General features: G+C 40.9%; 8 protein-coding genes and 2 long non-coding RNA genes across 26 annotated transcripts; 6 read left to right on the forward strand and 4 right to left on the reverse strand.

Moving 5' to 3' along the window:
* The first annotated feature begins 44958 nt into the window (after positions 1 to 44958).
* On the forward strand, positions 44959 to 50797 carry dnajc22 (DnaJ (Hsp40) homolog, subfamily C, member 22). Its single transcript, XM_073070908.1, has 3 exons — positions 44959 to 45041; positions 46355 to 47353; positions 49738 to 50797. The coding sequence occupies exons 2-3, from the start codon at positions 46511 to 46513 to the stop codon at positions 49921 to 49923; spliced, it is 1029 nt and encodes a 342-aa protein (XP_072927009.1). The 5' UTR covers positions 44959 to 45041; positions 46355 to 46510; the 3' UTR covers positions 49924 to 50797.
* A 40428-nt stretch (positions 50798 to 91225) lies between these two features.
* On the forward strand, positions 91226 to 208335 carry LOC140741119 (spermatogenesis-associated serine-rich protein 2-like). Its single transcript, XM_073070909.1, has 13 exons — positions 91226 to 91726; positions 91900 to 92078; positions 146946 to 147025; positions 150690 to 150798; positions 154945 to 154994; positions 160630 to 160894; positions 162367 to 162567; positions 168249 to 168384; positions 181307 to 181365; positions 186120 to 186229; positions 195342 to 195444; positions 201940 to 202160; positions 206055 to 208335. Exons 2-13 carry the CDS (start codon positions 92054 to 92056, stop codon positions 206364 to 206366), a joined length of 1671 nt encoding a protein of 556 aa, XP_072927010.1. The 5' UTR covers positions 91226 to 91726; positions 91900 to 92053; the 3' UTR covers positions 206367 to 208335.
* A 12775-nt stretch (positions 208336 to 221110) lies between these two features.
* Positions 221111 to 251608, reverse strand: mcrs1 (microspherule protein 1). 2 transcript variants are annotated; one of them, XM_073070910.1, is made up of 15 exons: positions 251507 to 251608; positions 247470 to 247609; positions 244658 to 244808; positions 241620 to 241758; positions 239732 to 239875; positions 237618 to 237727; positions 235679 to 235787; positions 234861 to 234999; positions 234245 to 234320; positions 231553 to 231581; positions 230221 to 230313; positions 225382 to 225464; positions 224075 to 224162; positions 223186 to 223313; positions 221111 to 222612 (listed from the first exon to the last, which is right to left on the reverse strand). In XM_073070910.1, exons 2-15 carry the CDS (start codon positions 247531 to 247533, stop codon positions 222526 to 222528), a joined length of 1440 nt encoding a protein of 479 aa, XP_072927011.1. In that variant the 5' UTR covers positions 247534 to 247609; positions 251507 to 251608; the 3' UTR covers positions 221111 to 222525. The 2 variants fall into 2 exon arrangements, with proteins under 2 accessions (XP_072927011.1, XP_072927012.1); XM_073070911.1 differs by lacking the exons at positions 244658 to 244808; positions 251507 to 251608 and having other exon boundaries at positions 247470 to 247607.
* Positions 251609 to 251777: 169 nt separating this feature from the next.
* Positions 251778 to 350936, forward strand: cdk2 (cyclin dependent kinase 2). 2 transcript variants are annotated; one of them, XM_073070917.1, is made up of 8 exons: positions 251778 to 251865; positions 263844 to 263953; positions 324015 to 324092; positions 336693 to 336813; positions 340077 to 340247; positions 341837 to 341938; positions 347252 to 347455; positions 348043 to 350936. In XM_073070917.1, exons 2-8 carry the CDS (start codon positions 263916 to 263918, stop codon positions 348145 to 348147), a joined length of 819 nt encoding a protein of 272 aa, XP_072927018.1. In that variant the 5' UTR covers positions 251778 to 251865; positions 263844 to 263915; the 3' UTR covers positions 348148 to 350936. The 2 variants fall into 2 exon arrangements, with proteins under 2 accessions (XP_072927018.1, XP_072927017.1); XM_073070916.1 differs by lacking the exons at positions 251778 to 251865; positions 263844 to 263953 and adding an exon at positions 319931 to 320196.
* Positions 268708 to 297603, reverse strand: pmela (premelanosome protein a). 3 transcript variants are annotated; one of them, XM_073070913.1, is made up of 12 exons: positions 297443 to 297603; positions 291701 to 291835; positions 285818 to 285964; positions 283639 to 283779; positions 282933 to 283094; positions 280261 to 280677; positions 277269 to 278009; positions 276648 to 276803; positions 275444 to 275549; positions 274471 to 274676; positions 270204 to 270291; positions 268708 to 269022 (listed from the first exon to the last, which is right to left on the reverse strand). In XM_073070913.1, exons 1-12 carry the CDS (start codon positions 297504 to 297506, stop codon positions 268860 to 268862), a joined length of 2526 nt encoding a protein of 841 aa, XP_072927014.1. In that variant the 5' UTR covers positions 297507 to 297603; the 3' UTR covers positions 268708 to 268859. The 3 variants fall into 3 exon arrangements, with proteins under 3 accessions (XP_072927014.1, XP_072927013.1, XP_072927015.1); XM_073070912.1 differs by having other exon boundaries at positions 270204 to 270297; positions 297443 to 297601; XM_073070914.1 differs by having other exon boundaries at positions 270204 to 270297; positions 276648 to 276776; positions 297443 to 297599.
* On the reverse strand, positions 344670 to 371038 carry LOC140741124 (uncharacterized). The gene is made up of 4 exons (XR_012102008.1): positions 370954 to 371038; positions 350192 to 350279; positions 349302 to 349515; positions 344670 to 344863 (listed from the first exon to the last, which is right to left on the reverse strand). It is a non-coding gene; the product is annotated as an uncharacterized lncRNA (long non-coding RNA).
* A 140-nt stretch (positions 371039 to 371178) lies between these two features.
* LOC140741127 (ras-related protein Rab-5B) lies at positions 371179 to 382796 on the forward strand. Its single transcript, XM_073070933.1, has 6 exons — positions 371179 to 371331; positions 372930 to 373193; positions 376481 to 376632; positions 377163 to 377285; positions 377839 to 377932; positions 379913 to 382796. Exons 2-6 carry the CDS (start codon positions 373031 to 373033, stop codon positions 380026 to 380028), a joined length of 648 nt encoding a protein of 215 aa, XP_072927034.1. The 5' UTR covers positions 371179 to 371331; positions 372930 to 373030; the 3' UTR covers positions 380029 to 382796.
* Positions 382797 to 389092: 6296 nt separating this feature from the next.
* LOC140741125 (uncharacterized) lies at positions 389093 to 426945 on the forward strand. Of its 2 annotated transcripts, XM_073070918.1 has the most exons (6): positions 389094 to 390098; positions 411762 to 411848; positions 419489 to 419524; positions 420726 to 420896; positions 421565 to 421654; positions 422430 to 426945. In XM_073070918.1, exons 1-6 carry the CDS (start codon positions 390015 to 390017, stop codon positions 424224 to 424226), a joined length of 2265 nt encoding a protein of 754 aa, XP_072927019.1. In that variant the 5' UTR covers positions 389094 to 390014; the 3' UTR covers positions 424227 to 426945. The 2 variants fall into 2 exon arrangements, with proteins under 2 accessions (XP_072927020.1, XP_072927019.1); XM_073070919.1 differs by lacking the exon at positions 411762 to 411848 and having other exon boundaries at positions 389093 to 390098.
* Positions 418982 to 449726, reverse strand: LOC140741129 (uncharacterized). Its single transcript, XR_012102009.1, has 2 exons — positions 449615 to 449726; positions 418982 to 419330 (listed from the first exon to the last, which is right to left on the reverse strand). It is a non-coding gene; the product is annotated as an uncharacterized lncRNA (long non-coding RNA).
* suox (sulfite oxidase) lies at positions 449656 to 486864 on the forward strand. Of its 12 annotated transcripts, none has more exons than XM_073070923.1 (6): positions 449782 to 449832; positions 452926 to 452989; positions 465241 to 465333; positions 480747 to 480812; positions 482030 to 482222; positions 483475 to 486864. In XM_073070923.1, the coding sequence occupies exons 4-6, from the start codon at positions 480763 to 480765 to the stop codon at positions 484918 to 484920; spliced, it is 1689 nt and encodes a 562-aa protein (XP_072927024.1). In that variant the 5' UTR covers positions 449782 to 449832; positions 452926 to 452989; positions 465241 to 465333; positions 480747 to 480762; the 3' UTR covers positions 484921 to 486864. The 12 variants fall into 12 exon arrangements, with proteins under 12 accessions (XP_072927026.1, XP_072927022.1, XP_072927029.1 ...); XM_073070922.1 differs by having other exon boundaries at positions 449804 to 449875; XM_073070929.1 differs by lacking the exon at positions 480747 to 480812 and adding an exon at positions 479595 to 479649 and having other exon boundaries at positions 449806 to 449875.
* The last annotated feature ends 35911 nt before the right edge of the window (positions 486865 to 522775 follow it).

Raw genomic sequence — 522775 nt, forward strand, 5'->3', positions numbered from 1 at the left:
CGGTGACCAGTGGTGTGCCTCAGGGATCTGATCTGGGACCCCTGCTCTTTGTATTTTTATAAATGACCTGGATGAGGAAGTGGAGGGATGGGTTAGTAAATTTGCTGATGACACAAAGGTTGGAGGTGTTGTGGATAATGTGGAGGACTCCATTACTCAGAAGGGTTCGGCAGCAGACTAGCATTTTTTAAGAGCCCTGCACTTCAATCAATGTACAGGCAGGCACTACTTGGAAGGCACTACATAGTTATAAGAATAGGTTGAGTGAACTCGGCCTTTTCTCCTTGGAGCGACGGAGGATGAGAGGTGACCTGATAGAGGTGTACAAGATGATGAGAGGCATTGATCGTGTGGATAGTCAGAGGCTTTTTCCCAGGGCTGGAATGGCTAGCATGAGAGGACACAGGTTTAAGGTGCTGGGAAGTAGGTACAGAGGAGATGTCAGGGGTAAGTTTTTTTTACACAGAGAGTGGTGAGTGCGTGGAATGGGCTGCCGGTGAGAGTGGTGGAGGCAGAAACGATAGGGTCTTTTAAGAGACTCCTGGACGGATACATGGCGCTTAGAAAAATTGAGGGCTATGATTAAAGCCTAGGTAGTTCTAAGGTAGGAACATGTTCAGCACAGCTTTGTGGACCGAAGGGCCTGTATTGTGCTGTAGGTTTTCTATGTTTCTATAAGTGCACAATTCACTTCAAGTAAAGAACAAAGTTAGACTCCCATTCCTGGCCCTCCTATTTTCCTTTGAATTAGTTTAATGATTTGAAGTTACAAAACATAACAATGCTGAATCTTTGCAAACTCCTAAGGAAGTAGAGGTCCTGCCATGCTTTCTGCAAAATGACACTTATGTGTTGGGCCCAGGACAGATCCTCTGAAATAGTAATGCAGAGGAATTTAAAGTCACTGACCCTCTCCACCTCTGATACCCCAATGAGGACTGGCTCACGGACCTCTGGTTTCCTTCTCCTGAAGTTAATAATCAGCTCCTTGGTCTTGCTGACATTGAGTGAGAGGTTGTTGTCGTTTGACCATCTCCCTCCTGTATGCTGATTCGTCACCTCCTTTGATTCGACCAATGACAGTGGTGTTGTGATCAAACTTAAACATGGCATTGGAGCTGTGCTCAGCCACGCAGTCATAGCATAAAGCGAGTAGAGCAGGGGACTAAGCACACGGCCTTGCGGTATACGTGTGTTGATGGAGATTGTGGAAGAGATGATTTTGTCAATCCAAACTGACTGGGGTCTGGAAGTGAGTAAGTTGAGGATCCATTTGCACAAGGTGGCATTGAGGCCAAAGTCTTAAAGCTCATTGCTTAGTTTTCAGGGGATGATGGTACTGAATGCCAAGCTAAATGATGGTATTGAATCACTGGGGATGATGGTATTGAATTCGATTATGGCTGTTCTTTTATCACACCATCATTTTACTGCTGCATTCAGCAATAATTGGTTTTCATTTTGGCGGTACCCATCTGAATTGCACTGTACTAACCCAGTTGATATAAAAATATAAATAATATTTTATTTCTAGATTTTTACAAGGTTTTTGACATGGATCCACATCAGAGATTAATAGCTAAGATGGAATTTCTTAAGAAGTAAACTATGAAATTGCAAACATAATGTAAGCTTTTTCAAGCTAAAACCATATCAACAAAATATGCCATTTGCCAGTTTTAATAACTCTGAAGACAACATTTTAACCAGAAATGACAAATTTACAGATCACACCAGAATAAGAGCAGCAGCAGATAATTAACAACTCATCAAGATTCTGAACGATTGAGGGAGGATTTTATAAGCTTGAGCACCTGGAAAATAATCAGAAAATTGGCATTTCTGAGTAACTGTGTCAAATTTATCTTCAGACCTTTGAAAAAGGTCCAATAGACATATGAAGCAGCTCGATATGAATCAGCATAAAATAATCAGCGTGAAACATAGACCATAAAACAAAAGCATGCATTAAATGGAAGTGGGATTGCATATTGATCGGGACAAATATCTCAGGGTTATACTGGAAAAGTCGAGGAAACCATCAGGACGTTATTTGCTTCTCAGCAGCATCTATTAGCGCTTAACTGGAGAGAGTTCAAAGGAGGTTCACAACAATGTTTCCAGGATTGAATAGCTTGTCATATGAAGAGTGTTTGATGGCTCTGTGCCTGTATTCACTGGAATTCAGAAGAATAAAGGGTGACCTCATTGAAACCTATCGAGTGATGAAAGGCCTTGATAGCATGGATATGGAAAGGATGCTTCCTATGATGGAAGAGTCTAAGACCACAGCACACAGCCTCAGAATAGAGGGGCATCCTTTTAGAACAGAGATGAGGAGGAATTGCTTTAGGCAGAGAGTGGGAAATCCATGGAATTTATTGCCACAGGCAGCTGTGGAGGCCAAGTCTTTATGTTTATTTAAGGTAGAGAATGATAGATTCTTGACTGTTCAGGGCATGAAGAGATACAGGGAGAAGGCAGGAGATTTTTTTATCCAAGATGGCGGCGTGACGCAGCTTGCAGTGGCCACTCCAGAACTGATTATCTGTTATTTGTGAAGTGGGGTGCCGTGCGCAATCATAATCGATTGAAAACGGACGTGGAAGCACGGAGAAACATTGGGAAATTCCAGGAAGACCTTCTTCGTTGCTGCTGCTGCTGTGAGGTCCGGGACTCTGCTGGGAAGAACAGGCCCCCAGTCCTCGGGGTCGCGTTGGTCTTAATACGCTCGGCAGAGGATGGTGCTCGGAGAAGCTGTGCTGGAGGGGATGGTCGTCGGCTCGGAGGTTCGACAGACTCAGGTCGCTTTCGGTGTGTGCTGCGCCTGCGAGGCTGAGTCGGGCGGTGCCTTGGAAGTCCATAGCAGGGGTATTCCCTTCTGCCGCCGACGTGGGATGGCGAGTCTGTCGGGACCCTGGGGACTTGTGGAAACTGTGGTGATTTCTTTTGAACTTACAGCCCTTTAACATCTTGGACTATTTTTACTGTGCCCATAGTCTGTTTTTTTATCAATTATGCTATTGTTTGCACTGTTGTAACTATATGTTGTAATTATGTGGTTTTGTGCAGGTCTTGTAGCTTTAGTTTTTGGTCTTGTTTGTCTGGTGGATTTGGAGCTCCTTTCTGGGGAATGCGCTAAGACAGTAGCGCGATATTAATACGCAGCAGCCTCTCCAGACTCTGGATTGGGGATTGCCAAACGTTATGTGGATTTTCTGGTGTAGTCTGTTTTGTCGTGTGCTTTTGTGATATCATTCTGGGGGAACGTTGTCTCATTTTTTAACTGCATTGCATTTGTGGTTTCTAAATGACAATAAACTGAATCTGAAACTGAATTGAGGCTGACAGGAAAATTGGATCAGCCATGATAAAATGGCAGAGCAGACACGATGGGCCAAATGGCCTAATTCTGCCCCTGTATCTTATGCTCTTATGGTCTTAACTGATATAAACAAAAGGAACAACAACTCCTCCTTTCTATACAGCACTATTACTGTGGTAGAGTGTCACTTGACACTTCATAGGTGTGTTATCAAACAAAATTCAATACTACAAGCACATCAAGAGATCTGGATTTGCACAGATACCCAAAAGCTTGGTTATCTGTGCAAATCCAGACAGATTTTTAAGGAATATCTTAAAAGAGGAAGAAAAAGACTGAGACCGAGCTCAGGGTCTTTGCATCTGAAGACATGGGTGCTAATGGCTGAGATATAAGGTACGATGTTGTGGGAATAACAGAGACATGGCTTCAAGCGGACAGGGCCTGGGAAATGAATATTCAAGGATATACATCTTATCGAAAGGACAGTCTGACTGGCAGAGGGGGTGGGGTGGTTCTGTTGGTGAGGAATGATATTCAGTCCCTTGCGAGGGGGGACATAGAATCAGGGGATGTAGAGTCAGTATGGATAGAACTGAGAAATTCTAAGGGTAGAAAGACCCTAATGGGAGTTATCTACAGGCCCCCAAACAGCAGTCTGGATGTAGGGTGTAAGTTGAATGAAGAGTTAAAATTGGCATGTCGCAAAGGTAATGATACAGTTGTCATGGGGGATTTCAACATGCAGGTAGACTGGGAGAATCAGAATGGTACTGGACCCCAAGAAAGGGAGTTTGTGGAGTGCCTCCGAGATGGATTCTTAGAACAGCTTGTACTGGAGCCTACCAGGGAGAAGGCAATTCTAGATTTAGTGTTGTGCAATGAACCGGATTTGATCAGGGACCTTGAGGTAAAGGAACCATTAGGAGGTGGTGACCATAATATGATATGTTTTAACCTACAATTTGAGAAGGAGAAGGGGAAATTGGATGTGTCAGTATTACAGTTGAACAAAGGGAACTATGGAGCTATGAGGGAGGTGCTGGCCAAAGTTCAATGGAACAATACCCTAGCAGGGAAGACAGTGGAACAAAAATGGCAGGTACTTCTGGGAATAATGCAGAAGGTGCAGGATCGGTTCATTCCAAAGAGGAAGAAAGATCCTAAGGGGAGTAAGGGGTGGCCGTGGCTGATGAGGGAAGTAAAGGGCAGTATAAAAATAAAAGAGAAGAAGTATAACATAGCAAAGATGAGCGGGAAACCGGAGGACTGGGAAGCTTTTAAAGAGCAACAGAAGATAACAAAAAAGGCAATGCGCCAAGAAAAAATGAGGTACGAAGGTAAACTAGCCAAGAATATAAAGGAGGATAGTAAAAGCTTCTTTAGGTATGTGAATAGCAAAAAAATAGTTAAGACCAAAATTGGGCCATTGAAGACAGAAATGGGTGAATTTATTATGGGGAACAAGGAAACGGCAGATGAGTTGAACAGGTACTTTGGATCTGTCTTCACTAGGGAAGACACAAACAATCTCCCAGATGTAATAGTGGCCAAAGGAACTAGGGTAAAGGATGAACTGAAGGAAATTTATATTAGGCAAGAAACGGTGTTGGATAGACTGTTGAGTCTGAAGGCTGATAAGTCCCCAGGACCTGATGGTCTGCATCCCAGGGTACTTAAAGAGGTGGCTCTAAAAATCGTGGACGCATTGGTAATCATTTTCCAATGTTCTATAGATTCAGGAACAGTTCCTGCTGATTGGAGGGTGGCTAATGTTGTCCCACTTTTCAAGAAAGGAGGGAGAGAGAAAACAGGGAATTATAGACCGGTTAGCCTGATGTCAGTGGTGGGAAAGATGCTGGAGTCAATTATAAAAGAGGAAATTACGACACATTTGGATAGCAGTAGAAGGATCAGTCCGAGTCGGCATGGATTTGTGAAGGGAAAATCATGCTTGACTAATCTTCTGGAGTTTTTTGAGGATGTAACTATGAAAATGGACAAGAGAGAGCTAGTGGATGTAGTGTACCTGGACTTCCAGAAAGCTTTTGATAAAGTCCCACATAGGAGATTAGTGGGCAAAATTAGGGCACATGGTATTGGGGTCAAAGTACTGACATGGACTGAAAATTGGCTGGCTGACAGGAAACAAAGAGTAGTGATTAACGGGTCCCTTTCAGAATGGCAGGCTGTGACCAGTGAGGTACCGCAAGGTTCTGTGCTGGGACCGCAGCTGTTTACAATATACATTAATGATTTAGATGAAGGCTAGAAGGGCTGAATGGCCTACTCCTGCACCTACTGTCTATTGTCTATTGTCTATATAAGGTGTGAAATTGAGGCATTGTAATATAGTAAATATATTATTGGACAAGTAATTGAATGTCATGGACTAGTAATCTGGAATGATATTTAAAACTCTCCACTATAGTTGGAGAGCATAAATTTAGTTAGCTAAATAAATTAGGAATGTAGAACTAGTATGAGTGACAATGACCATGACATCTAGTTCACTGATGCTCTTTAGGGAAAGAAATCTGTTGTCCTTGCTTAGCCTCGCAGGACCCAGAACAATGCAGCTGGCTATGAACTACCTTTGAATTTGGTCTGGCAAACCACTTAATTTACCAAACTAACGTGCCCATTTCAAAAAACTTAATCACAACAATCTTCTCAGCAGAATCTTAGGTGCGCAGTAACACTGGCCACACCAGTAACATTCACGTTCTGTGAATAAATGTTTAAAATATTGGATCAGTGAAGATGCAACGTTCATGCATCATGCAACTCAAGCTGACTGCCACATCGGGAAGGAATGCTCATACACAAAGGAAGCAGATAGACTCTGACGTTATTCCTGGAATGATGTCGATTTACCACAGGTGGCACTAAATTGGACTTAAACCCAGCTCACAACATGGGTACAACTCACACGGAGAAACTGGTGCTCAGCAGTAGAAAGAAAACCCCAAATCCTGCCTACAGCATTTAAAGTACTTACTAATTATTTACTGGTCTGGTAGTGATTGATAGTGCCTGTTTGGTTGTCGATAAATTCTGTTAATGTATGCACACCTCATCACAGTTTTGCAGTCTCCAGGGAGGTATAACAGAAGTATCCTGAATTCTCAGCTTCTGCCCAACTTTGTTGCTCCTAGACATGCAGGTTTTTCAACACCATGAAAGAGAAATTGAGGAGGTGACCTGATGTTGATTTACCACAGATGCTGCTAACTTGGACCTGAATGCAACTGGCAGCATTTGAAGTGTGAAATATTCTATGACTCCAAAGGCGTTCGATATGTAACCGGTCTGCAGCCCTACCCAAATAGTGGTTACTGCATATTACCCAGAAAGCAATCACAGTAGAAGGCAGGGGAGTGAGGATGACTAGCAGAATTGCATCAGCCCATCAGAATCAGGTTTATTATCACCGGCATGTGACATGAAATTTGTTAACTTAGCAGCAGCAGTTCAATGCAATACATGATATAGAAGAAATAATAATTAATAAATAGATAAATAGATAAATAAATAAATAATTCTTATTCCGTATACTTTATACAGTATACGTATATTGAATAGATTAAAAATCGTGCAAAAGACAGGACTATGATATATTAGAAAAAGTGGGGTAGTGTCCAAAGCTTCAATGTCCATTTAGGAATCAGATGGCAGAGGGGAAGAAGCTGTCCCTGAATGGCTGAGTGTGTGCCTTCAGGCTTCTGTACCTCCTTCCTGATGGTAACAGTGAGAAAAGGGCATGCCCTGGGTGCTGGAGGTCCTTAATAATGGACGCTGCCTTTCTGAGACACTGCTCCCTAAAGATGTCCTGGGTGTTTTGTAGGCTAGTACCCAAGATGGAGATGAATAGATTTACAACCTTCTGTAACTTCTTTCAGTCCTGTGTAGTAGCCTCCCCATACCAGACAGTGATGCAGCCTATCAGAATGCTCTCCACGGTACATCTATAGAAGTTTTTGAGTGTATTTGTTGTCATACCAAATCTCTTCAAACTCCTAATGAAGCATAGTCACTGTCTTGCCTTCTTTATAACTACATTGTTATGTTGGGACCAGGTTAGATCCTCAGAGATCTTGACACCCAGGAACTTGAAACTGCTCACTCTCTCCACTTCTGATCCCTCTATGAGGATTGGTATGTGTTCCTTCATCTTACCCTTCCTGAAGTCCACAATCAGGTCTTTCATCTTATTGACGTTGAGTGCAAGGTTGTTGCTGTGACACCACTCCACTAGTTGGCATATCTCACTCCTGTACACCCTCTCATCACCACCTGAGATTCTACCAACAATGATTGTATCATTAGCAAATTTGTAGATGGTATTTGAGCTATGCCTAGCCACACAGTCATGTGTATATAGAGTGTAGAGAAGTGGGCTAAGTACACACCCCTGAGGTGCACCAGTGCTGATCGTCAGCGAGGAGGAGATGTTGTCACCAATCCACACAGACTGTGGTCTTCCAGTTAGGAAGTTGAGGATCCAGTTGCAGAGAGAGGTACAGAGGCCCAGGTTCAGCAACTTCTCAATCAGGATTGTGGGAATGATGGTATTAAATGCTGAGCTATAGTTGATGAACAGCATCCTGATGTGGGTGTTTTTTGTTGTCCAGGTGGTCTAAAGCCATGTGGAGAACCATTGAGATTGTGCCTGTCACTGACCTATTGTGGCAATAGGCAAATTGCAAAGGGTCCAGGTCCTTGCTGAGGCAGGAGTTCAGTCTAGTCATGACCAACCTCTCAAAGCATTTCATCCCTGTCGATGTGAGTGCTACCGGGTGATAGTCATTAAGGCAGCTCATGTTATTCTTCTTAGGCACTGGTATAATTGTTGCCTTTTTGAAGCAAGTGGGAACTTCCGCCTGTAGCAGTGAGCTTGAATGGTGGAGCAGACTCGATGGGCCAAATGGCCTACTTCTGCTCCTATATCTTATAGTCTTATAGTCTTAAGACTTGCCTTAAGTTGCCAATGCTGGTGATGTGTAGAATTTCTTTAACTAGTGAAGTCCTTCACTATCATGAGTTATGTTAAAGAGAAACAATGAAGGGTGATACATTAATGTCATTTATCCTCCTATCCAGCTTCTATCATTTGACAAAACTTTGCTCCCTAAAACAAGGGTTCCCAACAATTTTTATACCGTGGACCCCACTATTAACCATGGACCCCAGATTGGGAAACCCTGGCCTAGAGGGTCAACTAATGCAGCTTAAGTTCTCAACCCAACCCATTTTCCAAATATTTTACCACAAAAGGTGTTTGACAAGAGATATTTCTAACCATTGAGTTTTTCAATGAATCCTGACTTAAAACTCTATATTGGTTTCTCAAATATGAATCTTACATGATGTCATTTGACGGTCAAAATTAATGTAGATGAGAGAATATTTTAAATGTCAGATTAGATCTGAAACTTAGCTCTTTGACCAAACAGCTTTTAAATTTTAAAAAAACAATCTTGTGTATAAAATTGGGTAAAAGATTTGTCGTCAAAGTAGGAGATATACGATAATCATAATTTAAACAAGGAAGAAGGCCATTTGGTCCATTAAGTTTTTACCAGCTTCATTAAGAGAAATCCAGCTAGTCCTATTCCCCCACCGTCTTTCAATCCCACTTGTGGACAGAATTGATGGCTTTGTGGCCAACGTTGCAGATGATACAGAGATACATAGCTGAAAGGGCAGGTAGTGTTGAGAAAGTAGAGAGGCTACAGAAGGACTTAGAAAGGTTAGGAGACTGGGCAAAGAAGTGGGAGATGGAATACAGTGTTGGGAAGGGTATGGTCATGCACTTTGGTAGAAGGAATAAAGTCATAGACTATGTTCTAAACAGGGAGCAAGTTCAGAAGTCAGAGGCCTTGTGTAGGATATCCCTAAAGGTTAATTTACAGGTTGAGTCTGTGGTGAGGAAGGCAAATGCAATGTTAGCATTCATTTCAAGAGGACTGCAATATAAAACCAAGGATGTAGTGCTGAGGCTTTATAATGCATTGGTCAGACCACATTTGGAGTATGCCTAAGAAAGGATGTGCTGGCATTGGAGAGGGTCCAGAGGAGGTTTACGAGAATGATCCCAGGAATGAAAGGGTTAACATATGGGGAGCATTTGATGGCTCTGAGCCTGTCCTGCTGGAGTTTTGAAGAATGATGGGGAACCTTGGCAAAGGACTAAAGGAGAATGGGGTTGAGAGGGAAAGTAAACTTGATGGGCTGAATGGCCTAATTATATAGAACATAGAATAGTACAGCACATTACAGGCCCTTTGGCCCACAATGTTATGCCGACCCTCAAACCCTGCCTCCCATATAACCCCCCACCTTAAATTCTGCTGCTGTCTTATGGTCTTAATAGCCCTACAAATTCTTTCCTTTACAGATAATTATACATCTTACTCCTAGATACTGGAACTGTACCCGCCTTACGACTAGTAGTAGTGCATTCCAGAGCCTAACACTCACTGCGTAAAAACATTTTTATAAATATTTATACCCATGATAAAAGTGCAGATTTAAGTGTAGTTTTGTTTTTCAGGCAATAGAGTAAAACGAAGAATGAATTAAGTCCATTTTCTTTTCCACCTACTCCACATCAACCACAGAACGATTAAGATTCATGCCAGTAAAGTGAAGTTCATTCTAATCTGTTCTGAGAGTTGTCAGCTTTTGCTCAGAAGTAGCACTCTTTCACTTAATCTAAGATTGAGAGTTCAGTGCCCACTCAGTGTATTACTGGAGGTGCTGCACTGTTGGAGTTATATTTATTTAGTTGAGATTTTTAAACAAGGCCCTCTCATATGGAAATCAAGTTCAGGTTCAAGTTCAAACCTACATGAATATACCCAAATGAAACAGCGCTTCTCCAGGGCTAAAGTGCAAGACACATTATCAATAGCACTCAATACACTGTAACATAGCACACAGTACAAATAACACACCTGGGTGCAATTTCAGAAAAACATACAGTCACAAAGAAAAAGATAATAATACAACCCAAGTCCCTGAGCGGCATGACTGTAGAATTGCTGGTAGGTTGTCCTGGTCCAGCTTGCTCTTCTACCGGAGGAATGAAAGATTCCGTGGTGCCGTCTGAAAAAGAGCAGGAGCACTCCCCCATTGTTCTGGTCAATATTCCTCTTTCAGCACATTCAAAACAGTTGCTTATCCCATGGTTCTTTCTAGAACCTACATATACTAGATACGTAATAGCTAATGCATTCTATTTATAAGGGTTTAAAATATCCCATGAAATTTTTGAAGAGGTGCGAGGGATTTCTCCAAGGGGTTATTGACATTTCTGAAGGGCTGTTTACCTCACTGCTGTTTATGGGGTCTTATGCTACTTCCTACTGTACAACAGTGACTGTACTTCTGAAGCATTCCTTCATGTAGTATTTTAGGGTGTTCTAAGGTTATGATGTTACGAATGAGGAGCAAATCTGATGGGCAGAAGGGTACAGAATCGCCAATGGCCCCCCCCCCCCTTTTGGAGAATCGCAAGATCGCTATTATTTCGGGTCTGATACCCAGGAAATGAGAGATACACACATCATGTCAGTAATGAGAGAGAAACGCAGGATAACAGAAAAGGCAGTTGTTATTGACAATGCAGGAACACACAAAAAGTGGAATGTCTCCTAACAAAAGCGGAACGGAACCATTGATTACTGCTATTGTCTCTTGGAGAAGGAATTGTGTATTGAGTACTGTACTATTCATTGAAACCCCTCAGGGGGCAGCCAGAGTGGTCTGGTTGAGGGATTGCATCATCCCAACCTGATTGACACCTGAGACCCCATGAGTGAGGATAAAAATAGGGTCTGGGGAACACCCCTCAGACGCACCAGGAGAGACGCTACGAGACCGGTGGGGGCTTGTGTGTGTGTCCATCCTTGCCTGGGTGATGAGTCCACCATGGAACGGTCTAGCTAAAGGACAGATACGGATAAAGATCGTAACAAGGAAAGTCGGCAAGTTTCTCTCTCTCTCTCTCTCTCCAACAATTGCCACACGGTGATCAGCAACGACTGCAGCCTGTATGAACTGAACTGAACTTTATATTTCCATCAGACAATTCATTATCCCCTAAACAACGATAGAGCTTATTTCTTATTGATTATTATTATACCCGCACTTTTAGGTTTAGTATTGACGACGTATATTATCTGTATATTTGCATTGATATTACTTTTGTGTATTTTTACTAATAAATACTGTTAAAAATAGTATCATCAGACTTCAACGGATACTCCTATCTTTGCTGGTAAGACACCCAGTTATGGGGTTCGTAACAATAAATAAACTATCCTTGAGATATTGCACCGTCACTCCTTTTTGTTCTGTCACTATAATACAGTCGTCATGGTAAAGAGGTTTCTGGGAGTACAAGTTACAGCATCCTACTAACAATATAAGAAGCACAAACACTTATTTTCCATCCTTCCAAGTCCTCAATGTTCTGTAACTTCATCCTTGAATGGACCTCAAGGTCAAAGACTCAAAGCCCTTCCAGCCCCTGAGTTTGTAAAAGAATATTTTCAGAAAACAATTCGCTGCTGTGATGTCTGAATAATTGTGACAAACTGACTGAGGGTGAAGTGATTCATTTGGTTTAAGTGTCATTTGGGAATGTCAATTTCATGTGATGTCACATTTGATTGAATCCCAAGCCCCACTGTATGACTGGCAGGTTCCAAAACTTTTGCTTCAAGATATTCAGTGAAATCATGTCTTAAATTTGCACTAAGATTTGAACGGGTCTGTGCAATTTGTTTTTCTAACATTTAATGCCTGGATAAGGTACTTTCTGGATATTTTGAATATAGAGTGTGACAGTATCAGAGATTCTAAATCCCAACATGTTTTTTTTAAATTTCACAAATTCACAATAGTCTTGTTCAAAGAATTAAAAGCAAAGTTCAAATGACTTTTGCCTTTAATACTCAGGCCACACCCAATCCATAAACTCATGCAATTGATTGTCACACAGTAGAAACCCACCTTTCTGCTGGTCAGATGTACTGTCAGGACAAAGAGCCCCTGTGGTAGCCTGCTAATTATTTACCAGTTTTATTCAGCAATCAGCCTGCTCACATTCTGATATGGTGTGCAAGTGCAGAATAATCAGTTATGCAGGTTTGGAGCAGTTTCCTGATGACTAAACAGAGACCAGTTCACAAAACAATATAAATACAATAAGAAGCATAATTAAATTGCTTTGGAGATAATTTAACTTTCTTATTGCCATGAACTCTACAGCCAGAGCACCATTTAGGACACTATGCAAGCTATGAACAAATTCTACTCGGCCTTTTTCAAGACTGTTTTAACATCAAGTATCATGCCTCTAATTCATCAAATCTACCACTGAGACACAAATTCAAGCTGACATTTAAATATAATTATTTTGATTTATTCAGTCAAGCAAATGGCTAGTTCAATTCACACAAAATTTGGACTAGAGCTGAAGCAAGAAATTTGGGAGAAAGATGCAGATATTACACAAAGCTTGATCAGAAATAAGAAATTCAACTTAAAGAAGGCCAATATGATTATTGAAGTTTGTATCTAATGCAGCTAAGGTTTATTGTTTTGCTTTATCTCAACAGACATTGAAAAATAATGCTCATCTATTGCTGCATCAGCAACATAGAAATTAAAGGAAAATTCAGCAATCCAACACTCCCAGTGGGAATATATGCTTAACGAACTCATACATCAGGTACAGCTGCAAGAGAGTGACAATTGAGTGTGGCTGTCAAATTGGTGGATTTAGTCAAAAATGATTTTAAAATGTTGTGGTTAATGTATTGTTACATATTCTTAAACACAAACTGTAACAAAACCTAAATATTAGAAAAGATGCAAACAAATACAGAAAATACTGTAAAAACTTAACTAGTCAGACAGCATCTGTAGAAAGGAACAAGAGTTAATGTTTCATATCTGTGATATTTCATCAGAACAGTTTACTGGTATTTCATGTACAAGGATATTTGGATACTTTTAATCGCCTACTAAATTTTCTCAGAATATTCTGCTTTTATTATAATGCAATAGCGTTTGTCAGCTATAGCTCAATAGATAGCAATCATGCCATGGAATGGATTTAAGAACCTAAGTAATAAAAGCAGTAAGTTATTTAGCCCCTCATGCATGCTCCACCATCCTTTGAAATAATGACTGATCTTTTACCTGAAGATTACTTCCTCTATTAATTAAAGATTCCTTGATTCACTTAGGAGGAGGGCTAAGGCACCAGTGACTCCTGTTTCCATCCAAGGGGTCAGTGTGGACATGGTGGAGGATTACAAATACCTGGGGATACGAATTGACAATAAACTGGACTGGTCAAAGAACACTGAGGCTGTCTACAAGAAGGGTCAGAGTCATCTCTACTTCCTGAGGAGACTGAGATCCTTTAACATCTGCCGGACGATGCTGAGGATGTTCTACGAGGCTGTGGTGGCCAGTGCTATCATGTTTGCTCTTGTGTGCTGGGGCAGCAGGCTGAGGGTAGCAGACACCAACAGAATCAACAAACCCATTCGTAAGGCCAGTGATGTTGTGGGGGTGGAACTGGACTCTCTGACGGTGGTGTCTGAAAAGAGGATGCTGTCCAAGTTGCATGCCATCTTGGACAATGTCTCCCATTCACTCCATAATATACTGGTTAGACACAGGAGTACATTCAGCCAGAGACTCATTCCACCGAGATGCAACACTGAGCGTCATAGGAAGTCATTCCTACCTGTGGCCATCAAACTTTACAACTCCTCCCTCGGAGTGTCAGACACCCTGAGCCAATAGGCTGGTCCTGGACTTATTTCCACTTGGAATAATTTACTTATTATTATTTAATTATTTATGGTTTTATATTGCTATATTTCTACACTATTCTTGGCTGGTGTGGCTGTAACGAATTCCAATTTCCCTCGGGATCAATAAAGTATGTCTGTCTGTCTGTTAATATTTTTAAAAATACTGATCTCTCGATTGAATATACTTTGGGAATAAGCTTCCATAGCTTTCTTCAATAAAGTGTCTGAAGATATAAGCTGTATGAGTAGAGAAATTCCTTTCTACCTCTATCTTAAAAGGTTGATCCCTTATTTTGAGACCTAGTGACCCTGGCTTTAGACACTCCAACCAGGGGAAGCATTAAACCACCCCCCCCCCCATTACCTGTCAAACCACTAAAGAATTGTGTATGTTTCAATGAGATCTCCTTTTATTTTTCTCAACTCCAAGCAATATAGATTCAGTCTACTTAACTTCTCCTTATTAGAGAAGATTTCCACTCAGTTTAACCTGGCATAGGATCTGAGTAGAGATTCACTAGGAATCACTGGGAATTCCAATAAGAATCGGCCTTCCTATTAGACTTCAGGGGGAGTCCAGCATCTTGGCATACCAACAGATTTGACCCCGTCAATAAGTCCTTATTACTTGTGTTCCACAGTGTGCACATCCAGGACTTGACACAAAATTCAGGACAATTTTCAATTTGAATGGCCCATTGGTAATCATTTCAATCCACAACTAAAATGACTTGCCTAGTGGAATTGACACTTCCAGTTGATGTGAACATGAACCTAGAGCTATGTTTCCATTAGCTGAGAAGAGCACAACTAGTGGTCACCAATGTAAGATGGTTACCCAAGAAATTCAATAATGAAAAACAAAGAAATGTCTTTAAAAGAAAGTGATGATAATATGGAACTTGTTGCCACAGGGAATAGTTAAAATGAATAGGATAGATATATTTTAAGGAGGCACGAAGGAGAAATTGAGAGCTGGATAGATAGATTTAGATGAGTGAAGACAGGAGGAGACAGGAATAAACACCTGAAGTGCTTGAATTAAATGACCTATTCTATTTTCTGCATCCCATGTAATTCCTGTTTTCATTCTCTGAAACAATGGGCATTAAAGACTGACTTTATGATTCCATGGAAGCAGAATTTCATGACTTTATTGAAGAGAGAACTTTGCACAATCACTACCTCAGACTAGCAGCTTTAAGGTGTAAAAGAGGGAAATAACAGAACTCTTAGCAGGCACCAGTAAGATAAATGCCAATGCTATTTAATAATATAATTAAGCTGTAAACCAACTATTATTGAAATAGAAATTTGTTCTATCCAGAAGTGAGTCAGGTCCCAGCAGGGATAGATATCTGACTTGACCAGCATCACAGCAGATAAGACTTTGAGGATATGAGGATTATTACGGTCAGTTCTTATTGCCAATTTAAAATAATTTTTGAAAATAATTTTAGTATAAAATAAAGAAAACCACCTCCTCCACCCTCACCCTCATGTCCCACCTACAAAATAAATCTGGTGAAACTGGGAATATGTATTTGGAAATGGAAGAAGCTCTATTATTGATTTTAGAAAGCAATACATTGATTGTTCAGCCAAGTCGACCTTTGATCGATAATCTCCAACTTCAGTAGTTGTCTTTGGTTCATATCGAACTAGACATGGAAGAATGACATTAGTTGCACTATAAACACTGCTAACCTCAAGGCAGTGCCTGCTGATGTTGAACAAGGTTTCTTTTAAAAAGCAATTACACTGCCTTCACTTCCTTTCCTATGCAGAGACATCACATTTGTGTTGTCACCATGATGCATATAGCATGTAAAAAGATATGTCAGCATTGCTAGACTGACATTTTCATACCTAATGCTTTTTCTTTTCAAATTCAGAACCATATATTCTGATAGTCTGGGGGCTCCTTTCTCTGAGACGCTTAGGCTGTGCTTCACGTCTGTGAACCTTTCAGCAACTTGCCCCACTAATATGATGAAGTGAATACCGAGGCTTTGGGCCGACTCCAGGCTGCTCCGGGGACTTGGACCTAAGGGCTTGATTTAGTTCAGAATGCTGTTGCTGTTGCTCGCTTTCATTGTTTGCATGATTCGTTTCGATTTTTTTCTGTCTTTCTCTGTGGGCACTGGGGAGTTGGTCTTATTTTTTTAAGCTGGGTTCTTTTGGGTTCCTTGGTTTGTGACTGCCTGTTAAGCAAACAAATCTCAAGGTTATATAATTTATACATTTGTTGATAATAAATGCACTTTGAATCTTCGAGTCTTGAATATATTCTTAAACATGCAAAACAAATGGAATTTATTGGGAAATTGTAAAAACAGGTTAATCATCCTTGTTCATCTATTATTAGCTGAGATATTGAGTTAGACAACTTGTGGAAGCACCGCATCTTACTTCTGGGAATATGCTGACATTCTCATGTGGGTTAAGCATGGGCGGGACAGTGAAGCTTCAGCCCTCATGGAGTGCACAGTTCTTCAAACCAAATGTGAACAACGCAAAACCAACTTGCAATCATGGATAAAAACAGAACAATTTGCCAACAACTTCAAGAAAGAACAAATAAAACTCAGCTGTTTTTCATTTTTTGATTCAGATCAGGTTTATTATCACTGTCTTATGCAACATGACGAAGGGTCTCGACCCGAAACGTTGACAGTGCTTCTCCCTATAGATGCTGCCTGGCTTGCTGTGTTCCACCAGCATTTTGTGTGCATTGTCTGAATTTCCAGCATCTGCAGATTTCCTCGTGTTTGCGTAACATGAAATTTGTTGTTCTGTGGCAGCAGCGCAGTGCAAAGACATAAACTGACAAAATAAATAAGAGCCTACAACACTCTGCAGCCTCTTGCTGTCCTGTGCAATGGAGCCTCCATGCAGGCAGTATTGCAACCATTCAGAATGCTCTCCATCATACATCTATAGAAGTCTGCAAGATTCTTTGGTGACATATAAAGTCTCCTCAAAATCCTTCTTTATGATTGTATCAATGTGTTGGGCCCCGGATAGATCCTCTGAGATGTCGACATCCAAGAACTTGAAGCTGCTCACCCTTTCCACTGCTGACCCCTCCATGAAGGCTTTTCTATGTTCTCCTGACTTCCCCTTCCTGACATCCATGATCAATTCCCTGGTCTTGCTGATACTGAGTGCAAGGCTGTCCAATCAACTGGTCACTCTCACTCCTGTATGCCTCCTCATCATCATCTGGGATTTTACCAACAACGGTGGCGTCATCCACAAACTTATATTTGAGCTGTGTTTAGCATGACAGATGTGGGTGTAGAGCAGGGGTTGCTAACCTGCTGTCCATGGCATTGAAAAGATTGAGATCCCCTGGTGTAGGGAGTGTGTCTCCTCACCATCGAGGGCATCTTCAAGAGGTGGTGTCCATACCAATAGTGGGCTGAGCATGCATCCTTGAGCTGTGTAGATTGTCAGTGAGGAGATGCTATTACTGTGGTCTCCTGATAAGGAAGTCAAGGATCCAGTTGCAGAGGGAGATACAGGGATTCAGGTGTAGGAGTTTGGTGACTAATACTGAGGGAATAATGGTATTGAACACCCCACTATAATTGATTCCTATTTCTCTTATGTTAAATCTGATAATATTCATTTAAGAATTCCACCTGGAATCAAAGAGTTAATGACAGGTTATATTGTCTTTGTTGCAGAATTCACTCAAGTGACAACTGGATGCGATAACTTTCTTTTCAATTCAATAGGGCTGTGTCATTAGCTCTCCAAAAAAAAAGCCCAATGGAATGATCATAAACTCACTGCTGTCAATGCAATGTATTGTTTAGCTATCAGTAGAAATCTGAAGCTTTCAGATTAAAATGCAAAAGCATGTCAACCTCTTATTTAAATAGATTTGATTTCTTCTGCCTTCACTCCTTGAGATTATCAAGTTAATTCCAAATGTGCTATCTAGGTCAAAATGTAAATCTGCAAGTCATCCGCTGATGAAAGGTTTCCCATTTACTGTGAAGTAGACATCAATTTTTACAGTATGCATAAACGTGTCAAGCTTTGTTCTTATTCCTTTAACTTAGCTGGTTGTGATATGACGCAAAGTAGGTGGTCATAATACATAATGACCATAATAGCTGGAAACATTCAGCAGGTCAGGCAGCATCTATGGAAAGAGAAACAGAGTTAATGCTTCAGCTTGAAGACCCTGCCTGACCATCTGAGTGCTTCCAACATTTTCTGATATTTTAGATTTGCAGAGCCTGCAGTTTTGTTGTCATTTTGGATAACAATACACAGTCTATCCGTCATCCCCAAGTGAGAAATGGCAAAGTTCCTGCTAAGTTCCTGCAGCGACGGAGGATGAGAGGTGACCTGACAGAGGTGTACAAGATGATGAGAGGCATTGATTGTGTGGATAGTCAGAGGCTTTTTCCCAGGGCTGAAGTGGCTAGCACGAGAGGGTATAGTTTTAAGGTGCTTGGAAGTAGGTACAGAGGAGATGTCAGGGGTAAGTTTTTTACGTAGAGAGTGGTGAGTGTGTGGAATGGGCTGCCGGCAACGGTGGTGGAGGCGGAAACAATAGGGTCTTTTAAGAGACTCCTGGATGGATACATGGAGCTCAGAACAATAGAGGGCTTTGGGTAACCCTAGGGAATTTCTAAAGTAAGTACATGTTTGGCACAGCATTGTGGGCCAAAAGGCCTGTATTGTGCTGTAGGTTTTCTATGTTTCTACATTGCTCCAGGAATGGCATAAGTTTTACCTTGCTTGCTGAGGTAGCCATATACCACTGTAATCACAGGCACTTCATGAAAGCTCAGGTGATTGATAAGGTCAATAGTAATTTTTTACACTGTAAATGTTATTTTATCATTTAGATTCATCCACTGTGTTTTGAATCTTTTACCTGCTTAAGAAAAACTTCAGGAAAGTGCAGCATATGTTTGAGAATTTAAGGAATTGAGAAATATAAATGCTCCTTGACACACAGATGCTACTATTGCATACAGTATATACTGTTATTATTTTCATAGTTAGTATCATAGAAGATGATGAGTGAGTTATGGTGTCAATTTTAGCTGATGGATAGGTGGCTCCATTGGGGAATTTTGGGAGGCAAGGGAAATGTGTTTCAGCCACTTACTTACGTCTGGGAATCTGAATGCTCAATTGTAGATTATATTGAAACGAAGCTTCAAGAATATGTAAAAAGAGGGACAATTCTCAAAGTAAGTAGAATTTTAATCACAGGACATAAGCTTCCAGAAGAGTACGGACTCTGTTGCTATCTTTTGATCAGTCCATTTGTTTCAGGCCTCCTAACACTAACAGTGTCTATAGATATGTAAAAGGTAAAGGATTAGCTAACGTTAATGAGGGCCCCTTACAGCTTGATTTAAGATCAATTATATTTGGGAATACAAAAATAGCGGAGACTTTAAAAGAAAACTTTCTTTGTTTTTGCAGAAGAGTGCAAAGAAAACTCTTATAATTCAAAATGAATTTATGAAAGAGAAATCTTTCTTTCTTTTTCAATCTTTTTATTAATATCAATTAATGGATATAACATAATATTGTTACACAATTGTTGGGATTACATTGTTAATGGATAACATATATAATTATATATTCAGTTAATACAAAAGTAATAAACTTCCCAAAAATGTTCGAGAGTCGACTGTACATCCTTAGAAGGTTGGCGTCATTCAATGTCTGCAGTGAGATGCTGAAGATGTTCTATAGGTCAGTTGTTGAGAGCGCCCTCTTCTTTGTGGTGGCGTGTTGGGGAGGAAGCATTAAGAAGAAGGACGCCTCACGTCTTAATAAGCTGATAAGGAAGGCGGGCTCTGTCGTGGGCAAAGTACTGGAGAGTTTAACATCGGTAGCTGAGCGAAGGGCGCTGAGTAGGCTACGGTCAATTATGGAAAACCCTGAACATCCTCTACATAGCACCATCCAGAGACAGAGAAGCAGTTTCAGCGACAGGTTACTGTCGATGCAATGCTCCTCAGACAGGATGAAGAGGTCAATACTCCCCAATGCCATTAGGCTTTACAATTCAACTGCCAGGACTTAAGAACTTTTTTTTTAAAGCTATTATTAATGCTTTTTGAGTTAGTGATTTAGATGCATATCATATTATTACTGAGTTAAGTATTGTATGTAATGAGTTTTTGCTACAACAAGTGTATGGGACATTGGAAAAAATGTTGAATTTCCCCATGGGGATGAATAAAGTATCTATCTATCTATCTATCTATCTATCTATCAAACATAGAATATAAAAAAAGATTAACATATCCAAAAAGAGAAAAAAAGAAAAAAAAAGAAAATATACCCCGCAAAAAAAACTATGCTAACCAATACTAACCAAAAAAACTAAGAACAGAAAAGAACATGGGCTGTTTATAACATCAAAAAAAGGACCATTAGTGTCATCAACTCTGAACCTCAAGAATATTAACACAAGAATAGGTTTGGAAAGAGGTCAAATCACCATCATATGAAAATGTTGAATAAAAGGCCTCCAAGTCTTTTCAAATTTAATATATGGATCATATATAACACTATGAAAGAGAAATCATGTTTGACAAAACTTAGAATTTTGTGAGGTTATAAGAGGCCCCAGAAGTGTAGTATATTCAAGAGAGATCAATAGATTTTTTTTGATATTAAATGAATCATGGGATACAGGGTGCAGTTAAGTTAAAAGATTAGCCATATTACTGAACAGGGGACCACACACCAGCAGTCAAATAGCCTAGTTCTGCTTTTATTTTTTATGTTCCTGTGTATCTAATATCCATTTCTATTTGCACCACCTACAAAATCAGCACAATGAACAGAAAAAGGCATTTCAAAACAGTATATTAGTAGCCACAGAAAACTAGAAACATATTGTAATAATCACTTACACATTTTTTTGATTTTATGCTTTATTTATTCATTTTCCAGGATTTGGTGCTATTGGCAAGGCCAGCGGTTATTGTTCATCCCTAATTGGTCTTGAGAAAGTGATGGTGAGCTGTCATCTTGAACCACCGCAGTTTTTCTCATAAAGGTACTCATTTAAGCTGAATAGAACTAAGCATATAATACCTGAAGTGTATTAAATATCACAAAACATTTGACAAAATAGTTGTAAAATAAATTAACTGGCCAGAGGAGAAACATTAGGAAGATGGACTAATTGTTTGGATGCAGTAATGTGTCTTATGCCATTTAAGGGAAAGTTCTGCTCAATCTGTCAGCCCTCAGACTGCCCGAACTAGCATTTCAACATAGTAATAATAATGACAGAAAGACACTTATATAACATTAGAAAAATTAGGAGAAATTTAGAAGAATACATGTACATTTTACAAAAAAAAGTAACCATGAGAATTTCCATTTCCACTGTCCTATTTCTGCAATGTCATAACCCAAAATAGAAAAAAATATGATTATAACACTGCTACAAATAACACGCTAATGAAATTGTCCCCTGTATAGTCTTTTTAACCTGTAGATATATAATTCCAAGGACAGATAATATAGCAGATCTAATATAAACTGGGAGATGGTTAATGATTTCAAATTTACAATTAAGTTCAAAGACACTGGGGTGGAGCTTGGCAAGGAGTGTAATTCCGTTACATAGGGTTCAACAAAGATGGCAGTTGTGGGTAAAAGGCTAGAAACTTCTAGCTGCAGGTGGTCAAAGGTGTTCGATCGATAAGGTGAGCAAAATTAGATAAGATAATACCCATTTTGGGCCATTACAAAAGGCCTTACTGATCTGAAATGGTGTCTACAGTAGCATATATAACTGTGCAATTTGTGCAGCATAACAAGTTGGTGAGCGTTGGTTTGTGCACAGCGAATGCCTCTGAATGTACGTATATAAGTCAGTTGAAGGAGTGGGAAGCGGAGGAGAAGAAAAAGAGAAGTCAGATCTACTCAGAAGCAATTCTTCCAGCCTAACCCCAGCAAAGAATGTGCCAGCCATTCAAGTTTTCATTAGGTATCCTCACTGAAATCTACTATCTGCTTTCGGTACAACTGCAGCCTCAGATAAGTGAACACCATTTTGTAAAAGCAGTCGAGTTGATTATGGCAATATAAGTTTTTCACCATTGGTTGTAGCTAGAGAGATTTGAAACATCTTGTATAAGAGAGACCAATGACAGCCCTTATTCAAAGACACTCAACAACATTTCATTCTCTTGTCAGACACCATCAGGTAGAGAATTGACTTTGCTTGTATAATGGGAAGAGGATTATACATGTGTAGCATCCGTGCCCCCAATTTACCCCCATTTGCCTAGGGTGAACCGCCATCATCCCGCCAATAGCGCAATACCTTGGTGTAAATACGGTGTAAATCCCCCCCCCCCCGTACACTCTCGCAACACAAATATCAGACAATACATCAAAGGTGAGTAAATAATTGCAACTTTATAGTTATTTCTTAGTGATGGGTTAGTAGAAACAGATAACCTAAAGGTGCCAAATCAGTAAGTTTATCAGTTTGTGTACATAATATTTTAATACATTGGAGCTCACGCCTCCGGTTCCATCCACAACGACCTTCCGAGCCTTCGGCCACCGTCCGAACCGCAGACGCCCAGTATCCGCCGCCCTGGAACCGCTGTCCGCTCCTCACACATCCGTCCTCTTCGCACTCCTCCCGAGAAAGACTGCGAACTCCTGCTCAGCTCACAGATACAAGATAGCATAGCAATTCTCCATTGATTAGTTCTTCCTTATCTGCAGTTATAACCCAAACATTCCAGACACAGAAACCCATTACAGCATTAAGTAACATTACAGAGAAGCCATTTTGTTAGCCTGAACAGTTAACACCACAGTTGATGGTACTGAGAGCCCTACACATGAAAATGTCTGATACCAACATTTCTGGCAGTCTTTTGGCTAGCTACTTCGGAATCGCAAAACAAGTCAAAGGGTGGCCACAGAGCAACAAAAGTAATTACAGTCAAAATGGCTAATAACTTTTGTGGACATCCCACTTCAGTACGGGTAATCTGAATATAGTGAAAGCCATGTTGCCATTAGGAACATGAGTGACCATTTGCAAGTTGGCAAAAAATAAACATTCCAATTAAGTTTGTAAATTAAATCATGTCAATGTTCTATACAATAATTCTGCTCTGTAGTGCTACTCCAATGGTTGCAGCACCTGGGTTTGGATGATGCCCTCAAGGAGCTAGAAGGTTTAGCTGTGAATTGTGTCATCGAGCCATTCATAACAGCCATCCAGGCTGACTGGCTAATAGGCCAAAAGCAAAGACACTGGTGGAATGATGAAGTGCAGAGAAAAGCAGCAAATAGGATTCAATTTGAAGAAGTATATGATAAAGCACTTGGTTAAAACAATCAATACAAAGAAATACACAATAAATGGTAGAATACTGATAAATGTAGAGCAACAAGAAGGGCCTCAGTGCACATCAATGGATCCCTAAAGGTAGACTGATGGGTAGAGAAGCTGGTAAAAGAGGCAAATAGGGTACCTGCCTTTATCATCTTCTGGTTTAAGATGGTGCCATTGAAGTTGGACAACAGCTTACTGGAGGTTTTCAAAGCAAGGAATGCTTTGACTAACTAAATACCCTTAATAACAATTTTTCTGTGGAAAATTGTGGTAAACAATCATCGCAAACAATGATGAGGCGAGCGAAGGTAAGGCTGATCAGCAGGTGCAAGATGGAGCCAGAGCGTGGTCAAGGCATGTTCAAGTGGCTGGAGTGAGATCGAGGCATGTTCGAGATGGAGTTGGAGAGAGTGGAGCAGAGTTCTTTCGGAGACAGTTCACCTAAACCAGGAGTGAGGTTGGATCCATCTATCCTCTGGGCCGATTTGGAAAAGTCGAGCATGAGCCAAAACATGAGGCCCAGGCCAAGACTGTAGCGCTGCGGCAGGGTCTGAGTCCGAGTGCGGGGAACGACCAGATGTTTGAGCAATTTAAGCACTGGGCCAGATGGACTGAAAAGGCAGGGTGTCAGGGTTGGGGCCAGTTCTGCTCCATAATGTTTACTCCCCTCTCCTCGCTGCTGAGGCTGTGCTTCATGGCAATTTGCCCTGCTCTGGGCTTATTGTCTCTGAGCTTCATGGCGATTTGCTGCAGGTGTGATAAGCTGAGGCGGAGGCTGTGGGCCTGCTCCGGCTGCCCCAGGCTTCAGGTTTACGGACTCAATTTCATTCTGAATGCTGATGCTTGCTTTATTGTTTGCACGGTTCGTTTTTTCTCTTTCTCTGTGCTTTGGGTGTTAGTCTTTTCTTTTTATTGGGTTCTTTTGGGTTTCTTATTTTGTGGCTGCCTGCAAGGAGACGAATCTCAAGGTTGTATAATTTATACATACTTTGATAATAAATGTACTTCGAATATCAGAGCAGGGAGGCTGAGACAGAACCATATAAAATACTAACTAGGCCACAGCTAGATATTTACATACAGCTATGGTCACAACATTAGACGACGGTAATAGCACTTAAAATAGTACAGAGAAGGCTTACTAGAATTATGCCAAAGGAAAGCTTGGCTAGATGGGTCAATTCTTTCTTTTGGATCAAAGGAAGCCAAGGGGAACATTAATCAAGTTGTATAAAATTATGAATTATATCTCCCTAAATGCAGTGTAAAGGAAGGGCATGGTACCATTAGCAGAAAATTAGGGGGCATAGATTCAAAGTAACAGTAAAAGAATCAGAGAGGAGTTGGGGAAATCTTGTACTCTCTGTGTGGTGGTGGGGTTCTGAGGTGGTGATAAATGCAGAAACCTTTGTTACATTGAAATAGCAAGGTGAGCATTTGATGGGTTGTGTGCAGCAACATGCCATTTTGCAATGAAAGCTACAGCATTGGCCATCCTTGTTGGGTCCAAAGTGTGCAAAATGTAGTCACCACCTCTTCGAAACTGGGAAGTACAAACTTCAAGCTCTTCTCAAAATTCCATGGCAAATTGGTTTTGAACCCTTCCATGCTCCTCGACAGCTGGGAAGTTTTTCAATGCGTGAGGCATTTCAATGAATAGACACATTGCCTCTTCTTCAGTAGCCTGCCCTGAATGATATCATGAGTCCTTTGCAGCAAAACTCATGTATATACTCTACCTCCGGAAAGCTGGGACATGCACTATCCTTGTTCCCAACCTTGGCTGTAGGACACCTGTGCTCAGAAGCTTACCTCTGTTATGCACTATGTCAGTTTTTGAGTTAAACTGATTAAAAGCACTTTTTCATCATCCATTCCTCACCCTGCATTACATCATTGGGCTGCAGTTCTTAGGTTTCTGAAATGGAAAAGGAACAAGATAATGGCTGCGCTGAGGGGCAGTGTGAAGATGTGGCAATGTGGAGTTGAGAAATGTAAGCTACTCTGTATGCAACTTGCAAATCTGAAATGAGCATGCATTGATGGAAAGGAGTGATATAAAAGGGATTATAATATAAGTATTATAGACACTTTCAGCCTCACTGTTAACCACATGATCAGCAATAGCTACACCAATCATGGCTAGCCTGTCCCATTGCGTTCCTCCAACAGTTTGCTTGTTTGCTGCAGATTCCAGCAAATGCAATCACTTGTGTCTCCACCTCCGCTTTAAGATGTGCAGGCCACCTTTTAACCAGCCGCACCCACTCACAGTATTAGGCCATTACTACTGTCTGACCACCTAATAGGATGCTTAATGTTAGCAAGATACAACAATCATTCTACAGGGCTGGTTAAGTGAAGTTGGTTGGTATTATACTGAATGGGCCTAGATGATAAAAATCAGAAATTCCAGAAAAGCACAGCAGGTCATGCAGCACCTGTTGAGTGAGAAACAATATTACAGGTCAATAATCTTTCATCAGAACCCATCAGTCAGAGTCATTCATTGAAATTGCCATGCTCATTTTCAAAGATTATCAGATTTAACCCCCAGGCTTTCTTGACTGTTAAATAAAAGGACTAAAAGCAGTTTTATTTTTTAATTTAAATCCTGTTTTCCAATTCCTACCCTATACCTTTCCATTCCCTCATGCCATAAAAAATGAGAATTATATAATTGTTTTATATTAAATGAGTGAAATTCTCAGTTAAAATGGCAGAGAGATGAATTTGATACAAGCAAGTTATCCAGTGAATACAATTCATAAGCTAGTTTTGCTCTCAGGCATTTCTAACCCTCATATTTTAAAACACATTACAACGCTGCATTCTTTTTAATAAAATCAGAAATTAATTGTCTTCAGCATAGCAAAAAGACCTCATGCCTCATATCCTCATTGGAGGGAAGGGGGCTAGAGGTGACTGCAAGATGTTTGCTCTTTATTGCTGTTTCCCTACTAGTTATTCACAAAATTTCTCAAAGGTTTTCTAAAATCTATTATTTTCTAATCTTGTAACAAAATTCAGCATCACTTCATTAAAATCACATACTATGTGCTCAAAATTACTGAATATATTTCCACTTTATAATAAGCAATTGGAAGGATAAATCTTTGCCAATTCCTCCCAGTGCCGGTAGATTGCTTTGTTTAATAATGAATTAGTACAAATTGGATTGTATTTTGCTGTCTGACCTTCAGTAATCTATGTAAATTATTGAAATAACACAGTGAAGCCTGTGTAAACACAGTAAACTAACATATCTTCATGACTGTATAATTTTGAAATATTCCAATTGCTGGCATTTTCAGAGCTATTAATTTTTTATACAGAGACAGCAGCAGCATTCAATCTACATTTTATAAGAGCTGTCAAGGTTTGTGAGTTGCAGGAAAGAGCATGACATTAGTATTTGTGTGATTCAAATTGAACTGAATTGGTTTGATTCATTCCCCTTGACATAAAGCAATCAGCAGTATTACTGTGTTTTAACAAATGAGAGAGTTTAAAATTCCACTAAAGCTTTAAGATGTTCAGAGTTAATTTTGGGGAAGTGGCCATGGTTGTCATAGCCAGTTTCTATTGTCCGGTCCAGCTGGCCTGAGAAAGTGATGGTTGGCTCTCCCTGGCAGAGGGTGAAAGCTGGATCATTAGATTAGAAGCATTTAAAGTGGAGGTGGATTGATTGAGGAATAGAGGGTATGCGAAATGGCACAGAAGAGGAGTTGGGGCCAGCATTGATCAGCTGTGATCATAGTAAAGGTGAGGTGACTTGAAGGGCCTTATGGCCTATTCCTGATCCTATTTGCTTGTATTCTTAACAGCTGCAGTTGGTGTAAAGGAATTTGCACTGTTATTAGGTAGAGACTTTTAGGATTTTGACAATGAAGGGAATTGCAAAATAAGTCACTGAGTCAGGTTGGTGGAACTGTGGTTTGGAGAAGAATTTGGACATGATGTACTTGCTGTCCTTCTCATTCTATCTGGCGAAGATCAGAGCTTGGGAAGTCCTTACAAGAAACATTACTGTGTTACCTCATTCTATTCTGCAGATAGTAAAAGAATACAGCCAAAAAAAGTCCACTGTGAGATGAGGGGTGAAGCAATTAAGGAACAACTGACTTTATCCTAATATCATTGTCGTTGAAGGAATGACAGATACATAAAGCAGAATCTGCCAGTCTAATCTGCTTTTGGGCTCTGAATGGACATATAAAAACTCAAAATCCTTCACAGCTTTTACAGTCAGCAAAGCCCCCCCCCCCCCCCCAATTTTGCTGGCTGTCAAAGGCTTTCTGGGGATTCTCAGAGGAGGGGCCTCCTCACCATTGGGAAGCTCACAATCCAGTAATTTGAACACTGACATTTTCAATTTCAGATAAATCACACCTTGATGTTTTCTTCCCACACCTACTCAGTATCCACCTACATTTTTCAACCCTTGACCCAGAACATTGACTTACTCCCTTTGCCGCCACGGATGCTGCTTGACTCTCTCAATGTTCTGCTTTTTGTCTCATCTTCTGACTTGGCCTATGGCATCCCTCAAGCCAAAACAATGAAATCAACACCTTGGATAACCAATCTCTCCAATTGCTTCCATTGCCTGACCTGATGAGTATTTTTAGCATTCTCCATTTTGTTTTAGGCTTCCAGCATCTATAGGGTTTTGCATCTTAGTTCCAGGATTTTTTTTTTGCTCCCCTTTTCTATACTTCCATCCATCTCCTCCTACTTTGTATCTCCTCCAGATAGATCAGCTACAATTAGTAAGCATTCACCATTATTATTCTGTCACATAGTCTCTTTTGGTCTCTATCAAAAAATTCCCTTGGTTCTCTTTAACTCCACCTCCACTCCCCATTCCCCAAATCTGTGATTTCTAACTTTTCTAACAAAAGCTCATCAACATGAAACTGCTGAAGGGTCTCGGCCCAAAATGTTGACTGTACTCTTTTCCATAGATGCTGCCTGACCTGCTGAGTTCCTCCAGCACTTTGTGTGTTTTGCTTGGAAAATCTTCAGATTTTCTCTTGTTTGTGATTCAACATGAAACTGACTATATTTCTTCTGTCAAGTATTTCCAGCATTTGCTGTTCTTTGTTAAAATTGCTGGGTTGGTTACCACATTCATTGAAATATCTATCACACCTATAGGGGCACACTATTGAGATTTGTATACAGCAAGATCAATTTTAACCCACCCTGCCTGCAATGAATAATCTAGCAATCCCTTTTAAATGGAGTGTTTTGGTTTACTTACCCACTCCTGCTGAAATTGTGATGCAAGCTACCTTTATGGCTCACTGCCTAAACCAGATAGACCTTATGATTCATAGCAAATCAGGAATCAATTACATCAATACAAGCCCGATTGTATTTAAAACATGACCTTATCAGGGAAACTGCCACAGCTCTCTGATCAGGAAAAGTCTGCAGCTGCTGAAAACTTTGAAAAAGACTGAGCAGAGTCAGTAATTGGAGTGCAGTGCATGTACATACGATAAAGTACTATATCTTAGGAGCATGAGATACAGAAGCAGGACTAGGCTGTTTCACTGCTTGTGTCTGATCCACCATTCATTACCTCAGCAACAGGTAACAAAGAACGTGAACCTTCTCTCCATCACATTACTTCATTGGATAGGGAGATCAGAAGTTTTACAAATTATTCCAAATACGCCCTCAGCAGAGGTGTATATAATTGGAGTGAGAAGTATCTGCTCTTGCACTCAAATCCTTTTGCAATAGAAGACAACATACCGTTTGTCTTCCAAATTGTTTGCTACACTTGTGTATTAACCTTCAGTGATTCATGGACAAGGACTCCCAGGTTGCTTTGAACACTAACACCTTTCAATCTCTCACCATTTATAACAAATATTCTGTCTTTCTATTTTACCTACCAAAGTGGGTAACCTCACATTTTTCCACATTATATTCCATTTGTCCATTCAGCTAACCTGTTTAGATCCCCAGAAGGTTCTGTGCATCATCTACACTGCCACCAAGCTTTATAACTTCAGCAATGTTGTATATATTACACATGATATTCTCATCCAAATCATTAATATAGATTATGAATAGCCGAAGTCTGGCGATGATCCTTGCAGCACCCTGTCAGTGACAACCTCCCAACCCAAAAATGACTAATTTATTCTGACAATCCGTTTTCCAACAGCTAAGCAATCCTTAATCCATGCCAGGATATTGCCATGTGCTCTAATTCTGTTCAATCATCTTGTGTGGTACCTTATGGAAGGTCTCTTGCAAAATACATCATATTAACTTGTTTTCTTTTATTTATTCTGTTCAATCCCTTGCTCTAAATTCATGCAGGTCGATGGAACATGGAAATTAGCTTTACTCAGGGACCATCACTTCTTTTAGAGCAAAATAACTGAAGTAGGACCACTACATTTTTATGTCAATAGGTTAATTATGAATGACGGTGCTTTGAACATAGATAGTATTAAAAGATAGTACTTAGATAGTATTAAAAGATGTTACATTGTTAAAATAGAAAATTGCTTACATTAACAAGGTAAAATCATGTGCAGTTAGAAATGAACTAACAAAAATATCATTCACATGTGTCAAATTTACAGTTCCAAAATGCCACAGAGATAATTATAAGGTAAGTTCCCCAATGGAAATTGATGGAATTTGGACCACTGGGGGTTGAATCCCTTACATTCATATGCTCCATTGACTTAAATAGAGTCTAAAAGTAAGCTGGGAATAAAACCGGCATTAAGCCCAATCCCATCAATTTCCCAATGATTAATGCTGCTCCTATTAAGTTTTGTTGGTTCAGAGGTAGGGTCACTTTCCTTCAAGTTTAGTATTGAGTTTGTACACATCCAAGCACTTAATGATAGCTACAAAAGCGCAAGTCTTCTGGACAAATTAAACTGAAACTTCTTGGTTTTTATGAAGCCACCTAGTGAAGAATGCTACAATGAATTTTCAAGTGAATCTGTAAACTTATAAAGAATTTTGTTATTGTGAATATATATGTTTAAATGAATGTATCATAGAACATTTGCAGTTTAAAAAAAGGCTTTACTAATGCTATTTGTGTTTTTCAGTAACCTCCATTCCCTTCTAAATAAATCAATCTTCTGGGAATTGAGCTTAATACATACATGCCAGCTAAACCATGTTTATTAAAGTACAAATAATATTATTTACTTTGGCCAGAATAACCTTAATAGAACACCAATCTGTTATCTGAATCAAGGTGGTATACCTAACCAACCCCATTCATGCTTAATGCTGTGGTCCCACATGAAATAGTTAAATCAAAATTTAGCTCTTTATACAAATGTAACTTCATAAAAACAAAGGTTTTTCTTAAGAATGTACAAATTAGGGATAGGAGAAATCACAATTCCACATCTCAATCTACCTTTCACCCCTTTACCTATCAAGAATCCGTCTGCCTCTGCTTTAAAAATAGTCATGGTCTCTACTCCCAACAGTCTTTGAGGAAAAGAATTCCAAACACTCACAATCCTCGAGGAGAAATATATTTGTTTCATCTGTGTCTTAAATGGCTGACCCCTTATTTCTAAGTTCTCCCACATCAAAAAATGTCCTCTGTGCCTCTACTATCAAGACCACTCAGAATCTTACATGTTTCAATGAAGAACTCTGTTCTGCTGAACCCTTAACTAATACAAGACTAGCCTATCCAACATTTCTTTATATGAATGACAATCTGTCTATTTCAGATATTAGTCAAATAAAACTTTTCTGCACTGATTCTAACATAGCTGTACCCTTCCTTCATTAAAGTTTGATATATATATATTGTTTAATTTTAAAGACAAATTACAAATCCTGGAAATCCGTTCAAAAACAGATTGCTGTAAGCATGTAATGAGTTCATCAGAATTTGTAAGAAATTTTCAATTACCGTAACTCATGAAGAACATTGCCTGAAATGTTACACCCCCTTTTCTCCTTAAGGTATAACAAAACCTTCATATATTTCAAAAAAATATCTAGTATTATTCCAGTGCTGCATTCTTTATCTGAAAAGGTTAGAATCACTTTTACATCAGGCAAAAACATTTCCTGATCCATACCCCTAAGGAATTAATTGTAAAGATCTAAAAGAGCATTAGAAGTCCTTTTAAATCAGTTATTGAACATTTATTAGAAGAAAATAACTAAAAGTGTGTCAAGCTCCTAAAAGACATGGTGTACAGACATCCTTTGGGAAGTAAATTAAATTGCAGATTGGCACACACTTGCAATATATTAGTCCATCCTGTCAACGAGATAACTGATTTTAAGCAAGCACAGAGAGGTTGCAGTATCTGTCTATCCCAATTGAAACATCCCATTCCAACAAATTTGTGTTAATTAATTGTGGAATTTTGTTAGCATTCAGTTAATTGCTACAAAACAAGATAATTGCATTTAAAACCCAATTGCCTATTATGTAGTTGTACTGATTAGAATTAGGCTCCTGCTCCTTTTAAAGATGTCAAGATTAATTTCAAGACCATTTTAAACTGGGCTATTCTAACTTCAAGTATGATCAAAACCAAAATCAATAGCTTGATTTTAAAAACATTGGTTACTGTCACAATTTAAACATTTACCGCTTATTCTACAACTCAATCAAATTACTTTCTGCTTTAATGAGACATTAAATGAGAAGGTCTCTACCAAGCTTCTCTACTTATCTGTGTATGAATCATGTCTATTTTAAATAGAGAAAAGGCTAGAACATAAACCTTCGTGGAATAAGAAATTATTCTATTTATAATACGCCTTTCATGACCTTAAGACATCACAAAACACCTTAAAATTAATGAAGTTATTGGAGAAAACAAATGAAGTTATATAGAGGAAACAATTAATTTGCACACAGCTGGGTCTCACAAACAGAAGTCCCTGATGACTACACCTGTAAAAGGTGCATCCAGCTGCAGCGTCTGACAAACCAAGTTAGGGAACTGGAGCTGGAGCTGGATGAACTTCGGATCATTCGTGAGGCAGAGGCAGAAATAGACAGGAGATACAGGGAGATAATCACCCCTAAAAGTCAGGAGGCAGGTGTCTGGGTGACTGTCAGGAGAGGGGAGGGGAAGAGACAGAATGAGTAGAGCACCCCTGTGGCCGTTCCCATCAACAATAAGTATACCGTTTTGGATACTGTTGGTGGGGACGACCTACCAGGGACAAGTTGCAGTGGTTGCGTCTCTGGCACCGAGACTGGACCCTCAGCTCAGAAGGGAAGGAGGGAAAAGAGGAGAGCAGTAGTGATAAGGGATTCGATAGTTAGGGGGACAAATAAGAGGTTCTGTGGGAGAGATCGAGAATCCCGGATGGTCTGTTGCCTCCCTGGTGTCAAGGTCCACAATATCTTGGATCGAGTTCTCGGTATTCTCAGGGGGAAGGGTGGGCTGCCAGATGTCGTGGTCCATGTAGGGACCAATGACATGGATAGGAAGAAAGTGGAGGTCTTGCAAAGAGAGTTTAGGGAGTTAGGTGCGAAGTTGAAGGACTGGACCTCCAGGGTTGTAATCTCAGGATTGCTCCTCGTGCCACATGCTAGTGAGGGTAGAAATAGGAAGATAATGCAGCTAAATATGTGGCTAAGGAGATGGTGCAGGAGGAAGGGCTTCATGTTTCTGGACAATTGGGCTTTGTTCCAAGGAAGGTGGGACCTGTTCCGAAGGGACGGTTTGCACTTGAACTGGAAGGGGACTAACATCCTTGCGGGTAGGTTAGCTAGTGCTGTTCTGGGGGGGTGTTAAACTAGATTTTCAGGGGGAGGGGAACCAGAGTGTTAGAGCAGATGGTGAGGTGGAGGTGGATAAAGGTCATGCGAGGACTGCTGACTAAACATATTGATGAAGAAAGAGCAGTGGATGTAGTGTATATGGATTTCAGCAAGGCATTTGATAAGGTACCCCATGTAAGGTTTATTGAGAAAGTAAGGAGGCATGGGATCCAAGAGGACATTGCTTTGTGGATCCAGAACTGGCTTGCCCACAGAAGGCAAAGAGTGGTTGTAAACAGGTCATATTCTGCATGGAGGTCGGTCACCAGTGGAGTGCCTCAGGGATCTGTTCTGGGACACTTACTCTTGGTGATTTTTATAAATGACCTGGATGAGGAAGTGGAGGGAAGGGTTAGTAAGTTTGCTGATGACACTAAGGTTGGAGGTGTTGTGGATAGTGTGGAAGGCTGTCAGAGGTTACAACGGGACATTGATAGGATGCAAAACTGGGCTGAGAAGTGGCAGATGGAGTTCAACCCAGATAAGTGTGAAGTGGTTCATTTTGGTAGGTCAAATATGATGGCAGAATATAGTATTAATGGTAAGATTCTTGGCAAGATCAGAGGGATCTTGGGGTCTGAGTCCATAGGAAGCTCAAAGCAGCTGCGCAGGTTGACTCAGTGGTTAAGAAGGCATATGGTGTATTGCCCTTCATCAATTGTGGAATTGAATTTAGGAGCCGAGAGGTAACGTTGCAGCTATATAGGACCCTGGTCAGACCCCACTTGGAGTACTGTGCTCAATTTTGGTTGCGTCACTACAGGATGGATGTAGAAGCCATAGAAGGGGTGCAGAGGAGATTTACAAGAATGTTGCCTGGATTGGAGAGCATGCCTTATGAGGATAGTTTGAGTGAACTCTGCCTGTTCTCCTTGGAGTGACGGAGGATGAGAGGTGTCCTGATAGAGGTGTACAAGATGATGAGAGGCATTGATTGTGTGGATAGTCAAAGGCTTTTTCCCAGGGCTGAAGTGGTTGCCACAAGAGGACACAGTTTTAAGGTGCTGGGAAGTAGGTACAGAGGAGATGTCAGGGGTAAGTTTTTTTACTCAGAGAGTGGTGAGTGTGTGGAATGGGCTGCCGGTAACAGTGGTGGAGGCAGATACGATAGGGTCTTTTAAGAGACTTTTAGATTGGTACATGGAGCTTAGAAAAATAGAGGGCTATAGGTAAGCCCAGTAATTTCTAGGGTAGGGGCATGTTTGGCATAACCTACTGGGCTGAAGGGCCTGTATTGTGCTGTAGGTTTTCTTTGTTTCTATCTCTCCACAGAAAAATGGGGTTGAAATGTGCTGGAATCACAATGTATATTTAGTTTGTATCAGTTTCACCACAAACAAAATCCATGCTCTTATCTCATCATCAAGAATTAGCATTGAGCCAGTGCCAGACATGTAGATGAAAACATTATTGCTTATTTTCAAAGTGTAGTTTCATGAGCTTGCATTGATTAATGATTGAATCTCTTAAAGAGAATCTGGCCATTCTCTCCATCCACTGTGCTAAACCATTTAAACTTCCAAACTTTGCAAAGCTCCACCAAAGGGTGTAGGAAGCTGACCAGGTCCACCATAAAATGCCAGTGGAAGGAGATCATGAATGGTATCAATGGAAAGAGGGAAACACCAGGAAGCCTAAGCACTTAGCACATATGTGTGTCATTAAGACACCATCAAATCTCTTCTCCCAATAAATGCAGCATAGAATGCTAAATATGTATGACATGGATGAACACCATTGAGCCATTGGATCAACATCAGCTGACAAACTGCTATCCACCTTAATCCCATTACTCATCTCATGGTCTATAGCCTTGTAGATTAGAGTACATCCAAGTCTTTCTTAATGTGATGAAAGTTTCTGATATCATATTTCTGACATTCAATCACCAAGTAATAGACCCTTATCAGTTATAAATGGGAAAAGAACATTTCAGCAATTCCCTTCTAATCCTTCTACAAAATACTTTAAACCTATACTCTCTAGTTATTGACTTAGGGAAATAAATCCTTCCTATCTGATTTCTCTGAACCCCCCATTATTTAGTACACCACTAGCCTTACAAACCAATGCATCTCTACACCTCCACCATTCACGTAACAAAAAACTATCAATCTCTACACCCACCTACCTAATATTCATTTTCCCATCATCAATCCCAACAAAGCATGACTCTAAGGTTCAAAAACCATTGTTTACTCATACTCTGAGTTATTCAGCTGTAGCTACTATATGACCTAGATACGTTGCAAGATGCACTCTTTCTTGCAGAAGGAGGAAACGTATTCATGACCACCAGCAAACTGGTACTGGTCAATAACACCTTCGGAGGTTAACTAGCCTAGACAAGAACATTCTTAAAATCAAAAAATTCCAGAAATTTAGCAGATATGAAAGTATACACCATATTTTCCACATAATCAAGAATTTAAATTTTATTGCAACACAAAAGACTACGCATGCTTGAATATGGAGCAGCAGTCAGCATGTTGAACAGCATCTGAAGGGAGGAAAGGAACTGTCAATGTTTCAAGTCAAAACCCTGCGCCAGGACTGAATTTTATTCATTTGGCAAAGCAATTATGAATGTAACTAAAGTTGTGTATAAACGTTTACAAACACAAAAATATGAGCCAAAATTGTTGGATCTGATTTCAAACCTCATTGGGAGTTAACCAACAGGTAGGATGTGTCAATACTTTCCCAGCTGGCAACTCAAGGGAAATATTGGCAGAAATTTCTGTGCACATCATTTGACCACATTCTTGATTAAGGTGTTGGATAAAGCATGGAAGGAGAAGGGTCTTGAAGCGGGAATTTTTTTTTTCTAATGGAACAATTGAAAAAATTGAACACATTAAGTCATGTTATGAATGTACCACAGCTCTGAGGGGCCAAAGGGTGCGGGGGTAGCCCCCTCCTTTGTGAGAATCGCAAGATCACTATTGAGTCAATTCAGGAGACCCAGGAAATGAGAGAAAGACATGCTGAATCCACAAGGCCTTGGAATGTGTCCTGGCCTCCGAGAGGCGGACCCATTGATGCCGGCTATTGTCTCTTGGAGACGGACTTGTGTATTGCATCCTGCACGATGCATCGACGCCCCAGGCAATGAACCGAGGGGGAGGTTGGTGGAGGGATTGCATCATCCCCAACCTGATTAACACCTGAGACCCTGTGAGTCAGGATAAAAAGAGGGTCTGTGGGAACAGCCCCTCAGACGCACCAGAAGACACACTAGAAATCCTGTGACAGCGTTTAATAGCGACAGCCGGTGGGGGGCTCGTGTGCGTCCTTCCCTTGCCTGGGATTGGCGGCCTTACCACGGAAGAACGGCTTTAGCTAAAGGAGAGGCCACAAGTGAACGGCCACCCCCCAACGAGACTCCGACGGATCGAACTCATAAAGGTTGGAAAACCCGTAGCGGTAACTGTTCCCATTCTATTCCTATTTCTCTCTCTCTCCAACAAAGTGCAACACAGCGACAACCAAAAGACGGCAGCTTGTGGAACTGCAGTGAACTGTACATTTCCATTGGACAATTCATTATCCCCTAGACAACGATAGAGCTTATTTCTTATTGATTATTATGATACCCGCACCTTTAGATTTAGTATTGACAACGTATATTATCTGTATGTTTGCATTGATATTATTTTTGTGAATCTTTACTAATAAATACTGTTAAAATTAGTACCATCAGACTTCAACGGACCTCTCTATCTTTGCTGGTAAGTGACCCAGTTACGGGGTACGTAACAGTCACAATGACTTAATTCATATGAAATGTGAAAAGTGTACGAGACATGAAAAGAACAAGTCCTGTTCTATATCCTGTTAGGAATATAGAATGCAGGCTTAGATTGAACATTTTATTTTATTTTCCTATGAAATACTGCATATTTCATTTCTAGTCACTGCATTTTTGTAAATTTTATAATTTGTCTACTAAGTCATTATTTATTTCTAATGAGCTTTTTCAACAATTTTGCAGAGAAAGTTGTCACTTACTTCTAGTAGTTTTGTTGCCAGACCTTGAGAAAGAAAATTATAAATTGAGATTTCATTTGTTGTTTATCAACATCTCATCTTGTTAATCCTTTCAAATTAAAATCATTCAAAACAACTTTGAAAGATACTTCATTGCCCCATGAAAAGCATTCTGTTGCATTTTTATTTCCATAAGCATACCTTGCAAGAGAGAAGATGAGCAATTAGAACTGCAGCCTCGAACCGCCCGAGTTGCTGCCTTTATTAATGATACTGAATGGTATTTTTCTCAAACTTTTCAAATTGACCAGAGCTTATCTTACACGACATCACTGCTGGCACGGAGCCTTAATCAATTATAATGTAAATCACAGAATTCGCCTGTAGCATTATAGCTCCTTTTTGAGTACGTTCTTCATTTTAATGTGATTCAATATCAGAAGTGGAGCACTGGACAACCACACCTCAACAGGATTCATTGATCTCTAAGAGTGTTACTCATCTATTTGTACAAATCTCACTCCCACCTCTTTCTGGTCATGGCACATAGCATTCACTGTACCTTGTCACTGTACCTTGATCAGATCTGGAATCTTCGTTCTCTTACAGTTTATTCATTCTGTAATGAAAATTGGAAAATTCCAATAACGATCATCCAATCTCCATCGAAGGTTTATCTATTCGAATATATCAAGGTTACAATTACAAAGTAAAATTAAAAAGCCAAAGAATAATCATGTTATTAAATGTACTTATTGTTTCAGTAAGTATATGTAGGACCCTGATCAGACCCCACTTGGAGTACTGTGCTCAGTTCTGGTTGCCTCACTACAGGAAGGATGTGGAAACCATAGAAAGGGTGCAGAGGAGATTTACAAGGATGTTGCCTGGATTGGGGAGCATGCCTTATGAAAATAGGTTGAGTTGACTCGGCTTGTTCTTCTTGGAGTGACGGAGGATGAGCGGTGTCCTGATAGAGGTGTACAAGATGACGAGAGGCATTGAGCGTGTGGATAGTCAGAGGCTTTTTCCCAGGGCTGAAATGGCTGCCACAAGAGGGCACAGGTTTAGGGTGCTTGGAAGCAGGTACAGAGGAGATGTCAGGGGTAAGTTTTTTACACAGAAAGTGGTGAGTGTGTGGAATGGGCTGCTGGCAATTGTGGTGGAGGTAGATACGATAGGGTCTTTTAAGAGACTTTTGGATAGGTACATGGAGCTTAGAAAAATAGAGGGCTATGGGTAAGCCTAGTAATTTCTAAGGTAGGGACATGTTCGGCACAACTTTGTGGGCCGAAGGGCCTGTATTGTGCTGTAGGTTTTCTATGTTTCTATAAATCAATGTATTGAGTACAGGAGATGGGATGTTATGTTGAAGTTGTATAAGACATTAGTGAGGCCTAATTTGGAGTATTGTGTGCAGTTTTGGTCACCTACCTACAGTAAACAAGGTTGAAAGAGTACAGAGAAAATTTACAAGGATGTTGCCAGGTCTGGAAGACCTGAGTGATAAGGAAATATCGAATAGGTGAGGACTGTATTCCTTAGAAAGTAGAAGATTGAGAGGAGATTTAATAGAGGTATACAAAATTATGAGATATAGATAAGGTAAATGCAAGCAGGCTTTTTTCACTGAGGATGGGTGGGACTATAAAAGCAGAGGTCATGGGTTAAGGGTTGAAGGTGAAAAGTTTAAAGGGAACTTAAGGGGAAACTTCTTCACTCAGAGGGTCATAAGAGATGGAACAAGTTGCCAGCACAAGCTCAATTTCAATGTTTAAGCAAGTTTGAATAGGTACATGGATGGTAGGGGTGGGAGGGCTATGGTCCCGGTGCAGATTGATGGGAGTAGGCAGTTTAAGTGGATCGGCATGGACTAGATGGGCCAAAGGGTTTCTGTTTCTGTCTTGTACTTTTCTATGACTCTAATGGAAACCACAGACAGAGACACAACTGAGTGGCAGTGGGAATGAAAGTGAGTGTGAACAAAATTGTAACATCTAAACAGAAATTGGCCTAGCCAAACAAATTGTGTTACCGTTGTAGCAGGGGCTCACATTCACCGAACCAATGCAGATTTAAAGCTGAAACTTGCAGAAAGTGCAGCAAAGTAGGTGATACACAAAAAGCATGTTGGGCAGACAAAAATAAATGGTCTGCACAGGGAAGAGAAAGATATCAGCAACAGAATCAGGTTTCTTATCACCGGCATGTGTCGTGAAATTTGTTAAATTAGCAGCAGCAATTCAATGCAATACATAATCTAGAAGAAGAAAAAATAGTAATAATAAATAAATCAATCAATTACTGTATACATATATTGAAAAGATTAAAAATCGTGCAAAAACAGAAATAATATTTATTTAAAAAGTGAGGTTATGTTCACGTGTTCGATGTCCATGTATGAATCAGATGGCAGAAAATCGCTGAGTGTGTGCCTTCAGGCTTCTGTACCTCCTCCCTGATGGTAACAGTGAGAAAAGGGCATGCCCTGGGTGCTGGAGGTCCTTCATAATGGACACTGCCTTTCTGAGTCACCACTCCTTAAAGATATCCTGGGTATTTTGTAGGCTAGTACCCAAGATGGAGCTGACTAGATTTGCGACTCTCTACAGCTTCTTTTGGTCCTGTGTAGTAGCCCCCCCCCCCCATACCAGACAGTGATGTAGCCTGTCAGAATGCTCTCCATGGTACATCTATAGAAGTTTTTGAGTGTTTTTGTTGACATACCAAATCTCTTCAAACTCCTAATGAAGGATAGTCACCGTCTTGCCTTCTTTATAACTGCATCGATATGTTGGGACCAGGTTAGATCCTCAGAGATCTTGACACCCAGGAACTTGTAACTACTCACTCTCTCCACTTCTGATCCCTCTATGAGGATTGGTATGTGTTCCTTCGTCTTACCCTTCCTGAAGTCCACAATCAGCTCTTTCGTCTTACTGACGTTGAGTGCCAGGTTGTTGCTGCGACTCCATTCCACTATTGGCATATCTCACTCCTGTACACCCTCTCATCACCACCTGAGATTCTACTAACAATGGTTGTATCGTCAGCAAGTTTACAGATGGTATTTGAGCTGTGCCTTCCCACACAGTCGTGGGTATAGAGAGAGTAGAGCAGTGGGCTAAGCACACACCCGAGGTGCACCAGCATTGATTGTCAGCGAGGAGGAGATATTATCACCAATCCACACAGACTGTGGACTTAGAACCATAGAACATTACAGCACAGAAACAGGCCTTTTGGCCCTCCTTGGCTGTGCTGAACCATTTTTCTGCCTAGTCCCACTGACCTGCACCTGGGCCATATCCCTCCAAACCCCTCTCATCCATATACCTGTCCAAGTTTTTCTTAAATGTCAAAAGTGAGCCCTCATTCACCACTTCATCTGGCAGCTCATTCCACACTCCCACCACTCTCTACGTGAAGAAGCCCCCCCAATGTTCCCTTTAAACTTTTCCCCTTTCACCCTTAACCCATGTCCTCTGGTTTTTTTCTCCCCTGACCTCAGTGGAAAAAGCCTGCTTGCATTCACTCTATCTATACCCATCATAACTTTATACACCTCTATCAAATCTCCCCTCATTCTCCTACGCTCCAGGGAATAAAGTCCTAACCTATTCAACCTTTCTCTGTAACTCAGTTTCCCAAGTCCCGGCAACATCCTTGTAAACCTTCTCTGCACTCTTTCAACTTTATTAATATCCTTCCTGTAATTAGGTGACCAAAACTGCACACAATACTCCAAATTCGGTCTCACCGATGCTTTATACAACCTCACCATTACATTCCAACTCTTATACTCAATACTTTGATTTATAAAGGCCAATGTACCAAAAGCTCTCTTTACAACCCTATCTACCTGTGACGCCACTTTTAGGGAATTATGTATTTGTACTCCCAGATCCCTCTGTTCTACTGCACTCCTCAGTGTCCTACTGGTTAAGAAGTTGAAGATCCAATTGCAGAGGGAGGTACAGAGACCCAGGTTCTGTAACTTATCAATCAAGATTGTGGGAAGTGATGGTGTTAAATGCTGAGCTATAGTCGATGAACAGCATCCTGACATAGGTGTAGGTGTTTGTGTTGTCCAGGTGGTCTAAGGCCATGTAGAGAGCCATTGAAATTGCATCCGCAGTTGACCTATTACAGATCCTTGCTAAAGCAGGAGTTCAGTCTAGTCATGACCAAGCTGTCAAAGCATTTCATCACTGTTGATGTGAGTGCTACCAGGCGGTAGTCATTAAGGCAGCCCACATTATTCTTCTTAGGCACTGGTATAATTGTTGCCTTTTTGAAGCAAGTGGGAACTTCCGCCCATAAAAGTGAGAGGTTAAAAATGTCCTTGAATACTCCCGCTAGTTGGTTGACACAGGTTTTCAGAGCCTTACCAGGTATTCCATTGGGACCTTCCGCCTTGTGAGGGTTCACCCTCTTTAAAGACAGTCTAACATCAGCCTCTGAGACAGAGATCACAGGGTCATCAGGTGCAGCAGGGATCTTCACAGCTGTAGTTGTGTTCTCCCTTTCAAAGTGGGCATAGAAGGCATTGAGTTCATCTGGTAGTGAAGCATCGCTGCCATTCATACTGTTGGATTTCTCTTTGTAGGAAGTAATGTCTTGCAAACCCTGCCAGAGTTGCCATGCATCCGATGTCGCCTCCAACATCATTCGAAATTGTCTCTTCACCCTTAAAATAGCCCTCGGCACATCATACCTGGTTTTCTGGTACAGGCCTGGGTTGCCAGACTTGAATGCCACAGATCTAGCCTTCAGCAGATGACGTATCTCCTGGTTCATCCACGGCTTTTGGTTTGGGAAAGTACAGTAAGTCCTTGTGGGCACACACTCATCCACACAGGTTTTAATGAAGTCGGTAACACCTGCAGCATACTCATCCAGGTTCGAAGATGAATTCCTGAATACAGTCCAGTCCACCGATTCAAAGCAGTCCTGTGGGCGATCCTGTGCTTCCCTTGTCCAAACCTTCTTGGTCCTCACTGCTGGTGCTGCAGTCTTCAGCCTCTGCCTATACTCAGGGAGTAGAAGTACAGCCAGGTGATCAGACTTCATGAAGTGAGGGAGTGGAATAGCACAGTAGGTATTCTTGATGGTGGTGTAGCAATGGTCCGGTGTGTTGTCTCCTCTGGTATTGCAAGTGATCTGTTGATGGTAATTGCTTAGTGATTTTTTCAGACTAGCCAGGTTAAAGTCTCCCAAAAGGATGGTGAGGGTGTTAGGGTGTGCTGTTTCATGCATGTTGATCCCATTGCTCAGATTACCTTAACATTGGCCTGAGGTGGTATGTATACTGCTACCAAAATGACCCCGGAGAACTTCCGCGGTAGGTAAAAAGGACGGCACTTAACTGCTAGATGTTCCAGGTCTGGTGAGCAGAATTGGGGCAGCACTGATATATTTGTGAACCAAGAAGAGTTGATCATGAGGCATACTCCTCCACCTCTGCTTCTGAGAGACTCTATAGATTTATCATGACAGTGTATAGTGAACCCATCGATCTGAATCGCTGCATCTGGCATGGAAGGGTACAGAAGATATAAAGTTGAGTTACAGTTTCATAAAGAGATCTGTATGCAGTTGAAAAATTTGATAAGGATGAGAACGACACAGGACTGAGTAGCCTTGAGATTTATAAAATGAAAATTAACAAAAGACAAGCAAATGGCTTGCATTAGAAGTGAATGGCAAATTCATTAAAATGGAATTGGGCACTGACTCAGCCATTATTCTACAAAATTAGTTGTCTTTCATTATTTACAATCTTTAGGGCTTTTCGGGGTAATTTAGTTTTCATTTAATAAAGAGCTAGTAGGGGTTTTATTTCCCAATTCTCCACACCACACTCCAGTCCAGTTGGTGGTGGTAAGGTAAGGCACCTTTAATTTGGACTGCCTACCACCATTAAAAGTCAGAAGAAGAAAATGAGTTTGAACAGCATTTCAAAGATACTGAACTGAAGCCTGCAGATATCCATCTAAATTTACAAAAGAGGACACTCCTCTTGACACATTCTCCCTAATGCAAATCGAAAGAATCCCTTTTATGGCAGAGATGATCCAAAGGAAAACCAGAAAGGATCCCACACTGTCTCAGGTCTACATGGCAACCCAAAACAACTGGAATGTGCAGCAGAAATTCCAATTCCCCCATTTTTACCAGCACCGGGATAAACTTATGCTCGACAGGGTTTGCCTTATGTGGGGATGGAGAGTTGTTGTAGTATCCAAGCTGAGAGCTAAAGTGTTGGAGGATCTTCATGCTTATCATCTAGGCATGGTCAAAATGAAATCATAGGCTCTAAGCTTTGTCCGGTGGCCTGGGATAGATCAGCAGATTGAGAAGCTTGCCTTGCACTGTTCAGGCTGCCAACACGTCCAGAAGAAAGGTACTCAGAGCTGTCAGAACCACTTCCTGCAGTCCCCGAGTCAACTCCTACAACCACCATGGAGGAGGCCCCAGAACCTGAGAGTGTTTCACAGGCACGAGTCTCACCTGACAAGCAGAGTGGTCTCCTTTGTCAGGAAAGACGTTATTTCACAGGAGTAAGAAATCCTCCACAGTGATTAAACCTTTAGGCCTGAATGGGACAATTTAAAATTTACTGTGCCATGGATGTCTGGTAGTTGTAGTATATAGTGTACTGTATATAAACATACAGTATATCTTTGTTTGTTTAAATAATTCATTATGGGCTATACATAAAATGAACTGAATGGCACACGTCATGATGCCGCCACATCATAAGTGCATGCCTCTCTTAAAGTAAAAATGAAACTAAGACACGCATTCCCAGCTCCATGTTTCCTTTCAATTAGTTTAATGTTTTGGAGTTACAAAACATAACATTAACCGCCCTATCAAATTGCACTGTAACCTTGAGGGATCTATGGATGTGAACCCCAAGGTCCCTTAGTTCCTCCACACCGTTAAGAGTCCTGCCATTAATCCTGTACCTGCCTTCATATTCGACCTCCACACTTTTCCATATGGAACTTCATCTGTCACTCTTCAGTCAAATTCTACATCATATCAATGCCCCATGGTAACCTACGACAGCCTTCTAGACAATCCACAATACCAGCAACTTCCTGTCATCTGCAAACTTACTAATCCACCCTTCCACTTCTTCAACCAAGTCATTTATAAAAATCATAAGGAGCAGGGGTCCCAGAACAGATCCCTGCAGAACACCACTGGTTACCAACCTCCTGGTAGAAGTGGTGAGTGATTACAGACCTCTGAGATACAGAGGGGTTTGTTTATCCAAGTGCACAGCTCTTAAAAGACGAGTGCACAAGTTATTATTACTCATCTTCCAGCATTAAAAGTATATAAAATGTTTTTGTCCTTGTGATAAAACAATTTATACTCAAAATACAATTTATTTTAAACTGCAGATACCTCAATGATTACCTTGGGACAGATCTAAAGTAAGTTCTAACCTGGTTTAAGGTTCATGCTGATTAGGGTTATCATTAAAATTGACTCTATCCATTGACCTGTTTAGTGCCTTTAGAATTTGCACCTAGTGAGTTAATATTCTACTATTGTGAAGTAAGTTGTTGCAAAATGCTACATTCCAGTTTATTGTAATTTTACGCAATAATGAACTGCCCTGAGTCAACACAAGATTAATCCTCAGGGGGCAAAAGTCTTTTGGATTTAATCAGAGCTACACCACATTGTCTGGTAAGCATGCTTTAAAATTTTCTCTTGTTTCAAAGTTGCCTGATCCCCCCTCTTAAATTGATTGTTCTCTTAAGACTATTACTTATGTACTGTATGCTAAGTACTTAAATTTTTCAGTTTATGTAAATGAAAGTTTTGCTTGAGGAGGCAAAGTTTAGTCCTCGTCAATTAGGAGCCACCCTTTCTCATGGGCCTAACCAAATCAAACCTAATTAATAGACTGTTGAAACCCTATGAGCTTGTAAATCGTAATAAATTAACGCAGCAGTGTTAATATTAAATGTGATTTCTCTTTTAGACAAGCTTTGTTACCTTGTACTATATAAATCTGCAAGTCAGGCAGCATCTGTGGAAAGATACTGCCTGACCTTCTAAGCTCCCCCAGCATTTTGTGTGTGTTGCCTTGAATTTCCAGCATCTGCAGATTCTCTCATGTTTGTAAATCTGAAAGTTGCAGCAATGCAGGGGAATCTTATTCTGTGCAATACATTGTCGTAAACACATGCTTATCTTTGGATTTTACTAAGAGAACATTGACATCATTATTTCAGCTGGTGGTATCTATGTCCTACACTGAGACCTGGCAATGGGCTTGCATACTTTATAAATGCTGTATTCTCATGAGGTGTTTGCAGAATTTGTTATCTGCCTTATGTGGGATCAAAGTCACATTTGTCAATTTTTTGACCAATTTGGGAAAGTTGGTGGGGGGGAGTGGAGGAGGAAGATTGATAGTCAACATCATGTTAGAGTGACCTGCTGATGTAAATTCAGAACCAAAACAGTCCTCTGTGACAGATTAAATAATCTTGCACCTAACCAAGGTAGTCTGCAGTATTCCAATGCACTATTAATTGTTAACAATCCAGACACAATGGAATTTAATGAGGGGTTTCCATCACCACAGACTGGCATGTCCCAATCAGGTTCAGATTACCCTGCAAGCAAAGTGTCTGATCTGGAAAAATAGTGTAATGTCTATCGATGCATGTTACAGGTAACCCATGTGGTTTCAACCAGTTGAGTTTCAGCAGTACATGGTTGGCTTCCTTAAAACTCAAGTATTAATACATTTTATTCAAGGTTTTTAGAAATACTCAATTATGAAATAGAAAGTATTAATCTCATACTAAGCATATAACCCATGGCCTGGGAGCTTTTGAACCAGCATTTAGTAGATAAGAATATATTTGGTAAAGGCTGTTTGTTTTCCACATATTACCATGAAAATTGCTTCTATTTGGAATGTACAAATGTAGACCTGACCATATGGTGATTGGCAGGTTCTTATTATTCATTCTGTTTTTCTTCAGATTGTATAAGATGGAAGTCTAGGCTAAAGACATGCTTCAATCAAGAACCCAATCAATGAAATGGACAGATCCATCAATTCCTTTACTGAACTATAAAGCAGAGTCTTCCTAATCCTCAAATTTTGACATCAATATTTATCAGTTTTAGCTGTGGAGATGATCAAAAGTTTGGTGATCACTTATGTTCTCTGGTCATTAGGTGGACCTTTAGGTCTCCATCACATCTACCTTGGGAGAGATAGCCATGCCTTACTGTGGATGGTGACATTCGGTGGATTTGGGTTTGGGTGGATTCGTGAGTTTTGGCATTTGCCAAAATACGTGCAAAATGCAAACTTTCGCCACAAAAAGACTCAAAGGAAAAGAGATAAACAACCATCAATGAAAATTATCCGAACTTTTGGCCAATTTGTAGTTGGGGTTTACTTTGGTATCGTTGCTCTCATAAGTCTATCTCCATTAAGTGGTTTCTACATCATGGTCTTGCCACTTGCTATCACACTAGGTGTTCACCTTGTAGCTAATGTTGGTGAGCAAACTTCCAATATAAATGCAACAATGATAGCCTCCATTGTTACTTCCATCATATTCTATGGAAGACCCATTGCAACAATACCCATCAGTATTGTTGCTACTGTTGTCTCTATGCAACACCGCCTCTACAAGACTTCAAGTGACACGGAAGACAACTTAAGGGTGCGACTTTACAGATTAGCTTTAGCTTGGCTGGCTTTCACAATGCCAATCTTCTATTGTATGTTTCACAATACCACAGTTACGATTACATACATCTCAGACACTATTAATATTATCCTAGATTCACTCCGAATTTTCCCACTGGTCAGTGGTCTCTTTGAATCTATATTACTTCTCCCATATCATGCATGGAAGCTCTCCACTGGTGGAACTGGATTAGGCTATGGATACAATCAAGAATGGGAAAAGTTATTTGAATCTATCACTACCATAAAGACTGAAAGAGAAAGGTTAGCGTACAAGGTAATTATAAACAAATTAATAAGACTAATTGGTCTAGATTGCTGTTTCTTCCTCCACCTTAGATTGCATGTCTGTTTTACACTCCAACTGAAACTATTTCCATTCTCACTGTACAGATGTACTGAAATCTGGAATTTTATATATGTGTGTATATATATATAATGCTACAATCATAGGAGATAGCTTGGCTTGAAGAATAGACACTGCTCTCTGCAAGAGACACATAGACTTCTGAAAGCTGTATTGTGTGTTCACTATCAGGGTTAAGGACATCTCTTCTGGGATGGAGAAGAACTTTGGAGTGGGAATGGGAGGATCCTCACAGGCATTAACTACATGGATAAGACAAGTAAGGAGGTTCTGTTGAGGGATTATGAACAGCAGAGGCAAAACTGAAAAGCAAAACTCAAAGGTGATGACCTCCATATTATTACCCAATCAGCCTGCAAATTGGCAAAGGGTAAATAAGATTAGAGCAGTAAATGTGTGGCTCAAAGTTTGATGAGGGAGAAATAGGCTCTAATTCATGGGGCACTGGCACAAGTACTGGAAAAGGAGGAAGCTGTTTCATTGGGATGGGTTTAATCTGAGCCATGCTGGGGTGGTAACCTGACTAATTGCATAAATAAGGTTAATATCTGGGCTTTAGATTAATTACAGGTGAGTAAGGTTTGAGTGACATGAAGGTTACTAAATCAAAACCAAATAAGAGATAGTGGTATAGGATGCTATAAGCAGAAATGAAAATCAACATACGACAGAAAGAGGCACAAAATATAAGCAGTGTATCAGAAAGTTAATCCAGAGTAAATTAAAACTACAAAAAAAGTCAAAGATTATGTTTTTTTATCTGATCGCACATAGCATTTGTAACAAAATATTTGGCATAAATAGTCACAAATCAGTTTGATCTAATATGTATTACAAAGGCATGGTGCTGAATGACCAGGACTAGGAATTCAGTATTCAAGGTTATTCAACATTCCAAAAAGAATACATAGATAGGTAAAAAGAGGTAGAATGGTATTTGTTAATAGAGGAAGTTATGAGCATGGTGCTGACTTGTGACAATATCAAGTGGATGGTGATGTGGAATCAGTTTAAGTGGAAATAACAAATAGCAGGGAAATGAAGATATGGGTGGGAGTAGGTTACGGAGCCCCAAAAGTGGTGCCTCTCGACAGGACAAAACATAAATGGGGAATTATCATCAACATGTAAGAAGAGAGCAGTAATTATCATCAGTGATTTCAAGCTGCACATTGATTGAACTAATCAAACTGGCAAAGTACCTTGGAAGAGGAATCTATGGAATTCATTGTGGATTGCTTTTGAGAGCAGTATGTTAAAGGAGCTGCCTGGGAAAAGTTTGTTTAGATTTGGTTGTGTTCAATGAAGTAGGATTAATTGAGGGTAAACACTCCAATCCAAAACTAGCATGCTCAACTACAAAGATCTGAAAGTATAGCTGTCCAGAGTGGATTGAGTAAATAGACTAAGATATAAGTTAGTGAATGAGCGGTGGCAGATGCTTATGCAGTTGGCTCATAGTGCTCAGCTGAAATGTGTTCTCATTAGAAAGAGGGATTTCACGAGAAAGATGAACAATGCTTGGTTGACAAAGGAGATTAATGGTAAAATAAAAAATAAAAAAACAAGTACACAAAGTGGCAAGACTTGAAAACAAGACTGAAAAGCTAGTAGGGAAACAGAAAATTGATTATGAGAGAAAACTGACAAGTAATCTAAAAATGAATAGAAAGACCTTCTGGGGGTATATGAAAAGAGTGGGTTTAAAGTAGTCTGACAGGTGGTGGTACCCAAAGTAGTAGTCTAACAGATGAGAAAGTTGAAACAAGCATCGAGGTTAGAGCAGATGAGTTCAGTAGGCAGGGACAGGGCAGGGAGTGTGAAAGGTCTGAGAGCCTGCAGCACATTTTATGATGATGCATTTCAAAACTTTTTGTTTCTTTGTATTAAAAGGGGGTGCATTTTCTCTTTTCCTGTACGACGGAACATTTGTTTCTTTCTGCAATAAATGGCCCATTCGTTCAAAGAACTAATTTTGAAGATGTGCATCCCCGTGATTTTATTAGCCAATCTCCCAGATGCTTTTTTAAAACAGATGTAATTTCAATTACTCTAATCCCAGATATTCCCCAGATGAAACATCGAGTAAAATCTGTCTTTTGTTTAACAAAGTGACAAAGAATGTAATTCATTGTGATATAATTTCCTAATCCTGGTTAGATCTTGCCCTCTCTGGCTTTGTAGAGGATGCAAAGCAATTTGTAAGTAATGCAGTGGAATATTTTAAACAGCATACAGGTCTTTCTGAGTTATTGCTTTCTAAATTAAGACTTGTATTTATTTTTAAACTTCAGGTGCTGGGACTACACCAGGAAGCAACCTTGGAAGAAATTAACAAAAGTTATAGAGAGTTGGTGAAACGCTGGCACCCTGACCAAAACCGACATAACTTAAATGAAGCAGAACAACAATTTCTTGAGATACAGGCAGCATATGAAGTACTTACGAAAAAGCAGACAAGAGACATTCAAGAGCTGTGACATCATTTATAAAATATCAAGATTCCTGGCTTTATGGCTGCTTTCAATTTATGATATAAATTTGTTATAATTGTGGCATTGAATAAGGATGAATTGGGGCTAAGTCTTCAGTTATTTTTCCTTGTTCTCTAGGTTAGCCGGAGTATTTATGCCCCATCTATATTGCAGTTCAATGGATTCTCCCTTAATTCTAACGTCAAAGATTATATTGTACAATTAAGATAGTCAGATGAGAATATCATTGTCTGGATTTCTTATTTATATCTGCCTAGAATTACTTCATTCATCAGTCAAGTCCAGATGCCCGCTTTTCCTGGCATGTTTTCTTGTCTAAATAACAACAGGCTCAAGAAACTTCTATTTTTGGAGCTTGAGTCAAGTTTGAAATTAGACTCATATTAAAAAAAGAACAGTAGGCCATTCTGCACTTCACATATGCTCCAGCATTCAATATAATCATAAATGATCATCCAAATTCAGTATCTCGTTCTTGCATTCTCCCTGTACGCCATGATTTCCAGAGCTATGAGAACCATACCTCACTTCTTTTAATGGGGTTGAGAATTCCACAGGTTCGACTCTCACTGGATGAAGAAAGTTCTTGAAATCTCTGTCCTAAAAAGCATCAATTATTCCAGTGAAAACATTTTAAAATCTGATATCTTAAGATTTTTTTTCTGGTTTACCTGCACTGAGTATTTTTTAGTCATGGACTTTTTTTCAGATTTTAATTTGCATTTGCAATGATGTAAATGTAGAAAATTTTTAAAGGTACTTGTTATATAAATAGGGGAATAATGGACAACAATATTTTACAAATGGATGATAAGTATCACTATTCACTATTAAAATCTTTGCTAATAGTTTCAGAAAAGTGTGCCCTTTAGGCTGTTTGTCCATATACTAAAATCATGAAAACCAGCTCCTTGTGCCACTTCAACATTCAATAGGATCCTTGAAGTTCAAATTTCTGTCGATCTCCCCCTTGGATTCATTCAGTGATTGCCTCCACAGCTATCTGGGGTAGAATCATGGCCCTCTGGAAGAAGTTTCTTCTCATCTCCATCTTAAATGAGTTACTCCTTCCTTACTCTAAAACTATGTCCCTTATAACTCGTTTCCCACAGGGGAAACATCCCCTCAGTGTCAAGCCTGTTTATCACTCTCGGAATCACATATATTTCATTTTCCTAAACTCCAATGAATATAAGCTTGACTTTTCTTCATTCCAGGGATTAACCTTGTCTGCACTGCCTCCGATGGAAATATATGATTCTGTAAGTATGGAGACCAAAGTGTATACAGTACTCCAGGTGCAGTCTCACCAGCAGCTTTTTTTTTGTAGTACATGTCCTCTACAATAAAGTTCAACATTCCCTTAGTCTTTCTAATCCCTTGTTGTACCTACATGTCAACCCTTTATGTTAATGCACAGAACTCCCAGATGCCTTTGTATCCAATTTTATAGTCTCACTCCATTTTAATAATAATTAGCTTTATCATTCTTCCAGCTCATATTTTTCCATCTTATATTCCATCTAGTAACTTTTGGCACACTCACTTAACCTACCTTTGTGTGTTGTGATTAATCTGTTTATCTTTGCATCAACAACAAGTTTGTCTACTATGCACTCAGTTCCTTAATCTAAGGCATTAATATAGACCATAAACAGTTGAGATACAGTATCAGTCCCTATGGCACTCCATGATGACTGACTTTCAATCAAAAGTAACCTCACTCTGTTAGTCAATTAAGTATCCATGCCAATGTTTTTCTCCCTAATCCTTACTTTGACCAGTAATCTTTTATGTGGCACCTTATTGAATTTCTTTTGGAAATTCAAATACTCTTACATCTACTAGTTCCTCTTTATCCATCCTGTTTATTACATTGTCAAAGAATGCTAATAAATTTGTCAATCATTAATTTCCTCTTATAAAACCATATTGACTCTACTGGGTTGTCTTTTGATTTTCTAAACGCCTTGCTATTACTTCCTCAATAATGGACTCTAGCATTTTCCTAAAGACAGATGTTAGACTACCTGGCCAACAATTTCTTGCTTTCTGGCTCCACTTTTCTTGAATAGGAACATTAAATCTTACTGTTTTCCAATCCTCTCCATAATCAAGTGATTTTTAGTTGCTTATAACCTGCAACCACTGTCTCTAGAACCTTTAGGCCTCCAGGAACCAGGCCTTCAAGTCTGGGAGTCTCGTTGGCCTTTAGCAACATTTTCTTCCTGATAAGTTACAGTGTTGTGCATTGATATTTTCTCAAATTATTAGCAAACTACACACCTTAATTTTTCCTCACCATGCTAATGTTAACCACCATGTAAGCTATGTTTCATCTTTCTTGATCTGTCCGTAATCTATGGTACTGTTCATTACTTCATACGCCTCCAATAGCTGTTGTCCATCCAGCAAAGTCAAACTGGTTGCACTCTTGTGTATGTAGCTATAGTAAAAGAATTTCCTGCAATACCTTCTATTTCCACTCACGCATGTAACCTCAGTTCTCCCCCCACCCCCAGCCGTTTATTCTTAGTCCTTTCTGTTTTTATCACCTGTATGCTGTTTTATGACAAAACAATCTGAAAAAAGAGACTAGACAGACACATTCACTAAAAGCACAAAACTTGGTATCAAAACTGCCTCTCTTAAGCCCTCCACTGTCTGTCTGCTGTCAGACTACTGTTCATCATTATGTCCTGCCGATCAAAATTACTTCAAACACAGAAAAGACTGGATGGACTCCTTGCCTTCTGTTATATTTCACAGGAAAATATACCACTGTATATGTTTCATTTACACACAGCAAAAGAAATAACGCAAATATAAACCAAAGATACAAATATTTTATTATAAATTATTAGTAATTTGATGCCTAAATTGACTCCATGGACCTCAAATTAAAATCATGCACTCATGCATTAACTAAAGGTCAATGGATAGACTGGAACTACTATCTGGGACATTTCAACAGATTTTCTTAGAGCACTGTATGTTTAAATCAGGGTCCAAAACTACAGTGTCATGTATGAAGGAACTGAATGAGAATCAAAAAAATTGCAAAGCAACAATAAAAATAGAAAATGCTGGAAATACTTATCAGGTCAAACAGTGATTCTAGAAAGAGAAATAAGAGTCAACAGTTGAGGATGAAGACTCTTCCACAGACGCTATCTGACCTGCTGAATGTTTCCAACATTCTCTGTTTTTATTCATGAAAAGAAGTAATTTATCTGTTAGCAATTTTTTCTCATGTGTGTCTGGAGGTGACTACATTGTTTCATAACTTAATTTTGCATCATCTGTTGGCTTGCTATGTCAAATTAGTCTTGAAAGGAAATAGTTTATACTGGTAATTATTATACAATTCCAAATTACCGTGCTTTCTCTTGCCACCTGCCTCAATTTTATCATGTTTACATCAGAACAGTATCTGCTCAGTGACATGCATATTTCTAAGCTAGAATGTGAATAAAAACTATCGTCCAAGGCAGGTAAACAATACATACAACAAAGTACCATACCCAGGTAAGCCAGTACCTGTAATAGTTCAATGTTAACTGTGCAATTCTTCAAAAATATATGCCTGAATTCGTCATCTATAACATCAGTACAAATTGCTCTATCAATAGTACATGAGTATCTGATTTTGTAAGGCACTGATGTCTTTTGTTGGTCATGTTCCAAACTGCACTTGTATCAGTGTATTGATTGTTCTCTAGATTCTAAATATACTTTTACTTGAAATGAGCAAAGCAGTCACATTTTTATTTTCCTGGTTTGTAACTGGAAGCTTTCTACTCTTCTAAAATGTTTACTATGGATCATCTGCAGAGTGTGGGTGCCATCTGCTGGCAAGCAAACCTTCTCCAATGGTGAAGCAAGGAACACTTCACCTGCAAATCTGCAGGGGTCACCAGGTGCTCCCCATGAGGTCTCTGCTACATTAGTGAGACCCATTGTAAATTGGGGGGGCTACTTCTTTAAAGAGGAACTTCCTGGTGGCCAAACATTTTAATTCTGATTCCCGATCCCATTCCAACATGTCAGTCCATGGCCTCCTCTTGTTCCAAGATGAGGCCACCCTCAGGGTGGAGGAGCAACACCTTATATTCCATCTGGGTAGCTTCCAACCTGATGCATGTATATCGATTTCTCATTCAAGTAAAAAAAAATCCCTCCCCTTCCCCTCTTCCTCTACTCTCCATTCTGGCCTTTTATCTCTTCTGTCTATCACTTCCACCTGGATCTCCTTCACCTTCCCTTTCTCCTATGGTCCACTCTTCTCTCCTATCAGATTCCTTCTTCTCCAGCCTACCTTTCTCACCCACTTGACTTCACCTATCACCTTCTAGCTAGCCTCCTTCCCCTCTCCCCACCTTTTTATTCTGGCGTCTTCCCCCCCCCCACTTCCAGTCCTGAAGAAGGGTCTCAGCCCAAAATGTAGACTGTTTATTCATTTCCATAGATGCTGCCTGACCTGCTGAGTTCCTCCAGCATTTTATTTGTGTCACTTTGGATTTCCAGCACCTGCAGACTTTCTCATGTTTACAGTATGTACCAGTTATTTATGTTAGTATAAAATACTCTTTTAGCCCTGCAGTCCCTGCTTCCCTTCTACCTCCTCAATGGCTTGATCATTTTGCTAATGTGTAGCTCAACCAAAGCCGTTGCAGATCTGATTCCTGATTAAAGCATCACATTTTGTAGATGTGCACAATGTATTCACTATGCAATGGTTGTGGAAATAAAGCTTATAATAGTTAATAGTATGCCAATCAAATGGGCTGTTTTGTTCTGAATAGTGTTGAGCTTATTGAAAGTTGTTGGAGTGCCACTTATCCAGGCAACTGAAAAGTATCCATCATGCTTCTGATTTTTCTCGTATTACTTATGACATGATGCAGTTTGCCCATCAAGTCTATGGCAACCCTCAAATATTCTATCAGTGACATTTCCCTATTTACTTTTTTGCTTGTACCCTACTCTTTTATAAATGCCGTCTGATTCTCCAGCCACCCACATACATCAAGGGCAATTTACAATAACCAATTAACCTAACCTACGTGTGCATTGCAGATAGTAGAAATGCTCCAAGGTATCAGGAGACTTGTTTGATGTAGGATACCCAGCTTTTGGTCTCCACTTGTAGCCATGGTATTTACGTGGTTTATCCAGTTGAATTTCTGAACAATGGTGTTCACCGAGATGTTGATAGTTGGGAACCCAGTAATGGAAATGCCATTGAATTCCAAGTGCAGGTCTTGTTGAAGATGATCACTGCCTGACACTTAAGTGTCAAATAAGTACCACAAATCAGCCCATGGCTGAAAGTTGATTAGGTGTTGCTAAATGCAGCCATGGACTCTTTCATTTGCTGAGTTGCATAATCATCATTAAACATCCCTCATCTGATCATGTGATGGAAGAAAGACTGAAGAAGACAACCCTGCCTACAGGAATTCCTGAATGTCCTGGGCCTGAAAAAATTGACTTCCAATAAACAGAACCATTTCATTTTTGCAAGTGATAACTTTAGTCATCGAAGTGTTTTCCATTTGATGTTTGCTGACTTCAATTTTACCATTTTCAGATGAAAACAATGATAAGATGAGTAGTATCATGACCTTGCTGAAACCCCAAAGAGGGGACTGGTGAGCTGGCATGGTTCAAAGGTTCATTTTATTATTGAAGTACACAACTCTGAAATTTTTCTTCTGGTTGTGGTTCCTTCTATGATATGTAACAACACTGAAGGAGAGAATTTGGCCCATCAAGTTCATCTCAGACTCAGGAGCAATTGCATTAGGCCTACCCACCTCTTTTTATTTCCATGTAGCCCTTCATCTTAAGACAAGCTTAAGTTTATAGAATGTAAAGATGGTAGTTTTTCAAGTATTTTGGAATGATCGAATACAGATCATAAAATGAGAGCTTCAGCAGTGGGGGTAAGGGTAAGTTTGGCTACTAGCTTGTCAGCTGATCTCAAACATCACCATCTTGGACCATGTTCAGCATGACAGTGGATTTAAGATAGGAATGCCTTGCAACATTTCATGGGCCTGCTATTGTCTGGGTAAAGGTGGAAGTAACTGAAAAAGAAACGGTATTCAGACGCATGGTCTGGCCATTAGAAGCCTGGATGATGACTCCAAGCCACAAATTTGAATCCAACAACAGCCAATAAATGTAAATCTAAGTTAGTTCAGTAATGGTGACCAAAAAGTTCCAGACCTTCAAAAGAACTCATCTGATGCACTCATATCCAATCCCAGACTAAGCTATACATGATCCAGACCCACAGCAATGTGAATTGCTTTGAATTGCCTTTTGAAATAGCTTAACAAACCACTCAGGGAATAGGAGATGGCTATTAAATATTGGTCTTGCTACCTAAACCTCACAATTTATCAACAAATACATAAAAAGAAAGAGCTAAGCCAAGTACAAGTTCAACAGGCAACTTAAAAAACATCATGAATATGTGACTGGAAGCTCAGCTCAAAAACTCTAGCTGGTTTTGCCAAATACAAAATAATCTTGTTCAGCATTTCACACAATATCCATCTAAGAGAAGTTCTGGATGGGTGATCCACTTTGGGAAGCTGTACTCTGTGATTATGCAGGCCTGGGAAAAATATCTCTCTAGTGTTTGTAGATCTCGTACTGGGGATGCTGTATCACTTCAGAATCAGAATCAGGTTTATTATCACCAGCATGTGACGTGAAATTTGTTAACTTAGCAGCAGCAGTTCAATGCAATACATAATCTAGCAGAGAGAGAGAAAAAACATAATAATAAATAAACAAGTAAATCAATTACATGTATTGAATAGACTTTTTAAAATGTGCAAAAATCAGAAATACTGCATATTAAGAAAAAGTGTGGTAGTGTCCAAAGATTCAATGTCCATTTAGGAATCGGATGGCAGAGGGGAAGAAGCTGTTCCTGAATCGCTGAGTGTGTGTCTTCAGGCTTCTGTACCTCCTACCTGATGGTAACAATGAGAAAAGGACATGCCCTGGGTGCTGGGGGTCCTTAATAATGGACGCTGCCTTTCTGAGACACCACTCCCTGAAAATGTCCTGGGTACTTTGTAGGCTAGTGCCCAAGATGGAGCTGACTAGATTTACAACCTTCTGCAGCTTCTTTCGGTCCTGTGCAGTAGCCCCTCCATACCAGACAGTGATGCAGCCTGTCAGAATGCTCTCCATGGTACATCTATAGAAGCTTTTGAGTGTATTTGTTGACACGCCAAATCTCTTCAGACTCCTAATGAAGTACAGCCACTGTCTTGCCTTCTTTATAATTACATCGATATGTTGGGACCAGGTTAGATCCTCAGAGATCTTGACATCCAGGAACTTGTAACTACTCACTCATGAACAGCATCCTGACTTAGGTGTTTGTGTTGTCCAGGTGGTCTAAGGCCACGTGAAGAGCCATTGAGATTGTGAACTTGTGTTCGCATTCCTTTTATCTCCCTTGGTTCAGTCCCTTCCCACTACATTTGTGACACTTCATGTGCTCTCAATCTCCTCAACAACTTTCAATTCCTTAGCACCGATCTCCTCATTTTCATCATGGATGTCCAGTCCCTGTTCTTTTCTATCCCCCATCGCGTAGGCCTTAAAGCTGTCCGTTTCTTTCTTGACAAAAGAACCAACTAGTTCCCCTCCACCACCACCCAAGTTAGTATGGCATGACTTGCTGCGCACAAATGCTCATAAATCCTATTCCTAAGAATTCTCTCTAGTAGCTTTCCTGCAATGAATCCCCATCCCATTTAGGAATCGGCCGGCAGAGGGGAAGAAGCTGTTCCTGAATTGCTGAGTGTGTGCCTTCAGGCTTCTGTACCTCCTGCCTGATGGTAACAATGAGAAAAGGGCAGGCCCTGGGTGCTGGAGGTCCTTAATAATGGACACTGCCTTTCTGAGACACCACTCCCTGAAAATGTCCTGGGTACTTTGTAGGCTAGTGCCCAAGATGGAGCTGACTAGATTTACAACCTTCTGCAGCTTCTTTTGGTCCTGTGCAGTAGCCCCTCCATACCAGACAGTGATACAGCCTGTCAGAATGCTCTCCACGGTACAACCCTGTCACTTTGTTTTTGGCCCACGTATTCATTATCAAGATTCCCCACTTGCCTTCATTAGAATCTTCCTCCTCATCAAATTCATTTTAAACTTTAAAGTTATCAGTATGTTAAGATGATGGGGTTACTACTGGTTACTACTCATGTTCTGGGACCCTTCCCCTTCGTGATTTTTATAAATGACCTGGATGAGGAAGTGGAGGGATGAGTTAGTAAGTTTGGTGATGACACAAAGGTTGGAGGTATTGTGGGTAGTGTGGAGGGCTGTCAGAGGTTACAGATGGACATTGATAGGATGCAAAACTGGGCTGAGAAGTGGCAGATGGAGTTCAATCCAGATAAGTGTGAAGTGGTTCATTTTGGTAGGTCAAATATGATGGCAGAATATAGTATTAATGGTAAGACTCTTTGCAGTGTGGAGGATCAGAGGGATCTTGGGCTCCAAGTCCATAGGATACTCGAAGCAGCTGCGTAGATTGACTCTGTGGTTAAGGCGTATGGTGTATTGGCCTTCATCAATCGTGGAATTGAATTTAGGAGCCGAGAGGTAATGTTGCAGCTATATAGGACCCTGGTCAGACCCCACTTGGAGTACTGTGCTCAGTTCTGGTCACCTCACTACAGGAAGGATGTGGAAACCATAGATCCGTTTTTAAAAACACAGATAACTCACTGGAATTTACAAGGATGTTGCTGCATGCCTTATGAGAATAGGTTGAGTGAACTCGGCCTTTTCTCCTTGGAGCAATGGAGGATGAGAGGTGACCTGATAGAGGTGTATAAGATGATGAGAGGCATTGATCATGTGGATAGTCAGAGGCTTTTTCCCAGGGCTGAAATGGTTGCCACAAGAGGACGCAGTTTTAATTGCTGGGGAGTAGGTACAGAGGAGATGTCAGGGGTAAGTTTTTTATGCAGAGAGTGGTGAGTGTGTGGAATGGGCTGCTGGCAATTGTGGTGGAGGCGGATATGATAAGGTCTTTTAAGAGACTTTTAGATAGGTATATGGAACTTAGAAAAATAGAGGGCTATAGGTAAGCCTAGTTATTTTTAAGGTAGGGATATGTTTGGCACAACTTTGTGGGCTGAAGGGCCTGTATTGTGCTGTAGGTTTTCTATGTTTCTATGTTTAATGTTGGAGTGGTTTTAATATTGGGAATGGGTGCTGTGATTTGGAGGTTGTGCACCAACTTGTGGGGAGGGTTTGTGTGGAACCCGGCAGTGGAGGGGGCACAGGGGAGAGGGAGAGTAAAAGAACTAATGGTGCTGAGGGCTGAACATGGCCCTCTGGTGGGGAGAGAGCTTGGGTTTATGAGGGTGTGTATGAGGGGTGTAGATGCTAAGTTTAGGGGTGGAGTTGGGGGATGGAGATGCAGGCCTCACTGTGGGGGGGGGAGAGAGGGAGAGGATGGGACCTAGTGTTAAGTTAGCTCGTTTGTAAGTGTATGGCCAAGGTTGGTCGGGGTGCAGTCCGGGTTAGTTGTGATATGTGGGCCTTCGGACATTAGGATTAGGGTTAAGGGTAGAGTTGGGGGATGTCTATGTGTGGCTGAGTGAGATAGGGTTGTGGAATTTAGTGTTGGGAGGTATGTGGGGCTGTGGCGGATAAGGTTAACTGGTGATGTGGGGTGAACTTGGCCCTCTGGTGGAGAGAGAGCTCGGGCGTGCAGGTGTTATAGACTTGTAGATGTTAGGTTTAGGAGTAAAGTTGGGAGATATAGATGCAGGCCTCCCCATGGGAGGGGAGAGAGGGTGAGGATGGGATCTGGAGTTAGATAAGCTTGGTTGTGGGTGTGTGGCCAGGGTTGGGTGCGGTCCAGGTTAGTTGGGGTATGTGGGCCTCTGGACATTAGGATTAGGGTTAAGGGTACAGTTGGAAGATGTCTATGTGGGGCTGGGGGGATAGGGTTGTGGAGTTTCATGTTGGCAAGTATATGGGGCTGGGGTAGGTGGGGTTGTGAAGCTTAGTGTTAGGATGTTGGTGTGAGGAGCTGGAGGAGAATGGGCTATGGAATTTTGGTTTTGGTAGGGAAGGTGTGAGCTAACGGGGGGAGGGAGGAGGGAGGCAAGGCTGTACCTGGGTTTAAATAAGATCCAAATATCACTACTTTGTACAGTTTTCAGTGATTTCTTCTGTGTCTAGATATGTTAGGGTTCCCCATCTGGATCAAATTAAAAGCTAGGTGCTTATTCTGCCTGGTGATTATTAATGGTAATTGTAAAGTTATAAGTCATATTCTTAAGCCTCATTATTTCATTTAGGTGTTACCGCTTGGGCAGAGTAGCACACGGGAGGTGTGGAGAGGCATGAAGAACATCACTGGCTTCAATCAGCCTGGCTGTAGAGCCTCAGAATGCAGCTGTGAATGGGCTAATGAGTTAAACCAATTCTTCAATAGGCTTGACAATTGCCCTCCTGTTCGTACTCCCCTCAGCACACCTGTCCAGGTGCAGAGGCACCCAATGCTCCCTCAGCACCAACACCTGCCCTCCTCCCTCCTCCCCACTCTAGTTCAACACGTGGATGAACAACACAGGCTACAACTGTCTATATCCCCTCCTACCCCTGCACCTACCATCAACACCTTCATGTACCAACTGCTATCGTCCTAATCTTCACCTCCCCCAGCCCCTACCTTTCACCATCTCCCCGGTAATCATGGACTCTCCTTCACCTCTGAGCAGGTGAGAAGGGCTCTGGGGAAACTCAGACACGGCAAAGCATCGGGACCGGACGGTGTGAACCCCAGGGTCCTGATGGAGTGTGCTGAGCAGCTGTGTGGAGTTCTCCAACACATTTTCAATCTGAGTCTCAGCCTGGAAAGGGTCCCGACTGTGTGCAAAACATCATGTGTGGTCCCAGTACCCAAGAAGGGCCAACTAAAAGTCTTGAATGACCACCGTCCAGTGGCCCTGACTTCACACATCATGAAGACCCTAGAGAGGCTGGTCCTGTCTCACCACCGACCGCTGGTCAGATCAGCCCTCGATCTCCTACAGTTTGCCTACCAGGGGAACATTGGAGTTGAAGATGCTGTCATCTCCCTGCTGAACAGAGCCTACTCCCATCTGGATAAGCAGGGCAGCACTGTGAGGATCATGTTTTTTGATCTCTCAAGTGCCTTCAATACCATACAGCCCTCATTGCTGGGGGAAAGGCTCTGTTCAATGCAGGTTGGCACTTCCATTGTATGCTGGATAATGGATTACCTGATGGGCAGGTCACAGTATGTGCAAATTCAGAGCTGTGTGTCAGACATGGCTATAAGCAGCACTGGGGCCCCACAGGGGACTGTACTGGTTCCCTTCCTGTTTAACCTGTATACCTCAGACTTTAGATACAACACTGAGTCATGTCATCTGCAGAAATTTTCTGATGACTCAGCAATAGTTGGATGTGTAAATGGAGGACAGGAGTATGAATACAGGGCCCTGGTGGAGGACTTTGTCAAATGGTGCAAGCTGAATCATCTGCAGCTCAGAATCAGTCAGACAAAGGAGATGGTGATGGACTTAGGAAGACTAAGCCTGCACTGCTTCCTGTTAATATTGATGTTGAGGATGTGGTGAGGACCTACAAATACCTCGCCGGTACAATTTTCTGTGTGGTGGTGTGTTGGGGGAATGGCATTAACACGAGTGATGCCAACAGGCTCAATAAACTGATTAGAAAGGCTGGCTCTGTTATAAGAGTCAAACTGGACATATTGGAGTCTGTGGTAGAACAAAGGACCCTGTGGAAAATCCTGGCAATTCTGGACAATGTTTCTTACCCTCTGCAAGCCACCTTGGCTGAACAGAGGACCACTTTTAGTAATAGACCAAAATAACTGTGCTGCTCCAAAGAGTACTATATGAGGTCATTCTTACCCTCAGCCATTAGAGTCTATAATGAGCCTGTTGGAATTCTTTGAGGAGATTACAAGAAGGATGGATAAAGGGGATGTAGTGGATGTTGTATATTTGGACTTTCAGAAGGCCTTTGACAAGGTGCCACACATGAGGCTGCTCACCAAATTAAGAGCCCATGGTATTACAGGAAAGTTACTGGCATGGTTAGAGCATTGGCTGATTGGTAGGAGGCAGCGAGTGGGAATAAAAGGATCCTTCTCTGGTTGGCTGCCAGTGACTCGTGGTGTTCTGCAGGTTTCGGTGTTGGGATCACTTCTCTTTATGCTGTATATAAATGATTTAGATGATGAAATAGTTGGCTTTGTTGCCAAGTGTGTAGTGTTGAGGAAACAGGTAGGCTGCAGAAAGACTCAGATTAGAAGAATGGGCAAGAATGTGGCAAATGAAATACAATGCTGGAAAATGCATGGTCATGCACTTTAGCAGTAGAAATAAATGTGCAGACTATTTTCTAAACAGGGAGAAAATCCAAAAATCTGAGATGCAGAGGGACTTGGAAGTCCTTGTGCAGAACGCCCTAAAAGTTAACTTGCAGGTTGAGTCAGTGGTGAGGAAGGCAAATGCCATGTTAGCATTCATTTCAAGAGGTCCAGAATACAAGAGCTGGGATGTGATGCTGAGGCTTTACAAGGCACTGGTGAGGCCTCACCTTGAGTATTGTGAATAGTTTTGGGCTCCTCATCTTAGAACAGATGTGCTGGCATTGGAGAGGGTCCAGAGGAGATTCACATGGATGAATCCAGGAATGAAAGGGTTATCATACGAGGAACGTTTGATGGCTCTGGGTCTAAATACACTGGAATTTAGAAGGATGGGGGGGATCTCATTGAAATCTTTCGAATGTTGAAAGGCCTAGACTGTAGATGTGGAAAGGATGTTTTCCATGGTGGGGGAGTCTAAGACAAGAGGGCACAGCCTCAGTATAGAGGGACATCCATTTAAAACAGAGATGGGGAGAAATTTCTTTAGCCAGAGGGTGGTGAATTTTGGAATTTATTGCCACAGGCAGCTGTGGAGGCCATTTATGGTGGATAGGTTCTTGGTTGGATATGGGGAGAAGGCTGGGGAGTGGGGCTGAGGAGGGAGAAAAGGATCAGCCATGATTGAATGGTGGAGCAGACTCGATGGGCCAAATGGCCTAATCCTGCTCCTTTGTCTTACGGTCTCATGGAAGCACATCTTTCCCTCTCTACCCCTCTCTGCTTTTCGCAGGGATCGTTCCCTCTGCGACTGCCTGGACAACAAGTCCCTTCCCACAGATCTCCCACCTGGTACTTATCCCTGCAAACGTAAGTGCTACACCTGTCCCTACACCTCCTCTCTTACCACCATTCAGGGCCCCAAACAGTCCTTCCAGGTGAGGCTACATTGCACTTGTGAGTCTGTTGGGGTAATCTATTGCATCCAGTGCTCCTGGTGCGGCCTCCTCTACATCGGCGAGACCCAACGCAGATTGGGGGACCGCTTCGTCGAGCACCTACGCTCCGTCCATCACAACAGACAGGATCTCCCGGTTGCCACCCACTTCAACTCTGCCTTTCATTCCCATCTGGATACGTGCATACATGGCCTCCTCTACTGCCATGATGAGGCCAAACTCAGGTTGGAGGAGCAACACCTCATATACCGTCTGGGTAGTCCCCAGCCCCTTGGTGTGAACATCGAATTCTCCAACTTCCGGTAATTCCCTCCCTCTCCCTTCCACCATCCCACTTTCACTCTGCCTCATTCTTCCAGCTGCCTATCACCTCTCTCATGATTCTGCCTTCTTCTTACTACCCATAGTGCTTTCCCCTTACACTCCTTCTTCACCTCTCCTGCCTATCCCCTCCCTGCTTCCCCTCCCCCACCCCCTGATCTTTCCTCTGATTGTTTTTTCACCTGGCACCTTCCACCCTCCCCCCACCTTCTTTATAAGGCCCCTGCCCCCTCCTTCTTCAGTCCTGACGAAGGGTCTCAGCCCGAAATGTTAACTGCTCATTTCAACGGATGCTGCCCGACCAGCTGAGTTCATCCAGTTTGCTTGTACATGTTGATTTGACCACAGCATCTGCAGTGTACTTTGTGGTTATTATCAAGTTGGATAAGTCACCGGGCCCGGATGAGATGTACCCCAGGCTACTGTGGGAGGCGAGGGAGGAGATTGCTGAGCCTCTGGCGATGATCTTTGCATCAATGGGGACGGGAGAGGTTCCCGAGGATTGGAGGGTTGCGGATGTTGTTCCTTTATTCAAGAAAGGGAGTAGAGATAGCCCAGGAAATTATAGACCAGTGAGTCTTACCTCAGTGGTTGGTAAGTTGATGGAGAAGATCCTGATAGACAGGATTTATGAACATTTGGAGAGGTATAATATGATTAGGAACAGTCAGCATGGCTTTGTAAAGGGCAGGTCATGCCTTACGAGCCAGATTTAATTTTTTGAGGATGCGACTAAACATATTGATGAAGGAAAAGCAGTAAATGTAATGTATATGGATTTCAGCAAGGCATTTGATAAGGTACCCCATGCAAGGCTTATTGAGAAAGTAAGGAGGCATGGGATCCAAGGGGACATTGCTTTGTGGATCTAGAACTGGCTTGCCCACAGAAGGCAAAGAGTGGTTGTAGATGGGTCATATTCTGAATGGAGGTCGGTCACCAGTGGTGTGCCTCAGGGATCTGTTCTGGGACCCTTACTCTTCGTGATTTTTATAAATGACCTGGATGAGGAAGTAGAGGGATGGGTTAGTAAGTTTGCTGATGACACAAAGGTTGGAGGTGTTGTGGATAGTGTGGAGGGCTGTCAGAGGTTACAGCAGGACATTGATAGGATGCAAAACTTGGCTGAGAGGTGGCAGATGGAGTTCAACCCAGATAAGTGTGAAGTGGTTCATTTTGGTAGGTCAAATATGATGGCAGAATATAGTATTAATGGTAAGACTCTTGGCAGTGTGGAGGATCAGAGGGATCTTGGGGTCCGAATCCATAGGACACTCAAAGCTGCTGTGCAGGTTGACTGTGGTTAAGAAGGCATTTCGTGTATTGGCCTTCATCAATTGTAGAATTGAATTTAGGAGCCGAGAGGTAATGCTGCAGCTATATAGGACCCTGGTCAGACCCCACTTGGAGTACTGTGCTCAATTCTGGTCGCCTCACTACAGGAAGGATGTGGAAGCCATAGAAAGGGTACGGAGGAGATTTACAAGGATGTTGCCTGGATTGGGGAGCATGCCTTATGAGAATTGGTTGAGTGAAATCAGCCTTTTCTCCTTGGAGTGAAGGAGGATGAGAGGTGACCTGATAGAGGTGTACAAGATGATGAGAGGCATTGATCGTGTGGATAGTCAGAGGCTTGTTCCCAGGGCTGAAATTGCTGCACAAGAGGACACAGGTTTAAGGTGCTGGGGGGTAGGTACAGAGGAGATGTCAGGGGTAAGTTTTTTACTCAGAGAGTGGTGAGTGCATGGAATGGGCTGCCAGCAACGGTGGTGGAGGCGGATACGATAGGGTTTTTTAAGAGACTTTTAGATAGGTACATGGAGCTCAGAAAAATAGAGGGCTATGGGTAAGCCTAGTAATTTCTAAGGTAGAGACCTGTGCAGCACAACTTTGTGGGCCGAAGGGCCTGTACTGTGCTGTAGGTTTTCTATGCTTCTAAGTATCTAACTATCTAGCACATGGTTAATGCTTTCAGTGCAGAAGGAAACTGAGTAAAATTTAAATGGGAGTGTGGACAAAACCACCTATTGCAAAGAAACACACACAAAATGCTGGAGGACCTCAGCAGGTCAGGCCAAGACCCTTCATCAGGACTGGAAAGGAAGGGGGAAGGTGAGGGGTTGGGGAAGTACAAGCTAGAAGGTGATAGGTGAAGCCAAGTGGGTGGGTGAAGGGGGATGAAGTGAGAAGCTGGGAGATGATGGGTGAAAAAAGCAAAGTGCTGGAGAAGAATGAATCTGACAGGAGAGGAGAGTGTACCATTTCAGAAAGGGAAGGAAGGAAGGAAGAAGAGCACCAGGGAGAGGTGATAGGCAGGTGAGAGAAGAGATAAGAGACCAGATTGAGGAATTAAAAAAGAGGGAATGAGGAAAGTAAAAAATTACCATAAGTTGGAGAAATCAATGTTTATGCCATCGGGTTGGATGCTACCTTTAACAGAATATGAGGTGTTCCCCCTCCAAGCTGAGAGTGGCCTCTTCATGGCAGAAGAGGAGGCCACGGACCAACATGTCGGAATGGGAATGGGAATTAAAATGGTTGGAATTTCTCTTTTTGCAGTTGGAATGCAGGTGCTCAACAAAGCACTTCCCAATCTACGACAGGTCTCACCAGTGTAGAGTAGGCCACATGTGGAGCACTGGATACAGTAGACGACCTCAACAGATTCACAAGTGAAGTATTTCCTCACCTGGAAGGACAGTTCGGGGCCCTGAATGGAGGTGAGGGAGGAGGTGTTGGGGCAGGTGCAGCACTTCTGCTGCTTGCAGGGGTAAGTGCCAGGAGGGAGATCAGCAGGGAGGGACGAATGGACAAGGGACTCATGGAGGGAGTGATTCCTGCGGAAAGCAAAGAGTTGGGAGGGGGAGGTAAAGATGCGTTTGGTGGTAGAGTCCCGTAAAAGATGGTGTAAGTTGCAGAGTATGATGTATAGTATGAGAAGGCTCATGGGGTGGTAGGTGAGGATAAGAGAAACTGTATCCCTGTTAAGGTGGTAGGAAGATGGGGTGAGCGCGGATGTCTGGGAAATGGAGGAGATGTGGTTGCTGGTAGCATTACCTCCTCCCTCACCACCATTCAAGATTCCAAACAGTCCTTCCAAATGAGGCAACACTTCACCTGCAAATCTTTTGGAGTTGTCTACTGTATCCGGAGCTCCAAATGTAGCTTCTTCTACATTGGTCAGACCTGACATAGATTGGGGGACTGCTTTTCGAGCACCTCTGCTCTGTCTGCAAAATGTGGAATTTCCCAGTGGCCAATCATTTTAATTCCTGTCCCCCTTCCTGTTCCAACATGTTGGTCTATGATCTCCTCTTCTGTCACATGAGGCCACTCAGGTTGGAGGAAGAACACTTCATATTCTGTCTAGGTAGCTTCCAACCTGATGGCATGAACATCAATTTCTCCAACTTCTGATAATTCTTCCCCTTCCCTCTTCAATTCCACAGTTTAGTCTCTTACCTCTTCTCTTCACCTGCCTATCAGCTCCCCCTGGTGCCCCTCCTCCATCCCTTTCGCACACAGTCCACTCTCCTCTCCTATCAGATTCTTTCTTCTCCAGACCTTTACCTATCCCACCCACTACCATCCAGCTTCTTACTTCATCCACCTGGCTTCACCTACCACCCTCTAACTAGCCCTCCTTCCCCTCCGCCAACCTCCTTATTCTGGCATCTTCCCCTTTCCTTTCCAGTCCTCAAGAAGGGTCTTGGCCCAAAATATTGATTGTTTATTCATTTCCATAAATGCTGCCTGACCTGCTGAGTTCCTCCAGCATTTTGTGTGTATCGCCCTGCATTTCCAGCCTCTGCAGAATCTCTTGTGTCTGTATTTAAAAAGAAAACTGACCTCCCACTGAATCTTTTTACCATTTTATGACAGTTTTTAAGAAACAGATGTAAATTATATACACAGAGCATACACACGGATTCTCCTTTCCGCTCATGATCAAGTCATTAACAAATCAACAGATGGCTATTCTGCACCTGGCAGCTGTTTTAGTAATGAGAGGTGAAGCACACATGAGCAGTCTCATCGAGCATTATGGAGCATGCAATCTCATTTTTGGAATTAATTTGGTATTTCAGTGATATTAGTGAGAGGATGGTAAGAAAAAAGTTCAAAGGTTCATTTATCATGTATCCATATACAACTCTGAAATTTGTCTTCCCCAGACAGCCACGAAACAAAGAATTAACATGAAAGTCATTCAAGAGAAACATCAACCTTCCCCCCCCCACCCCCGTACGGAAAAGAATGGCATCCCGATCATCAATTCCCAAAACCTCCCTCCCCCTGCACGAAATGGACAGGTACATCGACCCCCAAAATAACAACCCTTCCCTGCACAAAAAAAAACTAACAGAACATCAACCCCCAAACCCCCTCCCCTCGCACAACAAAACGGAAAAGAAACAGGCGATAAAAATACAGAATATGAAAACCACAAGTGTGAAAAAGTCCACAGTCCATAAACACAGAACCACGATGCCATCTTCTGATGTCACCAGCATTCGTTGAAAGAGAGGTGACACCACACAAGCCAAAGAGGCCTACCCACCTGCCACTCAGCAATAGGCCGCTCACAGACTCTTTCTCGGCAGTGATCAGTTGGCGCTGAACTCTCGCTCGCCTTCTGCATTCACCTCAACGTCTCAATCTTCCTCCACAAACTCTGCTGCCTTGCTATCTCTCTTCTCATTTTCAGCCTCTTCAAAAATGGTTACTTTATTTATAGTTTCAGGCAGCACACAGTCTCAGTTCTCATACTATTGCTTCCTGTCCAATAACTAATTACCTATGCATTTACAACATTAAATACTGTGTATTGTTCTCACAGTAGTTCCTCAATTTCCTTCCCTCCAGAGAAAAGTTAGTTTAATTGTTTAAGCCTTGGTCTTCTAAATAATGGTCCAAGCCTAGCTAGGTTTATTCATTACTTAAACATAATGTTTTAGAAATTCTATCTTGCAGCAAAAGGTTTCTATGCATTATATTATTATGTTTTTATGCTTAAACTATTGTTAAAAGAAATTAGTACTTCCACAGGTGTCTACGTGGATGGTACCACGCACCTCCATACATACGTGCAGAGGTTGCTGGCAGTCATTGACATTAATCAGTGTGCAAAGTATGTTTGCCTTTGCTGCTGCAATAATGTATCCTGCAAACAAGCAGAGTAAACATGACATTTGGCTGCCTTGGGGGTGAAAAACTATTCTACCATTAGTTGAAGGGCTGATTTCTGTCAGGGATATTGATCAGAGAAGCATGCCATGAATATTTACTGATAGTCTTGATTTCACTGGTGTCACTGGTGACGCCTTATTTCTTTGGAGAGTAAAGAGGGCAGCCACTCCAAAACTTGCCCGAGTATCCATCTCTGATACCCTATTGCCTGTCAGATATATGAGGTGCTATTTACCATCTTTCATTTGCTACTTCAAGACAAAACTGTCAGGACTGACACAAATTTCCATTTGGGAAGTTCCACTGAGAGCGCCTAATGCGCAGAGATTATTCAGATTGCTGGAAATGCGCAGTTCCAGAAGGCCCAGGATTCATGACGTTTAAAATTCACACTGAAAGCCAAGAAATGAAAAAAACATAAGAAAAATAATCTCCCACAGCCATATACAAAACTGCTGTGGGTATTCCATTTAGAATTCCATTTAGAGTTCCAGGTAAATGTACTTTATTTCCTTGTCCTGCATAACAGATTTAAATATATTCAATTTTTCATGATTCCCTGTCAAGTACTGTTTTCAATTTACTTCCCTACAATGTTTTGCATGGTAGCAAAATCTAGTTCTCTTAAGTCCTATCCAGCCATGTTGTTGTAGAGTATAATAACATCTTTAATTAAGTTACCAAGGAAGACAATTGAAGCATCTGGCATAAATGAGTTCAAGAGGTAGCAATGGTACCAAAAATAGATAAAGGCGTGGGTGTAAATTTAAAGCATTAAACTCAAGGGAGAAATTTATCTGACAGCCCATGGGGAGACATTAAGAAAGAAAAATGAACCCAAATTCACTTAAGGCTCTTTCAATAAGAATTAAGTATTGTGAAGGGAAGACCACCTTCAGTGAAGAAAGAAAAGGAATCTCATTACCATATTGAGACAACATTATAGAGGGAAAGAAATCAAGCTAATTTAGAGATATTTACAGTAATAACACAGTTGCAGTAATAAGAGATTTCTAAATTTGAAATATCCAAATGCAGCATAAGATAAAAAAAGAAAACTTAGATTGTTTCCTTCATTAGTATGTTCCACATCGAACCATGAATGATGATGTTTCTGGGAAACAAAGCAGCACAAGTAAACAAACTTAGTTAAATGGGCAGTTGAGTAATAGCAACAGTACTAAAAGCAGAGGAAGGAGTTAATGAAAAAAGGTACTTGAATTATAAATTAACTGAATGAAAGAGGACCCGACCCATAAAAACAGTTAAAAAGGGGCAACGCAAACAGTCCCCTATTTTAAAATATATTGTGCATAACGTACCATTTTTAAAACTCTGACAAGAAATATAGAGGATATATCAAAATATGTAGTTCCATAATGAACAGATATCAGGAAACAAAAAGGCATGTAAAAATTAAGAAAATTGATGGAGGAGAGTGGTAGATTAGATTTACATGGACTTCAGCGAGACTTTTGACAAGGTTCTACATGATAGTCTGGCCCAGAAGGTTAAAGCACAAAGGATCTAAGGTGTGTTGGAAAACTGAAACCAAATTGGTTGAATGACATGATGCAGAGGGTATTGGTGGATGGGTGTTTTCCTGACTGGAAATATGTACCAGTGGAGTGCTGTTGGGATTGGTGTGAGAACTTTTGTTGTTGCTAATATATATAAATAATACGGATGAGAATGTATGATTAGCAAGCCGGCAATTGACAGAAAAATTGGTGGAGACATAGATAGCTAAGAAGGTTATCTAAGGATATAGCAGGACATAGTGCTATAGTGCTGGAAAGTGGGCAGAGCAGGAGCAGAAAGCATTTAATTCCAACAAGTGCAAGATGATGCATTTTGGGAAGTCAAATACTTTAGGACAAATACAGTAAATGGGAGGGCACGAAGAAATGTTGATAAACAGAGGATCTTTGGGGTTCAAGTTCATAGTTCCCTAAAAGTTGCAACACAAATGGATAGAGAAGTAAAGAAGGCATTGCTTGCCTTTATAGGCCAAGGCTTTGAGTATGAGAGTTGGGATGTCATGTTGCAGTTTGTACTTAAGAGTATTGTGTACAATTCTGATCAACACACTACAGCAAGGATATGGCAGCAAAAGAGAGGAGAGGAGATTCACCAAGATGTTCCCTGGAATAGAGGACTGTCGTTATAAGTAGAGATTGGATAGACTGAGTACATTCTTAATGGAACATAGGTGGTCAAGTGGTGACCTTTAGAAGCTTATAAAATTATGAGGGGCATAGATAGGATGGATAGTCAAAATCCTTGTCCCTGAATAGTGGAATCTAAAAGTAAGCAAAGATTTAAGGTGAGAGACTAGAAATTTAAAGGAAATGCTTTAAATGGTTACCTGGAATGATTGTCACCTTCCATCTACAGGAAGGTGGTGGAGGCAAATACAATTACAGCATTTAAAAGATGTTTGGACAGGTACTTGGATAGGAAGAGCATAGAGGATTACCGGCTTAATAGAGAAAATGGGATTTGTGTAGATAGAAATCATGGTCAGCATTGATGGCCATTGGTGGCCAAAAGGGCCTGCTTCTCTGCTGTATATTCTTCAAGTATAAGATAAGACAGAGTAAAACTGTGGGAATGATAAAATATACAGAGGGAAAGAAAGGGGAAATTAGCAAAGTTAACAAAGCATCCTCCAAGAGGACCACAACCTTGTTGTGGTTTGGAGACTTGCATGCCTCAATGACCTGGAGAGCTATGCTGGCTGGAGCCAGGGCATTATACTTTGGCTCTTGGTAAGGTCACCCATACCATATAGGTCAAAGGGTAGAAGCCAGACTAAGAGTGGTCCACTGATCCTCCAGGTTTAGTGGTTTAGCTCAGGGCTAACAACCCTGACTGGTCAAACAAAGCTATTATGGAAACAGCAATGAAGAATCCTTCTACATTTGTGTGTGATAGTTTTCCTGAGTCTCCACCCAGGACTTGCATTGTTATTGCATGAACAATAGAGAAGATGGCTGTTGCATATTTACTATTTCAGTAATATTTGAGAAATATTGTAAATACATTGTTTGATTAAGCATTCTTTGTTTGCTTAAATAGATTATGGGTTATATGTAAAAATATGTGAATTGCGACTACATCATACACGAGCATCTCACTAAAGTTAAAACTAAACTAAGACCTGTTGTCCCAGGCTCGATATTTTAGTTTTCAGTCAGTTTATGTGTTGGAGTTACAAAACAATACAGTGGCAACAAGGAAGTTTTTAACAAACTTGAGACGACTGCCTACCTGTTGAAGCGCAGAGAGACATTTAAGTTTTTTAAAAGCGTAGCAAGACATTCAAGTTTTAAAAAAGCACAGCACACTTTCTTCGCAAGTGGAGGAAAATGTTTGAGTTTTTAAAAGGGGAGGAAATTGACAAAATTCACAGGTTCATAAACAATGAGTACTGGGTGATAATAATAAGTACAAAGAAAGAGCAGAAATGGCTGGCTACATCAGAAAGACAGACACATTTGATTGCACAGGAAATAACTGAAATTTATATACTGAATAAATTGAGCAGTATTTTGAAGTAAATTAAATAACCAATGAGAAACAAGTAGCAGGTTTGTTGAGTGCATTGCATTTAAAGGCATACAATTTGCTTAGAAGTTTAACTGCATCAACCAAACCAGCCGAAAAGAGCTTTGCTGATATTGTGAAAATAATGCAGCAACATTTAGAATCACAATTATTGTTGATAGCAGAACGCTTTTGGTTTCATTTGCGGAATCAAAAGGAAGAGGAGTCCATTTCCACGTAGGTGGCTGAATTGCCTGAGCATTCATTGTCAGTTCAATGATGGGCTTAATGATGCACTCAGAGATCGTTTCATTTGTGCAATCTTACAAGAAGGTATTTGAAAATGTCTCCTAACTGAAGTACAACTTACATTTAAAAGAGCAGCTGAAATAGCTGTATTGATGGAAACAGCAGAAAGAGATGCAACTAAGTTGCAGTCAAGAATGAAAGTGAACATGAACAAAATTGCACTGTCAGAAACAGAAAACAACCTGGCCGAACAAATTGTGTTATTGTTTTGGCAGGGGTTCTCATGTACCAGACTGATGCAGGCTTAAAGGTGAAACTTGCAGAAAATGCAACAAAGTAGGATACATACAAAGAGAATTTCTGGCAGACAAAAATAAATGGACAGCACATGGAAGAAAAAAAGCTCAAAAACAAAGTTGCAGTTTCAAAAAGAGCAGTAATCTACATGCTATTGATGAAAAATCTGATCATGATAAGAATGACACAGGACTGAATAGCCTTGAAAAATTTACAAGGTGAAAACTAACAACAGAATACCACTATGGCTTACACCAAAAGTAAACGGCAAATTAATGAAAATGGAATAGGACACTGGGTCAGTTGTTTCAGTTATTCCGCAAAATGAGTTTGAATGGTATTTCAAAGATATTAAACTGAAGCCTGCAGATATTCAATTAAGGACTTATACTGGGGGAAAAAAGATAGCTCCTGTGGAAATTACATTCATAACCATGAAATACAACATCCAACAAACCACATTGGGCTTGTATGTGATAAAAACAGGAGGGCCAGCAATGTGGGGTAGTGATTAGCTGAGACAACTACAACTTGATTGGAGATCCATCCACCATTAAAGTCAACTGATAGTGAATTAAGAAAGGTACTGGATGATGCCACAGCTGTGTTCAAAGGATGGCATTTTAAAACTCAAGCATATCAAAGTTAAAAAAGTGTTAAAAGAAAATGCCAAGTTTTACACAGCCCATCTAGCTCCTTATAGCATCGGTGATAAAGTAGCCAGTGAGCAAGATCACATGGAGATTGAAGGAATTCTGTCCAAGGTTGAGTGGAGCCCATGGGCAATGGCAGTGGTCCCAGTAGCCAAGAAGAATGAGTCTGTCCGGAGCCGTGATCATTTTAAGGTCACCATCAACCCAGTACTGAAAGAAGATCAATACCCTCTGCCCACTCACAAAGGGCTTTATCGCTGTAATAGGCTTATTTCTGGAGTAGCATCTACACCTGCATTCTGGCAGAAAGCTATGCACCAGGTGCTGCAAGGCTGCCCAGGCACTCAGTGTTACCTGGATGACATCATTGTTACCTGTAAGGATGAGAAGTAACATCTCCAAAATCTCAAGCCAGATTTATAAAGATTAGAAAATTATGGGCTCACAGCATGATGCAACAAATGTGAATTCTTTAAACCAAGCATCACTTACTTTGGTTACCCAACTGACCCACAAGAATTTACAAAAATGTGCTGAAAAAATTTAAGCTGTGGTGGATTCCCCCAATGACAAAGGATGTGTCATAGTTGCGTTCGTTTTTATTATTCATCAATTACTCTATGATGTTCCCACCAAACCTGGTTACTGTGCTCCACCCCTTGAACTCATTACCACAGATCAGGAAGAAATGGTAATGAACAAAGCAATGTGAGGTGGCTTTCCAAAAAGTAAAGGAAATTGTGATGTCAGACACTGTATTCACACATTATGATCCACATCATCCAGCGAAGCTTTCCATGTGATGTTTGGGATGCCAACACATCCAGAAGTAAGGTGTCCAGAGCTGTTTGAACCACCTTCTGCAGTCCCAGAGTCAACTTCTACAACCATCACGGAGGAGGCCCCGGAACCTGAGGTTGTTTTACAGCCGCAAGTCTCACTTGACAAGCAGAGTGACCAGCCTTGCCAGTAAAGATGTATTCCACAAGACAAAGAAATTCTCCACTGTGATTAATTCTTTAGGCCTGAATAGGACAATTTAAAATTTACTATGCTGTGGATGTCTACATAGTATTGTATTATATAATATACTGTGCATAGTTGAGATGCATTCTACATTGAGTTGGAGTTTATAGCAAAGCAGTGAGGAGTGTTGTGTATTTAATATTTCAACAATCTCTTCCCACCTATGTTTGGGACACTTCTCACGCTTTGAATTTTTTCAATGATTTTAAGTTCCCTGGCCCCCACCACCTTATTTTCACCATGGACATCCAGTCCCTATATACCTCCATCCCCCACCAGGACGGTCTCAAAGCTCTCCGCTTCTTTTTGGATTCCAGACCTAACCAATTCCCCTCTACCACCACTGTCCTCCGTCTAGTGGAATTAGTTCTTACTCTCAATAATTTCTCCTTTGGCTCCTCCCACTTCCTCCAAACCAAGGGTGCAGCCATGGGCACCCGCATGGGTCCCAGTTATGCCTGCCTTTTTGTTGGCTTTGTGGAACAATCCATGTTCCAAGCCTATATGGGTATCCGTCCCCCTCTTTTCCTCTGCTACATCGATGACTGCATTGGCGCTGCCTCCTGCACGCATGCTGAGCTCATTGACTTCATTAACTTTGCCTTCAGCTTTCACCCTGCCCTCAAATTTACCTGGTCCATTTCTGACACTTCCCTCCCCTTTCTTGATCTTTCTGTCTCCATCTCTGGAGACGGCCTATCTACTGATATCTACTATAAACCTACAGACTCTCACAGCTGCCTGGACTATTCCTCTTCCCACCCTGTCTCCTGCAAAAATGCTATCCCCTTCTCACAATTCCTCCATCTCCACCACATCTGCTCTCAGGATGAGGCTTTTTGTTCCAGGACGAAGGAGATGTCTTCCTTTTTTAAACAAAGGGGCTTCCCTTCTTCCACCATCAACTCTGCTCTCAAACGCATCTCTCCCATTTCCCACACATCTGCCCTCACCCCATCCGCCCGCCACCCCACTCGGGATAGAGTCCCCCTTGTCCTCACTTACCACCCCACCAGCCTCCGGATCCAACGTATTATTCTCCGTAACTTCCGCCACCTCCAACGGGATCCCACTACCAAGCACATCTTTCCCTCCCACCACTTCTGCTTTCCGCAGGGATCGCTCCCTTCGCAACTCCCTTGTCCATTCGTCCCCCCCATCCCTTCCCACCGATCTCCCTTCTGGCACTTATCCTTGTAAACGGAACAAGTGCTACACCTGCCCTTACACTTCCTCCCTCACCACCATTCAGGGCCTCAGACAGTCCTTCCAGGTGAGGCGACACTTCACCTGTGAGTTGGCTGGTGTGGTATACTGTGTCCGGTGCTCCCGGTGGTGGCCTTTTATATATTGGTGAGACCCGACGCAGACTGGGAGGCCGTTTCGCTGAACACCTATGCTCTGTCCGCCAGAGAAAGCAGGATCTCCCAGTGGCCACACATTTTAATTCCACATCCCATTCCCATTCTGATATGTCTATCCATGGCCTCCTCTACTGTCAAGATGAAGCCACACTCAGGTTGGAGGAACAACACCTTATATACCGGCTGGGTAGCCTCCAACCTGATGGCATGAACATTGACTTCTCTAACTTCCGTTAATGCCCCTCCTCCCCTTCTAACCCCATCCCTGATATATTTAGTTCTTTTTTTCTCTCTCTGCCCATCACTCTGCCTGTTCTCCATCTCCCTCTGGTGCTCCCCTCCCCCTTTCTTTCTCCCTAGGCCTCCCGTCCCATGATCCTTTCCCTTCTCCAGCTCAGTATCCCTTTTGCCAATCACCTTTCTGGCTCTCAGCTTCACCCCACCCCCTCCAGTCTTCTCCTATCATTTCGCATTTTCCCTTCCCCCTTCTATTTTCAAATCTCTTACTATCTTTCCTTTCAGTTAGTCCTGTCTAAGGGTCTCGGCCCGAAACATCGACAGCGCTTCTCCCTATAGATGCTGCCTGGCCTGCTGCGTTCCACCAGCATTTTGTGTATGTTGTTCTAAATAAATTGTTTGATTAAGCATTCTTTGTTCAAATAATGCATTATGGGTTATACGTAAAACTACGTGAATTGCATACATTATGATGCTACCACATCATACGTGCGCTCCTTTGCAAAGTAAAAATAAAATGAAGCAGTCCCGATAAGAGAGTGTGTGATACTGGATTTGCTATTCGGGAATGAGACAGGGCAAGTGACAGAAGTTTGTGTAGGGGAACATTTGCATCCCGTAACCACAATGCCAAAATTTCAAAGTAAATTTGCAAAGAGATAGGTCTAGTTTGCAGTTTGAGTTTCTACATTGGAGAAAGGCCAGTTCTGATGGTATCAGAAATTATCTGGTAAGTGTGGATTGGAACAGGCCGTTTTTTGGTAAAGGTATACTTGGAAAGTGGGAGGCCTTCAAAAACAAAATTTTGAGAGTACAAAGCCTGTATGTGCCTGTAAAAATAAAAGGTAAAGATACTAAGCATAGGAAATCTTGGTTTTCAAGAACTATTGAGGTACTGCTTAAGGAATAAAAGGAGGTGCAAGCAGGCATAGGCAGGTAGAACAAATAAGGTTCTTATGGAGTATAAAAAATGCAAGAGAACAGTTAAGAAAAAAGAATCAGTAAGGTTAAAAGAAGGCATGAAGTTGCTCCAGCAGACAAGGTGAAGGAGAATCCTAAGGGATTCTACAGATATGTTAAGAGCAAAAGAATTGCAAGGGACAAAATGGTCTTCCAGAATGGTAATCCATATGTGGAGCCAAATCATATGGAGGAGGTCTTAAATGCATTCTTCGCATCTGTATTTACTCGGGAAACAGATATAGAGTCTATAGAAGTGAGGCAAAGTGGCATCAACTTCATGGACCCTGTACAGATTACAGAGGAGAAGGTGTTTGCTATCCTGAGGCAAATCAGGATGCATAAATATCCCAGGGCCTGACAACGTGCTATCTTGGACCCTACGGGAGGCAATTGCAGAAATTGCCTGAGCCCTAGCAGAGATGCTTATAAAACGTATTCAACCCCCCCTTGAAAATTTTTATGTTTTATTGTTTTCCAAAATTGAATCATTGATTTAATTTGGCACTTTTGATGCTGATCAACAGAAGAAGACTCTTTCATGTCAAAGTGAAAACAGATCTCTACAAAGTGATCCAAAGTAATTACAAATATAAAACACAAAATAATTGATTACACAAGTATTCACCACCTTCAAGTCAGTATTTAGTAGATGCACCTTCGGCAGCAAGTACAGCTTTGAGTCTGTGTGGATAGGTCTCTATCAGCTTTGCACATCTGGACACTGCCATTTTTCCCCATTCTTCTTTACAAAACTGCTCAAACTCTTGTCAGATTGCATGGGGATCGTGAGAAAATAGCCCTTTCAAGTCCAGCTGCAAATTCTCAATTGGATTGAAGTCTGGACTCTGACTTGGCCACTCCAGGACATTAACTTTGTTGTTTTTAAGCCATTTCTGTGTTGCTTTGGCTTTACGCTTGGGGTCATTGTCTTGCTGGAAAACTAATCTCCCAAGTCGCAGTTCTCTTGCAGACTGCATCAGGTTTTCCTCCAGTATTTCCCTGTATTTTGCTGCATTCATTTTACCCTCTACCTTCAGAAGCCTTCCAGGACCTGCTGCAGTGGAGCATCCCCACAGCATGATGCAGCCACCACCGTGCTTCACGGTAGGGATGGTGTGTTTTCGATGATGTGTGGTGTTTGTCTTACACCAAACATAGCATTTAGTCTGATGGCCAAAAATTTTGCTTTCATCAGACCACAGAACCTTCTTCCAGCTGACTTCACAGTCTCCCACGTGCCTCTGGTAAACTCCAGCCCAGATTTCATGTGAGGTTTTATCAACAGTGGCTTTCTCTTTGTCACTCTCCCATAAAGCTGCAACTGGTGAAGCACCCGGGCAACAGTTGTTGTTAGTGCAGTCTCTCCCATCTCAGCCACTAAAGCCTGTATCTCCTCCAGAGTTGTCATTGGTCTCTTGGTAGTCTCCCTCACTAGTCCCCTTCTTGCACGGTCACTCAGTTTTTGAGGGTGGCCTGCTCTAGGCAGATTCACAGCTGTGCCATTTTCTTTCCATTTCTTGATGATTGACTTAACTGTACTCCAAGCGATATTCAGTGATTTGGAAATTTTCTTGTATCCATCTCCTGACTTGTGCTTTTCAATAACCTTTTCACAGAGTTGCTGGAAGTGTTCTTGTGTCTTCACAGTGTAGTTTTTGCCAGGATACTGACTCACCAGCAATTGGACCTTCCAGGTACAGGTGTATTTTTAACACAGTCAATGAAACATATTGACAGCACACGATGAACTCCATTTAACTAATTACGTGACTTCTAAAACCAATTGGTTGCACCAGTGATGATTTGGTGTGTCATATTAAAGGGGGTGAATACTTATGCAAACAATTATTTGGTGTTATATTTGTAATTAATTTAGATCACTTTGAAGAGATCTGTTTTCACTTTGACACTAAAGAGTCTTTTTCTGTTGATCAGTGTCAAAAAAGCCAAATTAAATCCACTGTTATTCAATTTTGTAAAATAATACAGCATGAAAACATCCAGGGGGGTGAATAATTTTTATAGGCACTGTATTTAAAACATCCTTAGCAACAGGAGAGGTACCAGAGGATTGGAAGATAGTTAATGTTGTTCCCGTTTAAAATTGACTAAACAAAAACAAGTAAATTAGAGGCCAGAGAGTCTGACATCAGTTGTGGGAAAGTTATTGGAAGGTATTCTAAGGGACCAGATATATAAGTATTTGGATAGAAATGGACTGATTAAGGATAGTTAGCATGGCAACACTTGTTTGTAGTTAGCATGGGTTTGTGCATGGTAGGTCATGTCTAACCAATCTTACAGAGTTTTTCAAGGAAGTTACCAGGAAAGTGGATGAAGGAAAGGCAGTGGATGTAGTTTACATGGACTTTAGTAAGGCATTTGACAACGCCCTGTGTGGGACGCTGGTCAAGAAGGTTTAGTCACTTGGCATTCAGGGTGAGGTAGTAAATTGGATTAGACATTGGCTTTGTGGGATGTGGGAGGCCTGTGACTAGTAGTGTACTGCAGGGATCAGTGCTGGGTCCTTTGTTGTTTGTCATCTATATCAATGATTTGGATGATATTGTGGTTAACTGGATCAGCAAATTTGCAGATGACACCAAGATTGGGAGTGTAGTGGACAGTAAGGAAGGCTATCATGGCTTGCAGTGGGAACTACATCAGCTGGAGAAATAGGCTAAAAATTGGCAGATGGAATTTAATGCAGACAAGTGCGAGGGTTTACACTTCAGGAGGACCAACCAGGGTAGGGCACTGAGGAGTCCAGTAGAACAAAAGGATCTGAGAATACAAAGTACATAATTCCTTGAAAGTGGCATCATAGGTAGATAAGGTCATAAAGAAAGCTTTTGGCACATTGGCCTTTATAAATCAGTGTAATGAGTATAGAAGGTGGGATGTTATATAAGATGTTGGTGAGGCCCAATTTGGAACATTGTGTGGAGTTTTGGTCAGCTACCTACAGGAAAGATGTAAACAAAGAGAGTGTAGAGAAAATTTACAAGGATGCTGATGGGTCTGGAGGATCGGAATTACATGGAAAGATTGAATAGGTTAGGACTGTATACTTACAGCAGAGAAAATTGAGAGGAGACTTGAGAGAGACATACAAAATTACGATGAGTATAGATATAGTAAATGCAACCAGACTTTTTCCACTGAGGTTGAGTGGGACTATAACCAGAGGTCATGGTTTAAGGGTGAGAAGTTTAAGGGGAACATGAAGGGAAACTTTTTCACTCAAAGGGTTGTGAGAGTGTGGGACCAGCTGCCAGCACAAGTAGTGCACGCAAGCTCGATTTCAACATTTAAGCAAAGTTTGGATAGGTACATGGATAGTAGGGATACGGAAGGCTTCAGTCCCAGTGCAGGTCAATGGGAGTAAGCAGTTTAAATGGTTTCGGAATGGACTAGATGGGCCAAAGGGCCGGTTTCTGTGCTATATTTCTCTATGACTCTATCACATTCTCTTGGGATCCTGTATTTTTCTTACAATTATTTTTATGTTTTGGAGTTACAAAGCATAGGCCAGACAGAGATGGAGGACCTTCGTTGCTGGCCTAAACACCAGTGGCGTTACAGGCAGTACTTAACAAAGCATATTAAAAAAAACTAGAGGTCATCATCAAGAGATATAGGTATTCCTCGAGTTTCTTTCAGGCCTCATTATAACATTTCAAAAGGCCACAGACAGCCCATAGTGGGAGCACGATGTAGAATTAACCTAGTGGGCAATAATAAGCTCAGGGTCAACATTAGTTAACTGAATGCAGTTCTGAATTCTCTGAATTCAGAGAATTCTCTGAAAATGGTTACTCTGAAAAATGATTACCCAATCTGCATGTGGTTTCTGCAATGATGCTGAGACCACATTGTGATCACTAAATACAGTACAGTAGGTTGGGTCTAGTGTACCGAAAGACTGCTTGAATCCCTGGATGTCGTTGTCTGCTCCACAATCTAGCTGTAATGAGGGCATAGTTGTTGCTTGCTGCACAGCAAATGGGATAACAGGTGTTAAAACAAGGGGAGAAAGAGGGAAATGAACAAATATAGATGGCAAGAAAGTAAGAATTTCTCTGGACGTTCAGTGAAAGCATACCTCATCACTTAGAGATTCAATTGAAAATCCAAGACATCTATCTCCACAGCCAGCCAGTCAGATATTTTTTCACTCCATGTCACAAAAGCAGAGTTACACGAGGTTTCTCTACATAGCGGAACAGACTTCATGGGCCGAATGGCCTAATTCTGATTCTTCGTCTGGTTCTATACGGTTCTATATAGTATCACCTTCCTAATTCACCAATAAGTTGTTTCAATACTGCAGCTCAAATCAGGAATGCAAAGTCTTGGTAAACTTAAAGGATACTAGGAAAACTAACTATTCAAGCTATTTACCTGCCTCCATGAGCCTACTTTCAACCAGAAGGACACAACCTTTTGTAGGAGAGAAGGAAGTTAGTGATTATGTTCATTATGTGTGATTGAATTGGCTGTAGTGATTAAACTGGTGGTGGGGAGGGGGGGGATGTGTGTGTGTGTGTGTGTGTGTGTGTGTGTGTGTGTGTGTGTGTGTGTGTGTGTGTGTGTGTGTGTGTGTGTGTGTGTGTGTGTGTGTGTGTGTGTGTGTGTGTGTGTGTGTGTGTGTGTGTGTGTGTGTGTGATGTCTAAATACTGAAACGATGTTAAGTGTGTGTGCACTGATGCTTGTGTTGACAGATGAATTTCGTGGCTGACTCCACTAATATTGACCAAATGAATGAGGCCATTAGACGTCTTTCAATATTATAACCTATTCTGTAAAGCTTCTCTTTATCTCTTTTACCATCCCCTTTCATTGCCATTTCAGTTTAACCAAGCGGAACACCTGAAGCCCTAGTAAATATGGCCTTTAGAGACGTGGTTTCAATTACAAGGATGTTAAGGTTCGCACTTGTGTGCCTTGAAAGCTACTCCTACCCCAATGCCTGGTCCTGAGCAGCCACAACTCAACTGTATGGTGGGGCTGTCATGTAGTGACTTCCAGCAATGTTGTAAATCAGTAGTTAGCTCTTCTTTTGATCTGGAGCCCTGACATCAACTTGTACTGATTGATTTTCACAGGTTTACAACAGCAAGATGGCGCTGGTGAAACACAGCGATGTGTTGTGGGCAGCTTACAAAACATCTGAATATACTTATTCTGAACTACTCTCACTGCAATCTGCAGCTTGTAGTATCCCTTTAAGTAACATGTTTCAAACTAGTGACCTCACAACCTTCTGAAGGACTCAGTGGACTTAACTCTCAAGCATGCAGGCATGGCACCTTTAAGCAGACGAAGTTGCATCACCAGAACCGAAAGAGAGGGAGGAATGGTGGACTCCAAGCCAGACTGAAATGCTGGGGAATGAAGCTTCCTCTACCCAGCATCTCATTAGCAAATATACAGTTGCTGGAGAACAAGATTGAAGACCTAAGGGCAAGATTGCTGAATTGGAGGGAAATGAGGAATTGCTGTGTTCTGTGTTTAATGGAGACATGGCTCACCACGGACATGCAGGATACATTGAGAAGACCCAAGTGGTTCTTGATACAACGAATGAATTGGAATGCTGATTCAGAGAAGGCAAAAGGCAGGGGTCTCTGTTTCATGATAAGCTCTTGGTGTTGCTCAGAAATAGTAGTCTTGTCACACTCTTGCTCCCTTGACCTGGAACATCAAATTATTAAGTGCCAGCCATTCCACTTACCAAGACAGTTCTCCTCCATCATCATGACTGCAGTTTACATACTGCCAAAGACCAATATTAAGCAGGCAATCAAGGTACTGAGCATCGCCATCAACAAACAAGATACTGCCTACCCCAATGCCTTTCATATCATTATCGGGGACTTCAATCTGGCTTGTTCAAAGAAATCTCTGCCCTATTACATTCAACACATCACCTGCAGCACCAGGTGACCTACACAATCTCTATCAGCACAGGTGCACTGCAGAGCAATATGCTTTGTCCCCGCTGTACTTGCTCTACATCTCTGACTGTGTGGCTCCAACACCATATTCAAGTTTGCTAATGACACCACTGTTGTGAGCCTAATCAAAGGTGGTGATGAATCAGCATACAAAAGGGAGATGAAAAATTTTACTGAGTGGTGTCATAACGACAACTTCTCACTCAATGTCAGCAAGACCAAGCAACCGATTGTAGACTTCAATCAAGAAAGGGAAACCAGAGGTCCATGGGCCAGTATTCATCAGAGGATCAGAGGTGGAAAGGATCAGTAACTCTAAATTCCTGGGTGTCACTATCTCAGATGATATGTCCTGGATACATCATATAAATGTAATTGCAAATAAAGCACGACAGCACCTCTGCTTCCTTAGGAGCCTGCTGAGATTTGGCATGTCATTAAAAACCTTGACAAACTTTTATAGATGTGTGGTGTAAGTGTACTGACTGGCTGTATTACAGCCTGGTATGGGAAATCCACTGTAGTGAATTTGGCCCAGTACAAAACAGATAAAGCCCTCCCAACCATAAAGCACATCTATATGAAATGCTGCTGTAGAAAAGCAGCATCCATCATCAAAAGATCCTCACTGCCCAGGCCATGCTGTTTTCTCGCTGCTGCATCAGGAAGGAGGTACAGGAGCCTCAGGACTCACACCACCAGGTTCAGGAACAGTTATTACCCCTCAACCATCAGGCTCTGGAACAAAAGAGGATAACTACACTCATTCTATTTCTGGTGTTCCCACAACCAATGATCTCACTTTAAGGATTCTTCACCTTGTTATTTATTGTTATTTATTTATATTTGCTTTGCAGTTTGTTGTCTTCTATGCTCTTGCTCTTTCATTAATCCTGTTTACAGTTACTGTTCGATAGATTTGCTGAGTATCCCACAGGAAAAACGAATCTCAGGGTTGTATGTGATGACGCGTATGTACTCTGATAATAAATTTTACTTTGAACTTTTTGAACTTTGAACACTTGATCACTGTTATACTATGATTAGCAATGACTACCACTCCATGCCTAGACCGCATTTCGGGAAATCTAATCACTTGGCTGTCCTCCTCCTACCTGTATATAAGACTAGGCTAAAGAGCAAGGCTCCAGAGATAAAGACAACAAAGAGGTGGTCACTGGAGACAGAGGATCAGCTACAGGATTGTTTTGAGTCGGAGGACTGGGCTGTGATCAAGGACTCATCAAAGGATCTGAAGAAATATGCTACGGCTGTCACTAACCTTACAAGAAAAATTGTAGAAGAGTGTGTCCCCACAAACTCATTCAGAGCCTTCCCCAACCAAAGACCCTGTATGAGCCAAGAGATCCGCAATCTGCTGAGAGCCATTTCAGTATCATCCAGGTCTGGTGACCAAGCAGTCGTACCAAGGTCCAGGTATAATCTCCAGAAAGTTATCTCAGGGGCAAAGTAGCAATTGCATACCAAACTTGAATCACTGAAGCAGGCTCAACAGTTGTGACAGGGCTTGAATGCAATCACCTCCCACAAAGTGAAAGCAAGCAACATAGGTGATAAGGCTTTGCTCCCAGGTGAGCTCAGTGCCTTCTATGCTCGGTTTGACTATCAAAACATGGAGGCACTTTCACAAACTCTCACAGCCCTCAATGATTTCAGTATACGAGGCCAATGTCAGAGCATTCTTCAGGAGGGTGAACCCATGGAAAGCATTTAGCCCAGATGGCATACCTGGCCGAGTACTAAAGACCTGTGCTGATCAACTGGCTGGAGTGTCAACTGAGATCTTTAACCTCTCGCTTCAGCAGTCTAAGGTACCCACCTGCTTCATGCAGGCTTCAATTATACCAGTGCCCAAGAAGAACAGGGTAACCTACCTCAATGACTATTGTCCAGTAGCACTTATAACCACAGTGGTGGAGTTTTTTGAGCAATTGGTGATGAAACTTATCAACTCTTGCCTGAGAAGCGACTTGGATCTGCTCCAATTTGCCTCCTGGAGCAACAGGTCCACAGCAGATGCCTCTCACTGGCTCTTCACTCACCCTGGAACATCTGGACAGCAAAGATGCAAACATCAGGATGCTTTCTATTGACTACAGCTTGGCATTCAATACCATAGTCCCCTCAAAACGAATCAGTAAGCTTCAAGATGCAAACACAAGAAAATCTGCAGATGCTGGAAATTCAAGCAACGCACACAAAATGCTGGTGGAACACAGCAGGGCAGGCAGCATCTATAGGAAGAAGTACAGTCGACGTTTCGGGTCGAGACTAATGGAAAAAAGAGATAGTAAGAGATTTGAAAGTGGGAGTGGGAAGGGGGAGACCCAAAATGATGGGAGAAGACAGGAGGGGGAGGGATGAAGCCTAGAGCTGGGAAGTGAATTGATTTCTCTAACTTCCATTAATGTCCCTCCTCCCCTTCTTACCCCATCCCTAATTTTTAATTTTTAATTAAAAAAATTCTCTCTTTCCCTCTCACAATAACTCCTTGCCTGTTCTCCATCTTCCTCTGGTGCTCCCCTCCCCCCTTCTTTCTTCCAAGGCCTTCCATCCTATGATACTCACCCTTATATCCCTTTTGCCAATCACTTCCCAGCTCTTAGCTTCATCCCTCCCCCTCCTGTCTTCTATCATTTCAGGTCTCCCCCTCCCCCTCCCACTTTCAAATCTCTTACCATCTCTTCTTTCAGTTAGTCCTGATGAAGGGTCTCAGCCCGAAACGTTGACTGTACTTCTTCCTATAGATGCTGCCTGGCCTGCTGCGTTTCACCAGCATTTTGTGTGTGTTGAGAAAGCTTCAAGAACTTGGTCTCAATACCTCCTTCTGCAATTGGGTCCTCAATTTCCTCACTTACAGACCCCAGTCATTTTAGATTTCCACCTGCACAGATGTACCATGAGGCTGTGTGCTTAGCCCCCTGCTCTACTTGCTTTTTACTTATAACTGTGAGGTTAAGCACAGCTCCAATTCCATATTTAAGTTTGCTAATGACACCATTGTCATTAGCCGAATCAAAGGTGGGAATGAATCAGCATATAGGAGGGAGATTAAAAATCTGGCTGAGTGGTGCCATAACAGCAGCCTCAATGACTCAATGTCAGCAAGACCAAGGAGATGATTATTGACTTCAAGAGGAGGAAACCAGAAGTCCATGAGCCGCTCCTCATTGGGGGATGAGAAGTGGAAAGGGTCAGCAACTTTAAGTTCCTTGGTGTTATAATTTCAGAGGATCTGCCCAGCACATAAGTGCCATTACGAAGAAAGCACAGCAGTGCCTCTACTTTCTTAGATGTACGTGAAAATCTGGCATATTATTTAAAACCTTGACAAACTTCTATAGATGTGTGATGAAGAGTATACTGGCCAGTTGCATCGGGACCTGGTATGAAACCAATGCCCTAGAGCAGAAATTCCTACAAAAAGTAGTGGATATGGCCCAATCCATCATGGTTAATGCCCTCCCCACAACGGAGCACACCTACACAGAGTGCTGTCACAGGTAAGCAGCATCCATAATAATTCATCACAATTCTAGCCATGTTCTCTTCTCACTGCTGCCATCAGGCAGAAGGTTTAGGAGCCTCAAGACCCACACCACCAGGTTCAGGAATGGTTATTACACCTCAACCATCAGGCTCTTGAATGAGAGGGAATAACTTAACTCAACTTCACTTGCCCCATCACTTAACTCTTCCCACAACCTATGGTCTCACTTTCAAGAACTCTTCATCTCATGTTCTCGATATTTATTGTTTGTTTATTTATTTATTTATTTTCTTTTGGTTTGTATTTGCAGAGTTTGTTGTCTTTTGCACATTGGTTGTTTGTCCATCCTTTTGGGTGTGGTCTTTCATTGATTCTATTGTGTTTCTTGTATTTATCAGTGTTGATAAATATCTTTAAGGTAGTAGAAAGCTCGCAAAGTACTTCAAAGAAGTCCAATTAACCAAAATCTGCAAAGGCCAAGGAAGAAGACATTAAGATAGGTAACTAAAAACTAGGTTTCAAGGACCACTTTAAGGAAAAGGTGTAGAAAGGAAATTCCAAAGTATAACACCATGCTAGCTGATGGCTCAGCTATCAGATGCTCATTTTAAAGAAGCACTGAAACAGGCAAGTGTAATGCAGTGGAGAACTGCAAACACAAGGATGTGAGTTATACTTATGGTGTTGGTGAACCAGAAGCCATTTTAAATCAGTGACGTCAGGGGAAAACTTGGAAGAGCTGCAGCTGAGTTATGAATGACCTCAAGTTTGCAGAATGAAAAAGGGAAGCAACCATGATTGCACTGGAATAGGTGAGTGTTGAAACAGATTCAGATCATTCATGCTCTTTATCTCAATTCACTTTCAAATCACATGCACAGACTTAATGAAATTTTAAAAATATTGGTAGTCTATCTTCAAAGTAATTGGTAATTGGTTTATTATTGGCACATGATGCAGTGAAGAGCTTTTGTTTGCCTGTCATTCAGGTGATGAGACAGCCTACAGAGAGGAGGTGGGAGAACTTAAGGCCTGGTGCCAGGCAAATCTTGTCCTCAATGTCAACAATACAAACACAAAGGAGATGGTTATCAAATTCAAGAGAACTTGCACCACTCACACCCCTCTCCATATCAGCGGCACGGTAGTGGAAACTGCAAACAGTTTCAAACTGCTGGGAGAGCACATCTTGCACAACCTCTCATGGTCCCAGAACATATCCCACACAATCAGGACAGCTCACCAATGCAACACACCCAAAATGCTGGTGGAACGGTCTCGGCCCGAAATGTCGACAGCACTTCTCCCTACAGATGCTGCCTGGCCTGCTGTGTTCCACCAGCATTGTGTGTGTGTTGCTTGAATTTCCAGAATCTGCAGATTTCCTCGAGCTCACCAATGCCCTTACTTTCTGAGAAGCTGAAGGGAGTACGACTTTCCACATCTATACGACATCTATCATTCTACAGATAGAACATAGAACATAGAATAGTACAGCACATTACAGGCCCTTTGGCCCATAATGTTGTGCCGACCCTCAAACCCTGCCTCCCATATAACCCTCCAAAATGCGCAGTAGAGAGCTTCCTAACAAGCTGCATCATTGCGTGATACAGAAACTGTACTGCGGCGGACAGGAAGGCTCTACAACGGGTAGTCAAACCCTCCCAACATATTACTGGCACCAACCCACCCGCCATCAAAGACATATGTACAGAAAGGTGCTGGAAAAGGGCTAGTGACATCATAAAAGACTCCTGCCACCTTGCTCAAGGTCTGTTTGTCCTACTGCCACCAGGGAGGAGGCTACGTAGCATCCACACCAGGACAATCAGACTCAAAAAGTTACTTTCCCCAAGCAGTAAGGCTGAACAACACCTCCACCCACTAACCCCCAACCACCACTACTTTATTGCTTCCTGCAGTCACCTTATGTACAGATACTCCTGTGCCTAACATCACCTTATGGCCATACAATCAATCTATAAGCTATCTTATGTATTCATTGTGTTTGTTATTAGTATTGTGTTCTTTATCTTATTGTGGTTTTTTTGTGCTGCATCAGATCTGGAGTAACAATTATTTCAGCAACACACACAAAATGCTGGTGGAACGCAGCAGGCCAGGCAGCATCTATAGGGAGAAGTACAGTCGACGTTTTGGGCCGAGACCCTTCATCAGGACACAATTATTTCTTTCTCCTTTACACTAGTGTACTGGAAGTGGCATTAAGCACTCTTGAATCTTTATGGATGAAGGGAGTTCTGGATTTCTTTAACTTTATGTGAAGAATGGATTCCTCTTTCCTGAATGGGCTATTATTTAGAATTATATCCTCTTGCTCTAGATAGTCCCATCAAAGAACATAGTTGCTTTTTATCTACATGATTGAATTGGATCACCCACGCATGAATCTATGCATAAGGGTAAATGAGTCAAGATTATGTAAGATGCCTTAATAATTCAACTGTGCAATGGACTCTGCAATAACGGGCATTTCAAATAGTCTCTGACAACTAAGTCCAGCTCCTGGCCGTCATATGTGGCTTAGCTACTAAGCCCAGCAGAACTGTTTCTACAGATAGGAGGAGGGGCAAAGGCAGGTTATCAGTACCTTAAAACCAACCACTTTGGGCAAATGGGGCTCATCAGCTGTGGTTGGCAGTTTATCTAGTAGAAGGAAGGCTCTGATCTCAAATTTCTGCTGCCTAGTATCCTGACCCACTCATGGGGAAGGCTTTGGGAGTAACCCCCAAAGAAAAATCTGGAACTGAAGTCTCTAAGACAGTTCTATGTTGAGTTCAACACTGACTGGTAACTCCTGCGATGCCCCTGGTGCTAGACTGTATCGGTCTCTGCCGTTCCTTTGGATTTATCAGCTGCATGGAGAGGGGGAGCCTGGGGTACAGGCAACAGCTTGCTCTCCATATTGTACTGCCGTGGCTCGCGTATCTACACAGCTGGGGCACAACGTCCATGGTTGACTCCGACCAACAGAGAGTCTTAAGCCAAGTATGGTCCCAAGCCCAGCTGCTAAAGGAGGGTTGGGCATGGGCTGTAGGTTTTTATGTTTAGAAAAAAACAAAGCAACTCATTTATTGAACACCAAAAAAATCTGAACACAAAGTGCAGTAAAAGTCCTTTACATAATTACCTCATCACATCAGACCAGCCTTTTAAAGTGTACCCTAACTCAAATCCAGTGTTTGTGAATTCTGTGTGTTTCCACCAATTACATTGCCCTACAGGGCTAGCAAGCACATCCTGTAAAAATCCAGAGCTACAGAAGTGCCAACAAAAGCTCCAAAGCCCTCATTCATGAGAGCTTTGCCTAAAAGACATATGAAGTCATGTGACAAAGCCACAAGTCTGTCAAAGCCTCAGGGCTGGTCCACCTTCTTAGAGAGGCCAGCCAAAGAACACCTGGTGATGTGACCTTGAAGTTGACACCATCAAGTACTCTCGAATTTCTGGCTAATAGCTTCAGTAAATGGTCATTTAGGGGCTTAAGGAATAGAGAAGATTGATGTTAGAAGAGTAGACGACACTAATTAGGCCACAGCTACAGCATTGTCTACAATTTTGGTCACCACACTACAGGAAGGTTGTAGCAGTACTATAGAGAATGTCGATGAGATTTAGTAGGGCATTGCCATGTCTAGAGAATTATAATTGTGAGGAAAGAGGTTGTCTTTTTCTGAATAAAGGAGATTTGTGGAAAGATTTAATTGAGGTGTAGATAATGGAGAAGCTTTGACAGGTCAAGACAAGGTCAGTGGCTGGGGGCATAGATCTAAAGAAATTGCTAGGGTTAGAGGGGAGCTAGTGTGCATCAGGAACTTACTGCCTGAGAAGATGGAGGTTCAAATTCTTGCCACATTTAAAACATATCTGAATAAGCGCTGCCTGTTTGCAGTAATTTTCATATTTATTTTTAGTCTCAACAGATTTTGGAGCCAACGTGGACAGGATGGGATGGGAATCTCTTTTTGCATCCTAATTTTTTCCCACTTGGTACCTTGGGAAAAGTGAGTTGGTTACGTGCAGTATATGAGTGGGTTTGGTCCCAGCAGGTGGTGCTGCTCTCCCTCAGGATGGCCACACACCGGCTGAAGGCAGCGTGGACATCTTAAACCGTCTATCAAAAATAGGGTTGATTTCCTGTTTATCCCAAAAGAGACTAAGAAAAACGTATCCCAAAATATCATTCCTATCCTTGGATGAGTTGGTGTCTAGCCACGGAAATGTTCCAGAAAAATATATAGAAATCAACATTATTAAACTTTCCAGATCCTTACAGGCTTGCTATTTATTTAATACTTGCGTTTTACATAAGTAACGCCGATTTTGAAAAGAAGCATACGAATGAGAGATTAAATCAGGCCACATCCAACTAAATTCAAATCAATTTGACTCTGCGTTTTAGCATTGCAGTCTTTCTTCACCCTCATCACTTCAACGAAACCTACTCGCCATCTCTCTCTCTCCGTCTCTTTCTCTTTCGACTTCGGAACCAATCGGGTATTTTCGCCAATGAGCTGTACCGTCAACCGGAAGTGACGTATTGGGAGTGAGCAGTATAGCCGAGTTGGTGAGAGTTTTTTCCTTGCTTGTTGCGAGTCCCATACTGAGAAGTGCTTCTGGTGTTGGTTGTCCAGAGGGAGGTTCACGTCTTTAGAATTCAAATTAAATGAATGATTTAATGCATTTTTTTAAGCCTCAACAATTGGAAGATCACCAGTTGGGTGAGTGAGTTTTTCAAGAAAATTCGGCTGAGATTCTCTGAGACTGCAAGATAGTCTTGTTGAGATCAGGCTGACTGACCACCTGGTTGTTTTAATTAAGTAGAGGGGAACCGGCAGAAAGAGACCCTAAAGGTTCCCTTCTAAACTAGCCGATGTGGAAAATAAAAGAAAGCAACTGAAGACGAAGAAGGGAAGCTGGCGACTAACTGGAAGCTTCATTTGTTGGGAGTCGGGGTCTTTGTAAGACAAAAAGACACAAAGTACTGACTGACCACTGGGCCCTCTGCAGAATCGCCCCCAAGAAGAAAGGCTGTGTTTGTGACACAACTCCTTCTGGTAATTAGATTCAGTTATCCCTGTTGTTTGTCTTTCTATCTCTCTCTTGTAAAACACTGTTGCGTGGGCAAGAGAACTAAAGACGGGCGTGCTCATTAATCCTGCAAAAATTTCCTGACAGCCTGTTATAGATAAGACACAAATGATCTGATTGATTATTGTCGATTTGCAAGGTTTCCAAGACGTCTCAGAAGCGCTACTGAGAGGAAGGGACTTATTAACGGAAGCTGCATCTTCTGCTTGGAAGACTTGAAAGGGTGGTTATTGAACTCTCGCTTAGTAAGTCGAACTCGCTTGCTACATACTTTAAAGAAACAGAAAACGGCGATGGCTAAAAAGCAGAATCAAAAAGGTGAGTTTAAAGGAATAAAAGACGTGCATTTCTCTAATACTAATTTATCTGTTTTTTCTTTTCAAATTCGTCATCTTCAAAAATACCTGTTCATTTTGTATTAAATCCGCTTTCTAAAAGCGCCATCTGTTTAATTTCACATTAATTTACTATATGAGAAGAGTTATTTTCCAGAAGTGAGCTTAGATTATTTCAGAAGTACAGCTCTTTGATTTGGAGGTGTTGTTACTCCATTCAGTTAACGAATTTTGACAAACTTCAGTTTCTCAAGCTTGGAAGGGAAAGACTCTGGGTGTATATTACAGACAAGAAAATCTTTTGAGAGCACAATTTGTAGACCAATTAGACAGTATGCTCAAAGTTGTTTTTTTGAATCAGCATATTGGCTCACTAATAGAGGAAGTTCTAGTTGCTGAATTCATTATGAATATTCAGCTCGGTGTAGAAATAGTAAATTGCAGTTGGTAAGAAAGACCTTATGCTGGGAATAAATAGCAAATAAGTCAGCTGACCTTGCAAAACTAATGAATTTAGACATAGAAAATACAAAAGCAACAAATATCACAAGTCTTTTAGGTAGTGGTGGGGGGAGTACTGACACGAGGCTAAATAGTTGAGAAGGGTGATTGAATCAGGATTTCAAGGCTGTTGCATTTCATGCCAGCACAGGTGATACTGGTCCAGAAGATATACCTTAAAATTGCAGATTTTTTAAACACTTTTTTCCTCCTCCATTTTTCTTTTGGAGGGAATATTATCCTGTCATTCCATCCTCTTCCATTCTGTTTTGGCACCCAGTTAAGTAATATTTCTTGTCAAAAATTATTTCTTGTGCAATTACACTGTTTATATGACTACAACAGAAAGCGATGAACTGCCGAGAAGCTGGAAGATAAACAGTGAAAGAAGCATTTCCTTTTAATAGTATTGTTGGCGTATTGAATGCATCATTCATTACTGTGCATGTGTTTCTACTGATCACTTGCTGATTAGGGCTAAACTTGATTATTAGTTTGCAGCATGAGTTACACTCAGTGATCACTTTATTAGGTACCTCCTGTACCTAATAAAGTGGCTCCTGAGCGTATGTTTGTGGTCTTATACTGCTGTAGCCCATCCACTTCAAGGTTCAACATGTGCATTCGGAGATGTTCCTCTACACACCACTGTTATAGTATCTGATTATTTGAGTTTACTGTCGTTTTCCTGTCAGTTTGAACCAGTCTGGCCATTCTCCTGACTTCATTAACAAAGCGTTTTCACCCACAGAACTACTGTTGACTTGGGTGCGTTATTGCTTCTCACACCATTCTCTGTAAACTCTAGAGATGAGTGAAAATCGCAGGAGATCAGCATCTTCTGAGATACTCAAACCACCTCGTCCAGCTCATTCCACGATCAGTCACTTAGATCACCTTTCTTTCCCATTCTGTTGTTTGGTCTGAACAACTGGACCTCTTGACCATGTCTGTGTGCTCTTTTGCTGCCACATGATTGGCTGATTAGCTATTTGCATTAACGAGCTGGTGTTCAGATGTACCTAATAAAGTGGCCACTGAGTGTACATTTGCTTTTCAAAGTCAGTAATTGTATACAATGTGGTTTTAAAAAAAAAAGCAGGCATTCTCTTTTTAACACCTATAGTGTGGTATATTTACGTAAATAACTAAGAGGGTTTGTTTAAACAAAGTACCCCTCTGCTTTGTAAGGAACGTGTTACCTACTTGTGGCAAAGTCAACTGAAAGAACTTCATTGCAGAGCCTCATGCATGGCACAAATATTTCTGTGATTGCATGAGCTACTTTTTGAATATATTTACATAAAGCTTTCCTTTCATAATTCATGTGCTTTACTCATCACATTCTTGTTCTTAACTCAGCTTCCTGGTTTTTAATGCTCCTGTTTGTCAGTGCACACTATTGAATTGGAGACCATCTTTTGGAATGTGATGGTGCACAACTTCATTTTTAAAGCACTTTTGGAGTAATTATAACTGTCAGATCTACTGTAAGCATTGCTTAGCATTGAACTAGTTATTCCGCTATGTTTAAGAAATTTGCACAGTGATTCTCATACCATCTGATTCAACTAAGGTAACAATATTTGGATATTCATATTTTTATTTGAACTTTATATTTGTATGTCAGGTGTTTTGCAATTAAATACGAGAGCATATCTGCAATAAGCTATCCACTGAACAAAGTAATCCATTCATTCGACTTGTAAAATCTGGTAGCTTTGTAGCCACTAGTTTTCTTGACAGTAACATTGTCACTGTGCAATACACAATTTGTGCACATCCTGAAAAGAAATAATGCAGGCTAATAATTTTTAATGACTAAAGTGCATGCATTTAATGTTTCTAGAATTCCAAAACCATCTTCTAATATCAAATCTGCACTTGCACTTTACTGGGAGAATATTGGCATCTATCTTGAAATATGCAAGCCTGAAGGCTGTAAAACATAGTTATTTGTTACCTTGACTGCACCTTGTCAATATAGATAATAAATTAAAATTAATGGTTGAAAAAAGCTTACATTGAAACTCAAGTTTTTGTGCTAATGATCTTAACATGTTCACTCTTACAAAATATTGTAGCAGGATGAGTTGAACGTTATTTGATCCTGATTGAAGTCCAGTATTTTATGCTATGTTGGAACCACCAAGTATTGTTTAACCTCAGATTGTAAAATTCTTTGATAAATTTTTTCAGTTGCAGAAAATGGCTATCAAGTGATTTTATGGATTTCACTTGTATTCTGTTGGTCATGTCTGGAAAATTGGAATTTAGAATCCTTGCCAACAATATATTCAATATCAGCTTTATCAGTATACATACTGGTTGATGTCAGAAATAATCAATAGATTACTTGCTGGCTATTGGTAAATCATTAACTAACTTTATTAAGCTGTTGATTTTTACTTGTCCGTTAGAATTGTTGTATAAAAATAACAGCAGCTTATTGAAGTGGAGATTGCTCAAGACATGGTCAGCCTTTTTTTAGCTCACTTGTAGCATGTGAGTATTTTGTAGTTTGCGCACCCTGAAAATGGCAACTTTCTCCATGCCTGCAATTCTTCCAGATTTCTGGTCTTGTCCAATTTAGGCCTCTTGCTCAATCCTAGACTTTAATCCCTCTACCATTGGTAGTTGTACCTTCAATTGTCTAGGCCCTATGCTCTGGAGTTCTTTTCCTAAGCTGCCCTCTCTTTCCTCCTCTTAATATGCTCCTTCAATCCTGCCTCCATAACCAACACTTCTCTTCATATGGCTCAGGTACATGGATAGGAAAGGTTTAGAAATGGAATATGGGCTAAACCATGTTTGTTTCATCTAATTGTACTTGTGAAGTTAAAACTCTGCAATAGCTATTAACTGTTGAAAAGCTCAATGCAGCTTGGCACAAAGAAGATAAACAAAACTGACAATTGGCAGGATGCAAATAGACCTATTTAAATTTGACCTGTAAAATTAACACCTTTAAAACAGAAAATGGTTGAATGTATTCAATTTAGGTAATATTTAAACAGTGGATGGAGCTTCATTAGCTCATTAATTGTTCAGTTGCATTGGATTAATGTTCCTTGGTTAATAGTTTATTAACTTTAAGTAGCTATTTTCAAAATTGATTAATATTACTTGTGCAGTCCTATGAAAAGTGGGAAAGACATCATCTTATCCTCTAAAGTAGATATTTTCTGGTATAATTACCTGCTAATAATTGATGAAACCAGTGCATTGTTTTCTATATTGCACATGCAAAGCTTTTGTGGTTATCAAAGTCTGAAAGATATTTTAAACAAGGTGCTTCCCTTTCCCTCTCTCTTCATTGAAATTGTGAATTCTTTAAGCCGTCATAACATTGAATTTGTCTAATATGAAATGAGAGATACCACAATATCTTATGACACTTGATCTGGTTGCTTCACAATTGGAATTTTGCTGCAATGTACATTCCTGTAGAATGGCTCCTTCTGACTGAGGTAAACATTGTATTCTCATTGAATGCAACTGCTTTTCTTAAAGTACCTCTATTTCCTTACCCTGAAAGGACCGAGTGTGGGTGAGTGAGAGAGATCATGGAAACCAGCCCCCCCCCCCCCCCCCCCCCGTGAACTCTGTCTACTCTTCAAGCTGCCTTGGTAAAGAGCCAACATAATCAAGGACTCCTCCTATCCATCTCTCCTTTTCCCTACCCACCTCCCCCTTCCAGATTGGGCAGAAGATACAAAAGCCTGAAAACGTGTACCACCATGCTCAAGGACAGCTTCTGTTCCTTGGTCCCATGGTATTATGATTTGGACTCTTGACAGCACTCTCCACCTCATTATCTACGTTGCACCTTATTGTCTGCCTGCATTGCACATTCTCTGCAACTGTAACAGTTTGTTCTGCATTCTCATACTGTTTTCTCTTGTACATCCCCAATGCACTGTTGTAATGAAATGATCTGTATGGACAACATGCAAAACAGTTTTTCACTGTACCTCAATGCATTTGACAATAATAAACCAATCTGAGTTTAAATGCAAGGTCCACAAGTCCTATTCTATTTTCTAAAAGAGCAAAAATAATGGATTAAAATAATAAATCTTAACAGGTATCAACTTGTCAGTGATAACACTACTGTCTCTGAACCACAAGATTGGATAGGATCCTCCAAGTATTAGAGCAAATAACCTATGTTAATAATAGTACAACAATAGAGTGCTGAAATGAAGAAACTCAACTGATTTGGCAGCATGTATGCAAAATAAAGTTATTATTTTAGGTCAAAATTCATTGTCACAATCGAGGGAATTCTGTTCAAATGACGCATTAAGACCAATCTAATACAGAATATCAGGAATGCAAATTTGCACCAGTTTCTTGCTGGCTTCACATAGATCAGAACAAAGCAACAACAATATAAAGCTAGCAGCTTGGATGTCTTTGGCGATTGCATTGTTTTCAATTGCCATGGACTCTAAAGGCCAGTACACTATCATGTAAACGAGAATAGCTCCTACCCAGCTTTGTCCATTCACATCAATTATCATGCCCCTAATGAATCAAATATACCAATGAGGAACATTCAAATTAACACACAAATAGAATAATTTTGATTTATTCAATTAAAAAAAGGCTGATTCTGTTAGCATAAAATCTTGGCTGAAGCTAGAGAGAGTGATGTGAGAATAAGCTGGAAATGTAGAAACATTGCACACAGCTTGCTCAAATTGAGTTGGCTAAACTCAAAGGTGGCCAGCCTGATTAATTTTAAAACAGTAGAAGCGTATGCCTAATGCACAAAAGAAGTATGGAAAAAGAATTGGTATCTGGGTCTTCAAACTTGCCCATCATGGTTGTTCAGTACCATCATGGCTGAATTATGATGGCCTCAATTCCTTTTATGTCAGTTCCCCTTTACTAATAGTCCTTTCAGAATTTATCTACCTCCACCTTAAATACTTCTCACGCCAGCTTGGGTTCATTCCTTCAGTTTGTCTTAACAGAAATTGGAACAATGCATTTGAATAATGTACAAAATCAAGAAAAAAATCACTAATCCAATAACTAAGGATCAGAATATATCGCTATTGTATTAGTTCTTCCTATGAATGTGTCTCTCCAATTGTTACAGGAGAATGAATTTACCTGTAAACCTGCAGTCAAATTTAGTCAAAAATACTACAGGAATCAAGTATATCAAGTGATGCTGCTGTTCATCAGCTCTGACTATTGATTCAAATTCTACAAAGTGAGCTTGAACATTCACTACTGTGCAAACCCTAGATTTTTCATCTAAATTTTGTTTTAGATGTTCATTTTTTTTGTCTTCTGCATGAGTGTCAATAGAAAAGAGCAAATTTTAGATTTCCAAACTTTCATTTTCCAAAAAATAAATGTTAGAGAATTTTTTTGTATTTTGTTAAAGCAAGTAATATATTAAGTAATAAACCACTTTTCAAATGAAAACTTGATTACTTTGTATGTGTCTGGTCCAGTGCATGATTAAATAAAGATAAACAGGATGCTAATGATCAATGACATAATGAGTTGAATAAAGTAAACTGATTCACTGAAACAGGTTTAGAAGGGATCACACTGGGTGAAGAGCAGCCATACTAACAGGTGAGGATGTGACAGTTTAACCTTCAAATCATCAATTCTTCCACCACGGCAAGAGTGGGCATAGCAACAAGTCACCAGGTGGTCATCCTGCATCAGCAAGGCCTCCCTCAAACAAAAATTTCACAGCAGACAGGAGTTTCAAGATGTGCTGTCCAAACTCTTCTGAAGAAGCGCAAGTAAACGAGCAAGGTTGAGGACCAGAAACGCAGTGGTCGGCCATGGAAACCGAGCGCAGCAGGCGAGATACGTCAGACTGACGTCCCTCCTAAATCAGAAGTCGTCCAGCACTGCTGTCGGCTCTGTACTCAGAAACCACTGGGACCCAAATACAGTACACCCCTCTACAGTCCGGGCAGGTCTTGTCAGAAGTGGTTTTCGTGGAAGAGTTGCTGTGAAAAAGCATTCCTCTGAAGTGGAAGCAAAGCCGAGAGACTCGCCTATGCAGAAAAACACAAGGACTGAGGTGCTGAGCAATGGCTGCAAGTGATCTGGACCGACGAGTCAATTTTTTGGCTCAAACAGGAGGCAGTTTGTCCTTAGAAGAGCTGGAGACTGCGACATGGATGAGTGTCTGCAGCCAATAGTGAAGCACGCTGGAGGTTCCCTGCAGGTTATGGGCTGCATTTCTGCAAATGGAGTTGGTGGTGTGGTCAGAAATAATAGACTCCTTAATGCTGAGAAGTACAAGCAGATTCTTGTCCATCAGGATGGCCCCAAACACATGACCAAGATCATAAAGAACTATCTTAAGCAAAAAGAACAAGGAGTTCAGCAACAGGTGGTGTGGCCTCCACAGAGCCCTGATCTCAACATCATCGAGGCTGTCTGGGATTACCTGGAGAGGCAGAAGCAACCGAGACAACCAAAGTCTGCAGAAGAACTGTGGCAGGTTCTCCCAGATTGGAACAACCCACCAGCTGATTTTCTTAAAACTGCACAACAATGTACCCAAGAGAATTGATGCAGTTTTAAAGACAAAGGGTGGTCACACCAAATATCAATGTTTTTACTGTTTACTTACTACTCTTTACAGTAATTTTTTTAATATTTGGAAACTTCATTTCAATATTTTAGAAAGCATGTTTGCTTAATATTTTTACAAGTGCCTAAGGTTTTTGCACAGTACTGTAAATAATGCCCCAGTGCAGTACTGAGACAATATTGTCAAATTTAGTCTTTCAGAATACATGGTAACCCAAGGCCAGGGGGGTGTGAGTCAGTGAATGGTAGAATCTAGGGGGAATTAAGTAAATAAAGATTTGGCTATTGGGGAGAGGAGAATAGAGGTAGAGAGATTGAAGTATGAACTGAAGGAGAGAGAGGATCAGGACAGGGCAATGCAAAAAAAAAAAAGGGAGGCAGAAGAAAAGGGTATGGTCAGATATTGCACGTATGGCAGAGCCTAGTCTCCACTCATCTTGGACCTCAGCCAATGAACTAAGACCTACCTCAGTGAAGGTGATGTAGAAGCTGGTCTGCAATGGCCATCCCATGTTACAAGAATTTGCACGTGGGCATGTCTGCTCCTCAGAACTGGATTGGAAGCAAGTCATTTTCAATTTTGAGTCTCTGCCAGAGAAAGGGAAAGATCTATCCATGGCACTATTTGCCAAGTTCAAGTAAAAAAGTAACTTTATCAAAGTACCTGTATACAACCTTGTGATTATATATTTTTTTGCAGGCATATTCGAAAAACCCATAATAGAATAATAACCATAATAGTAGAATCAACGAAGATTGCACCAACTTGGGTGTTCAGCCAGTATGCAAAAAAACAACAAACTGTGCAAATAAAAAAGAAAAAATAATAGATGAGCAATAAATACGGAGAGTATGAGATGAAGAGTCCTTGAAAGTGAGTCCGTAGGTTGTCAGAATATTTCAATGATGGGGCAGGTGAAGTTGCATGACATTATCCTTTTTGTTTGAAGAGCATGATGGTTGAAGGGTATTTACTGATCCTGAAACTGGTGGTGTGAGTCCTGAGGCTCCTGTACTAGATGGCATGACCTGGGTGGTGGGGGTGTTTGATGGATGCTGCTTTCCTGTGACAGCGTTTCATGTAGATGTGCTCAATGGTGAGAAGGGCTTTACCTATGATGGACTGGGCCGTATCCACTACCTTTTGTAGGATTTTCCATACAAGGGCATTGGTGTTTCCAAACCGGGTAGTGATGCAGCCAGTCAATAGATGTTTGTCAGTGTTTTACACGTCATGCTGAATTTTTGCAAACTCCTGCTGTGCATTCTTTGTAATTGCACCTGCGTGCTGGACCCAGGGCAGATCCTCTGAAATTATAACACAGAAGAATTTAAAGTTGCTGACCCTCTCTACCTCCTCCCCCAATGAGAACTGGCTCTGGTTTCCTCCTCCTCAAGTCAATAATTAAATGTTCGGTCGTGCTGACATTGAGTGAGAGAGAGGTTGTTGTGGCACCACTCAGCCAGATTTTCAATCTCCCTCCTATATGCTGATTCATCATCACCTTTGATTCAGCCTACGACAGTGGTGTCGTCAGCAAACTTGAATATGCCATTGGATTGTGCTTAGCCACACAGTCATAAGTGTAAAGCAAGTAGAGCAGGCACTAAGCACACAGCCTCGTGGTATACCTGTGCTAATAGAGACCATGGAGGAGATGTTGTACCAATTTGAACTGACTGGGGTCTGTAAGTGAGGAAATTGAGATGATTGAACGCTAAGCTGTAGTCAATGGAAAGCATCTTGACATATGCATCTTCACTATCCAGGTGTTCCTGGGCTGAGTGAAGAGCCCATGAGATGGCATCTGCTGTTGACCTGTTGCTCTGGTAGGCAAATTGGAGCAGATCCAAGTCACTTCTCAGGCAGCAGTTGATGAGGTTCATCATTGACTGGATGATGGTCTGTGAAGCAGGTTGCTATGTTCTTGGGCACCTGGATAAGTGAAGCCTGCTTAAAGCAGGTAGGTATTTTGAAGAACAAGAAGGAAATAATTTCCTCTTAACATTATTAAAATTGGGTATCTGGTCACTTTCTCACAATTTCTTTGACTTTTGTGGGTAGTTTGACTGATCTATTTACTACGTCACAGCAGTGACTAAATTTAATGGTTCATTGGCATAAAACTATAAACTAGTCTTGTATGTAGAGTAGATAATTAGGATTTAAATATCTATCAAGTGGAATAGTTTAGCAGCAAAATCGTTATACACTGTAGCTGTAGATTGCATTTTCCAACTTCTCAGGAAATTTTTTTTTAATGTATGTTTTTTTTTGGTTCAGCAATCCTTTGAATTGTGCTAGATGTTAGAAATTGCTTCCTTATTTCTGTCTAATATTGTTTTCATTAAAATTGTACAAATGTGTTAGACATTATGAGGCCTACACCTAAAGGAAACAACATCAGCAAATTTTGTCTCGGTGGCATTTATACTTTTATTAACAAAGCCAGCAAATATAGTTAATTGGGACAGGCAGTAATGTGGGACAACCCTTAACAAAAACTAAATGAGAAAATAGCCGGGATGCCCTTCATTTATTTGGAACATTATGCAGCCTAATTGGACAGGAGGCTGTTGCTGAGCAGTTGTTAAACATTACACCATGCTTAGAGTGAACATTTTTAAAATAGTGTAACTTGAATGTGTTTATATTTGAAAAGTAGTGATTTTTGTCACTGATAATTGCCGAGTAATAAGCAGTAAGACAATTCAGAACTGTTATGCTCGCTGCGGTTTCAAGCATTCAGGCGTGGAGATGCCAGAAATGGCAGGGAGTGAAACTGAAACGATTTCCCTACTTTCAACAAGTTAGGAACTACAAAGAATTTGAAGATAACAATCATCTTGAATGTAACTATGAAAATGAAGATTTGGAGGATGCATTCATCAAAAGTACTGTTTGAAGGCAGTCCATCTTCACTGGGTGTCTGCACTGATTTTACTTGGTCAAAAAAAATACAGCAAATTACACTGGATGAATTCCTCCGTTGATAACTATTAGGAACTAATACAGTTTTGTAGTACTGCTGTAGCATTGGTAACAATGGCATAATCTTTCTCTGATGTTAGCATGGCAGGATTGTAATGTTGAAACAGGCAGAACTAAGTAGCAACCATTTGTATATCATATGGTCCAAAATGGGTAGCAATCTTTCCTGTAGCATAGTTAATCTAGTAGATTGGATCAGTATTGTCAAATTAAGCAAGTTCAAGGTAGATGTGTGCTATTTTTCCTTGTCTGAGAGGCGGGCTTGCATTTTAATATGTTTAAATGCTCAATCAACAGGTCATGCAGCTTTGGTTTTCTCCTTCCATGGCCATTTATAAGATCTGTGGGAAAATTTGATGTGGCTGTTTTCTGACACTTGTTGTGGCTAATTAAGTCATCACTCACCAATGACTGTAGTATGTTTACTTTTGTGTATACTAGAGATTCTGACTTAGCGTGATTTTTTTTTTAATCTGTCATCAGTGACCTGTAACTAGAATGTGGAATCCCAGTTGACACTTGCTTGTAAAATAAATGGCAATTGAAAAGTGAAAATGGCATTTAAGGAAAAAATCACATTTTTGGAAAAGATTTTGAACATTAATTTCAAATTTATATTTGCCACCGGACAACTAAAGAGACCGAACTAACATTGCTGCTGTTGGGCTTTGCTGGGAAAGACCTAATTAAGATTGTTTATCTGGACAAGGGGTTCCCAACCTAGGATCCACAGACCCCTCAGTTAATGGTAGGGGTCCATGGTGTTTTAAAAGAAAGACTGGGAGCCCATGATCTAGATCAGGGATGGCCAACCTATGGCACATTGGATGATTAGAAGTGGTGCATTGTACCCCAGTGATGATAATAATAATAATAAAAAAGTAAGCCTACTCATGCAAAAAATATTAACCAAAAACAGATTTGTAGAAAAAAAAACTAACAGGGATTCAAGTAGCTTAGAGCTAGAAATGGGTTTTACTGAGAATAAATCTAAAACTTAGCAATTATTTTTAGCGACTTTATTATTTCATGCACATCTTTCGGCGAATGTTATCTTTTGCATTAATCTGTTTTTAATTTTTTTTTAAAGTTCAATGAGTCAAACTAGGAAAGGAGTTTTGTTCTGCAGTCGTTCCATAAGTGTTCAATTCTCGTTTGATACTTGTTTGATCCTGAGGCGCCAGGCGTCTGCACCAGCGGTGCGTCGCAGGTTTTTGCCAGTCAGTTTACAATTGACACTCGTGCGCTACGGAGTTGTGCTTTGTTGGTCCTTTGTGAACATTTACAGTTTTATACTTTTTCAAAAACTAAGCCTTGTTTTTACATTCAGTTACCCATCACAGTGCAAAAGAAAATAAGCAAAAGAAAAGCAGAAAGTGATAGTAAGCGTGAATTCAATGAACAGTGGGGAAAATGAGTTCTAGCGGGTCCATCAGGAAAACCATTGTGCATTGTTTGTGAAAACTTCCTCACAATAGAAGACAAGATCTTAATAGACACTATAAAACACAACATCAGACTGAAATAGAAGGAAAACTGAAGCTAGTGCTTGGGTCTGAGTTACGGAAAGAATATATGATTAAGAAAAAGGAAGAAATCAAAAGAAGACAAAATATATTTGTTAAAAGTCTCATTAAGGTAAGTAATGTTCATCTTGTTTTTATATTAAAGCAATATATGATGTAAAATGCTAAATATGTCTATATTAACATTACAAGAATTGAATGGAGGTACAAGAGTTGAATGGCGCATCTGAACTTGTGCGTGAAAAAATTGATGCATGGAATGTAAAAGGCTGGCCACCCCTGATCTAGATGGTCCCTACTCTAGTGCATTTCAAGGATTTGCATGTGTCCTTCTAATATTGTCAAACATACTGTAGTAAGTGATTTGGCAGTGCAGTGTGGAGAAGATATTGCATTAGGTCTATGCCCTGACATGCCCAGAGAGGTATGGAGAAGCAATTGAAGGAAGATGATGTGCTTTGTGTTAGGAGATGCAGGCAGCCTGCCAAGGCTGTTCAAAAGGGACCTAGGATGTAGTGGCAAGAGAACTATCAAAATGTCCTCAGTTCCTAGCACAGTGGATGGGTGTTGCAAGAAGTTCTGATCGCAAGTTTTTGCCGTGATGTATCATGACTATATACATTTTCGATGTTCAATTTGCACTCATTATACCAAAGTATAATGTTTATATGGATATTAATGGAGTCACAAAAATCAATGTACTCAACCTTGCTTGCAAATACACACAATGACCCTCACTCCATAATGTATCATTTAGAGAAGCATACACTTTAACGACCAACATGTGTAAATGTACTTCTCTTTCACAAGTGAAAGTTGCCAGGAATTACTGACTATCCCTGAAGCTGGTGATGGACCTTCTGTGTCATGCATACTGACTTGAAAGAGTGCATATCATATTTGAGAGAATGCCACTTACTCTTGGAATTGTTAAAAGCTCACTCCCTTATAGGATTACGCATGTTTGTCTATGACATGTAGTTATCCTTTGCTCATGTTCACCTAACTAGCCTTTTTTTTTCAAGCGAACACCTAGCTGGTTCATTTTCATGCAGCAACCTTTGTGCTTACCAATGTACTTGTTTTTTTTTCCTCGCCCTTTGTCATTGTAGCAAGAATTAGTGTATAGAGGGGAGATGCAGCTCCTTCAGAAAAGCAAAGGAAAGAGGAGGTGGTGGCAGTAGCTTTGGGGCCTCTGCATCCAAGCAAACTGGATCCTTCTAAATTCCATGTAGATTTGTGTTGCAGGCACAGATGCTGCTGCATATCTGCCCATGCAGAATCAGCTCTGATAAAGAAGGCACAGAGCATGAGCAACTGGAATTTAGTGGCTGATTGCTCTTCAAAATTCAAAAGGTGAGGCACCTGAAACCAGTGGGTTCCATTCAGCCAGAAAGGGAGGGGGAATGCTCTGAGGGTGTGACAGGACAGCAGTTCTGGCCAAGAGCCAGAACTATATCTTGACATCTTGCCCTGGTGGGATAGAGTAGTTTGAAGCCAGTTTCAAGAGAAAAATCTTTTCAGGGGTATCCAGTACACTCAAGTCTGTCTGTCTTCCATATGCCTGGCTGTAGCTACCATGGCGGCGGCTTGTTAAAGTTGGATTGTTATTAAATTTGTCTGAGTTAGCGAGGTGTATTGTTTTTACAAAAATTTCAATGAAAGATTTACTCAATGTAAAATGTTGGTATTCTGTGTGAACAGTAGAACACCACCTTCATAGTTAACGTGTGCAAGATCACATACAAGATAAGTACTCAAAGGAAAAGAAGTGTATTCCTGCAGACATTCAGTCACCTTTGTAGAACTTTAAACTATAAACTGGATCACGGATCAACAAATTGCACCCTGGCTAAATGCATTTGTTTTCCACTGATGACAGTCATCGACAATCCTGCCAGATAAGACCATAAGCCATAGGAGCAGAATTGGGCCATTTGGCCCATCGAGTCTGATCCGCCACTTCATGGCTGATCCTGTTTTCTTCTCGGCCCCAATCTCCTGCCTTCTCCCCATATCCCTTCATGCCCTGACCAATCAAGAATCTATCAACCTTTGCCTTAAATATACATAAAGACTTGGCCCATAGCTGCCTGTGTCAAAGAATTCCACAGATTCACCACTCACTAGCTAAAGAAATTCCTCCTCATCTCCATTCTAAAAGGATGCCCCTCTATTCTGAGGCTGTGTCCTCTGGTTTTAGACTCTACTACCATAGGAAACATCTCCAAATGCACTCTAACAAGACCTTTCACCATTTGATAGGTTTCATTCTTCTGAATTCCAGCAAATACAGGCCCAGAGCCATCAAACACTCTTCATATGACAAGCTATTCAATCCTAGAATCATTTTCATGCACATCCTTTTAACCCTCTCCAGTTTCAGCACATCCTTTCTAAGATAAGGGCCCCAGAACTGCTCACAATACTCCAAGTGAGGCCTCACCAGTGCTTTATAAAGTCCCAACATTACATCCTTGCTTTTATATTCTAGTCCTCTTGAAATGAATGCTAACCTTGCATTTGCCTTCCTCACCACAAACTCAACCTGCAAATTAACCTTGAGGGAATCCTGCACAAGGACTCCCAGGTGCCTTTGCACCTCGGGGTTTTTTGTATTTTCTCTCCATTTAGAAAATAGTCAACCCTTTCATTTCTTCTACCAAAGTGCATGACCATACACTTCCTGACACTGTATTCCATCTGCCACTTCTTTACCCATTTTCCTAATGTGTCTTAAGTCCAAAACTACCTGCCCCTCAAAACTATCATCATATCGTCTGCAAATTTTGCAATAAAGCCATCCATTCCATCATGCAAGTCATTGACATGTAATATAAAAAGAATCGGTCCCAACACAGACCCCTGTGGAACACTACTAGTCATCAGCAGCCAGTCAGAAAAGGCTCCCTTCATTCGCACTCTTTGCCTCCTGCTAATGAACCACTGCTTTATCCATGCTAAATCTTTCCTGTGATACCATGGGCTCGTAGCTTGTTAAGCAACCTCATGTGGCACCTTGTCAAAGGCCTTCTGAAAATCCAAGTAAACAACATCAACTGATTCTCCTTTGTCTAACCTGCCTGTTATTTCCTCAAAAAATTCCAACAGATTTATCAGACATGATTTTCCCTTGAGGAAACCATGCTGACTATGGCCTATTTTATCATGTGCCTCCAAGTACACTGAGACCTCATGCTTGATAATCGACTCCCTGAGGTCAGACTAACAGACCTATAATTTTTCTTCTGCGCCTCTCCATTCTTGAAGAGTGGAGTGATATTAGCAATTTTCCAGTCTTCTGGAACAATTCCAGATTTCCAGTGATTTCTGAAAGATCATTACTAATGCCTCCACATCTCTTCAGCCACCTCTCTCAGAACTCTGGGGTGTACACCATTTAGCCCAGATGACTTGTCTACCTTCAGACCTTTTGGTTTCTCAAAAACCTTCTCCCTAGTAATGGTAACTTCACACACTTCATGACCCCTGACACCTGGAACTTCCACCATACTGCTAGTGTCTTCCACCATGAAGACCAATGACAAATACTTATTCAGTTCATCCACTATTTCATTGTCAACCTTTACCTATCTTTAATTGTACTGGATACAATAGACAACACCAGCAGATTCGCTGGTGAAGTGTTGCCTCAGCTGGAAGGACTGTTTGGGACCCTAACTGGAGGTTGGGAGAAGGTGAATGGACAGGTATAGCACTTCTGCTTGCAGGGGTAAGTGCCAGGAGGGAGATTAGTGTTGAGGGGCAAATGTGCAAGGGAATCATGGAGGCAGTGATCCCTGTGGGAAAGCGGAGAGTTGGGGAGAGATAAAGGTGTGTTCGGTGGTAGGGTTCTGTTGAAGATGGTGGAGGTTGTGGAGAATGATGTGTTGGATGTGGAGGCTCATGGGGTGGTAGGTGAGGACCAGAGGAACTCTATCCCTGTTAAGGCAGTGGGAAGATGAGCTGAGTGCAGATGTCCAGGAAATAAAGGAGATGCAGGTGAGGGCAGCATCAATGGAGGAGGAAGGGAAACCCCGTTCTGTGAAGAAGGATATCTGATTTCCTGAAAAGGAAAGCCTCATCCTGGGATCAGAGGCAGCAGAGGCGAAGGAACTGAGAAAAAAGAATGGCATTTTTACAGGAGACTGTGGGAAGAGGTGTAGTCAAGATAGCTGTGTGAATCAGAAGGTTTATAAAATATGTTGTTAAACAGTTTGTCTCCAGGGATGGAGACAGATCAAGAGAGATGTCAGAAATGGATCAACTGAAGTTGAGGGCAGGGTGGAAGGTGAAAATAAAGTTGATAAAATTGACAAGCTCTGCATGGGTACATGAAGCAGTGCTAATGCAGTCATCAGTGTAGCTCAGAAAGCATTGGAGAGAACTACCAGGGAAGTCTTGGAACATGGACTATTGCAACAAACAGTCATAGCTGGGGCCCATGGCTTCTTGAGTTTGGAGAATGTAGGAAGAACCGAAGAAGTGATGGGTAAGGGTGTGTTGTTTGGTACCCTGCTCAGTTGATCAGGGAGCTCATCCGGGAAAGGATTCACTTTGGTTACTTATCTCCACAGCTGTTGGTTGGTGATGGGAACTGATTCTTAATGGGTGAGATGACATGTACACTGTAAAGAATTCTTAGAGTTGGTCTGCAAAAGATCACAGGACTCAAGTGATCTAGTGAGTCAGGAGCTACATGGTCAAACAAAACACATTGTGGCTTAGTTATGAGTGTTTTGCTGCAAAATGAATGTTGTCACTCCCTTCTGGATATAGTGCATTAACCAGTGTTGTGTATTTTACTTGAATGTGGCATTTCTTTGGTTGCAAATTGTCAAGTGAAAATATGGTGTCCTCAATGCTGCGAATGTAGTTAATAACAATCCTAGCAAAATTAGATGCTTGTTTTGCTTGCTGATCTCCTGTGAGAAGCAATGAAATGCGCTATGACTCTATTTGTAAATCATCTGCAGGTGTGGCGAAATATAGTTTCATTTTACCACAGATAGATTTGTCATTCCTTTTTCTGTCCTGCATGTGAAACCATTCTATATTTTCAATAGTGTAGTTTCGTACAAGATGGTTGTGGCCTCAGCAACTATAATGTCAATGTTCTATTCCAATGTACAGACTACTTGAAATATGACTGTGACATGTATTGCTGTACATTTCATAAAATGAGGATTCTGGGCTGCTTTGCAATTGGCGGCATACAAGATGCTCCTTAGCTCACTCAGCCAAAGTGATCCAATTACCTCAAACAAGGTCTTGAATATTCCTTTCATTTGCTAGAGGTGTTCTTAATATTCACTTTTGCCAAAAGCTTGCTGATGTCTTGCATGCTATCAGCTTTCAGTTCTTTCCTCTACCAATTTAACATTTGGTAATGTTCACAGAAGAATTTCAGATGCTAATGAAGAAGAGTGTTTGGTGCTTGGACAATATATTAGACAATAGACAATAGGTGCAGAAGTAGACCATTCGGCCCTTCGAGCCTGCACTGCCATTTTGAGATCATGGCTGATCAACTACTATCAATACCCGGTTCCTGCCTTGTCCCCATATCCCTTGATTCCCCTATCCATAAGATACCTACCTAGCTCCTTCTTGAAAGCATCCAGAGAATTGGCCTCCACTGCCTTCCGAGGCAGTGCATTCCAGACCCCCACAACTCTCTGGGAGAAGAAGTTTTTCCTTAACTCTGTCCTAAATGACCTACCCCTTATTCACAAACCATGCCCTCTGGTACTGGACTCTCCCAGCATCTGGAACGTATTTCCTGCCTCTATCTTGTCCAATCCCTTAATAATCTTATATGTTGCAATCAGATCCCCTCTCAATCTCCTTAATTCCAGCGTGTACAAGCCCAGTCTCTCTAACCTCTCTGCGTAAGACAGTCCTGACATCCCAGGAATTAACCTCGTGAATCTACGCTGCACTTCCTCTACAGCCAGGATGTCCTTCCTTAACCCTGGAGACCAAAACTGTACACAATACTCCAGGTGTGGTCTCACCAGGGCCCTGTACAAATGCAAGAGGATTTCCTTGCTCTTGTACTCAATTCCCTTTGTAATAAAGGCCAACATTCCATTAGCCTTCTTCACTGCCTGCTGCACTTGCTCATTCACCTTCAGTGACTGATGAACAAGGACTCCTAGATCTCTTTGTATTTCTCCTTTACCTAACTCTACACTGTTCAGATAATAATCTGCCTTCCTGTTCTTACTCCCAAAGTGGATAACCTCACACTTATTCACATTAAACGTCATCTGCCAAGTATCTGCCCACTCACCCAGCCTATCCAAGTCACCCTGAATTCTCCTAACATCCTCATCACATGTCACACTGCCACCCAGCTTAGTATCATCAGCAAACTTGCTGATGTTATTTTCAATGCCTTCATCCAAATCGTTGATGTAAATTGTAAACAGCTGTGGTCCCAATACCGAGCCCTGTGGCACCCCACTAGTCACCACCTGCCATTCCGAGAAACACCCATTCACCGCTACCCTTTGCTTTCCATCTGCCAACCAGTTTTCTATCCATGTCAATGTCTTCCCCCCCCAATGCCCTGAGCTTTGATTTTACCCACCAATCTCCTATGTGGGACCTTATCAAATGCCTTCTGAAAATCGAGGTACACTACATCCACTGGATCACTCCCGTTTAACTTCCTGGTTACATCCTTGAAAAACTCCAACAGATTAGTTAAGCATGATTTGCCCTTGGTAAATCCATGCTGGCTCGGCCCAATCCTATCACTGCTATCTAGATATGCCACTATTTCATCCTTAATAATGGACTCTAGCATCTTCCCCACCACCGATGTCAGGCTGACAGGTCGATAGTTCTCTATGTTCTCCCTCCCTCCTTTCTTAAAAAGTGGGATAACATTAGCCATTCTCCAATCCTCAGGAACTGATCCTGAATCTAAGGAACATTGGAAAATGATTACCAATGCATCCGCAATTTCCAGGGCCACCTCCTTCAGTACCCTAGGGTGCAGACCATCTGGACCTGGGGATTTGTCAGCCTTCAGTCCCATCTGTCTTCTCATCACCGTTTCCTTCCTGATGTCAATCTGTTTCATTTCCTCTGTTACCCTATGTCCTTGGCCCATCCATACATCTGGAAGATTGCTTGTGTCTTCCTTAGTGAAAACAGATCTAAAGTACTCATTAAATTCTTCTGTTGTTTCTGTTTCCCGTAACAATTTCACCCAATTCATTCTTCAAGGGCCCAACATTGTTCTTAACTATCTTCTTTCTCTTCACATACCTAAAAAAGCTTTTGCTATCTTCCTTTATATTCCTGGCTAGCTTGCGTTCGTACCTCATTTTTTCTCCCCGTATTGTCTTTTTAGTTAAGTTCTGTTGTTCCTTAAAAACTTCCCAATCATCTGTCCTCCCACTCACCTTAGCTCTGTCATATTTCCTTTTTTTTTTTAATGCTATGCAATCTCTGACTTCCTTTGTCAACCACTGTGGCCCCTTTCCACCCTTTGAATCCTTCTTTCTCTGGGGCATGAACTGATTTTGCACCTTGTGCATTATTCCCAAGAATACCTGCCATTGCTGTTCCACTGTCTTTTCTGCTAGGCTATCCGTCCAGTCAACTTTGGCCAGCTCCTCCCTCATGGCTCCATAGCTTCCCCTGTTCAACTGCAACACTGACACCTCCGAGCTGCCCTTATCCTTCTCAAATTGCAGATAAAAACTTATCATATTATGGTCACTACCTCCTAATGGCTCCTTTACTGCAAGATCGCTTATCAAATCCTGTTCATTACATAACACTAAATCCAGAATAGTCTTGTCCCTGGTCGGCTCTCGTACAAGCTGTTCCAAGAATGCATCCTGTAGGCACTCTACAAACTCCCTATCCTGTGGTCCAGCACCAACCTGATTCTCCCAGTTCACCTGCATGTTGAAATCTCCCATAACTACTGCGACATTACCTTTGCCACATGCCAATGTTAACTCCCTATTCAACTTGCACCCAATATCCATGCTACTGTTTGGTGGCCTGTAGACAACACCCATTTGAGTCCTTTTGCCCTTACTGTTCCTCAGTTCTATCCACACAGACTCTACTTCTCCTGACCCTATGTCCCCCCCTTGCAAAGGACTGAATCTCATTCCTCACCAACAGGGCCACCCCACCCCCTCTGCCCACATTTCTGTCCCTACGATAGCACGTATACCCTTGTACATTCATTTCCCAGGTCTGATCTCCCTGCAGCCATGTCTCCGTTATCCCAACAACATCATAGTTACCCATTCGCACCTGGGCTTCAAGCTCATCCGCCTTATTTCTGACACTTCGTGCATTCAGATATAGAATTTTTAGCCCATTTCTCCTCTCTCTGTTTGAATCGCTGCCTATTGTGCTTAACCCAGCTCCCCGAACTCCCATCAGGCTATACGACCCTAGAATTTTGTTGTCCTTCCTAAATTTACTTATTCTTTCTGCACATTTAACTCCATGTTCCGTCAGACCATCCCTCTGTACATGTGTCCTCCTTATCACTTGTTCCGCCTCACCTTTCTCTACTACACACTTAATATTCCGGAACCGTGTAGTCCCCACCTGTCCTTTATTCTTCATCTCGCTATCCTCTCTCACATTCTGGATCCCTGCCCCCTGCAAATTTAGTTTAAACCCCCCCCCCCCCCCCAAGAAGCACTAGCAAACTTCCCTGCAAGAATGTTAGTACCGCTCCAGTTCAGGTGTAAACCGTCCCTTCGGAACAGATCCCACCTTCCCTGGAACAAAGCCCAATTATCTACAAACCTGAAGCCCTCCCTCCTGCACCATCCTCTCAGCCACGTATTAATCTGTATAATCTTTCTGTTCCTTGCCTCACTCGCACGTGGCACAGGTAGCAATCCTGAGATCGTTACCCTGGAGGTCCTGCTCTTCAGCTTCGCACCTAACTCCCTGAACTCCCTACGCAGGACCCCCTCACTCATCCTACCCACGTCATTGGTCCCTACATGGACCACAACATCTGGGTTCTTGCCCTCCCTCTCGAGAATAACCTGCACCCGATCTGAGATGTCCCGGACCCCGGCACCAGGGAAGCAACATACCATCCAAGACTCCCGATCTTCCCCACAAAATCTCCTATCCTCCCCTTCCTAGTCGAGGGTCCAACCTCAGTGCCAGAGACAGGACCACTGTAACTTGTTCCTGGTAGGTCATCCCCACCAACAGTATCCAAAATGGTATACTTATTGTTGATGGGAATGGCCACAGGGGTGCTCTGCTCTCTCTGTCTGCTCCCCCTGCCTCTCTTGACTGTCACCCATTTGCCTACCTCCTGTCTTTTCGGTGTGACTACCTCCCGATAACTCTTATCTATCTCTGCCTCTGCCTCCCGAATGATCTGTAGTTCATCCAGCTCCTGCTCCAATTCCCTAACTCGGTCTGATAGGAGCTGCAGCTGGATGCACCTATTGCAGGTGTGGTCATCAGGGACAACTGTGTTGACCCTGACCTCCCACGTACTGCATACGGAGCACACCACTGCTCTAATTGTCTCCCCCATTACCTGATCCTAGATTAGTCAGAATAAATGAAAAGCAGGCTTCTGGTCAAAGTCCTCTTGCGCCGAAGCCCGCTGAGCCAAAGCCCAGCACTCTGCTCCTGCGCACTCCGCAGCCCGTACCGACGCTGCCCACTCCTGAAAGTGGGCCGCTTTTTAAAGCCTGCGCTCGCTGCTGACGTCACCCGCGCCTGTGCAGTTTTACCTTCCTCCTCGGGTACTGTCCAGGTAGGTCCGAGGGTCTCGGCCTACCTACAATGGCTGATCCTCCGATCTCCAGTCGTCTGTCGATCACGAGCACTCCTTGCTCCCGCTCCGCTGCCCGCACCGTGCCATATTGTGGCAAATGTCTTTTTTTAGGTTTAGAATTAGAATTTTATTCCTTACAGCCATCTTACAACATGAGGGAATAAAAATCTTTGTTGCATCTCTGTTGCTATGTACAAGCAATAAAGAAGGGAACTGTGGCTAAACTTGCATGTCGAACAAGTTCAAGCTGCACTCTACATATATGGCAAGGAAATATTCTATTGAGAGGGATGGAGAAAGAGGACAGGAGAAAATAGAGAAATGAGAAACCTTGCATTGTATAGTATGTCATCGCTGGGTGTGCATCAAGTTGGATGGGGTGGGCAAGCATATTTTTAAAGCAGGATTGTCATTAATTTAAGTTGGGGTCAAATTAGACAAAGGAGGGGAAAGGCTTCAGAAGAAAATAGCAGGCCCCTCATACCATTCAACATGATCATGGCTGATCTATGGTGATCTGTACTGACCTCACTTCTCTTGCCAGTTCCCCATTACCCTACAATTCCTTTATCTTTCAAGTATTTATCTCCATCCAAACTACATCTTGTGATCCAGATTCACTTTATTTATCACATGATCATCAAAACCTACAGTGAAATGTGTTATTTGCATTAACAACCAACACAGCCTAAGGATGTGCTGGGGGCAGCCTGCAAGTGTCACCACACATTCCAGTACCAACGTAGCATGCCCACAATGTTCAGCAGGACAACACAGAACATCCCTAAAGCACTAATCTGACCCCTTGCCTCTCTTTTCTGCCCCAAAACCATCTCTACAAACCTAAAAATCAATTAAATATAAGTCACAACCTCAATTGAGACCACAGCTCAGTGCCATCTTGACTGGAAATGATTTGGCCTCCACCAACCTTGGGGGCAAAGTTTTCCAGAAATTCACTACCCTCTGAGAGAATAAATATCTATGTACTTCAGTTTATATCTGCCCCCTTGGTTTGTAGTTACCACCTCTTGTGAAAACATCTCAACATTGATCCCGTCACCCAAGTGGCTGCTCATTCTTCTAAGCTCCAAGGAGTACATCCCAAACTCTGCAATCTCTCATGATATGACAACACTGTCACCCCAGAAATTAATCAGGTAAATGTCCTGTAGTCTGCCTTCAATGCTATGATATCCTTTCTTTAGACAAGAGGACCAAAACTATGCAGTTTTCCAGGTGCGTCTTCACCAACACACTGTACAACAGTAACAGTTGTTAAGTTCCAACCCTTTCACTCTAATGGCCAACATGCTGTTTGCCACCTTAACTCTATGTTGGACCTGCCTGCTAGCTTTCAGTGATTTGTGCATTGGAACAACTAATAACTTTGCAGTCTCTGTCCCCTTACTAAATTTTCCTCATACTGAAGTGTATGACCTTGTGCTTCCCCACATTATTAGTGTAAATAATGAGTATTGTGGACCAAAAACCAATCCCTGGAATACTCTACTAGTTACATCCTCCTATCTGAAAATAATCCATTTATTCCAACTGTTTTCTATATGCAGCCTGTTTCAAACTATTCTAATACATTTCCTCCAATACCATGGACTCTTAATTTATGTAGTATCTTATCAAGTATTTTGGAAATCGTCCTAAGCTCCTGTTTTGTTATTCTACATCAAAGACAAATCAAAGATTTTCAGGCCAAATATTACCACCATGTCTGCACAAGAGCTAACTGACTTGCATTTCCAGCATTTTCTGTTTTTATTAGGACCAGAGCATAGGTTTGCATTGATAATGTTGCAGCATGCTGTGTCTGTTTTTTTTTGTAGTGTGTAATCTGGACCTGATTTATAGAATCATCTAAAGATTAGTTACCTTCTGTTTCACGTGGACTTTTACTTTTCTGATCAGCCTGTAATATGGAACCTTGTCAAGAGCCTTGCTGAAGTCTCTGTAGACTAGATCAAAGACATTGTCCTCAAGTTTCTTGTTGCCTCCTCAAAATTCAATAAAGGTAGTCAAGCAGTCCTTTAACTATTCCAAGAGGACTGTCCCTGATTAATTGGAGCTGTCCTAAATGAAAGTTTTTCTGTCAGTAATTAAATTTCACAATTGGCCACGACTGATGTAAAACAAATTGACTTGTAACTATTTAATGTCTTCCTTTTTTTTAAACAACAGTATGTTAACAGTCCTCCAATCCTCTGGCACCAGTCCTATAGCTAAGGAGGTATTTTTGGGCCCTTTTGTAATGTTGGTAAATTACTTCAGTACCATGTGCTCTTAAGATATTTTAAACCTCTAAAACCCTCTACAATTTGTTTTCAAAGAGATGCAACAAAATCTATTAGCAGTTAAGCCTCTCAGTGATTTTATTGCCTTAAAGTCTGCATTTGAACAAAGACTGGTTTGTTCAAAGAGAAGTAGGCTGCAATTATTAACAAAATTGGTCTGGTCTTGGTCCAGACATTTAAAGCATTTATTTTAATTTAAAACTTCACATCTTGGAATTGCCATGAAGTGGAGAAGCTTGTTAAAAGGTTAGTTGAAGGTAGCAACTCTGGCAGGGTTGTGTGATGTGATTCACTTTCAAAGTCTCTTCTATTATATTTCATCCAACATACTTGCAGCTGGTCCAGATAATGTTTTTAAAAAAAGAGAAAATGGGCTATCTTGTATTTGACCTGATTATTCAATTATTCTTTGGAGTAATCCTTTTAAGATTTTGCCATGTTTCTAGATCAGTGGCTAAGGATTTGAGCAACACAACATGCATGAACCATTGAAATCTTTGGCTCATTTTCATGTTTTTAAATAGTATGCATGTTGTGAGAGGTATTTAGTATATTAAATTGGTTTTTTTTAAAGTGAGTATAGAAGGGGAAAATTTCACTCCAACATTTAGATTAGAGGGTATTTCGAAAACCTATATTAGAATATGTTGGAGAGGATGGGTAACGAGTGAGCAGGACTTTGTGTGGAATACAGGTAGAAATTTGAGTCAAGTTTATGAACTGAATGGTCAAGCAAGGTATGTTTTGATATTCTTCAGACTGCTTGAAAACAATTAGACAGATGGTTCTTAGTTGGTTTCTCTTTTTTGCAATGTCTACTCCTAGCTACTACAGATTGACTACCCTTTATCTGAAGTTCAAAAATCCAAAAGTTTTGAGCGCTGACGTGATACCACAAATGAAAAATTCCACAAGATGCTGGGAAGGTTCCCAGCTGATCGGCGGGTCTCTGCACATCAGAGACAGTTCTGAGAAATGACCTCACTTATGTAATGAACAGAAGTTATAAAAAATAAAAAACCCTGCATAAAGTGAAAATTACGGTCTCGACGTGTATTGAAAGAGTGAATTCATCAGCATTGGAGTGAACATATGCAACTTTAATGATATGCTGATCATGAAACAAGATCTATCACAATGAACTTTGAAAATTGAAGGTAATTGTGAATATTCAGCAGGCAGGATGCAGAAATTTAAGAAAAGGCACAACATTAAATTTTTTAAAATTTGTGGTGAGAAAGCATCTGCTGATCACAAAGCAACAGAAGTTCATTGAGTTTGCCAAGGTCGTCCCTCATGAAAATCTGGCAAGCTGAATGACTGTCAGTACATGAACAAGTGTAACCCTCTCACTGGACTCGTATGCAAACTTGGCTCACCAGCTAGTTCTGCTGGTGACTCAGCAGAGAGAAGGCCACCTTTCAAAACAATATACGTCTCGGGTCTGTATTTTTTGAGGTTCAACCAAACAGGAACATCATGATATTCCAATTAAAGAAACCTCAATTTGAGCAAATGCTTTGTAAATGTTGCCCATACAGAATTCTGGGTTGGCCAGCAATAATAGATCAAGCACCACATAAAATTATAAATAAAGTTTATTTACAAATTTCTGCATTATCAAACAGTTAATAGGAAAGAGAAAAGTAAAAGAAAATAAAAGGGCCCGTTACAGTTAAGCCAGTCCAATGTGCACAAGACTGTTGGCGCGCATATTGGAGTTGTCTTTAACTTACACGCTGGAGCCATGGTCTGTGTGTAAGCACGTACCATATTCTGATCTTTCCTCAAAATCCAATTCAAACTGGCTCTCTCTCGGGTGTATTCATCTGCACAAAGCACTTTGTGCAACAAGGACTCACTTTCCAATGGCATTCTGCAGCATCTTCCCTTCTGTCCCGCTCCACAGCTCCCACCAAAAACCCCGAACCAGACTACTGTCCTTCAGAAAACTCTTCCCCACAATTATGATTGGCTGACTCACATTCTTAAGTTGGACAACGTGTCCTTATCTTAGCCGAAACAAAAAGACACTTTCCAGCATGGCACACTGCTTTTACACAAAATTGCTAATATAAATGACCTCACAGCATAGCAGTAGAAATCTTAACCAGGGCATTACAGAAAGACTGATTACTGGTAGCATGTACATTGAGTCAGAAATGATGGTGATCCTAAGCTGTTTTAATATATATTCCAAAAGCCAAAACACTCTGGCCCCAAGCATTTCAGATGAGGTACTCAACCTGTATAACCTAATATCTAATCTCTCTTTAAAGTAACGTGGTATAATTAATGGCAATTAATTCTGGTTTAGACAAAAAATAGAGACATGCAGTTTCTATGGAGTTGTAAAAGTAATGAAAAGGTGGTGGATGCTTAACTAGATAATGACAAACAATGAGTTACTCCCAAAAGGACACCACTTGCTTACCATTGAAAGTGGTGCTATTCTGATTACTGGACATTTAGTTATAAATAAATGATTTTCTTGTCATCTTCGTCCATCCCCAACCACGTTCCAATTACTTTTCTTGGAGTTGTTTTGTGCAGAGATTATTCTAGACATTGTTCACTGCCACTTATTGCAGTTAGAAACAAAAAAAATGTGGGGAATTACTTGCTGCAAATGTGTAGCAAAAGATCAAGGAGGTGGAGAACGGCTGTTTTAAAAATTGATCTCAGTTAAACATGACTGATTCTCGGTGGAAAAATAAAATCTGTTAGCTTTGTGTGGTTACAACTTATTTTCAGCTGGTTCCGGCCATCTTATGTATTTATATTAAAATGAGCACCTGCACAGAATTTGGTGACTTGACTTCAGCTGCTTGACTAAATGTTATTTATTTTAAGTAATTTCATGTACTTCAACAAAATTGTTTAGATGAACTATGAAATGTATATTGTATTCAAATTTTGTTAGAATTAACAAATGTTAATTAAACATTTACTCCCATAGTTGTAAAACAATTTCTAGCAACAAGGATAACAATGTCTTGAAACTGCACTTAGTTGGTAATTTTCACCTGCAGTGGTACATTGTCTGGCTAAGATTGTTTCTTGTACTTGTTGAAAATTTAAATCTGTTTGCACTTGTCAACCATATACATCGGCAAAGCCTAAATGTAGAATTCTTCATTATCTGCAATTGTGGAAGAGAAATCTGATTAATGAAGAGTATTTGATTTTAAATTCTTGACTATGTTTGGCAGGTGCGCTGATAATTAGTAAACTGGGAATAAGTGTTTATTTTTCATCTTCTCTGAAATATTGATAGCTTTGAGAGGGGAATGTGGATGTGGCATTACAATTTCTAAAAAAACAATCATACTGGAATGCACTTCCTCTGGTGGGGGGGGGGGTGGAGGACAGTCGGAGGTTAAGCAAGCCAAAGAAGTTGATAAATACTGAACTAATTTACGTGGAAAAGTCTATAGAGTTGACCCTTTAGAATCAATTTAATTTGGACTGCAAGCAGAAATTGTATTTGAATATCAACATAACTAAATTAGCCTGTAAAGGTATTCTGTGTTATCATCTAAGAAATTACATCAAGTTAATATATTGAATTAATTTGTTGGCTATTACTCAATCGTATTTGGTTATTGCTGCCTTCAAACATCCTGCACATTTTGAAAGATGTCAATGATATGTTCACGTTTAAATTGTGTATGAGTCCAAGTGTCCCTTGTTACTTTTGGGACAATTCTTTTAGTAATTATATGAAAATAAATGAACATTAAAATGTTTACACTTTATCTCCTGTGTTCAAAATGTTCTATGAGGAGCTGGCAGGTGCAACTGAGTTTTTTTTTTTGGATATTCGTTATTTTTGCCATACAAACAAGATCTACCTGGGGAATACATCCCACCCTTTCAATTTAGAAAAATATTATTGATGGGCATAGCCAAAAGGACTGGCTTAGAGATCTTGATTAATTCAGTTCTTACGTAGATTGATCAAGCTAATATTTGTGCTCCCCAACTAATAATATTGCTAATGGCATTGTGCCCTGTGGAGGTGTATATGTGCCTTGATAAAGAGGGTAAATGTTGCATACAAATAAACTAAGACAGAGGTAGGTCCACAAGCCTGCTCTGTCATTCAGTGTGATCATTGCTGATTTCATTGAAGCCTTATTTCCATATGTTCCCCTTCCCCTGGTAACCTTTCACCTCTCTACCTTATCAAAAATCTATCTATCTGTCTTAAAATATTCAATGACTCTGAGTCCACCATCCTTTGAGGAAGAGTGTTCTGAAGACTTGCAACTCTGAGAGCAAAAACGTCACCTCAGCTACCTTAAATAGGTGACACCTTTTTTGCCAACAGTGGCTCCTAGATCTGTTTTCTCCTACAAAATGAAACCTATCTGCATCCTGTCACAATCCCTTTTTGTTGGGGAGCATGCCTTATGTGACTAGGTTGAGTGAACTCAGCCTTTTCTCCTTGGAGCGACTGAGGATGAGAGGTCACCTGATAGACGTGTATAAGATGATGAGAGGCGTTGATCTTGTGGATAGTCAGAGGCTTTTTCCCAGGGCTAAAATGGCTGCCACAAGAGGACACAGGTTTATGATGCTGGGGAATAGGTACAGAGGAGATGTCAGGGGTAAGTTTTTTACGCAGAGAGTGGTGAGTGCGTGGAATGGGCTGCCGGTGGGAGTGGTGGAGGCAGAAACGATAGGGTCTTTTAAGAGACTCCTGGACGGATACATGGAGCTTAGAAAAATAGAGGGCTATGGGTAAAGCCTAGGTAGTTCTAAGGTAGGAACATGTTCAGCACAGCTTTGTGGGCTGAAGGGCCTGTATTGTGCTGTATGTTTTCTATGTTCAATCTTACTATGAAGTATACTGTATCAATCAGCTAGTCTGTAAGTGTTGTTGTTCTGCTCAGCAAAATTTATTTTCATCAGAAAATGTAATTCATGAAAAACTACAGAAAAGCTTGTATGTTTTACCCTCAAAAGGCAAAATTGGGTTTCCATTATTTAGTAATTCTATTTTTATCATTCTTAAGATTCAAAGGACCATTCTTTGACTTTTTTTGCAATAAAACTTGTCTTGGGTTAATACAAAAGGTTGAAAGAAATAAAGATGTTCACATTGGTTTTGCTGAAGCTAGGTGGCAATAACTATTTCCTGAATGAAAAGGAATAATCACATAACATATCAACTTATATTACGGTACTTGTTAAAAGCAGTGTGTCCTTTTGTGTCAGTGATGACTTGGAGTTCTCGGACGAAAGAGGTCCTTTGGATATAAGGCAACCAATTGAAGGATTCCTATCTGCACATTACACAGATGTTGGAGTTGATGTGCAGTATGACAAAAGGAATGGCCTTAAAGTTAATTATCATTTCAGTGAAATTGGTGTCCAACCGAATGTAATGGCGAAAAATTTTTATTTTGCATATCAGTACTTTGCGCTCAACCCCTTGTTCAACAAAAAAAGAGCATCAGATAGTGTAGGAGCAAAGAAACCTACTGGAGAGAATTGTTGTTGGTCAAAGAAAATAATTCTTCTGATTTTTCAGTTTTAATTATGGATGTTGAATGCTGTTTGGCTAAATGCTATCTGCAGCCTTGCCAAATCTGATTTCTTCTCACTGCCTGTTAAGTATTTTCCAATATACAATACTTGACAACATCCACGTCATAGTAAATTTTAAGTTGTCCCATACAGGCCTAAAGATTTAATCGCTGTGGAGGGTTTCTTACTCTTGTGGGATAATGTCTTTCCTGACAAGAGTGGTCACTCTGCTTGGCAGGTGAGACTTGTGGCTGTGAAACAATCTCAGGTTCTGCAGCCGCCTCCGTAGTGGTTGTAGGAGTTGACTCTGAGACTGCAGGAAGTTGTTCTGACAGCAGTGGCCACCTTTTTTTTCTAATAGTCTGTGCATCTTGATCTTGGGAAGGTGCATTTAGTTCACACAGAGGAGATTCTGGTTCTTTATACCCACAGAAGCTGAATACTTGCAACTTTCCTGAGCTCCCTAAACTCTCTTCCACCTTAAAACCAAGCCAAAATTCACAGGTAACTGCCTGGTTAACATATCAGAAGCTTTCTCAGATATATTGCCTACAAAAACTATTGTAGTCGGGCCACTGCTTTCATCACTTTCCCTATTCCTCTGAGCAGCATGGTCCTTCCTTGGTCCAATATGCTTTCCAGCCAGAGGCACAGAGGTTGACACCAACACCTGTTTGCCCTCTGTGGGGGAATGGTTCATGGTGTTCGGTATGGAGACAGATGTGACATCATCCAGCACCTTTCTTAATTTGCTTTCAGTTGATTTCATTACAGGGGATGTGGCATGCAAATCACAGATCAAGTTGTAGTTGACTCAGCCAATAATGGCCCCACAAGGCTATTCATTCTGTTTTTACCACATACAAGCTCAATTCAGTGTGGCTTGTTGGTTGTTGTATTTCACTGTCACAAATGTCATTCCCACAGGAGATGGCTTTTCTCCAGTACAAGTTCTTAGTTGGATATCTGCAGGTTTCAGTATCTTTGAAATGCCATTCAAACTCACTTTATGGAATGACTGAAACAGCCAACACAGTGTTCAATTCCATTTTAATTAATTTGCCGTTCACTTCTGGTGTAAGCCATATTGCTTGTCTGTGGTTAGCTTTCACATTGTAAGTCTCAAAGCTGGGCAGTCCTGTGTCACTCTCATCAACATCAGATTTTCCATCAACAGCATGCAGATTAGTGTTCTTTTTGAAACTGCAACTTGACTTAACTTAACTTCTGCTCTGCCCTGTGTGGTCCATTTATTTTTGTCTGCCGGACATATTCTTTGTATGGGGCCTACTTTGTTGTATTTTCTGTAAATTTCACCTTTATACCTACATTGGTCTGGTGTATGTGAGTGCCTGCCACAACAGTAACACAATTTGTTTGGCCAGGCAGGCCTCTGTCTGGGTGCTACAATTTTGTTCACACTCACTTTTAATCCTGACTGCAACTCAGTTGCACCTCTGCAGATTCCACTGAAACAGTGATTTCAACTGTTCTCTTAAATGTAAGTTGTGCTTTAGTTGGAGCCATTTTTGGTTGCTTTTTTTTTTAGTAGGTTCTGCAAACTAAACCCTCTTTCAGTGCATCATTAAGCCCATTACTGAACTGATTGTGCTCAATCATTTCAATTTAGCCAAATGTGCTGAATTGGACTCCCTTTTTGACCTTTTTGATTCTGCTTATGAACCTTAAAGTGTTCTGTAATCTGTAATGGCTTTGGTTCTAAATGTTCCTGCATTACTTTCACAATATCAGCAAAGCACATTTCTGCTGGTTTAGTTGTAGAAGTTAAACTTCAATGCAAGCTGTATACCTTTAAACCCAATGCACTCAGCAAAATTGGTACTTGTTTCTCATTGGTTATTTCATGTGCTTCAAAATACTGTACAATTCATTCAGTATATAAAATCCAGTTATCTGTTGTGTAACCAAATGCTTCGATCTTTCCAATGTAGCCAGCCATTTCTGCTTTTTTATGATTATCATCACCTGGTCCTGTTTATGAACCAGTGAATTCTTCCATTTTCTGATTTATTTATTTTTTTAAACTCTACAGTCTCTGTACGTGGTGTGTTTTTTGCCGTTCCTCGCTGAGTGTTTTTTAAACCTGTAATGTCTTGCTGCACTTCAACAGATCGGTAGCCATCTTAGGTTTACTTTTTTTTTTAAATACCTCATTGACACTTGTGTTTTATAACTTCAATAGATTAAATGTATTCAAAGGAACACATAGGAGTCTGAAATGTGAGTCTAGTGTGTGTGTGCTCGCGTGTTCGTGTTCAATATCAAATGCACGACAGGTTCTCTTAGGGATAATTTTTATTTACAATATGTAGTTAGTGCAAGAGAATATCCAAGTAGTTTCAGCTCCCATTCTTGTATCTCAAAAAATGCTGAAGGGTATATTCATATTGCTATTTCAGAAGGAAAAGCTACTTCAGTGTCTAGTGTAAATGCTTTGTGGAAGTTGATACTTTCTGGGACATTAAGATCATGAAAAGGTGATCAGTCAGGAGTAGTTTGGGGCATCGTTAGAAGTTCTGGTGATTTACTTTGTATTTTTTTTAAACAGACCAGGAAATAATCTCCAGAGGTAATGGAGTTTAATATTGACTGTGGGAACAACATATTTGCAGATCCTATGCTCCGTGTATGTTTTTGTTATGGTATCAATATGAATGTCTTTCATAGAATTGACCTATCCAATAAGGAATCCTCTTGCTTAAAAAAAAACACGGGGCACCAGGGAAGATATCTGAATTTGATTTTTCAAATGACTTGAATACAATCAATAGTACTTACACCTAAGTAATTTGGATAATTGAATATGACCTTTTCAAGCAGGTAGCATATAGATTTTGTTAATGTTTACTGAATTTATTATAGTTAAAGCAGTTCCTGCAAAACTATTTTTCATTGACTAGTATTAAAGTCAGCCAACAGCTCCAGTGTCTTGTCTGGAACCCCTGAGAAGTGACTTCCAGTTCAGGACACAACTCTTCTCAGTGCATGTGAGTGGTTATATTTTCTCTGCCTTCCTTGATTGACCACTTCAGGGATTTAAAGAAGCATAAACCAAGGTGTGGTTATTTCTCAATAAATTATGTCCGGGTTTTTGAGCATACATCGAAAATACACAGCATATGTATACTTTTTGTTATTAAAGACTCCTTTCTATAAAATATTATTTTAAATCTGCTTTCTGATAATTTGCTTGATTTAAATGTGATACGGGGTTTTGTGTAATGCTGTATTTGAACACCAGAAAGAACTTCAGATATGGAAATAGTCCTGTGTCTAATAGGCATTATCAGATTGCTGTTTCTTCCAAGATATGTTAAGCATAGAAATGCAGGTAGCGAACTGACTTGCAGTTGCAAAAAAAAGTTTGTGAACCCTTTGCAATTACCCAGTTTTCTGCATTAATTACTCAAAATGTGGTCTGATCTTAATCTAAGTCACAATAATAGACAAACATAATCTGCCTAAACTATAACACGAATAATTGTATGTTTCATGTCTTTATTGAACACATTGTTTAATCATTCACAGTCCAGGCTGGAAAAAGTGTGTGAACCCTTGTAGTTAATAACCGGTAGAAACTCCTAACAGCAATAACCTCCACCAAACGTTTCCTGTAGCTGCTGAACACAGTTGCTCAATGACAAGAGGGAAATTTAGGCCATTCCTTCATATAAAACTGTTTCAGTTCACCGATATTTCTGGGTTACCTTGCATAAACAGGCCTCTTCAGGTCATGCCACAGCATCTCCTTTGGGTTAAGGTCTGGACTCTGACTTGGTTATTCCAAAACACAATTTTTCTTTTTAAACTATTCTGTTGTTGTTTTACTCTTGTGTTTCAGTTCATTGTCTTGTTGCATTATCTAGCTTCTACTGAGCTTCATGTGATGGATCGCTACTCTGACATTCTCCTGTAAAATGTCTTGATGCAATTTTGAATTCCTCCTTCCACCAATGATTGCAAACTGTCCAGGCCCTGAGGCTGCAAAGCAACCCCAAACCATGATCTGTCTTCCACTATGCCTCATAGTTGGGTTGAGGTTTTGGTCTTGGCCTTTTCTCCTCCAAACATAGCAACGTGCATTTCTGCCAAACATTTCAACTTTTGTCTCATCTGTCCACAGAACATTGTCCTAGAAGTGTTGTGGAACATCCATGTGGTCTTTTGCAAACTTAAGACGTGCAGCAATATTTTCTTTTAGATCAGTGATTTCCGCTGTGGTGTCCTTCCACGAGCACCATTCTTGTTCGTTGTTCATGTGTCCACCATAAGAAAAACAGACTTTAGCAAGTTCTGGAGATTTCTGCAGGTCTTTTGCTGTTACCCTTGGGTTCTTTTTCACTTCCTTCAGCATTGCACGTTGTGCTCTTGATGTGATCTTTGCAGGATGCCCACTCCTAGGGAGAGTAGGAACAGTATTGAGTTTCCTCCATTTGCAGACAATTTCTTACTGTGGAGTGATGAATACTCAGGTCTTTAGAAATGCTTTTGTAGCCTTTTCCAGCTTCTGCATCTCTACAATTCTTCTTTTAAGGTCCTCTGAAAGTTGTTTTGATTGAGGCTTGGTGCACATAAACAGTTAATTCTTGAGAAGAACAGGCTCTGTCAGTAACCTGACTTTGTGTGTTTTTTTTTAATAGGACAGGGCACCTCTACAGCCCACACCTCCAATCTCATCTCACTGATTGGAACACCTGACTCCAAATAGCTTTTGTAGAAATTGTTACCCCAGAGGGTCACATACTTTTTTGAACGTAGGCTGTAATTCTTTAAATGGTGTACTTAGTATTGATGAGAAGAAGAAAAATTATTCGTTATTACTTTAGGCAGATTATGTTTGTCGATTATTGTGACTTTGATTAAGATCAGACCACATTTTATGAGTAACGCCGAAAACTGGGTAATTGCAAGGGTTCACAAACTTTTTCTTGCAACTGTACATTCATGAAAATAAACTGATAAGATATGAAGGTTGGAAGTGATTTCAGCCTTACTGGTTGCTTCTTTGTGCATTTCCTGATGCATGTTTATTTTGGGTCTATATTTGATGACTGGGTAAGGTACCAGAAGACTAGATTTCTGCAAGACAAAACTACTGATCTCTGCTCTATAAACCGGGGTCCTGCCAAAGGGTTTTGGCACAAAATGTCGACTGTACTTTTTTCCATAGGTGCTGCCTGGCCTGCTGAGTTCTTCTAGCATTTTGTGTGTTGCTCTGATCTCTGCTGCATAGTTTTTTAAAAATGTCATTTGGCTATAGTAGCAACATCTGTGGACATTTGTACCTTCAGCATCAAAAACATTTATGCTTAAGTGCTTTGAAATTGGTTTGTATTTGGAGAGAAATTTTGGGCAGAACACTGAGAACTCTATTTCTTCTACTCGGGTACCACAATAATATCTTTTAGTATTTGTTTAGCAAGCATTGTGAGAACAGCTCTTGGTGTCTATTGTGAGGAGAACTTTTCAAAATGGATTGAATACTGTTCACCGTGCTTCAAATTTTCTAAGAAGAATAAACCAATGGTGAAATCAAAATGCAAAATTCTGGAAATGCCCAGAAAGTCGGGGAGCATTTGTGAAGATAGAAACAATTAAATGTTTTAGATCAAAAACCTTTTCATAGTATCTATCCGAAGATGCCAATGCGTTGAGTGTTTAATGAATTAAAACACAGATGTTGAAAATCTTTTTTTAAACTTTAGGTTGAAAATTCATGTTAAAATGCTTATTAAAATCTGAAGATTTGCATTTTGGAAGCAAGAAGTCAGTTGAATTTATTTTGTCAGTTGAGTCCTGTAAGATGCTCTTTTTCAGTATTTTATGAACTAATTGTGCAGTCAGCCACAGTGAGTCAGATGTAATGCTGTTCAGTTGGAGCTTTAAGGAAGATATTGCATTTGACGAGGTTTGGTAAATCAATTGTCACTTCTGCACAATCTCCTTAAGGATGGATTTAAAGTTCAAAGTAAATTTATTAAAGTACACATATGTCACCATATACAACCCTGAGATTCATTTTCTTGCAGACATACTCAGTAAATTCATAGAATAGTACCGTAGATTCCGGACTACAGAGCGCACCTGATTAAAAGCCGCTGGCTCTAATTTTAGAAATAAAATCAATTTTTTACTTGTACAGGCCGCACCGGATTTTAGGCCGCACCGGATTTTCGGCCGCAGGTGTCCCACGTTGTAATATGAGATATTTACACAGAAAGATATTACACGTGAGGATTTTTTAACTTTTAATTAAATCCATATGGTAACATAAACAAATACATATTGCAAATGCTTTTTTTCGAACCATGCCTGTAACGCGGCTACTTTTAAATATACGTTGCGTATACTTCTTTACTGAACAACATTCCAATATCTCCTAACGACTGGTAAAAAATATATATACTGCAGCCTACCAGGAAAAGTTATTGATCGCCTTTAACTTAAAAGCAGCGTTTTCGCTCCGCCGCTCGCCCCCCTCCTTCCCGTTTATCGCAAACTGGTATCCCACAAGACGCGGCGAAACCGGGTGTGACGTCATAGCATCCCGCGATGTAGTACAGAAAACAAATGTAGTTAAAACAGTTCTAACTTTAACTAGAAAATGAATTACTAAGCGAAAATATTATAAACTAAATAACTGCCATAAAGGCAGCACAATGCTTTTCTTCGAGTGTTTTCCATGTTGATGAGGGTGAGTACAAATGACTGATTTACAATAATTTAATTGTGAAAGTGCGCTTGATTTATCGTACAATTTCATTGGACCTCTGTGAACTACTCATCAATTTTATTGGTCTACTGTTACGAGGCAAAATGTTTTTGGCGGCATGAAAAAAAAAATGCATTAGCCGCTTCGTATTAAAGGCCGCAGAGTTCAAAGCTGTTCAAAATGTGGGAAAAAAGTAGCGGCTTAAAATCCGGAATCTACGGTAACCATAACAGAATCAATGAAGGACCACACCAACTTGGGCATTCAACCAGTGGACTAAAGACAACAAACTGTGTAAATACAAAAAGAAAGAAATAATAAATAAGCATAAACATCAAGAACATGAGATGAAGAGTCTTTGAAAGTGAGTCCATAGGTTAAGGGAACAGTTCAATGATGGCCAAGTGATGAGTATAGATATCCCCTCTGGTTCAAAAGCCTGATAGTTGAGTAATAACTGTTCCTGAACCTGATGGTATGAGTCCTGTAGCACCTTCCTGGTGGTAGAAGACAGCATGACCTGGATGGTAGGGGATCCCTGATGATGGATGCTGCTTTCCTGTGACAACACTTCATGTAGACATACTCGATGAACTTTACCCGTGATGGACTAGGCCGTATCCACTACTTTTTGTAGAATTTTCCATTCAAGGGCATTGGTGTTTCCATACTAGGCTCAGTTGCAGCCAGTCAGTATACTCTCCGCTGTCCACCACACATCAGTAGAAGATTGTTGAAGTTTTAGATGTCATGCCAAATCTTCGCAAACTCCTAAGGAAGTAAAGTCACTGCTGGGCTTTTTTTCGTAATTGGACAGGTCCTTCAAAATAATAATGCCAAGGAATTTAAAGTTGCTGACCCTCTGATTTTCTCTTTCTCCCTCCCTCCTCTCCTTCCCCCTCCCCGCCCCCAGATGAGGACTGGCTTATAGATCTCGGGTTTCCTTCTCCTGAAGTCAATAATCAGCTTCTTGATCTTGTTAGTAAGAAGCTGTTGTTGTGACACCACTCAGGCAGGTTTTCAATCTCCCTCCTATCTGCTGATACATCATCACCTTTGATTTGACCCTCAACAGTGGTGTCATCAGCAAACGTGAATATGGCATTGGAGTTGTGCTTAGCCACATGGTCACAGGTGTAAAGCCTTTGGAATGGGGGCTAAGCAACGGCCTTGTGGTGCACCTGTGCTGTTAGAAATTGCGGTGACGATGTAGTTGCCAATCCAAACTGGTTACTTTGCTATCAAAGATTCATTTGTTTGAATTGCATAGAAATGAATAGATTAGGAAAGCTGGTAGAACGGACTTTTGTGATAATTTGCTGATCAGTCAAATGAGTCCCAGTTATTAAAAGAGCTATTTGTTAGTACCAACTTCTGCATTTTATTTATCCAGTGGATTAACATTAGATCTCCTTGTTGAATTGATGGAAGGACATTGTATACTTGATCACGATCATACAAGATTCCTCCCATGTTATTGACTGCATTGTGAAACAAAACAAATCATTAAAGACTGTACATGTATAAAGTCAAACTATTCGAATATTGTATTTTTATCTGGCTGGTGCACAAAAGGCAGGAATTTGTTCTTTGGCATTGGTCAGATTCCTCTGGAAAAACTGTTCAGTTTTGGATACTGCATTTCAGGAGGAATGTATTGGTAATAGATTTTCTGCATTTCAGTTGCATCAGAATGACATGGCTTTGAGGGCTAGATTATAAGGACATGTAACATAAATTTGATTTTTTAATCCATGTAATGTGATGCTAAATATCGCACATCTACAAGAGATCTGCCCTCCTGTAGAAAAATCTTAAAGCTAAACACCATTGATTTCAGAGGGAATGCACAAAACACATTTTCAAAAAAGGGTTGTGGAAATGGAGAACCTACACTTCAAAAAAAAACTGAGTGATTCATCAGACATTTGCAAGACTGGAATTTTGAGATTTTAATTAAAATGAAGGTCAACCAGGATCTAAATGAATGGCAAAACCATCTTGAAAAGTTAATTGGCCAATTCCGGTTCTGGTATTCACACAACATTCCAGAATAGGTAGAGCAATTGTTGTTCTGGTTGCTGGGTGGATACTTTTGACGTATACTTATGTTAATTTAACTTTGTCTCTAAAATTTTGATAACAGGATAAAGGTTCCTGTCAAAAGGTCACTTTAGTTTGCAGTGTTTGAGAAAGGTGGTAACTATTGATGATATGCATTAAAATAATTCTGTACGTCAGAGCAGTCTTGTGTTTGGGTTAATGATATTATTAGATTGTGGTTCATAAATCATTTATCTGGCTATGCAGAGCTAAATGAGGTAACTATTGACAGTATGCATTAGAGCAATTCTTTCTAGATGTCTACAGCAATTTAATCTCTATTCTGTATTCCAGTATATCATTACCAATAATTTTTGGACATGCTTTTACTATTTTTACTCATAACAAATTAATCAGCAGAAGAAAATACTTGGTAACTAAGGTTTTCTTTTGAAATAGATTTCAACAGAATGCTACAATCACATAATAGGCAGCAGACATCACTTTGTAACTAATTGGGTCAATTATTCTTGTCATTAATAGTCCTCATGGCAAAGACTATTTGAATGAAAGTAGTGTTTAAACATAGACCAGAACTAATAATCTGTAATCCTGGTCAATCATAGCATTTAACAATTGCATCATTCAGAAGGATTCAATTGTTGGATGTTAAAAGTTAATGTCAATTTTTTAATTGATTTTTTTGTTCTTGTGCATTTCTAATTTTATTTTTAATTTAGATCAGCATGTTTTTGCACAAATTTATCTTTTGTACCCATAGAATATGTGGAGTGTTTTTTAGTTTACAGTTTCATTATTTTTGGATTTCTTTGTAGTTCATGGATCAAGGGAAAAATCCAGGCTCTAAAGCACAAGGTATTGAATAATCAGAGCTTGTGGCCAATACGAGTCCATACAATGCTTTTACAATGCTTTCCTTCAGTGGAGGGGGATGCAATATCCTTGTTGGCAATATGTCAATAGTCTTAAGTACAAGAATTAGAAGCAGGCCAAACAGGAACTGGAGTGCCCAGCTATAATGTGACATTTGGAAAACACCCAAAGATTATTCAGAAATGCTTATAAAAATGCAGAGAATTACAGTACAAATCTTCAATAGAGCTGTGCAGAGTGGATTGTTCTACAGTTACTGAGAAAGTGGGCAAGTTTCTTAAAGTAGAGAAATTAAGTTTTGATACATAGTTATTTTGGTTTCACAATCAAGAGACATTTCTGATTTTTTTTTGTGATTGATCTCACTAGGAAAAGATGTAGCTTTTTGCATTTTCACCATGCTCCTATAAAATGTTCTTCATAGCAGATTTTTTTTTTGCTGTGTAAGCTTGGAGAAAAACTGTGTAGTCTAATTGTCATTATTGTATCATTTCATTGGTTAACTTTATAAATGATATGAACTACTACTTTGTCTATTATGTTCTCCACAGTTCTGAACTTTTGGAGTAATTCCAAACTGTGTAGAAAAAAATATACTGGTTGATCTCCATAATCAGTGTAAAGAAAGTTATTTTATTAGTACTGACTTTAACAATTCTTCCAGTAAACTGTCCTGATGCTTCAAATACTGGAATCATAAGATTCACATAGCACAGAAATGGAAAGGTTTGAATCATGTATTGTGCATAAACAAAATAAATAAAATAAGAAGAAATCAACTTTAAATCTCCTTTCTTTCACATTAAACTTTTGCCCTCCTGTATTTGATACCCCTACCTGGGGGGGGGGGGGGGGGGGAAAGAGTCTGACTATCAACACTATCAGTGTCTCTCACCCTTTGGCTTCATTGCAAAATGAGCTCAGTCTATCCAGTCCATCCCCATAATTGCAGTTCTCCAATACTAGAAACATACTAATAAATCTCTTCTGTAGCCTCTCCAGCACAGCTGTATTCTTTCTCCAGTGCAGTGACCAGAACTGTACACAATACTTGAAGTGCAGCCTAGCCTGTTCACTAAAATTGCAAACTGCCTCAACTTTTATATTATATGCACTGATCTATGAAGTAAGCATGCCATATGCTGCCTTCACTACTCTGTAGACCTGTGGTGCCATTTTCAGGCAAGTATAGACTTGAACCCAAAGGTCCTGCTGTACATCCATATTCCTTGGCACCCTACCATTTACTATACATGTCCTACCACTCTTTCCAAACTGCATCACCTCACACTTAAGAACAAACAAGCAAAAATTTGTAGATGCTAAAAATCCCAGTAGCACACACAAAATGCTGGAGGAACTCAGCAGGCCAGGCAACATCAATGGAAAAGAGTGCAGTTGACGTCTCGGGCTGAGACCCTTTGGCAGGACTGGAGAAAAAATTTTAAAGATGGGCGGGTGAGAAACAAGGTGATAAGTGAAACCTGGAGGGGGGTGGGGTGAAGTAAACAGCTGGGAAGTTGATTGGTGAAAGAGATGCAGGGCTGGAGAAGTGAGTCTGATAGGAGAGGACAGAAGGTCATGGAAGAAAGGGGGGAGAAACACCAAAGGGAGGCGAAGAGCAGGCAAGAAGATAAGGTGAGAGAATGGTTGGGGCGGGGTGGGGGGGGGGGGGGGATTTACCAGACATTTGAGAAATCGTGTTTTTTTTCCCCATGCCATCAGATTGGAGTCTGCCCTGATGGAGTATGAGGTGTTGTTCCTTCATCCTGAGTGTGGCCTCATTGCGACAGTAGAGGAGGCCATGGATTGACGTATCAGAATGGGAAATGCAATTAAAATGGTGGCCACTGGGAGATCCCACTTGTCCTGGCGGATGGAGCATTGGTGCTCAGTGAAGCGGTCTCCCAATCTACATTGGGTCTCCCCGATATATAGGGAGGAGCATTGGATACAGTATATGACCTCAACAGACTCACAGGTGAAGTGTCACCTCACCTGGAAGGACTGTTTGGGGCCCTGAATGGTTGTGAGAGAAGGTGTAGGGGCAGGTGTAGCACTTGTTCCACTTGCAAGGATAAGTTTCAGGAGGGAGATCAGCGGGGAAGGACAAATGGACAAGGGTGTCATATAGGGAGCGATCCCTGTGGAAAGCAGAAAGTGGGGGGGAGGGAAAGATGTTCTTGGTGGTGGGATCTCTCTGGAGATGGTGGAAGTTGCAGAGAATTATGTGCTGGATATGGAGGCTGGTGGAGTGGTAGGTGAGGACAAGAGGAACCTTCATCCTTGTAGAGTGACGGGAGGATGGGGTTAGAGCAGACGTGTGTGAAATGGAAGAGCTGCGGTTGAGAGCAGCATTGATGGTGGAGGAAAGGTAGCCCCTTTCTTTGAAAAAAGATGGACTTCTTCGTTCTGGAATGAAAAGCCTTATCCTGGGAGCAGATGTGGCAGAGTCAGAGAGATTGAGATAAGGGGATGGCATTTTTATAGGTAACAGGGTATAGTCCAGGTAGTTGTGAGAGTCTGTGGGTTTATAATAGACTGAGATCGAGAAAGGGCAGGAAATAGAAATGGACCAGGTAAATTTGAGGGCAGGATGAAAGTTGGAGGCAAAGTTGATGAAGTTGACAAGCTCATTATGGGTGCAGGAAGCAGCCCCAATGCAGTCATCAATGTAGCGTAGGAAGAGTTGGGGAATGATACTAGTGTAGGCATTGAAATTGTTCCACGTAGCCAACAAAAAGGCAAGCATAGCTGGGACCCATGCAAGTGCCCATGGCTACCCCTTTTGTTTGAAGGAAGTGAGAGGAGCCAAAGGAGAAATTGTTTAGAGTGAGGACAAGTTCCACTAGATGGAGAAGAGTAGTGGTGGAGGAGAACTGGTTGGGTCTAGTGTCCAGAAAGAAACAGAGCTGTGAGGCCTTCCTTGTGTGGGATGGTGGTGTATAGGGACTGGACATCCATAGTGAAAATAAGATAATGGGAACCACGGACACTTGTCAGGATTACATTACATTCTATTTGCCAATGCTGTCACCTTGGTCAACCTTTCTCAATATGCACAAGACCGCCAACATTTGTTATCCCCAAACTTAACTAATTATAGCTCTTGCTTTCACATCCAAGTCATTAATATACAGTAGATCCAAAAGAGGATCCCAGCATTTTCCTGCTGTACACCTCTGGTCACAGATTGAATGATCTGAAAAGTATCCTACCAATGCTACCCTCCACTCCTGTTATCAAACCTTGGGTCCCATATGCTCTAACTTTCTGGACCCATCTTGTCAAATGCCTTACTGAAGTCCATATGGACAGGACTACATACTGCCTTTGGCAATCTTTACTTCCTCAAGTTCCATCCAATTAGTAAGGCAGTATTTCCCCTTTATAAAGCCATGATCTATTTCTGATCAATCTCTGCCTTTCCAAGTGTGTTTAAATCCTTCCCTTAGATTTTTCCAATAATTTCCTTAGTGACATGAGGCTCACCAGCCTGTAGTTACTTGTCTTATCTCTGCTGCCTATAAATGTATGGATATTTTTCCTATATCCATGCACAAATTCTGCATTCATCTCTAATAGACTTTACACTTCACAATCGGGTTTAAAATCACCAGCATATGTTGTGGAAATTTGTTGTTATGCAGCAGCAATGCAATGTAATACATAAAGACTAATTTACTGTGTATATGTTTATAAAAAGTCGAATGATCGTGCAAAAAGAGTAGTGAGGTAGTGTTCATAGGTTCAGTGTCCATTCAGAAATCTGTTGGCAGAGGAGAAAAAGCTATTCCTGAATTGTTAAGTGTGTACCTTCAGGCTTCTATACCTCCTCCCTGATGGTAGCAATGAGAAGAGACCATGTTCTGGGTGTTGGGGATCCTTAATAATGGACACCACCTTTTTTTTGAGGCATCACTCCTTAAAGGTCCTGGATGCTGGGGAGGTTAATGCCCATGATGGAGTTGGCTGAGTTTACAACTTTCTGCAGCTTATTTCAATTCTGTTCAATGCTCCCCTCCCACTACACCAGACGATGATGCAGCCAGTTAGAATGCTCTCGACAAAATCTCCTCAAACTCCTAGTGAGATATAACTGTCATGCCTTCTTTGTAACTGCATCAATATGTTGGTCCTGGATAGATCCTCAGATGTTGACACCCAGGAACTTGAAACTGCTCACTCTCTCCATTTCTGATCCGTCTATGAGGATTGGTTTGTATTCCCTCGTTGCCCTTTCTGAAGTCTGCAATCAATTGTTTGGTGTTACTGACACTGAATGCAAGGTTGTTGTGACTCCACTCAACCAGCTGATATTTCCCGCTCCTATACACTTTCTCGACACCATCTGAAATTCTGCCAACAATCAGCAAATTTATAGCTGTGCCTAGCTACAGTCATAGGTGTAGAGAGTAGAACAGTGGGCCAGAGGTTCGCCATTGTTAATTATTACTCTACCTTTCCACGTTTATAAAAGATCTTTAATTTCACCATGATTTTACTTGAACTTGCATGCATCCTTTTAATTTTCTCTTAATTTCACTACTGTGGCTTTTGTAATGCTCCAATCTAGGGGTGGCAAAGCTGTGGCACACATGCCTAAGTTGACATGTGTAAACATTTTGTTGCTTTGTGGCATGCAGAGCTACCACTCAATTCTTTTGACCCAACCCATAATAAAAAGATATATAGTGATGATCTTTACTGCCAAATGAAGCAGCAAGTTGTTTTTCTTTTTTAACAACCCAAAAGCAGCAAGCTGTTTTCACAGAAAAACATCCCATGTCGGCTTGGTGCCAGCTAGACAGCTGCGAGAAAAAATGATGTTGGATGATATGTTTTGAAATTCTTGCAGACCTGATGTATATATCGGTGTTTGGATACAATACAGTTATAATAATGTTCAGAAATGTGTTTTCCAGTTGTCTTTTTTAAAGATTAATAATTTTTGAACAGGTTTTCTAAAATGCTTCATTTATTGCAATTTGTCTCTTGTAGTAAAGCAAGAAATACATGTAAGTAAGCAACAGGACTTGTTCTTTTTCCCTAAGTCCATAATATTGTTACTAATATATTAATCAATTAAATGATTAATGGGCTTCCATTTCTTGCATTACCAGGCTAATATGCTTCATGGCATCCAAGCATATCTGGATTTTGGAAGTCTCACCCCTAATATCTTTCTTGACTGACTCCTGCCCTAACACTAATTTACCAGTTTCCTGTTTACTTTTGTAAAATCTTAAACATCCTGATTAAAGTCGTGTATGTTTGGAGCTATTTGTTCCATTTAACAAGATGGTTACAGATGAACAAGTCCATTTCGTCTATCTTTCTTATTCCAGTATTCATCTTTTTAAATGAAAGATTGAGTACCTCTGCCTATTTTTCCTTGGAAATCTATTCCATTCATTACACATTGCGTGAAGAATGATTTCCTGAAATAAAATTTTTAAGACTAATCTTTTACTAGTTTGAACTGATGTTTTATTATCATGCTCCCACCATTATGTTTAAAGTTATCTTGTATTAAACTAAAAGCATAAAACTGCAAGTGCCCTACAAATCAGACAAATTGTCAACTGTTCTCCCATCACAGGTATGGCCTGTCTGCTGAGTATTTTCAGCATCTTGCTTTTTGTGTTAATCTGTTCCTTTTCCTTAACAACCTTATACACCTGTAAGATCAGATGTTTTCCATCAGATTGAAAGACTCAAGTCTGTGCAGTCTTCCCTTGTATTGTTAATTGCAAAATAAGCTACAACTTGTATAAACATTTGAGTGTTATATAAAAATAGAGCAATCAGGGTTCAATTTTATTAGGACTGATGTCCCAGGAACATTTCTGTAGAGAATTTGCTAAGGAGTGTGGGTACAGCCCATAATAAATTCTTTTTGCACAGTGTGCAGGGGCAGTGATGGCAAAAGTGTTACCCTTCCATTGGGCTGTGTGATACTTTGTATTGTAAATTCCTGAAGAAGACTTCTGGAATTTTCTGCTGGGCTTGATGCCTTTTGGGTTAGTAGGTAATTGCCAGGAATTATTAATACATAGAATTGGGTTTGAGCTGAGCAGCGATTGTGGGGAACTGAGGCTTTGGATCAAGAGGCTTGGGTAAGAAGTAGTGGCGGATAGATTGAGGTTTCTGTCAAATTTTTGTTTCTTTACTAGTACCCAGTTAGAGCAGCAACAGTAGATTATAGAGCAGTGGTGTGCTCCTCTTGCAAGATGTGGAAGATCTGGGATACCTAATGGCTGTATCTGTGATAAATGCACCTGGGTACAGCTCCTTTCAGACGATGTTACAGACCTGGAACTGAAGCTGAGAGAATGAGAAGTTGATAGGTGGGAGCTACAGGAAGACAGTCAGCCCTAAGTTGCAGGAGGCAGGTTGCTGGGAAAGGGAACAGGCAGTGCAGTGTGAAAGCTGCAAGAGAGCAGTTGTGATTGGGGATTCAGTAGTTAAGGGGACAGATAAGAGATTTTGTCACCATGAAAGAAACTCCTAGATGGTATGTTGCCTTCCAAGTGCTAGGGTCAGGGGCATCTCAGATCAGGCCCACAGCATTCTTAAGGGGAGGGTAAGCAGCCAGAAGTTGTGATACACATTGGTAGCAGCAACATAGGTAGGAAGCTAAAAACAGGACCTCCAGGGTAGTAATCTCTGGGTTGCTGCCTGTGCCACATGCCAATGAGGATGATTTGGCAGATAAATGTGTGGCTGAAGAAATGGTGCAGGGGGCCAGGTTTCAAATTTGTGAATCATTGAGCTCTGTTCTGGGAAAGGTATGACTTATACAAAAGGGATGGCTTACACCTGACCTCAAGGGACCAATGTCCTTGCAGGCAGTTTTGCTATAGCTATTGGGAGAGGTTTCAAACTAATTTGATAGGGATGGGAACCAGAGTGATGGGTCAGAGGATAGAGCAGTTGGTGTAAAGGTAGATGCAGCATATAGAAAGACTGAGGGAGGATGTGTATTGAATAGGGCATAAATGCAGTTGGGTGGGTTAAAATGTATTATCTTTAATGGAAGTATCAGGGACAAGGGTGATGAACTTAGAGCAACTATCAGTACTTAGAGCTACATTGTTGTGGCCATTACAGCGATAAGGCTATCACAAGGGCAGGAACGACTGCTGGCTGTCCCAGGGTTTAGATGTTTCAGAATGAACAGGGAGGTGAGAGTTGTGTAGTGGCATTGTAAATCAGGGAGAGAGTCACAGCTGCAGAAAGGGAGGATGCTAAAGAGTGATGGTCCACTGAGTCAGTCTGGGTGGAATCAGAAATAAAAAGAGAGCAATCACTATTGGGAGTGTTCTATAGACTCCCCCCCCCCCCCCCCCCCCCCCAATAGCAACAGACACCGAGGAGCAGGTCAAGATTTAGGAAGGTGCAAAAATAACAGGCTTGTTATAGATGACTTCAACTTCCCTAATATGGATTGACACTTCGTTAATGCAAAAGGTTTAGATGGGGTGGTGTTTGAAAGGTGTCCAATGCGTGTGGACAAGCTGACTAGAGGAGAGGCCGTGAACCTGGTCAGGTGACTGAAATGCTCATCCACTGAGAATTCTGAGATAGTGACCACAATTCTGTGACCTTCACTATAGCCTTGGACAGGGCTAGGAACAGATGGTATGGAAAGTATTTAATTGGGGGAGGACGAATTATTAGGTAGGAATTTGGGAGTGTTAATTGAGAACAGATGTAATCAGGAAAATAGACCAGGGAAATATGGAGGTTCCTTAAGGGGTACTTGCAGGGAGTCCTAGTGAGGTTTCTCCCATTGAGGCAGGGACAGGATGGTGGGGTGAGGGAACTGGTTGACAAGAGATGTGGAACATCTAGTCAAGAGGAAGAAGTGTACTAAGGTTCGGGAAGCAAGGATCAGGCAGAGCTCTTGAGAGTTAAGAGGTTGCCAGGAAGGAGCTGAAGAATGGATTTAGAGCTAGAAGGGGGCATGAGAAGGTCTTGGTAAGTGGGATTAAAGAAAACCCCAAGGTGTTTTACACGTATGTGAAGAACAGGAGGATGACTAGAGTGAGGGTAGAATCGATCAGGGGTGGAAGAGGAAATGTGTGCCTCAAGGTAGGGAAGGTCCTTAATGAATACTTAGTTTTAGTATTCACCAGGGAGAGGGACATTGATGTTTGTGAGGACAGTGTTAAGCTCACCGATATGCTGGAACATGTTGCTGTTTTAAGAAAAAGATGTACTAAACTTTTGAAAAACATTAGGGACTGGATGGGGTTTGCCCCAGATTACTGCAGGATGCAAGAGATGTGCCTTTGGTGATCTTTGTTCCAGATGTAATACCAGAAGATTGGAAAGTGGCAAATGTTATTCTTTTGTTCAAGAAAGGTCATAGGTATAGAGACCAGAGAGTCTTGGATCACTGGTGGGAGTACTATTGGAGAGGATTCTTAGAGATAGGATTTGCGAGTATTTGGAGAAGCTTGGTCTGATTTGAGATAGCCAGCATGGCTTTGAGGGCTGGTCGTGCCTCACAAGCCTGATTGAATTCTTCAAGGAAGTGACAAAACAAACTGAATGTAGAGCTGAGGATGTGTTGTATATGGATTTTAGTAAGGCATTTGACAAGGTTCCCCATGGTAGATATCCACATTGAGAAAGTCATGGGGCATGGGAGCCAGGGAAACTTGAATGTGTGGATTCAGAATTCACTTGCCTACAGAAGACAAGATCGTAGATGGGTCATTTTCTGGCTGGAGATCAGTGACCAATGGTGTTCTGTAGTGGTCTGTTCTAGGACCCCTGCTCTTTATGAACTTCATAAATGTCTTGGATCAGGAAATGGAAGGGTGAGTTAGTAAGTTTGCAAACGACAAAGGTTGGTGGTGTTGCGGATAGTGTAGAAGATTGTCATAGGTTACAACAGGACATTGATGGGATGTAGAGCTGGTCCAAGAAGTGGCAGATGGAGTTCAATCTGAAAAAGTGTGAAATGATGCACTTTGGAAGGTCAATCTTGAAGGCAGAGTACATGGTGAATAGCAGGATTCTTAGCATTGTGGAAGAATAGAGGGATCTTGGGGTCCACATCCATAGATCCCTCAAAAGAAGGCATATGATATGTTGACTTTCATTAATCAGGGTATTGAATTCAAAAGCTGTGAGGAAATATTGCAGCTCTGTAAAACTTTGGTAGACCATACTTGGAGTATTGTGCTCAGTTCTGGTCACCTCATAAGAAGGATGTGGAAGCTTTATAGAGAGGGTGCAGAAGAGATTTACCAGAATACTGCCTGGATTAGAGAACATGTCTTATGAGGATAGGTTGAGCGAGCTAGGGCATTCCTCTTTGGAACAAAGGAGGGTGAGCAGTATGTAAGTTGATTTTAAAAAGGCATAGATAGTATGGACAGCATAATAGTGATTGGAGAAAACTATGAGAGGGGGGTTGGAGGCATGTGTGTTTTTACATGGTGGCTATGTGGAGTGCACTCCCAGGGGTGGAAGTAGATCCATTAGGGACATCAAAGACTCTTTGGGCAAATGGATGAAAGAAACATGAAGGCTATGTGGAGGGAAATGGTAGTGATCTTCGTGTAGGTTAAAAGAATGAGTACCACATCGTGGCCTGTACTGTACTGTTATTCATTGAGACCAAATAACCAGAAATATGCCTCCAAACACTTGGGTGACCAAGAAATATAAATAAGTAAAAACATTTTTGATGCCTACAATTTTATTTAATTGTATCCATTTATATTCATTTTTACTGCTTATGAAACCTGGGCTACCTAAAGCAAACACCTCATGGCACTGGAAAAGTGCCAGTAGTGCTGTTTCTGCAGAATCCTCTTCACCGGATCTGTACCCACTCATGATCTATCTATACCTTTCTGTAGCTTTTTCTATCCTCTAGTTTCTTACTTTGCTTTTAGTGAATTCAGCCTCCATACCTCCTGTACCTTCATCTAAGTATAAAATGGAAAAAAAAGGTTGAAGCCCCTGCACCATCCTCCGTGGTACAACATTTGATTCATCTTGCCAACCAGGAAAAGGATTTATGCCCACTGTCTTTTTCCTGTTAGCCAGCTCATTTTGAGTCTATGTCAAATATTATCTACTATGCCATGAGTTTGTAAATTGCGTGATTACCTTAGATGTGGCACCTTATCAAATGCCTTCTGGAAATCTAAGCATAGAATATGAAACAGTCCTCTGCAATTTGCAGTCTATAACTTCAAAGAATGGCAATAACTTGGTCAAGTGTGATTTCCTTTGATTTTTGCCTGATTATCACATATTTTTCTAATTGCCTTGCTATAACATTTTAACAAGTGAATGTTCAAAGATACAAATCGTTTTGGAATCAATATGTCTTTGTGTCATGAGGTAGCTAGGTTCTTGATTAGCCAGGGCATCAAAGGGCATGGGGAGAAGGCAGGGAAGTGAGGATGACTGGAAGAATTGGATCAGCTCATGATTGAATGGCAGAGCAGACTCAATGGGCTGAATGGCCTACTTCTGCTCCTATATCTTATGGTCTTATTTAGAATAGAGCTTGTTCATTCTGTGTACTTTATAGGTTGGTCACTAGCAAGCTTATTCTTCATCCAAACCCCAAAGTAACCAGTTGACTTCATAGTACATCTCTTACCAGCATAGGTTACTTTGTATTTCTGAATTAATTGTGTGATATTGTCCATGGGATGCTTTTCAGTGATCTGTTTAGTCAAAAGCACTTGAAAAGATGAGGCATTTCTTGAGGCAACAGTAAGTTTGGATTTTGAGAAAAATTTGCATATTTCTCCATCTGATGCTCAAATATTTTTGTCTGTCATTTAATCACCATTGTTAAAGCCAGAAAATGCAGAATTTAAAACGCACTAGGAATGGCCATGTCAGGCAGCCTGAGGGGAGTGAGAGAATACAAGTGTATTTCAATGTCACGTTAGTGATTTGTTTAAATTAGAACCGGGAAAGATTTATTTTCAATATAACTATTTTGTTGATCAATCCATAGAAATTCCTCTTTAATATCAATGCAGAAATTCAGTATTTTTTGAATATAGAGCAATGTCTCCAGTGAGGGTGACTCTTAAATTGCATTTTATTTTGTACCTCTGAAATAACTTATTATTGAAACCATACTGATGTCCACTTCAGATGAAAAATAATACACCTTGTAAAACTTTGAGCATTCTCTGCATTACTGGTCTGTGAGTCTTTGATTTGTATCTCTATTTTTCTTGGCTCTGAATATCTGGATAGCACGGACCACTGGGTGTGTGCCATATTTATGGAGCTACTAAGCACATAAAGTGTGCCCTTACCAATTTCATGTGTTCTTGAGATGCATATATCTTGCATGGCCCACCTACTTTGTACTTATTGCTTGCATTTGTGTACACTCTGTAATTTTAAGTTTTAAACTTTGAAATCAGTTTTGTTTATTATGGGCAATTCATTATTCAGGAAGGCAGAAAGCAAATCAGGATGGATGAATGTGATTCATAAATGCAGCATCCACTAGTATCTGGCCAGGCAGCATCTATAGGGAAAAGCACTTTCGAAGTTTCGGGCTGGGACCCTTCGTCAAGTCCTGATAAAGGGTCTCGGCCCAAAACGTCGACAGTGCTTCTCCCTACAGATGCTGCCTGGCCTGCTGCGTTCCACCAGCATTTTTGTGTGTGTGTGTGTTGCTTGAATTTCCGGTATCTGCAGATCTCCTCATGTCCACTAGTATCTTCTGTTTGATTTTCTTATTAAAATATCTTAAATATTTTTAAAGCCCAAATGTGAGTCTCTATTTCTGTTTTTCTCCTATGCAATGTTCCCCTCCCAACACTCTTCTCCTAAAGTGAGTTGTGTTTTTGATGTGTTTTACCCTGGAATTCAAATTGGGAATTTCATTTCTTTTAAAGCACTTAATGTTTTCTTGAATTACTAATTTCTCCATACATGGGCTTGGAGCTGGTTAACACAAACTAATAAGGTCCAATAATCTATAACCTACAATTTCACAAAGACAAGAACTGTGGCACCTCTTGTAAGATCTCATAATTACTGAAAACAATGCAGGTTTCCCAAGCCCTGTGATGCTGCATGAGCTTGTAGAAAGCAGCTTATTGTATCAGTAAGATTCCATAAGACCTAGGAGTAGACAGATCATTTGCCACATCATGTCTGCTCCGCCATTCCATCATGGCTAATTTAGAATCCCTCTCAACCTCATTCTCTTGCCTTTTCCCTGTAACCTTTGACACCCTGATTAATCAAGAACCCATCAAACTTCAGCTTAAATATACCCAATGACTTGGCCTGCACAGCCGTCTATGGTAAAGAATTCCACAGATTCACTACCCTCCAGCTAAAGAAATTTTTTCCTCATTATTTCTAAATGAACATCCCTCAATTCTGAGGCTGTGCCCTATGGTCCTAGACTCCCCCACTGTAGTAAACATTCTCTCCACATCCACTTTATTCAGGCCTTACAATATTCAATAGGTTTCAATGAGATTCCCCCCATTCTAAACTTAAGAGTACAGGCCCAGAGCCATCAAATGCTCCTCGTGTGTTAACCCTTTCATTCCTGTGATCATGTGAACCTCCTCTGGATCCCCACCAATGCCAGCACATCCTTCCTTAGATAAGGGGTCCAAAACTACTCTCAATACTCCCAAGTGCGGTCTGATCAATCCCTTATAAATCCTCAGCATTATATCCCTGTCTTTGTATACCCGGTCTCTCAAAATGAATGCTAACATTGCATTTTCTCCTTACTACTGACTTAACCTGTAAGTTAATCTTTAGGGAATCCTGCATGAAGACTCCCAAGACCCTCTGCACCTCTGATTTTTGAATTTTCTCCTCATTTACAAAATAGTCCTTGCCTTTATTCCTTCTACCAAAGAACATAATCACACACTTCCCTCGACTATATTCCATCTACCACTTCGTTGTCTATTCCTGCAATCTGTCCAAGTTCTTCTGCAGACACCCTGCTTCCTCAACACTACCTGCCCCTCCACCTACCTTTGTATCATCTGCAAATAGTTTTCACCTTTCTGGAGTCTTCCTTGTAATAGAAGCTACTGCACCCTTGAGTAGGGAGCAGAAACTGTAATTTATGTTATACAGACAAATTTCTATTCTAAGAAGAGAACTTTAAGTCAGTAGCAATTCCTGCTACTTGGACCATTGATATTTGCTTCCCCTCCTTCGCTGAGAGCACTTTACAAGAATTGATATAGGTACATCTGTGTGCCATCCTGCCACTTGCCAAATTTCAGATAATTTCCTCCAATGGAATCCTTCTGTAGTATTTAACTGTCTAAAATCAATCAATTTAAAAGAAAAATAGCTTGACTAAGCTGCTCTAAACCCAACTTTCCTGTGTTCTTGGGTAAAGATTAGTTAACCTTACAAAATTTTTCTTCAGCAGAATGTTCACATTACCAAGCATGTTCTGTACTCTGCATCACTACAAAGTAGCTTTTCTATTTATTCATCCAATGTCTGTGTTGCAACTTCTGTTACAGTCAACAAGATTATTACATTAAGGGCCAATGTGTTCTGTCATGTGTTCTTTCAAATTTAAAGCTGCACATTTAGATTTTTCGTTGATGAAAATGCACGATGTAATCTTTAAGAGATGTATTAGTACTTCAGGACAACTCAAAGTATGTCATTGGTCAGGTAGGAAAACAATATAAAGAACAGATCAAAATTACTGAGTGCTGTGCTTTTGATAAGATACAAAAACAGTTCCATGCGGCAGATCGTTTGTGGAAATAGAGATTAGGGGACTTCGCACTTGTTTTCAATACCCTATTGTCTGAAATAATCTAATTTGAACTATAGAGTCATAATCCCTGATGTGTTGCATCTCCATTTACGAAGAAACTTAAAGTACAACTAGGGGGTAAAAAGGTTTGAGAATTTTTTTTAAACAGGGAATATTGCATTTATAAAACAGCTTGAGCAAAAGCTCAAGCTTTTCAGAAGTACCAGCTGTATCTCTTGGCCTTCACAATAGAGTTCAAGTTCAAACAAGACCATGGAAGGATCTAAAAATGAAGCCTTTTCCTGATAATTGATTGAATTGATCTGCTCATATTTGCCAAATTTCATTATTTCCCACATGAAGGACTGTATTGCACTGGCATCATTTAACAAGGGGCAAATGTACTTCTAAAAAGATCCTTTTATTTATTTCAAAGCTTTTCATCCTTCAGCAAATAGTTTTTGTGGTGTTTGAATCAGGGACATCTGTGTCACCACAAAACAAAGTTCTGTTACTGCATCTGAGTAAGAAAATAATGTCGCTTTCTCTCTGATATTTAAATTTGAATGCAGAGCAGTTAATTTTGTTTCTTCATTGTTAATATCAAGTACAGTGGAGTCCGGTTAATTTGGAGACTTTGGGACCAATTAAGTGACTGCCCCAATTAGCCAAAGTTTCATGGAAATAGTTAAAAAGAGTTTTTAAAAAAAAGACCAACTGCCATTTAAAAGTTCAAAGTAAAATTTATTATCAGGGTACATGCATGTCACCACATACAACCCTGAGGTTCATTTTCTGCAGGCATACTTAGCAAATCTGTAGAACAGTGACTGTAAACAGGATCAATGAACAAACTGCAAGTGCAAATATAAATAAATAGCAATAAATAACGAGAGCATGAAATAACAAGATAAAGAGTCCTTAAAGTGAGATTATCAGTTGTGGGAACACCAGAAATAGAATTAGTGTAGCTATCCCCTTTTGTTCCAGAGCCTGATGGTTGAGGGATAGTAACTGTTCTTGAACCTGGTGGTGAGAGTCCTGAGGCTTCTGTACCTTCTACCTGATGGCAGCAGTGAGAAAAGAGCATGGCCTGGGTGGTGAGGATCTTTGATGAATACTGCTTTTCTACAGCAATGTTTCATCTAGATGTGCTCAATATTTTGGAGGTTTTACCCGTGATGTACTGGGTAATCCACTACCTTCTTTAGGATTTTCCACTCAAAGGTATTAGTGTTCCCATATCAGACTGTAATGCAGCCAGTCAGCATTTAACTGAGTAAGTAACAAATTATTTAAATGAAGTACAGCACAAATTAGAACACTTCCAATACCAGTACTATTAAACTGCATTAGTTCCTAACAATTATTAATAGAGAAATTCATCCAGTGTATGCTGCCGTGTTCGTTTGATGACTGTAAATGAACAAAATCACCACAAACACCTAGTGTGGATAATGGACTGCCTTCATAGCATTCCTGCATGAAGTAATATCATAATCCAACAATAAATTTCCTGGCATCCTGTGTAGTCACTAGCTGAAGTTTAGATGTGTCATCTTCATCACCTTCATCATCTTCATATTTCCCATCTTGTTGTTTTGATACAATGCTTTTGGCAAATGCACCCTCCAAATCTTCAATTTCATTGTAACATTCAAGATGATTGTTGATACCTTTTTAATTTGGCCCAGTTGGTAAAATGTTTTCAGCTGCTGTTGTCTCCATTTTGTGGCATCTTGGCAAGAGTCTGAAATGTTTGTCAAGATTTTTTAAAACTCAATTATCAAAAATTACTTTTTGAATCTGTCTATCGGCCCAAATGGATAACATAACACAAGCACACACAACTGATGCTATTTTAAAAACATGGTATAGTGTGTAACGGCCACACCACTATACACAAATGATGCTAGTTAGAGACTGTTCAGCAAGTCTCCTGCCCAAATTAAGCAGCATAGTGTCCCAAATAATTGAAAGGGATCCTAGCTATTTAATCAATTAGTTTTTGTTCTTTTAGAGTTGTCCCAAATAAGCAGTTGCCCTGATTAACTGATGGCCTAATTAACTGGAATCCACTGTATCTGTCGGAGTGTGTTAGAATTGCAGTGAGATCATACAAAAGTGAAATAGAAAAGAGAAAATCCATAATTCTGTGACTCTTTCCTGAACAGACCCCACTGGAGTTGTGTTTGACACACGGTCCAAAGCTGTGATGGCCCAGGGCGGATCTAATGACAAGATAAAGGAAAAGGTAATGGTATTTTGTGTATCTAGCTTCAAACAATAACTTGCATTTATTGGAGCAAAATAAAACTGGAAGTGTTGGAAATCAGAAACAAAGTAAAAATGCTTTTGGAAGAGAACATGCTGCTCCTTGAGCTCGCCTTGGTGCTTGGAGCAATGTAGGAGTCAAACATAGGGAGGTTCAGAGTGGAAGTGAGGTGAACAATTAAAATCAAAAGTGAGTGGGTTCATCTTACCTACTGAAAGAAGGCAGTCTGCAAACCATTTAGACAAACTGCATTTGGTTTCTTCAGTGTAAAGAAGACTGCACCATGAGCATTCAATACAATACATATTTATATATCATATTTAACAAAATGGCATGACAATAACATTTCACAACCCATGTTTGGTTAAACAAAATGTCCTTTACATAGTGAAATTTTAGTATTTTGCTTACTACTGGCACTAAATTTAATTAAGCTTTTTAGGCCATGATGGGAATATTGACCTGTCCATGGTTGTTAACAGCCTTTCTGAACCTTATGGTGCAAAAACATTTAACAGTACTATTAAACAAATTTTAATTTTTTTTATACATTGCTCTAGATCTAAAGTTATTTCAGTTATAAATTTATGTGGCACTTATTTTTTGGGAAATGCTTGTCTAGAGTGCTTTTCAGACTGAAAGCTTATTGCTAGCAAGCTTGAAAGCTTAGGACAATGTGAGCCTGAGAGTGGTGTCCACCATGGTTTAAACAATGAAGGTGGACCACTGTTATGCAGTAGTTGAGTGTGGTGTTCCAATAACTTTTTTTTTCTGGTCGGAACTCCAAAGCTATTTAATGTAGATGAATAATGTATATTTTATTTCCCTCAAGGATGAGAGTTGTTTGTACATTGGGTGGAAATTAAGACTAGATTTTGTGTCGACCTAGAAATGAAACTTTTTTCTCTTTCTCTCTCTGCCCATCACTCTACCTGTTCTCCATCTCCCTCTGGTGCTCCCCTCCCCCTTTCTTTCTCCCTAGGCCTCCTGTCCCATGATCTTTTCCCTTCTCCAGCTCTGTATCCCTTTTGCCTATCACCTTTCTGGCTCTCAGCTTCACCCCACCCCCTCAGGTCTTCTATCATTTCGCATTTTCCCCTCCCCCTCTTACTTTCAAATCTCTTGCTATCTTTCCTTTCAGTTAATCCTGACGAAGGGTCTCGGCCTGAAATGTCAACAGTGCTTCTCCTTATAGATGCTGCCTGGCCTGCTGTGTTCCACCAGCATTTTGTGTGTGTTGCTTGAATTTCCAGCATCTGCAGATTTCCTTGTGTTTGCTTTAGAAATGCAACTTGTTGGAATAGCACAAGTCTTTAAGCAGTGTATTTATTTGCTTAAATCTATATTAAGAGTCATATTATACTTTTACATCTCTTAAACATGCCAAAATTGAGCTAAATTCCACGTAATTGTTTTTGTATATACTTGGGCTGATGAAGAACAACTTGGGGAGAAAATGTGAGTTATGTAGGACCCTAAGAACATTCAGGATATCTAGTGCTATAGCAATTCCTTTTGCTTTGTGACAGCAATTCTTAAAAAAGTGCCCTTTGCTTTTTAACTACATCACCATTCAAGCACTCTGATGGGCCTGATGTTGGTCCTCTTCTTGCATTGTTAAACTCACTTATTCCTTGTTTTTCTCAGCAGAGCCATCAGCAATCCATAAAGTAGACAAAAGTGAGCTGAAATAAATATGTATAATCAGTTGGAAAAACTCCAGGTGGTAAAAATCTGAAAGAAGAATAAAGTGCTGGAACCACTCAACAGATGCTACCTAGCCTGCTGAGTATTTCCAGGATTCTGTTGCAGTCTTTAGTTTTACTGTTGTGAAACTTTATTGGATTTAGATGCTTATTCTTCTTCCAAAGAAAAGTTTTCAGTCTTTTGAATGAAATAAAGTTGACTTGCTGCCAGTTTTAATGTGACCTTGCTGTTGAAAATAGGAAGGCAGTTTTGCTGGAGATCCATCACTGATGCAGTCCTGATTCTGAACAGCAGTGAAGACTGGCTTGTGCATTTTGGAAAAATGAAGAGAGACCTGACATAAACTTGTGGTACAATTTTAAAAGGGGCGTATGAATAGAAAGGCATGGGATCCATGTTCTGACACTTCAAAGGCTTGGATAAGTTAATAAATCTAGTCCCAAATTATCAGACCATTCTGTTTGATAGGACAACAAAATGTGTGACGCTGGGCAGGACCATTCAGCCCATTGTGCCTGTGCACCTCAATAAAAAGAGCAACCCAACCTAACACAAACTCTCAGCATATCTACAGCCCTGTAAATTTTAAATCAGACAAGGATTTCTGCCCCAAACTCCCATTTAAACAGTGGGTTCTGGAATCCTCCTGCCCTTAAGTGAAGTTAGATGGTTTTCATCTTTCCTCTATACTCCAAGTTATTAGCCCCTCTACTAAGGAAATGGGTTCCTCACTCACTCACTCCTCGGAGGAACTCAGCAGGCCAGGCAACATCTATGGGGGGAGGGGGAGCACAGTTGATGTTTCGGGCTGAAACAAGGGCCAAAACGTTGACTTTCCTTTTCCCTTAGATGCTGTCTGGCCTGCGGAGTTTCTTCAGCATTTTGTGGGTGTTGCTCGGATCTCCAGCATCTGCAGATTTTCTCTTGTTTGTGAAGCAAACGGGTTGATTAGTTTTTATTCTCCCCTTGTAATATGGCCCACCTCAATAAGTCTCACCTCCAATCTTTCTTTGTTTTCCACTCGTGTTATCACATTCAGCTGGACTAATTATATCAATAGCAAATAATAAAATATTAACAGGCTCGTATGTTTTTAAGATGCATCATATACAACTTTCAAGAAGGTTTGCTTCTCTGAAATCTGTTTTCCTTTTCACATGCAAAGTAATTTTAAAACCAATCTGTATTTCAATCTCAGAAAACATATTTGCATTCCTCAAGTAACTCCTGTCCACATTTTCTTGATGTCCTTTTAACAAACCCCATGAAGCAATAACTTTTTTTTTATCAGAAACTGTAATGCTCTTTTTAAGAATTAAGGATATAAATCACTGCCAGCTATTCCAACAGTTTAGTGCTTCATTTATGATTACATTATTTCCTTTTACCATCCTCCCAAAATCTTTTATTCTGATATTTCTAGATCACTAAGAGAGCTATTCAGTTTTACTATTCCACTCTGAGGTGGGGTTTCTCCAAACTTTGAGATATGATGGGACTTTTTTTATTACAATTTTATCTTGAGATAATTATTATGCCGTTTGAATGGATCCCTAACACTGGTGATAATGTTTAAACAAATCATTGCTTGTGATATGTAATTTAGAAGTAAATGAGATGTAAATTATGGGCAGCAGCACAAAGCTGGATGGAAATGAACATTTAAATAGAGTGAAGTCCATGCTGCCAATGCTCTGTTGGCTCAATTGTACTGCTGAAGTTAATTTCATATCTTTTGAATGTCTTTGATGCCGTTGTTCATGTCAGAATAACAGTTTGTATCTTGCCACCTTACAAATTTTAAATAATTTCAAGTCATTGTGTACTGCAGCGGAGATTAAAATGAATGGTTGTCTGTTTATGCAGTGTTATCTAGAATTGTTTTTAAGACTATCTTTTGATATGATTTGTTGCGTATTTGTACTATCTTGCTCAGATTACTGCTGTTCGTGCAATAGTTCCCAACAGGAGTAACAATGAGATCATTCTGGTATTGCAACATTATGACAATTGTGTAGACAAAGCTGTGCAAGCTTTTATGGAAGGTAAGCCTTTTTTCTCCTCATACTGAATATGCAACTAACTTCAGTGTTGCTCTAAGCACGTAGACAATAGCTATTGAAATTAAGCATAAAGAGAGCAGAAGTTTAGAACTAAGGTGTGTAAAAGCATCAGTGTTAAGTGATTCTTTGGGTTGCAAGCAAACTTCAATTGCTGGTTAAAACTAAAAGGCACAATAAACCAATTGTATTTTGAATAGTAATCATCCTTTAGTTAATGTAGAATTAGAATGGGTTCTGTCCTACATTAGCTCCAACCTGTAATCTGAAGCTGTGTTCTAAAATCAGAAATTGGGAGGCATATGAGTTTCTGATGAAGTTTACATACATTTCTTTTTGATTTATATACAGTAATTTAATTGGAACCATGAATAAAATGAATGGGCAAATATAAATATTCTGTTCAGAGATTTGAAATAGCTTTATTTTTCATATACACCTGTAACATTATATTTAACATATAATACCTATAACCTGTTAAAACAAATGTTGACTATATTAGAATAATTAATACAGATGACAAAAAAAACTTTATCAACTAACAGAGACTGTGGAGGGTGGGGGTCACAGAGATAAATGAAGTCAAACATGGTCCACAAGCAGAAAAGGTTCAAAACCACTGGTCTAAATCATCAGTTAATTCTAGATACAGTCAGCCCTCCTTATTCGCGAGTTCCGCATGTGTGAATTCAACCAACCGTGAATTGCGAAAACCCGGAAGAGCTCTTCCAGCACTTGTTCGAGCATGTACAGACATTTTTTCTTGTCACTATTCCCTAAACAATGCAGTATAACAACTATTTTACATAGCATTTACATTGTATTAGGTATTATAAGTAATCTAGAGATGATTTAAAGTATACGGGTGGGTTATCGTGGATCGGGATCGAAAAAATCGTAAGTTCTCTTACTAAGTAAGTCGGAACAGGTACATCCGGTATTATTTAGCATCAGTTAGTCAAACATTAGTCTTAGTATATAGTATATATTTTGCCTTTCTGTGCATATAAAACACTTAAGAACGTATGTTTCAGCGCCGGGCTCGGGAACAAAAGTTCCCGAGTTCGATCCAGTGACAGATCGCTCCTGAGCACGTTCCCATCCGTGCCTGGTTGATATGGAGGATCAAAAACCCAAAACCTAATAATTAAACCACTGCGTTGTTTAGTAATAATTGTACCTTTTACCGGGGCAGGGCCTTTCTCACTTTATCCTTTTAAAATTGTTTCGATCGTTGACTGACTGTAGCCTAACGCTTTTCCAATGACCGATGGCGTTTCACCTCTTACCGATCGCTTTATTATTTCCACTTTATTTTCAATCGTGCTCATGATTATTTTCGTGAACAGAAACACTGTGGATTCAGAGCTGCGCCACCGGGTCCTAATGTCTACCGCACTGAAACAGGTTAAATAAGGTCTGGGGTTCCACTGGGTCCTAAGGTCCACCACATTGAGATAGGTTGAATAAGGGACTTGAGCATCTGCGTGTTTTGGTATCCGCGAGGGGTCCAGGAACCAATCCCTCGCAGATAAGGAGGGCCGACTGTACTTGTACTGAATGTAACTGCCAACTTGCCGTACCCTGACTTTTAAACAGGCAATAAAATTTCAGAGTTTATGTTCATTGTTTCAAAATTCATTTTCTCACTGTTGTTTTCTGTGAACATCATAATTCTGCTATGAAACAGCCAACCATCACTAAGGGTTATTTTCTATTATAGAATTCCTACTGTCAGAATATTTGGGCTGTCAGTGATATATTAACAAAAATTTCTGTGCTTTACTTTCTTTTCCCAGCTAATCCTTCCCCAAAAAAAACTTCGCTTAAGGTTTGAACAAAGGTCAAAAAAGATGTTGAACACAAATCATAGCTACATTTTCAAGCTAAAATCCATACATTATCTTGGATACTAACCAGAGATCCAAACTGGAATGTCCTATTCAGACCACTTTCCCTTATCTTTATATAGAAGTTGTTTGACAGTACAGTCTGCTGTGGTATTTCCCTTTGCTACACTCACTGTCCTTATGCCTGATCTGCCAAATAATGCTGAAATGGAAGCAAAAAAACTGCAGAAACAGGAGATCCAGAATGAACAAAAGCAGACAATGGTGCAAGTCAGGTAGCATTAAGCAGAGAAATGGCCAGTGCTTCAAGTCGATGACCCTTCCTTGGAACTGAAAGTGGGAAAGCAAACATATTTTAAGTTGTAAGCATGGGGCAGGGTGAAGCAGAATGCCTGCAAAAGGTGGAGACCAAAGTTATTAAGGCAAACATTACTGAAGAGCAGGGATTTGCAGCCTTTTTTATGCAGTGGACCAATACCATTAAGCACGCGGTCCTTGTACCCCAGGTTGGGAACCCTGGCCCGAGAGGAAAACGAAAGGACCAAATTAAAACTGAAAGCTACGATAATATATGTGGTGTGGGGGGTGGGGGGGGAGAAGAGTGCCCAGTGGTGAATCCTAAGGAAGGTGAGGTGCTGTTTCTCAAGTTTACTTCAGGCATCATTGCAACAGTTTAGGCAGGTAGTGTGACCGAAAATTAAATTGACAGTTGACTGGAACCTCAGTCGTCCTTGCAGACTAAACAGTGGTGTTCTTCAAAACAGTCACCCAGCCTGCATTTAGTTTCTCCACTGTTTTTTAAAAAAACACATTGCGAGCACTAAATGCAGTACACTAAATAGATAGAAATAAAAGTGAACTGTTGCTTCACCTGGAAGGACTTTTGATCTCTGGATGGCAAGAAGAGAAAAAGGGCATCTCTTGCCATGGCATGGAAAAGTGCTGAGGAGTGGTTGGTAGGGATATAGGAGTGAACTAACAAGTTGCAGAGGAAACTGTCCCTTTGGAATGCTGAACAGGGAATGGAAGGGAAAGTGTGCTACGTTATGGCATGTTTAAGATGGCAGAAGTTATGGAAGCTTCTGGGGTAGAAATTCTGGTAATTAGAAATGAGGCAGAAAAAGATGGAAACATTCAGCAGGTCAGGTGGCAACCATGGATAGAAAAGTAGAATCAATGTGTCAGGTTGAAGTTGAAGAATGATTGCTTTCCAGAAAGCCTCTATTCAATCTGAATGGATAACCTTGAGCCACTAGGTGCTGTCACTATAGTTCTCTGCCCTGTTTCCATTCTGACCTCTCCCTCTACCTTTGGCTTCTGGCGTTACCATTGAAGCTTGATGTAAGCTCAAGGAACAGCACCTTATTTTACCTTTCATTTTCAATTTGTTCTTTTGCCTTTCTCTGTTTCCATTAGTATTAAAAGTAGGATTACTTTTGACAATTTTGGTCTTCATTCTTCTCAGACATCCCTTTTGTTCCTTACACTCTTTCCCCCTCTGCAATTTAAAACGCAATTGTTGAGTTCCAGTGAAGTGTCATTAATCTGAAAATGTATTCTATTTCTCTCTGTTGATGCTGACTGACCACCTGTGTGTCTCCAGCATTTTCTGTTGATACTGAAACAGGATGGTTTGGTGCTTAGTGTCTGCTTCCACTAGAAAGACATTGAATCTTACTATACTTAGCAATTTAGAGGCAAACAGACAAGACAAAGGTCACTATTTTGTTAATTTGGGCTGGATTTGAATCCAAGTATTGGAAATCAAAGACTAACATCCAACTCCTCCATCTTCTGTTCCATGACCGCTCTTCAGAAAGATATTAGAAACTTTTTTCCAGCATATTAGTCATTTTAGTAATTGATTTGCCTACTTTAACAGAAGAAGCATAACATTTTGTCCTTGGAAAAAGCAGAACAATTCTTCTGATGCTCTTGGATTGTAATTTTTTTTGGAAGCCTTAACTAGAACCTAGTGGTTACCATATGAAGAGCCCAAATCAGCATCCTATTTTCTTCAACTAAATCCTTTTGATTCAGATGTGTTGCAAATATCTACAGTATGTGAAAGCATTTACACAATTCTAAAACACCAAATCAACATCACCAGCAAAAAAAATACATAGTACAAATTGTGGTTGTGCCAATAAGATAACAATTCAAATAAATTCTTGTTAATTCAAAGGTTTCACAATGCAGTTGGTGTTACTTTTGGTGCAAAAGTAATGCAATTACTTTTGAATAATTGTAATTTAATGATTTGTGTATTTGTTTAATCAAGGTTATGCTACAGAAGTTTTAAAAGAATGGAATGTAACAGGGAAAAAGAAGGTAAGAAACATAAACAGTAGGAAACCGCTTAGCTTTTAAGCTCCTCTGCATTCAAATAGATCATAATTGCTGTACTTCAGACCCTTGTTATGTCTTGCCAATCAACTCTCAATTCAATTCCCTGCCTCCCAATTAATTTTCAATTATCTTTAAACTTTCTAATTGGAAAGTTTAAACAGTGGTTAAAGCAACCAACTGTTGTAGTGGGATAAGATTGCAAAATGGTTGCAATACAGAAAGTAATTAAACCCTTGGAGTCCATACCAACTCTTACTAAGTATTTCAACACCATGCTCTCTTCCTATATACCTGCAAGTACTATTCCTCCTTTTGAAAGCCACAGTTGAATCTTTTTCCACTATTAGCTCTGGTGCTACCTTAGGACATTTCAGACCCAAACTACTCATGTGAAAGTGTTACCTCATCTCAGTTCTTTTACCTGTGACCCCCATTCTGTTTCCACTGCTTTATTTTTATTGAGCTACAACATGGAATAAGCCCTTCCGTCCCTTTGAGCCATGCTGCCCAGCTATCCCCCAATTTAATTCAACCCTAATCACAGGATCATTTACAATGACCAGTCAACCTACCAACCAGTACGTTTTTGGACTGTGGGAGGAAACCCACACAGTCACGGGAAGAATCTACAAACTCCTTATAGGCAGCAGCGGGAATTGAACCCAGGTCACCTGTACTGTAAAGCATTGTGCTAACCGCTGCACTACCATGTCATCCTCTCCTGACTCTTTTATCAGTGGGATCAGTTTGACTCTTCAGTCTATGCCCTTAATAAATTTAAATACTTCAGACAGATCCCCTCACAACCTCCTTTCTTAGTGGTATAGTACCGGTTTCTTAAGTCTCTTCCTGTAATTGAAATCCCTCTTTCCTGGAATCACCTTTGTGAATATTTTTCTACACCCCCTCCAAAGATGTTGCGCATTTCCTAAAGTGAGTTGCCTAGAACTGAATACAGTACTCCAATTGTGAAAAATCAATATTTTATGAAGGTGGCTCGTGTTTGCAAATGTAATTTTGTTAATGAAAAAGTAGTTTTTCTTGCTTTGTTTGTCTTTTGTGTATGTTCCAGTGATGCTAGTAACAAAAAAGGATTGAGGACAGTATTAATTGTAACCACTGCAAATCCCATGTGGAAAGCAAGTCCTGTCCTCTCGCTTAATACATGTGACATTGATACCACATAAAATGGCATGGATTCCGATTAGATTCAGTGTGGAAAATTTACCAATTATGTGCGATCTGTACAATTAGAAACTGATAAATCCAAAACATTTAATAACTTCCCCATCAGTTGCTTTTTCAATCCTAGGGATAAATAATGGAAGGTGCCTTTGATAGCACTGTTCGGCAGAACTTACTCATAAGAGCATACAAAACAGGAGTATGAGTAGATCAACTAGCCTCTGGTCCTGCTCTACCATTCAATATGATGATGGCTGTTTCAATCCCTTGTTGTACCTACATGTCAACCCTTTATGTTAATGCACAGAACTCCCAAATACCTTTGTATCCAATTTTATAGTCTCACTCCATTTTAATAATAATTAGCTTTATCAGTTTTCCTTGCAAAGTCTAGGTATAGGACTAAATTCTGTGGCACTCCACTGGTTACTGACTTTTAATCTAAAACAATGTTTATTGCTTTCTCAAAACAGGAATAAAACTCATCAAGCATTATTTCCCTTTTATAAGACCACATTGACTACTGGATTGCCTTTAGATTTTCTAAATGCCCCGCTATTTCCTCAATGAATTCTAGCATTTTCCCAATGACAGACATTAGGCTAGCTAGCCAATAATTTCCTGCTTTCAGTCTCATCTTTTGTCCAAAGGCAGCAATAAATCTGTTTTCCAATCCTCTGGGACCCCCCTGGAATCAAGAGGAGTTTTGGTAGATTGCACCCAATACATCCACTATCTTTGTAACCACTTTCTTTAAGCTACTAGAATGCCATCAGCTACAAGAGATTGTCAGCTTTTAGCTCCCATTAGTTTACCTAGTACTGTCCAAGTGACTGATTATTTTTAAACTCCTGTCTCGCTGTAGCCCCTTGATTATCTATTATTCTTTGGATGGTTTGGCAACCATGAAGACTGGTTCAAAATAATTACTTAGAATCTGTCATTTCTCTGCTTATTTTAATTCCTCACTTACATCTAAGGGACCAACGCCTACTTTAGTTACACTTGTATATCTGCAGTTTATTCTCCTGCTTCTCTTGTTTTATAATTTTTTGGTCATTGAGGCTTTCTAGGGTTTCTCTTCAGAATTTGAGCATCTGTTATTTTTATGCTTTTCAATTTCTGACCAGTTTTGACAAAGTTATTGACTTGTAACAATAATTTGGCTTTTCTTTCTCTACAGACACTGCCTGGCCTTCTGGGCTTTTCCAGCATTCTCCTTTATTTCAGATTTCCACAACTGCTATCTCAGTTGCAAAATGGTTTGTTTTTGTTTTGTTCTTTCTTCAGTTCTAAGTTCTGTCCTATTTGTTCCTGGCATTTTAGCTACCATTAACAAACCTTCACAACTGCCTCTTTGCTGCCATTAATTTGCTTAACATTGTGAAAGATCCCACTCTCCCTGCTCATGGTCTGTTTGTCCCACTCCCATTAGGGAGGAGGCTACATCGCACCCATGCCAGGACCACCAGACTTAAAAACAATACCTTTTGCCCAAGCAGTAAGGCTTATCAACACCTCCAACTATCCCACCATTCCACACCCCAGCCACCACTATTTATCATTTCCTGTCTGTCACCTTATGTGCAGACATTCGTGCCCAATATCACTTTATGGACATGTAATTAATCTATGTATAGAGTTATTTATATTTATTATGTTTTTGTTACTGTGTTCTTTATCTTACTGTTTTTATTGTGCTGCATCTGAGCCGGAGTAACAGTTATTTTGCTCTCCTTTACACTTGTGCACTGGAAATGACATGAAACAATTTCGAATCTTGAATCTAATTAATTTTCTCCGTTTCCATCTCTGCATCAAGATATATCCTTTGTTCTCCGTCTCTTCCCCCTTCTATGCAGCTTGTACTTGTCTTAATTTGGAAATAATTGTTTGACATTGCTAGATTTAAACTTTGGAAGTCACTACTTAATAGTATGTGGGAATACCTTGGCCTTCAACAGTTCAAAAATTCTCCTGCCAACATCTCAAGTACAATTAAGGGTGGGCAGTGAATGATGCTCTTGCAGTGTCACCCACATCTTTTGAATGAAACTAAAGAGTTCTAGTAATGCTGTATAGAATGTGGCATTGAGTGAAAAATATTTATTTTGAATCCTTTTAATTAGGGAATTCAGTAACGACAATTCCCTTTTATTATTGGAATTGCCTTGATCTTGATTAGACTCTTGTGTAGAGTTTGTGACATGTAATTGCACTCAACTCTTCACTTTTTTGAAAGAAAATTCAGTTTAATACCTACAAATATTACCCAAGTTGTATCGTGTCAAGTCTCTTTTATTGTCATTTCAACCATAACTGCTGGTACAGTACACAGTAAAACCGAAACAGTGTTCCTCCAGGACCCTGGTGCTACATGAAACAACACAAAACTACACTAGACTTCAGACCTACACGAGACTACATAAAGTGCACAAAACAGTGCAGAACAGTACAACAATTAATAAACAAGACAATAGGCACAGTAAAGGGCAAATTACAATATAATGTAAATGATGTTTTAGCAGGAATTGAGAAAGAAATTAGCAAAAATTGCGACGGGAATGGAGTGGTGTTCAGTTGAGTGTTGATTGGTGTCAGTGTAGACTCTGGGAATTGAGCCTAATGGCTTGGAGGAAGAAACTGTATGAGCTTTTATTCATTATCTCAATATGTATTTAATTTACTGGCCACCTTTTATTTTCCTGCTTGCATTATTTTTTAAATACCAAATTAAATTGGTGCTGTGGAGTTAAGTAAAGTAGGAACTTGATTAGGTTTATTGTGTTTAATTTTTAAAATGACAATCCAGATAGCATAAGAGAAGGCTCCTATCTTAGTGGACTTATGGCTTGGATTCAAGCACAAAGTTTCAAGATGTAAAGGCAGTTTTAATTCATCACACTATTTGCTTTAACCAACAGCCACCCCACCTACCAACCACAACAAGATTTGTTGAATTATGCCCTTCGTTAAATCTTGCTTCGTTAATTTTGCCTGATACTGTTTCCAATAACCTTTGATCCTTTCATTTTGTATAACTTTTGCACATACATGAGCAAACAAGCCTCTTGTTCCAGTGCTTCTCACCAGCTAGCTTCTATGTATTTGTCCTGTGACAGACACTGGAATTGAATATTTGCCCTTTAAGACACCTGCAAATAAAATCTCTTGTCCCACTTGGTCACTTCACTTATATGTGTTTAATTCTAACCAATATGCAATTAGTTCATGAAAATTTCTCTATCCATATGGACTTGGCTATTTTGGTTCCTTCTCAATAAATGAGTCCACCTGTGCCTACGTCTGGCAAAATCTAAACAAGCATGGACTGATAAATAGCAAGTAACATGAGTGTAACATAAATACAAGACAGTGACCATATCCCATCAAAAGTGTTTAACTATACAAGGCTAATGATCAATGGCATAATTGTCAAGTCTGTGTAGCATCAATGTCAGGATATCGCCATTAACTGGAGTCTCAACTCGACCAGCAAAGTACGTACTTGGTCAAGAGCTGGGTATCCTGTGGTAAGTAACCTAAAATCCCAAAGCCCTTCCAGCATTAGCAAGAAACAAATCAGAAACCTAATGGAGTGCTTATCACTTCCCTGGATGAGTGCAAAGAAATAATATCAGTCTTTTTGTAAAAAGCTTGAAAACCATCCAGAACAAAGCACCCCATTTGCCACTCTAAATATTCACTCCCTGCACAATTAGTGCATCGTGGCCATGATATGTATCATTTACAAAACTTAGGCTATCCTGACAAACAACCCACAAACCCATAACCTTTACCACTTAAAAAGAGCATGTGCTCCAGGTTCATTGAAGTTCCAGCACCTGCAGGTTCCTCCCCAATCTGCAAACCACTGACTTAGAAATCTATTGCTGCATGAAGAACTTTGGAAGTTCCTTCACGGGAAAAGCAGCAATTTAAAGTATTTCACCCTTGGAGTTAATAGAGACCTTTCACCTCTGCTGTCCAGATTCACATCCAGCAAATTTGATCTTTTCGATATATCTTCAAAGACATCTAGTTGAAGTGTCTTATGATCTGACAAAGTTGAAATGAGACAGGGGCTATAATATAATCTTGCTTTAAACTGGGTAGTCAGTTAACAGCTATGTGATGTTGGTGCACACAATGGAAATGTTGTAGGAATGACATTTAATGAGTGAGTCTGGAGGTCAGGCAAGGAGATATCTGCTCTTGCACCTGATCCCTATACAGCAAAGACATTTTTTTATATCGACACTAGATGCAGAGAAAAGAAGAAAACATATTTCACATGTAGCGAAGGCTTTTGTGAAAACTTGCCATAGCTAGTTGTGATGTCAAAAAAAATTCCCTTAAGGATTTGAAGTCTTAAAAGTTGTAAATGTTTTAAGTATCTGCTTTTTTTTTTTTTTTTAAAAAACAATACTAGAACAAAAAGAAGAAGAAGATTAAACCAAAGCCAAAAGTCGAAACAGAACCAGAACAACTGCAGCCAGAAAAAAATGCAGCTAGTGGTGGTGAATTATCTGCAGCTTCTTCGGAGAAGGAGGAAATAAATGGTTATCACATTAATGGATCTGTGAATGAAGATGGGTCAGTGGATTCTCTCAGTGAGCACCTGGAGACTTTCTCAGTGGATGCCCAAGAGCTGGACGATTCTGAATCATTGACTCCTGAAATTAATGGTATAATAGGTCGGTGCATCTGAATATCACTCTAATTGATTAATTATATATATTTTTTGTGCACATTTTTAAATTCATTCTTCAATGTTTTGTTATTCTTGATCTCACAAATAATTTTAAGAATCTAGATTTGTTTTTGGTAGTGGGTTGACTCTAATATGAAAGTATATTCTACTCTGCACAAACTGAACTAAATATAACACTGAAACTTGTTAATGACAATGCACTCTGGCTTCACTGTTCCAGCACTGGTATGCAATAATCAATTGCGCTAACAAAATAGCTTTCTTTTCTTTTAAGTGTGCCGTATGTGCCAAGTGTTGGTTTTTATCATGAAACTTAAAGTAAATTTCATTTTAATGTATATTCTGTAGTTTATTTCTCACTAATACACTGCAAAACAAAATTTAATAACTTTATGATGTTTTTTGGTCTCCCAGGTTCTCATCAATAATGACTAATGAATGTTGATGATATTTAAATTCCTAAATATTCTTATCACATGATAGTACAGAAATTGAAAATTAATACATCTTAAAGTGTCTTTGTACATGTGCGATTATGGCAAGTTGCAAATACCTGACATACAAACAGTTCATGCGTACAGATGAGTGTTTGGCTGACTGATGTGGAAATAGCTTATTAGCTTCCATAGGGCTGCAGGCTCAGTGCTTTCTCTTGCCACCCACCCCCTATACCCCCTCCTCCAAGTACAACAAATGGGGCTGAGTCAAGCTGAGCAGAACTGGGAGCACTGTGCAGACTCACTGACATACTTGGAGTCGGTGAGTCTGCTGCTTACTCTCTCACCACGGCTTTTTCTCTGATCCTCTCCCACACACTTTTTGTTCATATTCAAATTACAAACTGTTCCAGTTACAACTGGAACTCTGTTGTAATCTGGAGACTGCCTGCACAAATTTTTAAAGCATCAACAGTGAATTTACGCATTAAAATACCTTTTGCAAATCATTTGTGAAGGTTTGACTTGCTAATTTTATTACTATACAACTTACTGTCATCTAACATAGAGGCCAGTTATTTTTGTAACTGTATCAATAAGGTGGTATGTCTGAATGTGTAGTCTTTAACTGTTGTATCTGCTTAAACTTCAGGCACCCTCAAGTTCTTCCCTTTGAAGGGGAGAAACTACTTGTTTGTGCATTGCTCCTGTACATTTCATTTAGACTAAAATCCATCTTAGTTATTTTTTTTAAAAGAAAAAGCTCTTTCAGGTAAATCTTTGAAGGATGTGGTTTTCTTGCTTTACAAAGTCACAATGTTTGCTATAGCCTGTATTGAAAAGACTAAATCTTTGAGTTTTTAAATGATTTGTATCTATAACCTAATGATGAGAAAAATTCAAAACTCTGTATGATTTTGATTTTTATCTTTGAAATTTAAAATATTTGACTTGAGGAAAATGTATGTTTTGGTCTACGACATTCACCCTGACAATTCTTTTAACTAATATTTTTCAGAATCTGCAGTAGAGAATGAAAAGTGTAAAGCAGAATCAAAGTTCCAACCTAATCAACAGTCCCACAGGTCTAGAATGCAGCAACAGAGCAATGCAGCCAAATCCAGATCGCATGTTTCTTCAGGATCACTGTCCTCTGCCTCCCTCCCCGTAGTCATGCCAGATGACAGTGGATTTGTTCCACCTAAAAATAAAAAAATAGGTAAGGGGTATTTGCAAAAGTGGTTTATGTGGCTTAAAGTACTTAAATTTAGTTCTGTTACTATTTAAGGGCCAATTTGGAAACAAAAATGTTCGCCATATCAAGGTGTCCAGTCATTGTTGGGTGTGTTGAATCAAGATATGTATGAGAAAAATTGTGCAGCCTTTTAAGTGTAGAGTGTTTGCTTTTTATAAAATAACATGAAATATGTCAGAAATTTTGCATTCAGTGCCACCAGTCCTTGCCTGTATTTACACTGTAGTTGAGCCCTTGTCCATCCATCCTCTGTGTAATACTTCTCCCTCATAGCTTTTGTTTTAATGTCTGTCTCTCAACTACACCATAAGTCAGTTCTGCATTCATACCACTTTATTTTTTCCTTGCTATCGATCTTATTCATGGTCTCCTAGTTTTGGTCTTTCTCACAGATGCTTTGAAAGACTGGGCAAGGTGTTTGCATGTGTGGGAAAGAACAAAACCAGGAGTTCCCATGGACCCCATGCCTCCTGACTTTCTGGATGAGCCTACCTTGGGGAACCTTGTCGAATGCCTTACGAAAAATAGGATAAGCTAATATTATTTTCCTTGTGTGGTGAGGTGGAATAAAGAAAGCTGGATGGAGATTTTATGAAAATGTCTAAATTAATCGGGGATGGTTGGGAGCAAAATGGAGGGACCAGTTTCCCTTTAAAGAAGCACATAGATTTAAAGTAATTGGAAGAATGGTTAGGGGGAGATGAAGAAAATAGTTTATCTCCTAGTCAGATTGGAGGTCCTGGAATTTGTATTGTAGAAGTAGAAATTCTCATCACACATCTATGGTCCTTGGATGTGCTTTTGAACTGTGACCTTCAGGCCTGTGGCCCTTAGCTCTTCAGTTAACATAGACACAACAGGCTGAGTGGCCTCCTGTGTAAATTTTCGATGACTTTTCTTATTGCTGTCTTGTATTTGTAAAATGCCTTTAACATAATAAGCATCCAGGATTTTCAGAAGAGTGTTATCAAGCTGGGCTAATAAAGAAAATGTTGGTCAAAGTGACAGGGTTTCAGGAATATCCTACACAGGAGAACAAAAGTGAAGAGGTTCAGGGAGGGAAACTGATTTCTTGAAGAGACCTACAGCTGGATGCAGCTACCAAAAGAAGTGAAGTTGTTGAAGGCATTGAAAATAAAAATGAGAATAGAGGCGCTGCTTAACCATGGGTAGAAACAAGAGGGATGATCAGTGGGTGAGGTTTGGGGCATAATGGGTTTTGGATGACCAGGTTTAAGGAAAAGTGTGGAAACCCCAGCCTTTTCATCTTTCCTTGGGGGGCGGGGGGGGGTGGTGTTTAACTTCAGTTTTGATATAGGTCTTTTCAGCACCTTTGTTTCTGGTCTTGATCTTGCACTCCTAAAGCGGTCCAGTCTTGTTAAGATCTACCTTTTAATAAAAATGGCAGCATTCTGAGAGCAACTTTTTCTTGGGTGAATTCAACATTTAACTGAAGGATTGTGGGAAGCCAAGGGTTATGTTGTCTGTTGGATTTGTGCAAGATCCGAAGATGCAATTGCAGCATCTGTTGTGTTTGTGCCACATGTGCTCTGGTAGTATCTCCTTTTAACCATGAGATATGTGATTACCTTGCCATATCATCTGAATATTTGATATAATCCTGTCCTGGCTTTTTCACTGTTTCCTTGCACCTCTACTTCAGTGCTAAGACTGAAAACAGGAATGCATCATGTACCATCACAGGTAAAATTGTTATTTCATGTCAATGTTTGGCAGCTTTGTGCTCCATTTTTATATTACCATATATTTGAACTCCTGGAATATTCTTGGTGTAGATATCATGACTATCCCAGTTTTGCCACTCTTGTCGGCACTGAGCACTTCCAGGTTAATTACTTCTATTTCAGCTGTAGGTTAAATGTCCCTGTTTTTAAACAAGCTATATTGCCTCTAACCTCATTGATCCCACATTTGAACTTTTGTAAAGTATCCTTTGCAAGGTGGTTTTGCTACCTTAGGGATTTTTATATAGTGGAGCATTTTTGCTTCAGACCCATATCTACTGTGAATTAGTTTGACAGTACATGTCCATTGTGTGCAATATTCTAACAAATTGCTTGTGATCATCCTGAGATTTATTTGGATCCTTGTTTTATTGTGTACAAAAACTACACAAGCAAGAGAAAACCTGCAGATGCTGGAAATCCGAGCAGCACACAAGATGCTGGAGGAACTCAGCAGGCCAGGAAGCATCTGTGGGGAGGGGGCGGGGAAGCACAGTCAATGTTTCGAGCCAAACCCCTTTGGCAGGACTGCTGAAGGTTTTCGGCCCAAAATGTCAACTGTACTTTTTTCCATAAATACTGTCTGGCCTACTGAGTTCCTCCAGCATCTTGTGTGTACTACCCATATTGTACATCTCAAAAACACATGGTGAATCATCACTTATTGTCAATTTGTATGTCAACTAAATTTCAGACATGCAGTACTTCCAGGTTTCTGCACATGACTTGAAATTGATTAAAATTTTTCAAGCTGCTATTCAAACAATAGTCTGTTAATATTAGAAGCACAATTAGTTGTTAGAGAGTCTACAAATAGATTTACCCAAATATAATGCACTGAGAATTGACTTCCCTAATTAGAGTTGATCTCTGGTTAATTTTTCCAATGTTAATTAAATACCCAAAAGCCTTAACTGGCAAGGCAACATGCATAAAGTTTGTTTCTTCTGTGATAACTTGCTAAGATCTTTCCCAGTTTGCACGAAATAGTTTAACCAAAGGATTAAAGGTCTGTGCTAAGATTGTATATCCCAGTAGTATGTATTTAACCAATTGTAGTCATGTTTGCACATTGATCACTTTAATTACTCATAAAACAAACTGCCTCCCCAACTTGGGACTCATTCCAATGTTTAGCAACAAATGGAGGTAGTAACTAAGCTCCCCTTGATGTACTAGATTGTACAACGTCCCCTGTTTACACATAGACTATTCATGGAAAATTTGGAAGGTTGATTCTCAAAAAAAGTAATGCATTAACTTTGAGTAATTGTGAGAATGCCACCAGAAGTAAATTTTCCATCTGGTCTATTCCAAGCAAACAACTTGGCCCTAAACATCAACGTAAGTGTGTCCTTCCTGTCCATCATAGTTTATATCCAGGTTTCAAATACTGCCAAATAATTCCATCCAAAACTAGCATTAGCTTGACATTGTGTCTTGATCCTAAAGACAAGAAACTGTGCATGCTATACAGATTTTGTGAGGTGTGAAATTGCCAAGTTTATTATTTGATATTACTGGACCATTAAGCTGCTGGCTAAGTTTATGCAACTGGGGCTATCATGTTTGTATTACACAGTACTATAAATTTTCTAAAATATAAGGTGCAGGTCCCTATTCATGTCATACATTTCCTGATCTGTCAGTGGCTTTTCATCTTGGCCTGCCTATTGTCTTCTAAATTATGACTAAAAAGAACTGTACTGGCTGTTTTATTTTTTTTTTAAAGTAATCGTTGCCCTGTACTTCTGAAATTACTATTTCTGCCGGATTGATTTGAGGTGCAGCACCATCGCTGGGTTATTTGAACTTATTAAAGGTCTAACTCGTAAAAATCATTCAAGTTGAAATCTCCATCTTATTTATTGAAAGAAAATGGGCATATTTTCTGGTCACTGAAAAAGAAATACATGGTGATCGGTTTTGTAAGCAAATAAGTAAAGAAGTTGGGAATTGATGGTACTCCTTTTATGCAATTCATGCCACAGCAAATTTCTTTCTCCATTATGTTCCAGAAGAGAAAATTAACTTAGATTGGTCATATTTTGCCTGACACGGTGCCGGCTACTTTATTCTAATTGAATTATCCGAGAAACAATTTTAAGAGCACAGGTTTTATTTTGAGGAGAGGCACTGACTGGGAATAACAGCAGCTGGAAAATGTTTGATTTACACTGCCCTTCTACGTTGCAGCAGCAACAGTAGATTGAGCAAAATTATGTTTTTGATTGATAGCTACTTTATTCGTTCAGAAACAAGACTGAGATCACATTCTTTTGGGTAATTCAGTTAGTCTCAATGTGTAAAACTGAGGCCAATTATTTTGCTGAATATTTCATTAGTGAATTTACTAAAATTCACTTTTCAAAAACTGACTTCTAAAGTTTTCTTTGTGCCAATGACTTATTCACAAGTTGTTGACCGGCTGTTACCATGGTTGACAAATGTTGAATAGATAAACTTATTTGTCAAATTTGTTTGTGCCCGGATCCTGGTGTTCGTGTGCGTTCAGACATATACCAATCTGTTATTTGGGAGCTTAAATGGATACATTTTGTTTGTTTTTGGAGTAAAGGTTTAAAGCTGCATGCTTAAGTAATGTTCTGATAAATTCTTTAGCAAATAACTAAAGAATTTCAATATTTGGCTTTAATGTTTAAACACCAATGTTTCACATGCCTTTAATGTTCCATAAATTCTGTATTTTCCTATTGGTGGAATGCTATAGCTCTTGCTGTTGGATCTGATACATTGTAATGGCATGCAGACCAGTGGGTTTAACATGGGTGGTATACTCCATACCAGAATCTAGCCTCTACAACATTGAGCAAATCCGTTCATAACTACAGTTTATAATGGCCTGAGTTTATTTCAGGTACGCAAAGTACTGTGATAGTAACTTGTGTTTTGTAGAGAAACGGACAATCCATAATGGGTTTCTAAACTGGAGCTTCAACCACAGCTACACTTGGAAGAGCATCCAGACAGTATCTTCCCCTGGATGTGCAAATGTTTGCAAAATCAGTCATGATTTCTAATGCAAGATCATTTTAACATTTTTAGTTTTGGAAACCTTGCATAGTCATGATTAGTTTTTTTTTCCTCCTCTATCACACATCTTCACTATCTGTCCCCACAAGTTCTCTTTGGTACTATTTTCCAAAGGCTTTTTTCTGGATGGTTATTTAGTTCAAGCTTTAGACATCTTTGTTTTTCCACTTACAATCTGTTGTACTGCCTAACACAAAATTGCATTATCTAATGGCCAGTGTTATGTCATAGCTCCTGGCCCATAGAGAATCTTGTAATCTATTTATCTTGTAGAGCTGGTTCATGCTGCTTGTCGGATTTTATGGTATCAGGTAGATCCAAGTGCATCTACAGTTTTTTGGAGTTTGATTTAATTTATTCTTTGCTCAAGCGACCTTGCATGGGGGAAGTCCTGTCAACTAAAAATACATCTTTTGTGCTTTCCCAGTAGAATATGTTAAGTGAACAGAAATCTCCTTGGTGCAGAGCTGTTGGAGGTGGTGCACCATCAGGAATTCTGTCTTTTGAAATCAAGGCTCTAAATGTAGAAGATGAATGTTACAAGGCTCTAAATGTAAAAGATCAAGAAGGGAACTCATAATATACTGGCCAAAATCCCTCAGCCTACATCACAGAAACAAATTATCTGGTCATTACAACATTACTGTTTGTGGGAACTGTTTCTCCCATGTTAGCAATGTTTTTTAAAGTTCCTATATCCCCACCCCTTGTCTTTTGATGGTATGTTGATAGAAGCAGATATACTTAGAAGGGCTGAAGAGTTCTTACATTTTTGTTTTCTGTATTCTCAAATTCTGAAGTACTTATATAGAATGTTAGAATTAATTTGTCATTTGTTCTCTTAAGGTACAAATATAGAAAAGTCAGCAAAAGACCTACAGCGATGCACTGTATCCCTAGCCAGATATCGGACAGTTATTAAAGAGGAAATGGATGTTTCTATAAAGAAAATGAAAGTGGCATTTGCTGAAATACAGAACTGGTAAGTCAATCATGACTTTTACCTTGCTTGTTAGGCTGCAATGTATTAAAAGGATGAAAGTAAAAGATTATCGCAATTAACGAATTGGGTAATCTGAATTGTGAAATCTTTTTTTGACATGTTTTGTTGATTGGAATGGAAGAGGGTTGGATCTGTGACATTTAAAGATCAGTAAACAGTTCACATGTTTAACAGGTTCTTTGCTAGATTCAAGTCACATCTCGTTCAGCAAGGTGAAGGAATCCTCATTAAGGAATGTCTTTAAATGATATTAATAACAAAGTCTGCATTCTACCAATGTATTATTTGGATTTCTGGTGTTCCCAATACTTTGCTCGAGGCTGCTGAATTGATCCTATTAAGCTACTGCCAATGTATTAGATTTGTATTTTTGATCCTTTTTTTTTACTTAGCTCAGTGAAAGATTTCATCCTTTAAGGACCTTCTGATGTTATCAGATGCCTCTCTGCTTTTATGGACTCCAGCTTGGAATAGCCTCGTAAACTGTCCAAAATAAGATAACTGAGTGCTGAGCAGTATCTGGATATTCAAGGAAAGTGGAATATCAAAGGCATTGTATAAATATAAAGATCTTGATTTCCTCGGGTCTTTGCAACATACATCCTTGATGGGTGCTTGTGTTTAATCATATCCTGTTGTCAGACCACACCTGAATAAATAGGCTTTTCAGCAAGTGTAAACAAAATTACACTTGTGGAGCACCACAAGGAACTCCCTTTCCCAAACTTTTAAAACCATGATCCTGTACAGTTTAATTTTAGTATATCAGCACTGCCTCACAATTCTTATTCTCACGCCTGCCCTGAATTCCTGAGAGACAGTACTGAAGTGCTGTTCTTGTGACCTTTGGCATTTAGCGCTAACAGGCTGCCCAGCTATATAGGGCGTTCCAATTACCCCAAACCTTCCTGACTTTTCTTTATGAATATTTTCTAGCAATAATTGCCAGAAAAGATTCTGGAAGGAACACTGCCCCTGCTGACGGTTCAATCCCCATCTCTGCTCATCTTTTGCCAGAACTTGCTCATCTTTTGCCAGAACTTGCTCAACAGTCTTCAATGGCTTGGTGATTCAAGTGCTCATCCTGATATATTTCTAAAACATTTTGAGACTATCTAACTCCACCACTCTCAGACTGTGTTTTAGACATCTATTAGAAGGAAAACTATCTCACTATTCACTCCATTAATGCCCCTCAATTTTTATTAGATTCTCCCCTTCAGCCTCCTCTTCCCAATGGAAAGAAAATCCAGCATATCCAGTTTCTCTCCAGCTCATTTGCATCTAAAGCAATTTGTCATGAACCAAGCACTGTCTTATTTAAAATTAACCCTGTACAGACTAGCGACTCATATTTCTGGAATGTGTTCATGACAAATGAATTGTTCACTACCCACTCTTTTACAAGCTGGTGTTTATCTGTTTTTAAAAATAATGCTTTGCAAGATTTTTACATGCCTCTTGTCCAGGGCTCATGATTTGTTGCTGGTATTTACGTATTAAGTTGTGAATTAGCGATCTCAACAAACGTACTGCAATTTGAGATGTCAAAAGGAGAGTGGCTAGATTCCAAACATTGTGGGATTGCACTGCTCTTTTTCTTCCCATTCCTAATTTTAACTTTACTCTTGATGTGCTTTTTATAGCTATTAGCTGTTCAAATATTTATACAAAGGAAGTCCATTAAATTTGGCTTTTTGAGACATTCAGGACCCTAAGTCTACACTTGACTACACCTGTTACCAATTAGCACTGCCCAGCCCATTGTTTAAAATGATGATAGATCAGTGGACCCTTCCCCAATAGGTGAATCTGCCAGACACAAGATCTTATCAAAGGCAGAGTGCACTGATACTTCAGAGGCCTGCTATGAAACTATATCTCCATATACTACATGAAATCTTCAGATAAATTGAATAACACTGTATAATGTTCTCACTATAAGATTTAGCTAAGTAAATCTCAGAGCTTCCAGTTTCTTTAACGGAAGTTGCTTGAACAATAAGAATGTTAAAATAAATGCTATGTCATAAGATAAACCTCTGTGGTCTATATACATATAAAGACTATATATAGTCTTTAACTAATCATTTTCCCACTTTCACCTAACCTTGTCATAGATGGGACTTAAGTACTTTCTGTTTCATGAAAGAAAATCTTCAAACAAAACATGAGAAAATTGACTTTAGAACTTCAACAAATTCCCTTTGGCCATTCCGGATGCAGTAAGACCATAAGCTGTTGCCTGACAGCTTGAGTGAATCATGCAGGAAAAACTCATTGTGACCCTGAAGTGAAATATTGCCCTCTAACTTATCCCTTCTACGAAAATTAAAGTTTTCCTGGTGTTGAAAATGATTACCGTGTGAAAATCAGCTGTATTTGTTTTGGATTCAATTTAAAATGTATATAATTATAACCGGAAGGGAGTACCTATTTCTAAGTTTGCCCTGCAAAGATAACTGCAGTTAGGTAATTGGGTGTCACTTTTATTCTGATGTTGCAACAGATTCTTGATAAAAGAATCTCTGTTTACATTCCATTGGTTTGATGCACTGGCTATGAGGCAACCCAGAGGAGTTGGGTATTTGGGAGGCACAGTGGAGCAAATGGAAGAGTTGCTGCTGCACAGCTCCAGTCACCTGGGTTCAGTCCTGACGTCTGCTGTCTGTGTGAAGTTTCCACATTTTTCCTGTGACCCTGTGGCTTTCTGGTTTCCTTCAACACCCCAAAGACACTGATTGCTAGGTTAATTGGTTACTGTAAGCTACCCTCTGAAGGTCTGTTGGTAGTTGAGTGTTGGGGAATAATTGGGGCAATGTGATTAATCAGATCTATTATTGGCATATGCCGTGAAATTTGTTAATTTTACAGTAGCAGTACAATGCAATACATGATACAGAGAAAAACTGAATTACAGTAAGTATATACATGCCTGTTAAATAGTTAAGGTAAAAGTAGTTGTTCAAAAACAGAAATAAAAAGCAATGAGGTAATGCTCATGGGTTCAATGTCCATGTAGGAATCAGATGGCAAAGGGGAAGAAGCTGTTTCTGAATCATTGAGTGTGTGCCTTCAGGCTTCTGTGCCTTCTACCTGATGGTAACAGTGAGAAGAGGGATTAATGGGATTACTCTTGAGAGTCAGCATGATGTTGATGGGGCATATGGCTCCCCACGGCCCCCCACCCCATGTCATGTGAAAAAATGGAAACTGAAGTTGTATCCTATAGAACAAAAACGTTCTGCAGTGCTTCATATTCCTAGGACAAGATGGTAATAATAACCCACACCATAATAAAATCAAAAGCCGATACTTGGCTATTAAATCTCACTGAAGAAATTGAAGCATTCAATTTTAAAAAAGGTGTGACAGGCAGATTACAATGGTCATTCTTTTCAATGTTTACCACATTTAATGGTTATTGTAGTTCATCATTCCATGTGGGATTGTTTGCTTTGTTATATTAGTCTTCAAGATACCTGTACTCTGTGCCTATCTGCCAAGCAACAACTTGATTCAAACAACCTGTTCCACAAAGGTCATGTGATTTCCATTGAAATGAAACTTAAATCCACTGGAAGGGCGGGCACCACACTGGATTATTGCTTGACGTGTTGTGACTAAATGTTTCTGTGAACTTTCATACTGCAGCTTCAGTTTTACAGAGCAATGGGATTCAGTTTTGGTTTCCCCGGAGTCAGTTTTGTAACTAGATGCTCCAGTCCCAGCAGGCATAAACTTAATGATGCTGACAGATGTTTGGAAGCTAATCATCAGCCTTGTGATGTGCCAAATGTGTGGAAATCAGACGGGACAACAATAAAAGTAAAATGTGTATCCTGTAAAATTTCCTATTGGTACACTTAACATGTTTTGTTTCTGTTGCACAGAGTGCTTTTCTTTAATATGATACATTGGCAGAATAAATCTTTTTGCTTTGTAGGAAGAAGAGCAGAAAAATGCCTTGTGAATAGGAGCCAAAACTGTAGACGTACAGGGTAAATGCCAAGGCATCATGGTTATCAACACTGCTTATCTCGTCAGCAATTGATCAAATAATACATGTTTTCTCTTCAATAAGAGCAGTCAAAATAAACTGAGTAGCCATTTGGTCCCTTGTGTCTACTGTACCATTTCGTTTATGGCTGATCGATTACATCAGCTCCACTTTCCTGCACTAATCCTATTTCCTTAATTCTCTTACTGGCTGAGTCCTTACAGTCTTCTTGGGTAGAAAATGCCAAAGGTTCATGATGATCATGGTGAAGAAGTTTCTCCTTGTCCATCCTTATTGGTTGACACCTTATTTTGGTACTGTGATGCCACCCCCCCCCCCCCCCCCCCCATTCTAGACACCTCAATCAGTTTGTCCCAATGTTCACTTCACCTTTGTGCTTCAGTTTGCTGGGCCAACTAGAATTGCATGTAGAGTGGGCTAGGTACTACTTTTTATGATCATCTACCACAAGTTTATGTACATTTCTGTCAAAGGAATCTGTTCCATCACTTCCTCAAATCAATATGAAAGTGCTTAAAACTGTAGGACTGCATCTGACCAAGACTGCTGAACAGAAACATTTCTCCCTTTTGACCTAAAAGCCAAAATTCTGTTCACCTTTTTGTACCTGTTGCCGTGTTTTTATTTCTTTTGGTGATATGAGTATATTCACCAGCATACTCCAGTCACTAAGCTCTTAACACAAGAAAACATTGTCATTTTTGGATTCAAACTTTGCCCTTCTGCATACTGACCTCCAGCCATGACAGTAATTTGCACAGTAATTGGATTTGTATTTCTTTATAACATTGCATAAATTATTAATGTTTCCTTCCATGTCACTTGCATAATTAGGTAGTTTACTTTTCCTTCATCTAGGTAATTGATGTACCTGATGAAAATCTGAAAGTTCCACTGATCACATCTTTTGCCAAGCCCTGCCATCTACTACTTTCTAACCAATATGTCACAACTGTTCCTAAGATCACAGTAATTTATGATTATATATTATGCAGAGACTAATCATATAACTTGAGAAGCCCTTTTAGACAACATTAATGGACCCACCACTATCTTTCCTGCTAGTGATGTTCTCAAAAGAAAACCAACTGCTTAAATCCACCAATGACAAGTCCAGCTAAGATACTATTTTTCAATTATAGAATTCCTTCTGTTTTGGATTCTCTTATGCCACTGGTATTTCCCCGCTTCCTTATTGTAAAAACATTTGATTTCTACTATCTTCATGTTATGTATTAATTTAGCAATGCATCACTGAACAATCAAATTTAAAATGGGCAGTTAATCTATTTGTGATGTCAGTTACCGAAGCAATTGTTTAACTTTCCCATAGGTTAAGTAAATCTACTTGCTGTAAATTTAAATAGTTTGACAGTTCAGTTTGATGGTTTCAATTTCCATTTAGAATGTATAATAGGTATGTTATTCCCAGACCGTTTCATCCTTGAAAAATAGTTCAAATGTATAAACTCCCTTGACGTTGTACTTTTGATTCCAGAGTGAATATGCATTTATCTGTAATCAACTGCATTTTATTTGTTGGTCTCAATAATATCAAAACTGCCCCAATTGCTTTCTCTATGATGAGATTTCCCCTTGAAATTGCACCTTCTAATCCATTTTACTGCAGTTTCTTTACGTATTTATTACACACAAAGGAAATTTAAATGAAAGAGTTTATTGAAACATTGAACACTGGCAAAACAGATATTTAGTGACCTGCCAACAGTTAGAAGGCATTTTATCCAGTTAACAAAAGAATTATGATACCCAATGATTAAAATAAATTGTTTTGTGGACATTCCAGAAATCTTCTCTTTTATACAGTTATGTAATGATAAATGTCCAAACCAGCCAGTTTGATTTTATTTTATCCCTTAGTATTTATATTTAGATACACTTTTTGCCATTTGTTGTCCTTCCTTTCTTCCACAGAATTGTAACACAATATCTCTGGTGATCCAACAGGTTCAGTCACCAAGGGAGCAGTTGTGCAGTAAATCCAAGTCAACAGCTAGACAGTAGAAGCCTAGTGGGATAAATTTTAGATAGGAAATTGTACATTAGCAGGTTGTAGGATCTGAAAATTGTCTGAATGGCAAGTGACTTTAACAGATCTGCATTCCTGCATATTCATGTTAAATATTAAGTGAGCTTTTTTTTTAAAGAAAGGTTATGATGTTTTTTTTTGTGAAATTACTGATTTTTGTTTTGTCACATACATTTGAAGAGTCTGTTCGCCCATATCTGGCTGCACAGAGTCATAGAAACCTACAGCACAGAAACAGTCCCTGTAGCCCATCTGGTCCATGTTGAACCATTTAATCTGCCTAGTCTTATCGACCTGCACCTGGACCATAGCTCTCTGTACCCCTCCCATCCACATACCTCTCTGAACTTCTCTTAACCATTGAAATCAAAATTGTATCCACCACTTGTGCTGGCAGCTCATTCCACATACTCACCACACTTTCACCCTTAACCCATGACCTCAGTGGATAAAGAATGCTTGTGTTTTACCCCACCTATACCCCTCATAATTTTGCATACCTTTTATCAAATCGCCCCTCAATCTTCTGCTTTCTAGGGAATAAAGGTCTAACCTATTCAATCTTGTAGCTCAGGTTCTGGCATCATCCCTGTAAAATTTCTCCGTACTCTTTCAATCTTATTTACATTTTTGTTGTGGATAGGTGACCAAACTCAACACAGATTAGGCCTAAACAATGTCTTGTACAACTCCAAGATAACATCCCAACACCTGTATTCGATACTTTGATCTATGAAGGCCAATTTGCCAAAAGTGCCTTTATGACTTGTGCCACCACTTTCAATGAATTATGGACCTGAATTATGGACACGGCCATAGTGGGGTGTGTGTCAGGAATGGACAGGAGGAGGAGTATAGGAAACTGATACAGGACTTTGTGATATGGTGCAACTCAAACTACCTGCGTCTCAATATCACCAAGACCAAGGAGATGGTGGTGGACTTTAGGAGATCTAGGCCTCATATGGAGCCAGTGATCATTAATGGAGAATGTGTGGAGCAGGTTAAGACCTACAAGTATCTGGGAGTACAGTTAGACGAGAAGCTAGACTGGACTGCCAACACAGATGCCTTGTGCAGGAAGGCACAGAGTCGACTGTACTTCCTAAGAAGGTTGGCGTCATTCAATGTCTGTAGTGAGATGCTGAAGATGTTCTATAGGTCAGTTGTGGAGAGCGCCCTCTTCTTTGTGGTGGCGTGTTGGGGAGGAAGCTTTAAGAAGAGGGACGCCTCACGTCTTAATAAGCTGGTAAGGAAGGCGGGCTCTGTCGTGGGCAAAGTACTGGAGAGTTTAACATCGGTAGCTGAGCGAAGGGCGCTGAGTAGGCTACGGTCAATTATGGATAACTCTGAACATCCTCTACATAGCACCATCCAGAGACAGAGAAGCAGTTTCAGCGACAGGTTACTATCGATGCAATGCTCCTCAGACAGGATGAAGAGGTCAATACTCCCCAATGCCATTAGGCTTTACAATTCTACCGCCAGGACTTAAGAACTTTTTAAAAGCTATTATTAATGCTTTTTGAGATAGTGATTTAGATGCATATCATATTTTTTGTACTGAGTTAAGTATTGTATGTAATTAGTTTTGCTACAACAAGTGTATGGGACATTGGAAAAAAAGTTGAATTTCCCCATGGGGATGAATAAAGTATCTATCTATCTATCTATTCCCCGATCCCTCTGTTCTGCATTCCTCAGTGGCCTACCGTACACTGTGTAAGACCTACCCTGGTTGGTCCTCCCAAAAGTGCAACATCTCTCACTTGTCTGCATTAAATTCCATCTGCCATTTTTCAGCCTATTTTTCCAGCAAGTCCAGATCCCGCTGTAAGCTTTGCTGTCCACTATACCCCCAATCTCAATGTCATCCACAATTTGCTTGTCCATTAAACCACATTATCATCCAGACCTTTGATATACATGACCCAACACCAATCCCTGCAGCACACCACTACTCATGGGCCTCCAGTCAGAGAGGCAACCTTCTACTATCACTCTCTGACATCTCCCACAAAGCCAATGTCTAATTCAATTTACTACTCCACCCTGAATGCCAAGCAACTCAACCTTCTTGACCAGCATCCTACACAAGACCTTGTCAAACGCCTTGTTGAGGTCCATGTAGACAACATCCACTGCCTTGCCTTCATCAGCTTTCCTTGTAATCTCATCCAAAAACACTATAAGATTGGTTACTCAATACCTGCCTTGCACAAAGATAAGCTGACTATCTCTGATCAATCCCTGTCAGTCCAAATACCATCCAGTCCCTCAGAATACCTTCCAATAACTTTCCCACTACTGATGTCAAGCTCACCGGCCTATAATTTCCTGGTTTATCTTAGAGTCTCTCTTAAACAGCGGAACAACATTAGCTATTTTCTAGTCCTCCAGTTACCCCTCTTGTCACCAAGGATGATTTAACCATCTCTGCTAGCGTCCCTGCAATTTCTAGACTTGCCTCCCATAGGGTCTGAGGGAACACCTTGTCCAGCTCTGGAGATTTATCCACTGATATGCATCGACAGCAAATACCTCCTCTGTAATCTGTATAGGGTCCATGACCTCGCCGCTGCTTTGTCTCACTTCCATATCAAAGTGAAAGTAAAATGTATTATTAGTGTACAAACATGTCACCACATACAACCCTGAGATTCTTTTTCCTGCTGGTGTACAGGCAGTCCCCGGGTTGTGAACGAGATCCGTTCCCAAATCTGTCTTTAAGTTTGATTTGTACGTAAATCAGAACAGGTACATCCAGCCTTAACTAGCGTCAGTTAGTCAAACGCTTGTCTTAGTATATTCAGTGGCATGCAAAAGTTTGGGCATCCCAGTCAAAATTTCTGTTGCTGTGAATAGTTCAGTGAGTAGAAGATGAACTGATCTCCAAAAGTCATAAAGTTAAAGATGAAGCATTCTTTTCAACATTTTAAGCAAGATAAGTGTATTATTTTTATTTTGTACAATCTTAGAGGGGAAAGAAAAGAAAGGAGCACCATGCAAAAGTTTGGACACCCCAAGAGATTTGAGCTCTCATAACTTTTACCAAGGTCTCAGACCTTAATTAGCTTGTTAGGGCTATGGCTTGTCACAGTCATCGTTAGGAAAGACCAGGTGATGCAAATTTCAAAGCTTTATAAATACCCTGACTCCTCAAACCTTGTCCCAACAATCCACAGCCATGGGCTCCTCTGAGCAGCTGCCTAGCACTCTGAAAATTAAAATAAATGATGCCCCCAAAGCAGGAGAAGGCTATAAGAAGATAGCAAAGCGTTTTCAGGTAGCCGTTTCCTCAGTTCATAATGTAATTAAGAAATGGCAGTTAACAGGAACAGTGGAGGTCAAGTTGAGGTCTGGAAGACCAAGAAAACTTTCCAAGAGAACTGCTCGTAGGATTGCTAGAAAGGCAAATCAAAACCCCAATTTGACTGCAAAAGACCTTCAGGAAGATTTAGTAGACTCTGGAATGGTGGTGCACTGTTCTACTGTGCAGCGACACCTGCACAAATATGACCTTCATAAAAGAGTCATCGGAAGAAAACCTTTCCTGCATCCTCACCACAAAGTTCAGCATCAGAAGTTTGCAAAGGAACATCTAAACAAGCCTGATGCAGTTTGGAAACAAGTCCTGTGGACTGATAAAGTTAAAATAGAACTTTTTGGCAGCAATGAGCAAAGGTATGTTTGGAGAAAACAGGGTGCAGAATTTCATGAAAAGAACACCTCTCCAAATGTTAAGCATGGGGGTGGATCGATCATGCTTTGGGCTTGTGTTGCAGCCAGTGACACAGGGAACATTTCACTGGTAGAGGGAAGAATGAATTCAATTTAAATACTAGCAAATTCTGGAAGCAAACAGCACACTGTCTGTAAAAACTGAAGATGAAAAGAGGATGGCTTCTACAACAGGATAATGATCCTAAACACACCTCAAAATCCACAGTGGACTACCTCAAGAGGCACAAGCTGAAGGTTTTGCCATGGCCCTCACAGTCCCCCGACCTAAACATCATCGAAAATCTGTGGATAGATCTCAAAAGAGCAGTGCGTACAAGACGGCCCAAGAATCTCACAGAACTAGAAGCCTTTTACAAGGAAGAGTGGGCCAAAATCCCCCAAACGAGAATTGAAAGACTCTTTTAACTGGCTACAGAAAGCGTTTGCAAGCTGTAATAATTGCCAAATGGGGTGTTACTAAGTACTGACCATGCAGGGTGCCCAAACTTTTGCTTTGGGCCCTTTTCCATTTTTGTTATTGTGAAACAGTAAAAGACGGAAATAAGAAAGTAATCTTGCTTAAAGTATTAAAGAAATGTGTCATCTTTAACTTTATGCCTTTTGGAAATCAGGTCATCTTTTACTCACTTAGCCATACACAGTAACAGAAATTTTGACCAGGGTTGCCCAGACCTTTGCATGCCACTGTAGTATATATTTTACCTTCCTGTGCATATAAAACGCTTAAACATTTCCAAATACACTAAAACATCTTAAACCTAATACAGTAATAATAAAAGTAACTACATAAGGTTGTATCAATGTTTTGCATCACCAGAAGGGGCATTCGTGAGGTAACATTATGATGGACCTAGTGCTGTGGAGGGTCATGGTTTGATTCTGCTGCTGGAGGGGGGTGGTTTACTACTGGAGTCAATTTCTTGAAGTAGGCATCAAGGGAGGTTTGTACAGAGCTTTTTCTCATAAATGGCCTTGTAGCAGCTGAGATCCTCGGTAACTACACGGTAAACTTTGAAGCAAAATGAGAAAAATCTAAGATGTTGACAGGTGGAGACATGTTCTGGGGGAGCAAAATAGTAAGTGTGACAGGTCTTCTACAATGATCATATTACACTTTATATCCATTAGATGAGTTAGAAATACAGGCTTTTTACATATTCTAAGAGACCCTAGCCAAATACCATGGTTAGTCTGTTCTGAAATGTGTGCTTCCCGTGGTACATTAAGTGATGGCGCATCAGTTATGTGCATGATTGGGGTCGTAGTCTACCTAATGTTTAGGTTACTGGAATAGCAACATGGGGTTAAATTGAATAAAAGCTACAATGCTTCCAGAAAAGGAATCAGTCATGTAGACCTTGTGTGCATGGGTGACATTTGCAGATGAAGCTGAGAGTCAATGTTTCCCACAACCTGAAAAGCAAATAATTCTAGCATCAGGTTTTTTTTTAAAGTTCATGGTTGGCACCTTCACTCATGCACCCCAATCCATAACCCCTTCAAAGAATGGAGAAGAAAACATTGACATGAACAAATTACAGAGCAACTTGACAGAGTCCAGAGCTTACAACATATCCATTAGGAGCTGCCACAGGTGGTGTTGGAAGAGAATGCTAAATCTTCCTAACTCTTAATTAATTCAGATAACCAAACCAGTTCCCCATGGGCATGGGTTCAGAGCAAAACAAACTTCAATTAACATAGTAGCATTCCAATCAGTGAAGTAGATTGGTATGGGAAATGGAAAAACATCATGCAGAGTGTTGGTGTGGGGATGAGGGGGCTTTACTTTTCATCTAGTTGTGATTCACCTACCTGCAAATGCTTGAATCTAGGAGCTAAAAAGTATTTTCCCCAATAGTAAAACACTCCTTCACACAAACAAGATAATAAAGGTGATTTTTGTAGCTGTATTTGTAATGCTCTGATTTCTATCGCATTGGCGCTGTGAAAGACAAATTGGTTCAAATATTTGCTTCAAGTTCCTTATGAATTGTTGATTTATTTTTGATTCGTGAAAATTGTAAATCTAAGATTTTGTAGTATTTTCTACTCTTGCACAGTGGTAGTGGTTGATCTACTGTGATATGAGCAAAAATAATGAAATATTTTTTCATCTTTTAAGAGGAGTCGCATGCATTACATAAATTGATCAACAAGGAACGTGATTACTGGAATTGCATTCAAACAGCTGAAAAAAAGTTTTATTAAAACCTTGAAATAATCTGCCTGGTAAATGTTTTGTAGTATACCAGACAATACTGTGAATCCATTCATGATTGAAATTTTGATTGTGACTTTTATCAACAATCCAAGGTTTTGAAACAGTTTCAACCATTCTTTATTATCAAATTCTTACAAAGTGTTGGAGGTGCATGTGATAACCAAGTTTTGACAGCCAGTTGAGGGAAATATCTGCACTAGAAAATATTGAATAGTTAATAATAGACATCTATAATTGAATTAAGTTATTACATGAAAAAGTGAGTTTTAGATAAATCAAGCCCAAGTTGATTAAAAACAAACAGTATTTGAATGTCCTCTCCCTTTCCTGGATGGATCAATGGTGTGCTGCGTTGTTTTGAAAGTGCAAATTATTTCCCCGTTTCTGCTGGCTGTCCTTCTGCATAGCTAGCTCTGATTAATACTCATCACCAAACACCTTTGTTTGCCTTTAGTTATCTGAGGAATGGGTTCTAACTGCACACAAGTCGGAATAAAATCAATTGTATTTTGAGCAGGACAACTACTACTTGAATCATTATAACCTTTAGGTAAAATGGGAAAATTAGGCTATTAGCACTATCACCATATTATTGATATGAATTCTATTTTCATTGTATAGCACATACACAAAAGCAATTTAAATTACTTCACATCAAAAATTTAAAATTGTTTTCATTGTAACAGCAAAAAGAAGAAACAAACACTCAGCAAATTGTCCTATCTTAAAATTAAAACATTTTTAAATCTGGTCAGTCCTTTTCAAATATTCAGAACGAAGCTGAAGTCTGATCCCAGTGAGGTCTGACTTCTGTAATAATTAGAAAAGCTTGTTAGATAAGTTTTGTTTCCTTTCTTTGCAGTTTTATGGACAGAGAGGTGGCACTTCTTGGGGAAATGGATAAAGTCAAAGCAGCAGCACGTAAGTGACTATTTTACAGTATTTAGTATCACTTTTCAGGAGTATCATCACTCCGCTAGTTTGTAGTACTCAAGAATACCTCTGGTCTGTTAAACCTCTTGATCTATAATCTAGTTAAAGCTGTGTTAAAGTGGCTCCTTTCAAATCAATGTAGACCGGTTTCCTAAGGCATAGTAAAGTGTGCTATATTCCATTTAAGTTTCAATATTTCAATGTGTATGCGTATAAGGATGATGTTTCTGTTTTTCCTTGTAATTCGTCAGCTGGAAATTGATTTTCAGCATCCAGAAAGGGGTGTAAAAGGTGCTATTAAAGAGCAACTGTTAGTTTTCAGTTTATATGCAATCTATATTAATAAGTAAACATTATTTTCAATTGATTGCAGATCCTAACCAATTTAGAATTGAGAAAGTAGAACCATGTTTACTACCTTATTAGAACAAACAAATACTCAACAGAAACCTCACTTGAGTGATTTATTAATTTTCCTCATGCCAGACTCTTGAGTTTTTGCTAAGCCTCCAGCTGGTGTATTTCAGTCAAGGGTAAGCATCATTCATCTTGAAATGACTAAATTAGCTCACAGATAAAGACTTCAAATAATTATTTAAATTTTTACATGGGATTTATGGCATTATTTTGCTGCTGGGTAGATTTCAAGCAGTAAATTGAAACTCAGTGATGGGAGATAATGCTGATCATTTGAGATTATAAACTGGATTACATAATAGGGGGTAAAGAAAGTACTGCAATGAATTGTGCAATATTTTCCATCATTTGTTTTCCCTTGTGAGCATGGGGCGTAGGCTGGCTCCCTTCTTGAAGCTTAGTTCAGTCTTGGTAGTTGTCTGTTTCTTGCTATTGTGATCGATATCAAGTGATGATTTTTAATTTTTCTTTGTAAACCAATAACTTTAATGTGTGCAAGAGTCCCATTGTTAATATTGCAGTCATCGGCCCAAGGAGCTTGTATAATTATGACATTGCAACTACAGTTTTTTTTTTTTCTTGTAGCCTGGATCGGTGACTATAGTTCTAAACAGTTTATCTTAAATTGATAGGAATAGAAGGAAAGGATGTTAATCCGGATTTGAGACCACAGTAAAACTCTGGTAATCTACTTTATAACTGTTTGGCAATCACAATAGCAGCTGCTTTGCCAAGGCCCCATTCTTGTGCTCTGTAGGACCTCAGCGAAGTTAAAAGGATTATGGGAATGGGGCCTGGTCAGTTTATTACCAGCATTCCTTTCCAACTCACTACGCCCTGATTCCTGCCCTCGCATTGTTCACTAAAATGTATTATACTAAAATATAACTGTAGCAGAGAGCGCTCGGCATACACACTTACTTACACATGCACTACTACTGTCACTGAGCTGATGTGCTCAGGTTGGCTTTAAGGTGCCTTTCCCAGCATACGTGGTGAATATTCCATTTCTTTAGTAATGGGGATATGTAAATGTGTACATGCTTGTATTCTGTATTCAGATACTTTTGTTTATTTTATAATATGATTATAACTACATTGTGGGGTGCACCATATTCTGATTTGTGTGTAGTCTTAAATTAACTTTGTGGTAACTAAAGATGACATGTTCTGTTGCCCAAAAAAAAAAAAGCAGGGCTCATCGCTCTCAGTACACGAGATTGTACAGGACTACCAGGAGTTCACACTGGACAAAATATGGAACTGCTATTGTGGTTGGGTTGAGTTGTTCTCCGTTCTTGGCAATTTACTTGCAAATGATTCATCACCATACGAGGAGATATCTTGTATCATAAGTGTGCTGTTGATTGTGGTGCCTCCTCTGAATGCTTGGCCTTTATATACTTTTCAATCAGCTGATATGACGTCATTTTGGAAACTCGGTTATGATTTGGGGAGGAAATCTCGTCACTGATTGGCTGTGTGATGAGCTTCGTGCGTTGTGGTCTGGAATTTTGCCCACATTGGTTCATAAGTAAGATGGGGGGTCTACATGTTTGTTTACAAAATTGTTTGCTGGAAACCACACTTCTAACAGTTCTCTTGCGTACTATGTGTTTGCTTTCACCATGACTTTCACTGATGGTCAGTTGAATTTCTGTCCCTCTTGATCTTCGTGGGTAGAAATGAGGCAGAGTGGGTCACACTGCTTTACAGCCAGTTGACGTTCATGGATCGCTGTAGATAGTTTTCTCCCAGTTTGGCTGACGTAATATTTGCTGAGGTCCCTGCATTGGATTTTGTAGACCACATTGGTCTTGTCTAATAGCTTAGTTCGTTCTTTTGGTCTGCAAAGTACTCTCCTCAATGTTGCTGTTGGCTTGTGTGCGATTGAATTTCTATGTTTTTGGAGCAGTCAGGCCAGCATTTCTCAGGTATTTCATATGTATGGAAGGACAGCTGTTTGGTCACTTCTTGTTTGGTGCATTGTCAACCTAGTAGGCATCTTCATATGAAATTGTGCAGGTATTTGTTTCATGCAAATGCTTTTAAAATGTTTCTTTTTAAAGTAACTTTTTAGAAACTTTAGTAACTTTAAAGAAACTTTTTAAAGTTTCTTTTCTCCACTCTTCAGAACAAAGTTTAGATACAGCTTGTGCATTTGGTTGTTTGCTGTGTCGCACTAAACGGATACCCGTGGAACTTCATACGAGGTCGACAGAGCTCCAACCAGAAGCAATCAAACAGGTTCCCCTTCCATACATTTGAAATATCTCAGAAATGACAGCCTTGACTGCTCCAAGAGTGAATTTCAGTAACATATAAGCCAACAGCAACGTTGAGAGTATTTTGCAGACTAAAAGAATAAACCAAGCTATTAGATAAAACAAATGTGGTCTACAAATCCAGTGTGGGAACCTCAGCAACTATTACATCGGCCAAACTGGGAGAAAACTATCCACCAGGATCCATGGACAATAACTGGCTGTAAACATTGAAAGTGGCACAAATTCAATTGGGCATCGGTAAAAGTCATGGCGCAAGCAAACATGCGGCATGTAAGAGAATTCCTGGAAGGGTGGTTTTCCGCAAACAATTATCTAATCAAACACACAGACCTCAATCCTGTTTATGAGCCAATGTGGGCAAAATTCCAGACCACATCAGAGTTTGACATGCAACCAATGTCAAGGTTTCTTCTCACATCGCAATTGAGTTTCTGAAATGACGACCAGTCAGCTGATTGAAAACTATATAGAGGCCAAGTATTTGGAGGACACACCACAATTAACAGAGCATTGATGATGTCTCCTTGCTTGGTGACGAAATGTTTGCAAGAAAATTTCTAGGATTGGAGAACAGCTCCACCCAGCCATCAACCACCGTAGCTATATATCTTCTGAATTATTTACGGTTATTATTGTGTTTCCTGCTAGAAAACATTTTGTAAATATTAGCAGTTTTCTTTTCACTGTTTTTGCTAATTTTTGACACACCTAATAAACACCCTTGCATTAAGGTGGTAAGTGACGCCAGCCATTTTTTTGCCTTTGATGATAACTTGCATATCAGCAACACTTTTTTTAAATGTATTATAAGTGTGCTAGAGTATTAATAGCAATAAAATGCCATAATCTAGAAAATCTGCTAATCTGGCACCAACAAAGACCCAAGGATGCCTGGTTATCAGATTTTTACTGGCATTGATTTCTAACAGCTTAAGCAGATGGTAGTGTTACTTCCAAAGTGGCAAAACAGATTTTCTTCCCTGAAACTGATGTAAACTTATAAACAGTTGAAATAGATGACCAGGTTGAAAGAAACTTTATCTTCCACCTGCCTAAGTGGCTTTCAGTTTCACCTTACTATTTGCTAATCAGATTTTTTAAACACAGCATCCAGTTGAGGTTATTGAATGGATCTTGTATTCGTTGCCACCATGTCAGGGCACCTTATAGTGCCTATGGTTGATGAAACCACATCACTATCATCTGTTTACATTAATTTTAAAAACTTGGTCCAAGTATACATTCACTCTCACTGTTGCAGCATGTACTGTCTGCAAGTGCACTGCAGTTACTAGCCTGGATACTCTGGCAGCACCTCTCACAGTTGCAATCCTTCCACCATAAGGGCAATGGATACACAAGAGCACCTTCACTTCTTGCAAGTCCACGCCATCCTGATATGGAAATACCATTACAAGATCAAAATCCTGTAACTGCAGTAATTCAAGAAAGTTATTAACCTTCATGACCTTGAGAGCTGTCAGCTTATTGCAGGAGTTCCCAAACTTGGGTCCATGGACCCCTTAATGGTATCGGTCCATGACATAAAAATGATTGGAAACCTCTAGCTTATGGGCAATAAATACTGACCTTCACATCAATATCCCCTACCTGTAAATTAATATTTTTTATGAAGTTATCTTTGGTTCTCTTGGAGCCAGGATGGTGAATGAGCGCACTCCTCTGCCATCTCTGTTCTAATGCACACCTTATAAGATTTTTGTGAGGCCAAGTTGAGGTGATAGATGTGATGAGTTCAATCGCTGTTGAATTGAATACCTTTTCAACAATAAATCAAATACTATTTATTAAGATGGTGAAGCACCTCTACTCAAATTTAGAACTGATGTTTACAAAAGCCTTGTTTTAAGCCATTTAAAGGCATGTGGTTTCCACTAAGATGTGACCTGCTTTGTTAATAAGTGGTTTATTAAATCAAGTATTTTCTAATTCTACCTTGGTCCTGATGTACTATATGTGGATGAATTTTCTTCAGTGAAAGCATCCACTAAATAATGTGCTCTTGCTTCCCCTTAGTTGAAATCCTGGACAGCCGCCAGAAGAGAGCTGAAGCATTAAAGAGACTGACTGACAATGCAGTCCGCATGTCGGAGGAGCAACTAGTGGAGCTCAGAGCTGATATTAAGGTAAAATTATTGTATTTAGTCAAGCATCATGATAAAGCTTCACAAATAAGGAACATTTTTCAAGCTTTGTGATTGTTGTATATTTAATTACCTTTATGTCAATAACCACCTTCAATCATTACACTCCAATTTGAAATCCATATAGTCAACCTTTCATGGATACAGAATATGCTAAGTAATTGCCCTTTTATTATTTGAACTTAGCTGTGAAGCAGTTTCTGCTTAGACCTAGGAAACAATGAAGTTTTGCTATGGTTTTCCTGTGTTCTCATAATAACCCATTGAAAGACGTAGAACTGTTGCGCTGAATTAAACTGACAATCCTCCAGCATCCTTTGTACTCCTTGTTACTCCTCTTGTATTCTATTCTGAGCATTTACTCTTTCTCAGTGACTTGAGCCATTTCTACCCTACACTAATTTATCTTCATGATGGGCCACAGGCCAATTTAAGTTCTGTTTGATTGAATATTTATCAATTCCATGTATGTAAAACAGAATTTTACCAATCCCACCCTTATTAATTAACCTGATCTTCTGGTTTTTCATATTTTAACTGTCAGCTGGATTTCCCATCCTCCTTCTGAATCCAAATCTCTTGTCGTTCCATCATCTAATCTTGCACAATGTTCTATAGTTAAATAGAAAGTATTAGGATCCTTGCTAAATATAGTTTACTGTTAGCCATGGGGGTGCTGGGTTGGTTATGGTACTGTCTGAAGACAACATGACTGTTATTTGTCACATGCAAAAAAAATTCTGTAAATAGCTTCCCACATTCAAAGTCATAAATATAGCTTCCTTTACTATCTTATAAGACCATAAGCCATAGGAGCAGAATTGAGCCATTTGGCCCATCGAGTCTGATCCGCCACTTAATGGCTGATCCAGTTTTCTTCTCAGCCCCAATCTCCTGCCTTTTCCCTGTATCTTTTCATGCCCTGACCACTCAAGAATCTATGAATCTCTGCCTTAAATATACATAAAGACTTGGCCTCCACAGTTGCTTGTGGCAACGAATTCCACAGATCACCACTCTCTGGCTAAAGAAATTCCTCCTCATCTCCATTCTGAAAGGACACTCCTCAATTCTGAGGCTGACTCTTCTGGTCTTGGACGCTCCCACCATAGGAAACATCCTCTCCACATTCTCTCTATCAAGGCCTTTCAGCATTCGATATGTTTATTATAATATTCTAAAGAGATTGCTCTTAAACACTACTTGCTTAGCGTGCGCTAGCTTATTTGCAATAAGCTCCTAGACAGTTGAAAACATCCAAAATTTAGACAGTGCATAAAAGCATTCTCTGTGGCTTTGTGGTTTTTTTTGTCGTCTTCTGTTGTGCTTGGTGCTTTATGGCAACGTTGTTGGAGTCCCTACTTGATGGGAGAAATGCAACTGGAAAGCAATTATCATACAATAATTGTCTTATAAAATGTGTTGTAAAAGGCACGCAGCTCCTAGTCTAAATGGCATCATTTTTGAACATCAAAATCAATCTGAACTATAGACTTATCCCTGCTTGAACTTTCATCTTCAATTGAAGTTTGTGGGTTCTAATCTCTTTCTAGGACATGAGTGTATTAATCTGGTCTAGATGAATATTTCAATACAGGATTTAGGAGTGCTGTGCTGGCTGAGGCACTATCCTTGGAAAAGTACCCATCTGCCTGTTAGATGAATCTTAAATAACACCTTGTTTGAAGGTGGCCACTATTCTGCCCTAAGATTCTTCCAGAATCAATTCCTCCAAGAGCAAGTTAACCGCTCATTCCGTTGCTGTTTGGAGAAATTTTGCTGTGCGCAAAATCGCTGCTGCATTTGCTTTTCTCAGCAAAAATGACTGCACATGAAAAATGTATGTTGACTGCTTTGGGATGGTGTGAAGGACTTGGTAAGGCACACTTTAAATAGAAGTTAAAATAAATTTCATCAAGATATCAAGGTTGTAAACTAAGACTGTGGTTTTCACTGTAATAAATGGTCCTCATTAAGGTATAGGATGACCATGCTGAGGAAATTTGATTTTTTAGGGGATAAAGTACAGATATAGGCCATTTGGTGTAACTAGTCCACATCTATGTCCACCTCTAGTGCTTCTGAGTTGCAGCAAAATCATCTCTTGTCCATCCTCTGCTTATCTGATGTCTTAAATGTATCCTGGTTCCTCAATTACTTCGTGTGGCAGCATTCTTTCCACTCTCTGAATAAATTACCTATTTGATTTCTTCGAAACTCTCACTTTTATAACTCTTGGCTTTGGTGGCAACAAAACAGTGACTAATTTTAAAAACTTACTGGATCACCTCACCACATTCTTATGTGAGTAAAGAGACCTAATTTATTCTTGTAATGATGGGTGTAATTGCACCCAGATGGTATGATCTTTGCAAATCCATTTTCCACCCTCTGGTGACCAGAATTGTACATAGTATGTACTCCAAGTGTCATCCAACCAATGTTCAATTTTTTAAAAATTAACTATCTCTCTACTTTTCAATCCTGTCTTTTGAGAAATAAATGCTTCTGTGTGATTTGATTGTTTTAGTGACCTTGCTACGTTTAATGATTTGTGTATTTATCATCTATTATCACTTGTTCCTTTACCCATTTAAATTCTTATTTTCAGGTAATATCTAATCATATTCCACCTATCAATATGTGTTGTTGCAAACTTAACTGCTAAAATACATTTGTAAATATATGCCCAATCTCAAATCTATTAATGTCATAATTTAGACCAAAAGACCATGAGGCATGAGAGTGGAATTAGGCCATTCTGCTCATTGAGTCTGCTCCACCATTCCATCATGCCTGATTTATTATCCCTGGCAACCCCATTCTCCTGCCTTTTCCCCATGACCTTTGACATCCTTATTAAATAAGTGCCTATCAGCCTCCACTTTAAATATACTCAAAGACTTGGCCTCCACAGCCATCTGTGGCAATGAATTCCACAGATTCAACATGCTCAGGGTAAAGAAAATCCTTCTCATCTGTTCTAAAGGGATGTCCTTGTATTCTAAGGCTGTGCCCTTTGGTCCTAGACTTCCCCCTCTGTAGGAAACTTCCTCTCCATGTATACTTGATTTAGGCCTTCCAATATTCAGTAGATTTCAATTAGATTCCCCCCCAAAAAAAAAACTCCAGCAAGTACAGGCCCAGAGCCACCAGACACTCATAGGTTAACTTTTTGATTCCTGGGATCATGCTCGTGAACCTCCTCTGGACTCTCTCCAATGTCAGCACATTCTTTCTTGGATAAAGGGCCCGAAGCTGCTCACAATAGTCCAATGGAGGTCTCATCAGTGCCTTTTCAAGCCTCAGCATTACATCCTTGCTTTTATATTCTAGTTCTCTTGAAATGAATTCTAATATTGCATTTGCCTTCCCTACTACTTATTCAATCTGTAAGCTAACCTTTAGGAATCCTGCATGAGGACTCGGGTCCCTCTGCACATCTGATTTTTGAATTTGCATCCTTTTTAGAATATAGTGTATACCTTTATTTCTTCTACCAAAGTGCATAACCTAACTATATTCCATCTGCCACTTTGCCCATACTCCTAATCTAAGTGTTTATTCAGACTTCCCGCTTCCTCTTCACTATGTACTCCTCCATCTTTGTATCATGCACAAACTTGGCCACAAAGTTATCACATCTGTCATCCAAATCATTGACATTAACATGAAAAGAGTCAGTCCTAATACTGACCCCTGCAGGCTTCCTTTATTCCCACTCTTGACCTCCTGCCACTCAGCCAATGCTCTATCCGTGCTAGTATCTGTCCTATAATATTATGGGTTCATATGTTGTTTAGCAGTCTCATATGCGGCACCTTCTCAGAGGCCTTCAAAAATCCAAGTAAACAATATCCACTGACACCTTTGTCTATCCTGCCTATTACTTCTTCAATGAATTCCAACAGGTGTGTCAGGAAACCATGCTGACTTTGGCCTATTTTATCGTGCATCCAAGTACCCTGAGGCCTCATCCTTAACAATTGACTCCAACATCTTCCTAACCACAGAGGTTAGGCTAATTTCCTTCTGCCTCCCTCCTTTCTTGAAAAGTGGACTGACATTTGCAATTTGGAACCATGCCAGAATCTATTGATTCTTTAAAAATCATTGCTAATTCCTCCATAATCTCATCAGCTAACTCTTTCAGAGCCCTGGAGTCCATCTGGTCCAGGTGACTTGTCTATCTTCAGTCTTTTCAGCTTCCCAAGCACTTTCAACAACTACCCCCCCCCCCCCCACCCCCAGCGTTCTCAAATTTCCGGCTGGTGTTTTCCACAAGACTGACACAAAATGCTCATTCAGTTTGTCCTCCAGTGTCATTTTCCAGCGCTCTGATACTACTCTCACCTCTCATTGACTCTTTGTATATCTGGGTCGGGTGGGGGGGGAGAAACTTCTGGTATCCTCTTTTATATTATTGGCTAGGTTTTTTTTCCTCCTTATGGCTTTTGTAGTTGCCTTCTGTTGGTTTTTAAAAGCTTCCCAATCCTCTATCTTCCCACTAATATTTGCTTTATTATATGCTGTCTTTTGCTTTGACTTCCCTTGTCAGCCACCTGCTTATTGAAACTCCCCATAACAAATTTGTAATTTATAGACCACATCCTGGCTACTGTTTGCAGGCCTGTACAGTGGCATGCAGAAGTTAAGGCACCCCGGTCAAAATTTCTGTTACTGTGAATGGTTAAGTGAGTAGAAGATGAACTGATCTCCAAAAGTCATAAAGTTAAAGATGAAGCATCCTTTTCAACATTTTAAACAAGATTAGTGTATTTTTGTTTTGTACAACTTTAGCGTGGGGGGAAAAAGGAAAAGAGCATCATGCAAAAGTTTGGGCACCCCAAGAGATTTGAGCTCTCATAACTTTTACCAAGGTCTCAGACCTTAATTAGCTTGTTAGGACTATGGCTTGTTCACAGTTATCGTTAGGAAAGGCCAGGTGATGCAAATTTCAAAGCTTTATAAATACCCTGACTCCTCAAACCTTGTCCCAACAATCAGCAGCCATGGGCTCCTCTAAACAGCTGCCTAGCACTCTGAAAATTAAAATAAATGATGCCCCCAAAGCAGGAGAAGGCTATAAGAAGATAGCAAAGTGTTTTCAGGTAGCCGTTTCCTCCGTTCGTAATGTAATTAAGAAATGGCAGTTAACAGGAACGGTGGAGGTCAAGTTGAGGTCTGGAAGACCAAGAAAACTTTCCAAGAGAACTGCTTGTAGGATTGCTAGAAAGGCAAATCAAAACCCCAGTTTGACTGCAAAAGACCTTCAGGAAGATTTAGCAGACTCTGGAGTGGTGGTGCACTGTTCTACTGTGCAGCGACACCTGCACAAATATGACCTTCATAAAAGAGTCATCAGAAGAAAACCTTTCCTGCATCCTCACCACAAAATTCAGCGTCAGAAGTTTGCAAAGGAACATCTAAACAAGCCCGATACATTTTGGAAACAAGTCCTGTGGACTGATGAAGTTAAAATAGAACTTTTTGGCAGCAATGAGCAAAGATATGTTTGGAGAAAAAAAGGTGCAGAATTTCATGAAAAGAACACCTCTCCAACTGTCAAGCACGGGGGTAGATTGATCATGCTTTGGGCTTGTGTTGCAGCCAGTGGCATGGGGAACATTTCAATGGTAGAGGGAAAAATGAATTCAATTAAATACTAGCAAATTCTGAAAGCAAACATCACATGATCCTAAACACACCTCAAAAAGCACAGTGGATGACCTCAAGAGGCGCAAGCTGAAGGTTTTGCCATGGCCCTCACAGTCCCCTGACCTAAACATCATCAAAAATCTGTGGATAGACCTCAAAAGAGCAGTGCATGCAAGACAGCCCAAGAATCTCTCAGAACTAGAAGCCTTTTGCAAGGCAAAATGGGTGAAAATCCCCCAAACAAGAATTGAGAGACTCTTAGCTGGCTACAGAAAGCGTTTACAAGCTGTGATACTTGCCAAAGTGTGTGTTACTAAGTACTGACCATGCAGGATGCCCAAACTTTTGCTTCAGGCCCTTTTCCTTTTTATTTTGAAACTGTAAAAGATGGAAATAAAAAAGTAATCTTAAGATATTAAAGAAATATGTCATCTTTAACTTTATGCTTTTTGGAAATCAGGTCATCTTTTACTCGCTTAGCTATTCACAATAACAGAAATTTTGACCAGGGGTGCCCAAACTTTTGCATGCCATTGTCTATAACTCACATCAGGAACTTTTTAACCTTTGCAGTTCCTTAACTCTACCCACAAGGATTTTACATCTTATAATCCTGTGTCACCTCTTTCTCATAGGATTTGATTTCATTTCTTTTTACCAACAGGGCCACGCAACCTTCTTTGTCTACCGCCTGTCCTTTCGATACATTGTGTATCCTTGGATATTAAACTCCCAACTATCTTCTTTCAGCCTGATGCCCAGAATGTCATACCTGTCAATCTCTAACTGGGCTGCAAGATCATCTACCTTATTCTGCATGCATTTAAATGTAACTCCTTCAGACTTGTATCATCACCCTTTTTGATTTTGTTGCCATGTTGTTAAATTCTTTTCCATGTCTAAGCTTTTTGTTTAATTTAATAAATAATAAACATTTATCTCTTACCCCATTTGATACCTGCAAGTTTATAAATTTTAATTTTTATTCCAGAGTCTTAAAAATCATTGTGACCAGCAGTGATATGGAACTAATCTTTATGCAACTCAAATGCTTGATACCCTTTTGTTCCTTTGTCTTCAAGCTGCCCAGCTAATCATTTCTACTAAATATAAACAGACTTCCCCTCTTAATCTTAATAATCTTTTATGTGTCACCTTATCAAAGTAAAGTCTGCTTTGGTATATTAAAATCCAACCCAAAGGCAATCTAAGACAACCCAGACTTAACTATTTTGTTGTCCATCTTAATCTGATCTGGAGGCATTTGCATTGCATCAGCTGTGACATCCACACCTGATAAAGACGCTGAGTGAAGTCCTTTGAGCACCCGCTCTGGCCAGATATTTGTGGCATTGAGGCAAGCCCTAAAGCCAATACTGAGGAAAGTGCTTCCCAGTCCACTCCCTGAGCACATGCTATATCCTACCAATGACACCAAGTAAAACTTTCACTCAATGTCTCAGGGACCCAATTCCCAGGCCATGCTCTCTTCTCGCTGCTGCCATCAGGAAGGTGGTACAGGAGCCTCAGGACTCACACCTGCAGGTTCAGGAACAGTTATACCCCTCAACCATCAGGCTCTTGAACCAGAGGGGATAACTACACTCAATTTCACTCACCCCATCACTGAACTGTTCTCATAACCTATGGACTCACTTTCAAGGACTTTTCATCTCATGTTCCTGATGTTTATTGCTTATTTATTTTCCTCTTTTATATTTACGCATTTTGTTGTCTTTTGTACATTGGTTATCTGTCCTGTTGGGTGTGGTCTTTCATTGATTGTATTATGTTTCTTTTTTGGATTTATTGTGTATGTTCACAAGAAAACGAATATGAGCTGTATATGGTGGTATATATTACTTTGAACATCCTTTTCCCTGGTCAAGTCTGTCATCCCTAATTGGGTTAAACAACGAGGAACCATTCAGTTTCCCTAATCCTGCTGGCCTTGCCCTTCACACTGACGGGGACGTGCTGGCCCTAAGCTCTCTCTGTCTTGCTTTTAAAAGCATCCAATTTGCCAGCTGTTCCTTTATCTGTAAACAAGACTCTCCCAATCAACTTTTGCAAATTCCTGTCTAATGCCATCAAAATTAGCCTTGTCGCAATTAAAGATTTTAACTTGAGGACTAGTCCTATCTTTTCCATGATTATTTAAAAACTAATAGAATTATGGTCACTGATCACAAAGTGCTCCCCCACTGTTGCTTCAGCCACTTACCCAGACTCATCTCCCAGGAGGTGGTTATGTTGCCCCTTCTCTAGTAGGGCCTACTACATAGAACCATAGAATATATACAGCACAGAAACATATTGCTTGAAAAAACTTTTCCTGGACACATCTAACAAATTCTGCCCATCCAACCCTCAGCTTTATTGCAGTCTCAGTCAATATTGAGGGAGGTTTACAATCAACTCTTATAACCCTATTGTTCCCACAACAATCTGCAATCTCCCTACATATTTGCACCTCCAACTCCCACTGACTATTGAGGGAGCTTGTAGAACAATTTCATCAAGGTGATCATCCCCTTTTTATTTTCAATTTCTACCCATATAGTCTCCACAGTCACGCCTTATCTGCCCTATCCTCCTATTCCTGTCTCAACTTATTCCTGCTCTATCCTCTTCTTCCTACCCTCACTACTGTGTAGGACTGGCAGTAATCCAGAGATTACTGCCTTTGAGGTCCTGCTTTTTATCCTCTGCCTAACTACCAATAGTCACTCTGCAGGATTTCATCACTTTTTTTCCCCATGTTGTTGGTACGCTTGTACAATGGCTTCCTGGGTGCTCAGCATCCCCCTTGAAAATGTTCTGCAACTGCTCAGAAACATCCCCATTCCTAGCACCTGGGAAGCAACTCACCATCCTGGAGTCTTGGTCACTGCCACGTAATTTCCTGTCCCCTGACTATCACCTCTCCTATTGCTACAGCTCTTTGTCTCAACCTTCCCTGCTGTGCATCAGGGCCAGTCACTGTACCACTGTCCCACCACCCCCCAATGGTATCTAAAACAAGATGCCTGTTAGTAAGGGGAGTGGTCACAGGAGTCCTGCAGCCCCTGTCCCACCCTTAAACTTTCTTGATGTCACCCAACTACCTGCTGTCTGCACCTTTCACAAGCATTAAACAAAAGGTGTTTGTACTGTATGTGGTATAAATGTGGGCACTTAATTAAATAGTGCTAGGATTTGATAAACTCTGGATTTGTCTTTGATTTATCTTTTTTGTTTACTTAGTGTTCTGAAGTGGAATTGACAGCTGCATGAAACAATGGTGGCTCATTTTTTAATATTTGTCATGAAATGTACAGTAGTCTAATTCAAATTGCTAGTAGCACAAGTCAGAATTATTATGTAATTTTAAAAAGCTAAGCTGCCATATACCTGGACTTTGTCTGCAAGAGTGTTTTTAAATGTATTATTCTAGCACTTCGTTAGTGAACGAAAATACGATGAAGACCTGGGCCGCTGTGCACAGTTCACCTGTGATGTGGAAGAACTGAAAGCAAGTATCCAAGCCTTTGGACAAGGTAAGCTGAGGCTTGGTCATATGACATCTAGTTATTTAAATAATATTTGATATTTAAATCTACCTTGCAGGTGGAACATCGAGCATTTCTAATCTGTGTGGTTTGTGCTGAAGCCACTGGAATAAATAACTGGAACTGATTACAAGCATCAGATTTCTGTGGTTTCTGAGTTGGGCCAACTTTGTAGACTAACTTTTTTTTAAACTGAGTATGAATTGCTGACTCTTCAGTTTATGATGCCAAAGTTCTCCAATTTTAGACCTCATCGAGGATACTAATGGTCAATCTATCTTCAATCTTTGTGGTTGACCATGCCATCTTCTCCTTCTCGACTGTGGTTTCTTTGGGTGAGGCATTTGGCTGGTTACGTTCTTTCCTGCTGTACCCAGAGAATGGCCAGCATTGCCACAGTTCCCATGCAGATATCTTTACCTCCGGTATTCCTCAAGCTGTGGTCCTCACTTCATGCATGCCACTGCATTGATTTTCCATGCATAGGGTGACAACAATCAACCCTACCTCAGTGCTTTTACCCTTCACTGGCCCCAAGCTATCAAACGACTTGTCCAGCGTTCAGTACTAGAAGAATAACAGTATCCTCAAACTCATTATTGGGAATAATTAAGTCATTTTCTTAATTTCCCTGTCACAATCTCTCTTCTCTGGCCAACTCCCTATGCCTGATACCTGAGGCTAAGCAATACAGGTTGAAACCTTCCTGCCATATTTACCCATAATGAGCTTTAGACTCCATGTCCCTAACTTGTCCTCTAAGCTAGTGAATGAATTGTGTCCGAGTCTCAGCTTATCTACTGCTGAAGCTCTCATACATGCTTTTGTTGCATTTGAAGCTTCAGTATTCCAATGCATTGCTTTGTGCACAACACTAAGGCTTTGCTTCATCAAAAGCAATTTAAAATTCTCATTATCCTTCTAGTTTCTGTCATCGTCACAATTTTAATCACAAGTGGTATCACGGCCCGTAGCTTGCAAAGTCCTCAACTTTCCCTGAGTTCCTCCATTTTTCTATCCTCAAAGGTGCTTCGTGTGACCCATCTCTTTGACCAAGCCTCAGTTTGTGTGCTGTGTGTATGAGAGGCTGTATGCTGTACGTACATACCTACTTTTGTTGGTAAGTCTTTGCAGAGTGCAGTGAGACATGACCTTGTTAAAATCTGCAAGAGAGCCTAATATGTATAGATCTTGCAGAACAGATTGGTCAGAAATATTACTTGCTCTTGGACCTTGGATGTTCCTGAAAGGTGCTGACAGCTTCAGAAGGAAAAACAAAGTAACATTTCTTGAAGCATAGCACAAATATTTATATTTCTGATATGGTAATCTTGGAACGTACTCAGTGTTTTTGCAGCCACAGATAATTCCTTCCAGAAAAGCTACAGAGCCAATGTACAACTAGTTCATTGTAATTTCAAAAGTTACATTTGATCATGTTTGCCTATTAGAAGGAACAAATAAGTAGCAATGTGTGGTTGTCGTCATTGACTTTTAGTGGTTTTTGGCTTGTAAAGGTAAAATAATCTGAAGGACAAATGATGAAACATTCAGAGGATAATAAGTGGATGTTAATTTCTGTTGCACCCCTTGCTTGTCTCAAGTGCAAGGAAAAAAAATACATGTATTAAAAACTGAACTGCCAGTATGGGACTTAACGGTAACATGACAAATTCTGCAGATGCTGGAAATCCAGAGCAACACATACAAAATGCTGGCGGAACTCAGTAGGTCGTGTTGAGTTCCTCCAGTATTTTGTGTAGTACTTGACCATGATGCCCTTCATTATTTGCTTTACATTACCCAAATGAATGTGTCCAAATGGAAGCTGGAAGCTAGCAAGAGTTCCCTGCAACAGGTTATATTGATCAATAAAACAAAACTTACAGTGAATTTTTAAAATTAAAATTGATACCAAGGCGCACAGGCAGAAAGCTTGGCAATTTGTGGTTGGGGAGGCAAAGAGCTTGTAGGAAAATCACAATTTAAGGCTTTAGCAGGAACTGAGGCATGGTAATAAAACTGGAGATGAACAAGAGGCAAGAATTGGAAGGGTGCAGATATCTCGAGTTCCAAGACTCGAGGTAATTACAGAAATAAGAATTTGAATGAGACTTGACAGATTTGAAAATGAGAATTTTAAGCCTGAGGCATTGTTAAACAGGGAGCCAATGCAGATCAACAGGGATGAGAGAGTTGGTAAACAAGACTTGGGACTAATTGACGCAATAGGCGGGGAAGTTTGGGATGACTTCAAATTTATAGATAGCCGAATTTCTGCAACAGAGTAGCTGAGACATCAGAATCGGGTTTAATATCACTGGCATGTTGTGAAATGTGTTGTCTTTGTGGCAGAAGTACATTGTAATGCATAGAGAGGAAAAAACAATTACTGTATGTGTATATATTTTTTTTAATTTAAAAGTAGTGAAGTAGTGTTCATGGATTCAATGTCCATTTAGGAATCGGATGGCAGTGGGGAAGAAGCTGTTCCTGAATCATTGAGTATGTGCCTTCAGATTTCTGTACTTTCTTGATGGTAACAGTGAGGAGAGGGCATGTTCACAGTGATGGGGGTCTTTATTGGTGGATGTGTCTTTTTGTGACATCACTCCTTGATGTCCTGGATACTACGGAGGCTAGTGCCCATGATGGAGCTGACTAATTTTATAACCTCTGTAACTTTCAGTTCTGTGCAGTACCCCCCCCCCCCCACACCCATGCCAGAGAGTGATGCAGCCAGTTAGAATGCTCTCCACAGTACATTTGTAGAAATTTGCAAGTGTCTTTAGTGACATACTAAATCTCTTCAAACTCCTAATGAAATATAGCAGCTTTTATGCCTTCTTTGTAGCTGCATCGATATGTTGGGCCTAGGATATATCCTTGATGTTGACACTCAGGAGCTTGAAATTGCTCGCTCTCTCCGCGTATGATCCCTCATGGGCAAAGACTGGCAACGTTATGGAAATTGAAATAAATGGTCTTAATAATGGTGGAGATATGTAATCTTTGGCTCATCCAGGGTCAGTGTGGCTCCCAGATGGCAAATAGTCTAGTTAAGCCTCAGGCAGTTGCCAGGGAGATGTTTGGAATGGTTGACAAAAAGAGTTTTCGAAGCCAAAGATCACTACTTCTAGTCACCTTGATCATTTAAGATTATCCTGGACTTCAGATAAGCAGCCTCTCAATATGAAGATAGTGAATGGGTCAGGGTTGAGGTGGTGAAGTGGAGTTGTCTGTCTTCTGGCGCGATATTTTGGGATGGTGTTGACAAAGTTGTGGGCAAGAAGTAGAAGGTCAACGACACTGCCTGCGGTGACACAGGACAAGAGAAGCCACTGTGGGTAAGCGTATAGATATTGAAAACAGCCAAGTGCGGTGCTAGCCAGCAGGATAAAATAATGATGGTGGAGGAGAATGTTGAGGGCATCTAAACTCATGGTTATCAATGAGTTAAGGAAGACAAAGTGTGACAGTTACATATGATGTCATTTGTGACTTCAAGCATTTTTTGTGGGAGCAGTAGAATACTGTTTGGAGGGGTTAAAACATGGAATGGGCACAAATTTGAGGCAACTTCAAGATACTTGAAGAGAATGAGAATGGTATATTCAATTAATGGTTCATCTATTTTTTTCATGGATATCAGATATCATGTCACATGAAGTCCAAGATTTAGTTTTCAGAGTGTTAGCTTCATGGGACATGAGTTTGAAAGATTTAAAGCTCTCTCCAATGTGTAGCAAAACCACTGCACTTCCCATAGATTCTTTGTGAGAGCAGGTTTCTCACTGAGTAAATTCTCACTCTGCAAACTATCAAAATCTGTTGTGCGTGTCACATTTAAAAAACAAACAAACCTGTTGACTAATTTCTCTCCAGTCTTCAGAATTACTAGGATTCTCCTTGCTTAATTCAGCAGCCTCAGGCTGGCAATTCCTGAAATGAATTGCATATTCCTGGAGCTGTTATGGAGTCTGGCCTTTCTTCCCTTTCTTGCTCCAATTCTGTATTCATGCTTTTATATTGTGCTTTAGTATAATTTACATGAACAATATCTGCAGTGCATCTCTGCCTAAAGATAGGAAGCAGTTATTTGGCATCATGCAATTTTATCTCAAGCCAGCAGCGGAAGCTACTCGATCGCACAGTGGCGCACAAATTCTGCATGCGCAGAAGAGCGCAATATTCTGCAGTAAACAAATGCTGGATGCCTGTAACTATAGTTGGTCCAAGCACTGACATTTGTTCAAAACTGAACAAATGTGTGAAAATACCTCAAACATTTGGTCTGAGGGCAAGACTGGCAAGAAAACACTGATATTCCCATACTGTAAATGTAACTTTACACAAAACAGCTGTTGTATGAGACAAGAAAAGTCTTAAACTACTATGGTCCTGCATCATGGAAAGTAAATTCACAGCAATATTGAAGTACCAGATCAAAAACAGGACCAGATCTCAGACAGTGATTTCAGTATTTTGCTATAAACTTAAGATGCCTCCTAGTGAAAATTTGTACTGCATTCAATTTAGCAATAGCTCTCCAGCCTAGTAGAGCCAAAAGGACTTGGATGTGTAGTATATGCTGACACTTTAGTGCACCAGTGAGTGTTAGGAGCCACCAGAAACAAGCAGGTACATAGCCAACTCCTTTGTCTGCTCATCTGAATGAAAAAGATCCAATAATCAAATTTGAAGAGTAAACTATGTTGTGGCCAATATTTCTACCTGAAGAAAACAAAAAAAAAAGCGTTGACTGGCCATCGATCGCATTATTGTTAGTGGGGACCCTCCTGTACATGAATGGCTGCCCACATATCATGCAGGTTACAGTGGTCAGTTCATTTCAAGTGCTGTGCATTATTCTGTGGCTCTGAAAATATACTTGTATTTTTTAAAATCATACATTTTTGCTTGATCATGAACTAATCACAAGGGCACTTGATCGTGCAGTTGAGTGTGCACAGTGGGCATTTTGCAGAGCATCCTTGGTTGGCCTGAAGGCGTTATTCGGTCGAATGCATTAGTTATGCTGTTATGTTTTCAATTAGCAGTAAGTACCTGCAACTCAACAGACACTGATTTCAGCATGACCACTGGTTAACATTTATGTATCACTCACTGGCTGTTTGTCTGCGGGTATAATTTCATAGCTGTACAAAAAATACAAAAAGCCAGCAAAAGACCAATTTAAAATCTGTAAGTGCTATGGCAGGGTAATATTCTATTTTTAAAAATTTTCAGATTGGGTTTTATCATAAAAGTGGTACTTCCATAAATAAAAATGCTGAAGATTCTGAAAATCGGCATTAAGAATTAGAAGTGTAATAGGCCAAATGCTGGAACTCCCAATAAGTCAGACATCATTCATGGACAAGCAAGCAATTAACACTAGGCCACTGATCTTTCATGAGAGTATATGCAGAGAATGCTTGTAGAGAGCATTTGGTGACTCGAGGACTAGTTAGGTGGAAATTTTGGCAGTGGAAACATTTCCTGAAGAATAGTTCGTTACTGATTTTAGAAGGAGAGGAATCATTCATGATATATAGAATTCTGCACATCTGGCATTCTGAATAACTTTATTTATCACTGGCACATTTTATCAGAAGGAAAAGATTCAATTTTCAGTATTGTGTACCTGGTTTCTTTTCAAGTATGCATCCAAGGACTGTTTAAATGTATTGAAGGTTTCTGTCAACCCTTTCAAGCAGTGAGTTCAAGAACTCCACCATTTTTTCCCTCTAATCCTCCACCAATTACTTTGTCCCTGCGTCCCCTTGCCTTTTTTTTCTCCTTTTTTTTTGGCCCCTGCTGCAAAGGGAAACTGTTCTTCCTATTTACTATAGGTTGCCTCCCCAGAATTTTCCACACTTCAATTAATGTCCCCCTCAGCCTCCTCTGTTCAGAAGGAAACTCCAGTTTGTACAATCTTTCCTCATGCCTATAATTTCCCAGTCTTGGAACCCCATTTGTAATCTTCTTTGCACCCTCTCCGCAATCATATTTTTCCTGTAGCACGGAGACCAGAACAGTGGGCTGGACTCAAGCTGTTACCTAACTAGGGCTGTTTATAGTATAACCATCCTACTCATTTATTCTGTGCCTTGGCTGATGAATGAAAGCATTCTGCGTGCCTTTTTAAACACGTTATCAACTTGTTCTACTTTTAAGGATCTGGGCACAAACACTAAGGTCTCTTGGTTCCTCCACACCATTCAATATCCTCCCTCTCTGGGATTGGGAGGTATGGAGTTTTCCAATGCTGGATCTCAAATTTTGGATATTTACTGTGGGTAGGTGGGAAGGAGGCAAAGGATTGGAGATAAAAAGTGGAAGTGAATGGGCAGGAGGTAATATTTGGGTAGTTAAGGCTGGTAAATGTGAGCCTATTGTTTGGATTCCAACCATATTTCAGCTCAAGGCTTTTTTAAACTAAAGAATAATTTTTCTAATGTGTGTTCTGTTTTGTTACAGTGTCTCATCCCAAGAACAATTACTCTGCCAGATCAAGATGTGGCTCTGTGTCATCTGTGTCTGTAACAAATCAGAGTGGTGCATCAGCTACAACTAACTGTTCAGCAAACCCTACTTTTACTAAAACGGCAAAAAACAACCAGTCATCAGGAGATGGTTCGGGGGATGGTTCCACTGCTGCAACAAACTATGGAAACCAATTTTTCCCATCAAATCGATCGGTACATACTGCTGGTGTTCTTCCAATATCTGATTCCTCCCCACCCATCTCACATAGGGCCATATGTAATTGTAATTGCAGTAATTACATTGTTTTGAGTTAGTGTATTTTTATGAACAAAAACCACTCAAGAATGTGGTGATGGGGTTGTTAGTTCTCAGTTCAGCAATTTCAAGTAGTGTAAAAGGACATCGAGCTGAAGTGAATTTAATTTCCAAAAAGGCAACACAAATTTAAAACCACTTTCGCGGGCCTACTGGTGAATTTAGAGAACTCAAGGGAAGTACCTAATCTGTCGGTCTTAGTTGGCTGTAGGATAATGAAAAGGTCTCTTAAAACTTTTAGAGAGATATTGAATTCCTCTGTGAACAATATTCGTTCAAATGCTTTATCAAAAAGTGAAATGAACAGACTAAAATATTAATTTGCCACCACTTTCATGATTTCAAAAACTGTTTTCATATTTCTACAATATAATATATAATTGTTCACTTTCACCACCCTCTGAGCAAAGAAGTTCCTCTTAAACATTCACCCTTCACCCTTAACCTATGACCTCTAGTTCTCGTCTCACCCAACCTCAGTGGAAAAAGCCTGCTTGCATTTACCCTATCTATACTCATAATTTTGTATACTTCCATCAAATCTCCCCTTATTCTCCTACACTCCAGGGATTAAAGTCCTGCCTATTCAACCTTTCCCTATAAACTCAGGTCCTCAAGTCCCAGCAACATTCTTGTATATTTTCTCTGTATTCATTCAACCTTATTGATATCCTCCCTGTTGGTAGGCGAAATTTGACTTCATCAATGTCTTGTACAACTTTAACATAACATCTCAACTCCTGTTACTCGTACTTTGATTTATAAAGGCCAAAATGCCAAAAGCTTTCTTTACAACCATATCAACCTGTGACACCACGAATTTGTCTGCGTTAAATTCCATCTGCCATTTTTCAGCCCATTTTTCCAGCTGATGCAAATCCCTCTGGGCTTCCTCACTGTCCGCTACACCCCAATCTTGGTGTCATCCACAAATTTGCTGATCCAGTTAACCACGTTATCATCCAGATCATTGATATAGATGATAAACAACAATGGACCCAGCACCGATCCCTGCAGCACACCATTAGTCACCACCTCCTTAACCAGGGCCTCAATATCTCTCAAAAGCCAAGGTTCTCTAAACCTTGTCGACTTGCCTTTTATTCTGACAGGAACGTGTAAACTTTGTACTCTGGAAAATTTTACTTTTAAATCCCTCCCACTTACCAAGTACACCTTTGCCAGAAAACAGCCTGTCCCAATCCACACTTGCCAGATCCTTTCTGATAGCGTCATAATTGGCCTTTCTCTAATTTAGAATCTCAACTCGAGGACCAGACCTTTCCTTTTCCATAATTACCATGAAACTAATGGCATTATGGTCACTAAATGCAAAGTGTTCTCCTACACAAACTTCTGTCACCTGCCCTGATTCATTCCCTAGTAGGAGATCTAGTGCTGCACATTCTCAAGTTGGGACTTCTACGTACTGATGAAGGAAACCTTCCTGAACATAATTTACAAACTCTACCCCATCTAGTCCTTTTACAGTATGGGAGTCCCAGTCAATATGTGGAAAGTTAAAATCACCCACTATAACAACCTTTGTTTCTTGCAACAGTCTGATCTCTCTACAAACTCGTTCCCCTAAATCCTGCAGACTAAGGTGGTCTATAATATAACCCCATTAACGTGTTCATACCTTTCTTATTACTCAGTTCTACCCATAAAGCCTCACTAGTTGAGTTCTCCAGTCTATCCTGACTGAGCACTGCCGTGACATTTCCCTGACTAGTCACGCCACCCCTCCCCCTTTAATCCCTCCCACCCTATCACACCAAAAACCACAGAATCCTGGAACACTGAGCTGCCAGTCCTGCCCCTCCTGCAACCAAGTCTCACTAATGGCCACAATATCATAATTCCACATACTGATCTGTGCCCTGAGCTCATTCACTTTTCCTTGTATTGAAATAGACACAACTCAAACATTGGTCTCACTGTCTTTGTATGTAGGCTTAATAACATCTTTCCAGTCCGGTTCCTTCCCTCTGCATCTCTAGTGTGTAAACTCTAACTTGCCAAATGTTGGAATTAAACTGGAAAATGCACCACACATTTTATTCATAGAAACATAGAAAACCTACAGCACAATACAGGCCCTTCGGCCCACAAAGTTGTGCCGAACACGTCCCTACCCTTAGAAATTTCCTAGTGTTACCCATAGCCCCCTATTTTACTAAGCTCCATGTACCTATCTAAAAGCCTCTTAAAAGACCCTATCGTATCCGCCTCCACCACCGTTGCCGGCAGCCCATTCCATGCACTCACCACTCTCTGAGTAAAAAAAAAACTTACCCCTGACATCTCCTCTGTACCTATTCTCCAGCACTTTAAACCCGTGTCCTCTTGTGGCAACCATTTCAGCCCTGGGAAAAAGCCTCTGATTATCCACACGATCAATGCCTCATCATCTTATACACCTCTATCAGGTCACCTCTCATCCTCCTTCGCTCCAAGGAGAAAAGGCAGAGTTCACTCAACCTATTCTCATAAGGCATGCAGCAACATCCTTGTAAATTCCAGTGAGTTATCTGTGTTTTTAAAAACAGATCAGCTGAAATGTGAAGAACTCTGTTTAAAACTTTGTGATCTACAAAACAGTTTCAGTTCAGGAAGTTGATTGTTCATTTGTTCACAAATTCATCCAAACAAACCTGGATTATTTAAGATAACCAGCTGAGATAATGCTCAGATACACTAGACTGACATTAATGAGGCTGAGGCTATGGACTCTATACCATCTCAGTTTTCTACATGTCTGTTGGATTGAGATTCAAGAGAACTTTATTTTAAGCATACAATAATTTCTGATTACATCTTTAAAGCACTTAAGCCCTTATACACGTTAAAGATGTCATAAATGTAAGTTATTATTTTTGTGTTTAGGGCATAGCAGTTAGTTGAAGGGCATAGAGTAGTCAGACATCCCACCTCTTCCAGAAGTTCTGGGACTCTCCCGCATATTGATAGCAGCTCCCTGACACCCGCAAATTATATACAATATCCCGGAAGTCGATTTTTTTTTTAAGAGCGAGAGAGACTGAGACAAAGAGCACGACATGGCAGAGTGTTCCAAAAAAAGAAAATATAAAACATACTTCACCCCAGACTACACTAAAGTGTACCCCTGCCTAATAGGGGTCAAAAATGACAGTGTTGCTCGCTGCACTGTTTGCAACAGTGACTTTTCTATTGCCCCTGGTGGGTTAAAATGTAAAAGACATGTTGAGGTGAGTTTAACAGGTGTCATTCGTTCATTAGCATAGCTAACATTATTAAACTAGCTGGCTAGCTGCTAAGGAGCTACTCTACTGCAGACATCCCACCTCTCCCGGGGGTCTCCCGCAAATTGATGGTGGTACCTCCTTGAAATGAGTTTTTGCAGGGTAGGATGTCTGGCTAGTGGACTTTATTCCACATTTAGAAGTATATCTTACATTTGTACTTGGGAAGATAGATGAGGAAATTCCACCTGAGCGGTTCGGTACTTTAGCTGGTATACATGGAACCCAAAACAGAGTGGGGCAATGCTATAATCTTGTGTTTACTGCACTGAATCTGAAACATTCTGTTATCTGTCATTGTTTCCCTTCCCAGTGTAAACATTTGCTGGTGCTCTTAAGATTGCAGATGACTTGCTGAAAATGCATTTCACATTTGGGTAGACAATAATATCCATGGACATATGAGTTAAATTGACTAACAGTAAACATACAGAGGCACCGGGGATATTAGGAGGGATTAAAATAAGAAGTGTATCGATTAATTGAAGTGTTTTGCCCTTATAGGTGCCTCTTGGAAACAGGAGATCAGGTTACCGATCTAGAGAGAATGGGATAAGTGGCCAAAGCCACAATGGAAGAAATGATAATAAGAAATGGTACCGTAATGGACCCAGGAATTACTCCAAGACTCACTACAATCCTCATCCCACACGTCAGAGCTTTAATACTGAGAAGACCCAAGTGGATTCTACTGCTCCAAATGGCACAGCTATGGCTTCTGCCTCCAGGCAGCCCTCTTTACCTCCTGCTCCTGCCAATGCCCTCCCTCAACGTAGGCCAAGATCAAGTGGAAATGAAGCTCCTGCGAACTCATGAAGAATTCTGATATCTAGTAACAAATCACCATCCAGATAGATGTGATTAAACCCCAAAAATGAGTTTACATTCACCTTGTGTTTGCCACTTTTGAATTTATCTTGATCTATTTCTTTCTAGATTAAATTTTCCAAATGTTCATGAAGTTTTTGAATTGATAATGTCTTGAAGAGGGAGCAGCACTTAGCTGTATCTTAGATATGTTCTTTAAGACATTGTTGCTTGATCTGTCATTGCTAAATTGGTTGGCTTTACTTCACATGCTCATGTTTCCTCATCCCCAATAAATCACTGTACCTCAAACTGTTCAGAATGAAAGTGCCTTGGACCTTGAGTATGTGTCACAACCACTTAATTTTCCAGGCCACAATTACAAAACAAAGGACCAAAGACCTTAAACTTTGCTGCCATAGGTCTATAGAGATCACTGATTGAAGCAGGGCACATGATCGTTTTGTCTTATTTCAGATAATGATGATGTATTTGGATAAAACTTTTAGTGAACATTCTGAGCTGTGTATTTTGTGTGCGGAAGACAACATGCCAGAGGATGCCAGATCAGCATCTCCTCCTGTTCACATTAGTATTCACTCTGTCACCATAGACGTAGATGCAAAGTGATTTCCCTTTACACTTGCAGTGTAGTTGAAAGGCTGAATTCTGAGCCAGGGTCTTGCTGCTAAGTAGCAGAGTATAGCATATGGACAGACACACTCTGCTACCTTTCCTGCCATAACGTTAAATTTCAGTCCCACAGATTTAGTGTGGATGTAAAGGCAAAACTACTTCCCACTGCAGTTGAAACTTGTGTGAACAGAAGAATTGATAAAAAGTTTGTTGTATCTGTGTTATTAACTTGTATTGGCCGCTGTTCTGTTACATAGTGTTTCTGTAGTTCTTCCAGAATAGAAATGCATTTGCCTCTGACAAGTTTAAATCCACTTTTGGCACTATACATCTGAAGTGATCCAGAATTCCCTCCCAAAATGTATTTTATATGTCAGGGTAGCAGGAGTGTGTGTGATGCTGCTAAACATTTATCATGCACCCTTGAAGAATAAACTGCTGCAGGTCTGAGATGCCCTTGAACCACTAAGACCCAAGTGTGAGGGGAATCTGATCATGAGCAACATCATCTCAACAGAAGTTTTAAATTCCAAACTTCATTACCACCAGTAAATTAAAAAGCATAAAACAGAAAATCTGTAGGCAACCTCATGAATGGATGTTCTTGGAGTACTGACCTGTCCAGAAGATTTTATTTTGCTTGTTTTTTGTTTTTTTTTTAAATTCCTCCTTTTATTTCTCAGAAACAGGTGATATAACAAAAGAAATCTAGCCTGATTGCTTTGATTAGCTTCATATTAGTCATGAGGGGTGATTAAGACTGTCCCTGTTCTATGCCTGTAATGCAGACTAATTGAGGTTGAAATATGAAGCACAGGAATTAATTCATATCTTTTTTAATTGAAAGCTATGTTAAAATGTGGTATCTTTCAAACTGAGTTGGTGTCAGTTTGTTTCTTCAGACCAGTAATGTTGATTTCTGAATAATGACAAGGAAAACGAGCCCAAGTTTTCAAATTAAGTTTGTATCACATGGGTAGAAGTCATTCTAAAGTGTGAATTAGCTAGTTTAAGTGTAATTGTTATGATTAACCTCTACATTGGTGTTAAAGCAAGGGATCATGCCACAGATTCATTGGGAGCATTTTATTTCTAGTATTTCAGCTGTTTACCTGGGACCAGACCAATAATTGAGAGTGCATTTGCAGCTCTGGGAATTATTTTAAACTTGATTCCAATTTACATGTTTGAATCTGAATCCTCCAATTTATGGAATGTCAGTACATAATGATTGCATTTCAGGCAGTGGAACTGCTGCTCCCTCTTAGTGCCAGTTTCTTCTTGACATGTGTCATGTATTTAAAATTTAATTAATGAATAAAGAAGCTGTATTCTAAACTAATCTTGTTGTGCAACTGTGCTCTTTTCGTTCTTTTCATTAGTTTTATACAATCTTTGGGGTGGATTGGGAACAAACATGACTCAACAGTGTTTCATTGTTATCTTTAAATATGATCATGTCAGCTGAAATTAAATGGAAGGGTGTGCTATAGAAGAATCAATGGGATAAGTTAATCTTGAATTTTACATACAGCTTTCCCCCTTGCCAGATGTGGAGGACCAAAGTGACCGCAACTGCTCCCACAAGCTGGAAGATATTGCAAAGCCTTGGGTCATGCCCAGAACACTGACAGGAACACAGCTGAGGCAGGGCCTCCTCCTGTTAAGGCTTTTATAAGAAATTTTATGCAGGGACATTTGAAATTAATGTTTTCATTTTTATTTAGAATGAATGGAACATTAAAACCACAAAGAATTTTTTTTTATTCTTTTTACTGGATTGTCTTGCCCTGTCCTGCTATACAGTGCTAAGGATCCTCATTCAGATCAATGAAAGATGGGGCCCTGGGGAGTGTAATGGAACAGGGATCTAGGGGCGCAATACAGCTGGCTGAAAGTGGCATCTCGGGGTGGTGAAGGTGTTTAGCAAGGCAGCTTCAATCAGTGAAGATGCACTTGAAGTATTTTGTAGCCACCCCTTTATAGGAAAGATGTTAATTACACTAGAAAGAATCTTAAAGATTTACCAGGATGTTGCCCGGACTTGGGAGCTTGAGTTACAAGGAGAGGTTGCGTAGATGAGGACTTTTTCCTCCTGGAACTTAGGGGGTTGAGAGGGTGATTTGATAGTGGTATACAGGATCATGATTTTATTTTATTTAGAGATAGTGTAGTATAGGCCCCTCTGGCCTTTTGAACCGCACTGTACAGGAACCAGTCCCCCCTATCCCATCTCCACAACCCTGAATTAACCCCAACCAATCATGGGACAATTTACAATTACCAATGGTACGTCTTTGGACTGTGGGAGAAACCCCACGCATTTACAGAGGATGCCAGGACTGATCTCCAAACTCCATTGCCCCAAGCTGCAATAACATCGCACTAACTGCTACACAAGGTCCCCCCACCCCGGGAGTGAGGGGTGCTAAAAACCAGAGGGCATTAGAGGGGAGGGATTTAAAAGGGACTTAAGGGCAGCCTCACACAAAGGGTGGTGCGTATTTGGAATGAGCTGCCAGAAATGGTGGTTGAGGCAAGCACATTAGCAACATTTAAAAACCATCTGGATAAGCACATGGAGAGGTTTAGAGGGTTGATGGGACAGACCATCTTGCAGGGCAAAACAGCATGGATGAGTTGGGCCAAAGGGTCTGTTTCCATGTTATATATCTCTGACTAATTTGATGCTTCGTTTCCCAGATCTGGCTAGGAAATCTACCTGAAATTCACAGATCTACCTCAGAGCAGCTGACCAAAACTACCTTGATTTGGCTCATTATAAACTAATTGATCCAACTTTGAGAGCAGAAATGGGATCTTGCAGAATGGTATTTAAAAGTAGTATATGCTGCTGATTTTTTAAAATAAATGTTTCTTGACTTTATACAGGAAAGCATAGAATACAAAAGCAAGCACGTTACAGTGAACTTGTATAAATCACTGGTTAGACACCAGCTGGGATAGTGGCCATTTCTGGACACTATCATTTAGGAAGGATGTCAGGACCTTGAGGTGACTATTAGAGGAAAATTTTATGACTATGTTCACTTTTTTAAAATTCCCACTCTGCATTTGTTTTGATGGGGTGTAGGGAAAAGGTGATTACTTTGCTTCCAGAGTTTGAACCACGTTATCAAGACTGAATTGCAATGCATATTTTAGGTTTCAGAAGCTGACAAGAGCCATTTAAGGGTGGTATTCACCTCACAGCACCAATCGCTGGAAAAACTGGGGTACATCTGCTATTTACACAAGAAATTCTGCAAATGCTGGAAATCCAAAGCAAAACACAAAATGCTGGAGGGAATGGAGGTTTGACAGTAAAGGGTAAAGTCAGGTAATGTGGTAGTTATGGAAGACCTGATAGTTACAGGGACAGAAGAGAGATTCTGTGGCCACAGGAGAGACACCAGGATGGGGTGTTGCCTCCTGGGTGCTACAGTACATGATGTATCAGAGCGGCTACAGGATATTCACAAGGGGGAAGGGGAACAGCCAGAGGTCATAGTGCATATTGGCACCGATGACGTAGGCAGAAAAGGGGGAGATCCTATGCAGTGAGTATATAGAGTTAGAAAAGAGGCTGAAGAGACGGACCTCCAAGGTTGTAATCTCTGGATTGCTCCCTATGCCACAGGCTACTGCAGATAGGGATGTGGTAATGGCATAGATGAATGAGTGGCTGTGGAGATGGTGCAGGGGGTAATGTTTCAAGTTCATGAATCACTGGAATTTTTTCTGGGGAAGGGTGATCAGTACAAGAGAGACAGGTTGCACCTGAACTGGTGGGGAACCAATATTGTGGCTAGGAGTTGCTAATGCCACGTGGGAGAGGTTAAACTAGATTTACAAGGGACTGGGAAATGGAGCCTCAGGTCAGTAAGGGAATGATCGGACGGGTAGATGTCAGGGAAAGTACTGAAAGACAAAATCGAAATAACAGGTATGATGGGTTGGATAGTTTGAAGTGTGTATATTTTAATGCTGGTATCATGAGTAAATATAATGAATCAATGAAAATTGGTTTGGCGAAGGACAGGAATGGATGATTAATGTACCAGGTTTTCAAATTTTTAGAAAACATAGAGGAGGAGGTAAAAGTGGGTGGGGGAGAGGGATAGTTACACTACTAATCGAAGACAATGTTACAGCTGCTTTCAGGGGCGTCGGACATGTTAGGTAGAACTGAGGAAAGGTAGGAAAGGTGCAATCACACTGATGTGATTGTACTACAAACCCCCTAATAGCCACCTAGACATTGAGGAATGGTAACGTAATCAGATTAAGGAAATGTGTAAAAATAATAGGGTTGTGGTCATGGGGGATTTCAACTTTCCTAATACAAACTGGGACCTTCTTAGTGCAAGGGGTTTAGATGGGGCAGAATTTGTCAGGTGTATCCAGGAAATTTCTTAAATCAATATGTTGATGGTCCATTGACATGAGGGGCCGTACTGGACCTGGTGTTGGGTAATGAGCCTGACCAGGTGACTGACCTTTCAGTGGATGAGCAGTTAAGGAACAGTCACCACAACTCCTCAACTTTTTTGTGGAAGAATTTTTAATTGAAGTCAGTTAAATTATGAGGGCATTAGGCTGGAGCTAAGGCTGGGAATACCTTTTCTCTGGCACTCTATATCAGACGTGGAGGGTGTTTAAAGATCAATTGCACCGAGTACAGAAGGGGTATGTTCCTATCAGAAGGAAAGATGGGGATGGAAAGATAGAGAACCTTGGATGTCCAGAGAGATAATTAATTTAGTCAAGAAGAAAAGGAAAGTATGTAAAGCTTCATAAGTTAGGGTCAAAAGAAGCACATGAGGAGTATAAGGAAGCCAGAAAAGAACTAAAGAGAATTAGAAAAGCCAGGAGGAACCATGGAAAGCCCTTGGTAAGTAGGATCAAGGTGAACCCCAGTGCATTCTACACGTACATCAAGAGCAGGAGGGTGGAACCACTCAAGCATGAAGGGGGAAGCATTTGCTTGGATGTGGAGAATGTGAGTGAGGTACTTAATGAGCACTTTGCTTCAGTAATTCCCAAAGAAAAGGATGTAGAGGACCAGGATATCAGTGCTGTGTGAATATATATATGAGGGTGTTTAGAGGTCAAGGAAGAGGCAGTGTTGGACTTCCTAGTGAATATTAAGGTGGATAAGTCCCCAGGGCCTGATGGGATTTACCCCGGGTTATTGAAGGAGGCAGGAGACTAGAATGCTGGGCCTTTGCCTACAACCTTCGTGCCCTCTCTAGCCATAGGCAAGGTCCCAGAGGATTGGTGGGTGACTAATGTTGTACATCTATTCAAGAAGGGAAAATTCAACAAGGGAAAATCCTATGAACTGTTGACCAGTAGGTCTCATGTCAATTGCAGGGAAATTGCTGGTGGAATTTCTTGGGGATAGGAAATATGAGCACTTGGAAACCCGTGGCCTAGTTAGGAAGAGCCAGCATGGCTTTGTGCGTGGCAGGTCATGCCTTACCAACTTGATTGAGTTTTTTTGACAAGGTGACCAGAGGCTGATAAGGGTAGCGCAGTGGATATTGTCTGTACGGGAGGCTAATACAGAAGATTAAGATAAATGGGGTTTGTAGCAAATTGGCTGTTTGGATTCAGAACTGGCTTGTGTGCAGAAGGCAAGAGGGTAGTGGTTAAGGGACTTATTCGAGCTGGAGGCCGGTAATTAGTAGAATTGCACAGGGATCTGTGCTGGGACCTCTGCTATTTGTGATGTAAATAAACGACCTGGATGAAAATGTAGACGGGTGAGTTGGTAAATTAGCAGATGATACCAAGATTAGTGGAGTTGTGGATAGCGTAGAAAACTGGCAAAGAATAGGGCGCGAAGTTTAACCCAGATAAATGTGAGGTGTTGCACCTTGATAGGGCAAATGTAAGGAGACAGTACACTGTTAAGGGCAAGATCCTGAACGGTGTTATCTCGGGATCCAAGTTCATAGCTCCCTGAAAGTGGCTACACAGGTCAATAAGAGACAGTTTATAAAACAAAGTGTCCAAATGTAAAGTTTTAAGTGGCATTGTTTTCAGAGATTCCTCTCATCATTCACGTGCTGGTGACGACTATGAGTAATTGCGTTTTGACCTAATCCCTCTTACTTACACAATATCCATACACCTGTCTAAACATTGCTTAAAAGCCTCTAGTGTATTTGTCTACCACCACACCAGGCATCCACCACTCTCTGAGTAAAAAACCTACCCACTCTCACCTTCAATGCATGCCCTCTGGTATTAGACAGATACTCTCTGTCCACTCCATCTATGCCTCTCATAATGTCACAAACTTTTATCAGATCTCCCCTCAGCCTCTGGCGCTCCAACGTTAACTCAGTAGGTCAGGCAGCATGCATGGAAATGAATGTTCGATGCTTCGCGCGGAGGGCGGGAGAGCAGATTTTCGTCTGTTACTTGATAGACTGAATGGAAAAGCAAAATTTACTTGACAAACTAATCCTTGGATTAAATTCATTTTTGAACGATAACGTAAATCTGAAATCCAGACACTGAAACTGACAAATAATGAATTGGCATTGTTATACCATTGACCCGAGATGTGGTTCCAACACTTTGGGGAGAATGCCTAGTGGTCCCTCCTGCCCTGAAGGCAATCAGTCTTTTAACACACTATTCAATAGTTGGACAGAACACGTAAAACATAAGTCTATCCTGTTCACTGGTGCCACTTTGTCAATTCTCTGCAGTTACACTTTATCTCTTCAACACAACGAAGTGATTTCTGCTTCCATTTGGATTCTAATTCCAGCGTATTGTACAACGGTTCAAGAACGGCTAGATATCCTGGAAACCCGCTTAAACCCGAAGATTAGTTTTACGGTAAAAATAAAACATACAACAGGAGAGCTGTTGCCCAAATACTTAGTATTTTGCACCGATGTGGAATTTTTGACAGCTCTGAAAGGTGATAAACTGATTCAGCTAAACGGGCACTGTATGGGTTAACGAAGAGAATGGGTCAAGAGAGTCCAGAAAGGGCATATGTGCAGATTGAACTTTAACCTCGGGCGAGATACAAGATACAGGATAAACATATTTGCACAATTGCTTACAAAGCAGTCGAGGATCAAGTGACCAATTGTGGATGTCATTGATACGTATCAAAGGTCAGTTGTCCACGAATATGGAACACAGCACTGTATTTTCCATATAAAAACCACACCTACTTGTAATGTGGTGGAGAAATCGTTTGCCTGCGCAGACGCTTGCATCTTGAGACCGCTGACTGCTAATGTGTAGTTCAAAAGCTTCAACTTTATCAGTTGCGCTTCTGCCACATAATCTAAATTATAACTATGAACAGCTCAAACATATTGGATTATGCTCTTGGGTGGGTATGCAAAGGAAGGGTCGCTTGGAAGAAATAAAATGACAGGGCCTCGTCCTGTGCTCCCCATATTGATTAGACGTTTTTGCTTACATTTCTGTTGCTGCTGTTAATGTTTAAACTGCGCCCCAACAGCTGATAATAAATGTTTTATCAAAATAGATGGCAGACTCTTCCTGTTATTCATCCAGGCTGCGGTCTATTTATTTATATATTAAATCGGAAGCGCAAAGAGACTTGAAAGTTCATTTGCAGGTTGAGTCTGTGGTGAGGAAGACAATCGCAATATTAGCATTCATTTCGAGAGGACTAGAATATAAAGGCAAGGGTATAATGCTGAGGCTTGAAAAGGCATTGATTGATTAGACCACAAGGATATACTGACATTGTGGAGATGATCCAAGGAAGGTTTACGAGGATGATTCCGGAAATGAAATGGTTAACGTTTGAGGAACGTCTGATGGTTCTGGCCCCTTTATTCGCTGGAATTTATAAGGTGGGATCTCACTGAAACTACGAATATTGACAGATCTAGATAGATGAAAGGCATAGATAGTTTCGTAAGATACTATCCGGAGGTGGTCGTGGGGATAAACTCCCCCTACCTATAAATGCTCCCATTATGTGGCATGCGCCTCAAATAGCCTCTGACAAACAAATCCAGCTCCCGGCCGTCAAGTGTGGCTTAGCCCGGCGGAACCGTTTCTACTGACAGGAGAAGGGGCAAAGGAGGTTACTGGCGCCTTAAAACCAGTCACTTCGGGCAGATGGGGCTCATCAGCCATAGTTGACAGCTCATGTCGGAGAAGGAAAACTCTGATCTCAAACCTCCACTGCCTTGCGGCTATACCCACTCACGGGGGATGCTTCGGAGTAAACCCCGAGGGAAAAATCCGGAAATGGAGTCCCTAAGGCAGTCTTACGTTGTGTTCAATGCTGACTGGTAACTCCTGCATCGTGGCTGGTACCAAACTGTATGGGTCTCTGGCAATCATTTGGCTTCATCAGATGCATGGAGAGGGGGAGCTTGCTACATGGGCATCAGCTTGCTCTCCATATCGTACTGTCCAGCCTGGATCTATATCCATGTTCAACCCCGATCAGCGGAGGGCCCCAGATAGAGCGCACATGAGAGTCTAGGACGAGAGGGCACAGCCTCAGGGTCGACCCTTAAAACAGAGATGAGGAATTTTTTGCCCCATAGTGGTGAATCTGTGGAATTCATTACCACAAACGGCTGTGGAGGCCAAGCAATTGGGTATATTTAAAGCAAAGGTTGATAGGTACTTAATTAGTAAGGGCGTCAAAGGTTACGGGGAGGAGAATGGGTAGAAGAAAAATAAATCAGCCAAGTGATTAATTCCGCCTAGCGGAAGGCGGCTTCTGCTCCTATGCCTTTTGGTCTTCATTTCTATAGGTATGTTTATGTAAATAAGGCGTGAAGTGTTTGGATCACAAAACTGCTTTAGCAATGAAAATGTTGCTGCACATGCAATTGTTTCTTCAGTTTTGACCTCTTATTCTTAAGGTTACTAATGCTGAAAACGCGATCCGAATGTGCGATCCTGCTAGGTTCTTCTCGAAGATTTCGTGACGCTGCAGAAGCGACCATAAGTATATTTTCGCTGCTGCGATTATTAAAACACGTACAATCAACTTTCATATACGTATTGCATTTATGGGAAGTGGGAATGGAGTCTCAGATGATGCAAAGGTGTGATTTTAAAAGATAACAGCACTTTATTCCAGCGCCGGAGATATTAAAGGCAACGCGACTCCGATTTTCAGCCGATCCGCCAAAGGGGACATCTGAAGCCCATTTTCAATCTCCCGAGTTCGGCCGCACACTCCAGGTGGCAGATGCGAGTCACCGGGCAACATTCCGCCCCGACCCCCTCGCAGAAAGCTGTCTCATCCCCGGGCGTCACCACAGCAACGAGGGGGAAATGTTCGGCCAATCACAAGCTCGCCCGAGCGGAAGGCGGCTTCATAAAATGCGGCCAAAGGCGCACAGCACCTCCCCGCGGCTCTGGCCCGCTTGTCACTAAGTGGTTATGTGTAATGGAACAACTGGAGTCGCAATATAGTAGAATCAAATAAAAGTCGCGAATAACTGCTGCTTCTGGAAACTGTGGCATTTATTTATACAGAACAGGTTGCGCTCGAATTAATCATTGCACATTCCTGACTTTATGAAGTAAGGTCATGACACAGCTGAAGAAGGTTGGGCCTGCGCAGTTTTAGGGCTCAGATGACTGATCTCCAACATCCATGATATTTATACAAGGTATGACTCCAGTAGGCAATTTTCCCCATATTGCCCATTGACTTCAGTGTTACCAGGCCTCCTCAATGCCACACTCAGCCTGCTCTGGCATGCTCTCAAATTTATCTTTGTTCCATTTGGAGCCAAGCAGTCCTGTAAAACCACTGGAACAACTTGAATTGAGGCACAGCAATTTCCAGAGACCAGGTCTTTAATACTACAGCTCAGATTATGTTTGGTCTAATGCTGCCCGCCATTTCTTGAGTATCAGGTGGAGTAAATAAAATAAGCTAAACTCTGGCTCTGTGATCATGGGGATCTCAGGAGGAAGAAGATGGACCTTCCACTCAGTCATTCTGGCTGAACATGATGGCTCCACCCTCACTCCACCTCCTCTTAACTGTTTAGTACCAGATATGACAGCACTGGTAGAAATTCATATGACTCCATTAATTTCAAGTCCCATAGATCAAGAGATGACTTAGCCACATTAATCCAAGCCTCAACAGTCCAAATGGCTATTTGACAACAGAAGGCATCATAAAATCCAGAATAAAAATAGAAAATACTGAATATATTCAGCAGTTCAGACACTACTGGTGGACAGGGAAAATCTGAGTTAACATTTCAAGTTCTTGAGGAGAAATAGAAAATCTGGTGATGAGGTTGTTGAGAGGGCTATAACATGGGAACAGCCCAAACTGCAGGTTCTTCTGCACACCAAATCTAGATTTTGAAATATATTACTGGTCGTACATTGCTAGGCTATTTAGGAACACGCTTCCCAGCACCACTTTGAACAGAAGGACCACAGCAGTTCAAGGAGGCATTTCACTACCACCACCACCTTCTGAAAGGCAACAAGTAATAGCCAACCTCCAGCACACAAGAAATGAATCAAATCTGGAACATAAAGTGCTGTTTCTCAAACTTGCATGTGGATTTTGTTGGAATAGCATAAGATGACAAAGATGTAAGTCAGAATGGGGATTGAGTGAGAACTTAAGTGACAGACAGACAGAACAGAAGTACTCTGCAAAGCATCATCCAATTTGTGTTTGGTTTCTCCAGTGAGAGAGCCCACATTCTGAGCACTCAGAACAATTCAATTAATCCAAAGAAATGCAGGCAAACCATTGCTTCACCCAGAAGAACTATTTGGACTCCTGGCTGGTGGGAAGAAGTTACAAAAGGGACAAGTTCCATTTCCTTTGTTAGCATAGGAGGGTGCCGTAAGAAAGGGAATCAGTATTGGTGAAGGCAGAAGGAGGAATGAGGAAAGGGGGAGAGAATAAAAGATGTGGTTAGTGCTGGAATTCTGTTGAAAGTGGTGGAAGTTATGGAAGGTAGCCTTTTGAGAATGAAAAATGTAGGTGCAAGGTGAGGATGAGTGGGATCCTATCCTCATGGATGGAAGAGGGAAATAAGAGCTTAAGTGGGGGAAATATGGCTGGGAGCCCTGTCAACTACAGTGGAGGGGAAAACCACAGTTAAGTTAAAAAGACAACAGAATGAGATGTGTGGAAAGTGTCATCAAAACAGGAGGGAGAGGAAGAGACCTTTAAAGGAGGCTGGGTGGGAAGTGGCATAATGAAGATTGTTGTGGGTATCTGTGGGCTTTTAGTAGGCCAGGTCACTAACTGATCTCCTAACACAGAGGCAAGAGTTGAGAAAGGACAGGATAAGTCAAGAGTGGAAATCGGTAACAAAGGTGATGAAACTTCCAAGTTCTGTATGAGAATAGAAGGCAGCACCATCATAGCCATCAGCGTACTGGGGGGAAAAAGTGGAAAAGCCCCATGTGGGACTAAAACAAGGACTGTTGCACACAGCACAAGGTAACAAGACCCAAGCACTTCCTAGAGTTATCCATGTGACTCAAAGAAAGTGAGCAGAATTGAAGGGATTTGTTCAAAGCTAGAACAAGTTCATACAGGTGAAGATAGGCAGTATTGGAGGGCACTGGTTGGGTGTGTTTAAGGAAGTAGTGAAGAGTTCTCAGGACAGAGCTGTATACGGACTGAGTTCATAACACAAATGTGCCAGCTGAGAAAGTGGCAGAGGACATCAAGTGTCACAGATTCAGGAGAGGTGACTGAGCAAAGAAAGAAAGGTGACCAGAAACTAGTTCTTTGGGCAGCGGCAGGCTGAAACAATGTTTTCTTTTTACAAAGATAGTCGTGCTTGTAAATCTTGCAGAGGATGTAGAAGCGGGTTGAATGAGATTGTGGGATGATTAACTACATGCACTGTATGCTATGTGCTGTGTGTTTTGCACCTTGGCCCCAGAAGAACACTGATTCGTTTGGCTGTATGCATATGCATGGTTGAAGGACAATTAAAACTTGAACTTGATGTTGCTTCAAAATCAATGCCAAATGGTATTGATCCTGAAAAAGATACGAATACAGAAGACCAGCAGTAATGTACCAGTTCAGTCATTCCCATACAATCTAGCTTAGAAAAATAGAGGACTATGGGTAACCCTAGGTAATTTCTATAGTAAGGACATGTTCGGCACAGCTTTGTGGGCCGAAGGGCCTGTATTCCGCTGTAGGCTTTCTATGTTTTTATTCTACATCATACCAGTGAAATTGCCCAAATCTTGCCACCAGCATGCATACCACATTTTCGGAAATCTATAAAACTAAAATTTAGCAATCTATTTTACTAATTAATTACACACCAAATGTATTAACATTAATTGTTGGGAAACCTTATCATTTGTTTATCCACAAAAACTAAGGTAGACACCAGTCAGAGAAGAAAGCCAGATAAATGAAGCTGCTAAGTCAGAACAGGACTAGGGAAATACTAAGATATTGAGCAACAAATCAAGCTGAATGCAGCATTTATCAACAAGAACTTATTTAGAAACATAGAAAATAGGTGCAGGAGTAGGCCATTTGGCCCTTTGAGCCTGCACCACCATTAGTATGATCATGGCTGATCATCCAACTCAGAACCCTGTACCTGCTTTCTCTCCATACCCCCTGATCCCTTTAGCCACAAGGGCCATATCTAACTTCCTCTTAAATATTGCCAATGAACCGGCCTCAACTGTTTCCTGTGGCAGAGAATTCCACAGATTCACCACTCTCTGTGTGAAGAAGTTTTTCCTCATCTCGGTCCTAAAAGGCTTCCCCTTTATCCTTAAACTGTGACCCCTCGTTCTGGACTTCCCCAACATCGGAAACAATCTTCCTGCATCTAGCCTGTCCAATCCCTTTAGAATTTTATACGTTTCAATAAGATCCCCCCTCAATCTTCTAAATTCCAGTGAGTATAAGCCTAGTCGATCCAGTCTTTCTTCATATGAAAATCCTGCCATCCCAGGAATCAATCTGGTGAACCTTCTCTGTACTCCCTCTATGGCAAGAATGTCTTTCCTCAGATTAGGGGACCAAAACTGCACACAATATTCTAGGTGCGGTCTCACCAAGGCCTTGTACAACTGCAGTAGAACCTCTCTGCTCCTGTACTCAAATCCTTTTGCTATGAATGCCAACATACCATTTGCCTTTTTCACCGCCTGCTGTACCTGCATGCCCACCTTCAATGACTGGTGTACAATGACACAAGACCGGACCTATTTTGAATCTGAATAAATAAGTGTACAGGAGGAAACATCATAGACTTGCAGGAATGTTAAGACAACATGAGAAAGGTTTTTGGTACCAGTTGACAACAGTTTTGTACCAGTGGTGTGTCTGGAACTCCAGCCCCTTTCCCATATGTTCAAGCATTTCATATTTCTGCAAAGCAACATTATAGGTTTCCGTCCACCTCACAAAGAATAATTGACTGGACTTATTTATTTTTGGGTTTATGAATGTGTGTAAATTTTAAGACAAATATTTACCCTTTAAATTTTGCTATGTACATACAATTGAATTACATTAATTGATACCTTTAAAACATATCTTCACAGTCCATCACAGTTCTTTGCTCTTTTAGAATTGTGAATATTTTGAATTGAAATATTTATTGATTTTCCTTTTGAAAGCTACTTTTTCCACTTGAAGCAAAATTGGTAGCAACCCAACCAGAGAGATAGAACATTCATTGTTACCACCAGAGTGGCCGCCTTTAAAAACTAAGCCTTGAATCTCAATACTTAAATATTTTATTCTTGCAACAGCTTGAAACATGTTACTCAGTTTAATTTGGGGTGCCACCCTAGTGTAGTGGTTAGCACTATACTATTACAGCTTGGGGTGTTGGACTTCAATCCCAGCATCCGCTGTAAGGAGTCTATACATCCTCCCTGTGGAATGTGTGGGTTTTCTTCAGGTGCTCCGGCTTCTTCCACAGTCCAAAGACATACCAATTAATTGGTCATTGTAAATTGTCCTGTGATTAGCTTTGGGTTAATTGGAGTCATGAGGTCTCCAAAGTGGCACTGCTCAAAGGGCCTACTCCGCGCTGTATTGCTAAATAAATTTAATCAAGAATCAAACTTTGGAAAACAAAACTGCAAGACAATTTATTTTTGTCTTTAATACCAACACATTTTTATTTTGAAATTAACCTTTCTCTTAACCAGTCTACTCTTGGTTTAGAAGTGACAAACTGAAGATTATGATACTATCAGAAACAATCAAAAGCATATTTTCTAACATACATTGAACAGTGGCTGAAATTAAAAGCTTTATTGCCCAACATATCCCAGGAATGTAATGAAAATTGAAAACAACTGTGTTTATTCCAGTGGTTAAAATATTACAAAAACATTAGTAATGCTTTAACATACAACTGTTTTGTTAAAGTTTACATTTTTAATTATAATCAAATATACATACACTTGCCCATACTTTAATCTTACTGCTCAGATCAGGAACCCTTTAAAAAAAAAAATCCAACTCAGTCATGCTCAGTCAAGTGACCCAGAGTCACCAGCAAGTTTCCCCCAAATTTTCAAATATTATGTTGATATTTGCTTCTGACAAAGGTGGCGGCGATTTGGCCAATTGAGCCAATGAAAGCTCAAAGTAATTTCCCATCAATCTCATTCCATTTATTTCCCAATAACCTGTTCTCTCCCATCTGTCCATCAACTCCCTCAATTGTCCTGCTTAGGATAATTTACAGTCACCAATTAACCAACCAACTAACCCACATATCTTCTCCATCTTATTATCAGCATGTCACCCTGAGTCTGACTCTTCAAAGGCAAACTAATTTCTACTGCTTAAATTGTCTCCAGCTATCCATGAGATCCCACCTTGCTGTTGATAAAAGCACCAATATGAATCAGACTTCAGACAAAAAGTTTTTAATTTTATTTGGGAATGGTGTAAGTAGTATTGCCAGAAGAAAACACCACCATTATTGCCACTGGTTTTAACAGATTGACATTTATTCCATCACTCATTTTAAAATGAAAAGGGCTGTCAAAAACAGAAAAGCTTTTTTTTTTTAAAAAGGTGGTTTTCCACAACCTTTTGTCTTTAAAAGGTGAAAATAGAACAACTGTTGGAAACTGAAGCAAGAGCATGTGCTCAGATTACACATTAGTATTCCACAGCTTAATTCTATTGAATGATGGTCAGGAAGAAAATTAAAACAGGTATAGATTTCTAGGAAAACAAAGATTGTAGCTGGAGTCATCTTCCAGGTGCGCCATCTACAATTATAAAGAAAAGCCTCATGCTATCCTTCCTCTTCCCTCAATGTTCCACTAATAATTCCCGCTGAACAAATACAAGGTGAAACAGTATCTTCCATTGGGTGTTCAATGAAAATATACATCAGCAATTGCACGCAGCTCTGGTCTAGAGTTGTTAATCCTAGTAAAATTAAATGAAACAGTCTAAATAAGAGAGTTTACAAATCCTAGTCAGTGACGAGTTCGTTCATCATTTTTTTAGCCACTGTTTACTCAGACAAGAAACTCCTCCTCACTGCTGGTTCATCTTAGCAGCTTCAGCCCTGATCAGTGCAATCAGATCCTGGTTAATTAAAAACACAAAACGAAGACCAGCAATCTACAAAAGAAGAAAAAAATCTTAATTTCATGCATCTTTCTTGTCATCATTTTAGCTAAAAAATGTTAATCCATCCCCATCAACACAATTGCTCAATTTATCTCTAAAGATAACCTATTCCCTTTATAACCATTACCTGTTATAGATTCATGTACAAGTAAATTGATCTACTACACTTGATTCTATACCATTTCATATCCTAAGCAGCAACAGACACTAGAAACCTATCCCCACTCCAAGATAGCATTCTTTGCTTACCAACATCTCGTCTTTGATTAAGCTCTAAACAGTTCTGCTGTTCCAAAAGGCTCAACATTCCACACTAATCTCACTTCATCAAATCTTTTGAAAACTTCCAAGCAAACTATATCTTCTGGATTATTCCATATCCACTGACTACTTTCTCGTCTTCAAATGCTTCACTTTATGTTGGCTCAAATATACTTGTGGCCAGTGTGCTCAGTGAAATTACAGAACGTCCTTTTTTAAAAATACAAAATTTGTGTAATGTAATCTTCATAACATGAAGATTGACAAGTGCGTGATTCAATTCATCTTTGACATTACACTTACTTCAACGACAGAATTGTTGTTCAGCTTCCACTTATTTCCACTCAGCACTGGCCTACCATCGATGTAGATGGGACGTCGGCCTTCATTGGCAATGAAGAAATCACCATTGTTCTTCAGCTTTATTATACCTTTTAAGACAAATTTAATTCCTTTCAAAAGCAATTGCATCTCAAATGGACAGACAACAGGAAACCATTTCAGTACTAATTTGAAGCTCCCTGTAAATACAGTTTGCTCTCTAACAGTTGGCTTTATACAGTCGCTTCTTTTTCTGATTCAAGCACTTCCTTGGGACAGCTTATCCTGCAAAATCCAGATAACTGTACATTATCTAAAGAAGGGTAGGTTAAAATCTCAAATGTCCAGTAATAGTCACATTTTCTCTCCACACAGGATTCTGTTGTGTTTCAAAGAAGGAAAAATCAATTGGAAAACAGGGACAAGCAAAAGCAAACAGGGCATGGAAGGGGACTCCTCCTCCAATAAGGAAGCACAGTGAATTGAATGAACTTTTGTTAGTTCTAGGATTCTATAAACCCACATTGCTCTTCCTGTTACGATCAAGTGCACAGTATCAGACGTTCCAGAGCTGGAGGAGTTCGACTGTGTGACCATCAGGCAAGGTAGGAATTATTCTGCTGCCTGACAATCGTGTTAATCAGTATAAAATACAAGCAACTGATTTGTAGTCTTTGGCCATTTTGTTTCTTATTCCCAGTTGATGAGCAGAGTTAAGAAGAACGGAGCAGGCAGGTAATTCTGACCAAGAGCTGACTGCCTGGTCATACATATTGTAAGTGTTTGTAACATACACATCCACTGCCCAAATTCCCATGGTTGCCCAGTAACCTCAAGACAGGAAGGAACAAATTAAAAATGAACTTCTTACCTTGTCTTCTGGAAATTTTCCATGCTGGTCCTTCTAGAGAAAGGTCCACATCAATCTGGTTATCTTTTGTGGCTCTACCCAATGTGATCTAGTTTGAGGAAGAGAACGGAGATATTTTTATTAAGGTGGGGGTAGGATGTGGAGTAATTTTGCCATGTCATATGTATACATTTGAATATAGTCCATTTTGAAACCACCAGCTTCAAGAGAAGTTGCCTTTTAACAAAGTTTCAGCACGTGATCTTCTCCTCTGTAGATTTCTTTATGTTCATGCTCACAATTCAGGATTAGTACTGATTTAGCAACCAGGTTGCAGGCTCAGATTTCAGCACAATATCCAAACTTCAATCCTATTGCTCAAAAAGTGACCATAAAGTCTACATGCACCTCCTATTTTATTAAAGGCTTTGTGGACATACAAACCTTTCTGTTACTATTTGCTTAAAAATTTCACATCTGTTATCCATTGACATAAATTTCAAAATCTTCATTGGAGACGTGGATATCCTGATGACACAGTTCTGATGAAAAACCTAACAAAAAGTTGTGCCTCCTTAAACCTACTTCCATGGGCCTCTGAATGACCTGCTGGGCACTGCATAATTGGAACTGAGGTTGAGACGGTTGAAAACTATAAGTTCCTAGGAGTGGACATCACCAATAGCCTGCCCTAGTCTAACCACATAGACCCCACTGCCAAGAAAGCTCACCAACATCTCTACTAACTCTAGGAGGCTAAAGAAATTTGGCATGGCCATATCAACCACAGAAAGCATTCTGTCTGGATGCATTACAGCTTGATATGGCAACTGCTCTGCATGTGACCACAAGAAACTGAAGAGTTGTGGACACAGCTCTGCACATCATGCGAATCAACCTCCTTTCCATGGAGTATGTCTATACTTGGCACTGCTTCAGTAAAGCAGCCACATAATCAAAGACCCCACCCACCTGGGCAATCCCCTTCTCCCCTCTCCCATCAGGAAGAGGATACAAAAGTCTGAAAGCACATACCACCGTTTTACCCCGCCATTATAAGACTGTTGAATGGTTCCCTAGTACAATAAAATGGACTCTTGACATCACAATCTACCTTGTTATGACCTTTGCATCTTATTGCCTACCTGCACTGCACTTTCTCTGTTTGCATTATGTTATTGTTTTACCTTGTACTACCTCGATGCACTGTGTAATGAATCGATCTGTATGAACAAGACGAGCTTTTCACTGTACCTCAGTACACATGACAAATAGTACCCCAATTCCAAATATTCTAAATCTAAGTTTCAAAGAAAGCACTGTCATACCTCTCGGGACCTCATCAGGTATCGGACCATTCTTCCTCGTAAAACAGCCAGTGTCTGGTTATCAAAATCAGGAGAGCTGATACCTTAAGAAACCAAATCAGATCATCTTGTAAATTAGGTCATCTTAGTAGTGACCATCACCTTTATGAAACACATTGCAAAATCTCTTAATATCCCTAACAAAAAAAAACAGCCTAAGTGAAAAATGTAAGAATCTTATTTTGAGAAAGAATCAATTATTTTTAATCATCATTATTTGCAAACAAGAAATGGGGCATTGATTTTTTATTATCCAAAAGCAAACATCAAGTATGGAAGACTGATATTTTATCATAAAATGGTCTTATAACCCACACTAATTAGAATTACTGAAGATTATTTTGAAAGATACATTTCAATTTGTCATTCTAAGACTGATAAAAACCAGACTACTTTTCCCAACAGTTACTCAACCAAGAAATCTGATGATTGTGCAGACAAGTCAAATTCAAAGAGGTGAATTCCATTCAGTCAGCAGGAGGATTTTGGGACTTGCAAGCCCTTTTAAAGCTCCAACTTATTTCAACTATAAACTGGATCTGGAAACGCACAGAAAGAATTACCATTTTCAGCTACTCTCTATTTATTGAGAATACTTCTTCAAGAAACTGTTTTCTGTCAGTCCCTTCTAAATCCTGGAACTTAAAAATTTTAACTTTAAAAACATCTTAAAGTTTTAGAAATTTCAGCAGTTATAATTGTATTACTTTTTTCTTATACAATATTTTGAAATATATGCAAATTGAAGCTTTTATATAATAGTTGGTTAGGGCTACACATTGTATAATCACAGTTACAATGTTATTAAACTATAAGCAAAATACATAAATCTGACTTTTGAGGTGACTAATGGTGACCAATGAAAAGGAGGCAGGACATTGGGGAGTTGGGATGACCACCACAGATGCTCATGGGCAAGATTGCAAGAGCATTTCTATAACGATCCGAAGTGAATTAACAGAGTTATTATATGCTGCAATACAGCTGCTGCTTTAGCACTGATTCAACAAATCTCAGTAGTAGCACACCAATCCCAAAGTTAAGAAGTCAAGGCAGTGACCACCACCAACTTTCTACACAGCAACATTTATACAATTCTAATCAGTCAGTCACTGGGCAGGAGAAATCGTGGGTACATATTGGTGGTCTGGAGCTGAGACTGGATTCATACTGGAGCATCCGCGATGCTGAGAAAGTCGTGAATAGCACGTTCAGTGAGTTGGCCACACCGCAGGTAAAGGCTACACAGGCAGAAAGGGAAGGGGTGGCCACTAGACAGCGTAGCAGTAGGCGGGTAGTGCAGGAGTAACAAGGTGGATGAATTGAATGTGCAGATAGTTATTAATGAATATGATATAGTTGGGATCACAGAGACATGGCTCCAGGGTGACCAAGGATGGGAGCTCAACATCCAGGGATATTCAATATTCAGGAGGGATAGACAGGAAAGAAAAGGAGGTGGGGTAGCATTGCTGGTTAGAGAGAAGACTAACGCAATAGAAAGGAAGGACATTAGCCTGGAGGATGTGGAATCGATATGGGTAGAGCTGCATAACACTAAGGGGCAGAAAACGCTGGTGGGAGTTGTGTACAGGCCACCTAACAGTAGTAATGAGGTTGGGGATGGCATTAAACAGGAAATTAGAAATGCGTGCAATAAAGGAACAGTAGTTATAATGGGTGACTTCAATCTACATATAGATTGGGTGAACCAAATTGGTAAGGGTGCTGAGGAAGAGGATTTCTTGGAATGTATGCGGGATGGTTTTCTGAACCAACATGTCGAGGAACCAACTAGAGAGCAGGCCATTCTAGATTGGGTATTGAGCAATGAGGAAAGGTTAGTTAGCAATCTTGTCGTGCGAGGCCCCTTGGGTAAGAGTGACCATAATATGGTGGAATTCTTCATTAAGATGGAGAGTGACATAGTTAATTCAGAAACAAAGGTTCTGAACTTAAAGGGTAACTTTGAAGGTATGAGACGTGAATTAGCTAAGATAGACTGGCAAATGATACTTAAAGGGTTGACGGTGGATATGCAATGGCAAGCATTTAAAGATCGCATGGATGAACTACAACAATTGTTCATCCCAGTTTGGCAAAAGAATAAACCAGGGAAGGTAGTGCAAGGGAAATTAGGGATAGTATCAAGTCCAAAGAAGAAACATATAAATTAGCAAAAAAAAGTGGCACACCTGAGGACTGGGAGAAATTCAGAGACCAGCAGAGGAGGACAAAGGGCTTAATTAGGAAAGGGAAAAAAGATTATGAGAGAAAGCTGGCAGGGAACATAAAAACGGACTGTAAAAGCTTTTATAGATACATGAAAAGAAAAAGATTGGTCAAGACAAATGTAGGTCCTTTACAGTCAGAAACAGGTTAATTGATCATAGGGAACAAAGACATGGCAGACCAATTGAATAACTACTTTGGTTCTGTCTTCACTAAGGAGGACATAAATAAACATCCGGAAAGAGTAAGGGACCGAGGGTCTAGTGAGATGGAGGAACTGAGGGAAATACATATTAGTAGGGAAGTGCTGTTAGGTAAATTGAAGGGGTTAAAGGCAGATAAAGGTGATTTAGATGCATATCATATTTTTTTTTACTGAGTTAAGTATTGTATGTAATTAGTTCTGCTACAACAAGTGTATGGGACATTGGAAAAAAAGTTGAATTTCCCCATGGGGATGAATAAAGTATCTATCTATCTATCTATCTAAATCCCCAGGGCCAGATGGTCTGCATCCCAGAGTGCTTAAGGAAGTAGCCCAAGAAATAGTGGATGCATCAGTGATAATTTTTCAAAACTCCTTAGATTCTGGATTAGTTCCTGAGGATTGGAGGGTGGCTAATGTAACCCCACTTTTTAAAAAAGGACGGAGAAAGAAACCGGGGAATTATAGACCGGTTAGTCTGACATCGGTGGTGGGGAAAATGCTAGAGTCAGTCATCAAAGATGTGATGATAACAGCACATCTGGAAAGAGGTGAAATCATCGGACAAAGTCAACATGGATTTGTGAAAGGAAAATCATGTCTGACGAATCTTATAGAATTTTTTGAAGATGTAACTAGTAGAGTGGATAGGGGAGAGCCAGTGGATGTGGTTTATTTAGATTTTCAAAAGGCTTTTGACAAGGTCCCACACAGGAGATTAGTGTGCCAACTTAAAGCACACGGTATTGGGGGTATGGTATTGATGTGGATAGAGAATTGGTTGGCAGACAGGAAGCAAAGAGTGGGAGTAAACAGGACCTTTTCAGAATGGCAGGCAGTGACTAGTTGGGTACCGCAAGGCTCAGTGCTGGGACCCCAGCTGTTTACCAAATATATATTAATGATTTAGACGAGGGAATTAAATGCAGCATCTCCAAGTTTGCGGATGACACGAAGCTGGGTGGCGGTGTTAGCTGTGAGGAGGATGCTAAGAGGATGCAGGATGACTTGGATAGGTTAGGTGAGTGGGCAAATTCATGGCAGATGCAATTTAATGTGGATAAATGTGAGGTTATCCACTTTGGTTGCAAGAACAGGAAAACAGATTATTATCTGAAGTGTGGCCAATCAGGAAAAGGGGAGATACGAGACCTGGGTGTCATTGTACACCAGTCATTGAAGGTGGGCATGCAGGTACAGCAGGCGGTGAAAAAGGCAAATGGTATGTTGGCATTCATAGCAAAAGGATTTGAGTACAGGAGCAGGGAGGTTCTACTGCAGTTGTACAAGGCCTTGGTGAGACCGCACCTAGAATATTGTGTGCAGTTTTGGTCCCCTAGTCTGAGGAAAGACATTCTTGCCATAGAGGGAGTACAGAGAAGGTTCACTAGATTGATTCCTGGGATGGCAGGACTTTCATATGAAGAAAGACTGGATCGACTAGGCTTATACTCACTGGAATTTAGAAGATTGAGGGGAAATCTTATTGAAATGTATAAAATTCTAAAGGGATTGGACAGGCTAGATGCAGGAAGATTGTTTCCAATGTTGGGTAAGTCCAGAACGAGGGGTCACAGTTTAAGGATAAAGGGGAAGCCTTTTAGGACCGAGATGAGGAAAAACTTCTTCACACAGAGAGTAGTGAATCTGTGGAATTCTCTGCCACAGGAAACAGTTGAGGCCGGTTCATTGGCTATATTTAAGAGGAAGTTAGATATGGCCCTTGTGGCTAAAGGGATCGGGGGTATGGAGAGAAAGCAGGTACAGGGTTCTGAGTTGGATGATCAGCCATGATCATACTGAATGGCGGTGCAGGCTCGAAGGGCTGAATGGCCTACTCCTGCACCTATTTTCTATGTTTCTATGTATTCTCCTATTCATTGGAACAGCTTGAATGCTACTTCTTTGTGCCAAATCTACTGAGGTTTTTTTTAATGTAGCAACAAACTGGTTTGTGTAGTGGGACTCCAGAACACTAAGTTTTGTGACGAGAACAAAATTCTGAAACCAAAATATGTAAATCAAAAAATATTGAAATGTCAATTTTAACTTTAACTTAAGTCCTTCATTTCAATGTGATTTTTTCCAATGGAACAATTGTGCCTCAAGTTTAGACACTAATGTAGTCACTAAGGCTTTATTGTAGTCTGCAATATATTCCAAAATCATCTAGTTTCAATGGGACACTGTTCAGGAAATTTTGAAATGAACATAGGAATACCTCAGCTGTCAGGAAACATTTGTGGAAGAGTAGGAAAAGAGTTCATATTTCAGGTCTGACAACTTCATCAGAACACTGACAAGGTGTCTCCAACTTGGAAAATTAACTCAGGACACTGCTTAATCATTGCCTGTTTCCTTACCTGTGACGCTGTCCACTAGAACCTGCCACTTTGGAAGCTCTTGTTCTAGCTGTCGAATCTCTCGTTTCTGGCGTCGGTCTGCTAGGGTGAGTTCTGTAGTAAAAACACAAACAAAATTTTAAAAAGGGCATGATGACAAACTGTAACATCGGTCTTCAGGCAGAACACAAATTTGCTGATTTATTTTGTGCACAATGGGGGGGGGGACATAATGATGATGCTGGATTATCATTTAAAACAAGTGTCAGTTGACATTTCATGTGTAGAAAATCTTGACCACATTATGCATCAATCTTAGTATAAAACTGACCAAAGTAACAAATGACCACCAGGAGTTTGAAGAGATTTGGGGTGTCACCAAAGACTTATAAATTTCTACAGATATATCATGGAGAACATTCTGACTGGTTGCATCACTGCCTGGTATGGAGGCTCAAATGCACAGGATCGCACAAGACTACAGAGGGTTGTAGACTCGGCCAGCTCCATCACGGGCACAACCCTCACCACCATCCAGAACACCTTCAAAATGCAACACCTCAAGAAGACCGTCACCACCCTGGACATGCCTTCTTCTTATTACTACCATCAGGGAGGAGGTACAGGAGCCTGAAGACACACACCCAATGTTTTAAGAACAACTTCTTCCTCTCTGCCATTCAGATTTCTGAACTACCTTATTATTTGTCTTTTGCACTTATTTATTTTGTGACTTGTGTTTTATGTCGTGCAAAACAATACATTTCACAACATATATCAATGATAGTAAACCTGATTATGATTCAGCCCCTTCATCCCAGCAGAATTTGGAAGATTTCCTAGTTTTCTTCCAGTGCAGTGCACCTCACCCTCCTCTGCACCAGTACCCCACAGAGCAAGACATTTGCTTCCCTGCCCAAAAATCAAATACTGATTTAAAAGATGGAGTTCGGATGTTCCAAACTTAAGTTAATTAAGTGTATTTTGGGCACCTTTATTAACAAATAAAAGATATAAAAATATACTCACTGTAAAATACTATTGCAATGAGTTATACTGTACATAGTTCCCATAAAAGCCAAATACCTACTGCTAGACATCAACTGTACTCTCCAGTTAAACTTATCTATCAGCCAAGACTGTCACAGTTTCACATAACCTGCATGCGTAGCATAATCAGAATGTGAATATCCTCATGATAAAGTGCACAGGACAATACAAATTACTTGCACGTTATTTCAAATAATGGAACTTAAGAGTGGATGAGCTAACAAGAAAAAAAGTCCCAAGTTTCCATATTTGGTTTAAGTTAGCAAATATTCTGTCACCACAAATTGAGGAGTGGCAACTAACCATGTTCCAGGACATCATCTCTTGCTTCCCTAGGAAAGGAGAGAGAGAAAAAAACATCATTCAACATTCTATTGGACCAAAAGCACATTTCACAAGCAGATTTATGTATTTTGCCTACCCATCCTAGTCAAACGTAGTAGCATTGGCGTCACATCCAAATGCAAGACAATGAAGACAATGACCTCCTTCACAATCTAGTGGCAGAGGATTACCAGTCATTCAGCAATGCCTTGTGCAATGAGTCGTGTACAACAAAGATCACCACACAACATTCAGGAAAAAGCATCCTGGTGGATTTTCCCTTCAGTTATTCAAGGACAGCAGCTGCAGTATCTGGTTTGCTCTAGCTCATATTAAGTTACCTCGTTAATGTTACCCAAGACCCAAATCAAAATCATAGGGTGGTTAAAAAAACAAGACATTACAAAAAATAATCTGATGCAATTTAATTCGTCCAATTTAAAGATACAACATTTTACAATATTTGTCCAATGTGGACTTTAGTTGATCTTTTTTTCACGTTCACCACCAGGTCATAAGAAACCAGGTTATGCATCTGTTTTGATAAAAGGTCATTGACCTGAAACATACAATCTGTTTTCCTCCCCCCAAAGATGCTGAGTAAAGCTTGAGGGAACTGATGTAACAGAAAGCAACCAGATTGCTAGGTGCCAACGGTGTTCAACAAATCTCCTCACCGTCTCACATCCTAATCTCAGAGAAAACATGCCACAATGAAATAAAAACAGAGTATGCTGCAAATATTCAGAAGGTCAGGCTGTATCCATTAGTGTGAGAATAAGACCATAAGAGCAGAAGATATAGGAGCATAAGTAGGCCATTTGGTCCATCAAGTCTGCTCCGCCATTCAATCACGGGCTAATCCAATTCATCTAGTCATCCCTACTCTCCTGCCTTCTGCCCATACCCTTTGATGCCCTGGCTAATCAAGAACCTATCTCTGCCTTAAATACACCCAATGGCTTGGCCTCTACAGCTGCTCGTGGCAACAAATTCCAGATTTACCACCCTCTGACTAAAGTAACTTCTCCGTATCTCAGTTCTAAAAGGACGTCCTTCAATCCTGAAGTCGCGACCTCTTGTCCTAGAATCCCCTACTATGGAAAATAACTTTGCCATAGCTAATCTGTTCAGGCCTTTTAACATTCAGAATGTTTCTATGAGATCCCACCTCATTCTCCTGAACTCCAGGGAATACAGCCCAAGAGCTGCCAGACGTTCCTCATACGGTAACCCTTTCATTCCTGGAATCATTCTTGTGAATCTTCTCTGAACCCTCTCCAATGTCAGTATATCCTTTCTAAAATAAGGAGCCCAAAACTCCACACAATACTCCAAGTGTGGTCTCACAAGTGCCTTATAGAGCCTCAACATCACATCCCTGCTCCTGTATTCCATATCTCTAGAAAGAATGTCAAAATAGCATTTGTCTTCTTCACAACTGACTCAACCTGGAGGTTAACCTTTAGGGTATCCTGCACAAGGACTCCCAAGTCCCTTTGCATCTCTGCATTTTGAATTCTCTCCCCATCTAAATAAGTCTGCCCGTTTATTTCTTCCACCAAAGTGCATGACCATACACTTTCCAACATTGTATTTCATTTGCCACTTCTTTGCCCATTCCCCTAAATTATCCAAGACTCTCTGTTTCCTTAACACTACCCGCTCCTCTACCTATCTTTATATCATCGGCAAATTTGGCCACAAATCCATTAATACCGTAGTCCAACCTAGAATAACTAAGTTAATGGTATAGGTTAAACATAGAAACATAGAAAATAGGTGCAGGAGTAGGCCATTCTGCCCTTCGAGCCTGCACCACCATTCAGTATGATCATGGCTGATCATCCAACTCAGAACCCTGTACCTGCTTTCTCTCCATACCCCCTGATCCCTTTAGCCACAAGGGTTAATAAAGGTTGATAGTCTTTCATTAGAATTGGCTAGTTCTAATACAAACTGGACAGGACGGTCATCTGAAGTTGTTGAGCTCATCATTACGTGCCACGGTAACATAGCGGTTAGCATAACACTATTACAATTTGGGGTGTCAGAGTTCAATTCCAGTGCAGACTCTAAGGAATCTCTGTGCGTCCGCCCTGCGGATGCATGGGTTTTCCCTGGGTGCTCCGGTTTCCTCCCATGGTCCAAAGACATACTCAGGTAGGTTAATCGGTCATTGCAAATTGTCTCATGATTAGGTTAGGGTTAGTCAGGGTTGCTGAGGCAGCGTGGCTCGAAGAGCCAAAATGGCCTACTTCGTGCTGTATTGCTAAATAAATAATTATATATATATTTCATTGAGCCTTGAAGGCTGTGTGTCAAGTTGGAAGACAAGATGCTGCTCGAGCTTACACTGTTCCAACATAGGTTTAAGGATTTATATCTCATCTTCAATGCAGCATCCTACAGCACTTGGAACTTAACACTAAATTCAACAGTTTCAGATTTCCAGTATCAGCCACAATGAAACACTGACCATCACACAACCAAATTATAACTTTATTTTATCAGATTGTGCTGGGTTCAAAATTAGGTCCTACAAGTGCAAGGCTAACACTTCACCACAGTTATACTTCATTTCTCCAAAAAGCAAAGGGGAATATTTAGTTAAAAAAATTTAGTAGTAGAGAAATAGATATAATATTCACACAAACATTCAAACCCTTACTTGAGCTTGCTGTCATCTATCATATCTTCAGCATCAGAGAAATTCAGAACCTGATCTCCTTTAGGTAATGGTTGGACTAGAGAAATAGTAAAGATCAGTCAAGAGAGCAATAAAGTCGTCCAACTGTACAATAAACAGCAGCAGCATGAAGTTACATTTACTTAATGCAGTTAATGAATTGTAATGTCTAGAATTACTTTGGAAATGCAATCTAGATATTAAGGAAGACAGAAGAATTGGCAAAGGTGTGATCATAGGCTTTAAGCAAGAGAAACGGGTAACAAGGTTTAGGTAAATATTTCAGAGCACAAGGCTATAGTAGCCAAAAATAACATGCCTGTAGATTAAGAAAGGAACAACACCTAGATCTCCTTTAGATCAGAATACTGGCGACCCCAATTCAGCGTCTACACTGATCAGAGCCAAGCCTAATTCTGTTAGTGACAGCTAGGGCAATTAGGTGAGTTGGTGGACCTGGTTCAGTTCCACTGATCTAGCCCAAATGCAACCCTTAACAATTTGTATCCTCTGCACAGTTCAACATTTAAGGGTACACAGAAAGCTACAGATTAATGGCTATTCCCACTCAACATCCACATTGCCAACATGTTTTTACCTGTTTGATCTTCTAAGAGGTAGTACTGTTTCATCAGCTGCCAGTGAACTTGCAAGGATTTTGCAGTTCGTGACTGATAGAAAACATTTGGGTGTTTGTTTAGCAACTCCTGAAAAGTATCCAGTGTAGGTTGACTGGTCTGTGGGCCAAACAGAAATAAAGGAAAAGTAAATAATATTACAATATCAGAAGCTTTGCCCTAATAGACATTCACCATCTAAAGGAACATGCATGATATAGAAGCCAATTTGTCTATTTAAATGGTTAGGATTTGTTTAAATGTTTTATTACAACTTTCATTTGAATTTAATAAGAAAATACAAAGCAGAAAAAGAAGAAAAAAATACATCTTTCTTTGCCCCCAGCCTTCTAGAGATAAAATATTGCTCAATAGAACCATACTTGCAATTCTCCCAAGGATCACCTTAAGCACTATTCTTCACATGAGGGATGAAATATCATGCTATCCCACATCATCAGCATCAAAGAACGCATTATAAATTAAGCACTGATTCAATACTCACTGCCAGGTACATCCTACAGCTATAACTGTACAGTAATTAAGAAAACTTCATTGTTATGGTATAGCATCATACAGTGCCTCACAACTGTAATTATTGTACATAACTAATTCAGCAGAACTGGAATGGAACCAGAACTGCTTCATGTGTTTGTGGCTCTTTATTGTGTGAATTTGTTGTACACAATATCCACTTCACCCTTGGACTGGTGCTATTATTTTCCTCTCCTGCCCCTCACCCACCCTCAGTTGAAAAAGTTAAGTAAATCAGACTTCTGGAAAATCTTGCAAGGATTACCGATCCAATCTTCGCCAACTGTTGCTCCTCTGCCTTGCTGTAGAGAGCTTTGGCCTGAATTGCTGCAATTGCTTCAGGATGAAGCTGCCTCATTGCCTGACAAGCCAGTCTGAAAGAACATTAAGACAAATAGGTTTGTATGATCTTTCAATTACAAAGTCAAACGATAGAGCAGGAGGGTTAAAGAGGTAGTTTGTGAAATCTAGAAGACATTGAGCAAAACTCAAGCAATTATACATATCTAAAGCCTACAATCATAAAACAACCTTGATATCTCTCCTATCCACATTACAAATACTTATAGTATAGTGATCTTTCGTTGTCTTCACATTAAAAAAAATAGAAATTTCAAGAAAAATACAAAATTGACTGCACAACTGTAATGAAATAATAACTTGTGGTACAGTAAATATAACTAAAAATTACTGCTTGATTCACTATTTGCTCTAATACTCCCCAATGCCATTAGGCTTTACAATTCTACCGCCAGGACTTAAGAACTTTTTAAAAGCTATTATTAATGCTTTTTGAGATAGTGATTTAGATGCATATCATATTTTTTACTGAGTTAAGTATTGTATGTAATTAGTTTTGCTACAACAAGTGTATGGGACATTGGAAAAAAGTTGAATTTCCCCATGGGGATGAATAAAGTATCTATCTATCTATCTATCTAATATATGCAGATAACAATTATTCATTGCCTTTCACCAGCATAATGACCTTAAATTACAATTATACCAGAAGCATATATAATTTAAATGCAAGTTATTATGAGGTGAATAAGGAGACTAATATATCACAGAGCTGGTGTCTGGATTTGGGTTCAAGATCTTCCCTTTTTAATTTCTTTTACACATTCTTGCCAACTCACTAAAACTTTCCACCAGTATTAACTGGAAGCTAAATACATGTCAGCAACCTGTTTTATCATAAAAATTGTTTGGCACCAAGAGAGAAGGAAAGAGAAGGAAGAAAACACCTGGACTTAAGAGGGCAGAAAAATAAGAACAGTCAAACTTTAAATGAGATAATAGTGGTTTAAGTACTAGTCTCTCATCTCTAAATCTGTATTTAAGGCCAGAGCAATTGATAGGGTAAACATGTTTGAAGGCTCCAATACACAGGATTGAAAAAAAAGCTGCATTACTACCATCAGGAAGGTGGTACAGGAACCTGTTCAAGTCCACCTCAACAGACTCCCACAACTTCAGAATGAATTGGCATTTCTTTGAGGAAAAATTCATTCTCATGCTCAATGAATTGACTTTCTGAGTTTAAAGCAGAGAATGGTGAGCCTTGTTCTGAGGTAGACACCCAGCACCTCACGTTTTGGTGAAAGAAAGCAAACTCAGCTATATGTCACTTATAAATAAATTATATATTTTTTGTCAAGGCTCAACATTTACTCTAATAAGACAGACATATAGCTGAGTTTACTTTCTTTCACCAATAAGTTTTTCCCCAAATATGGCTTTAGGTACTTTTAAACATGTAAATGGTTAAACCTGAAGGATTCTAACCATAATTTTAAGAATGCATTCCACTACTTTTCTTGTTTCTTTTATTGTTCAAATATTCTGATTGTTCTGCTCATCAACATTTGTTCTTTCACTTTAAGAAAGCACATAAACTATTGACAAACCCTGCTTATTTATTAGATATGCTAGTCGGTAGTATTATAACGATGATCTGGTGGGCAATGGTAAATCTTAAAGCACAGGATTTCTGAACGTGTGTGTGCATTATGATGACCAATTTAGCTGTGTTTTACTGAGACAGAAAGTGTTGCTTCTCTTGATGAAAGATTTTATAACAACTGTATATGCTCAATTTTTCTTAATACAAACAAAACCCAGAAGAAACTCTGGAAGCAAAAATTAAAACCAAGAAAATCCCAAGCTTCACTGCTCAACATATTTGGAGTAATTTCACTTACTTCGATATTACAGGATCATACAGCAGCGCGTACCACCGCTCCTGAATCTCCCGTAATGTGAAGTGACAGCTGAACTTCACACCAAGGTGCACGGCAGTCAAGTCATTAGTCTACAAGTCAAAAATGAAACATCAGACCCTCAAGGAGGGCAGTAATATTAACTATAAAAGTTAATGTGTTGATACCACTGGACAGGTGGTTAACATTATTTGTACACTCAGCAGCCACTTTATTAGGTACACCTGCTCGTTAACATTAATATCTAATCAGCCAATCATGTGGCAGCAGCTCAGTGCATAAAAGCATGCAGTTTCAAAAGCAAGCCGGCCAAGAGTTTTAGTTGTTGTTCAGACCAAACATCAGAATGGGAAAGAGATGTGATCTAAGTGACTTTGACCGTGGAATGACTGTTGGTGCCAGATGAGACAGTTCGAGTATCTCAGAAACTGCTGATCTCCCGGGGTTTTCACGTACAACAGTCTCTAGAGTTTGCAGAGAATGGTGCAGGAAAAATAAACATCCAGTGAGTGGCAGTTCTATGGGCAAAAACACCTTGTTCATGAGAGGTCACAGGAAAATGACCAGACTGGTTCAAGCTGACAAGAAGGCAACAGTAGCTTAAATAACCAGGCATTACAACAGTGGTGTGCAAGAAGAGCATCTCTGAACACACAACACATTAAACCTTGAAGTGGACAGGCTACACAGCAGCAGAAGACCATGAACATACACTCAGTGGCCACTATGTTAGGTACAGGAGGTATTTAATAAAGTGGCCACTGAGTGTATATCCACTAAGGGAATGGTGGGACTAAAGCTCCAGAGAAAACAATTCACATCCCATCTACGTAGTTGGGAAATAGGAATGGTGAATAATCTCGAATGAAAGCTGATCTTTCAATGAGGTACACTGTGAAAAGTCTGATAATTATTAAAGCTCATCAGGATCGCCATTGTACTTAGGAAAGGAAATTCTGCTATCTGGCCAATCGTGCACTTTTGTTAGTTTTTTAAATAACCTCAGGGAAGGTGTTGCTGGCAGCCAGTATTTATTGCCTATCCCTAATTGTTTTCTAGGAGGTAGTGACGAGCCACCACCTTGAACCACTGCAGTCCTTGGGGCAACAATGCTGCCATGATGTTCCTAGGCAGAGTTCATGAAGCTACAGTTAGTATCATTTAACAGCATAACAAAACATACATACATAAACATAAATGTCTCCCTATATCTACAACTTCCCATTCCCCCTTCTTCTCTGTTCACTATCACCTCGGCTTTTTCTCCTTGGAGCGATGGAGGATCAGAGGTGACCTGATAGAAGTGTAGAAGATGATGAGAGGTATTGATCGTGTGGATAGTCAGAGACTTTTCCCCAGGGCTGAAATGGCTGCCACAAGAGGACACAGGTTTAAGGTGCTGGGGAGTAGGTACAGAGGAGATGTCAAGGGTAAGTTTTTTTACTCAGAGAGTGGTGAGTGCGTGAAATGGGCTGCCAGGAACGGTGGTGGAGGTGGATATGATCGGGTCTTTTAAGAGACTTTTGGATAGGTACATGGAGCTTAGAAAAATAGAGGGCTATGGGTAAACCTAGTAAGTTCGGCACAACTTTGTGGGCTGAAGGGCCTGTATTGTGCTGTAGGTTTTCTATGTTTCTATAAAACTGAAAGCAACACTGTGGCACCACCTAGTGACAAGAATAGGGAACTTCAACAGCATTTAATCAATCAAATCCACAAACTATTTGCTGAAGAAACTCAGTGGGTCAGGCAGTATCTATCGAGAGAAATGTACAGTTGAACTTTCGATGGAGACCCTCATCTCAACTCAAAATGTTAACTGTCCATTTCCATTCACCAGCACCTTGTTCCAGATTCCAACATCAGTAGTCTATGCAAAACTTTTAGTCTGGACACAATTCTGACACAGTGTTTGTTGTGATGGAACATGCAGAGAAATAAGAGGCATATGAACAGGCAGAGAATGGAGAGATATAAATCACATGCAGCCAGAAGGGATTAGTAAAATTCACATTGTGGTTTGCACATACATCATGTATTGTTCTAAAACAAAGAAGGCTGGAAACTAGAATTTGTCCCCATCTCTGCTATTTTACCTGCAAAACAGCATTTATTAACAACAAGTCATCTGTTGGTTTCCATCGTCCAAGATCTTTCGTGACCTGAAGGGGCTGCTTACTTTTCTTTAGCCGTTTGACGATACTGCTGGGAGCTAATGGCACTGTGGTGGATTTTGATAACTATTTTAAAAAATATACAGAACGGTATTAAATGCTGTATTAAAGGCAATCCACCATTCCTTTGATGGATATATTCCACATCCCCAAGTGGGATATTTCTCCAACTAAACCAGTACTCAAACAATCTGGTTCAATACATACAAACCATATTAGATTACCACGGGGCAAAAAACACATACATTATAGTTGAAGAAATTTCAGTTAGAAAAAATAAAAACAGAAAATGCTCAGCAGGTTAGATACCATCTGTGAGAGTGTTAATGGAACAATTGATGTTTCAGGGCAACTAACCTTCATGATGGAAGGTCATTGACCCAAATCATTAACAAAATCTGACCTACTGAGTACTTACAGCATTTCTTTTTTTTTTAAAAACAGATTTCTAGAATTTTGTTTGCGTGTCAGAGATAGAAGTATGAAATAAAAGAGAAAAAATATGTCCAGAGGGTCAGTAAGCATCTGGAAAAGTGATAGAATTACAACTGGAACATTAGACTTTTAAAAGAACACCCTACCAATGAGTTTAACTACCCAAACAACAGATTAAAAAACAGTGAAGTGTTTTGCCCTGCACAAAGGTCACTTTGTCAGCATGACTTCTGAATAAATGATTATGTATAATTACATAACTTAACAGCATAAGAACAGGTTAGTTATACATCTACTTACAACTTATTAAAGGCAATAGCCGGCTCAGTGATACAACCTAAATCTTAATCCTCTTTTATCCCCCCCATGCTGTAACATTGATTCTGGTAAATGAGTAGAACTATATATTAAGTAACTTTTGTCTTTCACGTGCTGAAGGAACTGTTGTTACCAACTACAAATACACATTCTCAATGTGATGACATGAGTTTCCCAAGTGCTCTGGTTTCCTCCCATCCCAAAGATGTTCTGGTTGGTGATTAATTAACCACAATAAATTACTTCTCATGTGCAGGTGAGTTGTAGAATTTTGTGAGTTAATGGGAATGAGGAGAGAATAAAATGGGATTATCAGAGAATTAGTGTGAATGGGTCACTGACGGCAGTACAGACTGGGTAGGCCAAAGGGGCCATTTCTGTGCTACATGACAATCCCAACATACCTGGATTTTGCAATCACAAGGAGGAAGCTACTGCATTATTTCACTGTTTGAGAATCCAGCATTAATTTCAGTGACAGCTTCCTTTAATTCATTAGCTAACACTTAACTATTTATACAAGTAGCGAGCTCTAGGAGACAACGCACAGCTTGAGAATTGAGTGAGGCTCTAGCATGACTGAAGGATCAAAATGATGAAGTTCAGACATTGGTGACACTTTCAAATCCTTTTGCACCTTTGTACTCTTCAACTCCACTGCCGGGTAACAAATGTAGAATCAGCACTTTTCAGGATATTGTCAATGCACAGGGGATAAAGCAGCTCTACAGAAATTCTTAATGGAAAGCAAAACTTTGTGTTACTATACTTAACCCATTGTGAATAAGCACTCACTCAAGTTAGAAAATATTTCCCCAACAGCAGCTTCTATTGAACCAAGGTTTTAAAAAAGCATAATAAACATGAGATGAATGTCTGAAATAAGAACCAAAAACCAGTGAAAGCAGAAATGCATGCCAGAGCCATCATAAATAAGCAAGCCCAACAAGTTTATCATTAGAAGTTGAACTTTCATTTTTTATGTTTCCATATTTCAACAGACCTGCAGTGTGTTTCCAGCATTTTGTACTTTTTTGTGTTTATGTTTAATACATACTTTTTTCTTTTCATTGGGTGGTGGTTCACTGCTGGAGTATCGTGCAGGTTCCATCCCTGTTGGGCCTTTTGCCCGAGTGGAAGATTTAGCCAGGCTGCTTTCAACTAGCTCATCATCAAATTTCTTGCGCTTTATGGATCTGAAAAAGGGAACAATGCAAGAGTCTTCCATTGGTGGTGTGAACGAAAGTGACAGAACAAAGAGTCACTGTTGGAATAGGAAGGCTGGCCTAGTTGCTCCAGTTAACAGAATTTCTGCCAATTCAAAGATTGAAATCTGAGCAATTAAGAGAAGAAATTACTCCCATATCTCAGCATGGGGAAATCAATAATGCATTGGCAAAGCACTTTTCTTCAACCCAAAAAAAGGTGAATGCAGCCCAAACTGAAGGTGTGAAACCTTCTCTTTGTCAACTGCAAAGTGGATTTGAAGTTACCTCATGCCAATTCCTGAAGTATGAATCTGCAGCATAAAGCTGCTCTTAGTTCATTGTTAATAAGGAACAATAAGAAAGAATGTTCACAGTGGTAAGGGTGGTCTTTTAAATTTGGCTTTGGGGGTGAAAGAGGACAATTTCCTGAGTAAGCTGTTACTCCTTTAACATCTTGATGCTGATACTAGACAAATGACAAAAGCATACTTTAATCCCCAGCAGAAACATCCCTTACCTTAGAGTGGAGATCTAGTCAAGATGTAATTTCTCATGCAAACTTTAAAGCTGAAATATATACCCAGCTACCAATAGTTTAGTTTGCATATCACGTCACATATTTACTTCATATAAAAATACCACAGGCTCATAAATTTACACTTAAGCTAATCATCAGCATTCAATCCCTACACACAACCCAGCAGAGAATTTCCTTTTTCACACTTGTGGATTTATCATGAAAAATTAGATTGCAAACCTATTTGTACAGAGATCATGAGCTTTGTGTCGAGTCCTTGCAGGAGCTATACTCATCCAGATGCTGTTCTGTGTAGCATTAAAAAACTCAGGTTCAATGTGGTTTCTACTGGAATAATTGAGCTTACTCAGAGATGTTCTAAAAATTCTACATTGGGCCCATGCTACTGGAATGGATATCAGGATATTAAAGAGAAGTGCATCCATTCCAGATTACTACTCTACAACCTTGTGAACAAGGAGTGAGAACATGGCTTGGCTTTACTGTGATTCCCTTATGATCAAGCAGTCCAACTTACTGTGCAGTATTACCCTTGAGGAACGGTTACTCAAGGTACAGAGGACTGCTAACCACCACTGAACCATTTGAAAGATGAAATAAGCATGCTCAGGCAGGGCAGATGTAGATGAAAGAGGAGAAAATAATAGTGAACAATATTTTTTTTCCCTCCAAAAGTATGAAAAGGCCTCTATTTTCGACTAAAATAAGCCATAAAGCTTGGACATTTATTAATACTGCTTTCCTCACTGCGCACAACAATTCTGTGAATGCCAAGACTTGGGTTTTAATGCACAACATCTGTACTTGCTCAGTTTTTGTGTGTGGTTGATTGAATGAGTGCTGAAATCATTAAACATTACAAAGCTGTGAACTTTAAAATAGCACTTCAAAGTAGTGATGCAGCCAAAATAGCCTGATGTGGGATCTACAAGGTTTAAGCTATTGAGGACTGAATTAGCACCAGCAAGAGGAAAAACTGCAGAGGAAGGGATTCTTCCTTCTTTCCTTACCACAACCACCCCAGTCCCACAAGCAGCCTGAAAACCTCATCACCGTCAATGAAAAGAGACCTGATGGTAGGTCACTCAATAAGAGAAGCCCGGCGAGAGGGGGAAATAAAATATAAATTCAGATAATCCTATCAAATTGCCAAAACTCCATCCACTCAGTTAAATGTGCATGAAAATACATGGGAAGGAAAGGGAAAAACATCTAGCAACACACTGTCAAACTGAGTACTAAACAAATCTTCTGGAAGTTTAAGGCTCTTCAAAAACTGACTTATTAAATCCACCAATAAACTTCACATTTTACATTCAGCAGACAGTTCAAGTGAATCTGGTCAATCTCATTATCATCTTGTATCCTTGGAGACTCACTGTTTCATTATGGATCCTAGATTAAATGCAAAAAGGTCTGTCGTAGGCATTTCTGTAGAGTAAGTGAGGTACAGGTGGCCCCCGTCTTTCGAACGTTCGCTTTACGACAGCTCACTGTTACGAAAGACCTACATTAGTACCCATTTTTGCTAACCAAAGAGACTTTTCGCTTTTACAAAAAAAAGACACCTGCTTTATACGTGTGTTTACCCTGAGAAAGACTACCATGACCGTGAAGCCTTGTGCAGGCAGTTGTGTGTGCATGCGTGTATGTGTGTACATGCCGATTTTTTTTCTCCAAATCGATTTTGGTTTGTTGTCTTCCCGATTTTGGTAAGTGAAACTACATTGTACATACAACATTTCTACTTTATATAGGCTGTATATTTATCATATAATTCCTGCTTTTACTATATGTTCGTGTTATTTTAGGTTTTATGTGTTATTTGGTTTGATCTGGTAGGTTATTTTTTGGGTCTGGGAACGCTCAAAAATTTTTCCCATATAAATTAATGGTAATTGCTTCTTTGCTTTACGACATTTCGGCTTATGAAAGGTTTCATAGGAACGCTCTACCTTCGGATAACGGGGGAAACCTGTACTGTACAAACTGCCATCTCCCAAGGTGGCTTCAACTCCCTACCTCTGGGAGGCATTGTCCAACATACAGAAAAATTAAAACGGCCACTGCTGCCAGTGTGAGCTCTTGTTGCCATACTTCTCTGACAACCTGAAAATGAGTGCACGAGCACAATCCTATCATTTCCTTGGTAGCGCCGGTACTCAGAACTCCACCCCATAGCGTAAACAGAATGCAGATCGTCAGGTGAGAATTAGTGGGGGAGCAGGGCAAGGGTGGCAACACATATTGTAGAACCGTTTCAAGTAGAAGTGGCACTGCAATATAAATAAAAGTGTAAAGAGCTCGTGGGTTAGCTGAAGAGGCAGAGCATTTCCACCCCTGCGTTACCTGGATGAGCTCCTGCGTTTGGGAAGTAGGCTGAAGGCTTGAGTAGCTGTACGTTTCTGTGCCGAGGGGGACTGGTCCCCATCAGATCTCCCCACAGGCCCTGTCGACATAAGCCTTGTCCCAATAGTACCCAGTGTACACTGTTGCTCAGCTTCAAAAAGGAAAGAGAAAGTGTTGCTTATTATTTCATTTAAAAAAACGGACCAGCTTTACCATCCACATGATCCAATATACAGCCAGGCAACAAGATTCCAAAAGGTTTAAATACTCAGTACAATGTGGTGAGGCTACACAATTTCTGTATCGTTCTAAAGTACACACCATTGATTTACGCTTATTTTATTCAAGCTGTTGTCTGGAGTGACTTTTGCCAAACTGCCAGCCCACTAGCTCCCACCATCCCATCTCCTGAAAGCTGACCACTGTTGCCATATAGTTCAATGGGCACCATATGCCCATTGCTACTTTGCCCTCAGTGGCTTTTCGTTAAGGCTCACACAGAGTTCACCATTTACCATGGGAAGAATGGAACTGAAAGAATTGTAATCAAGCCAGAAAGCATTCTTCACCATCAGCAGCAAACAGGGGTTACTGCACAACAATCCCAACCAGCTTTCCTTTCTCTAGCTAAGGGCCACAACTATAGCAACTCTTCTGCCACTCAGTGTGACATCACCAACTGTAGCACAGAGCCTGCTAGTGGACTTGGTTTCTTTTGGGAGGAGAGGGACCAGAATGGATTCTAGTAATGGCTCATTAGAAATTTCAATAAATAAAAATTGCATTAAATCTAGAAGTATGTCTTTCTGAAATGCATGACAATCTTTCATTTTAATTAAAAGCACACCTAAAACAGAAGAAAATCTTCCCTGAGTAATAGGAATTTCCAAGTAATATCACATGGAAAGCACACAGTAGGAAGTTAATATCATCTGCCACAAGCTCAAAAACATTATTTAATTTTACAAAAGACTGTTTTTCCTATTTGTTCGCCATACCATTCCAACTAACTCCTCCATTTAAGGGTCAATCAAAAATGGTTACAATTCTTAATTAACTCATTCCTCACATAAGAAAACTTAATATACTATTGGAGTGGTAGCTATAGATACATATATGTCCCATAGTTAGAACGAGTTGTCCAGGTCTTCTTCCCCAATTTCTCATTGTTGCTGAAAGCATCAGCAGCCATCATCATCATCACTAGAAAGATCATATTTCATAACAGCCAAAGAGTCGGTAGTAGGTTATTACATAAGAAATAGGAGTAGACCATTCAGACACACAATCTTCTTACTATTGAATAGGACCATAGCTGATGCTACATCTCTGTCCACTTTCCCACTCAATCCTCATACCCTTGACTCTTTTAGCATAAAAAAAATGTCAAACTCACCCTTGAATATAGTAAATGATGAAGGTTCACACCCCTCCACAGCAGAAAACTCCACAGATTCACAACCATTGGTTCAGTAAGTTTCTCACCTCAGTGCAAAATAGTCAATGTCTCATCCTGACACTATGATTCTAGCCTGAAGAAACAGCTTCTCATCATTTACTCCATCAAACCCCATCAGAATTTTATCTTTAGATGAGATCAATAGTTGTTCTCAAGCTTCCATTCTACACACAAGATAACCCACCCATCCCAGATCTCCTGTGAACTTGGGGACTTCCTAGCAGAGAATTAGTGGATTGCAAGCAACAGTAGGAACCTGGCTTTTGACTTTCCTCCCTAATTCAAGAAATGCGGAGGACAACTACCTCAGCCACCAATGCTCAGCTAACTTAGTAGAGGAGGAATTCATTATGCATAATGCAACCCATTTGTTGGTCTAAATCAACACAAAAATCAAGAGTTTTTTTGTAAGGTTAGATTGTCACTTGATCATTTCATTTGTCACATCTTGCAACCCTCATCTACCCATCATCAGACATGCAATTACTATGGACTTGGGGAATGGGAGAAGAGATTTAAATTTCAAGGACCCAGAAAGAAAGCAGAAAAGATTTATTTAAATGATACCAGGGATAAGGGACTATAGGGATGCAGAGACTAATGTTGTTTTCCTTCAAACAGAAAAGTTTAAGAAGAGATTTGATAGGAATGAATAGCTGTAATCAAGTAAAACAGGGGAAAAAAAACTTTCCAGTGGCAGAGGCACAGATTTAAGGCAATTAGTGAAAGAACTAGAAGTGAGATGTGGAATTTTTTTTTTTTTTTTTTTACACAGCAAGTTGTGATCTGGAACATACTGCTTGAAAGGGTGGTAAAACTAGATTCAATAGTTACATACAAAAGAAAACTGAATGCTCAAAGTGTAAGAACTTGTAGGATTATGGTCAAGGAACAGGACTAATTAGTAGCTCTTTCAAGGAACCGGCACAGATACAAAAGCTTTCAATGATTCTATATACTGGAACCATATAACTCACAATATTAAATTAAATTGAAGTAGCAAATGGACAAAATAGTAGTTTCCAAATTTAAGTTTCCATGAACCATTTCAGTGCTCATGAAGACTTGGGGATTGTGAACAGAATTAAATCTATGCTCCCAAAAATTTGAAATTATTAACAGATATCAGTGTTCTGTTTCAAGATTTTTACCAATAAGACATGAGTGCCAAAATTCTCTTTCGAAAGTTCCAAGAGAATAAAATTCTAATACATCACATTAGCAATGCAATGAAATGACTTAAATACTATGATTTGGGGTTGAAGATGGGTCATAGATCAGACATCCGAGCTTCATCAGTCTTTCTGAATGCTAATAAAGCACCCACCCTTGAAGCACTACAGCATACAATACCTTTATCTAAACTTCTTCCCTCCAGAAGACAACTACTTTGACTAGCAGAGGAGGAATTACTCATTATCCGTGGCAGCCCGATAGACTTGAGTCACAGTTGGAAGCTTTCTGTGTGTCTCATTGACCAAGAGAATATGGATCTGCAAAATAAGATTCAAAAACAAAACTTAAAATCAATGATTCAATCAAGTTCAGATTCCTTTGCTTTCCTTTCCACTTTGGAGGCTTGTCAAACTTTGTCCTGGAGATGTTTACAAACAGAATCTCAAGAATGGTAACAACACAGGACATCACTTGGCCCATCAAGTCCGTGCAGAGTCAATTGCAACAACAATCCAGTGATCTTCTCCCCACAGCCCTACAAACACTTTCCTTTCAAGTACATTCACTTTCCTTTTACACATGACAATTGAACTCCTCCACTACTACACCACCTGGTAGTGCATTCCTGATTCTAATCACTTGCTGCATGAAAGGATTTTGCTTATGTCATAGCATGAAGCTTATTCTTCCAGTAACTTTCTCTATAGTTCTTGATCCTTTAGCCAATGAGAACAATTTCTCCTGAGATACTATACATGTATTTCGTGATTTTAAAACTCCATCAAATCCCCTCTTAGTCTTCAATGTTCCACAGAAAACACCCCATCTTCTCTAGGTTGTCCACGTGACTGGAATCCCTCAGCCAATTAACCAAATTAACTGGAATTATACAGGTGGCCTTCATGATCCCATTCTGCTATGAAGAAGGGTCACTGGCCTGAAATGTTAACTGTTTTTTTCCAGAAATGCTCTCCAAACTGCTAAGTATTTCCAGCTGTTTCCATCTTACTTCAATTATATGCATGATAGCTGTGGCACTGACATATGAATTAGAAAGTTGTGCTTGCAGTTTTGTGCTTTACAGAAAATTCTATGCTGAGACTCCAGTGCATTAATGAGGGTTTTCTATACTGCTAAAAAGTATGTTAATCGTCAAATGATATGTAAGAACAACACTCCCATCAACTTTCATAAGCAGAGTAAATTATTCTGGGTGTTCCTGTCAATATTTGTCCTTTTTTACAAGTTATACTGGATGCTCTTTTTAAATTTGCCATGGTACAGAATACAAGAGCAGGGAGGTTAAAATAGAACTTTGCACAATACTAGTTTGACCACATCTTGAGTATTGTGTACAGTTCTGTTCACAACATTCCAGAAAAGATGCAATGTCACTGGAGAGAGAGCAGAGGAAGTACAAGGAATTCCAGAAGTGGAAAATTTGAGCTGTATGGAAGATTTGGATAAGTTATAGCTGTTTCCTTTGGAAGGGAGTAGGCACTTAATTGAACCACATAAAATTATGAGGGTCCTGGATAGAGAAATAAGAAGGTCTTGTTTCCTTAGCATTGCAGTCCGTGGGAGCTTGCTATCCATAAGTTAGCTGCTTTGTTTTCTACACTGCAATTGTACCACACTTCAAAATAATTTAAACGCTTTGCAGACAATTTGGAAAATATCAGGATCGAGAATAGCACCACATAAATGCAAGTCTTTCCCCCACCCCCTTACTGTATTTTATATTGCAGTCCCTAGCAGCAAAGTCAAGTAAAACTGTTAGCAGTGACTTGTATTGAAGTCTAGCAAGGAACTCTGTGCACCTGTTCTTGGACTCCAAAAACCTCAGCAGAAAAAAAGAAATTTCAAATTGAGTATCTAATTTTTAATTTAAAGATACAGAGACTAGGAATCACCATTTTAACATTAAGAGAAAACAACTCAAAATCAAAGAGGTACAACAATTCAGGTGAACAGATTTTACAGAATTATACTGCACCACATGCTGGACATAACCCTGTGTCCCAGCCTGAATGCATTCAGAACTCTAAACTTTAACCTGACAGAAGTCGTACTGCACGTTTTCAATCCACGACATGTTGCTGGGTTAGGGTTTGGGTATTTGATCCTCCACAATATTCCACGTGGGAATTTAAACTGGAGGTGGCAGTGTTTTTTACAAGGTTGAGTTGTGAGCTTGACATCAACCCGACACAGATGGAGAGCGCACTCGGGAACAGTCACTGGATCGAACTCGGGAACCTCCGTTCTCAAGCCCGCGCTGATCTCACTGCACCACCAAGTGACCTTAAGAAAATTATTTACCCCTTGGTAAAATTACTTTGCACAATTGCAGTCTTAATCTCAATTTATTCTCACACACGCATTTGTCAATCCCAAATGCTCTTATCAGTTTAACAGGCAATAAAGCACCCCAACCTAAAACTATAAATTATTTCTTAAATTACAATGTTGGTTCACCAGTAGTCTTTTATTACAGTAAGACCAATTTGCTTGAGATTTTTCCATAAATTGTTTTTTTCACAATGGGAAAGACTCTAGCTTTTGAACACAAGAAAACTTAAGGGTTTTGTTTTCTTTTGGTACTTGTTTTTCCCCATCTGCCTATTGTCCCCATACAAATGCCACTGGCCAAGTCTGATGCAGTCAGCTAACAAAAAGGATGGCTTGTGTAGAGCATAAATATTGGCACAGACCTATTAATTTTGCAACCAGATCTTTCAACCTATGTAATTTTGTACAAAAGGACAATTTCATTTACCACAATGGATATCCACATAAAACAAAAATTAAAGTTCACATCTTGAGTGTCAGTTTAACAATTTTATTCAAGTACATATTTGCTTAGGGAATGCAATACTTGAAAGTCATGTGAAAACTTGTGTCAGGAAAATGAAATATCCTTTTGCAGGTTCTATAATAATGCAGGTTATCGAACAATGAATAAAGTGTTTTTAAAAGTACATTATATCTATTCTAATCAAGGCATGAGTCATGCCACCTTTCATACTCATGAAGAGAAATCCACCTGCACTCACCCTATCTCTGCTCAATAACCACCAAATGTGGTGGATATAGGCAAAAGGTGGTAGGTTCAAGAGCTACTCCAGGATATCAGTGACCAAAGAGTGTGGTTCCAGTTTTCTCAATGTTTAGCTCAAAGAAATTGCAGTTCATTCACATTTAACAAGCAGCCTGATGATCTGAAGTTAGTGCTGTAGTAAGAATGATGATGAAGAACTACACCTAGGCATGGTCATTATACATGAAGATAACTAGATATGGAAGAGACCAAAAAATGTCTTATTGAGGGCTGAAAGAGAAGCCGTTGCCACAGAGAATTTGGGCCTGATCAGATGCAAAACAGTAGAATCAAGAGAGGACAGTTAATGAACATACGTGTTTGGAAAAGAATGGTTTGCTGACCATCACAGAAGCTCCAGAGGACATAAAATAATGTTCTGCAGTGGTCACTGAGAATATTCTTACAACTTTGGTCAAGGGAGCTTGAGTGATGTAGAACTACCAGAAACTTATTAGAAAAAGACTGGTCTGCTAAATCAAAATCTTAACTAAATGCAGTAAGGTTAAATCCTCAGATTCTAGGAAAACAGCTGAGCTGGAGAACTTAATTACAGACTTTGATAAATTAATGGATGAATTTTGTATGCAGTAGTGAAGTTACAGCATTTCCACTGATATAGAAATACCTAGTGATATTACTTGTTTTTTTTTTCCTTTTTCTATTTGCACATTGGTTGTTTCTCTGATTGGGTGTTTTTTTCCCCATTGATTCTATTGTATTTCTTGTATTTACTGTGAATGCTCGCAAGAAAATGAATCTCAGGATTGTACACAGTGACATACAAGTACTTTGATAATAAATTTACTGTGAACTTTTGAACTATAAATGACTTTAATCAGTATCATGGCAGAAGAAACCCAATTGGGGATTTAAGAAAAAGCTTCAAAAACACGTACATTAAATCAGCCTGCGATACCATCCTGGACAACTTGTCAACACCAAAGGCACCACACCAGACAGCCCAACCCACCCAATCCGTGTCGCATGAGGCAGTATTTAAACCAGTTATCAGCCCCGAAAGGTTTAACAATGTTTACGCCATGAGCGTAAAATAAAGCACGGACACTATACACCAAGCTTATACGTACTTAACTTTAAAAATAAAACTTACCTGCTACAATAAAAGCTTTAAATTAATGTATTTATTCAATACAATCTTCCGCGGATGCACATAAACCCCAGTTAACCGCTGCCATAGTCCACGAACACTTCCGGGTCACAGTGGCGGCCTCATAATTTAAAATTTTTTTTGTCGTTTATTTTCACATAATTACAAGGAAACCGGTTTATATTATTTCGAAATTTCTAATGTTAAAATATTCGTCTCTAAATAACGTAATCATTTCCGGGATATAACCGAGGTAGTCAAGGGTCCTTCGGGAAGGTTGCTCGAGGAGGGAAGTGTCAGTGACCTAAGTTTTATTCAGCAATCAAAGTATAATTGTGTAGCTGTGTTTTAATTGTTTTAAGGTATGAAACTGGATCTAACTTGGCCGATGATATGGCCGAGAATGAGGCCATTCAGGTTTATAATTATTTTATCACATGTACATCGAAACCTAAATACGTCGTTTACGTTAACAGCCCACACACCCAAGAATGTGCTGGGGACATTGCTCTTTTATCCATTGCTCTTGTGATTTTTAACGAACTACTCAGTCGGTATGATTCCTCCATTCCTTTTCCTGCGACTTCTTAATATTTCCTCGAGCATCTGCCAACTTTCTTTTCGAAGCTTATAATTAAATATGTTCACTGCCCTTTCGGGCAGCCATTCCAAATTACAAAACACACACAAAATGCTGGAGGAACTCAGCAGGTCAGGCAGTATCTATGGAAATGAATAAAGGGCCGAAACCCTTCATCAGGATCATAAACTTGGTTTCTTCTTTTGACTTTTAATGTCGGTTGGCAGTATAACTTAACCCTGGCAACCTGTTCATATTCTATACCTTCACAGTGTGGTCTGTGTCAATTTTGACCTGGCCCAAGAATTCCCTCATAACAAGTGTTATTTTGAACCACAGATCTATTTAGGATGTATAAATATCCTATCTGACATTAGTAAATGGATGATTAATTCTTAATTAATATTTCAGAGATCTAAAATCCATTTCAATAGATACAGGTCAAATTTGACCCGGAACAGCCTCAACGTACAAAAATTTGTAGTACCTGTACAAAAGTATAAAATTTGTAAATATTTTCATTTTTGCATGTTTTGGGTCACTTTAGGAAAAGTCATCACATTTCGGCTAAAGAATGGCATTTAGGGTGTTTTTACTGCTGTCAAATGTCAAAATGGATCAAATTTGACCCAAACAGTGTGTAAGGGTTAAAGGCGTATTACCGCCACCAACTGAACTGGAGTGGAAAACCCCTTGTTTCTTCATCAAATAAAAGCTAAATTACCTGAGACCCGACTCAGACTGGGAGACCGTTTCGCTGAACACCTACGCTCTGTCCGCCAGAGAAAGCAGGATCTCCCAGTGGCCACACATTTTAATTCCACGTCACATTCCCATTCCGATATGTCTATCCATGGCCTCCTCTGCTGTCCAGATGAAGCCACACTCAGGTAGGATCAACAACACCTTATATTCCGTCTGGGTAGCCTCCAACCTGATGGCATGAACATTGATTTCTCTAAATTCTGTTAATGCCCCTTCTCCTCTTCTTACCCCATCCCTTATTTATTATTCCCCCCCTTTTTTCCCGCTCTCTGCCCCTCTCACAATCACTCCTTGCCTGTTCTCCATCTCCCTCTGGTGCTCCCTTCCCCCTTTCTTTCTCCCTAAGCCTCCTGTCCCATGATCCTTTCTCCAGCTCTGTATCCCTTTTGCCAATCAACTTTCCAGCTCTTAGCTGCACCCCACCCTCTCCTGTCTTCTATCATTTCGGATTTCTCCCTCCCTCTCCTACTTTCAAATCTCTTTCTAGTTTTTCTTTCAGTTAGTCCTGACGAAGGGTCTCGGCCCAAAACGTCGACAGTGCTTGTTCCTATAGATGCTGCCTGGCCTGCTGCATTCCACCAGCATTTTGTGTGTGTTGCTTAAATTACCTCAAAAAGCCCTATAGATTGTAAATAATGAAAGATAATACTGTGAATTAAATTAAAATTGCTCCCATAACTTAAAGTTTTTAAATGAAAACTATCAACCCCCAAAGCTTGTAATGAAGCCTGCATTTGATTTCTTTCTACCTTATATGCTTCACACTGAAATAATATGTTTAACTGTTTTATAATGACAAAACCTACACAACCCAGAATAATGATTCCCAACAAGGTATAAGGAATAATTAAGCATAGTGTGCCCAATTCTAAGTGGTATCAAAATAATTTCTTCCTTTCTTGTTTTACCCCCTTCTCCCATAAACCCAAGTTTTATATATTCTATAAAAGTGTCTCCCTTCTGCCCATTATCCCACACGTTGCCATAACCCCCTAATTATTAACCCGACCAACTCCTTAGCTTCTGATTTGCTAAGTGGATTGTCTATATCCACAGTTGAACTTTTAACAACTTTTTTTAGCTGATCAATCAACCTGCTCATTCCCCTCAACACCTCTGTGTGCAGGGACCCATAGGAAGAAAACGTATCAACCAATACTTTGAGTATGAAATAATGTTTGATGAGCTTCCAACAGTAAATCTGACTTATTCCTAGATTGACTGTTAGACTCATCAAAACCAAAAAGGAATCTCAACATATTACAACTTAAAATGGACAAATTTCCTCCACCCACAGTAAGCCTAAAATGATGGCAACCAATTCTGCTCTATATACTGATAAATGGTTAGGAAGACAGTTCTTTATTGTTACCTGTAATTCAGGCACAAAAACAGCCACACCAACATTCTCAGTTAAAACATCTTTTGATCCATCTGTAAAAATGGTTAATATATTTTCCTTTATATATTGATGGACCAACAGACTCTCAAGGATAAAGGAGTCCTTAGATTTTATTAAATCAGGTAACCTAAAATCAACTAAACTCATTGGAAAAAAAAGCAAGAAGTGGTTACCGAGAAATCTACAGTGGGAGATATCGCATAATCCAATATTCCTAGTGTGATAAGAAATCCAGCCACCCAAAACTAAATAGACTCTTCCTTGTTTCCAACAGTCGTCTAGCACACCTTTAAGAGGATGATAATTATTCTCATACTCTGTCGCTCCAAAGACAAAAGGCCAAGTTCACTCAGCCTATTTTCATAAGGTATGCTCCCCAATCCAGGCAACATCCTTGTAAATCTCCTCTGCACCTTTTCTATGGTTTCCACATCCTTCCTGTAGTGAGGTGACCAGAATTGCGCACAATACTCCAAGTGGGGTCTGACCAGGGTCCTATATAGCTGCAGCATTACCTCTCGGCTCTTAAACTCAATCCTACGGTTGATGCTACCCCCTCTGGTTCCACACACACTTCTCCACTGTCACATTTGATTGGTCCTATTCTCTCACATCTTATCCTCTTGCTCTTCACATACTTGTAGAATGCCTTGGGGTTTTCTTTAATGCTATTCACCAAGGCCTTCTCATGGCCCCTTCTGGCTCTCCTAATTTCCTTCTTAAGCTCCTTCCTGCTAGCCTTTTAGTTTTCTAGATCTCTGTCATTACTAGTTTTTTGAACCTTTCATAAGCTTTTCTTTTCTTCTGTACCTGTACCCTACCATCCTTTCCCTGTCTCATTGGAACATACCTATGCAGAACCCCACGCAAATATCCCCTGAACATTTGCCACATTTCTGCCATACATTTCCTTGGGAACATCTGCTCCCAATTTATGCTTCCAAGTTCCTGCCTGATAGTTTCATATTTCCCCTTACTCCAATTAAACATTTCCCTGACTTGTCTGCTCCTATCCCTCTCCAATGCTATGGTAAAGGAGATAGAATTGTGATCACTATCTCCAAAATGCTCTCCCACTGAGAGATCTGACACCTGACCAGGTTCATTTCCCAATACCATATCAAGTACAGCCTCTCCTCTTGTAGGCTTATCTACATATTGTGTCAAAAAACCTTCCTGAACACACCTAACAAACTCCACCCCATCTAAACTCCTTGCTCTAGGGAGATGCCAATCAATACTGGGGAAATTAAAATCTCCTATCATGATAACCCTGTTATTATTGCACCATTCCAGAATCTGTTTCCCTATCTGCTCTTGATGTCCCTGTTACTATTGGGTGGCCTATAAAAAAACACCCAGTAGAGTTATTGACCCCTTCCTGTTTCTAACTTTCACCCACAGAGACTCAGTAGACAATCCCTCCATGGCATCCTTCTTTTCTGCAGCTGTGATACTATCTCTGATCAGCAGTGCCACACCCCTGCCTCTTTTGCCTCTCTCCCTGTCCTTTCTGAAACATCTAAAACATCTAGAAAAAATAGAGGGATATGGGTAAGCCTTGGTAATTTCTGAAGTAAGTACATGTTCAGCACAGCATTGTGGGCCAAAGGGCCTGTTTTGTTCTGTAGGTTTTCTATGTTTCTATGTAAAAAACTGGCACTCTAAGTAGCCATTCCTGCCCCTGAGCCATCCAAGTCTCTGTAATGGCCACAACATCATAGCTCTAAGTACTGATCCACGCTCTAAGCTCATCTGCTTTGTTCATGATACTCCTTGCATTAAAATAGACACATCTCAGACCATCAGTCTGAGCGCATCCCTTCTCTATTACCTGCCTATCCTCCCTCTCACACTGTCTATAGGCTTTCTCTATTTGTGAGCCAACTTCCCCTTCCTCCGTCTCTTCAGTTCAGTTCCCACCCCCCAGCAATTCTAGTTTAAACTCTCCCCAATAGCCTTAGCAAACCTCCCTGCCAGGATATTGGTCCCGCTCAGATTCAAGTGCAACCTGTCCTTATTGTACAGGTCATTCAGTTGTGTCCAACTGCTAAAAATAAAATAATAAGGAATGAATCCTGACGGACAACTCGGCATCAACCTGGAAATGACAGCGGCAAAACCAGCGCTGTTGACCCTATAAAGTCCTCCTTACTAAAATCTGGGGACTTGTGCCAAAGCTGGGAGAGCTGTCTCACAGACTAGTCAAGCAACAGCCTGACATAGTTGTAGATAGATAGATAGATAGATACTTTATTCATCCCCATGGGGAAATTCAACTTTTTTTTCCAATGTCCCATACACTTGTTGTAGCAAAACTAATTACATACAATACTTAACTCAGTAAAAAAAATATGATATGCATCTAAATCACTATCTCAAAAAGCATTAATAATAGCTTTTAAAAAGTTCTTAAGTCCTGGCGGTTGAATTGTAAAGCCTAATGGCATTGGGGAGTATTGACCTCTTCATCCTGTCTGAGGAGCATTGCATCGATAGTAACCTGTCGCTGAAACTGCTTCTCTGTCTCTGGATGGTGCTATGTAGAGGATGTTCAGAGTTATCCATAATTGACCGTAGCCTACTCAGCGCCCTTCGCTCAGCTACCGATGTTAAACTCTCCAGTACTTTGCCCACGACAGAGCCCGCCTTCCTTACCAGCTTATTAAGACGTGAGGCGTCCCTCTTCTTAATGCTTCCTCCCCAACACGCCACCACAAAGAAGAGGGCGCTCTCCACAACTGACCTATAGAACATCTTCAGCATCTCACTACAGACATTGAATGACGCCAACCTTCTTAGGAAGTACTGACAGTATCATACCTTACAGCGAACATTCTGGACTCCACCATCACCATTCCTGAGTATGTACTGTCTCACTGGCAGGACAGATCTAGCAGAGGTGGTGGCACACAGGTATACCACAGAGAGGGAGTTGCCCTGGCAACTTTCAACATCGGCTCTGGACCCCATGAGGTCTCATGGCAGCAGGTTAAACATGGGCAAGGAAACCAACTGCTGATTAGCACATACCATCCTCCCTCAGCTGATGAATCGGTAGGTTACATGGTCGGCACAACGTTGTGGGCCAAATGGCCTGTAATGTGCTGTAGATTTCTATGTTCTATGTACTTCTCCATGTTGAGCAGCACTTGGAGGAGGCATTGAGGGTGGCAAGGGCACAGAATGTACTCTGGGTGGGGACTTCAATATCCATCACCAGGAGTGGACAGAGCTACTAGACTGGGACTACAACAGGTGGTGAGGGAACCAACACGAGGGAAAGACACACTTGACCTCATTCTCAGCAGCCTGCCTACCATGGAAGCATCTGTCCATGACAGAATTTGTAGAAGTGACCACTGTACAATATTTGTGGAGGCTAAATCCCATCTCCACATTGAAGAAACTCTCCACCGTGTTGTGTGGCACTACCACCATGCTAAATGGGATAGACCAAACAGATCTAGCATCTATGATGCGCTGTGGGCCATCAGCAGCAGCAGAACTGTACTCAACTACAATCTGTAACCTCATGACCCAGCATATCCCCCACTCTAACATTAGCATCAGGCCAGGAGATCAACCCTGGTTCAATGAAGAGTGCAGAAGGGCATGCCGAGAACACCAGGTATACCTCAATATGAGGCATCACTCTGGTGAAGCCACAATACAGGACTACTTCCATGCCAAACACCAAAAGCAGCAAGTAAGAGATAGAGCTAAGTGGTCCCACAACCAACAGATTAGATCGAAGCTCTGTAGTCCTGCCACATCCAGCTGTGAATGGTGGTGGACAATCAAACAACTCACTGGAGGAGGCTCCACAAATAACCCATCCTCAATGATAGAGGAGCCCGGCACACCTGTGCAAAAGGTAAGGCTGAGGCATTTGCAACAATCTTCAGTCAGAAGTGCTGAGTAGATGATCCAGCTCGGCCTCCTCCAGAAGTCCCAAGCATTCCAGATGTCAGTATGCAGCCAATCCGATTCACTCCACGTAATGTAAGGAACGGCTGAAAGCACTGGATACTGCAAAGGCTATGGTCCCAGACAAAATCCCGGCAATAGTCTGGAGACTTGTGCCTCAGATAGATCACTTTCAATTTATACTGAAGCAGGCTTTCCATTCATTGGGCGATGAATTGGGCAAATGAACTGCTACAAAGTGTTGGATAGTAGCATGTATGTCACAGTGTACATCATGCATGAGGATGACTCAGAACCAAAATCTCAAATGATATTCATTGGGCTTTTTGCTAAAATTCTATTGTAAAGCAAGCTGTTTGTGCTGTGCAGTAGCTTTCTGGGACTTTGTGCTTTGTTTGTACCCAGGTTTGTATGCTCACAGGTCCAAAGTTTTTCTTTAATTTACTAAGATCCCGTAAGGGAAAATTCAGCCCTTCGAATCTATATTGACTCCCATCAGCCCGATTCCCCCTTTTATTTCCCCGCAGCCTATTCTCAACTTCCCCTCCCTCACTGTCCAATTCTCCTGCCACCCAGCAACACACTAGGGATAACTTATTAACCGAACAGAATATCCCTGGGATGTAGGAAACCATGCAAACTCCACACAAGCAGCATCCAAGATCATGATGAAACCCAGGCTGCTGGAGCTGTGAGACAGCAGCATGAAATGCTGCAGCTTGCAAAGCCTCATGCCTGTGCTGGTGTAGTTGGCTGCCTTAGAGTTATAGTACAGCAACACCCCTGCTTCTCACAGCTCTGTAACAGCAAAGAGAGGAACTTCTTTAAGGCAGGAGAATGGAGTTGAGAAAGATAAAGAATCAGCCATAAATCAAATGGCAGAGCAGACACATGGGCCGAATGGCCTAATTCTACTCCTGTGACTTATGGCCTTATGATAAAAGATATAATTCACTCTTGTCATTATTGAGGTCCTGAATTGCAGCTATTTCACTTGAAGGGAGTACAAACAAATTACTTTATACAGCAACACCCTGGGTTTTTTGGTTAGTTCTCAGGTCAGATGGTTGATTACCAACAAGAAATAACTAGTTATTTTGTTGTGGTTATATTGCACTTGTACTGAAGTATAATAGACTCATGGCTTATGTGTATTGATAGATAGATAGATAGATAGATAGATAGATACTTTATTCATCCCCATGGGGAAATTCAACATTTTTTCCAATGTCCCATACACTTGTTGTAGCAAAAACTCATTACATACAATACTTAACTCAGTAATAATATGATATGCATCTAAATCACTAACTCAAAAAGCATTAATAATAGCTATAAAAAAAGTTCTTAAGTCCTGGCAGTTGAATTGTAAAGCCTAATGGCATTGGGGAGTATTGACCTCTTCATCCTGTCTGAGGAGCATTGCATCGACAGTAACCTGTCGCTGAAACTGCTTCTCTGTCTCTGGATGGTGCTATGTAGAGGATGTTCAGGGTTTTCCATAATTGACCGTAGCCTACTCAGCGCCCTTCGCTCAGCTACCGATGTTAAACTCTCCAGTACTTTGCCCACGACAGAGCCCGCCTTCCTTATCAGCTTATTAAGACGTGAGGCGTCCTTCTTCTTAATGCTTCCTCCCCAACACGCCACCACAAAGAAGAGGGCGATTTGATGTCCTTGATCTAGTAGGGTGTATAATGTTCAAGAGAAGATGGATGTTCTGCAGTTGATTTTTAACCTCAGAACATGACACACTAATTATGAGCTTCAGGGTTTTAAAAACTTCTGTCCTTGTGCTCAAGTATCTCTATAACCTCACCTGTGCTTTCCTCCCTAACCTGTCCATCCCTCCAGCCCTTAAGTCCAAGTGATTGATCATTTTCTTCTCGTCGTTGAGGGATAGAGAAGGCAGTTGAGTTTGTGTGAAAGTTAGCTGTGTATGGTCACTGCTTAGCACAGATTTTAAAAATTGATAATTTGGATTATAACTATGGGGCTCTAATGAAGGATGCATTTTAAAAAATTAGATCACTGTCATGATTCAAGTTTATGATTATTCATTTTATGCCTTAATTTGTGATCAAATAACCCCCCAAAATTTTGCATTTATTATTTAATTTGGAATTTTGATACTGGTTTACAGGTTTGTGAACAACTGTTTATATTTGGGTAATTTTCAAGCCATAGTGAGTTGATGTAATAGATATTTTAAGTGAAGCAGTAAAAAAAAAGTTGAATTTCCCCATGGGGATGAATAAAGTATCTATCTATCTATCTATTTAAGCTGTCAATTGAACTGTTTCTCCTCAAACCTGTTTAACATGTTCCAAATTCCTCACACTAAGTTTAAAAGCACAACTTGACTATTCCTGTAGTCTCCTTTGTTGTTCTCTCTGTATATTTGAGATTATACAAAACTGTACTGTCAATGTCAAAACTCACAACAATTACCTACCTTCCTGTGCCTCTTGGCCTGCCCTGAATCCTTGTTACACTATGGCTTAGGTTTAAAGCTCTCATCCATGTTTTCAAATCTTTTCACAGTGTCCTTCCTCTGTATCTCTGTAATTTAATTCAGCTCTACAACCCTGAGTGATAACTGTGCTCCTCTAATTCGGACCTGATTATCTTTGCTCCCCCAGCATTGATGGTTCGAACTTCAGTGCCAGACTCATAGGCTCCAAATATCCTCAACATTCCTGCCTCCCTCGCCCCTTTAAGATGATTCTAAAAGCAAAGTCATCAAGCAGGTGTGGCTCATCATTATGAGGCTGGGTATCAGTTTTTTATAAATGTGTATGTCAAGTGCCTTATGGCATTTTGCCATATTTAAAGGTGCCCTGGAAATGGGAGGAGATAATATTGTTGTTGAAAGGAATGAAAAGTCCTCATTTAGTTCTGAACAACAATTCAGCTCTAAAAGATCTGACACTTTTAGCACTGTCACAAAAGAAGGGTCAATATTTAAATAAAGGACAGCAAATAATGATGAATTTTCCTCCTTTCTCTTATTCACTTAAAAGAAATGTTTATTTTTTCATGTTATACTGCACTTTAGTTGTTCTTGTTTTGGCCAGTAGGAGGCGCATAAGATGTACATGGCCTCCAGTTTTCCAGGCTGCCAGCAACAGGCAACCAACCACTTGAAGTCTTTTTAAAGGCATGACTGAAACTTTCAAAGAGACAACTTCCACAATTCCATTTTGTATCACAATTGAATAGACATATTACATAAGTAGTGATATAATACAAAATCTGATCTTCAGAAATAAATATTTAGGTGTAATTTTATTAATGCACAGGTGGAGAAGATGGCATGGCCTGGATGGTGGGTATCATTGATGATGCTTGTTGTCTTTTTGAGGCAAGACCCATCAACTCTGCTCCACCATTTTATCATGTCTGATCCATTTCCTTCTCAGCTCAATCTCTTGCCTTTTCCTCATATTCCTTCATAAGATGTTGGTGAGGCCTAATCTGGAGTATTGTGTGCAGTTTTAGTCACCTACCTACAGGAAAGATGTAAACAAGGTTGAAAGAGTGCAGAGAAAATTTACAAGGATCTTCCCATGACTTGAGGACCTGAGTTATAGGGAAAAGTTGAATAGGTTAGGATTTTATTCCCTAGAGTTTAGGAGAATGAGGGGAGATTTGACAGGGGTATAGATAGGGGAAACGTAAGCAGGCTTTTTCCACTGAGGTTGGGTGAGACTAGAACTAGAGGTCCTGGGTTAAGGATGAAAGGTGAAATGCTTAAGGGAAATATAAGGGGGAACTTCACTCAGAGGGTGGTGAGAGTGTGGAATGAGCTGCCAGTGGAAGTGATGGATGCCGGTTCGATTTCAACATTTAAGAAAAATTTGGATAGGTATGTGGATGGGAGGGGTGTGGAGGATTATGGTCCGGGTTCAGATCAATGGACTAGGCAGATTAATAGTTCAGCATAGACGAGATGGGTTGAAGAGACTGTTTGTGTGCTGTAGTGTTCTGTGACTCTATGATGTTCATTCCTAGGCATTTATTTTGATTCTTATTGACCTGAACTTTTAAAATTGCATAAAATTAGGGGTGCAGGGGCACACAAATTTCTCAGTGACACTATTTTATCAAATGTTTTATCAAATCGCCTGTCAATACTTTAATGTCTGCATAATCCCATTATATGTATTACCTGCTCTGTTATTGTGTTCCTTTGACAGTTACATTACATTTATAAGTAAAACATATTTCAATAAGACAAACATGATCTCCTCAGGCAGTGTGTTTCATTATGAAAGGTTGCTATGATAGTTCATTTTATTAAGGCATTCTGATTTGTAACCATGGGAATTTTTTTTTCATCAGTCTGTGAGTTTGAGGCAAAATCTACCTGATTGATTTTTCTCAATTTGAAAATCACATTTTGTCAAAACAGTCTACAGCGAAGTTATAACCAGAATCATGTACATTTTACAACAGAGGTTATTAGAAAGTAACCGGGAATATTATATCTTTTTACTATTTAGGAAGATCTAAGTGTAAGTTATTTATGTTTGTGAACTGTTTGAGATAGAAGAGGAGGCAATACTATACAACCACAATGCCTTTAGATATTTTGTCCACAAACTCAAGCCCCAGTCAGGAGTTAATGACATTTTAAATGTGTTGTATTGAGTGAAGTAGAAGTTTAACAGCATGTGCGTACAAGCACACAGACAACTCTGGATATTTGGCTATCAGATGATCTCAGTGTTTGAATCCTGCACTTAATTATCATGGAGGAGCTGAGATTGAAGGGTGGGAATTAGATTTCCATGAAAATTGACCAATCTGAAGGCTTCCATCCCAGGATCTTAATGGAAGTGTTTGCCGAGCCAGTAGATGTATTGGTGGTAATCCACTAAAATTTGTTCAATTCTGGAGAGGTACCCAAGGATTGGAAAACTGCAGGTGTAATGCTACTTTATCAGCAGGTGATCAGCCAAACAACTAGCATAACTTTTGGGATGTGGGAGAAAGCTGGAACGCCCAGAAGAAACTTACGCACTTGCAGGGGGATCATGTAAACTCCACACAGATGGCATCAGATATCAGATTCAAACTGAGGTTATTGGAGCTCTGAGGTTACGCTACATGCAGCTCCACTTCCCATTTCAGTCCTAAAGTGCCTACCACTTTCAGTGAGATTGTGGTCCCTTGATCCGTGATATCTTGATTTAGTAAAGCATCTCAAGTGCATTCCATTAATTAATTTTCCACCTTATTACAGCAAACCTGACTTATCCAGTCTTTATGCAGTTTAATGCAGATTATTGCATTACCATTGTTCGAATGCTTTTTTAAAATTTCCTGATTATGCCGTATCCAATATTGCAGTTATTATTTGATGGCCTACCAAATACTTTCCACCCTTTGCTATCTCTTAACATGACCCAAATTGATTCTAATTCTACAAATTGATTTTAAGTCAAGCCAAGATCATTTCTCAGCATTGCACTGATCTCCAGATATTGCAGCTGCCAACATGTACACAGCAAATTTCCATGAATACGTCAGATGAGAGTAATTTATCTGTTTGCTGATTGTTATTTCAGTGTATATATAGTGTATATATATTTATATATGGATAGTGCTCAAATGACAGTGAGCTATAAAGTGTTCCTTTACATTTTTCTTCTTCTTAGGTGGTCCCTCAGGATCAAGAATGCTTTGCTTCCTCGTTAGTTCTTTGGCCTCATCTATCACCTCAGAACCCAATGCAGGAAGCACAGATTCTGCTACAGATGCCTGGCAGGTGAGTAGCTTGTGAAGTGGTTTACTCCTTCTGCTATTTTCACGAGGCCTTGTGTGCTCCCAACATATGGACTTAAGATGCTCAACGCCACCCTGAATAATTTCTCTCTGCTTTGAGTTGTCAAGGGCCAAGGATTCTCAGTAGGGATGTTGTATTTCTTCAAGGAGGTTTGAGAGTGTAATAGATCTCTTCCTCTGCCCACCTGCTGACAGAGCTCAGCAGGTAAACATCGGTAATAAAATTCATCCTCACCCTCAATCCCCCCAGCACAGCCTTTGCCCAGCTGAGGATCTCAGACCCAGCACAAAATTTGTGGTCAACTAGGCCGCAGGGATCTCTACCCGCCTATATATATTTTTGAGGCAGACGTGTATAAATACCAGCAATACTATCTTTGCATAATTATTCAAATTCACTGGAAGAATAAACAAACTACATTGATGAACCTCCCAGGCATTACTACTTTGGTTATAGTCAGGTAGTTCTGCTGGGCACACCACATTGTTTGCATTCCCAATGCCAGACTCCTAAATCAGACATTCTGTTCCTTTGTGTTAACCTGAACAAATATGATATCTATCTGGCTTGTCAGATGAAGAGTGTTTGATGGCTCTGGGCCTGTATTCACTGGAATTCAGAAGAATGATGGGTGACCTCATTGAAACCTATCGAACGGTGAAAGGCCTTGATAGAGTGGATATGGAGAGGATGTTTCCTATGGTGGGAGAGTTGAAGACCAGAGGACACAGCCTCAGAATAGAGGGACGTCCTTTTAGTACAGAGATGACGAGGAATTTCTTGAGCCAGAGAGTGGTGAATTTGTGTAATTCTTTGCCACAGGCAGCTGTGGAGGCCAAGTCTGTATGTATATTTAAGGCAGAGGTTGATAGATTCTTGATTGGACTGGGCATGAAGGGATACGGAGGAAGGCAGAAAATTGGGGCTAGGAGGAAAAATGTATCAGCCATGATGAAATGGTAGACCAGACTCGATGGGCCTAATTCTGCTCCTATATCTTATGGTCTTATGACAAACAATGGACCCAGCACTCAGTCATAGAGGCAACCATCTACTACACTCTCTGGCTTCTTTTGCAAAGCCGATGTCTAATCCAATTTACTACCTCATCCCTCATGGCAAGCGACTGAACCTTCTTGTCCAGCCTCCCATGTGGGACCTTTTCAAAGGCCTTGCTAAAGTCCATGTAGTCAATCCACTGCCTTTCCTTCATCAATCTCATCAAAAAGCTCTATAAGATTTGTTAGCTATGACCTACCATGCACAAAGCCGTATTGACTATCCCTAATTAGGCCTTGTCTATCCAAATGTTTATATATCTAATCCCATAGCATACCTTGCAATAATTTGCCCACTCCTGACGTCAGGCTGAAAGGCCTTTAATTTACTGGCTTATTCTTAGAGCCTTTCTTGAAGAATGGAACAACATTAGCTATCCTCCAGTCATCCAGGAGCTCACCTGTGGCTAAGGATATTTTAAATATCCCTGCTAGGTCCCTGCACAAGGTCTGAGCGGACATCTCATCAGGCCCAGGAGATTTAACCATCCTAATTTGCATCAAGACAGCAAGAACCTTCTCTTCTTTAATCCTTATATGCTCCATGCCATTTGGCCTCGGTTGGTTAGACTCTGTGTCTGTCTCCTGAGTGAATATGGGTGCAAAAAAATCCATTTAAGATCTTCCCCATCACTATCAGCTCCATGCATAGATGACCATGCTGATCTTCAAGTAGGTCTATTTTGTCTCTTGTTATCCTTTTGCTCTTAATGTAGAAGCCCTTAGGATTCTCCTTCACCTTCTCTGCCAGAGAAACCTCATGTCCTCCTGATTTACCTCTGTAATGTTCTCTTCCATTTCTTATACTCCTCAAGCACCTCATTAATTCCTTGCTGTTTATACCTGCTTGCACCTCCTTCTCCTTAAGCAGGGCCTCAATATCTCTCAAAACCCAAGCTCCCTAAACCTATTATCCTTGCCTTTTACTCTAACAGGAACATACAATCTCAATACTCTTGAAATTTCACTTTTGAAGGCATCCCACTCATCAGGCATGAAAACAACCTATTCCAATCTGCACTTGCCAGATCTTTTCTGATGCCATCAAAATAAGCCTTTCTCCAGTTTAGAATCTCAACACAAGGACCATCTGTAAGATAGCTCCTCAGTCAACACGACAATGTTTTGTCAGCCTAGCTTCTTTATGCTTGCTTAGGCGGGGTTTGAATTCACAACCTCGCAGTCTGTGACGGGAATTCTTCCAATAAAGATGGTGGCACTGGGAAATCAGATACTGTACAAGATAAGGTTCAATTATTGCTGTGTGTCCTGAGCTTACTCATGGTTTATGTTTTAGTACCTGAATATTAATGTATATTTCTTAAAATATTGTTGCTCAGTAGAATCAAAATACGATGGAATCTCATGTGGATAGGGTGGTGAAGAAGGCTTTTGGTATGCTGGCCTTTATAAATCAGAGTATAGGAGTTGAGAATTGAGAATAATGTTAAAATTGTACAAGGCATTGGTAAGGCCGAATTTGGAGTATTGTGTACAGTTCTGGTCACTGAATTATAGGAAAGATGTCAACAAAATAGAGAGAGTACAGAGAAGATTTACTAGGATGTTACCTGGGTTTCAGCACCTAAGTTACAGGGAAAGGTTGAACAAGTTAGGTCTTTATTCTTTGGAGCGTAGGAGGTTGAGGTGGGACTTGATAGAGGTATTTAAAATTATGAGGGGGATAGATAGAGTTGACGTGGATAGGCTTTTTCCATTGAGAGTAGGGGAGATTCAAACAAGAGGACATGAGTTGAGAGTTAGGGGGGCAAAAGTTTAACGGTAACACGAGGGGGAGTTTCTTTACTCAGAGAGTGGTAGCTGTGTGGAACGAGCTTCCAGTAGAAGTGGTAGAGGCAGGTTCGGTATTATCATTTAAAGTAAAATTGGATAGGTATATGGACAGGAAAGGAATGGAGGGTTATGGGCTGAGTGTGGGCCAGTGGGACTAGGTGAGAGTAAGCGTTCAGCACGGACTAGAAGGGCTGAGATGGCCTGTTTCGGTGTTGTAATTGTTATATGGTTATACAATGGGGCTGAAAGAGCCTGTGCTGGTTCCAAGTTGCCTTTGAAATAGTTGTAAAAAGTTTGATAAAGTTGGAAGCTGCCAAATTACAGAAAGGAGAAGATTGATGATAAATGATTGTTTAGACTGATTTTAGTAATTGAACAATGAATTAAGCATCACAAGGGAGCTTGTAGCTTTGGAGCTATTCTGAGAAGTTCCCCATATGAGATGTTACTTGATGATGTAACGGAGACATCCTAAACTCATTCTTACCATCTAATAGTGCATGTCCTTTCACCTTGGAGAATGGACACAAAGCCAAAGCTAAAATAAATGTTTTCAAATGGTATGAAGAGTTAATGACAGAGCAATTTCCATCATGGCCAAGTTTAATAAATTGGTATCAATTTTGCTGATCAGTTTGTAATATTTCCTCAAAAGGCTTCTTAATATACCTTTTGCGATCTCAACGTGTTCCAAAGCACTTTGCTTTGTAAGTGTAGACACTGTTGTAATATAGGAAATGGGACAGCCAATTTGTGCGCATCCAGCATCCACAGCTATGACATGGGAATAACATAGTGATGTTGATTAATAGATAAATGTCGGTCCAAGTATCAGAAATAGCTCCCCTACCCTCCTGCACCATGGAAACCTCTACATCCACTGAGAGATTATGCTCACAACCACAAGAAAATGTGCAGATCCTGGAAATCGAAGCAACACACACAAAATGCTGGAGGAACTCAGCAGGCCAGGCAGCATCTATGGAAATGAGTGAACAGCTGACGTTTCAGGCCGAGACCCTTCGGCAGGACTGGGAAAAAAAAGATGAGAAGTCAGAGCAAGAAGGTAGGGGAGGGGAGGAAGAAGTACAAGGTGGTAGGTGATAGGTGAAACTGGGAGAGGGGGAGGGGGGAATAAAGAGCTGGGAAGTGGATTGGTGAAAGAGATAAAGGGCTAGAGAAGGGGGAATCTGATAGGATAGGGTTGAAACCATGGAAGAAAGGGAAGGAGGAGGAGCACCGGAGGAAGGTGGTGGGCATGTATGGAGATAAAGTGAAAGAGGGAAACAGGACTGGGGAATAGAGAAGGAGAGGTGGGGGGCAATTACTGGAAGTTTGAGAAATCAATGTTCATGCCATCAGATTAGAGACTACCTAGACAGAATATAAGGTGTTGCTTCTCCAACCTGAGTGTGGCCTGACTGAACTGTTAGAATGGGAATGGGAAGAAGAATTTAAGTGGATGGCCACCGAGATATCCTGCTTTTTCTGGTGGACAGAGTGTAGGTGATCAGCAAAGCAGTCTCCCAATCTACGTCGAGTCTCACCGATATACAGGGAGCACTGGATATGGTAGATGATCCCAACAGACTCACAGGTGAAATGTTGCCTCACACCTGGAAGGACTGTTTGGGACTATGAATGGTAGAGAGGGAAGGGGTATAGGGGCAGTTGTGGCACTTGTTCCACTTGCAAGAGAGTACACTATCAGGCTGAGTTTATCATGTCTCTGAAAGACAGCACTTCCAATAATGTAGCACTGGGGTGTCAGCCAAGATTCTGCATGACTAGTAATTTGACTTGAGCAAGAGTATTGTCCATTAAGCCACAAGTGGCACTAGCAGAATTGAAGCAATAGGAGGCAAGTGAAGGTTACAAGCAGCCTGGCATTTTAGTTTTATTTTATTGTTCTCATGGTGTGTATCCTTTTCCTTTTGTTTTCGTTCATCCATTTAAAGAAGCCCACATATGCAATTACACTTTGATTACATTTTATTAGTTACATGAATTTGCTTTAATAACTCATGTGAAATGATTCAGACAACACACCCGTGCAGCAGGGGACTATTCTCGCCCACTCCACTCCGTGGACGGCTGAATATGTTTTTCAGGAAAATGTTCACCACTCCTCTCTCTGGAATCCACTCGGAATGAATCCTCGAGGGATCCTGATGCAATGGAGCATATTCCTTGTACTTCCTGTTAAATAGGAGATAATTCTGTGAAGTGGATTTAAAGTAGGAAGTGCCTTCTGCAATTATGTCAAAGCGGTACAATTTGATGAGCCGTTAGATCCAAATGCTACTCTATCCTCAGTCAATAGGAAGGTACTGTTGAAAGTTAAGAATATTTAACAAGTTTTTATAAATGATTTGACCAAAAACTAGAAACTAAGTTATTAGTGTCATTCACTGTTGGCACATGGCCAAGAGGTTAAGGTGTTGGTCTGTGATCTGAAGGTTGCTAGTTTGAGCCTCAGCTAAGGCAGCGTGTTGCGTCCTTGGGCAAGGCACTTAACCACACATCGCTCTGCAACGACACCGGTGCCAAGCTGTATCGGCCCTTGCCCTTCCCTTGGACAACATTGGTGGTGTGGAGAGGGGAGACTTGCAGCATGGACAACCCCCAGTCTCCAATACAAACCCTGCCCAGGCCTGCACCCTGGAAACTTTCCAAGGCACAAATCCATGTTCTCTCGAGACTAACGGATGCCTATATACTGATACGCAGTCATATATATTCAGATCAAGTATGTCCCATAAATGGTGATTCTCCTATGTTCGTTTGAAAAGAGAGAAACTAAATTCTAATTTTCTTGCCTCCCCCCCCCAATAAAAACCTAAATTTACCTGACTTTGAATGTCAGCTGCCTTTTTTCCTACTGGTAGCATCCACTCCTTTGGGTTTCAAGGTAACAAGACTTTGGTTGGTTGAAATAAGCTAAAATTCCAGGACAATACTCAAGTTTTAGATTAACAGACACAGGGCAATTAACCTGCTTCTAAGTTAATATTTTGATCTTTTTATCTACGTCAACAGTGAAAGTGATACATTGATCTTTAAACTGCATGACTTCTATCTCTAATTTGTTATCTTGAGTTAATGACCTCACCATAACTCTATGCATAGAGCAAGCACAGAATTTTCCACAGGTTTCATTTTATTAGGCTACCCCACTGGTAGAAACTTGTCTTGCCATGCTTGAACATGATTTTATTCAGTTTATACCCTGGACAATCTCTTGCTCTTTCATCTTTAATCTATTTACAAGCTTTTAGATGGAACTGTTTCTGGGTTCAGAGTTTAATAAGAAAAGCCAACTGCCAAATCATCCCTGAACTAAGTTCCTCTCTCTCACTGTACTGCTTGTGAACACTAACCTGTAGGTAACAGCTACAACTCCAATGATGCTAGCAATGAGAAACATTCCAACAAGTACTAGTGCCTCAGTGGTATTTGGTGTCCCACCTGCAGCTGAGAAAAGAGTTTTGTTAATCACTCAAAATTACATTAGTTTAGTTAATTAATATGCAGAATATTGATGACAATTTCAGTGGTTCAATGGTTCCATTTAATATCAGAGAATGTACGTAATATACAACCTGAAATTCTTACTCTTCGCAGACACCCACGAAACAGAAGAAAAAACCCCAAAGGATGAATGACAGAAAAACGTTAGAACCCCAAAGCCCCCTCCCTCCTCCCATGCATAGACAGCAGCTGCTTTTCCCAGCTGAAAACATCAGCACCCCCCACCACCCACCATGCAAGCAATAGCAAAGCCCTCAAAGAGACCATGATCTAGAGACCATAAAAAAAAAACACTGTTCAATCTCTAAGTAAAAATCAGAGGATGGGTAAGTACACGTGGATAAATAGTCTAACAGTGCATGCACCACATTATAGAAAGGATGTGAGAATGATAGAGAGGGTGTAGAGAAGATTCACCAGCATGTTGCCTGGACTTGAGCATTTCAGTTATGGGAGGAGACCAGAGAGGCTAAGTCTGTTTTCTCTGGAATAGAAGAAGTGGCATGGTTGATGTACTATATATACAATTATAAGGGCTCTAAATAGGGTAGACTGCAGGAAACTATATCCCTTATCAGAAGTGAATAAAACTAGAGTACATAGATTTAGGGTAAGGGGTAAGAGATTTAGAAGGGATCTAAGGAGGACCTTTTACACCCTGAGAGTGGGAATCTACTGCCTGAGAGAGTGATGGAAGCAGAGTCACTGACAACATACAAGAGGTGTTTAAATGGGCACTTGAATCACCTAGTCTTTAAAACCTGTGGGCCATATGCTAGAAGATGGATTATAACCATTGGTGGCATGGACATGGTGAGCCAAATAGCCTGTTTCCATGCTGTATGACTCTATTAATATGCTGGGTATTGTGACATTAATTTCAAGTATATTCAATGTAACAGTTTTCTTTAATCAGGTTTTGATCTTGCCAGTTCTAGTCATCTAGTCTGTGCTGAACTATTAATCTGCCTAGTCCCATCAACCTGCTCCCAGACACAGCCTCCATACCCCTCTCATCCATGTACTTATCCAAATTTCTCCTAGATGTTGAAATTGACCCCACAGCCACCACTTCCGCTGGCAGCTCATTCTGCACTCTCACAACCCTCTGAGTGGAGAAGTTTCCCTTGTGTTCCTCTTAAACATTTCAGCTTTCACCCTTAACCTGAGACCTTTGGTTGTAGTCCCACCCAACCTCAGTGGAAAAAGCCTGCTTACATTTACCCTATCTATACCCCTCATAATTCTGTATACCTCATTCTCACTCTCATTCTCCAACACTCTAGGGAATAAAGTCCAAACCCAGGAGTTCCTAACCTTGCTTAATGGTATTGGTCCATGGTATAAAAAATGTTGGGAACCCCTGTCCTAACCTATTCAATCTTTCCCTATAACTCAGGTCCTCAAGTCCCAGCATCATCCTTGTAAATTTTCTCTGCACTCTTTCAATCTCATTGATACCTTTCCTGTAGGTAGGTGACCAGAACTGTACACAATACTTCAAAATATGTCTCACCTATGTCTTATACAACTTCAGCATAACATACCAACTCTTGTACTCAATACTTTGATTTATGAAGGCCAATATGCCAAAAGCTCTCTTTAAGACCCTGTCTATCTGTGATGCACTTCAAGAAATTATGGAACTGCATTCCCAGATCCCTCTGTTCTACTGCACTCCTCAGTGAAAACCTGCCACTGTGTAATCCCTATTCAGGTTTGTCCTCCCAAAGTGAAACACTTCACACTTGTCTGCATTAAATTCCATCTGCCATTTTGCAGCCCAGTTTTCTAGCTGGTTCAAATCCTGTTGTAAGCTTTGATAGCCTTCCTCACGGTACACTATGCTCCAAATCATGGTGTCATTTACAAATTTGCTGATCCAGTTAACCACATTATCATTCAGATCATTGATATAGGTGACAAACAACAAAGGACCCAGCACCGATCCCAGCAGTACTCCACTAGTCACAGTGTCCAGTCAGAGATGCAACCATCTACTACCACTCTCTGACTTCTCCCGCAGAGCCAATGTCTAATCCAATTTATTACTTCACTTTGATTAACCTCCCACGTGGGACCTTGTCAAGGACCTTGCTAAAGTCCATGTAGAACATTCACTGCTTTGCCTTCCTCAACTTTCCTGGTAACCTCCTCAAAAAACTCAATAAGATTGGTTAGACATGGCCTACCACACACAAAGCTATGTTGACTATCCTAATTAGTCCCTGTCTATCCAAATACTTATATATCAGGTCCCTTAGAGTACCTTCAAATAACTTTCCAACAACTGATGTCAGGCTCATCAGCCTATAATTTCCCAGTTAATTCTTGGAGTTTTTCTTAAATGATGGAACAACATTAGCTATCCTCCAATCCTCCAGCACCTCACCTGTGGCTAAGGATGTTTTAAATATCTGTGCTAGGGCCCCTGTAATTTCTGCACTAGCCTCCCACAGGGTCTGAGGAAATACCCTGGGGATTTATCTACCCTAATTTGCCCTCAAGACAACAAACACCTCTGTAATCTGAAAAAGGTTGATAACCTCATTGCTGCTTTGCCTCACTTCTGTAGACTCTGTCCATTTCCTGAGTAAATACAGATGCAAAAATTCATTGAAGATCTCCCCCATCTCTTTTGGCTCCATGCATAGATGACCAGTTTGACCTTCCAGAGGACCAATTCTTTCCCTGGCTCTTCATATATCTGTAGAAACTCTTGTGTTTCTCCTTCACCTTGTCTGTTAGAGAAAGCACATGCCTTCTTTCAGCCGTCCAGCTTTCCTTCTTAAGTGTTCTCTTGTATTTCTTATACTCCATAAGCACCTCATTTGTCCCTACTTGCCTATATCTATCATGCACCTCCTTCTTCTTCTTAACCAGGGCCTCAATATCTCTTGAAAACCAGGGTTCCCTGAACCTGTTATCCTTCCCTTTTATTCTAACAGGAATATACAAACTCTGTACTCTGAGAACTTCACTTTTGAAGGCCACCCACTACCAAACACACCTTTGCCTGGAAACATACTGTCCAAATCCACACTTGCCAGATTCTTTCTGATACCATCAAAATTAGCCTTTGTCCAATTTAGAATCTCATTCCAGGTACTTCCTACCTCTGTATAAAGTTACCTCTCAGGTCTCTTTTAAATCTCTCCCTTATCGTCTTGTATCTGTGCCGTCTAGTTTTGAACTTATCTACTCTGAGGAAAAAGACTATGAGCATCCACCTTATCCATACCCCTCATGATTTTATAAACTTCTATGAGGTCAGCCCTCATTCTCCTGTGCTCCAGGGAATAAAGATCCAGTGTGGCCAATTTCTCACTATAAACCAGGCCCTCTCATTCAGGCAGCATCCTTGTAAATCACTTCTGCACATCTCCATTTTGACAATATCTTTGTCATAACAGGGTGACTGAAACTGTGCACGATACTCACTGATAATTTATGTAACTGCAACATAATGTCTCTATTCCTAAGCATGATGCCGTGACTGATGAAGGCCAACATGTTAAACACTTTCCTCAGCACCCTGTCTAATTGTGCAGCTTTTGGTGAACTGTGTACTTGTATTCCCAAATCCCTCTGTCAGCAGCCTGTCATTCACTGATCCACTGGCTCTTTGTAATTCATCGTAACCTGCTTTGCTATCAATAAGTCTCCTTGATTTAGAATCAACAGCAAACTTGCTAGTCATACTATGTTCATTCACATCCAAATAATTTACAGAAATAATGAATATCAGAGACCTCTGATGCCTGGGGCATCCCACTAGTCACAGGCCTCCAGTCGGAGAATTAAACTTCAGCCATCACCCCCTGCTTCCTATTGTTGAGCTAATTCTGAATCCACCCCTCCCCGAATCCCATGCAACCTAATCTTCCAGATTAGCCTGCCATACAGGACATAGACTTGCTCCTCTGGCTGCATATGGAGAGTTAATGATCAACTAATAATGAGATTAAGAAACTCCAGTTCTTATTCAGTTGTTTTGTACTGGAATTTATAAAGATATACTCCTGACTTTATTAGTTCCATTCAGAATAGATGACAGAATATATTAACATAACCGAGGGTTGCATGATACTCACTCATTTTGTTAAACGGACTTACTTGGGTTCACATCAACACGTGCACTGGCAACAGCCAAGCTGACTGCATTGGTCATCGAAACATTCACACAGTAAGTCCCAGAGGAGTTGAAGAATTGGCGGAGGATAAGTTGACATTCATTGGCAGGTAGCACTTCACTGCAGTCAGTTTGCTGAGGATTTATACAGTCTGCATCCAAGATAACAGTACAAATCTCACTTGGGAAGCTGAAAAATAAATTACAATACTTAAAATTGCACCTCCTCATTGTGCAACTGTTCTTTCACCATAAATCAGCAAAAGAACATGAACAAATTTTAAAGGTGCCTTTTGGAATATCTCATTTGCTGTTGAAAAAGGGAAAATAAGTAATTGGGTTTAGAAAGACAAGATCTTATGATCAAAGCACATTTGTCCTTGCTCTGATCATAGGTGTTGAAGTGTTGCATTCCCTCAATATGGCCAAATGACCAAAAAAAAGGAAATTCTGGCAAAATATCAGGAAATGGACTACTGGTATTTCAAACTAAATCAATAGGATTACAGTTAGGACCAATTATCTTTCCAACCATGTTAATTAAATTGTTCAATTCAACAATTACATTCCCTTGATGTACAACATCTGTTATTGTACTTTGAAGTTTTATCCTCAAGCCAGTTGCAAGGTTATCAGGAATTTTTGAAATAGTAATGAATTACAAAGAGATCTTGATTGGTTAGGGAGATGGGCTGAGAAATGGCAAATGGATTTCAACTTAATTAAGTGTGAGGTGATACATTTTGGACTTTCAAACCAGTGAATCAGTGTGAATGGCAGAGCACTACCAGGTATTGCGGAACAGAAGGACCGGGGGTACAAGTTCACTGAAAGCAGCCGCACGAGTAGCCTGAAACATTTTCTCAGAATCGTACTGCTATTGCAAGTGGAGCCATGTTTCAATACCACTGGTTTACAGTAAATAAGAAACTTAATCAAAATGTATATGCACCACACCTTCCTTGACAGGTCACTGTGAAATCCACGGCATTTTGCTGCATCTCTGACACAGAGCCAGGTACTACATTTGAAATTTGCACTATTTCCACACTTTCAATGCTCTCTGAAAGAAAAGGAGAAGCAAGACAAGTCATTAATCCAGAAACAGCCAATCTCACTCAGCATCCTTTTCAGTAAAATCCCTCAAATCCAAATTCTGGTAACAGCAAATAATTCAATTAATCTCAATTACAGTGATAGGTTTGAGTATGCATGAGTTGCAGCACAAAATTGCCAGCAGATGATAGGGAAATGGGTCAGCCTTTTATTTGGGCAGCCTATTCTGTGCACTAGTCTAGTACTTAGCAGTGTGATTAAACCAATTTCATTGCACTACCTTGGGCCAATCTGTAGTTTGACCTTTCTATACAACTGGACATTGGAATTGGGGCATAAGGTAACAAATTCCATTGATTTAGGGGTATTTACTTTTCTAGTGGTGTATTACATTCAATGTTCCCTCTAATATTTTACAGCTGCATGGACCAACCACTGCTCTGAGCAGCAAATTTTTACATGGCCTGAAAATTGCTCAGCACTTTAACTTTTTTTTTGTAATATGCATACTATGAATATTTAGAAAGCAAGTTGAAAAATCAAATACTTTTGAATTTATTTATTAATTGATGGGTATATTGAAATACATTACAACAAAGAAAATCTTTCACATTTTGTAAACTTTTTCTCACCTGTCTTTATTACAAATCCATTGTCTATATGCGTGGCAACAAAGGCTAGGTGCACGAGAGCATTTCAGTCACTGTGCGGCTGCATACCCGCACAGCTTAGAGGGAACAGTGATCAGATTAGTAAACTCCAAAACTGGGCTTATGGGAACAAACTTTTAATATCAGTTTAATTAAAAGAAATTCTGGCACTGCTTGTTATTATCCAGAGTCGCTCTTTTGTTGCTCTCAAAAACTATTAGTGTTGTATCCACAATGACAAAGCTTTTCTCTACTTGTTGTGTAATCCAGTGATTAGTCAGACGATAGTCATTACCAATTATCACATCAAAATCTTAGATTAAATTTTTTTGCATCTTTCAAAGTAATAGAACACTTGGCTTTCTTTAGAATTTAATAGCCTGATAGTTTTGAAAGTTTTCCAATTTGATTAATCCATTTGTTGGTGGAGATATCTATTTCATACCCATACTCACGAATGGTATTGATGGTAGTCGTGAAGGTGCCATAGCGATAGGTAAAGCAATTATCTGCTGGGTCTTCTAGAGCCTGTCGTTTCACCAGCAGCAATCCTTGATTAGTGCCTGTTGCAGTTGTCTCACTATCTAGAATCAAATTTGTAGCAGGTTCATCTATAGATTCATAAAAATACAGTAGATAAACCAATGACATGGTCATTATGTTCATGGCATCATATTGTGACCTTGTTGCTGAAGGAATGAACACTCAACAATATTGGAACAATGTATTTTAAGATTTTAAGGTTATGGGGAGAAGGCAGGAGAATGACTTGAGAGGAATAATAAATCAGGCATGATATTATGGTGGAGCAGACTCGATAGCTCAAATGGCTTAATTCTGCTCTTGTGTCTTATGGTCTTACGGCCTAAGAATATAACCCTTGGTTGCAGTAATTTCAGATCACAAAATTCCTGGTTTTCAATCAAACTTTACCACTCAATGAGATTACACTGAAGGAAATAATTTTGTCAAATTTAGTCTAGGCCAATGCAGTATGAGCTTCAGATCTCTATAAAACATTTCAATTCTTTTTAATCATTTAAAAGTTATTTAAAAAGTGCAAATTGGAAACTTACCAGTAGGTTGTTCTGAGGCAGTGTTTTCCACATTTAGAGCTTCATCGGTGATGAAGGTTGCTGCAATTATAGCCTCATCAGTGGCAAGAGTTGCTGCATTTACAGTTGCACTGGTCGCTTCCACATTTATAGTTTGCTCTGAAACAGCGATTGCTGCATTTAAAGCTTCATCAGTGACTGGGGTTGCTGCATTTGTAGCTTGCTCTGGGGCTGCAGTTGCCGCATTTGTAACTTGCTCTGGGGCTGCAGTTGCTGCATTTGTAGCTTGCTCTGGGGCTGCAGTTGCCGCATTTGTAACTTGCTCTGGGGCTGCAGTTGCCGCATTTGTAACTTGCTCTGGGGCTGCAGTTGCCGCATTTGTAGCTTGCTCTGGGGCTGCAGTTGCCGCATTTGTAGCTTGCTCTGGGGCTGCAGTTGCCGCATTTGTAGCTTGCTCTGGGGCTGCAGTTGCCGCATTTGTAGCTTGCTCTGGGGCTGCAGTTGCTGCATTTGTAGCTTGCTCTGGGGCTGCATTTATAGCATCATCAGTAGCAGGGCTTGCTGCATTTATATCTTGTTCTGAAACAGCAATAACTGCATTTAAAGTTTCATCAGGGGCAGCAGAATTGATGGTGGAAGAAGGAATCGGAACAGGACCCCCGGTGACAGTGGAAATTATGATTGATTCCTGCTGAGATGGTGGTACTGGAGAAGTTACAGCTATAGGTTCAATTGTTGGTGGTTGAGGGGGAGCAGTATTTCCTATGAAAAAAAAAGATGCATTTCTGAAATCTTTGTCAGATGTGCTGGACAGAGGCAAAGTTAATATCAAATTCATTTGTATCTTTCTACTTGAGAATTAAACAAATATACCTTAATGTACCAACATTCCATATCTAATACCTTTAAAAATGACTAGTCATTTATTGTAATATTAAGAGCAAGAGATAAAGCTCCTGGCATCTGTATTGAGTGCAGGGCGGAGTTTTCAACATCTTCAGGTAACATCTTGCTAAACATAGAATTGCATAGTTGCTATTGAACGACTCTACTGGTTTCAAATGACATTTGAAATAATTCTACAGATATTTAGACATGTTAATGTCTTTAATAATATTTAATTCACTATTTCAATGGTAGATATTTTAGTCTTGCCATGTGAGTCTATTGCAAAACTGGAAAATGATGAGTTAGAATCTGCAGTTATGCTTGCAATGCTTGCATTTTAATACTTTGGCTCAGCAAGATTAATCTCTAAGTAAAAACAGAAAATGCTGGAAATAATGAGTAGGTCAGGTAGCATCTGTGGATTGAGAAACAGAGTTAATGTTTCAAGTTTACAAATTTACTTCAGGACAGTTCTGAAGAAAGGTAATTGATCTGAAACATTAGCTCCCTCCACGGATGCTATCTGATCTGCTAGTTATTTCCAATATTTTCTGTTTTTATTACAGATTTGCAACATCTGCTCAATTCTACTTTTTTTGATCACTTCCTAATTAAGACACGGTATGGAATGGTAGCATAACAGTTAGTGCAATGCTTAAGATCATGGTTCGATACTCACCGTTCGTTGTCTGTAAGGAGTTTGTACGTTCTCCCCTCCCACAACCTCCCACATGCAGGTTTCCTCCCATATTCCAAAGACATGTGGTTAGGGTTAGGGCTGGTGGGTTGTGAACGTGCTACCACTGGCACCAGAAGCGTGGCGACACTTGCAGGCTGCCCCCAGCACATCCTCAGAATGTGCTGGTCATTGACGCAAATGGCGCATTTCATTGTATGTTTCAATGTTTTGATGTACATTTAATAAATAATGCCAATCTTAAATCTTAATCGGCCACATGAACACTGAGGTAAAATGACCCATCTACTTGTTTTGAGAGGACAAAGAGCCAAAGAAGGCAGCCACACAGATTTTGACACACCACGTTCAAGTTTTTCTCCCACAGTCCAAAGACTTTATTTGTAATTATTGAGAAGTCAAATATATTAAATTCATCCTTCATCATCAAAAAATTTATGATCAGTAGTGACGAGTGGAAATTTAACAAAAGCAGATTGATTTGAACAGTTTGGAGAGTCTGGCTATGTCCTGTTACAAGATTTAGCCAGTCAGAAATATGATTTGTGAGACTTAAAACCCAGAAACAGATTACAACTGACAATAAGCAAATCTACTCCCTTAAGGAAGCATACTACACAATAACTTGACCTTTTCTGTAAACAGACTCATGTTTTAAAGAAAAATAAATACAATACTTCAGAATTTGAATGGATCCTTTCTCATTCTACTACCTACTTCCAGCTCAGCCTTTGCCCCTACTTCTGCTTCTTGTTTCATGCCTTGGCTTTTAGACTCATCTTCAGACTTGTACTTGAACGCATCCAAACCTCAGCAGCCTATGATGAAGCTCACACCAACCCTTGTTAACTCATCAGTCCGACTCATCACTGACTTATTTGGCTCCCACTTAAGCAACGTCTCAACTTAAAATGTCATATTCTCATTTTCAAATCCATCCAGGGCATTGCCCTTCTTCTCTTGGTATTTTGTTCCAGTCCTACAACCCACTGAGATCTTAGAATTGTGCCAATTTTTCATCCTCAGCTTTAATTAGTCCACATTCAATGATTGTGCCTTTAACTGCCAGAGCCCCATGCTCTGAAATCCACACTCCCTCCAACCACCCATCTCTCTACCCCTCTTTCTTCCCTTAAGATACTTTTTTAAATCTTTCTGTTTGACTATGATATTAATTATCTGTCCCAATATTTTGCTTGATAATACTTCTGTGGCATTTTACTACTTCAAAGTCAGTTTTTAAATGAAAGCAGCTATTAATGCTTTCTTCTTGAAACAATTTAAATCTGCAGATTTTAGGATCAACATGACCAAAATTTCTGTTGTCCTTTTGCTTCACTCAGCTACAACAGGCAAATATGAAAAGTAAAAGTGTTATGAACAATTTCAGCTTTAACCCCAGTGTTTTTTATCCTGGAACTTTCTTACCTGTGGAAACCTCCCCTGCAGCTGGCTGACTAGATGCAGGGGACACAGTCAGTTCAGAAATCACAACGGGGGGAGCTGATGTGGGGTCAAAGCTCCTGGTTGAGATCATTGGATTTGAACTCTCAGCAGTCGGATTGGCTGTGCTGCACTCGGAAGATGGTATGGCAGCCTGTAGGACTACTCTTGGCTTGAAAACTCCTGTTGAGAGGTAGATATGGGTCACCGTATGCATCCGGGAGATAAGGGTACCACTGCCATCTCCAAAATCCCAAGTGAAGCTGACGTCAGCATCTTTTAAATATTGGCTAGGATCATGGAGCTTAATTTCAAATAGAATAGCCCGGTTCTGTATGAAGCTGTTGTCTGCGTCATTGAGATCACTGATCTGGGAAATGTCAACAGAGAATGGAATCTGATCTGTACAGAGAAATAAAAACATAAATTAGTACAGAATTCAACTTAGAAATTAAATACAGTGCCATCGAGTTCCAATCCAGAAACAGCTTGGTGCAGTAACATATCCCATTGTAGAGAGTACTTAAGTCTGTTGTTGTACAAAAGAACCCATTTATTGTAGCAACTTGCAAACTCCATTTGAAGGTGATTTTTTTCATGAAGTCAACTCTTTGAATGCAAGCCACATTGGTTCAGACTTTACTGGCCAATAAACACATTTGAAACTCTCTGCTCTGGAAGGCTGTTGAGGCTCAGTCATTGAATTTATTCAAAATAAAGATTGCTAGATTTCTGGATAGTAAGGGATATGGGGATAGTGCAGGAAAATGGAGCAGAGGCAGAAGGGCATCTTTGATCTTGATGAATGGTGGAGAAGGTTAGAAGGGTAAAATAGCCTACTGCTGGTCCTGATTGCATAGCTTCACTGCTAGATAATATAAAGGAGAAGAAAGAGGGAATCGAATTTCATCGTTCCCTAATCCTGAATGACGTCACAAATACAGGCCCCTAATAAAAGGACATTCTCAAAGAATAGAATCCTAGAAAATTTACAACACAAAAAGAGGTCATTCACTGTGCCCAATACATCAACCGTTGTATTTTTTCTTGCCTTTAATTTTGCTCTCCAACCCAATTCTTAGTTTATGTGTGAGCTAACTATAATATTGCAAGCTAGCCAAACGTTACTCGTCAAATCATAAGACAGTAGGCATCTCATAGTTTTCTCTTTCCAGTAAGCTCATCAATAGTACAAGAATTATTTTGTTTACCCTGAGCAGGCATTATCCAAAATGTTACTCACAGGGTCATGCTTCACTTGTGAAAAAATGCATTCTGATTTCACACCTCAGCGGCATGCCCCTTCTTGTAAAATGATATTTTTTGTTCTTGATTCTTCTACCAAAGAAAATAATTTCACTGTATCAAACCCTGCAAAATCTCTTTGTCATTTCAATTAGATCACCCCAAAACATTTCCAAATTCAAGCAAGTATATTTTTTGCAATCTGCTACTGTTTCTGGTAATAGTTTCCAGTAATTTGCTTACAGCTGATATTAAACTAATAGATCTGCAGCTAAAGTCAAAGAGTCATAGAGAAGTACAGCACAGAAACAGGTCATTTGGCCCACCTAGCACATGCAGAAACCATTTTATCTCGCTTCTTCTACTTCCCTTTGAGTTTTCAACATAAAACAAGAATAATCCTCAGTCTAGAATCACTTTGGATATTATGACTGAAGTATATGACATTTTATCATTTATTTATTTTAATATTTGTGTGGAAAACATAATCCATGTCAAATTGTATTATTTTTCCCATCCACGTTTCATTATATATTAAATTCCTTCTCTTGTCTTACTTTTAGGTTCCCTTAATCCTGATAGTTTTGCTTGCATCAATCTTTAATGGACCCATTTTATTTCTTCCAACTCTATCACTATATTTATTATAAGCATGAGAAAGTCTGCAGATGCTGGAAATACAAAGCAACTCACTCAAAGCGCTGGAGGAACTCAGCAGGCCAGGCAGCATCTATGGAAATGAAGAAATAGTCGAAGTTTCGGCCCGAGATCCTTCTTCAGGCCTGGCTATATTTATTAAGAACCTTTCAGATAACTTGCAAATGTTACTTCACTTGTAAGTTTTCAATCTCATTATCTTCTTTATATCCTTGTGCTTTTAATACCAAATCCAGACTTTTCATCAAAAAGTCAATCTTTGGGGATGGCTTTCATACCTTGTTCATTCCTGTGACCTCTATAAAAAGTGCTAATGGGTTGCCTTTGTAAGCATCTCCAATATCTGTGGAGGAGGACTTCCAAAGTGCCATTTTCTAGCCAGTCCCAGGATTTAGATCCAGTGATGTTGATAAATTACTGATACATTTCCAAGTCAGGAAGGGGTACAATTGCAGGGGAATGTAATAGATAATGAAGCTTGCTGCCCTTGTCCTACTTTGTAGTGGGTTTGCTAGACTTCCACTTTTCCTTTATACTTATTGTTGACTGTGGTTGATTAGCTACAAGAACAGAGACTTTTCTCTTTGATCTATCTATTGTAACAAATACTCCTTTGGATACTTCTCTCTTACAGAATCTTTTATGGCTGATGTGGATATATGTTAATTGAACTTCCAACAACTAAGTATTAAATATATCCAATAATAAACCTCACACTTTGTCAATTAGTTTCATCATTTGATGTAGTTGCTTACCTGTGACTGTAAACTGCGAAGTAGCTTTTCCAATAGGAATGAATTTCTTACGCCCACGATAATGGTACACAATCACCTCCATGGTAAAGGATCCTAATGGGATATCTGCTGTGTCAATGGTCAGCAGAGAGGAGGGACCATCTATCACCTGCCAGTACTTCCCTGGAAGATAGGTCAAAACATATCAGAACATCAGCTCCTTATAACAGGCCATGAATCATTTTCTTAGCCATGAATTACAAAGACTGGAGTGCTTAATTCTTCTCAGACCACCAGAATATGTTCCAATCAGAGTAATTCTAAACAGCCTGTTCTCAAAATCCTGCATTCTTTTCTCTAAAGCAGAACATTTCCTTGAGAAGCTATTGTGCTCAGAATTGCATGTAGCATTTCAGAAATGCTCCTGTCGATTAACTTAATGAATAGATTAACTGAATTTGCATCCACCCTGAAACAAACTTGAATTTTCTGCTCTCAGTGGACGTTTATTAATAATTTCTGAATCACACCTACAATTAAATACATTTCTTTATGTTTAATTTTATCAATAGAACTTATGAAACCTAACATTGACCAGCCTAGTAATTAATTAAAATTCCACCAATTAATAATTCAGGATCAGACCCTCCGAACCACACTACCATATTATTACACATATGGGGATCTGGGATAAGCCCCTAAAACTCAAATGTCATAATATTCATACCAAGTGTTTGCCAAACAAAGATAAATTTGGATCCTTTCTTCCTGGAGGTCCTTGGAAAGGATTTTCCATCTGGAAATACTTCATCGTCATTCTGTAGCGTATCATTAGGATATACTGGCTCACCAGCATTTATGTGTGTGCCTATGTGATACAAAAGGCAAATTCATATACCTTACACCAAAAATGATGTTCTTATCAAATAAACATTCATACCATTTATTTTGGTACCATTTTCTATTTCACAAAGAATGTTGTGAAGTCTATGAATTTGGGAGTTTTGTCCTTAAACACTTACCAAAACCATTTTTGATGTCTTTATTTTAAAAGTAGCAAAATTACTTTGAGCTAAAATAAACCTGGTGTGGTCTGCCGCTGGACAACACATTTGAATACACTTGAAACTAAGTTTTATGTATGTTTATGTAACATTCCTGCTGGTTACTCATTTCCCATTTATTTGGTGTCTGAAATTTTAACAAAATCGCTCAAGAAAGGCAATCTGAACTTTAAATACAAACTTAGGATAGTTCTGATTTAAAAGGAGGACTCAAAACTCTCAATGGGGAAATCTTTGGATGCAGAGAAAGCCTTTGATAGGGTGGAGTGGCCTTATCTATTTCAGGTTTTGAAGAGGTTCAATTTTGGTCAAGGATTTATCTCCTGGATAAAATTGATTTATCATGCCCTGGTAGCTGCGGTTCTCACTAATAACCAAAAGTCTCCTTACTTTAGATTATATAGAGGTACCCATCAGGGCTGACCCCTTAGCCCTTTATTACTTAATTTGGCTTTAGAACCACTTGCTATTGCTCTTAGGGATTCTAATTCTGTGTGGGGTATTAGGAGAGGGGATAAATTACATAAAGTTTTGTTATACGCGGATGATTTATTAGTTTACATTTCAAATCCTAAGAAATCTATTCCTTCTATGATATCTATATTTATGGAATTTGGTACTTTTTCTGGATATAAACTTAATTTACATAAAAGTGAATTATTTCCTATTAATAATTATTTTGATTATTATGATCAAATACCTTTTAATATTGCCAAAAACCATTTTACTTACCTTGGTATCAAAATTACAAAAAATTTTAAAGACATATATAGGTATAATTTCTTCTCTTTAGTTGAATATACTCAACAGGCGCTTTCCAAATGGTCACCTATGTCAATGTCATTGATAGGTCGAATAAATGCTATAAAAATGGTTATTCTACCGAAATTTTTATATATATTTCAAGCAGTTCCCTCTTTTATTCCAAAAACATTTTTTGATAAAATAGACTCTCTGATTTTGTCTTATGTTTGGAATAATAAAAGCTCTAGAGTGAATAAACTTTTATTGCAAAAATCAAAAAAAGATGGAGGACTGGCTTTACCAAACTTTAGATTTTATTATTGGACAATTAATATTCGCTATATTACTTTTTGGATTTATGATATAGACAATCAAGATCATGGTTACATGGTTACATGTTACAGCTGTCCATGGCTGATCTGTACTTTAACTACATTAACATGATTTTATTTTATCCTTAGTACAATTACTTCACAAAAGCCTAACAGTTTCAATTCTAATTATATCAGGAACTACTCATGGTTTCCACTTTCATTTGTGTGAAAGTCCTTCCTGACTTTTCCTCTCAATGGCTTAACATGAATTTTTATGCCCCTTGAGTTTTTGTCTATTTACTCCATCAAATCCTTTAATCATCTTGAACACCTCAGTTCACCCTTTAATCATCTGTGTTTGAGGGAATCGAAACTGACTTCATGATTTAGCCTTTTTTAGGCCTGGTATCTTTCTAGTGAAATGTGACTTAATCGTCCTTTGTACCACCCCCCCCCCCCCACCCCGCAACACACAGACACACAAACCCCTTTTCCCCTTACAAGCCACACACCAAGATAGTTTGCAATTAATGACCTGTTTGTGGCTTACATTATGATTTGTGAGTAATTTTGAAGTGTTGGAATTTCTGCATTTTGAAGTCTTAGCCCTCAATCAGCTGTAGTGAAAGGAATACAGTCCTAGTGTTTTAATTTCATCCAAGAGTCCAGGCTTCATTCTGAACAACCAAGTCATTCCAAATCCTGTCCAAGTTTGCATTGCTGCTGGTTATCCCCCAATTTTTATTATTTTTAGCCAAAAGATTAATAGCCTATTCAGCATTACCATTCAGAGTGTAGTTTTCAGCCCAAACAATCCGTCCATCAGAACGAATAGTCTGATTCCTGTTCAATTTCAAGTTAATGTAGAAGGTGGATTTAGCTCCTGTTAAAGTGGGGGCGTCGTTGTTAACTTCAACTGAAATCGGTCCTCCTGTGAACAAGGACAAAATCCAATTGTGCATCGCTTAATCATGCAGGTTATTTACAGATGAATTGCAAATTGTTCACAGCTCCTGGCTATTGAATACTAATCCAAAAACGTATCACTGGTTTTGAACCAGAATGATTACTATCCCATGAGGATCTGAATCTGCATGGTACTGTTAACCAGTACAAGGGAAATGCTCAAGAAATTTATCACTGTTCATTTTTTGTTTGCACAAAGAACAATTAGCAATCATGGGTTATATTAGCATTGAAATGCTGGAATACTTCAAAGTGAACTTGAAATTCTTTTCATATTTGGAAGTTAACTTAACCGACTATAATTTCTTTAGTAGAAATATCTATGGAGTATTTATAAGAACATTAAAAGAGTCACAGAGAGATGCAGCACAGAAAAAGGTCCTTCAACTCACCCATCTTACAGTAGTCCTACCCTAACCTGCAAACCCTAGTACCCCTGCCCCCCCCACATGTTCCACCACTCACCCATGCATTAGGGGCAATTTATAGCAAGCAGTTAACCTACTAACCTGCATATTTTGGGGGTGTGGGAGCAACAAGTGCTGTCATAGGGAAAATAAGCAAACTTCACACACATAGCACCCAACCTGGGTCAGTGGAGCTGTGGGGCAGCAGCTTTACTAGCTGTACCTCTGTGGAGCTCATTAGGTGAGGAAGAACTTCCCAGCTAAAAGATGACATTTTTAGCATATACTTTTCAAAAATTAAACAATTATATAAAATAAATCTAGGAATCCACAGGGGTCTGTGTTGGAACCATTTCTTTTTACATTATTAGTCAATGATTTGGATGATGGAATTGATGGCGTTGTTGCAGGCGATATGAAGATAGGAGGAGGGGCAGGTTTGAGGAAGTAGAGAGGCTACAGAAGGAGCTAGACAGGTTAGAAGAATGGGCAAAGAAATGGCAGATGGAATACAGTGACGGGAAGTGTATGGTCATGCAGTTTGGTAGAAGAAATGAAAAGGTTGACTATTTTCTAAATGGGGAGAAAATACAAAAAAACTGAAGCACAATGGGACTTGGGAGTTCTTGTGCAGGATTCCCTAAAGGTTCATTTGCAGGTTGAGTCAGTGGTGAGGAAGGCAAATGCAATGTTAGCATTCATTTCAAGAGGACTAGAATATAAAAGCAAGGATGTAATGTTGAGACTTTATAAAGCACTGGTGAGGCCTCACTTGGAGTATCGTGAGCTGTTTTGGAGCTCTTATCTTAGAAAGTATGTGCTGAAACTGGAGAGGGTTCAAAGGAGGTTCATGAAACTGATTCCAGGATTGAATGGCTTGTCATATGAAGAGTGTTTGATGGCTCCGGGCCTGTAATTGCTGGAATTCAGAAGAATGAGGGATGGCCTCATTGAAGACCTAAGAAATAGGAGCAAGAGTAGGAGTAGATCATCTAGCCCGTAGAGCCTGTTCCACCATTCAGGTAATGATAGAGATCTAGAAAATTATAAGGCTGGCAGGAAGGAATTTAAGAAGGAAATTAGGTGAGCCAGAAGGTGCCATGAGGAGGCCTTGGTGGGTAGGATTAAGGAAAACCCCAAGGCATTCTACAAGCATGTGAAAAGCAAGAGGATAAGACATGAAAGAATAGAACCAATCAAGTGTGACAGTGGAAAAGTGTGTATGGAACCAGAGGAGACAGTAGAGGTACTTAATGAGTACTTTGCTTCAGTATTCACTACTGGATTTAGGCAATTGTACGGATGACTTACAGCAGATGAAAAGCTTGAGAATGTAGATATTAAGGAAGAGGATGTGCTGGAGCTTTTGGAAAGCATCAAGTTAGTTATGTCACCGGGACTGAATGAGATGTACCCCAGACTACTGTGGGAGGTGAGGGAGGAGATTGCTGAGACTCTGGCAATAGTTTTTGCATCATCAGTGGGGACAGGAGAGGTTCTGGAGGATTGGAGGGTTGTGGATGTTGTTCCCTTATTCAAGAAAGGGAATAGAGATAGCCCAGGAAATTATAGACCGGTGAGTCTTACTTCAGTGGTTGGTAAATTGATGGAGAAGATCCTGAGATGCAGGATTTATGAACATTTGGAGAGGTATAGTACAATTAGGAGTAGTCAGTATGGCTTTGTAAAGGGCAGGTCGTGCCTTATGAGCCTGATTGAATTTTTTGAGGATGTGACTAAACACATTGTTGACGGAAGAGCAGTAGATGTAGTGTATATGGATTCCAGCAAGGCACTTGATAAGGTACCCCATGCAAGGCTTATTGGGAAAGTAAGGAGCCATGGGATCCAAGGGGACATTGCTTTGTGGATCCAGAACTGGCTTGTCCACAGAAGGCAAAGAGTGGTTGTAGACGGGTCATATTCTGCATGGAGGTTGGTCACCAGTGGCGTGCCTCAGGAATCTGTTCTGGGACCCTTACTCTTCGTGGTTTTTATAAATGACCTGGATGAGGAAGTGGAGGGATGGGTCAGTAAGTTTGCCGATGACACAAAGTTTGGGGGTGTTGTGGATAGTGTGGAGGGCTGTCAGAGATTTCAATGGGACATATTGATAGGATGCAAACCTGGGCTGAGAAGTGGCAGATGGAGTTCAACCCAGATAAGTGTGAGGTGGTTCATTTTGGTAGGTCAAATATGATGACAGAATATAGTATTAATGGTAAGACTCTTGGCAGTGTGGAGGATCAGAGGGATCTTGGGGTCCGAGTCCATAGGATGCTCAAAACTGCTACACAGGTTGACTCTGTGGTTAAGAAGGCGTATGGCTTTCATCAATCGTGGGATTGAGTTTAAGAGCCGAGAGGTAATGTTGCAGCTATATAGGACCCTGGTCAGACCCCACTTGGAGTGCTGTACTCAGTTCTGGTTGCCTCACTACAGGAAGGATGTTGAAACCATAGAAAGGGTGCAGAGGAGATTTAAAAGGATGTTGCTTGGATTGGAGAGCATGCCTTATGAGAATACGTTGAGTGAACTTGGCCTTTTCTCCTTGGAGTGATGGAGGATGAGAGGCAACTTGATAGAGGTGTATAAGATGACAAGAGGCATTGATCATGTGGATAGTCAGAGGCTTTTTCCCAGGGCTGAAATGGCTTGCATGAGGGGGCACAGTTTTAAGGTGCTTGGTAGTAGGTACAGAGGAGATGTCAGGGGTAAGTTTTTTTACGCAGAGAATGGTGAGTGCGTGGAATGGGCTACCAGCAATGGTGGTGGAGGCGGATATGATAAGGTCTTTTAAGAGACAGGTACATGGTGCTCAGAAAAATAGAGGGCTATGGGTAACACTCGGTAATTTCTAAGGTAAGGACATGTTCGGCACAGCTTTGTGGGCAAAAGGGCCTGTATTGTGCTGTAGGTTTTCTATGTTTCTATGAAACCAATCAAATGGTGAAAGGCATTGATAGAATGGATGTAGAGAGGATGCTTCCTATGGTGGGAGAGTCTAAGACCAGAGGGCACAGCCTCAGAATAGAGGGGGTGTCCTTTTAGGATGGAGATGAGGAGGAATTTCTTTAGCCAGAGAATGGTGAATCTATGGAATTTTTTGCCACAAAATTTTGGCAGCTGTGGAGGCCAAATTTTTACATGTACTTAAGGCAGAGGTTTGTAGATTCTTGATTAGCCAGGGTATGGAGGGATACAGGGAGAAGGCAGGAGATTGAGGCTGAGAGGAAAATTGGATCAGCCATGATGAAATGGCAGAGCAGACACGATGGGCTAAATGGCCTAATTCTGCTCCTGCTGTACGTCTTAGGGTCGTATAGAGTCCATTACAGTATATGTAAACAATGATGAATGGGTTGAGAATTTCAAAAGCTGTTTTACCAGCAAGTGATACTGTTAGTGTAATGTTTTATGACAAGGTGTGAGTCACTATCTGTGACCTACATACACTATCCAAGCCCAGGCACCTATTTCCTTTTGTACTGATATTTCTTATTCACTGATTTATCTTTTTAAAATGTTGCACTGCTGGAAGTTTGAAACAGGTTTTTATTTGCACTGTTAACCTCATTAATGTTTAAATTCTACATCAGAGCATCAAGATGTGCCAAATCCTACATCACAGCGGCCTGGGACATCAGCAATACCTTGCATTTATGCAGCAGATTTAATTTTGTAAACTATCCCAAGGATTTTCATCAAACAAAATTTTATGTAAAACCTTGGAAAGATTTTGGGATGGATGACAAAGCACCTTGCTCAAAGAGCTCGGTTTTAAGGAGCAGATTGCAGGTGGTCAGATGTTTGGAGAGAGGTTTAGGGAAGGAATACCAGAATTCAAGGCTCAGCAGCTGAAGATGTTGTTACCAGCAACAGAGTGAAGGTCTACCACTGGAAGCCACATCTTCAGCTGCACAAAAAGTCAAAGTTCAGAAAGGCAGAGTTCTTGGAGGGCTCTAAAGCTGAAGGAGATTAGAGAGCTCGGAAGGAATGATAGTGAAAGATGCAGGAGAAGGAAAGAAGAGGGAGCAAAAAGGAAAGAGAAAATCAGAATCGCAAAGGTTGAGAAAATGATGAACAGAACAGAGATATAAAATGGAATAGAGATAGCCTGCTTTAAGGTCAAGTTCAAGTTTATTGTAGTTCAACTGCACACATGTATACAGCTAGATGATAGATAGATAGATGATAGATAGATACTTTATTCATCCCCATGGGGAAATTCAACTTTTTTCCAATGTCCCATACACTTGTTGTAGCAAAACTAATTAGACGTGAGGCGTCCCTCTTCTTAATGCTTCCTCCCCAACACGCCACCACAAAGAAGAGGGCGCTCTCCACAACTGACCTATAGAACATCTTCAGCATCTCACTACAGACATTGAATGACGCCAACCTTCTTAGGTTTAGAAACAAATGAAAAATACCTCTGGGATCAAAGTGCAAAACACAGTACATATATCACATTCAGCACATAAAATAATATTAATGCAATAATATTAACAGGTAATCAAAAAATATCTGTAGATATACAAGTTAACATAAGGCGCATATACGACACATGTAGTTAAATATACAACAGTAGAATGCTACTGGTGCTGTACAGGGAGGCAGCAGGGTGTTCAGAAGCCTCACAGCCTAGGGGAAGAAGCTGTTACCCTGCCTAACAGTCCTTGTTCTTATACTGTGGTACCTTCTGCCTGATGGTAGGAGGTCAGAGAGATTGTGACATGGATGGGAGTGATCCTTAACAATGCTAAGGGCTCTGCGAATGCAGTGCTTCAGGTATGTGTCTTGGATGGGGTGGAGAGAGACCCCGAGGATTCTCTCAGGAGTCCTCACAAGCTGTTGCAAGGTCTTCCTGTCAGATGCCATGCAATTCCCGTACCAGATGGTCAGGACACTCTCGATGGTGCTCCGGTAGAATGTGGTTAGAAGAGCCGGGGGGGGGGGGGGGGGGTCGGGGAGTGGGGAGCCTCACTCGCCTCAATCTCCTCAGGAAGTGGAGATGCTGCTGTGCTTTCATGACTAAAGAGATGGTGTTGAGGGACCAGGTGAGATCATCTGTGATGTGCACTCCAAGAAACTTGGTGCTCCTGACTCTCTCCATGGTCTTTATATCATGGCTTTGCTGCCATAACAGAAAGCTTGGTTTAGGAGGAAGTAATTTGTGAAATTTCCTATTTGCTGCTCAATTTCACCCAAATATCCCAACATCACTGATTTTCATAATCAGCAGAACACAAGAGAACACAAAGATTGAACATACTCCAGGCTCATATTCTTACCTATCCAACAGTCATGCCATCTGGAGTCTCCAGCCTTCCAAATGGGGTAAAGTTCAGAATTCCAGTTTTTAGAGCCAGCTAACCTTCTTGGAGTAGAATTACCTTTGTCCTTTCTGTGTCCACCATTAGGAGACCCTGCAAAAAGCCAAACCATGATATTCAACACATCTCTGCTTTAACAATTTAACCCAGAAAAAAAGACTGTCTTTTATTCTTGTATTGGAAGAATAAAATGATATTAAAGAGTTGTTGACTGATCATGGGTAGCACTTGTTCCCCACACATGACCCCCCCCCCCCCATCAATTTCTACAACAAACCTCCAAAAAAGGCTAGGAAAATCTTGCTAAAATTTACCCTAGCCCCATTACACACTTTTCAAGTGTTACCTGCTTGTAATTAATTGACCTGATTAATTGGAAGTTCAATTTGTTTTGTATTAGCAAGGGGTTTTATTATAATATAAAGTCACTCACAATCTTTTACTGCTCTAAAAATGTTTGTTCACACAGCTTTTGTTCTTTGTCTTTTTTTTGCCTGAAGAAACATCAGGCTATTCAAAGCATGTGATAAATTCCATCTCCATACATTGTGATACAGTGAGATCCCCGGTGAGAACATCCAAATCACATGCCTTCCAAATCTTCAAGTGATCTCTTTCATGTGACAGTCATCTGAGGAATCCAATGCCAGCCACTTAAAATGGGGTTAATGAAACCATCAAAGTACATACTAATTAAGTTTGTATCCTTTATTTTAGATGCTTATGTAATTATATTCCTGTTTACCTATATTTCACATTTCCAAGCCACAATTTTCAAGAATGAGATGTTCGACTATCTGCAAACTCAATTTGTTTTCTGATATGTCTACTGCCCTGCAGCACTATTAGAGATTTTCATGGAGAGAATCTGGGCATTAAACACCCACAGGATGTGGGGACAAACTAATATAAGCCACAGAAGTACTAAAAAAAATTATGCTAGCACCATTGCTTCGTGATACTTGAGAGCTTGTTCCTCCTACACTTCTGGCAGAACCCTCAATGATAGTCACATTTAAAGATTATGTTTAACGCCTATGCAATGGATGATTCTTGCTGGTGGTTTAAACACCAGAGGTGGCTCATCAGATGCTTCACCAAGGATAGTTGGATTTGAAATCACTGTGGAATGTCACACTATTTAAAAAATAAATCTGCTTTAGAATATTTCACGCTCAAAACTGCAGTCTGTACCTGAAGTTTATTTGCAAATCTGCCTGCCTTCAGTTTTTCATTTGCCTATTTAAGCCCCCTTCTCAGGTTGAAAAAGCTTTCTTCCTCCAGTTTGTGCCTTTAAAAACATTACACATACAAGAAAAGCCAGTAACCATGGTGACAAGTCGGTTTGGTTAGGCCACTGATTAAGCACATAAAAGTGAAAAGCCTTTTATGCTTGTTAAATCCTTGTTCTAGACCAGTTGATGAGAACTCATGCAGAATTCTGCACTGTAGAGTTGTCACAATGCTCAGGTAACACTGAATACCAATGATCGTAAAAAAGATCACAGATTTTTACCTAATTGAATTTGCAGAGGAGTGTTCTTTCCTATATCGAAGGTATATTGGTTTTTGCCAGGCTTGTTATCATGGTGGAGAGAGGAGTAATGAAAAATATATGATTTATACCAGACCTATCACTGGCACCAGACCCAATGCTTGTGTTTGGTTGCTCCCCTATTCGTCCTCCCTCCATAAATTAGAGAGTTGTGGCTTCCAGCCTCACTCCACCTTGAAATCAGGTTGACATTTGAACATAATGAATCTTCGGAAATGCGGGCTTTCACATAATCCATTCTGCTTGTTCTGTTAGTAACATATTTAGTGCACTACTTGAAGAAATAGACAGAATTTTGTTTGTGCCTTCAACCCTTTTTCTTCCTTGAGCATCACTCAAAAATAATACTTACTCACCCCTATTCCTGTTGTGTTACTGTATACAAATAACTGCATAACAATAACTTAAAGTGATTTGTTGGCAGTGAAACACTTTAGGACATCTTGAGAATAAAAAAGATACCATATAAATGCATTTTATATGTTAATTTTAATAGTCGAATAAAGTGTAACTTCTCACATTTTCTTATTTACGGGAATTGGGAATCAACAGTAAGGGCAGGTTTTACTACACATTCCTAATTGTCCTTGAACTGAGTGGTTTGCTGGGCTATTTCAAAGTAAACCATATTGTTCTAAGTATGGAATCCCATGTGGACCAGACTGGATAACGATAGTTGATTTCTTTCCCTGATGGGCATTAAGTGAACCAGATGGATTTTTCCAGGAATTCAATAATTCCATAGCCACCATTCCAGATTCCACCTTTTTGTATCAGATTTATGTATTTACATTCACCAGCTGCTGTGATAGGATGGAGTTCGTGTCTTTGGATCAGCTGTCTAGATTTCTGAAACTAGTACTATACCCCTGTGATAATGCTAAAGTTGAAACATCAAAGCACACAGCAAAATGCATCCATTTGAGGCAAGAAAGCATGCCATAGCTAGGAAGGAAGAGAATGAAGGATAGTTAATAAAATGAGTATGGCTGAAGACGCAACTGAATTTTCTTCTGCACTCTAGCAGAGAGTACATATAATGAAGTGTATATGCATCCTGCTGAGAAAGAACAAAGTATTAAATAAATATTTATGTAACATCTTTCATGACCTCAGCATGTTTCAAATCATTTCAAGCTAAGAGAATGGTTTAAAACTGTTGTCACTGTTGTAACAGCCAGAAAGCATGGCAGACAATTTGCACTTAGCAAGGTCCTACAAACAGATTACAGATCAACAACCAGATAACTTGTTCTGAGACATGTTAATAGAGAAATAAGTTTGAGAAGATGTATTTGATATGTTGCCATTCCTAAAATAGACTTAATTCCTTCTTGGTTGTGGCTTTCGCCACCTTCACAAGTAGCCTTTGAGTATTTCCGCTGTCTCTAATTCTATATTAGTAATATAGATGAATCTTTGATCAAACTGTTTGAAAGATAACAGTCATTTACATGTAAAATTTTCAACATGAAGCTTTAAGAATTGACATTCATACCAATCTGGGAAATGAATGAGGAGGATGATGTTTAACTGGTGACATATCAGCTAAACACAAGTTGGATATTGGTTCACTGTCTCAGGATTTGAAGTGTCTCCAAAGGAAGGGAGATGACAGGCAGTTTACTAAATATGGACATTTTTCTCGCCATGTTCCTCGAGAATGTTCAGAAGATTTCTGCACCTTATTAACATGCATTGATGATGGCTTGATTCTGCACACACCTTTTTAATGTGATAATGGTATTTTCTGACTGTATCCAATTATCACTTCGCTTTTCTTTGGTAACAATTTCCCACTTTTTTTAACTCTTAAAGACTGCAGCAGTATTTCAAATTTCCAAGATAATTATTACAGTAAACTTATGAATTTCAGGCTGTTGGCTTGTTCACTTAAGTTTTCAAAAATGTTGACATTTCTAAAGTTATGTGGAATAAAGGCTATCTCCTTGTTGGCTTAGTGGGGATCAGGAAAGGAAAGATGGTACGTAACTCAATAAAAGCCTAATAATTTAAAGAGTAGGAAGAAAATTCAGCAAGATCTGGGGGAAATAACATGTATTATCAAAGGATTTGAAGAGAAACAGCAGGAGAAAGGGAGAGAAAAGAGAGAAGGATAAAGGTGAGGAAAAGAAAAGAGGGACAGCAGGAGGTGTGGGACTAAAAGGGGCAGGAGTTGTGAATGGAGGAAGGGATTAGAGAGACAATGAAGGAGAGGGTGTTTGAAAGGAGGAGAACATAGGGCAAAGCATGGCTGGAATTAAAGGGAGAAAGCAAGGAGGTGAGAAAAAGTGAAGAGTATAAAAAGAGAAATGCAAGAAATCAAGAAAAGTAACAGAGAATGAATAAAGTAAAAAGGGGAGAATAACAATGGGACCAAGATAAAAGAGGGCCGGACAGAAAGGAGAAAAAAAAGAGAGGGAGAAAGAGAGCAGGAAAGGGAAAGATTCGCGTTATGGAGACACAGGGATGTCTTTATCAACGTTGCTGTGTACTTGGTAGTGAGAACTGCATTAAATGAATGTAATGGCATTCAATCTTTATCCTCTAAGCATGTAAATAACCAGGATTTAACATTATCCTCAGCAGATCACCAACACATTTTCAAAGGGAAGATCTTGTCTGTTCAGTATATAAGATTAAATGCTAAATGTATTCTTGATAAGTGTGTTCAAGACTTTGCTATAATTAGTGAACAGAAACAATTATTTTCTGTTTCCATTCACCTCTGCCCTCCTGCCCCTTCCCCCAGACCCCCACAAACCCCAGAAAGAAAAAGAATATTAACCTGTATTAGATACTATTCAATTTAGCATATTGCTTACTGTTGGTTAACCATTGAATTGGTGTTGCAATATTCTAAATTACCCAACAGTGTTGCATGATCATCCTACCTTTCTCCAAGGTAGAGAAATCCCATGATTAAACCCAAATATAAGCAGTTAGATTTGAATATAAGGCTTTTTATTCAAAATGAATGCTCTATTTCCTTTCTCATTTCTCAAGCTTTCATAGTTCAGCCATTTTACACTTCAGGTTAGTCAGACATTTTCCCAATAATCTTGCAGCAAAATCATTTCCCTCTTATGGTTGCACTTGTGGTTTAGGCATTGAAAGTTTTTATTTAACAAGTAATTTTGGTACATACAGTAGAAACAACCTATGCTTTCTATTGTCGTCAAATGGCAAATAAGATTCTTTATCCAGTTTAACCAAGAAGAGGCAGAGAAAGCGCAAATTCCTCAAAATTCAAAGGGTCAGATTGACTTTATGTTTCCTACATTACAATAAAGATTTTACTTCAAAAGTGCTTCATTAGCTGTAAGGCATTTTGGGGTATCCTGAAGCTATATAAAGGTGCTTTTTCCTTGTAACAGACTGATATTTTTAAATTTGAACACAAATATAATTAGTTTTCTCTTCGTTATGCTGGTTTTATTCTTTGGATAGTTAAGATATCATTGAAATGCTGACAGGAACTAGATTTCTGCAACATAACAGAAGTTTGACTTGGTCTCTTGGACAGTGAAAATCACTTCAAGTTAATGATTGTGGAACAGTTTCCGTTAAAGAATTTTATACCTTGAGACTGTACCTGGACTTCCAGAAAGCTATATTTAGCTCACAATATAAAGTTAATATATTGTGTGATCTGTCTGTAGTTAATTTTACCAAAGGAATTCAAGTGACTGCAGCAGTAGCAGCTTTGACACTAAATTTAAATACAGCACAGATTTAACACCTAAAAGCTGTGAAAAAAATTCTCCTCACCTGACGCTTGCCACAAGACTAATACAAGTTATATAATAGGAAGGAGGAAAATCCTGATTTGAAAAAACATGGTCAACCCATTGAACCCTAATAACATCCTAAATCACTGAAGATATTCAGTATAAAGTGAAATGTACAGTATATTCCAATTCTGCTTTGGGTAAAATATAGTTGAATAAACCTTTTCCATACTTTAAAAAATATATATTACAATGAGAAATAAAACCTGAAAACAGTTTTCATTCCGGCAATGCTTAACTTCTCTTCGCAGGAGGAAAATAGGTGATTTAGGCACCTACCAATATAAACAGGAAAATAATTTCTGTTGGAAACCATAACATGCAGTAGATAGTTCTTAAACATATTAAACTTACAGCTCATAACGAAAGGAGCAGCACAAATGATAAAAATCAAGAGCAACTGCAGTTTCCTCCTCATCTTCTTCTTTATTTCTTCTTTCTTCAAACGATTCAGAGACCAAGAGAGCACATCTTATATAGAAGCCATTTATAAATAAGTTGGAATCAAATGAGTGCAAACCCAGCCTACTTGTGACATCAGTGAAGCAACTGGCAACAAACTTAACCTTTTGAGAGCTGCTGCATGTTTGCGCGATTTGTTTCTTTTTGTGGGGGGAGGGGTGATATTGTTATTGCCGTGTCTGGAGAAGACAAATCTCGGAATTGTATATTGCATACGTAATTTCATAGTAAATGTACTTTGAATCCTTTGAATACTTGAACCCACACACAGTCATTTTTAAGCAATTAAATTTCACCATGATTATCGACAGTCATCTTTCACAATAAATATACAACTTTGGTCAATCTAATGACCAGTATTTACCTGTACATCCCTGACAATTAGTAATATTAAAATATTACCCACTTTATGTTCATGTGCAAGCTTTTACCTTTCTGTTTCTCTCACTTTTTGTGTTTTGTTTATTTTAACCATATAACCATATAACAATTACAGCATGGAAACAGGCCATCTTGGCCCTTCTAGTCCGTGCCGAACATTTACTCTCACCTAGTCCCACTGGCCCGCACTCAGCACATAACCCTCCATTCCTTTCCTGTCCGTATACCTATCCAATTTTACTTTAAATGACAATACCGAACCTGCCTCTGCCACTTCTACTGGAAGCTCATTCCACACAGCTACCACTCTCTCAGTAAAGAAATTCCCCCTCGTGTTACCCTTAAACTTTTGCCCCCTAACTCTCAACTCATGTCCTCTTGTTTGAATCTCCCCTACTCTCAATGGAAAAAGCCTATCCACGTCAACTCTATCTATCCCCCTCATAATTTTAAATACCTCTATCAAGTCCCCCCTCAACCTTCTACGCTCCAAAGAATAAAGACCTAACTTGTTCAACCTTTCCCTGTAACTTAGGTGCTGAAACCCAGGTAACATTCTAGTAAATCTTCTCTGTACTCTCTCTATTTTGTTGACATCTTTCCTATAATTCGGTGACCAGAACTGTACACAATACTCCAAATTTGGCCTCACCAATGCCTTGTACAATTTTAACATTACATCCCAACTCCTATACTCAATGCTCTGACTTATAAAGGTCAGCATACCAAAAGCTTTCTTCATGACCCTATCCACATGAGATTCCACCTTCAGGGAACTATGCACCATTATTCCTAGATCACTCTGTTCTACTGCATTCTTCAATGCCCTACCATTTACCATGTATGTCCTATTTGGATTATTCCTACCAAAATGTAGCACCTCACACTTATCAGCATTAAACTCCATCTGCCATCTTTCAGCCCACTCTTCTAACTGGCCTAAATCTCTCTGCAAGCTTTGAAAACCTCCTTCATTATCCACAACACCTCCTACCTTAGTATCATCAGCATACTTACTAATCCAACTTACCACCCCATCATCCAGATCATTTATGTATATTACAAACAACATTGGGCCCAAAACAGATCCCTGAGGCACCCCGCTAGTCACCGGCCTCCATCCCGATAAACAATTATCCACCACTACTCTCTGGCATCTCCCATCTAGCCACTGTTGAATCCATTTTATTACTCCAGCATTAATACCTAACGACTGAACCTTCCTAACTAACCTTCCGTGTGGAACCTTGTCAAAGGCCTTACTGAAGTCCATATAGACTACATCCACTGCTTTACCCTTGTCAACTTTCCTTGTAACCTCTTCAAAAAATTCAATAAGATTTGTCAAACGTGACCTTCCACGCACAAATCCATGTTGACTGTTCCTAATCAGACCCTGTTTATCCAGATAATTATATATACCATCTCTAAGAATACTTTCCATTAATTTACCCACCACTGACGTCAAACTGACAGGCCTGTAATTGCTAGGTTTACTCTTAGAACCCTTTTTAAACAATGGAACCACATGAGCAATACGCCAATCCTCCAGCACCATCCCTGTTTCTAATGACATTTGAAATATTTCTGTCAGAGCCCCTGCTATTTCTACACTAACTTCCCTCAAGGTCCTAGGGAATATCCTGTCAGGATCCGGAGATTTATCCACTTGTATATTCCTTAAAAGCGCCAGTACTTCCTCCTCTTTAATCATCATAGTTTCCATAACTTCCCTACTTGTTTCCCTTACCTTACACAATTCAATATCCTTCTCCTTCGTGAATACCAAAGAAAAGAAATTGTTCAAAATCTCCCCCATCTCTTTTGGCTCCACACATAGCTGTCCACTCTGATTCTCTAAGGGACCAATTTTATCCCTCACTATCTTTTTGCTATTAATATAACTGTAGAAACCCTTCGGATTTATTTTCACCTTACTTGGCAAAGTAACCTCGTATCTTCTTTTAGCTTTTCTAATTTCTTTCTTAAGATTCTTCTTACATTCTTTATATTCCTCGAGCACCTCATTTACTCCATCCTGCCTATATTTATTGTAGATCTCTCTCTTTTTCCGAACCAAGTTTCCAATATCCCTTGAAAACAATGGCTCTCTCAAACTTTTAACCTTTCCTTTCAACCTAACAGGAACATAAAGATTCTGTACCCTCAAAATTTCACCTTTAGATGATCTCCATTTCTCTATTACATCCTTCCCATAAAACAAATTGTCCCAATCCACTCCTTCTAAATCCTTTCGCATCTCCTCAAAATTAGCCTTTCTCCAATCAAAAATCTCAACCCTGGGTCCAGTCCTATCCTTCTCCATAATTATATTGAAACTAATGGCATTGTGATCACTGAACCCGAAGTGCTCCCCAACACATACCTCCGTCACCTGACCTATTTCATTCCCTAACAGGAGATCCAACACTGCCCCTTCTCTAGTTGGTACCTCTATGTATTGTTGCAAAAAACTATCCTGCACACATTTCACAAACTCCAAACCATCCATCCCTTTTACAGTATGGGCTTCCCAGTCAATGTGTGGAAAATTAAAATCTCCCACAATCACAACCTTGTGCTTACTACAAATATCTGCTATCTCCTTACAAATTTGCTCCTCCAATTCTCGCTCCCCATTAGGTGGTCTATAATACACCCCTTTAAGTGTTACTACACCTTTCCCATTCCTCAGTTCCACCCAAATAGCCTCCCTAGACGAGCCCTCTAATCTATTCTGCCAGAGCACCGCTGCAATATTTTCTCTGACAAGCAACGCAACACCTCCCCCTCTTGTTCCTCCGATTCTATCACACCTGAAGCAACGAAATCCAGGAATATTTAATTGCCAATCACACCCCTCCTGCCACCATGTTTCACTAATAGCTACAACATCATATTTTCTTCTTGTTTCTATTGCCTTCTCAATCTGTATTTCTCTTTCCCTGCCTGTCTTCGTCTATGTTCATAGTTCATGGAATCATTAAAGGTTGAGGGCTCAGAAAGTGTCTATTTAGCCTTTTGTGTTTCTACTGACTTTTTACTGCAAAATTAGCTCTGTTGTCTTCTTCGGGTCAATCAAGAAAGCAAGCAAGAGAAGTGATTGTAAGGAGTTTGACCAGCAAGGAAATAATGGATTCTATGAGAGAGAAAGACAGGGTCTGAACGGGAAGATGAGAAATGACTTCAATACCACTGAATTTTGTGATTCATGTTTTTAAAATGTATTTTCTGTGCTGAAATGCCCAAACTCTTGCAAACCTACTGTCTTGTAAAAACTTATCCTTGCCTCCCTGCTTTTGAACTTGAAACATTCTTTTATGAGGACCTCAATGTGGGTGTCTTTTAAGAAATAATGTATTTGAGTCCTTGGGATTCATCCGTATCTCTCAATGGAGTTTATACTCCAAGTCCTTATTCTGCAACGTCTGTCTTTGATTTCCTTTTCCCCTTTACCTCATCAGAAAAAAAGATGTTGTTCCTAGCTTCTGAAAGTATTCTTGTTGTAACAAGAAAGATTACAGTTTAATTCTATTTTAAATGTTATTTTCAATTAATTGTGTTAGTGCACACAAGGATAACATGCATGGAATTGGAGTAACCAGGTTAACACATTCAGATGCTGGCTAGTATCCACAGGCTTCATGCATCTAAGATTAGCACACACTTGGTAAAACTGATGGGCAATTAAATTTGAGGATTGTCAGTATGCCAGGACAGGAAGAATACAGAGATCTTACAGATTGACAGTCTGAAAGTTATTACACAGAGATGAGGGAGGGGTTAGACCTCAGATGGATTTGAAAACAAGGATAAAAATGTTTAAACCAGGCTGTTGCTTAATTGGGAATATGTATAGTTCAGTGATCACAGTAGTGGTGAGTGAATAGGATTTGATGACACTTAGGACAAAGGCAGAACATTAGGGAGGGAGTTCTAAGATTTAGACCCATTGACATTGCAGGACCAGTGATAAGTAGAGAGAGACCAGCAAATGGAGTTTAGCCAGGGCAGAAATCTGCTTTATCCCACTTGAGGTTAAGCATCTTGAAAGTTGTGGGAACTGCATTCAGTCAAGCAAGTTAAGAACAATCCATTGTGCCTTGTTAATATAATTTCCCAGCCATTGCCTGAACATAGTTTAGATCTTGCTGTACACAGGCATGGGCTGATTCATTTGCTGAGGAGTTGTGAATGGAGTTGAACATTGTGTAATCATCAGCAAGCATTCCCACTTCTGACTTCTGATCTCATTAGAAAAGGAAGGTCATTGATGAAGCAGCTGAAGAAAACAGAGCCGATGACATTGCCAAAAGGAACTCCTGCAGTGATGTCCTGGGACTGGGATAGTTTACCTAAAACATCCACAGTATTCCTTTGTGCAAGGTATGACTCCAACCAGAGGAGAGTTTTTTTCTCTGATGCCCTGCCCATTGACTATGACATTGTAGCCATTAGTGAGATTTAGCTGCAGGAGGGAGAGTACTGGTATCTCAATGTTCTGGGATTCCATGTTTTAGATGTGATAGAGTGGGAGGAATTAAAAGGGGAGGGGTGGTAATACTAATCAAGGAAAATGTCACAGCAGTGTTCAGACGGGACAGATTGGATGGCTCATTTACTGAGGTTAAATGGGTGGAACTGAGGAATAAGAAAGGGTGACCACCTTAATAGGATTATATTATAGACCACCCAATTGTCAGTGGGATCTAGAAGAGCAAGTTTGTAGAGAGATAGCAGACAGTTGCAAGAAAAATAAGCTTGTGATAGTACAGAAGCATGAAGATACACACTCAGTGACTCAGGAACAGCTTGTTCCCCTCTGCCATCTGACCCTCATAGATCCTCAAGTGGAGAGAGCAAGCAGTTTCAAGTTCCCTAGTTCACGGGTAATGTTCTAAATGGACATTGAACCCATGAACACTACCTCACTTTTAAACATATATTATTTCTGTTTTTGCAGTTTTTAATCTATTCAATATATGTATACTGTAATTGATTTATTTGCTTGTTTATTTATTTATTTATTTTTCTATATTACGTATTGCATTGAACTGCCAGTGTTAATAAACCTGATTCTGATTCTGATATATAAGAAGTCCTAACTATAGAGAGCACCATATTGGATCTCCTATTAAGGAACAAGTCAGGGTGGATGACAGAAGTGTGTGTACAGATCTAGTGATCATAATTCCATTAGTTTCAAAGTAATTATGGAGAACAACAGGACCAGAGAACAACAGGAAGTCCTATTTTGATGGCATCAGGAAAGATCTGGCAAGTGCAGATTGGAATAAGTTACTTTCTGGCAAAGACATGCTTGATAAGTGGGATGCCTTCAAAAGTGAAATTTTGAGAGTGCAGAGTCTGTATGTTCCTGTTAGAGTAAAAGGCAAGAATAATAGGTTTAGGGAGCTTGGGTTTTGAGAGATATTGAGGCCCTGCTTAAGGAGAAGGAGGTGCAAGCAGGTATAAACAGCAAGGAATTAATGAGGTGCTTGAGGAGTATAAGAAATGGAAGAGAACATTACAGAGGTAAATCAGGAGGACATGAGGTTTCTCTGGCAGAAAAGGTGAAGGAGAATCCTAAGGGCTTCTACATTAAGAGCAAAAGGATAACAAGAGACAAAATAGACCTACTTGAAGATCAGCATGGTCATCTATGCATGGAGCTGATAGTGATGGGGAAGATCTTAAATGGATTTTTTTGCACCCATATTCACTCAGGAGACAGACACAGAGTCTAACCAACCGAGGCCAAATGGCATGGAGCATATAAGGATTAAAGAAGAGGAGGTTCTTGCTGTCTTGATGCAAATTAGGATGGTTAAATCTCCTGGGCCTGATGAGATGTCCGCTCAGACCTTGTGCAGGGACCTAGCAGGGATATTTAAAATATCCTTAGCCACAGGTGAGCTCCTGGATGACTGGAGGATAGCTAATGTTGTTCCATTCTTCAAGAAAGGCTCTAAGAATAAGCCAGTAAATTAGAGGCCTTTCAGCCTGACGTCAGGAGTGGGCAAATTATTGCAAGGTATGCTATGGGATCAGATATATAAACATTTGGATTGACAAGGCCTAATTAGGGATAGTCAATACGGCTTTGTGGATGGTAGGTCATATCTAACAAATCTTATGGAGCTTTTTGAGGAGGTTACCATGAAAACCAGTGAAGGAAAGGCAGTGGATTGACTACATGGACTTTAGAGACTTGTCAAGAAGGTTCAGTCCTTTGGCATTCAGAATGAGGTAGTAAATTGGATTCAACATTAGCTTTGCAGAAGAAGCCAGAGTTAGAGAGGTTGCCTCTCTAACTGAGTGCTGGGTCCGTTGTCGTTTGTCATCTATATCAATGATCTGGATGAAAATGCAGTAAACTAGATCAGCAAATTTGCAGATGACACCATGATTGAGGGCATAGTTGACAGTAAAGAAGGACATTGAGGAGTTTGGTAGAACAAAGGGATCTGAGAATACAGATCCATAATTCCTTGAATGTAGTGTCTCAGGTAGATAGAGTCATAAAGAACACTTTTGGCATATTGTCTAAGTATTGAGTACAGGAATTTGGATGTTATGTTGAAATTGTCTAAGATATTAATGAGGTTTAATTTGGAGTATTGTGTCCAGTTCTGATCACCTACCTACAGGAAAGGTATCTATAAGATTGAAAGAGTATAGAGGAAATTTACAAGGATGTTTTTAAGGCTTCAGGATCCCAGTTATAGGTTAATGCTTTATTCCCTGGAGCATAGAAGAGTGAGGAATGAGGAGAGAATTGATAGAGGTATACAAAATTATATATTTAGGGTAAATACAAGCAGGCTTTTTCCACTGAGGTTTGGTGAGACTAGAACTAGAGATCATAGGTTGGAGTGAGAGGTGAAATGTTTAAGGGTATCTTCTTCATTCAGAGGGTGATGTGAGCATGGAATGGGCTTCCAGCAGAAATGATGGATGTGGGTTCGATTTCAACATTTAAGAGGAATTTGGATAGGTACATGGATGGGAGGGGTATGAAGGGCTATGGCCTGGAAGCAGGATGATGGGAGTGGGCAGGTTAATGGCTCAGCACAGACTGGATGGGCCACAGAACCTGTTACTGTGCTATAGTGTTCTGTGACTCTATGACTTCAGTTTTTCCAGCGTGCCTTAATACCACAACTGATTAAATGTTGCTTTTCATTCTCACCTTAGCTTTACAATTCAACTTGAACCAAAACTAGGGAAAGAGTTGTCCTCTCAGGGACCAAAAGAGAAGTCTTTATGTGGAACCAGGAGATATGTATGATGTTGTGTATTAACCAGGGAGAAGGATGGGGAAGATAGACAGTTAGGGGAGGTATATGCTGACAGTTTGTAACATACGTGTATCAGGATGTGCATCAATCTGCTAGATTGGTGAGAGTGAAGTCAAGTGCTTAAATCCCTTGTGGTGTTTCACTTATTACCAGTCATAGACCCAGTCTGGTGGCTCTGGTCCTTCATGACTTGGCCAGTTTAGTTTAGATCCTTAAATCCATTTCTGGTGGATCTATCTTGCTGATGGGGCAGGCATTGCCCAGGGACTGTGATGGAAGAGTGGGGTAAGGTAGGGCTTGGTATGACTGATGTTTGTGAGGAGGACTTTGCAAGGTCAACTGGGCTGGGAATAACTTTTCATCCAAACTCAGTGCCTAGTTCAATATCAGGTGGCCTAGTTCAATATCAGGTGGTCCATTCAGTTTTATCAATAGGTACATTTAATGCCAGAGAAATGTATACAATATACATCCTGAAAATCTTTTTCTTTGCAAATATCCACGAAAACAGAGGAGTGCCCCAAAGAATGAAAAACAGTTAAATGTTAGAACCCCTAAAGCCCCCCCCAGCTCCCCTCCCTCCCATGCACAAGCAGCAGCAAAGCAATGACCCCCCCCCACCAGCAAAAAAGCAACGGCACCCACCATCAACACTCAAGTGTGCAGCAAAGCATCAATAAAGACACTGACTTGCAGCACCCCAAAGACTACTCGTTCACCTGGTAGTTGACATACCACAGGCTCTCTCTCTCTCCCTATAAGGGAGAAAGAGGTGTCCCCATTTCACAGCGAGAGGGGAGACATAACAAAACAACTCGCCGATTTATGGTGTTAAAAGTCTGTTGTGTTGCTTCTTCCGAGTTTTGTGCCCTAAGAACTCGGGTCTCTGGGCACACAGCCAGCTCGCTGCTTTCAATCATCCGTCTCCCACGACGCATCAGGCGGCGACACTGGCCTCGAGTCCACCCGCCTCCAGAGCCACGAAAATCCGGCACCCTGAAGGTGTGCTAGCTCCCAGGCCACATCCTTGGCATATCGAAAAGCAGCCATTCATGAGGCCCTGAGAGCAGGTCCCATTCCCACAAAGAACCAAAGTCAGCGTGTAACTCCAGGTCAGGGTCTTCAAAGGAACCCTGAAAAGGATTAAAAGAGAGATATTAAAGATAGAAATAGAGCTGTTTCCAAAGATATTGCTTCTTTTTTGCAATGTAATGGTACTGATGCAATAGAGTGGCTAGCTAGGCAATTTAAGAGGACAATTAAAATTCAATCACTTCGGGTGGTCATGGAGTCATGTGTAGGCCAGGCCAAGTAAGGATGCCAGCTTAACTAATGAATCAGCAAGAAGAGGGTATGGCCTGGATAATGGATTTTGCTTTCTTGTGGCAGCACTCCATGTAAATATTCTCAGTGGTGGAGAGGGTTTTGCCTGTGATGGACTGGGCTGTACCCATCACTTTCTTCAGCTTTTTCTGTTCCTGGCCATTGGTGCTTCCATACCAGGCTGTGAGATTGTCAGTCTGGGTCTGTGAATTACTCGATTCATTTGACTGGTGCACCACCACCGTGATAGCCTTGATCCCAGCAGCCACGGTAACGTAGCAGTTAGCGCGGCGCTGCTTCAGCTTGGGGTGTCCAGAATTCGGAGTTCCATTCCGGCGCTGTTCTGTAAGGAGGCTCTGTAAATTCTCCCCATGGAAAGCTGGCTTTTCTCCAGGTGCTCCAGTCTCCTCCCACGGTCCAAAGACATACCAGGTGGGTTAATTGTTCATTGTAAATTGTCCCATGGTTAGGCTGGGGTTAATCAGGTTTGTCAGGGGTTACTGGGGTGGCACTGCTCAAAGGGCCAGAAGGGCCTAGTCCACACTGTATCGCTAAATAAAATGCATAAAATCCCCACAGCAAGGAACTCCATAAGTTCCTTTCTTGTTTTAGGGATGAAGGTGGAAGAGACAGGGGAGACAGTTCAAGATTTGCAGTGGAAAAAAGAAGCCAGAGGTTGATTGCACACAGAAACCAGTTTCACAGCCACTGTGTGATAGATGTGTTTATTCTGAAAGCTGTAAAGAACATCTAGTCCTTGCAGATTCAAGTACTTGTGATGTGTAAAATGCTGATTGCAGGCACTAATGCTTAGTGCCAAATTGTGAGTTTCAGATTCACACCTGCCTGTGTTGCTGTTCCCAGTTTAGCTGTCTTCCCACCGGGTGGGGGAAATGGAGATAAAGCCAAACACTTCCTTAGAACTAGTTTGGTAAAACTGTTGGGAAAGGCATTAGTAGCTTAGAGTTATATCTTTTCTTAAATAATAATGGTGGCTTGAGAGATGGCTGTGTACCAGACCTCTCAAATGATGTTTCTGTTGGATCCAAAATATTAGGGGGGGGGGGAAGAGGGAGAGGGAGAGGGAGGCAGAGAAAGGGAGAGGGAGAGGGAGAGGGAGGGGGAGAGAGAGAGAGAGAAAGAGAGAGAGAGGGAGGGGAGAGGGAGGGGAGAGGAAGAGGAGAGAGAGGGAGAGAGAGAAAGGGAGAGGGAGAAAGAGAGGAAGAGGGAAAGGGAAGGAGAGTGTGAGAGAGAGAGGGAGAGAGAGAGAGAGGGAAAGATTATATATATATATTCTCACATAGCGACATAGTAAAGAGGCACAGGAAGTAAGCACTCAGCTTCAGCATTCAAGTACAAGTGCAAGAGCATCCTGAATGATTCAGAACCAAATCAGGTTTATTATCACTGACATATGTTGTGAAGTTAGTTGTTTTGTGGCAGAAGTACATTGCAATACGTAAAAATATTATAAGTTACAATATAAAATATACAGTATAAATAAATCTCACTGGCTCTCCGCTCACCATTGGATCAGCTGGACAATGGCAATATCTACGTCAGGCTGCTGTTTGTTGATTACAGCTCAGCGTTCAACACCATCATACCCTCAGTTCTAATAAAAAAGCTCCAAAACCTGGGCCTCTTTGCCTCCCTCTGCAACTGGATCCTTGATTTCCTCATCGGGAGACCACAGTCTGTGCAGATTGGAAATAACATCTTCTCCTCACTGACAATCAGCTCTACTCTCTCTCTACATCCATGACTGTTTGGCTAGGCACAGCTCAAATGCCATCTATACATTTGCCAATGACACAACTATTGTTGGCAGAATTTCAGATGGTGATGAGGAGACGTACAGGAGTGAGATAGATCTGCTGGCTGAGTGGTATCTCAACAACAACCTTGCACTCAATGTCAGGAAGACCAAGGAGTTGATTGTGGACTTCAGGAAGGGGAAGTCGAGGGAACACACACCAGTCCTCATTGAGGGATCAGCAGTGGAAAGGGTGAGCAGTTTCAAGCTCCTGGGTGTCGACATCTCTAAATTCCTGGGCCCAACATAACAATGCAATTACAAAAAAGGCACGACAGCGGCTATATTCATTAGGGGTTTGAGGAGACTTGTTATGTCACCAAAGATACTCACAAATTTCTATAGATGTACCGTAGGGAACATCCTAACTGCTTGCATCACCATTTGGTAAAGAGGGACCACTACAGAAGATTGGAAAAAGCTGCAGAAAGTTGTAAACTCAGCCAGCTCCATCAGAGGCACGAGCCTCCCCAACATTGAGGACATCTTCAAAAGTCGCCGCCTCAAAAAGGTGGCATCCATCATTAAGGACCCCCGTCACCCAGGACATGCCCTCCTCATTGCTACTGTCAAGGAAGAGGGATGGGAACCTGAAGACACACACTCAATGTTTTAGGAACAGCTTCTTCCCCTCAGCCATCAGATTTCTGAATGGACAATGAACCCATGTACACTACCTCACTATTTTTTCTTTTTGTTTTGCTCTCTTTTTGCACCACTTATTTAATTTATTTTTATATATATTTCTTACTGTAATTTATAGGTTTTTATTATATATTGCAATGTACTGCTGCCGCCAAACAACAAATCTCACAACATATGCCAATAATATTAACCCTGATTCTGATTCTGAATTTGAACTAAACAGTGCAAAAAAAAAGAGTAAAATAGTGAGGTAGTATTCATGGTTCATGGACCAGTCAGAAATCTGATAGCGAAGGGGAAGAAGCTGTTCCTAAAACATTGATTCGCTACAGTCATGGTTAATTATGCATTCCAGTACCCCCCTATCCTGTGATCCCTTTGGTATGAAGAAATAGATTACTCACTTATTGTATATTTAATGACTTGGACCTCCACTGCTTTTTGTGATAGAAAATGCCACAAGTTTACCAGGTTCTGGGCGAAGTAATTTCTCCTAATCTCATTATGCTGAGACTGTGTCTCTTGGTTCTCGACTCTGGCTTTGGGAACATCCTCCCAGCATCAAAATAAAGCTTGAATATCAGGTTTTTAAACTCTTATAGGGGAGAAATGGATCAATGTGCTTCTTATGAGAACCCATCTAAGCAGATTCAAGGCTGGGCCTAAATTGGATCGACAGTAGTCCAGGTATAGATGTTCTACGTGAGGCAGGTTGAATTCAGTGAGGATCTCAGACACATTACATGCGCTAAATGACACACACAGAAGCTCTCACCATAGTGATGCTCAACTTCTCTTATTGCCATTCTACATTGATCAAATGATTCCTAGATTTTTGTCTCAATGTCACAAATATCAGTCATTTATGTGTAAAGAAGGACCTGTATCTGTCTAAAATTTGCCTACAGTTAGTTTGAATCTTTGTCACTTTGTCCTACATTCATACCTTAATTTCCCAGATGGGTTGGTTGCATGTGATCTACTTCTATAACACTGCACATTTGATGCCTCTTCCCAAGGCTGAAAAGCCCATTTTTTCCCATTCATTCCTCAATATAAACCTCTAGCATTCGGGGATTGCCTCATGACTATTCTCAGCCCTTCCACCAATGTTTGAATGTCATCCCAGTGTCTCATGACCACAAGTGAACACAGTATTCAACTCTTTCAGGAAATTGATGATTAAATTGACAAACAGGAACACTTAAGTCATAAGTGCCCTCTTTTTAGAGAAGCAGATTGCAAATTCTGACAGAACTAATTCAAATAAAAACATTGGAGATTATAATTTTTATTCCCTTGTGCAGGATTCCCCAAATGTCAATTTGCAGATTGAGTCAGTAGTAGGGAAGGCAAATGCAATGTTAGCATTCATTTCAAGAGGACTAGGATATAATAGCAAGGCTTTGCATGTAAGATATTGCTCAGACCACATTTGGAGTATTGTGAGCAGTTTAGGACGGATATGTTTGTATTGGAGAGGGTTCAGAGGAGGTTCAGGAGAATTATCTTGGTAATGAAAGGGTTAACATATGAGGAACGTTTGATGGTTCTGGGCTTGTACTTGCTGGAGTTTAGAAGAATAAGGGTTATCTCATTAAAACCTATTAAATATTGTAAGGTCTAAATAGAGTGGACATGGAGAGAATGTTTCCTACAGAGGGAGATTCTAGGACCAGAGGGCACAGCTCTCTGGATATCCCTTGAGAACAGAGATGAGGACAGAGAGGAATTTTCTTTAGCCAGAGGGTGGTGAATCTCTGGAATTAATTGCCACTGGCAGCTGTGGAGGCCAAGTCACTGGGTATATTTAAAGTGGAGGTTGATAGGCCCTTGATTAGTCAGGGAGTTAAAGTTTATGAGGTGAAGGCTGGAGAACAAAGTTGAGAGGGAAAATAAATCAACTGTGACTGAATGGCAGAGCAGACTTGATGTGCTGAATGGCCTAATTCTGCTCCTGTGTCTTACGGTCTATTACCCCAACACATTTATTCAATCATTCTTGTCATAATGTTGCACCTCACCCCACCCCACACATCTTGTGGGAGAGGAGCAAATGTTCAGAACTAATAGGAGACCGTTCAACCCTCAGCAAAATCACCAGAATCTCAGAAGATGACCTGCAGTAGGCAGATGACACTCAGAGGCTAAATGCAAAGCCATTGTTGAATCATTTCCTGAAGCATATGGGAGGATGAGCCTTGCACTCAACACCTTCAAGGCAAAAATCCTCTACCAACCTGACCTTGCTGTGTAATACTATGTTCTGGCAATTAAGATTCAGGGAAAGACCCGAGAAAATGAGGATTACTTCCCATATCGTGGGAGACACCACTCACCAAATGCAGAGATTGATGATGAAATTCACATACTACAGCTTTTGGTCATCTGAAGAAAAGGGTGTTTGAAGATCAAAGCTAGAGACTTGGCACAAAGTTCAAGATCTTCCAAGTTACAGTGATCCATTCCTGCCTATCTGCTTTTGAGGCTTGCACCATCCACAGCAGAATAAACAAGCCAACATAAATGCCCTTTCCCAGTACACTACAGAGGTCTAGTTGACCCAGTTGGCCAGGCCACAGCATTGGAATGCCCAACACCACACTCCCAAAATACACAAATCATTCCAAGCAGTGTTACTGGAAGAAGATACCAGATGGTCAGAGGAAAAGATTCAAAGTTGTGCTCAAAACCTCCTCAAACAAATACAACATCCCCTTTGACTCCTGGAGACCTCTACCCCATGACAGCTCAAAGTGGAGAAGGTGTATTAAGAACGGTATTGTGAACTGCAGGTCTGTGCAATGGGAGCACATAGAACACAGAGTAGCTGTGAAAGCAGTCGGCCATCTCACAAGCTGTCTACCACCCCATTGGAAACCTTCTGCCCCATCTGTGGAAAAGTGCTGTCCACACATTGGCCTCACCAGTCACCTCAGAACCCACAAAACCAGAGTGAAGGCAAGTCATCTTTGATCTTGAGGTGTGGCTTAAGATGAAGAGATAATATGAGATTACAGTCTCCTCTGATCAGTACTCATGGTTTTAGTCTATATGATTTACATTCCATTAATTTAACTGATTGCTGCTTTTCATTATAGAGTCATACAGCATGGAAACAAGTCCTTCAGCTCACTGAGTCTACGCTGGCCATTGAGAATCCATTTGCACAAATCCAACACAATCCCAATTTATTTCCTTCACATTCCTATCAACTGCTACCCATATTGTACCACTCACCTTCAAATTTGGGCAATTTACACTGTCCATTTAACCTACTGAACCCTGTGCCTCTGGAATGTGGGAGGAAAGTCACAGGGAGAACATGCAAACTCCACACAGACAGCACTGGAGGTCAGCTTTGAACCTGGGTCATTGGAGTTGTGAGGCAGCTGCACCATCACGCCACCCCTTTTGCTTGGAATGTTTAACATTGATTCTGCTAGATATCGATACTAATGCATAGTGGTTACAAAGCAATTCTACATAACGTTAAGCCATTTTGGCAGAATATCACTTGGGTTCTCCCAATTTTATTTAGTTTGCAGGATGACACTGCAAACTGACTTCCTTCTTGTGTTGACCTGCTAGACATTAATGTTAACCTGTTTATTATTGTTTTCTTAGAAATATTACACCAGGGAACTTGGAGCAGGAGGTGTCTTATGGGGCAGGCAGGTAGGCGGGTATTTTACAATGGGCTCCTGTGTTTTCCTGACACCTGAACTTGAGATTCTCAGAAATATTCCTGAATATTCCTTTTCCACCTTGAGCAGTCACAGGTCATAGATTCCCAGAATAGAAGAAAGATTCTCAGCTCAAGTGATTGAACATAGCTCCATATTGTTACGCATCTCAACAAGTACTGAGAAATACAAATGTCAACCCTGCAACTGGGGAATTTAATTCAGTAATGAAGTCTGGAATTAAGACTGAGTTATTTAAGTAATTAAATCAATCAGGAGTAACCTTTATTATCCATAAAGCCTATGGGATTGTCATAAAAACCCTCTGGGTTCGGAGATGGAAACCTGCCATTCATATGTGACTCAACTCATCAGTGTGGTTGACTCCTCAGACCCTCTGAAATGGCCCAGCAAGCAACACAGAGTCAAATGGAGATGGACAACAAACATGGCCCTTTTCTTGAATGATCTAATTCACGGACTACTCACAAGACTAAAAGAACACACAAATTGCAGAAACATGCATATTCAGTCTCCAGTGAAATACAAGTTATTTCACACTCATGACTCCAACTCTTCAGTGTGTAGGAGTTCTAGTGAATTATGGGCAACTCCAATCACTTGCTCAATAAAGCTGTAATGGTGAATATTTGGGTAAAAGATTCAGATGACAACTCTGAAAGTAGAATTAGGTCAGTCCTTAAAAGCTTCAGCTTTATTTACTACATCGCAAAAGGAGGCTATCTCACCCAACAGAGTAATCCCATTTTCCATTTCATTTCCCCATCACCTGTCTTTCACATGTGCCCATCAACTCCCTTTTTCTACTTAGCTACATCAAGAGATAATTTACAGCAGCTGATTAACCTACCAGCACACCTTTAGGATGTGGGAAGAAACTGAAGCATCTGGTGTAAATTTCTCACAAGGTCAGGACTGAATCCTTTTTTGGCGATCAATCTTCCTTGTCAATGTGTCAGTGAAGTACAAAAGTCAAATCCAGGTCTCAATTTATATTTTAAACTGTAACAGTTAAATCTTAAAACTTATTGGTACATGGGGCAGGGGTTCAGATTTGTGGATCATTGAAATCTATTTTGGAGAAGGTATGACCTGTACAAAAGGGATGGGTTACACCCAAACTCAAGGGGCACATAATATCTTTGTGGGAAAGTTTGCTAGAGCTATTGAGGAGGGTTTAAACTAGTTTGGCGGGTGGGTTGATGGGTCAGTTGGTGTAAAGGTAGATGTCGCGTGTAGAGAAACCGAGGAAGGATATGCAGTGGATGGGGCATAATTGCAGTCAGTTGGATGTGTTGAAATCTGTCGAGTTTAATGCAAGAAGTATCAGGGACAAGGGTCAGTACATGGAACTATGATGTTGTTGCTATTACAGAGACTTGGCTGTCACAAGGGCAGGAACGACTGCTGGCTGTCCCAGGGTTTAGATGTTTAAGAATGAACAGGGAGGGAGGTAAGAGTTGTGTAGTGGCATTGTAAATCAGGGAGAGAGTCACAGCTGCAGAAAGGGAGGATGTTAAGGAGTGATGGTCCACTGAGTCAGTCTGGTGGAATCAGAAACACGAAAGGAGCAATCACTGTTGGGAGTGTTCTATAGACTCCCCCTCCCGCCTCCCCAATAGCAACAGATACCAAGGACCGAGGAGTAGATCAGGAGGCAGATTTTAGGAAGGTACAAAAATAACAGGCTTGTCAAGGGTGATTGCAACTTCCCTAATATTGATTGGCACTTCCTTAGTGCAAAAGGTTCAGATGGAGTGGAGTTTGTTCAGTGTGTCCAAGATGGATTCTTGACACAATACGTAGACAGGCCGACTAGAGGAGAAGTCATATACTAGATGTAGTGTACGAACCTGGTCAGGTGACAGATCTCTCGGTGGGTCAACACTTTGGAGACAGTGACCACAATTCCCTGACCTTTGCCATAGCCTTAGAGAGGGATAGGAGCAGAAAATATGAAAAGTATTTAATTGGGAGAAGGTGAATGATAATGCTGTTAGGCAGGAACTTAAGAGTGTAAATTGGGAACAGATGTACTCGGGAAATGAGCAATGGAAATGTGGAGGTTGCTTAAGGAGCACTTCCATGCGGTTCTGGATGGGTCTGTCCCATTGAGGCAGGGAGAGGATGGTAAGGTAAAAGAACCATGGTTGACAAGAGAAGTGGAGTATTTAGTCAAGAGGAAGAAAGGAGGTTTAGGAAGCAAGGATCGAATAGGGCCCTTGAGGTAGCCCGGAAGAAGCTGAAAAATGGACTTGGGAGAGCTAGAAGGGGACATGAGGAGGCTTGGCAAGTAGGATTAAGGAAAACCCCAAGGTGTATTACATGTACATGAAGAACAGGAAGATGACTAAACTGAGAGTAGGACTGTTTATTATAAATTACTAAAAATGTTTCTATTTTCTATTGCACATTGCACATTTAGACAGAGACTTAAAGATGTTTACTCCTTATGTATATGAAGGATGTAAGTAATAAAGTTAATTCAATTCAACTGATCAGGGTTAGAAGAAGAAAAGTGCTTGAAGTTGGAGGAGGTAGGAATGCTTTTAATGAATACTGTACTTTGCTTCAGTATTCACCAATGAGAGAGACCTTGAAGAATGATAATATGGACAACAAATTTTTTGGTAAGTGTTGCTTCCTCAGAATTTATTTGTTGTTTATGGTAGACCGCTTGAAGCTGAACACAAATAAAAATTCAGACGACTTGTATCACATAAGAATGTGGAGTAACCAAGAAATTAACTTTTATTAAATATAATACATTAAATTGCATAATGTTGCTGACACTTTGCAATAGTTCAACTAACTGCTTTGTTGATGATTTTCATTTGTACTCATTGTCTGAGGATACTCACTTAAGTGTCCAATAATAATCAGCCAGCATTGATGGATTCCAGTTGCCCTGATACTGTTTCACCATGACTACAATGTCCCGGTGAAACCTTTCACCGTGCTCGTCACTGACAGCGCCAAGATTTGCAGGGAAGAAGTCCAAATGGGAATGCAGAAAATAAATCTTTAGTGGCATGTTGCACTTCATAGTTTTAAACCAGTTGCACAAAATTTGGTGCTCTGTAGTTGCTAAGAAAATTTTCAAGAACATCCTTGAATGCCTTCCATGTGATTTTCTCCAGTCCCACTACAAGTTCTTCGAATTGCCTGTCATTGATGATCTGTTTGATTTGTGGGCCAACAAAAATGCCTTCCTTAATATTGGCATCAATTATTCTGATTTAAAAATATGAATTGAAATAAAAAGCATAGGCGATTTTTAAAAAATGGTGCGTGATAGGGAAACTTCATGGTGATTTTCAAGATCAGCAGCCAGAAGTCCATAAAGTACACCCAAAAGTATTCAGGAATCAAAATCTTTGTTGCCTAGTGCAATAGGATAACTTTGGGAATTATATATACATCAGTGAGTCTTACATCACTGGTGGGCAAACTATTGTAGAAGATTCTCAAAAGACAGGATTTACAAACATTTAGAGAAGCATAACCTGATTAGGGATAGTCAACATGGCTTTGTGAGGGGCAGGTTGTGCCTTAGGAGCCTGATTGAATTCTTTGAGAAAGTGAAAAAACAAATTCATGAAAGTAGAGCAGTGGTGAGAACCACAAGATTTGGTGAAGGGAGGTGGAGGAGGGCTTACAGGACCACTTTGAATTGGTGGCCTGGACCATATTCAGGGATTCACCTTCCAATCTGAATGAATATGCCACAGCCATCACTGACTTCATCAAGACCTGTGTGGATCAGTTTGTGCCTTCAGGAACATACCCCAAGCCAGAAGCCCTGGATGAACCAGGAGATTCGCAGTCTGCTGAGGGCTGGAAGGTGATCCAGGTATGACATACAAAAAGGGAATTCCATGTGAAGATATAGACAAAAATCAGGGTTTGCATGCTATTACTTCTTATAAGGCAAAACCTAACAGCATAAATGGCAGTGATGCTTCACTCCCTGATGAGCTCACCACCTTTGAAAGGGAGAATAAAACTGCAACCGTGCAAATCTCCACAACATCTGGCAAATCTGTCTCGGAGGCCAATGTCTGAACATCCTTCAAGAGGATGTACCTTTACAAGGCATTAGGCTCCAAAGGTGTACTGGCCAGGTACTAAAAATCTGTGCCAACCCGTACCTGGCTGGAGTGTTCAAGGACATTTTTAGCCTCTTAGTGCTGTGGTCTGAGGTTCCCATCTGCTTCAAAAGTGTGACAATTATACCAGTGCCCAAGAAGAGCAAGGAGGGGTGCCTCAATGACTATTCCCAGGCAGCACTCACATCTACTGTAATGAAGTGCTTCAAGAGGTTGGTTATGGCAAGAATTAACTTTGCCTGAGCAAAGATCTGGACCTGCTGCAATTTGCCTACCACCACAATAGGTCTATAGTGGTTGCAATCTCACTGGCTCTCTATTCTGCTTTGGAGCACCTGGACAACTGCAAGTCATTCCGGCAGCCAGAGGAGTGCAGAGAGGAGTAAATAAAAGTACGGAAGGGACACGCGGAGTGGCCATTGTTGGGAGTGAGTGTGGGGGGTGTCAGGCTTCGGCTCGAAAGAGGCATCGGCTCTGGGTAAGCTGTCAGGGCAAATTTCTGTTAGGTTTCCCATTTTTCTTACTGTGTCAGGGGTACTTAGTGCAGTTTAAATGGCCATTGTGTGTTCTTCATGTTGGAGTCTCCCAGGGAACAACATCTGTGTGAAGGTCATCCAGCTGCAGCTCCTTGAAGACCGTGTTAGGGATGTGGAGCAGCAGCTGGATGACCTTCAGCTTGTACGGGAGAGTGAGGAGATAATCGATCAGACTTACAGGGAAGTAGTCACCCCAAAGTTGCAGGAGGTGGGTAGCTGGGTGACTGTCAAGAGAAGGAATGGGACGGTGAATAGGCAGTTAGCGCAGAGTACCCCTATCGCCATTCCTCTCAATAATAAGTATACCGTTTTGGATACTGTTGTGGGGGAATTCCAGGCAGACTAGGTTACTGGCATTGAACATGGGTCCGTGGTGCAGAAGGGAAAGAGGGAGAAGAGGGGAGCGGTAGTGATAGGGGACTCAATAGTGAGAGGAACAGACAGGAGATTCTGTGGACATGAATGGGACACCTGGATAGAATGTTGCCTCCCAGGTGCCAGGGTCAGGATGCCTCGGATCACATCCACAGTATTTTGGAGGGGGAGGGGGAGCAGCTAGATATCTTGGTACATATTGGGACCAATGACATAGGAAGGAAAAGCAAAGAGGTCCTGAAAAGAGAATTTAGAGAACTAGGCAGAAAGTTGAGAAGCAGGACCTTCAGGTTAGTAATTTCTGGGTTACTGCCTGCGCCATGCACCAGTGAGGGTAGAAACAGGATGGTTTGGCAGATTAATGTATGGCTAAGAAGCTGGTGCAGGGGGCAGAGCTTCAGGTTCTTGGATCATTGGGATCTCTTCTGGGGGAGGTTTGACCTGTTCAAAATGGATGGATTACACCTAAACCCTAGGGGACCAATATTCTCGTGTGCAGGTTTGTTAGAGCTACTGGGGAGGGTTTAAATTAATTTGGCAGGGGGTTGGGAACCAGAATGAAGGGACTCAGGATAGGACAGATGGTAAAAAACATAGGATGCAGTCAGACTGTCAGGAAGGGCAGGTAGGACAAAATTGCAGCCAGTAAGGTGAGTATCAATACATTAGGAAAGCAAAATTTAAAAAAAAGTAGTGAATACTCAAAGTGTTATATCTCAATGCATAGAGTATAAGAAATAAGGTGGATGATCTGTTGCACTTTTACAGATTGTTGGGTATGACATTATGGCCATCACTGAATCATAGTTGTAGTTGGGAGCCGAATGTCCAAGGTTACACATTGTATTGGAGGAACAGGAAGGTAGGGAGAAGGGGAGGTGTGGCTCTACTGGTAAAGAATGGCATCAAATCAGTAGAAAGATGTGACATAGGATTGGAAGATGTTGAATCCTGGGTTGAGTTTGGAAACTTCAAGGGTAAAAGGACCTGATGGCAGTTGTATACAGGCCTCCCAACGGTAGCTTGGATGTGGACTACAGGGTACAACAGGAAATAGAAAAGGCCTGTCAAAAGGGCAATGTTATGATAGTCATGGGAGATTTTAACATGCAGGTCAATTGGGAAAACCAGGTTGGTAATGGAGAGTGAGTTTGTTGAATGGCTTTTTAGAGCAGTTTGTCATTGAGCCTACTAGGGGATCAGCTGTACCAGATTGGGTGTTATGTAATGAACCAGAGGCGATTAGGGAGCTTAAGGAATAGGAACCCTCAGGGACCAGTGTTGACAATATGATTGAGTTCAATTTGAAATTTGATAGGGAGAAAGTAAAGTCTGATGTAGCAGTATTTCAGAGAAGTAAGTGAAATTACAGTGTATGAGAGAGGAGTTGACCAAGGTAGATTGGAAGGAGATGCTGACAGGGATGAGAGCAGAGCAGAAATGGTGTCAGTTCTGGGAAAATTGAGGAAGGTGCAGGATTGATGTATTCCAAAAACAAAGAAACACTCAAATGACAGAATAGCACAACCAAGGCTAACAAGGGAAGTCAATGCAATTGCAAAAGGAAAAAAGAGGGCACACAACAAAGAAAACATTAACGGGAAGATAAAGGATTAGGAAGCTTTTAAAAACCTACAAAAAGCAACTAAAAGAATCATTAGGAGGGAAAAGATGAAAAATGAAAGAAAGCTAGCCAACAATATCAAAGTGGACAGTAAAAGCTTTTTCAAGTATTTAAAAAATAAAAGAGAGATGAGAGTGGATATAGGACTACTGGAAAATGAGGCTGGAGAAATTATAACCAGGAACAAGGAGATGGCAGATGAACTAAATGAGTATTTTGCATCAGTCTTCACTGCGGAAGACACTAGCAGAATGCCTGATGACGGGACAGCTTCTTCCACCAGGCCATCAGACTGATGAACTCACGCTGACTTGAGTGTACTCTATATTACATTGACTGTTCTATTTATTATAAATTATTACAAATTACTATGATTGCACATTTGGATGGAGACATAACATAATGACTTTTACTCCTCACGTATGTTAAGGATGGAAGAAATAAAGTCAATTCAATTCAAGTCTCTTTTAATAATGCGTTCGATGACGCTTCTAGCTAACATTTCATGGACCAATAGCGTGAAAGGTGGGTGGGTCTGAAAGAGCGCGGGAAAGGCAGTGTAATGGCGCGCAGCTAACTGTTACAATATTTGTCATCTTCAAGCCCGGATGAAAGTCAATTGCAGCGCCAGATCACTAGAATTAAGTCGCCCTTTATTTAATCGTTCATTAACTGGAGCGTAAGGGTCGGGGTGGGGTGGGGGAACTGAGAGAATGGACAGTTTCCAGAAAGTAGAGAAAATAGGAGAAGGAACGTACGGTGTGGTTTATAAAGCCAAAAACAAAGACACGGGAGAAGTGGTGGCCCTGAAGAAAATCCGACTTGACACGTGAGTGATGTAGGGTCGCGAACAGCGGGTACACTGACGGGTGTAGGGATCTCACCACAGACACAAAAGATGCGAGGTTTTTTTGTGTTTTATTCGTCCTGATCGATACAAAGTTTAGCTCTGTCGGGGCGGGCAGTTATAAGTTATTCAAGGACTGGATTTTGCAAGTTTATTTGCTTACATTTTTTAGACGAGAAAACGCCAGCGTCAAGTAACATAAATAAAAAGACCTGGGAAATACAGAAAAGGATGACTTTTTAAAAAAAGAACTAACAACCGGGCTCGTGCAATTTCCGCTTGACGTCATGACATTAAGGCCATGTATTTTCATCTGTAGCTGGATTTGTACTTTAAGTTAGTTTTGTTGGTTTATGTGACAGGACACGCCACCTGGGTTGGCCACGTGCTGGTTTTTAATTTCTGTCCTGTGTTAATCTGGTCTCAGGGTGATTCTAAGGGGCACCAAGATTGTTGTGAGGAACCTAGAGATAAAGGTTCTGAGGTTTCTGTTCAGTAATTGCCTTTGACAGAGAGTGATATTTGTGGATTTGCTCAGCTCCTAGTTGAATCTTCCCGTTTGAGTGTCTCTTGGGGTTGATGATGATTTCTGAGAGTTCAGGGATAACTGATGAGGCTAAAATGGGACCCCACATTAAACTGTACATTAAACAGATAGTACCTGATCAGCAGGTAGTGCACATATTCCACTGTTTACACAGGGTATCTGTGTGTGCCCAATGCACTATTCCTTCACTGGAATCTGAGGGGTGGGGGGCCTTTGACCCATAGTGTGGTAGGAACTGAATACACTGCCTGAGAGAACAGGGGAAGCAAAGTAGCTGACGCCATTTTAAGGGGTCTGAAGGAGTGCTTGGATCAACTAGGTACAGAAGGCTATGGGCCAAGTGGTGGAAGATGGGATTAATGTGGATGTGTACCTACAGGTTCGCTCCTGGTGGTGAGGGTGAATAGTCTGTTTCCACATTGACATTGTCCAGGGTTCACGGAAGCCAGAAGGGTGGTGTATTTTTTTGAGGGGGCTTTGTACACATTTTTGAATCTTTTCACTTGACTGCTTGATAACCTCCCATGACAGCTTGAAGACGAGGGACTGTTTTGCAAGTCTGGTGACGAACATGCAAACAATGTTGACTGCCCACTGGAACGGAGGTGTGGAGGATTTTGCAGAGGCGACTCTCCAGTTCCCACTGTGGGCTGGGGGTCACTGCTGCCTGGCAGGCCACAAATCTTGTGAGTTTAAAGGCTTGATGTTTAAACAGTTTTCCTCACTTGGCTAAAGACAAAGCTGACACGCTGAAGGCAGTGGTGAGCATTCATCATTAATCTGCTGTCTTTCTCAATCTTGGGTGAATCCTGAGAAATGGGAAATAGATTATGTTCTATAATGTTTGATCCTAAATTTCTATTGTGAAGTAGCGGTGTTGTGCAGCAGGGGCAAGTTAGTAGAGTTCCTTTTGCTTTGTGGATGTTTAAATGTAAGATCAGTTATCTCACATGATTTGGTGAACAACTTCGCAATGATGTAGAGCAGTTAAATTTGGAAAAAGGTTGCCCCACAGGCCCTCTCGATTTAATTTGAAGGCTTAGGTGCTGTTGAAAAAGGTCATGTTATGGTTGATATTCTTCTCTTTTCCCTTGCAGTTGATGTACAGTGTACATTGTGGAGGATGAAAACCTCACCAGAATTTGGAATAAATGAAAAGAAAGGGTGGTAAAAATTCCATTGTCCGATTACCTTAGGGTGAAGAAATTTTTTTCCTGTCTCTGTTCTGAACAACTGGCCCCTTCTTTTGAAACTGACCACTGCTTGCAGACAACCCAGCCGTTCTTGTGCGATTACTGCAATTAGATTTGTTCTTTCTTGAAGGTGATCACAAGCTTTGAGTCACTTGAGTTTCCCCTTGCACAACATATCGATAAGTGGCAAGGTTTTGGATTTGTGACTGAAGTTGCTCTCCTCCAAACTAAGTAGGGATACTGCTTGCTCCTAGGGCCTTGTCTCTCATTCGACATGTGTCATTTGTTGACTTCTTGTTGGTCAGAATGCTGGTGATATAGCCACCTCCACAATCCTTCAGAGAAACCAAACTTTATTGGGTTCTCAGTGGTAGTTATTTCTTAAGTAGCTTCAGGATTTCAGCATCCATTACTTGATCATAATACTGGTTTTGATTCAGCGCAGTATTTCCTTATGAGACATTAAACCAAATCTCAGTCTTCCTTACAACTTCTCACCTCCCCATTCTACCCACCAGCTAATGACATCAAAAATATATTAATTAGTTTTAGAATTTCCTCCTGAAACTTCTCCAATCCTTTCATTCAGTGCTCCTTAAATCCAGGGTTTTCTTACCACCGGTCTTAATGTCATCTTGTGCAGCTTGGTAACACTTTTTGATGATGCTTCACAAGTTCCTTGGCATGTTTTACCACTGTAACACATAAATACAGATTATTATTTCAAGGATTTAGATTATTATTTCAAGGATTTATATACTTACGAAACAGAAGCAAGAGTAAACCATCCAGCCCTTCGTGCTTTCCCCACCATTCAGTAATGTGGCTAATCTTACACCTCAGCGTGACTTTCAGTGATTCATGTGCAAAGGGTACCCTGTTCCCTGAGAACACCATCGCCTTTCGATTTCTCACAATTTAACTTTGCCTTTTTTTAAAATCTGCTAATGTAAATGACTTCATATTTTTGCACACTGTATTCCATCTGCTCTGTCCTTGCCCAGTCCTTTAGCCTACCTGTATTTTCTGAAGCCACTCTGCACCCTCTGTATCATCAGAAAACTTGATCAAATCTAGAACTCATTGAAAAAGATTGCGAGCAATTGGGGGACTAATCTTGAACACTGCAGAACAGCACTAATCACAGCCTTCCACCCCAAAAATGACTCATTTATTCCTACTAAATATCTTCTACCTGTTAACCAGTCCTTAATCTGTTTTATTACTCCCAACACTATGTGATCACACCTCAGTGAAGGCCTTCTGAAAGTCCAGTTATGTCCTGCTAGTTACAACTTAGAATAAATTCAAAAATATGTCAAATCTGATTTTGCTTTCATAAATCCATTGTTCTCTCCATTTTATTTATTATTTTCCAAGTGCCCTGTTACCACTTTAATAATAGATTCTAGTATTTTTCTTCCTTTTGGCATCAGGATAACTAATTTATAATTCTGTCTTCACTCTTCCTCCTTTCTTAAACCGTGGAAGGTGCATAACCAAGCTAGGATCTTTGAAATTTTGGAAGGTGACATTCAATGGATCCTCTATCTCCATAGTTCGAGGGCACTGATGCGTAACAATAGCATCGTTGTCATGTTACTAGAGTGGTAATATAGAGACTTAATATAAATTATTTGATAACTGAGAGTCTGAATTTAGTTAAATAATCCTGGAGTGTTAAGTTGACATTTGTAATTGTGACCATAAAACTCTTGGTTTGTTTTAAACTCCCACTAGTGTGGTTTAGGGATATAAATCTGCTGTTTTTACCACGTCTGGTTTATTCATGACTCCTGACCCAAATCCCTAACCGCTCCGAGAAATGGTCAAGGAAACCACTTTAAGACCACGTGATGGTTCAAGCAGGTTCTTGATGTTACTTAAAGATTGCTGGGCTTGCCAATGATATCCATATTTGAAAAAAAATTAAAATGTATCTTATTAACAGGTAAAGACATTACTTTGTCTGAAGTGTGAAGAAAATCTATGCCCATTTTCTCTGTCTCATCCCAGACTCATTGTATGATTAATTATCACTACTGCATGATGTCTTTCAGGGAAACTGAAGGTGTGCCAAGTACAGCAATACGAGAAATCTCCCTTCTCAAGGAACTGAACCATCCCAACATAGTCAAGTAAGGATATTCTATGGTGCTTCTTGATTTTAAAGGAAGCAGTTCATAAAAAGAAAGCCTTTATATTTATGTAACGCCTTGTGACTATACATTTATGATGGTTCTTGTTCAATAACTTATTTTAAGGCATTGCTTGCTAGTTGGACAAATAATAGCAACCATGGTTCTGGCAGCAATAAGGCATGTTTGCGCAAACTGAGATTGCCTCTCAGTAATGATGTGTGTCTTCAGTATTGTGCAAAAGTTTTAGGCACCATGGATTTTTTAAAATATAAATTTTGTTTTAGATGTTCATTTTTTTTGTCTTCTGCATTAATGTATCAGTAGAAAAGAGCAAATTTTAGATTTCCAAACTTTCATTTTCCAAAAAATTAAATGTTAGAGAATTTTTTTGTATTTTGTTAAAGCAAGTAATATATTAAGTAATAAACCACTTTTCAAATGAAAACTTGATTACTTTGTATGTGTGTGGTCCAGTGCATGATTAAATAAAGATAAACAGGATGCTAATGATCAATGACATAATGAGTTGAATAAAGTAAACTGATTCACTGAAACAGGTTTAGAAGGGATCACACTGGGCGAAGAGCAGCCATACGAATAGGTGAGGATGTGACAGTTTAACCTTCAAATCATCAATTCTTCCACCACGGCAAGAGTGAGCATAGCAACAAGTCACCAGGTGGTCATCCTGCATCAGCAAGGCCTCTCTCAAACAAAAATTTCACAGCAGACAGGAGTTTCAAGATGTGCTGTCCAAACTCTTCTGAAGAAGCGCAAGTAAACGAGCAAGGTTGAGGACCAGAAACGCAGTGGTCGGCCATGGAAACCGAGCGCAGCAGACGAGATACGTCAGACTGACGTCCCTCCTAAATCAGAAGTCGTCCAGCACTGCTGTCGGCTCTGTACTCAGAAACCACTGGGACCCAAATACAGTACACCCCTCTACAGTCCGGGCAGGTCTTGTCAGAAGTGGTTTTCGTGGAAGAGTTGCTGTGAAAAAGCATTCCTCTGAAGTGGAAGCAAAGCCGAGAGACTCGCCTATGCAGAAAAACACAAGGACTGAGGTGCTGAGCAATGGCTGCAAGTGATCTGGACCGACGAGTCAATTTTTTGGCTCAAACAGGAGGCAGTTTGTCCTTAGAAGAGCTGGAGACTGCGACATGGATGAGTGTCTGCAGCCAATAGTGAAGCACGCTGGAGGTTCCCTGCAGGTTATGGGCTGCATTTCTGCAAATGGAGTTGGTGGTCTGGTCAGAAATAATAGACTCCTTAATGCTGAGAAGTACAAGCAGATTCTTGTCCATCAGGATGGCCCCAAACACATGACCAAGATCATAAAGAACTATCTTAAGCAAAAAGAACAAGGAGTTCAGCAACAGGTGGTGTGGCCTCCACAGAGCCCTGATCTCAACATCATCGAGGCTGTCTGGGATTACCTGGAGAGGCAGAAGCAACCGAGACAACCAAAGTCTGCAGAAGAACTGTGGCAGGTTCTCCCAGATTGGAACAACCCACCAGCTGATTTTCTTAAAACTGCACAACAATGTACCCAAGAGAATTGATGCAGTTTTAAAGACAAAGGGTGGTCACACCAAATATCAATGTTTTTACTGTTTACTCCTCTTTATAGTATTTTTTTGATATTTAGAAATATTTCATCTCATTATTTTTGAAAGCATCTTCACTTTACATACATTTTTTACATGTGCCTAAAACTTTTGTGCAGTACTGTATGTGTGGAAAAGGCGGTTGCACTGGTAGCAGTGAGGGGTGTATTTGCCCAAACTGTTCAAACTGGCAGTAGTGGGGTGTATATTTACGCAAACTGCAATCGCACTTGCAGCTGTGAGGGGTGTGTTTATGCAAGCAGGAATCACTGGGTTGGATATTTGCGCAAACTCTGTTCAGACTGACAGCAGCGAGGGGTGTATTTCATAAATGTAGATTGCACTGGCAGCTGCAAGATGAGCATTTGCACAAATGGAACACATTCCCAGCAGCGAGGCGTACTTTTGCCCAAACTGAGATCTCATTTGTTTAATGATGATTGTATTGCCCAGTAAAACTACACTCGTGAATATTGTCTGATCAGTGAGTTGGAGTGAGATGCTATTTGATGTCTCTGTACATAGTAGCCTGCTCCACACATTTGGGTCTAATGCATTGAGGACCCAGAGAGGAAATTAGATTTCTTGCAATTCGCAATGAGTCTTTGATTTTTAAATCATCTTTGAAATTTATTTGCACAATGCACAAAAATATGGAGCGGCACCACCCATTCTTGGCATCTATTCCTTGCACTGCAGTAGGTGTTATATAAGCTTTGTAACCAGAGATCTGAAGCATTTGCAACTCCATTGGGGTTGGAGACGGGAGGAATTTCGGGTTATTTATCGCAGCATTGGAATTGCATAGCTCCAGGGTCACTGGCTGGGCTTGACAATCCTTTTATCACTCTTTAAAAGCAATAGCAGCTTGTATTTGTATTGCATTATTATGTTGTATTATATATATTGCTTGTATCAACTGCTGCCTGAGAAGTGACTTGGAACCGCTCCAATTTGCCTACCAGAGCAACAGGTCCAGTGCAGATGCCATCTCATGGGCTCTTCACTCAGCCCTGGAACATCTGGACAGCAAAGATACAAACATCTGGATGCTCTTTATTGACTACAGCTCAGCATTCAACACTCAAAACTAATCAATAAGTCTTCAAGACCTTGGCCTCAATCTCCTTGTGCAATTGGATCCTCAATTTCCTCACTTGCAGGCTTCAGTCAGTTTAGATTGGCAATAACATCTCCTCCACAATCTCCATCAGTGCAGATGTACCGCAGGGCTGTGTGCTTAGCCCCCTGCTCTACTCACTTTACACTTATGACTGTGAGGCTAAGTACAGCTCCAATGTCGTATTTGAGTTTGCTGATGACGCCACTGTGACTGGCCAAATCAAAGGTGGTGATGAATCAGTATATATGAGGAAGATTGAAAATCTGGCTGAGTGCTGTCACAACAACAACCTCTCACTCAATGTCAGCAAAACCAAAGAGCTGATTATCGTTGACAGGAGAAGGATACCAGAGGTCTATGAGCCAGTCCTCATCGGAGGATCAGAGGTGGAAAGGCTCAGCAACTTCCTAGGTGATACTATTTCGGAGGAGCTGTCCTGGGCCCAGCACATAAGTGTCATTACAAAGAAAGCACAGTGGTGCCTGAGGAGTTTGTGAAGATTCAGTATGTCACCTAAAACTTTTGACAGATGTGCAGGGTGGAGAGTGTATTGACTGGTATGGAAAGAACAATGCCCTTGAATGGAAAACCCAGTAAAACGTAGTGGATACAGCCCAGTCCATCATGGGTAAAGCCCTCCCACCATTGAGCACATCTACATGGAGTATTGTCATGGGAAATCAGCATCCATCATCAGGGATGCCCACCACTCAGGACATGCTCTCTTCTCACTGCTGCTATCAAGAAGGTGGTACAAAAGCCTCAGGCCTCACACTACCAGGTTCAGGAATAGTTCTTGCCCCTCAACCATCAGGCTCTTAAACCAAAGAGGATAACTTCGCTTCACTCGCCTCATCACTGAACTGTTCTCACAACCTATGAGCTTACCCTCAAGGACTCTTCATCGGGTATTCTAGATAGTTATGCTTCTTTGCTTGTTTATTTATTTTTTGTATTTGCACAGTTTGTTGTCTGGTTGAACGTGCAAGTTGGTGCGGTCTTTCGTTGATTCCATTACGGTTACTATTTTATTATGGATTTATTGAGTGTGCCCACAAGAAAATGAATCTCAAGGTTGTATATGGAGACATAAATGTGATTTATTTATCACATGTACATCGAAACATACAGTGAAATACATCATTGGTTTCATTATTTCACAGTACATTAATTATCAAAGTACATATACAGCATGTCACCATATACAACCCTGAGATTCATTTCTTGCGGGCATACACTAAGTCCAAGAAACTTAATAGAATCAATGGAAGACTACACCTAACAGGATGGGCAAACAACCAATGTGTAAAAGACAACAAACTGTGCAAGTACAAAAATAAATAAATAAGCAATAATTATCAAGAACATGAGATGAAGAGTCCTTGAAAGTGTGTCCATAGGTTGTGGGGACAGTTCACTCGCCCCATCATTGAAGTTATCCCCTCTGGTTTAAGAGCCTGATGGTTGAGGGGTAATAACTGTTCCTGACCCTGGTGGTGTGAGTCCTGAGGCTCCTGTGCCACCTTCGTAATGGCAGCAGTGAGAAGAGAGCATGGCCTGGGTGGTGGGGGTCCCTGATGATGGATGCTGCTTTCCTGCAACAACTCTCTGTGTAGATGTGCTCAATGGTGGGGAGGACTTTACCTGTGATAGATTGGGCTGTATCCACTATTTTTTGTAGGATTTTCTGTTCAATGGCATTGGTGTTTCCATAACGGGCCGTGATGCAGCCAGTCAATATACTCTCCATCACACATCTATAGAGGTTTGTCAAAGTTTTAGATGTCATGCTGAATCTTCACTAACTCCTAAGGAAATAGAGGTGGTGCCATGCTTTCTTCGTGATTGCACTTGCTAGGCCCAGAACAGGTCCTCCGAAATAACACGGAGGAACTTAAACTTGCTGACCCTCTCTAACTCTGATCCTCTAATGAGGACCGGCTCATGGATCTCTGGTTTCCTCCTCTTGAAATCAACAGTCATCTCTGTGGTCTTGCTGACATTGGATGAGAGGTTGTTGTTGTGACACCACTCAGCCAGATTTTCCATCTCCCTCCTGTACACTGATTCATCACCTTTTGATTCGGTCAATGACGGTGTCACCAGCAAACTTAAACATGGCACCGGAGCTGTACTTGGCCACACGGTCATAAGTATAAAGCAAGTAGAGCAATGTGCGAAGCACACGGCCTTGTGATACACCTGTGCTGATGGAGATTATGGAGGAGATGTAAATCCAAGCTGACTGGGGTCTGCAACTGAGGAAATTGAGGATCCAGTTGCACAAGGAGGTATTGAGACCAAGTTCTCGAAACTTATTGATTAGTTTTGAGGAGATAATAGGACAGAATCGCTGCAGTTGATGAAGAGCATCCTGATGTATGTATCTTTGCAGTCCAGATGTTCCAGGGTTGAGTGAAATGGCATCGGCTGTTGACCTGTTGCTCCGGTAGGCAAACTGGAGCAAATCCAAGTTGCTTCTCAGGCAGGAGTTGATAAGTTTCATCAACAACCTTTTGAAATACTTCATCACTGTGAATGTGAGTGCTGCTGAACCATAGTTACTGAGACAGGCACCGGTATAATTGAAACCTGTGTGAAGCAGGTGCGTACCTCAGTCTGCCAAAATGAGAGGTTAAAGATCTCAGTGAATGTTCAACCAATACACCCAAATATCTGCTGGGGTAGCCTGTAAGTGTCACCACACATTCTGCTGCCATCATAACGTGCCCATGATGTTCCGCACAAACAGCATGAACAACAACTGGGAAAAGAAAGGCAATAACAGTAAAGCCGCACACATTAATAAGAGATATTGTGGTAGGTGGCCAAATGGTTGGTCAAAGAAGGAAGTTTGGAAGAGACCTTTGAGGGGAAATAAGTGGGGATGTATAGAGAGAAATTGGGAGGACTGATTGCCTCCTAAGACACAGCAATTAAAATTAGAGATAAGGGCAGATCTTGCAGAGCTATGAGGAAAGGGGAGATCACAGATCAGAGACGTGGAAGGATTTCCAAGAAAATTGATTCAAGTCTTCACTGGTTATGCAGTGATGTTAAATAATCTAATGATAATAGACAATAGGTGCAGGAGTAGGCCATTCGGCCCTTCTAGCCAGCACCGCCATTCACTGTGATCATGGCTGATCATACACAATCAGTACCCCGTTCCTGCCCTCTCCCCATATCCCTTGACCCCGCTATCTATAAGAGCTCTATCTAACACTCTTGAATGCATCCAGAGACTTGGCCTCCACTGCCTTCTGGGGCAGAGCATTCCACATATCCACCACTCTCTGGGTGAAAAAGTTTTTCCGCATCTCTGTTCTAAATGGCCTACCCCTTATTCTTAAACTGTGGCCTGTAGTTCTGGACTCACCCATCAGCGGGAACATGCTTCCTGCCTCCAGCGTGTTCAATCCCTTAATAATCTTATATGTTTCAATCAGATCCCCTCTCATCCTTCTAAATTCCAGTGTATACAAGCCCAGTCACTCCAATCTTTCAACGTATGACAGTCCCGCCATTCCGGGAATTAACCTTGTGAACTTACGCTGCACTCCTTCAATAGCAAGAATGTCCTTCCTCAAATTTGGAGACCAAAACTGCACACAGATTTGAAAGATTGCCATATACACTGGACTTTTTAATCAGACCTTTTTTATCCTCTGCCGCACTGTGCCAAACAGAAACCATTATTAAATTTAATTTTGAGAAAATTCAAATTGCGGCTTGTTTGGTTACATTCTGTATGGTTAATCTGAACTAAAGCAAGAATGTGTTTCTGTGGTGTGGGGGTGCATTTCAATTGGCGGGTTGGTGCAACGTGGCTATGGTCTATGACTTCTGTTTAATAAGATCCCCAAAGTGCAATTAAGATCCACAGCTTTTAGACAAGCAGCAAAGCTGCCCATGTGTGGGTGTTGAGTCTCCTTGGCTTGGATATCTCCAAGCCAGCTACTTAAGTGAAACTGAATTCCTGTCATTGCTTGATCCTGTACAACTGCTCAGTGTAACAGCTGAACATATCTGTGATGTTATCAGATCTGAAATGCCAGCTTGTTTGAGCTGGAAGAGTATGTGTAAACACTCGTACATTCCTGTAACATTGCAGGCACTTTCAAGGATCGTGTTTGGAGGTGAGACTTGCATTGTTTGTATTTTCATATGGCCCAACTTGCCTTTTTAATCAGTTGTTGCAACAGCAAGGAAGAGAAAGCTTGGGCTATCATTTGATTCCTTTGTAAAGTTAGTGTTAGAAGTTTATCACCAGCTGCACTGTTTTCTCCTCTTGCTCGCAGGTGGTGAATGTTCATTGTTAGGGGAAGAAATCTAAAAGACTTTTTTTTTCTTGATTGTGACGCATATTGGGTTACAATTTCATAGAAACATAGAAAACCTACAGCACAATTAAGGCCCTTCGGCCCACAAAGTTGTGCCGAACATGTCTTTACCTTAGAAATTACTAGGCTTACCCATAGCCCTCTATTTTTCTAAGCTCCATGTACCTATCCAAAAGCCTCTTAAAAGACCCTATTGTATCCGCCTCCACCACCGTTGCCGGCAGCCCATTCCACGCACTCACCACTCTGAGTAAAAAAAAAAACCCTGACATCTCCTCTGTATCTACTCCCCAGCACCTTAAACCCGTGTCCTCTTGTGGCAACCATTTCAGCCCTGGGAAAAAGCCTCTGACTATCCACACAATCAATGCCTCTCATCATCTTGTACACCTCTATCAGGTCACCTCTCATCCTCCGTCACTTCAAGGAGAAAAAGCTCAGCCTATTCTCATAAGGCATGCGCCCCAATCCAGGCAACATCCTTGTAAATCTTCTCTGCACCCTTTCTATGGTTTCCACATCCTTCCTGTAGTGAGGCGACCAGAACTGAGCACAGTACTCCAAGTGAGGTCTGACCAGGGTCCTATATAGCTGCAACATTACCTCTCGGCTCCTAAACTCAATCCCACGATTGATGAAAGCCATATGCCTTCTTAACCACAGAGTCAACCTGTGTAGCAGTTTTGAGCATCCTATGGACTCGGACCCCAAGATCCCTCTGATCCTCCACACTGCCAAGAGTCTTACCATTAATACTATATTCTGTCATCATATTTGACCTACCAAAATGAACCACCTCACACTTATCTGGGTTGAACTCCATCTGCCACTTCTCAGCCCAGGTTTGCATCCTATCAATATGTCCCATTGAAATCTCTGACAGCCCTCCACACTATCCACAACACCCCCAAACTTTGTGTCATCGGCAAACTTACTGACCCATCCCTCCACTTCCTCATCCAGGTCATTTATAAAAGTCACCAAGAGTAAAGGTCCCAGAACAGATCCCTGAGGCACACCAATGGTGACCGACCTCCATGCAGAATATGACCCGTCTACAACCACTCTTTGCCTTCTGTGGGCAAGCCAGTTCTGGATCCACAAAGCAAGGTCCCCTTGGATCCCATGCCTCCTTACTTTCTCAATAAGCCCTGCATGAGCTACCTTATCAAATGCCTTGCTGAAATCCATATACACTACATCTACTGCTCTTCTGTCATCAACGTGTTTAGTCACATCCTCAAAAAATTCAATCAAGCTCGTAAGGCACGACCTGCCCTTGACAAAGCCATGCTGACTACTCCTAATCATATTATACCTCTCCAAATGTTCATAAATCCTGCCTCTCAGGATCTTCTCCATCAACTTACCAACCACTGAAGTAAGACTCACTGGTCTATAATTTCCTGGTCTATCTCTACTCCCTTTCTTGAATAAAGGAACAACATCCGCAACCCTCCAATCCTCTGGAACCTCTCTGTTCCCATTGATGCAAAGATCATCGCCAGAGGCTCAGCAATCTCCTCCCTCGCCTCCCACAGTAGCCTGGGGTACATTTCGTCCAGTCCCGGCGACTTATCCAACTTGATGCTTTCCAAAAGCTCCAGCATATCCTCTTTATTAATATCTACATGCTCAAGCTTTTCAGTCTGCTGCAAGTCATCACTACAATCACTAAGATCCTTTTCCATAGTGAATACTGAAGTAAGGTATTCATTACCTCTGCTGTCTCCTCCAGTTCCATACACACTTTCCCACTGTCACATTTGATGGTTCCTATTCTTTCACATCTTATCCTCTTGCTCTTCACATACTTGTAGAATGCCTTGGGGTTTTCCTTAATTCTGCCCACCAAGGCCTTCTCATGGCCCCTTCTGGCTCACCTAATTTCCTTCTTAAGCTCCTTCCTAATAGCCTTATAATCTTCTAGATCTCTAACATTACCTAGCTCTCTGAACCTTCTGTAAGCTTTTCTTTTCTTCTTGACTAGATTTATTACAGCCCTTGTACACCACGGTTCCTGTACCCTACCATAACTTCCCTGTCTCATTGGAACATACCTATACAGAGCTCTACACAAATATCCCCTGAATATTTGCCACATTTCTTCCGTACTTTTCCCTGAGAACATCCGTTTCCAATTTCCTGCCTGATAGCCTCATAATTCCCCTTACTCCAATTAAACGCTTTTCTAACTTGTCTGTTCCTATCTCTCTCCAATGCTATTGTAAAGGAGATAGAATTATGATCACTGTCTCCAAAATGCTCTCCCACTGAGAGATCTGACACCTGACCAGGTTCATTTCCCAATACCAAATCAAGTACAGCCTCTCCTCTTGTAGGCTTATCTACATACTGTGTCGAGAAACCTTCCTGAACACACCTAACAAACTCCACCTTATCTAAACTCTTTGCTGTAGGGAGATGCCAATCGATATTTGGGAAATTAAAATCTCCCATCACGACAACTCTATTATTACACCTCTCCAGGATCTGTTTCCCTATCTGCTCCTCGATATCCCTGTTACTATTGGGTGGCCTATAAAAATCACCCAGTAAAGTTATTGACCCCTTCCTGTTCCTAACCTCCACCCACAGAGACTCCGTAGACAATCCCTCCATGACGTCCACCTTTTCTGCAGCCGTGACACGATCTCTGATCAACAGTGCCACGCCCCCACCTCTTTTGCCTCCCTCCCTTTCTTTTCTGAAACATCTAAAACCTGGCACTTGAAGTAACCATTCCTGCCCCTGAGCCATCCAAGTCTCTAATGGCCATCACATCATATCTCCAAGTACTGATCCACACTCTAAGCTCATCCCTTTTGTTCCCAACACTCCTTGCATTAAAATAGACACATCTCAAGCCTTTGGTCTGAGCGCGTCCCTTCTCTATTACCTGCCTATCCTCCCTCTCGCACTGTCTACAAGCTTTCTCTATTTGTGAGCCAACCTCCTCTTCCCCAGTCTCTTCAGCTCAGTTCCCACCCCCCAACAATTCTAGTTTAAACTCTCCCCAGTAATGCATGCTGGCAGGAGGTTTCTTTTTATAAAAAGCCAGTTTCTGTTTTGTTCTGAAAGGGGATGATAAATCAAATAAAGACACTTGGAAATGCTCAACAGGTCAGGTAGCATCTGTGGAGAGGGAAACATCTTGATTTGGGCCAGTGACATTTCTTCAGAGCTTGGAAAGGTCAGAGAGAGGTTTTAAGTAACAACAGATACAGAAAGTAGCAAAGTGTTACCTAATATTTCAAATCTGGGTATAATGAGTTCAAATCATGCCAAAGAAGCTGGGGAATTAAAATCCCAATTAAATAAGTCTGGAATAAAGAGCTTGGTCCAGTAATGGGACCATGAACTTATTAGAGTTTTGTGTACAAACCCATCTTCGTCACTCGTATACTTGCCCAGTCTAGCTGATCTATATAACTCCAGACCCACAGCAACATGATCAACTCCTAACTGCTTTTGGAAGTGGCCCAGTGATTCACTTAGTTCAGAGGCAATTGGGGTCTGATGATAAATGCCCGCTTGTATCTTGCGAACAAAATGAAAGGAAAGCATGGCGGAAGAGCAAAGTAGGAAATCCTATGATGGTATGTAAGGCAGGAGAGATTTGATGGTACTTGGGGTGATGTTGCAAGATGAAAGGGCTGTACAAGTAAAGAATCAAAAGATGGCTGTAAGGGTCAACAATAGAATCATTGGCAATAATAGCTGTCCATAACTGCAGCAGTAGTAATGGTCTGAGTGATGTAAAATGATGCTAAGTTCAGAAGATTCTAAAGTTCTTAATTAAAAGTTGAAATGCTTTTCCTTGAGCTTCATTCAAACATGAAAGAACCTTTGTGTCATCTGTAAACTTACTAACCCACCCTTCCTCTTCCTCATCCAAGTCATTTATAAAAATCACAAAGAGCAGGGGTCGCAGAAGAGATCCCTGGAGAATATCACTGGTCATTGACCCCCAGGCAAAATACACTCCATCTACAACCACCCTCTGCCTTCTGTTGGTAAGCCAATTCTGAATCCACACAGCCAAGTTTCCCTAGATCCCATGCCCCTGACTTTCTGAGTGAGGGTACATTATCAAATACCATATACACCACATCCACTGCTCTACTTTCATCAATGTGTTTTTTCACATACACATAATTCAATCAGGCTCATGAGGCACAACCTGCCCCTCACAGAGCTATATGGACTATGTGGAAGTCGAATCCGGATAAGCTCACTCAGAGACTGTATAAGTACAAACTCTTTATTCAAAGAACCTGGGGCTTACTCATATAGTTGCTCAAACAGGAACAGTCTGATTGTTCAAGCCCGATCCACCAACTAACTCCCCTTATGAATGGATATATTCTGGTACCAGGCTGGAGTCAAAGTTATCTATTACATGACAGTCCAAAAAAACAAATTACAGAATAGGTATAATGGCCTCATATACACAAAACAGACTGGAGCTGTCCTATCTCTATGCTTGACTGCACAAGGAGATAAGCATTCTGAAACCCTAACTGGCTACCTTTAAAGAGAAATTTTGCTCAGCATTCAATAACAAAATTAGCACATCTGTTGATCATCAGCGGTTTCTTTCAGTAAAACAGGCTGCTGTTGTTTAACAAAGTGTTAACCCTTTTACACACTTTATCAACTATCCCTAATCAGACGAATTAAAACAGAAAGCAACCCAAATCTTGGGATCATTTTACGTGTGACTGAGCATAATTGTTATGGAAAGCAAAGGTTAGTCTGGACTTCCTCTGTACTTGGATTCTTGCTGCGGCTCTCATTACTGTGTGGTGGAGCTGATTTCATAAAAGGCTGTTGCAACTCCCTTGGAAGCTTTGACTCTGATTTTGGTCTAGGTCAGGAGAGCATGACAAGGAAGAAAGTATCCCATCTTCCTCTGGCATCATGCAACAGCTTGCTGTTGTATAGCTCCCACTTGGAGTGGCTTTCACATATTTTCACAGATCAAGGCTTTTCAAAGGGGCATAAAACAGACAAAACAATCACCTTGGCTGATTTGTGGTTTTTTGCAAAACTCAAATTCAAGATTTGTCAAATAGCCCTTCTAAAGTAATTTAATATCTTGCCATTCTTTCAAGGGTTGGTACCTGTGGCCACATTGTACAGGGTAGAATTTTGATTAATGTAGTGCAAGTGCTCTGTCACTAAAATGGCTGAATTGTTGACCCTGGCTAACTTTCCCCATACTACGTTCAAGGGTAGGTCATGCAGGCTGACTTGGCATGCACAATTGGTTTTGTTGATGGCTGCAAATAATCCCCACCCACTTTCAATACCTCTGTTGCAGCCCATGTCAAATTGGTTGGCAACCAGATCATACTTGAGGAGGATAGCTTCCATCTGCAAGTATAAAATGTGCATTGTCCAAGTACTGAATCCACCCCAACACAATGAGTGAGCAAAAGTTCTTTCTGGAGAAGAGAGTTGGGAATGACTGGATCACTAGTATTCCTCTTTTCCCCTTCCTCCACCCCTGCTCCCTCAGGTTACTTGATGTCATTCATACGGAGAATAAACTCTATTTGGTCTTTGAGTTCCTGCATCAGGATCTGAAGAAGTTCATGGACGTCTCTTCGGTCACTGGGATCCCATTGCCACTCATCAAGGTAAAAGCACATTGGTTTTGTGGAATGAAGTTAAAATTAAATGGAGCAAGAGCAAATCGAATGCTTGAGGGGCTTAGTGCAATTGATATCTTCCCCACTATGTGCTCCATTGTATTGTGGCTTAGTTTATTATTTTGTCAGCCAGCATTATGGGGAAATTTCTGATGCAAGTTAAACTACTCAAAAATGTAGATTTAATCAAACTTAAACAGCAAGTTGGAGAACTGCATAAAATAGATTTTATGCCTTTTTAAAAAAAGCGAAACATCTATTTCTTAGATGATATTTGGCAGGCATTCAGTTTGGTTAATTCTATGGTGAATGGTGAAGAACACCCAAAGGGAGCACCAGCTGAAGAATTGGTGCGTTAATGAGGAAGACCTTGCATTTACAGTGTGCATTTTACAGTCTCAGGGCATTATAAAGCTTCTTCTCAACGTAGACAACCTTTTACAAACTTTTGCCGTGCAAGCAAGCAAGCCAGCCCATATGCGCAGAGCAAGAATGCACAAACAGCAATGAAATATTTCACCATTTGCTCTGTTTTGTTTGACAGCTAAATGATAAGAAAACTGTTCTGGTTCATTTTGAATGGTGCCATATCTTGTATCCACCCAAACATTTTGTCTAAAAGATTAACTACAGATTGTGATGATTTTTTTTCCAAAATGACTTGTTAACCTGGATAGCGCAATATTGAGGTACCAACAGTTTGCGGTACAGCTGAGAATGCATCTTGATTGACAACTTGTGCCATTTGCCGAGGCGTGTATTGGGGTCCAGCGTTGTTTTGGACAGTTGGGTTGACTTTCTTCATTGGGACATTTTAAGATTTCAAGGGTCCTTGACAAGATGCATACAGAGAGAATAGTTTCCACTCTGGGAATAGTTTCAGAACAAGGGGTTGCCTATTTCAGACATATGAGGAGCAATTTTTTTCCTCTGTGGTAATGGTGAATTTCTGTGGAGGGCTGAGTTATTATTCAAGATTGAGATGGATGTGTTTGGGTTTATTGAGAAATTAGGGTTATGGGGTAGAAAAACAGAAGCCAAGATAAGACGAGCCATAATATTATTGAATGGCGAATCAGGCTCAAGGGCTGAATAGTCCACTCCTTTTCCAGTTCCTTTTGTTATTATTGACCATTGTGGGAAAAACAATCCTTTGCTGGGCAACTTAACTGGAATCAAAAAGATGAATCAGAAGATGGGTTGGTCATCCTGCTAAAGCTGTATATGATTATTCTGGACGTTTAGGACTTGCGTTATGATACTGGGGCTCGGCAAGAAGTGATCCTGTAGCTCCAGAAGTTGACCTTCAGTCGCAGGCTGTATGCACTGTTTAGTTCACTTACAAACCTTCCATTGACGATAGAGTATTTAACTTGGCAGTTCCTCCAACCACATGTGAAAAATAGCTCATTCTACTTGTAATAGAACAGGGGGTTTTAGAATTTTTTGTTTTTGGTTTAATAATGGTCCTTTTATCTTTTTGAGATTTTAAAAAATTTATTTTATCCTAGTCTCTGTACTGCTGGCACTTTTGTTCTAACTTGTCATCTTTTAGCCTACGCACAATTTGGAACTTGCATCCTCGCCCATGTAACTCAAAACCTGCCCTTTGAAACTGTGTGTGTTATTTTCTCTGATGGGGGAGTTCAGGGAATGTAATCTTACAATTAAGACCTAACCCATTTAGAAATGAAATCAAGCAGCATCTCTTCACAAAAACAATAACACAAAGCTGGAATCCTCTGAAAGGCTGTAATGCTGGGAAGGAATTTAAAGTTCCAATGTGAAAATTAATCAATTTTTTTCCTAAGTAAAGGTTACAGCGGATAATAGGGTTGATGTAGATCAGCTGTGGTCAAGTATTTGTAACTTCACAGAGAAAGACCATTCAATCCATTGTACACATGCTGGCCCCGTGGGATTAACCCTATTAGTCCTATCCACCCCCTCCATATTTCCTTGTAGCACTAGTACTTGTTCTATCTCATACATGCCGTTCAACTCCCTTTTGATTCTTTCTGCCATTAACTTGCACTAAATAGTAATTTACAGTGTCCAATTGGCCTACCTCATTTTTGGGATGTGGGAGGAAATCCACAAAGTCTTGTTGGAGAAGGTCTTATTCCATACTGACAGCACCAGAGGTAAGAATCAAACCCTGGAGCTGTGGTCTAATTGAGTAGCAAAATAGAGTAGACTCAATAGACTGATCAGCCTCTTCCTGTTGCTGTGCGAATTGTTTCATTCTTCACACGTTTACCCACCCATACGAGAATGCAATGCTGTATGGGTGTTTAACCATTGCTGTGGGCTGAATGACCTGTGTACATGCTTTGTCTATACTTGTTGCCTCAGTAAATCAGCCAGCGTAATCAAAGACCCCACCCACACCGGTCATTCTCTCTTCACCCCTCTCCCATCGGGCAGAAGATACAAAAGCCTGAAAGCACGTAGCACCAGGATCAAGGACAGCATCTGCTACATGGATAACTACCTCTTGAATGGACCTCTTGTGCAAGGATTGATTCTTGGACTCTCAATCTACCTTGTTATATTCTTGCACTTTATTGTTTACCTGCACTTTGTAGTGAATAGCAGTTTATGAGTGTTATAGCGTATGAGCAGTTTGCAAGACAAGCTTTTCACTGTATCTTGGTATGTGGGACAATAATAAACCAGTAACAAAATGTGGATGGCTCTTAACTGTAACAATTATTTGACTGGAGATGGGCCGTACCCAGACCAAGTCCGATGCTGTGATTACTGAATGCAACATTAAAAACTATCTACTATAGTCTCACTAATTCCACATTTCTCATGACTTGTATCCAAAGCAAAGCCTTCATCCTTTCCTTTTGAAAGAGGGCCTTGCTTTCATCAATATTCCAAGCTGTTGACAATATACCAGGGAATGCAGAGAGGGGAGGAGTCTCAGCATTCCTGCTTTTTCTCTTTTTCACGGGAATGACTATTTTCCAACCCCCATCCCCCACTGAGGTTTACACTTTTATTTTCCCCCCGCTGTTCATGTTTTAATTTTTACCCCTCTGGTAAACTCCAGCCTCGAGGCTCCCTGGCTTTGTTTACTACACGCAGTGAGCAGAGTTAGTATTTGAAATGGGACTGCTGAGTGTCAGATGAAGTTGGTTGTGGAGGTTTTGCATGTCCAGGTTTGTTTCTTATTCACCTTAATGTAGTGGTTGGTGTGAGATGTTGAGCTGACTAATGACTGGGCGTTTTGTTTTGCTCAGAGTTACCTATTCCAGCTGCTGCAGGGCCTCGCGTTCTGTCATTCTCACCGGGTGCTTCATCGGGACTTGAAGCCCCAGAACCTGCTGATCAATGCCGAAGGTGCAATTAAACTAGCTGACTTTGGACTCGCACGAGCTTTTGGCGTACCTGTTCGCACGTACACCCATGAGGTATGTTACCTACAGTCTGCCATCTCTAAGCATTGGAGTCTTCTGAGCCAAAGCATCTCCTGTCCCTGATTACCTACATGGCTCCCTGTACAGCTCCTGGGAGTGATCGTGTGACTTGCAACATAATTAACACCTCATTCTGTAAGGTCCCGGGATACTACCCATCAGCACAGGCTATGCTTAAGAGTCAAGGGGGAGTGAGAAACAAAGTGTCCATCAACAAATAGCTGCAAGCTGATAAATCTGATGGACTTGATCATTTGTATTCTAAAGTTTTAACACTGGAGGCTGTAGAGATGGTAGGTGCTCTTGTTCACATCTTCCAAAATTCAATAGATTCTGGAATTGTTCCTGTAAATAAGAGGGGAGCAAATGTGACCCCACAATTTAAGGAAGGAGGGAGAGAAAATGGGAAACTAATGGCCCAATAGCTTGACATCAATGATATGGAAAATCCTGGAACCTACAAAGAGAAATGTAATAACACAACAACATAAAATAATAGGATTGAACAGAATTAGCATGAACCTATGAAGGAAAATTATGTTTGACTAATCGATTAGAGCTTATTGATTTGTGACTAGCAGAATAGATAAGGGGAACCAGTGAATGTGGTGTATATTGATTAGCGGAAGTCTCAAATAGGAGGTTAATCATTAAAATTAGAGCACAGGAAATGGGGCACAATACACTGACATGGATTGAGAAGTGGTTCACAGACAGAAAGTAGCAATGGGAATAAACTGCTCGTTCTCAGGTTGGCAGCCTGTGACCAGCCACATTCTGCCTTCAAAACCCTATTTGCCTGTTAAGCCATTTTCAGGGAACTATGAGCTTGGACCCTGAGGTCTCTTTTATTCTTCAAAGTTTCTTAGCATCCTATCATTTACTGTATGTGTTAGAACCCTATATCCCCTTGGCAGATGTCAGGATTAATTCCATTTGCCAATGCTCTGATCAACTTTCCAGCTGACGTACAGTGACATCCTGCTGTTGCCTTGGACAATCTTCCTCAGTATTCCCAACAATCAATGTTAGTGTCATCTGCAAACTTACTAATCATTCCTCCTCCATTCACATCCAGGTTGTTAATGTATATCATCAGCAGCAGAAATCCTAGCACTAACCCCTGGGGTATACCACTAGTCACAGACTTGCAATCAGAAAGACACCACTATCCCCTGCCACCTATCACCAAATCGATTTTGGAACCAACTAGCCAGCTGGCCACAGATCCCATGTGCCTTGACCTTTGGATCAGCCTACTATACATGACCTTCTTGGATGCCTTACTAAAATTCATGTAGACAACCTTCACCGTCCTGCTTTCATTAACCACCTCCTTTGTTACCTAAACTGGCTTGGTATTTCCAGCATTTTCTATTTTTGTTTGAAGGGTTAAAACCTGGAAAAGTATGAGAAACATGATATTGGGAAAGAAATAACTATGCAACTGATAGCATGAAAATGTAGACAAAGTCTAAAAACATTTATTCTTTCCAGTTGCCAGGAACTGTATGACTATAAATATTCTGGCAGCTCAAACCAAGGTGAATATGAGCTTGAAGTGTTGTGTTTTTTCTTTGCAGGTTGTCACGCTGTGGTATCGTGCCCCTGAGATCCTCCTGGGATGTAAATATTACTCTACTGCAGTCGACATCTGGAGTCTTGGCTGCATCTTTGCTGAAATGGTAATGATTTGTAAAGTTAGCTAGTGTAGTTAACGATTCACGTGAAAAATATACCTTAGAGATGTATTTTCTGAAATTAAGTACTTTTTTCCCTCTCTGCTTCTCCTTTTCTCCACTCTCAGATTGTATATTTCAGATGGGGGCTAAAGGAAACAGCAGAGTGACTGTTACCTTGTCTTTATAGCCTGCTACTGGGGAGGTGTTGAAACAATATCTTTGAATGACGGGTACCCCATCTTTATTTTCCAATATTTCCTCTAGAGGAAGGAAATAAGGGGAGAAAATAACATTGTCACAGCCCTTTGCACAAATCTACTGCTCATTGTGGTCATAAATCCATGCAGGCAGTGTCAGGGTTTAATCTATGTCTGCCCAGAGATGCCTGTTCTGGCCAAAGTGCAAGTAGTGGACTAAGAAAGCTCGTGGGTTTCCTGCCACAGTCCAAAAACGTACCAGTTGGTAGGCTAATTGGTCATTGTAAGTGGTCCTATTATTAGGCTAGGGTTAAATCAGTGGGATGCTAGGCGATGCAGCTTGAAGGGCCTGTTCCGCACTGCATTGATAAATAAATAAATGTAAGTACAGAGACACTTCCCTCTCCTCGAGATGAGCCATGTTCCAGGTGCTATACTGAAAATAGTGAAATACCCCAGATGCTACAATTCTAAAATCAAACATGTGATGTGGGGAAAACTGGGTCAGTTGGATGCCATCTGTGAAGAAGGTTAATATTTCAGGTGAATAGCATTTTATCAGATAACAAGAATAGGGGATGTTCTCACACAGTAGGTTTTCACACGGATCTTTAATGGGGATTAAGCCAGAAGGGGGATAGAAGTTTACATTGAACCGAGAAGAGGATGTTTGTGCAGAGCATAGGCACCAGCAGAAGTGTGCTGGCCTGAGTGGCCTATTTCTTTGCTGCAGTTTTGACATTTTTGTTCCTATTTGCTCTGCATCCACTAATTCAAAAGTCTCAATTAGTCATTGAATTTAGCCAGAAGGTGCTCGAGCATGTGGGTGGCACAGCAGGTAGTGCTGTTCTCACACAGCTCCAGTGACCGGTTTTGATTCTGTGGAATTGCACGTTCTCCCTGTGACCATGTGGGTTGTCTCCAAGTGCTGCAGTTTCTACCCACATCCCAAAAAATATGTGGGTTTAATAAGTTAATTGGTCACTGTAAGTTGCCTCTAGTGTGTGGGTGAGTGGTGGATTCTGAGGGGAGTTGTGAGAGGCAATAGATTACAGGGAAATAAATAGGGGAACAGTATTCATGGAAATGCCTCGAGCTACCTCGTATTTTGTAGGAAAATGTGAGTAGATCTGAATGATTATCTAACCTTTCAAGCCAGTTGTTTACACCCTACTTGTCCTGAATACTTGCTCACAAAAGTGGCTATTTCCTTTTTGAGTATTTTATACCAGACACAGCTTCTTTTTCCTATAACTCACCTGAACAACATTCATTATTTCCAATTAGGAGTGTGCCAAGGATCATAACAGATAGCAAGCAGCTGACAGTTACTACTAGCCCAATGAAAATCTACTTAAATAGAGAAAATGAGATAGCCATGTAGTGATTTGTGAAGGTAAAAATGTTCTTTTCATCAAATTAATTAATGCCAGATTGCCTGGAGTGCATTAAGACAGGGCACAAAGATGTCCATTCAGAGTGCTGAGTTCCTAAAGAAATACATCAATGTCTATGATCACTATCATTAGCACTCAGATGATCTCCCAGCTTCTCTTCACCCTGATGCCTGTGTGATTCATCTCATCTGGTTTTCCTTTAGGCCAGTGGTTGTGGGGCATGATACAGTGCATGACTCTGGTGTGATAGGGTTGGTAAAGACAGGGGATATGATATTCTTGCAGCAGCTTGAAATGCTAAAGCATTGTCTCATATACACAGAACCAATTCTCGTAAGAAAAAGAGTTTGATTTTAATCACTTCAGTGTTAGTCTGTTTGATTATTTAAAATGATTGTTAGAAGGCAGTTGGGTACCTCTTTCCCACATCCTTGATAAACAGGACAGGCCAGTGTCAAACGAGGAAATCTGCAGATGCTGGAAATCCAAACAACACACACAAAATGCTGGTGGAACGCAGCAGGCCAGGCAGCATTTATGGAAAAGAGTACAGTCGATGTTTCAGGCCAAGACCCTTCATCAGGACTAGCGGAAAAAAGATGAGGAGTCAGAGTTAGAAGGTGGGGGAGGGGAGGAAGAAACACAAGATGCTAGGTGAAACTGGGGGGGTGGGGTGAAGTAAAGAGCTGGGTGGTTGATTGGTGGAAGAGATACAGGGCTGGAGAAGGGGAAATCTGATAGGAGAGGACAGAACGCCATGGAAGAAGATACTTCACATTACTGAAGATACTGACTGAGATGATTCAAGTGGAGGGGAAAGGATGGGTAGGATTTCTGAAGGGTGCTCAGGAGAACAATAAGTCTTTTGCCCAATAACAAGCATTTCTGCATTTGGTTCTGGAGAACAAATTGGCCTATGAATTAGAGGGGGAACATTTGGAGAGTAGTGCCTTTTTTTTTAAAAAAAAAAGCTGTCTCTACATGAGAATAATACTTTATTGCCCAATCTTGTTCCATGACTAAATATTTCAGGTGAAATTTAGTTGCTGACCTCTGTTCAAGTTATGTTTTGTAGCAATGTTCATTGTATAAGGGGCAGAATAAATAGAGCTCTTGTGAAATTTACTTTAAAATGGCTTTATTGTTCAAGTATGATACATGGTTCTTGTGTGGTGGGCTCAAGATGTAATGAAACTTGCTGACCCATTCCCATTAGGGTAAAAATTCTTGCCCTCCACGACACATACTTCTGCTTTTTTTGGGTTACATATAGTACATCCACTGTTTCATGGCATCATAAGGCCTCTGGTGGAGCTGTAACTGTGTGCTTCACACTGAGGTTATTGAGGGGAGAAAAAGAGTTCACTGTTAATGAAATATTCAAACTAGTTGATAAATCTGTAACCATTGCACAGCCAGTGTGTGGTGTGTCTATTAGAATTAAATGATATTCTTTTTCATCCGACACTCTAAAATTGTGACCCGACTGCAGAATATGGAACACGAGAGTATACCTTCGTCTGACAAAAGAGTGAAAGCGTATTAGTGGCTCTCATGCTGTGTTAAAACTTAATTAACCTTGCAGACCAATGCTTAGGGAATGCACCAAAAACCACTCGAACTTTTATTGCTTTCTTTCTAAGAATCTTTAAAAAGGCCCTAATGATAAATCATCATTAAAGTATCTTTTTAAATGAACGATGACCACAGTTGATGCATGGGAGATTCTACACACAGTAAAATGATTTGGCATCCTCAATTTACAAAATAAAATCCTGGTTGGGTTGAGTTCTCTTATCTTGACAATTTACTTGTAAACGTTTTGTTGCGTTATGAGGAGACATTATCAGTGCACTGTTAATTGTAGTGTGTCCTCCAATTGCTTGGCCTTTATATATTTATCAATCAGCTGATTGGTTGTCATTACAGAAACTCAATAGTGATGTGGGGGGGGGGGGGTCGTTGTTGACTGGTTGCATGGCAAACTTCGTGCATTGTGGCCTGGAATTTTGCCTGCATTGGTTCATAAATAAGATGGGTGCCTACGTGTTTGTTTACAGAATTGTTCACGGAAAACACCTAGGAATTCTCTTGCATACCACGTGTTTGCTTGCGCCATGACTTTCACTGATGCCCAGTCAAATTTGTGCCCCTTAATCTTCATGGGTAGAGATTAGGGAGAGTTGGTCATATTGCTTGACAGCCAATTGATGTTTTCTCCCAGTTTGCTGCAGTCTCTGCATTGGGTTTTGAGGACCACATTGGTCTCGTCCAATAGCTTGATTTGTTCTTTTGGTCAGTGACGAGATTTCCTCCCTGCATCACAATTGAGTTTCCATAATGACGACCAATCAGTTAATTGATAAATATATAAATGCCAAGCATTCAGAGGACACACTACAATTAACAGTGTACTGACGATATCTCCTCATATGGTGATGAGATGTTTGCAAGTAAATTGCCAAGTTTGGAGAACAACTCCACCCAACCAAGCTACACACTTTCCAAATTGTTTCCAATTAGCTTTCTTTCTTGTGGCTGATGTACAGTAACTAGAGAATAACAATAATTATACATTGAAATGCTTCAGGCAACTAACTGCAAACTGATCGGCAGAGTGTATCAGTGTGATAATTCCTTTATAATGCATGCCAGATAGATTCTAGAACCAGGATCCTCCAGTTTAACATTGAAGGGAGCATCTTGCTACTATATGGAAGACTCATGTCACTGATGCCGTTTGCATTTCAGGAAACCAGCACCACCTACAGCAGGCTCTCCAAAATCTTATCTTTTAATTGCTTACTGATGTATTGGGCTGTTTTACAGGCGTGTAAATGTATTGCCATAATATTTAAGAAAGCATTAAATATAATCCCGGCAGTATACTGGCTGCACTGATCTCTACCGGAACAGCAGCAGAGGCCCTGCAAGTAGTATTGGTGTCCCTGGGCAATAAGGGGAAGATGAGTCCAAGTTCCTTGGCCTTTTTGGAAACTGCTCAAGCTGTTTGAGTTTGAATTAAAGTTTAATTGTCATTCAACCATGCACATGTATGCAGCTAAACAACAGTATTCCTCCAGGGCCAACGTGTAAAACACAGTACATACAGTAACACACAGCGCATATAGTTGCGAAAGAGTACAATTGGCCATAATTTCTTCCTTACTGTTTTTCCTGCCTTTTCTCTCCCTTTTTTTTGGTAGCAATTTTAAATGGTTTCCTGGTATCTTATGGCACGTGTATGAAAAGTAGTGACATGTATACTGTAGCAGCGTAGTTGCCTAAAGTAAACTGCACCAAGAGACAGCAACCTCAGAACATAGGAGGAGGCAAATGTTGAGGGATGAAATCCTGACTTTCTAATCATCCATTTGCCTTAGATGTTAATGCATTACCTACCTGTGACATTTCTGAAAGTCTGGGGCCAAGGTCTTAGGGTTGGAGGGTGTGAGTGGGAAAGGGGCTTGTTTTGCTGTTTGTGTTGTGTTGCTCAATATTGCGGGCATGCTATGTTGGTGCCAGAATATTTGATGACACTTGTGGGCTGCTCCCAGCACATCCTTAGGTTGTGTTAGTTGTTAACACAAATGACACATTTCACTGTGTGTTTTGATGTACATGTGAATCTGAAATTTGAGGATATAGCTTTGATGGCGACTGTTGGAACATAAGAGTGGTTTATGTGAACTTTAGACAATTCTGCTTTTGTTTGGTTTCAGATCACAAGGAGAGCCTTATTCCCTGGAGACTCTGAGATAGATCAGCTGTTTCGCATATTCCGAACCCTTGGAACACCAGATGATTCCATCTGGCCAGGAGTGACGTCCATGCCTGATTACAAGCCCACATTTCCAAGGTGGATTCAACAGGATCTTAGTAAAGTGGTCCCCCCTTTGGATGATATTGGCAGAGATCTGTTGGCGGTGAGTAATAAGAATGGATGTAAGACTTTTAAAACATTGTGTGAGTTGCATGGTGATCAGACTGTAGAACTTAACTCTGGAATGTTAAACATTTGGGAAAGAAATTCTGGTATGTTCATCTGTAGTTTTGGACTAGTTTGAAACTAAGAGCTTAGTGTAGTGTCATATTAAGCCCACTGACAACTTTTACCCTTCAGATTTTGCGAACAAGTAATTGAGAATACAAGCAAATGGAAAGTTTCTACGCTTATACTGATATATCAATGTATAACTTATTAAAATTTTAATAGTTTATACTCAGTTCTGGTACAGGTATGAGCTGTTGGGAAGAGTTTCTGTTTGAAATTAACTGGTGTAAATATTTGGATAGAAATTTATCTTTGGCTGCTAGCGTGAAATGGGTGCTATTTAACACTCCAAGAGATAAATTACAACCTCTGGTGCTCTATTTTCCCTTGCCTTAATTTTAGCATTGCATTTAATAAGTTTTTTAAAACTTACCATGTATTTTTGAAATTCATATGAATTTGAAAGCAGAGGTCATATATTACCAGAAACTGACCAACTTTGATTACTTTTTCTTGCAGAAAATGCTTCAATATGATCCAAGCAAGCGTATCTCAGCGAAGAGTACCCTGTCCCATCCTTTCTTCCAAGATGTGACCAAACCTGTCCCTCACCTTCGAGCTTAAAGTTCAGCCTATCAATTGCTGCTCTGAGGAAGTCTCTTGTAGGGAACTGACAAAAGTGTTTATTTATACTGTCTGCCCAGTCGTTATTCCCAGAAGTGCCAAAGATCCATTTATTTCCCACTAACATCTTTGAGCTTTTATTTACAAATTCTGTCTGATCTTTGTGAACATTCAAATTTAACATTCTTAAAAAATATTGAATATTCTTACATTCATTTGATAAATGGATGACCTCCAGTTACCCTACCTCACGGGACTATAACCAACAGTTTAAAAGCTCCTGGAAAGTGGCTGTGAGTCCATTGTAATACAGAGAGACAGAATAATTGTGCATTTGTGCTTTAAGTCTCTGTTCCTAAAGTGTGTTGTGATTATTTTGACCAATTAACCAAAATAATTTTAAAAAAATCTGACATCTTTTCATCTAAGAGAAAACTAATCTCCATTAAAGAAATAATCTAATGGCTCAGAGGTGCAAATCTCTCTCTGAGCAACGCAAACCAAACAGCTCAGTATGATTCTTCATATTTACTGATTTCAGTCAGAGTGCCACAATTGGCTTGGTTGAGAGAGATGAAAAGACTATGACTTCACTTCCTTGTTATCCAACAACCTTGCTGGCTATTTGCATGTAGGAATACATAACATGAATGCAATAGTTCCTTCAGTTAGATATTTAACCAACATTCATTATCCAGTCTGGCATATGAAGAGTGATCTTCATATGGTAGGTAGAAACTACTCAGTGAGCTTGAAGAGTGAGTGGAGAAGGGATTAAGTCTAGTTTATTGAATAATTAAACTAGACTGTACTGTTAGTCTATTGTGAAACTAAGCCATAAGGAAATCTGGTGCTAAGTTAGCTCATCTCAGCTAGTTTTGCAGTGAGCTCACAGTAATTAATCACAGTTAGTAAGATGAACTTGGTCATCATTTGGGTGTCTGCGGCACAGAATGTGTTTGTGTGAACATAGGTGAAGCATGTCGAGAAAGGTAAGAGATGGGAAGTAGTTAATCTATCAAAAGGCAAATATAAATTTATTGATAATACTTTATTATAATTAGACTAGTAGTGTGTTCACATAGCAGATATGTTATAGTTGTAGCAGTTAGTTTCTTATGGTTAGTCAGGATGGTCACTTTAGATTACTACACCTTGATTAAGTCTAGATTTGAGGTGCTTTTGTCTCTCCCTGCAGGAACATGACTGCTGTCGTTTAGTCATGTAATAGCTGCCTATACTTGTGGGATAGACTGTGCAGTAGGTCCAGGTGGTCCTTCTCTTTCTTGCTGGTCTTGGTCGCGACTCAATTTGGGATGTTGCAACAATTTCAAGAAGCAAATGCTGGTCTTGCATTAATGAAGAATTCTGAAAGGAATAGAGAAGGCGTAAGCAACACGCATGATAAACAGTATCCATTTGCACAGTGGATCCATGCTAATGGTCAGATACTAAATTTGCAGGAAGCTTCTAATTCATTTAGCCTTTAATTCTTGTTAATTTACTTTAGGTTGAATATCCAGTTCCACAAAAGCTTAATTAGGACTTTATAGCATATGATGACACTTAAAGATAAATAAATATGCATTTTTGAACCTTTTAAAACTTTTAATTTGTTGTATGCAACTCCTAACCATAGGCCAGCAAGGGACAATTTTCCAGCGTTTCGAGACTGGCTATAAATATTATTAGCTCCTCACAATATCACCTGAACTCTTACTAAAGTTTAAACCAGTACTTGTGCACGTGAACACAATCTGACTGCTGTTACTTTGGACTGATTTGTAATTAATTGGCCTGCAGCGGTGGTTCAAATTCAGCGACAATGTGTCTTGCAACTCAAACATACTAGGCAATTATACTCGTGTACAGCCTCTGCTGTGCTTTGTTAGTGATTTTCAATTTGCCTAGTGGTCAACGAAACTAGTCCCTCAACATGTCAAACATTGTAACATGGTGAATAAGCTAATAAAGACACCAGCAAGGCCTAAATTGCAAAGCTACTTCCCTGTGACATCCACAAATTGGTCAAAAATATGGTCACCTAATAATTCCCAAGCTTTGTCAATGGGTCTTGGGAAAATCTTGGATGCGGCAACTTATTCCAGAATTATTTTCCGGCTTGCAGACCTCTAAGGGAAAACAAAACAGAATGAAATCATTGACAAGTTGTGTAAAGTGATTAAGCCAAGAGGGCTCTTAGTGATATAAGCCATTGTTCAGTAAGGAAATGAGCAGCACAATAAGGAAAATCCCTGGTTTAGTCCTTACCTGTACTGATTTAGAATATGTTGGTACCTGAATTAGAAAAGAGGGCTAATTGCAGTAAATTTTATTTCGTGTTCCATTGTGAAGTTCCTCAGCCAAACACTCCCACCTTGGTTCTACTTGCCCTATACTGCAGTAACTAATCTATTTCAAACCGAGGCTTATCTAGGTGTATATGTTCAAACAGCTATCTGTTTTATATCTTTAAAAATTTATTCAGATTTATTATCTTTATTACAGAATGTTGTACTTTCTGGTTCTCTTGGTGACCTTTTTTTCTGTGTTCCTTCTCTTTGAGACACTGCCTTGCTGTACAACCAGCCAAAATGTTGATCTTAAATGTAGTGCTTACTACTATCACCAGTTTTTGAGTCCATGGATTAGCATTGTTTGATGTTCTTTTAAAACGTTGGGATTCTTGAGATTTGCAATTACCATGTTTTGAACTTGTGAAAAATTAAAAAAATATTTGTAGTCTAAATTATTTGTGTTATAGAAAAATTAAAAACTGTATCCAGTAACACCTACTTTTGTCTGCATTTTATGTGAACCAGTAAGAGGGCGCACATTTTTGTCTCCCTTTTATGCTTTGAGCAATTTGGACTTCAGTGACCCATCTTTAGTTGGACACTCCAATCTGATTAGGGCTTAAGACATATCACTCTTCAGTAAAACTATGGGCAGCATGTGTTTCATGCTGGTGGCCTGGAAGTAGTGAATATAGCTATTTTATTGTAACTTAGTACTGTAATAATTGGTCATGTGATTTCATCACAATTGTTAATCTTAATGTCAAAAATTATAGAACTGTTGGAGTGAGTTGCTCACTCCTATCACTTGGGTCAGGAGTGTCTTATTAACACCAAAAATAGAAGCCCCTCAGCCCATAATGTTGTGCCAACATTTTAACCAACTCCAAGATCAATCTAACCCTTCCCTCTCAGATTACCCTCCATTTTTCTTTCATCCATGTTCTTAATATGTGGCAGTGCATTCCACATACTACTGTTGTGTTAAAAATAAATAAATAAATCTACTGCTGACATCTCCCCCCCACCCCCCCATACTTTTCTCCAATCACCTTAAAATTATGTCTGCTCGGATTAGCCATTGCCATCCTGGGGAAAAATAGTCTGTGAGCCAGTACGGTTGGTCGGTACCATCTGAGGGGAATAATGCTCAGTGATTTAGAATGTTACCTGGTTTTCAGCACCTAAGTTACAGGGAAAGGTTGAACAAGTTAGGTCTTTATTCTTTGGAGCGTCGAAGGTTGAGGGAAGACTTGATAGAGGTATTTAAAATTATGAGGGGGATAGATAGAGTTGATGTGGATAGGCTTTTTCCATTGAGAGTAGGGGAGATTCAAACAAGAGGACATGAGTTGAGAGTTAAGGGGCAAAAGTTTAAGGGTAACATGAGGAGTGGTAGCTGTGTGAAACGAGCTTCCAGTAGAAGTGGTAGAGGCAGGTTCGGTATTGTCATTTAAAAAAAAAACTGGATAGGTATATGGACAGGAAAGGAATGGAGGGTTATGGGCTGAGTGCAGGCCAGTGGGACTAGATGAGAGTAAGCGTTCGGCACGAACTAGAAGGGCCGAGATGGCCTGTTTCCGTGCTGTAATTGTTATATGGTTATATGATTTTTGGCAAGGTTTACATCTCTAGAGTTAGAAAATATGTGATAGCATTGCACCAGTGTAGCTTTATGTGTGCTATCATGTATTTTATAACACTACCCTAAAATAAGCATTTCTGAAAAGTGGCCAATGTAAAGTACAACATATATATTCAACCTAGTGGTATTTTGTCATCAGTGATCCCTCAACATTGAAATTTGTCACAATGATAGCTGAGCTCAAGCACTTATCATCAAATGTTGTTATAAAATTCTACATTGAAAACTGTCACTGGTGACACTCGCAGTACAGTGCCCAATTTCAATAGAGAATCATTTCATTTTTAGAAAAATATTTGTCCATTGTTTATTTTGGAAAAGTCAATAAAAACCCTAGGACACATTAATCACATGGATTTGTCGAGAATTTATTCAGGAATTTAAATAAGTGATCACCTTTTTGTATATATTCCATATTAACATCACCACGGCAGAAAATGTTACCCCACCCCCCCAAAAGGTAAAAAAAAAACTCATTTGGAGAGATTTTTGGAGTTTTATCAATGTCATGATATTTTCTATATTGTATCAAATCAAAACAATCTTACGCTTTTGTTATAGCATATAGAATTACAATACAATAATTCAAATGTGGGGTTCCACACGGTCACAACCTAGGCCCCATTTGGTTGTAAAATGAATATATTTAATCAAAGACTGCTTTCCAGACTTTTGTAACCTATTAATAATCATAATAATTTTCCAAGTCTTCCACATCTTCATCTGAACTTTCCACACTCTCTGAGGTGGATGCCTGGTTCTCAACAACTGCCAGTCTACAAATGTCAGTACACCTGAGGCCATTTGCAACACACGTACATCTTGGGAGTGAATGTTTTTGAACAGGTAAAGGCCAGTAGATCCAGGATGGCATCGGGTGCTGGCTGGCCTTCCATCCAGTGCACCACCAACTGTTCAGCTTCCTCTTCTCTCTCCATCTTCCATCCTCTGCCATAGGGGCACAGTTTCTCACTTTGGCTGCCTCAAGTACTGTTTGCCAGGATTCATAGTCTTGAGGACTAACTAAATGGAAATCATCTTCTTTTGATGTTTTCCAGTGTATGATACACTATAGATGCTTTGTGCTTATGGCTCTCCATTCTGAAGCAAAGTGATTCAGCTACTCCAGATCTAAATCTACCCTACTCTTCTCACACTAACATTGCTGGTGAAAAAAGCTCCTGCTGCAAAGGTGATATAAATGTGTGTATAAATGGTGGTATACAAATATAAATGTAAAACAGAAGTACATCTTATGTAGTGTATAGTCACTGTGTTGTTACTGGCAGTAATAGATGACATTTGTAGAGATGCTAATTTTAACAACTTTTCTGAAAAACATAGTCTGAGCTATATTTCCACCAATTTTCAAAGACAAAGCGTCAATAATAAGAGAGAACCATCAGTTTGAAGTAGAATGCTTCATTCTGTGCTATGTGTAGTTTTGAAAAGTGTGTTTTGGCATGGGGTTATAAATCGAACGATAACACACAGAAAGTTACCGCCGCTGCAATGCTATCACATATTTTCTAGCACTAGGGGTGTATACCTTGCCAAAAATCACTATAAGCATTATTCCCCCCAGATGGTACCGGCGGCCCAGATTTGGGGTCCTGGCTCATGGACTAAATGGCACTGACTGTCCATACTATCCTTGCCTCATCATCTTGTACATCTCTATCAAGTCACCCCTCGTCCTTCTTTGTTCCAAAGAGAAAAGCCCTAGCCTACTCATCTATCCTCATCTCTAAACCTACAGCATCCAGATAAATATCCTCTGCTCTATCTGAAGCTTCCCCATCCTTCCTATGTGACCAGAACTGAACACAAAATAATGTAATTTATTTTCTCTTACTATACCTACATGTTAACCATAAAATAATCTTAGTAAGTACTTAGCTCTTACTGCATTTATTCATAACAGCGAGTCAGCCAATTAAATTGGAAGTGGGGTGCATCTGCCCTGTCAAACTCTGTAAGAATTCTATATACACAAGAGATTCTGCAGATACTGGAAATCCAGAGTAACACACACAAAATGCTGAAGGAATACAGTCCTAACAAAAAGTCTCAGCCCGAAACATCGACTGTTTATTCACCTCCATAGATGCTGCCCGAGCTGCTGAGTTCCTCCACCATTTTGTGTGGTACTCTGGATTCTCTATATTTCAATGAGGCCACCCCTCTTTCACCAAAACTTTATAAAGGCCCAGTCTGCTTAATCTCTCACACAAATCAATCTGGTGAATATACTTCTCACACAAGTATATCCTTCCTTGGGTAGGGAGACCATACCTGCACATAGCTTTCCTAGGTGCAGTCTAACCAGATTATTCCCCTTCATAGTTAATTTCTTATTGTGGCTACACAATGGGATAAGAAATTTAAAAGCTTGAGCAGACGTGGATTTGAATCCCACCTTGAACAATAAAAAAAAAGGCGAAATCAGTAATGGTGATCATGAAACTACCAGATCACTGTAAAATAAAACCTTTATTAGTTCCCAATTCCTGAAGTTACTTGGTTATTTCAGTACCGAATTTAAAACTAAAATTTTGACATTCAACCCTAATTTGACCTATCAAATGTCCAGAAGGATCGGCACTCCAGTTAATAAATACTTGTGTCTAATGCAAATTAGCTGTCAGGGCTTCATTGAATTTTGCTTATTAAATCAGCATTTTGCATTTGTTTTATCTCATGGATTAATAACAAAGGAAAATTATTCATAGTTCTTGCAACTTCACAAAACAGAGAACATTAATACTAAAAATGAACTTGAAGCCCCCATCACTATAGGAACCATCAACCTTGACGTTATGGATTAAAGATAATGTCCTTGAAATTCCACATGTTGAATTGAGAGCTGGAGTTGCATCATTGAATCGGAGCACACATCCATGTATCCAGAACTGAGCCTGCTGAGATCTGCAAGGTCAATCTATTTAAAACTCCATTGATAGTCGTTTTTTTTTGTACAGAAGGGAGTATTATACAAAAGTGATTAACCCTCTTAAAAAGGAATTTCGGACTGATGGCTGTAATATCAAGCTGGGGTTGCAACACTTAAGGGAGGAATTAGATTGCAATAGTGAAGATGTGGATTTGGGCGATACCATAAATGAGAGGAGTGGGTGTTTTGGAGACCTCTGATCCCAGTTTCAAGTATTTACCTGAAAAGAATGTTTAAGGAAAATATAACTTTGGCACTGGTTACGTGCACCAGCTGTGGGCTGAGTCTGCTTCTCTCATTTGTTGCAGTTACTAGTCGTGTGGGAAGTGGATGCTTCACTAATCTACAGTGCACCCCAGATAATGAGATCTGAGACCAACTGACACATGGACAGGTGAACAGTGGGGCACCAACTGGACTGAACCCTGTGCACTGGCTTACAAACTTGCAAAATAAATGTGAAAGACACACCACTAGTGTGGTAATGGCCCAAGATTAATGCAGGCTACTGTCCTACAGGGAAGTAATTTGTACACAGCATTACAGGAAGTAATTTGTACACAGCAAGGCAATAGAATGCATAATGTACTTTAGTGATGTTGAGTTATGGGATAACTATTGACTATGATTAAGAGTCCTGCTGTTTGAAGAATATCATGGGATCATTTGTTTCCAGAGGGCAAGAGCAACCTTAGTTTAATGTCTCATCTGAAAGCTGGTACCATAGTATAGGTTTTCAGTACTGCAATAGAACACCAAAGAAGAAACTTGCAGCAAAGTAATCTGAAGTTGGACTGTGTTGAGAAGCAGAAAATACCGCACCAAATTTGTCCAAACCAAAACCCCACAAACAGCAATAAAGTTAACAGGCCTGTTTATAGTAATGTTGGTAAAGCAGTATAAATATTGGCCAGACAGCGCAGAGAGCTCTCTTGCACTATCTTGAATAGTATTTTAGGATTTTTCATCTGTACTTGACGGAGCAGATTGGGGTTCAGTTTTAGATAGATAGATAGATAGATACTTTATTCATCCCCATGGGGAAATTCAACTTTTTTCCAATGTCCCATACACTTGTTGTAGCAAAACTAATTACATACAATACTTAACTCAGTAAAAAAAATATGATATGCATCTAAATCACCATCTCAAAAAGCATTAATAATAGCTTTAAAAAGTTCTTAAGTCCTGGCGGTAGAATTGTAAAGCCTAATGGCATTGGGGAGTATTGACCTCTTCATCCTGTCTGAGGAGCATTGCATCGATAGTAACCTGTCGCTGAAACTGCTTCTCTGTCTCTGGATGGTGCTATGTAGAGGATGTTCAGAGTTATCCATAATTGACCGTAGCCTACTCAGCGCCCTTCGCTCAGCTTTATCTCACCTGAAAGGTGACACCTCCAGTTGTGCAGCATTCACTTGGTACAGCAGTGTCAGCCAAGATTACGTAGCCAGCTACTGGAGCGGCGTTTAACCCAAAAGATGTCAGGTAGTATTAAGTTTATTCCAACATATTATAAATTATGAATGAATGAGGGGAAAGGATACTTTTGAACATTGCCATCAAAACATTCTATTTCACAGAGTGCTGATACTTGTAATAGACTCTGGGAGGTGAAAATTCAAAAATCATGTAAAAAGCAATAAAGTGTAGCAGGAGAATGGGGAGGAGGTTGGTAGTGGAAAAACGTTGGATCAATATAACTGGATAAATTAAGATTGGCCAAATGCTCTGCACCTACAGGGATTTCTGCAGCTGTAGTTGGTATCAGCTGGGTGTCTTGCGTTGTCATACTTGAACTTCAAATTGTACCAGTCAACTATTTGAGTGATTTTGAAAATCACTGTTCTATTAAGATACAGCAGTGAGAATTGCTTTTGAAGTCTGAATAATACTGTAATGGAACCAAAATTAGCCTATTACTAAAAAGCTTTTATAGGCTCATTGCCTGGGGAATTAGTATCAGTCTGCTGCAGAAATTGATAATGAATGTTGCTGCCTGAAACCATTTGCCTTTAACAGAGATGTCCTCCTTCAAATTGTCTCTGCCACTCTGTTCCCAGGACGAGGTTTTCCTTTCCAGGATATCAGAGATATCCTCCTTTAAAGAACAAGGTTTCCTTTCCTTCACCTGCATTTCCGTTTTCAGAACATCTGCACTCACCCCATCTTCCCGCTGCCTTAATGTGGATAGAGTCTCTCTTGTCCTTACCTACCACTCCATGAGCCTCTGCATCCAACACAACTTCTGCCATTTTCAATGGGACTCTACCACCAAACACATCTTTACTTCCCCCTCCCAACTCTCCACTTTCCGCAGGAATCACTCCCTCCATGAGTCCCTTGTCCATTTGTCCCTCCCTGCTAATCTCCCTCCTGGCACTTACCCTGCAAGCGGCCAAAATTCTACACCTGCCCGTTCACCTCCATTCAGGGCCCCAAACAGCCCTTCCAGGAGAGACAACACTTCACCTGTGATTCTATTGGAGTCGTCTATTGTGTCCAGTGCTTCCGATGTGGCCTCCTCTACATTGGTGAGACCCATCGTGAATCTGGGGACTGTTTCATCGAGCATCTCTGCTCCATCCGTCAAAAGTGGAACTTCCCAGTGGCCAAACATTTTAATCCAATTCCCATTCCCATTCCAACATTTTGGTCCATGGCCTCCTCTTATGCCAAGATGAGGCCACCCTCAGGGTGGAGGAGCAACACCTTATATTCTGTTTGGGTAGCCTCCAACCTGATGGCATGAATATTGATTTCTCCTTCAGGTAAAAAAAATTCCCTTTCCCTTCCCTCTTCTTCTATTGTCCACTCTGACCTCTTACCTCTTCTCACCTGCCTATCAACACCACCCCCCGGGTCCCCTCCTCCTTCCATTTCTACTATGGTCCTCTCCAGCTAGCCCTTTCCATTCCACCTGGCTTCACCTATCCTCCTTCCCCTTCCCTCACCTTTTTTATTCTAGCGTCTTTTCCTTTCCTTTCCAGTCTTGAAGAGTCTCAACCCAAAAATGTCGACTGTTTATTAATTTCCATACAGGCTGCCTGACCTGCTGAGTTCCTCCAGCATTGTGTATGTGTTACTTTTAACAGATGTTAAACTAGTTTTCACAGAAACAGGCCCATCAGCCCAATGACTCCATGCCAACTATCCAGAACTCATTTACATGAATCCCATTTTATTCTTCCCATATTCCCATGTACCACCCATTACCTACACACCAAGAACAATTTACAAGAGCCGCTTTGGGATGTGGCAGAAAATCTGAGAACTTGGCGGAAACCCACACGTTCACACGAAGAGCATGTGGAACTCCACGTGAACAGCAGTGGAGGTCAGAATTGAACCGAAGTTCCAATGTGTACAAAAAATCATAACATTTTGCAGCAATGATCTTTCAGTAGAACTAGGAAATGTCAGCAATGAGGCATGTTTAATTTGCAGAGAAAGAAGAAAACAATGACAATGGCCTTAAGGGAGGGAGGGAGGAAACCAAGAAAGGCCAGCACAGAAAGTGGAGGGAGCTTATTAGTCACAACTGATCTGTCTGGAGGAGTGTTTCTAAAAAGGGATGAATGCGGATAGAAGACAAGGAAACAAAGCTAAAACTGAGATACAAAACACTGCTATTGATACTACTCAGCAAGTCTGGTAGCATCTGTGGAGAGAGAAATAGAATTGGTGGCAAACATTGATAACCTTTCAGCAGAACTGGCCACAAAAACGCTGGTTATCTGATACTGCAAGATGAGATGCCTTTCCTTGCTTTCATTGGGCTTTACTGAAACAGCACAGGAGGCTGGAGACAGAGGTCAGACTAGAATGGAGAACAACCGTGACAGGCAGCAGGATGTTCAGGGTCAGTCTTGTGGATTGTGCACAATGTGCATTTGATTTCTCCAACACAAAGGAGATCACACTGTGAGCGCCAAACGCAGTGTACCGAATTCAATGAAGTACATGCAAATTGCACATGAAGTGAAAAAATAAGAGAAATTAAAGGATAATCTGCCAAATGTAGAAACTGGTGTGATGGAGCAAAGACAAGACAAACTATATCCTTGCTCAACGTGATATAGAACCATAGAACATTACAGCACAGAAACAGGCCTTTTGGCCCTTCTTGGCTGTGCCGAACCATTTTTCTGCCTAGTCCCACTGACTGCACCTGGACCAGATCCCTCCATACACCTCTCATCTATGTACCTGTCCAAGTTTTTCTTAAATGTTAAAAGTGAGCCCGCATTTACAACTTCATCTGGCAGCTCATTCCACACTCCCACCACTCTGTGTGAAGAAGCCCCCCCCCCCAATGTTCCCTTTAAACTTTTCCCCTTTCACCCTTAACCCATGTCCTCTGTTTTTTTTCTCCCCTAGCCTCAGTGGAAAAAGCCTGCTTGCATTCACTCTATATCTAATTTTATATACTTCTATCAAATCTCCCCTCATTCTCCTACGCTCCAGGGAATAAAGTCCTAACCTATTCAACCTTTCTCTGTAACTCAGTTTCTCAAGTCCCAGCAACATCCTTGTAAACCTTCTCTGCACTCTTTCAACCTTATTAATATCCTTCCAGTAATTCGGTGACCAAAACTGCACACAATTGAAGGGGAGGAGGGGCTGAAAGCAAAAGTACAGTTAAATACTCTGTCAACTATGGTGAAAGGGAAATTATGGTTAAAAAGGGAAGACATCATAACAGCATCGGCATGAAAAGAGTTTTCACAGAACCGCTCTTTGGTAGTCCCTTGGGATCAAACATGACTTGCTTTCATTTGAGTTCTGAGGTGGCTGACGTGGGAATGACAGATTCCATCATAGATAGGAAGTGCCTGAAGAGATGGGTGGCTGGGTAATTTAGGAAGTGCACATCTCACTCTGTGGGTTTTTGATGCGTATCCTTGAACTTCTTAATATTATCCCAAACAGTTGCAATACTGGATGTTTCTCAAAGCTATCAGAATAGTTACACTGTATTGGTGCTGCTTCCTGCTTTGTACTGAATTTGAAAGTTTTATCATCTTTGCTGCCAATTTCCACTGCTCTCATTTTCATATCTAATATCTGATTTTTCCATTTCTGTTCTTTTTTCTCTCCATCTCATGGGATAAGACCAATATCAAATGCGTGAACATTACCACTGACAACTCTGCTTTCTGAAAGGACTTCATTCTCCTGCTTCCCCAGCTCTCTTGCATCTGTTCTGATGATGATACCCTCCCTACTGTGCTTCCAAGATCTCTTCCTTTGTCCCTAAAAATGATTTTTGCCTGCATATTTCTATTTTCTGTATTTGCTGTCAGCTTCTCTCATCCTGCTCAATGCTTTATGGGCTTCCATTTCACCTTTATTTTCCACCCAACTAGTTTCCATATTCAGCAGATTTTCCTCTGTAATTCACCATCTTATTACTTATTACTTTACTTTATTGTCACCAAACAATTGATACTAGAGCGTACAATCATCACAGCGATACTTAATTCTGCACTTCGCGCTCCCTGGAGTACAAATCGATAGTAAATATAATAAAAATTTAAATTATAAATCATAAATAAAAAAATAGAAAAGGGAAAGTAAGGTAGTGCAAGTCAGGTCCAGATATTTGGAAGGTACGGCCCAGATCCGGGTCAGGATCTGTTCAGCAGTCTTATCACAGTTGGAAAGAAGCTGTTCCCAAATCTGCCGTACGAATCTTCAAGCTCCTGAACCTTCTCCCGGAGGGAAGAGGGACAAAAAGTGTGTTGGCTGGGTGGGTCTTGTCCTTGATTATCCTGGCAGCACTGCTCCGACAGCGTGCGTTGTAAAGTGAGTCCAAGGATGGAAGATTGGTTTGTGTGATGTGCTGGGCTGTGTTCACGATCTTCTGCAGCTTCTTCCGGTCTTGGACAGGACAACTTCCATACCAGGTTGTGATGCACCCTAGAAGAATGCTTTCTACAGTGCACCTATAAAAATTAGTGAGGGTTTTAGGGGACAGGCCAAATTTCTTCAGCTTTCTCAGGAAGTAAAGACGCTGGTGGGCCTTCTTGGCAGTGGACTCTGCTTGGTTAGACCAAGTCAGGTCATTTGTGATATTCACCCCGAGGAACTTAAAGCTTTTGACCTGTTCCACCTGTGCACCACCGATGTAGATGGGGTCGTGCGGTCCGCTACTCCTTCTGAAGTCAACAACCAATTCCTTCGTCTTGCTAACGTTGAGAGATAGGTTATTGTCTTCGCACCATGCCACCAGGTTCTTAATTTCCTCTCCACACTTAAACTCATCATTACTCAAGATACGGCCTACAATTGTGGTGTCATCAGCAAACTTATATATTGAGTTCGATGGAAACTTGGCTACACAATCATGGGTGTACAGTGAGTACAGCAGGGGGCTGAGTACACAGCCTTGTGGGGCACCGGTGCTCAGAGTGATATCTTCAACATGATACCACGACCAGACACAACTCTCCCATTGCCCTTGCTCTTTACAGCATTCTAATGGGATTGTACCCTCTGCGACTTTTGGTGCATTCTCCCAACTCCAGCAACACCCCCTCCCTTTGTAGCACCTCTGTTAGTTTACCACTTACCTTCCACCATCCAAGGACTCTTGTTGATGTGCCCTCCTCTATGTTGGAGAACCCAGATGCAAATTGGGTGATGCCTTTTCAGAATATTTCTGTTCAATTCACAATTAACTGCCTGTCACTTGAAGTTCTCTACCCAATTCCCATCACTACCTATGTTTCTACCTTCCTGCACATTTCCAACAAAGCCCAACATCAACTTGAGGAACAGGATCCTTTGACTTGCATTGGAGCCCTCAGAACTCAACAGTGAATTCATTGACAGATAACCAGTCTAACTAGTTTGTATCAAAACTGGCCTGTTCTGAAGAAAGATCATCAACCTGTAATATTAACTCAATTTTTCTCTCTCTACTGATGTGACTTTTATTTCAGATTTTCAGCAGATGCGGTGTTTTGCATCTAACAGTTCCAATTTTGATTCTGTTTCTCTCTGGTGCCTTCATTCCTTTCTTTCTATTTACGGCAGGTGTTCCCAACCTAAGGTCCATGGACTCCTAGATTAATGGTAAGGTTGGAAACCCCTGATTTACGCCTTCCCCAGAGAGATCATCTGTGATTAACAAGACTTACCTAATGTCTCTCTGCCAGCACCACTTCCACCACTGTTATTCAGTCTCTTGGTCTCCATCTTCTTTGTTCTCTCCCCTTTTTGTTTGTTTGATTTCTAATATTTCCTCGTTTTGATAAAAGGTTTGAAACAAGTCAGTTTCTCTCTCCAGAAAGTGCTGCCTGACGTACTGATTACTTTCAGCATTCTGATTTATTTAAAATGCATTTAAAAACAAATGTTAAAGTAAAGCTTCCATTTCTGCTGGGCTTTTCACAACTTGAGATGAGATTTTACACAGCTTGACAGCTAATTAATAAAGTTTGGTTTAAGTTGTAATGTCAGAAATGCGTCAGTCACATTGTACAGTGAATACAATCACAAATAGCAATAGGATAAAAGTCCAAATAATTGTGTTGTTAATTTTTAATTATGTCATTTAAGGGTTAGATCCCAGGATGTGAGTGATCTCCTTATGAAGTGCTTAAGAATCTTAAATGTTCAGCTGACTGGGATAATGCAGCTTTGATGTAACATTTCATTGGAAAGTCAGCACACCTTCAATGCATGGCTGACATCTAAACTTAGAAAACCATTTCAAGGCAATTCACAGAACCAGAGCAACACACACAAAATGCTGGAGGAACTCAGCAGGCTAGGTAGCATCAATGGAAAAAAGTACAGGTTTCAAAGCTATATCAGAGAAATGTATAAAATATACACCCTGAAATGCTTGTTCTTCACAACCATCTGCGAAAAACAGAGGGGTGCCCCAAAGAATGAATGACAGTTAAATGTTAGAACCCCAAAGTTCCCCCCAGCTCCCCCCTCCCTTCCAAGCGTAAACAGCAGCAAGTAACGATCCCCTCCCCCCACCAGCTAAAAAAAGCATCGGCACCCCCCCCACCGAGCACTCAAGTGTGCCTCAAAGCATCAATAAAGACACAGACTTACAGTACCCCAAAGACTACTCGTTCACCCAGCATTCAACGTACCACAGGCTCTCTCTCTCTCTCCCTAATAAGGGAGAAAGAGATGTCTCCGTTTCACAGTGAGAGGGGAGGCATAACAAACAACTCACTGGTTTACGATGTTAAAAGTCCACCACATCGCTTTTTCCGAGCTCTGTGTCCAAAGGTCTTGGGTGAGATATATAGCTCAGCTACTCACTCTGAATAAGGAGATAGTGGGTTCATTTCCCACCTCAAAAATCCATGATAAGTTTTGGTTCAGTGAACAGCACTCTTACCTCCAATTCAGGTTGTTATGAATTTGAAATTCATTTACTTGAGTACAAAATCTATGCTCCAAAAGTGGTCTAAATGATCCCATGCAGTTCCTGAGAGAACACATTTGTGATTACAACACTTCGCTAATTATGAAATGCGCTTTAGTCCAATAACTTTCGCATAACTAGTGAAAAAATAAAATATATATTTTTTCCCCAAGTGCAGCAGGATATTAGGATAAGATATTGTGCTAAGCACTGGAGCCTATGAAATACTTCAGTATTCAGTAATAGAAAAATAAAACTGCAGATTCTGGAATCTGAAATGAGCAAAAATGCTGGAAGGATTCAGCCTTTCAGACAATATCTATGGAAAGAGAAAACAGTTAATGTTTCATCAGACCATGACTTCCAGAAGGGCCTGTACTGTCCTGTATTTCTAAATAAGTAAACAAATTCCCTTCAATTCTGATGGAGGATCTCTGACCTGGGTTCTTTTTACACAGATGCTATTTGACTGGCTTGTGTTCTTCCAGCATTTCTGTTTTTTTTTCATGATATACTTTACCTGGGAATGTTTGACACTGAAATTAAGAGCCTAAAATGACAACATTTTTTTAACTCCTTATACTCCTTGTTGAGCAGGTTGGCACTTTTTTCCACTAGAGCGTGAGAGAATGAGGAAGTGTAATGAGGGAGAATCTTATAGAGGTGTATAAAATCATAAGGGTTGTAGATAAAATCATGAGGGATAATGCACAGAGATCCCCCCCCCAGGGTTGAGAAGCCAAGAACTAGAGGGTATATGTTTAAGGTGGGGGGGGGAATAGGAACTTGAGGGCAACATTTTCACACAATAGTGGTCAGTAAATGAAATGACATGCCTGAGGCATTGGGCAGGTACATGGATATAGTAAAGGTTTTTAGGGATGTGGGCCAAACATGGCAAATGAGACTAGTTTAGTTGGGAATCTTAGTTGGCATGGTCCAATATGACCCAAGTCCTGTTTCTGTGCTATATTACACTATGACAGTGAAATCCTTGCCTTGATATTCACAAAAAAGGACACAAAATGCATAAAAACATGGTTAACTGGAATTTGCTGATTAACCCTGAGATTAGAACGTTGTCTCTGAATATCACATCTCACAAATTGATTTTCCAACAGTTCCTGCCAAGAATACAAAGTACAAATGTGTATATCAAGTCCTCGACTTATCCTAGTGGTTATTCCAGGTTTAATAACGGAAACAATTCAAAATAGCACTGTGTTAAGTTTCAACCTTTGCTGAAAGGTAACAAATTTTGAGGCATTGAACATGGGGGGGGAAACTGGATCTAGGGAATTTCTACGGGAAAGAGATGCTCAAGTTCCCAACTGTAGTAAATGGAAAGGCAACTTGCAGGAAGAAGCCAGAATAGTAAGTAGCCCTTTCTTAGTCCCAATTTTAGAGAATCTGAAATATAGATAATTTCCAAAGCAGAAACAGTAACCATGTAAATTCTGACATATTGCAATAATCTTACTGGGAATTCTGTATATTAAGTATAGACACATGCTTTGTATCTTGACTTGCAGTTATTGATGTATCAACTGTGTGTCAGGCTGTTAACCTTCAATATTCAGATGCACTTTTCACTTTCTCTGATCAGAATCCGGGTTAATATCACCGTATACGTCGTGAAATTTGTTAACTTTGCGGCAGCAGTACAATGAAATACATGATAGTAGAGAGAAAACTGAATTACAGTAAGTATATATACACTAAATAGTTAAATTAAACATGCAGTGCAAAAACAGAAATAAAAAAAAGTATTGAGGTAGTGTTCATGAGTTTAATATCCATTCAGAAGTCAGAAAGCGAGGGGAAGAGGCTATTCCCGAATTGTTGAATGTGTACCTCCTTCCTGATGGTAACAACCAGAAGAGGGTATACTGATACATACTGATGCTATAGTTCCATGGAAGTCCAGATTATTTGTCTCAGAAATTTATCTGCAGTTTGCACAAAAAATACATTGAATGATTCAAAAGGGGCAACATAGAAACAGCTGAAGTCACAGAGAGGCCTTCTAAAGCCACAGGCAGAATATGGATTTATTTTGGTAACTGCTTCATTAGCCAATCTTTCTTTTCCAATAGAATCACACAGTACAGGACATTCAGCCAATCACATCTGTGTCAGTTTGAAAGAGCTATCCAATTAGTCCTTAATAGTGTTCCTCAAGCAAAGCCAAACAATGAATTTACCATTGGTTTGTAGAGCCTTGAGTTTTTCCCATCAAACTATAGAACATTACAGCACAGAAACAGGCCCTTCGGCCCTTCTTGGTTGTGCCGAACCATTTTTCTACCTAGTCCCACTGACCTGCACCATATCCCTCCATACACCTCTCATCCATGTACCTGTCCAAGTTTTTCTTAAATGTTAAAAGTGAGCCCGCATTTACCACTTCATCTGGCAGCTCATTCCACACTCCCACCACTCTCTGTGTGAAGAAGCCCCCCCCCCCCCAATGTTCCCTTTAAACTTTTCCCCCTTTACCCTTAACCCATGTCCTCTGGTTTTTTTTCTCCCCTAGCCTCAGTGGAAAAAGCCTGCTTGCATTCACTCTATCTATACCCGTCATAACTTTGTACACCTCTATCAAATCTCCCCTCATTCTCCTACGCTCCAGGGAATAAAGTCCTAACCTATTCAACCTTTCTCTGTAACTCAGTTTCTCAAGTCCCAGCAACATCCTTGTAAACCTTCTCTGCACTCTTTCAACCTTATTAATATCCTTCCTGTAATTCGGTGACCAAAACTGCACACAATACTCCAAATTCGGCCTCACCAATGCCTTATACAACCTCACCATAACATTCCAACTCTTATACTCAATACTTTGATTTATAAAGGCCAATGTACCAAAAGCTCTCTTTACGACCCTATCTACCTGTGATGCCACTTTTAGGGAATTATGTATCTGTATTCCCAGATCTCCCTGTTCTACTGCACTACTATCTTTACTGTGTTTGGCTTTCTGTTGCTCTCAGTGATTTCTACAGGAAAGAAATATTTTCTTTCTAGCTGGTGTTACTGTAGGCTGTATTTTTCAATTCTTATCTGGCACCTTAAACTATTAAAGTACAGCGCATTGAGAAAAGTTGGATAGAGAGGATTGGTCTTTTAATTTTAGGACTCTTCCCCCACTCCAGAATTATCAATGCAGTACTGCCCTCCTAAAAGTACTTTTATTTGGATGAGATACCAATTTTAGACCCTATCCATTCTCATGTAGATGATCTGGTATTATTATTAAAAAGCAAGCAGTACTACCATAAGCAACAATCCTTCCTCAATGGACATCACTAAAGGCTTTAGATGATCTGAGCAATGGGATCAACATGCATGAAACAGCACACCCTAAAGCCTTCATCATCATTTTGGGAGACTTTAACCTGGCTAGTCTGAAAAAATCACTAAGCAATTACCATCAACAGATCACTTGCAATACCAGAGGAGACAACACACCGGACCATTGCTACACTACCATCAAGAATGCCTACTGTGCTATTCCATGACCTCACTTCGGGAAGTCTGATCACCTGGCTGTACTTCTACTCCCTGAGTATAGGCAGAGACTGAAGACTGCAACACCAGCAGTGAGGACCAAGAAGGTTTGGACAAGGGAAGCACAGGAGCGCCTACAGGACTGATTTGAATCGGTGGACTGGACTGTATTCAGGGATTCATCTTCAAACCCAGATGAGTATGCTGCAGTTGCTACCGACTTCATTAAAACCTGTGTGGATGAGTGTGTGCCCACAAAGACTTACTGTACATTCCCAAACCAAAAGCCATGGATGAACCAGGAGGTATGTCATCTGCTGAAGGCTAGATCTGTGGCATTCAAGGCTGGCGACACAGGTCTGTACCAGAAAACCAGGTATGATTTGTGGAGGGCTATTTCAAGGGCGAGGAGACAATTTCGAATGAGGTTGGAGGCGACATCAGATGTATGACAACTCTGGCAGGGTCTGCATGACATTACTTCCTACAAAGCGAAACCCCATAACATGAATGGCACCGATGCTTCACTACCAGGTGAACTCAACGCCTTCTATGCCCGCTTTGAAAGGGAGAACACAACTACAGCTGTGAAGATCCCCGCTGCATCTGATGACCCTGTGATCTCTGTCTTGGAGGCCGATGTTAGGTGAACCCTCGCAAGGCAAAAGGTCCCGATGGAGTACCTAGTAAGGCTCTGAAAACTCGTGCCTACCAACTGGAGGGACACGTTCAACCTCTCACTGCTACAAGTGGAAGTTCCCCATTTGCTTCAAAAAGGCAACAATATATCAGTGCTTAAGAAGAATAATATGGGCTGCCTTAATGACTATCACCCGGTAGCACTCACATCGACAGGGATGAAATGCTTTGAGAGGTTGGTCATGACTAGACTGAACTCCTGCCTCAGCAAGGACCTGGACCCACTGCAATTTGCCTACCATCACAATAGGTCAACGGCAGATGCAATCTCAATGGCTCTCCATACGGATTTAGACCTCCTGGACAACACAAACACCTATGTCAGGATGCTGTTCATCGACTATAGCCCAGCATTTAATACCATCATTCCCACAATCCTGGTTGAGAAGTTACAGAACCTGGGCCTCTGTAATTGGATCCTCGACTTCCTAACCAGAAGACCACAATCTGTGCAGATTGGTGATAACATATCCTCTTTGCTGACGATCAACACTGGCGCACCTCAGGGGTGCGTGCTTAGCCCACTGCTCTACCCTCTCTATATACACATGACTGTGTGGCTAGGCATAGCTCAAATACCATCTATAAATTTGCTGACGATACAACCATTGCTGGTAGAATCTCAGGTGGTGACGAGAGGGCGTACAGGAGTGAGATATGCCAACTAGTGGAGTGGTGCTGCAGCAACAACCTGGCACTCAATGTCAGTAAAATGAAAGAGCTGATTGTGGACTTCAGGAAGGGTGAGGCGAAGGAACACATACCAATCCTCATAGAGGGATCAGAAGTGGAGAGAGTGAGCAGTTTCAAGTAACCTAACCTGGTCCCAACATATCGATGCAGCTATAAAGAAGGCAAGACAACGACTATACTTCATTAGGAGTTTGAAGAGATTTGGTATGTCAACAAATACACTCAAAAACTTCTATAGGTGTACCGTGGAGAGCATTCTGACGGGCTGCATCACTGTCTGGTATGGGGGGGGGGAGGAGTGCACAAGACTGAAAGAAGCTGCAGAGGGTCATAAATTTAGTCAGCTCCGTTTTGGGTACTCGCCTACAAAATACCCAGGACATCTTCAAGGAGTGGTGTCTCAGAAAGACAGCATCCATTATTAAGGATCTCCAGCACCCAGGGCATGCCCTTTTCTCACTGTTACCATCAGGTAGGAGGTACAGAAGCCTGAAGACACACACTCAGTGATTCAGGAACAGCTTCTTCCCCTCTGCCATCTGACTCCTAAATGGACATTGAACTCATGAATACTACATCACTTTTTAAATATTGTTTTTGCACAATTTTTTAATCTATTCAACATATACTGTAATTTATTTATTTATTTATCATTATCATTTCTTCTTCTAGATTATGTATTGTATTGAACTGCTGCTGCTAAGTTAACAAATTTCACGACACATGTCGGTGGTAATAAACCTGATTCTGATAAAGTCGACTACCCCATCTAATTGGGTGGACAGGTTGATTAATTGGACTTCCTGAAGGAATTTGACCAAATTTTTCATTAAGGGATTGTTAGTTAAAGTTGAAGCTTGTGGAATGGAAAGCGAATTATTTATCAAGCTGGGAAATTGGCAGAGCGGAAAGAGAGGAGACTGGGGATAAAGGACAGGTAGCCACATTGGCAGTAATGGATCTGTTTGGGGCTCCCAGCTATTTTCTGCATTTATAACTGACACATATGGAACTTTCTATACATGTTCTAAGTGTGCTGACAACACAAAGACTGGTGGCATTATAATTAGTGTAGAATGAAGCAATAAATTACTAAGAGATATCAATAGATTAAGCAAGTAAGCAAAACTGTAATAAATGGATTTTAACTTTGTAAAATCTGGGTCGTTCACTTTAGAATAAAGGATAGTCAAACCAAATGGCAACTGGAAGCAATGGATGGTCAAAGAAAATAGAATGTTGATCAGTAAAATATGGACAGGTCAAGAAAATAGTCAAAATGGTCGATGGGATGCTGTTTTCTTTATCTAGAAGACCGAAGTTCAAAAGGCTGGAAGTCATGATACAGCTATGCAGAGCCATGGTATACTATAGCTGGAGAACTGTGAGCACTTCTGTGCACAACACTTTAGGGAGGATATATTGGCCTTTGAGAAAGTATGGATTTCTATAATGTAGAATCATCAAAATCATATATGGACTCAGTTAAATTAGGAGATTGCATGAACTAGAATTGTATTCCCTAGAATTTAGAAGATTATGGGATGACTGAATTTACAAGGGGACCTTGCAGGATAGAATAAAAGGAAAGTATTTTCACCAGTTGGGGTGTCTAAATATTATAGCCAGGCCTTTCAGGAGTGAAATTAGGAAACATTTCTGTTCATAGGGTAAGGTGACAGAATTTTGAAGTTTTATGCAAATTGCAATCTGTGCTGGTTCTAAGTCTGAGATTTACTGATCTTTGTTACTTAGGGTCTCGGCCTGAAACATTGACTCTTTATTCCTCTCCATAGATGCTGCCTAACCTATTGAGTTCCTCCATCATTTTGTGTTTTAATCTCTGTTACTTCCCCAGCATGCTCTTCTGGATTCCTTATTGCACCAGGGTCAATCCCTTAGCTTAATTGCCATATTAAGTTTTAGGGATACTCTTAGTTATGAGTTGGAATAAGTTTCTGCTGACCTCCATTCTAAGTTTATGTTATTTAGCACAATCTGATACCACACAATATGATAAAAGGGTTTCCTCAGTGTTAAAGCAGGAAGACATTGTAGGCACTCTTAACAATGCTTCAGGGGGCAAATACACCTCAAACAGGTAAAATAATGAGGATGAGGTCAGGTAGGTTTATCCTGCATGTTGCTTCACTCAGTTTGCCAGGTATGATCTTTAGGACTCAGCTGGCTGAGGCATTGCAGTGCCATGCGCAGAGTACATTCTGTGGTCCTTCTTCCAAACTGGATGGTCTATCCTGTTTAATCCTTAGTCTGTTTTAACGCAGAAATTGTGATTCAACTGAAAGGCTTGCTGAGCTAATTAAGAGTCAACCACATTGGAGTCACAGAGAGATAAGATGGATAAATATGCCAGATTTCTTTACCTTGAAGGACATTTGTGAATCAGGTAGGGCTTTGCAATAGCTTCATGGTCACCAATACTGAGACTAGTTGCTCTTTAAAAAGTCACATGTTATTTAGTTTACTTAATTTCAATTCCACAGATTATCAATTCATGCCTCCGGATTACTAGCCCAGTAAATTAAAACATAACGATTTAACTTGGTAAAATATTACAATATATATATTTACATTCTTTGTGTGACCTCACCATTTCTATCACACCCGACATCAAGGAAGCTATGAGCCTCCATAACAGCCAAGCTTGATAACGGAAGTCCCACCTTTACGGCACGGCTCCTCTCTGATTGATTCGCCTCTCAAGTCACCTCTCAAAAGGTAGTCCTTCAGTGGCCAAACTAACCGTCAATCACAAGGATTCTTCACTGTGACTTTCCGTCTGATCAGATGGTTCCGCCTTCGCCATTTTTAACTGGCGAGTATTACTATCAATAACGCATGCCAGTTTTTTATTTAACCGTGGAGGCGTCAATCAATTCACACCGACTTCTGTGGTCTAGCCTTGGCTGACTCTCAGTACTTGCGACACAATTAAACAAAAATCTGCGAAGTTGAAGGCGTCGTTGAGGTATATATTAATATTTAAAAGCTGTTTTTGATGATAAATATCCAAGTGGTTCGTTCTTTTTCGAATATGGGCTCGGATTTGCCTAGTTTTCTCGGTGAAGGACTTTTTTACTGGGCAGAATGTTGCGCTGGTTATGGGTGTGGGGATTGGGCGGGTAGAAGGAAAATTAAAACATTTAAAAAAAAATTTCTTTGCGGATTTGGGAGGGCTTAATATTTTTAAACGTGAAGTTGTCAATGTACAATGTCTAGAGGTTTCCCAGAAGAATATGTTGAAGTTATTTTGGAAAAAAGCCGACCATTGGGCCTTAACCAATTCCTTGTGTTGAATTAAAAATTTGGAGCTCTGATGGGCATTGATTATGACACTTGTATTCGTGCTGGTGAAACGAAAGATTTCAACGTAAATCCCACTGGATTTAAAATGTAACGAAACATTCATTATGTGTTTCTTTTTTAAAGAAGAAAATCCTGTGGTTTTTATTAACAAATCTTTCATTTTCGGTATTAGTTAAGAAATATAACCCCGTATAATCTTTTATAAGCCAAGTGCAGAAGTGATAGATTTTTAGAGACCCTGTCATTAGAGCCATAGTGATGAGTTTAGTATAACACAAAATGGTTTGTGTTATGGGTTAGAAGAGGAAGACAATCAAAAGGTTGAAAATGGATTTCATTGTTTCTGTGATGCTTGTAATAGGCTGTAAAGAGGAAGTGGTCCATTGGCAGTTGACTATCCTATAGTCTCAAAGCTTTGTATTGTCAGCCCTGTAAAATGGGCCCGATGCTGCAATAAGTAATGATCTGAGAAAACGATGCATTTTCGAAAAAACAAAAAAATACTGGAATTGCACCAGCAAGATATATATTTTTTATGCATTGCAACTTTACTACTTGGCTGCCTTGAGACTACTTGTGGGATCATAGTGAAGACTTGTCTGCGACAGACTGGCACTTCTGCAGGACATACCTTAATGTCTGCCCTACATATTTCTCTCCTCTTTACCCCCTAGATGTCCATAGTCATTTTTTCTTTCCAAGTACAGTTGCTTCTGGTATAGAGTAATCTGTTCAATATTGGAGTTGGTGACCAGGCCCACTTGCTTCACTTTTGAAATGGTGGAATCTGTTTAATTTGCCCAAAGCTCTGCTCTTGCTCTTGACAAGCTTTGAGTGATGATGCAAAGGCTTCTTGATGTTTTTAAATTCATGCCCAGTAAATTGAATACTGACAGAATTAAAACAATATGGCTGCATTCTAAAATATTTTTTGCACTTTTTTTGGTCAAAATTCATCATAGAAACAAACTCAAGTCCTGCAACCTTGAAATTTGCAACTTGCCACTTGCAACCTGAGGTCTCTGTAAATTGGAAATACTTTGTTTAAAATAATGGAAGTTACACTAGGTAATTATAGATTATTATGGGTTTTGGTTAATTTTGGATCTTGTATAAACTTGGTTAATTGGTACAGATTGAGACCACGGGTTCAAAATATGTTTGACTAGTTTCAGTCTGTAATACCAAAATACTTAGTTTGGGTTTGAGTAGAAATCAGCTATTGACTACTGTAATTGGTTTTAAATTTGTATTTTGCAGGTTGGATGGTTCTAAGGTAATCTTGGTTCCATATAGTGCTTAACCTTTGGAATTGGTAGGATCAGTTTCTGCTATATTCTATTGTAATTCCCGTGGAGGCTATGGCCAGCAGAGGAGCATCCAGGCCAAATGGTCAATCACAAGCCAGCAAAATCTGTCAGTTCAAACTTGTATTACTTGGGGAGTCGGCTGTGGGAAAGTCCAGTCTGGTGCTGCGATTTGTTAAAGGACAATTCCATGAATACCAGGAAAGCACGATTGGTGGTAAGTCTACTAAGTATACCCATGGAAACTAATACTGAGGAAATGTAGGTTTTGCCCCTATTAGCCACACTTATTTTTTTAAAGATTTGGCTGTCTTTTGCTGTTGCCTAGTATCTGTCTAGTATGCTATGCTTTTTAAACCTTGCCACGTTGTGATAATATCTGTTATCACATTGTCCCATTCTCATTGTTGCATCCTTCTGAGCTTTCTTCTATTTCTTGTTTTCAGTAAGTGACATAACAGGAACTATGTACTGGCATCCTAGTATTTGATTTTTCTAATGGTAAGATGACTGTTTTACAAGCTTGCTTTTCATTTTGATTTTGGCAGCTATGGATGCAGCCTAAGTACTCAGTGCTATGAACTGCTGAAATGGGAAAGCTGGTTGATGACTTTGACTTTGGGTCAGAAGGCAGTAACAGTTGATGTGTTTGCAGTTTATTGTTGTTAGGACTTATCTGCTTAAATGTGTGGCAGTGTGCATTAAGCTTGAAGTAGTTTCCTGTTATTCTCAAGTCAACTCACAAGTAGTACACATAATTTGTTTTCTATGAATTTTCAAATGCTACTGTAGCCTCTGGTTACTTTTTAAAATTTGCTATCATATGGGATATTATTTCTATTTGTCCAAACTGTGACTACCTGTCTCTGAATCTATATTCAATTAATTATCTCCTTCCTCTTGCCCTGTATACAAGTGGTTTGGGGATGTGATAAGTAAATCATATAAATTGCTTGTTTTGTGACTTTTAAACTTGTGTAATTCAGCACTCTGTGCCAGACCCCCCAATTAAAACAATTGTTCATTAATTTCTTAAGTTGGCATGTGTGTATAATTCTGTGTGCATGAATTTGTTATCAAAGTACATTTGTCACCTGTGATTCATTTTTTTGGGCATTCATAATAACTACAAAGACTGACAAACAACCAATATACAAAAAATGACAAGCTGCAAATGCAAAAAGAGGGAGGAGGGGAAAAAATAAATAAGCAATACATACAGAGAACTTGAGATGAAGAGTCCTTGAAAGTGAGTCTGTGGGTTGTGGGAATCGTTTAGTGATGGGGCAAGTGAAATTAACCCCACTGGTTCAAGAGCCTGTTGGTTGAGGGGTTATAGTTCCTGAACCTGGTCTGAATCCTAAGGCTCTGTACCTTTCTGATGGCAGCAGTGAGAAGAGAGCATGACTTGGACGGTGGGTGCTGCTTTCGTGCAGCAGGGCTCCCTGTAGGTGTGCTCAGTGGTGGGGAGGGCTTTACCCATGTGGATACAGTCCAGTCCAACTAGTTTGTGTAGGATTTTCCTTTCAAGGGCATTGGTGTTTCCATACCAGGTTGTGATGCAGCCAGTCAATATACACTCCACCACACATCTATACTTGCTGCCCATTATGGCACTTGAGGCAACAATGAAGGTCTTCCATCTCTCTCTGTCCTTGGCCATCTTCTCTACTGTGCCTCAGTTGTGGTTCAGGGTCCTCATTTCTCCCTCTGTGGTATGGTACCACGTTGTGTTGATGGAGTTGGCCTCTCTTCTCATCAAATACCCAAGCCATCTCCAACATTTCCTCATGATGATTGTGGCCATGTCTTCTTGATGACACTGAAGGAGTAGGACACAGTTGGAGATCTCTCTTGGCCAGAAGATATGGAGGATCTTTTGGAGGCTCATGGTGTGGAAAGACAACAGCTTGGCAAGGTCATTCCCTGTCATGCACCAGCATTCTGACCCGTACAAGAGTGTGGACAGAACACAGCTCTGGTACAGCTTCACCTTGCTGTGAACACTGTACTTGGTTGATCCCCATATGTTGCTCATTAATCTGAAGAAGTTTCTGGCTTTGCTGGGTCTGCACTGGATGTTGTACTTGGTCCCAGCGTCCTGCTGAATGATGCTGCCCAGTTAGGTGAGTCTGCCAGGGCTGGGTAAGTTGACATCACGTGCCTTGACGGGAGGAGGAGACTCTACATTGAGGGGCATGGTCAGAGTCTTTCTCTCTCTCTGACTCTGAGTCCAGCCTGTCCTCCAAAGGTACATAGACACTTAGCTTTCTCTTGCGTGCTGGTATGTACGTGATAGTAATGTGAGTTCATCTACAAAGTCAAGATCTCCTAAAGTAGAGAATAGAGTTCACCTAGTGCCTCTCTGCTTATCTTTTATTGTTTGCCTCATAACCCAGTCAATCACTAGGTTAAATAAGATCACCAACATCACACATCCTTGCCTGACTCTTGTCTTGACTTCAGAGGTCAAATTGTAGTCCCCAACTGTGCATGCGAAGCTTACACAGAAACTCTGGATGATTTTGGCAGGGATCCCCATGATCTGAGAATTGGCCAGAGGCTCTCCCTGTGGATGCTATCAAAAGCCTTTTCAAAGTCCATGAAATTCACATAGTTGTTTCTGCTGCTCTGTGCACTTGTTCTATGATGTTATGCAGCACAAAGATCTGATCAACATTACCTCTATAATCTGTACCACACGTCTATAGAAATTTGTCAGTTTTAGATGACCTGCTGAATTTTCATGAACTTCTTGGAAAGAAGAGTTGCTGCCGTGCTTTCTTTGTAATGGCACTTGCATGCCAGGACATCCTCTAAAAGGATAATGGTGAAAAATTTAAAATTGCTGACTATGTGCCTCTGATCCCCTGATGAGCACTGGCTCAGAAATTGACCTGCAATTTCTGGTCAATAATCAGCTCTTAGGTTTTGCTGACATTGAGTGAAACATTTTTGTTGTGGCACCACTCAACCAGATTGGAAGTGGCAGAAGGTTGAAGATGTGCTGGAAAGTGGAGACTTGGACTGGAGGCAAAATAGACAAGGCAGGTGTACATGTCTATTGACAGTGCAGGATGGGAATATATCTTTTAGGTTGAGGTGATCTTAAAATGGTATACTTCAAGTTTTTTTAAAAAAACAATTCAACTGCTGAATATCTGAAATACTGAAAAACTCAGCAGGTCAAGCAGTATTTGTAAAAAATAGTTGATCTTTTTGGAAGTGAGGAGAATGGGATTGGACTCATGTTCCACTGCCACTTGAATAGCTAGTGCACATCTCTTGTTAGCAGAACAACAAAAATATTATTACTGCCTGTTTATTATCAGTTCTGTCCAAAGATCAAGTATTGTGTGTGAAGTTTTCCAATTTAATTGTGTACCCATTATATGCTGTGGGACAAATGTCAGTCAAGTTGTTGCTTTTATTTAATTTGCTTGATAGGGACTCTTTTTACTTCAGTTTCTGCATGAAGTCTAAACTGGTTTTAATATTTTTCAGCTGCATTTCTCACACAATCTGTCTGCTTGGATGACACGACAGTGAAGTTTGAGATCTGGGACACTGCTGGACAAGAGCGGTATCACAGTCTAGCTCCCATGTATTACAGAGGTGCTCAGGCTGCCATTGTAGTCTACGATATCACCAATCAGGTTAGAACAACCTATCGTGGATTTGGCTGGATCACAACAATTGTATCTAATGAAATAAATGTATATGATTTGGGTGCATATTATTTTCTCTTATTTGGACTTGTGAGGAGATTAATTTTTGATGTAAAGCAATTCAGCACTTGAGGATTTTTAATGTTCAAATGCTCTCTAAGTGGAAGAATGAGGATGAATCTAAAAGGAATTGTCAATAGTCATACTTCATTAAGTTGTATATGAATTGTTTTGAACATGAGGAATAACCTTGCCAAATTCCAGATGGAGAGAGAATCATGGTAATAAAGGTTTTTTCTTAATTTTGCTTTTAATTGAGTTTGCTCTAGCAAACCTTTGCAGTAACTTTCTAAGTGGTGTTTTATCCTTTCGATTGTACTTCTTGAGTCAGTTAAAAAGGGAACTTCAAGGAATGACCTAGTGACTTGGTTCTTTTTTTCCACATAGTAACCTACTGAAATTTGGAATTTGCAGGAGTCCGATTTTTAAAAAAAATCAAATATTGTTTCACCTTTCAGGAGACATTTGCAAGAGCTAAGACATGGGTGAAGGAGCTGCAGCGACAAGCAAGTCCCAGTATTGTTATAGCACTGTCAGGAAATAAGGCAGATCTGGCAAACAAAAGGATGGTGGAATATGAGGTATGTACTTCTGGATGTGCAAGATGAATGCTATTCATTTATAAGGGATACAGCTGGGTAACAGGCCCTTCCGGCCCAATGAGCCCGCACTGCCTAATTGCACCAATGAACCTACTAATCTCCACATCTTTGGAATGTGGGAGGAAACCAGAGCACCTGGAGAAAACCCATGGGGGTCACGGGAAAAATGTGTTTGCATCACTGGTGCTGTAATAGCATTATGTTAACTACTATGCTACTGTTATGGAGGGACATTAAGTAGTCTGTAGGTGTTTGCTGCTTTTGATAGTCTTGAATATCAATCATGGCTGTTGTATCAAATTTGGTGATGGTGTGGCCACCTCTTTGTTAACAAGAATAGTTGCCCATCACAAGGTGGCATTTTGTAAAGGGATGTGTGGATTTAATGGCTTGTGTAATACTCAATCTAAAACTTGTATATCCTTTAAAATGTGTTACCAAAACATGATGATATGAAATTTTGTACAAACGCAGTTGGTGGTAGACTTATTCACCATCTTGTACTTCCACAATTTTTTCCTTTTTCAAACAGGAAGCACAAGCATATGCAGATGACAACAGTTTGTTGTTCATGGAGACTTCAGCAAAGACAGCAATGAATGTTAATGACCTATTTTTGGCAATAGGTAAGTAATGGGGAATTAACATCTTTTGAAATAAATAAATTGCAAGTTGGAGCAAATTCAGGCCACTTCAACTTAAAATCCAAGAACAATGAACTCAGTTATCCTTGGATTAATGTAACTTGTAATGTACTATGAAATGTAGACCAAGATCAATTGATTTTTTTTTAAACCCTCCCTCATCCGCATTTGAAATTGTTGAGAAGTTTCATTTTGGAGTTGTGAAGAAGTGTATTAACATTGTTATATTTTAACTTCCTGCAATTATTATGCTTGGATAAATTAAACTTGTATACCAAGGTGGGAGTGAGAAATGTCACTTGATGCTGATGGCTTTTTATGGGGGGGGAGGGACTTTAAAGGATGACAGGCTAACTAAAAATAAGTAATTTGGCCATCCAAAGTTCCTTGAGGAACAAAGTTTCTTGAATACCATAAGCTTAAATTTCTTTCACACCACTGGTTTAAATGCAATGGGCCTCCAAGTTGTTAAAAGCTTTCAACATTTGGTAGCAATGTTCCAAGTAAATGTGCTGGTTTTCTGTTATAAATTAGAAGATGAATATCCAATATCTGGGCTGGATATCAATGCACTTTAAATGTTTTAATAAAAATGCTGGAAATACTCAGCAGGTCATTGTCCAAAGCTGATTATGTTCTTGGGTATAGAAGGATTGCCACATTGCTTGTTTTCTTTTTTCTAAATGAGAACACAAGGCTTCGTCTGATTCCAGTGGATGTAAAAGACCCTGCGGTTCCATTCAAGAAGAGAATTTGGGGATATTAGTCAACATTTGACTAGTGCTACAAAAAGCAATAACTGATTAGTCATCTCATTTGCCGTTCATTACCTTGCGCGCAAATCAGCGGCTGCATTTTGCTATAAATGGCATAACAAACCTATTTGCAAAAGGGCTTTGTAATAGCCTGAAGATGTCATGAGGCGCTATGTAAATGCAAACTCTTGCCCCTTGAGCTGCAGCAGCAGGTTTGTAAATTCCTGTGGACTCGAAGCATCCTTTGTTCTTAATATACTTTGTCTTTTAAATCTCACCACTTCATTGTGGTAATCCATTGCGCAAATCTGGTCTGAGCTTCAACTTGATGCTGAACCAAAATCTGAACACTTCCTGCATTTGACAAAACTACACTTCTGGCAACTGAATGGATTTCAGTCAAAATGCTTGACATTGGGTGTCTTGGGCAAACCACTGTTAGACAACTTGACTCCTTGTATTAGTCTAGTGGGAATTGGATGGTTTGTTAGTATGCCAGTGACTAGAATTGAAGTATCAATTAGTATTTTACTCATTCCCTGCACACTAAAATTTGCATTGCCATTAAGTGCCAACTGTATATTCAGTGCATCTTTAAAGTTGTTTCCAAATGAGTAAAGCAAAATATTGGGTGCTGAATTTGAAAAGACAGTGCTGGAAACACTCAGCAGATGAGGCAATATTTGGGAGAAACCAATACTTAATCAGAACGAATATAGTCAGCACTGGTACTTCAACTCTGCCTGACCTGAGTATTTCCTACATTATTGTTTAACACTGTTCTAAAGACCAAGCATCTGACTGGTTTTAAGGAAGGGATGATACAAAACAATTGCACAGAAGGTACCAAAGGAGTGCAAGTGAGAATCTTTAGGACTAGCTCCACCCAGAAAATGAGGGCAGTATTTATCTGAATGTTTAAAAATATAATGAGGTGCATTAAGCCTTGTAGACTAATAAGATGTTCCTTAGATTTTTGAGCCCCCAGAACAATGTAAGAAGCAGAAATTGATGAGTGGAGAATTAAACTAACAGACAGCCAGAGGTTCAGTTGGGTTTGCAGACTGACTGGAGGGATTCTACAAAAGTCGCCTTATCTGCCTAACCCCAGTGTAGAGGAAACAGCAAGTGATCAATACTTTTGAAAGCCTGATAAAACCACCTGTTTCACTTGGGGAGCACCATTACTCGTGTCTTTATCTTCCAGCCAAGAAGTTGCCAAAGAGTGAACTCCAGAATGTCAGTGGAGCAGCTGGGCGCAACAGAGGTGTGGATCTCCATGAGCCGTCTCAGCAGAACAAAAGCCAGTGTTGTAGCAACTAAGAGAATGATGAAGGGAGCTTGCTCCAGTTAACAGCTGCACATTTGATAAGAAGTGGAAATTCAGTCTCTCCATCCATGCCTGTTTTTGCAGTGCTTTGGTCAAGAAAGTACCTGTAGAATGGATATGGAACTTAAACCAGTCTTTACTTTGTATTATAGATGCAAATATCAACCTTTTACCCTCTTAAATGATGTTCATGTGGATACACTTATCTCTAGAACACCAGTTCTTCAAAACCTGTTTTAAACATTGTACGTTAAGAATTTGCTCAAATTCCAGTGGTGTAACTTTGTTTGCATTTAGCACAAAAGCTGCAGTATCCCCACTTATAAATTCATGCCCTGTATTTTTAAACTGCACATGAGATTAAATCAGTATTTACATAAGCTTTGGCTGATGGGTGATTTTTGCAGCTCTGAAAATTGTAGGAATTGGCTTTTTCTAGGATGGCAAGTGTAAAAGTGGTTCTGTACTGAACAGTAGGTTAGTTATCCTAGAGGAGAAATTGGCTGCTAAAATCTGTTAAACTGTGGCTACTAGTTATTGGTGCAATAAGATTGTAGGTCACTGAATACTTGAGCATTGTGTATACTTCTGAATTAACAAGTTTTTAGTTGAAACTACTGTAGGTGGCACCTTGGTTTTCAATGGTTTGGGGAAAATTGGGTTCTGTCAGCATGGGGCTTTAACTCTGCACTGTTCTCATTCTCTGTACTGCTTGTATTGGGTAAATTGTATGAGGCATGCAATTTTTTTAAAAAAAAGTAAACCATCAAAGAGTATGCCACAAAATTAATGCATGGGTCAGAAACAATGAATGGATGCTCAAAACTGAGCTGTAATTTGGCTTGTGCTCTTGATGGCCTGTCATAAATTGGCTATTTAATGAACCTTTTTATGGAGTAGGAACTGTTGAACAAGCTCTATACTGACATGACCACTCCATGTCCTGAATAGTTCAGTCCACTTGCTCTAAAGATTTGGTTCTGGTTTCTGGACTAGGGCATGACTAAAGTGACACCTACAGAGCACTTTGGTTTGCTACCTGACACTGTCAAAGCTGGGTTCAGTACTGCAGCATCTGTTGAAAAGAACTGGTCTCATTGGATGCACCACAAGGTGGGAGATTTTACTTTCTTGATGAACTATTTTTTAAGCGTTTCAGTAATTTTGGCTACATGTTTGAACTCTGGCAGTGATCCAATAAAAGAATTTAAGTTTATGGCTTTATCAGTTCCTCTTGGATTTAGTTTCTGCTATAGAAATTGAAAGCACTGCTCATTCTGGCTATGCAGTAGGATACTGCAGCTTTAACTTCCAGTACCATGCCTTAATTTTGCCCTGTTACTTTGACTTCCACAAATACTTAACTTCAAAAGATAAATTGAATTTGTTGAATATTTGATGTTCTTTCTCTTTCTCTACACTAACTGTCACTTGCAAATACTTGTACTGATGCAACCTGAAATATTTGACATAGAGATAGTTTCTTTGTTTTGGTTTGCATAGGAACACCATTCACTTTTTGAAATGAATTAATTGAATGGTCTTGGAATGTGGATTATTTTACAAATTACCATTTGCAGTGCAGCAACCAAGAAATTTTTGTAGCAATTCCAGTATTTTCTTTCCTATTGAACGTTTATAGGATGAAAACAAGTCAGTTCCCTTGCGACTACAAAGCTAACACTTAAACCAGGTTTGTTCTTGTCTGTAATTTTGTGGAATTGGTTAGAAGAGGCCTGATTTGGACAGTTTGTTGATGTTCAGCTGCAACTGTCTGCAGTGTAGGTAGAAATTGGCCCAAAGCCAAACACTATCAATAAATTAGTTTAAATTTGGAACATCTAAAGAATCTTCAAAAAAGATGGAGTTTTAAATTGAGCCTTTTCTCAGTTTTTTTGGGCACATAATGAATGATTAGGCCTTGAATAGGAATTTACTGTTCTGATGCACTTTAGTGGTTTTCTCGATGTATTTGTCTAATCTGGTGCCTCATTGCCCATCTTTGTACTCGTGCAAATCCAGGCACTGACAATATTCCAAAATTTGACATTCTGTAGTTGATACTGAAGGGGGCAGGGGGAGGAAAATGGGTTTGTCACTTGGGCATTGATTCCAAATGGACATGATTTTTTTTTTTAATTCACTTTTATCAAATCTTTTGAAGTGTAGTTGTAATGTTGCTTTTTTTTTTGGTAATGTAGTTTGGTTCTTGCAATCCAGACTGCTCTTATCAAATGTCTTCATATGGCTAGATGTTCTTTTATGGTAGCTGTCATGGTTGGGGAGAATGCATTTTGTACTAAAATCACTTGCATCAGTGTACAAGACTGACTAGATTTTTACTAATAGCATTAACCCACTAATCCTGATTATATTTTTCCCTCTCTCCAACTGGAAGTGAACAGTGCAGTTATGGGCACTTGATTTTTAAAATAACCACTATGCAGATCCTGAAAGGTTGAATTTCATGGCAAGAAACTGGTCAAATGACTTGTCAATATGATGCCACAATTCATTATACAATTTACTGTTTTTGTAATTAAGCCATCTTAAACTTGTTGCAATTAAACCATGTGCATCCTAATTGACAGATGGCCATCTAATACGTTGTAACTTTTTTTTGGGATTTAATTACTATGAGTAAGTTTGGTGCATCCTAATGAGGGCACTTGGCCACATGTATTTGAGATGACCTGGATTTGTGCATTGAGGGCTGCATTTTGTATGTTATCCTTAAAGATTAAAAATTATTGCATAGAAATTTCAATGGAGTCTGTAGTATATCACATCATGCATCATAACAATTTATGGTACCACAAATGTTCTTTCCTGAACAATTTTTTTTCCAGTTGCTTACAGTGAAGTGATAGCATTTTGTGCTTAATTTTTAATTTCATTTAACTTCCACAACCTTGAATTATATGGATAGTTGCTGCAAGTGACCAAGGAAGACTGACTTCTCCACCCCACCCTCAGCCCTGCAATATAATAAATGAGCTACTAGCTAGTTGAACATTGTACTCTGGTTCCTAGGCAGTTTCTAAGTGATATCATAGCTGATCAGTATTTGTCTCCTATTTTGCCAATGGATCCAGAATTATTTTGTGCCTTGAATACAGCTAGTCCAGAAGGCAACATTTTGTTCAATGTGCATATTAATGTTTTTAAAGCTGATTCTTTTTTCTATAATAAACTTAATAGTGCTACTTGACTCTGCTGTTCTGTTCACTCCTAGCTCTTGATCTTGAGCATTAATTCTGGATTTGGCCTCTGCATTAAATGTGACTTTTCAGTTGCAGAAGCTTCAATTTTTTTAAAAAAAATTTGCAGGATGCCTGTACTCAGTAATTTAGGTGGCTGAAACCAGCAAATACAGCAGCCAAACTGCACACAGCAAATGAGATGACTAGTCACAGAGAAATGTTACCTAACACTTTGGAGGTAAAAGATGGTGTCTCTGTAATAACATCCATGCAGTTGTACAAATTTGTACAGGTCCTTTCAAATTCTTGTGGTTTATTCTAAGCTTGCCTTGCTAATATTCTTGCTATCCTCCATACATCTTGAGTGCATTTCTACTTTCTTCAATTGCCTCCATTGATAACCTCATCCAAATGTTTGATTTTGCACTAAATGATAAAGGTTGTTTTGCCTTATTTGGAAGCCAAGATGGGAACTGTAGCCTTGCCACAGCTAGGGCAGGAGGCTTCTGATCAGGTAGGTGTGTAGTTTGAGATGATATTCTTTTGATACTGATATTCCAATACTCTGCCCAGTGTTGCCCTACTGTGATTAAGGGCTAGATACTCCCAAAGAGTTGGGATATTGCACTTCACAAAAGTTTTGAGCACATCACTTTATCTTGGTTGAACAACAGTATCCTACTATAGACTACTTTGGGAGTTTGCTGTTGGTCTTGGTCAAGCTCCAAGACAACATTGATTCATTTTGCTTAATGTGAGAGGATGGGGCTGGTACTGCAATTAAATTATAACCTATCCATTTGGTGGTGTAAGATTTAGCAACCTTTTAACTTGTGTTCTATGCTTCATTTTGTTGAGAGAGCAGGTACACTTGGCTTGCAATGCATGGCTTCAAGCGCAAATGTTTCTGTGCGCAAACTTTTTGAAAACAGATTCCTATGTCACATGAATTAGTTAAGCACCCAGATTGTTCTTTCAAATGAACTCTTTGATAATACTGTCCTGGGATATTTTCTTGTCCTTGAGAACAGAGCCCTCCCACAAAGTTAATGCCATAAATTTGAAAAACATACCAATCAGGGAAAAATAGAAGAAAGGTAAAGAACATTTATTCAATTACTAATGAATTCTGGTTGTTTGCTCAATTGTTGCTTGAAGATTATATTGCAAAATATTTAACCCTCTGTTTCAGCCAGAATGGAGTATGTTACTTTCTGCAAGGGAAACGTGCATAGGTGCTGATTATAATTACGAGTGATTTTTTTCAAAAAAACTTTTATTTTGCCGCCTGAAATAAAAGTCAAAGGCTGTTGAGTTGGTGACCTCCACTGGGGCTATTGTGTAATTACAGTAAAATGTGGTGCAAATTTGCAGTATTTGACCATTTGCAAAAATAAAGTTCTACAATCCTGTGTGGTACTGGTTCTTTCAATGACATTAGTCTTGAATCTGACATTTCTCCCTACCCCCTCAACTATTAAAATTACTGCACTTAATGGTACCTCATTGGCCGTGAAGTGCTTTGAGATGGCTTGGAGGATATGAAACATGCTGTATAAAATTGTCCTTTAAAGCATGTACATAATAGTAATGTTACCCTGTTGATCAGAGGGCATTTTTTTTTAACCTATTAAGTAACCAATAGCTCAACATTGTAGCTGTATATGCTCTTTGTGCCAGATTTCGTGCATCTGACTAACAGGTGAGAAAATTTGTACCTATTTTTCTCAAGTATGGAACAAGAGTGAGAATTACAAATTACAGAATCTGAAGCAGCCACCAATTTGAATGAAAATTCTGGCCTGTTCTGAATCCCTACCAGTGATGGGTACATTAAGGAAAATTAGACAATAGACAATAGGTGCAGAAGTAGACCATTCGGCCCTTCGAGCCTGCACCCCCATTTTGAGATCATGGCTGATCAATTCCTATCAATACCCGGTTCCTGCCTTGTCCCCATATCCCTTAATTCCCCTATCCATAAGATACCTATCTAGCTCCTCCTTGAAAGCATCCAGAGAATTGGCCTCCACTACCTTCCGAGGCAGTGCATTCCCCCACAACTCTCTGGGAGAAGAAGTTTTTCCTTAACTCTGTCCTAAATGACCTACCCCTTATTCTCAAACCATGCCCTCTGGTACTGGACTCTCCCAGCATCTGGAACATATTTCTTGCCTCTATCTTGTCCAATCCCTTAATAATCTTATATGTTTCAATCAGATCCCCTCTCAATCTCCTTAATTCCAGCGTGTACAAGCCCAGTCTCTCTAACCTCTCTGCGTAAGACATTCTGAAATGGAACATCTCAAGGAAATATTGTTACACATTTCATATCATCTGCTAAACAAGTTCAGAAGCAATGTGGTGGATAGGTGCTATTACATAAGCCATCCAAACACTTTGTATGCATCTGGCTTTACTGAGGGAGTAGGATATTCTCTCAAGTTTGAAAGATTGGAGGGGGAAAAAAAACAAAAGGGACTTGTGCTGTGAGACCAGATGTTACTACTACTGAAAGAAAAGTTGGGGGGGGGGGAAGAAAATAGGCTTTTTTGTTTTGGGGTAACTTGTGTGAGAAATTGTGAGCACTTGGCTTTAAGGGTAAGTCATAATTTGGTAGTCAACAAGTGACTTGTGTAAGTATTTAGGGGCCCCCAGCCATTTGTATTACAACCAGGAATTTTGATCAATTTAACTGAATTTTTATTTGTGAATTACGTGTTTTTCCCCTCCACTGGAGACAAAAAATGGGAAATTATAAAGCATGAAAAACTGAAATGGCAGCAGTTCAAAACTATTCATCCCCCTTTGCTCAGTACTTATTTGAACGATCTCTTGGAGCCATTAGAGCCAGTAGTCTTTTTGGATAAGTCTCTATAGGCTTTGAACACTGTGATGGAGTAAGATTTGCCCATTCCTCCTTGCAAAATTGTTCAAGTTGTGCCAGGCTAGTTGGGGAACGGTGGTGGACAGCAATCTTGGGGTCTTGCCAGAGATGTTTGATTGGTTTGAGGTCAGGTCTGTGACTGGGCTCCTCAAGGACATCAATTTTCTTCATTTGAACTCACTCCGTGATTGTTCTGGCAGTGTGCTTTGGGTCATTGTCCTGCTGATAGATAAAATTCCTCCCCAGTTTAAGCTTTCTGGTAGAGGCAGCAGGGTTTTATCCAGGATCTTTCTATTGAGCAGCATTAGTCTTCCCATCAATCCCGATCAGATTTTTGCCACATATACTGCCTGGAGTTCAAGCCACCAAGTTCCACTTTAGTCTCATCTGACCACAAGACCAATTTGGAGCGTAGAAGAATGAGAGGGGACTTGACAGAGGTCTACAAGATTGAGAGGCATAGATGGTCAGTACCTGTTTCCCAGGGCACCAATAGCAAACACCAGAGGGCATATGTACAAAATTAAGGGAGGGAAGTTTGGGGGAGACATCAGGGGTAAGTTTTTTTTACACAGAGGGTTGTGAGTGCCTGGAATGACTTGCCAGGGATGGTGGTGGAGGCTAAAACAGGGGTATTTAAGAGCCTCTTGGACAGGCACATGGATGAAAGAAAAATGGAGGGTTATGGGGTAGTGTGGGTTTAGTACTTTTTTAAAAGGATTATATGGGTGGGCACAACATGGAGGGCTGAAGGGCCTGTACTGTGCTGTAGTGTTCTATGGTTCTATAAGACCACTTTCCACATCGTTATAGTATCTTCTTTGCAAATTCATTATGGACAAGATTTTTTTTTAAGCCAAGACTTCTTCCTTGCCACTCTTCTATAAATACCCTTTATGTGCAAGGCCTTGGAAATCATATTTTTCCTACTTTTTCCACAATAAGCTGTACTGAGCATTGGGGTATGTTCAGTACCCTTGAGATGGTCTTGTACCCTTCCCTAGATTTGTGCTTCTCTGTTACCATTTCCCTGACTTGTCTTGAATGTTCTTTGGTCTTCATTTTGGTTTGGTCTGTTGAAAATCTACCATACTGATAGACCTTAAAGAGAACAGGGATATTTATTCTTATGAATTCATTGAAAGCAGGTGATCTTCCAATTTTCTATATTACCAACCTAACCAACTCACTCAATTTGTTACAGTATTGCACCTGAGGAAATTTAGCATAGTACATAATTACAAAGTGGATAAATACTTCTTCAGAGTCCCAATTTTTGGGTTTTAATTTTTAGGAAGTTGTTGACGGGCTTTGGAGTTTTACTTTTGATTTGACATGATGCACATTGTTTTATAGATTAGCTCAAAAATCCTACTTCAATATATTTTAAATTTAGAAAATGAGACAGTAAAATATGAAAATAGCTGTAGGGGCAGAATAATTTTCCAAGGCACTAAGTCAAAATTGAGATCAGAATGTAACACTGACTTAGCTTGGAAATTTGTGAGAGAGTGGGGTATAAAATTACTCTAATTGCTAATAGTGGAGAGTTGCACTTTCAACTTTTCACTTTTTAATGATGAATAAAATTGAGCTTGCAGGTGACATCAGATGAAGTGCTGAGATACAGATCAAGCAGGGAAAACTAGCACAATAAAGATTTATTATCCTGACTTAAAGGGTGTAAACTTTGTTGTCTTGTGGCAACAGTATAATGTAAAGAAATTACTATAAATTACAAGAATAATGCAAAAACAGGAATAATGTAATGTTAATTGACTGTTCAGAAATCTGATGATAAAGGGGAAGAAACTTTCTGAATAGTTGAATGTGGGTCTTCATGCTCCTCTACCATCTTCCTGATGGTCGTGTGGAGAAAAATGCATGTCCCAGATGAGAAGGTCCTTAGTGATGTGTATTTTTTGAGGCACCACCTTCTGAAGATGTCCTTGATGGGGAGGATTGTGCCCACGATGGAACTGTTTGAGGCTACAAACTCTGCAGCCTCTTTCAATCCTGTGCACTGGAGCCTCCATACCAGGCTGTGATGCAGTTAGTCAGAATGCTCTCCATAGTACATCTATAGAAATTTTCTAGGGATTTGGGGGCATACCAAACTTGCTCAAATTTCTAATAATGGCCAAGAATAAAGTAATCATCTTCAAACTCGAGTAAATATTTGCAAAATATTGCAGTCCTTGGAACTATAAAGGTAATTTTTTTAATGTATGGCCAAATTATTTAAGCTTCCAGATATGTATAAATGTAATCATGATGGCTAATGGAATATTGACTTTTTTTGTTTAGAGGGCTGAGGAAAGAGGTGAAAATCTTGCTTTAGTTGGCTAAAGCTCCAGATTGAGCTTGTATGGAATACTTAGTTTCAGGCATGGAGCACTCACCTTGGGGATTATGCTTATGATCTGTTGAGCATGAAAGTTGAATGCTATAAATACCCCCCCCCCCCCCAGAATTTGATACATTGGGTATCGGCATGATTGTCACTGGCACAAAATTTTAGGGAACAAGTTCTTACAATTCAGGAAGGAAACTAAGGTATAATCAACACAAGCAAAATGGTGGAAGAACGCAGCAAGTCAACGTCTATAGATGAGTGGAAACAGTTGATGTTTCAGACCACTCTTCCCCCTTCTCTTTTTTTACATTCCCCATTTTGGTTGCCCTCTCACCATTTCTCCTCACCTGCCCATCACAGCCCACTGGTTCCCTTCCTGCTTCCCTTTCTTCCATGGTCTACTCTTCTATCAGATTACTACTACTTCTGCCCTTTAACTCTTTCACTTATCCATTTACCTGCTAGCTTGTATTCTTTCTCTTCCCATCTCCCTTTCTCACACCCCCCCCCCCCACCCTCACTACCACTTTATTCTGGCTTCTGTCCTCTTTTCCAATCCTGACCAAGGGTCTTGGCCTGAAAAGTTGAATGTTTATTCCTTGTGATGGATTCTGCCTGACCTGCTGAGTACCTCCAGTCTTTTTTGTGTGTGTTTCTCAAGATTTCCAGCAGCTATAGAATCTCGTGTTTAAGTAAAGAGTTGTGGAAATTTGGAAATTTCTTTCTGTCCCTGCCCAAAATGGTAAGCTTTATATGTCAAGGATGCTTTTGTGATAGTAGGACAGGAGGCGGGGCTAAACTGCTAAAAGCAGTTGAACTGTAGATCCATAATCTAATTGCCATAGTTTGACGGGCTGAATGACATATGGTTCTATGCTCCCAAGTTAACCAAGTGTTTTTGACCATGGCAAACTCTCCTGAGACGCGAACGTGGTTTCAGGGCATAATTTGATGTTTATGAATTTATTGATTTTTACCTTTTTAATTCTGATAATTGTCTCTCAAGATAGTTGTTGGGAGTGCTACCGTCAACCTAATAGGCCTGTCAAGACTCGTGTGTGTTGGGAAAACTGACCTGTTCTACTTTGTTGGAGGGAGGAGGAAGCTGCAGTTTTGCAGTCAGTTTCTCGTCCCTCCCATTCCTCTCTATTAACATTTTGAGATATTTCGTGAACTGATTTGGATACTTGTTTCGTGGGAGATTTTACAACAACGAAATACTTTGGCGTTTGGAACCGGCTGATTATTTGCTCGCCCCTGTGCGTAAATAGGCAGGCGCTAGGACCCAAGAGTCTCTCTAATTCCAGGCGGGACTGGTGGAAATACGTTGAGTCGAGGAACTGGCTGCGCGCAGGAGGTTTTTAAAGTTAATTGTTTTCGTTGATCGTGCGGGAGACCGTGGCACATCGGGAAGGAGAATGAAGCCAAGTTAAAACTCCTTACTGAAGAGCACTTATTGAGCTGTCTCCCTGACTTGCTGCAAGTTTTTCGACCAGTGGAACTTTAATCACGTTTATGAATTGAAAAGTGGTGATGGGGACCCCGGTGAATGTTCGGAGAAGGATCCTGTCCAGGGAAATGTCGGAGGATGAAAACGTGATGATAATGATTAAAGAGGTAGGAGATGACGTTTCTTCCCTCTCAAGTACTTTTTTTAAACAACGCTGTATTTTGCGATACTGTACTTTGGTTTTCATGTAAAGTCCGAAATTGTGTTTTAGTCAAATCGGCTGTGGGTTACCATGTATATCCCTCAATTATACCGTGCCCCAATGTGAAGTCACCCGAGGCGAATCATACAAAACAGGAACCAGTTTTCCTCTGACTTCAGAATTATTCTGCGTTACATACCACGGTATGATTGAAGCCCAAGACATACAGCTAGAAATGATTTTGTAGGCGTGATGCGACATCAAGAGTTTCGAGTCGGAATTTCCTTTTCTCTCGTTTGTCGAACTACAGACACTCCCAAACAACCTCCTCCCTTTAATCTAGTATGGACTCCACCTAATCTTCTAAATTCACAGAATAGAAATTCAATTCAATTAATCGTGCTTTCTAAAGGAATCAGCACTTTGTATTTAAGGTGAAAGATGTGCCGGCCTTCGTTGCTGTAGGTTATGACAGGAGCAAAATTTATGGTGTTACGCAATTATACAGAGCTGTGGTATAACCACACCTGGAGAATTGGACATCAAGCAGGCTTATTCGAGAAAATATTTACTCTAAAGTGCAGCAAATTTCACCAGGCAGGTTCCTGGAAAGTTGGGACCGATACACGAGAAGCGATGGGTTGACCAGGCTTACATTCACTGGAGTTTAGAGGGGATCTAATTGAAATTCACTGTATTCCGAATAGCCCAACAGAATGGATGTAGGGAGGACATTTCCCCTCGGGGTCAGATGCTTGGAAGAAGGGACTACAGTCTCAGGATACGGGGCCAGGGATGAGGAGAAACTCGGAGGGTGGTGAATTTGTGAAATTCACTACCAGAGGGCTGTGTTAGCCACATGGCTGAAAAGGATGGAATTAGTCACCAACAAAATTTGTGACAAGTGTGCAATGTTTAGTAGGAGGATTTGGATAAGCAACCTGACGACAGATATGGGGTGTGATGACGGCAGTATTAAGCTGTAAAAGCCAATCATGTGACAAGTATCTGTTTATCCCAGTGTGACTTTCTCATTAATGATCTTTTGCATGTATTGACTCTTGCTGGGAAGACTGTGTAGATTCTTCACTATTTTGGAGGAATTGGGACAAAGCCAAAATCTTTCTGTTGGACGTTATCCCAACATCCATACTTGGATGGCATTTAGGAGCTTGAGCTAGGGATGCCTGAGTTTATCCTTCTCCAGCTTGGAAGGCTAGAAGCCGATTGTAACATCCTTGCCTTGCCCTTAATGTAAATTAACAGCACAAAATCATTTGACTAATTACATGTGTTCTCTTCCAAGAACAATCATAAATTAATCGTATTTCTCACCATTGTTCTGTATCCAATTTTAGTTCATGTATCTCAACCACTTCCTGTAATAAATTGTTCAATATTAAATGGAGACATTTGCCATCCCTCTCCCTAAGTTCAATAGCAAACTTAAATTGATGACCCTTTCCACTGACTCTGCAACTAGAGGAAATGGTTCTTCCTGATTTAGTCAAATCTGCTAAGATTTTAAACAACAACTTTGTATGAAATACAAGAGATTCTGCAGATGCTGGAAATCCAGAGCAACATGCACAAAGTGCTGGAGGAACTCAGCAGGTCAAGCTGCATCTATGGAAATGAATAATCAGTTGACATTTCAGACCAAGACCCTCCAGGACTTGAAAAGAAGGGGGTCAAAGCCAGAATAAGAAGGTGGAAGGAGGGGAAGGGTGTACAAGCCAAAACAGTGGTTCACAACATGGGCCATATGACCCCTCCCCCAAACCCCAAGGGGCCACAGTTTTTTTTAAAAAAAACAAGAAACTGAGGGCCACAGGAGTTACAGAATGGACCATGATAAGTTTACCGTTTAAGGAAATATGACTAAAATATATAAACCAAAAGAAATATGTAATTGGAACCCTGAATGAAATGAATGGTAAAATATGCTAGATGATGCAAATGAGGCAACAAAACAGCTTAGCTTGTTGTGTGTGGGAGTGCAATGTGGTTTTAGTCAAGCTCTTCACCTGCTATCAAAAGCTCATAACCATCTTTATGCTTTGAAAAGAGGTGACCTTCAATAATCTTTAACCAAGTTGAAACCAGATATTCAAAACTCACTAGTTTGCATCAGTCACAAGGATCTCACTAAATACCCTAAGTAACAATATTAAGCACTTGCTCATTGCTGGTTGGTAGAATATTATATATTATAAATAATCTTATTCAGAGTGTTGGCACATGGCCAAGTGGTTACAGCATTGGTCTAGTAATCTGAAGGTTGCCAGTTCGAGCCTCAGCTAAGGCAGCATGTTGTGTCCTTGAGCAAAGCACTTAACCACACATTGCTCTGCGACGACACCGGTGCCAAGCTGTATCGGCCCTTGCCCTTCCCTTGGACAACATTGGTGGTGTGGCGAGGGGAAACTTGCAGTATAGGCAGCTGCTGGTCTCCCATACAACCCTGCCCAGGCCTGCGCCCTGGAAACTTTCCAAGATGCAAATCCACGATTTCTCGAGACTAACGGATGCCTATTTTATTTATTCAGGGCTTTAGAATAGCTTTATTTTTCATAGGTACCTGGAACATTATATTTATCATTATATTTATGCCTATGACCTGTTAAAACATAAATATTGACTATATGTAAGAATAATTAGAACAGTTGACCAAAAAAACTTTAGCAACTAACCGAGACTGTGGAGGGTGGGGTCCACAGAGATAAATGAAAGCCACACGTGGGCCACAAGTAGAATGTGGTTCAGAACCACTGAGCTAGAAGGTGAAGCCAGGTGGGTGAGGGAGAGGGGATGAAGTGAGAAGCTGGCTGGTGATAAGTGGAGAAGGTAACGGGCTGGAGAAGAAGGAATCTGACTGGAGAGGAGAGTCCACCATGTGAGAAAAGGAAGGAGGAGGGGGCACTGGGGGAGGTGATTGGCAGGTGAGGAGGAAGATGCAAGAGGCCAGAGGAAATTGGAGAAATCAATGCTTATGCCATCAGGTTGGAGGCTACCCAGACAAAATATGGGGTGTTGCTCCTTCAACCTGAGAGTGGCCTTGTCAGAATGGGGATGGAATTAAAATGGTTGGCCACTGAGAAATCCTACTTTTTGCAGATGTAGTGAAGGTGCTCAGCAAAGGAGTCCCCCAGTATATGTTGGGCCTCACTAATGTAGAGGAGGCCACATCAGGAGCACTGGATGCAGTAGACGACCCAAGCAGATTCACAGGTGAAGTCTTGCCTCACTTGGAAGGACTGTTTGGGGCTCTGAATGGAGGTGATGAAGGAGATAAGTGCAAGGGGAGACTAGTGAGGAGGAATGGTCAAGGGAATTACATGGAGCAATTCCTGCATAAAGTGGGGAGTGGTGGGGGGGTCAGGTAAAGATGTGTTTAGGGGTAGGATCTCATTGAAGATGGTGGAAGCTATGGAGAATGATGTGTTGGATGTGGAGACTCATGGGGTGGTAGATGAGGGAGGACAAGAGGAACTCTATCCTTGTTAAGGTGCCTGGAAGATGAGGTGAGCACAGATGTCCAGAAGATGCAGGTGAGGGCAGCATCATTTGTGGAGGAAGGGAAACCCTATTCTCCATCAAAGGAGGATATTATCAACTAGCTGATGTAGGGGCCTCAATAGGCATTACTTGTAGGTGATGACTCATGAGTGTTTGGATGCCATTTCTTGAAGTCTCTGTATTTTGAGCTCAATTTTTCCTGGTGTCAATGGAGGCAAAACCCTGGAATCATTTTAAAAGCCAAAAAAAAGATTCATTATTCCTATAGGGGACTATCTGGTTGCTTGTGCTGATTGTAGGGTGAAATGGTTTTTGAATTTCCTAGTTACATTTTGTACTTGGGTTTATTCCCTTGTTATTCATTTATAACCCCCTCACTGGACTCATTTGCAAACTTGCCTTGATAGCCAACTCGGCTAACAGTAACGTGATTCAGCAGTGAAAAAGCCACCTTTCACAAACAATATACATCTAGGGTTGGTATAGTTGGGGTTCAACCAAACAAGAATGTTGTGAACAAGAGAAAATCTGCAGATGCTGGAAATCCAAGCAACACACACAAAATGCTGGCGGAGCTCAGCAGGCCAGGCAGCATCTATGGAAAAGAGTTCAGGCAACATTTCGGGCCAGGACCCTTCAGCAGGACTGAAGGGTCTCGGCCTGAAACGTTGACTGTACTCTTGTCCTAGGAATGTTATGATGTTCTGATTAAAGAAACTTTGATTTGAGTGAATGCTGTGTAAATGCCTGTACACAACTATCTGTTAGCAAGAAATAACAGATCAGACACCGCATAAAATTGTAAAAAAAAAAGTATATTTACTAGTTTCAGCTTTATCAGTTAATAGGGAAAAGGGCCCATTACAGTTGAACCAGTCCAATGTGCAGATAACCATTGGATCTCATACTGGAGTATTCAGGGGGTGTATCTCTTACTTGTGTGCTGGACCCACCATCTGCATGAAAGCACCACCACATTTTCAAACTCCCCTCGTAGACCATCTCGAATGAACTGGCTCTCTCTCAGGAGTAATGGCCCTTCCTCCTTGGAGCCATTCATCTGCGCAAAGCACTTCGTGCAACAGGGACTCTCCTTCCAATGGTATTCCGCAGCATCTTCCCTTCTGTCCCACTCCACAGCTTCCGCCAAAAGATCCCAAGCCAGACTACGTCCTTCAGCAACCTCTTCCCCACAGCTCTCTAGAACCTTCCCTCACATCCTACAATCCTGATTGGGTGACACACATTCCTCAGCTGGACAACATGAGTCCTCATCTTGGTCAAAGCCAGAAAAAGCTTTCCAGCATGGCACACTGCTTTTGCAGAAAACTGCTGATATAAACTACTCGCAGCATAGCAGTGGGAATCTTAACCAGGGTATTACACATTAAAAGTTGTTAATCTTTAAACTAAGTACACATCAGCCACCATTTGCTGAAATCAGATCCCATGTTCACCCTTAAGCAACGCTACACATTATTCACAGTGCAGGGATGTGTGCTGGGTAACAGAGAGGCAGCCCTACCCCCAATAATCATTAAGAATCTGTGCATATATTCAGGTCCCTTTCCAAAAGCAGTTACATGTGCACATCATGGACACTGGAATTTGATGATGTATTTTCATGTATTGTGGCTGTAGAACAATTGTTAAGGAGCAGGGGCAGGAGCATTAAATTTAGAAGAATTTTAGAAAATAAAACACAGACCTGACGAGAAGTAATAGACTCCAGAGGTCCTAATGTGACAGGAAAGTAGTAGAAAGTAGAGCAATTGGTGGCTTATTGGCAGCTATGTAAACACAGATGTGGCTTAGAGCAATTGGATTTTCCCCGCTTCATATGGCTCTGTTCCTGCTATACTTTGTTAGTATTAATTGCTGAAACTTGGTACCTGACACTTCCCCAGGAGCTGTCATTTGCTGTATCAGTTGGTTGTTTCTCTTCCCCCCACCACCTCCCTCAGCCTTTTTAAAAAATGAAATCCATCCCAAGTGAGAAAATTGTGGAGGATGTGCTTTATTTACATAGGAAGGGGTGACTAAAGTGGAGTTGATTTTTTGTCATTAAAAGCTGCTTGGAGGCACCAAAAGATAATTTTAACATAACCTTAGAGCTTGCAATACAGCACTTCACTGGAATGTTAAATCACTTAATATTTTGTTTCACTTGTGAACAAGCATGTCAGCAAAATCTTTGACAAACTACTATAGATGTATCCAAACAAGTTGCATCACAGCCTAGTGTGGAAACACCAATGCACAGGAATGGAGAGAAAGTGGTGGATACAGCCTAGTCCATCATTGAGCAAATTTACATGGAGCACTGGTGCAGGAAAGCAGCATCCATCTTAAAGGACCCCCACCATCCAGGTCATGCTCTCTTCTCATGACTACTATTGGGTAGGAAGTACAGAAGCCTTTGAAGCAAATGCAATGTTAGCATTCATTTCAAGAGGACTAGAATATAAAAGCAAGGATGTAATTCTGAGGCTTTATAAGGCACTGGCGAGGCCTCACTTAGAGTATTGTGAGCAGTTTTGGGCCCCTTATCTTTTTAAAAAAAGTGTTGATATTTGAGAGGAGGTTCATGAAAATGATTCCGGGAATGAAAGGGTTATCATATAAAGAGCACTTGATGGCTTTGGGCCTGTACTCATTGGAATTTAGAAGAATGGGGGGGGGGGGGGTAATCTCACTGAAACCTGTTGAAAGGTGTAGATAGAGTGGATGTGGAGAGGATGTTTCCTATAGTGGGGGAGTCTAGGACCAGAGGACACAGCCTCAGAATAGAGGGACATCCATTTAGAACCAAGATGAGATGGAATTTCTTTAGCCAGAGGGTGGAGAATCTGTGGAATTCATTGCCACAGGTGGCTGTGGAGGTAAGGTCATTATGTGTATTTAAAGTGGAGGTAGATAGGTTCTTGATTAGTCAGGGTGTGAAAGGTTACAGGGAGAAGGCAGGAGAATGGGGTTGAGAGGGAAAATGGATCTGCCATGATGGAATGGCACAGCACACTCACTGCTGAACCCTCTGGAGATGTCGTGGGCCTATCAGTGAAACACTGAGGAAAGAGGGCGTGCACTTGATAACCTAGAAGATGCCACCACTCACTTGGCTATATCTAGTCCTACATAATATGCCTGATAATTTACTTAGAACTTGGAGGTCATGTGATTTCCAAGTACTTTATTCCAAGTACATTATTCTTGAACTCGTGTGACCAATCACAGATTCTCCAAGAAGCGAGAACATTGGTGTCTAGGTGTAATTCTCTAGGAAGCAGTGACAGTAAAATGCTGCTGCTTTGAATGCCGTTCTTAATAGTCCTGCAAGTGGAAAGGTCCTTTAAAAGCTGGTAAGCAATCTTTTTGGGTTTGGATTTTTCCGTGTCTGAAAAGGGGCCAGAATTGCTGCTTCAAAACATGGAAAAAATCACTTTGATTAAATTATCTGTAGAATCTAAGAGCTGCTTAGCATTCCAAAGCAAATAAACAATTGTGAAGGATTTTCAGGTCTGCTTCCAATGTGCTAGAGAATTTGAGGCTAGAATTAATTAGGAAATATAAAGGATAGAAGGCATATAACATGAAACACTATTGTTTTTGTTGCTACTGATGACAAGAGTGGAACAATTCATGGTTCCCCGGAGGCTGTGACACCAAGTATTTGCAACATGTGGATAAGAATCTCTGCCAGTGCCTGTCTTGTTCACTTTTTAAAAAATGTTTCTTGTGGCTCTTCATTTTCTCCTTATGTGGGCATGCTTTGCCTTCTCTGGTACAAGGTCCAGATGATATAAGTGAGATCATAACTCAGTATAAATCCACACCCACTATAAACATTTCAAAGTCCGACAATTCTGTTGGTACTCCTGAAATGTCACCTGTCTATTTCCTTCTAGAACTGAAAATTGTAGTTGAATGAGTGTATTGATGAATCAGACAGAGAAAAGGGGGAGGACAAATGTTGAAGAGGAAGTATGAAGGAAAGGATTGTTGAATATTGCAACATTATTGCTTGAGTATGATAAAAGTAACAAGGTGGAACATGGCCCATATCTTGATTGTTAGCTGTTACATTCCAGAGCAATGGAAATGGCACATGACGTGTGCAGCACAAAAATCTAAATCTACCTCCTGGCAGTGTGAAAACCCAGGTGTAACCCTGTCCAGTAGCTTACAACAGCACACTTCCCAAATCTTTTAGGTGTGTCAGGACCAGCATGCTTGCTGTTTGGAAGCCAGCAAGCTGCAACAAGTCAACACAGTGCAGATTGCCTGTGTCAGTTCTTAAAGATTTTGGATGAATCTGCAAGAAAGTGTGTAACTTCCACACAGGTGAAAGTGCCATATTTAGCAAGGATATGAAATTTGAATTCAGTTTGTAATTTGCCCTTATCAAAGCATCAACCTTAACTATTTAATGTAACCAAAGAATGTATCATTTTCTTTACACTAAATTGCAAGGAAGTAAAATAAGAGGTGAGGGAATTGAGTTTTCTTTGTACCAGAAGAAGCCAAGAGAGTTCACAGATGCTGTGACTTCCATTTAGGGCATTGAGGCTTCTAAGTCAATGTATCATATTGTGGTATTGGGCAAAATCCATCAGGGAGGACTCAATTTTTAATCCTTGTTTTGTGCTGAAGTTAGATGGGTAAACTAAGTCAACTGTGATCTTGTGACTGGGACCCTCTTTTGTCAAGTGTATCCAGGTGGTTTCTTAAATCAATATGTGGACGATCCAATGAGATGAGGAGCAGTACTGGACCTGGTGCTGGGTAATAAGCCTTTTGGTGGGTAAACAGTTAGGGAACAGTGACCACAACTTAACTTTCAAGATAGCTATAGATAAGGTTAGGTATGTGCCTTGTGGGAGAGTTTTAAATTGGAGTAGAGCAAATTACAAGGGCATTGAGCAGGAACTAAGAAGAGTTAATTTGGAACACCTTTCTGGCGAGTCTACATCAGACGTGGAGTGTGCTTAAAGATCAATTCCACAGAGTACAGGAAAGGTATGGTCCTGTTAGAAGGAAGGATGGAAAGATAAGAGAACCTTGGATGTCCGGAGAGGTGATGAATTTAGTAAAGAAGAAAAAGGAAAAGTATGTAAAGTCTCAGAAATTAGGATCAAACAGGGCATATGAAGGAGGCAGAGATGAGAGTGCTGGGCCCTTGACTAGTATCTTAGTGTCCTCTTGAGCCATAGGCGAGGTCCTGGAGGACTGGCAATTGGCTGATGTTGTACCTCTACAGGTGGCCCCCGTTTTTCGAACATTCGCTTTTTGACAACTCGCTGTTACTAAAGACCTACATTAGTACCTGTTTTCGCTAACCAAAGAGGATTTTCGCTTTTGCGGAAAAAAGACGGCTGCTTTATACGTGTGTTTACCCCGAGAAAGACTACCATGACCGTGAAGCCTTTTGCGGGCAGTTGTTTGCGCATGCGTGTACGTGCCGTTTTTTTTTCTCTCCTCCAAATCGATTTTGGCTCACTGTCTTCCTGAGTTTAATAAGTGAAACTACACCATACATACAACATTTCTATTTTATATAGGCTGTATATTTATCATAACATTCCTGCTTTTACTATATGTTCGTGTTATTTTAGGTTTTATGTGCTATTTGGTATGATTTGGTAGGTTATTTTTTGAGTCTGGGAACGCTCAAAAATTTTTTCCCATATAAATTAATGGTAATTGCTTCTTCACTCTTATGACATTTCGGCTTACGAATGGTCTCATAGGAACGTTCTACCTTCAGATAGCAGGGGAAACCTATATTTAAGGAAGGAATAAGGGAAAATCCTGGAGACTAGAGCAGTGAGTCTCTTGTCAGTTATAGGAAAATTGCTGGAGAAAATTCTTTGAGATTGGAAACCCATGGCCTAATTAGGGAGAGCCAGCATGGCTTTGTGTGGGGCAATTTGTGTCTTACCAACTTGATTGAGTTTTTGACAAGGTGACGAAGGGATTGATGAGGGTAGGACAGTGGATATTGTCTACCTGGATTTTAGTAAGGCGTTTGACAAAGTCCCTCATAGGAGGCTAATCCAGAATATTAAGAAGCATGGGGTCTATGGCGAATTGGCTGTTTGGATTCAGAACTGGCTTGCACATGGAAGCTAGAGGATAGTGTTTGAAAGGACTTTTTTTTGAGCTGGAGGACTATACTTAGTGGTGTGCCTTGGGGATCTGTGCTGGGATCTCTGCTGTTTGTGGTGTATATAAATGACCTGGATGAAAATGTAGATGGGTGGGTTAGTAAATTAGTTGATGAGATACGAAGATTGGTGGAGTTGTGGATGGTGTAGAAGACGGGCAAAGAATACAATAGGATATAGATCAGTTGCAGATATGAGCAGAGAAATGGCAGATGGAGTTTAACCCAGATAAATGTGAGGTGTTGCACCTTGGTAGGGCAAATGCAAGGAGAAAGTGCACTGTCAAAGACAAGATCCTTAACAGTGTTGCTAAGCAGCAGGATCTTGGGATCCAAGTTCGTAGTTCCTTGAAAGTGGTTATACAAGTCAATAAGGTGATTAACAAGGCTTATGGAATGCTTGCTTTTATTAGTCAAGGCATTGAGTTCAAAAGTCAGGTTACGTTGCAACTTTATAAAACTCTGGTTAGGCCACATCTGGAGTATTGCATACAGTTCTGGTCGCCCCACTATAGGAAGGATGTCGAGGCTATGGAGAGGGTGCAGAAGAGGTGTAATGGGATGCTGCCTGGCTAATGGGCATGTGCTATCATGAGAGCCTGGATAAACTTGGGTTGTTTTCTCTGGAACACCAGAGGCTGAGGGGAGATCTGATAGAGGTTTACAAGATTAAGAGAGGCATAGATGGAATGGACAGAGAGTATCTGTTTCCTAGGGTTGAAATGTCTAATATCAGAGGGCATGCATTGAAAGTGAGAGGGGGTAGGTTCAAAGGGGAATGTGAGGGGTAAGTTTGTTTTACTCAGAGTGGTGGGTGCCTGGAATGTGCTGCCTGGTATGGTGGTAGAGGCAAATACATTGAAGCTTTTAAGAGACGTTTAGATAGGCACATGAATATGAGGAAGGTGGAAGGATATGGACGTTGTGTAGGTAGGAGGGATTAGCGTTTGGTGTTTTTGATTTGCGTTTTAGCTGGTTCAGCACAACATTATGTGCCAAAGGGCCTGTTCAAACACAAGCAAGCAAACCTCAAAGTTCAAAGTTAAGTTTATTATCAACGTACATATGTCACCACATACAACCCTGAGATTCTTTTTCCTGCAGGCATACTCAGCAAATCTATAGACTAGTAACTATAACAGGATCAATGAAAGATCAACCAGAGTGCAGAAGACAACAAACTGTGCAAATGTAAATATAAATAAATAGCAATAAATAACAAGAACATGAAATAACAAAATAGTCCTTAAAGTGAGATCATTGGTTGTGGGAACATCTCAATGAATGGGCAAGTGAATATAGTTAACCACTTTTGTTCAAGAGCCTGATGGTTGTGCTCTTCTTGAACCTGGTGGTGCGAATCCTGAACCTCTTTTACTTCTTGACTACCACATCCCTTGGCTGATGAGTTGCTGCTCCTCTTGTGTTCTACCAATTTAATCTAGCTAATCTCTGCCTAATCAGTCTACTCTTCATCATCAGCATGATGGTAGATGTCACTGGTAGCTTTATCAAGCAGCATCTAATGCCAGTGAACTGCATATCTGTGCCAGTGCTACTTTGCTCCAGACCTGGTCCAAACTTAGACCAAAGAGCATAATTTCAGAGGTGAGAATGATTGCCCTTAACCTTGAGACAGGATTTGACTGAATGTAGCATCAAGGAGCCCTGGTAAAACTGAAATCAATGGGTATAAAGGAGAAAAGATTCCAATGGTTGGAGAAATACTTTGCACAAAAGTCAATTATATTAGTCCCTAGACCTAACTGCAGGAGTTCCTCAGGGCAGTGTCCTTGGACCAACCATTTTAAGCTGTTTTATCTGTGACCTTCTTTCCATCACATGATGTTCACTGATCATAGAACAACATTCAGTCCCATTCACAGCTTCTGAGTCAGTGAAGCCCAATTCTATGTGCAGCAAGACTGAACCAACATATAAGAGAGACAGCTGGCAAGTAATGTTTGTGCGTGACACAATAACGTTGCAGTGTAACCCTATTACAGTTCCAGTGACCAGAGTTTAATTCTGCCAATGTCTCTAAGGAGTTTGTACGTTTTCTCCATGACTGCATGGGTTTCCTCCCATCTTCCAAAGACATGGGTTAGTAGATTAATTGGTCTTATTAAATGTCCATTATGCTGCTGCCATTTTTTGGCAGCAATGAAGGTCCTCCATATGTCTGTATGGAAGGATTCTTCATTGCTGTTTCTGCAAGAACTGTTTTTTGACCAGTCAGGGACATTGGCCCTGAGTTGAACCCCCAAACCTGGACGACTGGTGGGGGGGGCACTCTTAGTATGGCCTCCCAAACCAAAGCATTGCAGTTACTCACCCGGGCAATTGTGACAGCACCTCCCAAACCGAGGATCTCTATCCCTAAGAAGTGCGGTAGGAATGTGAGGACACCACCACCCACAGGATCTCTTCCTTCCCCAAACAGTCCTCTGTTTTAATGTGTAAAGGTCTATGATCCTTCATCATCACTGGGTCTAATTCCTGGAACTCCTTCCCCCATGGGTTGTTGGACCTGTACTGTTCTATGTTTGAAGGTTTTTATTTTTATGTTTGACAAAATGCACCTTTAATTTGAGAGAGACATTTTTGTTTAATTAATCCTCTGTGAAGCAGCTTGGAATATTTGCAAGAGCTGTATGAATGCAAATATTTCATCATACAACCCTTCATATATTTATGACATGCAAAGTATCTTTGCAGAATTCCACCCCATTAAGGTGTGTATTTTGTGATTTGGTCCCCATGCTTAATTGTATTTGTTCATTGGGTTGTTTTGTGAATGGACAGGCCTCGAGTGTCCAGTTTTGAACCTGACGAGTAGGACTTTTGAGGCAGCAGGACATCTTTTGAAAACAGCTGGTGAGAACAAATAGTGCTGCCATTGGGTGTAAAATTTTGAGTTGGAGTTATGAGGCCTGGTATCATAAATGCACTGTGACAAAGTTATGAAGGTTAATTTAATCTGCTATTGACATCTTCATTATGCTTATTATTTCTTCTGGTTTGTTCCTTTCCTTTACTGAATGTGGGTGTCACTAATGTGGCTGAAGTTTATTGGCCTTGAACGATGTCTGTGTGTTGCTGGAAATGCAGGATTTTAAACCTGGAAACAATGAATATTTATAGCATTATTTTTCAAAGTTATGATGGAGTGTGATTTGAAGATGATCCTGCAGTTAGAGGTTACCAGGCACCTGCTGCTCTCCTTTTTTTTCAAGGTGGAAAAGGTCATATGTTTTAGAAACAGGAGACTGCAGGTGCTGAAATCTGGAGTAACAACCAATCTGCTGGAGGACACGGTGGATCAAGCAGCATCTGTGTTGATGTTTCGTGTTGAAACCCTGCATCAAGGCTGTGACCCGTTGTAGAGTGTTCAAGTTCAAGTTTATTGCATGCAGTTGAATGACAAACACTCATTTGAGTGAAAATCTGAAACAACGTTCTTCCGGACCAAGGTGCACAACATAGTTCAAGTAACTCACACATAACATGTAAAGTAATATTGCCACAAATAAATTAACAAATGCTAAAATGTATTCTAGAAAATTGACATTTAGCATAAGGTGCATTATGACACAAGTTTAACAAAGTAAACAGTGTAACACTACTGGCACTTCATGTGTGATTAGACCTGGGTGGTGGCAGGAAGTTCAGTAGTCTCATGGCCTGGGGAAATAAGCTGTTTCCCATCCTAACAATTCTTGTCCTAATGCTTTAGTACTTCCTGCCTGATGTAGGGGATCAAAGAGATAGGATGGATCCTTGACCATGCTAAGGGCCCAGCGTATGCCGTTCTCCTGATTTAAAAAATCTGGATGGAAGGGAGACCCTGATGTTCCTCTCAGCAATCTTCACAATCTTTTGTAGGATCTTGTGGTCAGATGCATTGTAATTCCTGTACCAGACGGTGATAAAGCTGATCAGGACACTCAATGGTGCTCCTGTAAAAATTGGTTTGGGGGGGGGGGCGATGTGCTTTCTTGACTAAAGAGGTGATGTTGAGGGACCAGTTGAGATTGTCTGTTACGTGCACTCCCAGAACCTTGGTGCTTCTAACTCCTGCCATGGAGGAACTGTTAGCTGAGTGTTGATGGTGTATACTGTACCCTTCCACGGTGGTGATTGAGATGATGTAAGTGTGGAATGCCAGTCAAGACCTGGATTGTGTCGATTTAATTCAAATTAACTTATTTATCACACGTATATTGAAAGATACAGTGAAATGCATCATTTGTGTTAACAACCAATGAAATCTAAGGATGTGCTGGGGCAGTGTTGGCACATATTCCGGTCCAAATGTAGTATGGCCACAGTGTTCAGCAGAACAACACAAACAGCAACAACACAAAATGACAACAAAACAAGCCACTTTACTCCCTTGCACCTACTCTCACCGAAAGACAGGCCTCCAACCCCAAGACATTTTCACCTCCAGGACTCCACTCCAAGGCCCAGACTCAAAGGCATCATGCCTCTGACTTATGGACACATCGGCCCAGGGGCATTGACGTCCGGACTTGCCAAATTCAGTCTTCAACCTTCAGACTTTGACCCAAGTGTCAGAATATCATCAGAGATACAGATATCCAGGCAAGTGGAGTGTTCTGTCACCTACTGACTTGCACATCTTTGAGATGAAGGAGGAAACTGGAGCCACCCGGGTTAAAAATAGATCATTTGTTATTTGCACAGTACAATCTTAAATGGAGACCTGGAAGTGTTTTTCCACTTCATTAAAGGTGGTAGGACATGTTTAAAAGTGGATTTTGTTTTAAAAATACACTATACACTATCTGGCTTTATTTATAGGCACAGATCACAAAAACAAGGAAGTTCTGCTTAAACTTTAGTATAAATTGTTGAAGAGATTCATCTAGAACATTGTGTTCAGTTCTGGGCAGAACACATTAGGAAAAACATGGGCTTGGAGAGGATGTCACTGAGATTCATTGCACTGATAACACAAATGTAGAGCTTGACTTGTGTTATAACACTGGAGAAGCTGCTATTGCTCTTCTTGGGACAGTGATGATTTAGGAGCTTATTAGTGAAGTTGGCTGAAACTACAATCCTCTGAAGTCTCTTTCGATTTTTTTATTTCATCAGGAGTTTGAGGAGATTTGGTCTGTCACCAAAGATGCTTGCAAATTTCTACAGAGGATTCCAGAGTACTCTAGAGAGGATTCCAAATGGCTGTATCACTTTCTTAGTTAAAATTGTCTTAGTTGTGGGGGGGGGGGGGGGGGGGGGGGGGAGTGCTACTGCACAGGATTGCAGTAAGCTGAGTAAGGTGCACAGAGTTGTAAACTTAAGTCAGCTCCATCATGGGTACCAGGTTCTGTAGTATCCAGGACATCTTCAAGGAGCAATGCCTCAAAAAGGCAGCATCCATCATTGCCCTGTTCTCATTGTTACCGTCAGGGAGGAGATACAGGAGCCTAAAGGCACACACTCAGCGATTCAGGAACAGCTTCTTCCCCCCCTGCCATACGATTCCTAAATGGACTTTGAACCCTTGGACACTACCTCACTACTTTTTTATTTCTGTCTTTACACCACTTATTCAGTTTAACTATTTAAGTGTGTGTGTGTGTGTGTGTGCGTGTATGTATATGTGTGTATGTATGTGTGTGTATGTATGTATATATAACATTACATACTATAAATTGCATTTGTTTTTCTCTTATGTATTGCATTGTACCGCTGCTCCAAAGTTAACAAATTCCATGACGTGCTGGTGATATTCAACCTGATTCTGATTATATTAGCACCTCCACACCAGACAGTGTTGCAAACTGTCACAATGCTCTTCTCGGTACATCTGTATAAATTTGCTAAAGTCTTTGACGCATCAAATTTCCTCAACTAAAATACTTCCATCTTCCTCTTTTTATCTGCCTACATCTGTCATCTTCCTGCTTTCTCCCAACTCCAGCCCTTCCCCTCTCCTACCTGGCTTCATCAGTTTGCCATTCTTCACCGTTTCACCTCCTTGGTCCACCAATCATCTCTGGCCCCTGTTGCACCACTCCCTCTCTTTTCTCCAACTATCTTTTCTCTCCATTCATGGTCCTGATAAAGGGTCTTGACCAAAAACATCAGCAATTACTTTGCCCCCTACAGATGTTACTTGATCCACCAAGTTCCTCCAGGTAACTCTATCTAAAGTCCCTTGCGTCTATCGAAACTATGCTGCCTATATCCTAACTTGCATGTCATTCCACTCGTCCAATACTTCTGTGCACAATGACCCACGTCGCTGCTGGTTTTTAAAATTTCATCCTTGTTTTCAAATCCTTCCGTGGTCTTATCCTTTTCTACCTCCATCCCTGCCAACCTCTGAGATCTCTCTGCTCCTTTAGTTCTGGCCTCCTGCTCAAGCTTTATTTATCACATGTACATACATTGAAACATACAGCAAAATGCAATGTTTGTATTAATGACCAACGCAGTCCAAGGATGCGCTGGGGGCAGTCCGCAAGAGTTGCCACACTTCCAGTGCCAACATAGCATGCTCACAACTTACTAACCTTTAGATGTACTACTTTGGGATGCGCAGGAAACCCACATGGTCATGGAGAGAACGTACAAACTCCTTGCATACAGCAGCCGGAATTGAACCATGATTGCTGGCACTGTAAAGCATTACGCTAAACGCTACACAAGCATAATGCTCTGCCTTGCCAACCGTGCTTCCAGCTGCTAAGATCCTAAGCACCTTCCTTAAACCCTTCATGGCTTGATATCAGAATATGTTGGGTCCCTGAATACTTTAGGACAATTTCACTGTGTTGAGGGTGCTATATAAAAACTATGAAGTTGTTGGTAATGGGTAAATAGTTGAAAGAGAAACATTTACAAGGCTGTGGGGAAAGAACAGGAAGAAGGGACTGAGCATCTCATTCAAAGCATGAACACAATTGACAGACCAAATGGCCTCCTTATACACTATATCAATGTTTAAATCTAAGCACTAATTGTAAAACTCAGTAACCAATGAATTGGATGGAATGGTTGAGTATAGAAAAATTACAGCTAGTTGACCAACTTCCATATTTCACAAGCCAATCTTCCTGAGCATTTTGCTTAAATAGCAGTTCTTTGCACCACTTGATGGTGACTTTTGACATGGGAGGCAACTGCAAGGAGTATGATCTTGCATAAGCTGGTCTCGTCTTCCACCCCACACATAGACTTATGATTTATGTATTGTGTGTGTGTGTGTGTGTGTGTATATATGTACAGTGGTGCTAGAAAGTTTATGAACCTTAAAGAATTTTCTCTATTTCTGCATAAAATGTGATCAGATCTTCATGCAACTCCTAGAACTAGATATAAAACACAAAAAAATTATACTTGTTTCATTTGTTTATTGAGAAAAATGATCCAATATTCCTTGTATTTGTTGGGGAAAAGTATGTGAACCTTTGGGGTAATGCCTTCTACAAAAGCTATTTGTAGTTGGGTGTTCTGATCAATGAGTTTAGATTGGACGTGTGGGTTGTAGAGGTGCTCTGCCCTAGAAAAAAGACACACAGTCAGGTTACTAACAGACCCAGCCCTTCTCAAGAAAGATCTGTTTATGTGCTCCATGTCTCAATCAAAATAACTTTCAGAGGACTTTAGAAGAATTGTAGAGATGCATGAAGCTGGAAAAGGCTACAAAAGCATTTCTAAAGACCTGAGAGTTCATCAGTCCACAGTAAGAGAAATTGTCTACAAATGGAGGAAACTCAGTACTGTTGCTACTCTCCCTAGGAGTGGCCATCCTGTAAAGATCACACCAAGAGCACAATGTACAATGCTGAAGGAGGTCAAAAAGAACCCAAGGGTAATGGCAAAAGACCTGCAGAAATCTCTAGAACTTGCTAAGGTTTCTGTTCAAATGTCCACCATAAGAAAAACACTGGACAAGAAAGGTGTTCATGGAAGGACACCACGGAGGAAACAAATTCTCTCCAAAAAAAATATGGCTGCACATCTCAAGTTTGCAGAAGACCACCTGGATGTCCTATAACATTTCTGGGACAATGTTCTGTGGACAGATGAGACAAAAGTTGAACCTTTTGGCAGAAATGCACACTGCTATGTTTGGAGGGAAAAGGGCACTGTACACCAACACCAACACCTCATCCCAACTGTGAAGAGCATGGTGGAAGGAGCATCATGGTTTGGGGCTGCTTTTCTGATTCAGGACCTGGACAGCTTGCAATCGTTGAGGGAACAATGAATTCAAAATTGTATCAAGACACTTACAGGAGAATGTTAGGGTAGCAGTCCATCACCTGAAGCTTAATAGAAGTTGGATAATGCAACAATACAATGATCCCAAAGACAAGAGTAAATCAACAACAGAATGGTTTAAAAAGAAGAAAATTTATGTTTGGAATGGCCGAGTTAAATTCCTGACCTTAATCCTATAGGAATGTTATGGAAGGAACTGAGGCAAGCAGTTCATGCATGGAAGCAACTTTGTAAGGAGGAATGGCCTAAAATTCCTCCAAACCAATGTGCAGGACTGATAACAGTTACTGGAAACATTTGGTTGAAGTTATTGCTGTACAAAGGGGTCACACCAGTTACTGAAAGCAAAGGTTCACAAACTTTTTACAACAAACACACGTAATATTGGATAATTTTTCTCAATAAATAAATGAACCAGTATATTTTTTATTATTTATTAAGGTTTTCTTTATTTAGTTTTGAGACTTGTTTGAAGATCTGATCATATTTTAGGTCATGTTTATGCAGAAATAGAGAAAATTCTACAAGGTTCTCAAACTTTCTAGCATCACAAGTGTGTGTGATCCCCCTAAAATTACAGCAAAAGTGCACAGTTGCAAAAGAATGTGCGTGGATGAACCAAACCAAAACCTGCTACTCATACATTTATGGTAAGATGAAAGGGGAAAATTTAAAGAAGTGTGGGGCATGTTTTTACACAGAATAGTGGATAACTGAAATGTGCTGCCTGTGTTGCTATCTAAGACCCTCTTAAATGACAGGTGTTTAAGAGGCTCTTAGGTATATGAATGTGCAGAGAAATGGATATTGTATAGGCAGAAGGGATTAGTTTAGTTGGGTGTTTAATTAGTTTGGCGTAACATTATGACCCAAAGGTTGCTGCACTTCTTGGTCATGAGCTGTTGGAGATTTGTGATGTTGTTCTTACCCCACCACCTCACTTTGTTCCCACCTCTAAAGGGAATAGTTCTTGGCAGTCCTTTGGGATAGATGGTGGCTTGCTTCGGCTCCAGTTCTGGGGTGACTGAGGTTACTGTGGGAGCTGTAGACTCTTCTACAGATGGGACAAGTGGTGGGTAGTGAGATGGAAGGGTGGCCAGTTTGTCAGGTGGTGCACACCTTACAAAGGGCTTACAAAGAGCACTGCCACAATAAAGTAGCATCAGTCATCAAGGACTCCCACTATCCAGGCTATGCTCTCTTCTTGTTTCTACCATCAGGAAGGAGGTACAGGAGCCTTAGGTCCCACACCACCAGGCTCAGAAACAGTTATTACCCTACAACCGTTGGGCTCCCGAACCAGCATGGATAACTTCACTCACCACAATGCTGAATTGATTCCTCAAAATATGGTCTCACTTTCAAAGACTCTACAGCTCATGTTCTCCAAATTATTTGTCTTCTTTTGAATTCAGTTGTTTGTTAGACTCTATGTACAGTTTTTCATAAATTCTATTGTATTTCTTTATTTTCCTATAAATGAATCTCAAGGTAATATATGAAGACATGTACATACTTTGATAATAAATTTACTTTGAACTTCTGTGTGCTGCTGGCGCAGTTTCTCGGTTCTCAATGCCAGCCCAAACACGCCTCCCCACTTTGAGCAGTTCCTAGCCAGGGATTTCCAGGACTCATTGGAAATGTTGCATTGAGCATTTATTTGCATCTTTTCCTCTGCCTTCCTTGTAATCTCCTCCTAAGACAGAGCTCAAAGTCTGTTACTGAAATCTAGTATCATACAAATGATGTGGCCTGCCCTATGCAACTAACTGTGTGTGAACAGGACCTCCATGCTGAGGACCTTGCCCTGGGATGGCAAACTGACATAGATTCCCTTGTCCTTCCCAGTGAATGTGAAAAGTTTAGCGGACACTGTTGGTGTCCGTGGAGGTGCCTACTGTGGTAGGTCTAGGTTTCAGAATTGTATAGGAGGGGTGGTGTTAGATGGAGAGGGTGAAGGAGGCTCAGCAACATGCTGACAAGCATGACTGTGCTCTGTAACTCATTGTAGCCCCAGCACCCCACTGCCAGCCAAGAATGAGGATAAACTCATCCAGGAAAGAGAGGCAGCCAGCACCCACTAGAAGGAACATTTCTTACACCACCTTTGTGTAAATGTGTCCAACTGCTTAGCACTAACTTTCTCAATGTAATGAGTTCAGAATGATCTGGCATTCATCAGTTCAAAGAGACATTGTATGCTGTCTTCATTTGTTATTTTTGAAGATAGATTGGAAAGAATAAGGAATAAATAAATGAACTGCATGACTTCTGGGAAGTTTTAAAGCCTTTTGGGGAAGTTTGTAAAACCAGTACTGGTTTTGGATTTTGTCCCTGACCCATGTGCTTTATAAACATGCTCAAAATTGGAAGGAAGCCTTGGCTGCACATCAAAAATGTGACAAATTCAGATTTCTTGTTACTGCGTTGACTAATCTGTGTATACTGCAGAGCAAGTAAAGTTTAGCAATCTCATTGGGGGGGGGTGGATAGGTTTGTTTTTGGAGGGTAAACAATCGAGAGAAGTAAGAAAGCAATCAAACTGTCGAATGGTGTGCATTTAGAGAGGAATAGTGCGGACCTAAATGTCGGCATCAACCATAACTGATCCATGGCTTTAATCCTGTACGGACAGTAGAAAGCAGTGCATGGCCAAGTGCCATTTTTCACGTTGTACATCCAGTGTTTTGAAAATACATTCTGTGTGGTGGAACTAGAACCTGTTCAGCCGAAACAAAACCTTGCCAATAATATGTATATCCACAAGTGCTTTTCTAGGATTTCTTTTGCATCAGTAGGAAATTTTAAATAGACTTCATTATCATCAGTACTTGAAAGAGGGTGGGGGGGGGGGTAGTGGAATCCAGTTCTAGTGCAGTTCTGGCTCATTACAGTTTGAACTGTGCTGTTAACCTGGGACTGTAAACAAATGAGAGGACAAGCTTCATGTGTACTCAGTAAGGCGTGCAAACATGGCTCAATCAACGTAGTAAGTACATGAAGTGCTGCAAGGCCAGCAGATTCAACTGAACGTGGAGCTTTGTTAATGAAGGAGATTGTAGCCGACTGACACCCCTCTTCCACTATAAACCCACAGTTTACAGACATTGCACAAGAAATAGAGATACTGTCGAGAAATAGGAGATAGTGTTGCCACAATTGAACTGCACCGTCTTGATATCTGTGACACTATTTTCTACCTTTTGTTCTCCCCTCTCACTATCCTGTGTATGGAAGGATGTACCAGACGGCATGCAGACAAAAGCTTTTCACTGTATCTCTGTACATGGGACAATATGAGCCAAAAAGCAACCTCTTCAGTTTATATTTTTTAAAAATCTGAGCAGAGCAGTGGTGCAGCCACTTCAAAGAACCAGCTGTCTGTGAAGAGTTTGCATGTTCTTCCTGTAAGTCTCTGGCTTTTTCTCCCACATCCCAAAGATGTGCTAATTAGTACCTTAATTGGCTGCTTGTAGGTGGACAGTAAGAGAATCTGGGTGCAGCTGAAGGGCATAGAAAGGAAACAGATTTTGGGGAGATAGGTGGGGGAATGGGACAAATGTGAGTCTGCATGGATTTGATGAGTCAAATGATTGCCTTCTACTTTGTGAGGAAATGTGTTTCTGTTGACCTTGTCTGGTGGCCATTGTGTGCATTACTCCCCTTCTGTTCCTCTTGTAGGCTGATGCAAAGTTCAATTCCAGGAAAACTTCATTTGCTGAGGCTAAGGAGGTTTGTGTGAAGAAACTGATGCAACAGCAACAAGAGGTAAAACACAAGGTCAAAACGCACAGTTACTCATTGTTGTCACCAGTACATGAATTATGAGAGGAATCTCTGAAAACAATGGCACTTAAAACAACATTACAAAAAAAACTTTACATTTGGACACTTTGTTTTATAAATTGTCTCTTCCAAGGTCTTCCTGTAGTATCCATAGGGATTGCATATTTCGACACCATTATATGCAAAAGTTGGAAGAAAAAGTATTACACTGGCCAGCAAAGATATTCTTCAACCAGATCATTACAGTAATTGACTAAGAATGTAATATGTTAAGTATAATTTGTTATTTAGTTATTCTAAGAAAAAATATGGAATGCTTGAGTATTTTGCTTGATAAATTTATATTGATATATTTTTTTAAAAGTCCAAGAACCCCTCACCACTTTTTAAATGATCAGGAAATGTAAAAAGGAAAATAATTAGATTATTATTGAAGTGAATTACGAGATTGTTGAATGATGCACAATGAAAGTATTTAAATATCATTTCCTTAAATAAACAGGCACAAAGGGAACTAGTGAAGTTAAAACATTTGCATCCAGACAGAAATACAAAAACATGCTTCCTTAAAAATAATTGAGATTTCAATATTCAAATTGGATTTTGAAGTTTGGGTGTGTTTTAAAGCTGGCATCAAAACATAACAACTTGGTTTTGTCAAACACATTTACCAAAAACATAGAAGCATAATTAGGCCACTTGTTTCATTGAATCTGCTCCACCATTCCATAATGGCTGATTTAATATCCCTCTCAACCTCATTCTTCTGCCTTCACCCCATAACCTTTGACACGCTGACCAATCAAGAACTTATCAACCTCCACCTTAAATACACCCAATGACTTGGCTTTTACAACTCCTCTGGAAATGAATGAATGCTAACATTCTACAGACTCACCAACCTCAGGCTAAAGAAATTCCTCCTAATCTCTGTTCTAAATGGACATATCTCTATTCTGAGGCTGTGCCTGCTAGTCTTGTACTCCCCCACTATAGGAAACATCCTTTCCATATCCACTCTATCTAAGCCTTTCAATACTCAATAGGTTTCAATGAGATTCCCACCTCATTCATCTAAACTCCAATGAGTATAGGCCCCGAGTCATCAAATGTTCCATGTACATTAACCCTTTCATTTCTGGAATAATTTTTTGTGAGCCTCCTCTGGACCCTCTCCAGTGCCAGCACATCTTTTCTTAGATAAAGGGCACTAAACTGCTCACAATGCTCCAAGTGTGGTATGACTTGTGTCTTCTAAACCCTCAGTATTACATCCTTTTGTATTTTAGTCCTCTGGAAATGAATGCTAACATTGCCTTTACCTTCCTTACCACCAACTGAACCTGCATGTTGACCTTTAGTACAGGGTTTCCCAACCTGGGGGTCCATGGACCCCTCAGTTAATAGCAAGTTTTCATGGCTTAAAAAAGGCTAGGAACACCTGCTTTAGGGAATCCTGCACAAGGAATCCCAAGTCCCTTTGCACCTTTAATTTTAGATTTTTCTCCCCATTTAGAAAATGGTCCATGCCTTCATTCTTTCTACCAAAGTGCATGACCATACACTTCCCTATATTCCATCAGTCCTTATGCAGACTCCCTGCTTCCTTCCCAGTGCAGGTGGCCTCCGTTTTTCGAATGTTCGCTTTACAACAGCTTGCTGTTACGAAAGACCTACATTAGTACCTGTTTTGGCTAACCAAAGAGGATTTTCACTTTTACGGAAAAAAAACGCCCGCTTTATACGTGTGTTACCCCGAGAAAGACTACAATGATCGTGAAGCCTTGTGCGGGCAGTTGTTTGCACATGCGTGTATGTGCATATGCGTGTACGTGCCGATTTTTTTTTTCTCTCCAGATCAATTTCAGCTCACTGTCTTCCCGATTTTGATAAATGAAACTACACCGTACATACACTATTTCTACTTTATATAGGCTGTATATTTATCATATCATTCCTGCTTTTACTATATGTTCGTGTTATTTTAGGCTTTATGTGTTATTTGGTTTGATTTGGTAGGTTATTTTCTGGGTCTGGGAACGCTCAAAAATTTTTCCCATATGAATTAATGGTAATTGCTTCTTCGCTTTACGACATTTTGGCTTACAAACGGTTTCATAGGAACGCGCTACCTTCGGATAGCGGGGAAACCTGTACCTGCCTCTCCACCTGTCTGCAAACTTGGCCTCTAAACCATAAATTCCATCGTCCAAATTGTTGACATATAATGTGAAAAGAAGTGGTCCTAACACAGATCCCTGTATAACACCAGTAGTCACTAGCAGCCAACCATTTATTCCCACTCTTTGCCTCCTGCCAGTCAGCCAATCTTCTATCCATGCTAGTGTCTCTCCTGTAATACCATGGGCTCTTTCTTGTTGAGCAGCCTTGTGCTGCTCCTTTTCAAAGACCTTCTGAAAATCCAACATCCTTTGTCTGTCCTGCCTGTTATTTCCTCAAAGAATTCCAACAGATTTGTCAGGCAAGTTTTCCCCTTTAGGAAACCATGTTGACCTTGGCCTCCAAGTACCATGAAACCTCATCCTTAATAATGGACTCCAATATCTTCCCAACCACTGAAGTCAGGCTAACTGGCTTATAATTTCCTTTCTTCTGCCTCCCTCCTTTCTTAGAGAGCGGAGTGACATTTGTAATTCTCAAGTCCTCTAGAACCACGCCAGAATCTGGTGATTCTTGAAATATCATTACTAATGCCTCCACAATCTCTTCAGCCACCTCTTTCAGAATCCTGGGGTGTTTCAGAACCCTGATGTGAAGTCCATCCAGTCCAGGTGACTCTTCTACCTTCAGATCTTTTCTCCATAGTAATAACAACCTCACTCACTTCTGCCCCCTGACACTTTCAAATTTCTGGCATACTGCTAGTGAAGAATGATGCAAAATACTTTGTGTTCATTTGCCTTTTCCTTGTCCCCCATTACTACCTCTCCAGTGTTACTTTCCCATGGTTCAATATCCACTCTCTCCTCTCTTTTACTCTTTATATATCTGAAAAAGAACTTTTTGGTATCTTTTTTGATATTATTGGCTAGCTTACCTTCATATTTCATCCTTTCTCTCATTGCTTTTTAGTTGCCTTCTATTGGTTTTTAAAAGCTTCCCAATCCTCTAGCTTCCCACTAATTATTGCTCTACTTTATGCCCTCTCTTTGGCTTTTATGCTGTCTTTGACTTCCCTTGTCAGCCTTGGTTGCTTCACCTTCCCTTTAGAATACCTTTGGCTTTGGGATGTATCTATCCTGTACCTTCTGAATTTTTCCCTGAAACTCCAGCCTTTGCTGCTCTGCCACCATTCCTGTTAGTCCCCTTCCAATCAACTTTGGCCAGCTACTCTCGCATGCCTCTGTAATTCCCTTTACTCTACTGTAATACTGATACATCTGACTTAATCTTCTCCCTATTAAACTGTAGGATAAATTCTATCATATTTCGATCATTGTCTCCTAAGGGTTTCTGTACCTTAAGCTTCTAAATCAAATCTGGTTTATTACACAACACCCAATCCAGAATTGCCTATCCCCAAGTAGGCTCAATCACAAGCTGCTCTTAAAAGGCCATCTCGTAGGCATTCTACAAATACCCTCTCTTGGGATCCAAAATCAACACCAACCTGATTTTCCCACTCTCCCTGCATATTGAAATCCCCCATAACTATCGTAACATTGCCCTTTTGACATGCTTTTTCTATTTCCTGTTGTGATTTGTAGACCACATCCTGGCTACTGTTAATTCCCATCAAGTTTTTTTTTTTAATCCTTGCAGTTTCTTAACTCTACCCACCAGGATTCTATGTCTTTTGATCCTATGTTACCTCTAAGGATCTGATATCTTTTTTAATCAACAAAGCCACTCCTCCTGCCTACCTGCCTGTCCTTTCAGTACAGTGTGTATCCTTGGATGTTAAGCTCCTGGCTATAATCCTTTTTCAGCCACAACTCAGTGATGCCCATAACATCATACCTGCAAATCTGTAACTGTGGTACAAGATCATCTACCTTATTCCGTATACTGCGTGCATTCAAATATAACACTCTCTATCCTGTGTTCGTCACCCTTTTTGATTTTTGCCCCTATGTTACACTTCCGCTTGTCCCGTTGAATGCAATTTTATCCTATCTGCCTGCCTTTCCTCAGTCTCACTACGTGACCTGTATATCAACTGCCCCATCCTCAGCCCTATCACTCCACTTCCCATCTCCCTGCCAAATTAGTTTAAACCCTTCCCAACAGCTCTAGCAAACTTGCCCACAAAATGTTGATCCCCCTCGAGTTCAGGTGTAATCTGTCCTTTCTGTGTAGAAGAGATCCCAATGATCCAGAAATCTGAAACTCTGCCCCCTGCATGACTTCCTCAGCAACTCATTCATCTGCCAAATCATCCTGTTCTTCAGCCTTTTCCTTATCTCCTTATACTCGCTGCACAAGACCTCTTTCCCCTTTTTACCCATGTCATTGGTGCCAATGTGCACCACAATCTCTGGCTACTCATTCTCCCCCTTGAGAATCTTCTGCAGCCACTCTGAAAAATCCTGGACCCGAGTGACTGGGAGTCAACACAACAACCTGGCTTCTCTTTAGTAGCCACAGATTCTCCAGTCCATCTCCCTAACTATCGAGTTTCATATCACCATCGCTCTTCCTGACTTTACCCTTCCCTGCTGAGCCTCAGAGCCAACCATAGTGCCACTGGCCTGGCTACTGCTGCAGTGCCTTGATAATTCACCCCTTCACCCCAGCAGTATTTAGAAGGGTATACTGAGTGGAATTCTGCACTCATTGCTTCCTCCCCTTACTTCTCCTGGTGGTCGTCCATTTACTACCTGAAGCCCGCACTCTGGGTGCGACCACCTCAGTAAAAAAAAAAAAAAGCTCATCTGAGATTTTCAGCCTTCCCATGCACTCAGATCCAGCTCTGATTCCTTGGCTTTGTTAGTCAGGAGCTGAAGTTGGGTGTACTTCTTGATGCACCATCAATAACTCTTGGAGACAGGAGGCGAACGATAGGCTTTTATTAGCTGCAAGAGACCACCACACAACATCCTGGAGACTGAGGGAGGAGCAGTGCCACCAATCACCTTTATACAAGGGTCTGTGTGAGGAGCCACAGGAGCAGTCAGCAGGGGGGCGTGTCCAGACAGATATATGTAGTTCACCACACTTCTTGCAGATGTAGTCATCAGGGAGACTGTTAGGTACTCTGAAATCCCACATCTCACAGGAGAGGCATTCCACTGCCTTAACTGCCATCCCGTCTACACTTGTTATACATCTGACTACTCAAGCTTAAGTTCTAGCCTGCACCTATTCTTACCTAAGCCTGGCCACTCTGCTTACACCTTGCTTTTTTTTTATTGGCCCCTGTCAAGTGCCTTAGAGATCACTATGATTGCAGCCCGCCAAAAAGTTCCAAAAGGCCCTAAGCTGTTTTTAAACCTCACGCTGCTTCACTGACAAACGATTTCTCACAATGATCACAGCCCACCAAAAATTTATCTTACCGCAAAAACTCACAATTTTACTTATAGGAAGGAACACGGAGGTTAGTGTGTATCCTGCCTGTTCCTTCCACAATTGTGTTTTTAGAAACAAAGACAGAAAATGCTGGAAACACTTTGTCAGGACCATCCAGGACCCTCAATCAGAACTAGGAGTGGGAGAGAGAGAAACATTAGTTAAGGAAGGTGGCGGGGGGGGGGGGGGGAATGGGTGAAATAATATACTTTAGCCAGATATACGGAGTAATAGAATATGGAGCATCAAAAGAGAATGTGTGCTCATGCTGGCTCTTGTTGATAGCTGTCCAATAGATCTTCTACACCCTGCTCTTTCTCCATTTAATCCTGTCAAATTTCCCTGATGTGCTCAACTTTAGTTTTATTCATTTGATCGTGTATATGGATTTCAGCAAGGCATTTGATAAGGTACCCCATCCAAAGCTTATTGAAAAAGTAGGGAGGCATGGGATCCAAGGGGACATTGCTTTATGGATCCAGAACTGGCTTGCCCACAGAAGGCAAAGAGTGGTTGTAGACAGGTCATATTCTGCATGGAGGTCGGTCACCAGCGGAGTGCCTCAGGGATCTGTTCTGGGACCCTTACTCTTTGTGATTTTTATAAATGACCTGGATGAGGAAGTGGAGGGATGGGTTAGTAAACTTGCTGATGACACAAAGGTTGGGGGTGTTGTGGATAGTGTGGAGGGCTGTCAGAGGTTACAATGGGACATTGATAGGATGCAAAACTGGGCTGTGAAGTGGCAGATGGAGTTCAATCCAGATAAGTGTGAAGTGGTTCATTTTGGTAGGTCAAATATGATGGCAGAATATAGTATTAATGGTAAGACTCTTGGCAGTGTGGAGGATCAGAGGGATCTTGGGATTTTGCGCTGGTTGACTCTGTGGTTAAGAAGGCATACGGTGTATTGGCAGTCATCAATCATGGGATTGAATTTAGGAGCTGAGAGGTAATGTTGCAGTTATATAGGACCCTGGTCAGACCCCACTTGGAGTACTGTGCTCAGTTCTGGTCGCCTCACTACAGGAAGGATGTGGAAACCATAGAAAGGGTGCAAAGGAGATTTACAAGGATGTTGCCTGGATTGGGGAGCATGCCTTATGAGAATAGGTTGAGCGAACTCAGCCTTTTCTCCTTGGAATGACGGAGGATGAGGGGTGACCTGATAGAGGTGTACAAGATAATGAGAGGCATTGATCGTGTGGATAGTCAGAGTCTTTTTCCCAGAGCTGAAATGGCTAACACGAGAGGGCACAGTTTTAAGGTGCTTGGAAGTAGGTACAGAGGAGATGTCAGGGGTAAGTTTTTCACTCAGAGAGTGGTGAGTGTGTGGAATGGACTTCCAGCGACGGTGGTGGAGGCGGATACAATAGGGTCTTTTAAGAGACTCCTGGATAGGTACATGGAGCTTAGAAAAATAGAGGGCTATGGGTAACCCTAGGTAATCTCTCAGGAAAGGACATGTTCAGCACAGCTTTGTGGGCCAAAGGGCCTGTATTGTACTGTAGGTTTTCTATGTTTCTATCATGAAATATTGTTTGTGCTAACTGCTTGTAAGCCAAATACATCTGAAGCTGGAAGTTTGAGGATACAGAATAGTTGTTATTAAACAAATTTCCAAAGCCTTCCCCGGAACCAGTACATTGCCAAATTGATGGCTCAGGTCCAGTAGAGATCCTTCTTGGCTCAATAGCTTGATGGTCTCACAAAGGTTGTAAATCTGCAGTCTTGAATTGCAAGGTGAGCTTTTATGTGGCATTTCCTCAGCATGATAAATGTTTATAAGATGCAATACAACCTATATGTTGGGGTAGACTTCCCATGAGGATGTTCTTGTTCTTCTGCTCTTACTTGGGTAGAAACCACAGCAAACCAACAGAAGGCTGAGAGTGGTCCTGTTTAGATGTTGTGTCCATCTTTTATCATAATCTGTGGAACAAATTAAAGGGAAATGTTAATTGAATTAATAGCAGGAAAGAACCAGGCTCTTTTATTGGTAGGGGAAATGGAGTTGGGGCTTTGATGATTTAAGATTTGCTCTTAAACTAATATATAATAATTCTCTTTACCATATCTCTATTTCACAGTGTGAGGAGCTAATGGAAACAGAAGATGCTGACTACGTAAGTGTTTTCCTGTTTCGAGTCTGTTCCAGAAAAAATAATTGCTGATGGTGACTAATCAATTAACTCTACCATTCAGAAAAGCTCAGCACTCTGTGATTGAAGAGTGAGGGGTGATTTCATTGAAACATACAAAATTCTTATGGGTTTGATGGGGGTAGATGTGGAATTGGGGATTTCCCCAGCCTGGGATGTCTGGAACAGTCTCAAAATAAGGGGTTATTTAATTAGTACAGAAATGAGAAAAAGAAGCAGTGAATTTTTGGAACTCTTTACCCAAGAGGAGGCTCACAGAATTGTATTAAAGACAGAAATCAATAGATTTTTTACTATTAAGAGAATTGAAGAATGTGCAATTGGTGCAGGAAATTGGTAAAACATTGGTCATGATCTCATTGAATGGTGGAGCATGTGTGAGGGGTCAAGTGGCTTACTACTTATTTATTATGTCACTAGATTTCTTGAGCATATTGTTATTCCAGTGCAAGCCTTTAATTTACTATGGATGGTCTTTCATGTGCTTGCTTATAAATATTCATTTAGCATCCCCGTGACAGGTCTCTTAAGAAAATTGAGCACCGTTGTTTCTTTTATTACTGTAATGCATAACTTAACTGTTAAAATGTCAAAGAAAATATGAAACTTAAAGAAGGTTATTAAGATCACCAATCTCATTCCATCCCCTAGGGAATTTGCAACATTCCATTATGATTATACCCAGCTTATTAATTGAGGGATAACTAATGATATTTTCAGGAGGATGAGACTCTACAATTTCTCCTGGGCACTAAAGATAATTCTATGAATATTCCAGGGTGCCGCTGTAACATGCATCCTTTATGCTACACAGGACATCTTTTGATTGCACCTCAAACAGCAAGGAAGTCAAACAGGGCAATATTTGATCCTTTGTCCTAACTTTTAATTATGTTATCCCAGTATGACCCTGCCTTCTTGAAGGAAGTGGTTTACATCATTTTGTTGAGAATCTGTGACAAATATCTTTTACTTTGGGAGGAAAAAGCAGAATCGGGGCTGATGAGATTTTTAATTCCATCTTTATAAGTGTTGTTTACTTTTTTGCATATTCTTCTGTTCATGCATCTGTAGTTACACCATGGTATACACATAATGACATGATTATTGAAATAGTGTTTCCTCTGTGAACATAAACCACAGTTTTTATATTCCCCGTGTTTAGAAAACCCAGGAAGACTTTAAAGAAAAGTACTTTGATGCAATTGAGTCAATTAGTCATTTGGAAACTGAGAAGATTTTACTCGGGTATGAGGTGGAGCGGCTAAAAGATGTTCTGGAAGGCACCGAGGAAGAGCTGGCTGAGCTTCACTGGAAATGCGAGCAAATAACCAAGGTACCAAGTCCTTGCTTTCAGATTTACATCTAAATTGAAGAAACCATGCCCACTGGTTTTCAAGACAATAACAATCATGTGAAGGTGTCAGAGCCTGAGATTGCCCTACTGCCTCCAAATACCCTCTTGTCAATGCAGCTCCATCAATAATGGCCTTGTATTCTTTGCTGAACCCTCAGACCTAACTGAGATCCCCCAATCTCTAATATTTAGTGGCTCTGTCTAGTATCACTGTTCATGCTTGCCATGAATGTGGAAGATTGGACCTTTTGATGTTGATGAATTAACTCTTCCCTTTTAGCATACTATTTACACAGTGGAATTCCAGGGGCACAATGTTTCACAGTCTTAATTCTGTGCACTATACCATTATTTCATGCACAACTGCCTACAATTTGATCCTAAGGGTATACAACTGATATACAGAATGCCAATAGAGGGGTAATAATGCTCTACTGATGTTTGTGGGTGGTGGGGTTATAACAAAAAATTACAACAGAACTGGGGGAGAGAGAGATAATTACATTCAGTGACCAAAAAGTGCTGGATGCAAAAATAAATGAAGAAAGTGGACAAATTCTTTTTCTTTAGAAAGGGCAGTAAATGTAAATTACTGTAGTTTATGTATGAAAGTTTGTTGAGTGACTGTTCTCTCATTCCATTAACAGGAGCTGGAAAGAGAGAAAGTTGCTAAATATTCACTGTTGCAGCAAATTAACTACATGAAGGAGCAACTGAAAGGGAGAAAGAAGAGCGAAGTAAGAGTTATTGTGTTATCGACCTGTGTTGCATTGCAGCTCAGGCTTTGGGGAGATTACATCCAATCAATGGAAAGCTTTCTCAGAAATCCTGGGTGCCTTGTTTTATCTTTTGAGCCCTCCCCTCAATCACTTTTTTAAAAGAAGAAACCATTTAATTTCCCATGAGCAACACACACAAAATGCTGGAGAAACTGAACAATTGAGGCAGTATCTGGAGGGAAATGAAGAGTTGATGAAGACCCTTCATCAGCAATTCAATCAGTGGAAGTTTATTCCTCTCCATAGATGCTGCCTGACTTGCTGAGTTACTCCAGCATTTTGTTTGTAACTCAAGATTTCCAGCATCTGCATTAAAAATTATTCTTCTTTATTAATTTTCCACGAGATGATTTTTAAAAATATACATAATTTCCCTCATTAGTATCATAGTGCAAAGGAGGCCATTTTGTACATTATTTTCTGTCCCATCTCACTGATAAAACTTTCCAATTAGAATTTCTTTCCTCTCAGCCCCATAATTTTTTGTTTTCATTCATTGCCCTTTTGAAATTTAGTTTAGCATTTGTTTCCTCTGACTCTTCCAGGACAGTGCATTCCAAATCATCAAACATTGTTTATTTTTAAAAAGGAACAATCTCTTCCCTATTCCTTTTTGTTCATCTGCCAGTCTTAAACCAAGCCTCTGGTCATCAACCTTCCTGACAGTAAAAACAACTGCTGAATCTTATACCTATGATTTACATTACACATTAATTGTGGTGTATTTCCACAGGCTATTGAAATAACTGCTACAGAGAATATGGATGAATGTCTTCGGAGCAACCTTAAACAGGAGGAAAACTTAGATGCCAGGAAAATGGAGTTGAAATTGGATGATTTTGAGATGAATAGTGTGCAGAAACTTCAGAACTCAGCAGCAAACCTTGCAGATGGAGAGCAGGAACACTTGACAAATAGCAGCTTTGAAACTAAACATAAAAGAAAAATTCCTGAGGAGATATCAAATGGAAAGCACAAAGAGAGAAGCATGAACACATTCACACGAGGTACAGATGACATATATGTGAAGGAATCTACTCATCTGATTAAGGATGCTGAGAATGTAACAGTTGCAGAAAACGTGAACCACCTTCAATATGAAACTGAAAGATTCAAATCAAATAAAGCCATGGAAGGTAGTGGTAGTGAAACAGTAGAGCCTCTAATGTTGCACAGTGAAGGAAGGGACTCAGAGTATAAGGAAACCGAAGCTGCTAAAGGACAAGAAGAGAAAGAGCTAATCTTTGAGGTAAGTAAAGTTGTTTTGGAAGAGACTGCACACAATGAAAATCAAAGCGAAGATGAGGCTGCAACAAGAGGGCAATTCTGTGATGATTCTTTGAACACAGCGGAAGAGGAAGTAGAAGAGAAAATTGAACAAAAGAAAACCATTATGATGCAAATACATAATGGGAAAAACCTGGAGATTGTAAAAGGAGAATCAACAGAAGTTTGTGGAAGTGTAACAGGGGTTCTCGGCCAAGGGGAGCTCATACAAGACCACGGAGTAACCCCTGGAGAGCCCAGATGGGAGGGAATTGAAGAGAGGAACAGGGAAGCAATATCTGCAGATAAAAGTCACAAGAAATTGGTAATGGAAAGCAGCAGAGAGGATTTTCATGATGGTGTTGCGAGAGCTCATGATAAATGGATGGAGAGTGGCAGAGATGGAGAAGAGGTCACCGATCAGTTTCGGGGCATGAAGGAAACCATTCCAAATCTTGCAAAAGATGGAATTTCTATGAATCTGAAACAGGATTTGGAAAGTTCTATTGATAAAATAAATGGAGAAGATTGCAGTAGAAGGGAAGGAGAAGAGAATAACAATGAAAAAGCAAGACTATGTCAATTACAAGAGAACAATGCAGATAAAGATATGAACAAGATTAGCACAGGTTTAGACATGCAAGGACACAAAACTGTAATGGGTGAACTTGCTGAGGGGAAAGGGAGACAAACACTCAGTGATAGCAACACTGAGGAAGGCAGTGGTGGGAAGGAGAAGGGCCCGCTTGAGATGTTTGTGCAAATGATTACAACAATAATGTCACAAAAAAGCCACGCAAAAAGTGAAGGGAAAATGAGCAGGAAAGACAATGAGATGCATGGGGAAAGAAAAGAGGAAATAAAAGAGCAGAATGGAGAACATGTGCCTGCAAACCAAGAACAATATGTGGTAAAAGAGAAGAAAGAATTGAAATCGCCAGGTGCTGACTATGAGGAGGAAAGGGATAATGATTCATCCTGGAAGAGGCAGGCAGAAAGTATATTCCAGCAACCAGGAGGAAGTAAAACCGCACAGGAATTTGGAAAGGAAATGGGGGGAGTCGTAAATGATCCATCTGATGAAGAACTGTACAACGCAACTGAGCTAAGAACTGCCACGTGCACTGAAGAAAGCAAACCAGACATTGAAGAGGATCCTGAAAGCACCCCAGATAATGACGACATGGGGCATGGGCAAAGTTTGAATAGAAGTGAGAGCAGCAGGCGACATACTAAAAATGGAGACACATGTCAAGTTTCGTAGGACTCCTGTCGTGGGTTTCAACTGCAAAATGTTGAGACTGAACAGAAGGGAAAGGCTTTGACGTTGCACAAACCTGGCACAAGTTTGAATTGGATTTTTAAAATTGTCTTTACATTGATTCTTTTGCAATGACTTTCACATTTTAACTGAAGCATAAATCACACTTTGAATGTAAATAAGTTCAGCATAAATGGAAATAGTTTTATTATCAATTGATTCATTCTGTCCCAGATTTTTGGGATTTAATTGACAAAGGAATAAATAGCCCACCTTACTATTGTTCATAAGTCTTTCATATTATAAGCTACATTTGCCTTTGTTATAGGCTGTTACTCTTTCACCTTGCTCATTCCAGAAATCTGTACAGGCCTGGATTAGAAGAAGTTAGCAGTGGATTTGTAGAAACATTTATGAATGCAAAGGCATCTACTACACATTTTAGGCAGTTGTGTATGCTAACCTCTGTGGTTTTGGGAAAACAAGATAAATATTCTGAGGTGCCTCAACTTACATAAACTGTTAACTATTAAATGTCGTGGCAAGGAACAGTGGGAGCTAGATTTTCAACTTCAACTCAAGACCTGTATGAAATCGCCCACTAACAATTCAGAGGCTTGAACTTTTCCACTGATTCAGTTGGGAGGTAAGATGTGATCTCATTCCTGGATCTTGCTGCCTCCACAATAATCACTTCTACAAAGAAATGTGTTCTCTGATTTGAGCTTGCACTAGGTCCATTTTCTTTATTGAAATGCCACTGGTTAGTCCATTTCAACACTATATATGATTAAGATGAGCATGACCATCCATGTTCTGTCCACTTTATGATAAAATAGCAAAAAGGGGTCTTAAATCAACATGGGACCCTGAATTGCAAGACCATGATCTGTTATGGGCAAATGCAATGTTCTTTCAATCTGCCAAACGTAAAATGGTTAGCTCTGGTACAATGCGACACAGAGGTTAAATTACTCAACAAGTAATTATGAGGCCTGGATGAACAATTCAGAGGCCCAGGTTCAAATCCCACCTGCTATTAAATTGAATCGATAATTTGGAGCAATAACTAATGATCAATGATGACAACAACAATACAACATTAATGTAAAACCCATTGGGATTGCAAATGTCTTTTGGAGGGGAGAACATCTGCCATCCTTATGTACTCAAGCCTATATGTGTCACTTCAGACCAACCCCATGTTGATTCTGATATGGCCTAAGAAACCACTTAGGTGTCTGAAGGGCAATTAGGAATGGGCATTAAATGTTGGTCTAACCAGTGATACCCAGATTCCAACAATAAATTTTATTTAGTGATACAGCACAGAGTAGACCCTTCTGACCCTTTGAGCCACACCACCCAGCAACCCCCGACAAACCTGATTAACCCTGACCTAATAATGGGAAAATGTACAATGACCGATTAACCTACAAACCAGTACGTCTTTGGACTGAGGGAGGAAACCAGAGCACCTGGAGAAAACCCAGACATTCCATGGGGAGGACATACAGAGACTCCTTACAGAACAGCACCAGAATTGATCTCCAGAACACCCCAAGCTGTAATAGTGTCGCACTGACTGCTATGCTACCGTAACACCCATGGTTTCACTGAATGCTCCAGTTTCCTCCCCCATCCCAAAGAGTTGCTAATTGGCAGGTTATACAGACAGAAGATGCTGGAAACACTTGGCAAGACCAGCAACATCTTGGGGAAAGGGGGCCAGAGTAATGTTTCAGGTGGCTGAGTCTTCATCAGAACTGATAGGTTAGTTCTACCAACTGAGTATTTCCCCAGTGTGGTTAGGTGGTTGGTGATTCTCAGGGGCTTGTTAATGGGCATGAGAGAGAGTAGGTTAGAATGGGTGAGGGAAGGGATGATTCAAGAGTCACAAAGTTGCTCCTGTATCATAAGAAAATGAAAAGTCCAAGTTGTTAGTGTGACTTCTTGCTTTTCATGACATTAGCTATTCCATTCAGCTCTTTTAACATAGTGTAATTATGCAAATTGTGTCATTGCTGCTGATGTGAACCAAAACATTTACAATGAACCATACAAAAATTTAGTATTAAATGACCAGAAGTTTGGTCCATGGTTGTTTATAAGGAATTTTTTTAAAGGAAAAAAGTGTGTTTTAGGGGATTCCAGTGCTTGAGACCCAAGCAGCTGAAGGCACAGCAAGTACAGGGATTACAGGTGAATGGGAGTCGGCAAGTTGAGAGCCAGGTTTTGGATTACCTAAATTATACTTTTAAAGAAGCAGGAGCTATTTCAGTCCTTTATGACTGTGCCTGTGCACCTACTGTTGTTGATCCTCCAGTAATCTGTTCTTTGCTTCACTCACCACGCCTTTCCACTCTGACGTACTGAGCCTTAAGCAGTTTACCCAGCCTGCATTTGATGTTTCCTCTATAGATGAGTCCAGCAGACAGTAGGAAGTTACTTTGTGGTAATTACCAGTCTGTGAGGGCCCTATTATTGGTTTATCATTAACAAAAGGGCCAGTAGGGCCTGTGCTGCACTCTATCTCAATAAATAAAATGAATAAATAAGTACTATATTACAGCCCTGGGGACTGTGAGAGCCACAATCCACTGTAATACAAGCATTCTTCCACTAGAAGGTGTGATCAACTAACTTGATGTTTGTTTCTGAATGTAAACAGTATTCACATTCTTGTACTTATCAAATGGAAAATTAAAATTTAAATGAACAAGATGTATTCTTTCAATATTATGCAATGTTTCAAGTATACGCAGCTATATAAAATACATAATTCAAACAGTATATATGACAATGTTCAAGGTCCAGCTTCTGACCCTTTTTTTGGACACTAATTTATGTGTTTCTTTCTTCCCCATCAACCTTGTCTACTTGTAGCACGTATTCCTTTACATCTGGGAAACTCCGCTCCTGTTCACTCAGCTTTACTAGCTTCTTGGTTTCTCATTCTGACCAAGAGATTTTGACTTGAAATATTAATTCTGTTTCTCTCCACACAGATGCTGCCTAACCTGCTGTGTATTTCCAGCATTTTCTCCTGTTATTTTAGATTTCCAGTATCTCCATTCTAGTTTTCATTGCCTAATGTATAAATAGTTGTTTAAAAATAATTTTGTTTTACCTCCTGTCAAATATATCAAAACAACGTTCTTATATGAAATTTAGTCTTTAAAAATATGAAAACAGAAAATGCTGGAAATGCTCACCAAATCATCAATGGTTTAATTTTTCAGGTCATTGACCTTTCCCTCAGTTTTTAATTGTGTGCTTTGCTACAGTTATATTTTTATAAATGATTGTGTATTTAAACACAGACATATAGTAATATTTACAAAGAGAAGGCAAACACAGTTGATTGCAGTTAATTAGGACCAGTGTATTTTGGCCCAATTAAACGGCTGTTCCAATTAGCTGAAGTTTCATGAAAATAGTTTAAAAAGGTATAAAAGAGACAAACTGAGTAATAAATGATGTATTTAAATGAAATGTTGAACAAATTGGAACACTACCAATAGTACAACAGTACTATAAAACTGTATTGCTAGTAATAATTGACTGAGGAATTCATTCTGTGTATGCAATGATCAGAATCAGCCCAAACACCTTCTGCAGATAATGGACTGCCTTCGTACAATATTGTCAGCAATTACATCCTCCCAAGTTTTCATTTTCATTGTAACATTCAAGATGATTGTTGATACCTTCAATTCTTCATAGTTTCTAACTTGAAGTAGTGAAACAGTTTCATTTTCACTCCCGGCCATTTGTGGCATCTCCAAGCCTGAATGCTTGAAAGCATAGTGAGCAAAATAGTTCTGAATTGTGTTACTACTTATTTCTTGCCAGCTATCAGTGACAAAAATCACTGCTTTTGTACACAAACATATGCAATTGACACTATTTACAGACTTTGTTCTAAGCATGTTGGAGCATTAAACAAGCACACAAGTATGCATGACTGACTTGTTAAACCTGTTTGGCAAAAGTCTCCTGCCCCAATTAAGCAGCATAGTGTTCCAAATAAACAAAAGGAATCCAATCAACTTTTTCTATTTTTGTTCTTTCAGAGTTGTCCCAAATAAGCGGATGTCCTAATTAACTGATGGCCTAATTAATGTGAATCCACTTTGTAATGTCCAAGTACATATTTAGAGATGAAAAACACTCCCACTTGTGTCACTGGAGTTTCTAAAGTTAAGCATGCCTTGCAGGAATCATTAGCCAAATCCATTGCTCTATTTTATTTGCTTTTTGTTAGTACTGTGGTCGGTGTATGGGGGAACAGTCAGATTTGCTACAACTTTGGAGACAAGTGAAATAAATTTTCTGTTAATTAAAGCATGATTGAAAGCTGACTGTCTTAAAAGATCTGTCTCCTTTGCACTTCTTACCAAATTAGCAATATTATAATTTGTTTACTAACTCTTCATTGGCCCTGATATTGGCTGTGGAGCACGTTTATAATTTTTTTTTAATAACACTTTGGTTTAGATGCTTTGAAATAGAGGAAGGATTGAGTGGTGAAGGTGCAGTTGATAACCTCAAGGACTTGAGGCTGCACAGTGCTATCGCAATTTAAAAACATACATTCAAACCCCACCTCAGCATCTGAGAACTTTCAATTCCAGATGATCGTTGTTGCGTGAATGAAGTCACCTGAGAAAAATATTGGTAGATACAAAGCAGTTTCTTATTTGACAAAACGAGGTACAGCAGGCATCATACGGAGGCGATTTCAGTAGAAAGGTCTGCTGGCCCAACGTGGGACTGGATATTTTATGTGCCAAACATCAAAAGACAACACCATATTTACAATGTTTGGATAATGTTTTCTTTGAAGTGACATACAACCTTCACACCTCCTGATTCACCCATTGTTCAGAGCTGCACTCCAAATTAAATGCACAATACATTTTCAGATGTGAAGACTGGTAGCCACAGTCAATTGCTAAATGTATATGTCCTAAACCCCAAAATCACTCTAACATTATCAAACTGAACCTAATAAGTAACAGCGACAATGAAACGGTTGAATTGTTGTAAGAACCTAGCTGCCAATGAGTTTTCAAGAATGGAAGTTTCCTGTTAGTTTCTGTAATATATGTGAAATTTATCCCCTAGCAATGTGAGGGGCTCTCTGAAATGGACCAACAAACTACTGAGTTCAAGGGCAATTATGAATGGGTAATCAAGGCTGACATCACCAGTGACACACACATTCCTTGAATGAATTCAACAAAATGTGCACTTCATGTCAATTCAATAGGGCATGGACTATTCTCTGGTGCTTAACAGAATAAAGAACCTTCTGAAAAGTCTGGGAACCTGACCAAAAGTTTTTTTTCTTTGTATGCTTACCATTAGTATTCGATAATAGTTTTTATAAAGAATATCTCATTACCAACAATGAACAGAAGAAATTGCTTCTTCCCTGTTGCTATCCCAAGGCCAAGATTTCATGATTCCTTAGTGCTCTATTGTCTGCAGGTGGTTATGTTCAAAAGGCTCCCTTTTGGAAATGAGGCTGGATTAGGGCTCAGAAAATGAATAAAAAATTATCAGATAAATAAATTCAACTTATTGAAAGTTTAAATCCCTTTTTGTTTTACAGTTTACAATCAGCCTACATATTATTAACAAACTGCAATTTTTAAAAAATCTCTGTGTCTTTGTTACTTCTTTGACTTAATTATTCCAAAATGTTCCTGCCTGCCTCTTTATTTATTTCTTTGTTTGCTGAGCTGCTGCACAGAATAGGACTGCTGGTGTCATGGCATTACTCGGGGATGAAAACGGGTCTCATTCTTTCCTATCTCTTATTTATTTATTGAGATACAGCATAGAATAGGTATTTCTGGCCCTTTGAGCCACGCTGCCCAATGACTAATTAACCTACTGACCTGTGAGTTGGGAACCAAGGCACCTGGAGGTGTGCTGCATCAGTTCTGGCTTCTTGCATATCATTTATTTTAATATTTCCTCTGTTGGAGACTAATTTTGGCTGCTAATATCATAAGCTCTGAATAACTCCCTTTAGTTCTTGCTTCATTTAAAATGCCCCTTAAAAGCTGATCAAATCTTTGATTCCCTACCCTAATGTATCATGAAGCAGCAGGTACCACAACTACTCTTCATCATTCTCTCCTGTTTTCCACCCTATCGTGGACTTTCCATTTAATTTCCCCTGAAGCCTATAGCTTCTTTCAGCTATAAATCTCTTTAGTTCGAATGAAAGGTAGTTTACCTGGAACACTAACTCTCTCTACATAGGCTGTTTGGCCTGCTGAGTGTTTCCAGCATTTTCTGCCTTTTATTTCAAATGTAACCTTGTGTTGATTGGCATTTTTTGTTGATAATTGCTCCTTTAAATTGCTTTCCAATGTTTCTGCTACATTAAATACAAAGCTCTTCCTTTTGCATCATCTATATTATTTGATATTGATATTAACCAAGTCACAGTTACAATCAAAAAGAGGAAGCCTGAAATACAAGCTTACTTTGACTGGGAGGAAATGAGCAATTCTTTGTTTGATGTGTAGCTATCTATTTTAGAAAGTAGACTTTATTTAATTCTTCAAGAAACAGAAACTGCTGGCATCACGCTCACCCTCAGACCCTGTGGGAGGCAGGTGCAGGAATTGCCAGGGGCCCTAGCAGAGATATTTAAATCACCCTTAGTGACAGGTGAGGTACAGGAGGATTAGAGGGCTGATGTTGTTCCACTGTTTCAGAAAGTCTAACCAACCGGATAGTGTTTTTTGAGGAAGTTACCAGGATAGTGGATGAAGGCAAGGCAGTGGATATTGTCTACATGGATTTTAGCAAGGCATTTGACAAGGTCCCACATGGAAGCTTGATAGGAAGGCTCAGTTACTTGGCATTCAAGATTGAGGAGTAAATTGGATTAGATATTGGCTTTGCAGGAGAAGCCAGAGAGCAATAGTAGATGACTGCCTCTTCGACTGGAGGCCTGTGCCTAGTGGAGTGCCACAGGGTTCGGTGTTGGGGCCATTGTTGTCCATCATCTATATGAGTGATCTGGATGATAATGTGGTTACCTGGATCAGCAAATTTGCAAATGACACCAAGATTGGGGGTGTAGTGGATAGTAAGGAAGACTATCAGAACTTACAGCAGGATCTGGACCAGCTGGAAAATTGGCAGACAGAATTTAATACAGATAAGTGTGAGGTGTTTCACTTCGGTAGGACCAACCAGGGTAGGTCTTACACATAGGGCACTGAGGTGTTTGGTAGAACAAAGCTATCTGGGAATACAAGTGGATAATTCATTGAAAGTGGTATCACAGGTGGACAGGGTCGTAAAGAAAGCTTTTAGCACATTGAGCTTCATAAATCAATGTACTGAGTACAGGAGATGGGATGTTATGTTGAAGTTGTATAAGACCATTGGTGAGGCCTAATTTGGAATATTGTGTGCCGTTTTGGTCACCTACCTACAGGAAAGATGTAAATAAGGTTGAAAGAGTACAGAGAAAATTTACAAGGATGTTGCTGGGACTGGAGGAATTCATTTCTAACTTATTCAGTCTCAAATTGAGACGATATTTGATAGAGGCATACAAAATTATGAGGGGTATAGATAGAGTAAATGCAAGCAGGCTTTTTCCACTGAGATTGGGTGAGACTAGAACTAGAGGTCATGGATTATGGGTGAAGGGTGAAATGTTTAAGAGAAACATGAGGGAAAACTTATTCAGAGGGTCGTGAGAGTGTGGAACAAGCTTGATTTCATGTTTTACAGAGGTTTGGATAGGTACATGGATGGTAGGGGTATGGAGGGCAATGAAGTAGGCAGTTTAAATGGTTTGGCATGGACTAGATGGGCCAAAGGGCTTGTTTCTGTGCTGTATTTTTTATGATTCTATGACTCAGGCAGCATATGCAAACAGACCAAAAAAATTTGCATTTTGGGTGTGGTGCCTTAACTAAAAACTGCTTTAATAAAAGTGTCCACAGGTAAATAAGTTACTCTATAAAGATATTGTCTTATCTATTGAGTGTTCCAGCTCTTGTTTTTTTTTTTGCGTTTACAGCACCTGCAGATTCTGCCCAGTTCTTTTGTTTATGCAATTCTTACCAATCAAATTGCATTGAACGTTTGGGTTGACTGCAAACTTTCCCCTACACTTTTTGATATCAACAATATTGTGTGAGCTGTATGCAAATTGGAGCAAGGTTAACTGAAAAGCAACACACAAAATGCTGGAAGAACTCAGCAGACCAGGCAGCATCTATGGAAAAGAGTACAGTCAATGTTTTGGATCGAGACCCTTAAGCAAGTTGAAAATACTTTTCTTTCTTTTATGATTTGGCTATGTCCACCTTCATGACGTCACATGTCCATGTCATCTCAGAATCGAATCAGGTTTATCATGACCAGCATGTGACATGAAATTTGTTAACTTAGCAGCAGCAATACATAATCTAGCAGAGAAAAAATAAATAAAACAAAAATAATAATAAATAAACAAGTAAATCAATTGTGTATATTGAATAGATTTTTAAAATGTGCAAAAACAGAAATACTGCATAATTAAAAAAAAAGAGGTAGTGTCCAAGGGTTCAATGTCCATTTAGGAATCGGATGACAGAGGGGAAGAAGCTGTTCCTGAATCGCTGAGTGTGTGCCTTCAGGCTTCTGCACCTCCTACTTGATGGTAACAGTGAGAAAAGGGCATGACCTGGGTGCTGGGGGTCCTTAATAATGGACGCTCCCTGAAAATGTCCTGGGTACTTTGTAGGCTAGTGCCCAAGATGGAGCTGACTAGATTTACAACCGTCTGCAGCTTCTTTTGGTCCTGTGCAGTAGCCCCTCCATACCAGACAGTGATGCAGCCTGTCAGAATGCTCTCCACAGTACATCTATAGACGTTTTTGAGTGTATTTGTTGACATACCAAATCTCTTCAAACTCCTAATGAAGTATAGCCGCCCAATAATGAAACCCTCAATTGCATCTTTTGTTACCACTTGTCCCAACTGCTCTTACACTTCTGGCCAGCCAGCTATTTTCCACCCTCTAGAAACCTAAGATAATCAAAAACACTGCAACCTTACTTGCAGCTGGATCATTAACGCCGTGTTTACAGGCTCACGTTGGCTCCTAGTTAAGCAAAACATTGATTTTAAAATTCTTATCCTGCTCTTGTCCAATCTTTGCTGTCTCCTGGAGTCTATAACCCACAGAGGGATCTACGCTCCTTCAGTTCTAGCTATTACTTAATCCTGATTTTAATTGATGTCTATCCTTTCACCTACCAAGTCTCCAAACTTCTGGATTCATTCCCTAAAATTATGTACCCTCTTTCCTCAAAATATAACACTTTAATCAGGTTTGTGGGCACAATTTGTCCTCTTGTGGCTCAGTGTCATGCTTAGTTTGATAATGCCCCCTCAGAAGGATCTTTGGATGTTTTACTAAGAGTGCTATATGCATGCAGGTTGTTGTAATGAAGTTGCAGTTATGATTTTGATTCCTGAGTTATCCAGAATTTTTCCAATCTGATTTTAGAATTTGCTGATAGACTTTACTTCAATGTCATTTACATCGTCTTTTACTCATCTTTTTCAGTCCTTCTCAAGGATTGACCATTTGTTGTATGTCTTACCCTTGTTTGACTTCCCAAAGTACAACTCTTCAACTTGAAATCTATTTGCTGATCCTCAACCCATTTACCAAGCTGATGAAGGTACCCCCGTATTCTTATTCACTGTCTATGATACCACTGACTTTGCCAATGCCCAATGAGAAAACAGTAGCTATCAAAACCATCACAAGCTCTGTCTGATAGTTAAAAACATTCAAAGCTAGAAAAAAATAAAATAGAAAATGAATACACTTAAAACATAAACAGAGATTCTGAAGATTTTGGAAATCTTGAGCAACACACAAAATGCTGGAGGAACTCAGCAAGTCAGGCAGCATCTATGGCAGGGAATAAACATTTTGGGCAAAAAGCCAATATCAGGACAATATCAGCACTTTAAAATACATTTTTAATTAGTTGAGTTTGGTTGAAATTTTTGTAACTCCACAATCACTCATTTACTTAAGTCAGTAAAATTCAGTGTCAAACAATAATTCACATCAATCAGAAACACTTTGACTAGTTTTTTTTCTATAGATGCTACCTGGTCTGCTGAGTTCGTCCAATATTTTGAGTGTGTTGCTTGGATTTGCAGCAACTGCAGATTTTCTCATCTTTAGCCTAGAACAGCTTGGTAAAATGCTGTATATCAAGTTCTCATTACAGATAACATTGGTCATCTTCAGGTTTACAGGAGAAGGCTCAACAATGAGAGAGCAGTGGTCAGGTGCAGATGCAGTGTATGAAGGGGATCATTTAAGAGAAGAATTGTGGAGGGTGAACTCTACAGTATGTCTCCCTGCTGTTACAGCTTGTCTGAGGAAAGAATTGTTTTCTTAAGCTTTGGCCAGCTTAATCTTGCAATAGGATGGTTGCTTTCCCATTCTATGCTGGTCTTCAGACACAGTCATGATGGAGAAGAACTCCATGGAGAACTCTGGCATTCTGCAGCCAACCATTCTTCATAAGGAAGCTTTGGGGCTGAACACTGGCTGGCTGCCTGAGTGGCAATGCTATCCTCAAAGCCACGTTTATCTTCCCTGAGTGTCCATCCCAGTGTTCTAACTGTCATTAGAATAGATAGTGATCAAGTGCAGCAGTCACATTGATTTTCCTGAACAGTTCAAAACAAATGCTTTGTAGTGACAGAATTGGAAGTAACACTCTCTGATCCTGCCAGACTCTTTAGCTGGGGAATATAGCCGAAACAAAATAAAAGGAACAGCTGAATCCAGAAAGTGCAATATCTTAATTCCATCAAATTTAGTGGAGAAAGATCACTAAGTTCACAATTTTGGTAGATATGGAAATCCAAAATTGATGACTACTGTTTCCCAGTCAGGTTAAGCTGTGTACAGGAACAGCATTTATTGAATGGAGAGCCAAGGCAATGAGTGATTGTGGAGTTACAAAAATTTCAACCAAACTCAACTAATTAAAAATGTATTTTAAAGTGCTGATATTGTCCTGATATTGGCTTTTTGCCCAAAATGTCGACTGTTTATTCCCTGCCATAGATGCTGCCTGACTTGCTGAGTTCCTCCAGCATTTTGTGTGTTGCTCAAGATTTCCAAAATCTTCAGAATCTCTGTTTATGTTTTAAGTGTATTCATTTTCTATTTTATTTTTTTCTAGCTTTGAATGTTTTTAACTATCAGACAGAGCTTGTGATGGTTTTGATAGCTACTGTTTTCTCATTGGGCATTGGCAAAGTCAGTGGTATCATAGACAGTGAATAAGAATACAGGGGTACCTTCATCAGCTTGGTAAATGGGTTGAGGATCAGCAAATAGATTTCAAGTTGAAGAGTTGTACTTTGGGAAGTCAAACAAGGGTAAGACATACAACAAATGGTCAATCCTTGAGAAGTGGTGTAGATCAAAGGGAGCAAGGAATTAAAGAACACAGTTTGTTAAAGTGGACAGGGTGATGAAAAAGGCATTTGGCATGGTGGCCTTCATCAGTCTGGGCATTGAGAACAGGAGTTGGGACATTATGTTGCAGTTATACAAGATGATGAGACTGCACTTGGAATACTTTGTACAGTTTTAGTCACCCTGCTATAGGAAGTACATCATTAAACTGGAAAGACTGCAGAGAATATTTAAGATGATGCTTCTAGGATTTGAACTGAGTTATAGGAAGTGGTTGGGCAGGCGAGGACATTATTCCTCAGAATGTAGGAAATTGAGCGGGTGACTTTATAGAGGTGTATAAAATCATAAGGTACAAACAGGGTGAATGCACTCAGTTTTCTTCCCAGAGAAGGGGAATTCAAAACTAGAGGGGTTTATGTTTAAGGTGAGAAGTGAAAGATTTAGGAGGGGCAACTTCTTCATGTAGAAGGTGGTGTGGATATGGAACAAGGTGTCAGAAAGTGGCTGAGGCAGGACAATAACAATACCTAAAAGACATTTGGGTAATTACATTGGATAGGAGGGATTTATAAGGATATGGGCCAAATGTGGGCAAATGTAGACAAAACACTGTGGTCAGCATGGATGAGCTGGGCCAAAGGGCCTCTTTCCAGGCTCCATTACTCTAACTTGTAGTCCCCCCTCCATCTCCAAACATGGCAGGATGAACACGTGCAGAGTCTTGCCACCTTGCAGTTGTCTATCATTAAGGAACAGTCCAACACGTTGAATCAAAATGACACCAGGGTGTCTGCAAAAGCTAAGTCCCCATGCAACACATGGATCAGAAGTGAATAGGGGTAGGCTCACTGTTGTTAGAAAATTCTGGGCCTATGCTTTCAGCCAAGTATTTTAACCTCACATTCCATGTATTGAGGTCCTCTTCCACACCTTGCTGCCTCTGGACTTCACTGTTCCGGAGAACAGCTGGTTTGCCTCCCTCTGTACACTTGTTACCCTCTGGGATCTGATAGCATAGTACTTCCAGAGATGAGACAACAGATCTGGAAACAAGTTCATGTTCTTTCACAATAGCTAGGAATTTTAAAATCAGTTGGGCAAATAATCTGGAGGGGAAGAAACTTCAATCAGATATTGTCATCATGAAATGACTGTATTGTTGTAAAAACCTGCTGAGTTCACTCATTTCCTTCAAGGAAGGAAATTTTCCATCCTTATTACTACTTGTTTCAAAGTACTGACCTGATCCGAAATGGTTAAGAGGCTGTATAGTGGCAAGTCCTGATGAATGTGAATATTCACATGCTTGAAAGTAGGGTGGGGGAGGGCAGCATAAGTTCTACCAACAAAACTCTCAAGAAAGAAACTGATAACTGGCTAAGTTACCACCCTGTAGCCTATCTGGCTGATAAACTTATCAAACGTTGAATATTTGTGAATGTCCTTGATGATAAAATATTAAAAAACTGAGAAAACAAATTACTTCATTTTTCCAAGAAAAACAGCTAGAACACTTAAAAACAAACATAACTAAACTCATTTAGTTAAAAAAATGGGAGTTACATAAAAATCCCCTTCATCTCCTGGGAAAGGGATCTGCTACCTTTACCAGTCTTATCAACACGTACAACAAGCTGGAGGAACTCAGCAGGTCGGGCAGCATCCGTTGAAACGAGCAGTCAACGTTTTGGGCCGAGGCTCTTCATCAGGACTGAAGAGGGAGGGGTCAGGGGCCCGATAAAGAAGGTGGGGGGAGGGTGGGAAGGAGAAGGCTGGTGGGTGCCAGGTGAAAAACTAATCAGAGGAATGATCAGGGGTGGGGGAGGGGATAGGCAGGAAAGGTGAAGAAGGAATCTAAGGGGAAAGCACTATGGGTAGTAGAAGAAGGCAGAATCATGACAGAGGTGATAGGCAGCTGGAAGAGGAGGCAGAGTGAAACTGGGATGGGGGGAGAGGGGGGGAATTACCGGAAGTTGGAGAATTCGATGTTCATACCAAGGGGTAGACAAACTAGGGACCATATATTCCATAACGTTGTGTACTTAGAGACAATAAAGGGAATTTATTTAAATTAATAGTTCTCATGAATGTGTCAGCTGCAGTGCCCCATTTGGAATCTGTGATAAAGTATGGTGTTCATTTGAAGCTACAAATATGTACATTAATGACATTTTTTTTCATTTGTTATCATTAGGCAGTTATGAATTTAGTTTCATTTGAGTGATAAGTATATTGCTGTAAACCTGTACAATATCTCTGTTACCATATTGCAGCTGTGGGTGGAGATGGCATGTACATAGATTAGAGACTCCATCATGAGTATGATGATTTACTTTATTTTTTTTAATGTGTCAATTAAAAAAAAATTTTCTCAAGTATATTGGCATACTTTTCTCCCATCTTCTTTATAGTTTAATGCAAAATATTTTTTCCTTTAACTAAAGTTTCTTAAAGAATCGTAATCAGGTTTAATATCACTGACAAATGCCATGAAATTTGTTGTTCTGCGGCAGTATTACAGTGTGTTACGTACCCCGTAACTGGGTGTCTGACCAGCAGAGAAAGAAGAATCCGTTGGAGTCTGGTGGTACCAAACTAAAGGTGTTTATTGGTAAACTACACAATACAATATCAAAAATGCAAATATACATATAAAACAAGTTAGCAGTAATAAATCTAAAAGTGTAGGAATAATAATAATCAATAATAAACAAGCTCTATCGATGTCTAGGGGTAAATGAATTGTCATAGGAAAGTACAGAGTTCAGTTCATAAATGCTGAAGTAGTTATGGTTGTTGTGTTGAAATCATTGGAGAGAGAGAGAGAACGAGCGAGATGTAACAGCAACAGCTGCTGCGATAGGCAAACCTTTTGTGGCTTTCTTAATCCGTCAAGTCATTGTGGTTATTTAGCTAAACCGTTCTTCTGTGGTGGACTCGTCACTCTGGCATGAGTGGACACACACACACAAGTCCCCACTGGCCCTGCTGTAAAACTGTGAGCTTTACTGACCGATCTCCTGGTTCGGTCTTCGAAGCCCCCACCTTTCTGTGGGTTCCCAACACTCAGTCAGTGTCCACTGGTGTGTCTGAAGGGTGTCTCTCCAGACCTGTCTTTTATCCCCACACACGGGGTCTCAGCTGTCCATCAACTCTGAATGACCGTGTCCATCAAATCAGACCACTCCTGCTGTCTCCTGAGGAATGTTAATGAGCAAATCAAAGTCCTTGTAGTAGAAAGTAAATAATCCAGGAAGAGTCATAATACAGTAAATCAACAGTCTCTCTCCCCCTCTTATCTGTAGCAGATGTTCTTGCCTGGGCTTTATCTCTCTCTCTCATGAGCAGCATAGCAACAGCAATAGTTCATAGTTCTCAGGAGGGGGGTTGGGAATGGTTAACTCTGCACTCCATTGTCCATCAGGTCTGTCCATCACTCATAACAAGTGCAATACATAAAAAATACTACACATTACAATAAATATATATATTTCTTATGGTAATGTATAGTATTTTATGTATATAGATATATATGTGGAGTGATTGATAAGTCTGTGGCCTAAGGTAGAAGGAGTCAATTTTAGAAAATCTAGCACACTTATTTTTCAATCATCAAATATTCCCAGTTTGACTACCACAGCTCAAGTCCACAATCACGGTCATGGTTATTTCAGTTTGAAGTTAACTCATCTCCTTCTACCTTAGGCCACAAACTTAACAATCACCCCGATGAGTTAGTAACTTCAAATTTTCTGCATAATTACTCAAAGAGTTGAACTGCATGTGCATGTAACGAGATCTGTATAACTCATTTCCTTCTACCTTAGGCCACAAACTTTACAATCACCCCGATGAGTTATTAACTTCAAATTTTCTGCATAATTACTCAAAGAGTTGAACTGCATGTGCATGTAACGAGATCTGTATAACTCATTTCCTTCTACCTTAGGCCACAAACTTTACAATCACCCCTTTTGTGGACAGTTTCTGGAGGTCCAAGATCCGTATGCTCCACGACCGCTGGACTAAGCGTGTAAATGTAGGAGGGGACTATGTTGAAAAATAAATGTGCTAGGTTTTCTAAAATCGACTCCTTCTAGCTTAGGCCATGAACTTATCAATCACCCCTTGTATATCGATGCATCTTTAAATGTCTTAAAACAATGTTGCTGACTGAAATAACCATGACCGTGATTGTGGACTTGAGCTGTGGTAGTCAAACTGGGAATATTTGATGATTCCCTTTGGAGTTGCATGCAAAGAGTCGCCACTTTGTGGCACCACCTTGTCATATATACATAGATACTAGTTCTTCCTCCTGATCTATGGTAGAATTGGATAATATGGATTTGTTAACCATGTAGCCTATGAGTATAGAAATGCTGAGCCGAATTATACCATATTAAATGTGATGACAACACTATCAATTAGTCCTGGTAGGTAAACGATCTTGCAACATTCAACATATATAAAGTGTTGCTGCCTCAGTTTGTGTGCTCTCTGGCAAGTCGGCAGATGCACAATCATGGCACTTACAGTACCATTATGTACTTACCCACTCGCAAGTGAAAATCCATCCCTTTATTTCTGATCATGAGTTTGCCAGTTCAAATCTTCAAGGATCTTATCTGCACCTCAATGTTTTATTCTAGTCCTTTATTTTATCTACAGAACAATACTTTGTAGAAGTATGGATGCTGTGCAAAGATGGAGCAAGACTGACTTCTAATGTCTGTGGTCTCAATCTGCCCTTCAATGAGCACATTTACTTGAGGAATTGTGAGACCATGATACCACACCAAACATAAATCAGCATCATAAAAGGAAGGCAGTTTTCCTGATTATTTAATGGCTTTTAAAATTACTTTTTCAAAGATTAAAGAAATAAAACTTGTAGTGCAGGTCTATTATCAGGATATATTCTGATATATTAACTTGTGTCTTGTCTTATCATCTGCTGCTGATTTTACTGTTTCTATCATTTTGGTGTCTAAACCTGATTAAGTGTTGTCAGTGCCAGTCCCCTGCATTGCTATCTATTTACCTTCTTTACTATTTCAAGAAAACTAGCACAAATATTATCGGACAAAAAATAGGATACTTAGATCAACTGGTCGATGTTTTTAATTGCATCAGAGTTCACTTGTTATTTTTCCATGACAACATGAGAACTGTTTCCCTTTGAAAACTATTTCTGTAGCAGAAATCTATTAATAATTATTGTCTGCATAGCCATTCCCTCCAGGTCCGAGATAAATGGTAGACATTTTCATTATGTATTCGGTTTTGATAAGGACACACTGTTACCTGCCTAATAACCTGTCTTTACCAAGCAATGCCTTGATCCTTTGTAAACTAGTCCTGATTCTATGAGTTGATCTATAATCCAACAACTTAACAACTTTGGGAGAGATTTCTATCAGAGCAGAACTATCCATGGTCAATTACTTATTATAAGTGCAATATCATTCCTGAAGCCCTAATAAACGTGAGTCATTGATAAGTGAGTGTAACTCAGTTATTAAGTATGAAAACAATTAAGTAGCAGATAGCTTGATAGACAAATATCATTACAGATTGATACTGCCAATTAATATACTTCTGGAATGTCTTGGTGAGAATCCTTTTATTCATATCTCAACATAGTTGGGTTGGTAGAGATGAAGGTTTTTAGGACATCTCTATCAAAAGACTTTCTTAAAATGTCACTTAATCTCCTTGCAGTAAGGAACTGAATGGCACTTGGTTGTTTTCCCACTCTTCTTAGAATTCATATTTCCACGTAGCATGACTGATGCACCATCAATAACTCTCGGAGACGGGAGGCGAACGATAGGCTTTTATTAGCTGCAAGAGACCACGATTAGCAGCAAGAGACCACCACACAACATCCTGGAGACTGAGGGAGGAGCAGTGCCTCCAATTGCCTTTATACAGGGGTCTGTGTGAGGAGCCTCAGGAGCAGTCAGCAGAGGGGCGTGTCCAGACAGGTATATGTAGTTCACCACAATGACTGAATCACTCATTTTGTGGAACAAAGATCAATTGTTCTCTCAGCCAAAAGGACAAAATGCAATGCTGCTGGTGCAGTAGATAATGGATTTACTTTAGAATATTGTAAGAATCTGAATAAAGAAACATTTAACAGATTTGTGCAATAGAGTTTAGTGTCATTGAGAAGTAGAGCACAGAAGCAGACCCGATGGTTTATCTAGTCCACGCAAAACCACTTAAACTACTTACTCCTATTGACCTGCACCAGGACCACCATACGCCTACCATCCATGTACCTTTCGAAACTTCTCTTAAACATTGAAATCAAGCTCACATGCACCACTTGCACTGACTGCTTGTTACATACTCTCATGACCCTCTGACTGAGAAGTTCCCCCTCATGTTCCCCTTAATCTTTTCACCGTTCACCCATGACCTCTAGTTGTAGTCCCAGCCAACCTCGGGAAAAAGCCTGCTTGCATTTATCCTATCTGTATCCCTCATAATTTTGTATACCTCCATCAAATCTCCACTCAATCTTCTGTGTTCCAAGGAATAAAGTCCTAACCTATTCAATCTTTCCTCATAACTCAGGTCCTCCAGTCCCGGCAACATCCTTGTAAATTTTCTCTGTACTCATTCAACCTGATTTACATCTTTTCTGTAGGTAGGTGACTAAAGCTGCACACAGTACTCCAAATTAGACCTCACCAATGCCTTATACAACTTCAACATAACATCCCATCTCCTGTACTCAATACTTTGATTTATGATGGCCAATGTGCCAAAAACTTTCTTTACAACCCTTTCAATGTGACATCACTTTCAATGAATTATGGACCTGTATTTCCAGATCTCTATGTTCTAATGCACTCCTCAATGGTCTACCCTAGCTGGTCCTACCAAACTGCAGCACCTCACACTTGACTGCACTAAATCCCATCTGCCATTTTCCAGCCCATTTTTAGAGCTACTGCAGATCCTGCTGCAAGCTCTGATAGTCTTCCTCACTATCCACTACAGCCCTAATCCAGATGTCATCTGCAAATTTGCTGATCCAGTTAACCAAATTATCATCCTCATCATTGATATACATAACAAACCAACAAAGACCCAGCATCGATCCCTATGGCACTCCACTAGTCAAAGGCCTCCAGTCAGAGAGGCAACCACCTACTACCACTCTCTGGTTTCTCCCACAAGGCCAACATCTAATCCAATTTATTACCTCATCATGAATGCCAAGCAACTGAACATTCTTGACCAACCTCCCATGCGGGACCTTGTCAAAGACCTTGCTAAAGTCCATGTAGACAACATCCACTGCCTTGCCTTCATCAACTTTCCTCAAAAATCTCTTATTAGACACAACCTCCCATGCACAAAGCCATGCTGACTATCCCAAATCAGTCCATGTCTATCCAAATACTCATATACTGTATCTGGTCCCCTAGAATATCTTACAATAACTTTCCCACTAATGATGTCAGGCTCTCTCCCCCCCCCCCCCCTCCCCACTATAAGTTCCTATGATTTTCTTTCTGGGTATTAAAAAGAGAGCTTTTATCAACAGAGCACCATAATATATCAAACCTAACTATGATCCAAACTGGCTTGCAATCAATAAATTACTTTTGAGTGCTCCAATTTGTGAAGACCAAGTTCAACAAACAATAAGTGAACCAATATCTACTTGCGATGTCTTGGTTGAAGGGAAATATAGAGCAGGACACTCTATTCTACTCCAAACAATACAATATGGAATCTTTCACTTCCAGCTGAATAGGTAAATGAAAATTTGGTCCACTTTATCAAAAGTTAATACAACAACAGTGCAGGATTTTCTTGGTGGTGCAAGGAAGTACCATCTTGGGTTGTATGCCTAAGTTCTAGTGTTTGAATGCACAACCTTCTGATTCAAAACCAAAAGGATCAGAGAACATTTGGAGAATATAAAGTGCATATTATAGAAGACTACTATTTAGCCACTTGACACAATGAAAAACATCCAAACTTACTACCATTTTAATCTTTGTTTCTGTTTAAGTTCGTTGTCAGGAAACAGTGGAGAGAACAAAAGCAAACAATGAATAGAAGCTATTTTCTTTAGATTAAAGTCAAATCAATAAGAATTGGATTCTGAATCAAGCATAGGAATAGGAGTAGCCCATTCAGGTTCTCGAGCCTGTTGCACTATTATTTAAGATCATGATCAACCTGAATTTAGCTCCTTCCACACCCACTTACCTTTGTATCGTATTATACTCATATCTGAAAAAAAGATCTATCGACTTTAGATTTAAAACCACCTTAGTGGGCAAAAAAACCTTCAAAAGCTACTGGTTTATCATGGAGCAATGCCACAAAGCAACATTAGGAATGTGGAGTACTGAATGAAATGAAGCTTATACACATTTCACTTGACAAAAGGCTGAGGGTTCAGTGAGTTGGAAAAATGACTCATGAACAAACTGAGGTTCTACACAAGCAGGGAATGTTCCTACCCAGCTGTGGTGAACTACATTTACCTGTCTGGACAGGCCCCCCCCGCTGACTCTTTCCTGTGGCTCCTCACACAGACCCCTGTATAAAGGCGATTGGAGGCACTGCTCCTCCCTCAGTCTCCAGGATGTTGTGTGGTGGTCTCTTGCTGCTGACAGTGCTTTCTTCCAGCTAATAAAAGCCTATCTCGCCTCACATCTCCGAGAGTTGTTGATGGTGCATCACCAGCCCCATGATTAAGATTTTTGTTTGCAAGGTTTGTGATGTAAGGATTCCAGGTTTCTTTCCCTAAAAATAAACTATAATAATCATAATCAGCATAATTTGAATTGGTATCTTCTCATTAATCCAAATCCGAATAACAATTATTAAACTTCACTGTAGACATAAAGGCTATACAACCTTGGTTTCCAGGGGTGGTCCCCAAATGAAACACTTAATTCCCTGCCAAAGACGATCATTAAATGTCACTGATTCAGCATACAGGAGGGAGATTGAAAACTTGGCTAAGTGATGTAATAATAACAATCTCTCTCTCAGTGTAAATAAGACAAAGGAACTGATTGTAGACTTCAGGAAAGGGAAACCAGAGGTCCATGAGGTAGTAATCATTGGAGGATCAGAGGTGGAGAGAGTCAGCAACTTTTAATTCCTGGGTGTCACTATCTCAGAGGATCTGTCCTGGACCCATCATATAAATATTATTGCAAAGAAAGCATAACAGCGCCTCTACTTCCTTGGGAGTCTGTGGAGATTTGGCATGTCATTAAAAATCTTGGCAAACTTCTACAGATTTGTGGTGGAAATGCTGATCTGTCTGCATTACGGCCTGGTGTGGGAACACCAATGTCATTCAGCAGAAAATCCTTCAAAAGGTAGTGGATTCGGCCCAGTACATCACAAATAAAGCCCTCCCAACCGTTGAGCCCATCTACATGAAACATTGCTGTAGAAAAGCAGCATCCATCATCAGAGATCCTCACTACCCAGGCCATGCTGTTTCCTCACTGCTGCCATCAAGTAAAAGGTACAGGTGCCTCAGGACACCACCAAGTTCAGGAACAGTTACTACCCCACAACCATCAGACTCTTGAACCAAAGACCAAAGACTACACTCATTCTATTTTTGGTGTTCCTACAATTGATGATCTCACTTTAAAGACTCTTTATCTTGTTATTTCATGTTCTCATTATTTACTATTATTTATTTATATTTGTACTTGCATAGTTTGTTGTTCACTGATTTTGCTTACAGTTACTGTTCTATAGATTTGCTAAGTATGCCCACAGGAAAAAGAATCTCAGGGTTGTATGTGGTGACATGTATGTACTCTGATAACAAATTTTACTTTGAACTTTGATGCATGAACATCATTTTAAATAATGTTGACCACCCTTTATCAAAGTTCAAATATCAATTAGTTGACAACTGAAAACAACATAACAGCAGTCAAGGTGAATCTGACAAATGCAGGTGACTTTGAATGGCAGTTAGATTGTGTGATCATTCTTGATGTGCTGGATACAAGGCAGGATTTCTGCCAGGGCAGGTTTGGTGAAAGTTTCTTTGAAATGATAAGACTTTTTTTTACTTACAAAACTGGAGCATTACAAAAAGTTTGCCTCTCCTATATTAGTCAGAGCTGAACATGAAAATCGTTCTCACTGTATTAAATTACAGTCCAGTAATCAAGTCCAACTTGACAAAGCTGTTGTCTTTTGAAAACTATGTACAAACCAAACCTCCTGCTTTGGGGTGACATCACAGTCACCTGGGATTTGGATCCAGAACCTGGCATCAGTGGTAAGTGTATCGGCCAAGCAAATATTACCACTCAGACCTTGTACTCAGGGATGTTCCAGGAGACTTTGGGAACTTTGGCTGAAAGTGCAGCTTCTATGGTTGCTCTCTTTGCTGGAGTGGTGTGGCCTGGAGCCTGCTCACTGGCTGTCTTTGGTGCAGTAGCTTTTTGCTACTAGGCTGGGGCTGCGGTCACATTCTGGAGCCTTGGCTGGTAGAAAGCCACTGTCACAGCAAGTCACACAGCCTAGGAAAATCCCGGGTTTGGCTTGAGCTCTGTCTTTATGCCAATGCTAAAGGGTGTGCCAATTTTGGAGGATCTACCTGGTAGCAGTTCAGTGATATTTGGGTTAGGGAACATAATCTAGGTTCTAGGTGGCCAGTTAATCCTCACAGCTTTTGTTTACCTTAACAAATTATCTGCTGAGACCAGTACTCTCAAAATACATACCTTTTGCAAGGTGAGTCTACTTGAGGGAAAATGCAAATAGCAAAATAAAACATTAGCCAAATTTCAAGGCATTTAACCTATAATGACAAAGGGGACATTCAGCCCATCACCTTGTGCTATCTCCCAGGAAGAAATCCTATGCATCCCATTCGTCCTCTTGTTATTTCCCCATTCCCTTGCAATTCTTTCTCTCTTACACATGCCCATCATCTTTTTTTTTACCATTAACCTTCACTAAGGTGTAATTTACAGTAACCAATTAGCCCACCAGGACATCTTTGGATATAAGAAACCAGAACACTCAGAAGTAAACTAAATGGCCAAGAAGAGATCATGCAAACTCTGCCCAACTAGTACCCGAGGTCAGGACTGAACCATTGCCCCTGTGCAATATCATCCCACCTTTCCCCTTTATTGCTTGTACATTGCAACGGAGATGCAACATAAAGACTTTTACTCCTTTGGATGTAAGAAATAAAATAAATATAAATACAAATAGCTTTGTCAAATCAAGATCAATTCTGATTCCAGCAAATAAAATTGTCCATTGTTTAATTTAGTGTGCAATTAGTAGTTACAGATAGAAGATTCTCAGATCAGGACCTGACTGGAATTGTTACTTGCCTATTTGCTATGCAATGTCATGAGATCTGAATTTGAGAACTGAACAAGAATATCACATACGGGTTTTGTGAACCTATTAGTTATATTTGTAGGATATAGAATGAAAGCAGTTGTTTCTCCTTTGTCCTGCACTGGAGCTCCTGCAGATAAAGTGTCAACCCAAAGAAGATGCGTTCAATGTTAAGAAAAATTTTCCAAGTAAGTCTGTAACATTACATTGTGCAAATAGAAAGCTGTAAGTTCAACACTCATTGTACATGACAGATGGTTTGCTGTAAACCACAGTTTCGGAGAATCTTTGGTACCATGAGTGAACTTAAAATAAAGCTAGATGAACCTGATCCTTAGCCCTTCTTTGCTGCAATACTCTGGTGGAGAGATCCAGGCAGAGAAAAACTGTCAAAAACCTTCTTGCTGTCAAATTAAACTTTACTCAGGGTAAATTTCACTCTACCCTGCCACAAATTCTTAAACAAACCACCCAAGGATGTGAATATTCTAAAACAGGTACACTCTCTGGAGAAACAGATCTAATATATTTCATTAGCTTATTTAATCCTGCAGGCATTGAAAATTCTGCTAGTGAGTAGATTTTTTAAAAATACATTGAATTTAGCTTAGAATATATCTTATGCTTTAATGTTCTCATTAAGTAGTGAATCTTTATTCTAGAGTCATTGAGACTTTTGTACAATAAGAGAATCAAGGGATATGGGAATCTGGCAGGATAAAGGCTTGATTTACAGGATCAACCTCTGGAGTCCAGAACATGGGATCAGTCTCAAAATAAGAATTAGGTTACAGGACTAAAATAAGAATTTTGTTCACATATAGAATGGCAAAATTTTGAAACACTTTTTCCTGGGGATTGGGACATGATGTATCAGTAAGAAAGCACCAGGTACACACAGTACGAATGGGTTAATCAGAATCAAATTTATTATCACTGGCATGTGTCATGAAATTTATTAACTTAGCAGCAGCAGTACAATGCAATACAGGATAACTATAGAAAGGAAAAATAAATAAGTAAATCAATTACATTAAGTACATATATGTATATTAAATATTTTCAAAATAGTGCCAAAACAGAAATAATATATATTTTTTAAAAAGTGAGGTAGTGTCCAGTGATTCAATGTCCATTTAACAATCGGATGGCAGAGGGGAAGAAGCTGTTCCTGAATCGCTGAGTGTGTGCCTTCAGGCTCCTGTATCTTTTGTACCTGATGGTAACAGTGTGAAAAAGGCATGCCCTGGGTGGTGGGGGCCCTTAAATAATCTAATGATGGACATCATTTTTCTGAGGCATCACTCCTTGACGAAGTCTTGGACACTACAGGGGTTGGTACCCATGATGGAGCTACTTTTACAACTTTCTACAGCTTCTTTTGATCCTGTACAACAGCCCCCACCCATCCCCTCATACCAGACAGTGATGCAGCTGTCAGAATGCTCCCCACAGTACATCTATAGAATTTTTCGAATGTTTTAGGTGACAAATCAAATCTCTTCAAACTCCTAATAAAATATAACCGCTGTCCTGTCTTTTTTTTTTATAGCTGCATCGATATATTTAGACCAGGTTAGATCCTCAGAGATATTGACACCCAGAATCTTGAAATTGCTTACTCTCTCCACTTCTGATCCCTCTATGAGGATTGGTATGTGTTCCTTCATCTTACCCTTCTTGAAGTCCACAATCAGCTCTTTTGTCTTACTGACATTGAGTGCCAGGTTGTTGCTGCGGCACCACTCAACCAGCTATAATATCTTGCTCCTGTACGGTTAAACTGGCAATTGAAGATACAACTGTACTGAAAAGAAATTACTTTTAATCCTGGTGAGGACTGATCATTGACTGCATTCAGATCAGGTATGAATAGGATATCACAGGGATACGGAGATAGGGGAGGAAAACTGATCATTGCATTCAAATCAAAGATCAATTATTTCTGGATATCAAAAGGATCATGGAATATGGAGATAGAGGAAGAAGTGTTTACTAAATGTAAATTAAAACAAATATGCAGATGCCAGAAATCTGAAATAAAAACAAAAACAGCTAGAAACACTCAACATGTATATTTAAGGGTCATGTTCAGGATCATTCCATGGCCTTCTGTCCTCTCCGATCAGAGACCCCTTCTCCATCTCTGTATCTCTTTCACCAGTCAACTTCCCAGCTCTTTACTTTATCCCTCCCCCTCCAGGTTTCACCTATTACCTTGTATTTCTCTCTCCACTCCCCCACCTTTTATTTTTTTCTTCAGTCCTGCTGAAGATTCTCAGCCCAAAACGCCGACTGTACTTTTTTCCATAGATGCTGCCTGACTTGCTGTGTGTTGCTTGGATTTCCGCATCTGTAGATTTTCTCTTGTTTGTGTGTACATCTGTAGATTTTCCCTTGTTTGTGTGTAGTTCCAGTTTTTTTTTCTTGTTTTCAAAAATGGTTTCCTCATCGTGGATCAGCTATTATTTTGTTAACTGCAGGAAGCAGTATCAAAGGGCCGAATGTACTCACGCTCTCGTTTCTTGTGTTACCCCGGCTTCAAATACCTCGGGGCAAACGACCTCATCCGCCATCTTGCCGCAGATTCCTGTCAGGTTTGGTTGCCATTAGAGACCACACAGGCTTTAATCTCACTTCGAGACGGAGCGCGATGTAGCAGACACTAAGAGACTCTGTGGGGGTAACAGTTCCATGACCACGCTTGCGCAGAGTGCGAACGGCGCAGTGAGGTGAGCAGGAAAGATTTTCTTGCCGTGAACATTTTGACTAAACGTGAGTGAATGTTTTCTAATGGCTTGTCGTTTGAATGGATGGGGAGCGAGGGCAGCCCAGTTTAAAACGGCAACGCGGTAAATGTTTTATAGGCACCCAAGAAACTAAGAGCCCTGTTTTGAAATGAGAGAGCGGTGGGGCCAATTTTAAGATCAAGGGCTACTACCCAATTCGACCTTTACGCGAGTATAGGGGAAATGTTAATAATCACCGAGTACAGCCTTCAAGCTGTATAGCTAATCCTGTTGTCAAATGCCTTCAAGCAACACACACAAAATGCTGGTGGAACTCAGCAGGCCAGGCAGCAATGCCTTCCTAGGGATTGATAAAATGACTTTGGATTATTTCTGGGGGAAGAAAAACTTTTTAGTCTTAATTGAGATTGGAAAGAAAAGTAAGTGTGGCACTTTATGATCACACTTTCTCTCCCCTTTTCTTTCCCTTCCCAGCCCCACCAATCCCACCCAAAATTGTACATGCTCACTTGACAGTTGGAGGAAACAGATTCTACTTCTGAGGTCCCACAGCAATTCGAAGTGAAGTTCAGTCACTGTTGGAAGCGCATTCAGAAAAAGCTCTCACAAACTTGTTATAAATCATAACCAGGTGATCAGCTTTTATTGCTGTTACTTTAGGAATAAATAGTAACCTAGACTTCTGCACACAAAGGGCGGTTAATCTTGCAATTCTTTACTCAGGAGGGGCTGTGGATGTCAGCTCCGTCTCTGCGCTGCAGTGTCCCCCCACAAATTTAAAAGCAATTAATTAAATGTGAAAGGTTCTGTGTAAATATGATTATATTTTGAATAAACTCTCCTCGGGCTTCCAACCGGATACGGGTATCGATCTTAACTGCCCGTTTCGATGTCAAACTCCGCCATTTTCGTCAGAGATGATGCCTGTGTATGTCTTGTCCGGTGGTATATATACCCCCATTGTCCGCCCCTCCTGATTGGTTCGTCCTTATTCAATCAGGTTTCCGCTTGTTTACAATCGAATTTCAGCTCTTAGAGCGAGACTTTTGTCTTTGTTAAAATTCTTTTCCTTTAGTTTTATTTCAGTGGCTTCTTTCACCAGGTGGTCCCAAAAACCATTGGTGAGGCACAGTAGTTTTGTGCCATTTGTGCCATCAATGCTATGGCCATTGCAAATGCAAGGTTGTGCTACCGCCGATTTCTCTGAATAGCCTAACCTCCAATGCTCCTTGATGCGGATTTCTACCGTACGTCCTGTCTGGCCCATCCCATCTGGTAAAACTGGGAAAACTAATAATGAGGAGGAACTCGTTGCTACCGCCTGTCTTCCCTATACTTCCACGGTTTCTGAAAGGATGGTCAGGATTCTGAAGAAATACCAGATTAATACCATCCACAAACTGGCAAGGAAGCTCAAATTGCAGCTTATGTGGGTCAAAGATGACCTGGGACTCAGGGCAGTTGATGTTCACAGGATTCCCTGTGATTGCAGAGCAGCGTATATCGGCCAACATATACTCTGATACAGGGAGCTTTCAGGACAGCTGCTCTATAAGTGATGCTGAAACTGCTGAGTCTGGGATGCCTACAAGTCAACCTCCTCTAATAAACACAAAGTACACTGCAGATGCTGTGGTCAAATCAAGACGTACAAAAAAGCTGGATGAACTCAGCACGTCGGGCAGCATCCGTTGAAAGAAGCAGTCAACGTTGACTGCTTCTTTCAACGGATGCTGCCCAACCTGCTGAATTCAGTCAACCTCCTCTGACTGCAGGTTCTTGGAATTTAACTTTGATTTCCAATGTTGTTCCCCTCCCTACCCTTTGTTAATGTCCTGGCCACCTCAGACCTAATTTTGCTGTCTCTATATTCAAGGTATTGCACAAATAAAAGTTTTTATAGCGCTAAAATATATCACCTGCAGCAATCTATCTACTTGTGATAAGTGTGCCTATCCTGACAAGAGGAAATATAACTGGAGTATAAAAGGCAAAATGCAACTGCACAAGTTGTCTGAGGCACCTGAAGGTGCTGTTTCAGAAGTTTAGGAATGGATACTGTGAGGGATGGCCTGATGGCCAAACTTGCTACAATGGCACTTCGTAAACTGCTGGTATTCCAATATAACAATTAAAGCTGTGGTTTCTAAAGTTTGTTTTGAAAAAGGGATCAGTGTATTCATAGGGGAGGAAAAGTAGAATTGACAATAAAACTGCAAAATGATCTTCCATCTTTTGAATAGGTCCTTCTTTGTGAATTTGTCTGTCAAGAACTCTGTTTTGATGAAGCTTTTGGTATTTGAGTGTGAACTGCATTTGCCTATTGAGAGCTTCCCATAACCAATTATCTCAGTTTAAGGACAGTTTATACTTTATTTCATGCTCTCGTTATTTTTTTCTATTGATTTATATTTGCATTTACACAGTGTTGTCTTCTATGCTCTTGCTCTTGCTCTTTCATTGATCTTGTTTATAGTTATTGTTCTGGAGAAAAAGGATCTCGGGGTTGTATGTTGGGACATGCATTAATTCTGATAAATTTTACTTTGAACTTTGAAATGAGAATTGAGGATACAACAATTGACAAGTTTTTATTGCCATCTCTACCAACTTTACTGTTTTTGGTGAGCTCACACAATATTAATTATTTTCTGTTTGCTACTAATGTGCCATGTTTGAAGCACACATACCAACTGCATTTGAGTACAGTGAATCCTGGCTTCCATACTGAAATTGTTTCCACTAATTATGCATTTTAAACTGCTTGAATTGACATACTGGGAAATGGAATTCTACTCCACTAGTTTTCCTGTTTGTGGCTCGCTCTTATTGAACTGGGTAGTTCACAGTTCAAAGTAAATTTATTATCAAAGTATTATGTGTCACAGAATACTACCCTGAGATTCATTTTCTTGCAGGTATTCACAGTAAATACAAAAAAAATAGAATCAGTGAAAATCACCACACAACAAAGATGGTACCTGAGGTACAGATAGATTGAAATACAAAGAAAACAAAAGACATGGCGGGGGAGGGGGGAAACTGATTGAAAATGAAATTATGTTCTCTTTGCAGATACTATGATGTCGTTACTGAGGTGTACACGGTCTGCTGTGGGCATTTGGCAGATGCAAAGCAGGTAATAGTCATCTCATTGAGGAGAACAACTCTAATTCAGTTTGTGGCTCTAAGACTGTCAGTTAATGAGGCCTCTTTTGCCTGTTATTGAGATAATATCAGCTTTGGCTCAGTTGATAGAAGCTCAGAGTTGGAAGGTTGTAGATTTAAGTCCCGCCCCAGATGTACATGGGATTTGACAGAGTACTGTGAAATTGGATGTACCAGAGTTTCAATTGAGCACCTTCTTCTTGAGCAGTTCCTTAAACCCAAGTGGTCACAGGGAAACCATGCAGACAGCACCTGAGATGAGGACTGAACCTGGGTCTCTGGCAAAAGTGCAGCAATGGCTCTACTAGCTGCACCACCGTGCTGCCCAGATGATCAGTACCTTTTTTAGATTTTCCTTTTTTTTTTTGAGTGTTCAACTACGAGGGATTCCATGAGTGAGTGATGTTGTTACTTTATTTTTCCGAGAAGACTTTGAGAGTATCCTTGAGGCTTTGTTTTTTACACAGTGAAAGAACTCGGAGTAGAATATCGGTCATAGAAAGAATGTGGAGCAACAAACAAAAAGCTGGAGGGATTCAGCAGGTCAGGAAGTGTCTGTGGAGGGAACTAGATGTTTTGGTTGAGACCCTTCATCTGGACTGATTGGGGGGGAGATGACTAGTAGAAAGAGGTGAAGGGAAAGAGTAGAGCAAGAATTGGCAAATGACAGGTGGATGCAAGTAGGGGATAATAAGCAGAGGGAAGAGTAGCATGAATCATCAGCTTTTCCTTTCCTAAATGTCAAATTTCCTTGAACATTCAGCTTCCATCTTGGGTCACCTGCAACCATGTTTCTGGAATTTTAAAAGGTTATGATCTTATTACTTCTATTTGTGACATTAATTTAGCTACACTCTATCCTCGTTATATGCGGGGGATATGTTCCTCTGAGTCGATGCATAATGTGAATAATTATTTAAATGGAGAAAATAGGGATGTGTTCCAGAGGGCTTCCTAAATATGTTTTATCTGTAATTTATTCACATTTTCATACCAATACGACGCAAAAGCAGTACCACAATGCAACATTCATATTATATTTCATCAATTTAAGGTATTATTCTACATAATAAATCATAGAAAGTTAACATACTAGGGTGTAGAGTACTCACCAACAGTGGCAGGTGTGTTCACTCCGGGAGATGAGTGGTGGTTGTGGTGTCGGGCAGCTTTACATGGATAAGGTGGATGGTTGTGGGTCGTCAGGATCATCAAGCACAGCAAGGGGTGAAGGAAGACTCACAGAACTCTCAGAACTCCCGGCAGCAGGAGATGACACCGGTTTGAAGAAAGTGGTGAGGGTTGTTTGCTTGGCAGCATTTTGTTTTTCAGCATAAATTTGCTTGTGGGGAGAAGGGTTGATGGCAGGGAACGACTGAAATGCTGACTCCGTTCTAAATTTGGGTCCGTGTCCGTCGCCATTTGTGCCAAGTGTTCCGACTTCCACCATTCCCTCACCGTTGGTAACCTCCTGGGATTTTCAAAATCTTCTGTTGCTTGCAACATCTGAGAGATATTTCGCTTTAAAAAAAAAATACACCTTGAATGTGGATCACACCTTGGTCGAGTGGTTGAATCAGCAATGTTGTGTTAGGCGGCAGGAAACACACTGTGACGTTAGGTTGAATGCTGTCCAAATGTTTAGGATGGGCTGGAGTGTTGTCAAGCAACAAAAGAACTTTAAAGGCAAGATTCTGTTCCGGCAGTGGCGTCCCAGAGCTGTGTTACCTTCACCTGATGCTGCGCTGTTTATAATTTCCAACTTTTTTTTTCAAGTGTTAAAGTGGTTCTCTGCCACTCGGCTGATGGCCCAGGACATGACATCGGATGCTTAGGAGGCATAGTTAAATATTTCAAGCACAAAATCACTGCACCATAGCTAAAACCAACAAAAGTTAAAGAGCGCAAGATTGCACATCCACACCTCGCCAAAACCAATTCGAGACTGACGGGAGTGAGACTGTGAGGCGCGCGCACCTGACTTGTATTGGCAAGAAAGTGGTGCTTCTCATCCCAACAGTGAGACTGTGAGTGTGTGCACGTGACTTGTATTGGCGGGAAAGCAGTGCTCCTCGCATAACTGTGAGTTTTGGACGCAAAAAAGGAGACGTTGGTAGAAATATGTTCCTTGCATAACTGTGAATCCGCATTGTCTGAAGACGCATATAATGAGGATAGGGTGTACTGTATCTTTTTGGAAATATGGCGTACATTTAAATATTGTAGTCTTAATTTTACCCTTTTAACATTTTTTCTGTTCTTTAACCTTGCCTTGTTTATGCTGCCTATTTATTTTTCTAGCTACTTTCTTAACTTATGCTTCCCAGTTTTTGTCTCCTTCCTGGATTCCTTTTGCACTTGCTAAGCTTGTTTAAATCGTTCCCAACAGCCCAGCAAAACATACCTGTGAGGATGTTAGTTCCACTCCAACTGAACTTGTATGGTTCTCACCTGCCTCAGCAATGGACCCAATGGTAGAGGACTTCTGTCCTTCAAAAGTTTAAAGTAAATCCTATTCCCCACCCCCCTTTTACTTTTCAGTGAAGCAGTGAATGATGTCTTGGAGGTTGAGCTTCAAGTGTGCAAGTGTCATATATGTACTGATGTCAGAATGACTTTTATTCTGGAGTGGAGGTGCTGAAGGCTTCCTGTTTGTCCTGCAGATTAAGTCCACTCCAGCAGGGAGTTCATTGGAGGTGAGGTGCAGTATTGCATTAAAGAAGATTGAAAAATAAGTGATAGAAGAACCAGATAAACCTAAACCTGGAAAAGAATGGAAAGCTATGGGCTTAATGCAGCCTAGTGGGATTGGCATAGATGGCACTGCAGTAGGTGTAAACGAGTTGAGTTGAAGGGCCCTTTCTGTTCAGTGCCGCTCTATGACTCTAGGTTGGTGACCTGTTGTTGAGAATTACACACATGAGGAATTAAGTTGTAGGACAGTTCAGTCTTTCTGTCTTCTCAGCCAAAGCAAGTATAGAGTTCCCATTTGTCCATAAGACTATAAGATATAGGAACATTTGGCCCATTGAGTCTGCTCCACCATTTCATCACAGCTGATACATTTTTCCTCAACCCCAATCTCCTGCCATCCATCCTGTATCCTTTCATGTCTTGATCAATCCAGAATCTATCAACCTCTGCATTAAGTATATGTAAAGATTTGGCCTCCACAGCTGCCTGTGGCAATGAATTCCACAGATTCACCACTCTCAGGCTAAAGAAATTCCTCCTTATCTCCTTTCTAAAAGGATGCTCCTCTATTCTGGCGCTGTGTCCTCTGGTTTTAGACTCACCACCATAGGAAACATCTTCTTCACATCCACTCTATCAAGGCTTTTCACCATTTGATAGGATTCAGTTGTGTCACCCCTCATTCTTCTCAATTGTAGTGAATACAAGCCCAGAGCCATCAAGTGCTCTTCATATGGACAAGCCATTCAGTCCTGGAATCATTTTCGTGAACCTCCTTTGAACCCTCTCCAGTTTCAAAATGTCCTTTCTAAGAATAAGGGGTCCAAAATTGCTCACGATACTCCAAGTGAGGGTTTGCCAGTGCTTTATAATGTCTTAATGTTACATCCTTGCTTTTATATTCTAGTCCTCTTGAAATTAATGCTAACATTGCATTTGCCTTCCTCACCACAGACACAACCTGCAAATTAACCTTTAGGATGTTCTGCACAAAGACTCCCAAGCCCCTTTATGCCTTGGATTTTCAAATTTTCTTCCTGTTTAGAAAATAGTCTACTCTTTTTTTTCTACCAAAGTGCATGACCATACACTTCCCAACACTGTATTCCATCTACCACTTCCATCTACCCGTTCTCCTAATCTACCTGTCTTTTTGTACCCTCTCTACTTCCTCAAAACTTCTTGCCCCTCCAGCTATCTTCGTATCATCTGCAAACTTTGCAATAAAGCAATCCATTCCATTTTCCAAATCATTGACATTTCATGTAAAAAGAATCGGTTCCAACACAGACCCCTGTGGAACACCACTAGTCACTGGCAGCCAACCAGAAAAGGTTCCCTTTATGCTTGCCTCCTGCCGATCAACCATTGCTTTATCCATGCTAGAATCTTTCTTGCAATACCATGGGCTTGTAGCTTGTTAAGCAGCACCTTATCAAAGGCCTTCTAAAAATCCAAGTACACAACATCAACCAATTCTCCTTTGTCTATCCTGCTTGCTATTTCCTCAAAGCATTTCAACAGATTTGTCAGGCAAGATTTTCCCTTGAGGAAACTTTGATGACCAAGGCCTATTTTGTCATGTGCCTCCAAGTACCCAGAAACATCCTTAACAATCGACTCTAACATCTTACTAACCACTGAGGTCAGACTAACTAGCCAATAATTTCCTTTCTTCTGCCTCTCTCCCTTCTCAAAGAGTGGAATGATATTTGCAATTTTCCATTCTTCTGGAACCATTCCAGAATCCAGTGATTCTTGAAAGGTCATTACAAATGCCTCCACAATCTCTTCAGCCAGCTCTTTCAGAACCCTGAGATGTGCACCAACTGGTCCAGGTGACTTGTCTACCCCAAGATCTTCTCCTTGTAATGGTAACTTCATACACTTCATGACCCCTGACACCTGGAACTTCCACAGTGAAGGCTGATGCAAAATACTTATTCTGTTCATCTGCTATTTCCTTGTCCTCCATTACTCCTCTCCAGCATTGTTTTCCAGCGGTCCGATATCCACTCTTGCTTCTTTTACACTTTATGTATCTGAAGAAACTTTTGGTATCCTCTTTTAATATTATTAGCTACCTTACTTTCATATTCCATCTTTACCTTCTGAATGACTTTTTTAGTTGCCTTCTGGTGGTTTTTAAAAGCTTCCTAATCCTATAACTTCCCACTAATGTTTGCCCTCTCTTTGGCTTCTGTGTTGGTTTTGACTTCTCCTTGTTAGCCATGGTTGTGTCATCTTTTCTTAAGAATACTTCTTCCTCTTTGGGATGTATATATCTTGTGCCTTGTGAATTGCTTCCAGAAATTCCAGCTGTTGCTGTTCTGCCATCTTCCCTGCCAGTGTTACTGTACAATCAATTAGGTCAACTCCTCTCTCCTGCCTCTGTAATTCCCTTTACTCCACTGTAATATTGATACAGCAGACTTTGGCTTGTCCTTCTCAAATTTCAGGGTGAATTTGATCATTTTATGAAAGAAATTCCCCCTCTTGGGATCCAGCATCAACCTAATTTTCCCAATCTACCTGCGCGTTGAAATCTCTCATGACTATTGTAAAATTGCCCTTTTGGCATGCACTTTCTATCTTCCATTGTAACTTGCAAATCACATCCTTATACTGTTTGTGGGTCTCATAACGCCCATCAGGGTCTCTTTACCCTTGCAGTTCCTTAGCTCTATCCACAATGATTCAACATCTTCTGACCCTGTGTCACCTCTTTCTTATGATTTGAGCAACACACACAAAATGCTAGTGGAACGCAGCAGGCCAGGAACGAGACCCGAAACGTCGACTATACTTCTTCCTATAGATGCTGCCGGGCCTGCTGCGTTCCACCAGCATTTTGTGTGTTGCTTGAATTTCCAGCATCTGCAGATTCCCTCGTGTTTACATTTTCTAATGATTTGATTTCATTTTTTACCAACAAAGCAACACCACCCACCTGTGCCTTCCTTCCTGTCTTTTCATACAATCTGTATCCTTGGATATTAAGCTCCCAGCTATAATCCTCTTTCAGCCATGATTCAGTGATGCCTACAACATCATACATGCCAGTCTGTAACTGTGCTGCAAGTTCATCTACCTTATTCTGTATACTGTGCACATTTCAATATAACACCTTCAGTCCTGTATTCACCCTTTTCAAATTTATCCATCTTTTACATTGCAACTCATCCTGTTGACTGCAATTTTGCCCTATCATCAGCTTGTCCTTGCTTGGAGTCTCACTACACGCTGCATCTGTTTGTAAACCAACTACTTTATCCTCAGCACTATCACTCTGGTTCCCATCCCCCTGCCAAATTAGTTTAAACCCTCCTGAACAATTCTAGCAAACCTGCCCAGAAGGAGGTTAGACCCCCTTGGGTTCAGGTGTAACCCGACCCTTTTGTACAAGTTGTACCTTCCCCAGTAGAGATCCCAATGTTCCAGAAATCTGAATCACTGCCCCCTGCACTAGTTCCTCAGCCACACATTTATCTGCCAAATTATCCTATTCTTATGCTCACTGGCACGTGGCACAGGCAGCAATCCAGAGATTACTACCCTGGAGGTCCAGTTTTTCAGCTTTCTACCTGACCCCCTAAAATCTCTCTTCAGGGACCTCCTTGCCTTGCCTATCTATGTCATTGGTGCCAGTATGTACCAAGATTTCTGGCTGCTCAGCCTTGGCCTTAAGAATGCCCAATCCAAGGCATCCCTGATCCTGGCACCTGGGAGGCAATATACCATCCAGGTGTCTTTATCATATCCACAGAATCTCATCTCTGTCCTCTTGTCTTTGCCTTCTGTCTTATCAACCTCCACATTCAACCGGTCATCCTCCACAATTTGCCCTACCTTCAATGCAATGCCACCAACAAATAAACCTCCCCCTCCCCTCCAATGCCTTCACAATTATAAAAAGGCAGTTCCCTCTGCCTCCCTGATTCATTTTTCCTGTAGCACCCACTACCTTCCATGCAAGTGCAAGGAATTTAACATTTGCCCCTTTTATCAGTTCCATTTTCACCATCCAGAGGCCCAAACAGTCAAGCAGTGATTCACATGAACTTCTTCCAATCTGGTGTATTGTATTCAGTGCTCACAAGTGTGCACTTCTCTATGTTGGAGAAATCAAGTACAGATTGGGTGAGTCCTTTGTAGAACACTTCCTTTCCATCCATATGGGTGACGCTGGTTGTCTGGTTGCTTGTTGATAAATTTGGTGCTGTATATCTACTTGTAAATCTTTCTTTTTATATCTTTTTATTAATTTTAAACAAACATAAGAGAAACATAGATACAGAGAGTTTGAGAATACATAATTAATAGGTTAAAGTATAAATACAAATAGATGATAATCCATATATAATAACCTCCCAAACTCATAGTGATTACGAAAAAAGGAGTAAATAAGAAAAAAAGCCTAACCTAACCAACATGGGCCATTGCATTATGTCAAATATACACAGCAGTGTCAATAACTCCGTACCTCCATCCAAATAATTAAGGATAGGTTTAAGAAAAGTCAGTTTAGCTCATATGAAAATGTTGAATAAATGGTTTCCAAGTTTCTTCAAATTTAATTGAAGGGTCAAGAACAACACTTCTAAATTTTTCTAAACTCAAATAAGAAATAGTTTGAGAAAACCACTGAAATATGGTTGGAGGATTAATTTCTTTCCAATTCAATAGGATAGATCTTCTAGCCATTAATGTAACAAATGCAATCATCCGCCGAGCTGAGGGGGATAAACAACTATTATCCACCATTGGTAAACCAAAAATTGCAGTAATAGGATGTGGTTGCAATTTAATATTCAGAACTCTTGAAATAATACCGAAAATATCTTTCCAATAATTTTGCAAGCAGGGGCAAGACCAAAACATGTGGGTCAATGAAGCAACTTGAGAATGACATCTGTCACAGGTTGGATTAACATAAGAATAAAATTGAGCAAGTTTATGCTTAGATATATGAGCCCTATGTACAACCTTAAATTGTATTAAGGCATGTTTAGCACAAACAGAAGAAGAATTGACTAATTGTAAAATTTTCTCCCACTGCTCAGTGGGTATAAGACAATGAAGTTCTTTTTCCCATTCCTTCTTAATTTTTCCTGATACTTCTGGCTGCATTTTCATGATCATATTATAAATGATGGCTACTAAACCCTTCTGGCAAGGATTCAGAGATTAAATTTTTTCTGTAACGTCCATTGGACATAATTTCGGAAAAAACTGTAACATGTTATTCAAGAAATTTCTAACTTGCAAGTATCTTAAAAAAAATGAGTTTTAGACAAATTATATTTATTAGATAGCTGTTCAAAGGACATAAAACTATTGTCTAAAAAAAAAATCACGAAAACATGTTATACCTTTTGTTTTCCATAATACAAAGGCGTGATCCATAAAAGCGGGCCGAACAATAAAGTTAGATATAATAGGGCTTGATAAGATAAACTTATTCAAGCCAAAGAATTTACGAAATTGAAACCATATTCGTAATATATGTTTAACTATAGGGTTGGTTATTTGTTTATTCAATTTAGATAAAACAAAAGGAAGCGAAGATCCTAAAATAGAAAACAATGAGAAGTCTTGTACAGATTTACATTCCAAATTTACCCATTGTGGGCAAGGTACTATAATCGATTCTTGTGTCCAAAATATTAAATATCGAATATTAACTGCCCAATAGTAAAATCTCAGGTTTGGCAAAGCCAAACCACCCTCCTTCTTAGGCTTCTGTAAATATTTTTTTACTTAATCTAGGATTTTTATTCTGCCACACATACGAGGATATTTTGGAGTTAATAATATCAAAAAAAGATTTAGGAATAAAAATTGGTAATGCTTGGAATAAATATAAAAATTTGGGTAATATTATCATCTTAATAGCATTAATTTGACCAACCAGTGACAAAGATAATGGGGACCACCTGGTAACAAGTTGCTTGATTTGGTCAATTAAAGGTAAAAAATTAATTTTAAATAAATCCTTATGTTTCTTGGTAATTTTAATATCCAAATAGCTAAAATTATCTGTAACAAGTTTAAATGGTAAGTGTTTATAAATTGGAACTTGCATATTTAATGGAAATAATTCACTCTTATTAAAATTCAGTTTGTAACCAGAAAAGCTACTAAACTGAGTAAGCAAGGACGAAATAGCAGGAATAGATCTCTCAGGGTCAGATGTGTATAGTAACAAATCATCAGCATATAATGATAACTTATAAGTCCCTTACCCACGGGTAATACCAAAAATATTAGGTGATTCACGAATGGCAATGGCTAAAGGTTCCAAAACAATGTCAAATAATAAAGGACTTAAAGGACCTTGCCTCGTACCACGGGGTTAGTGAAGAAAAGGAGATCTCTGATTATTGGTAAGAACCGAAGCCAAAGGTTTATGATATATTAATTTAATCCATGATATAAATTTTAAATTAAAATTAAAATTCTGCAACGTATTAAATAAATATGGCCATTCAACTCTATCGAACGCTTTTTCAGCATCTAATGAAATAACACATTCTGGTATTTTAGATGAAGGAGTATAAATTATATTAATTAATTTTCTGATGTTAAAAGATGAATAACGGTTTTTAATAAATCCGGTCTGACCTTCAGAAATAATTTTAGGTAATATATTTTCTAATCTAGTGGCCAAAATTTTGGTAAAAATCTTAGAATCCGTATTCAGCAAGGATGTAGGCCGATAGGATGCACATTCAGTGGGGTCTTTATCTTTTTTAAAAATTAGAGAAATGGAGGCATCATAAAAAGATTGTGGTAAATTACCTACAGTTAACGCATCTTTAAAAATTTTACAAAGTCAAGGAAAGAGTATAGAAGAAAAGGATTTTAAAAATTCCGCAGTATAACCATCTGGACCAGGGGCTTTACCTGAATTCATTGAAAAAATAGCCTGTTTTATTTCGGTTTCCGTAATAGGTCCGTCTAGAAATACACTGTCTTCTGTTGTTAATTTTGGGATATTCAATTTTCTTAAAAATTCATCCATTATGGAAGAATCCTCAACAAATTCTGATTGATATAAAGAATTATAAAAATCTTGAAAGGCTTTATTTATCTCTTTATGATCAATCGTCAAAGTGCCATCTCATTTACGAATCTTAGTGATTTGTTGTTTAACTGAAGCAATTTTCAATTGATTAGCCAATAATTTGCCAGATTTATCTCCATGTACATAAAACCGGGTTCTAGATTTAATTAACTAATTTTCAATCGAAGAGGATAATAACAAACTATGTTCCATTTGAAGTTCAACTCTTTTTTTAATAAAGTTCTTTACTGGGGGTCACTGAATAAATCTTATTGAATCTGTAAAATAACCTATGACACATACAAAATGCTAGAGGCACTCAGCAGGCCAGGTAGCATCTATGGAAAAGAGTAAACAGTTGACGTTTCGAGCCAAAACACTTCATCAGGAATGTTCGACTGTTTACTCTTTTTCCATAGATGCTACCCTGGCCTGCTGAGTTCCTCCAGCACTTTGTGTGTGTGTGTGTGTGTGTTGCTTGGATTTCCAGCATCTGCAGATTTTCTCTTGTAATTATTCTGTGGTGTTGAGATTACTTGTGAGAAATCTGTTTTATTTCAGCCATCCATAATTGGATATTGTTAATTTTAGGTCTAATCAAAGACACAAATGCATTAGTTCTTGCTGCTCCAGTCATTGACACGTCTTTGATATTCCCATCCCTTCCACCTTGCACAGCAGTACTTGTACCCATTTTATTGTGACACATCCATGCCCACCAGCATTATACACCTTGATCCAGAGCTGGATTCTGGCCCAGAACATTGGACTATGTTTGAGATGGTTTCTAGGTCTCTTTTCCTGGCTTCCTCATCCCTGAGTCTTTGCTCTTCAGTACTATTGAATCCCAAATCCAGGATTTGATCTGAAGGGAATCATCAAATATTCCCATTTAGGAATACTACAGCGAAAAACAGCAGTCATAGCTGCGGGTACTTCAGTAAGCAACTTTGTTTTAAGACATTTTTTAAAAAATCTATCGATCCTCAAAATCTGCACACCTGGGACTGCATATTCAGGTCATGAATGCAGTTTCCTTTAAGAGAAAGGAAACGTGGAAGGCATGCTGGACTGCAAATAAGATTGAAATGCAGAGCCTTTAGGCCCCAAGCCCCTACTGTCCTGCTAGCAAATGTGAACACTACCTCACTTTTTTTTTGCTCTCCTTTTGCACTACTTATTTAATATACTGTTGCAAGAAAAGGTTTGCAAAACCTTTGCAATTACCTGGTTTTCTGCATTAATTACTCATAAAATATGATCTGATCTTCATCTAAGTCACAATAACAGACAAACACAGTCTGCCTAAACTAAAAACACACAAACAATTGTACTTTTCATGTCTTTATTGAACACATTGTTAAATCATTCACAGTCCAGGCTGGAAAAAAAGTTTGTGAACCCTTGTGTTTAATAGTTGGTAGAAACTCCTTTAGCAGCAATAACCTCCACCAAACGTTTCCTGTTGTTGCTTATCAGACCTGCACAATGGTGAGGAGGAATTTTAGACCATTTATCCACACAAAACTGTTTTAGTTCATCAATATTTCTGGGATACCTTGCATGAACAGCCCTCTTCAGGTCATGTCACAGCATTTCAATTGGGTTAAGATCTGGACTCTGACTTGGCCACTTCAAAACACAAATTTTCTTTTTAAACGATTCTGTTGTTGATTTACTCTTGTGTTTCGGATCATTGCCTTGTTGCTTCATGTGACGGATCACTACCCTGACATTCTCCTGTAAAGTGTCTTGACACAATTTTGAATTCATTGTTCCCTCAACGATTGCAAGCTGTCCAGGCCCCGACGCAGCAAAGCAGCCCCAAGCCATGCTGCTGCTTCCACCGCCCTTCACAGTTGGGATGAGGTGTTGGTGTTGGTGTGCAGTGCCCTTTTCCCTCCAAACATAGCAATGTGCATTTCTGCCAAAAGGTTCAATTTTTGTCTCCTCTGTCCACAGAACATCCAGGTGGTCTTTTGCAAACTTGAGATGTGCAGCAGTGGTTGGGTTTATTTTGGAGAGCCCTGGTTCCCTTCCTCCATGGTGTCCTTCCATGAACACCATTCTTGTTCAGTATTTTTCTTAGAGTGGACACATGAACAGCAAGTTCTGGAGATTTCTGCAGGTCTTGCTGTTACCCTTGGGTTCTTTTTCGCCTCCTTCAGCACTGCACGTTGTGCTCTTGGTGTGATCTTTACAGGATGCCCACACTTGGGGAGAGTAGCAACAGTGCTGAGTTTCCTCCATTTGTGGACAATTTTTTTTTACTGTGGACCGATGAATGCTCAGGTCTTTAAAAATGTTTCTGTAGTCTTTTCCAGCTTCTGCATCTGTACAATTCTTCTTTTAAGGTCCTCTGAAAGTTGTTTTGATTGAGACATGATGCACATAAACAAATCATTCTTGTGAAGAGCAGGCTCTGTCAGTAACCTGACTTAATGTGTTTTCTTTTTATATAGGACAGAGCACCTCTACAACGCACACCTCCAATCTCATCTCATTGACTGGAACACCTGACTCCAAATAGCTTTTGAGAAGGCATTACCCCAGAGGTTCACATACTTTTTTGAACTTAGACTGTGATTGTTTAAACAGTGTACTCGGTATTGACAAGAAGTACAGTTGTTTGAGTGTTATTCGTTTAAGCAGATTGTGTTTGTCTATTATTGTGACTTGGATGAAAATCAGACCACTTTTATAAGTAATGCAGAAAATCAGGTAATTGCAAGGGTTCACAAACTTTTTCTTGCAACAGTTTTTTAATGTATTATTGCATTGTATCGCTGCCACAAGACAACACATTTCACAAATATGGCAGTGATATTAAACCTGCTCTGATGGCCCCATGGCAAGGAGCATTCTACTATTGGTGTAAGGTAGACAAACCCATCTTGCTGGCCAGATGTTGTGCACTACAAGGTTTATAAATGAGAGTATGGCAAAATAGTGAAAACTTTGTATGAATGTAAGTTTAAACAATTGTCTAAAAGTACATTATCAGTTTGAAGCTTTGGTCCTGAAGAATACCAATTGTGAGGAGTTGTAGATATGAGCGGTAAAAAAATAATGGTGACAACACAATTGGATATGGTAAACCAAGTATGGTTTTGTGCGCTGGGGTATACTTCAACTGATTATTGAGCATGATCAGTTTAAGGAGGTTATGTAAGAAATGGAAGGTGCATTGTTGATACTTTGCAATATTACAGTGGATGAGTGATAGGGCAATGAAGGGAGAAGAAATGTTAGGGTATTTTCATGAACTGGGAGATTTAAATTGTATCCATTTCCAGCATCATAAAAAGTTGATTGTTCCCATGTATCAGAGTCACAATGATGTAAATTATGGTCGTAACAAAAGTTTTATTGAGACTTATGAAAGGTAACTGTGGATCGTTAGGATGTATGAATTTGTGCCACAAATTACTACACCAAGTATTTCAAACTACTACTAATTAAGAGGTGAGATTATTACAGAGTATGGAAGGTAGAATTAAATTTGGTAGCTCAGAGGAAAAAGTAGTGATGTAGACTTGATGGACAGGTAACTTAATTCTATGCTGGGGTGCTCTATAACTAGGAGTCCACTAAAAGCATTAAACTTTGTAACTGATGTCATGAAGCTCAAAAGGCTGCTCAAGACATAGGTCAGATTTAGAAGGAAATCTATCATATTGTTATCTGCACACTTCACTCTTCAAATGTATATGGTACAAAAAAAAAATGTGTACTGATTATCGTACACATAATTCGCAGTATTAGTATGGATCTTCAGATACCACTATAAGTGTTAGTTGGGTGCTTTCTAAAGTAATTCAGGAAATTGCTGTTATTGCAGATTGTTCAGAATTGAGGAGAAAAAGAAGCTAAAACGCCAAAATTAAAGCTGAATGCAAATGCTTCCATCATATTTGCTAGATTTCTAACTGTACCACTGTGAGGCATATTGCTAAATAAGCTTTGGAGTGTGAAAGTTATAGAGTGTAATGAATTACTCATACAGAATATCTTTCATGTGGCCATCAACTGGTCAGAAACAGAATTTACAGAATCACAGAGGAATAACAAGATCAGCATGGAAGCCATTCAGTCATTGAATGTGTTAGGGAATGAAATTGGTGGGATTGCTCCGGGAGTTGGCATGGACTTCAGTGCCACCTCCTATATCATTAGATACAAAAAAAATAATGTTTTTGAACACTTATTACAAAACAGATTGGGAAAAACAAATTCAGCCCCTCAAGCATGCTTTGCCATCAAACTATCAATGTAACTCAATTTATCTGCTCATCTCCTGAACTCTTAATATCTTTGTCCAAGAAAACATGTCAAAGCCAGTTTTAAAAATTTCAATTGACACCACCCTCCTGTTGTGCCCTCGTTCAGAACCCCACCAACCCCAAGCTCTGTCGATCTTTGGAGAAATTTTGCAGTATACACTGGTGTTTGTGTGAAGATGTTTCCTTTCAACATAAACCTAACCAGTTTAATCACGGGAAGTTTCTTGGCGAGATGATCTCATTACTAGATTACACGAGTGAATCTGCAGATGCTGGAAATAATGATGAAGGGTTTCGGCCCGAAACGTCGTCACTACCTCCTCCCATAGATGCTGTCTGGCCTGCTGAGTTCTGCCAGCATTTTGTGTTTTCATTACTAGATTACCTGTTTTTTCTCTGGCTCTATGGGTTCTAAACTGGTTAATGAGGCAAACATGGAAACCTCAGAATCTTGATGGGGCAAGTAGGTGGATAGTTGTGAGGAGGTCTACACCTTTCACCACTTGCACAGTGTTTCTGTGTGCTGAATACCATCCTGATAGCTCCTTCTCTACTTTAAGCAGTTATGGGGCATAGATTCCAGGAGTAAGTGAATTTCTTCAAATAAGTTTTTTTTAAACCTACAGCACAATACAGGCCCTTCGGCCCACAAAGCTGTGCCAAACATGTCCTTACCTTAGAAATTAACTAGGCTTACCCATAGCCCTCTATTTTTCTGAGCTCCATGTACGTATCCAGGAGTCTCTTAAAAGACCCTATCGTATCTGCTTCCACTGGCAGCCCATTCCACGCACTCACCACTCTGCGTTTTTTTTAAAAAAAACAACTTACCCCTGACATCTCCTCTGTACCTACTTCCAAGCACCTTAAAACTGTGCCCTCTCTTTGCTAGCCATTTCAGCCCTGGGAAAAAGCCTCTGACTATCCACACGATCAATGCCTTTGAGCTTCAGGGTGAATCTGTGATGCATTCCCTCTGAGGCCAATATTATCCATGTGGTACTGAAGACTGAGTGTGGAACTATAGATGATTTTAACTAGAGCTTTTTACAACTGTAGTGTTGCTTCTACCGTTTTGTATTTCTCCTTCACTGAAGTAAAAGCACCATGTGGTCAATATGTACATAGGAAGAAGAAAAAATTTCTCAGAACTTCACAGGTAAGTATCTTAAACTGAGTTATCAGATATGGTTTTGCATCTTTAGCATGATTTCAGATTCAGATTTGTTAACCTCACCAACATTGATACACACAGTGCAACAGAAAAACAAGCCCTTTTCCAACCCACCCCCTCACACACAATGACAGGCCTCCAGCACTAGGACAATCTGCCTCCATCATTCCAGTCCTTGGCCTAGGACTTGCCAATCACAGGTTTTGCCTTCAGGCCTCGACTTCCAGGCTCATTCGGACTAATTCAATCAAAAGTAAGATCGGACACAGAATCGGATCAGTATTGCATTTGCGTTCTTGTCAATTCCCTGATAAGGGAGTGGGAAGGTTAAATCTTTAAAATGGGGCTTATGATGATGAGAGTGGTCAAAACAAATGAAACATTTTGGGAGATACTAATATCAAATACACTCAAAATTGAACCCTTCTTGAGAAGTGTCTTATTTTTGCAAATGGCTGAGCAACCACTTTAGCATACTAAATAGGTTTCTCTTTTATCCCAGAGACATGCTGGTAGGTGAATTGGTTGCTCTAAAGCCATCATGAAGGACCCTGGCCATCTGGGATATGCCCTCTTCTCATTATTGCCATCAGGGAAGGAGGTACTACAGCCCGAGGATGCTTACTCACTTTTAGGAACAGTATCTTCACTTCTGCAATCAGATTTTTGAACAGTCAATGAACCCATGAATGCCACCTCATTATTTTCCTAACTTTTTGCACTATATATTTATTTTTATATGTCTCATTGTAAACTGGTAATTTTTATGTAGTGTACTGTACTACTGTACAGCAACAAATTTCATGATATACATCACTGATAATAAACTTGATTCTGAAATTGCCTCTTACTGCCAATTAACAGCAAAAAGAATCAAAGTAAAGTTTATGGACATCTGTGAGATGGAATACCTTGCAGGGTACAGGGAATTATAGAAAGGGGGAATAGGATAAATATAATTGTCCTGGGAACAGACATAGACCTGATGAACTGAATGGTTTCATGCTGTGTCATTATGAAATCAGAGTTTGTGCCAGTGCTATGCCTGTGATCCAGATGGTCCTAGTCCCCTGTTCCCTTCCCCACAGCTACATTTTTTTTTCGTTATCTGGTTCTCTTTCAAGTATCATGAACAACTTTGCATCTGATTCAGCTAGCCCAGCTTTCCAGATTTAGCCACTCCATTTTGTTTTAAACCCTGGTCAGTTTTGTTTCTTTTGCTAATCATGTTCATTCTATATTCTCTGGTTCTTCGCCCTTCCAATGGAAACAGCTTCTGTCTATACTTTAATGGTTTTAGATACCTCCTCTATGAAATGCCTCTCAACCTTCTCTGTGCCAAGGTGAACAATATCTTCCTCTGCACTACTTATGTAATTTGGATAGTCTGCTCCTGCTGCCATGCTGCTACTTTGCATGAAGTACCTCGTACCTGAAATTACTCCTAAAATCAGATATCCAGACTGGACATGGTATCCCGGTATCACCAAACTAGTCTTTCATCATTGCTCCCCTGCTCTGTAATGGTTCTTGGTTTTTGAAACCCAGGATCCTGTATGTTTCTAAAACTGCTTTCTCAACCTGCCCAGTCTTAACAATTCATGCACCAGTACAGTGCAGTTGGCAAAGTGAGAGAGAGTGGGTTCCAGGGAAGTCAGTAGGGGTAAAGGATAGGTAGGAATGCTCTGAGAGCTGTCACAGACTCAGTGGGCTGAATAGTCTCGTGTTGTATGAAAATGTGTTATCTCACTTTTCCTGTAGCCCTATTAAAATTGTACCTTTGAGTTTTGTTGATTTAAGTTGACTTTATTACTTGCATCCTTCACATACACAAGAGTAAAAATCTTTAAGTTACGTCTCCGTCTAAATGTGCAATGTGTAATTTATAATAATTGTAATACAACATATTATAGTATGTACAACAGGACAGTCAATATAGCATAGAAATACAATTGTACCAGCCTAAATTAAGCAGTCTGATGGCCTGGTGGAAGAAGCTGTCCTGGAGCCTGTCGGTCCTGGCTTTTATGCTGTGGTACCATTTCCCAGATGGTAGCAGCTGGAACAGTTTGTGGTTGGGGTGACTTGGGTCCCTAATGATCCTTCATGCCCTTTTTTCACCCTCTAAAATGAAATATCACATCTTTTCTAGATTAAATTTCATCTACCACACATCTACCCATGCCACTATATTTCTATGAACCATTGTGTACTGTACACCCTAGTTCGATTCATTAATGTACATTAAGAAAAACTGTAGCAGTTCTGGTACAGGCCCACAGGGAATGCCAATGTACACTTCCTTCTAGTCTAGCTATTTGCTGTTGATCTTTGTAGACAATGCTGCTTCTCCCCCTGAACTTTGTAATATTAGTTACTAGAGCATACATATACAGTATACACCTAAGTAACAAGAATGAATTGATTACTTCAAGATAGTCTAGTTCATATATGTCAAACTCAAGGCCCGCGGGCGGTGGAATTATCTTTGGCCCGCAAGATAATATCTAATTACTATTAAAGCTGGCCCCAGTAATCGAAGCGCCTGTGGCGTATGATATGGCTAATGCTGAGTTTATTCAGGTACCAGGTTTTCAGGGTTTTTAGTGTTTATTCAGCAGTCTTGCTCAGCAGTCTTCTTCATAAGAAACGGAATTTGTAAAGTGAAACACTTTGTAGTTATAGCAGACTTAGACACATGAGAGCAGGCTGAAAAAACGGAGGCAACGAAAGCTGCGTTCGCACGCGTCCGACTGATCCGGCCCGCATGAAGCTGCATTTTGCTCAATCCTGCCCGTGACCTAAAATGAGTTTGACACCCCTGGTCTAGTTAATGCAGAGATGTCATTTTGAGTTGCTTTTCAAATGGCATTTAATAGCAAATTAAGATTTAGTGATTTGCAAACACGAGTGTTTATAATTTATTACTTGGCTACTGCTGCTTGTTATCTAATCTTGAACAGTATTTCTGTTCTGGAGCTCATTCTTCATTGAGATAAAAAAAAATCTGGATAAAAAAGTGATAAAGGTGAGAACTAAATATTAGATATTGCGCTAATAAATTTTATGGTTATGTAGATATGCATGTATGCTGCTGAAGAGATGACTATAAAAGTTCACAAAATGCTGGTGGAACACAGCAGACCAGGCAGCATCTATAGGGAGAAGCGCTGTCCTGACGGGTCTCGGCCCGAAACGTCGACAGCGCTTCTCCCTATATATGCTGTCTGGCCTGCTGTGTTCCACCAGCATTTTGTGTGTGTTGTTGTTTGAATTTCCAGCATCTGCAGATTTCCTCGTGTTTGGCCAAAGTTCAGCTCATTTTTACTTCTTTCTGCAAATGATTTTTGCCAGTTAAATTAGCTATAGAAAATACCTGTTTTGAGATACTTTTGGGTTGTACATGGCAATATCCTCTTGCTTTAGTGTGTTGTGTACAAGGTATTTCATGAATGGTGGTTGATGAAACAAAGTAGTTTAGAGGAGCTAGTTGATATTATTGGTTTTTGCACTTTGACATTGTGGGTGGAATGAAAGAATGGGTTAATTTGTGTGCAAACGGTTTGTATGGAAACAATTAATTGCTTTTTTTATATAAAGTTGCCTTTCACTATTAAAAGTTCCTTTCCACTCAACATCACTCTTTCCAACTTATGTACTGTATGTGAATGAATAATTGCTATGTACAGCTTGTGAAATAATTTGCAAACTCAAGAATCTGATTAGAAAGCAACACATACAAAATGCTGGTGGAACACAGCAGGCCAGGCAGCATCTATAGGAAGAAGTATAGTCGATGTTTTGGGCCAAGACATTGACTGTACTTCTTCCTATAGATGCTGCCTAGCCTGCTGTGTTCCACCAGCATTTTGTGTGTGTTGCTTGAATTTCCAGCACCTGCAGATTTCCTCGTGTTTGCGAATCTGACTAGAAATCAAGATTTGGGATCTTGCCTTCATTTACAGGTTGCTTGTAGAGGATTGGAATAACATTTAACAGTTAGAGGTGAGGAGCTATTTGTAAAGCGCAAACATGAGGAAATTTGCAGATGCTGGAAATTCAAACAACAACAACAACATACAAAATTCTGGTGGAACACAGCAGGCCAGGCAGCGTCTATAGGGAGAAGCGCTGTCGACGTTTCGGGCCGAGACGTCAACAGCGCTTCTCCCTATAGATGCTGCCTGGCCTGCTGTGTTCCACCAGCATTTTGTGTGTGAGCTATTTGTAACCTTGTTTCACTGCATGTTTACACACTCAGTGGCCACTTTACCATACAGGAGTGGAACCTGGTGTGGTCCTCTGCTACTGTAGCTCATCCACTTCAAGGTCTGGTGTGTTGTACATTTAGAGATGCTGTTCTGCACACCACTGATGTAACGTATGGTTATTTGAGTTACTGTCGCCTTTCAAGCAGCTTGAACCAGTCCAGCCGTTCTCTTCTGACCTCTCTCATTAACAAGGCATGTAGTGACAAAACCAAAACAATTGCTGCTGCTGGCAACCCTATGGATTTGTTATACTTACTTCACCCACCCTCACTCCAATAATGGTTGCTCCAAAGGTTGAGAATATGTATTTGATCCTTTATTAGCAATTAGCAAACATACAGTCTTGAAGCGATTGAAACTTAAGTGTACCTGAGTGCAAGCTAAGTGTGATTGAGCGGTCAACAAAAGGTACAACCTCTGTTGGTCTCCAGCTATGACAAACTGTAGTGAAGAAAGCATAAAGATGTGACTTATTTCTTCCACTTTTACTGCGCCCCCCCCCCCCCACCTATGTGACTAGTTGCCATAATAAAGGCACAACACATAATACAATGCAGATCGAGAATAGATGCATGGCTCCTACATTCCAGCCCCCTAATTATTGAATTGAATGATCTTTATTGTCATTATACATAGGTACAATGAAACTCTGTTTGGCTTCCTCTCAGGCAATCAAACAAAGCAGTAGATAAAAACAAGACAGTAATAGAAAAATAGTACTAAGTAGATAAGTAGCAGAAAATAAGTTGCAGCAGCACCAGAATGTCACAGTAATGCACAAAGTGCCGTTAGTGCAAGTATTTGAGTCCTTGTGTGTGCTCACAGTTTCAGTCATTGTTCTGTGGGAGTGGTGTGATGGAGGCCACAGCTCTGGGGTAGAAGCTGTTCCTCAGTCTATTTGTTCTGGCTTTTAGTGTCCTAAACCTTTTGCTAGATGCTATAACTTTATTATACTAGAATAATTACAACTACGTGTTACCAAGACACAATAGACATGAAATATCAACATTTACACAAATGTCCTCTTTTGGTAAGAAATCTATCCTGGATTGTGATCTTCTGACAAACCAGGTTGTTTCCCCTTGACTGCATTCAGGAAAATCTGTCTTGAATTGCTTCTTCCAAACCTCATCGAACACAAAACTGAAGCCCCATTAACTGTCAGCTCTGGCCAAGTGTGGTCTCTTCCACCACCACGGGCTCCTTTCAGTGGTCCATAATAATCCAACCTAGCATTGTTCTGATTGCATCATTAACACTGCGAATCAATTACAATCGCTCAAATGCCTTGGGCGCATTCACCCCCATCAGCAGTGTAATTTCTGACTCAATTTACAGCAAATTAATATGCTTCAGATGAGACCATTCCTGAAGATCTCTCTGCAGAGGAAGGTTCCTTTTGTAAACAGGTACACATTCCTGCGTATAGATGTTAGGCAGTTCACAATAGTTTTCACTATCTAAGCCAGCCATTTCCAATCCTGCAATGATGTAGCTATTCACAACCTTCTTATGACCCATTGTGTGTAAGGGAATGCATGTCCCTTTACCGACAGCATGTCCAGGCCGGGACTTTATGCACTGCCGCTGGAACTCCAGTCTCCCGTGCCTCCACCACCACTCTGCAATCCTGTGTCTCTCAGGTCCCACCGTCAGCCTCTTGAGCCCTCACTGGTTGTGGTTTTCAGTGAGCCCACCTTCACTGAAAACCACAACCTTCCTCTCTCCTCAGACATTATCAACTGTCTTTACCCCCCCCCCCCCCCCCCCGAGCCCAGCTCCCATCCATGCTGGGTTTTCACCTCTCTGAGGCAGAACATTCTATCCTCAGTAAGGGACTCAGCTTTGTACCCCTACAACCACACCTCAGTGAGTTCTGTTCCCACCATGATGCTGGGCTCTTCTTCCGCCATCTCTGTCTCCATGCCTACTTCTTTGGCAAGGACTCCTCATCCGGCACCAATGACCCCTTCTCCCATCTTCCTGGATGCTCTGCTGTGGTCTTCTGCCTGCTCTGGATCTTTTTGTTGCTAACTGCTGATGAGACATCAACCATCTTGACTTTACCACTTCTCTCTCCAATTCTCACCTCACTCCTTCCGGACACATCGCTCTCCACTTTCTCTGCGCTAATCCTAACCATCCAAACTCTCAGAAAAGGGAGGTGCTGTAGTAGTCAGGCGGACTGACCTCTACCTTACTGAGGCCAGGTGACAACTTTCAGGCACTTCCTCTTTCTTACCCCTCAAACAGGACCATCACTGACCTTATTAACTGTAGGGTTATCTCATCCACTGCCATCAAACTCATAATTCCCTTATCCACACCTCCCGTTTCTACCTCCTACCCAAGATCCACAAACCTGCCTGTCCAGGTAGACCTATTGTTTCTTCTTGTTCCTGCCCCACTGAACTTGTATCTCCATGCCTCCGCTCTGTTTTATCCACCCCTCCCCCACCCCCAGTTCAGTACCGCCTACCTACCTACATCCATGACACTTCACACACTCTGGATCTTTTCAATGACCAAGTTCCCTGGCCCCCAATTGTCTCACTTTCACCATGGATGTCCAATCCCTATACACCTCCATCCCCCATCAGGAAGGCTTTGAAGCTCTCTGCTTCTTTCTAGATAACATACCTAACCTGTTCTCCTCCACCCTCCTCCATCTGTTGGAACTGGTCCTTGGTCTCAATAATTTCTCCTTTGGTTCCTCCCAGTTCTTCCAAACTAAAGCTGTAACCATGGGCACTTGCATTGGTCCCAGCTATGCTTGACTCTTTGGATACGTGGAACAGTATACGTTCCAAGCCTACACCAGTATCACTCCCAACTTTTCCTGTGCTTCATTGACGACTGCATTGGGGCTGCTTCCTGCATCCATGCTGAGCTTGTTGACTTCATCAACTTTGCCTCCAACTTCCACCCTGCCCTCAAATTTACCTGGTCCATTTCTGACACCTCCCTCCCCTTTCTTGATCTTTCTGTCTCTATTTCTGGAGACAATCTACTGATATATTTTATAAACCCAATGATTCTCACAGCTACCTGGGCTATACCTCTCCGCACCCTGTCACTTACAAAAATGCCACCCCCCTTCTCTCAGTTCCTCCATTTCTGCTGCAGAGCCTGGTCTTCATTTGTCTTTGACTTCCTTGTCATTGGATCAACACTCACTCTGTCAAAACCTTGGAAAAAACATGTATATGCTTTACACAAGGAAATCTGCAGATGCTGGAAATTCAAACAACACACACAAAATGCTGGTGGAACACAGCAGGCCAGGCAGCATCTATAAGGAGAAGCACTGTCAACGTTTCGGGCTGAGACCCTTCGTCAGGACACTGCATGTTTACCTAAGTCCTTTCTGAGGCCTATTCCTTGAGGATGTCCTGGATACTATGGAGGAGGTTAGTTCCTATAATGGAGCTGACTAACCGGACAACTTTCAGGAGCTTGCTTCAATCCTGTGCAGTAGCACCCCTCCCCCCTTACCAGACAGTAATGCAGCCAGTTAGAATGCTGTCGACAGTACATCTGTAGAAAATTGCGAGTGTTTTTGGTGACATGCCAAATCTCTTCAAACTCCTAACAAAATATAGCCACCGCCTTGCCTTCTTTATAGCTGCATCGACATGTTGGGTCCAGGTTAGGTCCTTGGAGATATTGACACCCAGGAACTTGAAATTGCTCACTCTCTCCACCTCTGATCCCTCTGAGGACTGGTGTGTATTCCCTCATCTTACCGTTTCTGAAGTCCACAGTCAGTTCTTTGGTCTTCATGACATTGAGTGCAAGGTTGTTCCTGCAACACTACTCAACTAGCTGGTTTATCTAGCTCCTGTATGCCCTCTTGTCACCATCTGAAATTCTGCCAACAATCATCAGCAAATTTATAGATGGCATTTGAGCTGTGCCTACCACACAGTCATGGGTGTAGACTGTGTGGTAGGGCAATGGGTTAAGCACACATCCCTGAGGTGCGCCAATGTTAATTGTCAGTGAGGTGCAGATGTTATTTCCGATCCATACAACATTGCGGTCTTCCAGGTATTGCATTTTGGAAGGACAAACCAAGGTAGAACATACAAGGTAAATGGTAGGACACTGAGGAGTGCAGTAGAATAGAGGGATCTGGGAGTACAGATACATAATTCCCTAAAAGCGGCGTCACAGGTAGATAGGGTTGTAAAGAGAGCTTTTGGTACATTGGCCTTTATAAATCAAAGTATTGAGTATAAGAGTTGGAATGTTATGGTGAGGTTGTATAAGGCATTGGTGAGGCCGAATTTGGAGTATTGTGTGCAGTTTTGGTCACCGAATTACAGGAAGGATATTAATAAGGTTGAAAGAGTGCAGAGAAGGTTTACAAGGATGTTGCCGGGACTTGAGAAACTGAGTTACAGAGAAAGGTTGAATAGGTTAAGACTTTATTCCCTGGAGCGTAGAAGAATGAGGAGAGACTTGATAGATAAAATCATGGTGGGTATAGATAGAGTGAATGCAAGCAGGCTTTTTCCACTGAGGCTAGGGGAGAAAAAAACCAGAGGACATGGGTTAAGGGTGAAGGGGGAAAAGTTTAAAGGGAACATTGGGGGGGGGGGCTTCTTCACACAGAGAGTGGTGGGAGTGTGGAATGAGCTGCCAGATGAAGTTGTAAATGTGGGCTCACTTTTAACATTTAAGAAAAACTTGGACAGGTACATGGATGAGAGGTGTATGGAGGGATATGGTCCAGGTGCAGGTCAGTGGGACTAGGCAGAAAAATGGTTCGGCACAGCCCTGTAATGTTCTGTGGTAGGAATTGAAGATCCAGTTGCAGAAAGTGATACAGAGCCCCAGGCTTTGGAGCTTTTCAGTCAGAACTGTAGGAATGATGATGTTAAAAGTTGATCTGCAGTCAATAAACAGCATCCTGACATAGGCATTTGTATTGTCCAGGTGATCCACGGCCAAGGGGAGAGCCATTGAGATTGCATCCGCCGTAGACCTATTCTGGTGAGAGGCAAATTGCAGTGGGTCCAGCTGAGGCAGGGGTTAATTCTAGGCATAACCAATCTCTCAAAGCACTTCATCACCATAGATGTGAATGCAACTGGATGATAGACACAGACACTTGGAATATGCAACTGTAGTTATTATGTTATGAAACCAAGGCCATTTTAATTCAGAAAATGTCAATTTTAATTTTACCATTTCAGTTGATTCAATTTAATTGGGGGGGGAAAGTTGCATAGATAAAAGTAGTATGGATTATAAAAACCTAAAGCTTTATTCATGGAGACAATTCATTCTCTGCAACATCTAGGATACTACCACCAGGCACATCTTCTGTTCCCCACTCTGCTTTTTGCAGGAATCTCTCTCTCCACAACTCCCTTGTCTGCTCATCTGTCCCCACCCTGGTATTTATCCCTGCAGCTGGATGAAGTGTTATACCTGCCCCTATACTTCTTCCCTCACTACTATTCTGGGCCCTAAGTAGGCCTTTCAGGTGAGGCAGCACTTTTCATGTGAATCCATCAGTGTCATTTATTGCATCTGGTGCTCTAGTGTGGCCTCTCTACATCGGTGTGAGACCTAACACAGGTTGGGGGATTATTTCTTCAAGCACCTTCACTCCATCTGCCACAACAGTCGGGATCTCCTGATGGCCACCCATCTTAATTCCATTTACCATTCTTCCCCTGATGTGTCTGTCCACACCTCTTCTACTGCCAAGTTGAAACCAGATGCAGACTGGAGGAGCAACACCTCATATTCTGTCTTAGTAGTCTTTAACCTGAGAATATCAACATCAATTTCTCTAACTTCTGGCAACCATTCCTTTCTGTCAATTCCCCCCCCCCCCAACACTGCCACCACCACCTGTGGCACCTTTATCGGTCCTCTTTCCACTCCCCTGCCCTCTTGACTTGTCCCACACTCACACCACCTTCTCTTTATTCCATCCTATCAGATTCCTTCTTCTGAAGCCTTTTGCCTCTCCGTCCTATCACCTCTCAGCTTCTCACATCATTCCCATTTTCCCCATTCTCCTGCCTTTCTCCTCTCACCTGGATTCCTCCATCACCTACCAGCTCATGCTCCTTCCCCCTCCCCCACCCTTTTATTCTGGATTCTACCCACTTTTGTTCTAGTCCTGATGAAGGATCTCAGCCCAAAAAGTCAACTGTTCATTTCTCCCCATAGATGCTGCCTGACCACCTGTTCCTCCATGTTACTTCATAAATATCATTTTGTATTAAAAGGAAAAAAACAGGATGCGGCTTTTCTTTCCTCCTCTTTCAAAGAATGGAGTTTCTCTTCCTCTGCCACTGATGCTGCCCTCACCTGCATCTCCTCCATTTCCTGAACATCTTTGTTCACCCCAACTTCCTGCCGCCTTAATGATAGAGTTCTCCTTGTCCTTACCTACCACCCCATGAGCCTTGCATTCAACACATCATTCTCTGCAATTTTCACCATCTCCAAGCATATCTTTACCTCCCTCCTCTCTCTGCTTTCCACAACAATTGCTCCCTCCGTGATTCACTTGTCCATTTGTCCCTCCCAGCACTTGTCCCTGCAAGGGGCCAAAGTGCTACGCCTGCCCTGCCCATTCACCTCCTCCCTCACCTCCATTCAGGGACCCAAACAGTCCTTCCAGGTGAGATAACACTTCACCCTGTGAATCTGCTGGCGTTGTCTATTGTGTCTGGTGCTCCCAATGTGGTTTTGTCTAGCACCTTTGCTCTAACCACCAAAAGTGGAACTTCTTGATTGCCAAACATTCTAACTCTGACTCCCATTCCTGTTCCGACATGTGGTCCATGGTCGCCTCTTGTGCAATGACGAGGCCACCCTCAGGGTTGGAGGGGCAACATCTTGTATTCTGTCTGGGTACCCTCCAACCTGATGGCATGAATATCAATTTCTCCTTCTGGTTTAAAAAAATATATAAATTCCCTCCCTCTCCCCCTCCCCTCTTCTATTCCCCACGCCTTTACCTTTCCTACCCACCTGGCCACCTATTATCTTCTAGCTATCCTCCTTCTCTTCCCCCCCCACCACCTTTTAATTCGGGCATCTTTCCCCTTTCTTTCCAGTCCTGAAGATGAGTCTTGGCCTGACTATTCATTTCCATAGATGCTGCCTGGCCTGGTGAGTTCCTCCAGCATTTTGTGTGTTACTTTGAATTTCCAGCTTCTGCAGATTTTCTCGTGTTTATGATCTCTCTCACCATTCTGGTTTATGTATTACACCAGTCCCTCAACACAGTTGACTGAAATAGCTGCACTTGCTGCTCAGTGATATCAAACTGGTACAAATAAAGTGGTTTATTAAGAAGGTCTCTTAGCACTCTCTCAAGCACTCTCTGCCTGTGTCTTCCAAATATTGATAATGCATGTCCCTAGATAGGTAGAATCTGAATATGTGACCCTTTACAACGAAGAAATATTGTTGAAAGCTGAATTTTCTGTCTGCACGTTATATCACTCAAGGCAAAAATAGAAAAAAATGAGAATAAGACTAAAGATAACAGAGAATGAAATGAGAACTCGTTGGTTGGAAAATCTTTATGCTTGATTTAAATTGCAACCAAGAGCAATCCCACTGAGCTGGTTGAGAGTAAAGAAGCATTGGAAGAGGAATAGAGTGGCTGCCTGTCGTCACCAATGAACTGGACTTTGAAAGCTTGCACTTGTTCCTCAATCACACTTTATTTACATGTTACAAGTAAATAGCATCACCTGTCACCAAACTGTTCTGAAGTTTGAACAAAAAAATACCATTTTTATACTGAAATTGACTAGTTGGATACAGTTAGTGACTAATTGGTAATTTGATAATTGATCATGCAATTAAGGAATTTGAACATTTACAAACCACATTACAGTAATACTGGTGTTAATAGCCAATATAATCTACACGTTAAAGACCAATTCAAGATTAAAGTAACTATCCAACAGTAAATGTCACCCTAGAATCCTTCGTTTGCATCTTGTCTTGGTATGCCAAATGGCTCCTGAGAATGCCCTTATAACGGGAAGCTACTATGCTCTTGAAAGACAACTCTTGCCTGGGGTGAGTGCACACTATGTAAACTATCCTTGCCTGGACATTATCTTAACTCTTGGCTTGCCACGAATTCCACATGACCTGTTCAAAAACTGAAGAGAGCATGAAGAATATTTGCCACTGTCATGAAATGCTTCTGAATGTGCTAGTTTCTAGTTATAAATCAGTTTGTCTTACAGGCCTGCATGGTTTTGCATGTTTTGTTCCAAGCAGCAGTTTCAAGAACAACAGTGCCACCAACAGAGGTGATTGATACAGTTTTCTAAACCCAAATGTACAGTAATTTGAAAAGTTCATCAGTGCATTTTTATCGTCTCCTATAACTGCAACATGACCTCCTCAAAACTTATCGCATAGCATTGTCCTCTGAAATTTTCCCAACAGTATTTAATTGTTCAGTGTATTTTAAAAGAAACCTACAATTGTAACAAGAACTCTAACTTGAGTGTGAGTTATTGCAGTGTTATAAACAGACAAATAATGGAGACAATTTGTACAACAGTTTACAGTTTATCGGCAGTACAAGATTTGACACGCACGTGCTTAAAATGTTAGGAAAAACAACAAGTTTATAATCTTAGTTTTTTTTCTATAATTGTCTGTTTGGTTTCTTCATGCTAATGAATGCCAGTCCTCATGGTAATTCGTGTGGAGGCAGGAACCTGTAGTTCAATTAAGAATGTCCCACAGACTGGATCCAGAAGAGTTTGGAAGTAATGTATTGTAATGAAAATTTGTTTTGGAATGTGTGCTCTGTAGGTATGTACAGGTTGAGTGTCAGTTATCTGAATTGTTTTGGATTTTGGAATATTTGCATCTATACAATGAGATGCTTTGAGGATTTGACCCAAGTCTAAACACAAAACCCCATTTACAGTACATATATAGCTTACGTATGGCTGGTCTGAAGCTCACAGAGTGAACTCAGAGTCCACAGTCAGAGCACAGTCTGACATAATGGAGCAGGGTCCTCCACAGACTATAGGTCTACGCCATCCCCAACCATGTCTATTACCGGGTTCCAGCACTGCAATTGGCTTCATATCCACTATCAATTTCAAACAGCTGCCTATTCCACAGCAACTACGATGGGAGGGAATGAAATTTTATATATTTTAAATAATTTTGTGCATGAAACAATTACCTTCAATTTTCAGTTAGTCGTGATAGATTTTGCTTGCTTCTAGATCAGCATACTGATAAGCGGCCTATTTTCACTCCTACACTGACAAATCCACTCTTTCAGTACACAATCGAGATCTTTATTTTTCACTTTATACAGCGCTTTTCAACTTTTCATTAATTTGTGTTCATTACATATGTGAAGTCACTTCTCAGAACTGGCTGTGGTGTGCAGAGACTTGTGCATCAGCTGGGAACCTCTCCAGTGCCTTGTGAAGTTTCCCATTTGGATTTTGGATAAGGGGTACTCAACCTGTATTACTTCATGCTTCCTTTTTAGAGTATGGATAGACACTACTGGAATCCTCCCACAAGCATGCTCAGTGTGCAGCTCAGTACGATGGAAGAAAACTGCTGCTAACCAGGACAAAAGTGCAAGCTCTCAGTTCCTTAATGTACGATGGAGATACATGGTTCTGGGGGTCCTGGCCGGTACAGGTTCCATGCTAGCTTATGGCTTGTATGGAAAACAGGTGTGTAGAAAAATATATTATCACTTTACTAACCTGTTTGGTTCACTTGTATATTTAGAAACATAGAAATCTATAGCATGGTACAGGCCCTTCAGCCCACAATGTTGTGCCGACCATGTAACCTAGAGACTGCCTAGAATTTCCCAACCACATAGCCCTCTATTTTTCTAAACTCCATGTACCTATCTGAGAGTCTCTTTAAAAACCTTATTGTATCCACCTCTACCACCACCGCTGACAGGCATTCCACGCACCCACTACTCTCTGTGTGGAAAAACTTACCTCTGACATCCCCTTGTACCTACTTCCAAGCACCTTAAAACTGTGTCCTCTCGTGTTAACCATTTCAGCCCTGGGATAAAGCCTCTGACAATCCACATGATCAATGCCTCTCATCATGTCATACTCTTTTATCAGGTCACCTCTCATTCCCCGACTATTGAAACAATAGTTGACGTTTTTGTTTGTGTTGTATCTATTATCTTTTCGTTATTAATCAGTGCTGCCTCTTAATTCTGCACCATGAATAACTGTGTCACCAGTTCACAATATTCATAGAACGTGGAACACTACAGCACAGTACAGACACTTCAGCCTGTGCCTGCCTTTTAACAAGTTCAATCTAACCCTTCCTACATGGCCTTTCATTTTTTTTTATCATTCATGCACCTATCTAAGAGTTTCTAAAATGTCCCAAATTATCTGCCTCAACCACTACCCTGGCAGGACATTTCACACACCCACCACTCTCTTACCTCTGACATCCCCTATAGTTTCTTCCAGTCACCTTAAATTATGCCCTGTCTTGGCAATATTTTTAAAGAGGATTATATACTGTATTCCATGCTAAAGATATTGAGTGTTCAATCTTGTCTCTGCTTCTGCCAACTCCAACCTGATTTTTCTTTTTTTTGCTGAAAATGCACACTTATGAGGATACATTTTTCTGTGAAAATAGTAATAATCTCATTCCATGATTAATTGCCCATTATTTTTGGGTGGGCTTGGAAGATTAATACATAGCGGTGATGATTGTGGTTGAGGACAAAGCTGAACTTGCCCCAGATGGACTTTAGAAGTTGGTGTCTGGAGCCAATCGAGCAGGGGACCTGCTGACTTTTCCCTTTTCCCACCCACATCTAAGTGCTGAGATCTATTACATTGTTCCAATTGCCATACTGGGCTAAGAGTATGAGTTTTAGTATTTTACTCATGAGAGATAAATTACTTTTATTTTGTCTTTTCATTACAGGAAGCAGAGCTGAAACCAGAATTATCACTTAACAATAAGGCTCAAACATCTTATCCAATTTATACCAGGCAAGATGTGGCCAAGCATAAAACTATGGAAAGTGGAATATGGGTAACCTACAAATCTGAAGTGTACGATATAACAAATTTTGTGGAAATGCATCCTGGGGGTGATAAGATTTTGCTTGCTGCTGGAGGTGCCCTTGAACCATTTTGGTCTATATATGCTGTCCATAAACAAGAACATGTTTACCAGATTCTTGAAGAGTACAAAATTGGGGAATTGAGCCCTGAAGATGCACAGGTGACTATTGATGTAGCTGATCCTTACGGGAAAGAGCCATTGAGACACCCAGTTTTAAAGGCGAATAGTTTAAAGCCATTTAATGCAGAACCACCATTAGAGCTTCTATCTGAAAATTATGTTACTCCAACTGAAATCTTCTTTGTACGAAACCACCTGCCTGTTCCAGAGGTTGATCCAAAAAATTTCAGTTTAAAGATTGAGGGAGAGGGAATGAAATCCATTCAATTGACTCTCCATGACATTCAAACCAAGTTCCCAAAGCACACAATAACTGCCGCATTGCAATGTGCTGGCAATCGGCGCTCTGAAATGAATGTGGTGCATCAAGTGAAGGGACTAAATTGGGGGTCAGCAGCTATTGGTAATGCAAAATGGGCTGGAGCTAAACTTTCTGATGTCCTTAAGTATGCAGGGCTCCCAGAGAACACAGATGCTAAACATGTCCAGTTTGAGGGACTTGATAAGGATGTGACTGGGTCACCCTATGGGGCCTCTATTCCTATTCATAAAGCACTCAACAAAGATGGTGATGTGCTTCTTGCCTACGAAATGAATGATGAAGCTTTATCCAGGGATCATGGCTTTCCACTACGTGTTATTGTTCCAGGAGTGGTAGGAGCACGTAATGTGAAGTGGTTGAGCAAGATTATAGTAAGTAAAGAAGAAAGCAAGAGCCATTGGCAAGTGAATGACTATAAAGGATTTTCTCCTTCCGTGGACTGGGACAATGTTGATTTCAGTTCTGCTCCAGCAATTCAAGAATTACCCATCCAGTCTGTCATCACATCACCTTCCAATGGTGAGCATCTCAGTTCAGACATGGATGAGATCACAGTGAAAGGCTACGCATGGAGTGGAGGTGGCCAAGAAGTGATCCGGGTGGACATCTCACTGGATGGTGGACAGACATGGCATGTGGCCGACTTGAATGGTGTGAAGCCAAATGAAGGGCAAGCTTGGGCCTGGAAATTATGGCAACTCACTGTGCCTCTGCCAAAAGACCAGAAAAACCTTGAGATCATTTGCAAGGCTGTGGATAACCATTACAATGTGCAGCCAGATACTGTTGCACCCATCTGGAATTTACGAGGTGTCCTCAATAATGCTTGGAGTCGAGTGAAAGTTACAATCAAAACATAATGATTAGAAACTGTTTCTGAATCCATAACATGAGAATTGTGCACAGTTGCAGCAGACCAGTAATTTAGTCCAGGTGTCAGCACATCTTGGTAATACTCTTGTCTCTGTTGAAAATTGTGGGATTATGTCCCATTCTAGAAGCTGGTATTAAATTTGCAAAGACACTTTAGTTCAGTGTTGACTTCATGTTATTTGAACATAAAGATAAACCAACCCAACTGCTCTCCTTGGGTGAATGTCAAAGTTCTGTCAAACTCATTAAAGAGAGGCATTCATCCCTCCATCAGTATCATTTCTTTAAATTGACCAATAATTATCACATTGTTTTCTGGGAGGTTGATTTACACTGATTGTGTGCTTTATTTTTTGAAAAAATTCATTCATTGTGAAATGCTATGGGGCATTCTAACATTGTGAATCAAGCTATCCAAATTCAGTGCCTCCATGCATCTGCTCTATTAAAGCATGGTTCCTGCACCATCTTACATCTCTTGCCATGATGGCATTAATTACATATGGTCTACTTTTTAATTCAGCACCACATTAATTGTGCTTCAGAATTTAACGAGCATAATTCTTTGTTACTTTTATCTCTGCTTAATTTGTCTTACTTCCATTTGAAAAACCTTGCCCAAAAATAATCTGAATTGAGAGTAGGGCAATTAATGCTTGAGATAAAAAGTAACACAATGAAGTTCTCTTTCCTGCATTTATATTGACTCTTCCTATTTTTAAAATCTGTAAGTGGAAGAAGCACTGAAATTACCATGATGATAATTTTCAAAGTATTGGAGCAGATAATGAACATTGTTCTATTGTTTACAGTGGTGACTCCATTTAAAGTGATTCGGTAGGGATGAGCATTCTGAGTATTCTTAAGGTGGTGAGAGATGCTATCATATTCTATCTTCCAATTTGTCACTTGTTCATCTGTTGCTTTTTTTTTGAATCCTCAGGCTTAGCAGCAAAAGCATTTTCATCCAACATCATAATTAGCCACTTCAGCCATGATTGAATCATCTTTCCCAATGGAATGTTAAATCATTGATAATTATAAAATGTTTCTTTAAATGTTCACTATTTTAAAACCAGCTGGCTAAACTCATCTAATTTCCCGGTCTATTTTTGCCAATTCATAAATGGCTTTAAGTTCAACTTTTAGTTTCCATTTGAATTATGTAATGAATGCACAATTCTCTCTTGGCTCATGTTGTTAGAAGCCTGAAGAGCTAATAGCTTGGTAGCTTACTTAATCAAAATAAAATTTCCAAAATGTCTATCCTTGCCTTGCTGTGAAGATTATTTTCCTGGAGGAAGAGACAATATGCAATAAATCTAACTGTATTTGCGTTGTAGTGAGTCAAATAAACATTTGAAGTTGGGGTGTGGAGGAAAAGAAATAACACATTAAAAAATCGCACCCAAATGAGATTGCATTGGGTATAAAGCTGTGCCCAAGACATGAACAAATTTGTTGCATGTATTTTTGTTTTGGGGAGATTCGATGCAAGTATTTTCTCTTTCTTGTAGTTTCTTAATTTCCCTTTTATTACCTTGGTCATGGAGATATAGGTATGTGGTTAAGATGTCCCAGCAAAGCTCAGGTAGTACTCTAAAACCATCCAATAAAATCGGCACCAGTACCCTTGGTTTAATACTGCTCATCCATTGCTTAAGCCCGCCAATTCCCATTTGGCAACTTCTGCCTTGTTAGATTTAAATGAGCATTTGGAGTTTGCCTGCTTCCCACTGTTCTGTGGCATCCAGCACTTTGTTGTTTCCTTCGTTTATACTTCATTTGGATGCCTTGTAATGGAAAGAATGAAAACCTCAAAATGGGGAGGGGGTTAGACACTGAAAATTTTGTAAATTTTAATGTTGAGAGCAGAAGTTGAGTGGAAATCAAATTTTAACTGTATAAGAATAAAGCTTGTGTTAAACTTTCCACAGCAGAAACTGTTGAGTCATTAATGTTAAATTTTAAGTGATTAATATGTTTATTCATTATTTCACTTTATAATGTAGGCATAGTACATCATTCTAATATCCTAGTTTCTTAATATAGCTATGTTCATCATTGTTTTTTGTCAGTTTATATGTAAGGAAATGATGAAAATGCTACCTACCAGTTGGTCAGAGACTTAAATGAGCATTTCAGGTCTGCTCCCTCAAAGTGGAAATGTCTACAAATTAATAAATTCCATTAAAGCTTTTGAATGTCTGTTGGGGAATCAACATTTGGTGCAAGATGCTGCTCCATTCCTGAATGAGAGTGAAAGAAATGTATCAAAAAACTTGCAATGAAGGCACAAGATTTTAAGTACATTTGAAAGTTCTGCGGACTGTCTCTATTAACATTCAATGATTCTAATCACTCAAAGAATGTAAGGGTTACTTATTTCCTCTTACTTTACTCGAGTCTTGTGATTTTGAAACCTTAAAGGAAATGTGCTGATGCTTAAAATTCCAAGAGCTCAAACTGCTTCTCAAGCAGTTCCACAGGGTCCAAGAGTTCTTGACGCAACATTTGTACCTCTGCCAAGAGGACAATGTTCTGAAATTATTCACATTCTTTTGTATCTGGGTTGAAATAAGGAACTTCATTGCATGTAGCTTTCTGCTTAAGTAAGGGAATTGTTTGTGTTTTGCTTGTTACCTCTGACACAGTGATGGAAAACATTTTGATTTTCTGCTCCTGTTCAATTGATGTATTTGGAGTCTAGAATCTGAGTGTGATAATGCATTTGAGACATCAATACCATTACAAGCTGTTCATTTTTCTCCATTATGCTTCCAAGAAGGGTATTGCTGGTTTAGTGGCTAAGGAGAGGAACTAATGTGCATAAAAATTTATTGCATAGATAAAACATTGTGAATTTGATCTGTTGAAATTTTGAGCATTAAAATGTTGTGCATTAAATACTAACAAGTTTAAGTAGCTAACAAAAGCTACATAAAATCAGGAAACCTGCAGATCTTTGAATCAAAAAATCTGCAGATCTTCAAATCAAAAGCTTTGTTATGATTATAGAAAGCTATCAATAACGTGGGGCTCCCTGTTGATCAGGTAGATTTGAATCAACATAATATTTGAAGGCAGCAAAGACTTACACTTTTGTTGAGCTTGAAACATGCTGTCTGATCTAACATCAAATCAGGTGCCTCTTGTACATACTGTACTTCATAAATGTATGCAATTTTTAAAAAGGCATTTACTTTGTCATCTTATAAACATGTATGTTTAGGAAATCAATTTCTGTGTTATTTTTCTGGCCTCCTCTGTCAGGATATGAGGATGCTTCAGTTTGTTTTGTTTTTTTGCCAACCAATTGTGTGAAAAGATTTTTTAATCTAAATCAAGAAAATTTCAAAATGGCAGGGATCCTTTAGCATGATGGTATTGTCTGATTGTAAGCACATTGCAGACCTACTCAATAAATTGCCAATATCATTGGTCCTGCAGTGGAATTAATTTGCTGCTATTGACAGAAGGGGCTGAGGATTAGAGGGACATTTGTAGGTTGAGGTGAGATGCCTTGTATTAAACAGCCATTTTATGCAATTGCTCTATTTCTATCTCAGAGTTTGTGTTATGAAGCTTTCAGTGCCTCCCTATGTTGGAGAAATATCATTGATCAGATAACCAGTGAGGTTGACAGATGCTACAGGGGTTTTCTGGGGTTTAAGACCAGAATTTAAAATGTGGCTGAACTTAGAAGTTAAAGAGAAAATAGCTTTTTGCTGGCATTTCTGATAATGAGATGATGTGGAAATTCTATTTGTATACAAGAGATATGTTGAGGCCAATAATGGTAATAGCTAAGGAAGGACTCGAACAAACTATCAAAGACAGAGGTTGGAGTTAGGTGTGTGTGCACGATGAACCTATAAGGTAATTTTCTATGGGTATAAGAACCTTTATCAAATTGCTCAATGATTATATGCCTTTTGAATTATTAAAATCCTACACTAATAGCCATTTTTTCAGGTATGTTTTTCAAGCTCTCAGTAAAATGTTATAGTAAATTCTTCTATTACTCCATTCTTTTTGCATTCTCCTCTATCCTCAAAGAATGCCATTAAATTTCAGTTGGTTTTTTGACATCCCCAAAATTAAGTAGTCCATTCCTGCATGCAGTTAGACAATATTGAGTGCATGGGCTGAAAAGTGGCAAGTAATGTTTGTGGGATGGAACTTACCATTGCCAGGTCCCCCACCATCAACATCCTGGTTGATCACTTTGACCAAACACTCAACTGGATCAGTCATAAGTACTGTAGCTACAGGAGCATGTCAGAGATTGGTATCCTGTGAAAAGTGCTGAACACCTGATACCCCAAAATATTTCCATCTGGCAGGTTCTAGTGGACAGCGTCACAGGTAAGGGAACAGGCAATGATTAAGCAGTGTCCTGTGTTAATTTTCCAAGTTGGAGACCCCTTGTCAGTGTTCTGATGAAGTTGTCAGACCTGAAATATGAACTCTTTTCCTACTCTTCCACAAATGTTTCCTGACAGCTGAGGTATTCCTGTGTTCATTTCAAAATTTCCTGAACAGTGTCCCATTGAAACTAGATGATTTTGGAATATATTGCAGACTACAGTAAAGCCTTAGTGACTACATTAGTGTCTAAACTTGAGGCACAATTGTTCCATTGGAAAAAATCATATTGAAATGAAGGACTTAAGTTAAAGTTAAAATTGACATTTCAATATTTTTTGATTTACATACTCTGGTTTCAGAATTTTGTTCTCGTCACAAAACTTAGTGTTCTGGAGTCCCACTACACAAACCAATTTGTTGCTATATTTTAAAAAATACCTCAGTAGATTTGGCACAAAGAAGTAGCATTCAAGCTGTTCCAATGAATAGGAGAATACATAGAAACATAGAAAATAGGTGCAGGAGTAGGCCATTTGGCCCTTCGAGCCTGCACCGCCATTCAGTATGATCATGGCTGATCATCCAACTCAGAACCCTGTACATGCTTTCTCTCCATACCCCCTGATCCCTTTAGCCACAAGGGCCATATCTAACTTCCTCTTAAATATAGCCAATGAACCGGCCTCAACTGTTTCCTTTGGCAGAGAATTCCACAGATTCACCACTCTCTGTGTGAAGAAGTTTTTCCTCATCTCGGTCCTAAAAGGCTTCCCCTTTATCCTTAAACTGTGACCCCTCGTTCTGGACTTCCCCAACATCGGAAACAATCTTCCTGCATCTAGCCTGTCCAATCCCTTTAGAATTTTATACGTTTCAATAAGATCCCCCCTCAATCTTCTAAATTCCAGTGAGTATAAGCCTAGTCGATCCAGTCTTTCTTCATATGAAAGTCCTGCCATCCCAGGAATCAATCTATTGAACCTTCTCTGTACTCCCTCTATGGCAAGAATGTCTTTCCTCAGATTAGGGGATCAAAACTGCACACAATCTTCTAGGTGCAGTCTCACCAAGGCCTTGTACAACTGCAGTAGAACCTCCCTGCTCCTGTACTCAAATCCTTTTGCTATGAATGCCAACATACCATTTGCCTTTTTCACCGCCTGCTGTACCTGCATGCCCACCTTCAATGACTGGTGTACAATGACACCCAGGTCTCGTATCTCCCCTTTTCCTAATCGGCCACCATTCAGATAATAATCTGTTTTCCTGTTCTTGCAACCAAAGTGGATAACCTCACATTTATCCACATTAAATTGCATCTGCCATGAATTTGCCCACTCACCTAACCTATCCAAGTCACCCTGCATCCTCTTAGCATCCTCCTCACAGCTAACACCGCCGCCCAGCTTTATGTCATTCGCAAACTTGGAGATGCTGCATTTAATTCCCTCGTCTAATTCATTAATATATATTGTAAACAACTGGGGTCCCAGCACTGAGCCTTGCGGTACCCCACTAGTCGCTGCCTGCCATTCTGAAAAGGTCCCGTTTACTCCCACTCTTTGCTTCCTGTCTGCCAAACAATTCTCTATCCACATCAATACCATACCCCCAATACCGTGTGCTTTAAGTTTGCACACTAATCTCCTGTGTGGGACCTTGTCAAAAGCTTTTTGAAAATCCAAATATACCATATCCACTGGTTCTCCCCTATCCACTCTACCAGTTACATCTTCAAAAAATTCTATAAGATTCGTCAGACATGATTTTCCTTTCACAAATCCATGCTGACTTTGTCCGATGATTTCACCTCTTTCCAAATGTGCTGTTATCACATCTTTGATAACCGACTCTAGCATTTTCCCCACCACCGATGTCAGACTAACCGGTCTATAATTCCCCGGTTTCTCTCTCCCTCCTTTTTTAAAAAGTGGGGTTACATTAGCCACCCTCCAATCCTCAGGAACTAATCCAGAATCTAAGGAGTTTTGAAAAATTATCACTAATGCATCCACTATTTCTTGGGCTACTTCCTTAAGCACTCTGGGATGCAGACCATCTGGCCCTGGGGATTTATCTGCCTTTAATCCCTTCAATTTACCTAACACCACTTCCCTACTAACATGTATTTCCCTCAGTTCCTCCATTTCACTAGACCCTCGGTCCCTTACTCTTTCCGGAAGATTATTTATGTCCTCCTTAGTGAAGACAGAACCAAAGTAGTTATTCAATTGGTCTGCCATGTCTTTGTTCCCTATGATCAATTCACCTGTTTCTGACTGTAAAGGACCTAGCCCTTTGTCGTCCTCTGCTGGTCTCTGAATTTCTCCCAGTCCTTAGGTGTGCCGCTTTTTTTTTGCTAATTTATGTGTTTCTTCTTTGGACTTGATACTATCCCTAATTTCCCTTGTCAGCCATGGGTGCACTACCTTCCCTGGTTTATTCTTTTGCCAAACTGGGATGAACAATTGTAGTTCATCCATGTGATCTTTAAATGCTTGCCATTGCATATCCACCGTCAACCCTTTAAGTATCATTTGCCAGTCTATCTTAGCTAATTCATGTCTCATACCTTCAAAGTTACCCTTCTTTAAGTTCAGAACCTTTGTTTCTGAATTAACTATGTCACTCTCCATCTTAATGAAGAATTCCACCATATTATGGTCACTCTTACCCAAGGGGCCTCGCACTACAAGATTGCTAACTAACCTTTCCTCATTGCTCAATACCCAATCTAGAATGGCCTGCTCTCTAGTTGGTTCCTCAACATGTTGGTTCAGAAAACCATCCCACATACATTCCAAGAAATCCTCTTCCTCAGCACCCTTACCAATTTGGTTCACCCAATCTATATGTAGATTGAAGTCACCCATTATAACTACTGTTCCTTTATTGCACGCATTTCTAATTTCCTGTTTAATGCCATCCCCAACCTCACTACTACTGTTAGGTGGCCTGTACACAACTCCCACCAGCGTTTTCTGCCCCTTAGTGTTATGCAGCTCTACCCATATTGATTCCACATCCTCCAGGCTAATGTCCTTCCTTTCTATTGTGTTAATCTGCTCTCTAACCAGCAATGCTACCCCACCTCCTTTTCTTTCCTGTCTATCCCTCCTGAATATTGAATATCCCTGGATGTTGAGCTCCCATCCTTGGTCACCCTGGAGCCATGTCTCTGTGATCCCAACTATATCATATTCATTAATAACTATCTGCACATTCAATTTATCCACCTTGTTACGAATGCTCCTCGCATTGACACACAAAGCCTTCAGGCTTGTTTTTACAACACTCTTAGCCCTTATACAATTATGTTGAAAAGTGGCTCTTTTTGCTTTTTGCCCTGGATTTGCCTGCCTGCCACTTTTACTTTTCACCTTACTACTTTTTGCTTCTTCCCTCATTTTACACCCCTCTGTCTCTCTGCACTTGTTCCCATCCCCCTGCCATATTAGTTTAAAGCCTCCTGAACAGCAGTAGCAAACGCTCCCCCGAGGACATTGGTTCCAGTCCAGCCCAGGTGCAGACCGTCCTGTTTATACCGGTCCCACCTCCCCCAGAACTGGTTCCAATGCCCCAGAAATTTGAATCCCTCCCCCTTGCACCATTTTTCAAACTACGTATTCATCTGAAATATCCTCCCATTTCTATTCTGACTAGCACGTGGCACTGGTAGTAATCCAGAGATTATTACCTTTGTGGTCCTACTTTTTAGTTTATCTCCTAACTCCCTAAATTCACCTTGTAGGACCTCATCCCGTTTTTTACCTACATCGTTGGTACCTATGTGCACCATGACCACTGGCTGTTCACCCTCCCATTCCAGAATGTCCTGCAGCCGCTCAGAGACATCCTTGACCCTTGCACCAGGGAGGCAACATACCATCCTGGAGTCTCGTTTGTGGCCGCAGAAATGCCTATCTATTCCCCTTACAATTGAATCCCCTATCACTATAGCTCTCCCACTCCTTTTCCTTCCCTCCTGTGCCGCAGAGCCACCCATGGTGCAATGAACTCGGCTGCTGCTGCCTTCCTCTGATGAGACGTCTCCCCCAACAGTATCCAATACAGTATATCTGTTTAGGAGGGAGATGACCTCAGGGGACTCCTGCACTACCTGCCTACTGCTACGCTGTCTAGTGGCCACCCCTTCCCTTTCTGCCTGTGTAGCCTTTACCTGAGGTGTGGCCAACTCACTGAACGTGCTATTCACGACTTTCTCAGCATCGTGGATGCTCCAGTATGAATCCAATCGCAGCTCCAGACCACCAATATGTACCCACGATTTCTCCTGCCCAGTGACTGACTGATTAGAATTGTATAAATGTTGCTGTGTAGAAAGTTGGTGGTGGTCACTGCCTTGACTTCTTAACTTTGGGATTGGTGTGCTGCTACTGAGATTTGTTGAATCAGTGCTAAAGCAGTGTATATTTTAGTCCACTCAAAATGAATGCTAACATTATAGTTTTATTCCTCACACGCAGCTCAGCCTATGAGTTAGCCTCAAAAGAATCCTGAACTAGTACTCAGAAGTCCCTTTGTATCTCCAAATTCTGAATTCTCTTCCCATTTAGAAAATAGTCAAACTTAAAAGTAAATTTATTTTCTAAGTGTGTACATGTTACCATATACACATTGTGATTCATTTTTACAGGGAAAAATAGTTGAATTTATGAAAAACTATACATAAGCAAAGACTAATAATCAACTAATGTGCAAAAGAAGACAACCTGCAAATAAAAAATACTAAGAACATGATTTGTAAAGAGCCCTTGAAGTGAGTTAGGAATCTATACCTTTATTCTTCCCACCAAAGGTAGGAAGGTGATGGCACCCATTTCTGGAAGCTCTGTTCCTAAGTTACTCATAATTCTGACTTGGAAGTATGTCACAGTTGCTCTTTTGTCTCGGGGTTAAAAGTTCTTGCTGAACAGCATGGTTAAGTACCTTCACCAAAATAGCTCCAGCAGCTTGAGGCTCTGAGTCACCACCATATTCTCAAAAACAATTGGAGATGAACAATATAGGTTGGCCTTGCCAGTGACCTCCACGTGCTTAAAGAACAACTAAGTAGAAAGCTGTTTCTTTCTCTACACTGAGAATATTAATTGTGCCTTTTCATAATATGCCTCCAAGAAACCTTGGTCCCTGCCTCTTTCCCGGTACACAATTCAGTATATTAAATTGGTATTTCTGTACTGCTATTATTTTATTCCTGATGATGTTCCCAAGTCCAATTCATTCTTCAACAACTTCCCTCTGCCCAGAGCTCTTCCTGCTTAGATCTTGAAGCATTTTTCTTGCAATTTAAAATGCATCCATAAGATAGGAAACATCCTAATTTTAAAGAAACACAAATGTAAGTTTTGACTACCTGCAGCCTCTGAAGAGGATGAAATGAAAATCCAACCAATGATTAATGAATTATTTTGCTGAAACCTTTCAAGAGGATCAGGGACATTGATATACACAAGAAAAAAGGTAAGTGGATAACATTTATTCATCACCCCACCTTTATATTGGCTCTACAATCTTGTTTTTAACCTGCCCACAGAAGTATGTATGTGCTGCTGTTCCACCCATTACCAGTATGGGGCAAACATGAGGAAATCTGCAGATGCTGGAAATTCAAACAACACACACAAAATGCTGGTGAAACACAGCAGGCCAGGCAGCATCTATAGGGAGAAGCACTGTCGATGTTTCAGGCTGAGACCCTTCATCAGGACCAGTATGGGGCAGGCTTGAGAGCTAGTTGTTCTTAACCTGCCCATTTTTTCCAAGTTTTAGTGATAGGAGCCAGGATTTGCTGCTTTTGTGAAATATTCTTTCATCTTTTGTACTTCCACCTCTTTCTGCCTCTGGCCTCCACCTTGACCCAGAATTAAATCAAACTGCATATGATTCTGCGTGGTAGTCCAAGATAATGCAGAAATCCTGTTGTCACAAAAAGCTCTTCCATTCAATCTATAATAGAGGTGCATCCACAACTGTAGTGCTACAATCCAAGGATGTACCAAACATGGTGCCCAACTCTGAAAGAGCATGAATGGTAAATGATATGATTTATTTCTGCTATTTCCATGGCATTCAAATATGCTTGCCCATAAACAGCCTGTGTATAGCCCCTGCCACTTCCTGTCAAAAACACTGGTGGTGTTAATGAGAAAAGGAAAGTGGTCCTTAAGGTATTTCTTCACAAAGCAAAAGTGGCATCCACTAGACAAGCTAAGCAATCTCGGAGGCAAAGGATCAGGTCAAAGTTATGGGACCAGATAGCATTTCAGCTCCAATACTGAAGACCTACATTTCAGAACCTTCCAGTTGAGCTGTTCCAGTGCAGTTATAATACTAGCATCTGTCCAGCAGTATGATAAATTGTCTGGGAACGTTCTGTTTGCAGAGAGCGGGACAATACAATCTGGCCAATTGCCACGCCCCAATCCGTTCACTCTCAAATCATTAAAGTAATGGAAGGTGTTGTCAACATTGCTACCAAGAAGCACTTGCTCGCCAATAAACTACTCAGCAATTCTCAATCTGCAGGAGGAACTCAATGGGTCAAACAGCATTTGTTGAGGTAAAGGGATAGTCAACGTTTTGATCCAACAGGTCCCAATGCAGGGTCTCAACCTGAAACATTTACTATCCTTTTTTTTTCCAACAGGTGCTGCTTGACCACTGAGTTCCTCCTATAGTTTTTTTTCTGAGACATTCTGGCATCTATAGTGTTCTGTCCCAACAATTCTCAGTTTGGTTTTTGCCAGAGGCATAGGGTGACAGTGACTGTGTTTAATGTCAAAGCGGCCTTTTACTGGGTATGCCATCAACTGAAGTCAATGAACAGCAAAAAGAAAACAGTCCCCCAGCTGGAATTGCATCTCCCATAAAGGGAAATGGTTTAACAAAAAGCACTAAGCAGGAAGGGGTGCATTGATGAACTAATATAAGCAAGTGAGAAATCAAGCCCCCTTCTGTGTTTAATGGCCTTACTTTAGTGTGGAGACAAGATTGTGACTCCTGCTTATGTTCTTGAGACCAAATGCTGGGATCCGAGGGTGGTTGGAATCTGAAACACACTACCAAAGTGGGTGATGGAGGCAGATGCTCTTACAACATTTACGTATCTTGATGAGCCCTTGAATTGTCAAGACATAGAAAGCCATAGGATTTGATGGGCAACATGAACATGGTTGACCCAAGGGCCTCTTCCTGTGCCATATAATTTTAAGGAAACCATTGACAATCAATCAAGATATCTGAAAATACTTTAAGTAGGGCACTTTGCCCCACCCTACCAGCCACCTGCCATGCAAAAGGATGTGGCTAATCTTCCACCTTAACATTTTCTTACCCTATCCCCAAGCCCTTTGAGTTGTTTAATATTCAAAAATCTATCAATTATTGCTTTTGAATGCAATGAATGGTTGAGGCTCCACAGCCCTCTTGGACAGAAGATTTCAAAGACTCACCACCTTTTGAGTGAAGAAATGTTTCCTTATCCAAGTTCTAAATGGCCTCTGCTTTACATAGAGCTATATCTTCCCATTCCAAACTCCTTAAGCTAGGGGAAGCATCCTCCCTACATTTCTCCTCTCAAGCCCTCCAAGTATTTGGTACATTTCAATGACATATTTCAGAGAATAGAGGCCAATCCTGTTATCCCAGGAACCAGTTGAATGAATCTTTACTGCACCCCCTTCATTGTAAGTATTCTTTTACTTTGAAGGTAAGGTGACCCAACTTTCTCACAATACTTTAGGTGTGAATTCACCAAGGCTCTTGATAGTTATAGTAAAATATCTTTCCTCTTGTGCAAAGCATCTTGCTACAAATGTCAGAGATAAGATTATCCATGCTAATTCAGGAGTCCGGTGGTTGAAGGGGAATGCCTATGATGTGGGACCTAAGGCTCCTGTACTTCCTTCCCAATGGCAGCAATAAGAAGAGAGCATAGTCTGGATGGAGGGGGTCCTTGATGATGCATGCTGCTTTCTTGTGGTAGCACTCCTTGTAGGTGTGCTCAGTGGTGGGGGAGGGCTTTTCCTGTGATGGACTGGACTGTATCTACCACATTTTGTAGGTTTTTCCATTCTTGGCAATTGGTGTTTCCATGCCAGGCCTTTGTGCCAGACAGAGTGAAGATGCTTGACAAAGCAGTCCCCAGTCTCCGTTGGGTATCACCAATGTTGAGGAGGCCACACTGGGAGAAATGGATATAGTAGATGACCTGAACAGATTTGCAAGTGAAATGTCACCTCACCTGGAAGGACTATTCAGGGCCCTAAATTGTGGAGAGGGAAGAGGTGTAAGGACAGGTGTAGCACTTGTTCTGCTTGCAAGGATAAGTGCCATGTGGGAGATCAGTGGGGAGGGATCAACAGACAATGCAGAGACCAATCCCTATGAAAAGCAGAGAGTGGGAGTGAGGGAGGGAAAACTGTGCTTGGTGGCATAATCCCATTATAGACTAGCTGTCCTTGAGTCACTGGGGATGGAAGAGCAAAAATGGGATTATTGTTCATGGGATCTTGATAGTCAACATGAACACAGTGGACTGAATAGCCTATTTCCTTGTTCATATGACATGCTCTTAGTGATTCTGTGCCACACAAATATAAAGGGAATTCCTGATTGGATTCATGGTGAGTACAATTGCTAAACTGATTGCTAAAGCATTTGGTTAAATAAAAGTTTTTTTTTCTGAAATTAAATTTCCTGTGCAATTTCAATTGAAGAATTCCAGTCTCTATGGAAATTACACTATTAAAAGCATTACATTGAGATGACCCTTTCTCTGGAAACTCTAATAGCTTTTTTTTTGTATACGTACTTTACTAAAGCAATCTTGACAGTTGATGACTTGAGTCTATCCATGCAATTTAAGAGCTTTCCTTCCTTTCCAATCTTTTTCAATCCAGCAAGGTCAATCTATAATCTCTCCTGAAGCTCACTTTTCATAGACAATCATTCATTGTGGTATAATGTATGTTTTATGTAGCATTAGATAGGAATGCTATTTTCAGTACTTCTATTGTATGGGATGTCACTCAAGATAATGGGTAAATAAAATTCTACATCCATTGCATCTACAGGTGCTGTTTTCTCCAGCAGCCCAAGTACTTTCTAAACTTCCCAAGCTAGAGAACAGCATTTTTTGTTCTTGTCCATGAATACAACTAAACTGGCTGTACTTAAATACCCAAAAAAGAAGAACAGCATGTGAAACTGAAAAAAATACTGACTTTGCTAGAGCCGTTAGACATGGTTTAAACTAATTTGGCACAGGGATGGGAACCGAGATGATAGAGCTGGGGATGGGGTAGCTGATGTACAAGTCGATGCAGTGAGACTGTGAGGAAGGAGAGGCAAATGATCGGGCAAAATTGCAATCAGTGGGATGAGGTGAAGTATGACATGGCAGAAAAATCAAAAAGGGTGAAGAACAGGACTGAAGGTGTTGTATTTGAATGCATGCATTATATGGAATAAGGTAGATTATCTTGTCAGGCATTTAGAGGTGACACAGGATCAGAAGATGTAGAATCCTTGTGGGTAGAGTTAAGAAACTGCAAAGGTAAAAGACCCTGATGGGTGTTATATACAGGCCTCCAAACAGTAGCCAGAATGTAGGATATAAATTTCAATGGGAAATAGAAAGGGCATGTAATAAGGGCAACGTTACAATTGTCATGGGGGATTTCAATATGCAGGTAGATTGGGGAAAATTGGGTTGATGCTGGATCCCAAGAGAGCAAATTTGTAAAATGTGTATGGGATGGCTTTTAAGAGCAGCTTGTGGTTGAGTCTACTTGGAGAAAGGCAATTCCGGATTGGGTGTTGTGTAATGAACTGGTTTTGATTAGGGAGCTAAAGGTAAAGGAACCATTAGGAGTCTGATCATAATGTGATTGAATTTGCCCTGCAGTTTGAGAAGAAGTGGCTATACAGATTGATAGGGTGGTTAAGAATGCTTACTTTTATTAGTTGAGGCATTGAGTTAAAAAATCAAGAAGTTATGTTGCAACTTTACAAAACTCTGGTTAGGCCACTTCTGGAGTATTGCATACATATCTAGTCACCCCATTATAGGAAGGATGTTGAGGCATTTGAGAGGGTGCAGAAGAGGTTGACCAGGATGCTGCCTGGTTTAGAGTGTATGTGCTATCATGAGAGACTGGACAAACTTGGGTTGTTTACTTTGGAGCGGTGGAGGCTGAGTGGGATCTGATAGAGGTTTATAAGGTTATGAGAGGCATAGATAGAGTAGGCAGGGAGTATCTGTTTCCCAGGGTAGAAATGCCTAATATCAGAGGGCATGCATTGAAGGTGAGAGGGAATAGGTTCAAAGGGGATGTGAGGGGTAAGTTTTTTACTCAGAGTGGTGGATGCCTGGAATGCGCTGCCTGATATGGTGCTAGAGGAAAGTACATTAGAGGCATTTAAGAGACATTTAGATAGGCACATGAATGTGATGAAGATGGGGGTGGGGAGGGATAGGGACATTGTGTAGGTAGGAGGGATTAGTTTTTGGGGGTTTTTGATTTACTTTTTAGTTGGTTCTGTTCCTGTGCTGTACTGTACTATGTTCTATGAGAAGCTAAAATTGGATGTGTCAGTATTTACAGTGAAATAAAGGGAATTACAGAAGCACGAGAGAGAAGCTGGCCAAAGTTGATTGGAGGGATGATGGTACAATAGCAATGGCTGAAATTTCTGGGGACAATATGGAAAGTACAAGATAGATACATCCCACAGATGAAGATATTCTAAATGGAGGATGACGTAACCATGCCTGACAAGGGAAGTCAAAGCCAATATAAAATCTAAAGAGAGGGCTTATCGTACAGCAAAAATTAGTGGGAGGTTAGAGGATTGGGAAGCCTTTAAAAACCAATAGAAGGCAACTTTAAAAAAATAAAGAGAAAAGATTAAATATAAAGGTAAGCTAGTCAATAATATACAAAGATACTTCTTGTATCTGAAAAAATTGTAAAAGAAAGGCGAGAGTAGATATTGGACTCCTGGAAAATGATGCTTTAGAGGTAATAATGGGGACAAGGAAATGGTGGATGAAATTATTAAGTATTTTGTGCTGGTCTTCACTATGGAAGATACTAGCCATAAATTCAAGAGTGTCAGGGGGCAGAAGTGAGTGTAGTTGCTATTAGTAAGGAGAGGTGCTATGGAAGCTGAAAGGTCTGAAGGTAGATAAGTCACTTTCTCCAGATAGACTACTACACGCAAGGGTTCTGAAAGAAGTAGCTGAAGAGATTGTGCAAGCAATTGTAATGGGAGCATTTCAAGAATCACTAAATTCTGGAATGGTTCTGGAGAACAGGAAAATTGCAAATGTCACTCCACTCTCTCAGAAGGGAGGGAGGCAGAAGATAGGAAATTATAGGCCAGTTAGCCTGACTTCAGTGGTTGGGAAGATGTTGGCGTCCTTAGTAAAGGATGAGATTTCAAAGTTCAAAGTAAAATTTATTATCAATGTACATATTTAGATAGATAGATAGATAGATAGATACTTTATTCATCCCCATGGGGAAATTCAACTTTTTTTCCAATGTCCCATACACTTGTTGTAGCAAAACTAATTACATACAATACTTAACTCAGTAAAAAAATATGATATGCATCTAAATCACCATCTCAAAAAGCATTAATAATAGCTTTTAAAAAGTTCTTAAGTCCTGGCGGTAGAATTGTAAAGCCTAATGGCATTGGGGAGTATTGACCACTTCATCCTGTCTAAGGAGCATTGCATCGATAGTAACCTGTCACTGAAACTGCTTCTCTGTCTCTGGATGGTGCTATGTAGAGGATGTTCAGAGTTATCCATAATTGACCGTAGCCTACTCAGCGCCCTTCGCTCAGCTACTGATGTTAAACTCTCCAGTACTTTGCCCACTACAGAGCCCGCCTTCCTTACCAGCTTATTAAGACGTGAGGCGTCCCTCTTCTTAATGCTTCCTCCCCAACACGCCACCACAAAGAAGAGGGCGCTCTCCACAACTGACCTATAGAACATCTTCAGCATCTCACTACAGACATTGAATGACGCCAACCTTCTTAGGAAGTACATTCGACTCTGTGCCTTCCTGCACAAGGCATCTGTGTTGGCAGTCCAGTCAAGCTTCTCGTCTAACTGTACTCCCAGATACTTGTAGGTCTTAACCTGCTCCACACATTCTCCATTAATGATCACTGGCTCCATATGAGGCCTAGATCTCCTAAAGTCCACCACCATCTCCTTGGTCTTGGTGATATTGAGACGCAGGTAGTTTGAGTTGCACCATATCACAAAGTCCTGTATCAGTTTCCTATACTCCTCCTCCTGTCCATTCCTGACACACCCCACTATGGCCGTGTCATCAGCGAACTTCTGCACATGGCAGGACTCTGAGTTATATTGGAAGTCTGATGTGTACAGGGTGAACAGGACCGGAGAGAGTACGGTTCCCTGCGGCGCCCCTGTGCTGCTGACCACCGTGTCAGACCTACAGTCTCCCAACCGCACATACTGAGGTCTATCTGTCAAGTAGTCCACTAACCAATCCACCATGTGAGAGTCTACTCCCATCTCCGTTAGTTTGGAGGCGCATGATAAAGTAGGGCAAAGTTATCATGGTTTCCTTGAGGGGAACTCTTGTCTGACAAATCTGTTGTAATTCTTTGAGGAAATAACAGGCAGGTTAGACAAAGGAGGGTCAGTAGTTGTGGTTTACTTGGATTTTCAGAAGGCTTTTGACAAGATGTCGCATATGAGGCTGCTTACCAAGATAAGAGCTCATGGTATTACAGGAAAGATACAGCTTGGATAGAAAACTGGCTGATTGGCAGCAACAAAGAGTCAGAATAAAGGGGGCCTATTCTGGTTGGCTGCCAGTGACAAGTGGTGTACCACAGAGGTCAGTATTGGGACCGCTTCTTTTCATGTTATATGTCAATAATTTGGATGATAGAATTGATGGCTTTGTGGCCAAATTTGCAGATGGTACAAAGACTGTGGAGGGGCAGATAGTGTTGCAGAACCACAGAGCCTACAGAAGGATGTGGACAGATTGGGAGAATGGGCAAAGAAGTGGCTGATGGAATACAGTGTCAGGTAATGTATGGTCATGCACTTTGGTAGAAGGAATAAAGGTGTAGACTATTTTCTAAATGGGGAGAAAATTCAGAAATCAGAGATGCAGAGGGACTTGTGAGTCCTTATGCAGGATTCTCTAAAGTGAAAGGCCTAGATAGAGTAGATATGGAAAGGATGTTTCCTTTAGTGGGGGAGTCTAGGACCAGAGGGCACACCATAGAGGGATGTCCATTTAGAACAGTGATGAGAAGGAATTTATTTAGCCAGAAGGTGGTGAATTTGTGTAATTCGTTGCTACAGAGGGCTGTGGAGGCCAAGTCATTGAACGTATTTAAAGCAGAAGTTGATAGGTCCTTGGTTAGTCAGGGTGTTAAAAGTTATGAGGAGAAGCCAAGAGAATGGAGTTGAGGGGATTAATAAATCAGCCGTGATGAAATGGTGGAGCAGACTCAATGGGCTGAGTGGCCTAGTTCTGCTCCTATATCTTATGATCTTATCTTCCTTGGGTTACTTGAGGATGAAAATATAAGACTGCAATTATGCACATTTTATTTTTATTTGCTCTTATCATTCTTCCTATAGCTGTTTTGTTGGACTCTTAGCTATGCCAAATCCAGACGCTATTTTTCCATAAGTTTAATCTACGATAACCTTGTACTTTATATGAAATATTACTGAATCTTGTAGCCAGGATAATAAAATTGAACTGGGAGAGAAAGCAAGTTTTAAAGTTGCAGAGAAAGGTGGTTGGGGAAGGAGAGGAAGGAACTCAAGAAGAGGTTTGTGGTGGGTAGAAGGTAGGAGGAGTTAAAAGACTAAAGGGATGATGATGCAAAGAAGAGTAAAGTGACAACAGAACGAACAAAAGACAGGTTTCAGAGGCAAATTAAATGACATTTTGAACATGTTGAGTCCAGAATGTTATAATGTGCTTCAGCAAATCTCATTAGAATCCTAAACATGCTGTCTGGAAACAGCCTACCACATTCATGCTGCCCAGTGGGGTCCCACCTGTCTTGGTGTTCCTTGTCTCTTTGGAACAGTTGAGGGAAGAGGTCCAGCATGGGGTGGAGAATTAGTGACGAGCAACTAAAAGCTTGGGACCACGATTGAGAAATAAGCCAAGTATTTGTAAAGCAGTTGTCTAATTTGTATGTGTCTCTCCAATGAAAAGGACAGTGCAGTTTGTATTGCCCCGATGTGTTTTGATGGTTCTTGGAAGACTACATACTGCATTCCCTGTACTTGCATAAGAAAGGCATAAATTGCAAGGGAGATGTGAAGATTTTTTTTGATGAATGCTGAGATTGGTTATGATCTGAAACTCCCTCCTCATAAGAGGGGTGAAAACACTCAGTGTTCTCAAAAGAACTTGGGAGCTTGAGGGAAATTAATGTGCAAAGCTTCAGAAAACATCAGGGAATAGATCAGACAGAATTCCTCTGCTAAGGGCCAACATGAAAACTCTAGGGTGAATGAGCCCTAACAATTTGTGTGCCGCAGTAGCACAGCGGTTAAAGTGACATTATTACACCTCCAGGAGTTCTGGAGTTTGGAATTCAATTCCGGTGACATCTGCAAGGAGTTTGTACATTATGACCATGTGGGTTTCCTCCAGGTGCTCTGGTTTCCACCCACAGACGTAACAGTTAGCAGGTTAATTGGTCTTTGTAAATTGTCCCGTTATTCAGCTAGTGTTAAATAAGTGGCTGCTGGATGGTGCGGCTCATTGGGGCCTGAAGAGACTTTTCTGCACAGTATCTGTAAATAAATAACAATTCTGTTATTCTAACCACATGGAATTGGAATTATGGATCGTGGAGAGAAGATGCATCAAAAGTGTTAGAATGGTGGTTATAAATGGAAATACACTGGGGAAAATGGAATGAAATCTTTGTAGAAAGTGGTATGAGAGAAGCAGCAATTAAGCCACTTGCGGGAATTGGTTGGTTTCTGGTGGGCATTTGTTACTACTGTCTCCCAGAACAGGAGATTGAGAAGGGACAGAATCTGAAGTGGACTATGTTGAAAGTGAGGAAAGGGTGGAACTTTCAAGCAAGATTAATGAAATATGTCCCAGTGTAATTTTGAAGAGGACAGAAACTCCTCCATCTATAACCAGAATAATGAACAAAAATAAGTAATTGCATTTCTGTACCACTTTTCATCACCCCAGAAATCCCTAAAGGCCTTACAGCTTCTGGAATGTTGTGACCTTTGTGACTGGCAGACTTCCTATTTCAATGTATGTACAGTACAACTACAAGGGAAAAGTAATGTGCAGCAGAAACCCTTTTCCTCTTTGAAAATAATACTATGGAATATTTTACATCCACTTGCTAGGGGCTCTGTTTAACACCACACCTGAAAATTGCCATCTCTGGCAGTACAGCCATCCCCACCTCAGCTGGGGCATTAGCTAGATTCTCAGATTTGTTTCTGGAGCAAGATTTGAACTCTCAACCTTCTGATCTCAAGGAAAGTGTACAGCTACTAAAGTATAACTGAAAGATCGAAGTATTCTTCAAAAAAAATACTACTGGAACATTAGGTGTGCTTGAAAGCTGATAAATTCTGAGGAACTAATTATTTATTCCCAGAGATTTGAATGCAGCAGGTTTAGATGATGAACCCTCCAGTTTGATCTTCCAAAATTCAATAGTTTCTGAGGATTGGAGAGGAGCATGTGTAATCCCACACTAGTTAGGGAAGGAGAGTGAGAGAAAATGGGAAACCTGTTGGTGTGATCTCAGTGGTAAGGAAAGTGATGGAATCTACAAAGAGAAAATAATAATACACCTAGAAAATAATAATAAGATTGAGCAAAGTTAACATTGTGACTATTTGTTTATTTTGAGACACAGTGTGGACTAGGCCCTTCTGGCCCTTCGAGCCGCACCCCCCAACGACCACAGACAACCCCGATTTAACCCTAACCCTAATCACGGCACAATTTACAATGAACAATTAACCTACTAACCGGTACGTCTTTGGACTGTGGGAGGAAACCGGACTGCTCGCAGAAAATCCACACATTCCACAAGGAGGGCACACGGATTCCTTACAGGCTGGGACTAGTGAGTTACCACAGGGGTCGATGGTAGGGCTTCAGCTATTCACAACGTATGTCAATGGGGGCTTAAATACTTTATTTCCAAGTTTCCCTATGATAGTAAAGATGGTGAGTAAACAAGGGAATATGGGCATGCTGAGTGAGTGGGCAAGAATGTGTTATCACATTCCCCATAAAGTAACAGTCAGCTGTTTGTTAAATGGTGGGAGATTAAGTAGTGACTGGATTACTAGGCCAAAGTGTGCTCATACAAATGTCACTGCAGATGCAACAAATAATTAAGAGGGTAAATGGTACGTTAGCCTTTACTACTAGATTTGATTACAGGAGTGAGGGAGTCTTATTGCAACTATATGAGGCCTTGGTGAGACCACACCTGGAGTTCTGTGGACAGTTTAGGTCTCCTTTGCAAAAGAAAAGATGTACTTGCCATAGGGAGAATGCAGAAAATATCCTGTTTCCAGAAATGGTAGGTTTGCTGTATGAGGAGAGTTTGAGTAGACTAGGACTGTTTTCCCTGGAGTTTCAAGAACAAGGGAGATCTCACAGAAACTTACAAAATTCATCAAGAGCTTATCAAGCTAGGTGTAGGGAGGATGTTTCCTCAGGCTTTGGAACCTAGAACCAGGGGATACATTTTGAGAATTGATGGGCTTTTTATGACTGAGATGAGGAGAAATTTTTCCACTCAAATCATGGTGAAACTGATTTTTTTAAAAATCCCAGATGGTTGTGGAGACTTGGTCATTGAGTTTACACAAAACAGAGACCAATATATTTCTACATATAAAGGGCATTAAAGATTATGTGGATCGAGCAAGAAAATGGCAATGGAATGGAAGGTCAGCCATGATCTTGGTGAATGGTGGATCAAGACCAAGGGCTGGATGGCTGACTACTGCTCCTAATTCTTCTGCTCTTAACTGATGAAATATTTCCCCCTTTACCAAGAATTGATTTGCTGGTTATGAAGGATGAGTATAAATGCTAATCTATGCTTGTATACTAAGGGTCATGTGGCAAAGTGGTCCATTAGTAATCCCGAAGTTTGAATGAATCAGTTGGAGTCCTGAGTTTGAATCCGAACAGGGGAAATTAAACTCGATTAATTATTGTGGAATTCAAAGGCTAACGTCAATAGGTGGTTTCCTGGTACTGCCATAAAAAAAGTAGAATATAAAACTACTGGATTGTGGGGGGAAACCCCACTAAGTCATTAATAATCTTTTGGGAATGAAATTTGCTATCCCTTGCTGGTCAAGTATACGCAACTCCAGACCCACAGCAACATTTCCACCGCCTTCTGAAATGGTCCACAAAACTACTCAGTTGTATCTTTACCTTGAAGACTTTAGTAGCTAAGTTTGGTGGGGGGGGGGGGCAGAAAGTATTTGGTTCTTTGTCTAGCTTATTATTTCTCCTTTTCTTCCTTTGCATGATTAACTTGTGCATTCCCTTGGGAGCAGTGTGCTTCATTTTGGTAACGAGTTCACCTCCTCCACATTAGTACATATTAAAAGTCAAGAACATGGGCTCCCTGCGGCTAATTTTCCATTAATCCAGTACTTTCCTGGAAGACAAGAACATTTCACAAAAACAGAAACTGATAGAACACTGCATTAATTACTGATGGCGATTCTGCAATGGTGATTTTAGAAACATAAGAAATATCGCTATTCTTATTTCCATTTCTATATCAACTGTTGTGCTTCAATATTGAGAAGCTGGCCACAGTCGGCAAGCTAATATCTGTTTTTTAAACTTATGAGAACACTGTGGTTGGATTTGCACAAGTTTGTATTCTAGTCTTGATCAGGCTCCTCTTCTGTGAACCCCTTGATTAATGATTTTACTGGGAATACTGTGAATTGCAAAAGGTCAGACATGGAATACTTGATGCTGACATTTGCTGCGTTAGAGTTCCTGTTTGCGTTTTGACTCTACAGTGCTTAATCCTCTGTTTACAATGAAGTCAAATGCTCAGTTTGCTTAAATATGAAGGGTTTACTCAGCCATTGGGGAAATCTATGCAAGCTCTATTAGGAAGCTTGAGCTGAAATTTAATTTGTTTTGTGGAAGTTACGGTACAAATTTGCAAATTGCTGGACAATGCATTACTTTCAGACAGTAACTTGAGCTTAATTTTAAATGGATGTCCATAATCAGAGCTCCTAGGCAAAGCTGCAGCCATTCTTTTAGTATAAGTTTGGATGGTGACATGGCAGATTATTTGGTAGTGTAGCTTTGACCCCAAAACCATGGAGAGCAATCAGAAGTGAAAAGCCTGGTTGTTGCTCCCCCTTCCCTAGCCCAATGACACTAAGGTTGATTGGGAAAACTCAGTTGAGATGGCTACAGATATCCTCATCGTATGACACATCTGAAGCACTATTTTAAGAGGGGTTCTCTTGCCATAAACAAGCACATACATGGAAGTAATGACATATTAGACATATAAAGTTAATTGTGGCTCTAACCTGAGAAGTAGGCATAATATATGAACAGACATGCAAATTAGGAATAGGAGTGCCTGCTCTGCCATTTAATAAGATCATGGCTGATCTGATTGTAACCTTCACTCCACATACCCTTCTGCCCATAACCACCTTTCATCCCTTATTTATTTGCTTCAAAGAAGTTCAAATACTCTGCTTCCACTGCTCTTTGAAGAGCAAAATGTTTACCCCATCTCTATCTGAAATGGGCAACCCATATACAGTATAATTGTTATTATTCCAAATGTTCTTTCTCTGCAATGAATCAGCTATTTGTTTTATGAGCAGAGTAACCTGGTCCTCTGATAACAAGTTTTTGTTCCTGCTTCTAATGAAGTTGTGTGGTGACAGATTTGTCGTTGCCCAATAGTTTTGCTGTTTTAATAATTAGCTTATTAGATCGATGATGAGTTTGAGTACAGAGAGGAAATTAAGAACCTGGTGGCATGGTGTGAAGACAATAACCTATCCCTCAACGTCAGCAAGATGAAGGAATTGGTTGTTGACTTCAGAAGGAGTAGCGGACCGCACGACCCCATCTACATCGGTGGTGCGCTGGTGGAACAGGTCAAAAGCTTTAAGTTCCTCGGGGTGAATATCACAAATGACCTGACTTGGTCTAACCAAGCAGAGTCCACTGCCAAGAAGGCCCACCAGCGCCTTTATTTCCTGAGAAAGCTGAAGAAATTTGGCCTGTCCCCTAAAACCCTCACTAATTTTTATAGATGCACCATAGAAAGCATTCTTCTAGGGTGCATCACAACCTGGTATGGAAGTTGTCCTGTCCAAGACCGGAAGAAGCTGCAGAAGATCGTGAACACAGCCCAGCACATCACACAAACCAATCTTCCATCCTTGGACTCACTTTACACCGCACGCTGTCGGAGCAGTGCTGCCAAGATAATCAAGGACACGACCCACCCAGCCAACACACTTTTTGTCCCTCTTCCCTCCGGGAGAAGGTTCAAGAGCTTGAAGATTCATACGGCCAGATTTGGGAACAGCTTCTTTCCAACTGTGATAAGACTGCTGAATAGATCCTGACCCGGATCTGGGCCGTACCTTCCAAATATCCGGACCTGACTTGCACTATCTTACTTTCCCTTTTCTATTTTCTAATTATGATTTATAATTTAAATTTTTATTATATTTACTATTGATTTGTACTCCAGGGAACGCGAAGCGCAGAATCAAATATCGCTGTGATGATTGTACGCTCTAGTATCAATTGTTTGGTGACAATAAAGTAATAAAGTAAAGATTAAATAGATGTTATACAGATTTGTGGTTTTGTCAGTTTTGGTTTTGGTATCTGCCAACAGAATGCTAACAGCTATTTAAACCACCTTTTTCTTGGTACTGTAACACTGAGGTATGGAATCCAATAAAATGTAGTGGAGGAATGAAAGGTTAAATCCAGGAACCACTGATAGTGCAGGTCCCTCAGTTTGGTGCCAAACTAAGAGCTACACTGGGAGAATTGTACTGCACTGTTTCCTACTAAATCACAAAGAACAACAGGGATTTAACTTCTATCCCTGATCTGAATTGAGTGGTAGCAGCTCTGGCTAAGATAACCTAGGCTGAGGAGCACAACATTATACAAGTTTTCTATTCCCAATTGCTACAAGAATGAGTAGGTTAGGATCAGACATAGAGGTGAGAATCCTAAAAAATAAACTATTTCTTTGTTTGTGCTTGAATTGTGGCTATTAGGGCAAGGGAGTTGTGGGACATTGGCTGTGAAACAATTTTGTTGAGAGGAGAGGTGGAAATAGTTGAGAAAAGTGTCTATGGAGCAAGTTACTGTTTTTAAAATCCAGTAATCTACATTTACAAAAGAGAAATGAACTGTGAATGCACTAGTTGCACAAAGGCACAATTCAGTGTGTGTGCGTTCTAAATTTGAGATATGTAGACTTTTACTAAGCATGAATGATTCTAGTATTACTAAATATAAGAAAGAGCACATGCTAAAATTATTATCTTGCTAAAGATTTTTAAGTACATCTTTCAATTTTCAGTTTCTTTGTTCGAAATGTGTGATGTTCAATCACAAGAAGATCTAGAAATGTCCTTGTTCAAAAGTCTTGGGGCTGAACATATCCATCATACTTGCATTGCTTCCTCTCATTTTTAACAATGTCTTCATTCTTTTCCACATTGCATTAAAGTTGGGGTTTGCAAACAACTGGTGCTGGCACATGCATTTTGTTAAGGAAAGGATGATCATTTTGGAAAAAAAGGTCAGTGGAATAACGCTCTTAAGCTGCTTGCAGCTGCTGCTCTTCAAAACCTTTCTGGAAAGTGTATGTAATTTTGAACTTCTATTTTCTGCTTGTTTTAACTTGTTAGGCCTGTTGCAGCTTTTGTGTAGGGGAAAATGGGTCTACCATAACCATTTAAAGTAATTGGATTGCATTTTTGAATCAAATTAGAAAGTCTGGGCCATTACATCTTCCATGAGGATGTAATTTCCTTTATTTTCTTAGGTTGTTTTAATTTCATTATAAGTGTCTTCATTGGAAAACGTGTGTAAACAAATGCAAGCAACATTTTATGTAATTATAACTGCATTTGTAAAGTACAGTAAACTTAAGTAATTTAATTATTGACTATCTTGCGTAGGATATTTTTATGTGTACTTCTTCCAACACGTTTAGACCCTTAGCCACCACTGAACAAGACCCTCACCCCCTTCTCTTGTTTGCCTGGAAGGTGTGGGGAGAGATGCACTGGTATCTGTGCTGGTTCACCCTCCAGATGGATAACACAGTACTCTGTCTGTTCCCACTAAGGCATATCAACTAAAACTGGATAGCCACCAGTGGTGAGAGAAGTTCCTGTGGTCTGTCCAAAACTTGTTTGATGTGTTAACAACTACCGCAGGATCTCTGTTCTCCATGGCTAATGTGGTCTGCTCAGGGCCTGACTGTGATGTAAGAATGCATCACAAGAATGCATAAAATGTATCAGCTAGATACATGTAAAATGTACCTCTATCTGTGCGAAATTGATTTACACCTATTTTTCCACAATATTTTCTATGAAGCCTTTGTTTTTTCCTTAGTTCCTCTGCATTAGCTGTAAAGAAGTATACAGCTGATCTGATTCTATAACTCTTTGAGAAGTCGAGGGAGAATAAACCTTCACGTTCCTACTCGGCATCACCACATTGTTTATAGCCAGTAGCGACAGTTCCCAAACATCTTTTTTTCTTGTGCTTACCTCTGGATGACTGTTTTGACAAATAGCTGACAAAAACCAAATGTGTTTTCTCTATTAGGTATGGGGTCTTGTGGCCAAGGTCTAATTGTTCACTTTAAATAGTGGTAAACTCTCTGAAAATGTGCAGAATGCTGAATGCATTCTCTGTCACCCTATAAAAGTTAAAACTACTTGCTCAGACTTATTTTCAGAAAATGTTGTTATCCATGTAGCAACCAGGTTAACAGGATATAACTTGGGAGATTATGTAAAATAAATCTGTATGTCTTGCAGCTCCTTTCATAAAGTTTTCCCAAATACAGAATCATGCTATCTGCTTTGTGGACTTAGCTCCCAATACTCCTTCATAAAGGAAACTGAAGTAATTAATTACAAAGAAGCCTTTTCCTTTGGAGATCAAATGGTGCCTTTTAGGTGATTCAACATTACAGTCAACAAAGAAAGAACAGCTGACTACAGTTACATTTCTTCCAGTTTACTGCATCACTCCTGAAGAGGTTTGTGTTAGATCCCATTGGGCCTGTCCATTGCTGCAAGTTACAGAGTATATTTCTGGGCATCAGAACCTTTATTATAGTAAACCATTCAAATCTGTTATTGGCATAACTCTAGAATATTTGGCACAAGACAAACAACCACTAAATTTATTCCAGTAATTTTTGAATTTGGGTTGTTTGTTGACTGGATGAAAGGAAACCTACTTTTCTTCCTAAAAATACTCTGACCCAGTGTTGAGATTTTCATTTGTTCATTCATTTATGGTATGTGAACATCACCGGTAAGGCCAGTATTTATTGCTCATCCCTAATTACCTTTTAATTGAGTAACTTGCTGAGCCATTATAGATGCCAGTAAAGAGTCAACCACATTGCTGGATCTGAAGCTGCACATGGTTTAGAATGAGTTAGAACAGCATATTTACTTAAGTGAACAAGATGAAATTTTAATGACAATGCATTAGTCTCATGACTGAGATTAACTATTTAATTCCATGTGTATTTAACTAGCTAAACTTAAATTCTCTAGTTGTCATGCTTGGATCTGAATTTAATAACACCATGTAGTCCAACCTTTTGGATTGTTAGTTCGGTAACTTTGCTGACAGCTTCTTGGTTAGAGACTTCTTTTTAACATTCTTAATTGTGTCAGAAAACTCTTTGCAACTGATTCATTGCATTTGAGATGCTTTCATTGGTGTAATTGTAACAATTACAATAATTGTGTCCCTGAGGCTGCCAGCGTTCTGTTACTGAAGCTACAGTGGATGGTTGCGAGACTCTTGTCAGAAATTTCAAATGGTCAAGAACAGTTGCTGGTAGGAGATATCATATGTGTCATCATGTTGCTGATTTTTATATCACTTTTCAGGCATGGAGCTCCATGGTAGCGTAGCGGGTTAGCGCAACACTATTACAGCTCAGGGCATTCGGAGTTGAATTCTGGCGCCATCTGAAAGAAGTTTGTAAGTTCTCCCTGTGACCACATGAGTTTCCTCCCACAGTTCAAAGATGTTCCACTTAATAGTCTAATTGGTCATTGTAAATTGTCCTGTGATTAGGCTAGGGTTAAATCACTGGGTTGTTGGGTGGTGCAGCTCGTTGGACTGGAAAGGCCTGTTCCGTGCTGTATCTTGAAATAAATAAAAATATAATCTGCATGTAGGCAAATATATTGGCTTGAATTTTAATAATTATTAAATAGAGCAAAAATAGCAATTGAATAGGCAGGTGTAAATTCAGAACAAGTTCCTTCACTGAAGTAAGTTTCTGTAAATGCCAAACACTATTGTGGGCACATCTTTCAATGAGAAGGCCTATCAATTCTTGTGGAATAGGCGATAAATTTTGGTTATATTTGTAATCCCTGTATCTAGCAAATGAATAGAGGGAAGAAGTATACAATTGGAAAGCCAAGGCGGAAAAATTACAGAAGATATTATGTGCAGATGCTGAAAATCCAGAGCAACATAGACAAAAGAGAAACTCGGCAAGTCAGCCAGCATCTATGGAAGTTAATAAATAGTTGACATTTTGGGTGAGACCCTTCATCAGAATGAGGTGGGGGGGAGGGGAAGGAGTAGATGAGGGGAGAAGCTAGGTGGGGAGGGGATGAAGTAAGAAGCTGGGAGGTGATAGGTGGGAAAAGTAAAGGAATCTGATAGGAGAGGAGAGGCTCCAGGGGGAGAAGACAGGCAGGTGAGAAGTGGTGTGAGGGCTAAAGTAGAGAAATGAAGAAGGGCAGGTGGGAAAAATCAAACAGAAGTTGGAGATATCGACGTTCATGCCATGAGGTTGGAGGCTACCTAGATGGAATACAAGCTGTTGCTTCTCAACCAACTCAGGCACCCAAACAGTCCTTCCATGTGAGGCAAAACTTCACCTGCAAATCTGTTGGGGTTGTCCACTGTATCCAATGAGGTACATTTATATTTTTATTTTATTAAGATGCAGTGCAGAACAGGCGTTTCCTGATCTTTGATCTGTGGCACCCAGCAACCCCTGATTTAAGATCAAAAGACATAGGAGCAGAATTTGGCCATCTGGTCCATTGAATCTGCTCCATCATTCAATCATGGCTGATCCTTTATTCCCTCCTCAGCCCGCTGCCCCAGCCTTCCCCCCCCACCTCCTCAGCCCCACTCCCCAGCCTTCCCCCCTCCGCAGCCCCACTCCCCCCCTCAGCCCCACTCCCCAGCATTCTCCCCCCTCAGCCCCACTCCCATCCTCTCACCCACTCAGCCCCACTCCCCAGTCCTCTCACCTCTTCAGCCCCGCTCCCCAGCCCTCTCCCCCCTCAGCCCCACTCTCCAGCCTTCCCCCCTCAGCCCCACTCCCCAGCCCTCTCCCCCCTCAGCCCCACTCTCCAGCCCTCTCCCCCCTCAGCCACACTCCCATCCTCTCACCTCTTCAGCCCCGCTCCCCAGCGTTCTCCCCCCTCAGCCCCACTCTCCAGCCCTCTCCCCCCTCAGCCCCACTCCCCAGCATTCTCCCCCCTCAGCCCCACTCCCCAGCGTTCTCCCCCTCAGCCCCACTCCCCAACCCTCTCCCCCCTCAGCCCCACTCCACAGCCCTCTCACCCCTCAGCCCCACTCTCCAGCCCTCTCCCCCCTCAGCCCCCACTCTCCAGCCCTCTCCCCCTCAGCCCCACTCTCCAGCCCTCTCCCCCCTCAGCCCCACTCTCCCCCCTCAGCCCCACTCCCCAGCGTTCTCCCCCCTCAGCCCCACTCCCCAGCGTTCTCCTCCCTCAGCCCCACTCCCCAGCGTTCTCCCCCCTCAGCCCCACTCCCCAGCCCTCTCCCCCCTCAGCCCCACTCTCCAGCCCTCTCCCCCCTCAGCCCCACTCCCCGGCGTTCTCCCCCCCTCAGCCCCACTCTCCAGCCCTCTCCCCCTCAGCCCCACTCCCCAGCCCTCTCACCCCTCAGCCCCACTCCCCAGCGTTCTCCCCCCTCAGCCCCACTCCCCAGCCCTCTCCCCCCTCAGCCCCACTCTCCAGCCCTCTCCCCCCCTCTGCCCCACTCCCCAGCCTTCCCCCCTCAGCCCCACTCTCCAGCCCTCTCCCCCCTCAGCCCCACTCTCCAGCCCTCTCCCCCTCAGCCCCACTCCCCAGCCCTCTCCCCCCTCAGCCCCACTCTCCAGCCCTCTCCCCCCTCAGCCACACTCCCATCCTCTCACCTCTTCAGCCCCGCTCCCCAGCCCTCTCCCCCCTCAGCCCCACTCTCCGCCCTCTCCCCCTCAGCCCCACTCCCCAGCGTTCTCCCCCCTCAGCCCCACTCTCAGCCCTCTCCCCCCTCAGCCCCACTCCCCAGCCCTCTCACCCCTCAGCCCCACTCTCCAGCATTCTCCCCCCTCAGCCCCACTCTCCAGCATTCTCCCCCCTCAGCCCCACTCTCCAGCATTCTCCCCCCTCAGCCCCACTCCCCAGCCCTCTCACCCCTCAGCCCCACTCCCCAGCGTTCTCCCCCTCAGCCCCACTCTCCAGCCCTCTCCCCCCTCAGCCCCACTCTCCAGCCCTCTCCCCCCTCAGCCCCACTCTCCGCCCTCTCCCCCTCAGCCCCACTCCCCAGCGTTCTCCCCCCTCAGCCCCACTCCCCAGCCCTCTCACCCCTCAGCCCCACTCTCCAGCATTCTCCCCCCTCAGCCCCACTCTCCAGCATTCTCCCCCTCAGCCCCACTCTCCAGCCCTCTCCCCCCTCAGCCCCACTCCCCAGCCCTTTCCCCCCTCAGCCCCACTCCCCAACCCTCTCCCCCTCAGCCCCACTCCCCAGCGTTCTCCCCCTCAGCCCCACTCCCCAGCGTTCTCCCCCCTCTGCCCCACTCCCCAGCCTTCCCCCCTCAGCCCCACTCTCCAGCCCTCTCCCCCTCAGCCACACTCCCATCCTCTCACCTCTTCAGCCCCCGCTCCCCAGCCCTCTCCCCCCTCAGCCCCACTCCTCGCCCTCTCCCCCTCAGCCCCACTCCCCAGCGTTCTCCCCCCTCAGCCCCACTCTCCAGCCCTCTCCCCCCTCAGCCCCACTCCCCAGCGTTCTCCCCCCTCAGCCCCACTCCCCAGCCCTCTCACCCCTCAGCCCCACTCCCCAGCCCTCTCCCCCCTCAGCCCCACTCCCCAGCCCTTTCCCCCCTCAGCCCCACTCCCCCAACCCTCTCCCCCTCAGCCCCACTCCCCAACCCTCTCCCCCTCAGCCCCACTCCCCAGCGTTCTCCCCCCCTCTCAGCCCCACTCTCCAGCCCTCTCCCCCCTCAGCCCCACTCTCCAGCCCTCTCCCCCCTCAGCCCCACTCCCAGCGTTCTCCCCCTCAGCCCCACTCTCCAGCCCTTTCCCGCTCAGCCCCCACTCTCCAGCCCTCTCCCCCCTCAGCCCCACTCTCCAGCCCTTTCCCCCCTCAGCCCCACTCCCCAGCCCTCTCCCCCCTCAGCCCCACTCTCCAGCCCTCTCCCCCCTCAGCCCCACTCCCCAGCGTTCTCCCCCCTCAGCCCCACTCTCCAGCCCTCTCCCCCCTCAGCCCCACTCTCCAGCCCTCTCCCCCCTCAGCCCCACTCCCCAGCGTTCTCCCCCCTCAGCCCCACTCCCCAGCCCTCTCCCCCCTCAGCCCCACTCTCCAGCCCTCTCCCCCTCAGCCCCACTCCCCAGCATTCTCCCCCCTCAGCCCCACTCTCCAGCGTTCTCCCCCCTCTGCCCCACTCCCCAGCCTTCCCCCCCCCTCAGCCCCACTCTCCAGCGTTCTCCCCCCTCAGCCCCACTCCCCAGCCCTCTCCCCCCTCAGCCCCACTCTCCAGCCCTCTCCCCCTCAGCCCCACTCCCCAGCGTTCTCCCCCTCAGCCCCACTCTCCAGCGTTCTCCCCCCCTCTGCCCCACTCCCCAGCCTTCCCCCCCCTCAGCCCCACTCTCCAGCGTTCTCCCCCCTCAAGCCCCACTCTCCAGCGTTCTCCCCCCTCAGCCCCACTCCCCAGCGTTCTCCCCCCTCAGCCCCATTCCCCAGCCCTTTCCCCCCTCTGCCCCACTCCCCAGCGTTCTCCCCCCTCAGCCCCACTCCCCAGCGTTCTCCCCCTCAGCCCCACTCTCCAGCCCTTTCCCCCCTCAGCCCCACTCTCCAGCCCTCTCCCCCCTCAGCCCCACTCTCCAGCCCTCTCCCCCCTCAGCCCCACTCCCCAGCGTTCTCCCCCCCTCAGCCCCACTCCCCCAGCCCTCTCCCCCCTCAGCCCCACTCTCCAGCGTTCTCCCCCCTCAGCCCCACTCCCCAGCGTTCTCCCCCCCTCAGCCCCATTCCCAGCCCTTTCCTCCCTCTGCCCCACTCCCCAGCATTCTCCCCCCTCAGCCCCACTCTCCAGCCCTCTCCCCCCTCAGCCCCACTCTCCAGCCCTCTCCCCCTCAGCCCCACTCCCCAGCCCTCTCCCCCTCAGCCCCACTCTCCAGCCCTCTCCCCCTCAGCCCCACTCCCAGCGTTCTCCCCCTCAGCCCCACTCTCCAGCCCTCTCCCCCCTCAGCCCCACTCCCCAGCCTTCCCCCCCCTCAGCCCCACTCCCCAGCGTTCTCCCCCCTCAGCCCCACTCTCCAGCCCTTTCCCCCCTCAGCCCCCACTCCCCAGCCCTCTCCCCCCTCAGCCCCACTCTCCAGCGTTCTCCCCCCTCAGCCCCACTCCCCAGCGTTCTCCCCCCTCAGCCCCATTCCCCAGCCCTTTCCCCCCTCTGCCCCACTCCCCAGCATTCTCCCCCCTCAGCCCCACTCTCCAGCCCTCTCCCCCCTCAGCCACACTCCCCAGCGCTCTCCCCCTCAGCCCCACTCCCAGCCCTCTCCCCCCTCAGCCCCACTCCCCAGCCCTCTCCCCCCCTCAGCCCCACTCTCCAGCCCTCTCCCCCTCAGCCCCACTCTCCAGCCCTCTCCCCCTCAGCCCCACTCTCCAGCATTCTCCCCCCTCAGCCCCACTCCCCAGCATTCTCCCCCCTCAGCCCCACTCCCCAGCGTTCTCCCCCCTCAGCCCCACTCTCCAGCCCCCTCCCCCCCTCAGCCCCACTCTCCAGCCCTCTCACCCCTCAGCCCCACTCCCCAGCGTTCTCCCCCCTCAGCCCCACTCCCAGCCCTTTCCCCCCTCAGCCCCACTCCCCAGCGTTCTCCCCCCTCAGCCCCACTCCCCAGCCCTTTCCCCCCTCAGCCCCACTCTCCAGCGTTCTCCCCCCTCAGCCCCACTCCCCAGCGTTCTCCCCCCTCAGCCCCATTCCCCAGCCCTTTCCCCCCTCTGCCCCACTCCCCAGCATTCTCCCCCCTCAGCCCCACTCCCCAGCATTCTCCCCCCTCAGCCCCACTCTCCAGCGCTCTCCCCCTCAGCCCCACTCCCCAGCCCTCTCCCCCCTCAGCCCCACTCTCCAGCCCTCTCCCCCTCAGCCCCACTCCCCAGCGTTCTCCCCCCTCAGCCCCACTCCCCAGCGTTCTCCCCCCTCAGCCCCACTCCCCAGCCCTCTCCCCCCTCAGCCCCACTCTCCAGCCCTCTCCCCCTCAGCCCCACTCTCCAGCCTTTCCCCCCTGAGCCCCACTCTCCAGCGTTCTCCCCCCTCAGCCCCATTCCCCAGCCCTTTCCCCCCTCTGCCCCACTCCCAGCATTCTCCCCCCTCAGCCCCACTCTCCAGCCCTCTCCCCCTCAGCCCCACTCCCCAGCCCTCTCCCCCTCAGCCCCACTCCCCAGCGTTCTCCCCCCTCAGCCCCACTCCCCATCGTTCTCCCCCCTCAGCCCCCACTCTCCAGCCCTCTCCACCCCAGCCCCACTCCCCAGCCCTCTCCCCCCTCAGCCCCACTCTCCAGCCCTTTCCCCCCTCAGCCCCACTCCCCAGTCCTCTCCCCCCTCAGCCCCACTCCCCAGTCCTCTCCCCCCTCAGCCCCACTGCCCAGCCCTCTCCCCTCAGCCCCACTCCCCAGCGTTCTCCCCCTCAGCCCCACTCCCCAGCGTTCTCCCCCCTCAGCCCCACTCCCCAGCCCTCTCCCCCCTCAGCCCCACTCTCCAGCCCTCTCCCCCCCTCAGCCACACTCCCCAGCCCTCTCCCCCCTCAGCCCCACTCCCCAGTGTTCTCCCCCTCAGCCCCACTCTCCAGCGTTCTCCCCCTCAGCCCCACTCCCCAACCCCTCTCCCCCTCAGCCCCACTCCCCAGCCATCTCCCCCCTCAGCCCCACTCCCCAGTGTTCTCCCCTCAGCCCCACTCTCCAGCGTTCTCCCCCTCAGCCCCACTCCCCAGCCCTCTCCCCCCCTCAGCCCCACTCTCCAGCCCTCTCCCCCTCAGCCCCACTCTCCAGCCCTCTCCCCCCTCAGCCCCACTCTCCAGCGTTCTCCCCCCTCAGCCCCACTCTCCAGCCCTCTCCCCCCTGCAGCCTCACTCCCCAGCGTTCTCCCCCCTCAGCCCCACTCTCCAGCGCTCTCCCCCCTCAGCCCCACTCCCCAGTCCTCTCCCCCCTCAGCCCCACTCCCCAACCCTCTCCCCCCTCAGCCCCACTCCCCAGCGTTCTCCCCCTCAGCCCCACTCCCCAGCGTTCTCCCCCCTCAGCCCCACTCTCCAGCCCTCTCCCCCCTCAGCCTCACTCCCCAGCGTTCTCCCCCCCTCATCCCCACTCTCCAGCCCTCTCCCCCCTCAGCCTCACTCCCCAGCGTTCTCCCCCCTCATCCCCACTCCCCAGTCCTCTCCCCCCTCAGCCCCACTCTCCAGCGTTCTCCCCCCTCAGCCCCACTCCCCAGCCCTCTCCCCCCTCAGCCCCACTCTCCAGCGCTCTCCCCCCTCAGCCCCACTCCCCAGCGTTCTCCCCCTCAGCCCCACTCCCCAGCCCTCTCCCCCTCAGCCCCACTCTCCAGCGTTCTCCCCCCTCTGCCCACTCCCCAGTCCTCTCCCCCCTCAGCCCCACTCTCCAGCATTCTCCCCCCTCAGCCCCACTCCCCAGCCCTCTCACCCCTCAGCCCCACTCTCCAGCCCTCTCCCCCTCAGCCCCACTCTCCAGCCCTCTCCCCCCTCAGCCCCACTCTCCAGCCCTCTCCCCCCTCAGCCCCACTCTCCAGCGCTCTCCCCCCTCAGCCCCACTCCCCAGCGTTCTCCCCCTCAGCCCCACTCCCAGCCCTCTCCCCCTCAGCCCCACTCTCCAGCGTTCTCCCCCCTCTGCCCCACTCCCCAGTCCTCTCCCCCCTCAGCCCCACTCTCCAGCGCTCTCCCCCTCAGCCCCACTCCCCAGCACTCTCCCCCCTCAGCCCCACTCTCCAGCCCTCTCCCCCCTCAGCCCCACTCTCCAGCGTTCTCCCCCCTCAGCCCCACTCCCCAGCCCTCTCCCCCCTCAGCCACACCCCAGCGTTCTCCCCCCTCAGCCTCACTCCCCAGCGTTCTCCCCCCTCAGCCCCACGCTCCAGCCCACTCCCCCCTCAGCCCACTCCCCAGCCCTCTCCCCCCTCAGCCACACTCCCCAGCGTTCTCCCCCCTCAGCCTCACTCCCAGCGTTCTCCCCCCCTCAGCCTCACTACCCAGCGTTCTCCCCCCTCAGCCCCACTCTCCAGCCCACTCCCCCCTCAGCCCCACTCCCCAGCCCTCTCCCCCCTCAGCCACACTCCCCAGCGTTCTCCCCCCTCAGCCTCACTCCCCAGCGTTCTCCCCCCTCAGCCCCACTCTCCAGCGCTCTCCCCCCTCAGCCCCACTCCCCAGCGTTCTCACCCCTCAGCCCCACTCTCCAGCCTCTCCCCCTCAGCCCCACTCCCCAGTCCTCTCCCCCCTCAGCCCCACTCCCAGCCCTCTCCCCCCTCAGCCCCACTCCCCAGTCCTCTCCCCCCTCAGCCCCACTCTCCAGCGCTCTCCCCCCTCAGCCCCACTCTCCAGCGCTCTCCCCCCTCAGCCCCACTCTCCAGCGCTCTCCCCCCTCAGCCACACTCCCCAGTCCTCTCCCCCCTCAGCCCCACTCCCCAGTCCTCTCCCCCCTCAGCCTCACTCCCCAGCCCTCTCCCCCTCAGCCCCACTCTCCAGCCCTCTCCCCCCTCAGCCCCACTCCCCAGCATTCTCCCCCCTCAGCCCCACTCCCCAGCGTTCTCCCCCTCAGCCCACTCTCAGCCCTCTCCCCCTCAGCCCCACTCCCCAGCGTTCTCCCCCCTCAGCCCCACTCTCCAGCCCTCTCCCCCCTCAGCCCCACTCCCCAGCATTCTCCCCCCTCAGCCCCACTCCCCAGCATTCTCCCCCCTCAGCCCCACTCTCCAGCCCTCTCCCCCCTCAGCCCCACTCCCCAGCATTCTCCCCCCTCAGCCCCACTCCCCAGCGTTCTCCCCCCTCAGCCCCACTCCCCAGCCCTCTCCCCCCCTCAGCCCCACTCTCCAGCCCTCTCCCCCCTCAGCCCCACTCTCCAGCCCTCTCCCCCCTCAGCCCCACTCCCCAGCGTTCTCCCCCCTCAGCCCCACTCCCAGCGTTCTCCCCCCTCAGCCCCACTCTCCAGCCCTCTCCCCCTCAGCCCCACTCCCCAGCGTTCTCCCCCCTCAGCCCCACTCCCCAGCGTTCTCCCCCTCAGCCCCACTCCCCAGTCCTCTCCCCCCTCAGCCCCACTCTCCAGCGCTCTCCCCCCTCAGCCCCACTCTCCAGCGCTCTCCCCCCTCAGCCCCACTCCCCAGCCCTCTCCCCCTCAGCCCCACTCTCCAGCCCTCTCCCCCCTCTGCCCCACTCTCCAGCGTTCTCCCCCTCAGCCCCACTCTCCAGCCCTCTCCCCCTCAGCCCCACTCCCCAGCCCTCTCCCCCCTCAGCCCCACTCCCCAGCATTCTCCCCCCTCAGCCCCACTCCCCAGTCCTCTCCCCCCTCAGCCCCACTCCCCAGCATTCTCCCCCTCAGCCCCACTCCCCAGCATTCTCCCCCTCAGGCCCCACTCTCCAGCCCTCTCCCCCCTCTGCCCCACTCTCCAGCGTTCTCCCCCTCAGCCCCACTCTCCAGCCCTCTCCCCCCCTCAGCCCCACTCTCCAGCGCTCTCCCCCCTCAGCCCCACTCCCCAGTCCTCTCCCCCCTCAGCCCCACTCCCAGCGTTCTCCCCCCCTCAGCCCCACTCCCCAGCGTTCTCCCCCCTCAGCCCCACTCCCCAGTCCTCTCCCCCCTCAGCCTCACTCCCCAGCGTTCTCCCCCCTCAGCCTCACTCCCCAGCGTTCTCCCCCCTCAGCCCCCACTCCCCAACCCTCTCCCCCTCAGCCCCACTCCCCAGCGTTCTCCCCCCTCAGCCCCACTCCCCAGCGTTCTCCCCCCTCAGCCCCACTCCCCAGCCCTCTCCCCCTCAGCCCCACTCTCCAGCCCTCTCCCCCCTCAGCCCCACTCTCCAGCCCTTTCCCCCCTCAGCCCCACTCTCCAGCCCTCTCCCCCCTCAGCCCCACTCTCCAGCCCTCTCCCCCCTCAGCCCCACTCTCCAGCCCTTTCCCCCCTCAGCCCCACTCCCCAGCCCTCTCCCCCTCAGCCCCACTCCCCAGCGTTCTCCCCCCTCAGCCCCACTCCCCAGCCCTCTCCCCCCTCAGCCCCACTCTCCAGCCCTCTCCCCCCTCAGCCCCACTCTCCAGCCCTTTCCCCCCTCAGCCCCACTCTCCAGCCCTCTCCCCCCTCAGCCCCACTCTCCAGCCCTTTCCCCCCTCAGCCCCACTCCCCAGCCCTCTCCCCCTCAGCCCCACTCCCCAGCGTTCTCCCCCCTCAGACCCACTCCCAGCCCTCTCCCCCCTCAGCCCCACTCTCCAGCCCTCTCCCCCCTCAGCCCCACTCTCCAGCCCTTTCCCCCCTCAGCCCCCACTCCCCAGCGTTCTCCCCCCTCAGCCCCACTCCCCAGCGTTCTCCCCCCTCAGCCCCACTCCCCAGCGTTCTCCCCCCTCAGCCCCACTCCCCAGCCCTCTCCCCCCTCAGCCCCACTCTCCAGCCCTTTCCCCCCTCAGCCCCACTCCCCAGCGTTCTCCCCCCTCAGCCCCACTCTCCAGCCCTTTCCCCCCTCAGCCCCACTCCCCAGCGTTCTCCCCCCTCAGCCCCACTCCCCAGCGTCTCCCCCTCAGCCCACTCCCCAGCCCTCTCCCCCCTCAGCCCCACTCCCCAGCCCTCTCCGCCTCAGCCCCACTCCCCAGCCCTCT

This window comes from Hemitrygon akajei, chromosome 18, assembly GCF_048418815.1.
Source record: "Hemitrygon akajei chromosome 18, sHemAka1.3, whole genome shotgun sequence".
Lineage (NCBI taxonomy): Eukaryota > Metazoa > Chordata > Chondrichthyes > Myliobatiformes > Dasyatidae > Hemitrygon > Hemitrygon akajei.

Coding starts and splice junctions, on each gene's coding strand:
- dnajc22 (XM_073070908.1), top strand. CDS start 46,511: ATGATCAAAAGTTTGGTGATCACTTATGTTCTCTGGTCATTAGGTGGA. Junction 47,354..49,737: donor GAGAAAGGTTAGCGTACAAG/GTAATTATAAAC, acceptor TTTAAACTTCAG/GTGCTGGGACTACACCAGGA.
- LOC140741119 (XM_073070909.1), top strand. CDS start 92,054: ATGGCTAAAAAGCAGAATCAAAAAG. Junction 92,079..146,945: donor TAAAAAGCAGAATCAAAAAG/GTGAGTTTAAAG, acceptor TTTCCTGAACAG/ACCCCACTGGAGTTGTGTTT. Junction 186,230..195,341: donor AGCTCAGAGCTGATATTAAG/GTAAAATTATTG, acceptor GTATTATTCTAG/CACTTCGTTAGTGAACGAAA.
- mcrs1 (XM_073070910.1), bottom strand. CDS start 247,533: ATGAGTAATTCCTCCTCTGCTAGTCAAAGTAGTTGTCTTCTGGAGGGA. Junction 225,465..230,220: donor TCTAGTGGACAGCGTCACAG/GTAAGGAAACAG, acceptor TGGTTTCTTAAG/GTATCAGCTCTCCTGATTTT. Junction 222,613..223,185: donor ACAACAATTCTGTCGTTGAA/GTAAGTGTAATG, acceptor CTTCTTTTGTAG/ATTGCTGGTCTTCGTTTTGT.
- pmela (XM_073070912.1), bottom strand. CDS start 297,506: ATGAGGAGGAAACTGCAGTTGCTCTTGATTTTTATCATTTGTGCTGCT. Junction 283,780..285,817: donor TGAAAACTACACTCTGAATG/GTAATGCTGAAT, acceptor TGTATCACATAG/GCACACACATAAATGCTGGT. Junction 274,677..275,443: donor ACAGTGACCTGTCAAGGAAG/GTGTGGTGCATA, acceptor TTTATTTTTCAG/CTTCCCAAGTGAGATTTGTA.
- cdk2 (XM_073070916.1), top strand. CDS start 320,081: ATGGACAGTTTCCAGAAAGTAGAGAAAATAGGAGAAGGAACGTACGGT. Junction 324,093..336,692: donor AACCATCCCAACATAGTCAA/GTAAGGATATTC, acceptor CTGCTCCCTCAG/GTTACTTGATGTCATTCATA. Junction 340,248..341,836: donor TTCGCACGTACACCCATGAG/GTATGTTACCTA, acceptor TTTTCTTTGCAG/GTTGTCACGCTGTGGTATCG.
- LOC140741127 (XM_073070933.1), top strand. CDS start 373,031: ATGGCCAGCAGAGGAGCATCCAGGCCAAATGGTCAATCACAAGCCAGC. Junction 377,286..377,838: donor AAAGGATGGTGGAATATGAG/GTATGTACTTCT, acceptor TTTTTCAAACAG/GAAGCACAAGCATATGCAGA. Junction 377,933..379,912: donor TGACCTATTTTTGGCAATAG/GTAAGTAATGGG, acceptor TTTATCTTCCAG/CCAAGAAGTTGCCAAAGAGT.
- LOC140741125 (XM_073070918.1), top strand. CDS start 390,015: ATGGGGACCCCGGTGAATGTTCGGAGAAGGATCCTGTCCAGGGAAATG. Junction 420,897..421,564: donor AATGCGAGCAAATAACCAAG/GTACCAAGTCCT, acceptor TTCCATTAACAG/GAGCTGGAAAGAGAGAAAGT. Junction 421,655..422,429: donor AAGGGAGAAAGAAGAGCGAA/GTAAGAGTTATT, acceptor GTATTTCCACAG/GCTATTGAAATAACTGCTAC.
- suox (XM_073070921.1), top strand. CDS start 452,931: ATGATGTCGTTACTGAGGTGTACACGGTCTGCTGTGGGCATTTGGCAG. Junction 452,990..482,029: donor ATTTGGCAGATGCAAAGCAG/GTAATAGTCATC, acceptor CTTCCTTTTTAG/AGTATGGATAGACACTACTG. Junction 482,223..483,474: donor ATGGCTTGTATGGAAAACAG/GTGTGTAGAAAA, acceptor TTTTCATTACAG/GAAGCAGAGCTGAAACCAGA.